The 469,293-nt window shown below is 49.3% G+C and overlaps 8 protein-coding genes, 1 long non-coding RNA gene, 2 other non-coding genes and 1 pseudogene across 33 annotated transcripts; 8 read left to right on the top strand and 4 right to left on the bottom strand.

Annotated features, from left to right (window-relative positions):
• The first annotated feature begins 11,026 nt into the window (after positions 1-11,026).
• On the top strand, positions 11,027-251,153 carry Prkag2 (protein kinase AMP-activated non-catalytic subunit gamma 2). 14 transcript variants are annotated; one of them, XM_005003492.4, is made up of 16 exons: positions 11,029-11,607; positions 78,911-78,982; positions 83,876-84,155; positions 142,128-142,339; positions 183,104-183,173; positions 205,963-206,066; positions 219,657-219,738; positions 221,020-221,078; positions 223,545-223,590; positions 224,995-225,049; positions 226,461-226,587; positions 229,008-229,173; positions 229,562-229,599; positions 230,906-231,052; positions 235,348-235,441; positions 238,158-239,278. In XM_005003492.4, the coding sequence occupies exons 1-16, from the start codon at positions 11,494-11,496 to the stop codon at positions 238,193-238,195; spliced, it is 1,704 nt and encodes a 567-aa protein (XP_005003549.2). In that variant the 5' UTR covers positions 11,029-11,493; the 3' UTR covers positions 238,196-239,278. The 14 variants fall into 14 exon arrangements, with proteins under 14 accessions (XP_063106840.1, XP_063106835.1, XP_063106841.1 ...); XM_003469769.5 differs by having other exon boundaries at positions 205,960-206,066; XM_063250765.1 differs by lacking the exons at positions 235,348-235,441; positions 238,158-239,278 and adding an exon at positions 250,808-251,046 and having other exon boundaries at positions 11,028-11,607; positions 205,960-206,066.
• Positions 100,711-103,738, bottom strand: LOC134476455 (uncharacterized). Its single transcript, XR_010048128.1, has 3 exons — positions 103,325-103,738; positions 102,045-102,186; positions 100,711-100,976 (listed from the first exon to the last, which is right to left on the bottom strand). It is a non-coding gene; the product is annotated as an uncharacterized LOC134476455 (long non-coding RNA).
• Positions 103,044-103,270, top strand: LOC111756798 (small Cajal body-specific RNA 2). Its single transcript, XR_002791213.1, has one exon. It is a non-coding gene; the product is annotated as a small Cajal body-specific RNA 2 (non-coding RNA).
• Positions 191,001-205,944, top strand: LOC134476454 (E2F-associated phosphoprotein-like; annotated as a pseudogene).
• A 4,954-nt stretch (positions 251,154-256,107) lies between the features above and the next one.
• Positions 256,108-292,524, top strand: Rheb (Ras homolog, mTORC1 binding). The gene is made up of 8 exons (XM_003469757.4): positions 256,108-256,546; positions 277,344-277,415; positions 281,894-281,961; positions 288,767-288,849; positions 289,837-289,893; positions 289,985-290,032; positions 290,578-290,659; positions 292,039-292,524. Exons 1-8 carry the CDS (start codon positions 256,495-256,497, stop codon positions 292,129-292,131), a joined length of 555 nt encoding a protein of 184 aa, XP_003469805.1. The 5' UTR covers positions 256,108-256,494; the 3' UTR covers positions 292,132-292,524.
• A 149-nt stretch (positions 292,525-292,673) lies between these two features.
• Crygn (crystallin gamma N) lies at positions 292,674-307,805 on the top strand. 3 transcript variants are annotated; one of them, XM_013151995.3, is made up of 5 exons: positions 294,116-294,171; positions 302,399-302,478; positions 304,301-304,549; positions 306,050-306,195; positions 307,604-307,805. In XM_013151995.3, exons 2-5 carry the CDS (start codon positions 302,458-302,460, stop codon positions 307,737-307,739), a joined length of 552 nt encoding a protein of 183 aa, XP_013007449.1. In that variant the 5' UTR covers positions 294,116-294,171; positions 302,399-302,457; the 3' UTR covers positions 307,740-307,805. The 3 variants fall into 3 exon arrangements, with proteins under 3 accessions (XP_063105595.1, XP_013007449.1, NP_001166550.1); XM_063249525.1 differs by lacking the exon at positions 302,399-302,478 and having other exon boundaries at positions 292,674-294,171; NM_001173079.1 differs by lacking the exon at positions 294,116-294,171 and having other exon boundaries at positions 302,458-302,478.
• Positions 307,806-319,113: 11,308 nt separating this feature from the next.
• Positions 319,114-353,963, top strand: Wdr86 (WD repeat domain 86). 3 transcript variants are annotated; one of them, XM_023564974.2, is made up of 7 exons: positions 319,114-319,237; positions 319,862-320,117; positions 327,759-327,900; positions 331,965-332,376; positions 339,955-340,090; positions 341,748-341,851; positions 341,940-342,450. In XM_023564974.2, exons 2-7 carry the CDS (start codon positions 319,955-319,957, stop codon positions 342,105-342,107), a joined length of 1,125 nt encoding a protein of 374 aa, XP_023420742.1. In that variant the 5' UTR covers positions 319,114-319,237; positions 319,862-319,954; the 3' UTR covers positions 342,108-342,450. The 3 variants fall into 3 exon arrangements, with proteins under 3 accessions (XP_023420742.1, XP_063106834.1, XP_003469816.1); XM_003469768.5 differs by lacking the exon at positions 319,114-319,237 and having other exon boundaries at positions 319,552-320,117; XM_063250764.1 differs by lacking the exons at positions 319,114-319,237; positions 341,748-341,851; positions 341,940-342,450 and adding an exon at positions 350,032-353,963 and having other exon boundaries at positions 319,546-320,117.
• Nub1 (negative regulator of ubiquitin like proteins 1) lies at positions 344,443-370,423 on the bottom strand. 2 transcript variants are annotated; one of them, XM_023564972.2, is made up of 15 exons: positions 370,258-370,423; positions 367,035-367,152; positions 364,443-364,610; positions 363,004-363,062; positions 362,130-362,200; positions 360,238-360,420; positions 360,013-360,104; positions 357,873-357,979; positions 352,672-352,858; positions 351,945-352,052; positions 351,158-351,310; positions 348,624-348,770; positions 346,944-347,039; positions 346,323-346,500; positions 344,443-346,236 (listed from the first exon to the last, which is right to left on the bottom strand). In XM_023564972.2, exons 2-15 carry the CDS (start codon positions 367,149-367,151, stop codon positions 346,064-346,066), a joined length of 1,839 nt encoding a protein of 612 aa, XP_023420740.2. In that variant the 5' UTR covers position 367,152; positions 370,258-370,423; the 3' UTR covers positions 344,443-346,063. The 2 variants fall into 2 exon arrangements, with proteins under 2 accessions (XP_023420740.2, XP_063106833.1); XM_063250763.1 differs by having other exon boundaries at positions 370,182-370,356.
• Positions 370,424-412,829: 42,406 nt separating this feature from the next.
• Smarcd3 (SWI/SNF related, matrix associated, actin dependent regulator of chromatin, subfamily d, member 3) lies at positions 412,830-441,356 on the top strand. 4 transcript variants are annotated; one of them, XM_063250761.1, is made up of 14 exons: positions 412,830-412,910; positions 415,318-415,457; positions 435,245-435,456; positions 437,085-437,127; positions 437,881-438,003; positions 438,125-438,283; positions 438,445-438,540; positions 438,693-438,794; positions 438,981-439,142; positions 439,973-440,070; positions 440,205-440,340; positions 440,610-440,732; positions 440,832-440,933; positions 441,149-441,356. In XM_063250761.1, the coding sequence occupies exons 2-14, from the start codon at positions 415,419-415,421 to the stop codon at positions 441,200-441,202; spliced, it is 1,449 nt and encodes a 482-aa protein (XP_063106831.1). In that variant the 5' UTR covers positions 412,830-412,910; positions 415,318-415,418; the 3' UTR covers positions 441,203-441,356. The 4 variants fall into 4 exon arrangements, with proteins under 4 accessions (XP_063106831.1, XP_063106832.1, XP_063106829.1 ...); XM_063250762.1 differs by lacking the exons at positions 412,830-412,910; positions 415,318-415,457 and adding an exon at positions 428,173-428,226; XM_063250759.1 differs by lacking the exons at positions 412,830-412,910; positions 415,318-415,457 and adding an exon at positions 432,314-432,580 and having other exon boundaries at positions 438,125-438,247.
• Positions 441,357-441,472: 116 nt separating this feature from the next.
• On the bottom strand, positions 441,473-452,204 carry Chpf2 (chondroitin polymerizing factor 2). Of its 2 annotated transcripts, XM_013152220.3 has the most exons (5): positions 452,061-452,204; positions 445,242-447,053; positions 444,221-444,785; positions 443,448-443,630; positions 441,473-442,928 (listed from the first exon to the last, which is right to left on the bottom strand). In XM_013152220.3, the coding sequence occupies exons 2-5, from the start codon at positions 445,520-445,522 to the stop codon at positions 441,621-441,623; spliced, it is 2,337 nt and encodes a 778-aa protein (XP_013007674.1). In that variant the 5' UTR covers positions 445,523-447,053; positions 452,061-452,204; the 3' UTR covers positions 441,473-441,620. The 2 variants fall into 2 exon arrangements, with proteins under 2 accessions (XP_013007674.1, XP_063106827.1); XM_063250757.1 differs by lacking the exon at positions 452,061-452,204 and having other exon boundaries at positions 446,389-447,010.
• Positions 452,205-452,385: 181 nt separating this feature from the next.
• Abcf2 (ATP binding cassette subfamily F member 2) lies at positions 452,386-464,112 on the top strand. The gene is made up of 15 exons (XM_003469717.5): positions 452,386-452,557; positions 453,190-453,390; positions 455,547-455,759; positions 456,344-456,526; positions 456,613-456,784; positions 457,766-457,861; positions 458,820-458,922; positions 460,351-460,446; positions 460,639-460,758; positions 460,850-460,939; positions 461,249-461,359; positions 461,996-462,058; positions 462,273-462,401; positions 462,740-462,943; positions 463,458-464,112. Exons 2-15 carry the CDS (start codon positions 453,231-453,233, stop codon positions 463,593-463,595), a joined length of 1,878 nt encoding a protein of 625 aa, XP_003469765.1. The 5' UTR covers positions 452,386-452,557; positions 453,190-453,230; the 3' UTR covers positions 463,596-464,112.
• On the bottom strand, positions 459,260-459,380 carry LOC111756788 (small nucleolar RNA SNORA32). Its single transcript, XR_002791205.1, has one exon. It is a non-coding gene; the product is annotated as a small nucleolar RNA SNORA32 (small nucleolar RNA).
• Positions 464,113-469,293: the final 5,181 nt, after the last annotated feature.

The raw sequence follows: 469,293 nt of genomic DNA, 5'->3' as shown, positions 1-469,293 counted from the left end.
TTGTTTTCTTGCTCAGGTAACTTAAAAAGAATTAATGAAGGACATGGCTGCTCCCAGTCGTTAGTGACTTTACCAGGCTTTCTTCAATCACAGGGGGAAAAGTTCTTTCCCTACAGAGGAAGAGTTACACACTCAGGTTCCATGTAAATCCCCAGAGCGATGAGACTACTCAAGACCTGCACTTTTCCTGAGCCTGTGGAATGGGCTGAGCGTCCAGCACTGCTGGAACCCAGAGGGATGAAGGCGTGGGGCCACGAACAGACAGCAAAAGCAGGCTGGGCCAGCTAGTTAGCAAGTACTGTGCTTAGTTACTGAGTGTGCCTGCATAACACTTCTTACCTTTTTTGTTGCTGTTGTTTTGTTTTGAGACAGGGTCTTGTTATATAGTTCAGGTTGTCTTGACCTCACTATGTGGCCCAGGCTGGCCCTGAACTCTTGACGATCCTTCTGCCTCAACCTCCCGAGTGCTAGGATTACAGATGTGCACCAACATGCCCTACTTCTTACCTTCTTTACTTATCACTTCCTTCTCCCTTTTTTTTAATCTCCCCAGATTGTTCTAGAAAAAAAAATTTACACAGGTACAACAAAAAACATGATTAAATTAATTAAAAGAGAGGAGAACTGCCAGGCATGGTTGTGTATGCCTGTAATCCCTATACTTGGGAGGCTGAGGCAGGATGATTACCATGAGTTCAAGGCCAGCCTGGGCTATATAGTGAGTTCAAGATGAGCCTGGTCTATGTAGTGAGCCCTTGTCTCAAAGAGAAAGAGGAGGAGGAGGGGGAGGGGGAGGGGGAGGAAGAGAAAAACCACACCAAAAAATGAGATGTTTATTAGTTACAATTTTTGCATTACAAGAGACAAAAATTCAACACTATGTTAAGGAAATGGGATTAGGATTTTCTTCACCCAAAGGGAGCAGCAGAGGAAGAATTTGTTTTAGGGATGACTGCAATCAAGGCTTTTGTATCTGGGTGCTGTGTTCTACATTCTCCCCACTCAGGCTGTTGTCCTCAGGTTCCAGGCCAGCTGTCCTTGGAACGAGGGACAGCTCCAGGCTGACCTCCAATGGCCTCTGGGTAAGAACCAAAGGAGTAAAAGATGTGGTGTTTTTATACAATGGAATATTACTCAGCTACAAAAAGGATGACCTTGAGGCTTTTGTGGGTAGATGGAGGCAATTTGAGACTACCCTCAGAGGAGAAATAAATCAGACTCACATTTGTAAATATCATATTGTCTCTCTAGTATAAAAAATAATAATGATGACAAACTGAAAGAGTAATAAGATCCAAAATGTATCATAGCTATTGTAATAATGAAAGGGAAAGAAAGTGCTCTGAAGAATATAACTGTATGTATAAGTGTGCAAGATAGATAACCATACTACTAAGTTTTTGTTAGCTCATCAAACAGAATAGTTTGTACTGTCATTGTTTGATTGTTCATTTTTTATGCTTTGATTTTATGACTTGAGCAACTACTTCTAAGATAACAATGTATAATTTATCAACTAGTTATTTCTTACTTTTTTTTTGAAATTCCGTTTTATTTCCACCCTTTTTTCTGTTTTGCTTTTTTTCCTCTTTAAAAAAACAAAAAAAAACCAAAAAAAAAACAACCAAGGGAGTTCTGTTAGTTCCACGGAGAATCCCAGGGAAGGACCTGGTTGGACATCCAGGACCAACCGCCCACCTGAGGGTGACTGTGAATGGCTGAGCTGGGGACCAAGCCCTGAATGTGGCACTGAGGACGCAAGTTCCCTGCAAGGGGGCTAAAGCAGTTAATGGATGTGGTTTGTGTGGCTGTGGCAAGCCAGGTAGGTATCTTACTAGGCCTCAGCTCTGATGTCCCCCATTCTAGCCAGCCCACAAAGTGCAAATAGCTCAGAAGCGCTATTTTCAGATTAAAAACCAAACCAGAATTCTTCTCTAACCTGGGTACAGAATTCTTCTCTACACCTGTAATCTCAAAACTTGGGAGGCTGAGGCAGGATGAACTCTTCCAATTAGTGGCCCACCTGGGCTACATAGTGAATCCAAAGCTAGCCTGAACAACATAGTGAGTGAGACCTTGTCTCAAAAAACAAAAAAATCCCTTAGGAATCTCAGCACATGTCAAATTTCCAAGTTAGGTAACTGCTGGGGGTGGAGGTGCTGATCAGATCCTCAGATATTGGAGGAGGGAATGGCAGGGAATAAAGAAAGCCAAGAGATGAATTTTCAAGATATAAGGGGTGGAGGAGGAGCCTGCCTCTAGTGGACCGGCTCAGTGATGTCCGAGGCTGACCCACTGAGGCGCACAGGGGGAAGGCCATAGAGTATTCGAGGAACAGCAACTGTAGTAAACAGGGGACAATTGAACGGAGAAGTCGTCCTTCTCTGTATCACTGTGCCTGCATCCGTTCGTCCTCAGCAGATGTTATCGTGCCCAGGAATGCTGTGGTTATGTGCCTCTGTGTGCACCAATACAGGTAGCTTCCCACATACTTCTCTGTCCTGAGAGCAAGGCCCAGTGGCCTTGGAGCCACAGGATCCCAGTCATGTAGCCTGGCTCCAGGCATGGTAAACTACTATTTTGCATAGTAGGTCCCCAGCAGCTAACAACCATTAGCCCTGGTCTTAGTAAAATGAAGTGTTGTCCAACATTGTTCCGGACAGTGCTGGCAGGAGCATCCAGGTAGGAAGAGCAGTCTCCATGGAGGTCGCCAGCCTTCTTCTTAGAGCCCTGCCCTGAAGCACCCTCTCCTAAGCCCCAATATCAAGCAGTATCTTTCTAAACCCTGCATTGTCCTGCTCCTGTCTTCATCAGCTTCCCCTTTCCACCTTCTCTATGGTGACATTATATATACAGGCCTCTAGCTCACTCTGCTGCTCAGTAATCTGTAAGTCACTCTAGAACAACTCCCCAAATCAACTCTTCCTACAATACCAACAAACTCACTTTTACACCTGACACATCTCTCTTCAGCAAAGATCTGAAGGCATTTGCAAACACACAAATAATATTCCCAACTGCAGTGAACATGATTCACAGAAGATGGAAAGGGGAAGAACAAGGAAACCCCCTTCCCCACATTCCCCTAGGATGGGATCTGGAGAGGGAGAGAGAAGGAGAGTTAGAGGGACAGGAAGAGGGAGAGGGAGGGAGAGGGGAGAGAGAGGAGGAGAGGAAGTGGAAGGGGGCCTCAAACTTGTATCAGTCCTCGTGCCTCAGCCTCTTGAGTACTGGGATTACGGGCATGTGCCACCACACCCAGCTCTGTTTGTGTGCATGCGTGGTACGTGTGTGTGAAATGATTCCTGCAAGATCCAGTGGGCTCACACCCACGCACACACTATGAAACAGGAAGTGCTAGTGCCTATGTTTACTTTACAGTGACAGTGAGTCTGTCAGCTATTTTCTTACTTGTGTGGCCAACATGTCAGGATGGATCTTGGACATATTCTATCCATCAGAGACATGGTCTGTAGACTCATCACACAATATGTATGGTCTGAACACAGGCAGAAGAAGCAGCAGTTTCTTCTAATGACCACAGAAAACCCTGGTGTCTATCTCAGCTTCCCAAGGACTCAGGGAGAAGGAAGAGGGCATCCTGATGACCATCTGATGAGGAGGACTCAGGAACCCTCCAGTTCAGCTGTCCTTTGCAGGTAAGACCCTGAGGCTCAGAGAGGTGCATCACTGCCCTGCGTGGCAGGACCAGAGGCTGGCCTGCCCAGCACCATTTCCACGCTCAGTAAATAGGGCAAAAGCAGCTGTGATGATCTCTCTCCTCTCCTGTCTCACGTCTTTTTCAAAATAAATACCAAGTGGATTCAACATTGAAATATACACTTCTTTGCATGTAAAAAAAATAAATGAGGCCATAAGGATGCACAAATAAATAGGGGGGATATTTTATAAATAATGTTGAAGTAGGAGGGGCATCTTTAAATATGACATAAATCCCAGTATATAATAAACCATATAAGAAGGAAAAAATTTGCATGGAAAAAAGGTATGATAAAATCAAGAGGCAAATAATAAACTGGAAAGAAATACTGGCAACCCCAGGTACTGAGAAGGAACTAATGTCCTCAACACACCGTATGGAAAAGCTGGAAGAGGAAGCTTCCAGTGAGGGTGCAGGGTTACAGGCACAGGTGTCGGCGGTCTGCAGACTAACTGGCCCCTGGGAAGACAGAGCAGTGGTCTGTGGACACCCCTAAAGGGCATGGTCCCTGTTCCAGAATTTCTGTGGCAATGCTGCATCCTTCAGGGCGTTCCAACTGCACAGAGTGACCATGCACAAGCTACCTGGCCTAGAAAGCAGCCTACATCTCATTGGTAGGCAACTGCTTATGTAAACAAATGTAACAATAACAAGAACAATAAGTTATGTGATGTTTGTGCACTGTAATACTACCCAGCTGCGCTCAGGAGAAGCAGGTCTCTAAGATCTGGTGCTGACAATCTTCAGATGAGTGGCAGGTGAGAAGGCAAGGGTGGTGCCCCAAGCTGCCTCTTGTGTTGGGAGCACTTGCGTGGACTGCACCCCACCCGCCTGCAGGAGCTTTCTCATCCCTGCTCTCCACACCTCCTCTTCCCGCCAGCTAGTGGCACTGTTTTCTGGTCACAGAAAAATAAAGGCACTCAGGAAAAAGCCTGATCTCCCAGCTGCCTGAGACCTGGTAATCAGGTGAGCTGTCCCCTCTGAGGCTGGCCACAGCTGCTATAGCTCAGCCCTCTCCACTCCACCGGTGCTTGGCTCCTGTGAGTTACTTTCCTCTTTCCTGTGTCATCCTTTCCCTCCAGCTGAAAACATGCTGCAATGTCCCCCACTCGGAAGGCAAAATCCCTCTCCTGACCCCCACCCCCTTTGGCCCCTGCCCCATTTTTCTGCTCCCTTGTCCAGTGAAGCTCCTAGACATGAGTGTCCACTACTTACTGCTCTCATTCTCATCAAAATTCTGCCACCTTGAGCTGGCCTTTAAATCAGCTACCCTCAGGGCTTACCCCTAGTACAGCTCTCAAATTTCTGCTCAAATGTCCAGGGGATTCTCATTCATATTCTCTCTCTCTCTCTCTCTCTCTCTCTCTCTCTCCTTTTTGTGGTGCTAGGGATTGAACCCAGGGTGCAGGGCACAGGCATCGGTGGTCTGCAGACTAACTGGCCCCTGGGAAGACAGAGCAGCGGTCTGTGGACAGCTGTAATCAGGTGAGCTGTCCCCTCTAAGGCTGGCCACAGAGAAGAACTCTACCAGAGCTACATCCCCAGCCCATCCAGAGTATTCTCAAGCCAGGGCTGAGGTTGCCCAAGGTAAAACCTCTACACCCCCCCCCACCACTCCTGTCTCCACCTCCCATTAGCCTCTTCCAATTGGCCAAACCTAAACAGACGCCAGTTGGCAAAACATTCTGCAGGACAGAAACTGAGTCTACCAGCAGAGGCAAACAGCCACCCAAGTTTACCCTCCTTCTGATGAACAGGGGTGATCTTGGCTGCTATGCCCACTATCTGAGGAGGAAATGGTTAAATGACCACGCCTCCAGAACTGTGTTGGTGAACAACAGGGTGTGTGAACTACATCAGTCTCTTAAACCTGCAAAGAAGCATGGACTTGGAATCACTGGTCCTATGGAGGGTCACAGGCTCTTTGGAGCACCCCGAGAAACAGCTCCTCTCTGTGCATCCTATCACAAGTCAGCGGAAAACTTGCTGGCCTCAGTGCCAGCCACAGTGAACCTGGGCCCCTGCTGAGTATGGGCAGTGAGACCCGAAACCTGCCCTCCCCTGCACTCAGATAGTTTGTGCCACAAACTACTGAGCCACAATCTGCTTCCATCCTCAGAAAACGCTGGGAGCCCCATGAGTCCTGAGGGAATAGGCTCTACAACGACAAGAAGATGTTCTTCTGTACAGGTTTTGTTATTACGCTTCAATTTTCGATCTAGAGGGTAAAAAGCTAGAATGAGTTCGGACAGACACAAACAAGGCAAGACCTTTTGCACAATGGTGCTATTGGGAGTGTGTTTTGTAACAATGTAAAGGGGCCTTGTGCAAGCCCACACCATGGCCCCACTTGGAAAGTTTCTCTCTCCACCATTCTCTCCCAAGAACTCATGGATTCTAAGAGCTATATTTAGGAACATTGTACAAAGTATCTTTGACCCAAATGGCATAAGGAGAGTTGTCAAAAACTGCTGTGCCCTTGAGAACCACCTTACATGCCCAGAGCCCTTGGACTGAGTGTCCCTACGGGCTTTGTTGGTGCCCAAATGGGCAATCACCAAGCATGGAATAAAGTGCTAAAGGACAGAGGCAGAAGCCAGCAAAGTCACGGGGATGCTGTGGGAGGGACACAGATTCTGCTGATGGTGCCTGAGTCTCTCCAATGCGCCTCAGTGGTCAGGGGTTCTAAGCCTGTGTACACATGAGAATCAGAGTTGCTCCCGCCACTGTGCTGTCCAAATGCTGCCCATGCCCAAAGCACAGACAGCATGTAAACATCTTCTAGAGTTTTGTTAAAAGCTCTAACTGACACGCTAGAGCCTAGGACGAGATGTCATATGAAAGAAGACATGGGTGGGGGACCCACAGCTTCAGACAAGCCATCATGTAACTCAGAGCTGAATTTGCACTGCAGCATAGAAAGCTGGGCTGGTATAACTACCAAAAAGGTTATTATTAGGATTCACTTGCATTCTTCCATCCTGTACCAACAGATGGGTGAATGAGAGATTCACCGTGGGGTACAATTTCCCAGGACTAACGGGTGTGAAGTTGAGACTCAACACACAGAGACTTTTAGTCAAATTCTGCAGCTTGGAGGGCCTGGATCTCCCACGGGCAGGGAGGCAATGCTGGATCATTAGACAAAAGTCAAATGAGACTCCCCATAAAACAATTACGGAGGCAGCTGTGCACAGAAGCAAAGGCTGATTCCCAGCAAATGCAGAGTCCGTGGCTCCTGCTGAGCCAGAAAGGGTGCATGGTTTGTGGAATGACTTATTCTTTTATTTAGCAAACAGACACCTTTTCACTGCCTTGTGCTTCATGGTCTCAGATGCCCTGCTTGCTAAACCTGTCTCTCAGGGGAACCTGTCACCCTGAGACTGTGATTAGGCACAGAGCTGGTCAGCACCCTCTAGAGTGAAGGTATGAATAGCAAATCTGTCCCTGGGGAAAATACTGCTACCAAGTTCATCTTTCCCTTAAGCCAAAACACTTGTGGGATTTCACCATCAGTACTGTTTGTGTTTGGCTGACATTACAGATGAAGGACCACCTGGAACACTGACACAGGATGTAGCCAGCTCAAGTGCCCCAGAAAATCAAGACGGATCTATAGAAGAGTAGTCAGGAGATGCACTATACGGGTTCATCTCGGGCTCCTGGTCCCACTTCCCTTGGTGGTCTGTATTAATGACACTATTTGCACCAGGGAGCAAAAGCTACTATGACACTATGTAGCTGGTTCCAAACCAAATGAATAATAAAAACAGGAGTGTGACTTTGCCTTGGATGTCACGATTACGTAACACAGCCTTGGCTTGGTGTCAGAGGCTATCATAGCATTTACAAAGCACCCATTTCACGAGCTTGGGTAGAGAACTTCTTTTACATTAACCCACACTTTTTTGTCTTTTGGAGGCAGGGTCTCACTACACAGCTCAGGCTAGTCATGAGCTCACTGTGTAGCCCAGGATGGTCTCGAACTGACGATCCTCCTGCCTCAGCCTCCCGAGTGCTGGGATTACAGGTGTAAGCTACCACGCCTGGCTCATAATCCACATTCTTTAAATTGTCTTCTCTAAATAAAACACTGGCCTGGATGGGCCAGTGGTAGCATCATCAGGAGGGGCTAGTGTGCCGCAGAGGTTCTGGACGTGTCAGCCCTCAGACGGGGATTCTAGATGAGGAGGTGATGTTAGTTATAATGGTACAGCAACTATACAAGACATGATTGGTGCCAAACAGTGTCAGATGCACTAAAATACGTACGACACCATGGCCCCATCTTGTACTAATGCTGCACAGAATTACCAACTCTCACAACCCTCAGCCCTGACCAGTGACACTCCTAATGGAAGGCACATCAACATGCCCTGCTCCCTACCTTTGTCCTATCCCAAACATTCTCTATCGAAAGGCCTGAGACCCTTCCTGTTGCTACCTCTTTGTTTTTAATGGCCAGTTCTTTGGGAAGGGCACTTTGGGAGAAATTCAATCAAAGACAAACTTCTAAAGCAATGAACACAACAAGATCACACAAAATATACTCAAGACAATATGGTAGCCCTGGCTCAAAGGGTTTTCTTAGAGATGGGGAAACTAATGATTTGCTCCCTGTCATAAGGCTAGTCAGAGGTGGTGAGGAGTGGGGCTGCAGTGCACTGCAGTGCAGTGTCAGGTGAGACGTCCTTATCACTCAGGAGGACAGAGCAGTGCAGTGGGCAGACAATGTATCACCGTGCCAAAAATTCAGTCATCAAGATAAATAATATTGTTGTGCAATGTTTTTCTTTAAAGACATCAGAATTTTTCACAAAGGAAGGTGCAATCCTGGAGCTTGAGGCAAACTCAGTAATAACAGTATTGATATGGTTCCGATATCTTTGTTGACTGTAGATTTTTACGGCATTCATCTTGAGGTGGTCACAAGTAGGGTGTGCAGAGATGGTGCACACCAGGGGTCACCACATAGACATCTACCCCTGGGTGTGTCACAGGTGGCTACTGGATGCACACCCAGTAGGCAAGATGGGGAGGTGGTGTTTAGAAAGTGCCCCAGAGCAAAATAATTGCTTTGTTCTTTCCATTCAGTGACTTCACTGATCCGGAGACGTACGATCAATTTACTAAAGACTTTCCAGACAGAAAAATGGGACTGGTGAGCTTCTGACATCATTTACAGGAAACATTTGGATTTCAGAAATGCTACATATGGTGCCAAAAATGTTACAACCCTCAACCCATGGAGTAAAACAGTTTGATTGTTATTTGGGGTTTCTTTGTTTTTGTTTTTTGAGACAGGTTTTGATTCTCTTGCCCAGGCTGGGCTTGAACCTGTGTGCTCAGGTCATCTTCACTTCACCCTCTAGAGTAGGGACCCTGGGCACCAAGAAAATGTTTTGATTTAGGATTTTAAGGCATTAAGTTTGTACTCCAGCAACATAAACTCAAAGAACAGATTTACTTATTGATGAAGGATTGTACTACTTACACAAACCAATTCATCAACGTATACCCTTGCTAAAAAAACGGCTCTATAAAGTTTGTGGCATCGGGAGTGCAGTGGGATTCCCACCTTGAACTCTTCTCCCTCACCACCAACCTTCTCCCTTCTGATTGCTGTCTTTCCTTCAAAACCAGCTCTCACCAAAGGACGAGTCTTGAGCACCCCGGCAAATTACTGCGACAGGGATTAACATCTTAAACTACAAACCTGACGCTTAAATTAGGTATTGAGTTTTAGAGGTAGTTTATACTAAATTCCATAGACTGAAGATCTTTTTTTTTTTCTTTTGCCTCAACCTTTTGCGGAGTTAATATGGTCTTGTAGAGTCACCTGAAATCCTTCAACAAGGAAGGAGCCAGCCAGAAAGAGCTCAAAAAACTCCGAACGCTGGGCCAGTGATCATAAAGAGGTGATCATAAAGAGGTTCCTGCAGAATGCCCGAGCTGCCCCCAGGCCCTGGCCCAAGGCTGGGGATATCTTCTAGTCTGGCTTCATTCTGGGCTGGAAAGCAGGGGAAGAGGAGAAGGCACTCCACTGCCATCTCTAGGAACTAGGGACACCTCCCTGCCTCCACCCCCAACCCCTGCCCGGTTCACTTGGGTCAGCAACCGGGATCCCTTCGCACCCCAGGCACGCCCTTTCCCCGAGGCGCAGTTCCTAAAGCGCTCCTTCTCCGAGGTGCGAACCGCGCCGAGGCCGCATCTGGTGTCCCCAAAGCGATTCCTGTCGCATGTTTTCTCCCGTGGCCTGTCTTCTTTACTGATTTACCCAAAGCCGCTGAGCTGACGTCAGCATTCAGACAACTTGAGCGACTTTTGCGGTTACCCAGTCCTCAGACACGCAGCGGGCGGGGAAGCCAACCCCGCTTCCCCACCCCAGCTACAGCCCAGGAGCCGAGGGCGCGCCATGCTGGGGCGCACCCGAGGGTGTGGGTCTGATGGCTGGAGTCAGGTCCGTGGCCCAGTGGCGCTAACGGAGCCCGCGGCACGTGGAGCCCTCCCCTGGTTCCTGCTGCATTCCCAAGAACTCTGCGTTTTCCGCAGCTCGGGGACGCGCACTTTACCGCGGATCCGCTGCACAACTCTATGAATCTGAAAATCGCCAGGCGGCTGGGCTAAGCCCACACTCACACAGCACGCAGGCGTTCGCCGTGTGCATTGGGGTCGCGCGCCGGGCGGGGCCAGAAAGGTCTCGGTTATCCTCGAAACACTTGCTGGACCACGCGCAGCCCACCGAGCCCGGGGGCCTGCGGGCAGCAGGTCTGCAGCAGAAACCAGCTGCAGGCGCGTGTCAGGCTGAGGGCAGGGCCTAAACAGAGACACTGGAAGGGAGATGGCACCGAAAGCTGCTCCCAGCGAGTCCCGGAACTCCGGGGGAGCGGGGACAGCCCTCGGCGACCCGGGGGCGGCGGGATCGGGGCTGTGGCGCCGCACGCCGCGCACTTCCTGTACAACGCGCACCGCCTTCCATCACGCCGCACTCCCAGAGCCTGCGTCTGTGCCAGGCCCGGCCCCTGGCGGTCGCTCCTCTGCCCCCCGAGACTGTGGCACGGCCCAGAGCTGTCTCTGGCCCTCCTGGCCCCACGGCGTTACGGGCGCTACCTGCGGCGGGCAGAGCCGAGCGATCAGCAGCCAGGACTTGTGCCCACAGCCACGCAGTAGCCCAATTGCGAGGAGCTTTCGCCTTTGCACCTCCTCTTCCCCTCCTGCCCTCCCTCTCGCGCGGAGAGGACCGCCCCGGTTCCAGGCTCCCGGGTGCTTTATTCTGCGGCCGAGGGTCATGCAGTCAAATACGGACCGTCTCACGCTCTCCACCTAGACTCAGGCACCAGAGCGCAGTCTTCCAAATTGTTGTTTTTAACTGCACCTGCCTCGGAGATTACCTCCGGGAAGCTGTGGGAGGAGCCGAGAGGGTGGAAAATGCTGCCTTGCTTTGCAAAAGGAAGAAAACTTTGTCACCCAGCAGGAGACCGCTGCCACGCGTAACCAGCACAAGCGCGGGCTTCGGCACCGATTTTGCACCCGATGGTTCCGTAGGAGAAAGTGGGCGCCGAACTCCGCGCTCTCGGGACTCCCAGCACCTGGGTGGTGTGCCGCGAGTTCCCTGCTCCACCCCCTCCCCGCGGAAGCCCCACGCGGTGCCTTCACGGGGGAAAGACAGTCATAAAGAGCGCGTGGCCCGGGACCAACCCCAGCGGCCGGACGAGGCAGGGAGGGGACCGAACCCCAGGGGCGAGTCCCCGGCTTAACTTCTGGTTAAAGTTATGGGAAGCGCGGCCATGGACACCAAGAAGAAGAAAGAGGTTTCCTGCCCCAGAGGGAGTGGCGGCAAGAAGAATCCCAGCCAGAAGAGGCGATCGCTGCGAGTGCACATTCCAGTGAGTCCCGGCCCTGCGGTGGCTTCGGGCCGCGGCGCCTAGGCGGTTAACGCGGGACGCCTCGCGCGCGCCGTGCGCGCCCCCAGCCCGTCCCTCTGGCGGCGGCGGCTGGGGGGAGGGGACAGGGCAGGGCCGGAGCTGATCGGCGGATCTGAGGCTGGATCTTGCTCCCCACCCTCTGGCGGCGGGATTGGAGACTGTAGGGGCGGGGGCGGCTGCGGAGGAGCAGGGCCGCGGGGCGCGCTCCCGGGCCCCCGGGCGCGGCTGGAGCCCTCTGGGCGTGGCCCCAGAGCCAGATTGGTGCGAGTGCCGGGGGCGGTGCGTAGGGTTGTTTTGCAGAAAAAGGACGGTGTGGTCCGAGCTTGCGGAGGGGGAGGGAAGAGGGGGCTGCAGAGGACGGAGTCGGACGGAGTCGTCTCCCCATTAATTTTCTCATGTACGTATCTGGGACCTGAGAGGGTCCTCTTTGCAGCCATTTCCTTGGCCAGATTCCTGGAGCAGGTTTTGGGCCTCTGTGGTATTTGGGGGTTCGGGGCTCCCTAAACCGGGCAAGACTGCCTCGAACTTCAGCCTTAGCTACACCAGCAGCTTAAGGTGGACTTTTGGCGATATCGATCGATCTTCGTCTAACCAGAGGGAGCGGCTAGCGGGGTCGTGCGCCCACCCAGCTCAGAAGCCCTATGCCGCTTGTCCTCTTCTCTGACCGGTAGGGTGGGGTGGTGGGAGGTGCGTCTGCGGGCGGTGCTTATCTGGACTCCAAGGGTGCGCTGCCCCTCACCCCCGTCACACCCTTCGCCACGACCAACCCAGTAAATGCTTGTCGGAACACACGTGCTGGCACACCCCCGGACGAGCGTGCACAGACCGAGCACGCGCACAGATCAGAGGGCTCCAAGGAGAAAAATGTGTTCTCTCACCTACATGGTGAGAGCTGGCGTGTTGGTAGCTGGTGACTCTCTTTCCTTAGGCGTTTTCCTCCTGCACCTTGCTGTGTGAAGGCCTTCCTTTAGCGCCTCTCCCACCCAAAAGTTCCCTCCCTGTGGGTGCATGTATCACACAGATGTGGGAGGGGAGGGGTCCAGGGGTCACGGCCAGCCCTTCCGGTCCCAGTGGAAGTCCAAGGAGCGGGAGACTGGACTCACCTGGCTGCTGTATGGCCACCATGATGGTGACACGCAGTAATAAGGGTTTGATGGAAAACATTAAAAGTTGGATGTTGCTACTAAAATCTCTGTTTAACGGTGATCATTTATTTCACCAGTTTGTCTCATTTGTCGAATGGGGAAAATACCCATTTTGCCTGCCTTGTTACATGAATGTTGAAATAAAGTAATTCGTGGTAAAGGCATTACGATTTTAAGCATAATATACATGTATAACTACTCCATAGATACCAGGCCACCAAATTGTAAAAGGCAACAGAGGAGGGGAGAGAAGGTTGTAGTGACATTGTCCTATGGATGGGCCATCTGGAGCAGCTTGTCACAGACGCCACCTGTGTGCATGTGCTTATGTGTGTACACACAGCTTTGTGATCATGGGCTCGCGGGTCGGTGCTGGTGCTAGTGTAGGACAAAACCCAGAACCAGTGACAGCGATGACAGTGAGCATCAAAAACTCGTGTTGTAGTTGGAACACCAGGGCCGCCCTTGCAGCCAAGGGTGACACGGCAGCTTTTTACAATATTCTCAGCATCCTGTCCTCCCTGAATGTGGCACTCTCTCCACAGCAGTTGAGTGAGTGTCAGTCCCTGTGTGCCCTGTGCTTTCCTTACACTGAGATCCAGGGCCAGAGCAGGGGCTTCTGCCCTGGTCCTCACTAGGCTTGCAGTTGCTAGGGGGACCAAGGTGTCACCCACCTCTCACCTAGTTCCGTAATTATCTGAGAGGTGATGCCAGTAAATGATCCAGAGTTATAAATGACAGTAGCAGCTTGTAGAAGTGAGGAAGAGCTGGTGGGGAGCCTGTGTGTTTCTTCTTTAGCTCGGAGGGAGAGATGGCCGCTTCCAGGATAGTGAGAACTTGTGTCTCCTGGAGGGAAGGGCATAAGGACCAGGTTACAATGCAGTGGGTTCCTCTCAATTGAGACAGGTCAAGCAGGAGCTTGAGGGGGGGGCTACTAGATTTACTGTGTAGGAATACAAAATGCCCAGTGAGATTAGGATTGCAGGCAAATAACATACCATTTTTGTTTTTCTATTTTATTTTTTTCAAATCCATTTTATTGAGGGATAAAAATAATAAGAAGAAAAAAACTACCACAAAATTTCAAAACATGTCATTCAGGAGCAATCATGGTACATGCACTGCACATTGTCATCCCCAAATCATTCACCCAGAACTCAAGACGGCTGCCTTCAATTAACATTCAATATTTTAGCACAAGCGTGGCCCATGCCATGTTTGGGCTGTGCTGCTTTTTCCCACTGTTTCTGGGAAATTTCAGTTTCACTGGGTGTCCTGGGTCTTCTCAGGCAAGCCTACCTTGGGGCCAGGCCCAGGCATGAGGAATTCCACAAAGAGATGTGGGGAATGCTGTGGGTGCCCTGGCCCTGAAGTCTGTGGTCACCCTGACCTCACTTACAGCTTTGGGGTGTAGCCTTGCACTCTCATCCTTCTCTTTGCCTGCAGGAGTCCTTCTGGCCATGGCCACTGGCTCAGCCCAGTTCAGGGACAGCTGAAAGGGCTGGGGTGGTGCTGAGGGACCATTGGAGGGGTATAGTTGTGGAACAGTAGCCAACCCCCCTTTCCTAGGTGGGACAGTTCTGAGTGGGTTCTGCAGGACATCTCTGGCTGGGGTTGGACCCTCCTTAGTCACCCCATGGCTCTCCTAGCTTCTCTGCCTCTGTCTCCTCACTTGTGAGGAGCTAAAGTACCAAACCTGAGTTTTTTCCAGGTGTCATTGTGGGGAGGGACTAAATGGAGACTATTAAATGCAGGCGAGAATTACAGTTCATGGGAATGACTTGGAAAGATGGAGTAAAGGAATGAGGGCTCAGGGTTGGGGAATGAGTACCTGAACTAGGCAGAATGTGAGAAGAACTGGGAAGGGCAGGTGGGGGAGCTCTGGAGGACGGGTGGGCCTTCTGCCTGGCTGATGGTGAAGGAGCCAGAAATAGAGCTGACCTTGTTAGGAGATGGAGATGATCAGTGGAATGACCTGTTCTTGGGGAAATCAGTGAGCTTAGTCATAGCCACGGGGTCGCTGAGCCAAGAACAGCAAATCTGTGGGGCAATCGAATCCCCCACATCCCAGGAATGTCATGTCCAAAGGTAACTTGGATTCCAAGGAGCTGTTCCTTAAAGACTGTGGCTTTGGCAGCCCTGTGAGTATGGGACATTTGATAATGTCCAGTGGCATTTGGCTGTTAAGACCTCCAGAGTTTCTAGGGACCACAACCTTTTTCTTCAATTGGACTGAGTCGTTTAAGGCACCTAGGTTCCACCCCCATGTCTGGTGCAGAGAAGGGCGATGGCTTCTGGTCTTGGAGAAATCACTGAAAACCTCCTCCCTTGGACTGGAATTGTCTTTAGCCATCTTTATCTTCACCCCACTTCCAACCAATGGCCCCCACTGTGTTAGGAGAATCCATTTTAGGGGATAACCCAAGGCTGATGAGTTGTAGCAGAGCAGAAAAGGCAGACCTAGAATTCTCAGCTAACTTAGCAGTTGAATTAGAAGGTGGATGTCTGGGTACCCAGGATGGGTCCAGCTGAGAGTGCCACCATGCCTGGTGTTAGCCTCATTGTCACCCAGCATGAGTCACCATCATGGCAGACCTCCAGGGTCTTGTGGGGGTTAGGGTTAGGGTTAGGGTTAGAAGATTGGAAGAGAGGGCCACTGAGTGTAGATTCCTATCCAAGGCTACAGTAGAGAGGTGCAAACAGGCGCAGTGGTTAGAGCTGTGATGTGCCAGTCTCTCAGCTTTGCCTTCTTATTCCCCAGTGCCAAGGAAGAAGAATAGTGGACAGGCCAGGCATGATTTGAGAAAGTCAGTCCCTGGAAGTGTGGGCGTGGCGCTCTGCCAGCGCTTTGGAAGCCAGTGTATTTTTTCTTCTTTTTTCCCCCTCTTTTAGCAAAAGCAGCTTCTTTAGGATTGTTGAAATCTATGCATCTCAATGACGTATTTCAATCAGTGACTTTTTGGCTGGCACATCATGATCTTTGGAACTGTCTAGAAGCCATAACAGAACTGGCAGCCAAGGAACAAGGGAGGGAGGGGTTCCTGGTGAAGGACCCAGGGCAGAAGCCTGTGGGGACACTGGGGCTGGCAGAGGGATTCATTTCTTCCCTGCTGAGCAGGGCATTAGTGACAGAGTGCACATGTCCTTTGCCCTCTTGGGGGAAGGAGCTCCAGAAATCCTTCAGTCACTGGAGACAGACTAAAAATAGAGCCAAGGACAGCTGGTCGGTCACAGAAGGTTGTGGAGACAGGATGGGTCTGGGCGGTCTCTTGCTCCTGTGTCCCTGGCCGCTGTGTGTCCGCCAGGGAAGCCACAGATGATGGAGGCCACAGTGCCGTCCAGGCTGGTGATGGTCTGCAGTCTCGCCGGTGCTCAGCTCTCCCAGACAAGGGTGGGAAGGGGGCTGTGTTCTGCCCCCAGGGCTGGAGGACCAGGGGACTCTATGCCCTCTGTTGTCCCACTTCTGAAATTCCCTGGGTGGGAGCCCCAAGGAAGTAGGGGGTTGGCGGGGTACCACACAGTGGAGGTGTCAGCTTTGACCCTGCCTTGAGCTTGGTGTGTATGACCTTTTTGTTGGGTTAGGATTTAGTTGGCATTTTTCCAAGTGTGGTTCCTGAACCAGCTTAGGTAGAAACACCCAGTATTTGCTTAGAATATGAAATCTGGAAGTCTCAGCACAACCTCAAGAGTCAGAATTGCTACAGTTCTGGGTATTTATTAAGTTCTTAGGGGATTCTTAGGTCTACGGGGGCTAAAAAGAATTGATTTCCAGCTTCCTTAGTGGAATACTGATCCATTCCTCCCATCTCCATCAGCTGTTCTTTCTTTTTTTCTGTCTGTCTGTCTGTCAGGGTTTAGATTCAAAACGTTCCCCCAGAGTCTCTTGTGTTTTGTAGGCGATTGGATCGATCATGGGGTGCTGACCTCACGTTCATGGCCTGTTTACTCTTAGGAGGCAGAGCCTGGCTGGAAAAAGTCGGTCACTAGGGGTGTGACCTTAAAGTGTATATTCTTGTCGCTGGCTCCTCCACTCTCCCTCTGTGTCCTGGCTGTCCTGAGGTGAGCTTTTTTTTTCTATCCTGCGTCCTTGTGCCATGCCATTTTTGCCTTGGAGCTGAACTACATGGACTGAATCTTCTAAAACCTGCAAGTCAAAATAAATTCTCTTCAGTGGCATTGTGTCAGGTATTTTATACCCATGACTAGAAAAAACCAACTAAAACACCAATCACTCATTATTTATCTGTCTGCTCCTCTGTATGGATCTAAATATCCATCCGCTTCAGCTGTGCTGGGGAGAGATGTCCTTGGCTACTGACTGTGCACCAAAGGCAGGGTACTTCTGGTTTCCGAACAAAGCTGAGCTCCCAGATCACCCCAAATCAGAGTGGGCCCACTCTGATTTAGGCTACTCTGGAAGGTTTCTTGACTGTGGCTTTCAATAACTTGGTGCACCCTCAACCTTCAATACCTACAGTAGTCCAGCTCCTCGGAGATGGAGTCCCCTGTGCTGTGCAGTGGTTCCTGGGTTCATAAAGGCAGACAGGAGGCTGCTTCCAGCATGCTGGGTGGACAGAGGCTCCTGCGCATGGGCAGACTACACTTGTGCACAGTGCTGGACCCGAGAGAGGAACTGGAAGTTAGAGATAGGTCCATGATTCCCACTCCTCCAGGACTCTGCCATGCCGAGTAAGCTGGCACCTCTGTGGAGGATCATAGGTGTAGAAATAGTGCAGAGCTCGCCCAGAGCCAGGCAGAATCACACGTTGACAGCTGAATTATTTCATCGCATCCCTTTATCCCCCTGGGTGCAGATGATCCACCTATCATTCCATGGTGGATAACACGGACAATTTGAATGGAAGAAAACACTCATATCTTTCCCCTCTTCCAGTCTCCTACTCCTGCCCTGCTCAGTCCTGGTACCTATTTGTAGAAGATTTCAAGATTCTTGTAGGAGCAAGGTGCCAAGTGCCACAGAATGACCTCATGGCGAATACAAAGCCTTCAACCCTAGATGTTAGCTCACATCTCTAGTACCAGGTAAGGAGCAGAACAGGCAGCCAGAGTAACTGGTGTGTTCACGTGTGGCTTCTCTTACACATTACACACTTGTCAGGATTCTCAGTTCTTTGCTGGCATCTGCCCCTCCCTAGTAAAACCTAGAAAAACCACATTACCATTTCTAGTCTCTCCATGGGGCTTAGTGTCATGGCTCTTTGACAGTCACTGTTGGATAAATGGTAAATAGTTAACCAAACCTAGATTGACTAAAGAAATTATTTGGAAAAAATGATTTGGAAGCACCTTATCTGACTCTGTTTTTCCAATATATCTTCATCTGTTCAGGCTTTGTTTACATAACTCTTACATCGATTTGCATCTTCTGAAACCTTAAGATAGCTAAGTGTGTTCTGAAATGATGCTGTTTCTTGACCTAATTTTCTTTGGCCTGTCTTCCCATTCTGACCTGTCCAGCTCACTGCAAGGGATTTTTAGTTTCTGGACACCTTTTTGCTTCTCTAGGAGCCCTGGACACCTGGAGGAGCTAGTGAGGAGCCCACTGCCCTTCTCCATCCACCCTTCTTTCGATCTGGAATGTGAACAGTGAGCACAGCCCCCTCAGAAACACCAGGTGTCTCCCATTTCTTTCAAGAGAGTGGACCCACCCATCTTGTTAACCCCTGTGTGTTTCCAGCATCTTTTGAAACCTGGCAGAACAGAGTCAAATAAAGTGCTGAGCCTCCATATGGAAGCAGCCCTTAGTTTGCTTGGTCGGTCAGCCCGTGACCTTGCTGTAAGTGGATAGGAGGAGCCATGCTAGGCAGAAGCTGTGTCCCTCAGGTGTGACCACAGGGTATTTGTGGGAGACCTCCCCAGCTGCCCATTGGCAGCACATGCAGCCAGACCCAAGGAAGTGGCTGTGCATCCCCTGCAGTAGGAGAATGTCTCTAGGGTGGATTGTTTATTTCAGCCCTGCTTGAAATAATTCATCAAAATTGCACTCATCTCTTCCACTATGTACCTACTTTGGAAAAAAATGTAATCTCCATCCTTTACTTCCTGTTGACAGGAAGCCCTCAGTGCCAACTCAGGGCTTGGCATGGACCAATCAGATATCACTTGAGTTCTGGGGCTTCATTCAGAGCCTCTGAGTTTGGCATCTGCTGGCTGGGCACTGAGCTGCTGATAAATGTACCGCGGAGACCAACTTGCTCTTGGTAACCCCGGGATTCCCTTTCTCCACAGCACAACAGCACTGTCCTCACTGCAGGGAACCAAGCTTCACCGTTGTCTTTCTTGGGGAGCCCAGCACAAGGGCAGCGTTCTCCATTCAGGCTGGGGAGGGGAAGAGGAAGGATGCCATGGGCTGAGGGATTGTGTTGGAAGGGGCTCAGACCGCTTGGAGTGTGGATAAAGAAATGGAGAGTTGCCGGGTCACTGCAGCTATGTTTTCAGGGTGGCTGGCACTAGAAGCCACTGGGTTGATTTGGGTCTGTATTCTGGGGCCCATGCTGGGTTCAGGATGCAGAAACAACAGTGTGATGGGTTGAACTGCATGCCACAGTACTGATCCGCTGTGTCTGTGAGTGTGAGCCTGTTTGAAATGGTCTTTCCAGAAGGAATGAAGGTATCAATCGAGATGGCACCATTAGAGTGGACCCTGATGGGGTGTGACTGGTGTCCTTATAAGAACAGGAAGCTCGGGTACAGAAACACAGAGGGAAGAAGGCCATGCCATGTGGGAGAGATGGGCAGAGATTGAGTGATGCCACCCCAAGCCAAGGGACAGGAACTCCCAGAAGCAGCAAAGAGAGGTCCTCCTGCAGAGGTGTCAAAGGGAGCCTGGTCCTGCTATCACCTTGATCTTGGACATCTGTCCTCCACAACTGTGACTGTGCATTTTGAGCCACCAGTCTGTGGTGCTGGCCAATGGCAGCCCTGGGAAGCTACCCCAGTTGGTCCCTAACCTCAGGCACAGTCAGATACTCAGGCCATTAGAATCTAAGAGCAGATTCTGGTCCTGGCCTGGCCTGTGGGTGGCCCAGGAAGGCCCACTGCTTTCCACTGTCTGGACTGCATTTCCTCCAGGATCTGGGAATCCTAGTGTCAGAGGGCCAGGTGCTGCAGGAACCAGCCTGCACCTTCTGTCCAGAGTGCCCCCTCTTGGCCCTGTGGTGTGGCTGCTGACATGGCCGGGGCTGGGGATGCTGAGGGCTGGGGAGACCTAGGCAGCTCTGTCTCCTGTCACTTCCAGAAGATAGGCAGGCAGGCTGCAAGCAGCCATGTATCTCTTGGGCACACATGGAAACCTTCCTCCTGGTCACCCTGCTCACAGAATCGGCCACACAAACAGCTACCAGGTCACAGGTTTGAGTCCAAGGCCACCCTAGCCAGTCCTGGCCAACAGCATTCTGTCTATGCAGCACCCCATGTGCTGTCTTCCACCGTGCAACTCGGACACTGTGGTGGGCGTCCATGTGTACAGTGAGACTGATCAGTGTCATTGATTATCAGATGCCACGTGGACGGCCTGGTTGTCACTTGGCTTAGCCAGTGTTGATAGGAATATTCAGATGTGAGCTTCTCCTTAAGCTGCTGCTCTTTATCTCTGAAATAACCCTGCGAAGCATTCTTGATAGTACTGTTCATCAGTCATCTAGGGTCACAGCGGCTCCAGCCCAGCCTTCTGAGAAAAACCTCCCCCGTATCTTAGCGGAGTTTTCAATCTGCTCAGCACTGACCTTGATCTCCGAGGCCTGATGGTGGCTGCCTTAGGGAGGAGGAGGAAGAGGGCAGGTCAGACTCTCTCTGCCCTAGGGGCACACAGAGGACACTGGCCATCTGCATGCTGCCCTTCTTGTCCTTAGGGTGGTCAGACTCCTGGAGTCTTTTTAGGTAGTCACTGAAGGTTATTCTTTATCCTTCTGATCTCAGAAGTAAATAACCTGATTTCCATACATTCATAGGCTTCACTCCCTAGGACTTTGTCCTTATGTTTTGTTTTTTTAAATAAAACATTAGACTGAGGACCAAACCAGGAGTCCCGGCAGGTTCTTCTGTAAGACACCTGGTGGGCAGCATTTCCCTCCTATTAGCAGAAATTGTCCTGTGCAGGGCATCACTGGGGCCAGAAGCTTGCCCCTCCTGCCCCCTAAAGTGACCTTGGCCACATGTCACTGTCAGGTCACCGTCACCGTTTTAAAGACACTAGAGCCCTAGAAACTTGAGGCAACTGATGTATTCCACCTCACAATTCTGTCCGTCCATGGGAGCTTCCAAGGTCAAGGCAGATCTGCAGGCAGGCAGGATGGGAGTCCAGGATGGTTCCCCTCAGGGGTCTGTCCACACCCAGCTGACTCCACAGTGGCTGGGTGATGGCAGGGCTTGGCTGTGTGTCTAGCTGTCCATCTAGGCGGCAGCAGAAAGCAAGTCCTAGACTCCAGAGCTTGGCAGCTTGGGGTTTGTGTCACGTGGCTCAGATTCAGGAGCAACAGTCCTGCTGCTGGCTGGGAAGAGTGACAGGTCACATCCAAAGTCATATGCACAGGGATAGAAGGGATTTGTGTGAGGTGGCCAGTTCCTAAGCCTCTCTACATCTGTGTAGATAGTAGTATATTGTAATAAATACACTAATTTGTGTTAAATAGCATTTTTTTGAGACAGGATCTTACTGGGTAGCCCAGACTGGTCTTGAACTCACTATGTAGCCCATGCTAGCCTCAAACCCTCTGCAATTCTCCTGCCTCTGCCTCCTGAATGTTGGGATAGTAGGCATGCACCTCTGGGTCAATACTTTAATTATTTTTTCTCAAATCCTTTTTATTCAAGGATAAAAAGAAAGAAAAAAAGACAAAAAAATATACAACAAAGTTTCCAAACATGTCAATCAGGTGGCAGCATCCCCAAATGCTGGGCAGCACCCAGAGCACAAGATTGCCTTCAAATGTCCGAACAATACTGGTACAAATCTTTCTCTTTAGTGAATTCAGAGAAATCAGCAATATAGCTATGTTAACTATTTTTTATATACAAACACATGTACATATGTTTTTTCTTTCAGCTTCCCACACTAAGGAACCATATGATGCTTGCACATTTGTGTCTTATTTATTTTGCTGATCAGTGTGTTCTCAAGTTGCTTCCATTTATGTATGAAAGTGTCCAGTTTATCCATCTTTATGGCTGAGTAGTACTCCACTGTACACAAATACCACTTCTTTTTTATCCATTCCTCAGTTGATGGGCGTTTAGGCTGTTTCCAAGATCTTGCTATTATAAACTCTGCTCCTATAAACATGAGTGTACATATATCACTGTGGTATGATGTTTTTAGTTCTTTTGGAAAGATATCCAGAAGGGGAATAGCTGGGTTTAATAGAACCTCCAATCCTAGTTTTTTGAGGAATCTCCACCCTGATTTCCACAGTGGTTGCACTGGTCTGCATTCCCACCAACAGTGGATAGGTTTCCTTTTCCCCCACAGCCTCTCTAGCATTTGTATTGCTTGATTGCTTGATGATTGGCTCAGTACTTTAAAAGAAGGTTGGAGTCAGAGGTCTCTATGTGACTCTGGCATCTTAACGATATGGACAGCTTTGTCCCGGTTGGTGGCCTTGGGGAGCTGCATCAGGGCAGGCGCAGGGGTGTGCTAAGGGTGGTGGAGCTGGGTTCCAAAGCTGGACATTTGATAGCTGCCTGTTTCCATCACCCAAGGTGAGTGAGTGTCCATTGAGAGAAGCCAATGTCAGGAGAACAGGAGATTGCTTGTCTCCTTGTCACTGTACTTTGCTGATTGAGTGTACTTTGAGATTTCTAGAGTGACCTTGGGACACAGGTAATGGAATATTCTAGGCCTCAGGACAGGAAGATACCAGGCAATGGTACCAACCTGGTTTAAGGGAGGAACTTGGCTTCCTGCTGTTGCTGCTGGGTACCTGCTGGATAGGAAAGTAGCCCCTGGGAGCCAGAGAGAATAGCCGCTGGGCCTGGACTGGTCTGGTGAGGTTGGGGAGCCTTCCAAGGCCATGTGACTGGGTCTTCTTCTCAGGTAATATTGGGAAGAGCGGAAACCAAACGTTTTAGAGACCAGAGGTGAGGGCTCATATGCTTGGCCTGTAGTTCTGCCAAGGATGCCCACTTCTCAGCTTAGAGGTTAGAAAAGTGATTTAGGTGACCTTCACATGAAGATTATTCTGAACCTCTACTTTGGTCCTTCATTTTAGATAAGGAAAGCAAGCCGGATCAGACAGAGGGAGAAGTTGGGTTTTGAAATGGCCACAACAGAGGCCTTAACCTTGGAAAAGCCCTGGGACATTCTGGAACACTCTGGAACTGGGATGGCTCCTTACAGTTATCCCAGATTAGCAAGAAGGCTGGGGTTTGTACTCAGGTTCCTGGGAAGGCGGTGCAAGCTTTGTCAAGGCAGATACCTCCTTGGTGGAAATTCTTGATCAGGGATCAGCTGAGGGCTGGTGGCTACCCGAGTTCTCATGCCTGGGAGGCTCGAGCCGCATACAGCAGCCATTACACAATTCTCATTCTGTGTCTAATTATTTTCCTTTTAATGTGTTCACTAGACTCCTCAATGAGAGCAGAAGGTCCTTGAAAGAGGGCGTTGTGCTGTCCCTTGTCACATTACAGCCCTGAGGAATCCACCTCCCATGTAGCCAACACTAATGACAGTAATGCTGGTGGTGAGGAAAGGCAAAAGCCAGGCAGACATAATGGGAAAAACAAAGTCAAACAACAATAGTAACAACAGCAGAACCCCAGTCTCTGAGGACTGAAATGCTTAACTTTAGGAAATAATTTCAGAGAATCTGGGTGAATCAATTACTGTGTTAGAAAAAACTTTCAGGCAGAGCACATCTTGTTGGCACAATAAAAAGAACCTCTCAGAACGTTACTGAGGCCACTTTTTTTACTTTTCTCCTTCCTCTCCCACCCGGGAGGGTTGTGTGGCCTTTTGCTGAGGGAGATGCCTACACAGCCCCACCTATCTGCAGGAAGCACTGAGTGGTAGAGGGAGCGCATGTCTTGGCACAACCCTGTGTCTCCAATTGCTCTGTGCAATTAGAAGGGTGTCTGGCGACGGCTGTAAGTCACAGTAATTTCTACCTGATGCCGTGATAGGGTCTCTGTTAAGTCATAAGATAATGTTATTCTTTTCAGTGGAAGTGACTCTTTAGTTATGTGTTCTAGTGTGAATTTGGTTTTCTTCCTTGAAGACTTTGTCTGAGTGCATTCACAGGCAGGCTCCTTGCTCACAGTGAGATGGGCTAGGAGAAGGCCTGGGCCAATGGGGAAAGCCAGGTGGAGCCCCCAGGGCTGATGATGGAGCCTGGCCTGGAACTTAAGGGCCACCTCTTGTGGGGACAGAGACCTAGCCTGACAGGTGGGTGCCCCAGAAGATGAACAGGGTCCTCTCCTGGTGTCTGTGGGGAAGGGTTCCAGGGTCCCAGAGGACACCAAAGTCATAGGATGTTCCATAGGTGGAATGAAGTAGTGTTTGCTTGTAATCTACCTGCATCTGCTATATTCCAAGTCCTCTCTAAATTATTTATAACCCCAAATACACTGGAAATGCTGCAGATGTGGAAGCTGGGGGTACAGGGGCCAACTGATCTGTGACTTCAGGGTTGCCTGAGTCTCCCCCAGGCCTCCCTCGGTTCCCCAAGTCTACCCCAGTAGGCCATCATGCACGGAAGACAATCCCCAGGTGCACTGAGGGGTCGGGCTGTCACAGTCAGGACAAGCTGGGGAATGGCTGGCATCCTTGTGAGCCACTTACTGGGTCCCTGGGGTTTCTGTCCTTATCTCTTTGGGTGAGTTGCCATCCCCCAGGGGCTCTCAGAGATTTTTCACTTTGACTGCATGCAGAGATGAATATTGTGGGACTTTTGGGGGTACTCAGTCCCACAAGTCATATCAGAAGGTGGGCCTAGGGTAGGGAGGGGTGGTGCTCTTCCTGTGGTCTGCTGGTTTGGTCCCAGCGGGAGCTGATCCAATGCCCCTGGCCTCAGTGGAGCCCTGGGTACCAAATGCATGTGGCTGCTAGGACCCGCTGGCATCGGAGCAGACTGGTATTCCTGTGAGAAGGGGTGAGTGAGGGGGCAGCAGCAGGAAGGGGTGGGGAAGGCAAGGCCGTGGCCCCTAGGCCGTGTGTGGGTTTAAAGAAGAAGTCTGCAGCCAGTGGCCTGTGCCCTCAGTGGTGCTCTGCTGCTGGCCCTGGAGGCTGTTGGCTAGGTGCAGTCTGCCCTGAGGCCCAGGAGGGACAGCTAGGCCGGGGAGGGTGCCTCCTGCTGTGGACGGATGGACAGTGCCTAGTGAAAGCTTCGGATGGGAAGAGAAGGAGCCTCATTAGCAATTTGCTTCAAAGGCCTTCCGGATCTAGTGGCCCCTGATTCTGTGATATGCCAGGACTGCCCCTGGGGATCCTGTCCTATAGTCCCCCTAAAGGGGTGGGGAAGCCTTGGATGACAGACAGCAAGTGCCAGGGGAGGGACTGGACTCCAAACCTTGCCAGTCCAGCTGTGTTAAACTGGACAAATCTTGGAGCCTCAGTTTCTGCCTGACTCTGTGATATGACCTCAGTCTAAGTGGGTCCTGGGGACAGTCACTGGTCATGTAATCAGTCCACATGCTTAGCCATGGGCAGAATTGGGGGGCTTGTGTCCTGGAGTTGACATAGAGCTGTCACCAAGGAAGCAGAGGATTGGCTGACAAGGGGCTGAGCAGGGGCAGAAGCGAAGCTAAAAATGTCACAGGCTGCTCAGCCACTTACAGCAAAAGGACAGCTCTGGGGGAAGACAGGCCCTTTGCACGAGTCTGGTGTGGGCAGCTGGCTCCAGCTGGTGCCATCATGGCCACTCCTCAGCCTTCACCCCAAGAAGTCCTCTGCATCTGCTCATCCTTCGCCCTGTGAGTCTGTCTCCTTCCGCTGTGTCTCCGTGTGAACCAGCGGTGACTGCCTACACCCACCTTGATCGTCTTTGCAGTCTGTGTTTGCCACGAGGTGGGCCAGGCTGACTACAGCATTCACCTGATTCTGTTCCTTATCGTCTCCCAAGCCAGCTTTCTTTGGTAGCCACCTCCCAGAAGCACATTCCCCAGGCATCATGGGGATGCCAACCAAGCCAGCGTCTGCTCTCCGATGGGCACTGCAGGCCTATTCATCTGAATCAGTGTGACAGACTCCAGGCCTGGTGTCTGCCTCTCCTAGAGGATGCAGGGTTTCCTGAGCTTCCTGTGTTCAGAGAAGTTTCTAAGAACTTCCCTCGAGTGACCAACACAGGGATGGTGAGTCCTGCCCAGGAGGGGGGAGAGGGACGGGCCCTTGCCGGATGAGGATCACCCCCACCCGAGTTCATGTCTGGTTGTCTTCATGGCTGTTCCCAGTGCCTGGCTCAGTGCCCCTCCCATAGCAGATGCTTCTTACATACCTCCTGGCTTCCATCAAGGCATCTTTTGTTGTGAGGATCTCACCCTTAGAAAACTCAAATAGCAGCCCTGAAATGGCCAAGGTGAATTACAATGTTGTTACCCTCTTTCAGCAGGGATGGCGTTAGGCCTGGTCATATAGTTCAGCACTGAAGAAGGAGGACTTCTGTCCCCCCTAAATCTTCCCTTTCTTCCTCCAGAGCAGGGAAGGGTAGGGGGAGGTCCATGTAGACCTTGCGTCTTATGAGAGCTATTGGGTATTGAAATGCCCACCACGGTCCACTTAGTCCAAACCCTGAGCAAACATCTTTCTGGTATCTGACACTAGACAATGGCAGGAAGTACCAAGACACACGTGAGTATCAACCAGAAGTAGTCTCTGCAGTTCCGAAGTGACAAGAAGCCAGGAATTTCAGCCTCCTCTCACCACATATCGAAGGCTGAGTGTTGAGTGGGCACAGGTGGGAGAGAGAATCGGTCCCTGGGGAGGGAAGGTACAGGATGAGGTGGATGGGAAGCCACCTTTTGAGTTCCTCTGGCTTGGAGCAGAGTTTGGGAGTGGCTGTGCACAGACGGAGGCATCTGTGGGCAGGTTATGGCCGTGGGCCATCCCCATGGGCAGCAGTTGAGGGCATCTTCCTGCGATCAGGGAACACCAAAGGGGCAAAGCCTGCTATGCTCCATCCCACTTCCACTGACATGGGACAGGAGATGGGAGGCAGATAGAAGGTTGCAGACACCGAAGTGCCTGCCCACCCACCGGGCTCCATCGAGGTGGCAGCTGATTTCCAGGATTTCCAAGTTCAGAAGAAGGGGAAGGGAAAGGTCATCCACAGAGACCTAATAGCCACTGGGCTGGTGCAGTAGGACCCCCTATCCTCGTGGTGGCTTCCTAAAGCTGTTATTGTTCCCATCCTGCAGATGAGAAAATCTGTTCAGCAAGGGTCACCTGGCTAGGGGCAGGAAGGCCACGCATCACACTAGAGCTGTCTGGCACGCGAGCCCACACAGCCAACCATGGTGTGAGCAGATGGTGCTGGAAGGCGACAAGCACCCCAAGGATGGAGGAGGAGGGTGTTTATTTCCAGCCGTTTTTATAGACGAGTTATAGATCTGTTAGTCTGAAGTCTTTTTTTTTTTCTTTTCACATTTCCAGCTGCTGTGGGGCCCACAGTTGCTGCAGTGGCCTCAAGGCTGGCCCCCTCCCTGACGCACCCCCCCCCCCCCCATTTCCAAGCAGTTCTGGAGATCTCGATCCTCTGGTCGCTGGCAGCCGGCAGGGAGGAAAGATCCCAAGTGTGAGTGTCACTGGGCCAGAAGCAAAGGCTTTTCTCAGCTCTGCTCTCTGCTGTCATCTTCCACGTGACATTGCATTTGTCCCCTGCCCTTTCAGCTGGGGCAGGCCCACGGCTCACTGGTGTCTAGAGCCTCCTGTGCCAACCACACCATTACATCTTTGGCAGACATAGTTTATGGCAATGGTCAGTCCGTAGTTATTGCGAAGTGACATGAGTTTGAGGATCCCCCCCCAACACTTTTGAGGACTGAAAGGACATGGTCTTTTATACTGAGCTAGAAGCAATAGATGGGTGCTGCCTTTGGGGTGCTCTCCAGCAGTTTCTTTTGTGATTATCCACTTGCCCTTTTTTCTGTCTCCTTTGATCTGCGACTCTTTCTCCTTTTCTCTGTCTCTCTGCCCTGTCTCTTTTCTTCCTTTATTTGGTCTCCTTGGAGCCAGATTTCACCAGGCTGGAAAAACCTGCCTTCTGACCCAGTTCTTTTCCCTGATGCGGCTGCAGCAGCCAACAGCACCCGGGCGCACTCCACTGCTGTGCACACGGCCAGGACGTGCGTTGCGCAGACCCTGGGTCACCTTCAGGGAAGCCGCCACGCAACCCTCTCCTGAGCACCGTGTTTGGCGCTCAGCACCGTGCCAGCCCCCTTCCTGTTTTTGTCATTGAACTCCAAATCAGCTCTGCCTGGTTCCTTTTATTGCCCCATTTTTGCAGCTGAGGAAATGGAGGCTCGGCTGGAGTGAGTCATTTGCAAGGCCTGCAGCTGGGTTGGTGGGTTGTCTCCAAAATCTACACTCTTTGCACCTCCATCCTAGCAGACACCTTCTGGGAACTGCGGGCTCCACAGAGACCCTGTGCTGCATCCGGTGGCGGCTGCTTGCTCCATTGCCAGAGCCTTACAGCCTCGGGGAGATGGAGGTGGGGAGCAGGAGCCCGACTTTCTTCCTTGGGTCTCCCCCGAGTGACCCCTGGACAGGCACCTTGACCGCTCTGAGCCTGTGTCGCTGCATGGTACAGCGGCAGCAGGAAATACTCATGTGCAGTTTGTTGGGGAAATCCAGTGGCATCACACACAGAGCGCAGCGTGTGGCAATCATGGGTGAATTATTACTTTTTAAAAACCATCTTTCTTCCTTTGCTGGAAGAGCCCCCAAGAGAAGCCTGTGTGGCCTAGATGAGGCGAGGGCATAGTGCTCGCTCCAGGTCTGGCTTCGTGTTCTCTGCCCATCGCTCCTGTCTCTCCTTTGTATCATGCGTTTCCTCCTGTGGCGTCTGCTGGGCATTGGAGACAGGGTGTAAATAAATATCATCGCGGCTCTGGAACTTCTATTTCAGAAAGCAAACAAACCATCTCCAGGGATCCATATGGTGGAGGTGCGGGCACAGCACCAGGCCTGGTTCCTTCACTCTGGTTCCTACCCACATCTCCCTGCCCCTCCTGCCCATCCGCCCACTTTTCCTTATGGTGCAGCCGCACGCACCTGTCTGCCTGCAGCATCTCTCCTGTGCCAGCAGCCTGCGCCAGCTGGTGGGCGGCGGCAGAGTGAGTGCTCGGTGGTATGTGAGTGTGGACAGTGATGTGTGGGCAATGATGTGTTAGCGTGTGGACAGCGGTCTGTGTGTAAGGACAGTGGCGTTTTAGTCAGTGGTGTGAGTAGTACGTGTGTGCATAGTGGTGTGTGGGACAGTGTTGTGTTTGTGGATAGTTGTGTGTGTACACAGTGGTGAACGTGGTGGTGGTCGTGTACAGGCAGTAGTGTACTAGTCTGCACAGTTGTGTTAGTGTGTATATGGGGCACATGGAGCTGTCCTGAGCCCTGACCCTTGGGCACAGGAGCCTGGGGCTGGCAAGCGGGCTGTCCCTCTCCCTGCCATCCTTTCTCACTGTGGCCCAGGCCCACACCTTGCCTGCTCTGCACTCTCTCCGATGCAATCTGTGGGCATCCAGTCAGAGCACCCCAAGAAGCATGCACTGCCTCTTGGCTGTCCCTGAGCGCCTTCCTGCCTGTTCTGGGGACTGTGTGCAGATGCTGTGCCCTAGGAGGTGCCAATAGCAGCACTGTTTGTGACACAGGGGCTTTGCACAGATGTGTGATGTCCCTCATTGGCTCATGCATGCCTGGCTCTCATCCTGGGGCCCTTGCAAAGGTGTCACACAGCTCCTAACTCTGGGGGAGCTGGAGCCACATCCAGGACTCCTGCTGTTCCAGAAAGGACACCCAGAGGCACACAGGGAGGGTGGTGCCTTGGGCAAAGGAGCTCAGGCTGGGGTCACATGCAGCCAGGACAAAGCCAAGATGTGTAGTTCTAAGTACTGGAAGATCACATGTGCACATGTATGTTTGTTCATGCGTGTATGAATGTGTGTGCAGAGAGAGACACAGATGTACACTGGAATGTGCCAGGTTCAAATAAAAATGCAAATCTCCACTGTGTTTTTAGGAAGTACTTAGGGGGACAGAGGCCTCTTCCATCTCATCTGAGCTCAGGAAATTATGTCTCAGAATCAGTGCTGGACTGGGGTGCAGAGGGGTGGTTTTGCCTTTGGGTTCTTGGTCACTTACCCAAGTGTCCCCAAGGAAACTGATGGGCTGCCTGGAAATGAGGGGAGGGCCTGGTCTGCCTTGGTTTGTGGCAGGAAGTTGTGCACCCTCCGCAAATCCGGGCCCTGTTTCTCTGGCAGTGGAGAGCAGTTGGTGACACTGGATTAAACCACATGCAATATCTAATTTTCGACCAATTTTTAACCTCAAAAATGATAATCTTATAGAGTTCAACCAAATATCAGACTGACCTACCAGATATAATTGCCTGAATTCTCCTGTGGGGAAAAAAAACACAGCTAAGTTTTGTTTTGTTTTGTTTTTTTGAGACAGGGTCTTGCTATGCAGTTCAGGCTGGCCTTGAGCTCACCTTGTAGCCCAGGCTGGTCTCGAACTCGCAAGGATCCTCCCGCCTCAGCCTCCCAAGTGCTGGGATTACAGGTGTGAGCCACCATGTCTGGCAACACAGCTAAATTTTACAAGTATGAGTTATTTTTATTGACACACCTGTCACTTCGATGGTTTTCCCGGTTGTGGAGGCTGATGACTTCCCTGGTGTCTTCCAACTCTCCCTGTGTTGATTTTTCCCCCCTTTCTCCTCCTTTCCAGGCACAGGGTACACAGTTTTTGGCCTTGCCATGACCATCATCTGTTTTTAAAAATTCATGGAGAAAGAGCTGTTACCTCAGCATCTCCCGGGGGCCGAGCTTTGTGCGTGACTTTTGAGACACAAAGTTCACACATGGAACTTCAGGAATCCTCTTGAGGGAGGAATTAATTCCCATTCAGAATTTCAGAGCCTCAGCTGGGCAGGGCAGGGTCACTGCATGGAGGGCAAGTGTCCTCCCTCCTCCCGCCCTGAACCATGGCTGGCTGGGTCCACACTCGGGCCATGAGGTGGAAAAGAAATGAGAGCTCTGGAGGGCAAGCTCTGGGGGGTCTGGGGTACACAGGGATCTGGCAGATGGCCCTGAACTGCAGTAGGACAGAGTGCTACCTGGGGGTCGCATTTCCAGGTGACCCTCAGGATGTAGGGTTGCTAACTCAGCTACAACTGCCTCACGTGTCCTGTTTGACGTCAAGTGGGGTGCACCCTTGCGCTCATGAGCAGGCACTGTCCAGGCTCCTCCCCTTTCAGATGGCCCTGTACCTGCTCCTCTGCTCCCCAGCCCTCACCCTAACCGTTATCTGGCAGAGTGCATGCCAGCCCACACGGGGCAGTGGAGTGTTTTTTCAAAGATGCCCTCAGTTCACACAACAGAGTAGCTGGGTTCGATGTTTGGGTGCGGTTGCGTGTGAGAAGGAAGGTGCCCTTTCTGTCCTTCCGGAAGCAACCAGGGTGGCACTTCTGCCCTCCAAACCCACGCAGCACCCTGTGCTGTCCTGCATGGCAAGGGTTAGTGCTTAATACTTGACAGTGGCAATGAACCCAAAAGCTGGCAATTTTTGCTAGGGAGGAATGTGGAACTTTCCGTGTCCACCAGCCTCTGAGGACACAAGGAAACTTCAGCTTGCTGCAGGAGAAGTTGCCACACTGACCCGTCACCCCAAAGCACAAGCTCCTCCCTGCCCTTGCCAGAGGCCTCGAGTGGCAAGCGGCTGACAAGCAGGACCCAGAAAAGGGAACAGGCTTGGCAAGAGCAGAAGCCAATGGTGTGCCTAAGGCCCCATTTCCCCTGCCTCAAATGGGGGGACTCGTTCTGTGCAGAACACTCGAGCACCATGTGACGGCAGAACTCACTGCAGGTCCAGAAGGCTGAGATTGGGACAGGCACCAGAAGTGTCACAGTGACAGGTCCAACTGGACTGTGATCTGTGCAGTGACCCTCTGGCTTCTTGGCTTTGGGCTGGCTCACTTTGCACTTTTCACTCATAGGTCATTAAAAGACAACATGGGTGCCAGGTGACCCTTAAGTGGCCCATTTCTCAGATTCAGATGTGGAGTCTCAGAGAAGGCAAAGCATTTAACAAAACTGCTGCAGCAGGGAAAGAGCTGCCTGGTCCCAGCCCTTGCTTACGGTTGAGAAGTGGCTTCATCTTGGGAATGTGGCCTTGCGGGGTGAGGACTTGTCATTCTCTCTTGTCACATGTGGCTTCCAGTGAGACTGTCCACAAGTGTGAGGAGAGGGATTAGATCTTCATCCTTCTCAGCATTAGTCATGGAGGTGGAACTCAGTGAACCAAGCTGACTTCCCTGCTGCATGTCAACACTTCACCCTGGTCTCTGGCTCTGCATCTTCCCTGGGGCAGAGATTTTGCTTAGAAGAAGAGTGGGGGTGGGTGCCTTTCCTGGCCCCAAGGCATAGCAGATCTACAGGGTTTGAAATCTCTCTACCCTTTCAAATCTGGGCTCAGGATTCCTCTGCTGAGTGTGAGCCTGGGCTGGTTTATCTAATAAGCCTCTATTCTCTGCCTCAGTTTCCTTGCCTCTTAAAGGGTAGACTCTCCATCGAATGAGGCTGTTTTGAGGCCGACCCTTGAACCAGTTGCCCTTCGTCTTAGGTTCCCTTCTCTCCTTCTAGGTAACTTCACATTAGCTAACAAACTTCTTCACAGTGTCATTAGGAAAATTTGGTGCCTTCTTCCAGGATAAACTTCCAGAGAGACAGAACATGCCCTAGGCAAGACTGCCACGTCACCTGGGGTACCCTGCACCCACCTGGTCCACACCCATGGTCCCAGGGTGATTGTCGAAGTGCCCAGAGCGGTTCCCAGTAGCCCCCTCTGCCTCACTCTGCAGTCTCAGTGCTGCCTGAGTCCAGCCCCTGAGGGTTATGGTGATGTAGGGGCCAGTCCAGAGCTATCCACTGGCCCCCAGAGGCCACGGTCCCTGTAGTCAGAAACTCTGGGGGCTGGGGATTTAGCTCAGCGGCATAAGCGCCTGCTTTACAAGCAGGCAGTCGTGAGTTCGATCCCTGGTACCGATAAAAAATGAAAAAGACCAAAAAAAAAAAAAAAAAAGAAAGAAAGAAAGAAAAACAAACTCTGCACAGCTGTAGCACGCTCTGCAAACCGGCAGGTTGCTGGAACAGCATGGGGCAGGTTCCCCTGGTACCTCAGAATATGATCTTATCTGAAGATAGCATCTTTGCAGATATCATGAATTAAGATAAGGTCATCATGGAGGAGGAGGAGTCCTCCCTCCAATGGGCCTGGTGTCCTCACATGAAGTGGGAGTTGGCCACGGAAGACAGAGACAGACAGGGAGCACAGACAGGAGTCTGCAGCTGTTATCCAAGGACCCTCAGAGCTGGCCAGCAGCTATGGAAGCTGGAAGTGGCCAGGGAAGATTCTCCCTGCAGGTTTCAAAGGCAGACAGACACCTTGGCCTTAGCCTCCCACACCCCAGAGCTTCTCAATGATAAACTGTTGTTGTTTAAGGTCCCCACACCATCCTCTATATGTGGCACTTTCTTATAGCAGCCCCTGGAAACACACAGTGAGGTTTTCTTTTCGTCTTTGGTCCCTTCCTGTTCAGTCCCTTTAGACAGAGACCAGCAGAGACCTAGAGACACTGATTCTTGACTGTGTCCTCATGGGATCATTCAGACACTCAGGGAAAGGCAGAGCCATGTTCCAGGAAAACAGGGTATGTGACCCATACTCCCCAAGAGGCCCGTGCAGGAGAACACAAGGCAGCCGGAAAGCTGCTCCAGGACATTCGTCAGAAAACCTGTTCCCTCAGCAGCTGCCCCCTGCAGACGGCAGTATGTCAGGGCTGTGCTCCTTGTATCCTCCGCACAGCTATCAACCTGAGGCTGCCAGCGTGGCCCTTTATTCCAGTATCACACATGACGAGGTAGACACCTACCTTGCTGGCCTTGGGAGCTGTGAAGATCAAATGGGATCTTCTCCTTACTTTTGTTTTTCCATTTCTAGATAGATGAAAAGACGGGAAGTTTTTTAATAAAATACCCAAGACTAGGTATTATGTGAGTCATGGAAATTGACTTCTTCAGTTCTGTGGCCTGGGAAGTCCAAGATCAAGATGTTCACAGGTTCAGTGCCTGGTGAGGTCCAGGTCTCTGTTTCCAAGATGGCGCCTTGAATGCTGTTTCCTGTCTCATTCCATGCAAGGTAGAGGGGAAGAGGAGGCCGGGCAGTTCCCTGCAGCCCTTAATAAGAGCACTATTCATGCATGGTCCAATCACCTCTCAAAGGACCCCTCTTCATACACTGGGGATTAAGTCCCAATGGATTCCATTCTGGAGGAGATACGTTCAAACTGTAGCAGTGCTTATCCAAAATTTCATCTTGCTGGAGCTGGAAAGCCTGGGAGGGTGGCACAGAGTCATCAGTGATGCTACCCAGCATGTTTAAAAGACACTGGACTGTGGGTGCCTGGTGCTGATCAGGGTCAACTACCAGCTTTCTACAAAGCACCCCCAGTCTGCAATATGGCCAGTTGTGGTGGTTTTAGCACGGCGTCAGTTATTGGCACTAGGAAGAGACTTTCCCAACTGACTCAGTCCCTTCCAGATGCCATGTCGGCATGCTCTTTTACTTCTGACCTGAAGACACACACGAGCAGGGTGGAGAGCCTATGGGAAGGATAGACTCTGGCTTAGACCATCGACAAGGTCCAGAGGCCCCAACCTGTGCCGATGTACCTTAAAGAGAGGAACAGAGCTGATCGCAGAGGCCGTCAGCCACCACCACTCTCCTGACTCTGTCTTCACCACAGCAGGCCCGTCTCACACGGCTCATCACACCTGACCCAACTCGGCCTGTGGACAATACCAGCACCCTCCCACTAGGCCATCTCCTCCCAGTAGCCCCCAGCTGGGATCTGAGCTTTGAATACATGGGCCTCCAGGGACATTAAGACCCAAACCATAGCACCCGGAATTCATCTTCCCCACTAACAACATATTCACCTGAGAAGGAAGTAGCCCAAGTTTGGGCCAAAACAAGAATCACACAGAGAGAAGCTGAGGGGAGGAGAAGGCCACCGTCCCCCACTCCATCGAGAGGCAGAGATGGGTGATGCTACCAGGAATGGGACTGTAGGGGCAAGAAATTGATACAGCTTGGGACAGAAGGCGGAGGGAGGGGACAGCTGTTGGGATGGAGGCCTTGGTCACTCTCCTACCCACTCTCAGTTTAGAAGTTGAGCTTGTGGCCTAGTGGGGAAACAGAGACCACAGATGACAACAAAATGTGTATTTCAGCTTTGGGACCATGGCCTGAGTAGACTGATGGTAACCTCCCACTTGTACCATCTGACTTCATGCCTGGCACAGCAACGCTGTCTATTCTGCTTTGATTCTGGTTTTCTAAAACTGGGGGATGACTCACTTGAAATAGTTTATGACCCGATAGTAGGAACGCTGTCCTCAGCATCTGAAAGGCTGCCCCAGTAGTTTCCCTCATCCTGGCAGGAGGTGTCCTTTGGATTCACCTGCCAAATGCTGTTCTCCTTGAGACTGAAGCCCATGGGTCATCCAGCCCACGAAACTTCGCAGAAAGATAGAGGCCAAGCACTGGGGAGGTTGGTGGAGATGAGATAACTTAGTGCACCCTGAAAACCCCCATCTGGAGTCAGGAGGCCAAGGACGAGGCCTGGGAATCTGACTTTTTAAAAATCTTCCCAGTGATTCTGATCTGTGGCTACTGATGGGATCGGATGAGTGCTGATCTCAGTGGCTTCTGTGAACCTGCTAGGGGATGAGTCCTGTGTGTCCTCATGCTCGCCACCCCAGCTCTGAGGGACAGGGAGCCTCCTGTGGTGAAGTCGGGTCCCCAGATATAGCGGGGTGAGAATGTCCATCTGTCCCCAACAAGGAGAATGTAGATTTCCATCCACATGTCGAATTGAGCTCAGGTCTTCTGGATTGAGGCAGCCTTACTGCTTTGGAAGGCCCTATCCCAGTACAGACAGAGAGCCCGAAACCAGCCTTCCTGACACGCTGTTTTGGGAGTTAAAGTGCATGCAGAAATCCATTCATTCTGTTTGCGACAGGCCGACAAGATACCATCTCAATTTTGCTCCACAAGTCAGTGTTGTTTTGGAGGGGGGCGGGGGGGGGGGAGAATGACATAATTTATTAAGCTCTTGGGAAAATAACAGTGAAGTAACAACTTTGAAAAACATAGCAACAGCTATAGCCCTGGTGTGGAACTTTGCCACAGTGGGCGCCTGAGGAATTACAGATTCCCACAGTGGGCACCCACAGATCCCTGAAGAAACCGCAGAGCCAGAACAAGGTGTCTGATGTGCAGAAGCCTCAGGAACTCATGGAATGAGACATGGCCCCAGATTTAGGAGTTCCTGCGGGCTTCTAGGCTGCAGGCTTGAGTTGGGTCCGCATGTACTCATGTCTGCCTGAGTTCACGTCGAAGCTACAGTCCCAGGGCTGGACCTGTGTGAGTGCCCAGTTCCCAAGCAGCTCCCCACAGGCACCTGAAGTGCTTGTACTTGGTTCCCAGTCTGCCTAGATGCACCCAGACTGGTAAACAGTCCGGAGCCAGCTCAGCAGTGTCAGCACAGAATCAGGCCTTGAAGGGCCCCCACGTTTTACCCGTTCTCTGTCCTGAAGGTGTATGCTGAGGGTCAGTCAGGAGAGAGGGAGATTTGCAGACAGGTGTTTCCAGGGAGCTTTCAGTGACTTTTAGCAGCATGCAACATGGGCCTTCTTCTTCCCCTCCTCCTCTCCGCCTGTACCATGCACGCTTTGGCACCTGTGCTTCATGAGGTGGTCCTCACACGTCACCCAGTGTGGCTACCATCGTCACCGCTGTATAGTGCTCAGGGATCACCACTGTCACTGTAGCCACCATCAATAGCACTGTAAAATACCCAGTGTGGCTCCCATGGTACCACCCCATCTTCCTTACTCACCACTATCGCTGTTAGCCACTGCTGCCCTTGTTACCCACCATGGCTACTTTAGGAGCCTTCCAGGGTAGGTCAGCAGGCCAGTGAGAGGATCTGGGGCGTGCTGAGCCTTTCCGAGCAATGCTCCACTGACTGCATTGGGAGAGGAATCCGCCAACCTAGGGGGTGACTTAGACATATCCTCTACTTCACGTTTACTGTGTGGATTACAGAGGAGATAGAGCTCATAATGCTTGCAAGGACAGCACACAAATTCAGGGTATCAGGCAGTCTCTTCTCTGCGTTCCTGTTAACTGCTTACAAGTGTTGCCTCCCAGGGAATCTGACCCGGCTCGGCCTCCTCTGATGTGTCTTTGTGTGTCACCAGGGAAGGTGGGTCCCTGGCAGGCTGAGCTGTCCAGCCAGGTCCCTGCCAGGCTCCATTCTCTGCTGCAGGAGTAAACCTTCCAGTGAAGCATTTTGTAAGCCACAGGCAGGATGAAGTTAGAGCACAGGAGTGAGCCGTGGCAGCTCTTCTGAAACTGCAAACATGGCTGTTCTCAGGTGGTCCTGAGGATGAGCCTGCTGGGTGAAAAGTGAGAAATAACAGGTTCGTGGACAGTCTGCCTGGTCTGGGTGGAGAAACCGAGGTCCAAAGAGATCAGGCCGTGGACCGCTCCTGAGCTGCAGGCCGCGGGAGGACGGCGGTCTAAAGGCCTCACTTCACCTCGCTGTCCAGCTCCCTGGTGCTTAGCATTGCTGCCGAGTTCTTCACTGTGTGTGTATTTTCCTCCCTCCTTCTGGTCAGTCTCTGTAATGGGCTTGTGGCTGAGAAAATCACTTCTTTTTTGATGCTTAAGAAAAAGAGAAATATTTTCTGAGTAGATGTTAGTCCAGCAAGTGCAAGTGTCTCAGGCACGATGTGCTCCCTTCCGGCAGATTCGCTGGGTCCAGCAGGCATGTATATGGGGGTAGCTCCGAAAGAGTCTTAGTGCTTTTGTGTCCAGTAAATGGGGTGGGACATGTCCAGGGAACCTGGGGACGAGGGTGGCAGCCTGAAGCTACTTGGGCAGACAGCGGGAACAGAGGAAAGCAGGGGGCTGAGTCTGGCAGGGCCACCAGCTCTCCCGGGACCGTTAGGCCCTTTGTGGGGTTGGTTGTGCAGTGCTGGCCCTGGTGATGGGTGATGGCCTCCAGTCACGCCTCTGGCTGAGCAGGAAGCGGGAGCTCAGGCTGCAGTGTGTTCCCACTCCCTCTTCCCCTTCCTGTACCCTGGGCACCTTCCCGAAGCCTTCCCAGCCCCCTCCTGCCCACAGGAGGTTTCCTCCGGGTCCGCTTGCCAAGCCAAGCTGCTGGCTGCTTCTGTATTGGTTTGGCTGCAGGGCGTGACCTCCCCATGGGCTGTCGCTCTGAAAATCACTCCTACCTACAGGGGCAGGGCACAGTGACCAGCAGCTCCTCAGTATCTTCGGGGAGCTGATGAAGGCGAAGCCAGCAGTGGTGGGGAAAGAGTGGAGGGTGGCAGCTGAAGCATCTTCTAGGCTCCCACATTCCCTCTCCTGTTTTTTCTCAGCACCGTGAGGTGGCTGCTTTCCCGATTTCCGGTCTTTAAAAAGACACTTATATAACTGTCGATCCTAACTCATAACATAATTATTATTAAGCACATTGCTTTCTTCCCCTGGTGCTGGGGAATCAAGGCCAGGGCCTCAGGCATAGTGGCCAAGTGCTGTACCACCCAGCTACACTGCCACCCCCGTAGCTCTTGTGTTTCTCCCAGGGCCCCAGCAGGGCTGGGCTGAAGGTAATTAAGTTCCAATTGAATTTAAACAAATAGCAGCAGCCTCAGATAAGTGTTGGCTGTTGGGTAGAGTGACCTTTGTTTGGGGGACGTCTTTGCAAATGGGCCAAGCTGGATCTTTTGACATTTAATACTTGTCTTTCTGCTCTTGCCTCCGTGACTGATCTAGCAACTGAATATTCTGAATCTCTCCTGAGAGCTCAGTGAACCGGTTCATCATGGAACTGTTCAATGAAAAACTTTATTAGTATTATTACTATTTGGTACAGGGAATTTAAATGAAAAAACTTTAGACGAGTTTCATTTAAAGAAGTTTGGTCAAAGCAAATAATTTCCCAATCAGGCAGCCCTCAGAACCGGAAGCCATTCAGAGAACTTGGGTCTGCAGCACCTACAGGCAGTATCTAGGGTCAGAACGAGAAATGAAGGGCAGACAGCTTCATGGGATACAGTGGTGTTTGCCTGATCTGAATATGGTCAGTGATCAGCTGAGACTCAGCGAGCTGTTGCCAAAAAGAATACCCTCGAATTAAGCTTTCAGTTTGTTTTTATGCTGTCTTACTCAGTTATCTGCTGCTGTAACTCAGTACCTGAAGCTGGCTAATTAATCGTAAAGACATAAGGCAGGCAGTTTCTTGCTTATATCTCTGGAGCCTGGTAAGTCCAAGGTTAAGGGGCTGCCTCCAGGGAGGGCCTTTTGCTGGTGGAGACTCTGCAAAATCCTGAGATGATGCAGGGCATCCCATGCTAGACACAAGCATGACTGAGAGAGCTGACTTTTATAACAAGCCACTTTCTCCAAGTCATTAATGCAATGGCAGATTCATTTATTCACAGTGGGAGGGCCTTCGTGGTATGAGTAGCCATCTCCCAAATTTTCCAGCTCCGAATACCGTTATCCTATGAGTTTGGGGTTATGCTTTCAGCAAATGAATGCATGCAGGTGCTACTTCTTAAGCTGGGAGTCACAACAGAGGCCTCTGCAGGCCAAGCCTAGTTTAATTTAACAAGACCTTAACACTCGAGAATCACAGTGCCTGCCAGGAGAAGTGAGAGGAACCCAGATTCACAGGGGACCCTACAGGCTTGATCCTCCTGCATATCTCTCTAGCCCAGCAGGGGTGGCCTAGGGGCCACCAGAGGATCTGCACACAGTCCCTTCTGTACCCAGCTAGGGAATCTGGAGATGCTCCCCAGCCTCCTGTCCCAGTTTCTATGGAAAGGGCTCCATATTAGGAAGGGGTCAGAGGCTGGGAGATAAAAGAGCCAACCTCAGCTGTAGCTTTTCTTTTGGTGACTAAGTAAAGGACATGCCCTGGTTGTGTCAATCTGGGCCCAGCAGCACTGGCGAGGTTAAGATGTTGCATCAGGCTGCTCCCCTGGGGGAACCCACTGTCTCACTCATTAGTGAGGTGGCTCCTGTGGCTACCTGCCCTCCAGCTCCTGCACCTGCCAGCTGCAAAGGACAACAGGTGGCCTGGCCATTGTCAGCCCCAGGCTGTCACTGGTTGTGATATACCCCCAGACCCCAGAGTCTGCAACTCATGGGGTGAGATGATACATACAGAGCACAGAAGAGAAAGCCTGGTATCCAGAAAAAAGGATGATCAAAGGATTCTTGGTCAAGGACAGAACTCATGGTGTGGACAGCTGGCACTGATGCTATTTTAAGAGATCCCACTGGTTTAGAAACAAAAGCTGTGGGGATCTTGGTGGGTCAGATAGTATGATGTGTGCCGGCTTTTGCGTGTCTCTAACATTGGAAGCTTTTGCTAGGGTATACTGGTCCCCGAGGCTGTATCGGTCCATTCTACCTATCTTCTCTCCGTCTCTTGCCTAAACCGGACCCTAGTCCTGAATACAGAAAGTCTGTCCTTTGTGCTTTTGACTCACTGTCCTCAGAGAGCATGATGTGCTCTTAGGCCCATACTTCCCCATCATTGCCCACAGTGGCTGGTGGCACCACCCAGAGGCCTCTGATGAATTCCCTGCAGTGTCCTAACCCAGGAGGGAGGGGGGTGCAGGGTGCCAGGGGGTGCAGGGTGAGTCAACTCTGAAGCAGGAGGCAGGACCCTGGTGTCCATGCCTACAGAAGCCTTTCCTTATCTATGGAGGCAGACAGTGACTATTCAAAAATACCTCTGGATAGGAGGCTGCGTGGCCCCCACTCCTGGATGGATGTGGACCAAAAGGACAGCTGCATATTTCACATTTATCTTAAAAAGATCTAAAGCTCCTGGTCAAGAAATGTTGCATAATTAGAAGATACTATAGCTTCTGATCTTGTGGTGAGAAGGAGCTGGAAATGAATCTGTTTCAGCTCCCACTACTGCAGACAGGATGCTTGATCTCAGCCTATAAAGGGACATGGGGCCACTGCTGTCCCATCTCACAAACCAGACTGGGACACTTAAATAGGCTATGTGTGACTAGGGAGGATGATACTGAGGCTTCGAAGGAACAGGAGGGAAGGCAGAGAAGACAAGTATGTAAAAACTTCGTAAGGGCACCCTGTTATGGATCAAATTATGTTCCCTCCAAAAGATGTTCAAGTACTAGCCTTGGACACACGAATGTGATTTGTATCAGTTAGAGTTCACTAGAGGAGCAGATTTAATGTAAAACAGATATATGATTATATAAAGAATTCACAAGTTAGGCTTACAATGGACGCCTGCTGAATCAAGGGCAAAAGACATTGAATGGCCACTTGTGTGCTGGGGAACTAGAGAATCTTGTCAAAGGCACAAGGCCTGGTTCTCACTGCAGGGTCCATGTCAGAAACCCAAAGCATATATGCTAGAAGCCTGAAAGAACTGGAGAGCACCAACCAAACAAACTGAAAAGTCTGGAACTCCTCTGAAAAAGCAAAGGGAAGATTTCCTTCTTCTTTCCCTTTTTATTCCATTGAGGCTGTAAGCCTATTGGTTGGTGCCACCCAGTTCCAGGGAGGGTCTTCCCTCCTCAATTTGATGGCTTGTGTGTCAGTCATCTGCAGCCACGCCCAGAACTGTACTCCACTAATCCGCTAGGCAGTTCTTACTCCATTCAAATTGACATGTCACAGTTAACCATCACATGGACCTTATGTGGAAATAGGATTATGACCTCATATGGAAATAGGATTTTTGCAGATATAACTAGGTATGATCAGACCAAGAGTGGGCTGTATTTTAGTGTGACCAGAATCTTTATAGAAAGCAGAATTAGGACACACACCTGCGCATACACACAATGAGATGCCATGCAAAGATTATGGGCAGGGACAGGATGGTACTACCACAAGCCAAGCAACACCAACAACCCCCAGCAGAGGAGAATGGTCTGGGTTGGGTTCTCTCCCACAGCCTCAGGAGAAGCTGGATCTGCTAACACCTTGAGCCCCTAGAACCGCAAGGTGACACATTTCTGTTGTTTGAAGCCACAGCAAGGTCCCAGGCTCTGGCACCTTGCTTCATACCCCCAAGAGACTAACACACAGCCCTGCCCCATGGGGATATCACCCTCTGGACACCAGAAGGTACTTTCTAAGGTCCCTTCTGACCCCACACCAAGTCCTAGCAGAGAGAGGTTATGCTTGGTGGTCTGCTGGTAATTTTCACTCATGCTCTTTAGAGAGGGGATGTTAGCTGTGGCACTCATCTGACACACACCGCATGGAGGCCTTGTGACTTCACTGTGTCCACAGTCAACAGTGGCACCTTTGGCTAGAAGTACACAGGAACAAATGCATGCGTTGCTTGGTTGCTGGGAATGCAGCGTGCAGGACTTGCGGTAACCCAGCCCTGTGATCCCTCTGGAGCAGCAGTTCTGGCCTCACTAGGTCAGTGTTGATGGCAAATTTATAGGGTATAGCTGTCTCAAAAGGTGAGAAGCAGATTTGTCAGAAACTGAGATAATCTTTGTGGTTAAAGGTTCTCAGCCCCTTAGAATCGGTGTTAGCCAGCTCTCAGGGGTGTGAGCTCCCAAACTCTGTGACCTCAGTAGCATCTTCTTTGAATCTGACCTTCCTTTTTCAGGGTCAGTCCTGCTGGGAGCTGGTGGGCGTCAACCTTTGTTCCAGACTTGCCGTGGTTAAAATGATGGCCAGCCATGGCCCATCTGTTGCCAGTTCCCCCTCTGCTTTCTTAACCTTAGAAGCTGGCACTGAGGTGCGTACTCACAGTCTTACTTCCCGATGAAGCAACTTATTGGCCGACTTGGCACCCAGTTGTCCCTGCTTGCCTGCCAGCTGGGCCTGGCGGTGGAAGGAGAGGTGGCCATCGGGTGGAAACATTGAGGCTTCACTTGGCTGATAGGGGCAGGGTTTTTGCTTTCTGCAAGGTGTATGTTCATGGACGCCTCCAGGATGTCCCTGCTCCTTGCCACCCCGGGACAGGACAACCAGGAAGCCATGGATTTCTCCCCCTTACTTTTTGCATCATTTGCATCCTGGGTCATGGCCCCATATCAGCTTGCCCTTTGGCCTTTCTATATGCATTGATGCCAGAATGGAATTATCTTTCCGAATTACCACTACTCCCCTTTGATTAAAAAGCCACTGGAGCCAGAAGGAGCTTGGCTAGGATTGGGAGAAAGAGACACTGGGGCTCCTGTTAAAACTTAGGGAGCCTTGGCAAACACTTGGCTGCCTGCCTCATGCTAAGGGATGGTGCCCACAGGGCTTCCTCTGGTCAACTCCATCTTCCTAGGGGCTTCCCAGGCCACCTGCGCTAGACCCACAACTCTCCAGTCCATCCTCGGCCCCATGACTGCCTGAAGCCTGGTAAAAGGATCCATCAAACCATGTCTCCTTCCCTTCCCATCACACATCACCCAGTCCTGGTGTGGGGCTTTGCATTGAATTCATCCATCCATTTGGGGATAAATGGGTCATTTCCACATTTCAGCCATTACAAATAATGCTGCTATGAACATTTGTGTGCAAGTTTCTAAGTGGGAACATGGTTTCATTTCTCGTGGGCATGTACTTAGGAAAGAAGGACACTAGGTTTAACTTGTGAGGGGCTTCCAGTTTTCCAAACCATCTGCACCCTTTCCCCTCCTCCCACAGCTCGTAAAGATTCCAGCTCTCTACACACTTGCCGGTGTTTGTAACTGTCTTTTGTCCTGCTGCTCCTCCTGAGTATGAAGTGGTGACTTTTTGTGGTTTTGATTTGTATTTCTCAGACAGCTAACATCGTTGAGCCTCTTGGCCATTTATACATTTTTCCCAGAGAGAACCTTTCAGATTCTTTGCCCATTTTTAAATTGGGCTTTTATTACTGAAGTTGAGAGTTCTTTATGTATTGTATGTATGGGTCTGTAGCAGAGGCACATTTTGAAAGTCTTTCACTTTCTTGATGGAGTTCTTGGAAGCATAAGCATTTCTAATTTTGATGATGTCCAGCTTTTATGTTTTCTGGTGTCGCCTGGGTTTCTGGCGACCTGAAGTCTCCCTAATGCATCTGGAACACGTCAGATGTACACTGGTGCCAGGAGCTTTAGTTCATGGCTGGGCAAGGCCAAAGGCCCTTTGGGGATGGAGAAGGGGTAGGAGGAGGCCAGATCTGTCCGTAGGCTTCTCAGCTGCAGAAACCTCCTCCTCTCTTTCCTGTTCCGTTGCCAGACTTTCCAGCACCACAGGCTTTTGTGAGGTGACTTCTATCCCCATTCTTTTTCACGCACACATTAAGCTAATCAGCTACTCGGTAAGTATTTGTTGTGTTCCTACCACTGATCAGGAGCCACACAGAGATGGTTAAAGGTAGGCTGCTTCTAGGACAGCCCCATTCCTCATTGTCCAGGACTTGGTGGGTGTCCTCCCAGTCTCCCCTGGAACCTGTCTCAGGGTCCGTGGGCAAGTGACTAGGGGCTAAACTGATCAGGGCTCCCTTTTTGAGTGCATGGGTTATCCCAGCGCACCTGGGTCCTCGGGGCTCCTCCTGCTCCAAAGTGACTTTGATACCTTTTGTAGCCTGTGCCATTTGTCTGTGCTTTGCTGGCGCCAAGGGGCTTTTCAAAATCCCACCTTGTGCTGCACCCCAGATCGATTAAATTAGAAATGTTGAGACCAGACCAGATCCTGTGGCTGTTTTGTTTTGTTTTTTCTTTTTAGTTCTTAGATGATTCCAGTGCCTTCTGAGGCTGAAGAGCCAGGGGTGTGCAGAGCTTGGGGTTGAGTATGGCATGGTGACCACTGCGCCTCTTGGTCTCTCCCTAGGCTGTGGCTCTGGCCTTCTACCTGAAGGCTTCTCTGACCTGTTCTCTTTGGCTGGTAGGAAATCAAGCCTGGCCTGTGACCGCAGTCTGCCATACTTTGCAATATGGGGAAACATCTTGCCAGATGGATGGATGGATACAGTACTTATAAAGCAGGAGAGATAAATGATAATGCAATCGTATCTTTCTTTAGTCTTAAAAGTGGTATGTTATGAAAAGCAGGCTTGATTAAAGGAGGATGAAGATCAATGGAGAATGTTCTAGAAATGCTTAAGAGGCCTTGTAGACAGTCCCAAAGTACTGGGGATGTGTTAGTCTTGCTACTTATGTGGTTTTTGGAACTTTTATTATCTTTTAGAGTAATTAGTTTTCTTTGATGAATACCAATCTCTAGCTGTCTTCTTTACTATTGGGGTAAATTTTTCACCTCATAAACAGAACCGAGAGAGAGGAAGGGCAAGATGGGAAGGAAGCTCCTCCTTGCCAGGGAGCTGGACCGTGGAAAGAGGACATGGTGCCATTAGTGGGACTGGGAGTTGGACAGGTGCGAGGAAGGTGTGGATGGGGACAGACAGTTGGTATAGGGGACAGCTGACGGGAGGGGCTCTCTACCTACCACAGGGAGTTGCTGGAGTTCTTGGGGGAAAACAGGGACATTGGGAACCTGAGTCTTTCCGTGTCAGAACTGAGCCAGTGCTAGGCAAACTGAACACCGTCACCCTGACTGCTAACTGAGAAGCTGCTAGTTCATTGCTTATTCTTTTCTCCCTCCAGTCCTGGAGCCTTTGCATATCTCTCCAAGTATTTTGGTTTGTGTCTAGATGTCCCCCTCCAGGCTTCATGCAGCTTTAGATGTTTTTTGCTTTTTTCTGGAGGTGGCTGAGTCTAGAGTGTGTGACGGATTTGTGGTGCAGTGCTGGGATTAAGGCTGGGTGATTGCTGGATGGTCCACTGACTGGATCGGCACCCCCCTAATCCTGGTAGACTGGCACAACATAAGGGACAGAAAGAGACTTGTCCCTTCCTTTCCTTGCTTGCTTTTGCTTTCTTCTGCCACCACGGACTGCTGCTCCTCTGGAATGTCCCTCTGCCAAGCCACCTCACATTGGACACAGCTGATGAGGGATGGAAGTCTCCACAAACTGTATGCTAAATAAATCTTTTCCCCTTTAACTTTGGGTGTCAGGTAGTTTTGTCTCAGCAATGAGAGAAAGTAAGACATTAGCCCCTTTAAATTTTTTAAAAATTTAAAAATTTATTTGTTTAGTTTTTGGGACAAGATCTTGCTAACTTGCCCAGGTTGGGCTTGAACTTGCAATCTTCCTGCCTTGGCCTCTCACAGTACTGTGATCTCAGGCGTGTACTACTGTGCCCAGCTCTAATTTTGGGGGGCAGAAGAGAGGGAATTGGGGGCGGGAAGGGGAAACAAGGACAGGCTGGAAGCTTCCCGCAGGAGTCAAAAGCACTGGTCTTTTAGACCAAAAAGCTCTCAGGTGTACTTCTTCCCCTGAAGCAGGAATGGCCTGGATAGCGGCTTTTGTCTTTTATCTTTGTGCTGTATTGCCTGGGGGTCCCTCCAAGGGTGAAGGATGAGGAGTGTTGACAGCAAGATCACCATTGTCATATTGTTTTAAGATGTTGCTGAAGATCCAAAACATGAATGCAACGTACCCACGATTACAGAATCCTCTTAAATGAATTTGCTGAAGAAAAACAAAACGTCATGTTTCTTGCTCTCAAAGGCTCCCTCCATTCAAACTTGGTTTGGACAGCCGTACCAGACCGAGTAACTCTTGTAAGAAGTGACTTTCTCCCAGGGACCAGGGAGGCAAATCAGAAGACAGGGAGAAAGGTAGAGGGAGGAGAGAAATGGCCAGCATTGGCTGAGATACACTGGGGTGACAAGTGACCTCCAAGTTCTCAGCACTTAGCAATGACAGAAGGTGACTCCTAACACTATGTGTTCAGCAGTGGCATCGCTCCAGATCCTGTCCGATGTGAGAGCCCGAGGCTGAAAGTGCAGTCCCTCCTGGGTCATTACTGCACCAGAGACAAGAGGGGAGAGACACAGGACAGCTCTTAAGGTGTCCTTAGGGCAGGGCTCTTGAGACCTGAGGGCGTGTGGCGGCCCATCAGGATGTCCCTGCAGATTAAACCCGACACACTTTGGGGATGGTAGATAGGTCCTCATCCCTACCACTGGCTGAATTCTATCATCTGCAATAGAGTTCTCAAAGCATGACATCAGCACAGGCCGCGTGGGCCAATCACATGTGCATCTTCTAAGAACACAGATGTCAGGAAGTAGGCAGAATGACAGAGGGAAAAGCAAAGGAGAGATGACACAGCCTGTATGGGGATCTTTGACCTGAGCCAGTTCACACTCACAGCCAAGCTGCTTCCTGAGCTGAGGAACATTATCAATATTCTGGACAGGGGACAACTTACTCCAGTGCCCTTGAAGAACCGAGGTCCCAGCGATTATGTCTTAGTTTACATCAAAAGCTGAGTCCTTCTTCAAGGAAAGCTCAGATTTCTGGCTGCATTTTTCCTGCTCAAAAACTGCTTGTGTTTGACCTCCAACTCATGCCGAAAGTCACCATGGGACCTTGAGCGTGCCTTTCTCTCTGTTTCCTGTCCTTGCAGTGAGCTGGCTGGGCCATTGCAGTGGGCTTTAGGGGTGTGGGTCAGTGTCACCTAGGTTTCAGCCCCAGAAATTTTGCTTTGGCCTTTCTGAGATCTATTTTTTCAAAGTGTGCCCCAGAAATTCTGAGGTTCCCTCCAAACTGAGACAAATGACTTGGCTGGGATTGGAGGTAACCTCTTTCCAGCCAGTGCCCTTGGGGAGTGGCTCTGGGTTCAGCCCCAGGGAAGGTCTACAGGGCCAAGCTAAGGTGCCCCTGAAGCAGACTGTAGGTGCCTATCTTCCTGCTGCCCTCTCCGCCTCTGTTCTGCCAGTGATAACATCTGCCGGAGGTGCCCAGTGGATGATGGATGGTTTGATGAATGCGAACTGGCTGGACAGAGGGTCCACAGCTCCAGACCCTGCTTCCGTTTCCTGGGCCTTTAGACCCTTACAGGGCAGAGGGGTCTCCACCCCCACATGACCTCACAGGGTGAGCAATCATTAATGGAACCGAATTCAATAGCCTCTCAAGTGAAGTCCTGTTCTGAGGTGTGGGGATTAGAACCCCAACATACATCTTTGGGAGGCACACAATCCAATCTACAGTAAATAGCAAGAGTCTTCTTTTAAAATGATAGCTGGAGGTGGTGGCACATGCTTCTTCTAATTCTAGCAGTCTGGGAGGATGAGTTAGGAGAATGCAAATTGGAGCCCCAACTAGGCAACTATCTCAAAATTTTAAAAATTAGGGCCAGGGATTTAGCCCTGCAGTATAAGCGCCTTGTCTGCCGAGCGTGAGATTGTGAGTCTGATCCCCAGTACCAAAAAAAAATTTTTTTTAAATTTCTTTAAGGGCTGGGGGTGTATCTCAATGTAAAGCCTTTGGTTCAAATCTCCAATAACCCCTCAAAAAACGTTTTTAAAAGTTTCTGCTTAAATTTTGATCTTCATTCAATTTTTGGAAAATGACTGCCATGGAATCACTACAGTAGCTAACCCAGCTGCATACAGGTTTTTCCTGTTCTGCTTGTGCTTCCTTCTCTAGGTCCACAGCCAGCTGCCAGAGTGGCCACGCCTGGCCCTGGTGCGAAAGGGAGGTGGCTCTGTGCCCAAGGCACTGCCTCTGTTTGTGACAAGCCTGAGGTCAGAGCCAGGCCCACAGCTGAAGCAGCACTGTGCCCACCACACACTGTGGACTCTTGGCAGACCTGGACATTCGGCCACACTGCCAAGCCCAGCAGCCTTCACTCCCCTGCACTGATAAACTGCTACAGGATGGTTCTCTTGTTTTAATTTTTAAATCAAGGCTGAACATTTCTGCCCTGGATTTGTGTACTTAACTCTCCAAGAACCATTTGTGAGAAAGGAAGGCATTGGTCACATCCTAATGGCCTGGCCACACATAGCCACCAAGTCACGGTACTGACACCCTCTATCTGCCCAGGACCCAGGAGAAGCATTGGCTCAGCATTGTGGGCAGCTGGGTGATGGAGTGAGATGGACAGGACAGCAAAGCCACTGGAATCCTCCCCAACACTCTGGCCCTGCTGAGGCCCGGGCATACGGCGCGAGGGGCTTCCCAGCTCAGGGTGTCTGCTCTGGCCTTAGCTCTGGCCCAGACATCATATCACCCAGAGGCATTGGCAAGAGTGTGTTTCCAGAACCTTCTTTGTTTACTGTCGGCCATTTTCTACCTTTTCTGAAGGTTCAGAGTCTCTGTGGCTCTCCCCATTGGCAATTGTCACCATAGAGATCACTAAACAGAGCTTGTCTAACGCCCAAGTCATACATCATTAGGACGGATTGTGTTACTTTCCGTAGCGGAATTTCCAGAACAGAATACATGTGGGGGCTCTGATTTAATCTGCACAAAAGCCCTGTTGGGTCAGTGTAATGATTATCAATCCCATCTTACAGATGAGGAAACTGAGGCTTAGGTTAATGGCTCACACACTACAGTGCTAGGAAATGGTAAAGCTGGAATTTGATCCTGTGGAAATGTGGGAGTTAGTAAGGGCTTTCATCCTTCATGGTGTGCTCAGGGAGATGAACTCACCCTATCTTAATGAGGACACGCTGGCTCAGGGCACTGATGTGGAAGGCAGCCTGTAGAAAACAATTGTCTAGTGCTGTCTGAGTGGCTGCCTAAGACACACCAGCTCTTGCTTCAGCCCGTCAGCCCTTGGTTGTCAGTGGGCCTAACTCATGCTTCTTGCTGCAAAAAAAACCTAGTTTCTGTGAGCCTTCCAGAGCCTTCCAGAACCTTCTAGAATGTTGCCAGTGTCTCTGAGACTGCAGAAGGAAGAGGTATTAGGGCCTTACAACATATGAGGACTCCAGTGTCTTCAGTCTTCCTAATTCTGCTTACCTTCGCCTCGGCCTTACTTCTTTCACAAAGCCCTTCACTATGACTTTCTTCCAAAGCAGGCCCTTCCTTCTGGAAACTTCTGTGATGGCTGCTATCTGTACCACACAGGAGCTGCCCTGACTCCATCCTGCTTCTTCCTGATCTCCACAGCTTCTCTCCTTCAGGACTTCAGTACTGAAGGACTGATGGGAGTCTCTCTTCTGTTTTCCTCGTGTCCCAGTGTGAAACTGGCACCTAGCTGGGGGTCCTATAAGTAGCTGTTTGTCAGGAGGGGCAGTGTTGAGAGATAGAGCAAGGGTAACCATATTGTTTCTGCTTAAGAAACAAAAGAAAGTGGGGTCGTCCAGGTGCCCGCCTGTTTCTGTTGACAGCAAATACACTGGTCTCTGGGTGTTGGCCCAGGTCTGGATTGAACAAAGAACCTGTGTGAGACATTTAGTTAGAGATAAGGAACATTTGAAACGGTGTGTGCAGGAGCCAGACGGCGGGACCTCAAAGATAAGATGCTGGGAGCCTACGAACCGCGTGGCATCAGTTGAGGCAGAGTCCCTGGGGTTGGGGGCTGGGATGGGCAGGATGAAGGTGATACCAGAGGCGTCGAGGCTTTGGCAGAGTCTTAAGCATGCTGTGTCTTCTTTACTCTGAATGTGTCAGTGATACTGTGAGTAAATCAGGTGCCTAGGCCCTGGCCTTGTCCCCCAGCACCCAGCTGTGTCACCACAGGCAATGCACTGCCCTGGCGGTCATGGAGTTATGCAAGCTTATTAGTGTGAAATTGTTCAGTGAAATTGAGTCTGTGCTTCAAGTCAGCCACTGTACTTTGCGTAGAGGGAACTGGCTCGGTCTCACATTCAAGGTTGTGGAGGCTGTGGCTGGAGCAGTTCCTTCCTGTTTCTTAGGAGTGATAGGTGTTCAGAATTGGTGTTGAAGTTGCCTGGTGGTGTGCATCTGTGATCCCAGCACTGGGGAGGCTGAGGCAGGAGGGCTACCCTGGGTTCAAGGTGAACTTGAGTACATGGTGATGGAAGAAGATATTGGTACCCTTTACGGGGAAGGTTGAGGATTTTTGTTTCCTCCTCATTAAATCAATCCATTAGATCTTAATGATTCCGAATGTCATTGTAACCCAGAGTCTGGCTCCCTTGGTAAATATTGGTGCTCTCCAGAAAGCTGGAGGTCGAAGAACTGTCTGTCCCTGCAAGCCTCAGGAGCTAGTGGTGGATTACAATGAAAGGAACGTGTGAACCAGACTTGCCCAGTCCCTTCAGAGGGTCTTAGACGCAGGCTCTGTGGGTCAGAGGAGGGTTCCCCACTGCCATTGGCAGATTCACTCCACATGGGGTGTATGTGTTTATTTGCGGTGCTGAGGATCCAAGCCAGGGCCTTGCACCTGCCAGGCAAGCTCACTATTATTGAGCTGCAACTCTGCCCAAAAGCGATTCTTTTAATCGCTCAGCTCAGCAGCAGGTCCCCTGGAGTGGAGGATGTGGGATGGTGTCATGTGAGCCTCAAGAGCTGAGAGCTGTAGCCGGGGAGGCCACTGGGCGGCCGGATCCTCCAGCTGGCTGGGCCACTACATTCCACCATGAAGCAGCTGCCTATCGAGGATGTTTGTGGGCAGAGTGGGCCTCTCTGGCTTGGTTCCAAGGCACAGTATTTCAGAAGCTACCAAGCTGCCCAATTTGATGCAGAAAGTGTCTCCCTGCTGGCATCCCATTTGCCAAAGTAGATTTCAAATGCCACTCCCAGAAAGTCACCCATGCTGTGCCTGCTCTCCCATCCCACCTGCTTCCCAGTGAGAGCCGGATGAGGCTGGGGAAGCCAGGAGGCAGGCACTCAGTCAGGGGACCCCTCTTGTGTCAGTGTTCTTTATGGCTTGCGTCTAGATTATTCCCAAAGCTTCATGCATGCATAGGTGGGGATTTTGAAGGTGGCTGGATTAGTGTGTGTGAATGCGGATTAAGGATGTCCTCCTGGGAATAATGATGTGGATAATGGAGGCCTCTCCTTGGATATGGGTGGCATTAGTCTATAGGTTTGTAGCCTGGATGGAAATAAAGGGACAGAATTCAGGCTGGCTGCAGCTGCTTGCTAGTTTGCTGCTTTGTGCCCATCTGTCATGGACCATTTCTCCTCTGTGATTCCCTTCTACCATGCCGCCCTATTTTGAAGCCAGCCAACTATGGACTAAAACCTCTACAAACTGTGAGTTGAACAAGCCTTTCCTCTTGTAACTTTGGGTGTCAAGTGTGGTGTCCCAGTAATAAGTAACTAGCATCAGCTCTGCTGTCCTGGCTCCTGGGTCCCCCAAGCACAGACTGTGTGGCCCAGGGTTACAGGCTTCAAGGACAGAGATGATGACAACACCTGATAAGGAGGCCCAGGGGCAGGTTCTTGGTTGGTCTTGGTTCAGTGATGTCTCAACTCCAGGTCAGCTGCAGCCTTCTACACACTCTCTGCCGGTTCCCTGAAGGCCTGATCATGGCCAGGGACAGGGCTGCAGGTCCCACTGGTGTTAGGACAGTGGCTGTGAGGTTGTGCACTGCCAGGCCTTCTCCCAGAAATGTGGGATTGGCACACAGCACTTGATTCACGCTTGTAGCCAAAGATGGCTTAGGATCCAGCAAAGGTCCTTGCTAGGTTTCTGATGCTGGGAACCTGACCCGGGTCTGTGACCCGTGCTTTGCATACATGTGTGCCCCTGGCTTTAGTCATGTGTGCCACTTACACAGAACCGGCAACACTGTGCGGGCTTGAGATTTTCCTGCCACATTTACTTTGTCATTTTGCAAGTCTTTGAGGTCACTATGTTGTGTAGTTTGATAACACCGCATGACTGGATCAGTGCATACTTGACAATTTCCCATCATTAGGGTGAGGTATCTCGACTCAGAGAATGTGAACATATTCTTATTTTTAATTACAGAATCAGCCTGGCCATGGGAAGCTTATTTGCAGAAGATGCAAATAAGCAAAGGAAAGAAAGAAAAGAAAGGTTATACCTTTCATGGGGTATCAGCACAGAGCTGGGCCTTAGAGCAGCTGTGATCGTATCCTGCTGTTGTGACTTCTCTGTTCTCTAACTTGGGTGACTCAGCCTCTCTGAGTCACCTCAGCTTCCTTATTGATCATGTAGCCCTGTACTTATTTACCTGCTTTGCAGACTGAAATAGCCCATGCGAGGTGCTTGGCATTAGAGATGCGCTCAGACACCCATTTGTGGAAAGAGGCTGGGAGCATCATACAGGGGCTGGGGAGGGGCCTAGGGAGTGCATGGGACTTTCCAAGAATGGAGATCTGCAGAGGCTCAGAGTCTTCCTGGGATCCCAGGGGCCCCTTCAGCCTCTGCTTGAGAAGGGTGACTGTAGCCAGGGCCTTCCGGGCTATGTCCCACACTGACGAGGTGCTTGCTGGGCAGTGCGGAGCTAGTGAAACTAATTTCTTGGTTCTGCCGTTTGACAAGGCTTTACTAGTCTCTTCCATCTTCTGGGTTTTGTCTTTCGAGAGAGCTGACTTCTACCTTCTAAGGAGAGAAGCTGAGCAAGCTAAGAACCGGAAGGGGAAACACAGAGCACCTAACCATAATGGAGTCTTTCGGAGCAGCTTAACGCTGGTGAAGCTAGTAAACCTCTTTGGGGTTAGAAGTAAGCTGGCCAGTTTATGCTCCTCGGTCGCTAGTGAGCAGCACCAGGACCAGAGACACGGACTTGCTGGCTGTCGGAACCGCAGAAAGTCCCTCTTGGATGCCCATCTCTGAGTGCAGCAAGCCTCCAAATCCTTTGGGTCGTAGCACCCATTTCCCTGGCATTTCCAGCTTTTCTAAGCAGAACCAATTAGGCTTTTTTCTCTCAGGCTTGTTTGTATGCTTTGGAATACAGCACACAGAAAATAAAACAAGCCCAGCTTCCCTGCAAAGTTAACTCAGAACCAACAGTGGAAAATATTGAGTTTGGCTGGACCTCAGGCTGGCCACTTGCGCATCTAGGCCCAGGGGACTGGCCGCACTCACCGGCTTTTTGCTAAGCCCGGCATTTACACCAGCATTACCCTCTGCTTCCAGAATAATCCTGCACATCCCAAGCTGATGCTTATTTTTGTCCAAATGCTTGTTCAACCATTACCCCAACAGCAGCCCTGGGAGGTGCACAGACTGAGCATTTCTACCCGGTTTGTTTTTGAAGAGAAAGGACTGAGGCTAGGAGAAATGATGGAGTGGTGGCCCAGACCTGGGCTGTGGTCACAGAGTGTTAGTGCTTGGGTCTGGAAAGGACCTTGAGGTAATCCTGTGCCCAGGCTACTGACCAAAAAAAGACGAATATAGGGGGCTCCAGTTTTGAGCGACATTCTTAGGCAATCAGGTATTTGTGGCAGCCAGAATGGGGGCCAAGCCTCAGTGTGCCTGGTTCCTAAAGAAATCTCGCCCCTGTCCCTCACCCCTCCAGACTGACCAACAGAGGAACAGAACTACCTGTTATTCTCCTGGGCTAAAAGTATCCTTAGGAAAAGCCACAAAATTCCAATCCCATTAGAAGTCCCATAGTGGTCTTCCTGCCCTTGAACTTCGGTAGACACCAATGCAATGCTATTTTGCTACCTCTCTGTGCAGCCTTCCTTACCTTTCATGGCCACCATCTACCTGGATGACAAATTTGCCAACTGAAACTTATCTTTTATGTGACAGCATCTCAGACAAATCCTCTTCCACTTAAATACTTTACTTTTGAAACCATTCCTCCATTGCTGAGAAGCTCAAAGTCATCAGCAAGTTTAATTTAACGATGAACATTGCAGGGTCCTGAAACGGAGACCCCCAACTTTCTCCTTCAGGACTCCATTCCATTTTTTTCCTAGCCAGCTTGCTTCTTAGAGCATTGTTGGAAAGGTACCCAGAATTTGTTTTAATCTGGACAGGAAGATACAGAAATTCCTGGGAGAAAATAAGAAATTTATTCTACTCACAGGTCCTGGAGGCAGGTGGCAGAGTGGGGCACACAGGGCTGCAAAGGGCAGTGCCAGGAGCTGGCGGGGGGTTGACGAAGCCCGGAGAAACAGCGGGAGTGAAGCTTCCCGTGGGAAGGACAAGTGAGGCAGGATGAGCAGGCTCGAGACCAGACAGTCTGAACAGTGCTGATGTGCTCTGGGTATCGGCAAAGTCTCTACTTGTGTGGTCCCTGCTCTGGGATGATTAGGGCCCAGGAAAGTGGCCCATGGTATGACAGAGGAGGTGGGGGTGGGAGTGAGGCTCTGGGTCTGTGGTTTGCACCAGAAGAAACAAGCTCACAGGTGCATCGTGTTCTCTCTCTAGGAATCGGTTGGTGGGGGGAGGGACAGTCCCTCCAGGTTTAGCAAGGTCCCAGATATCAAAGCATCAGAATAAAAGGCAAGCTTAATACCTGTGGAGGCCATGCTGCCTCCTGGGGGTCTGTGGGTTGTCTGCTTGGAGCTGGGCAGCCAGATATTAATGGGGCTTCCACCAGAAGAGCCTTGCAGGACACCGTAGCCACCATTATGACAGAAAAAGACTGAGTGCTTTATACTCCAAGGACAGGGTATTCCAAGGGGTTTAGGTCTCAGAGGTCCACCAGCCTTGGATGAGTTAGGTGAGGACAGTGTGGGGGGCTGTGGCCAGAGGACTTGGAGCCCAGATGCCTCAGCTGCTGCATCATTGGCCTGGGCTCCTGCCTGTCTCTAACCTACCCCTGCTGCCTGTGTTTGTAAAGCTCGGCTCAGCCCTCCCTCCTGCTGCTGCCTGTGCTACGCTAAGGCAGGCCCGACACAGGTGGTAATGACAGTTTGCTGCAGTCCCATCAGCCAGGGGATCTGCCCAGGCTCTGCCTGCGTTTGGAACAACAAACCAGCTCCAGCCAACCGGACTGTCGCTGCGCTGTTTCAGGCCAGCTCATGCTGTCTGCCAGCCGCTTGTTGCGCTGCTTTGGGGACTGGGAACACGCCCAGCCCCGGTCCCCATCTGTTGCAGACGTGCAGTGGCAGTGGCTCCAGAGAGCAGCCAAACCCTAGAAATTGCCTGTGCTGAGGGGTTGGGAAACCCCTCTCGGATGGGTCCTTGGAGGCAGGCAGCCGGATTTGTCAGAGCCGAGAGAGCTGCGTGTCTCCTGTCACTTGCGTCCCGTGCATCCGGCATCTCAGAGCCCCGCATCCGGGAAGAGGAGACCTCGGGACCCGTGGGGCTGAGTAAGCAGACTTTCCCAGCTGGATTCTAGATGCATGGTGATCGATCGTAGGTCCCGTGTGTGACTGTTTCCTCTAATGATGCTTTGTCTCTTCTGTACGCAAGACTGATGCTGAATTGTGGCTTTGTTCCCCAGCAGCCCCTTGTTAAATTAAATACCCCAGGCTGAACACAGTTCCTTCTTGCCTTTAGAGCTATGTGTTTCCTCCTTATATAACTTTTTCTTGGGGACTTACAGAGAATAGCTAGTGAAGGCAGTGTGTGGGGGTATGTTCACCTGTTCTGCAGAACTGCCTCCTCCCCCATCAGGCTGTGGGGCTGGGGGGCGGCACAGGGTCCTGAACTCGGTGTCTTCTCGCCTCTTCTCTCTCCCTTTCTTAAAGTTTCCTCTGCAAAGCCGAAATCTCACCAGTGTTGGCCTTCTACCTCTCCTGCTCTTTTCCTGAGTCATCATTCATTCACTTAGACTCAGATGGAAAATGCTGGGGATGATGTGGGGGACTCTGGGATCTGGCCTGCAGGGTCCCCTGGGGCTTACTTGCCCAGAGACACAGTGGCCAGTAGGCTGGTCTCCTGCTGGAAAGCGGTGCTCTCAAAAGCTTACTTGTTGCTTGTTTAACTTGTGGAGAAGACATGGAAGAAGCAGAAATGGGAGAAGAAGGCAGAGAAGGTGTGGGTAGGCTTCCATTCAGTGGTGGGAGCAAGAGAGCAGGGGCTGAGAACTGGGGTCCTAACCATCTGGGCCTCCGCAGTGCACAAGCTGGGATACGGGCCGGGCAGACCTGTCCAGGTGTGTCCTCTCTGGACACTGATGCTGGGCCCCTGGAACAGGCCACTGTCATTTGGTTTGTTTGTTATTGACTTACAGTCCCTGTCCCCAAGCCATCCAAGCTATGCCTGGAGAGAACTCCAGCACAGTCTTGCTCCTTAGTCCTAGGGACTAGCATAGCCCAGTGGGGACTATCAGAGGACCAGGAAGCTTGAAACTGCCCTCTGAATTTACAATCCAGATGGGGAGAAAAGATGATATTGTACAATTTAAGAATCATAAGCTGGTAGCAAGTGGAGCACAGACTGGTATTATAGACCATAAATGCCAGAGCAATTGGGCCAGGCCTTCGTAGAAGAGGCCCAGGTTCTGCAGGTGCCCGCCAGGCCAGTGGCTACACCAGGACACAGGCAGAGGCTGGCAGGAGGGCAGAGGGGCTCTAAGCATGAGTATAAGAGGACCTCAGGTGCTACTGGGTGTGCACAGGCAAGACTAATACACGAGAGAGAAAGAGGAGGGGCCCATGAACTTCCTAGAGATACAACAGACAAAGGTAATGGGCTGAGTTGGGGTCCTGGGCCCACAAACCCCTGGGCCAGGCTCGGAATGGTTTGCTTTACTGACTCAGAGATGTCACTTAACTTCCCAGCTGCCCCTCTACTTGCATGGAGACATCCAAGGAGTACAGGAGTCAAGGAAGGGACACTTTTGTTGGTTTAGTTTTGTTGTGGTCCAACATTAGGCTTTGAGAGAAAAGCAAACTGCTTTTATAGAAGAGGAAACTGAGGGTTAGAAGGTAAAATTTTCTCAGTGAACATAGTGGGAAATCTAGAGTATTAAGGTACTTAATCTGGCTGGCATGGGTCCCTGAAAATGCATAGCATCTTGCAGCTCAGCTGGTAATGGATGGAATTTTCCTTCAAACTATAGATCTTTTTCTTTTCTTTAAAAATGTCAAGTCTCTTGTGTGTTAATCTGAGTTAATGGAGGTATATTACTACTTCTTCTTCTTTCTCTTCCTCTTCTTTTTCTTCCTCTTCCTCCTCCTCCTCCTTCTTCTTCTGTACCAGGAACGATCTCCCACTTGCCAGGCAGGTGCTGTGCTGCTAAGCTACCTCTCCAGCCCAATACATGTATAATTTCCTCATGTGCATTATTTTGTATGAGGTTGTGTTTGGTTCTTTCTTCCAGATCAATTCAGTTGGCAACTCGAGCAGTCAGCTAGAGTCCTCACTTTTTAAAGGGTTCATCTCCTTTTCCCCCATCACCTCTTAAACTGCTATGAGTGGTTGTATTTCATATTTCGGTAAACACTTCTTGACTACCTATGTAGTAGGCACCGGGCTCCAGCCTTGATAATCTCATGCATGTTAATCTTTCCATTCTTGTGACAGTTCTAGGAAGTTTTGTCTTCCACGAGGCAACTGGAACTCTCGAAACTTGAAAGATTTGCCTGAGATTGCACAGCCAGGAATGGTAGGGCGGAGTTCAAACCCAGACCCTGACCACTGCACAGACATCCCTGTGACTGCTCTGGGCGGGCCTCAATGTCTGATATCAAAAATGCACATTGCTCTTCTCATGGTCAGCGTAGTGTCATTAATAAGTATGGGAAGGCCCTCGAGTGTGGACAGGCTTGTCTCCAACTCTTGGCATTCTGGTAGTGGAGAACATCAACACATCAACTCTCCATGCTTTCTAGCAGTACCTGAGCAGGAGTTCTTGCAACACCCACGACCTAGGACTGAGAGCTCCGAAAGGGGTTGACATGGAGACTGTGACACTCAAAGCTCAAATCTGAGTTGAGAAAATAGTGTAACTGAGTCATTAACCCTCAAGGCCTGACAACTTGACTATGTTCCCTCATGACCTAGCACCCTTTGGCTGGGGACGTGGGACTGTGTGTTGTAAATGTCACAATAGCTGGGGGCCACGTGCAAGTTATTTCATTTTCCTGAACCTCTTTTCTCTCTTAAAAATAGAGACAACAGTCCCTGCCTTACAACTTGATGCAAAAATCAGTTCACCAGCAGCCATTCTGGCACAAGATAGATGCTCAGTAAGCCGTAGGCCTCACTCTTTAGCCAACTGTTCAGACTGACATGGCCCCTGGGAGTTCAGCAGAGCCTGGCAAACACCTTCCACAGCAATGCCTTAAATGGGTTCAGTTCTCTGCGAATTATCTGGGTCTTTCCACCTCGATTACCTATCAGCAGTTCAGATGAGGCTTTGGGCTCCAGGGTCCCTTTAGTTCTTGACCCTGCAGCCCACCTGTTTCCCAGGGGTCATTCCTCTTAGTCCACCTGTCCCATGGTCACATCAGTTTCACCGGTCTACACACACAATGCTACCCCATTGTGTTTCTGCTTCTCTGACCTTCTCCTAAAGGCCACAGTGGCTTTTCATGTCATAATCTTTCTTGGATCATAAATTCCCTTCTTGATTCCCTTTGGCATGTCTACCCCCAAGTTATATTTTGGGGAGTCATAGAGAGAGACCAGGAGAAAAACAAAGCCAGGCTTGGGTTTCTGTTTGGATTTTCCTTTGCAGGCGAGGTACGTGGTGGCATTTTATTGTCTAATGTCTGCTCAGAAGGGAGACAGCCATCTGCCTGGTAATCATGGCCTTAGCTTGTCAGGCACTGTAAAGCAAGTGCCTCGCTGGGCAAATTCCAGTAAATAAGACACCAGACCCTCGGAGGCTGTGGGACAGGAGCCACTCCTGGGGTGCCCTCCCTTAAAGTCTTCCCTGGCCAGCTCTGGCAGGAAACGAGGAGTTTTCCGAGGAGGATTCTCAGGTATCTGCCACCTCTAGTAAAGAGTGACTTGGTTTGAGCCCCCCCCCCCCCCCCGTCCCAGGATTAGCTTTCCCATTAAGGAATCTGCATGGCTGATGGAGGAGAGTTTGCGTCTTCATATGGAGCAGGAATGGCACGTTTTCAGCCCTGGGAGACCAATGTGAGAAGTCAGCTTCCTATAGTGAGGGCAAGTGGGAGACCTGGGATGTAGGTGCCCTCCAAAAAAACCAGGCATAGCATCGTGACGGCCAGGATTTGGGGCAGAGACCTGTCCAGTTCCTGTCACAGAGTGCAGAGAGCATCGCCAGGATCCTAGCTACTGATTCTGTGCCCATCTAGCAGTGGGGGCGGGTGGTCAGTGGGAAAGGGCCACTCTGGGCTGAAGATTCATGCCTTTTGCCTAGAGTCTTCTACCTCTGATGGGATCCGCCTTTTGTGTCGGGCCAGGACCTGAGCCCATCATTTCCCAGGACCCAGCCAAGCCTGGCTCTGAGCTGGCTGCAGGCATCTGTCACCACCCACACGCTCTGAGTCATCCCACACTTATCTGCTCAAATCATACAGCCTTGAAATGCACTTACCAGTTGGTCTTCCAGCGTGTGCTCCAGGGGGTGGCTTGGAAGGAGGGATGGGCTGGGGGAGGTGAAGGAGGGAAGGCGGGGCACTGAGAAGAAGTGGTGCTGCAAGCCTTGGCCTGGCAGGGGCCTGACAATTCCTCTGCTCTGCTCCAGATCTCTGAGGGTTGTGTTGGGGGGCTCTTCTCAGCCCCTCAGGGTCACCAGCTGCCTCCCAGCAGCTCTCTATGGCCACCTGGAATCAGAGCACTGGGCCAGGTCACCGTCTAGGGCTGCATTTCCAGGGGCTCTGTTTTTTCTCTTTATTTTTCCTCTTCCCTACCAGCGCCCTCCTCATTCTACAAGCACTGCTCCCTGGCTGTCTCCCAAGTAGGAGGAAAGATATCAGCAGCAGACCAGATCCCAAGTGTCCAAGGGCACTTCTCACCTGTACCAGATGATCTCTGATCCCTCCGTCCTTGTCCCCAAGCCCACTTTCAGGGCTCTAAGGGATGTCTGTGTGGGAGAGGAGCCTTCTCTTCCCTCTTTCCCACATGTCTAGAGAAGATTATCATGGACCTTCTTGTCCAGCAGTTCCCACTGGATCAACTTCTCCAGTTCCACTCCTGAAGACAGATAAGGAAATTGTTGTACAATTGCTGAAAACTCCAAGGAGTATGTTTGGATATATGCAGATGCCTAGGTACGGTGGTAAATCCAGACCAGTCTGAGAGCTACCAGTCACCACAGCTGAATGCTTACTGTCCAAAACTAACATGCAGCACGATCAGGTGCATTGGACAATGAAAGAAGCCAGAAAATCACTCAGGCCCTATCCCTGGAAGTCCGCTAAGGTCTCAGCTCCCACCCCTCTGACCAGGACTGGAACACATGTTCACAGATCTCGGTAAGAATTCCAGATCTGTGAACAGGAGGTCAGCAGAGACTGTCAACATTCCTCCCACTTAAATATTCACTGTCCTCTGGGGGTTGGTGGTCCTCGTACTGCTGACTGGGCTAGAAGGAAAGGGACTGACTTCCAGGGAGAAGGCAGTGAGGGAACCATCACACCTTCAGCATATCCTGTGACCTAACAATAAGACTAGGACCCCCACTACCATGGTACCCAAACTGGCCTCATCCAAGAACTTTTTCGTGTTTGACCATCTCTACCTGTCTTAGTTACTTCCCTCATTGCTGGGCAAATTCCCAACACCCACATCTTAAGGGAGGAAAGGTTTGCTACTGCTCATGTTTTAGTGCAGTCAGGCAGCTTCAAGGCAGGACAGCATGGCAGTGGGGCCTGGCGGAGGAGGGCTGCTCACCGCATGGCAGACAGAAAGCAGAGTGCAGGGAGGAGCTGGGAAGGCAGATCAATCCTTCCAGGCAAGCCACCCCTTCTGGTTTTTGTTTTTTGTTTTATGGTATTGGGAATCGAACCCAGTACCTCATGCTTGCCAGGCAGTCGTGCCTCTGAGCTACATCCCCGGCACCTACTGACCCCTACTGATCAGATACTACCTTCTAAGAGCAAGTCAGCTATAAGCCCCATAACCCAGTCATCTCCCAAAAACCTACCTGTGAGTGCATGAAGCTCTTGGGGGACATCTAAATCGAAACCTTCTCATCCCCATCTAAATTTACCTCAACTCTGAGGCCTTGAGGGTCTTCTGAGATTAACCTAATACCTGTCAGTTCAGAGGTGGGTTCAGTGTGACGAGTTCTGGGTTACTTTGGATCATTACCTTGACCAGTAAGAGGCAACTGGAGTGCCACATAATTACGTGAGTCTGTCACACTTCCCATCTACCAAGTCAGCCTTCCTAGTTCTGTAATACCTGTGCCTGCCTGCAAACTGGGTTCTGGAAGGGAAGGGGAAAGAAAGGGACAAAACTCTGCTCTCTCTGATTGAAGGAACAAGCTGTGGTAGGAGAATTTTGCTGGATGATAAAATGCACCTCTCACAGTCCAGCTGCTTTCTGAAAATTCTATTCTTACTGCATAAAAGAAGCATGTGACATCACCGATCAGAATGGTAGACACTGCCCCGTATTTCTGCAGATTGCTGACTTTTCTTTCCTCTACCCCATGCATGTGTTGATGGCTAAGTGGTCACTTTCCGGCCAGTTTTATGGAGGTATAATTTGCATACAATAATATGTTCCCATGATTTTTAAATAGACAGTTCAGGGAGTTGTGATGAATGTGTACAGTCATGTGACCACCACCACATCATGATATAGAACACCTTCATCACCCCCAAAAGTCCCCTTGTCCCTTTGTAGTCAGTCCCCTCCTCTACCTCCACCTGAAGACCCCTGAGGCTGGTTGGGGTCTGCAGTTCATCTCTGTGTACCTGATACACAGCTGGACCCCCGACACTAACATGGATCCCCAGTGGATGTGTAAATGAACAAGCACATCAGTAGCCCTAACGTATTTTTTTAAGTCCCCCCACGGCTCCTCTGTTTCCTCCCAGTCATCCTAAGCTTTGAAGGAGCATTTGTTAATCACTTTATTTAGCATCTCCTGGTACCAGCCTTCCTGATCAGCGTTAGATAATCAGTGTAATGGGAGATGATAAGACTCCAGCGGGAGCAGCCTTGCTGTTTGTTCCCTTGCCTGGCAATCACAGGCAAATGTGCGATTTCTTCTGCACCCTGAGAAAGACAGAAAACCACAAGATCCTTCACTGTACTGTTTGTTCCCACTCTCCATCAATCACCAACCTCCATCTCCTTCCCTTCCTCCCTCCCTCCCTCCCTTCCTTCCTTCCTTCCTTTCTTTCCTTCCTTCTCTTCCTCCTTCTCATCTTTCTTTCATTCTTTCTGTAAAAAATAAGATCAGCACTTGAAGAATTTAAAAACTCGCCAAAAAGTTTCTCAAAAAGTACAGGGACATCTTTGCCCCTCACTTGGTACCAAGCGTTCCTTGTGCGCCCTCAATCTGCCTCCCGAAACTTAATCCCAACTGCTTTATTCCTGTGAATTCGAGCATCCCACCCACAGTGATGATGTGACCAACTAATCCACCACCTATAAAAATGCCTTCCCCAACACTAGCTTTGTGCGTGTAGCACATCTCTATACTCATCTTACTACCAAATAATGTAGGAAATATTTTTGAAAAGAGTTACTTTGACAGGGCACAGTGGTGTATGTTTGGATGAGTCTCTCCAGGTATTCAGGTATGGTTGAATCTACCTCTCTAATCAAAGCTCTGAGAGAGAAGAGTCTATCATTTAACCCTGTAGACCTAGTCGTAATAGCATCTTGCTCCTAAAACCAGCCCAGCATTTTAAGTTAATAACTGGCACTTTTCAAATGATTCCTGTGTATCACAGTGATTTTTATATTTTATCTCAGGTATGTTTTTGTTTAAACACTCGTATATTAACTTATTTCCTCTTTTAAAAACTCCTATGAGTCTTCTTTAGAGATCAGAAAACAGAGATAGTTAAATAATTTCACAAGGCACATTCTGGTCACCCACTGCTGCATAACACCCCCAAATGAGAAACATGATTTTGGGTTCTCTCTTGTGTGAGAGGTTACCTGGCGCAACTGAGTGGTTGTCACATGGGACTGCAAATGCTTTTTCTGTCCGATGGTGGCTGCCGCTGGAGCACAGTAAAGCCTCTTTCCTTCTTGTGTCTGGTGCCCAGACTGCTGTAGGGCTCCTCCTGCATGCAGCCGCTCCACATGGCTAGTTTAAACTGGGCATGGTGGCACACACCTGTAATCCCAGCACTTGGGAGATTGAGGCAAGAAGATTGTCGCAAGTTTGAGACCAGCCTGGCCTACAGAGTGAGCCCAAGGCCAGCCTGAACTGCATAGCGAGACCCTGTCTCAAAAAAAAAAAAAAAAAAAAAAAGAAAGAAAGAAAAGAAAAACCTCACATGACCGGCTTAGGTTTCCCTGTAACCCAGGTCCCAGGGATTGTTAACATGATATGGAGACCCTGCAAGGATCCTTATCACCCCGCCTTGGACATCAAGTGAAATTACTTCCACTACAATCCTGTTGTCCCAACAGTCCAACCCAAGCCCAGCTTGACCTCTGCACAGGAGACAGTAGTGTATACAGGAGGAAAAGGCATTCATGGTGGCTGTCTCTGGGCAACCTACTAGTCATGGCCATGTAAACTGGACTTTCTCTACTTTACTGGCAATTTTTAAACTTTGACTCAAGCCATAGGGAGGAGCTGTCATAACCCAGATGGACATACACACCCATTCAAGTTCTAACACTGGTTCTGTTTTATTAAAAATAGCAGCCATTGACTTGAGTTAATTTCACAAAGTCCACGCCTGGACTTTCAGAAACACTGTACCATGAGACTCTACCTTTTGAGATGCTCTGTACTGTGACAAAACACCAAGAACACATAGAACAGATGCAAATTTGAGTCACACGGACACCCTTTCTCACCAGTAGTATTAGTCACTTTTCTGGGATAAAATACCTGACCCCTGCAACTGAAAGGAGGAGAGGGTTATTCTGCTGATGGTTTCAAAGGGTTCAATCCATGGTCAAGCTGGGTCCAAGACCAAAATAATATGGTAGCAAGGTTGGCAGAGGAAGCTCCTCAACTCCCAGCAGCCAGAAAACAGAGAACAGGACAGGACCTGAGGACCTAAATACACTCTTGCAGGTCAGACCCACTGGAGACCCTCCCGTTCCAACCAGCCCCGCCTCCAACAGCACATTCAGCTATGAATGTATCACTAGGTTAATCCACTGGTGAGTGTGCCTCCCCCATGCACCATCCCCTTCAAAAAGCCCCATCTCTGAGTGCAGGAGACTGTTAGGGAACAGTTTAGTCTAAACCGTAACACTAGTCCTGCAAAGTCCAGAAGCCTGACACTGTAATCTGTTGCTAAGGCTATAGGGAAGGAGCCCTTGCTGTTTGCCATGGTGAAGAAAGCAAACTGGCCCAGCCCTGAAGAAGGTGGAGCAGTAATCACCTGAGGTCATGAATGGGTGGCCCTTGAGACAGCGACCACACCAGGAGTGTATCCTGCAGCTGTGTTGATCCTCAGCTTTCCTTGCAGCACTAGTTACCTGTAATAGCCAAAGACTAAAATCAGCCTGTGTATTAGTCAGCTTTTCTGTTGCTGGAATAAAATACCTAACTCCTGAAACTTAAAAGAAAAAGAGGTTTGTTTTGGATGTGGTTTCAGAGGCTTTAGTCCATGCTTGATTGGCTCCAATGCTGTGGTGAAAGGGCCTGGTGAAGGGCAGCTGCTCGCCTCATGGCAGCCAGGAAACAGAGAAAGAGAGGAGCTGGGGACAAGAACTCACCCTTCCAAGCCACGTCTCTAGCGATAGCCACCAACCAGGCCCACCTGCCTCCAAGCAGCACGTGCAGCCACGAACTCATCAGTGGATGGCTTTGCTTATGAGTGCTGTGCCCTCGTGATCCAGTCACCCTCCAAACACAGGAGACTTCAAGGGGACTTTCTAGACCTAAACCATAATGGTAAACATAACCAGCATACCATAATGGTTTAGGTCTAGAAAGCAAGGCATGCTGGTTATGTTTGAGTATTTTACGCAAAGGCATTACCACAGACACCAAACCAATGAACAGAAATCCTCGGGGCTGATATTGGAAGAACTCCGAGGTATGAAAAATGACAAGCACATAAAGCAGCCTTTGTTACCCTTTTGTTTTAGAACACGGGAGCACACTTGATTTGTGTTTGTAAGAAGGCGCCCTCCTAGCTGGATAAGCGACCTCAAGCAAGTTCTTCGAGGCTGTTGCAGGACTGGGCCATGGCTGTTGCAGTGTATACATTGGCAAGAGTTAAAACGGCTCTGAAGCCAGGCAAGATGGTGCACAGCTGTAATCCCAGCACTTAGGAAGCTGAGGCAGAAAGATCACTGTGAGGTTTAGGCCAAACCTGGGCTACGTGGTGAGTTCAAGGCCAGCCTGAACTACATAGCAGGATACTATCTCAAAAATAAATACATACATAAATAAAAAATCAAACAGCTCGGGAAGGATGAAGAGGTGGTAAATGGCCAAGGGAAGAGAGTCAGCTCCATCCAGATAGGAGGCAGTGTTGGGGGCATGCCTCTCAAACTTTGTGATATAAAAGGTCTCTGTATCTTACTTTATTTTTGTTTTTTCCCATAGAGGCCTTACCATTATTATTATTGTTGGCATTGTTATTGTTTAATTTTGAGGCAAGGGCTGAGAATTTAGCTCAGCAACACAAGCGCCTGCCTGGCAAGTGTGAGGTTGTGAGTTTGATTCCTGGTACCAAAAAAAAAATTTTTTTAAGGCAAGGTTTTACTAAATCACTAAGTTGCCCAGGCCAGGCTTGAATTTATGTTCCTCCTGCCTCAGCCTCCCAGAATTCTTGGGATTACAGGAATACATCACTATGTCTGGTTCAGAGGGCCTCTTTAACAGGAGAATAAAAGAACGTGGTATAATGGAGGGCAGCACTCTGGAGGCTGAGACAGGAAGATCATCAAAAATCAAGGAAGAACTAGACTACATAGTGTACTCAAGTCCAGCCTGGACTGCATAGCAAGACCCTGTCTCAAACAAAATAAAATAAAAGGGAGAAAAATCCTTGATGACCTTGACAGTGTGTCCTTGAACTCCAACATGACAAACACCATTTTAGATTTCTATGCAAAATGTTCTTGATTGGAAATAGTCATTGTAAGGGATTCCTGGCTTCCTGTCACCTTGAAAATGGCCTTTATATATGAACCTTGAACCTGTGGCTCATGTGAGCTGGCACTGTGAGAATCACTGTGGCCATGGCAGTATGGCCAGCCCAGCCCATGGTGTGGGTCATTTGGCTGCCAGAGAAGAGGAGCGGAAGAGAAGGGCGAGGCTGAGTCCAGGGCTGCATCCTGGGTGCCTTGGGGGTGAGGCCAGCAATATGGCACCTGTGCGGCAGCCTCTGAAGAGTTCCACTGACCAAGTCCCCACTTCTGCTCTTTTCTCTGGTAGGGCACACAACAGAGAGAGAACTGACCTGCTGTGATCGTTCAGTCCTGTGCTTTAAACCATGATCACAGGACTGTGTGCAAACCCAGAGGGGACCAGGTGTGTGGGAGCTCAGAACATCCTTGCCTAGGACGCCCCCAGACCCCAGCTTTGGATCTCCCAGATCAGCTTGAAAATGGGTTTTAGAAAACATCAGCTTCCTGCAGCTGTCTGGATACATTTCACTCACGCTGGGCACCAGGACCTGGTGTATGGAGCCCCTGGGTGCAGAGTGGAAGTTACCCTGGGGCCTTGTCACCCAGACAAGCCTTTGTGGTCCAGAGGTTTCTGGGACCCACTGGGGCCTCACTCCCCATTTCATGTTGCTGTAATGAAATAGTCAAGGCTGGACGATGAACAGTGTAGGTCTATAGGGGATGGGAAGGCTGTGGGCACGATGCCGCATCTGCTTAATATCTGGCGAGGGCCTTGTGCTGCATCCAGATGTGTGGAGCGTTCTGTGACAAGACGGCAGGTGTATGGGCTCAGCGCTGTCCCCTTCTCCTTATAAAGTTTCCATAGCAGCCGAGGGTTCCCCACCCTCTCTGTGTCACCTAGCCCTGATCTCCTCCTAGGCCCCCTCTGTACCCCATTAACGTATGGATTTGAGGATATTTCTAACACGTGGACTTTGGGGAGTCAGCGATAACCAAGAGGGAGATGGGAAGGGCTGGCACTGTTGGGGGCCTCCCTACCCCGTTCCTCTAGCTCCGGGAGAGTCCTCTGTGCTCCTTCAGTGAGGATTAAACACCCCAGTCTCCTCTAATGGGGCCCAGGTGACAAAGACTGCTGACATTTCTCCAGGAAGCTCCTTCCCAAACCCACCCATGAAACAGTCATGGAGCCCAAGGGGACAAGACATCTCAGAGACCAGGTCTCTGCTCCGTCCTGAGAGATGACTTTCACCCCAGACCCCAGGAGGGGAGAAGCAGGATTTTTTCTTTCTTGACAAATCACAGCTGTGAACAAGCCCCTGTTTTTTGTACCTGACTCCCCACGGGAGCAGCAGCTGGTCCGCAACACCCCTGCTCATCTGGTGTCTTCAGCTTCCCACCCCGGCTCTTCCCTCCCTCTCCTCCTTACGTAACCAGCGCCTCCAGAACAGAATGCGTTTGTTGGCAGCAAAAACAAAAAAACAGAAATCAAAAAACCCTCACAAATTCCCTTGTTTGGATTCATTAGCAGCATGATTTACAGCCTCCAGTCTCCCACCAGGAAACCCAGTCCCTCTGCCCGCCTTGGTCTCCAAGTCACTTGGCCACACAGTGTGCTGTCGTGTGTTCCCCACCCCCGGATGTGCTGGGCTCCAGCTGGTGCTTGGCCTCTGTCCTGAGCGGGAAGGTGGGAGCCCTCGATGTGGCCCCCGTGCCTGGACCTGGCCCCAAGAGGTCAAATCTGCTACTCAGACCTTTGTCCCTGCCTTCCTGGCTGCCCAACCCAGCATGCAGTCAGAGCCTCGGTCTCATTGATCTTGCCTGGAGTGTTGAACCTGGACAGAATCCCACGGCTTCCTGCCCCCCAGCCTGTTGTGTGAACGTGCCTGTCCCCTGCCCTCAGGAAGGGCCTGGGGCTGTGGACACAGGATGACTTAACCCCTCCATCTCCTGTCCCCTAGTGAGCTGGGGACCTCAGACATCTCTTAGGTGCTCCAGGCAGGGCCCCATTGGTCACAGGCACCCTGATGTCTCCTGCAGGGGTGACCAAATGTGGGTGGACTGGGCTGGAGATGGTGATTGGGTGGCAAAGAGAATCAAAGCCACCCCTGCCCACCGGATGCAATTGGTGTTTTTTTTTTTAATTAATAGATTTTTCGGGGGAAGGATGAACGTTTTAAGTTTACAGAATAACTGAGCAGGAAATGTAGCACATCCCCTGTGTCCTCTTTAGTTCCTCCAGCTTCCGGTGTTGGTCACATCTTACATTCGTGTGCTAGGTTGGTATAAGTCCATTAAAGCCCTCGTTGATATCAGGACTCATTTGTGGTGCTGTGCACTCTTTAAGTTTGGGCAGATGTACAATGTCAGAGTCCCCCCATGCACTGACATACAGAACAGTGCCACCACTTACCCTCCTGCTCCTGGCCGCCTCACTCTGGCCAGCGTTTGTACCATTGTTACCCAGAGCTGTCTGTGCCAGGATGTACCCTAATGACCCTGGGGTCCCCATGGGGTATGGGTGGCCAGTTCATCTCCCAGATCTGCCTGGGCTCCATGTCCCTGTGCTGGCCACACTGTGGCCTGGGGACTCCTGTACCCCTGTGCAGAGCGATCACTGACCTCCAATCTGAAGGAGGCCATGCTGGACTCTGAGTTTCTTGGGGCAGCTGCTCATCTTGATGGCATGTCCACAAGGTGAATGGCTCCCCAAGTAGCAAATTCACACAAAGATGACAAATGACAGAGAAGGGTGGCTTAGGAAAAGGGCTGGATAGAGAGCTACCAACAGGACTTACCTGAGAGGCTGTGCTTTGGCTGTCATCCTGACCAATGCTGTCTGTGTGCGCCATGCGGCTGGCTTTGTCTCTGTCCCCACTCTGCAAGGTGTAGCCATTAGTGTCTTATGTCAAGGAATCCGAAGTCCAAATCAGCTAGAAAGAGGCCCCAGCTAAAAATGTGAGACCAGTGATACTATCTGGGTCCCAACTCAAACATGTGACTTTGAGCAACTCACTGGACACTCTTGGCACATCTGTCACCTGACTTGTAACCTAAGGGACCAGGAGGACTTGGAAGACTGTTTCTAAGCGTGACATTCAATGACCGTCTGATGTGCTGGGCATAGAAATCAGAAGTGAGGGGCCTGGAGCAGGCAGGTCAGATGTGGCAGACATGGCTCCATAGGGCCTGGGTGTGGTGTGACTGCCACTCCGGGTGGGGAGATGGCCTGGGGACTCTGGGATTGGCAGGAGCCAAGCTGCCTGGTGACTCAGAGCAGAGAGCCCAAGTCACAGGTCAGGAGAAGAACAAAGAGGGTCGATGGAGGCTGAAGAAGGACAGTACTCACCTCTTCCCACAGTGATTAAGGATGTGAGTGGCGGGTTTTTCACTCTGTGCTTGTCTCTAGGTGCAAAGTACAAACAGGGTCCCGAGGGCACCAGGAGAGGGAAACAGATAACCTTTATCATCGTGCTGATCGCAGGGCATCTTGGGACAGGAGGTCTGCTATTCTCTGTCCCCTGGACTTACTGTCCCAAAGCTCATCTGAGGCCAAATCTTTAGACTCTGTCTCCCATGATGCTGTCAGAAGTGGAGGTGCACTTGGCTGGCATGGTGGTGCAGGCCTGCAGTCCCAGCACTCTGGGAGGCTGAGGTAGGAAGATTAAAAGTTTGAGACCCATTGGGCAAGGTAGTGACTTACTGAGATTCTATCTTGAAATAATTTTTTAAATAAAAGGACAGAGGTATAGCTCCATGTGAGGCCATGGGTTCCATCTTCAGACCAAAAAAGAAGTAGACTATTTATTCTCTCTGTGTGTGCACACATGCATGTGCTTGATTGAGGCATGTTTTCATGAAAACATGTTTCGTGAAACACTGAGATTATTCTGACTTGGTGGTCATGCAATGCAAAGATAGATTTTAGGGTCCAGGGACAGGTTGGGATGATCAGTTTGAAAAGCAGTAACCAAGAGCTGGAGGAAAGCTGGTTCCTGTGGGGTGAATGTGTGGGGTATGGGGAGCACACCTCCTCCCTGCTAGACCAGATGAAGGCCATAGGAAGCTGCAGAGATGCGTGTGGGTGGCCCATAGGAGGCAGCTGTACAGATCATGCAGCTTAGACAATGCTCCTGTGTATCCTGGAGCATCTGTGGCCACTCACCTCTCCCTCCTGGGCTGTGAGCCACCCAAACCCCTGTAGTGTCCACCTGAGTGCCTCGTCAAGGAACCCAGACAAGCAGGAAGAAGATAGAAAGCTTAGTTTGCGTGCATAACTCTCAGGTAGTAGATGCTGGAGTCAACCCTGCTTGGCATAGTTGCCTGTAAGAGGCCACTCTGGGTCTGGGAACACAGGTGGCAGTGTCCCCAGCATCCTACAGCATGACCAATACAGAGTGGGTCAGAGGAGCCACAGCCCTCTGTGTGGCACCCTCAGCCATCGCCCGAGGAGACCTCAGTCCCATTGTGCTTTCGCAGAGCCCAGGTCAGACTCCCACTCTGGCAGCTGCACCCTGCAGCCCCTGGGTGTGTGTGCCCTGAAAGTCACTAATCATCACGCCTTGTGCTTGGTCGAGGCAAAGCAGCTTGCTAATGCCTGAGGAGGGCAGCTCGTGTGTTTGGAGACTCTTAACCAGATCGGAGGCCAGGGTCAAGTGTCAGAGTCTGTTCTGGCTCTCTGGGGGCACCTAGCCCCATTATCTGACCAGGGGGTGTGAGGATGCACACTTGGGGCAGCACCTACATGTGTTCCGTCCTGCCTGATTGTCCTAGCCCTCACTCTGGACTGCAGGCTTACACAGAAAACAGAGGGTCTGGGGGCTAAACGTGCTGTATCCATGTGAGATGCCAGGGGAGAGCCAGGGAAGGACTGGACTCTCCTGACACCTGTGGCTTCAAGGTTCCGTATGGTTAGGGTTTGGGGAGAAGAGTTTAGTGTCTGGTGCTGCTGGTAAGCTAGAGAAGCCGCTGGTGGTACTGAGTTGGTGAGGAATTGGGGGCCATCCTTAAATCCCACTGTGAACCAGTGCCACCCGGTGCGGGTGGCCACAAGGATGAAAAATAGTTTTCTTTTTTCTTTTTTATATCAGGAAGTTTCAGAAACTGCAGTCAGAAAGCACGATGTCCTCTGTAGAAAATAAATCTTCCCGGGAACTTCTCTGAGACTCAAGCTCAGGCTGCCCCTAGTCTGGCCCTGTTTCCCCCCTGTTGCCTGGTTCCAGGAATTCAGGGTTTGTTCCTTATTTTGCTGAGGCTGGTTATATAACACGAGTGTTTCTCAAAGGCTCCAACTGACTATGGCCCTCACAACTCGCTGCCCATCAGCACTGAGAACTGCCTACTTGGTGGATTTTGGTTGAGGGGGTCACACATGGCTTATTCTTCCCACCCGAGGGGCTTGCCAAGGTCATCGCCATAAGAGGCTGTCTGCAAACCACAAAGGCACTGTGGGTTCATCACTGTTAGAATCTACTGTGTCCTTGGCTGCGGGGAATGCAAGGTGGCCCGAGGGGAGGTACAGAAAGACCCCACTTTCTAGAATCTCGCTAAGCGTCTGGTAGGACTCTAACATTTGCACCAATGGACCTGAAGTGGCAGTGGAGAAACAGGTTTGAATTTAAGATGCTGCACAAGGTGAAAGGCAGGACGTAGCCAGGCTGGAAACTCTCACTTTCAAGTCCACGGAGGCTCCTCCCTCCCATGTTTGAGGAAAGGCTCAGTAGTTTGGATTGGACGAAATTGTCCCTGTGGCCAGGTTACAAGGTGGGAAAATGCTTCTGTCCTAAGTCTTGCAGCTTTAAAATATTCCATACCCCCTCGCTCCTCCCACTGTTCCACTCAGGCAGAAAACTGAGTGTGAGCTAAGAGCCATCTTCAGAAAATATCTAGCTAAACCCTGTCATTTGGAAACCAGTGTTCAGACAAGCTCAGGACCTTCGGGTAAACCACAGAGCAGGGCCTGAGCTCCCCCATCCGCTCAGTGCTCAGGCAGCCAGGTCCTTGGACACCGGAGGAAGCAGGGCTCACACGTGCTCAGGAGGGAGCCGGAGTCCCTGGGTCCATTCAGCATGATGAGGTTGAAAGTCATGCTGGGTGCATCCTTTGCTGGTAGGAATCAAGTGGGAATCTAAAACCCCCTGCTTGCATCAAGGTGGGGGCTAAGGACCCCAACACTGGCAGCTATTCTGTTTGTCCTGCGTTTGCACTTTGGTCAGGCCCCCTTCTGAGTTTCCAGCTGCAACAACAGCAAAGTCTCCGAGCCGGAGGATCAGACAGAAAGACCAGTTGTATCCATTCACTGTGCCCTTACCAGGCCCCACTGCCCGAGTTAAACACAATATGGGTCCGTTCCTTCCAGGCCACCCTAGTCATCCAGCCGTGGACATTGTCAGTTGCTTTGGGATACATGGGAGCTTTGGGGAACCTGATTTAAAACTCCAAACTGTGCAAGGCAGGGCTAGACTGAGAACTGACGGTGTTTGGTAGTGGAATCAGCATCTCTACAAAGAAAAGAAAGATAAAATATCCTGAATGGATCCGGATGCAAATCCTGGTCCCTCCTTCAGTCTCCCTGAGGTTGCAGAGCATCCAGGACATGCACTGGGCACTGAGGAGCTACAGGTCTGCCCAGCCTCTACCTCTGAGCTGCTTTTCTGTCCCCGGGAGTCAGCTACCCCAGGGGGAGGTCTGGCATCCTATAATGGAGAGCTCTGAGGAGCAGCTGAGGGCGTCTGGCTCTGGGCATGCAGTCCAAGCCCCTCTGCCCTCGCTATCTCCCTCTGTGGGCTGTGCTGGTATCTCTGCCTTTCTACTACCATGAGCCACTGCAGGACTCTCAGGGCAATGGGGGCGCAAGGACAGCACACTGGGGCCAGACTGCGGGTGACTCGCAACACTGTGGATCCCAACCCAGGGGAGCTTTCAGTGTCCCTTTGGCTTTGCTTGAATTTCTAAGAACAGGAAGGGGGAGGATTATGTGGCTGCTTTTAAGGTCAGCTGATATGGTAGGAATGTCCACAGAGCCAGGACTCTTCTGTTTGGTCCTGGTGTTTCCCTGGCAGGTGAGTTTATCAGTCCAAGTCTGCCTGTCTGCCTCTCTGTCTCTGTCTCTGTCTCTGTCTCTGTCTCTCTCTCACCATCTGCTAGCATTTGATAAGCCCCTTGTCCTGTGGCTTCAAGCCCCCCAGGACACAGCCCCCCAAACCACACCCTTAATCTCCTCACCTCTTCTGCTGGAGAATTTGGCAGAGTTCATGATGGCTGGCTACTTTGGGAGCTATCGTAGCCTGGTCACCCTTCGGGAGCTACTGCAGTCTTGTTTTTGGCAGCATCTAGGCATGTCTGCTCACTGACCAGTGCCCACAGTCCATCAAGGTTGACGGCTGGACAGAAGTTCTGGTTTCTCTTTAAGTGGTGACACCTCCTACCAGCCTTCCCAGAGTACGCTGGGTGACACTTGTCCAGGTTGATCCTCCAGCAGTGCATGGTACCCACTTTACCTCGGCCCCCGGGGGCTTCTGATGTTTGCTGACATGGTGGTGGTGGACAGGCTCACATGGCCCCAAAGTTTTGGGTCTCCCTTAGTCTGGATAGCACATTGGCACCCAAGAAAAGAAAAAGCTATCGGTCCAAGTCTTAAAAACTCTCTTTCTTCAAAGACCCTGATGGTTGGCCCCAGGATGTGGCCCAGAGCTGACGTCTGTCTCGTGCAGCCCTGCATTGAGAGTGCACAGAGCACGTCCCTGGGCCACCATGTCCTTAGCAGCTGTGAGGGAAGCCAAAAGTTTCGGTCTTGAATTCAGAAACAAGTGAACAAGGCAGACTTTGGGAGCCTGGGCCTTCTTGATGGCAAGCTGCTCAGAGGAGCCAGGGCCACTTATTTCAGAGCTTATGACTCCACTGCCATAGTTCTGGAAGTGACTCTCCCCCACTGGCCCTCACGGTGTGCAGCATTTCTTGGTGAGCGCTGGGAGATGCGAGCCCAGAGTACAGTCCTGGGACACAGGGCAGGGCAGCCTTCCAATAGAACTGGCCCCTGTTCCAAGGGTGCCAAGGACTTCCCTGCCAGGCAGGCATGTGCCCTGGGCACAGCCTCCATGGAGTAACACCTGTGTTCAGCATGACCAAATATTTCCCGAGGCTCACTGTGGATGTTGTGGCACCTGCCACAGCTCCCTCCCTGCAGGAACAGTGCCCAGAGCTTGGCTCTGTGCAGATATCTAGCAGCTGTGAGTGACCTTGGCCCTGGTACAGAGCATCATGCTTCCCTGGGCTGTTGTGTGAAAAACAGTATTTGTGGACGGACTCTTAAGTGTGGAGCTAAGCAAATGGCAAATGCTAGAGGCTGTGATTACCAGAAACCAGAGAACATGCTTGTTAAAATCAGACTACTCTCGTCCCCCTCATTTCCTGGTGATCTGCAGCCTACCCTCCGTGCCAGCTGCTGCCCAAGAGGAGCTTGGTGGAGGACTGATCATTCAGGCACGTTTGGAACCTGCTGTCTGCCAGCACAGAGTGATGCAGAGAGTAACAAGGAACAACTTTCCCCCTTAAGGAAAACAACTTTCCCCCCAGTCTCCTTATGCTATGGCAAACAGAAACACTAAAATGACATTCAGGATTTGGAGGCAGATTTATTTATGTCAATGGGCACTGATCAGGATTATTCCCAAAATATCAGACCCCGATCGCTGGTGGTCTAGGGCTTATGTGGCATAAGCAAGCAGGAAGTACGGAGGCAGAATGGCTTGTCAGTTGGGGATTGGTTTATACAATATCCATCATAGTGACCAGCTATGCATCATGTGACCAGCTGTTCCTAAGAGACAATAGTGACAGGAACTGGAACAGGAACTATTACCTGGGCAACTAACAAAGGGAAGTTTACTGATTGTGGAGGGGCATCTTCTGCTACACTTAGAGAAACAACCTGGCAGATGGAAATGGTATGGTGCCACATGCCCTGTGGTAAAGGCTTGTCTAAAGTGCTAGAGACACAAAGGAGAGAGGGATTAATTCTGCCTGAAGGTGGGACCAGCCAATATCTAAATTGGGCTTTTCAGGACATCTAGGAGCTCGCTGTGTGACTCAGCATCTGAGAAATGGGGAGTGGAATAGCAAGAGCCACACCCCAAGAAAAGGAAATTGGAGCATTGGATGGTGGCCCACAGGGGCCATTCATGCTTTTTCCATGGACCAGGACTCTACTGGGCTGGGATGGTAGATCCGAAGTGATTGCCAGAGCAAAGGCCAGCTCCCTGGGAGGGAGGAGGTTGCATCTGAAGAGTGGCCTGAGACTGAGGTATCTGAGGAGTTGAAGTGGCATCCAGGCAGCATGTCCACGGACGCAGTACACATTTGGGAAACCAAAGATGGTTTCTGTCACCGGAAGAAAGATGCAGTGTGGGGCCCATCAGAGACAAGGCTGTGGAGGCTGGCAAATCTGCAAGCCTGGAGGGGAGCACAGAGGACGGTGTGGACCTGGAGACTCCCAGGGCAAAACTGGAGCAGGACCCAGGCTCCCCAGGTGACCCCAACACAGTCAGGACTGAGACCATGGGTATAAAGAACACCAGTGAGGCGGAGCAGGCCTGGAAATCACAGCCACCAAGGCCGGCAGGGTTCCTGGACTGAGGGCAGGGACTGACTGGAATTTTCAGGGACCCCAGTTCAACCAGGGGATGTATTGAGATGGGGAAGGTTGACAATTCTGGGGAACAATTAGTTGACCTGGGAGAGAACTGGGTAAGAGTAGATGCCAATCTCAGCCTGAGAGCACCCCAGGGTAGGTTCACAGAAACCAGCAAAGCATTGCTGAAGGGGATGAAAGATGAATGGAAACAGCTCACGTTCATCAAAAGTGTCACGCAGAGGTCACACTGCTCAGAGCAATCTATCTGCAGAATACAAAGTGTACCAGAATTCTCATGGAGGCGTTTTGGGTTTTGGTTTTTAATCTGCCCTAAAATTCTTAAAGAATTTCAAGGGACCTGAGTGACCAAAAAAAGAAACAAACAAACTTGGAAGTCTCATGCTTTCTGATCTCAAACGTATTAGAAAGGGGTGTGTGTGTGTGTGTGTGTGTGTGTGTGTGTGTGTGTATTACTGGAATTTAAAAAAAAAACTGGCAGAACTGGACAAAGAGCCCAGAAATGAACCATCACACAGTCAAATGACTTTGGACAATGGTGACAAGACCATCCCGAGGGGAGAAGGCAGTGTTTGTAACAAACAGTGCTGGGAATGCGGTACGTCCACATCGAGGGAATGGAGCTGCACCCTGACTCATGTCGTGTATAAGAACTGACTCCGAATCAATCAGAGGCCAAGTGTGTCTTAGAAAGAAGCGCAGAGAAATGCCTGTGACCTTGTCCTTGGCAGTGATTTCTTGGCTGCAACACCATCACCGCAGGCAGCAAAAGGAAAGATAGATGAATTTATCGAATCAAAGACTTTTCAGCATCAAAAGACAATCAGCGAGTGAAAAGGTAACCCAGGGAAATAAGGAAAGGTTTGCCAGCCCGCAGAGAGCAGCAAGTGTGGAGAATGTGGAAAGATCAAGACCCTGGTGGCCTGAGGATGGGGATGGGGGATGACGGAGCTGCTATGGACGTGGTATAATAATTCCTCAAGAAAATTTAAACTAGAATGACCTGCTGTCCAGCAATTCCACTTCTGGGTGTGTACCCAATAACCGCAAGCGTGGTTGTGACCTGCCAGTAGGCCGTGGCAGCCATCCCGAAATGCCATAGTCGGGTGGCCGAAGTCTAAGCTTAGGGCTTGGCAGGGAAGGTTCCCCCGAGCCACCTCCTTGCCTTGCAGAAGGCACCATCTCCCTGTCCTCACACAGCTGTCCCCGTGAACGTCTGTGCCCTGATCTCACCAGGTTAGAGTGGGCCTCTTCAAAGGCTCAATCTCAATGCACACTCACCTGCTGAGGCCGTGGGGCCTAGGGTGGCAACAGAATTTTTGGTAACCAAGGTGGCAGGAATGGCACAACTTATGCTGCTCAGGTCCATAGCAGCATTATTTACAAGAGCCAAAAGGTGGGCGCCACCCTATTGCCTGCCTGTTGATGAACCCATAAGGAAAACATTGTTTTTCCATCCAGTGGGAAAGCATTTGGTGTTAAAAAGGAAGAAAAATCTGTCCCAGGTTGTAAGGCTGCACCTTGCAGACACTGTGCTAAATCACACCCGCTGATCATAGAAGGACAAACACTGGGTCCCTAGCACCTGGGTCGCTAGCCCAGCCCAGTGCACAGAGACAGAATCGGAGGGTGCTGGCCGGGCTGGGATTTAGTGCTGCTGGGGGCAGAGTGCCAGCTGGGGAAGGTGAAAGTTCTGGTGGTGGCTATGGTGACAACAGAGGCCTCTGAACTGTGTACCTGAAGATGTTTGGGACCGGGACGTGGCTCACAGGCAGGGCACTGCCTTGCTTCCATGGAAGTTGGGGGGCCTTAAGTGGTAAGTTATGTGTATTCTGCTACAGTTGAATGGCTGAAAGCAGTAACAAGCGAGGTTAAGGAGGGGTGCAGGTGCTCCTGGCATAGAGGGGCTCACTAAGCCCGGATGTAGGAGCCACAGGCCCAGGCGCCTCCACTGTAGAGGGGACACGTGTGTGATGAGCTGCCCTTTCCAGTCTGCCTCGGTCCCTGTCCCATCCGCCAGGACCACCGTGTCACTCAGCTCTCCTGACTGCTCTGATGCTGTCCTCCCAGGAGACATGGCGCCTCCTTGGGCCATCAGCACTGTCCAGGTCGTCCCCAGATGGGATCCCCACACCCCTCCCTACTGCCTTCATTCCCTTCCTTGTCTCTTTGGTCCCCAGCTTTCTTCTTCCCCTTCTTCCGGGTGACAGGAGGTGGTGACCGTGTGTTCTGGAGGGACATGTGAAGGACAGGTGACCCGAGTCACAGCCTCTTCTCTCCTGTGTGCCTTCCCCACTGGTCCTTAGGAGGAGGGCTTGGGGAGGAGCAGGTAAACCTGCAGGATCTCTTGTATCCCCTGGGGCCTCTGACACTCATTGGCACCTGTGTCTCTGTCTCCCAGGACCTGAGTTCCTTTGCCATGCCACTCCTCGATGGAGACCTGGACAGCACGGACAAGCATTCTGCCCGAAAGGTAGGTAAGGTCTCTTCCCGGAGCTGCACAAGCATACCAAGGCGGGCAAGACAAGCAGAGCCCGGGACACCCATCCCCTGTGCTCCCCCAGTCCCCAGCAGTGCCAGCTGCCCCCACCCCTGCTCCCTCACTTTCTATCATGCTGTTCTCCGCCTCCTGCTCTGTTTCTCTTCCAGCAGGAAACCCGGCCTCTGAGACTCCCGGTGGGAGGGTTAGGGGCTTCAGAGTGTAGGGCAGGGGTGGCCCCAGCATGGAGCGGGGATTAGGGCAGCCTGCCCAGTTTCTCCTGCAATCAGGAAGTGGAGGTGGGGCTGAGAGCCAGCAGGAAGCCCTCGCTGGACATCCTCCCACCCACAGAGCCTGTGGCAGGTATCAGCAGCGGAAGGATGGAGAGGAGTGTTTCATGTGGCCAGTGAGGGAGCACACAGGCCTGCATGGGGAGGACTTTCGCTGCTAGAAAAGGCAGAGCTGGTCTCTCATGCATGTGTTGATTTACATACAATGCAGTCAACAAATTGGCCTGGGTCCCCTGGCATCCACTGGCTCAACACCCACCCCACCTTGCTCAGAGGAGGCCTGATTAGCAGATCACCCCAGCCCTCCCCACTGTCCTGTCACAGTGGTGCTACCTCAAGAATCCGAGCCACTGTACTCCTAAAACTCTTTCCCTCCAAGGACCCTGCCATGCTCTGGGCAGGGGAGCTGGGGGAAATGTTGGGTTCCCATGGGCCTTGCTGCCTGGAGTTTCCTAGGCTGCCCCACTCATACCCCAGCCAGGACCAAATGAGAGACAGTACCCTCAATCCCAGGAGCACCCACAGGCTCCAGGAACCTCGAATTTAGGTGATGTGCAAGCAAGGCTTTAGGTGTTTTTTGTAGGCAGAGTGAGATGACCGCCTACCTTCAATCATTTCTAAGTTGCCCGTAAAGCCCTCTGTCTCCCCCAGCCCAACTTCTGTCTGTTTGTGTGGGCGCCCCAGTTCCACATCAGCAGCCCCTGGAGCAGGGACTATGGTCAGATCCTGCTGGCACCTAGCTCCTTGTGCGAATGTCATCGTGAGGGTGCTGCTGGGCTCCCACAGCAGAGAGGGGGAAGGAAGGGTGTGCCCAAGCTGCTGCTGTCCTCAAGAAGGGGAGACAGTGGGGAACCCGAGGAGGGATGGGGCAGAGGGACTGTGACAATGTCTGCCTGCAGGAACCTTTTGGATTTCTAACAGCCCACACAAGGGCCTCTGGTCACTTCCTCTTTGACAAGTTCAGATGGGTGTGAGGTTGCTGTGAGCTGTGAGCTCAAGATCAAAGGCAGACAGGATCCTTGTTGTACCTCTGCTTAAATCGGACAGCACATCTCCATCTCAGCAAGTTGATGAGAAATGTTCTCTACCATCCTCTTTCTGGGCTCATTGTGTAAAAGTCCTGATGTCCTGTCCCTGGCACATGCGAGTTTAGATGGGAAAATGACTTGCAAATGATGGAAATGCTTTCCCTTGGTTATAGTGTTGCATTAGAGCTGAGCCAGACCTGTATCGAGGTTGCTTGGTGTTTGAGCGTGCTAGGCTGGATTGCATATCCTAAACCTCAGGCTGGGGGCCAGGCCAGCCACGGAAGAGCTCCCTGCCCCTCTTAGCTTGTATCTGTCTCTCTGTGCCTGAGCTTAAGATCCCTATGCTCCGCCATAATGAAGGAGAAACTTGAGTCATTTGTAGGGAAGTGGTGCATAATGTTAAGTGAAATAAATCAGACACACGAGCTTCAATATCCCACGGCTTCTCTCCTATGTGAGAAATCCAGAGTATGTGCAAAACAGGCCTGGTGTGGTGATACACACCTGTAATCCCAGCACTCAGGAGGCTGAGGCAGGAGGATTACTGGGAGTTTGAGGCCAGCCTGGGCTATATAGTGAGTTCAAGGCCAGCCTGAACTCCATGGTGAGACTTTGTCCCAAAATAAACCAAATAAGTAAATCAATACATAAATAGATGATAGCAGGCAACAGGGAGATAAAACTTTTGCAAATGGGAGGGGATCGAGAGATGGAAGAGATCGGAGAAAGAGAAGAGAAGGAAATGAAAGAAGAATTAAGCTGTGCTCTGTGCACGGACCAGCTCCCCATGAGGAATGTGACCGCTATGCACTGTAAATACGGTCTTAAAAAAGCAAACATTTTTTAAAAGATCCCCATCCTTTAGGGAGCCCAGCCCTCTTTGGCAGTGGCAACTGAGGGCTTGAGGAGGCTCGTGGGCTGCCAGGCCACCACCAGTGTGCAGCCTCCAAACAGGCGGGTCCTGGGGCCCCAGTGTCTGAACCCCGTAGGTGCCCTATAGGGGTCCAGGCTCAGAGTGCAGGACACTCCCCAAGAGGCCAAGGCTCTGTGTGGAACTTCTGGTCTTCGACTGCACAGTGCTGGAGGGCAGCTGGGGCCAAGGGACAGAGGAAGGCCAGCTTGCTTGGTGACATTTCAGGGACCTTCAACACCCTGCCGCCGCTGCTCAACCGCCCGGCGCAGGATGCCATGGAAGGTCCTGGTGCCAGCCCAGCAAGGGGCCGTGGGGTTGCTTCCCTCCACACCTTGATCCTAGGACCATCACCACCTCTCTGTTTGTTGTTTCTGGCAATGACTCCTGTGTGACCTTGGACAAGTCATTCCATTTTCAGAACCTGTCCCCTGTGGCCAGCCAGGGCTGGTAACTGCGCTGACCTTTGGCTGCAATAACCAAATGAATCACTGTGGAATCACTGCTGGACGTGCTGGCCGTAGTCCCCGGGGCAGATATGGGGACACAGGTGTCACATTGGCGCATTCAGGTGCCACGCAGAAGGGCATCTCTATATCACTCTCCTGACTTGGGAGCCTCTGTGGAGCAGGACTATGACACTGACCACCAGTGATGTATGCTGGCTGTGGGACCGTTTGCTTCCCAGCTCCTCACCGGCTCTTCTCAGATTTTCACTTTGTCCTGAGCTCCACAGGCAGGGATAGTGGCTCACCTGACTGTAGTCAGAGTCTCAGGGGAGGTGGGTCCAGGTTCTTGGCGTCCTGAGCAAAGAACCAAGCAAGAACCAAGCAAGACCCCCAGAAAGGGCAGCAAAAGTAAGACTTGTTAAAAAGGAGTAGCGAGAGTAAGCAAAATAATAATAATAATAAGATCCACTGCACAGAGTAGAAGCAGCCAGAGAGATGCGGCAGGTACTGGATCTTGTAAGGGCTTGGGAATCTCGGGGGACTGGTAGCTGGGGATGGTTGGCCTTATGGTCTGGCCTGCCAGGCATTCCTGGGAGGTGTTGACTGTGCAGGGCTTTTAGAGGAAGTGTCAAAGCCCGCTGTGGGAATCAAAACTACAGTGCAAATGACGTTGGATGCAGGGAGGCTTCTGTGCTTTTAGGTCTGTGGACACCTGGGAGGCTGGGGGGACAGGATGACCTCTGTCTGCTGTAAATGGGTAGGATAATCTTTATCTTCTGGGTAGGATAATCTTTTATTGTGAGATACTTGACTTGCTCTGTCTGGGTTCTCTATTCTTACCCCACAACTTTCTCTTGTTTACCTCTCCTTGTTCTGTCTCTAACCTTCACTTTACATGATCAGGAAAGGAATAGCTTGGACTTCTATACCACAAGGCAGGTCCTGGTTCCATTACTCTTCTGTCTCCAGAGCCACTTGGGAAGGGCTGGTGCCAAGCCAGCCCTGCACCTCGTGTGGCCACACTGGTTCTTCAGGGTCAGGTACAAAATCCACAGGGGAGGTCGGTGTCACCTGAAAGTTCACCCCTACCAAGTCCTTCCAGAACTGAGCAAAGGCTGGGGCTCAGGACGCCCTCTAGTGGTGAGAGAGGCCAGGTAAAGCTATTGGGCATAGGATCTGGACCTTGGGCCACTTTTGCAGCTTGGTACTGGTCCCTGGAGTGCTGCATTACCAAGTTTCACTCTTGCCCTAATGTACCCTTTCCTTTTCCTCTGCAAAACTGGGAAGTCCTGACACCCTACTGTCTTTAGTACTTCAAGTTTACCAAAGAATAGGATGGTCGCGGATTAATATCTGTTACATGCTAACTACAAATTATACCACATGCCAACCGTCATATGTGAACTCCCAGTTGGCTTTCTACCAGGCAGAGGTTGCACTGTCCTCACTGTGCAGGGGAGGAAAGGGAGGCAGCAAACTGGAGGAACTTACCCAGATCACGTAGCAAGGGCCGGGATGACACCAAAGCTACAGGGACAACCTCCTGAGCCCACGCTGCAGGGATACGGATGGTCTTTGCAGGCTGCCAGCTGTGTGCCTCAGCTTGATCTTACAGGGTCTGATAGTTTTTAAACCCATAATTAAAGTGTGAAACTATCAATGAAGCAAGTCTCTAAGGTCTGGGCCCTCTGGCTTTCTGCACACAGCAGCTTGGGGCTGGGGTGTGGCTCAGCGGTAGAGCCCTTGCCTAGCGTGCTGGATACCCTGGGTTCCATCCCTAGCCAGGGAAAAGAAAACTATCCTCTTCTAGTAGCAGGGCCCTCAGGATACAGCCTCAGGCTCACTCTGTGCTTTCTCCCAGGGCTGGAGAACAAAAGAAGTGTATTCCTGTGTAGTCAGACCTGAGCTCAGAAGGTCAGATGAAGGTCAGATGAGCTCAGAGTCCCTGGAGGGAGCTATGTCTGTGCCTCTCCACCACCCTTTTCCCTTCCTCTCCTCCACTTCCTGAGAGCTGGTTGATCAGGCCTGAGCCTCCTGGGGCAGGCTGTCCTCAGGGCAGATTCCGAGCTTGATCCTCATTAGCCACCTCTGGAAGAGCTCAGGGCCATTTCTCAGCAGGTCCATGAGAGAATATGTGATGTCACACCCAAGAGAGGGCAAAAGTCAGAGTCTTTGGGGCGCTGCAACCTCATGCTGCTGTTTTTCTGCAGGTGGACAGCCCCCTCGGCTCGGGCAGCCCCTCCAGGGGGCTCTTCTCTAGAGGCCCCCAGGCCCGGCCCTCCAGCCCTGTGTCTGCTCCCGTGAGACCCAAGACCAGCCCGGGCTCCCCCAAAACCGTGTTCCCGTTCTCCTACCAGGAGTCCCCTCCTCGCTCGCCACGCCGCATGAGCTTCAGCGGGATCTTCCGCTCCTCGTCCAAAGAGTCTTCGCCCAACTCCAACCCATCTACCTCACCCGGGGGCATCAGGTTCTTCTCCCGCTCCAGAAAAAGTAAGACTCTGATGCTATGGTTTCAGGTGGGTGCCAGGTTGCTGGGGACCTTCACTAGAGCTACTTGGCCAGGTGGGGACAGAGCCGCCTGGTGGGTGACAGTTGGTGGCTTGGTACTCAGTGTGTGCAATGTGTTTGCTACCCTAAAGCAAGTCTCTCTCCAGAAGAGCAGTTTCCACCTGTCACTTTGGGTCCCTCGTACATGACAGGCTCTCTGGGATTCACCAGAAATATCCAGGGCTCACAGTTTGACTTGTAAGGACAAACATTTGCCTGCTGCCATCTCTGGAAGCCAGTGCAGGCCTGGCTTCCTGTGTCCCAACCATCCCCATCCTTGTGGTTTGGTGTTGGTGAGGGGGCTTATATTTGCTTTTGGCAGGTCCTGACTTTTCTTTTGGGACTCTGGGCAGCAGGGACTGGATGCTGGAATGGAGAGACAGTCCCCTGGGTTCTTGAGTATTTGTGATGTGGACAAAAAAATGTTCTCCCCTGAACACGTTGATCATACTATGAAAGGAACAGGCTAGTGAAGCGGTGGAGCATCTTTCCTCCTTTCCTGTGTCTCCTCTTCCTGGTTCTTTCTGCTCAGTTGGAGCATTTGCAGTAGGGAAGACTGAAAACACAAAATGAACTTGAGATCAGCCATCTGGGCATCCTCTCGCTCCAGGACCTGCGTGGGGGTGATCTGTGATCCCCGCGGCTGGCTGCAGCCAGGACTTTCATTCTTTCCTAGCTATAAGGAAGGTGTGCAGAGTGGTCCTCCTCTTCTCTTTACTTGGCTTCTAGTCCCCCTCACACCATCTCCACAGTATGACAGCACTCCTGCCTCTTCATGAACCCAGCTGTAAAGTCACAAAGTCCTGGGACTGAGGGGTTGATTGCTTGGGGGGGGGGAGGGAGGCAGGGAGCACCGTCTACAGAGCCTGGTGGGGAGCAGAATGTTGCAGTGCTGAAGCCGTGACACTCCAGAGCATCCCCAAGTTCCTGGCCAGCATCCCAGGATTCTCAGACACAGTGGTCCTTGGTTTCCATGGAGACTGTCCCAAGGACCTGCTGCAGATAGCAGAAGCCCAGAGTGCTCCAGCCTCTTGCATAACCTAGTGAGTGTTTGCAAGTAAACTTCACTCTTCTCATATAAACCACCTCCAGGTTGCTTATGATGCATAAAGCCGTGCCTAAAGCATTATCTTCATGATACATTGTTTAGGGAACAATGACAAGAGAAAAAAGAGCCATGTGTACTCAGTACAGGCATAATTTTGAACCCGTATTTTGGATCTCTGGTTGGTTGAATTCATGGAACCAGCAGTCACAGAGGCCCGGTCATAGTCCATCGTGAGTCCCCTCTAAGTGGAGAGAGCAGCAGACCAGACCCTCATGGTGGGGGGGAATGCTATTTCTTGGCACGTGGTGCCATGCTTGTGTCAGCTGTCACACAGTCCCACCAAAACAAAGCATCACGAACTGGTGCTTCAGAGGTGCAGTGTCACAGTTCAGGCAGAAGGGCACAGCACCGGCTCAGGCAGGGCCACACCCTGCTGCAAGTGTGAGGGAGGGACCAGCAGTGTCTCTCCCTCTTCTTCTGGGGAGAACACGTTGGATGAAGGGCCTGCCCTGCTTCTGAAATGATCTTGCTTCCAGAAATGGGCACATTACAAGTTTCTGGGTGAGACACACATTTCAGGGGATACTGTCCAACCTGGTATCCAGCGTGTACAGGAAAGGCTGATCTACAGTGAGAGGCGTGGAGGATTTGTGTTGAGGAGCCTGGGAAGACACGCAGAGTGGGCGTTTCCTTGTGACCTGGGTGGGGGGCTGGGCAGAGCTGAAGAGGTGCAGGCTCTCACAGGGTGGCTCCCAAGTGTCACATGGGGTGGTGAAGCCACACAGGACTTGCCTTGGTGCTCTGTTGAAAGCTGGCCGTGGCCTCCTCCCCTGGAGGCCTGCACTGCCCTGGGGAACACTCCCCGAATCTCAGCACCAGTCCTTGGTGCTCGGCATTTTTGTTTTGTTTTGTTTTTTGTACTGGGAACTGAAGTCATGACCTCACACTTACCAGGCAAGTGCTTGAGCCCCTGAGCTAAGTCCCCCGCCAAGTAGTCAGCTTTTTAGAGAAGCTTCCTGGGAGATATTTAGACCAGAGTCCCTGACAGCTGTTCCTTTCCTTGTCCTCGAAGCATGGAACCCAGCTTTCAGCCTGACTAACCCTGTCACTAACAAGGGCCAGGGTCCAGCTCTGCATCCAGTTGGGATGGTTGGTGCCAGCACTCTGAGTCTCCCACGGGGCAGGTCACCCTACATTGCTTCCATTTGCCTTTATATTTGTGGTTAGTGTGACCCTGGGGTGGAGGGTGGATGCGTACTTCTGGGTGTGTCTGGGTGACAGAGTTGTGACCCTGGGTTTATATCTGGATCCTTACTCTTTTCTCTCTGGCACTGTTCCCTTCTCTGCTTCCTCACTTGCATGAGCTAAGTGGATTTGGTCCAACACACCCTTCCACCATGATGTTTCTCCCCTGGAGTCAGCAGGCCATGTACTGGATCCCCTGAAACCATGAGCCTAACTAAACCTGTCTCTGTTCAGTTGTGGGTGTCACATATTATGTTCCAACAATGGGAAAACTAACATCATAGACATCATAAATACTTCCTTAAAACTTGAAAATCTATTCTTGGATCAAAGTACCAGACCACCTACTTCTCCCTACTGCCAAAGAACTGATTTCATGAAATCAAGCACTAGGGTGATACCATCAGCAGGGGTGGAGAGTCTTTTCGTGTACCAGCGTCATGACACCCACTGCGTGGATCTCAGGGATGTCACAGAGACACTGTTCCTCGCCCAGGCTCCTGAGGGGATTTCCTGTCTGGCCCTAATACCAGAAATAGCTGCACTTCTCATCTGCTGGCCTGTTTCTGTGCACACTGACTGTGTTCCAGCCCAGTGTTCCTGTCTGTTCTGCCTGCCATAAGTTTTGACCCAAATTTCTGCAAAAGGCGCTCAGGATCTGTCATGCTTCATCTGTGCATTCAATGATGCTCTCATCATTTCATCTTGACCCTGCTGCTTTTTTTAAAAAGACTTTTATTGGAAGGATTCTGGGAGTATTTATGGAATTTTTTAAAAACCCAAAAACTGAGGTTGCAGGAAGAATCTGACCCAGAAAGGTCTTAGTCTCTATGTCTCTCTGTTCTAAAGTCCTCATTCCAGGGTGTCTGATTAGCTGGGTGGGAATCTCTGAGCGACTCAGAGTTGCCGGGAGGGTACAGGGTCAGAGAGCAAAGGCAGAAAGACTAAGAACCTAGCAAGCAGGGTAGGAGGGTCCAGGGCAGGAGGCAGCTTCTCCTCTGCTGCCTAGTACGTGCACACACCACCTTCCTGTGTCCCCAAGGGTACCCTCATCAAGCTCTGGTTACCCGCGACAGGGAAGTGGGCGCACCATTTCCCCAGTGGGGGGCCTCTGATGTCACGCCCAGCTACCACACTCAGGCTGTGACTGCATTCGGGTTTCCTGAGGCTTCCATCTCGTGTTTCTTCTCGAGTTCTGTCTGCATCTTGTCTTTCTAGCCTGCCTCTTACCTCTGCACGCGTAGAGCCTAAAGTTTAGCAAGTGCCCCATGAATGCTGGCATAAAACATCAACATTCGGAAGACAGAAACTATGACGCTGTCACTTTGGAAGGAGAGGTGAAAGGGGGAAAGGAGGTAACTTGGTCATCAGATGCTCTGAGAATGAGAAAGGGAATCAAGATGGGGACCATGGTTGTGCCTTCTCCATCTGCTCCCAGTCCGGGTGGACTCTGCAGCTGTATTTCATCTTTGCACACTTGTGTCCTGCTTGGCGCTGGTGGAAGGAGGTAGCTGTGAGCTCCTCTGTCTCCACTTCCTGGTCATCCTCAGCTTCGGGATCCCTCACTTACTGGGGATCTCCAGCTTCATGGAAACACAACCATGCCCTCCCTGCCTTCTTGGGGAGCTGTTACCACCAGGACTGCAGAATTGCCCAGTTGCCGCAGTGACCATGCAACCTGAGTCTGAAAGGTTTGTCCATGCCATTTTGCACTGGTACCTGGGGAATTCCAAAGTGACCATGTGGCTGGAGAGGTTTCTAGAACAGTGAGTGTGTCTCAGCTTGGTTTGGGGTGATCTGACCTTTGGAGATGAGAAGAGGAAAGTGCATGTCAGCGTGGTTAGGAGATGAAGGCTTTTTAAAAAGCAAAACTAGGGCTGCGAATTTAGCTCAGCGGCATAAGCGCCTGCCTGGCAAGTGTGAGGTCGTGAGTTCAATCCCCAGTGCCCAAATAAATAAATAAATAAATACCAAATGAAATAAACTTTAAGATAAATATCACTAGACACATGCTTCATGATAAAAAAGACTGGCATATCAGCCAAATATGCAATTACAAAAAAAATAAAATAAAAAGCAAAACTATTCTTGCACAGTTTGTAGGCACCCCTCACCAGTGGTTCTGTTCCCCATTATTAACTCTGTCCCCTGGTTGGCGAGAATGCTCGTATGTCCTAGATGTGCTGTGTGCTGCAATTCTTTGAATTTTTAGAAATTGTATGAAGTGGCACAGTCTTTACCAAGGTAGAAAGTGACACTCACAGCCATAGAGCCAGGATTTGAACTCAGCTGGTCTAACCTCAATCCACTTTAACCCAGGTGCTGAGACTCTGCTTTCAGGGACTTTTGATGTTTTAACTTTGTGAGGTGTGAAAGTAATACACCCTCAGTAGAAGCCAGACCTCCAATCTTGGAGAAAAAAAAAAAAAAACAGTCACAAACATTTGCTTCAGTAAAAAGGGTCTTTGCAGTTGCCTCTAAGACACATGGATCCACACAACTCAGAATCAGTGTCCTGAAGATGTGTGGTCCAAGCTTCCTTCAGGCTGCTGGGCAGTCAGTGGCTGTGAGCCGCTCTGCGCTGGGTTACAGAGGGAAGCAGCTCTGTGCTGAGCTGGGTGTGCAGAGGCCAGGCCTTGACAGTAACCGCAGCATGCAATGGACTTCCTGGTGTGTCGTCCTGTTTAGTTGCAGCGTCTGTGGGTATACTGCTCACATATCTGTCTGTCTGCATCAAAACAGAAGCTCTCTGCAGGGAGGGACTCTGTCTCCTTCAAGACCATGTCCTCAATGCCCTGGAAAGCACTCAGCAAATCTTTTAAAATTGCTTCAATAATTCAGTCAATTCATGGCTCTGCCTTCTTTTCAGTGCATTTAAAAATCCAGGCCACTGCTTCCCCAGATGTGTTATTTGTGCCGTGGGAAACCAGGATGTTCCCCCAAGCGAGAGGCACCTGCACCATGGCCTCAGGCCTGTAGTACCTCACTTGCCTTTCTCTGATTTGGGGTATTTCAAGGGTCTGTGCCTCCAAAGGGAGTCTCACCACCCACATTCCAAGTTGAGGTGAGGACTCACTGGCTTATTTAATGTCCAAAGAGGCTGTGATGCAGGTGAGGTCACTGTCCGTTTTTCTCACACCCTCAGTGACTCTAGCATGAGTCATAGACAGCTATGGAAGCTGAGTCAGGAGGATCGCAAGTTTGAGCCCATCCTGGGAAATTTAGCAACTTAGGGAGACCCTGCCTCAAAAGTAGAAAAGAAATTGTAAAAGGCTTGGGCTGTAGCTGAGTGAGGAGTCCCTGGGTTCACGCCTCAGGGCCAGCTGCTGACCACTGGGGTGGGGCAGGATGGGACGCAGCCTGAGCACCAGAGAGAGGCTCCGCTTGTCCCAGGGGTTTCTTTTGGGGGTGAGGAGGGACAGCTGGAGGTTTGGGGGCAGTGATTGTCCTTGCATTTGGTTTTTTCCATCATGGGGACCAAACCAGGGGCTTCAGACCAAGCCACTTCTCCAGCCCTTTTGTTTTGAGACAGGGACTTGACAAGTTGCTAAGTTTCCGGATGCCCTTCGTATTTGTCACCTTTTGCCTTTGTTTCCTGAATTCATTTTACATCTGACTCCACTCCTAGGTGACCGAGGGGTCAGAGAGCAGCAGGTCAGGGTGCCGCTGTGCTGGGGAGGAACCGCTTTCTCCCTCAGCTGTCTTGCCTTTCTGGTTTTGTGACTGAAGGCCACTAGGAGGCGACATAGCCTCACGTACTGAGCCTCAGGCTGGAGCTGGTCCGTCTCTGGGGAAAAGCAGGGGATGTCCACCCCCCAGTGCAGCTTCCTGGCAGAACGCTGTTACAAAACTGGCCTAACATCCACGGCGTCCAGTCTCTATCTCCTGTGAACCTGCTGAGTGCTGGACTCAGGGGCTTGAGCTACACTCATCCCTGACCTTTTCAGGATTACATCCTGGGGACAGAGGGACGTAGATGCCGTAGGCACAAATATGTGTGGTACCAAATGGCTACAAAGGGCAAAGGAGCAGGGTACCGGGACGTTGCAGTACGTGGGGAGTTGTGGGGAGATGTGGGCATGAATGTGATAGACACAGGTCGCATAGCGTGGCATGCCCAGTGGAGGGAACAGCAGTGCTGCGTCATCTGAGCCATCTGAGCAGGGCAGAGGGCCACTGAAATCGGTCATTTTTAGTGTATGTGCTGCCAAAGGGAGCACAGGGCCACTGGGCTGGCCAAGATGTGCCCCTCAGCCCGCTCCTCCCAGTCCTGCCTGCTCTGGAAAGCCAGGCCCCAGCACTGCCAGAGCTCTGAAGTATAATTTAAGTATTTTTGCAGCCCATCCTCCCTTGTGATAAGCTTCCATCACCTTTTGTCTCTGAGAATCTTGTGTTGAACCTCTTGTGCCCTTGCCTCTTATTTCTCCAAGCTCCTCTGAGTCACAGCTCCTGGTCCCCCCAGCTCTGATGGGGGCCTCTGAGCAGTGCTGACGCTCATCACCCCATCTGGACATGACGCCAGCACCCCTGGCAGTGGACATCTCTACTGCAGAATGGGGAGCTCTGGGAGTCAGGACTTCAGCTCTGCCAAGGACACCCTGGGCCTCCTTCCTGTCTTCTTCCCTCTGGGGATAGCTGAGGCCCACACTCTAGCCGTTTATCTGTTTCCCTCTTCCTGCTAGTCCCGAAGGTTCTGGCACTCAATTAAATGCTCTGGGAAGGCGGCAGCTCATTGAGGGTGTTGTGGAGACGGAGTCCTAACTTCAGAATCAAGTGCAGCATCTACTGGTCTTAGAAACCGCTGTCCTCCAGAATCCCATGACTGTGCAGGGTGGCTCTTGGGGACTGAGCCAAGGTGGCATTTGGCCGGCACTCCCCACTCCCACTGAGCAATACATGATGAATGTCTTAGTGGGCAGCTGTCCACACCCAGTGACCACGCTGGGCCATTGGACGTTATCTTTGTCCTGCTAGGAAAAAAAAAAAAAAAAACGAAAAAAAACTAAACATTGCTGACCTGAACAGCCAACTTCTCTGATTACACCAAAGGCTACTCTAGGTCACAACCACAAGACCGGGTGGGACACAGTAAATGAGGGCACGCAGCGTCACTTAGTGGGGTGACAATGCTGTGCTCTGGAACGTTTTCTGCAGCCAAAGCCAGGTGCAGACACATCTAACCAAAACCTTTTTTCTTTTTAATGCAATAGTATCTGCCCTGGGCTATGTGTTCTCTGTTCTCCTCTGATCTTTGAACATGCTTCCACTGACCCTTGATTGATTGATTGATTTAGCGATGTTGGTGGAGGGAGCAGATTGCAGTTCGGAAAATGTCCCCCTCAAGGAGAACGGATGAATCCGAAGTCTGCCAGGCAGGTCTGGGTAGGGCACAGAGAGGAAACTGGACAGAGGGAATCGTGGAAGGGTGGACTTCGTAAATCTCGGGTTTCCAAGACTGGCTCACAGCCACAGCCCAGGTGCTGTGTACTTTGGACATCTGGGAGGAATCTCATTTTCTGTTTGCAGGTCAGTTAGAGCTTGTAGGTTCCAGGTGGAGGAGCAGGGCTCCCTTTACCCCTTCCCTATCTGCCAGCCTGCCTGAGGGTCCGCCAGGAAAGCAATTTGAAATGCGAATGAGTTCTGTAGAGGAGTTTATTTATCTTGTAAAACGTGGGTCCCTCTCACACCATTTCAGACTTAGAGCACAGACAGCCTTTCTTTCATATCCCAGCAACTCGAGTTTATTTTTCAAATAAAAGTCTGTTTTCCCGTAAAGTGCTACAGCTTTTGTGCTGTGTGGGGAAGAATGAACTGGAGCCGTTAAGACTTTAATTTGGAATCTCCGAGCCTTCAGTTTGCATGCCAAGGGCTTCCCAGGGCCTCGGGTCCCCTGCCCTGGCCTGCCCCGCAGAACAAGCATGGGCAGTTGCCTGGCCGAGCATCAATGGGGCCCATTGTGCCCGAGACACAGAGTGGGCCGGCAGGGTGGGCCAAGCTGCGGGAGGTCAGTCCCCATGCCGGGGCCAGGGTGGTGGTGCTGGCCACTGCAGACCACCTCACTGACCCTCCATGGCCATCCTTGAGGACAGCCATTCACATCCTGTGTGGGTCAAAGTCCTTAAGGTGATGAAGCCGCTCTGCAGATGGAAGCCAGAAGCGACTAATGTTGGGATTATATGGCTATGGTTATGTGCTCTGGGTTCTAACGGTGAGGCGCCAGCGGGAGTCTGGCAGGACACCCAGAGATGAGTAATGAAAGCCCTCACCACCGCGATGGGGAAGAGCGGAGGCAGTGGGGTGGGGGGACAGGGTTCTGTGGAGCCTGCAGGCCACAGCCATAGCCTTTCAGCCTCCCCTACAGAGCCGGGCAGGAGTGGGGGTTCAGTCCCCTGCAGGGAAGGCATCAGGGGCCCTGGGAGCACCCTGTGCCAGACATACACTCAGAGCCTGGTCACAGTGACAGATCTGTCCCGTGCTCCCAGCGGTGTGGGCACAGGACATTCCTCATCCGCAGTCACACGCACACAATGAAGGCCTGGGGGACACTACTTTCATGTTCCCGATGTGGCTACTTTGGCCTCTGGCCTTCAAGGAGACTGCAGGGACTGGAGGGCTGGTGCTGACCCTGGACAAGAAGAGAGCCCAGTGGGGTGGTGGGGGACCCTAGGGAGGTCACTGGCCTTCCCAAGGTAGGGCAGGAGGAGGTGCCTGGGACAGGGAGCCCATGGTGGGAGGTGAGGGAAGGGACAGGAAGTCTGGAGTTAGACATGAGCTCTCCCCAAGGAGCCCCAGAAGGAGCCACCTGGGAGCAACATGGAAGCAGTTCTAAGCGCAGGGGGCCCCAGCAGGAGCCACCCAAGGGTCCTCCGCAGTTCGACACCCCTCCCCCCACAGTCAGACATCGCCTGTCTACCCTGCCTGGCCTCCGCTGGCCGCCTGTGCAGATTTCTTTTTTCCCAACACTTTTCTTCCTGTACAAACCAGCTCATGGGGGTCTTTCCATTCTGAGGTCCTCTACTGCCTGGGAAGGAGCGGGCCCAGGAGACATGGGTCAGACCTCAAGGTTAGAAGTACGTGGGCCAAAGCAAAGGCTGAGCTCTGATCCCAGACCAGGCAGAGATGCATACTGAGGGTGAACACGACTCAGGGCACCCACTCCTGCCTGGCAGCCTCTGTGACCACCCACAGGACCCTCACTCGGGCAGCACTGTAGATGCACAGGGGCAGAAGACCAGCTGTTAAAGGACGGAACTGGGGAAGCCAGGCAGGGGCCTTGACGCTGAGAGCCACCCCGCTGCCCTGGGGACCACTCCTGCTACCAAGGGTCTCTTGGAACAGGGGTCACCAGGTTTTCTGAGGGCAGCCTGTGTTTCTCCTTGTGGGTCCCCTGCTGCCAGCCCCTGGCCCGGGGCCTGCATTTCCAGAGCTGGCCTGCCCCCAGTAGCTGGTTACCTGAGAACAGAAGGGATCACTGGCTGCCACTCTGGACAGCTCAGCCCTGGACTGGACTGGACAGTTTCACGGCTGCTTCCAGAGGGGCTCTGCTTCAGATCTTCCCGGTCCTGCCCCTTTGTCTTCCCCATGTAGACTTTAATTCCACAGAATCCCCTAACAGTTGTCCTGCCAATTTCTATCTTGGTCCTCCTCTCTGGTAGCCTGCAGGACGCTTTTTCTAGGCAGCCGCAGGGGCTGCCTCTGACTTCAAAGTCAGAGGAGCCATAGGAAGGCAGACGGAACCCAACCTTGAAGACAGGTAGGGCCTGGTGCTCTGAGGAGGGATGGGCCTGGAGCTGTAAACAAGAGCCCAGCCTCCCTGGGCTGCTCTCCGTGCTTGGACCAGCGGCCCTGGGTCTGTGCCTCACAGGCTGAGAGCCACCAACCCAGTGCCCTTGGACCTGAGCTCGCCGGCTACACCCAGAACCTCCCGGATCCAGGCAGCTGGTGAGGCCTGAATCCCGTGGCTGTGCAGACTTCTCAAAAAAACGTGATTCATCAAGCTTGTCCGCAAAGAAAGGAAAAGTATGTGTGGCATCCAAGTTTCCTGAAAAGTTCAGCCAGCGCACACACCATTGAATTTTGTGACTGAGCACCCGGCCAGGTCCCTGGGAGGGCGCCCTCTGCTGGCTGCCATGCGGTGTCCCCTGGAAGGAGCCCAGGTCCTGGCCAACACGGCTGGGCTGTGTGTGTTCTTCTATAGGAGAAAAGTTCAAACCTCCAGCATCAGGAAATTAATGCTACTGCAATACTGTCAGCCACCATCAGGGCTGATTTGCATTTTTGGCACCCTCTGAGGAAGAGGAAGTCACCAGTCACAGAGCAGTTCCTCTGGGTGCGGCCCTCCACTCTGGTTGGCCCAGCCTCCCTCCTGATCTGATGCAGTGAGGTCAGCTGCTTGGCAGAAGTGCCACACTTCCAGGCCCTGTACCTGTGACTGCAGGGGTCCTTCCCGGTGACATGTACTCTGGTTCCCTGCATAAGGGACATATGTGCCATGGCAGAGTCTCCCTGTTGAGGAAATGCCTGTTTCCCCCTTCCTAAGCAATCAGTACTTCTGGGGAGCCACTTGATGGAGATACCTTCTTTCTCATCCCATTTTCAGTTGCTAGCTTTAGCATCAATTGATAGTTTTTGTCTAATTACTACTATTGAGATCGCCAAAGAAGGATTTCCTAATTTTGTCATTAATTTGACCTTGACTGGTTGGGAGGAGTCCAATGAGAGATTTTATTCAGTGCATCGTAATTTTCCATTACCATGTTTTGACGTTCAGAGTGTCCTAGGAGGCAGGACCCTCTTCGGGATGGTCCCCATGTGCCTTGACTGTCCCTTCCATATCATAAGGGCTTCCAGACTTCCTGGATCACCTTCTACTTCCTCTGCATCTGCTCTAGAATCAGCCATTGTGCCAAAGGGTCCTTGTTACTTTTAGTGGAAAATAGTGTTTAGAAAAAGATCTTGGCACTTTGTGGGCTCATGGTTGCTGGAATGTCTGTTTCAAGGTCTTTCCAGAAGGCAAATTAGAGGCTACTTAATGCTTATAAATAGGAAAGTAGTTGAATGAAATTTTAAAAGTACATTCACACGGCGGAGTACTATATAGCTCTGAAAATGTCTTTGAACAAATGTGGCAAAAAACACAAATAGACAATTTTCAAGAGATGCAACAGTGGCCTTTTGACAGTAGCATAAGCACACTGGATCATCATTAAAATCCATTAGAAGGGGCCAAGGATTTAGCTCAGCAGCATAGGTACCTGCCTGGAGGTCATGGTTTGGTCCCTAGTACTCAAAAAAAAATCCATTAGAAAATGATTTACCAAAATTTTCCTCTAATATCTGTGGATGTAATATTCTTATTGTGGTAAAATATATGTAGCACATAATTGTCCACCTTTTCCATTTTAAATATATAATTGAGTGGCCTTACATGAATTCCCAGGCAACCACCATGAATGTATGGTCCAGAGAGTTTCATCACTGTGTTAGGTGGCTTGTGGTCACTGCAACAAAATACAGAGATAAACAGTTTAAACTGGAGGTGGCCTGTAATAAAATGCAGAAATAAGCAACTTAAATATATGTGTGCCTATAATCCCAGCACTCTGGGAGGCTGAGGCAGACAGTTTGCAAGTTCAAGGACAATTTGAGAAGCCACTAACTTGAGAATTAGAAAGACTCTTTCTGGGACTGGGGATTTAGCTCAGTGGCATAAGCGCCTGCCTTGCAAGCAGGCAGTCGTGAGTTCGATCCCTGGTACCGATTAAAAGGAAAAAGACAAAAAAAAAGAAAGACCCTTTCTTGAAAATGAATAGAGGTTTGTAGAGTGGCTCCATGTGAAGACCCTAGACTCAACCCCCAGTTTTAACAAAAATTTATAAAGGAATGCACATTGATTTTGCTTACGGCTTCAGAAGTCAAAAACTTGGCTCTGACACGTCTGGGCTGTGAGAGGACAACACAGCATAAGAACATGGTGGCAGCCTCTTCACTTCTGGTATGCAGGAAGCACAGGGACAGGGGAAGGGCGAAGGTCCCAGTGTCTCCTTGAGGCCACATTGCCAACAACCCAACTTCCTTCCCATAAATCCCACCCCCAAACACATCCCAATAGCACAACCCTGGGGACCAAGACTTTAATGATGGGTCTTTGAGAAGCATTTGAAATCACCCTAAATTGAACCCTTATACCCATTAGTTGTCACTGCCCATCAGCCCTCCCCTCTGCTGCCAACAAACTGATCTATTTTCTGTCTCCACAGATTTGGCTATTTAGGATATTCCATTTTTAAAAATCTGTGGGCTGTGGAGTCTCGCATCGCTTACCTAGAGCTCTGTGTTAAAGTTTCATCCATGTTGTGTTCGGGTCTTCATGAACTTTGTTGTTGCGTAATATTCCACTGTATGGATATACCACATTTTGTTTACCCATTCATCCACTGGTGAACCTTTGGGTCATTTCCACCTTCTGGTTGTTGTGAATAGTGATGAACCCTCATATGTGAACACTTTTTTTCTCTTAGGGTAGATACCTAGAAGTGAGATTTCTGCATCGTAGGGTAATTCTATGTCTACCTTGTTGAGGAATGACCGAACTGTTGTCCACAAACATTCCCATCAGCAATGTATAAAGACTCCAGTTTCACCACATGTATGCCAACAGGAATTTTCCATCCTAGAGGGTGGAAAGTTATCTCACTGTGGTTCTGATTTGCACTTCTCTAGTGATGGTGAACACTTTTTCATGTACTTCTTTGTCTGAGTAGATATTCTGTGTAGAAATTTCTAACCAAGTGTCTGCCTGTTTTTTAATGTTCCCATCTTTCTGTCATTGACTTGTAGTGGTTCTTTATATACAACAATGCAATATTTAACCTGGATCGCCAACCTGACCAACCCAAGAGACACTTCCGAGATTAGTAGTAAAGCATACTTCTGAGAGTGTCTGGGTGGGTCACAGAGGGACTCTATCTGGTCCCTAACTCCTTCCTCTCTGACCGTGTCCTCTACTTTGCTTTCTGGTGGTCATGAACTGAGCAGCATGGCTCCACCTCAGCCTTCTGCCATGATGTTTTTGCCTTCGTGCAACTTACCAGGGATTGAACCCCCTGAAACCATAAGCCGTGTCAGAGCCGGCTTCTCATTTGTGGGTATCAGGTATTTTGCCTCATTAATGAGAAAGCTAACCAATACTGGGCCATTCAATGGGTTTATGCCTTGTAAATAGTCTCTTCCCTTTTGTGAGTTGCCTTTTCACGCTCTTATAATGTCTTCTGCTGCACACAAATCTTCAGTTTTGATGACAGCACAGTTCTGACGACTAAACAGCTCGATGTGTTGCCTGTAGCAGACACTTGGACTTGTTGAAATGAAGGCAGAGGATGCATGAGCGAGGCAGATGCCAGCAGTTACAATTACTACTCAAGGAGATGACTCGGGATGGGGACAGAGATGTGGGAGGAGGCGGGTGCCCCACAAAGCACAGCACATGGGTAAGAGGTGCCTGACGACGTCCTGTGTGTACCACTGGTGAATATCTCACAGCTCCTGGGACATTTTTACTACTTTATCTCACATGATCCCCTTGAGCCTTCTGTAGAATGGACCCAGCCGGTCTTAGGATCTTTGTTATAGGAGACATTTGAAGAATTTTCCTAAATGAATCAATATTGCATGCCAAGTAAAGCTATATTGCTTTAAGGTGCTACATTTGACCAAAATGTTTTAAGCCTTCCTTCCTACCTTCTTGTTTATAATATATTTCACTATTAAAAAGAAATAAATGAGGCCAGGTGTGAAAATCCTAGCCTATAAGCCCAGTTCCTTGGGAGGCTGAGTCAAGAGGATCTCAAGTTAATTGTTTCCAAATGAACACACTTATAGAAGCAGCTGGGGTCCTCTGTGCTTTTAAAATTAAGCTCCCCCCAAGGTACCTGCCGACTGTCAGTGGGTTCAGCACTGCCGAGCTGCACCAAGCTGGGTATGCTGAGGGTTTTGTCTCTGCCAAGAAAATCACTCGGCTGTCACTCAGAGTCTCTGAACTCAGTTCCTGTGACACCATGAGGCTGTGTGTGACCATCGTCGTGTTGGGTGCCACAGAGGGGAGGGGCACTCGCAGAGCTGGGACTCACATGCAGCCCCCATGGACAGGACTCAGCAGGTCTTCAGAGATGACGCTGCAGTGAGCTCTGAGTCAAGTGCGACGTGACCTTCAGGACTTTCCGTGAAATGTGACTCGGTGTCTGGCAGCCAGCAGGAGGCCCTGGTGATTACATGCTGGGTGTGTCACTCTCGGGCTCCGCGGGTTCTGCACCTGTGTCATCACATGACAGACCCGAACATGGCCTTTGGAGTCTGGGTGCTTCCCTGTCCCCAAAGATTATGAAAGGGGTTTCCAGCAGCCCAGTCCTGAGAGCCCACTCCTGGGGTGCGTGGAGCTCTGCTCTCACCTTGTGACCCGTGTCCTGGCATTGCCTGTCGTTCCTCAGAACCTCTGTCCCTTTCTACTCCTGGTACTGTGCACATGGACGGCATCTGGGATTGGGGCGGAATACGGGGTCCCTGCTGGTCACTCAGCAGCCGGCTGACTGTGTCATCGGAGCTCACATCCTCTTCAGTGGGTGCAAGAGGTGCCACCCAGTCCCCAGAGTGACCACGTTCTACCCTGCATCTCAGGCACTTTCCGCTCTCATCCCTGGTGACAGCGACAGGGGAACAGCAGCTTGGCCTAACTTAGCACCAACCACAGCTTTGATGACAAGGAGGCTCAGGTCATTTCCAGAATTCAACTTTATATCACTGGCTGTCCAGAGGTCAGGTGGGGTCCAGAGGATTGATTAGTCCTATAGATGTCCCCAGGAACAGAAGGTGCCACTCCAAGGGGACCGAAGGGCAGAGAGCTTTCGGCTGAGCTGGGGAGAGAATTCCCACAGAACTCACAAAATAGCTCGCGAGCTGAGACTCAGAGCCCTCCGGCAGCCAGCATGGGCCAGCATCAGTGTTTGCATTTTCCTAGCTGTTGCATGAGGTTTATTGTTGGAATCCAGAAGAAGACACCAACTGTGGTGGGCACGGAGGTGATGCCTTTGAGCATAGCGTTCTGAACAGCTGAGGCCGGAGAATCAAAACTTCCAGCCCAGCCAGCCGTACTGCTCAGTGTGAAGGCCCAAGCTCCAACACCAGTGCGAGGGGTAAAATATAAGGTAATGAAGAGTGGGATTTAAATACGTGCAATCCCATCCCTCTCTGAATCTTTTTTTTTTTTTTTTTTTGTGGAACCAGGGATCGAACTCACAACCTTGTGCTTGCCAAGTAGGTGCTTATGCTGCTGAGCTAAGTCCCCAGCCTCTCCCTCTCTGAATCTTGTAAAACCGGCATCACAGTGGCGCTCTGCCTGCCTGCAGGAAGGTTTTAAGCTGAGGGCATCTGTTGTTCTAGTTCTGTGGTCCTGTTCCAGTTCACACCCGTGCAGAAGCGTGATATTTTTTAAAAATATCCAGAAGGGCCCTGGCCCCTCTAAAATTCAGCTGCATCTTGTAATTCTTTAGTCCCTTCTCTTTTCAGCACTTCCTTTAAAAAAAATAATCCCGAGTGTGGAAAGCACCCCGTCTATCCATCTGGATTCCTACTGGCCGCCAGGTCCTAGAGGAACCCCCGCTGTGTGCACCTGTGTGCCTGCATGGGGCGTCTCCTGGCGGAACTGTGACAGGAATGTAGTGCCCCGTCCTCCTGGGATGGGGAATCTTCCTAGCCTTCCTCCAGAGTACAGACAAGAGGGTCCCCATCACTGAGCTTGCTGGGGGACCTATGGCCTCTCCCCATGCACCTACATTTGTCCCCAAGAATAACTCTGCTACCTCAAAGTCACCTCCACCACCTTTTTTCTCTGTAATGCACGATAGCCCTGGAGCCCGAGGTCTTCCTGTCTTCTCTGCACTGAGGTCCATGCACCCTTCCTTGGTCTGCATGGAGCGAATCTATAGCAGGCAGCAGCCACAGGGCAGAGGAAGTGGTAGCATCTGCCCTGGCCACGCCCAGCCTCCGAGATATGTCCCCCAGAGGTCTGCTCTATATTTCCAACATCCTAGCTGACCTGACAGTCCTGAAGTGTAGGCACCTATGTGCTAGTTTGAGTTTTGAGGTGGACTTTGCTGCAAATTAAGATTTGAAAACCTAGTTCGTCTCTCTTTTGCCTTTAAGTTTCCCAGCATGAAGATCAATTAACATAAAGAAAGTGGAGAGAAATTATCTTTTCCAAATCCCTGCAGGCCACAGGGTCCTCTAAAGCTTTGTTTGAGTTTTGGGTTTGGCTTTTTGAGCCGGTCTCGCTATGCAGTTCAGGCTGGTCTCGAACTCGAAGAGATCCTCCTGCCTCGACCGCCCGAGTGCACTGGGATTGCAGATGTCTGGCACCACACCTATTCTTCTGATTCAGTTGTTCATCTTTAAATTGGGGAGTGTTGTCCTACCTGCAGCTTAGGGGATAAAAAGACAAAATAAAATAATAATCAGAAGGTAATCTGCACTCCACCTGCCATAGGGAAAACACGTGACAAATGGGAGGTATTATTTGCTAATTAAAACGTAGTTCTTGGAGGACAAAAATGTCTTTGAATTCTCCGTAGCACCTAATCTGCTTCGTCAACAGCTGTCTGGTAGATTGCTAGAGGCTCAATGACTACTTGTTGATTGAGTAACCATCTAAATAGAACCCGGGACTGGCAAGCCTCTGTTGCTGTGAGTTTAAACTCATTCCATTTTAGTCACTAGACTTTGAAATAATCTTTCTTTCCACAGATTGGGTTATGTAATGCTACCACAATGTGATATTAGTATAGACAACGTCTTTTGATTTAATCTTTTGTTCAGAATATGGCCTCCCTGCTGGCACACTTGCATAAAGATCCTTTCCTATAGATTGCTTGTTTTACTTCCCTTTTTTTTTTTAATAGGATCTTGCTTAGCCCAGGCTGCCATCTAACTCATAGTGATCCTCCTGCCTCAGCCTCCTGAGTGCTGGGATTATAGCTGTACTTAAAGGATCATTTTAACTTTTATTAGAAATGAAATTGACTTTTTCAAAAATAAATCTAAATGTGAAATTCCAGAACCTACCCACTGGGTCCTATCGGAGGTTTAACCACAGTAAATTAGGGCACTGCACTAACCATGGAGATGATCTTCTGTCATCCTGGGAGCCAAGGCTGGACTTCAGTGAGATACTGCTGAAGGCCAGGGCCTTGGCAGGCTACGTCAGCCAGCCAGGCATCCGTCTCCATGTCCAGCTGCCCCAAGGCCATTTCTGTCCCTTTTGCAGGCAGGGCCAGGCAAATCTCATCCCCATCCTCTGGATGACACTCCTGGTCCATCTGGCTGCTGGTCACATAGGCACTAACTTTTCCTGCACTTGGCTCTGCTCAGAAGTTTACCTTGGCCTCTGCCTGCAGGACAACCCACTGTGGACCTTCTTCCCGTGTGCTTGCTACAGAGATTTGGTCCCATATCTGTGGATCAGTCCCAGCAGAGAAGAGGAGGACACTGACCTTAGGACATTTGCAGGGGAACTGGAAGAAGGGGCCATTTTCAACCAGAGCTGGTGCTGCACACCTGTAATCCCAGCCCCTGGGAGGCTGAGGCAGGAGGATCACCATGTATCTGAGCCAGCCTGGGCTACATAGCAAGACCCTGTCTCAAAAACAAACAAACAAACAAATGCTTTGGTGAGGAGGATACAGCATCTTCCTGGGCTGTCACTCTTGCTGGGCCCCAAAGATGAATGAGGGAGAGAGAGCCTGACTGGAGGTGGAGCCTGGTACAGGCAATCCCCAAAAGTAGAAAGTCCTTCAGACGCACAGCAGCCCAGAGGTACCACAAACACACAGCCCCAGACCCAGGCTCTGCCTCCCTGCCTTGGTCTCCCACAGCTCCTGTCGGCTGAAGACACAAAGGGGCTTTGACAGACGTGGACACCTAGCTGGACACTCGAGGTCCCACAGGAAACGTGAGGCCTGGGCCTCCACTGTTTCAGCTTTCTCCATGGTATGGCCAGGTCCATTCCTGGTCTACCAGGAATCCGCAGGAGAAGGGCTAGGCATCCATTTCCCTCCAGAAATGACTAGGCATCCCTGGGGGAAAGTGGCTGCTCCATCAGGCTATGCAGTGTTCCAGCACTGGTGACACTGGAAACCGAGCACCTTGAAGCAGGGCAGAGGGATGAGCAAGGGGCTCCCAGGGAACAGGGCTACGGATGACCACAACACTAAGGCTCTTAGGCCTTGGAGGACCTGCCAGCCTCATACTGGCCAGCTCCGCACCAGGCCCATGGTGCTCCCCCAACAGCTGTGAGTTTGGTAGAAGTGATGGGAGACAGGTGAAAACCAGAGCTTTCCCCTCCCCCCAGTACTGAGACTGACTTCAGGGCCTTTGCGCTGAGCTACATCTCCAGCCCTCCTTTCTAATTGATTTTATTATTACTTTAAAAGAAAGTCTCACTGAGCCACTGCTTGCATAGGCTGGGCTTGGACTTGAAGCCTCCTGCCTCAGCCTCCCAGAGGGCTGGGAAGACAGAGAAAGCGTGCTCCATCATGACCAGTGACCAGGCAAGGGGCATGTGGCCCAGCGTATGGGCGGACATGTGAGAAGGCGTGTAAGGCAAGCGAGTTGCTCTGCCAGCCCATCTCTGCCTCTACATCTTCATCTCATTTGATTGGGCCGTGACCCCAGCCCTGGAGGGCTGCCCCAGAATGAAAAGCTCCCCTCCTGCAAAGCACCCCTCTGCTGCTGCTGTTGCCACTGTGTTTGTGTGTGTTAGCTGCAAACTCACAGTTTTCTGTTGTGTTTCATCAAATCAGAGGTTTTCCCAGGGCACCATGCAAATTCAAAATCCCAGATCTGGTTCTGCCATCGGCTTAGGACCTTGGCAAAGACACATCATCATCCCAAGCCTCAGTTTCCCTGGCTGTCCCAGGCACGGTGGATCCAGGTCCCCTCAGAAATCTCTCAGAGGGCGGTCCTTGCATAATTCTCAGCAAGCCCAGAGCTCAAGTTACACATTTGCCTAAGACCTTCTGCTGAATTCCGAGGCAACCCCACCCCTCCTCCGGAAGGATCTTATTGCTGCCTGGGGCGGGGCACGAGCCAGCGTGGACTCAGCGATTTACAGCCCTGGCACTTGTGGCTTCTCACCAGCAGCAGCCGGAGCCTTCTGCCCACGGAGCCCCAGAGTGCACGCATCAAAATAGTTGTGTGATGTCATGTCAGAATGGGAATGTGCCCAGCCACTCGGGCCAGGAATTGTCCGCAGGCGTGGTTTCCTTTTACAGCCTTTAAAGAGGCGCCTAGCGACCTGCACATGACTGGCGAGCTTGTGCTTCCTCTGCCTCCTTAGTCTCCCCTCTTTTGAAGTTTAAGGAAGGAAAGAGAACCTGAGTGTATCCACCAGCCGCTGACCTTAGCTACGCAAACAAACCCCCTGTGAAGTTCTGTATGTGCCTCCAGTGGCTTCCTGCCTACTTAAGGGACAGCGAGAGAGACGTGCAGAAGCCTGTCAGGGCTGCTGGGCCAGAAGCCTTGGGAACACTGGAGTGAGACTGTAGCGAGGTCCCCTGCTAACACTGGGTCCCTGGGGAGGACACCTGCACCCACAGGCTGTGGGTACCCTGTGCTGCCAGCTGATGCCAGGCTCCCACCAGTGACCTGCCTGCCACCTTGGGCTGCTGCCGCTCTTTGAGTCCTGACATGTTCACCTGTCATTGCTTCTTGGGCCACAACTACTGATGAAGCGCTTTGGAAGTCTCCGGGGCAGCAAGAAACCTAAGGACCAAAACCGGAGCACCCAGAGGCGCCAGTCAGAGCCCCATGGCCTGTTCGGTAGGACACTGCTCTTTCTCTGTCCCTTTGGGGTCTGCGCTGTCAAGGTCCCTGGGTGGCACCTTTGCCAGCCACTTCCCCTTGGCTCTGGGTGGAACTGGGGTGGGGGGCAGTGGTTCAAGGGGGACTAGACTGCCACTGTCAAGTGCCCTTCGCTGTCCCCCACTCGGGCTCACTGAGGATTGGTAATCACTGAGTGGTCATTCATTTAGTAAAACCAGTGGCTGAGGGCCTGAGAATGGACCTAAAGGGTCAATTTCTGTTGTTAAAGATTAAACATGCAAGTGAGCAAATTATTGGTGAGGTGAACATGAAGGGCTTCCGCCTGTGTCCTGAGGGAGCAGTCTGCTAAATCAGGGGTTCGGGCGGGACAACAGCTGCCACATTTGCCAGCCTGAGGAGCAAACTTGCTCTGTGGGCTTCTGGCTTCTGGGAGCTGTTGTGGGAGGCTCCGGGGTTGGCACCGGTGTGGCTGGCATGGGCAGAGAAGCATACGGGCTTTGGCATCCCCGGGGACCTGCAGGGAGCCACACAGGTAGATGCTAGCACTTTTGTGGCTTCCTGGGGTCCTGGAAGACCCCCACCCCTGGCCTGAGGTGGGAGAAGTCATGTTTTAAGACAGGGGAGCCTGTCACCAGGGTCACTGTGTGCACAGTGTGGGCTGTGGCTTAGCAGCTTGGTTCCAAAGCAGTGGGTGACACTGCCCCAGAGTCAGGGAAGGCAGGGGTGCACCACTCCCTGCTCGGGGACATGGTCAGTGGCAAAAAGTGTCCTATATTCATCTAGTGGGAAGATGACTCTGGAAAAACTTGAGGGCAGGAGGGGAAAACTGGAATGGTCAGAGAAGGGAAATCTGGAATGTGCCCTCCTCTGGTGACTTGGGACTGGGCATCACTGTGGAGTGAGGGCCCAATCAGGCCAAGCCCCGGGTGCTGGGGAACCCAGGGAGAAAGAGCATGGTTTTGGACTCGGGAAGCCTCAAGTGTGTGCTGGGGTGAATTTCCAGCAGAGCAGGACTGGACATTCTTCAGGGACTGTCTGAGAAGATGACTTGTAAGTAATGAGGAAATAAACCCTCATTAACCGTAGAATTAAATCCGGACCTATTGTTGAACTGGAAATCTGACCTTGGCAATGAGGGCAGTGGACAGACCTGTTATTAAAAGCCTGCTGGGTGCCAGACTGTGGGTTTGCCCTGGTGTCTATGAACGGCTGTTGTCCTGTCTCCTGAGATCAAAAATAATATTTGCATCTCTCCTGAGCTGCAGAGGTGCTTGTGTACCAATGCCATCTCTGACCACAGGGCGGGGATGTCCAGAGCCCAGAGCCCTCTCCTGGGACCTGGGAGCAAGTGGAAACCTGCCTGTGCCCGTCGCAGGGGATGAGCTGCTCTAGGAGGCTGGAGTGTGGGAAGCTGGGTGGATTCAGTGTCTGACTTTCCCTTTGTTAGTGCCAAGGTGAGAGAGACCAAGAGCCAGGACAAACAAGAGGTGTCAGCCCCTCCCCAGGGCTGGGCTCGGAACTGCTGAGCGCTGGAGAAACAACCAGGAAATGCAGGCACAGTCTGCCCTCCTGGCTTGGTCTGGCTCACCCATTCACCCACCTGAGGCCCCAGGTGAAGGGTCACTCCAGAAACACCTGTGACCTCCCCTGCAACCTCATCTCCAAGAGATGTTTTATCTGGGGTTCAAACCTGAAGGCCCACGTTATTTTCTGTAAATAAATCATTGGTTTGGCTTGAACATACCCCACTCCAGAGCCAGGAATTCCCTTCCAGCAGTGCCCTCACCTCAGACAATTATTCCTACCCGCGCATGCCACACACTCGCAAGTACCTGCCTGTGTCTGCACACATGCACAGACTCACACTTGTGTGGTCAAGACACACACATGCATGCACAAGTGTCCATAGAGCTGTGCCCAGAGCCTGACGAATGTCCCAAACAACTAGAAGAAAAGAGCAGGTTCATGGTGCCTAAGCCACTGGCACTGGCCTGGGAGTGGCCTTTCCATTGAGAGAGACATGGCTGTCACTGGGAATTGTGACACTTGAGCCTCAGACAGACAGACAGACAGACACACACACACACACACACATACCCACTTCACAGCCACCACTCAGCCCTGGCTGAGAGCCAGGCAGGGCCAGCCACGGTGTGCTGCGATGCTTCTTCTGCCCGGGGTCCCCGTGCCCCACGTGGCAGCTGAGATGATTTCAGCTTAAATGGCTCCGCCATCCCCTCTGGTGGAGAAAGACCCAGGGTGTGACAGCATGAGTGTGCACACATGCAGCAGTGGTGACACCAGTATAAGGAAAGGTCGGGAGGACCTGCTGGTCAGACACAGGACAGTCAGCTACTGCAGGGGAGGTAGAGGTCTCCCGAGGCCCTTTTCAGGGGTGGGCACCGTGGACAGGAATCAGATGGTGGTTCTGGGGATGTACTTGGGGGTCTGAGGAAAAAAGCACCTGGGTGCCCCTAGCAGGGCCATCAGAGCTCTTGTCCCTGAGAATGCAGTGAAACCCTTGGCTGTGTGTGACCCTAGGGGAGTGGAGGGTGCTGTATGCCTCAAGCAGAGACCTCGCCTGAGCAGCAGAGTCTGTTGGCTATGCTTCGCTGTCCCCTGGTCACCTTTCCAGGGTGGGGCACACTGCACCAGCAAGAGCAGAGCGCCCTGTGCAGGGCTCATGGCTTCGTGAGAGAAGACAGACAAGTGAGGGTTGTCCCTGAATCACAATAAAACACACAAAACACGAAATTACCACCACCACCATTTTTATGGGTGTGCTGCACTGACATTAGACACATTTACCTGGCTGAGTAGCCATGGCCGCCCTCCCACAGCTGAGATTTGTCCTTTTGTGACTGGCTTGTTCTGACGCACTGTTTCAGGTGCCACTGACACCAGAGAGGCAGCACAAAAGGCAGGCTCGCTGGGCCACCACACAGTGGTTGCACTTGGGGCTTTCTGATGGCAGACAGGCAGGAAGGAGGGAGCAGAGGTAGCTCAGTGGGACCTCAGTTGGGGCCAGGTGCGATGATCAGTTTATACCGCTATGAGGGCCACTCTGGCTTGAACCTGCGGGAGATAAAGCCCCTGGGGTTCTGAGTGTAGACCCTGCCTTGCCTGGCCGGTCACCCTATGTCCCTGCAGGTGCCCAGTCTTTCTGCTGAATCCACCCTCCTACCCTGGAAGACTGAGTGGGGACCCTAGGGACTTCAGACACTGTCCTGGGGCTGGAATCAAACACAAAGGACTTGGGAGCAGCTGCCTCCTCCACCCACTACCCTGAGCCAGGCCCAGAAACTGGGCCCTGCGACCTGTCCCATGTGGGGCCATCTCCAAGTGGACAGAAGCCAAGAGCTGGCCAGAACCTCTGGATTGATTTCTCCCTGAGGACCTAGAGCAGAGGGCTCTGCAGCTGTCACCTACACGGGTGGCAGGGAGCACAGCAGCCCAGGTGCATCTCCCCGTGATTCAGTTACCTGCTCTGCACCCAGGACAGTGACACCCCGTGGGCTCGAGGGGATGTGGGTGCTCTGAGCCTTTCCTTCTTTTAGTCTCATCCCAGTTCCCAGAGTGCCATCCTGGCCCCTGCACCATGCCAGTCGGGGAGATCAAATCAGGCCAAGGAAACCATCGCCAGGCCTGAATAGCAAGGGGACAGCCTGTGACAGGAGCACCCCATGACAGCCTATGATGGGGGCCTTGAGCACTCAGACTTCGGGGCAGCAGGGGCTCTCTCTGGGAGGGCTGGATCCTGAGTGGAGAATCTATGCTTGGTGTTCATCCCCTCGGTGGCTGAGCTGCTGGGGGGCAGAGCCTGGAAGAACCAGCAGAGGAAATGGAAAGGAAAATTCAGGAAAGAGGATGAATGTGAATGGCAGTGGCTTTGGATGGAAGCAGAGACGCCTCCTGGTGACAGGGCTGGGGTCAGATGCCCCTTGGCTGTGGGGCAGCCCTGCTCCTGTCACCGATGTCCCCTCCAAGGCAGGACCTGGCCCAGGCTGTCTTGTGAGCCCTGGTGCCCCAGATGAGCCCCTGGCTTCCAGCTCCTGGGTGAGGCCGAGAGCATAGTTCATTTGGAGCACAGCAGGAACTCTCTCCTCTGCAGTAATTTGTCTTGTAATGATCAGGAAGAAAAAATACCAAGTCCAAATACTCTGCAGAACAAATCAACAAGGAACACTGCCCAGGGCGGGTGACTGCATCCTTGGCCCAGAGTCTCAGCCCCATCGCCGCACTCTCCGAGCTAGGATCTCAGGATGGGGTGGGGCCCAGGTTGGGGCCCCAAGAGGAAGCAGCTCCCCTCTGCCAGGCCCCTGGCCTGGCACTCTGGGGCCAGAGGCACCCATGTGATTGGGGCACCACAGGGAAGAGAATAGCGGACAGCTGCAGGCTGCATGCTGGTATAGGTGCAAGGACCCAGGGCTTCAGTGAGCAGCAGACAAAGGGTCAGAAACTCCAAGGCCTTAGTGGTGAGTCAGTAACTGAGGTGCCTCCCTGGGGCCCACTTGGGGCTGCAAAAGATAAGTGATTTCCTAACCAAGCAAGAATGCGTGATAAAACAGACGAGGTGGTGCATGTTTATAAATCCAACACTGGGGAGGCTGAGGCAAGAGGGTCACTAAAAGTTTTAGGCCAGCCTGGGCTACACAGTGAGACCAAGGCCAGCCTGAACTACACAGCAAGGCCCTATCTCAAACCAAACCAAACAAAGAACGGTAGAGCCCTGCTCTGTGTAATTCAGTCTCAGAGCTTTCATATCGATTATTCAAGTGGCTTCTAGTTCCTTCCTTCCAGGAACTTTCAGATTTGCTGAAAGACAAGCTGGAAGCCACCAGCCCCTTCCTGCTGCCTGCTGAACTGAGTTCAGCCTTCTCAGGGCTGAGGTGCCCTGGGGCCTCCCTGTGCTCCCTGTGCTCTGTACCATGGAGCAAAGCCTGAGGAAACGACCTCCATTTCTGAAAACCCTCAGGAGCGCCAGGATTAGTACACACACACCTGCTCAGGGCCTTTCTGTGACAATGACTGCGGACACATCCACCTTGGGTGGCCTCGTGCCGTGTCAGGACCGAGCACAGGACAGGGACACTCTCTAGTTGGTGTCGCCGTGGACCAGGGCGGCTATGTTTTAAAGTGTAGCTCTAAGAGGACATCCAGAGCCAACTGCCATTGGGAAGCCTATTTGTCACAGTCCCCAAGAGGAGGACATGTGCAGTGCCATTGGGTGGATGCCACCCAGGGAATAGCAGTGCAAAGAGAAGGGTTCTCTCAGTGTGATGCACGGAGGCTCTGGACACAGCGTTGGGCAGCTGTCCGGCCCCTTCCCCTCAGTGATGATGACGGCAGGGACAGTTGCCACCTGGGGTGGCGGGAGGGAGGCACGGTCCCTCCCAGGCTGGGTGTCAGAACTTCATGTATGCAAAAAAATGAGAGAAGATCCTCTGGGGATGCTGCTTCCTGAGCTCACGCTGCTTTTGCTTCCCCATTCCTTGCATCCCCTGCTGCTGGCAGAGAGGCAGTGTCCAGGGAGGCCCATTCCTGCCTCAGGCCAGGGAGGGCAAGGAGGAGGGGCTGGTGTCCCAGTGTGGATGCCCGGACTCTGTGCTGGGCCTCACACTTCCCGCTGGCCACTGCACTCCCCTCGGGATGATTCTCAACTCCAGGCCACAGCACTTCGGGGTTGAGGGCAGTGTCACTTTCCCGTCTGCCCTATGGGGCCCTGTGTGTGGTGCTGGCAGACAGGTCAGAGGTGGTGCATGGCAGGGGCTTCTGAAGATGACGGAGAATGTGGGGCCCATGGGGCCTGGGACCTCCCCCACTGAGGTCTCATTTTGGGGTGAATGTAATGGTGGTGGGGTCAGGTGGAAGCTCAAGGCCACAAGGGCTGGGTGGGTTCCTTCAAGCCAGTACTGCCTGGAGTTTCAGCACTGGGCTCCGTCCCCTGATTCCCATCCCCACCTCGGCCCCAAACTTGTACAAGTTGACCCTTTGGGATCTGCTTTCTCTTGTGTCTCTGCCATTCCCCAAAAACCCTACCAAGGGACAAATCCCATCTTGGGGCATGGATTTAGGTGCCAGGGAGACAGCTGGCAAGCCCCAGAGACTGTGAGCAATCATGCCTAAACATACTGTTAAAACATGCTACAAGGTGGCCCTCATCTGTCATGCTAGCACTCTAGGAGACTGAGGCAGGAAGATTGTAAGTCTGAGCTCAGTCTGAGCCACTTAGCAACTTAGAGAAACCCTGTGTCAACATAACAAAAATTTTTTAAAAGGCTGGGGATGTAACTCAGTGTGAAGGCCCTGAGTTCAAAAATAAAATATACAATGAAAATAGAATTAAAAAGTAAAAAACAAAATGAGATTCTGCCCAAAGGGATGCTTTTGAGGAGAGAGTGGAATCAGCTGCTGTGGGTAGGGGCACCCCTGTGTGGGCCAGCCAGGGGGTGAGCAGGAGGGTGTGGCTTGTTGGAGCCCCCTGGAAAGGCTGCCTGGAGCTGGGATGGCAGGAATGCAGGCACCCCCACACAGAGTGTTGGGGGCACTCTGACACAGTGGACTGCTATAGGAAGGGCCACTGTCCCCACAGATCCCACATCCATCACACAGCTCTCCTCCCAGTCTCTCCACGTTGGACCTGACCGAGAATGCCCTTGTGCATGGCACCCTTGTACGCTTGAATGACCCCTGCCCGTGCCAGGTGTCACTGGAGCAGCCTTGGCAGACGCCACGGCCTATGAGCACGTGCCGTGTCCTTACTTCCTAACTTACCCCTCGCTCCACACGCTGCTGCCTGCAGCTGACACCCAGCTCTGCACCAGTGCAGGTGTCCCTTCTCCCTGGTGGCTGAGGTTGGCATCCATCCCAGATGAGATCCCCAGTTCCTTGGTCAGGCAGTGCCCAGAGTCCCAAGACCTCATCTGTTTCCCTACTACCACGACCCAGGCTCTGCCTGCCTGAGGCACCCCAGGAAGACACGGGCGAGGACCCCAGTGCACAAGGTGCTCCGTTCTCCAGAGCTCCTCTCCCTGAGGCGTGGTGTTGGGATTTCTATACGATACGAGTGGGAACCGAGCCAGTTCTGGGTTTGCAGCCACCTGCTGTCGCTATAGCAACCCCTGGCCTACACCAGCCTCTCACTAAAAATAGTTCACCTCCATCTCTAGGGCAGAAGAATCAAAGGAAACCAAAGCGGGGAGGCCCCCATCTGCCAGGCCAGGGGGATTCCGAGGTGCTGCGTCGGAGCTGCCCAGGGCCCTGTGACAGCCTCTGCCACCACGCTTAGAGCCGCTGGGTAGAGAGAGCATCCCCGGGCTCCAAGCCTCAGCGGACTGCTTTCTAGTCAGAAGCACATAAGTCAGTAGTAAACCAAACCTAGCGCTGTGTTTGCTTGGGTCTTATTTGGTTTCTAATCTGAACTCTTCTAGGAGATTGTAAGTATTTTTCAAGGGCAGACATTTAATTAATTTAGCAGGATGATATGAGAACCCAGAACCACAGCATATGAGAAGGAGCTGAAAGACAGAGATGCTGGCGTGGGTAGGTGGGGGATCTCAGAGAGGGCAGGGATCCAGGTTCAAATATGCGAAGGACCTGCTTGCTGAAGAGTGATTAATGGCCTCCTTCACTGGGGCCCTGTGGGGAGAAATAAGCCCCTGTTCCAGGGTGGGACTTGCAGGTAGGGTTACTGCATTTGATTGCATTTAAAGTCATAAAATAACATTAGCTAGAAAATTGTTCTGGAAATGGTTGCTTCAGAGAAGAAAGGATTAACCTTGCTCTGAGATCACACAGGAGTAGAGGAAAATGGGTGGGTGGGGGGTCTAAGCACCAAGCTTGGACTCCAGAGCAGTTCGGGGCAGCCAGGGGGTGCTGGAGTCCTTGGGTTCAGAGCCAGAGCCCTTAGTGGTAATGTCACTTTCCTCCTCTTTTCCTCCTCCCCTCCATCTTCCTCTTTCTCCTCCTCTTCTTTTTAACTGTGTATCTTAATTGCTTTCCTGTGTCTGGGACCAAATACTGACGCCTGCAACTTAAAACAGGCGAGATTTATTTTGTTCACAGTTTTTAGGGGGCTCAGTCCCTGGTTGGCGGGCTGCAAAGCAGAAACAGCATGGTGAAAGGGCCTGGCAGGGGAAAGGAGCTCACAGCACTAGAATGCACCCTTGTGGTCAAGCCTCAGTGACCGCCCCAGGCAGGCCACACCTGCTGACAGCACTGGCAGCCGTGGACTCACCCAGGGACAAACCCCATGATGAGTTTTGGGCCCTCATCACCCAGTTGCCTTCCAAACTCCTGGGACGTTGAGAGACCTATTAAACTTAAACGTAGACATAGCATAACATCGACCATTTCAGCATCTGCAAGGGACCGCTCTGTGGCTTTCAGGTTGTTTGGCCTTGCACCATGGTCAGTTTCCTCCCTTCTTAAGGCTAACAGTCCGTAGTCTACAAACCCTGTTCTGTGCATCTTTTCTTGTGCTCTGGGACCCCTGAGCTGTTTCTGGCCCACTGTTTCTATTGTCTTGCTGGGCTGCCTCTGACCCCAGGCAGCCATGTTAGCTGATGTGGATTATAGACTAAGCAATGTGCTGAGGCCCAGGACACAGGAGCTGTCACCTTGGGTCCCCACAGACCAGATGTGTGAGATACAAGCTCAGGCTGGGCTATGCTGTGATCTGGTCTGCCCCTGTGACAGGTGTAGTCCTACGTAGGAATCCTCAGTACAATAGAAGTAATTGCATCCCAGTGTGGCTGAGGCCAAGTGGCAGTGAGCAGTCACTCAAAGCCATGATGGCACAGTAACCCCAAGTCAAAGCAGCAATCGCAACAGTCACAGTACAACTGAGGTGGGAGGCGTTGATCGTGGAGCTCCCGGAAGTGAAATCAGATGGGTGCCAGCTGCATCTTAGTGTCACTTCGTAAGCACCGGGGTTCTGGCCAAGGGAAAAAAGTCTACTCACAGAAACAGTCCCAGCTTCGGCCAGTCCCAGGATCCTTTAAGTGAAAAGGAGCCTGGGTTGCCTTGATGAAGGACCCCAGTTCATCACCAAACATTTACACTTCGGATCCTTCTCCCAGCCTTTGTGTAAGGGACCCTGTGCCCTTTGCCAGGGTGACTATGGTGGAGAAAGAGGAGCGCTAGTCTGCAGTGGTCACAGTGCTCTGACCCTAAACTGACACTGATTCCAGCAGACCTAGATGTCATGTGTCTGCCCACCAGAGCAGGGGTTGGCGGGAAGAGGAGACACCAGCCCAGAGGGTCCCCAGCTCTCTCCACCAGTGCAGGGGACAAGGGACAGCACTGAGCGTGGGCGCCTTCCCTGGAACACCAGGAATCACAAGGCGTTTGGGGAAGTGAGGAATGCCGCTAACCGGCGCCTGCAGCCTGCTGCTGTCTAATCGGTGTTGGTATGTGTTAGCGCCACGTCCACAACGAGAGAGTGCCGCGTGACACCCTGGGGACCAGGATGGGTGTTGAGCTGTTGGCTGATGACAGGAAGGCCACAGCACACACTCTCATGTCCTCTCACCTTGTGGAACCTCATGAGCAATAGGAACCCTGGACCTTCCTTCCCACAGGGAGAGAAGAGCCCCCAGAGAAGACTGCAGGAGAGCAGGGCAGGTGACCATAATGCAGCCAAATGTCCTGCACGGTGTTTGCTTTTGATTTTTGTGGTGCTAGAGATGGAACGCAGAGCCTTGAGCATGCTGGGCAAGTGCTGTTCCCCTGAGCTGCTCCCCAGCTCTTGAAGCAGGTTCGATACAGAGAGGAGAGGAGGGAATCCAGGCACACTCTGCCCTTGGGTCTGGAGAGGAGGAATTGGCAGGAATGGGGCATGGGCCGGTGGAAGGAGTGGGGATTTTCAAACCATCCTATAACTCCCTGAGCTGCGTCCGTGCTGCTCCTTCCAGTCCAACAACAGCACCTGGGGGACCGTGTTTAGCTTTGCTCAGAGAAGTCTGGCATCTAGGAGAGTCGGGGCCCTTTCTCAGGGATCCCTATCTTGGATTGGGGCACAGTCCTGTGGGCCAGGTATCGCCAAGTGGGGAGGAATGGAGCAGGACCTGGCCAGCCTCCTGCCCTCCAGGAGGTGGCTCCCGGTACCCCTGTTTTGCAAAGGAGGCTTCTAGGCTCAGGGCCACTGATTTGGAGAACAGTGCTGGAAGTTCAGAAGTGGGACTCTGAGAATAATGTTTTGGGGTTTTTGTTGTTGTTTAAATATATATGTAATTAAGTAGGTAACGCTGGCACATATGAAAATATTCAAAAATGACTTTGATACAGTAAAAAGTAAGATATTCTTCTACTCTGAAACCCAGTTCCCAGTTCCTCTGCACAGAGTAACTTACTTCATAGCCTTTCAAACATATTCCATGCAGTTAGAAGCTGCTTACTCTGTGTGTGTGTGTGTGTGTATGTGTGTGTGTGTGTGTGTGTGTGCATGCCCAAATAGCATACATGCTTCTCTGCACCTTGCTTTTGAACCCCTTGACCACATCAGCCTTTGTAACAGAAAGAGATTCTCCAAGGCTCAATACATTCCTCCAAGATTTGGAGACAGCTGCAAAGGAATAGGTGGGGGATGGAGCCAGATGACTCCTCCCATGCTGAGTTGCGTCCCTGAATCACCCCTGGGGGCCATAGTTAGAGAGAGGGTTTTTAGGAGGTATTTGAAAGTACATGAGCCCCAAGGGGGGGTTGGTAATCTGATAAGATTTGGGCTTATTAAAAAAGGAGAAACAGAGACAGAGAAAGACAGAGACAGAGACGGAGAGAGGGAGAGAGAAAGAAAAACCAAAACCAAAACCAAAATAAAGATACTGAACAGACAAAAAGAATGAAAAATGTCCACTGGACCTGGGGAGGAAATCCGAGGAAAGTCTCAGCTAGGTCCAGCTGCCAGGTCCCCTTCCCTGTGGGGACACATCTGCAGTGGTTCCTGGGGGCTGCAGACACCCTGATTTTTCCAACACACCAAGAACAGGTTTCTGTCTTGGGTCAGAGAAACGTGGCCAGATTTCCAGTTTTCTCATTCTGCTTGACAGGCATTGGAGGCAGTGATGTGGCTGCCACCAAAGCATTGTCACCTGTTCCAGAGCTACTTGGAGACCTAACCAAAGGCCACAAAGCGCTCCCCTCCTGACAGTTTGCAGCTGGCAAGGGCATTGGGAGTTTCCTGCTTCATGCCCTGGACTAGCCAGTCTTTCTCCGTTCTCCTCACTTGGAGCTGTGTCAAAGGCTTCTGCTCTCAAAATCACAATACCGTATTATGCTTGCCCCCTGCAGGTGACTGGGTCACCTGGAGTGCCATTGCGAGTGTTCCCAAATTCCTTAGCCACTGGATTCCAGTCTCATGGGTACCTCTTGTCAGTGGCCAATTGCGTGCCCATTTTATGCTTTTAAAACTTCAGTTCACTTTAGAAGGCCTAGCTGCGTCATCCAGTTCCCCCATATCCTTATGGGACAGGTCTATTCTGTCCTCCCCTCTGGGAAGGGAGGCGTTTCCCCACAAGGTCACCAGAGCCTAGGGCAGGAGGTCAGCACGTACTGCTCTGCCTCACACAGCCTGTACTCGGCAGAAGCTGCTTTCCCTGGAGGAATTAAGTCATCCCAATGCTTTGCAAAATGAGTTTGTGTGTCACTTGCTTGTGTATAATCCACACAGTGCTGGCGGGGTACCTCCCATCATTCTTAGGCACCTGTTGTGCAAGACTGGGCTGAATTCTCTGTGAGTTTCAAACACAGGAGCCGTGTGAGCACAGTGGACTGGAGTTTGAGCCTGTGGCCAGCGCCACTGGAGCTGTAGGTTTAACCTGTATGTGGCCCACATGGAGTTGCCTGGCTGGAAGTCCACACGCTGACCCCTGCCCAGCCTCACTGAGGCATTAATGAAGGCCCAGGTAGGTGTCACAAAAAGGGATAGAACAACAAAGCATCCCTCTGGCACAGAGGTCTCTGTCTATCTGTGTGGTACACATGTACCCATTTATCATAAACACCCTCATCTAATTGCTGTGTTTGCTTGCTTGTGTTGTTTCTTTTTCTGTCTTTTTGAGGCAGGCTCTCACTATGAAATTCAAGCTGACCTTGATCTCACTTTGTAGCCCAGGCTGGCTTTGAATTGTCAGTGATCCTCCTGCCTCAGCCTCCCTAGTGCTAGGATTACAGGCATGCACCACCACATCCACCCGGCTAGTCACTGTTTTTTCAATCAAGGACAGGGCACCCCAATTTTAATAGCATAGGTAACCCCTGGGACCAGATAGCAGCCTGTGTGTAAGCTTCGGATGCCACCCCACCCCCCACTTTTGTATCAGGGAAACCTCAAGCACACATAAGACTGAAGGGAGCAGAGAGCAGCTGTGCACCCCTCTCCATGGCTCCAGGCCTCAGCCTGGCTGCACCTCTGCACACCCCTCTCTTTTCCCAGAGTCATTTGAAGGCAAACCCCAAACATACCTTTTTTATCTGCAAGAGAATTGTTCCTTTGAAAACCCTGTTCCTGCCATCTGAAGGGGTCATAAGATAGGAAAGTGGCTCCTGAACCAGGAGAGTGGATGTGGCCCTTCCTCTGTCCCCTCTGTGGCCGGCATCTGTTTCTGCTTCTCCTCCTCTCTGGTGTCTTTCTGGAATTCTCTTTAATTTTTCAGTCCCACTCTCCCTCTGCCTTTTTTCACTCTGCCCTTTTAGTCACAACTCAAATTGGAATATTTTTAAAGATTTTTTTTAGTTCAGTTGACTTTCACTTGTTCTTAATTTAAGAAGCCACTTTACAGTTTATTTCGCTCATACAAGCAACCCCGACACTTTCTTTCTACCCGCGTGGCCCAGGGTGTTCTCTGTTGGTCTGGGTCCTAAGGGGACGCTCAGAGGGCCCTGGGGTCAGGTGAGCACTCTCCTTGCAGAAGCTCCCGCTGTGGTGCACTTTAAGCAGGTGAGCCATAGCTTAGGGTGTGAAGGAGTCTGGGACCATGTGCCAGGCACTTGTCCCCTGTCCTTTCAGTAACTTTGAAGCACCCACATTCCCAGGGCACGTCCACTAAGCAGGCAGAGGGACTTGTCCTGCCCCACCTAACTAGTAACCCCTCATGCACACCGCCCAGAAGTCTCTAAGCCCCACTGGGACTCCTCCTCACTAATGAAACCCTGGAGGAGAAATTGTGGAAAGCACAGATTCCTGGGCCTGAACCCCAAATTGTGACCCCTGGGTGGGGTCCAGGAGTTTGTGGATTTTTTGTTGTTGTCGTTTGAGACAGTTTTGTTCTGTAGGCCAAGCCATCCTCAAACTTGTAGTAACCCTCTTGCCTCAGCCCCCCAAGTGTTGGGATTATAGGTGTGTACCACCACACCCAGCTATTTCGCTTTTTTGAGACAGGGTCTCATCGTATAGTTCAGACTGCCTTGTGGGCGGGACTCAGACTTGCAGTGACCCTCCTTTCTCCTGCTTCAGCCTCCCAAGCCCTGGATTACAGGCATGGCGCTTGTGCTTTAAAGGACTTTTAAGTGCTTCCCATGCAGAAGTATGGTGGCCACGTCTAAACACTGTCCTTGTGGGTCGAAGCTGGGTATAGTTGGAGATTTGTTATTCTGTTGCATGGATTTAAAGGAAGGGAAGAGAGACAACCTAGCATCCATGTGAGGGAGCTGGCGCCTCAGCCTTCTCCAAACTGCTGCCTGGCGTGTGGTCAGGGTGAGTAAGAATCCTCCTGAGGGAAGCAGAACCAAGCCTATGATAACAACCTCCTCATTCCTTCCATTCCCAGGAGACAGTTTAGGGGCTTTGGGTTAGCGAGCGAGCATATCCAGTTTCTCAGTGTCGGGCTTCAGATTCTTTCTCCTGCCTGCTGGGATTTCCCCTTGAGTCTTTCCTCTCCGTAGCTGGTACATCTGTGCCCCTGCCATGACTTAACAGTAACAAGCTGCAAGCTGCTTCAGGGGCCTGCGGTCCCTGGGCTGGGTGGGGGTGGAGGGACACCCCAGGCTCTGGTCTGCAGCGGAGCCGTAGCCCTGAGCTCTTGGGTGGCTCTGTGAGCCGGATTTGCGCTGGCTGCTGGGAATCACCCCGACATCCTCCACCTGGGGCGGCCAGGGTAGTGCCATGAGCTCCCACAGTGTCTTTGCTGGGCTGCCAGTTTTTCTCCTTTACAGCCAGGGGTCGTGTGTGAGTCCCGGAGGACTCGGGGCTTCCGGGAAAGGTACAATTTGAAGTGAAGGATTCCTCGTGTTTTCCAGATCCTCCAGGTCCAAGCCGTGACCTGGGGGACCAGGTTATTGAGTGGCTGACATTCTCACTTGCTGGTTAGCTGTTCCGGTTGGAACAGTAGATTACTGTGGCCTAAAATCCTCCCTGGAGTTTACAACCCGAAAGCCCAGTCGGGCTGTGGGCTCCCTTGCCCCTGGCCCAGACCATGTCCACCACCCCCTTGGCCTATGATTGGCTCTGCCACAAGTACCATTTTGCTGTGTCCATGGGGGAAGGGGACTTCTTTCTCCCCAGGGGCCAGGAACGAGGGATCTTTTAGTACTGTGGCAACTATTAGTAACTACCTGAGAATGGAGTCCCTTCCCGGGACCGAGGGGAGAGCTGCCATCCAGTTCTCTGCTCCCAGCAGAGTATCCTGGATTCCGGCACCAGGCTTTCCTACTATAGCTGCAGACCCTTGGGGTCCCTGTTCAGTCTCATCACACACACCCAGGTCCGCACACCAGGTCCGAAGGCAGCAGTGACGTCCTGGAGGAGCTAAGCCCAGAGCCTGCTCAGTTTACACCACGTGACGGGCTCCGTGTGCCCCACCAGTTCCAGGTGGCACCTGACACTCAGCTGCCACTGCATCCTGGCAGTCACGCCCTGACACTGGATCTGTGCAGCTGCTCATCACCTGAGGGCTGGCCTAGACACCAGGTGGCCTGACTGTCACTTCCAGGATCACACCAGGAAGTCTCAAGGTGCTGCCAGTCCTGGACGACCCCAGAGCCAAGTCCAGCCCCCAGGTCTACCAGGTCTGCCCTGAGCTGTGGTCATAGAGAATTAGTCCCAGGGCTCAAGAGTTTCTGGACTTCAGGACAAGCCCTGGTCCGTGCTCAGGAGCCCAGACAGACCAGTGGCTCTCATGGACGTGGTCTGGGCCTTGCAGTGAGCTGCACAAGCAGCCCTCACTCGGCATGCTCCTGGTGGTAGCTGACACGTTTCCACTTACACAGGTGCCGTCCACAAGTGGCTGAAACTTCCTGTGCCTCTGATTCCTCCCCCACCTCTTGGCTTAGGGGACCACAGGAAGCCACAGAGTGCTGTGCCCTCGGGGTAGGACCATGGTTGTCCTGGTGAATCAAAGAGGTGCTGGGGACCTGGAGAGGACAAAGGCGGCAGAAAGTGAGTGTTGGTATGGGGATCCAGACCAGATGCAGCCATCTGAGTTCTGTTCTTCTTAGGACAGGGACCCTGGGGAGTGGTGAGCAGAGCTGAAAAAGTCTGTGTGAGGAGGTAGAGATGAGCAGAGGAAGGAGACCACTGCAGAGCCACTACACGGGTGGTCCGGCGGTCACAGCAGGAGCCAGGCTGTGGGCTTGGAAAGAGCCATGTTGGGGGCAGTGGGTGCCAGTGCTGGAGGGGCAGCAGTCTGGGCAGCAATGAGGTGCAGGTGTCTGGTCCTCCTGGGGTGTGAAACAGACACCAAATCTCCCCAATGCACCCCACACGACACAGTGTCACACAGTGTCACTCAGTACCACTCGGTGTCACACAGACTGTCACACAACAGTGCCACTCGTCACACAGTGTCGGTGTCAAACTGTATCACACAACATCATGTGATGTCACTCATGCCACTCAGTATCACACCGTGCCATCCCATGTCATGGTTCCCAGTCTCTCTCTATTCCCTGTGTCTGGGGGAAACAGCGGCCAGGGGTGCCCCTCTGCACAGCCCTCTCCCCTGGTTGGGGGCCTCACCTGAACCCATCACGGGACCACGTCATGCTAGTGGCTTGGTGGACTGAAAAGCTATGGGCATCCCCATGACTTGCTTACTGTACCTGTGTAGGGTCTCCACTCGCAGCCAGCGTCACCCAGGTTGGAGAATGTAAAACAGGAAAGTGCACTCAATGGACCAGGTCATGTCACAGTCTGGCCACCAGCAGGGCCAGCTCTGGGGAGGAAGCTACTGCTAAACTGATGTCAGGGCCACCGCTCCCCACTGTGCCCCCAGTGGCGGGGCAGCTTCCAGCCCAGCATCCCTATGGGTCAGGACAGCGTTCCTCCGCCTGGAAACCTCCACAGCTTGATGCTTACTCCTCCCACATCTCCTACAAGGCATGCTCCAAAGCTACAGCGAAGGCTTCACCCTTAAACAGTTAGAGAGTAAAAGGCACCTTACCGTCACCACCCTTGAAATTCTCCTTGCTTTGAATGCTCTGACCTTACCTATTGTTGTTCCGCACTCGCAGACAATGCTCCAAGTCCTCGGTCCTGTCGTTAGTCCCTCTATCCTAGCTGCCTTAATATCCTGCATCAAGTGAAAAGGTTCCCCTTTCGCAGTCATTTTGACTTTGGGGGAGAGCCAGAGGTCGCCTAGTGCGAGGTCTCACGAGTAAGGTGGATGGGGACATGTCACGTGTTCAGGAGTCTGCCTTCCCATTGGATGAGCTCTGAGGCAGCTGTCACTGGGTTTTGGTCACCCTGATAAAGACCCTCATGACAGAGGGCTTCCAGAAGTGCTTCAGAAAGTGACGAGAATGGTGGGATAAATGTGATGGGGTCCTACTTTCACTTCCCCTCCTGATGAGAGAGGGGGTGGTTGGTCCTTGTCTGCACACCCTGATCTTATTTAACTTGGCTCTTGGTCAGGAACTCAATTCATTTTGTGCCCTTTGTCTGTCACTGCAGGGGGTGAGCACAGCCCTCTGGGGTCCATGGCAGCTCCCTTTGGCTCCTTTCACTGCCCTGAGTGGTCAGGATGAAGCCTTGGCATCGGGTCCTGTGCTCAGTTTAAAGAGCTGAGTCACTTTCTGGGCCCCGGCTGGAGAGGGTGCAGGGACTGCTGCCTGGGAAGGAGCCTTTGCCATCAAATCCTCATAGCCGGACCCTTTGCTTTGTCATGTTTGGGGAGTTGACTTGCAGGGCAGAGCAGGGTGAGCATTTCTAGGATGTCACTGGATGGTCACAAGCAGCGTCGCTGGTTTCCCCATCTGTCTGTGCAGTGATGCTGCTGCTTGGCTACAGATTGGTGACAGCAGGATTAGAGTCCCTACCTCATCAGCTGAATGAGGGGGCACTGCCATTAGTTCTCACCCAGCCAACTGCTCCATGGCCCAGATGGGTACCTGCTGCTAGGGAAGCACATGAGAGTGATCTGGGCTTTAGGGTTGTGACCAGGGGCATCAACTTGTCCTCCGTCAGGCTCTGCGTGACCTGGTGACTCTAGGCCCCTCCGTGAAACAGAACGTACAGCCTGCTGGAGTGTCCAGGACACACAGTTGGCAAAGGACCCCTCTGTGTGACTTCAAGTGAGCCAGACCTTTGAGGCTGATGCTGGCTGGACCTTCGGAACCATCTTCCCTCCAGAGGGCCCTGTTCCTTCCACCCCATGCAAGGTGGTTTCAGCTGGGCTTGGGTGCCCTGGAGCCACCAGGCCTCAGGGGCAATTTGAGAAGCAGGAGCGGTGCCAGCCCTGGAGACACCCAAGTGGGCTTGCCTTTCATTTTGAATACACCCTTGGAAGAAAGTTCAGGGGTGCAGCTTGATGCTCTGTGAAATTACTAATTTGCATTTCAAGTAGGAGTCTCCTGTAAGCAGGAAGCAGGTCAGGGTGGCTATGGCTGGGGCTCCACCCTTGGTGTGGGAGTGCTTGGATGTCCTCCTGGGACTTGAGTCACTGTCCCTAGCAAGGAGACCTCTGATCCTCCCTTGACCTTGTTACTGGAGAATGTGCCTGGTTAAGGGCAGGGCAGTGCTGGAGCCTGGCCCCTGGGCAGGGTTTCTCTGCAGCTGTTATGGTTTGTGTTGGGGTCTCCCCCAAGAGCCTCAAGCATGCAGAGGTGAGCACATGAAGTGATAGGATCAGAGCTAAAGAAGGAGATGGGGCCTGGTTAGAGATAGATCAGTGGGGCCGTGGCCTGGAAACATCTGTCCCTTTCCCTGGCTCCTCCCTTCCTTTCTGCTTCCTGGCTGCCATGCTCCAGCAGCTCTGCTCCACCCAGGCCCCTCTGCATGCTGCTCTGCCTTGGAGCTGCCAACCATGGACTGAAACTTGGGCAGCTGAGCCAAAACCAGCATCTTCTCGTTTAGTGTTTAGGTGTCGGGTGCTGTGGCTCAGTGACAGGAAAGTGACTAAGACAGCAGCCTCCCTTGAACTAGTCATTGCCACCTACAAGTCCAGCTCAATTCCTCCTTTGATGCTTGGGGGCAGAGAAGCAGGAGGGAGTGTCGTTTAGGAGCCAGGCCTGCAGGGCCAGGCATCCAGGGCTGATGGAAGATCTGACCACAGCTCGAACACTGCCAGCCCTGTGGCCTCGGGCAAGTCCCTGGTTTTTCCTAGGATGAGGATCTGGTCTGCTGAGTCACGGTGAAGTGTGTGGGCAGCTGCCATCTGGCCTTTCACATGGAGGAAAGGACCATCTGTCCCCAGCTATTTTGCAGCACAGCATGGTTCCCCGTATGGGTGGCTTCTCCTTGAACATGAAAAGCAGGACACAGAGAGCCAGGCTCACACTTAAAATGCTACCCTCAGCACTGAACTTGGGAGTCCAGGGCAGGGCTCAAGGTGATGCTGGCCGTAGCTGCCACTGTGAGGCCAGCCCTGCCTCTGAGACTGCTGGAAGGCGTGACATTCCTTGCAGGATGTGCTAGAAGGAGAAGAGTTAGCTCTTGATCCAGGAAGACCCCAGATCCCAGAGCCTGTACACATCAGCAGGAGGTGGAAATTAACCCAAATCTTGGATATTTACTGCAGGAGGAGCTTAGGGGGTAGAGCCTGGACCTTTAAACCATCTGCCAACCTTCATACTTGTACTGCTTTCTTCCTCAAGTTTCCAAATTTCTCTTCTGACTGCTCCTATGGCAGCAACACAAGGTTGGCCCCGTCCAGTGATCCCTGATAAAGAAAGCAAAGGCAGAGTGGCCAGCTAGGATTCCTAAGAGAGAGACATCCAGGGTCAGGAGAACAGGGATGGCACAGCCCTTCCCCTCTCTGTCCCTCCCAAGCTCCGTCCTTCGTGATGGGCAGATAGATGCTGGGCTGCTCCTGTGAGAGCTGGGGGTTCTCCACCAACTTTCCTGGCGGAGTTGACTTCCAGTTCCTGAGCACCTGCATGTGTGTGCATGTGTCTGTAAATGTGTGTGCTACCAGTTTGAGAAAAGGAACAAATACAATAATCCCTTTGCTTGGTGTCACCCAGAAAGGAAATGGGCTTTTCTCTTATCAGTAGGAATGAAAAGGAAACCTCACTTCTCCATCAACCCTGATACCACAGGGGTTTCCAGGGAGCTTGATAACCTGAACAGTCTGTCCTGGAGTACGAGGCAGATGCCAGCGCTTCCGCACCGAACAGCTGGACGCTCAACCCAATTGCATTTACATCTGACCAGAAGCCGAGGGCTCATTAAGCCGCCGATGATTGGAAATGTGTCGAACGCTCAGCCAGGGCTTTCGGGGTGTCTCTTACAGGAGATGAGATCTGATACATCAGAAGAGATTCGTTTAGTGCAAGGCTTCTCATTTCCTGTCACCGAGGCTGCTGGGTGTAGGACTGTGGTACTGGCATTTTGGGGACAGGCTCTGTCCTTTAACTTGTAGGCTTTGCAGCTGTCTTACTCAGGCTCAAAACCTGGTTCACAGCTTACCAGCTTCTCTTGTGTGTGCTTGCCTGGGCCACAGACCCTCTCTTGCCCCAGCCTCACCATCTGGGGTGCGGGCCCAGCACATTATAACTGTCCCCACATGCTCAGTCAGGCTCTTCTTTTCTCCCCCTCTCCCTATCTACCTTTTTGTGCTGAATGACTATGTCAAATAAAAGCAAGCAGCAGTTTTGGTGAACATGTATGTAGAATGTTCCAGCACTGTGCAGAATGGCCCCAAAGTAGGAACAATCTCAGGTGCCAATGAGTAGCAGAAATGACAACTACATCATGGTGAATTCGTGCAGTGGTGTGTTCAAGGCCAACATGAATTAACGTGGCTACAGTGCTAGGGTTGAATTTCACGAACAGTTACAAGCAAGCAAGACCTGATGGGAATAATATAGAACAATACAGAAATACAGAAACAAGCGAAAGTCACATGAGCTGATGGAATCTCAATGGTGATTATCTGAGGAGGCACCAGTGCCTCACAGGGACCCTGGAAGGGCTCGGGAGGGGCAGCAATGTCCCTTCCCATGGATCTGCGCACACATACAATTCTGGCCATGTGTGCAACCAGGATTGGAGCATTTTTCTGTTGTACTCTGATGAAAACTTTTATAAACCTGAGTGGCAACGTGGTGCAGGAGGAAGGAAATTCTCAGGGCTTGTTTCATCACTAACGCAGCTCAGGCTTCTGATCAAGCTAAGAGCAGGATCGCTGCTCTCTGGACAGAGGCACTGAGTGGGGGACCCCTTCATTTGCCGGTCGCAAAGCAGATTGCACAGTCGGAGGAGTTCTGAGACAGACTGTCCGCCTCAGGGCTGCAGGGTCTCTTCTCTAGCATCCTGCGCTGGGACAGAGAGGCCCACACACCGATGAGTAGGTGAAAGAATGAACAGTGGCAGCGGAGACAGAGGAGATGCTTCTGCCGCACACGATGAAAGAGGCCTCGAGGGGCGCGGGGTGCTGCTTTAGGGAGCCTGGCACAGGAAGGAGTAGTGAGAATGCTCCGAAGCCCGTGCCTGTGACAGATCAGTGGTCCCTTTGCCTCGCTCTACCTCCCCAGGTGTAACCCCAGCCACTGGCATCGGGGACCCGTGGTGCTGTGCACTCTGGTCCTTTCCTTTCCGTCGCTCCCTTCCTGCTGCAGTCAAAATCTGGCTGTCCTCAGAGGCCAGGTCCAAGGACTTTGCTTTGATGGTTAATTCATGCTAGTGTCTTGTTTTATAAGAATCTGATGTTGTGCCATCTCAAGAGGATTTTAAATTGGGGAGCTCAGACCTAGGAATGCTTCCGTCCCAGGTAGTAAATTACTAACACGCAAATGTGACACTCCTCATTTGCCTGTGCTCACGGTGGACACAGCAGTGTCCACCGGCTCAGCAGCAGAGGGGATGAAACAGGCAGTCAGATGGGCACAAAGGACTCAACCTGGCACCCAAGTGGATCTGGGTTCTGTGGATCGGACCCTCTGAGTCAGTGTGAACCTGCACCCCAGGCCCCTCCTGTCCACACTTACGATGGCACAGGCCGAGATGTCCACTCCTACTGTCCCTCAGGAAGGAGCCAGCGTTTGCCTTCTGATTTCTCTGTGACAGTATGGTCCCCTCTCTTTTGAAGGACTGGGGTCGAGGACGTGAAGTCGATCAACATGAAACTGGGGTAACCCAAGATGTTTTCTGAAAATCCAACTGTTGATCTTTGCTTATTTCTTGCATGTGGTAGAATAATACTGTGCAGCCAAACGGTTTGCAGGAGGGAAGCACTCTAGACTAGGCCATCCAGTGTCTTGCCACCGGCCACTTGTGGCTTTTGGGCTCCAGAAAATCTGTGGTTGTGCAGCTGAATGCATTCGTGGGCTCACCATAACAAAATACCACAAACCGAGTGGCTTAAAGCAACAAGGATGAGCTGGGTACTGTGGCACCCCCAGACGATCCCCAGAGTGAGAGATGCTGGGGCAGGAGGGTTGCAAGCTCGCGGTCCACCTGGACAGCTTAACAAGACCCTGTCTCAAAATAGGAAGTAAGAAGGGCTAGGGTACAGCTCAGTGCCAAGGTCCTGCTGGCCCTGGGTTCAATCTCCAATACCAAGAAAGAAAAAAAACAGAGGGGCTTACTCCCAGTTCAGGAGGCCAGATGTCAGAGAACAGTGTGCAGGGATGAAAAATTCCTGGATGTCCACCCAGCAACCACATCTGGATCTTTGGGGGCAGGGCCCAGAAATCTGTGCCCCACCCCACCCCGCTGCCCAGGCCTGGAGTCACATCTCTCTTGGGTGTGGGTGAGGCCCTGGAAGTGCTTATGAAAGGGCAGTTTCGATGCCACAGGCCTGGAGGACTTGGGATTTGCTGGGGGTCTCTGCCTGTCTCTCAGGGACCAGCCACACTCAGACCACATCCCCAGAGCAGAGACTGAAACCCCAACCGCCCCAAGGCCTGGGACCCTCCTTTCTCTGCTTTGCTCGGAGACAGAACTGAGCTGCTAAAGGTCACTTTCTACTGCCCTCGAGAGGGGAGAAAACATCTGTGATAAGTTATTTAATGACTCTTCTCCACCTAGATATTGAGACAAAAGCCACATTGCTCAGAGCTGCACTGCCAGATTCTGGCATAACTATTCCATGCATCTTGTATGAGCCAAATATTGGCAGGTCTAGAAGGTCACTGCTGTGGCTTCCTGCTTCTGCAGTTTGGGGGACACTAATTTATGAATTGCAGCAGTAGGCCCCTGCCCCCCCCCCCATTCCTCTTTTGTTTGCCTCCTCCTTTTGTTTGGCTCCCCTCATTTACTAGGTCCTAATCACCCCAGAAGAACCCCCACAGTCACATCTCTCCTTTCTTACCCCACCTTGAAAACATCTTTCTAGGTAACCAGGCTCCTGGCCTTTCTTAATTCCTCTTACTTTATGAGCACTTTCTCTTCTTCCAAACAGGATGCAGGCTGCTTGGCCGTGTAGCTGTATCTTTTGGTAACTCTCTCTGATCCTGAACTGCACAGGAGCTGTACAGTAAATACTGTCCCACTGGATAATTGATCGACTTCAAAGAAAAGAGTTTGAAAGGCCCTCTCCCTTTCTTGTTGTTGTTTTGTTTTGTTCTTGTTTTTTGTAGTACTGCTGATTTAGCCAGAACCTTCTCACCGAGCTACATGCCTAGTGCTTTTGTGTTTGAGCCAACGGTCTCACGAAATAGCTTAGTTATCCAGGTTGGGCTCAAACTTGTGATCCTCCTGCCTCGGCCTCTCTGAGGCACCACCATAGCCTTCTACTCTGCCACAGAAGACACCGCCCCATCCCAGGTCTAGGGATCTGAGCCTCGCCCGTCTCTCTGGGGTGAGCTGGGTGCTCGTGCCTGGCAGGAGCCAAGGCCACCCCATTCATCTGGCCAGCAACTGACAGCTGCTTGGGGCCCCCACACCAATAGGCAGCCCCTCCAGGGAAGGAGGCCTTTGTGGGGGATTTTCAGGAGACTTCCTGAAGGACCCTTGCCCAGATACACAGCCACACCCTCCCATTCTTTATTCATTGGCTTTCAGAGGCAGTTTGTCCTGATTCAGGGGTGCAGGGTCCAGGGATCAGAGAGTGGGTGGCCTCAAACACTGTACTTTGGCACTTAAGGCCACACCAGAGCTCCTAGAAAGAATTTTCTCTCCCACCGAAATGCCATGTGTATGCTTGTTGCTCACTGACACTGTGTTGGAGGGGATCCGATGGCAGGACCTTTCAATGGAGCTGGGATTCCATAGGGAACCACACGGTGTCTCTCCTTGGCCAAGGGCCCAGGTCCCAGGCATCTTGCAGGATTGCCAAGGGCCAGTGCCCAGTTGTGTACTCTGGCCACAGTGTAGGTTCCCTCCAAAGGGAACTTGGAGGCCGGGCTTGCAATAGTGTGTTGGGAGATGGCCCCAGAAAGCACTGTGAGGGACAGGGAAGTGGCACAGGGAGTGAGAAGAGCCAATACAAAGCCCACTATTAGTGGGGGCTGCCCTGGGAGCAGAGACAGGCTACTCGGGGACCTGGCACAGTGTGGCTGCAGGTGCCTCAGAATTATTCCTAGGGCCAGGGATTGGGCCATTTGTCCCCTCAAGTGGCCAGAGCTTACCCAGCGGAGGGCACTGAAGGACATTCTTGGATAGAGCTGAGGCAGGAAGCAGCGGAGCTCAGGCAAATGTGCCCAACTGCCAGTGCCTTCAGAAGAGGGCCAGCACCTTCAGGATGGGGACCAACAGGCCCCCATCATAGAAGTCAGGACAGAGGAAGACACCCAAACATGCATCCCTCTGTTTGGCCTCTGTCACCCACCTGCCTTCCCACCCATCTGCTCCCCCATACTCAACTTGTTCAGGCTCTTCCTGACCTTCCCTGATGGCAGTAGCAGCCACTTCTGGGGTCCCTCGGCCAGGTCGCCCCACACTCCTGTCTGCACATGGCTTGCCACCTCCAGTGCCCTTGTGTGCACCTGTCGGCTTCTTCCCATAGCCTCTTCTCCCCCTTCACCCACTGTCTTCTGACCACTTCAGGCTCCCCAGTTCTCGGCTGGTTCCCATAGGGGCCCTGGGAACAAGCCCTGCACCCCTGCACCGCAGTCCCCCATTGCCAGGTGTAGCTCTGACCCCTGTGCCCGATTTGTCTCCTCCTGCTGATCCAGACATCCTAGGCCACCTGGCTCCTCTCTCCACATCCACACGCCCCTGAGGACCATCCAGTTTTTAGCTCCGCACGGAGTATGTGCCTGGTGATAGAGGAGGGATCTGGGCCCACAGGTGGCAGCACCCGGCTCTCCTCTGCTGGAAACGCTGCCTGAGCTTACAGCAGCCTGGAGACGCCCCCACTTGGATTCTCCGTGGGCCTCAACATTGCAGTCCTTTTCCTCAAGTGTGACGGGCCAGTGTACCTGATCCAGAGGGCAAGGAGAGACTCGCCCAGCCGTGTCTTCCCTGCCACCTCCAACCTCCTTCCCAGCCTGGAGTTGTAAACTCCAGGACCTGCGTTGTTTTGTTTTGCTTTTTTAGTCCATGTTTGCGGTATATAACGATTTCTTTCCTTGTGGGAAGCAGGTGCATGTACTTACCTTCATGCTGGCTTCATCTTCCTCTTCTCTTGTCCGTCTCTTGGTCTCCTTCCCTTCTGCAAAAGCTCTCTACTATGTTTTTGGAAGTTTGATATGGCAAACTTGTGGGAGGTAGAGCGGAGAGCAATATCTTAAAACTGTCTGAGGGTGGGGGATGGTCTCCAAGCAGGAGGTAATCAGACCAGGAAGGAGGTCATGGTTCCTAATGGGAAGAACAGTGTCATAAAGGGTGAGGCCAGCATCCACAGAGAAGGGGCCGCCTTTGCTCCCCCAAAACCCGCACCTTTCCTCCTGCCCCATACCCCCAGAGCAGCCACTTTGCCACATCCACGTTAAGATCCCCAGGGCAGTGTGCTGTCAGCACTCCTGGCTGGAGAACCCAGTGCTGTCACAACTCTTGGAGCAGCCCCTACACACAGAGGCTGTGAGCAGGGCCAGGCAGGTACACCTGCTTTCCTCCTCCAGCACTGTTAGCTGGGCTGCACCTCGGCAGAAGCATGTGCTGCATGTTAAAGAAATAGAAGAAAGGAGGAGGTGGGGTCCGGGGAGGAGAACAAAGGCCTGCAGGGTGCTGGCAGCCCTGGTGGGCTGTAAAGGAAGCTCCCAGCCAGGCTAAGCCCTTAGGCAGCTCCAGTAGGCAACCTGGAACCCGTGCCCACAGGCATCATGCTGCCCTGGCACCCCAGAGAGCTTTCTACCCCCCGTGAGGTCTGTTTTCTCTGCCCTCAGGAGCCCCAGGCTGATGCTCCCAAAGGAGGCGATGCCCTCTTGCCTGCAGGGAATTAAACCCACGGGCCCATTCCAGGTCTGTGGGCCAGCCCTTGCAAAGTCACTTGAATGAGGACAAGAGCTGGTGACCAAGGCTTTAATTTACACAACACAGAGTCATCCGACTGTACCAAACTGCAGGCTCCATGCCCAGGGACACACCCCACCCCTCCTCCTGTTATGTCACCATGGCAGCCTCACCAGGTGTCATGTAAATGTCACATTACCCTTGGCAGGGCGTCTCAGCTAGCACATTAGAAACTTGGCCGTGGGGGGGCCAGGGTAGCTGACATCCCCTGGGCTCCCTCCCAGCCTCAGGCCTGCAGACCTGGGTCTCTGAGTCCCTAAAGGAAGGTTCTGCACTAGTATAGGCTAAGACGGCAGACCCCGGCCAGGAGGGACTCGGGCACCCCCAGGCAGTGCTTAGGAGAAAGACATGGGCAGTTATTCCTTGTGCTGGATCCTTAAGCATGGCTACTAAAGAGGAGAATAGCCTGGGAGAGTTGACCAGCTCCTGGGCGGGGCAAAGGGGTAACCAAACAGAGACAGCGCCAGGAGGGAGTTTTCAAGAAAGTACTTTGTGTGTCTGTGTATGTACACACATGCTGAAGACACTGGGTTAGAGGAGCTGCCACAAAAAGACAAATACAAAAGCCAAGAGTGGTGGTACATGGTCTGTCATCTCAGCACTTGGGAGGCTGAGGCAAGAGGATCACAATGAATTTGAAAGCAGCCTGGACTATACAGCAAGTTTAAGACCAACCTAAACTACATAGACCCTGTCTTAAAAAAATTACTGCACAGATGCACTCATATGAGGTCCCCAGAGTCCTAGACAAAGAACAATGGGGGAGGCGAGGCCATCACTGTTGATTGGATGTGAGTTCTGGGGTGCAAAGGTAAAGGGCCCACGATTGCACGTGTGTGTGCTTAAAAATGGCTAGCATGGTAAATTGTGTGCTATGTGCCTTTTAACACATTAAAGATAAATTTTTAAAGATTAGGCAAATTTGATCACCAGCATCAGAAGGCCTTGACCCTGGCAAGAGCATTAGGTGGCAGCTGTGTCTACCTGTAGTCATCCTAGGCAAAGTCCTGAGAGCCAGTCTCCTGAGCCTAGGATGCCCCCACCCCCACCCACTAGGCCTCCCTTTCTCCTCCAGCCGAAGCACCCAGCTCTCTCCTGCTCTGCTGTCTTCCCATCAGTCAGAGGGGCAAGAAGCAGGTCCCAGCTGCCTGTGCCCAGGAGGGTTCTGAGGGCCTGAGCGACAGTTGTCTGTGCTCAGAGAGCCCTGTCATGGCTCCATTCTGTCTGCTGGGGGAGATGACCTTGGGGATATGACCTTGGGGCCGGAGGAAAGGTCTCAGCTGCTCTTCTCACCTTGGCACCAAGGCAAGCCCTCTGCCTTTGTGCTGGGGTGTCTCCATCAGAAAGGACTCCAGGTTGCTTGTGCCCCGCCCCCCGAGGCAGACACTAGCCCCCACTTCATGTTGGAGCACTTTCTGTAAGAGTCAGGACTACGGAGGTGTGATGGACAGACAGCAAATCCACTCTTCGGTGCTGCATTCTGACACTTCCAACAAACTGATGGCCGTGTGATTCCCTCAACAGAGCCACAGAGCAAGTGTCACCCCAGACACCCCACTGCCCTCCATCCACATCAGGTGTTTTTCTGTCCTCTCTGATTTGCTGTTCCAGAATGTCATAGAAATGGAAAACACAGCACACAACCCTCATGATCCGGCTTCCTTCTTTTACCAAATATGCTTTGGATTCTTCCCATGCCTCTGCACAGATCAAGGTTCTTCCTTTTTATTTCTGTTGTGTTCTTTGTATGCATGCAGCAAGTGGTTGGTTAACTCTCCACTAAAGGACATCTGAGTTGTTTTCAGTTCAGGGCAACTATGACGAAAGCCACTGTGAATATTTGTATTCAGATCTCATGTAAACATGCCTTCCTTTCATCGTGAATGACATTACTGAGGTGCATGGTCCATGAATGTTTATTTCCAAAAGAATATGGAAACCATCTTCTGAAGCAGCCATATCATTTTGCATTCCCACCAGGGTTATTGCTCAGATCATCACCAGTACTGAATGTTGTTTTTTTTTTAAATGATGGCTAACCTGACATGTGTGTGTACGGCAGTATTTTATTGTGGCTTTAAATTACATTTCTCTAATGAGAGATGATGCTGTTCACATGTTTATTTGTAATATGTATATCTTCCTTCCTAGCATATCTAAGTCTTCTGCCTTTTTCTTGTTTTTTATTATTTTTATTGGTAGATCTTTATATGTTATAGGCCTTTATCATTTTTGTGATTTGCAAGTATTTTCTCCTAGCCATTTCTGTCATTTTCTTTCTTTCTTTCTTTCTTTCTTTCTTTCTTTCTTTCTTTCTTCTATGTTTTCTTTTTGGGTTTTTTGAGATAGGTCTCACTATATCCCAGGCCAGCCCTCAAACTCACAGTGATCCTCCTGCCTCAGCCTCCCAAGCTTTGCGATGACAGGTATGCACTTCACACTCGGCTTCTTTTTTCATTTTCTTAAGAGTTGTTTGAAGTTGTAAATTTTTATATGATGCAGTTTGTCTGTCTGTTATCTTGTGGGCCGTGACTACTGGTGACTTTGTTAGCAAAAGTGTCCCACATCTGTACTGAGGGCACCTCTCAGGCAGGGACTGTGTGCCAGAAACCATGCGTGCTATGTGCAGAAGGTGCAGCAAAGATCAGGGCTCATCCCACTGTGAGACCAGCTCCAGGAAGAGATGGTGCGAAGGCCACAAGTCCTAGCTGGCTCCATGGAAGCCTAGGGGACCTGCCCTGCCCACTCCTCCGTTGCTGCCTATTGTAAACTCAAATATTGAGTTCAGTCATCCAAGTATTGTAATCCTCTTTCTAGTTTTCCTCACAATCCAAAAGGTTGTATTTGTAATCCCATTGAGACATCACTGGAATCCTACCCAGTTAATTCCAACCTACCACCACCAATGCCACCCATGGTGAGAGTAAAGACACCAAGACATGTTCTAAGTTAAGGGCAGCCAAGGGGTCCTAAATTCAATCCCTGTGAGGACATGTGGACAAAGGCCTTGACCCCAGGCCTCTCCCAGAATTTATTATCTTGTGAAGGAGGGTGGCTCAAAGATGAATGACAGTGAGGACGGGGGGGGGGGGGGGGGGGGACGGGAATAATGTGAATAACTTGAGCTGGCTGGCCAGGTGCAAGATTGGCATCTCTGTAAGTTGCAGAGATAAAGATATGCAGAAGGATCAATTTACATAATCCAATTAAGGGAGCAGTGGAATTGTTTTGGGGAGTTATCTCTTTGGTTTGTGATATGCAGACTCTTGTGCTCTGGGGAGTCACAACCTCTTATCTTGAGGCTCTACCCAGTTGACATTTCCAGAGCTATTTGCTCTAACATCTCCCGTGCTCAATCCTGTATTGTGGAGAACACTGTTCAAGGAAACAGCACTGTCTGATGGCGATAGACTTTGCACATTAGCACCTCAGCTAGCCTTATTTGCAATGCTCGGAGCCAACTGAAGAGAGAAGGAAATACCCTAGCCAGCCTTTTACATATCAGTATAAGGAAGTGAGTCTCCAAAGAATCGGAGTGACAGTAATTGTTTTGGATTCAGAGGGCGTCCCTGGAGTTGGCTCCCACAGCTGCCCCTTCTCTGTGCTGTGGACCATGGCTGTACTGGCCCAGCCTCCCTCAGGCCCAGGGTTAACTCGGCATGAACTTCTGGGGGAAACAATGTGGAGAAAGCAGAACGGATTGCCAGAGGTGGATGGGGAGATGAGGTATGTGAAAGGGACAGAGCACTTTGCAAGCCCTGGAAGCCCTAACTTGGCAGCTCAGGGTTCCCTGCCATGAGACAGTCTACACTGGAAGCATGAGACATTCCGAGACTCCCTTGCACTGAGTTGTTACATCTCTATGAAAAACACCAGAAACAATCCCATTGGAAGAGGAAGCAGTCTTCTTTTATGATGGCCCGGAACCCCCACAGTGGCTGTACTGAGGGATAAAAATCAACCTTAGGCATGAGGTTGTGGTTTATCTCTGAAAGAAGGCAGCGAGCTCTCACTTCGCCAGGAGACATGTGACGCCCATTGAGGCCTTCCTTTGCCTTGTTCTGCATGGAGACAGTAGCTGTCTATCATTGCAGGCAGGTGACAGTGGCACTCACAAGCCCTTTCTTCCTGGTGTCAATGAGGAGATCTGAGAGCTCACAACAGAGCCACAGACTCGAGCTCCAGGGCAGAGGTGGTGGCTGGACCCTTTCTGGGCCTCCCCAGCCCAGCTCAGTAGCACCTTGCATCCAGAGGACCTGGCAAGTAGGTGTCAAATGATGTGTTGAGTCAACAGAGCCCCAGGAGAGCCCTGGTTACAGGTCCCGTGACAGCCGGCTACAGCCAGCTCCCTGAGTGGGTGCTCTGGTCTAGCGTGGGGTACCCAGGGAAAGGTGGGCAGGAGGACACAGAAAGAGGCTCCTGGCTCCTAGCCCTGAACTCTTCCTCTTCCTTCTCCCTTGCTGAGTGGTGTTCACATCATGATGCCCACAGAACAGCATGATCTGTGTCCCCAGGGAGCTGTAACCGGGAAAGGCCAGGACATACCTGGGAGGGATGAGGGAGGGTTCATCTCCAGCCTCTCACCTGCCCTGGGTCCGACAGAGGCTGGAGTGACCCCAGGATAAGGATACCCAGCCTAGGGAGGGGTCCAAAGTAGGACATCAGAGCAGAACTGGAGGGGCTACACTCTCAGGCAGGGAACCCCACCATCTGTGGGTGGGGAGAAGCTCCCGACATGGTCCTGAGCAGATCCAAGTAGCTCAATGGCAGAAAGCATAGGAAAAACTCAAGACACAATTTCACTGGAAACGTCAGTGTGGCAAGTCCCAGGCATTGTCTAGATTTATTATCACACTGATTTCCCACCTAATCATCAGCCCCACTTTCCCCTGGGAGGGTCCCTTGGAGATTTTTGAGTTTGGGGATTCAGACATCAAGCAGCGTTGGCACAGCTACCCCTAAGCTGGCATGGTGGGACTCAAGCTGCCCCACAGGAAAGGGAAGTGCTAGTGTTGAGACCCTTTGGAACTGGTATTCTGACATCCTTGCTTTGGGCATTGGGATTGCCTTGACGTTGTTTTAGAAGCAGAGTGAGCAAGAAATGTGTTACCATGGTTCACTTGTGAATCTCAGCAGATTATCAGAAGGTCCTGGGACCTCCAAAAGTTTAAGAACCACTTCTTTCTCAGGTTCTTGGGAGCTAGAGTTTCTAAAATGTGGTTAACAACTAGGAATCCCAAGTGGGGCTGGAGGCAGCACAAGTGTACTGGTTGACACCTTAGAGACACCCGTATGTGCTGGGCAAGTGGCTTGAATATTAATGCTTTATAAACAGGTGTCCTGGAGAAATCAGGGTCAGGATGACTTTTCTGTACTTGTGTAGGAATCCACTCTTGGTCTGCACTGTTTGTTCCAGCAGCAGTGGTCCGGTCCCCAGGTATGGAGGAGAGTGGGCACTGGAGAAGCAGCCCAGGCATATCCAAACTGTGCAGACTGTCCAACTGTGCGGACTGTCCAACTGTGCAGACTGCAAACCTGTGACTATGGGCATCACATCAGCCAGTGCCATTGTGTGCTCTGTCCTGTGACTGCACACACCACCTTCTCCCCAACTTTCTGTAGTGTGGCAGGTTTCAGAATAGAAATGGAGTTGATTGTGTCAAGCAAAAACAAATAGAGCCAGGAGATGTGCCTCACAGAAGCATCACAAAAGGCTCTGCCAGGGCCATGGCTTTTGCACAAAGACCACTGCCACCAGCACATGCTTCCCAAGAAAAGCTGCCCAGCAACTGGCTGTCCAGTCACTGAGCTGATGCCACCCTGTATTGATCCCTGTAACCATGATAACTGACTCAAAGCAACCTGGCCCCAAGGCACACAGCACAGCTTAGCCTGGAGCCCATTCCCACGGCCCACTCTCCATTCCTGAGTACAGGCTTTGATCTTTGTTGCTCTCTCCTAGTGGTGTTTAGGTTGACAGTGGTTATACTCAGTATCTGAAAGCCCCATGGCACAGGGAGAGGGTGCCATGCTGGGGCTCTGCTACCCCCTGCTCCTGGGCCTGATGTGGGTCCAGGGCTGACCCTTTCCCTCCTCTATAAAAGGAAGGTGATGAGATGATTGTCCCAAGAAGTCCTTGCTGATTCTGACCATCCATGATCTCTTGGTGGGACTATCTGGATTCTATCGTGGTCAGCAGAATTGATCTACATGGCACCAGGTGGATACTTACCACATTTGTAATTCCACAAGTACCCATTACCAGAGGGACTGAGGTACTCACATGTCCCTTCTAGTCTTAGCAAATTACTTTTCAGAACCATTTCATACTGCAAATAATCTATTCTTGAATGGCTTCCAAAGCTCCTGATGAGCAGTTCCTCTCCTCCCTTCCCTTTGGCCTTAGCTTCCCAGGGCTCTGCACTGTTGTCTCTTGCTCAGTGAGTATCTGGATTATGTTGGGTCAGTGGAGTGGAGCTCTGACCTCCAGCTGTGCTCAGAGAGGGTACAGTTCTTCCAAAAGCCAAGGCAGCCTACAGAGGCCTAGACCATGGGCTGAGACTACCTTGAAGTGAGCTCGCAAGATTCCCATTTCTTTCTCCAAACCTCAATTTCTTTCTATTTTGTTTTGCTGAAACTCGTATGAACTGTGAGCCAGAATAAACCCTTTTTCCTTTACTTGCCAGTGTCACCTATTTTGTTCCAACGAGGAGAGTGACCGAGACAGAGCTCCTGCTCAGAATGCTGAGCTTCCACCCATTTTCTGGGAGCCAGATGTCCGCCCCACCAGCCCCGCCCCACCAGGCCTCTCTGTCAGGTGCAGAGTCTGAAATGCAAAAATTATTGATATTGATATTGAGCTGACTATTAACTGGCGAGGTACAGAATGCTGTCTGACTTCCTTTTAGAAGAATAAGTAGTATCCTAGAAAGTCTCCAGCTTTGCCACCCTGAATGTGCCTGATCTCAGAAAATGAGATAAGCAGGGTTGGGCTGGATGAGAGCAAACATCATGAAAGAAGCATGTTTTGTTTTGTTAACAGAAAGAAGTTTTTTTTTACCATAAATGTTACCGTAATCTTTTGACTCTAAAATAACTCCTGTGTTTTCTAATGTATTTGGAATAGTTTTAATGATAAGACTATAAAACTTTTTTAGGACCTGTATGCAAAGTTGCAGCCAAAGCCTTACTCTGAATTAATATATGGCTTGACAGTGATCTCAGGAGGGTCCACTGCTGCTGGGTTATGCTGACATCTGTGCCAGTACTCCACCAAGTGCCTGGGGACTCTGCCCTGAGAGAGGGTCCTAGCGGGTGGGGAGGACACTCGGCCCCCAGGAAATGGGTGGTATTGTAGCATTCTGAGCAGGATCTCTGTCTCAGTCACTCTCCTCATCAGGACAAAAATGCATGACACCCACAAGTTAAAGAAAGAAGGGTTTATCTCAGTCCACAGTTCGTAGAGGGTTCAGTCCATAATTGTCTGATTCCTAGTCAGGACAGCGTGGCAGACCTGGTGGAGGAAAAGCTGCTCACCTCATGGCAGACAGGAAGCAATGAGGGTCAAGGGAGGAGCCTGGAAGAGAGATTCTGCCTTTTCCAACCAGGCCTCTCTGCCTGTCAACAAGTTAGCTATAAGCCCTATAATCAGTTGCCTTCCAAAGATCCTGCGTATGAACGCATGAGACTTTAGAGGGACATCTAGATCTAAACCATAACAATCTCAAAGCAGCTGGGAAGCCACAGAGGAACTCAGGCCAGCTGGCCTGCACCTAGAGCCCAGGGAGAAAGAGTGAGTCAGGGATTCTCTGAATGCAGTTGTCCTTAGCTGCAAGAAGGGAGCCTTCCATCTGAAGGGAACGTAGAGGTCAGAAAACAGAAACCTGGCTCTCTCCCCAGAGAAGGGACCTGTGAGAGAGCTGAGGCCTGAGGACTGTGGGGAGCTGGCAGTTATTGAAGTTACTGAAGAAGAAACATGAGGAAGTTAGGTGAAGTCAGTGGTTCCCAAACCCCCTGCATTGCCTTAAAAATCTCAGATCCCCAGGATCCGCTCAGCCCCACTCAACCCATCTTCAGACCCCAATCGTGGATGCTCAAAGCTCCAGGTGATCTTGGCCCTGGCAAGGAATGGAAACTGTGCAAATTCCTTCTAGAGTCCCACTTCCAGTCACTCCCCTTAGTGGGCCCCTGTGCCGTGTCAATCCTGTGGCTAGTTCTGGGTCAAATTCCACCTGGCAGGCACTGGCTAGGCAGTTGCTGTGTGGGGCAGACAGGTGGTGACCTGCAGCCCTCTGGGAATTCAGAAAGGAACATAGCTGGCCGTGGCACTGCAACCTGCACTGCAGCTGAACATCCCAGTCCCTGACAGCACCTTACCAGGTCCAGCCACTTCCCTGGAAAGCATGCCATTGACCGAGGCTGGTAGCCCAAGGACCCGCTCTGTCACCTAGATGCTCACCAGCCCTGGATCTGAACCTGACTCTGAACCTTGCAGTAGTACCCTCTTTTTCTATACTTATTAGTCAGTTCTTTATTGTTGATAACCAAAATTTTGGTTATTATGACCCAAATACCCAGTACCCACTACAAATTTCCTCTAAGCAGGAAAGGGTTAATCTGGCTTACGTTTTCAGGGGATTCAGTTCATGGTTAACTGGCTCAAAGGCAAAAGTATCATGGCAGCAGGGGTCCCATGGCCTGTATCTTGATTACTTTGGGCCACCCCAATGGATTCTGTATCCCACCCTTGGGATTCTATGATAATATGGTCATCTGAGACTGTAGCCTTTGAGTGATGTCCTGAGCCAGCAGAAACCCAGAGGCTGGTCCTACAGTGTACCCCACCCCACACTCTAGCATCACACACTGCTGTGATTCTCTATGATGTGTAAACATCCATGTAAGCATCCCCTAGCCAGTGTCAACTGCCCACCCATGCTTCTCCTTCTGTCCTGGATCAAGTCTGCCCTCCTTGTCACCACAGCCCCTATGCAAGCAAAGGCTCAGTGACTCCGGCTCTTTCTTCACACTGCAGGATGCACAACCATCTGGTCTACCTGTTGTACTCCTGCCAACATGAGGGCTGGCTTTGCTCTGAGGCCCACAGCTGGCAAGTGAGCAAATCCAACCTGAGCATGCGGCCCTGATGTCCAACCTCACTTCTTCCCTGCGTGACTGTCCTTTAGGCTGGCACTCACTTCTGACCAGTGGCACCACTGTCCTCTTTTGTCCTCCCCATTCTTCCAGATGCAGCTCCCACTGACATGGACAGCCAGGCCCTGCGAAGTCACCAGCTCTGGCTCCCTGGTGTCTGGCGCCACTGATGTGGGGTCTGTATGGCTGCCAGTGGCACTTTCTGTCACTCACTGGGGCTATTCACACGGCCTGGCTGTGGCCCTGGAGAATCAGAGGAATTGTTCACCCTCAGGCTGGCAACAGCCCCACCCAGAGTGAGGGAGTCTTGGAAGACATCGTCACCTCTGTGTCCTGTGGCCTGTTCCAAGGCTTCTGCTGCCATGGCCTGGTCCTGTCGAGGCCCTCAGGAAGTTTACTTGTCTCAGGGGCACAAATCTTCACTTTCCAGGGCAGGAGGGCTCGCTGATGTTTCTGTGAGCCCTCTACCACGTCCTGCCGCAGGCCTGCTCTCTTCTCCAGGCTCCTCCTGCTTCCATGCTACATGCACTGGGTGCTCTGTGGTCGGGACAAGGCAGTATCTGGCTTGCTGTGAGTTTTGTTCTTGACCAGTTCCCCAGCCAGGCAGAAGGGTAAGACTTCTCCCTATCTCCTAGCCTGCTCCTCCTGCCATGCAGCTCTGTGTGGCCGTAGGCTTGACTGGCCAGCAGACACATAACTGTCACAACAGATGAGAGGAGGTTTCCCCTACGAGGAAGGGGAAAGCAGTGGGGCTGAAGCCACAGTGGCCCCATTTGCTCCTTCATTTAGCAACCTTGACACTAAACATTCAAAACAGAAAGTTTAGGAACATGGCTCTGACCCGCCCTGGGGCCTTGCCTAAGCCAGCGTCCCCAGCAGGGAGACAGTATCCACGGGGTGAAAGCCTCCTTCTTGCTCGCTGATGTGTGCCTTCCCTTCCAGCTGGTGAGAAGGAAGCCCATCCTGCCCATCAAGAATGCCCAGGCACCAGGCCCCAGCCCACCCCCAGCCCCACCACCCTCTCCTGCCTTTCAGGCACCTGGGGCCTTCCCAGCTTCCTTCCTGCTGCCAACAGTCTTTCTGTCTGTAAGTGGGCATCAGGGACACCCGCAGGGCTGGCGTGTGTGACAGCACTCTCCAGACAATGCCTGCTGGAGTTCCAGGACTGGACCCGAGCCATGTAGAGGGACCATATTTGTAGTTCCAAGAAGGTTCCTTCCCCGTCCCCCTAAACTACTCACAGCTCTGACATTTCACCCTTCTCTTCCCCTCACAAGTTTCCCTTCCCCTGCTCTAGTCTGGATGTTGAATATCACTCAGTATCCATGAATGGAGGCTTGGTCCCAGCTTGGCCACTGTTGGGGGTGATGGACCTTTAATAGGCTGGGTCCACAAAGAGGTCTTCTGGTCCCTGGGTGTCTTTTCCTCTTCTGTCTTTTGTGTCCTGGCCATGAAATTATAGGTTTTGCTCTGTCATTCATTCCTGCCATGTTTTGCTGCCACTGGCCAAGAGCAATAGAACCAATAATTCTGCATGAATCCTCCAAAACTCTATGCATCTCTTCTTCCTATAAGACACTTGAGTTGCTTCCAGGCGCACCCTAATCCAGCAAACATCCCCATAACTTGGTTATTCTGCAAAAATCCTATTTCTAAATGAGGTCACATTCACAGACAACAGGAATTGAGACTTCAGTGCCATCTATTCAAGTCACACGTTTGTTGGGCAGGGCTGTCCCTCCTGATTCTTCCTTTTTGTCACGTGACATCCCCCCACAGCACTGACTTTGGTGTTGGTCAGACACTTTGCAAGCATTCCTGTGAAAAACCCCAATCAATTCGGCAGAGCAAGGTTTGCTCTTGGCTCGTGCCTGGGAAGAGTAGAGGGGAACAAGTGGATCCGGCCAAGTGGCAGAAGAGGGGACTGACCAAGGAGGATGTGGGTTACACCATGTGACATCAGGACCTTGTGAGCATCCCCCTAACAAGGGGACCTCTAGGGCCTAATTGGGGTGCAAGGGAAGTTCTGACCCTGCAAATCTAAGAGAGTAGAAGTAGGTTTACAAAATTGCCTGGTACTAAGAAATATACCATCAGGTGTTCTTTTCTTTCTTTTTAATGCAGTGCTCTGTGGGTCTCTATAATTTTGCTCTGATGACTACAGAACCTGGAAAAGCTGTCGCTGCTATTGGTGCATAACATACTTCTATTATTGATCTCTTTATGTAAATATAAATACACACACACACATATATATATATAAAGTTGAGACTTTTAGAAACTTTAACCATGTCATCAACTTTGGAAAAAGTTATCCCAGTTACCACATTGAGTTGGCATTATACATAAATTAATAGCCATGCTGGTCTAGAAATGTTAAACTCAGTTTTTTTCCCCATTTGTGAAGATTTGACATGGTGTCTTTAATATTCAGGTCTTCTCTAGTGAGTTTGGTACGGAAACTAATAAAGTATTCTGTCAACAACGACGAAGAAACAAGTTACTGCCGAGGTGCCACACACCTCTGCAATCCCTGTACTTGGTAGGCTGAGGCAGGAGGTCCACTTGTGAGTTTGAAGTCAGCCTGGGCTCCATAGTGCATTGCATAGCAGCCTATCTTTTTTATTTTTGGTGCCGGGGATCGAACTCACAATTTCGCGCTTGCCAGGCAGGCTCTTATACCACTGAGCTAAGTCCCCGGCCCTCACAGCCTGTCTTGAATGAATGATTCTGATTGCTGCCACTGGAGGATTTGGGCTCTTAGAAGAGGAGGAGCCTCTGATGCCCGCCTCCACCCAGCCAAGCTTCTAACAGGCCCTGTGTCTTCCCACAGCTTCCAACGTCTCCTCTTCCCCATCCACTCCCACCCAAGTGACCAAGCAGCACACGTTTCCTCTCGAGTCCTACAAGCAGGAACCTGAGCGCCTGGAGAACCGCATCTATGCCTCCTCGCCACCAGACACCGGCCAGCGCTTCTGCCTGGCCTTCCAGAGCCCGACCAGGCCGCCACTGGCCTCCCCCACGCATCACGCTGCACCCAGAACTGTAAGTCTGGGCCCTTTCCGTGGATGAGACTGTACAACCTGGGCGTTGGACTGCTGCCATCCCCATGCTGGCTCTGTCTCAGCCCATGGCTGAAGCTGTGCTCTGCTGGCTTTTGTGGTTTAATTTGTCATAAAGCACAGATCAGGGAAAAATGGCAAGGGTGGGGTGGGCAGATAGCAATCAGGAAATGCAGCAAGGTTAGCTCCGTAGGAAGTGCTGCAACATCAGCCCATCACGGAAAGCTTTCTGATCAGCCTTCTTCTTATTTATGTTTTTGGTTACTGGCATGAGACCCAGGACCTGTGTACTGAGCTGTATCCTCAGTCTTTTTTTATTTTTACTCAGTTGCTAAATTGCCCAGGCAGGGTTTGAACTTGTAGTCCTCCTGCCTCAGCCTTCCTGAGTGCTGGGATTATAGGCATCGCCACCGCACTGGGCTCCTCCATCCGTCTTAAAAAATCATACTTCGAGCCAGGGATTTAGCTCAGTGGCACAAGCGCCTGCCTGGCAAGTGCAAGGTCATGAGTTCAATCCCTGGTACAAAAAAAAAAATACTTTGAAAGATTGTTTGGATATACCTTGGTTATTAAAAGTAAAATGTTATAGGCAAAGCAAAAGAAGAACAGTTTTAAGATTTAAAAATCCAGGGCCAAGGAGATAGTTCAGTGGCATAGCACCTGCCTGGCAAGTGCAAGGTCTTGAGTTCAATTCCTGTTATGAAAAAAAATGGACTTAAAAATCCAACATTGTGTTGACTTTGGCTGTTTTCTTAGAAAGGTCAGCCTTGTTTTGTTTTGTTTTGTTTTGTTGGAGACAGAATCTTGTGATATAGTTCATGCTGGCCTTGAACTCTCAGCAATCTTCCTGTCTCAGCCTCCAGAGTGCAGGGTTACAGATGTGTGCTACCATGCCTGGCTGAGGGCAACCTTTCAGAACTGAGTATGATGACAAGTGTCATTGTGACTTTCTAAGGATTGGCTGGGAAGGACCAGGCCATGTTGACGGAGGAAGCTGGCTTTGCCACACTCCTGCACGTTCTCTGCATCAATACAGGGGACCCCAAGCTTGGTGACCCCATTCACCATGGCCTATATGACATGCTGCAGGGACCAGTGCCCTCCCATGCCCAGCATGCGTGTAAAAATCGTGTCATCTGTGCTGGCTATGTGGAGGGGACCAGTCCATTCAGTTGTTGTGCTGGGGGCTGCCATGACAGCATAGCAGCCACAGAGCACTGGTCTGAGGACATCTGAGGCCTGCATGTGTCTCCTCAAACATTTCTCACCATCATCACTTACTTAGAACACCACAGACAGTGTCCACACTGTGCAGACCATCAATACTGCTTAGGGACCAAAGACCAGAACAGTACTTGTGTGGGACAGATAGCAATTTTTCCCCAACCATTCTGAGCTACGCTTGGTGGAATCCACAGCTGGTGGTGTCCGCAGATGGAGAACCAGGTGCATCACACACCGCATACCATAACACAGCAGCAATTTACCGGCCACAGTACTGGAGAGCACCAGTCAAAACCAAGGCTTCCAGAGTCACACACCCTCCAGTGCTCCAGGAGGCACCCGCCTCTCCCAGCTGCCACATGCCTTGGAGTTTCCTGGTCTGTGGCAGCTTCTCCAACCCCTACCTCCATCTCCCTGCAGCAGTCTCTCCTGTGTCTGCTGGTCACCACCCTAATGACCTCATGTTCTCTGATTCGATCAGCCAAGATCTTGTTTCCAAATAAAGTCACTTTCACAGGGACTGAGGGTTAACATGCCAACACATCTTAAGGGACACAATTAAACCCATCACAGTTGTTTACAGGACTGGGCAAAGATGTGCCCGCCAAGCAGAAAACACAGCAGACTATTCTTGTTCCTTCAGCTGTGGTTTGATTCAAGGCGGCCTTGGCAAAGCGTCCGTTTAAATGGCCAGGGCCAGGCTGCAGGTACTGCTCTTGCCTGCATAGTGTGCACCGTCCCTGGCAGGAGCCCAGGGCCAGGTGAACAGGCCCAGGAACGCTGGGAAGTGGAGCCAGGGGAGGTGGACAGACAAACGGGCCCCTGTGGGCATGAGAGAAGGGTGTGCAGGCAGTGAGGGTTGCCACCAAGCTGGTCCAAAGTGGCTGAAGGGCTTAAGTATGGGAGTCGTGAAGGAGAAGCTTCTAAAAAAAGAAAACGAGCCTGTGCTTGGGGCTGGGGATACACACAGTGAAGAAGGCAATGTTTACACCGCTTGGGCCAGCCCTGCAGAGGGCAGGTGTCTGGCAGAGACAGGAGGAGGAAGCATCATCCTGGGGGTTCAGAGTTCAGCCCCTAGAGGCAGGAACCAGGTGGAGGTCGTCCACCTTCTGGAGCATAAACAGCTGGGTCTTTTTGTTTTTTAATTTTTCTTTTTATTTGTACATGTTTGTGGTACATAATGATCACATTGCTCACAGGGCGTTGGTACATGTGTGTAACGTGTCTTAACTCTTTTTATGTCCTCTTCGCCTCCCTCTCCACCATCTCTTGGTCCCCATCCCATCTGCAAAAGTTCCCCCTGTTTCCTGTTATCTGTCTTTTACTTGGCTCTTTAATATACTTACACCATGGGACTCTCAGAACCATTTCTGTCTTCCCGGGCATTTAGCAAGCGCTGGCTAGAGAGGCAGTAGAACAAAAAGACTCCAAAGGGGACGCTGGGCGGCCTGCCAAGGACTCAGGCAGTGAGAGGAGCTAGTGTTGCCAGAGTACCCCTGGCCTGGCTGCCCAGTGGGCGGTGGCGCCAGGGAGGAGCCGCAGCATGGGATGACGACACCTTCCAGGCAGAGGGATGGGGTGCTGGCGTCCGCGCCCCCGCCCCCCCGTCTCAGGCCAGATCTGTGCAGAAGCCAAGGGTGAGAGAAGGTAGGAAGGGTGGGTCCAAAATACAGTTCTGGGGGAGGCCAGGAGGAACAGGGAGGTAGATGTAGAAAGTCCCTCATTGACTAATGACAATTGATAGACCAACTCCATTTAAGGAGAGATGCTAAAAGAGAAAGCCATCATTTTGATTGTAGGTTACTCAAAGTAGAGGGCACCAGACACAGAGGCAGGTCCCACAATTCTGTGATGTTTCCCACAGCAGCCTTGTGTTGGGGACCAGCCTGGAGCTATGCCCAGTTTAACTGGAGGAGCCCCAGAAGTGGCACTGGGTATCGGCTCACCTTCTCTGTCAGTGTGACCATAAGTAACAATCTTCACCATGTGTGGTTTGTACCACTGAGGCCCTTGATCAGGTCCACAGCATGGGGTCTCACAGGCTCCTACAGTGGCCCTGGGGCCACAATGCACATGTCATTTGCCATGTTCCTCACTCAGCTGTGAACAGGGAGATGTGCCCTATCCCCAACACAGCTGACAGCATGCAACAGCAGAGGGAGACCCCATGAGTCACTGAACAAGAGGCAGTGCGTGCACAATGGAAGATCATTTGGTCCTAAAAGGAAGAAAATTCAGACAGACACTGCAACCTGCAGGAATTGGTGGACACTGCTGAGTGACAGGCCAGGCACTGAAGGATGCACACTGGACAATCTACCTAAAGGAGCTCCCTACAGTGGTCATATTCATAGAGATCAAAAGTAGAGGGAGTCGCCAGGGGCTGGGGAGGGACACAGCGTGTCACTTTGGCAAGATGACAAGTAGTGGAGATGGACAGTGTGACAGTTTCGTGGCTCTATGTGTGTGTACTAAGTCCACTAAACTGCCAGGCGAGGTGGTTTACACCTATCAACCCAGAACTCGGAAGGCTGAGGCAGGAGAATCGCCTTAATTTTGAGGTCAGTCTGTGCCACGTGCTAAGCTCAAAGCCAGCCTAGGCCACATAGCAAGATCCGTCTCAGAAAAGGAAAATGCCACCAAGCTCTGTATTTCAGAGTGACCAGTGGTTGACGTTATGCTGTGTATATTTTACCACAATAAAAGAAAGAATGCCTGGTCTTGTCAAGAAGATGATGTTCACAGACTTTGAGATTCAGAGAATCAGAGCACTCAGCCACAGCTCCCCACTTTTTTAAATGATTTGTTTCAAGACTTGGAAGAGGACGTCCCCACTGGACACCTGGCCTTAAAGAAACCCTGAATCCAGCCGGGCACTGTCATTGCCTGGGGCTTCCAAGGGCTCCCTCTCCAGCCCAAGTCTGCTTTTAGCTGTGAGGCCGGTTGTGGTTTCCGTTCTTACCCAATTTGTCCCTTCGTGATTGGACTGGGGACCTGGGGATGTAGCTCAGTGGTGGAGTGCGTGCCTGGCATATGCAGGCTCTGGTTTGATCCCCAGCAACAACAGTAATGGTTGTATTTTGTTGGATGTCTTTGTGTCTAAATTCCTTAGAAGCATCACTGATTTTACACATTTTGCTACCAGCATAATCTTCATGGAGAGATGTGTGCTGCCTAAAAAATAGTTTGATGTCATTTACTTCTGCCTTTTTGTTTAAAGATGCTGTGGGAAACGCTGACCATAAAGATCGCCTCTCTAAAATCAGTTCCCATGAATTTTATTCTACAATTAGAAAAGAGCAGAAGAAGCCATCACGTTTAGTAGATGAGGGCCAGGGATGTAGCTGAGTGCACAGTGCCTGCCTGGCAAGCACAAGGTCCTGAGTTCAATTCCCAGTACCCCCTCCCCTATAACAGGTGGTACTCACATGATTATAAAGTGCCTGTGGTGTGCCAGGAACAGTGCTGCTGTGGGTGATGGGATAATAACAAACAAGTGAATTGTGCTTATGGGACAGTGACAGAGTTGTTTTATTCATCACCTGATTAACAGCACTGGACATGACCCACAGAAGGGTTTCAGAAAATAACCCCAAACTGAACACAGAAAGAAGCTTTCCAATTTCCAGGAAAATGGCAGAGCAGTAAGCTGCAGAGAAAACAGCCTCTCTGAGTGTCACCATCCAGATGCTGGAATATAGCACCATGAGGAAGGGGGTCCCCTGGACCTGGGAAGAATCTGAAGTGAGAATTGAAGCCCACAGAGAGAGTAAAAAGAAAAACTTTAAGGAATAAGAAGGCAGTAGTGGGTGGTGCCTTTACCCTGAGACAAAACTCACTACATGAGAGGAGCTGTTCAAACCTGGGGATGCATGGTCATGGTGACAGTGACAGTGACAGCAGATGACCCTGGAGGCCTCTGCAGAGAGATGCAGCAGTGGAAGGGAGCAGCGGACGTAGAAGACTGATCTGGCTGGCAGTGAGTACAGAGGACTTAGTCCTCCTGCAGGGAGAAAGCCATTAGCCAGGAGTTATTTTGCAGATGGGCAGATAAGTCCAGAACCCAGAACTGTGGCCAGCTTCCTCTAGCAGCTCCTAGCTGGGTGCAGATCCATGAAATTGCTTGGACTTCAGCAAGCCCAATGAGTCTCAGGGCAGGCCTGCTGAGATTATCCACCCCTCTGCCATAAAACAACTGCTGGCTTGCTGGGGACAGATCAGCACAATTCAGGACTCTGTCTCCAAAGGTTGTCTGTGAGTGAAACCAGAGAGAGACTGTTTGTTTTTCTTTCTCTTTTATTGTTTTTATATGTGTGAAAGTGGTTCCTAACCTCTTTGTGGGTATGGTTCTGTTCTATTGTTTTTTATCTCTTCCAAAAGTCTTTTCCTTCCCTTCTGCACCAGTTTTCCCAAGGTAGTGAGATCTTCTTTGTCTTTCAACCTTGCTTCTAATGTCTTTCTCTTCTTCCACTTCTCTATTTTCTCCTTAATCTATTTTAAATTTGAACCTTCGAGGGCAAAATTGACACATTGTGAACTTATATATTGTATATAATTATCTGGTTTATTTTACATCTTGTTATATAATCACAAATCTAGTTCATACAATTAAAAGTTGCAAATTAAGCTCAGTTTGTTGTTTTCCAGGATGTGTTTGATGCTATTGATAACACTATAGCCAAAATTGACATAATTGTCCTAAACAGTTATTGTCCTAGTATTCCATGACTCAGATTAAATTAGGGTCACAGAAAATACAGTGGCACAGAGCCAAGAACCAGGGACTGGGCCAAAGAAGCAACAACTTCTCATCCCCAACAAACTGAAGAGGCGAGATCTTCCAACAGACTCAAAACCTAAAAATCAGCTGCACCTGGAAGATACTTCAGAGAAATGATCATCACCTAAATGTCCTAAATACCACCAATAAAGCAACCCACCGTATGTAATTTACAAGCACCAGCCCAGGAATTAAACTAAAAAAAGAAAATAAAGTGAGAAGACACTTAAGCAAAATGCAGCCCCAGACATCAAGTTTGTCAAAGGCAATGAGGTGGGACCATCTGGAAGCCTCCACCAGGTCTCTCTGAAGTGGAAACAACAAAGCAATTGAATGAGGCTCTGGGGAAAAATGAAATCAGAAATAATCTCTCAGATAACTCAGAGATTACCAAAATACACATGAGGCTTAGCGACATCACAGCAGACAAACACCAAGAAAAAAAAAAGACGAACTTAAGCAAATTATGGAAGATCAGCATAGCAAAGAAATGGAATCCATGAAGCAGATTCAAGCACATATCCAGGAGAATAAAAAAACTCCACTGAAAGCACTCAGAGCAGGTTAGGCCACTGTGAGGACAGGAGCTCATACATTGAAGGATCTCATATATTGAAGTTAGCAAACAAGAAAAGAAAGATTTCTCAAAAATAGCAAGGGATCATGAGAAATCAATCCAGCAGCTCCTAGGTGAGATAAAGAAAAATAACTTAAGGTTAATTGGAAGCAAGATACCACAAATGACATTTTAAAAATGTTCACAGACCGGCTAGGGATTTAGCTCAGCGGCATAAGCGCCTGCCTGGCAAGCGGGCAGTCGTGAGTTTGATCCCTGGTACCGATAAAAAAGGAAAAAGCCAAAAAGAAAAAATTAATGGTGAAATAAGATACTTCCATGACAAAGAACATCTGAGGAAATTTAAGACCACAAAACCAACACTCCAAAATGTTCTAAAGCACATTCTACAAAGAGATAATAAGTACTACAGCTCCATGAACAGAAGGAATCCACCTGGAAAGGCAAACAATTAGAGGAAGGTGGGGAAGGAGAACCAGCAACAGGAAAATAACATGGCAAGGATAAGTCAGTACATTTCATTATAACCATCAATGTTAATGGTGTTAACCTGGCACCTGGCAGAATGGATCAAGAAGCAACCAACAATATGCTGCATATAAAAAACACATTTAATTCAAAAAGAAATTCATAGACTGAAAGTCAAAGGATGGAAAACAATATTCCATATAACAGGAACCCATAAAAAAGCAAAGGTAGCTATTCTATTTGCAGACAAAGTGAATTTCAAGCCAAGACTGATGAAGACAGATAAAGAAGGTTCCTACATCCTCATAAAGGAATCAACCCAAGAGGAAGAGATAACAACCATAAATATATACACAACAAATACCAGTGTATCCAGCTATATAAAACAATACTAAAAGACATGACAAATCAAATAAGACCTAATACAGTTGTATTGGGAGACCTCAGTACCCAACTGTCACAAAAAGACAGAACAACTAGACAAAAAAAATAATGAAATATTAGAAATAAATCAAACTTTTTGAACAAATGGACTTAGTAGATATATTAGAGAGCTTTCCACCCCATGACATCACAATGGATATTCTTCTCAGCTACACACAGGACATTCTCCAAAACAGACCATATACTGACTCCTAGCACATGAATCAACGAACAAAGAGTTAGTTCTTTGAAAGATTAAATAAAGTTGACAAACTCTTAGCCAATCTTATCCAAAAAGGCAAGAAAAGATACAAATCCAACCAATTAGGAATGAAAAGGGGGAAATCCCAACAGACTCTGCAGAAATCCAGAAAATCATACATATCTACTTTGAAAACTTGTATTCTATTAAGATGGAAAATGCAGAAGAAATGGACAGATTCCTAAATACATATGAATTACCAAAGCTGAATCAAGAAGATATAAAAATCCTAAATAAACCAATATCAATCAGTGAAATCAAAGATGTAATTAAAAATCCATCAACAAAGAAAAGTCCAGGCTCTGATGTATTCGCTGCTGAATTCTACAAAACATTAGAGAACACCTAATACCGCTACTTCTCAAACTCTTTAACAAAATTGAAAGAGATGGCATACTTCCAAATTCATTCCTGGAAGCAAGCATTACCCTGATACCAAAACCAGAGAAGGGCCCAACTAAAACAGAGAATTACAGGTCAATCTCCCCAATGAACATAGATGCAAAAATTCTTAATGAGATACTGGCAAACGGACTGCAGCAAATCTTCAGAAGATTACACCATGATCAAGTGAGATTCATCCCAGGGATGCAGGGATGGTTCAACATGCATAAATCCATAAATATAATACATCATATTAACAGAGCCAAGGCAAAAATCATATGGTCATCTCAATAGATGCAGAGAAAGCTGTTTACAAAGTCCAGTACTCACTCATGATAAAAAAAAAAAACCTTACCAAAAAATTGGAATGGATGATGTTTATGTCAATCTGATAAAAAGCTATCTACAACAAACCAACAGCAATCACACTAACTGGACAAAAACTGAAAGTTTCTCTCTAAAGTCAGGAATAAGACAAGGATGTGTACTGTTTCCACTCCTATTCAACATAGTCCTGCAAACTTTAGCAGGAGCAATTAGACAAGAGAAAGAAAAGGAATAAAAATAGGAAAGAGAGAAGTTAAACTATAGTTAATTGCAGATGATATGATACTCTGCTCAGAAGACTCTAAAAACTCTACCAAAAGACTTCTAGATTTAATAGACAAATTCAGTAATGCAACTGGTTACAAAGCTAACACTCAAAAATCAATAGCCTACCTGTACACCAATAACAAACTCACTGAGACAGAAATCAGGGAAACAATACCTTTTACAATAGCATCCCAAAAATGAAATACCTAGGAATCAGTCTAACAAAGGAGGTAAAACAACTCTACATTAAAAACTTCAGTCCTCTGAAAAAGGAGATTGGAAAGGATATTAGAAAATGGAGAGATATCCTGTGCTCTTAGTAGAAAGAACCAAGATACTGAAAATGGTCATACTTCTAAAACTGTTATACAGATTCCGTGCAATCCCAATCAAAATTCCAATAGCATATCTCACAGAATTAGAGAGAACAATCCTAAAATTCATCTAGAACCAGAAGAGACCTAACAAAGGCAATCCTGGGCAACAAAGACAAGACAGGGGCATCACAATCCTTGACCTGACATTATACTATAAAGCTACTCTAATAAAAACAGTGTGGTACTGGCAAACAAAAAAACAAAAACCAGACCTGAAGGTCAGTGGAACAGACTAGAAGATGCAAAAACAACTCCAGACACACTAAGCCACTTTATCTTTGACAAAGGTGCCAAACACATTCACTGAAAGACAGATAGACAGGGAAAACTGTCTCTACACATGCTGAAGATTAAAACTGGACTGGTAGGGGCTGGGGATTTAGCTCATAAAGCTAAATGATTTAGCAGCGGCATAAGCATCTGCCTTGCAAGCAGGCAGTCGTGAGTTCGATCCCCGGTACCGATAAAAAAGAAAAAGACAAAAAAAACAAAAACAAAACAAACTGGACTGGTATCTTTCACCATGTACTAAGCTAAAACTGGAATAGATCAAAGATGTTAATATTAAAACAGAAACTTTAAACCTGCTAGAAGATAGAGTAAAACTCCTGAAGACATTGGTGTAGACAAAGATTTTATAAACAAAACCCTGATTGCACAAGAACTATTACAAAGAATCATCAACTGGGATCTCACCCTAGTGAAAAGCTTTTTCACAACAAGAAACTACCAACAAGAGTGAAGAGACAACCCATGATGTGGGAGAAATGTTTGCCAGCTGTTCCTCAGACAAAGGATTACTATCGAGAACATATAAAGAACTAAAAAAAAAATCAGTCCTCCCAGATTTAAAGACTCAGTCCAAAAATGGGCATCTGAGATGAACACACACTTCTCAGATGAAGAAACACAAATAGCAAAAAATCTGTGAAAAAATATTCAACATCACTGGTCATTAGAGAGATGCAAATTAAAACAACTCTGAGCTTCTTCCCCACCCCAGAAAGAATGGCTAGTATCAAGAAATCAAGCAATAACAAATTCTGGGGGGCTGTGGGGAAAAAGGAACGCTTCTCCACTGTTGGTGGGAATGCAGACTGGTGCAACCACTGTGGAAATCAGTGTAGAGATTCCTCAAAAACTAGGATTGGAGGTTCTATTAAACCCAGCTGTTCCCTTCCTGAGTATCTTCCCAGAAGAATTAAAAACATCATACCACAGTGGTATATGGGCACCCATGTTTATAGCAGCACAGTTTATAACAGCCACACCTTGGAAACAACCTAAATGCCCATTGACTGAGGGACAGATTAAAAAGGTGTGGTATTTTTATACAATAGAGTACTACTCAGCAATAAAGAATGATAAGCTTAAGACTTTTATAGGTAAATGGATGTACCTTGAGAACATACTCAACAGTGAAATAAATAGACAACATGTGTAAACATGGTATTGTCTCATTGCATGTGAGAAGGTGAAAGAAACAACATATGTATACATATATAAAATTAGTTAAGACAGTTGCACTACTGAAAAAATAAAAAGAGAAATAAGCTTTGTCCATTTGGGCCATAGGCTGGTAAATCATTGCATACCACTGCCTGCTTGGGTTTATTGGCAGGGGAGCCCCGTCTTGTCTGAGTGAGGGGAAGGACCAGGGAGAGTGGAAGCAGAATTTGTGCCAGCTGAGAAGAGCAATAACCTGCCTTGTGTTGGAGGCTGATTCCTTCTGGCTGAGTGGGGAAATCAGACTGGATGTGGGGAGACACGGTATGCAGGAGGAGTCAACAGGAGTGTGGGACACAGTGCTTGTTAATTCAAGGGGGAAGAGAAGGCTCGGGGCCTGCTGGGCAAGGGAAGACAGGAGAAGAGGAGTGGGCTGTGTGGGGCAGGGTCCCCGCACGTGCCTAGGTGGCGGTGGTATAATGAGGGGCCTGTGGCCCACACATTCAGATGGAGACGTGTGACCTGGAGCTGGATATGAAGATCACGGACGCCAGGACCTACGTGAAGTAACCCAGAGAAATAAAGGCTGGGAGAACCAGAGAAACACAGCCATCTGAGGGGTAAACAAGGAAAAGCGTGCAGAACTGCATGGAAAACGGATGGAAAAGCAGGCACACACAGTATTACGGAGGCAAAAGGAATGTCTGTCATTGTGCCTCTGTGTTCGCAGGGAGGGGCTGGTGACGTCAAATGGGCAGGCTGGCCTTGGGCCGGAGGACTGAAGTCACTATGACCTTGGCAAGGGTTTGCTCTTGGCCACTGCATGGCCAAGGGCAGACGCCGTAAAATGCAGGCTGAACAACTGCAGGTAAACACTTTCCAGGGTCTGACTGTGAAGGAGCGGCTGGAAGGGTGGGGAGCACAGTGTCTTCCTGTCCGTGGGAATAGATTTAAACACTCGTGAGTAGAAGGCACTGTTAAAGTGCGCAGGGAAAAGAAACCATCACCTTCACATCTGGAAGGGATTTGTTGAAGGGGTGGCATTCGCGGGTTAGTGGTGTGTGTGGAGCCTTGGTCCTCAGGCTGGAAGTATTTGGAGGTGCCATGGACCTTTATTGGGCCTGGGACTGGGGGTAGTCCTTAGGCCCTGCCCTGGACAGGGACTCTGGGACCGCAGTCCTCTGTCTCTGCTTCCTGGCTGCAGAGTCATGTCTGGCTAGGACCCACTCCATGAGTGCCACCCCCATTTGAGGCCCCATCCAGTGAATCTGCCCCATCTCACACTGGACCTCCAGAACCACAAGCAGAATGAGCCTTGCTGCCCCTCCTAAGTCATCTGTGTCAGGCCTTCCACTATGTAAGCTGTTGGCTGAGTCCTTCCCTGAGTGTGCACACATGCTGGTGACCCTCCTCTCCTTCCTATAAGGATTCCAGTCCTGCTGGGTGCAGGTTGCCCTCTGACCTCACTTCTGTAAGAACCACATAAGGCCTCTCCAAGCACGGTCCCATGGGGTTAACTATGAATTTGGGAGAAACACAGCTCAGTCCAGGACATGATAAATTCTTGTCTTAAAACACTGAGTTGGTTGTTGTTGTTGTTGCTTTGCTTTGTTTAGGGAGGGATTGTTTTTCAGTTCTGAACGTTGATCACAGGGCCTGCACACTGAACTACAATGCCTAATCTCTCGCTATTTTTATTGTGAGACAGGACCTCACAAAGCCACCAAGTTGCTCAGGCTGGGTTTGAACCGGATCCTTCTGCCTCAGCCTCCAAGACTGCTGGAATGACAGGCATGTGCCACCACACCCAGCTAACCACTGTTTTAGGGTCACAGCTATGTAGCAACAGATGACTAATACTGGGGAAATAGGACCGTATCACTCAGTGTACTGAGCAACAGATAATAAACTCAAAGGCTTGAGTTCTTTTTTAAAAACACACTATTTTGCCACCAACTCAATCTGCAAGATCCATTATTTTCCTAGTATGAATGCTTGGGGAGAAATCACTGGCCAGGCTCTCAGTTGTTACTGGAATAATTACCTTTCTATTTATTTGGTATGGGAATAAAATTCAGGATCTTGCACTTGCCAGGCAGGCACTGTGCCACTGAGATAAATCCCCTTTTTTATAAGATGGGAAAAGCACTTTAAAATATTTGAGGAGAAGCTGGGCATGGTGTTGCATATCTGTAATCACAGCACTTAGGAAGCTGAAGCAGGAGGATCACTGTGAGTCTGAGGCCAGCCTGGACTACAGAGTGATTTCAAGGCCAGCTTGAGAGGATGCTAGAATGTTAGTTGCCCTGATGTATATTATATACCTGTATCAAATTAGCATCCTATGTGCTCATAAATATGTACTAATATGTGTCCAATTTTTTTTTAATTTTATAAAGAAAAACACTCCCAAAACTCCATATCGGTTGACATTAAGAGGCTGAAGATTTAATGTATACTGTGTGGTTTTTATATTCCTGTCTCCATGTTCAATCTCAAGTTCTACCCGAACAAGGACTAAATATTAACACTCTGCACAGAAATGGCAAATAGCTCCAAGTTATTACAACAGATTAGATATTTTAAAAATAGTCTAGAAAATAATTCACGTTGGGTCAGGGAGTCAGAGCTGCCAAGAGTGGAGTCACTGTGGGCCGCTGAGCTGCAGCCCTTTGTCACTATCTGGGAAGACAGAGGCCGAGGACACCGCCATCCCCCTGTCTGGGAAGGGCTTCTTCCTGTGTTGCTGTAGTATCAGAATCTCAAGCCAAGCAGCAGAGAGAAATCCAGGCCCCAGTAGGAGACGTGTGCAGGGCTGCAGGCATGGCCCATCCTTCTGAGGAGCGGCCAGGAGCTCAGCTCCGTGGGGAAGACAGGGTCTCACTGTGTAGCTCAGGTTAGTTTTGAGCTCACTGTGTATCCCAGACTGGCGCTGAACTACCAGTGATCCTCCTGCCTCAGCCTCCCACTATGGATTCCACATTCATATCATGGCTTTGTGCTAACTCTAGAGAAGCCCTAGATTTCCAGCCTCTTGGCTCACAAGTCCCCTTAAATCCCATGGACCACAGCTGGCCATCGCCTTGCTTTATGATTGGGTTTGATTGGCACATGGCCATACTCATCTGGGATGCTAGGGTGAGTGACTGTGACAGTGCACAGAACACGAGGCCTAGAGGACTCCTGTCTGGCCTTTCTTCAGAAGGAATTCGCCAGTCCCTTCTCCTGCCAAGGCTTCCCTTGTCACTGCTGCTGGTGCATTGTTACAGTGTCCATGGGGGAGGAGAGGGAGCCCTGTCCCCAAAGGGGCAAGAACCGAGCAGGGGATCTTTGTTCACGGATGACATGGAGCAGATGACATCGCCACTGAGGCCACCAGCAACCAGATGGCCATCAGGCTAGTAAGCCAGCTGGAGTTAGGAGTTAGTAAGCCAGGAGTTAGGACTTGAAGATTGCAACTCTCCTTCCCTGGGGGGAATTGTACAGTCACCTGGCCTCTTTAGGATCAGGAGGAGGACAGTGAGGGTGGCACAAGGCTGACAGCAGTGGGAGGGCTGGTCCTTCCTCTCATCCCCAGCATGAGGACAGACAGCAAAGCTGCAGGAAGTGGCACCGATGAGCACCATGGTCTTGTCCTCATCTTATCCACGTGGTTTTCTGGGAAGTGCTAGAATCCCAGTGTGCAATGTTCCTCCAAGGCCATGTGTTAAAGGCTTGGCCTGCAGGGCGGCGCTATTGAGCAGGAGGGAGCCTCTTCACGGTGGAGTTTAGGAGAGGTCTTTGGGCTGTTGGAAGTGAGCCCTTGATGGAAAGAGTGGGGCCATAGCCCATTCCTCCTCTTTTCTGCTCCCACTGGCTTAGAGCAACCAGAACAACCAGTCATGCACTGGAACCCCAAGATTGTGAGCCAAAATTAACCTTTTCTGTTTGGCCATGGAGAATCTCAGGTGTATTGTGATAGAAACAGAAAACTGACAGACATGAGTGAGTTGGCCAGACTGCATCTAATAGACAGAGTCCACCTGTAACAGCTTAGGGACCAGAACTGAGTGGGGGAGGCCGAGCAAGAAACCACAAAGAAAATCCTGTTGCAGGCCAGAGAGGACCAAAGCTGGAATTAAGACCACAGGAATGGAGACCTAGAGGAAGGAATTAGTTATAAAAATGTAATGACATACACAGACCACACGCAGCATACACAGACCATACACAGACCAGCAGTGTGGTACATGGGAGGAAGACTCTAGGGAATCTAGTTTCTTAGACAGGAGAGGGCAAATGACAGTGTCATCAAGCTAGCCAGGAAAATACAGGAAGGAGTCTGGGATGGAAAGCAAATCCCACTGGGGACATTTTTTTAAAAAGATGCCTTTTGGATATCAAATAGAGATGACGGGACCAGGCTATGTAACCCAGGAGTAGAGAAACAGGAAAACTATTCTCTCCATCCATTTTATTTACCACGCATTAAGTCAAAGAAATCAAGACTTGGAACATCATCTACCTGTGTAACCACGGGAAAGAAAAGCACAGTTAAATTAACCACAGTTAATAAGGGCTGTTTCTTCCACAATACAGTGTGTACAAATGCATTTGGAGGGCTGAACATTAAATAGTGGAAAAATTGCTGCACCTACTCATGCACCCTAGATGGCCAGCCTTGATTTGCATTTAGATGAGAATTCCTCCAGCTCCTAAGCAGGATCAGCCTCCAACTCCTAGCATTTAGAAAAGCATTAACTTGGGCTGGGGAGGTGTCACTGGTCCAGCTGTGACACTGACTGTAACACCAGCATTCATGCAGCTCCTTTGACTCCATAGAAATTAGTGGCTGGGGTGGCCCAGAAGAGTTCGGAGCAAGCCCCCTCCCCCAGGCCCCTGGAAGCCAGCACAGAGCCAGTTAATGAGTGACCACCAGAGCCCTTTACACCTGCTCTGGGGAAGTGGGCGTGGCCACACAGTTTTTCCACCCCTTTGGGAGACCCCTACATCCCAGGCATGAGTCCTGGGTTACAGTGACAGCTGCCCATCTGGGGCATGATTGTAGGAGGCGTGGATTGTAGCCAAAAGCAGAAATGGAAGCTGGTAATTCAACAAAACACCCTATGAGGAACCACGTAGGGGAGACTCTGCTAGGACTTCTCCATCTCTGCAGATTTCCTCCTCACACGGTGTGTCAGAAGTGCATTAAAAGCCCACTGCTTTTATTAGTTCTCTCACAAATCGGTAAGGGTCTTCATTCATCATGGTTGGGTCTGATTAAGCCACTCCATTTACTTTCTTTGCATTTAATTTTTAAAATTAGAAAGATTGTGCTTTGCATTTCTGACAGTGACATTTGCCTAATGTGACAAAGTTCTGGAGCTCCATTGCCCAAAGGTGTACTTAAAAATATCTAAAAGGGTGCATTTTATGCACTTGCTGTTTTAACTATTTGTAATACTTCTGACTATTAAAAAGTAAACATAAAGAAGAAAACTAAAACTCCATGCGACCCCAGCATTTGGAAACCCGAGTACACTGTCATGCTTTTGCCCAGTCTTTGTTGCCCTACGCCCACCCCCAGTTTCTTGAGATAAGGTCTCACTGTGTGGTTCAGGTCTGCATTGAATTCACTGTGTAACCCAGGCTGGCCTCAACTCGCAGGGATCCTCTCGCATCAGCCTCCCTTAGAGATTGTTCTGCAGTTTAACTCATCAGTTAATATTTTAATCAGGCACCTATCTTCCATTTACATGGTTTTTGGGAGAATGGTTTTTGTTTTGTTTTTTGTCTTTTTTGAGACAGGGTCTCTCTATGCAGTTCAGGCTGGCCTTGAGCTCACTTTGTACCCCAGGCTGGTCTCAAACTGGCAAGATCCTCTTGCCTCAGCCTCCTGAGTGCTGGGATTACAGGCGTGAACTACATGCCCAACTGAGAATGTTTTTGTTAAAAGCCTCATTTTCTTTTTTTTTTTTTATCAGTACCAGGGCTCGAACTCACGACCATGTGCTTGCAAGGCAGGCGCTTATGCCGCTGAGCTAAATCCCCAGCCCAAAAGCCTCATTTTCACAAGATTTAGCAAACACTCCAAATACTTTGTGCTATTCCAATAATTAAGCCAATTAGTGGGTCCCAGGCGGTAAACAACATTCTGAGTAGCTTGGAGAACTTTTATAACATACCAAAAGCCATCACCTAGAGACTATATCAGTATTTGGATAAAAATAGTACATTTCCAATACAGTTACACATGAGCACCCAGACTCTTAAGAAACTGCGTATCTGGTCCTTGGGATCTGGGAGACCAGGATGGTGCTGGGCTGTTGGAGGCCCAGAGCTCTGCCACTAGTTTTGAGAAACAGGCAGAGCAGGAAAAGCGGTTTCTTTCTCTGAGCTGCCTTCATTCCTAGCCGGGAGTCTGGCCTCTCACTTTATTATGTCTCATATAGCAATTAAGGGTTGTTCTGGGAATCTCTGGCCACCAACTTGATCATCTACACCCTGTTAGTCTACTTTCTGTTGCTATAAACACTGTCTCACAGTCGGGATAAATTTTAACCAGAGAGGTGTGATTCTGGTTCAAGGTGGAAGGATCGCAGCTGGTAAAGGCTTTGCTGAAACAGGTAGTGTGTACCGGTGCGTGCCTGCATGGGTGTGAACGAGCTTGTGTATCTGCATCCGTGCGTGCTCCATTCTCTTCTCTCTCTTCTTTTTTTTTTTTTTTTTTTTTTTTTTTTGGAGACGGGTCTCACTATGCAGTTCAGGCTGGCCTTGAGCTCACTTTGTAGCCCAGGCTGCTCTTGCCCTTGCAATGATCCTACTGCCTCAGCCTCCTGAATACTGGGATTACAGGTGTGAGCCCCCCCCCCCATCTCCATTCTCTTCTCTTTTTTTCTCTTTTTTTGGTCTTTTTCGTTTTTATCGGTACCAGGGATCGAACTCACGACTGCCTGCTTGCAAGGCAGGCGCTTATGCCACTGAGCTAAATCCCCAGCCCCTCCATTCTCTTCTTATAGTGCCTACTCGATTTGCTCCTGTGGCTCCATCCTGTGGCTTTCTTAGCTAAACCACTCCCCCCACCAGGCACCCTGTGTAACTGTGAGATTAATCTCCGCCGTTAAGTTTTTATTTATTTATTTATTTTGAGATCTGTGTAGTTCAGGCTGGCCTCAATCTCTGCAATCCTCCCTCAGCCTCATCAGTGCTGGGATGACAGGCACGCACCACCCCACCCAGCCTATAACTCCCATATTTAATGATACCAAGCTTGGGGTATACGATCAATATGGTGCCGTTTTATCCTCCTGAGTAGGAGTGAATTGTGGAAATAACTTTCGTTAGAACTATGTTTGTTATGTTCAAACACAGCTAGTGGAAAATATGTGCTTATTCATTCAGAATTTGTTCTGGCTGGATGTGGTGGTGCACGCCTCTAGTCTCAGCCCTTGGGAGACTAAGACAAGAGGATTACCACGAGTTCAAGGCCCACTGGGGTACGTAGTTCATAGCCAGTCTGAACTCCAGAGTGAGACTCTGTCTCACTCAAACAAACAAAAGCGTTAAAACCTATATTCCTAGGAACTCAGGGCAGAGTCAGATTTCACTTGTTGGTTAGAGAAGGGAGTGCCCAAGCCATAGATGCCTCTGAACAAAGCAAAATCCATTTTTTTATCTTTCTAAGAAATAGAGGCAGGAAACAAAAGCAGCAATAGAATAGAAATATATTGCCTGGGGTCAAAACCAAACACATAAAAGGTCTGTGCACAACTGAAGTCATCAAAAAGACTGCTTGTTTTTGTACAGGGACTCAAACTCAGGGCCTCGCGCTTGTCAGGCAGCTGCTGAGCTGCTGAGCTGCTGAGCTGCTGAGCTATATCCCTGGCAAGACCACTTAAGTCAAACACTCAGAGCAAATGTGGGGAACTCACCCTACACTTACAAGTATATTTTGTGGAGTGTGTAGGAAAAAAAATTGTCAAAATATATTTCTATGCAAATAGTGTTAGAACAAATTACTTCGGATGGGAATAAAATGACCAGTGGACTCATCCTGAGTAAAGTACAGGAGGGCGGGTGCAGTACAGTGCCAAGGACTCGGGGACCAGTAGTCTACCCATCCTTCCCGCTCTGTCTTACCATCCGCAATTCCCATTGGATGCAGACGTCCTCAGCTAGGAAGTAGGTTCTATGCCTCATTTCCAACTTACTCGTTTAATGCACGGGATGGTGTTAAGTGACCCACACTGGGCCCTCTGTCGTCTGTGCTGGAAGCAGCTGGCTGGACAGCTCAAGTGCAGTTAGGGATGCAGGGGACAGACCTGATTTATGGGTCCCGTGTCTGCGCCTGTCCTCACCCTGTCCTGCGGTCAACTCCATCAGGCATTTTTGGTGGCAGATAATGTACAAAAGCATCATTGTCAGTCTTAAAATAGTTCTCAGCTGGGTTGAAGAAGGACAGAAAAGATCTTCATGGTTGCTGTGGAATCTGTCATAAATTTCTCCATCATTCTTGGAATATAATATTGTTCCTTCTTATTTCGTTACAAATCAATAGAGATGGTCAGCCTGTTTCTTTTTTTGTTTTTTTCTATTTTTGGTCTTTTCAAGACAGGGTTTCATTATGCAGATCAGGCTGGTCTTGAACTTTCAGTGATCCTCCTGCCTCAGCCTCCTGAGTACATGTACCACCATGCCTAGCATGCACATTTGTGGGTTTTTTTGTTGTTGTGTTTTGTTTTGATTTCTTTCTTGAGGTAGAGTTTCACTATATGGTTCACGATGGCCTTGAACTTACTTTGTAGCCCAGGCTAGCCTCAAACTCACAGTGATCCTCCAGCCTCAGCCTCCCTAGTACTGGGATTACAGACATGTACCACTGTGTCCAGTGTTTGGTTTTGCTTTTTGTCTCTTTGAGACAGGATCTTGCTGTGCAGTTCAGACTGGCCTTGAGCTCACTTTGTAGCCCAGGCTGGTCTTGCACTTGCAATGATCCTCCTGCCTTAGCCTCCTGATTGCTGGGATTATAGGCGTGAGCCACCACACTTGGGTACACGTTTGTTTTTTAAAGCAAATGACTTCCCATCCTAGCTGGCTGCAGTTAGTCTCTTCTGTCTGGTTCTGGATTATGAAAGCAGAGACTTGGACCCAAGCCCACTTGGACCCCTGCCAGCAGGGCCAGGCCCACACTATTTCACCTATCTTTAGGCCAGCCTACGTCAGAGGTATTACTATCTCCCCCATGTCAGGTGAACACCAAGGTTTACAAAGGTTTATAAAATTTTACAAGGTTTATAAAATCACTTCAGGTGTGATGAGTAGGGAGTGGCCGATAAGTGACCACCATAGTATATCTTATCTTAGAAACAGCTGCCCCAGTCATCAGATACAACAAAATCAAACAAGACAGAACCAACCAAACAAAACAGTGAAAATGATATGGGACTTCAAAACAAGACAATAGGAAATTAACAACGGCCACCACCCTCAGAAGGAGAGCGCCCATGGATGCTATGCTGCATATGGTTGTGCTCTAAACAGATGATCAAACTACCAGCTTCAGGCCTGCAGAGTTGGTGAACACCAAACCCTACAAGCATTAAGCTGTATTTTACCCCTGTAGCTACCACCTCAGCCTGTTTCTCTGGATCACCTGGTCACTCATGGCGGGCCCTGATCTTGGCTCTTGGCTCCTTTTATTTTCCAGCTGCGTGCCTGGAGAGGCCGATACCTGGTTGGCCTCCCCGTGGCCCCCCTACAGGCTCCCCATGGCCCACACCCGGCCCCGACTCACAGGAAGTGGTCAGCTTCCTGTTCTCCTCCACCACGGTGCTGATTCCAAAATGCCCATTCTTTTCACTTGATCAAAGAGCAGTGTTTCTTGACATCATCCTGTGCTGGATACTGTGCTGGGCACATTGTGGACCAGTCCTGAAAGAGCTGGCTAAGATGCTTTGGGACTCAGAACAGGAAAAGATGGGAGGTCAAAGCGCGTGTGTGATGGTGCAAGCTGTACTCCCAGCATCAGAAGGCTGAGACAGGAGGACCGCTGCAAGTTCAAGGCCAGCCTGAACAACGTAGCAAGACCCAAAGAGACAAAAATTATGCCTTGCTGCCTCAGACAATATCTAGTACTTCATATTTTATATGTGCTCAGGTGCCTTGATTACTTTGAGAGTGTGCTAAATTCTGATTTCGGAACATGAGTGCAAACTTTCACAGTTGTACAGCAGAAAACTCACATTGTTGTCTTTCAAACGAATCTGGCTTGTGAACAGTTCTCCCAGAACGGAACTCCTTCATAAGTCAGGGACTTAGTGTATTCTTCTAAATCTTAATTAAAATCAGGAACAGCTGATGAATACCCAACTGAGCATTTATCTTTGCATGTTTGAATTTCAGGATGTTATTGAATCAAACTCCCAATCCCAATGCAATCAAGTGCCCCTCTATTCCTTACGTAGGAAGCATTAACAAGTGTGATTTTATTTTTTCATGCCACCCGAGATCTTGGGAACCCTTCCTCTAGATCCTGAAACAGGAGCCAATCCCTCAAAGATCTTTGCTTAGCTAAATAGATAGGATTCCGACCCTTGCACATGAGATAAATAGTGGGTTTTCTCATTGCCATGAAGCATATTTTCCACTGAGATCTTTTTAAAATTTGTAGCTCTTTCACTAGTTTGTTTGGAAACAGAATCTCTCTATGTAGTGCAGGCTGGCCTTGAACTCACCACGTAGTCAAGGCTGGCCTAGAATTCACTGCAATCCTCTGGCCTCAGCCTCCCGAGTGCTGGGATTACAGGCATGTGCCACCACACACCGCCCTACTAAAATTTCAGTTTTTAAAAAATTAGGTTGAGTTTCTAGTTATCATAGTTTAATCACTGGTAAAAATTCCAGGGTTTAAAAAGTACATCCTGAGCTAGGTATGGTGGTGCACGCCTATAATCCCAGCATTTGGGAGGCTATCAGAAAGATTTCAAATCAGGGCTCAGCAGTTTAGCAAGGCAGCAGGGCAGTTTAGCAAGAATCTGTTTTAAAAAATGTAAAAACCTGAGGACACAGCTCAGTGCAAAGACAGGTTCAATCCCAGTTCAGTTCCAAAAAAAATGTCTGAAACTATCATTGTTCTTTTCCAAAAAGTGCCCACAGAAACAACAAAGCAGTAGAAAGATAATATAGTTCTATTCGCCTATTCCTGAGTAATACCCGTAATTTGGGCAACACTTCCCAGGGTTACCTGGGAACGTTTCATTTTCAAGAATGAATTCAATAACAACAGTGCAAACCGAGCTTCCGTGACCTCCCCTTCCTCCTGTCCCCTCCTCCTCCACAGTTCTATCCCAGGGTACTGCCCCTGTCCCCTATCAGACAGAGCAGTAAAGGTCCAGGAAGAAAATGATAAGGCACAGCCCTCTGTCCCTTCCCATCGCAGATACCTGAAGTGAAGTCCTTGGCCTTGGACTTTTAAAGCCAGAAATGTAAATGCACGCATTCATACATACACACAAACCAGAAGTGAGGCACACCTCCAGCACCATGTGGGTTTTGGTAATGTCTCTTGTTTTGTTTTGCCTGAGACGGGATCTCAGTATGTAGGCCAGCCTGGCCTTGAACTCGCTGAAATACTCCTGCCACAGTCTCCCAAGCCCTGGGGTTACAAGCCTGCGCCACCATGCCGGACCGATAGAACTTCCTTGAAGCAATCTTTGCACTCAGCCACGTGCCATGCAAGTTGCTCTTTCTAGCCTCTTTATTTTAAAGGAAAGACGTGACTGTGTTAGAGGCGTTGGCCCAGTGCTTGGCTTTCATAGTCCCTGAGTGAGTCCCGGCTCCACCCCACTGCTTGCTGTTTCCCCTTCTTGCAGCCCAGCAGCTGAAAGAATAAATGTGTGTGATGTCAGCAGCCATGTCAGGGTGTCTTCCTACATCTTTTTCCTCTGTTTCCACTTCAGCAGGGGGACCGCGTTTCCTCAGAGCAAGTGTCCCCTGCTTTCCCATCCGCAGCCCTGGGGTCCGGCTCTTTCTGCCCACTCTTCTCATCCTCTCCAAAAACTTCTGCCAAAGCTGGTGGTGAGGACCCCGTGGTATGCAAAACGATTTCAGGTGGGAGGAAGATAAATGTTGCTATGGATACATTTTTGTGTTTCAGAAAAAAAATTATCTAGAACATCAAAATCCTACTTCATAGAATTTTTGCCTAAAATGGATTGTTTTTCAAAATAGACCATTTAACTTCCAAATTCATTCCTGGAAACAAACATTACCCTGATACCAAAACCAGAGAAGGACCCAACTAGGAAAGAGAGTTATAAACTAATCTCCCTAATGAACATTGATGCAAAAACCCTCAATAAAATACTGGCAAACAAGAGGCAGCCATGGTGCCTCACACCTGTAATCCCCGCACTCAGGAGGCTAAGGCAGGAGGATCTTTCAAGTTCGAGAACAGCATAGGCTACAAAGTGAGCTCAAGGCCAGCCTGCACTGCATAGAGAGACCTTGTCTCAAAAAGACAAAAAAAAAAAAGATACTGGCAAACAGACTACAGCAAATCATCAAAAGGTTATATACCATGATCAAGTGGGATTCATCCCAGGGATACAAGGATGGTTCAACATGTGTAAATCCATAAATGTAATACACTGTATTAGCAGAGCCAAGGGTAAAAATCATGTGATCATCGCAATAGATGACAAAGTCCAAAAAAACCATACAAAAAATTGGAATAGATGGTCTCTATGTCAATCTGATAAAAGCTACAACAGACCAATAGCAATCATACTAAATGGACAAAAACTGAAAGTTTTCTCTCTAAAATCAGGAACAAGACAAGGATGTCCACTGTCTCCACTCTTATTCAACATAGTCCTGCAAACTTTAGCCAGAGCAATTAGACAAGAAAAAAAAAATAAAAGGCATGAAAATAGGAAAGGAAGAAGTTAAACTATAGTTATTTGCAAATGACATGATACTTCTATCCAGAAGACTCCAAAAACTCCACCAGCAGACTTCTAGATTTAATAGGCAAATTCAGTAATGTAGCTGGTTACAAAGTTAACACTCAAAAATCAATAGCCTTCCTATACACCAATAACTAACTCACTGAGACAGAAATCAGGGAAACAATACCTTTTATAATAGCATCCCCAAAATGAAATACCTAGGAATGAGTCTATCAAAGGAGGTAAAACATCTCTACAATGAAAACTATAGTCCTCTGAAAAAGGAGATTACAGAAGATATTAGAAAATGGAGAGATATCCTGTGCTCTTGGTAGTAAGAACTAATATAGTGAAAATGGCCATATTTTAAAAACTGTTATACAGATTCAGTGCAATCCCAATCAAAATTCCAATAGCATATCTCACAGAATTAGAGAAAACAATCCTAATATTCATCTGGAACCAGAAGAGACCTAGATTAGCAAAGACAATCCTGTGCAACAAAGACAAGACAGGGGGCATCACAATCCTTGACTTGAAATTATTCTATAAACCTACTCTAATAAAAACAGTGTGGTACTGGCAAACAAAAACCAAAAACCAGACCTGAAGATCAATGGAACAGATTAGAAGATGCAGAAACAACTCCAGATACACTAAGTCACCTTATCTTTGACAAAGGTACCAAACACATTCACTGGAAGACAAATAGCCTCCTTAATAAACAGTGCTCGGAAAACCATGTCTTCACATGCCAAAGATTAAATCTGGACCCATATCTTTTACCATGTACTAAGATAAAGTCAAAATGGATCAAAGATGTAATAGTAAAAGGAACATTAAGGCTGCTGAAGAGAGAACAGGTGAAACTCTCTGAAATGAAAACATTGGTGTAGGCAAAGCTTTATGAACAAAACCCAAGTTACACAGGAACTATCTCAGAGAATCAACAAATGGGATCTCACCCTACTGAAAAGCTTTTGCACAACAGAGTGAAAAGACAACCCACAACATGAAAATGTTTGCCAGCTGTTCCTCAGACAAAGGATTACTTTCGAAAACATACAAAGTACTCAAACAAATCAGTCCTCCAAGATTTAAATACCCAATCCAAAAATAGGTAGCTGAGATGAACACACTTCTCAGGTGAAGAAACACAAATAGCAAATAAATATGTTAAAAAAAATGTTCAACATCACTGGTCATTCGAGAGATGCAAATTAAAAGAACACTGAGATTCCACCTCACCCCAGGCTACTCTCAAGAAATCAGGCAGTCACAAATGCCGGAGGGGCGGAAGGGGGAAGGAGGAAGGGATCCCTCTCCACTGTTGGTGGGAATGCAGACTGGTTGAAATCACTGTGGAACCACCATGGAAATCAGTGTGGAGAGTCCTAAAAAACCTAGGAGATCTCACTTGACCCAGCTATTCCCCTTCTTGGTAATCTTCCTGAAAGAATTAAAAGCCATCATACAGCAGTGAGATATGTATATCTATGTTTATAGTGGCACAGGTTGTGATAGTTAGATCTTGGAGACAATTTAAATGCCATCAACTGACGAGTAGATAAAAACATGGAGCATTTTTATACAATGCAATGCTATTCAGCCACATGAGACTTTTATAGGTGAATGGATGCAACTTGAAAGCACACTCATAAGTGAAATAAATCAGACATGCATGTGTATTGTATTTTCTCAGTATTAGAAGCTGAAACTATGTATTTATGTATATATGTATATACATATGCATATATATACATTTATATGTGTATGTATACATATATATAAAAAAGATAATTAATACGATTATACTAGTGATTTCTTTGAGTTCACTGAAGAGAAAGATTTGTGCTGGTACTGTTTGGACAATTGAAGGCAGGTGTCTTGTGCTCTGTGGGAATGATTTGGGAATGATAATATGCAATGTATGTACCATTGCTGCCCCCTGATTGACATGCTCTGAAATGTTTTTTTTTTTTCTCTTTAAAATAAAATGGATTTAAAAATTTTTTTTCCCACACTGTGGGTTGTCACTTCACTCTGTTGGTGGTTTCTTTTGCTATGCAAAAGCTTTTTAATAAGATAAGATTCCAGTTGGGTCTTTGTGATATTTCCTGTGTAGTTGGGCTTTTGTTCTTAAAATCTTTGCCTACACCAATGTTTCCAAGAGTTCTACCCATTCTATCTTACAGCAGATTTAATGTTTCTTTTTTAAAATTTAGATCTTCGATCCGTTTCAATTTTAGTTTAGTGCATGGTGCAAGATATGGATCTAATTTTAATCTTTGGCATGAGGAAAGTCAATTTTTCTAGCACAGTTTGTTAAGCAGCTGTGTTTCTTCCAGTGAATGAGTTTGGCCCTTTGTCAAAGATAAGGTGGCTGGAGTTGTTTCTGTATGTGTTCCGTTGATCCTCACGTCTGGTTTTTGTTGTTATTTGCTTGTCTTGTTTTGTTTGTTTGTTTATTTTGCCAGTACTGTGCTGTTTTGTAGCGTGTTTTCAAGTCAGGACTTTAATGCCCCATTGCCTTTGTTGCTCAGAATTGATTTTGCTATCCTAGGTCCCTTCTGGTTCCAAACAGATTTTACGATTGTTTTCTCTAATTCTGTGAGATATGCTATTGGAATTTTGATTGGGATTGCACTGAATCTGTATAACAGGTTTAAAAGTATGGCCATTTTCACTATATTGGTTCTTCCTATCAAGAGCACGGGATATCTTTCCATTTTCTGATATCCTCTTCAAATTCCCTTTTCAGAGTACTATAGTTTTAAATGTAGCAGTCTTTTACTTCCTTAATTAGATATTTAGATATCTCCTAGGTATTTCATTTTTTTGGATGCTGTTGTGAAAGATGTTGTTTCCCCCATTTCTCTCTCAGTGAATTTGTTGTTTGTGTATAGAAAGGCTACTGATTTTGAGCATTGACTTTGTATCTAGTTACACTACTTAATGTAGTTATTAAATCTAGAAGTCTTTTGGTGGAATTCTTGGGGTCATGTATATAGAGTATCATGTGAGTCACAAATAATGATGACTTAACTTCTTCCTTCCCAATCCTTATTTCTGGCTGGGTATTGTGTCACACGCCTGTAATCCCAGCACCCCAGCATTCATGACAGGACAGGAGGGTTGCTGTGATTTTAAAGCCAATCTGTAATACATAGCCAGACCCTGTCTCAGAAAACCAGAACCGGGCTGGGGATTTAGCTCAGCAGCATAAGCACTTGCCTTGTAAGCATGCAGTTGTGAGTTCAATCCCCGGTACCAAAAAAAAAAAAAACCTCCAGAACCAAAACAAAAATTTTTACACCCTTATTTCTTTTATTTCTTTCTCTTGTCTAATTGCTCTAGCTAATGTTTCTAGAACTGTATTGAATAAGAGTGGTGAGAGGGAACAGCATTGTCTTGCTCCTGATTTAGAGTGAAAGCTTTCAGTTTATTCCATTCAGTATGATGTTGGCTCTTGGACTGTCATAGGTGCCTTTGATCAGACTGATGTAAAGACCATCTATTCCAATTTTCTGTAGGGATTTTGTCATGAATGGGTATTGGACTTTGTCAAAAGATTTCTCTGTCAACTAGAGATGATTTTTTTTAAATTGGTACCAGGTATTGAACTCACGACTGCGCGCTTGCAAGGTAGGCGCTTATGCTGCTGAGCTAAATCCCCGCCCCTAGAGATGATTTTTTTTTGTTGTTGTTTTTGGGGTTTTGTTTGTTTGTTTGTTTGTTGTCTTTTTCCTTTTTATCGGTACCGGGGATCAAACTCACGACTGCCTGCTTGCAAGGCAGGCGCTTATGCCGCTGAGCTAAATCCCCAGCCCCTTAGAGATGATTTCTTAATGTTACTTTTTTTTTTGAAATTCTGTATCATTTCTACCCTTTTTTGTTTTGCTTTATTTTAATTAAAAAAATATTTTGCTACATCTATTGATATGATCATGTGATTTTTGTCCTTTGCTCTGCTGATATGTTGCATTAGGGTTATTGATTTGTGTGTGTTGAACCATCCCTGCATCCCTAGGATAAATCCCACTTGGTCATAGAGTATAATCTTCTTGACGATTTGCTGCAGTCTGTTTGCTAGCATCTTATTGAGGATTTTTGCTTCTGTGTTCATTAAAGAGATTGACCTGTAGTTTTCTTTCTTTTTCTTTCTTTCTCTCTTTCTTTCTTTCTTTCTTTCTTTCTTTCTTTCTTTCTTTCTTTCTTTCTGTCTTTCTTTCTTTCTATTTTTCTCTTGTTTGTTCGGATCCTTCTCTGGTTTTGGTATCAGGACAATGCTTGCTTCCAGGAATGAACTCAGTAGCATTGTTTTCCTTCAATTTCATTAAGAAGTTTAAGAAGTAGTGGCATGAGTCTTCTCTAAATTTCTTACAGAATTCAGAAGTGAATCCTTTAGGGTCTGGGCTTTTCTTTGTTTGTAGAATTTTGATTGCATCTTTAATTTCAATTGACTGATACTGGTTTACTTAGAATTTTTATATCTTTTTGATTCAGCTTTGGTAATTCATGTGTATCTAGGTATCTACCCATGTCTTCTGTGTTTTCCATCTTATTAGTTTGTTTTGTTGTGATTTCTTTGTCTTTTTGAAACAGGGTTTTACTATATCATTTAGAGTGGCCTTGAACTCACTTTGTAGCCCAAAATCGCCTTGAGTTCACAGCTATCCTCCTGCTTCAGCCTCTCCTGAATGCTGGGATTACAGGCAAGTGCCACCATACCTGGAATTCCATCTATTAACATATAGGTTCTCAATGTAGGTACTCATGATCTTCTGGATTTCTTCTGGATCTGTTATGATTTCACCCTTTTCATTCCTAATTGCATGGATTTGAGTCTTTTTTTTATAAGATTGGCTAAAGATTTGCCAATTTTATTTTATTTTATCTTTCAAAGAATCAACTCTTTGATTCATTGTTTCTTTCTGTTGTATTTTTAGTCTGCATTGTATTAATTTTTGCTCTGATTTTTTTTTTTTTTTTTGTCTTTCTTAGACAGGGTCTCACTATGCAGTTCAGCTGGCCTTGAACTCACTTTGTAGCCCAGGCTGGTCTCAAACTCTCAACGATCCTCCTGCCTCCGCCTCCCAAGTGCTGGGATTACAGGCATGAGCCACCATGCCCGGATTGCTCTGATCTTTGTAACATTTTTCCTTGTATGAGCTTTGGCTACATTTTTCCTTGTATGAGCTTTGGCTTGACTTGCTCTTCTTTTTCTACAAACTTGAGGTTCAGCACCAGACTGTTTATCTGAGCTCTGTTTTTCTGTTATGGGAATTCACCACTATAGATTTCCCTTCTAGCACCGCTTCCACTGCAGCCCAGAAGTTCTGGTTGTCATACTGACATTATCTTTAATTGTAGAAACTCTGATTTCTTCAATTCCCTCTGTGACTCACTGGTTGCTCAGGAGAGTATTACTTAATTTCCATGTGTTTTTGAAGTTTTTGTGGTTTCTTCTGCCATCCATTTCCAAGTTTATTGTGCTATGCATTATATATACGCAATGATTTCATTTCCTTTGCATTTAGTTAAGCATGTTCTATGAGCTAGTATGTGGTCCATTTTAGAGAACATCTCATGTGTATTCTGATGTCATGGCATGGAACATCCTGTAGACATCTACTGAGTCCATTCTTTCAAAAGTTTGGTTCAGCTGTGATATTGTTTTGCTGATTTTTTGTCCCATTGTCTGTTTGTGACACTAGGACATCGAAGTTCCCCACTACAATACAGATTCTTTATTTGATTTTTCAAGTCCATCCATTAATATTTGTTTTATACAGTTGGGAATGCTGGTGTTTCATGCATGTATACTTATGATTGTTATCTCTTCCTCTTGGATTTTTTACCTTTAGAAGGATGTAGTGACCTTCTTTGTCTCTCTTAGTCACTCGGGTTGAAATTCACTTTGTCTGCAAATAGAACAGCTACCTGTGCTTTTTTTTTCTGTGTTCCTGTTACATGGAGTATTGTTTTCCATCCTTTGACTTTCAGTCTATGAATTTCTTTTTTAATTAAATATGTTTCTTATATGCAGTATATTGTGGGTTGCTTCTTGATCCATTCAGCCAGTCTGTTTCTTTTGATTGATAAGTTGGCACCATTAACATTGATGGATATAAATCATATGTATGACTTATCTTTGTTGTATTATTTTCTTGTTGTTGGTTCATCCCCCCCCCCCCATGTTTAGTGGCTTGCCTTGCTTGGTGGATTTGTTCTGTTGGGTTCATGATGTTGTAGTCCCTGTTATCTCTTTCTAAGTGTCCTTCAGAATATTTTGGAGTGCTGGTTTAATGGTCAGGAATTTGTTCCAGTGTTCTTTGTCATGGAAGTATCTTATTTATCCATCAATTTTGAAAGATAGTTTTGCGAGGTACATCAATCTGGGTTGGAGGTTGTTTGCTTTTAGGGTTTGAAATACTTCACACCAACTCTCCTTGACTGAGGGTTTGTGTTGAGAACTCAGTTGTGATTCTGAACTCCCCTTGAATGCAGAACAATTGCTGCAACATTAGTAAAATCGAGACATTTCCATATACTGAGAGGTACAGAGCGGGCTGTGCTATTCCCTCCTCCCTTTAATTGGCTCTAAGTGATGCAAATAAGGCGGGTCAAGGTGCTAATATGTAATCCCTGAAGCCAAGCTGACAATGTCCTGTTTCCTTGCATAGTGCTCACCATAAAAGATTGAAGCACAGAATGTCAGCTGGGTACAAGCCTCAAAGTAAGAGTCTGTGACTACACAGGGAATAAAGGTTTATATAGCAGAAACTGAAGCAACAGCCTCCTAAATTCCCTCATATGCTATCCCAATCAAATTATGCAGACTGGTCTTTCTGCATATATCCCTACATATTCCAAAGATGCTTTTCTCCCTATCTGGCTCACCAGCTCAGGTTACTTACATAGTTCCCACCATTTTCCCAGTCACTCATCCCTGAGACACTCCCTTCTTCACAAAATAATAAATCCTGGGAGAGGCCTTGTCCACACATCCTCAGCTGGATCGGGCTGAGGACCCCTTGGCTTCTCTTAGCTTTGATATGTCTTGGGGTCTTTACTTTCCCATGAGTTGCATTGGAGGTGGTAGATTGGAATGAACTTGCTGGGATTCCAATAACATCTCAGTGGGATTACAAGTATAACTTTCTGACTCGTGAGGACAATTAGAAAAGGGATTACAATACTTGGATTACAATATTCAATATTTGGTTACAATACTGATAGGCTTTCTTTTACAGGTGATTTGTTTCTGGTCTCTAACAGGTTTTAATATTCTGTTCTTCGGTTGAATTTCTGGAATCTTGAGTATTATATGCCTTGGTGTGGATTTTTTTTTAATCATGGCTAATGGAGTTGTATATGCCTCACTTATCTATATGTCAAATTCTTTTTTTTCCCCCCCTTGGGAAATTTTCTGCCATTACTTCTGTGAACCAGTTTTGTATGTCATTTGTGCTTTCTCCTGCTTTTTCATTATCTCCAAGCAAATTTACAGTATTCTTTGCACCACCTAGCAGCCATTGAATTGTTTTTTCGTGGTCCCTTGCTATTGTTAAGAAATTTTTCTTTTCACGACCACTAGGCACAATCTTGTCTTCTGTATCTGTTATTCTGTCCTCACATTGGCTTGATCTGCTGCATATACTTTTAATGGAACTGTTGATCTCCTTGATATCTATTTGCATCTGTGTCATAGATTCCGTTTCTTTCCTCTGTTGGGCATTCATGGTTTGCATCATTTTGCTGAGGTCCTCTGCTTTTGTACCTGTGTCTGCTCTAGAGTTTCTAATCATGTTTTTCATTATGGTCACCCTCTCTGTAGTTGTCAGAGAAATCATTTCTGATTTGATTCTCTTCTCGAGGCTTATTCATCTGCTTTGTTATTTCCACTGTTTCCTCTGCAGAGAGTTTAGGTGGGTGAGTTTAAAATTGTTTCACCTCATTACCTTCTGGGTTTGCCTTTGGGGAGCTGGAAGTCTGGAGTTATATTTTAAGTGTCTTATCAGTTTCTTTGTTTCTTTCTTAGTATAATTTCTGAGTTTATGCTTGTAAATTGCTTATGGCAAATAGCTTTATCACTAGTATTTAAAACCCTTAGGAAATGACTACATCTCAGAAGTGTCTCCTAGGTTAAGCTGGCTTTTGTGTTGTGAGTCTGTTACAAATCCGACTGCTTCAATTTATTGGGGATGAGAAGTTGCTACCTATTTGGCCTACTATCTGGTTCTTTGACACTGGCCTGTAGTATTGTTTATGACTCTTAGTCAATCTCAGTCTTGGCAAACCAGGAACAACTTATTAGAAGAATTGTATCACCTTAGCTAAAGCGGTACAGTCAGCAATAACAATAGTATCAAACACCTGGGGTAAGTATTAATTTGCCATTTTTAACCAGATGAACTAGATTTGTGCTTATGAAATGAAATCTAAAACAAATCAGAAAATTGTATACAGTAAATATGGCCTCAATTTGGCAATTTTACCCTTAGAGGAGAAAATTTAAAAGGGGTTGAGGGAAAAATAGAGAAACAGAAGAGATTAGAAGCAACTGGAGGACAAAGGAAGATTATGCAAACTTTGGGGAACTGATGAAAAAGAAAAGAGGGAAAGAGAAGAGATAAAAATAAGAACTGAACAACAAAAAACCTAGAAATAATGTTTACATTCATAAAAATGAGAACAATCAATCAAGAAAAAAGAAAACAAAGCAAAAATAAGAAAAGATGAAAGTAAGAAAGAGAAGTCTACTTCAAGGCATATCTCTGCTACCTCTTATAGATAAAGTCTGCAGACAGGGTCCAGATCTGTGTTGACTGATCCCAGTGAACCAAGCTGTAGATTTATGGTGGGGTGGTGGAGAATCCCAGCAAACCTGCACTTTTAGTTCCACTGAAATTCAGGCTGGTTTCTGGCTGTGAGACTGGAATCCATTTTGTCCAACCTACAACATTCCTTGTGCCTCCTGGCGGCTTGAACTTGGCTCCTTGACCTCCTGCATCCTTGAACTCAGCTCCACCACACCCTGACATTGGAATCCGCTAGCTGGAGACTGTCTGAAATTGTCCTGAGCCCAATCGGCCCTTTTCTAAGGTGGCTACCAACCTGCAGCCCTCTCCAGGGGGACACCTGAACCGGGATAAATCACCAGCCGCTGCAGTCTGCTGTGTCCGCTGCTCTGTTCCCCTGGTGTGTTTCTCCAGAGAGGTCTCTGGGAACTGCCCCTCCTGTGCAGTGATTCAGGACTCAGGGAGAAAGCGCGGCTGCCACCTGCTTCTTCATGGAAGTTGCTTTCTTCGCCCTCCCTGTGGGTTTCAGTTTCCACTTCAGATCCATGTTGAGACCCAGGGACCCACTCCCTTCCCTCCTTACAGTCTCTCACAGAGCCGGATTCCAGCACCTGGACACCAAGTACCAGAGAGGCTGTTTCTCTGCTGTTCGCCACTCCACCTTCATCTTCCATGGCACAGGTCTAAATGAAAATTTATTTCAGTAAAAGACACATTGCCTTGAATCCCTCTCAAGATCCTCCCCCTCCCATCATTCTTGCCACATTTGGTGGGGGGGGGTACCAGGGATTGAACTCATCACCTTGCATTTGCCAGGCAAGCACTTATGCCACTGAGCTAAATCCCCAGTCCTGTTTTGCCACTTTCTTAAACAGCTCTTGAAGTCTGCTTTGTGAGTGTCTTTTTGTGGCTGCCTCAATGTCCTAAATTGATTCAAAACATTTATGACAGTATCTGTCAAATAACAACACGATGCAGGGTCTTCATCCACCTTATGCACTGCATCTGACACTGTGTGACCTCTGGCTCTTCCCCCAAAGTCAAAACAACCATGGAATGGAAACGTTATTAATCAGTTCAGGACATCAAAGCAGCCACAACAGCTCAGTGGAAGACATCATGAAAGAGGACCTCTGGAATTGCTTCAGAAAGTGGCCAAGGGGTTGGGTTAAGTGTGTCCTAAGCAAGGAGAGGATTTTGAGGGGATTCATAGCAATCTGTTCATTACTGCCATCATTTTAAAATTTATACTGTCACTGTAGTTTGGGTCTTGCCCATGAGGGGCTCAGGCCCTGCTGTGAGCTGAGAAGTCTCTAGGGACACTGCGAGGGTTCCTGAGAACCACTGGATGGGGCAAAAGGTCACTCCGTTTACAGGGTGGCAGGTAGCACGGAGACGGCAAGGCCAGACCCGTGCGTGCTGTCCTGCTTGCCAAGTCTGAGCCTGGAGCTGTTCTGGGGTGGGAACGAGAGATGTTCAGTAGAGACTAAGATGACAGAACGAGAAGACACAGGACGGAGTGAGAATCGTCCCTGGAAAACTGCAGTGGAGACAAGGAGGAGACAGAACAGAGCTCTGGAAGTCCAGGGGCGGCCCTGAGATTGGTGCTGTCCTCACACCACTGCCACCAAGCATGCTCTGTCCTTGCCCAGACACTAACAGTTTCCCCTCTGCCACATGAGACTCCAGGGGGGGACACTGGCCAGCATCGAGGAGCTCAGGCAGGCAGCGGAGCCCAGCAGGAGCTGAGGTCTGCATGCTGTGTTGCTCAGGAGCTCCTTGTGCAGTCTTCATGTTGATTTACTTCTTGCAGTAGCTGTAGAAGGGTTTTTCCCCTAAGGCTGAGCAAACTTGCATCCGGCCCCAGTGCATTAAGGAGTGCTTTTTTGGCAGTCATTTTATGATTATGTGTTCAGGCTGAAATGTTCCCTTCCAAGAGTCATTCAAAATACTGTGCTTTAGTGTGCCTAGACACCATTATGTAAGACAAAACTAAATAATTTAGCATTTTTCACCAACTAAAACATCACACTTGTGATGGCTCCATCTTTTGCAGTCTCTCTCTCACTATGTACCCCAGACTGGTCTCAAACTCACAGAAGCCCTTCTGCGTCAGCCTGTCAGGGTGCCCCTCTGCCTGGTGCTAAGCATCCTTTCAATAAAGCCTGATCAGAGCACCCTGTTCCTCCCACCACACTAAAGCCCCAGCTTGGCTGCAGAGGCAGTGATGTGTGAGTGGAGGTGTCCTCTGAGGTGACACAGACCTGGGTCCCAGAGTCCCCGTGCGTCTGCCATGGCAGGGCAAACTAATTCTCCACGAAGAGACCAGCAAGGCTTGTCAGGAGGGTGCACAGCAGTTTGGACTGTTTACTCTGTGTCAGACAGGCCTGCCGTTGCTGGGTGAAGAGACGGTAGCAACACCAACAGGAGCTCCTCTCTCTGGACACAGCGAACGGTCCAGTCCTTCCCCTCTCCCGGTTTCCTCTGCCTGCCTGGAATGGCTAAAATTAAGCCTGGCATAAGTCCCTTGAGACTATAACAAAACATCACCATAAAAGGACAACCAGTGACCACCAATTTTAAATCATTATGGCAGCCACCCCTCTCCCTCTGGCCCAGTGATCATTTACACGCACACCTACAAAGCTTCCAAAGCCCTCGAGTGTCTGAAATCCACTGAAAACTGTTGCCTCTATCTTTTCTTAAAATTTTGTAACTATTTCTTTTTAAGGAAGAAAATGTAAGATGTTATACTAAGTAAAAGCTGCAGAAATAAATCCAACTTCGCAAGCATATCACATAGAAACACTTTTATTTTAGGCTACTCATGTATGCCCATGCAAGTAGAGCCTCCCAAAACATTTTGTTTCTTTTTGTTTTGCTTTCCCAAGGCAAGGTCTTGCCATGCATCTGAGACTGGCCTTAAACTCACAGTTTAGACCAGCCTTGGTTAGACTGGCCTCGAACTCATGGTGATCCTCTTGCCTCAGCCTCCTGAGTACTGGGGTTATAGGCTTGCATCAACATGCCTGCCAGCATTCAGTTTCAATTCTTATTTTCTGTCAACATCCAGAGTGGTGGCTGTGCGCCTCTTTTAGGTGAGGAACACTTAGGCAGGGGCCACAGCCTCTTATTCCTTGCCTTTTAAGCTCCTCGAAACCAACCATCAGGATTATAGATGAAACGGACAGAGATCCTTATCTGCAAACACCAATAAGGATCCATTTTTTATTCTACTAAAATGACTGGAAGAAGCCAGGCATGATGGCACACACTTGTAATCCCAACACTTGGGAGAGGGAGGCAGGACCACTGTGGGTCTGGGGCCAGGCCAGGGCTATATACTGAGCCTGTTTCAAAACAAACAAGCAAAAGAAACGAACGTGTAGACTGTTTGAAATGGAGGTGGTTCACATTGATCGGCATAGGATCACTGTAACCTGACATGCAGCCAATAATATATTACAGAGGGATCTTGTATACCCTTTACCTATTTCCCCACGACGGTAACCTTGTCCAAAACTATCCAGCCCAGGAGACCCTGGACATGCTGTAACTGTTGAAACTGTGAACTAGTGCAGGCCCTGTGAGAAACAGTCCGGCAGATCCTCAAAATGTTAAACACAGATTTACCAATTTAATTTATAGCAACATTATTCCCCAAAGTGGAAACCACCTAAAGCCCCTCATCAGATGAGCAGATAAACAGAACGTGAGCAGGCAGCGATACAGCTCAGTGGCACAATGCCTGCCTGGTAAGGGCGAGGCCTGGTGTTAGATTCCTGGAACCAAAACAAAATGTGGTAATCCACATCTAATAGGGCTGCAGTGACAACTCACTGGGGTTTTAGTTTGTGTTTCCCCAATGGGGAATGATGAGTACAACTCTTTGCGGAGACAAAATGCCTGACACCCAAAATTAAAGGAAGAAAGGTTTTATGGCTTCGTTTTGTTTTGTTTTTTGTATATCCCCAGCCTGAGGGAAGGTTTCTTTATCTTATTCTGTAGAGATTTCAGTCCATAATTGACTGACTCCAAGGCAAGGAAGGTGGCACATGGCAGAAGAGAAGCAGTTCATGGCAATGAAAACAACAAAAGCAGTGAGAGACAGAGATAAACCTTTCTGTCCTTATACTGTAGCCAGTCTGCCAGGATCAGGGCAGTGCCAATCCAATCAGTGGGCCAATGTTGCCATCATCCACCCTTAATCCCAGCATTGCACAATGAATCCGTCACACTCTAGATTCAGCCACCTCTGAAAAATCCCTATGACCACCTGAGGCTTTAGGGGTACATCTGGACACAGATCATCATGCCACACAATGGAATATTACTCAGCAGTAAAAAGAAATGAAGTTCGAAGTTCTTGACATGTTACAATCAGGGTAGACCTCAAAAACATTTTACAAAAAAAAATTTTTTTACCAATGTTTACCCAGTATTTTTTTAAATTCCAAATTGCCAAGAAGCTGAGGCAAGAGCATTGCTGTGAGTTTTGAGGCCGGGTTGGACCACGTGAGTTCTAGTCTAGCCTGAGCTACATAGCAAGATCCTGTGTCAAAAAAAAAAAAAAAGAAAGAAAGAAAGGAAGGAAGGAAAAAAGAAAAAGAAAAACAGGACAAAATTTTTAAGTCAGTCACAAAAAACCATGTATTGTATGAGTCCATGTGTATGAAATTTCCAGAATAGGGGAATTGATAGAGGTAACAAACAGGTGAGTGGTTGCCTAAGATTGGATGTGGAGCTGAACAGGGACTGATAATGGGTACAAAGGCTGTCTCTGGGGTGGTGAAATATTGTAACTCATATACTTACACAACTCTGCATATAGCATCATTGAATTGTATACTTTAAGTGAGCAAGTTGCTTTTCCTTTTTTTTTTTTTTTTTTTTGATTTGGTTTGGTTGAGACAGGGTCTCGCTCTATAGTGCAGGACGGCTTTGAACTCACTCTGTAGCCCAGGGTGACCTCAAATTCACCGATGATCCTCCTGCCTCAGCCTCCTGAGTGCTAGCTAGGATTACAAGCGTGGACACCACACCCAATTTTTTTTTTTTTTTTAAATCCAAATTGCCATTTCCTGCACAACATCAGCCTGGCCGGCCTCACGGAAAAATCGATGGTGTCAAAAGCCCAACACTGAAATTCCCCAGTCAAGATGCACAACAATTCCTGACCACAAAGGTCCCCAGGGTGCCCTTTTCTAGCCATAAGCCCTTCTGCCCACTCCTGGCCCCTGAGTTTCCACTCACTTGTTCATTTCTCCAACTTTGTCATGTCAGAGTGTAATAAAAGCGAATCCCACAATTGTGACCTGTAGAGATGGGCTGTTTAGAGACAGCATAATTCCCTGGGATTTATCCAAATTTGCATATGCATCAAAAGTTCATTCTTTTTATTGTTTTTTTTTGTTTTTTTTTTTTTTTTTTTTTTTTTGTACCGGGGATCAAACTCACGACCATGCACCCATTCTCTTTTTATTGTGAGCAGCTTTCCAAGTGACTTCGGGATGACTGTCATTTGGGTTAAATGGTGATATCTGTCGTTTGGGTTGGGGCTATTACCAATATCACTGCCAGGAACTCTCTTGTGTAGTTTTTTGGATAAACATAAGCTTTCATTTCACCGGGATAAATGCCCAAGGGCGTGACCAAGTTGCTGTTTGGTCACTGTGTTAACTTCAGAAGAAGCTGTCAAGTTGTTTTTCAGAGCAGTGGTTACATTTTTTTTTTTCCCCACCAGAAATACAGAAGTAGCTGTTTCTCTCATTCACTTTTTTTTTTTTTTTTTTTTGTCTTTTTCCTTTTTTATCAGTACCGGGGATCAAACTCACGACTGCCTGCTTGCAAGGCAGGCGCTTATGCCACTGAGCTAAACCTCCAGCCCCCTCATTCACTATTGCTATTGCTACTGTACTATTGCTAATTTTATCCTAGCCATTCTAATAGAGCTGCAGCGATAACTCACTGGGGTTTTAGTTTGTGTTCCCCCAATGGGGAATGATGATATACTCTTGTCATGTATTTATCTGCAGTCAAACTCAAAACTTTGCACTTGCCAGGCTGGCGTTGTGCTGCTGAGTTATATCCCTGGCCCTGGAGAGTATTTATGAGGTCAAATCTACCTCTTTAACCAGCCCTAGGGCCCCAATTTTTTTTTTTCTAAAAGTTACATTTTCAGGTGCTGATACAATTTGAGCTAATTTTTATAAAAAGTGTAATCTTAAGTTAGTTATACTTTGTTTTTTCCTTGCATTTGGTCCAGACTCCAACACTATTGTATAAAACCTTTGTTAAAAACTGCTTTGCTGGGGCTGGGGATTTAGCTCAGCGGCATAAACGCCTGCCTTGCAAGCAGGCAGTTTGTGAGTTCAATCCCCAGTACCGATAAAAAGGAAAACAAAAGACTGCTTTGCTTATCTGCATGGATCTTTTTCTGGGTTGGGCATTAATCCTTGTATTACTGCTCTGCCAGTATCACACAATCTTGATTACTATAGCTTTAGTGTAGGCTTTAAAGTGAGTGGAGAGCCAGGTATGGTGGTACATGCCTGTAATCCCAGCAATCAGGAGGCTGAGGCAGGAGGATCATTGTGAGTTCAAGATCAGCCTGGGCTACAAAGTGAGCTCAAGGCCAGCCTGAACTGCAGAGACTCTGTCTCAAAAAGACAAAAATAAATAAATAATAATTTTAAAAGTGAGTAGAGCAACTCCTCCACTTTGTTCTTCTTTCTCGATTATTTGAGGTATTTTACAAATAAACAAAAAAGACTTCTTGAAATAGAAATTATATTAAGCCAGAAGACGACTTTGGTGGATAACTGACCTACTGTTTTCTTGGCTTTTCCATTTCATGAAAATGGGAACCTTCTCCACTAATTAGCTCTTTTTGTTTCATCCATATTTTGTGGTTTTCAATATAAGGGCCCTGGACCCTGTACATGATTGGAGTTTATACCTACGTATTAACTTGCTTTGTGGAGGTTGTAAACAGTATTGTTTTTATATGAACAAACAGTATTCTTTTATATGAGTATGTGTGTTGATCTTGTGTCCAGTGAGCGTGCTAAATTCACTAGTTCTAGGAGGTTTTGTTGTTTTTGTAGATTCCTTGGACGTTTGTTTTGCGACAGGGTTGGTGTAGCTCAGGCTGGACTCAAATAGGCCACCATCCTCCAGCCTTTGTCTCCCAAAAACTAGCATTACAGGTGTCTCCCGCACCCCCCAGCCTCCTTGGAATTTTCTAGGTAGATACAATGTCATTTGCATGGTTTTATTTTTTTCTTTCCAGTCTTCTTTTATTCCTTTTTCTTACCTTATTGCAGTGGCTAGAATCTTGTCCTACGCTGAAGAACTGGCATCCTTGCCTTATTCTCAAGCATAGAAGGATACTATCTAACATTACAAAATATAGATTTTTTTAACCACAAAACATCTTTAAAAATTGGTTTTGTCTTTTTCCCCTCCCCTAGGACTCTTCCCTTCGTGGGGGAGGGTTAAGGCTTAGTGATTGGTCCAAAGGAGGTGACAAAGCAGCATAAGGGCGAAGGAGGTGTCAGCAATTCCTGCAGGAACGACAGGACAGGACAGGCCCTCCCTGGCCACGCGTGGGGTGACATCCTGCCTCAGCAGCCCTGACCAGACCCCAGAGCTCAGAGTCCCAGCCCTGGACCCGCAGGCCCAGGCCGGGAGGGGCGGCAGACACCGGTTTACTGCAGGCCCTGCCAGCCTCGCCGCCCGCCAGCCCGACTTGGCGCCAGCAGAGGCTCAGATACTCAGGATCAGGGTGGTGGAGAGGCCAGGCCAGAGTTAGATGGCGTGAACTGTTGGCAGCAGCTGCCCACAGGAGGACAGGATGGGCAGTGAAGAGAGGAAGCAAGCTGAGGCCTCCCGTCGGGGAGAGTCGGCTGGCAGCTGAAAGCCTCCGCGCCTTGCAGGGGAACGGGGCCCCGCTTCCTTGTAAGGACCGGAGACGGGCAGCCAACTAGGAAGCGGAACAGCCAACTGGAGCGCGAGAGAGACTGCCGGTGCAAGGCCCCTGCCTTCCTGGGGTGCGGCAGCGGGAACCCCACCCCACCCGCACCTGCGCAGGTCGGGAATCAGCAGGGAGGTCGGGCTAGGCGAGCGGGTGAGCGTGGAGGCCGCAGGCAAGGACGCAGCGCAGCTCCCCAGCCGCGGGGCACACAGCGCGAAGCTCGGCTGGGCTCCCCTTCCCACGCTTCCTCCGGGCGGGTCGTACCAAAGGCGCGGGGGGGGGAGCGGAGCGTGCCACTCGCGGGAGCCACCTGCCGCCTCGCACCCCGCCCCCGACGCCCGCAGGCCCCGCCCCACACGCCCGGCTCCCCGCTGGCCCCGCCCCGGTCCGCAGGCCCCGCCCCCGGCGCGGCTGAGCGAAGCCCGAGCGCTCGGCCGGCCGCGAGCCAGCCGGCCGGGGACGAGCGCCGCGGCCCATGCTGATCGCTGTCTTCCTCCTCCCCCTCAGGCGGCGCTGGCGGCGGCCCCGGGACCCGCGGAAGCCGGCATGCTGGAGAAGCTGGAATTCGAGGAGGAAGGTGAGTGCGCGCCCGCCGCCGCCGCCGCGCGCCGCGCATCCCCGCCGGGACCCCGCGCCCTCCCGCGCGGCCGCGCCCGTCCGCTCCTGCGGCTGCGTCCTGCGGGCGCCGGGCTCCGGCCGCACCGAGGGGCGGCCCTTTTGTCCTCGCCGCCGGGCCGGGATCCGAGCTGGGTGTCAGCGGCCCCTCGGAGCACGTCACGGGCACCGGGCACCGGCGTCCCGCGCGCAGCCCGAGCACTGAGCTGCAAACCGGTTCCTTATCGGGAGGTGGAAAAGCCTCGAGCAGGGCGTGTCTGCTCCTGACGGGCAAAGTTAAATCGTGGAACCGAGCGAGCGGCGCACGAGGTGGCTCGGAGTTCAGGACCCTGCTTGTCGGGGTCATCTCTGTCGCTTCTCCGCTCCTGTACGGTTTGCTTCTCCCTGCCCTATTTTCTTCTTGTGATCTTACAGGTAAATAACCTGGACCTTATTTGGAGGCTGTTAGCATTTGAAAGGGATGGATGAGCTTGCTTCTTGGCAGAATTAATATTTAAAACGGTGTAATGAGCTTCCCCCAGCATCCTGCTCTGAAGCTGTGAGCCTTTGAAGAGGATGAGCTTGTCCTCTGACAGAATTAATATTTAAAAGGCAATTGGATGAACTCGAAGTCGAAAGAGAACTTTATATAAGATGCTTGACAGTTTGGAGAATTTAAAAGGCCTCCTCGCTATCTTGTAGGCTCCCATTATTTATTTAGTGTCTTCTCTTTTTTTCCAGGAGTATTGATAGACTAACGCTCCAGAAACAAAGAATGTGCCATGTGGATGCTGTCCCTTGTGCCAACTTTACTTTAATACCCCTGTTCATTTGTGATCAGGCAATTACTTAAATAAATAAGCTGCACAGCCGACCCGGGAGCAGTAACCCGGGAACATGAGTGCATCTGGCAGACATGTTGGCTGCAAGGTAACACATCCACCCTCATTAAAAGCCCCTCTCCACATTTATTAGGAACAGCATTTCAGAATTGCCCTGGATTAAATGTCTTTTTATCTTACCAAAAGGTAACCCAATGTCTTAATTCAAATTCATCTTCCTTGGTTTAATGCAGGGCACGTTTTGACCACTGTCCCCCAGAATGGTATCTTGTGCCTTTTCCAATAAGATTTTGAAAGTCTAAATCAGAGGAGTTTTCTTTGTCTCTGATATTAGTAGCAATAAGAATCTATTGCATTGAAATTGTTTGCGGATTAACCTGGAGGCAGGAGCAAGCTGGAGAGCAGTATCTATTAGAAGGGAATCTTCACTTGTTTTAAGAACCCAAACCCACATGCAAATCTCATCGTCACTTCTTACCTGACTGTGTGACCTTGGTTAAGTTGCTTAACCTCTCTAGGCCTTAATGGCTGGCAATTTGAAGATAAAAGAGGCCGTGTAAATCATGGTATTTGGCTCATTGTGAACCCATTGCAAGCACTTTGTAAATGTTAGTTACTGCCATTAACCACAGCACCAAATTCGTGGACATTTTAAGCCTTTTATTAATGAATCTTAATAAGACATTCTTCTCAACACAGTTTTGGTGGCTTCTTTTGTTTTCCTTGGGATTTATTCATTTAATTATGCTGCATTTGTCAACGCGGGTTTACCATCTTTTTTTCTTTTGCATTGTTTCTACCAGTATAATGAATGTAAACTATTAAATCTAAGAAAGGGAACATCCCCTTTTCACCCACCTATTTTTATCTGTATTGCCGTCATTAGTTTAAAGCATGCTGAATCCCACAAATAACCCTGTCAAACTTTTCCAGATTTTTGAGGAGGCAGAATGTTAAACAATTACTTCGAAGCTGTGAGCCAAGCTGGAAGAAGGAATGATGTTGGCGTGGTTGTTCAAAATGCTACTTTGTGTCTTTGGAACCTTAAATTGCTTATTCATCTTTTTTTTTTTTTTTTTTTTGTCTTTTTGAGACAGAGTTTCACTATGCAGTTCAGGCTGGCCTTGAACTCACTTTGTAGCCCAGGCTGTTTTTCAAACTCACAGCATCCTCCTTCCTCAGCCTTTCTCCTCGTGCCGCGATTATAGGTATACATCACCACATCCGGCTTCATCCAGAATTTAGGAAAAAAAAAAATATTAAGCAGAATCGTGCATTGTGAGGTGGGGGAGGAGGGAGACTAGCAGTAAGACCACACACTTTTTAAATATTCCTTGAACTTCTGTGTTAGCAAACTGCATAGTAGGTAGCTATTGAATAGATCTTTGGTTTATCTTTAAAATTATTCCTTATCCGGTTAATACCTTAATTTATACAGTGACTCCTGGAAGCATTACTTACATTCTTTCAGTGCATGGAAGCACATGATTACTGATAGTCCTGTTACCAAGTGTTGTTCTATTTCCTAATAAATTATAAACCATACTGTACTTCTTAGAAGCAGTCGGAGGCACAAGCTAGCAAAGTCAGGGGGAAAGACCTGCCATGCACAGGTCAGCTCATCTTTTGCTTGGGATGTGACATGAGCTCTTCTCTTCTACCACCTTGACCCTCTAACCATCACATTGTGATGACAAGGACACTTGTCGACTATGGGTTTGTGGCCTCTGTCCTTCACCGCTTTCCCATCTGCATATAGGTCAAACACAGGCTCTCCCAGTCGCCTTTCTGTGCAGAAGACTCGTTAGAGGCCTTTTTAAAAGGAATGGGACCTGAGATACAGATATGGGATGGTTATAAGGACTTGGCTTCCCTTGCAGCATGGAAACAGCAGCCAAGGGCCCAACACTGAAGGCCTTAGGATTACCAAAGCCCCATGAGGCCTTCGGGCGTAGTGTGCACCACTCCCACTCTGGGTCCCTCGTGGTGTGTGAGCTATAAGGTGTCCCCCTTTCTGCGCGTCACTGATCTTACGAGGGCTTCAAGATGCAACCCAAATCTCACCTTCTCTTTGAGGCATCCGCTAGATAAATACGTACCTTCAACGCTTCCTCAGCTCAACTGCTCTCCTGGTGCCCACGGTAGGGCCATGTGGAAGGGGTGCTCTGCAGGACTTTCAGGATCCCAGTGATTACCGACATGTTTGTACTGACTCTGTGGGGTTTTGAGAGAATTCAGTGGTTCAGCTCATGAAACGTGATAAGAACAATGCCTTGCCCATAATGACCAGTTTACGCTTGCTTTTAAAATGTTTTATGGGGATACCAGTCACGTCTCTCCTGTTTGTGCCTATTGTTATTAATTTTCTGGTGCTTACTTGCCACAACCAAGCACAGGGCTTTTTGCAGACATCTGATCATAGCCTGTGTCTTTGAAATAGGTTGTCATCCTGCAGCCTCACTCTGATTAATAAACCTCCGAGAATCCTAGCACTGTTGGCGAATTCTGCAGCCTGCGTAGCAGACTATGTCCCCCCTGGGCTCCCACCTGTCATCTCCAGTGGTGTGAGACCTGCACCGGTCAGGTGCACTGTAGCTTGCTTGTGCTCTTCCGGGTGGCTTCTCCCCTTCCCTTTCCACCTGTGCCGACTTCAGTCCACTCCATTCTCCACCTGCAATGCATTTTGCAGAGTCGGATTCTTTCCCAGACCTCACCTGTGTGCTCCCTCACTGAAGCAGTCTAGCTAGCGAGTCCACAGGGATCAAAGAGAGGAAAGATGGGGACCATCTCATGCAGGAGGGGAAGCATTTATTTTCAGTCAAGAATTTCAGGGTTTAGGCCCCATTGTGTAATGAAGTGGCTCCATTTCCTTGGACAATCCTTGGAGTCTTTTGAGACTTTAATTATTATCATTGTCATTCTGGGTTTCCCAGTTTAAAAAATAAATAACGGGCTGGACCTTCATGATCTCTTGCTTTCCCTGGTAGCTCAAAAAAGAGGATCTGAGTAACCAACAACCATTATGTATAAGGAAATGACATTGATTTATAACTCATTTACTCCTTCTTGGGGCGGGAGGAGGGCGCCCTGAAGCCAGCCAGTGAGTGAGGATTGATTCTTGGTGGGAGGAAGCATTGGGCCATTGCAGTGGTTCGTGACCCTCCAAAGGGCCACTGTAGGGGACCCAGTGATGCAGGTGTTAGAATTTCCTAGGAAGAGGGCAGTGGAGGAGAGGGAAGGGACCAGGGGGATGAGATGGGGACAGGATCATTGCCTTTCTACGTCTGAAACTGTTGCCTGGCTCAACCCACTCAGCCCACAAGGTCACTGACTGGCATGAGGGGCAGTGACCCCTGGTGGTAGGAACATTAAAATGACACCACTTGATGGTCACTGCTGATACTCTGTTGCCCAAACTCTCCTTCCCTGCTGAGTTGCATGCTCTTCTGAAGCAAAGGATACATTGATTCTTGACTAGTGGCAGGTATGATTCTGTAAATACCTGGAGGCAAAGCCTTCCTGTCTGGCCAGGTATGTCTCTAACCTGTTGCCACGGTTGGTAGAGTTTTAGTTGCACAATTTAAAATCAAAAGCCAGGATAGAACATTTGGTGGCATCTTGGGGTAATTATAGACTGTTCTGGAGTTTGGGTGTGGTCTGTCCCCCAAAGGCACTTGGTGTTTCAGGGTGACAGTATTGAGAGGTGACAAGGTCATGGGGCACTACTCTCAGAAGAGCTTAGTGTTGGTGTCACAGGCACAGATTGGTTTTTTTCTAGAGCAGGTCTGGCTCCATACTCCTTGCTCACTTCCTCCCTTGTTATGAAACCCCCTGACCCTATGGAGACCTTCTCCAGACACAATGGTACTTAGATTTTCCAGCCCAGAATCACAAACAACCAGTTAAACAGAAAAATGCATAGGGGGATTTGGGGACATCTGAAAGTAGGATTTGTCACCAGGCTTCACAGGTGCTCACAGCCACGTTGAAAGTCATCTGGGACCATGGAAGTATCTGTAGTTGTCTCTGGGGTTGCATGACCTTCCCTGTCAGGACTTGCCCTGCAGCCTGGTGGGCGTGCCAAGAAACAGCCTGGGTTCCATCTCTGCCTGGCTCTAGCTCTCCAGCCCACATCCAGAGCCCTGGCCTAGGATTTGACCACTGCAACTCGAAATTCCACCATGGGACTGTAAGGAGGTAGAGCTGATTGTGCAGAGGGTCTGGAGCTTGCTGGAAGCATTGTATAGACTTTTATCCTTCTCCGTAAATTGTGCTATTGGCTGGCATATGTTATGGCAGTGTTTGAGACCCTGTAGACTGACTGGATCTTCAGAATAACTCCAGAGCACAAGGACAGTAAGGTTGGAGGTGAAATTTCTTTTCCCAGGTGACAAATCTAGGAAGGTCACAGCCAGGTTCCAGACACATGGGTTCCATCTCAGAGCCCTGCATCAGTGGCGTGACCCAGATAAAATGATCTCCCCTGTGGGTACACCTTGTTATGGCTTGTGTATAGATGTCCCCCCAAAGCCTCAAGGCATCATATGTGGGGCTTTTTCAGAGGTGGCTGCATCTAGCGTGTGTGATGCTGGAATTGATTCATGATGTGGTGTGAGGCTCAAGAGGCCTAAGATCTAGGAATTTTTTGTACCAGGGATTGAACTCACAACCTAGAGCTTGCCAGGCAGGCGCTTATGCCGCTGAGCTAAATCCCCAGCCCAAGAGCCCTAGGATTAAGGGTGTGTGTGCTATCCTCCTTGAGAAGCATGGATGAGATAAAAGGGCCAGAAAGACGATGTTAAGATCCTCTTTGCTGGCTTTCTTTGCAGTCTTCTGCTTGTCATAAACTAGTTCTCCTCTGTGACGCCCCTCTGCCAAGGCACCCTGCCTTGGAGCCAGCCGATTATGAACTGAAAACTCTCCAAACTGAGCTAAATAAACCTTTCCCCCTTTAATTTTGGGTGAGTATTTCATGTAAGTAGTGAGAGAAAAGTAACTAACAGCCATCTTCCCAGTTTTTATCCCTACTCATCCTTTAACCCATTTCTCCCACCGCACTCAGGCTTGCTAAGGTTGCCAGGGGCCTCCCTGTCCCAAGTGCAGTGGGCCCTTGAACCAGTCTTGGTTTGCAGAGACGCTCTCTGCCCTTTCAGGAACACCTCTGACTTCTGTGGCACGGCCCTCCTGGTGCTAGCTCTCACGTTTGGCTGCTGATTTCCTCAACAGTCGTGCTCTTCTTTTTTTCCCTGCAATACCTAATGCAATCTAACTCACATTTCCCACAGTTGCCCTCCCACCCCGAGCCTTAGGAAAAATCGTCACGTCTATGGCTCCAGTGGCCTCTCTAGCCCCCACTGTCCTACTGCAGGCGGAGATACTGTCTGATGTCAGCTGTGTGGCCCTGTCACACCCGGGCCCACGTGTCTTCATCGGTCACTGTTGCCTTTGATTGAGGTCTCTTTCTAACATGTCTGCTGTCCTCTTTCTTCTTTTACCTCAGCTTCCCACTCGCTGTCCTGGCGTTCTTCAGGGCCCTGTCAGGCCCACTGGGTGTCCCAGGGACCATTTCCCTCTTCTCTTGGTCACCTGCTCATTTCCAAGTCTTAGGCCCACTGTGGCTGCCTAGGGAAGCCCTCCCCGGAGGTGCCAGACAGGACCTGGTGGGGTGTTATCCCAGGATCCCACCATTACTGGTACAACAAAGGTGAAATGGGTTGATTTGTATGTCTTTACCATCGCATTGCATATCATCTGAAGCTGGGAATGGAAGAACTCAGACTCTGTGATAGGACTTGGTTTCTGTGGGTATTCGCTACAAAATGCGCATATGGCTTTTGGAGCTATAGGCTTGGTAGATTTCAAGTGATTAGTGTTGTTCTGATTTTAAAAAATTAACACTGGATTGAGGAACTCTGCTGGCCATGTGGTCAGGTGGTGGACTGGCCAAAGAGCAGGGACAGCTAGAGAAATGGAGGCGATGACAGGGAATCCCAAAGGTATAAAGACACTGCCACCCGGCTGAAATCAGAATGTGTCGTGCCCCAGGAGTTGGGCAGCTCTGGGCTGGCACATGCAGGCAGAGCAGGCTGCTTGCTTACGTAGCCTGGCATCAGAGGGAAAGTCTTCACGGGCTTTCTTCTCTGTGCCGCTGGTATGGGGAAAGGACTGTATCTTACCCCTGATTATAAGAGGAGTCATTTAAGGAGAGGAAACTATTTGAGAATCTTATAGCTAAATCAAAGTCATGTTGTGATCTCTTCTAATGAGCTGCATTCTTCTGTCCCGCTCAGAACTGTCTTCAGGGGTCTGAAGTTATGTGCTGTCCCTGACATCCTGCAGGTCGTGCTAATGGATTGATTCTATTTTGGGTCAGCTTGGGTCATTTGTGAATGATAAGGGTGGGCTGCTCACAGCACTGCTTGCTTGATCATATGAACTGTATTTCAAGTGGGCGGTTTAATCCGTCCATCATGACCTCCTCAGGGTGTGCACATACGTACACCTCGTGTGTGTGTTTGGGCCCTCTGCCTGGTTGTAACTTTTCACTTCGATTTCCCCAGCTTGAAACCTTGGCACCCTTTTCAAAAGCAGGTGTAATTAGTGCCATAGTAATTAACAGGATGTGTGGGGCCCAGATCAGAGACCTATTTCGTCTTCCTCATAGCTCCAGGACCTTAGGCAAATTACTTCAGGCTTTAGACCCTTCATGTGTAACGTGGACATGATGACAGGACTAACTTTAGGATTCCGTGTGGATGATATAATGCAGCAGAACATTTCACCAAAGTGCCTAGTACAGCATCCAGTCTCCATGTATAAGTGTGGTTACAATCCCAGAAAGGAGAAAAAAAGACAGGGACTTAAAAGTTAAACACCCATTAGTGCATCCTTTGGCATCAGGTGTCTTATCTCTGTAGTGTGTGTGTGTGTGTGTGTGTGTGTGTGTGTATGCGCGCGCACGCGCATACACACACACACACACACACACACACACAGTATTGTTTGTAATTAGTTCTTGGTTCCAGCTCCCTTTATGAGTGAAAAAAGGCTCAAGGGCAACAGATGTTGTGAAATATAAATTTGGTCTGCTCTTCCATTTCCTGGCATACAACCCCTAAAATCCTTGGACTCTTCAGTGTGATGTCTTCTTGTGTAGTGTGATTCGACTGCTGGCAGGCTGCCCCAGGTGGCTCCAAGATGGGGCTGGTCATCAGAAAGACCTTGGTGGGATTAGAGGATTGGGACTTTGAGACTCATCCCCCTAAATTGAGCTGATCGCCCTTGGCCACTGATTTATGGCATTGTGCACTCGTAATGCTGTTTCCATAAAATCCCTAAAAGATTGGGGTCTGAAGAGTTTACAGATGGCAGGACACACAAGCTTCCTGCAGGGCTGCGTGTGGAGGGGTCCACAGCCCCACACCCCTTCTACATTCCTCAGGCTCAGCGTCTCTTCATCCATTTCTTCCCACCAGACTTCAGCTTCACCACTTACTGAGTCTGCAGATCCAAGGATAGCCTGGCAGAGATGCCTCCTGCTGTCTCCCGAGGCGGAGCCCTTGCAGGAGCACCTCAGCCTGGTGCAAGGACCCCAGGCTGCGAGCTGCTAAGGCATCTGCTGTTAGGACTTTATTGTAATGAAACAGTAATTCTTCACAGGCTACAGATATCATGAGGGTGTGGGCGTACACATCAGAGATACCCAGAGGACCCACAACCAGAAGCTATACATAGTTATGGACAAATTAAAGCTACCACAAACTGAAATGTTTCAGTTGGAATCAGAGTTACCTTTTGTCAGAATGTGAAACTGAAGGCTTATGGGAGCTCATGTGAAGTACCTGTCTTGAAATCACCAGAGTGTGTGTGTGTGTGTGTGTGTGTGTGTGTGTGTGTGTGTTTCTTTGTTTTGTTTTGTGACAAGGTCTTGCCATATAGTTGAGGCTGTTCTCAAGCTTCCTTTCTCAGCCTCCTGAGTTTTTGAGATTATAGGTACGTACCATCATACCCAAGACTTTCCAAGAAAAACTGAACTGCATGTGATGCTGTACACCTTTAATCCCAGCTACTGGGGAGGGGAGGCAGGAGGATCCTAAATTCAGGGCAGCCTGAACAATGTAGTGAGACCCACTCTAACTGAGATAGGCCTTTCATAGGAAAGCTTGCCTAGCATGTGTGAGGCCCAGGGCTCAACCTGCAGCCCCACAAAGAAAAAGAAAAACTGACAGCCAAAATAAAGGAGTTTCTTAAATATCAACAAATTTTTAGAAGTAATATAAGCAACAAAACAATGTATTACCCTATATCAAAAGTTTTAAACTGCTTCTTGAACAAATTTTACAAGTTCTTGAACAGATTTTACTGGTGTGTGTTTATATTTTATTCTTCCTCTGTCTCTGCCAAACAGACAGAATATCCAACCTGGTTGTAGGTGAACTCCACAAAACCTTCAAGGAATCATTAATTTCTTGGCTATCTAAATTATTTTAGGGCCCAGGAAAAGATGTACATTCCAGGAGGCTAGTGTGATCCTTACATCAAAACGAGCGTGAAGCCAGACATAGTGGCCATGCCTGTAATCCCAGCATTTGAGAGGCTGGGGCGGGAGGATTGCCACAAAATCGAGGCTACCCTGGACTACATAGTGAGTTCAAGGCCACCCTGGACTACAAAGTAAGACCTTGTCTCCAAAAAACAAAAACAAAAACCCAGCAGAAAATTGCACACAGAGAAGACTACCAGTGGTTAATCTTAACCTATCACAGAACTCCTAAATACACAGTAGCAGATGGAGCCCACTGTGTAATGACTAAGCCCTGCTTGTCCTAAAAGTACAAGAATCAGGCAGGGTATGGTGATGCCAGCCTGTGATCCCAGAGTTAAGTGAGTTAAATAAGTTAAGTGAGTTAAGAGGCTACATAGTGAGTTCAAGGCCAGGTTGAATGACATAAGGAAACCCTCTCTCAAAAAACAAAAACGGGGCTGGGGATTTAGCTCAGCGGCATAAGCGCCTGACTTGCAAGCAGGCAGTCGTGAGTTCAATCCCTGGTACCAATGAAAAGGAAAAAGACAGAAAAAAAAAAAAAAAAAAAAAAGGTTAGGGGCAGTCACTGCAGAGTAAACAGAAACAGAGAGGTGCATGAGTTTTTGTAGGCCTCTCCCAGACGCCATGAACCAGCTCCAGGATGACTACGACCCCTATGCAGTTGAAGAGCCTAGCGACGAGGAGCCAGCTTTGAGCAGCTCTGAAGGTGAAGTGGATGTGCTTTTACATGGAACCCCTGACCAGAAACGAAAACTCATCAGAGAGTGTCTTAACTGGGGAAAGTGAGTCCTCTAGTGAAGATGAGTTAAATTCCACCATAAAAACAATGGAGGACAAACTCTCTTCCCTTGGAACAGGATCTTCCTCAGGAAATGGAAATGTGGGAATAGCTCCAGCAAAGTACTATGATGATATATATTTTGATTCTGATTCTGAGAATGAAGACAAAGCACAGGTAAAAAAGAAGAAAATGAAGAGACGACACAGAATTCTAACAAATGATGAATTGCTATATGAACCTGATAAAGATAACAGAGACCAGGCATGGGTTAATGCACAGAGAAGAGGCTTTCATGGTTTTGGACTACAGAGACAGCAACTGGCAGTTCCTAACAGTGATGCTGTCTTAAATTGCCCTGCTTGTATGACTACATTGTGCCTCGATTGCCAAAGGCATGAATCTTACAAAACTCAGTACAAAGCAATGTTTGTGATGAACTGTTCCATCAACAGAGAGGAGATACTAAGATACAAAAACCCAGACAACAGAAAGAAGAGATGGGGCTACAAGAAGCTGCGATCTAACCAGGAAGATCCCATGAAGCAGACCGAAGCTGAAGAACTCTACCGCCCTGTGATGTGCGCAGAGTGTTCCCCTGAAGTGGCTGTCTATGACAAGGACGAAGTCTTTCACTTTTTCAATGTTTTAGCAAGCCATTCTTAAATAGTGCAGTTGGCATTTCATTGTGCAATACTGTAAAAGGAAACTGTATGGACCAGTTATTTTCCTCCCTCCAGTTCATATTATTAAGTGATTTTGAGCTATTACTTGAGGAAGCAATATTTTGTCTGTATGCAAAAGAATCAGTCTTCATCTCTCTTCCCTTTTTTATTTAGCTTTATGATGCATACTGATAGGACTGATTATTCATTTCCTTTATGATAGACATTTGAAAATAATGGAGCTTTTTATTTATTAAAGCTTTTATAGAATTAAAAACAAAAACAAAAACAAAAAGTTTATCAAGAATCCTCGGAGGAGTCAGTAGCTACAGGGCAGAAGAAAAACCAACTTGATGTATACCAAGATGGACATAGCAACCTTTACCAAGCTGTCTAATATAAGAGTGGCAGGGAACACCTTTGAGTTGCTGGGTTGCAGCCTATGTGGGCTGGCGGACCAAGATAGGCACCCCAGAATCCTGATGTCCCAGTGCTGCCACCCCAGTGAGGTGCTGGGGTTGCAGCCCTTCAGAATGTCCCTTAACCCTCAAAGGTGCTTCAGCTTAGTGACTGGGTTCTGTCTGCAAAAAAAGAAGAAAACATTGGCAGTCATAGATGCTTTAGATAGTGCCTAAAAAAAACAAAAATTTAAAAACTGATGGGACCTAATAGAATTTCCAGGTCAGAGCTCTGTGTGACATTCTTTAGGCATTTAGTGCATCTAAGGGAACCAGCTGTTTGTTTTGGTGTTGATTATACTTTTCCTTCTTCCTTTGGTCTGAGTTTCTTTTTTTTGTTTGTTTGTTTGTTTTAGTACCCGGGGATCAAACTCACGACCTCTCGCTTGCCAGGCAGGTGCATATGCTGCTGAACTAAATCCCTAGCCCCTCCTTCTCTTGGTAGGGAAAGTTATCAGCCCTTCCCTATGTGCGTGCACTCGCGCACGCACACACACTGGATTCCACTCCTGTTGGATTACATTGTGTCCTGCCCTTGTCCTAGAATGTTAGAAAAAGAAGTTAATCTCCTTATTAGCAGTGTAGTGTGGTTTTGATGTTAGTCCTCTGCATCATCCAGCAGCTACTAGGTTGATTTTTCATGGTTATTTTTAAGAACTCCCTTTTTTCGTGATTACTGACCACAATCCTGGCTTCTGTATCTGATACTCAGTCCTCACATTGGCTTATTCTGCTGCGTAGACTATCAGTGGAATTACTAATCTCCTAGATATCTGTTTGAATCTGTTTCATGGATTCCATGTCTTCCTATGTTAGGTGTCTTGGTTACTTTTCTCTCATTGCAGAGCCAAAATACCTGACGCCCAAAATTAAGGGAAGAAAGACTTACTTAGCTCACAGTTTGTAGAGGTTTCAGTTTGTCATCTCCATGCCTGCCTCTTGCACAGGATGAGGGTGTTTACAGAGTGATGATCCTGAACATGATTTCCATCATTTTGCTAAGCTCTTTTTTAAAAAAATCTGCATCTGCTCTAGAGTCAGTAACCAAGTCTTTCATTACAGTCACCATCTCTGGCTGTTGTCTGAGAAATTATTTCTGATTTGATTTTTCTTTTAGAGCCTGGTCCATCTGTTTTGTTATTTCAGTGTTTCCAGAGCATCCAGGGGGGAGGCTTTCAGATTGTTTCCCCTCATTGCCCCCTGGGTTTGTCTGTGGTGACCTAGATATGCTGTGATTGCATCTTGCTTAATTGTCTTCTCATTTTCTATTTTTTTAACTTCAATTCCTGATTTGATGCTTGTAAATTGCTTATGGCAAAAAGCTGTTTTGCAGAGTATTTAAAACCCTCAGGAAATGACTTATCAGAGGTATCTTCCAGGTGTAGCTGGTCTGTTGCAAGATCCCTCCTTTCAGTTCACTGGGAGGAGAGGCTGCTGCCTAGGTGGCCTAGCACCTGGTTCTTTGGCACTGGTCTGTATTACTGTTCATGGCCCTTAGGCAACCCCAGTCTTGGCATAGCAGGAAGAACAACTGATTAGCATGTTACCTTGACTAAAGTAGTACAGGGAATAATAAAGATAGCATCAGACACAGCCTAGAAAATGACAAACTGTGGTATTAATTTGTCATCTTTAACCATATGCATTAGAGTCATACTTACATAACAAAATCCAGAACAGACCAAGAAACTGTGTACATGGCCTCAGTGTGGCGATTCTCCTCCCAGGGGAGAAAGTTTAAAAGCGGTTGGAGGAAACAGGAATAGAAGAGATTAGAAGCAAGACTGGAAGACAAAGGAAGATTATGCGAACTTGGGAAAGCTGGTGAAGAAGGAGGGAAAGAGAGAAGAAAGAAATGAAAACAGCAGCAGAAAAAGTACAAACCAGGCTGGGTGTGGTGGCACGCCTGTAATCACAGCAAACGGGAGGCAGAGGCAGAAGGATCACTGTGAGTTTGAGGTCAGCCTGGGCTACAGAGTGAGCTCAAGGCCAGGCTGGACTATACAGTGAGACCCTGATTCCATAATCAGAAGCAAAAAAAAGAAAGAGAAAGTACAAACCATGTTCACATTCATATAAAAACAAGATCAAGAAAAAAGAAAATAAAAACAGGCAAAGAGAAGAAAAAGAAAATAAGAAAAAAGTCCACTTCCAGGTGTGCCTCGGCCGGCGTTGGTGGATAAAGAGGGCAGACAGAGCCCAGATCCGTGTTGACTTATCCCAGAAGGCCAGCTGTAGATTTACGGTGGGTAGTGGATAATCCCAGCAAGCCTTAGCTCTGCTGAAGTGCAGGCTGGTTTAGGACTGTGAAGCTGGGTCAGTCTGTTCAGTCTTTAGCACTCTGTACACTTTCCGCCAGCTTGAACCTTCTGCCCCCTTGATCTGGGTTCCACTTCACCCTGACACTGGGAGCTGCTAGATGGAGCCATCCTGCAGGCTCAGCTATCTCCAAGATAGCTCCTGGCCAGTCTCCCTCTCCTGGAGGACAACTAAACCCAAGTAACTAACCAGCTATGCAGGCTGCTATGACCATTGCTCTGTTCCACTGGTGCCGTGGAGGCATCTGGGGTTACCAGTAGACACTGTGTCTGCAGGTTCAGTCTGCCCCTTCCACATAGTGCGTGGGGCTCAGGGAGAAAGCACCCCTTGTCATCTTCTTCGTTGAGGTCTCTCTGCCTCTCCCTATTGGCTTCAGTTCTCACTTCAGATCTTAGCTGGGCTCCAGGGACCCATTTCACCCCTTTTCTTCCTCGTGTTGCTGTATTCCAGCATCTGGACACCAAATTTCAAAGAGGCCATTTTCCTGCTGTTCACCACTCCGTGTAGAGTTGGATAAGGAAGCCTACAGAGGGTGTCTGCACACGGGGTACCATGGTTCATGAGCACATTTGTTTGTAAACAGTTTGGTCACAGACTAAAGTGTTCAACAGCATTTTGCTTTCCTTTGCAAACTCCACATTGGATGACAGAGACAGCCGGGGCCATCTTCCCCACATGAACACAAACACAGCCATCTTCTTCAAAATCCTGAACCAAGTTCATAAACTGAGGTACCACTGTATAAAGTAGTTTAAACGTTTTAAAAGTCTTACGCAATCTCATTCATTTAGAAACGTTTTGCCCAATAGGATTAGTGGATAGCACGAGTATAAATTATGTTTGCAAACAGGTTAAAACGTTAAAAGAAAAGACTCACATGAAGCATTTCCATAGGGGAATTATCTCTATAATTAAAAACGATCCTTTCCAGTCCTTTAGGTTTAAAAGGTCTGGGCGACATAGTGATGTTTATTTACTGGTTAAATCTCGATTCCACGGTAATCTGAACCCGTGTGCTTGGTGTGCTGTCATTTTTCCCTCCCAGGAAGCAGCAGAAGCCCGGACTCAACTCCCCACCCTGCATCTGGTCGGGTGTCTGATGGAACTTATCCCTGTGGCAGGCCAAGAATCCCCAGGGGTTCACAGGGTGCCTGGACAATACAGTGAGGCAAGGCGCATTGGCTTGTGCCAGAGAGCTTATAATAAAGTCCAAGGAAGAACCAGGCCTATAAACCTTGTGTCAGGTTTGTGACCCACCACAGGGAACACAGCACACTGACAGGGTGGTTCACACTGAGTGATGTGTGCCATCGCTTCTCCTCAGGAACTGTGCTCTGGGAAGTAGTAGCCTTTGTACTGACCTTTGAGGGTGCATTAGCTTCCTGAGGCCACCATCACAGGTGACTGCTGTCACTCAGAACAACAGAAAGCATTCTCTCACAAAGCAGTCAACAGCAGGAGCTTCCAGTGGCTGTGGACCTACTGCGTGTCCTGTAATCAGAGATGCACCACTCTGTCTCTGTCCTCTTCTCTATGTCTCTTTCTTCCATTATAAGGACACTCGTAGGGCCCACCCTAACCCGAGATGATCTCCTCCCCTGAGTCTCTCCTTCCTTACAGCTGCAAAGACCCTTATTGCAAACAAGGTCTGGTTGTGATGTTTCTGTGGGCCATGCCCTTGAGGGGCCCCGTCATTCCATACCAAGGCAGACAGCATCTGTGTGGACCATGGCAGCATGAGGTGTGCTGACCTGCAGGAATGCAGCACGCACAGGCACAGGCAGAAACCTCAGAGCACATGCCCCGGACTGAACCTGCCAAAGTTCAAAGCTTCTCTTTGAAAAGGAACTACTGACTTGGATGCAGCTTGTGGGACTCTAGGATGTGGGGCAGAAGGGTAGGGGACAGAGATTGCTGAGACCTCAAAGGAAGGATGTACTGCATAGGCAGGGAGGCCTCCTCGGAAAGAGCTGTATATTTGGATCTGTTTTTAGGTAGAGAAACACCTACCTGCACATACATATCATTTCATGCTTATCATTGTCACGTCCAAACTTGGATGCAGTGTTTTAAAAATTATGTGACTCATGAGACATTATAGTCCATGCTGACTGAACCTACCGTGTATCCCAGGGTGCTGGGGTTATAGAGTGTACCGCCATGCTCAGATCAGACCTTTATAAATTAAACACCTCATACTCTGTGCTTCCAAATTTTATGCTGTGGCAACTCCCAGAGGAATGGTGTTGGGTCACAATAGTATTTAAGGGGCCAGAGATTTAGCTCAGCGGCATAAGCACCTGCCTGGCAAGCTCACAGTCCTGAGTTCGATCCCTGGTACTTAAGGATGGTCGGGTCAACATCATTCCTCAAGCAGGTCCCTTGCTTTGCCAGCCGGTACCTCAGATGCCATCGAGTCTCTGCAGTTCTGCTTCCATGCGGTGACATGCAAAAGGAACAAAAGCAAGAAGGAAACATTCTGATAACATCTTAATCTCAGTTACCTTTTAAATATGTAAAGTCCAAACTTCTTTCCTTTTCAGGAATTTTAATAATGCATTCCAAGCTTGGGTGGGGCCTCTCCCCCAGGTTACTCTAAATTACTCTGTTTAACACATTTCTGCCTCCAAATGCAGTTTGTGGAGGCCAGTACTGCGCATGGTGCCTCCCGTAGGCAGGAAGTTAATATTAAATGTGGAAAAGTAATGTAGAAGGAGAGAGGAGTTTATTTTCCTAACCTAAAATGTTAGCACTTCTGATGTTGGTGTTGTTTTACTAGGCCAGCAGTAATCTGTCCTCTTCCCAAACCAACAGATACTTCATTATAATTTATTTACATATTTGACTTTATTTTTTGATCAAACTTTTTCCTTTTAAAAAATATTGCAGGTCCTCCCCAAAACTCACTATAATCATGAGAAAACTAGACATACTAGTTGAGGGACATTCTCCAAAGGACCCAATTAGACTTCCTCAAAACTACCTTAGGGAAGGCCAAGCACTCAGAAGGCAGAGGCAGGAGGATCTCTACAAGTTTGAGGCCAGCCTGGGCTACAGAAGTGAGTTCAAGAGCATCCTGAACTACATAGTGAGACCTTGCCTCAAAAAATAAACTAAAAATGAAAACTACCACAGCATCTGAGAATCTGTCATGGCTAAGATGACCCTAGGAAGATACCGACTGTCATATGGAATCCTGGGACAGAAAAAGGGCACTAAGGGAAAACTAAGAAAATCTGAATAATGTGGGGACTTCTGTTAGTAATTTATTCATTATTCCTTCCTGAGTTCATTAATCATAACCAGTGTTCCATACTAATGCAAGATGTTAACAGTGTGCACCGTGTCTGAATGTGACTGGGAGGCTGGCTGATGGGGACACACACAGGGCCACAGCACTGTCCTGGCTCGCTGGCCCAGCTCCTGGGAGGCAGGGCAGGGGCAGGCTGCATCCAGCTCAGGGTGACTCCTGGCCTCCAAGGGCCTCTCCGCAGGACTGCACCGGGGCACAGAGCAGGCCATAAAGAACCAGGAGTCTGTGTGGATGGAAAAAGGATGATAAGTAACCCTCCCTCGGGGCAGAATTGTCTGGTCAGGTGGTTGGCATGGCGTGTGTGGACCTGTGGAGTGAGATGGAGAAAATCCCCAAGATTGAGATCATGAGGAAACCATTATGCAGACCTGCAGGTAACCTGCCTCGCCTTGAAACTCTCAAGGGCCTCCAAGACAGTAACAGTGGGCAGCAGTGCGGCCAGTGGCACCTGCACGAGCATAATGACCAGCAGGATAGCACAGAAAGGTCCTGGCTGAGACAGGGGCCCTGGGGACAATGAAGGGAAGTCTAGGAAGTGAGGCTGTGTTCAGAATAACATGTGGGAGCTGCTGATACCAGATGCTCAATGTCAGCGGCACTCGGTGAGCTGTGCAAGACCTGTTTTTACCTTGGCAGCTCTTCCGTAAGTCGGAGTATGCTGTTTATTTAAATATTTTTAAAAATCAAAAGGGGAATTAAGATGATACACTAAAAATGCATTTCACATAAAACCTGCGGATTTCCAATTTTTACATTTAAACATTTCTACTTTATAGTACTTGAAAATTTTTGGATATTCATATAGTAATATGGACATCTGTAATAGGTGTGCTAGGTGTGATCCAAAGGTACAGTGAATGTTTCCATTTTTAAACACAGTTCTAGTAGAAGACTATTAACCCCCTCAGAACCTTCTTCCCTGGCTCAGATGTACCAATCCCGTCATTCTTACTGCAGTCTGAAGCAGTTCTGGAAGTCCTCTTTCATGAGTGTCCTAAGTTGCACTCTTGTGGCTGCCTTGGTGACCTAAATCGATTGAAAATGTTTACTTTTCACGGTCATTTTGACTTTGGGAAAGAGCCAGAAGGTGCACAGTGCCAGATCTGATGAGTACGGTGGTGAGGATGCACTGTAATGGGTTTATGAATCCGCCTTTCCACTGGATGGCACTCAGAAGCAGCTTCTCCACATTTTTGGTCAGGCCTCGTAAAGACATTCAAGAAATAGGACTTAAGAGCTGCTTTAGAAAGTGGCAAAAATGCTGAGGGATGTGGCGCACACTTGTAATCACAGCACTTGGGAGCTGAGGTAGGAAGATTACTGTGATTGCAAGACCTGGGTTACATAGTAAGTTCAAGGCCAGTCTGAACCACATAGCAGGACCTTGTCTCAGAGAAACCAAAAGAAGGAGAAGGAGCGGGGAGGGAAAGAAAAAAGCAAGAATGATGAAATGAGTTTGAGTTTGAGTTTGTTAGAAGCAAGGGAAAAAATTTGAGGGGTCTTGATGTCAATGTGTCTTACTGTAATGATCTTTAAATTTAAACACCATGTGTTTTGATCACACTTTGGATGTCTTTTATGAAAAGTACTGATTTAATTAATGAACAAAATGTCTTGTAAAATTTTTTTTCCTGAGAGCTAGATGGTTGCATTTTATTATTGTTACATTGTTATGCTTGTATTGGTAGGTTGTCATGTTGCTATATTGTTCTACATTATTGTTACAGCTACATTGTTACTGTGGGAGACAACTCTAGTTACTCTCCTTGAATGCAAAACAATTATTGCACCTCTGATTATTTGGAGACTTATTTCATTATACTGATATGTAGAGAGCTGGCTATGGTATTTCCTTCTCTCTTCAGTTGGCTCTAAACATTGCAAATAAGGCTAGCCGAAGTGCTGATATGTACTTTCCAAAGCCGACAGACGGTCCTGTCTCCTCATAAAGGATGTGAGCCCAGCGGGATGTTAGAACTAATATCTACTGGGAATATCAATTGGGTGTGAGCCTCAAAATAAAGAAGCTATGACTCCCCAGGGCACAAGAGTTTACATACCAAAAACCAAGCAACAGCCTCCCAAAACAATTCAGTTGCTACTTTAATTAGATAATGTGAATTGAACCTTCTGCATATCTTTATCTCTGCAATTTACAGAGATGCCATTCTTGCACCTGGCCAGCCAGCTCAAGTTACGTAATTCCCACCGTCCTCACTGTCATTCATCCTTGAGCCACCCCCCTTCTTCACAAGATAATAAGTTCTGGGAGAGGCCTGGGGTCAAGGCCTTTGTCCGCATGTCCTCACAGGGATTAGATTTAGGACCCCTTGACTGCCCTTCTTGGAGTATGTCTTGGTGACTTTTACTCTGCCATGGGTTGCATTGGTGGTAGTAGATTGTAATTAACTTGCTGGGATTCCAGTGACATCTCAATGGGATTACAAATGTATCTTTTTGAATTGTGAGGAAAACTAAAAAGAGGATTACAATACTTGGATGACTGAACTTGATAGTTGGGATTACAATAGTTACATTGTTCCATTTTTGTTTTATTATTGCATTATTACATTTATTGTTTTGTTTCCCTTTTGCTTTCATTGGCTTGGATTTTAAAATAGATTAGGTGGACAATTTGTATCTTAAACATTGACTGAATACATTCAGGACCAAGCAGCTCTGTGGCCCAGGTCACCTCCTGCCGTACCACGGTGGGGCTGGCAGAAACAGACACGAGCATTCTGCGCTGCTGTGCTCAAGCTCTCTGTTTCAGCTTTTCCTGCACAGCATGCCCATTTTCCCTGAACGAACATTTCAAGAACCGGGAAAGCCTGCAAGCTTAAGTTTCCTCCGTCTCTCTGTGGGTTTGCTGACATTACGCATGTTCATGAGCCCCTCCTTGCTTTGGTAGCATGCCTGACTGGGCCCTGTTGATGGCCACCTTCTCCACTGTATGGGGACAGTACCTGTACCGTGGGAGCTGCGGGTGGCAGGTGCTGCTGGTGCCACACCCTTCTCATAGGCCTAACCCGAGGCTCCTATTTCAGCATCTGCGCTCCCGGGCTCATCGGTCACTGGGAGCTGGCCTTGACCCCAGGAGGGCAGAAACTGTCTCCTGGCCCAAGGCAGACCTGAGACAGATTCATGATCCACACAGCTATCCGTGGAGTTTCCTCCTCAGCATGTCGAGTCTGGCTGCATGAACTTGCAGCCTGCTCCAGGCGCACAGCCTTTTTGGAATGTTTTTCTTCCTTGTCTGCCTTCTTAGCATCAGCATTGGACATTTGCATGTTGCTAAAGCAATGTCCAATAAATAGGTGTTGATGTGGATTAATTCATCGGTTAGAAGAGGAAGATTCTGATCATTCAAGGAAATTATCATCTAAAATGGGAAAGATTAGAATACATAGGCATTGTTAATAAGACCAAAGTAATAATTGGTGAGAAATACAGACCAATCACATTTAGGAGAAGAGGTCATTCAGCCTTCTTGTGGTGTCTTTTGGGGTTTTGTGGGGTCAGCCAGCAGTGTGTTCTGGAGGTGGAAAGTGGGGATGTGTGCTGTCCTATGTATTTCTGCCCCACCTGGCACATAGGTGGCATCTGTCCTGTGACAAGATAGCCACCAGGCATCATTTAATAGGAGGCACTTCTGGAGTCACACTTGAATTACTTCCTGCACCTCTGACTTTGGCTTCTCCTGGCCTCAGTTTCCCTAAATGTCACATGAAGAAATTGAAGTTTGTTATTCCTCAAGGTTCCAGAGATCAGATGAGGAAAAGGACACAATATCTGGTCCATAGCCAGCACTCAGGTGTGTACTCCTTTTACAGGAATAGATAAAGTTTGCACCTGAGACTGTGTTGACACTGGACAAGAAAAAGAGCAGCACGGAAAAGCTTGTCAAGTGGGGAAGCAGGTTGCAGACAGGGAACTGGCAGCGCACCCTAACCCTGCACGAGGAAACAGATACAGGGGGTCAGTTACAGGGAAGCCAGACAGTGACTGTGGCCACGGAGCTGTCCACATTTGATCCCATCACGAAGAAGCCTTGACGATGGCCCCATTAGGGGAGACACAGATGATAATGTGCCCACGTGGGAATCAGACCCTGGGAGCGATCAGAATTGGAAAGACTGTAGGGAACTCCAGGTCTGTCAGCCCCATTCCCACCCTGAGAAACAGGTGTCAAAGCTGTGCCCACAGGCAGGACATCAGTGAGCGTGGGCTCCTTGACACCAATTTTGCTAGTTCCCAGGTACACTAAAGTGATTTGTGGTGGTTTGCCAGTTAGTCTAAATCTCCCAAAGCAATGCGGGCTGAACAGGAGGTCACCCAAGAGTGTCACGGCACTGAGCTGTAAAAGATGGGTCGGGAGTGAGCAGGCAGTCATCCCGGACCAGGGAAAGGGCATCGTCTCGGCCTCCTCCGCAGCCTTGGAACTGAGATGCACAGGGCTTGACTTCAGTCTCAGTCTGCTGGCCGCATCCATCAGTGAAGGGCGACTGAAGGGTTTGCTGCAAAAGAGATGGGAAAGTGTTCAGGCAGGAGATGCTGGCGAGGGCAGCGTAGCAGAGGAGACAGTTCAGGGCAGGGCTGCCTGGGTCACTTGACGGTTCAGCTTTGTTTCAGGCCGCTGAAAGCCACTGCAGACTCCAGCAGCTCTGCACCTGCCACATCTGTCTGGATGAATTAGGACAGTGGAGGGCAAAGGGCTCCGAAGGGGGCTGTGTGCTGCACCTGGAGGTGGCCTCAGCAAGACTTAAAAATGGGTAGATTTAAGAGATTTGAGCTGTCAAACCAACAGAGCCTGGGAAGGCCCTTCTGCAAAGTAGGTCGGAGCAGGTGCTGGAGGCTTTTCTATAAACCCTACAGTTACCATTATTTTTGCTTAAATTGTCAGCTTACAGAGATCTGATTAAGGAAAAGACACCGGTGCTGGGGCTATAGCTCAATGGCACTGTGCCTGGCAAATGTGAGGTTCCGAGTTTGATTCCCAGTACCGAAAAGAAAAAAAAAAAGACATCAGGGGCTGGGGATTTGGCTCAGTGGCCTAGCACCTGCCTGGTAGGTATGAGGTTGTGAGTTCGATTTCCTGTACAAAAAAAAAAAACAAAAAACAATGGACATGTTTGGTAACGACCTTCATGCTGTATCCTCTCGGGGAGACACATATTTCAGTGTGACCATATGGAAGCAGCTTCCTAAATCTGTTTTAAAGTTTCCAGCTCATGCATAGAAATGAAGTTCCTTTGTTTTTTTCTTTTAGCCCTGTATTTGTGACCTTGCTAAACTCGTTTCTAGATCTGAGAACTTTTCCTAGATTCTTGGATATTTTCTCTAAATGTCATGTGTAATTAAAGACAATTCTGGTTTTGACTTTTATGGTCTGATGCCTTTTACTTTTTCTTTGCCTTTTTGTACCAGCTAGGACTTCCAGTGAAGTGTTGAATTAGTGCATGTGGCCAGACATGGTGGCACACACCTGTAATCCCAGCATTTGGGAGGTTGAGGCAGGAGGATCACCATGAGTTCAAGGCCAGCCTGAGATACATAGCAACACCCTGTCTCAAAGCAAAACAAAACAAAAAAAAACAGGCATGGTGGCTCACACCTGTGATCCCAGCACTGGGGAGGTTGAGGCAGGAGGATTGTTGTGAGTTCAAGACCAGCCTGGGCTACAAAGTGAGCTCAAGGCAAGCCTGAACTGCATAGAGAGACCCTGTCTTGAAAAAGAAAAAAAAATTTCCTCTTTTTCCCACTAAGTTGTTAGCAGTTTTTGGTATATGCTCTTCATCAGTGAAAGGAATTCTTTTATTATTACTGATAAGTTTGTTGTTTTTTTTTAGCAGAAGATTCTGAAAGTGGTGTTTACATGCGATTCATGAGGTCACACAAGTGCTATGACATCGTTCCCACTAGCTCAAAGCTTGTCGTCTTTGATACTACGTTACAAGTAAGTCCACCAATTCCTGTGAATGTGTGTGTCCCTGGGCCTATGGCGACTGAAGTCCAGCAACACCAGCAGATGCCTATTGGGTCCTTTCTGTCTCTCAGACACAGGGCTGAGGTTTTGTCTGAATTCTTAATCTCCATGGCAACTTATAAGGAATGTGCTATTATTGGCATTTATGTACCGATAAGGAAACTCAAATTCTAGCTCAAGAGCATAAATCACAGTTTTAACCCACAGATTTTTAGAGTTTAAGGATTTCATCACAGAGCTTGTGCGTGGCAGGCTCTGGAATCTGAGCACAGCCCATGCTAATATAGGTGTAGTCTGGATATAGCCTAATGGTCCTTGTTGTTCAGTAGTGTATCTGATAAATATTTGAACTAAAATTGGTTAAAAAGAAGAAAATACTACTAGCTGGGCATGGTGGTACGTGCCTGTAATCCCAGCACTGGGGAGACTGAGGCAGGAGGATTGCTGTGAGTTCAAGGCCAGCCTGTACTACATGGTGAGTTCAAGGCCAGCCTGAACTATATAGCAAATCACTGTGTCAAAATTTAAAAAGGGAAAAGAAAAGAATACTAAGGTGGGTACTCTCTTGAGAGAGAACTTCTTTAGTCTTATTTAGCAAAAAATTTGAACCTGATCAATTTGCTGTTAAAATCTTGCTTCTAAGGGCTGGGGATTTAGCTCAGCGGCATAAGAATCTGCCTTGCAAGCAAGTAGTTGTGAGTTCGATCCCCGGTACCGATAAAAAAACAAAACAAAACAATAAATCTTGCTTCTAAGCCAGGTGGCTCATGCCTATAATCCCAGCATTTGGAGGCTGAGGTGAGAGGATCATTGCGAGTTCGAGACCAGCCTAGGCTACAAAGTGATCTCAAAGCCAGCCTGAACTGCATAGTGAGACCCTGTCTCAAAAAGACAAAAAAAAAAAATCTTGCTTCTAACAGTCACCTCATGTCAGTGTCACTTACGGTCATGTGTGAAAAAGTCCTGAATAACACACTCAATGTCATGGTTAAAATATACTCAGAGTAATGAGGTCAGGCTACAAACATATACACCTCCCCCTCTTGTTTATGTATGTGTGTGTATGCGTGTGTTTCTACGTAAGTCATCAGCAAGTGAGATTGTCTTCAGTCACCTTCCCCATTAGGGAACTTGTGACCCCAGGGGAAACCACAATGGCACTGGAGGAACAAATGGTGGGGACCAGGAAGGCAGCCTTTGCTGCCAGCAGAGCCTGGTGGAGGGCGGCTGATCAATTTGCTGTTAAAATGTTGCCAGAGCCCCGTGTGGCTCCCTGGAGTTTGTCCGCCATCCCTTCCCCGGCCTGAGGGTGTCTGCCCGGACCCTCTAGCCCTGCTCGGGCACCGCCTGCCTTTCTCCCCGCCAAGTCCCTCTCTGCCTTTGGATTGTAGCATAGCAGAGGGGGTTTTGTTTTTGTTTAATTCACTTTCCAACTATTTCTTGAATGGGAGTACCACTGATTTTTGCAAATCAGCTTTATATCCTATGACTTTGTTTGACCCATGTAACCTTCAGGGTCCCTTTTTAAGTCCTACAATTCTTTGAGGGTTTTTGTTTCATTTTTGTTTGTTTGTTTTAAAGATTTCTTGAGTTTTTGACACAAAAATGACAATACAATAAGGAATGATAGTCATTTTAAGAAATGTGGTCTGTGCAGTTGTTAGTTCAAATCTAAACATTGTGAATTCCCAGGGTAAAGGAACTCCTGGCAGCCCGTCTCATCCCACTCCCATGCCCTAAAAGGCTTCCTTTTGGAAGTAGCAGATCTCTTAGCCTGTGACATTGCTACAAACAGAAAAATAAATGACAGGTAATTTAACTTTCACCTGGCTTTCCCTTGCCGGGTGGTTCACTTTCTTTCGAATTTAGAATTTAGCCAGATTGAATAATAGGTGAAACTGTGATGCTCTCTGGACAATGGAGGTCACAAATCCTATAAATGTAACTTCTGTAATCATAGAAACCAGGTGTGTATGCTCCCCTATTTATTCTGTGGGTCTCTCACCTTGGGCAGAGCTGAAATCTATCACCATGGAAATGGAGCGAGCAGTTGGCATTGGTTAAAGCAAAGTGAAGGAGGTCTTTGAAGGGTTGAGTGCCAAGATATCATCTGTGCACCCTTGAGAGCTAAGGGAACAAACAGGAAATGACACGGCATCAAAGTGCCAGAATCTCACTAAGAGATCAGTTAAATACATTGTGGAATAAGTGTATTGAAGAACTCCCCATAGCCATTAAGAATGAACAATGTTTGTTGAAGATACACTTAGTGTATTTTTTGCTGTACTGGGAATTGAACCTAGAACCTCACACAGGCCTGGCAAGCGCCCTACCACTGAGCTATATCCTTGGCCCACTTTTTAAATTTTTCCATTTTGAGACAGGGTCTTCCTAAATTGCCCAAGCTAGGCTCAAACTTGCCACCCTCCCGCCTCCAGCTTCCCAAGTAGCTGGAATTCATAGTGCCACCACCCATGATGAGAATTTTCACACACGCACATACACAGGCTGTAAAACAATAGATACACTGACCAAGTCACTCCAAAGGTAGAACGTATCAGAGGTGTAACTCATCCAAAGAGTTTATGGGACTCATGAAGGGACCAAAGACAGCTGTTTCCAGGGAGACTGGCAAAGGAGATGTTTAGAAGTCATAAACAGAACAGAAAATTTTAAAAATGAAACCCGGCTGTCCTGGAGTGAGTACAAGTGTATTCTTGCACCAAGCTTCTCTGTGTCCCAACTCAGGCTCTCGAAAGGTCAGTTCCACATTCTGTTTGAGTTCCAGGAGTTCCCTAATTTCCTACAGGAATCAACCTCAGGAGCAGGGCCAGTGTCTCTTTCTGACCAGCTCCCAATCCTTGGAAGTCGAGTGAGCGTGTGACATTTGGTCTGCTGGGACTTTGTCACCTGCATGGTCTTGGGGCCGCTGTGCTGTGCCAGCGCAGGCCGTGGTGAGAACCCTCTGAGGAGCGAACCCGGTTTCCCATCTGAGCTCCTGAGACCAGGGCACGAAGGAGGGAGGGCTCAGCGAGGCACAGGCACGTGCTGAGTCCTGCACGTAGGGCAGGGCAGCTCCACTGCACCTGGCACCAGGCACTGCCCTCCATTCCCCCGGGCAGTCTGGGGGCCCATGAACCCCACATTTATGGGGACACTCAGGCAGCCGGGTACGGGTACTCTCTGTCCCCCCAGTAGCCATTGCCTCTCCAACAGGGCCTGGAGTCCCCACAGGGAAACACCATCTGCTGGGGGGAATGTGTCTGCACTGTGTGCCCCAGGAGTTTCCTGTTGAGGGAGACTAACCTGGCCGGGTCCTAAGGCCCTGGGAAGAACAGAGGCCCTGACACAGCGAGCTCTTGTTCTGGGCCCCCAGAGACCTTGGTACATGTGTCAGGAGAGCACGTGCAGGTGTGAGTGTGTGGCCTCCAGAAGCCCTCCTAGTGTCCAGTGGTAACAGTTCCTGTCCTGGGGCACAATGTCCCTGGGAATGTGCTGCCGTGTTTGGTTACCCAGCCTAGTGATGAGAGGACAGTCCAGGGGCTTCTCGTTCAGCTCTTCCTCCCACTCCCCTACTCCGAGGGTCAGACAGCAGGAAACCAAACAGGGCAGTAGACACCTGAAGCTCACCAGGATTAGAGATGTAGTTCTTGCGAAGGCCCTGGGTTCATTCTCTAGAACCACACCAAAAAGGAAGAAAAGCCCAGAACCGGTCAGTGATTCAGGAGCCAAGATGTGCACAGTGAGGAGCTGCAAACTGCTATGCCCCTGGTCAGTCGGGCCTGGGCTGTGACATCTTCTGATGAGCCCTGCTCTGACCATCAGAGAGATGGCATTTGGATTCTGGGGACTGGTGGCTGTTTGCAACCACTGCCAGTGCCTCTGGAGGCCGGTTTCCCTCTGCAGACAGCAGGCCCGGTGCTGTGGCTGGCCTAGCAGAGAGCTGGTGAGCACAGTGAACTCTCCAGTCTGACAGCTGCGGTCAGGTCTTCGGTCTCTCTGCCCAGGGTCTCCTTGTCCCATAGATCAAACATTTCAGAAGCTCTGCACCTCCTCCTCCATTCTTGGGGAGATAGTGATCAACTCTTGGCCACCAAAGACCCCTGCAAGTCCGACCATTCTGATCCCTGGTTACCCTTTGGGGCCCCGTGCCTGCCCTGTGCCCCTGGGGAGTATCCGGAATGGGACGTTGACACTGTCCCAGCTATTTTCTGCTGTGCATGTGGCCTGCAAGCTCAACAGCATGGAGAACAACTCTGCTCACATACACAGTCCTCCGAGGTGAGCGTGCAAGTGTGCAGCTGCACACAGTGACTGTGTGCCATGCCCTGTCTCCCTGAGCTCCTGGCTCCCTTCTCCCTGCACCTCTGCCTGTTGGGCACAGACTCAGCATGCCCTGGATTGGTTGGTCAGCCCCAGAAGTGCTTCGTGCCCCCTGCAGCCGTGTTCCCTCATTAAAGGCGGTGGTTTCTGATTAAGTCCTCCTGCAGCAAGAAAAGCCACCAAACGTGCATGAAATTTCTCCTCCTGGGAAGAGCCCATCCCCCACAGAGTGTGGATTTCTGTGGAGAAGAGCATATCTTACGGTACCTCCCATGCACAGCTGCCTGGGATGGTCCTGAGGAAGCAGGCACTGTGCAGGTGTGCTCAGGAAGGCTGTGGACGCCAGGCTCCCAAGCAAAGATGGTCTTCTGGAGTCAGCCCTTTCCACGGCCACAGAAGCATGCTATCACCTCGGTTTTTAGGAGTCCTGGCTTTGTCCCGGTCCATCCCTGTGCCTGTCACAGTTCCATGTCCTCCAGATCTGTGCCAGGTGTCTGTGACAGACACATGAGGCTGTAAAACCAGCGAGGTGTTCACATCACATAGTTACACTCATGCAGGATTTGGGAGCATCGGTTCTGCAGACCCATATCCCCAGTGCTCAGTTTCCCTCTCCGAGCTCCGTCCCACGCCGAGCCTTGTCCTCAGTTCTGCTTCAGTGGCTGGTGCAGCTGCTTCCTGTACTGGGCCTCCTGTGGCCCTGGCAACATGGTGACAGTCCCAGATGCTGATTTTGTCACGGCACCGCCACTTGCCTGGAGACAAAGAATTCAGTTCCCACTGACAGCTTAGCACCGTGTTTGAGCCCAAGGTCAAGACACCAAGTCCAGGTCCCCCTGCCTGGGAACCATTCCTGATACCCCGTTCTGTCAGTCAGGAGTCAGAAGCGGCACTCCCATTTGAACAGGAAATTAGCATAAACACGATAATAGGGTATAAAGTGAACTGTGTAAATGATAGGGTAAAAACCTTTAGAGCAGTGTTCTCACAGTCTGGTTCCCACGCCACAACTTTAACATAAGCCAGGAATTTATAAAATGCAGACAGTGGGCCCCATCTGAACCTACCGACTCAGGCACTGGGGGCAGGCGTGGTGGCATGTGTTTTCCCCTGACTCTCAGGCCCTTCGAGTTCTCATAAGTGCCTAAGGAATTGTGCAAGTGAGAGGGCAGTGAGGCTGTGAAGGTCATTCACACAGTGGGAACCAGCTGACTGGCTCAGCTGCTGCTCCAGGAAGGAAGCAGGTGCCCAGCAAGCGAGGCAGGGCTAGGTGGGGTTCCCAGGAACAGCAGGCGGAAGAGCCTCACAGGCGGCAGGCAGGAAGCCCACAGCCTCAGCAGGAAGCGAGTCCCTCTACCCTTGGAGCCCAGAGCAGAGCCTTCCTGGCATTGCTGAAGTATGGCCTGAGAATTCCCTGCTTCACAAGTTAGAGGGGCGGGGTTGGAGCTGAGACAGTAACTATGGGAACAATAAAAAAAAAAAAAAAGAATAGGTGCAAATTAATGATTCTGAAAAATGACACCACGAAAATTGTTAAGGGCCAAAAATAAATAGTATTTCATAACAGAATCATCACATCCCAAGATGGGGTAAGGATTATTATTAAGGAGCTTTTCTCACAAGAGCAGTGCTATACAAACACTAGTGGTATGTTTTCAGTAATCTTAGTAATTTTAAATCTACACAAATGATTCAAAGGTAGAGCAGAGACTTCCGTCACACTCCACACCCTTTATTGGTGACATTTTACGTTAGTGTGATGTACATGTGCCACAGTTAGTGAACTGACAGTGATGCTGTTACTAAGAACAGATTTTATTCACATTTCCTTGTTTTTACCTAATGTCGTTTTTGATGGTCCCGTCTAGGTTCCTGTTAGGTTTGGAAGTCTTCATAGCCTCTGACTTAGAATTGGAGGAGCCGGGGATTGAACCCAGGGCCTCATGCATACCGAGCGCTTGCTCTGAGCCGCCGCCCCAGGGGTGACTGTTACATTTAGTCATGCTGCTTCTCAGCTTCTCGGGCTTCTTCTTGTTTTTGACAGTGTGGCAGCTTTGAGGAATACCAGTCACATATTTTGTCTGGTGTCCCCTCTTGAGATGCACCTCATGTTCGCGTCATGATTAGACCAGGGTTACATGTTTGGGGAGGAAGACCCCATCTCCAGGGTGCTTAACTGCACAGGACTTGGGAGTCCTGCTCTGTCGCAGCTGAGGTATTGTTGACTGGCTTTGCTACTCCCCTTGCCTCCTTCCTCCAGCGTATAAGCTGCCCTTGGGGGTGAGGAGTTACCCTAATTTTCGTGGATGTGGCACATTTACATGAGTGAGCTGGAACTTTTCGCAAGAGATGCATGTCTTTTCCTCCATGTATCTATTTATTCAATCATATTTCATTGTAGATTTAGGAATACTTGTTTTACACTTTGAGTTACAGCCCAATCCTACTTTATTTTGTTGTTCCAGTTACGCCAGGCAGTATAGTTTGTAGGCATGCCAGGGGAAAAGAAAATAAGCAAGTAGCCAAGTAAGTAGCTTTTGCCAAATACTCATTTTTTCAAACAGCATGTGAGGATTGTAGAATGAAGAATGTATGATCAAAAGATTAGGAGGGCATGACTAGGAGAGGGCCGCCTAATGTTAATTTGTGGTTAAGATTCAGATGCACAAAGGGATGTGATTGTTGCAGAGAAGATAGAGCGGCCTCTGCTCTTGTTCAAGATGCCCGTAGTGTGGATAAAGAGGAATTGAAACCCTTTGAGGCAAGTTGTGTTTCCTTCATTGTCAAGGAAAATGGTCTACAAAGGATGAAAGGCACAGCAGTTAACGGAAAGCAAAGCCCAAGATAATGTAGAGATTAGGGGAGATACCTTTCTGCCCATTGCTGACCTGCACCTCCTAGTACAGCGGGGGTCACAGAAAGCCCACCAGGCTGGGCTGCTCCTGGTGTGAGCAGCACTGTGACCAGGAGAAAGAAGGGACAGAGGGCAGGGCAGGGCCTCAGATGACCCCCAAGAAACTCACCATGGGCTTCTGCACACACGGTTTCCACAAGACCAGCTGTGGGCCCAGCAAGGCACTGGCAAGCTCATCAGGGTTTCTGCAGGTGACAGAGCCAGGTGATAGCCCAGAAGACAAGGGCACCGGTGTGGTCCTGCTGAGCCGAGAGGATGAATGGCCTCCGAGACCTAAAAGAAAGAGAACTGACTCTTAGCTCAGAGTCAACTTTCTCGCCATGTGGAACCCCTACCTCCTCCCCAGGGACCACCGTGAATCCCATTCCTGAACCTCTGTCTCAGCCCTCCTTGGCACAGTCCCTGGGGCGCTGCCCCACTACGACCTCCATCCGGTGTATGACACTCCAACTGGTACATTCCAGGGAACAGTGCCCTGAAGTCCCTGCCCCTGAGCAGCCACCACGGCAGCCAGTGCCCATGGCAACTCCTCCCATCTTCTGTCCTCTCACAACTCGCCAGCGCCTTGGCATCTCGGTTCCACATGAGCCACCTCGTAGCTGAGACACTGGTGTCTGCCAGAGTTTCTTACACTCCCGGCCTTTGAAATAGCGGCCTGGGGTTGCAGATGGAGCTTCGTGGTAGAGTGCTTGTCTGACAACCATGGGGCACTGGAAAAGTTTAAAAAATGAAAAACAAGGCAACTCACATTTGAAATAATGATGTATATATTGATTTTGTCACTGATGTCTCCTAATTTACAAATGACAGGAAAGCAGGAAAGATAGCTAGTAGTAATCAATATCTAGAAAGATGTTTCAAAAGCCAGGGCATGGTGGCTCACAGCTGTAATCCCAGCACTCAGGAGGCTGAGGCAGGAGAATGACTTGTTGAAGGCAAACCTGGACTACATACCAAGAACCTGTCTCCAAAAAAACAGTAAATTAGTCTTAGGACCAGAAAGTAAGTATGTTATATGCAGAACTGAGGAAATTAGCAAATTCAGTGTTGCATGAAAGACTCAAACTGGAGGTCAGGAACTGTCAGGGACATGAACATGGACCGAGGCGGACTCTTGGCTAATTTTGAATTTTCAAAGTGCGTATCAACAGTTCTGAATGTCATGTGGTATGGAAATCTTAGAAAAGCAGCCATTGCTGTACCTGTGTCCCCCAGACACATCCCGTGTCGCTGCCGGACAGAACAGAGTCACAGGCATTCCCTCCACAGTGCTTCCCAAGAAACAGGGATGCGAGTTCAGGTTTTTGAGACAGGGTCTCACATTGTGGCCAGGTGGCCTCAGACACATAGATACCGTCCTGAATGAGTGTCCCGAGCACTGGGCTCACTGGTATGCACCATCTTAGCCTCCAATCCTGAAAGAGCCTCAGCTTTGATTGGACAAGTCTCACAGCAGCCTAACTTGTGCAAACCGGAGTGAAACTGTAGAGACAGCCGCCCAAAGGACTAGCACCCTGCTTTTTAGAGCTCGGGGCCCTGCTTGACACTCAGTTGGTAGAACCCACAGAGACAGCTGGGCCTGCTTGGTGTTTCAGAAACCAGCTTTACATTGTTTGATTCTCCACCAGTGACTTAGGTAATTATCACTTTGGTGCTTGGGAAATCTATTGCAATGTAAATGTTAAATTGATGACAAGTTGAACCAATTGTGTGTCTGCAGAAGAGACAAAATTTTTCCCTGCAGGTTAAATCTGAACCAGTAAACAGGATAAGGTGCAAACTGGTGCTGATACAGTTCAGATTTATTTATTTATTTGTTTGTTTGTTTATTTATTTATTTATTTATTTTGAGAGGGCGTCTTACAGTGTAGCCCAGGCTAGCCTTGAACTCTCAGCAATCCCTCCTCGGCTCCCAAATACTGGGATTACAAGTGTGTACCACCAAGTCCAGCTCACATGTCTAATTTATTAAACCGAACACTAGGGCCTCCAGATGCATCTGTTTTCCTAACAACAGAGCAGCTTGTGTGCTTTGGGAAGTTGTATCAGGTCTCTGGAAGTTGCAAGGGCTGAGGCAGGAGGATCTCCATGAGGTATGGACAGATAAACAATTGTCAAACAAGGAAATTTTTCAGTCTCTGCTAGCAAGGTCAGTGCAGGGTGGGAGGTGAAAGCACTGCTTGCTCCATTCACCAGGGAGACTGGGGAACAGAGGGATCGAGTGTCCATCTACTGAGAGCTGGAGCTGCAGAGCAGGAATGCGGAGATGGACATGGAAAGCCAGGCCTTGACCTCCTCTGCTCAGCAGCTCAGCCCTGGACAGAGTGAGCGGTCCCGAGGCTGTGCTGCTGGGTTTGCTTCACTACAGAGCAGACAGCATTCACACTAAATTCCGTTTTGTTTTTGTTTTTTGGTACAGGGAATTAAACTCCCCTCCACTTGCCAGGCAGGGCCTTGTACCGTTGAGCCCTATCCCTGGCCCCCACACTGAGTGCTTACTGCTCTGTGCTGTAGAGCTGCAGCCTCACCCTAGGTCCTGTTCACTGTGAGCCTTGGCATTGCCCTGTGCATCACAGAATTAAGTCAGTTCGGCACATGGTGTCCATTCCTGATACTCACGCTGGCCAGACCAGTGGCACACACCTGTAATAGCAACACACTGGGAGGCTGAGGCAGGAGTATCTCAGGTTCAAGTCCAGCCTGGGCAATTCAGTGATGTAGCGAGACCCTGTCTCCAAATAAAAGCATGTGGAAAGGACTGGGATGTAGCTCAGTGCCAAAAATAAAAAATAAATCAGCGCGGCGCAGTCACCTCCTTTGTGTTCTGTTCCCAGTGGCCCTGGGATGCTTAGTAGGGTTACAGTGTTAAGAGCTTTTAGGCAGCACATTAATCAGAGAAGTTATCGTGGGGAAGCAGAAAGTTTTTTCTCTTCTGAAGGAACAGTCGTCACATTTGGGTGTTAATCCCCACTTACACTGGTGTCATTTTTTAAATCTAAAGTTTGATGAGATGCTATAGTAGTAAGACACTCACTGAAAGTTTCAGGAACCATGTGTGATTACTTGTTCAAAAGATTAAATAGCAAAGTATTAGTCAATTAAGCTAACATCATTTTTTCCTTGCTTTTTTATTGTTGGGGGTTTGTTTTGGTTTGGTTTGGTTTTTTGCTTGTTTTTGAGACAGGGTTTCCCTGTGTAGTTCAGGCTGACCTTGAATTCACTTTGTAGCCATTGCTGGCTTTGAACTCGCAGCAGTCTTCCTGCTCAGCCTCAGCCTTCCTGAGGGAGCCTTCCTGCCTCAGCCTCCCCAGTGCTGGGATTACAGGCATGCACCACTTTGCCCAGCTTTTCCCTGAATTTTAATTTATTTTTACTTAATGATTCATTTCTGTTTTGTTTTCTTCTGTGTCTTTTTCTTTCACTTTGTTTTCATTTGGTTGGGACAAGGTCTTGCTATGTAGTTCATGCTGGTCTAGAACTCACTGTGTAGCCCAGGCTGGCCTTCAACTTACACTATCCTCCTGCCAAAGCCTCCTGAGTCCTGGGGTTACAGGTGTGTGCCACCATGCTGACTCTATGTGTATTGTTTGCCCAGATAGCTACGCTTGCTGGCTGCTTCCTTCCCTTGGGCTCTGGCATTTCAAGAATCTTCCCTTCCACACGCAGACTTCCCTCAGTATTTCTCGTGGTGCAGGCTGGGGCAGCTTCCTCAGTTTCAGTTTGTCTAAATAAGACCTTTGGAAAGAAGTTCTTCAGCAGATCTTTGTTGTAGGTTGGCAAGTTTTTCCTTAGCACCATGAAGCTCTTCACATCGTCTTCTGACTTTCTTGTTTCTGTGAAGAGTCGTTCTCTGGAGCTCAGGGGCTTGTTCCTCCCAGCATCCTTTCCTCTGCCCGGGCTTTTAAGCCTCATGTCTATGATGAGTTTAGATGTGATTTTCTTTATATCTGTCTTCTCTGACAAGCACAAGGTCCTGAGTTCGATTCCTGGTAACCCCCTCCCCAAAGTATCACAGTAAATAAATAAAAAGATGCTGAATTATTACTTTTAGTCTGCTTTAGATTTTTTTTTAATATAGTTGATCAGAAGGTCATTTTCTTTTAGTTAAAAAAGTGCCACAACGGGGACTGGGGATTTAGCTCAGCGGCATAAGCGCCTGCCTTGCAAGCAGGCAGTCGTGAGTTCGATCCCCAATACCGATAAAAACGAAAAAGACAAAAAAAAAAAAAAAGTGCCACAACGTACCAGTTTTTAAAAAGACATATGCATCTAATTGCCACAGCTGCTTAAGGTAGCAGTTTAACTATTTGCATGCTTTGATCCTTTCCATTTTATTTTTTATAATTATCATAATATAATTTTACAATCTGTATTTTTTATTGTTCAATAACTTCAGTACAGTCTTCATAATTACACTATTTTAATCACTCTTTGATATATGTTTTTTTCATTGCTATCCTAGTATTTCACAAGTTTTCATGTTTTGGTTGGTATTTTTCCAGTTTTCATTACTAAATATAAGGCCACGTTGAACATCTTTAATTCAGGGATTCTACTCCCCAGAATAATTCAACAGAGAAAAGGCTATGGCACCAACAGTGGGAATATTTTTATAATTCTTAGCACAAGATAAGTGGGGGAAAAAAATCTCTTGGGGCCAGCAGTGGATTTAGAATAGTGTTCGTGTTAGGAGCTGGGACTCTAACACGAAGCTTATTTTAGGAGTTGTGCAAGTCACCTTTTGGTCACATGACAGGTGCTCAAGCGAGGCAGCAGGTAGGGAGGGAGGGCTTGTTGTGGCTCCCGGGTGCAGGGGTTCAGTCCAGGGTCATATGGTCCTGTGGCTTAGGGACTCGGCAGCACCCTGCCTAGGGGCAGGAGCATGTGACAGAGGAGGCCTGTCATCTCCAGATGGCCAGGGAGCAGGGATACAGGATGGGAAGGGACAGGGTCCCAATATCCCCACCCCTGTTGATCTCACTTCTTCCCCCCAGGCCTCAGGTCCTTCCCATAGTGCCATGGCCTGGAGATCAAGCATTCACTATGATGACCTTTTAAATCTGTTGTGATAGGCATTTTTCAGCCCATTACCACATTTTCCTGGAAATAAGCCCCAGCGTGTAAGCTCTCCCCTCAAAGTAAGCCTCAGGTAAGGTCATCAGCCAGATTTAGCATTTAGTATGTCTGTGGCAGCACACCGAGGACATCCTGAGTTACGGCAGTGTTCCAGGAGATGGCACGGCTGCATCTGAGTAACTGCAGGTGTTTGTCTGTGATAATTGAGTATAGATTGTTGTACATGGAAAAATAAAGTATCCCCTGCAAAGATTGTGTCTTTTGAAGCAAATATTAACATAAGACCTGGTCTTATTTGGGGGTATGCAGTAATAGGATTGAACTCTCCCCCGTTCGTCTTTGCCACTTGTGTTTAGACCAAATTTTCAGCCCTGAGCTTTCATCTGCTGCTAAATCACGAAAGCTGATGTTTCGCTGCATCCCAGAGGATGCTTGCTGTGCATGGTGACTAAACTAGGGTGGCGTAAGCAGCCTGCCGAGGCACGCATGCTGTGGGTTCACTGTCTTGTTCTAGACGTCAGCGTCTCCCGCAGCGCGTGGCTGTGATACACATAAAGAGAATGTGTCTCTCAAGGTGTGGAAGTGCGAGTATCTTTATACCTTTGCTTTCTGAGCCTTGAAGCTGAGAAAGTCTGTCTCTCTGTTTTGTCATTGAATATACTAAAAACAAATTTTTCACGCAAGTATTTTGACCTAACTTCAGGGTTTTCAAATGAATTATTGACCACAGGTACTCTTGACGTTAATTTCACGTTGTGCTAATTATACAAGTCTCTATGTCTATACGAGGGTGTTTAGTTACAGTAAGAAAAAAAGAACTGTCTTACATTATTCCTTTTCAAAAAGTAAGCTCTAATGCCTGTGTGCCTTTCAGTGTCACACAAAGGGATTTTTTGCTTATGTTTAGTTATTTTTAGCTTACCAGAGTTACAAAATCTGTCATTGGAAATAACTGAGCCCATTTGGTTGAAATCTTAATTGATGGTATTTTCCTTGCTAATTCTGGACTTTAAAACCCTGCTGTTGGGCCAGGATGCAGCTCAGCGGCACAGTACCTGTCTGGCAAGTGCAGGGTCCTAAGTTCAATCCCCGGTTCAAAAAAATCCCTGTTGCCACTGACACGGTGACATGTGCCAGCTCAAGAGGCTGAGGCAGGGGAGTCCTCAGTGAGACTTCACTTTGGACAAATGAACAAAAGAACCAAAAACACAATAAAGGTTTGTTTTGTTCTCCCTGATTTTCTGCAGGTGAAAAAAGCCTTTTTTGCTTTGGTAGCCAACGGTGTTCGAGCAGCGCCGCTGTGGGAGAGTAAAAAGCAGAGTTTTGTAGGTGAGCATTGTGAGCTTGGGGGTGTTGGAACCGGGAGGGGGACTTTGGGGTGCTGCATCCCAGGTTTCCGAGGGGCAGGTTTGGTTTCAGCCAGGTAAACAACCTATTACCAAGTGAAAGAGGTCATTGCTTTTATTTGTTTGGGGTGCTGGTTGTTGGTTTGTTTTTTGTTTTTAGTACCAGGGTTTGAACTCATTACTTTGTGCTCGCAAGAAAGTTGAGGTGTATCCCCAGCCCATGGATGGTTTTTTTGAGACAGGGTTTTGCTATGTAGCCCCAGCTGGCCTGGAACTCATGATGATCCTCCTGCCTTAGCCTCCTAAGTGCTGGAATTACAGGCCTGCATGACCATGCCTGGCTGCTCCTCCTTTTGCATTCTGGGTAAATTCTGAACACTGTTGCACTTCAACTGAAACCCTTTTTGGGAAGCTGAATTTGTTTTAATTTAGCAACTTTTTGGCTTATGTGCCTTTATCAGCCACAGGAACAGAATGTGTAGATGCAGAGAACATACCTGGGTTAGTGCCCCCACCCTGGACCAGTCCAGCGAATCGTGTGACAGCCAAGCTCTGTCACCACCTGTCATCTTTAGACAGGGTAGATGAAAGGATGAGCTCGCTGGGGATCCTTGCTGTTAAAGATACTGTATAATTTACAGCTACTTAAACACTGTCATCGTCACATGATAAATCACAGGAGACAAATGATGACACTGTACTGTCTCTGAAGATTCAACACAATGTGCTGTAATTGCCACTGAGTGTGGTGGTGCACTTGGGAGGCTGAGGCAGGAGGATCCCTGTGAGTTTGAGGCCAGCCTGGGCTACAAAGTGAGCTCAAAGCCAGCCTGAACTGCAGACCTTGTCTCCAAAAAAATAAATAAATAAATAAAATTTTAAAATAGAGTGCTTCTCCAGCATCTCTGTGCCAGGTCTTGCAGAATATTTCCTTACTTTATCATACTGTATCTTATTTTTAAGTATTTTATATTGTTTACGTATAGCTACAATTCCTTTTTGATATTTCATAACAGTTTTCTCATGTTGATTTGCCACATACATCGATGAATTGCAAACTTTTAATCAAGTTTAATTTCAGCTAGATTTCAGTACTAGTTTGGAATAAGCAATAAATTAACAGCTTTAAACAATAAATTGTTTTTGAGATTGTTAAAGTATATCGTGTAAGCTTTTCTTGTAAACATTGTATGTTTAATGTCGTGTAAATTTTTCTGTGATATATCTATAGTGTTATTTTTAACATCTAATTCTTTTGTTCCAGGAATGCTCACAATCACAGATTTCATAAATATACTACATAGATACTATAAATCCCCTATGGTAAGTGACAGCCGTCTCCCCATCTTCCGCTCATTAAGGCTGTGTGTCTGCCGGCTGTGTAGAAGCTGTATCTGTGTATTTTGCAATATTTTTGGTAGAGGTAATGGTTTTTTGAGGCAGGTAGTAGTTGATTTTCCAACTAAATATAGTATAAAGAAGTTCAGTATAAGACTGCTAACCCAAAGCTAGGCATAGTGGGAGTCTTGGTTAATTTTCTCATTGCTGAGACAAAATGCCCCACATCCAAAGTTGAAGGAGAAGAGCTTTGTTTTGGCTCACAGTTTGTGGAGGTTTCAGTCATAGTCGGCTAGCCCAAGGCAGGTGACATGGCAGAGGAGATGGTCCATAGTGGGCAGAGAGCAGCAGAATAGCGAAGCAGCAAGAGCTGGCTGCTCTGTGTCCCTTTCTGTCCCTCCAGGCTGCCCACCCTTTGTGTGGCACCACTCACACCCAGGTTGGGCCTTCCTGGTGTCCTTACTCAGAACCATGGCAAACCAATCAGTGGACTGATTTAGTAACCACACACTCTTGATTCCAGCACCACACACTCTATATCCAGCCACCTCTGAAAAGCCCCACCTGTGACCATGTGAGGTTTTGAGTGGACAGCTAGACACATGCCAGTGATACACGCCTATAACTTGCACGTAGGAGGCTCAGGTGCCACAATGGGCTGTATCATCAGTTCAAGCCGTGCCTGAGCTATATAGTGAGATCTTGTCTCAAAAACCCAAAAATGCCCCAAAAAACTACCAACCCTAGTAAATAACCAGCTTTGCCGTAAGGTGTATATTTGCAGCTCCTAAGAGGTATTCTCAGGAAAAATCAAAGTGTAGCTGCTTTACTCAGTTATCACAGGTCTTCCACCCAGGAGGATCCCACACACTTGCTTATTCCCAGGGTACCTCTGTGTCACCTGGGTTTGTGTCACCCAGCCTCTGGAAACACCTAGGATGGGGCCTGCCCGCAACTCCTGGCCAGGTGGCTGGCCTAGCAGGGACCTCAGTCCTGACTGCAGAAGACAGAGCATGGTGCTGTCCCCAGCGATTTTATAACAAGGACTGTATGGGCTGTGCAGATTAAAAATAAGTGAAAATTAAAATTGAAGAAACACAGTTTGGACTTCGTTATGCCAATGAGGAAAAGACGCCATGGCTGATGCCAGTGCAGATCCCTGGCGCCCAGCCCACCCTGCAAGAAGAGCAGATGAGAGGCACTGCTGTCTCTTTTCACACTGAGACGTGTGACCCTGCCAGCTTGCACTTGGCTGTCATTTGCATTTGAGTGTTGGGAAGGACAGAGCTGCATGCTTTAATCAGCTAGTAATATAGGGATGTTTAAAAGGTCCACTAAACAGTTTGGTTTGCTTTGGTTTTGATTTTGGTTTCAGATGGGGTCTCACTGTGTAGCTCATTGTGGCCCTGAACTCCAGGCCATCCTTCTGCCTCAGCTCCCAAGTCCTCAATTCACGTGCAGTGCCCAGTTTAAATACAGTTCTAAGGTGTGATGTCATCCAGCATGGTGACAAAGAGATGCAGCTTCGGAAATGTCATCGGTTTATACCATCATTGTGGGAACATGATAGGTATTCTTATGCAAGCTAAGACAGCCACAGAATTGCCGGGTGCTAATAATGTTAGGACCACAGTTATACCTGTGGCCCATTATTGACCAGAGTGTTGTTAAGTGATGCACTATAACTAAATTCCTCCATAAAATGCAGAATGAATTTCTTCATAAAACATATGCTTAGAATGAAATTTTAGGCTGGGTGTGATGGCGCACTCCTGTAATCCCAGCATTCAGGAGACTGAGGCAGGAGGATCAAATTCAAGACCAGCCTGGGCTACAAAGTGAGCCCAAGGCCAGCCTGAACTGCAGAGCAAGACCTTGTCTAAAAAAAAAAGAAAAAAAGAATGAAGTTTCACCAGAGACTATAATTTTGTTACTCCATGCAACAGACATATGATTTCTTAAATCCTCCCAATTCACATGAATACTGACTGGCTGTCTTCATGTTGTTCACATGTCTTCTGCTCCAGGACTATCAAAATCAGCACAAATAGCATTTCTTAAATGGAGAGATCTCACCAATGTGGTGGTACACACCTGTAATCCCAGTCCTTAGGAGGCTGAGGCAGGAGGATCACTGAGTTCAAGGCCAGCCTGACATGCCTGGCAAGAATGTCTCAAAAAAACCATAAATAAATAAATTTTCCCCCAAATCCCGCATAACAAACCTCAACATTAGTAGCTTATTAAACCAAAATTTCCCAAAAAAAGTTATATCTAAATTTATAATCTACATATAATTTTTCTTAATAGTTGAAGTTACCTTTTTCTCTATGTCTCATCTTCATAAATCAAGTAAAATTATTGTGAAAGCTATTTCATTACATTTTCTATGTAATTTGTTCCCATGTTGTTGTGTTAACATTCATTAATTAGAATTTCTCTTATTTACAGGTACAGATTTATGAATTAGAAGAACATAAGATTGAAACATGGAGGGGTAAGCACCACTGAGGTTAAAAATCTCTCATATCCAGGAGAGAATGTTAGATGTGGAATGTGTGTTTGAACATCACAGATTCTTCTCATGCTGCTTAACAGTAGTGTGTTGATGAAAACATGTTTCTGTCTCCACATGGGAAGCCCGCTGTGCCAACTCTGAGGCTGGGGATGTCAGGGTGTGTGATCTGACCCCAAGGTTGTATCCCTAGAAACCTGCTTTTGAGCCAGGCATCATGGTGCACACCTGTAATCCCAGCACTCAGGAGGCTGAGGCAAGAGGATCATTACAAGTTGGAAACCAGCTTGTGTTACAAAATGAGTTCAAGGCCAGCTTGAACTGCATAGTGAGACCTTGTCTCAAAAAGACCCCAAGATAAAAAAATTTTACAGAAGAGCCAACTGAAGGAAAATGTCAGATTTCAAACTGGAACCTGGCTTTGCACTTATTTAGTGCACCTGGGAGGTTAGGCAGCCCTGTAACCGCTGAGACACCTGCAGATCCACTGGAGTTCCCAGAAGCTCCACAGCCCTTAGTCCTATGGGAGTCAGAAGCTCATTGGGTGAGGTATTTATTGGGGCTTTACAAGGTCACCATGAGACCATATGATCTGCAACGAAAGGCTTCTGTGACCTGACACCTGGCACCGGCTTCTCATTGAAGCCTGATGTCCGTGCTGTGGGCCAAGCCCTCAGCCTGTTTACATTTACATTTGCCACATGTGATCGAGATCCTTGGTGTGGTGATGATACAACCCGGATATTCTCAGGCGCCTTTTCTGTGTAAACCTCACTGAAGCAAACTAGTTACAGTTCATAGCTCTCCAAAGAAAATTTCTGTTTGCTGGGAGGATGCTCAGATCCAGTGAGATTTGAATACTCATGAAGTGGCCAGGGGTTTAGCTCAGTGGCACAAGTGCCTGCTTGGCAAGGGCAAGGTCATAAGTTCGATCCCCAGTACCTGAATACTCATAAAGTAAAACAAAACATTTGAGGAACAGTTTGTTACTGCTGATTTTATCTTACAACTGATAAAAATTGGCTTTAAATGGTTTGTAAATGCTTCATTTCTTGAGGATAATTTTATTTCGGAGCATCCAAGTGACCTCTGCTGGTTTTGCACATTCATTTTCTTGATTTTTTTTCCTAATGTTACAAACATTTATCAAAATACTGTTCTTTAAGTATTTAAATTTTCTTCAAAGGCAACAACCCCCAAAACTGTTGAAGTTAGTTAAAGTGGTTGTGACTATAATTAACACCATAGTTCTGGAGGAGTTGAATTCCTATTGATTTAGAGTCACAGTTCTTCTGATTATCTGTAAACTGAAGGGTATTTGAATTATAGCATAACGGCAAATAGTGAACATATTACTAACTACATATTTTCTTTTTATAAATACAGAGCTTTATTTACAAGAAACATTTAAGCCTTTAGTGAATATATCTCCAGATGCAAGGTAAACTTATAAGGTTTTTTTTTCTATTGAAAACATTCATTCTGATGTCTGTTTTATCCATGACAGCTAAATAGAGACAAATAACCAACACACACGGCCTCCAGGCCAGGCAGAGCCAACCTTCTTAACACCAAACCCTAAATTCTACAACCATAGGGACATTTGTAGTTACAGCCGTCCTTGGTCCCAGGGATTGAAAGTGGCACGGGAAATTGGTCACCCTAAGCATTCTGAAAATCCAGACCTGGAGCAGGAGCAGTAGGGAGCGTGTTAAAGTTACCCAGTCCCTAGCCACGTGTGTGGTGGCTCAGGCCTATAATCCCAGCACTGGAAAGGCTGAGGCAGGAATACTGACATTAATTTGCGGGCCAGCCTGAACTGTGTAGTAAGACTCTGTCTCAAAAAAAGAAAAAGTTACCCAGTCCTGGGTACCCCCAACCCACCAGTGCAGAGGGCAGAGCCATGAACAGCAGGCTTTGAAACAGCCACCCCAGACTCTGACCAAAGTCAGAGCCATCCTAGGTTTGGATCAACAGCATTTTAAAAGCTCAAAGCCACTAGAAAGAAAAGAAGAAACATTCATTTTTATTCTCTTACTTCCAAATTCTAACAGGAAGCCACAGCTCCTCTTGGTACCAGCCATAGGGAAATCAGAAAGGAGCTCTACAGACACCCTGGCAGGACTAGCATGGAGGTCTCTGTCATCTTTCAGTCAAAACCGCCATTAAAATGCACTCTGCATGGGGCTGGGGATTTAGCTCAGCGGCATAAGCACCTGCCTTGCAAGCAGGCGGTCGTGAGTTCGATCCCCGATACCGATAAAAATGAAAAAAACAACAACAACAAAAAAATGCACTCTGCAGGCCAGGTGCAGGAGTGCACAGCTGTAATCTCAGCACTGCAGGAGGCTGAGGCAAGAAGATCACAAATTGAAACCCACCCTGAGCAATCAGAGACTTACAGAGACCCTGCCTCAAAATAAAAAACAGAAATGGCTAGGTTGCAGCTCAGTGCATCCAGTCCCCACACTGAAAAAGAAAAAATGTTACTGTCTTGCCAGGCACAATGGGTCACATCCGTAATCCCATCCTAATCCCAGGAGGCTGAATCATGAAGATCATGAGTCAGAGGCCAGCCTGGGCAATTTAGCAAGACCCTGTCTCAAAGAAAAACAAATACACAAACAACAACAAGAAAGGTTCTAGGAATTCACAGCTCATCTTTAGATTTGAGATATGGTAAGAGATTGTGGAAAACCAAAAGTTAGCAGAGGTCTCTGATTTTAAACTCACCCATGCTGTGATCAGCCTTTTATTACAGTGACAAAGAATCGCTTTAAAGCAGGGGTGGTCCAGAGCTTTCTTATTTCTCTTCCAAGCCTCCTAACAACTTTTAATGGCTTTTCCTGCAGCCTCTTCGACGCTGTATACTCGTTGATCAAAAATAAAATCCACAGATTGCCCGTCATTGACCCCACCAGTGGGAATGCACTTTATATCCTAACCCACAAAAGAATCCTCAAGTTCCTCCAGCTCTTTGTAAGTAGTTTTGAGTGTTTATGAAGACATAGTTGCCTTTACTTCCATTTAACTCAAATCTGTTGGCTCCTGTTCCTCTCAGTAGCAAAAATCTTCAGTTTTGAAGTCTGCCATCCTAAACCTTAATTCCTTAGCTTCCTGCTGTGTTAATGACACATTCTTCAAGTTGATTCCAGCCAGGCACAGCGGTGCTAGAGAATCCCTGGGAGTCTGAGGCCAGCGTGGACTACACAGTGAGCTCAAAGCTAGCCTGAACTCCCACAAGACCCGTCCTCAATTAATCAAGAAGGTGATTCCAATTAAAGTACATCTTCACCTTTCCATACAAGAATAAAAATAAATTCTCCATTTGGAATTCTTCATCTAAGTGAGAAGGTTGTATTGCCCAGCATGCAAGGGGCACCAAAGCAGGTCTGTCTAATGAAAGACCACCGCCCCAGAGTAAACTGAGCTGATACTTAGGGCACAAATCACTGCATTGTTTCATGATGTGTTTGTGTCATGACTCTTAGAAACCTGGTCAAAAATACTGTCCCTGATAATGAAATTGTTATAAGTGATAGCAGTACCAGAAAATCTTAAAGCAGATAGAATTGTGGCATGTTGGCAGGACAGAAATACCGTGTTGGTCCAAATAAGGTCTGAATTACCTGCAGGTTTTCTCAGCTCCCTTGGATTCGGGCTGGCTTTGTAATCTTCCAGCACCTGCAAGCTCTTCGCTGGGTGGTTTCAAAAGAGGCAGGGACTATGCGGCCATCCAGGCTTTTCCTTTAATTCGAGGTTAAAGTACTCGGTCAGATAGAAGCAGTAGGAGACATAGGATTCAAAAGAGGCCATTTGCAAAGTCACTTTTTCTAAGGGTGGCAAAGCGCTGCTTCCCAGCAGCGGGGCTCCTGCCCTGGAAGGAGCCACGTGAGGGTGGCTGAGCACAGAGAGCAGAGATTGGGAAGAAGACCTGCTCCATCAGACCGGTTCCCATAAAAAAGCAACACCTATGGTGAACTAAAAGCTATAAAGGAAGCTAGGATGCAGAAGAGCAACCTACCAAAAACAAAAGAAATTTAATAAAATCTAGGAAAAAAGAATGAGGGACAGATCAGCATAGCTTCTCACCACAGTCAGGGAAGGAGGCTGCTGAGTTGCTGAGACCTCACGGAACAGAGGGTGCATTTCAGGGCCACGTGTGCCAGACCTGAGGCTCCTTGGCCTTGAGAGTCATGATTACAACGTAACAGGAACCCTGAGCCTTGGTTACTAAGAGTCCAGTTCAGGCCTTAGCCCCCGATATGCTAAATGTCACCCTTAGGACAGCCCTATGTGACAGGGAAGGCAGCTACCTTGTGGATTCAGCAGCGTAGTCCAGGGGACATGGCTGTGCGTGTGGAGCCAACCTCCACACTGAGCATCTGATTCTGCAGCCACCTCGCAAATCTCCAATGCGCTGTCTGCTAGCACTGGGGTCACATAGGAAGTAGGTCCAGTCTCCACCCAGGATTGCCTTATCTTTGGGCCATTATGGTAATGAGGATCATGCTACTGGAATATTCAGAAAAAATACAGAATTTCAATAATAAAGAGCCTTCAGGGCCTGAGGTTGACTGTATTAGCGAATCACTTTCCGAGACAAGTTGCATGAACCGTCAAGATGTCTGCACCTCAGCTAAGCGTGGCACGTGGGACAGGGAGTCTCCAATTGTGAGGCCAACTGGACAGCCTAATAGGTCTTTCTTTTTCTCTCTCTAAATTTCTAGGATTCTCATGATTTGAATATTGATGAACTCTTTGACTTGACATTTTATTTCTCCTAATTGTTCATCTTTTCCTGATAAGGTACATAGGAGGATGGAATCAGCTGTACCCTTTATTAAAGGGTCCTCAGAACCATAGACCTTATTTTGTTAGAGCCTAACACAGTCCTCAACTTTTCTCTCTTGTCATATCCCTGGCCTATCCTCTAACATAGTCCCAACAGAGGGAGCCTGAAGCTTCTCTCCACTCTGTTCAGCTGCTTGCTCTTTGATCTTAATAGACAAAAACCGGCACCCTCCAGAGAGATGGAGGTGGAACATAGCCCCAGACACTGTCAGTGTCTCGTGCTTGGAGCCGTCTTGCTTCTTAACTGTGACTTCACGCTGGCAGCCAGGCCTAGAGATTGACACAAATAATTAAAGAGTCAGGTCTACTCTTGGGGGTCCATGGGTCTTAATTTTCCAAACAGGCCTGATGTCCCTTCTAGCCAGCAGGAGAAAGGTTACAGTGCATAGAGTACAGCCAGACAGAGTGGTCTGAAGGAAAGGGTCAGTCCTGACCGAGGCAACCATGCCTTCTCAGTGTAGCTTTTCATGCAAACCCAGACGTGTGAGCCTTGTAAGGGGGCTGTTAGGATCGTGGAACCTTTGATTTCTCTTTTTCGGCCGCAGATGTCCGACATGCCAAAGCCCGCCTTCATGAAGCAAAACCTGCAGGAACTAGGGATCGGCACCTACCAGGACATCGCCTTCATCTACCCCGACACGCCCATCATCAAAGCCCTGAACATCTTCGTGGAGCGGCGGATATCGGCCCTGCCCGTGGTGGATGAGTCAGGTCTGCCACCCTTAGCTGCAGTAGTTAACTGGTTTGTTTTCATACTTCCATCAAGACACATGTCACTCCCAGGTGTGGGCACATCTGACCTCCCAGCCCTCGGGAGGCCAAGGCAGGATTTCCACGAGTTCAAGGCCAGGCCGGACTACACAGTGAGTTCAGGGTGAGCCTGAACTGCTGAGTGATGTCCTGTCTCAAAAAACAAACAGGAAGATACCATTTCATAGCCACATTAAAATAGACAAGTTTATCAGCATTCAGTCCTGAATCCTAAAATAGACGAGTTTTTCAGACTTAGTCCTTAGAAACGATCTATGTCAGACTGACTTTAAAATGAATGATTTTGTTGTTCTTAAAATACTTTGCTAACATGTGTTTTCATTTTTAGGAAAAGTTGTAGATATTTATTCCAAATTTGATGTAATTGTAAGTATGTTTTCATTTTCTTTAAATCTGTCGTTTTGAATGCATTTTAAAACCTACTCAATGTTTTTTTATGTTTTCCTCTGGTTCCCTGACTTCATAATTCTTAATTTTTTTTGAATCTGGGAATTAGAGAATGCCATAGTAGTCTCCGTAGTAATCATAATTCTAACATTTGTTGGCATGGCAGTGCGTCGTGCTTTAGTATATATTAGTGTTTTGTAATTTTTGTCTTCTCAGTATCTGTATTTTACACACCCCTGCAGCACATATGTGTCTTGTAAATGCTTGTGTTTGGATGTGGGGTCATTAGCCTGCCACAGACGTGTGCTTGTGCTTGTGTGAATTTGTGTGAGTCCCTGGACATGTGAACTTGTTAGGTGCAATCCATTGCTGGTTCACTTGGAATGCTGTTCTAAAGAAGACAGCGAATGGATTCAAGAGTTCTGTGTTTAGCAAAGTTGCAATAAGTTCTGCATTCACATCCCTAATTTCAGTCTGCTGGGTTTGTTGTTGACATTGCATCTTTCTGTCTGATTCTCTTTTCTCCCCATGCATCCATGAATATACTTAGGCCTTTATAGTATCAAAAAAGGGAACCCATATTTCGATCGCCCCAATATACACATGATATTTTTGTGGCTATGATATTGACCCTGGCACTGAATATTCTTTTGCAGCTTCTTAATGGGTCTGTCTTATGATTACCATAATAAATACCAAAATATATGTTCATTAGAATGTGGCTGCAGTAGCCCTGAGATGCCATTTGGGCCCATGGGACTTCTTGGGCCTGCTTTTCCTCTAGTCCTTGACCTTAATAGGCCCCTAAAGCCCTGTTCTCCAGGAAGCTCCTTGGGAAAGTCTTGATGTTGGGTCCCATCCTCTGAGGCACTGTGACACTCAGAAATGTCAGGTCACCAACCCAAGAATGTTACACAGGGAAGTTTTGGTAGGATATGCTATCAAAATTGTACATAGGGCTGGGGATTTAGTTCAAAGGCATAAGCACTTGCCTGGCAGGTGTGAGGTCATGAGTTTGATCCCTGGTACAAAAAAAAAATTTTTACATACTATAGGGGAAATTTTTAATATAATGTGAATACTTTTAATTGTAATTTAAAGGCTTTAATTTGGTAAGGTGATTAATGACACTGATGGTATGATACAAGTTTAAAAGAGAACTTCCGCTACCAAGTCTAAATAAACATTAATATTTTTAGAAATCAGGTTGCCTTAAGCTTACTAATTTTGGCTATTATGCAAATTGAAATGAAGGCTGTAATTTTGCTCTGTGACTCTGTTCCAGAATCTTGCTGCTGAGAAAACGTACAATAACCTGGACATCACGGTGACACAGGCTCTGCAGCACAGGTCGCAGTATTTCGAAGGCGTCGTGAAGTGCAGTAAGCTAGAAACACTGGAGACCATTGTGGACAGGATCGTCCGGGCTGAGGTGAGTCCCCAAACCCCTGCCTGCCCCCTCCTTTCCCCAAATTTACTGTAACAAACACCCCACAGCAATTGGCACCTAAGAAGTTTGAGTCTCAGAAAGGTGCAGCAAAGCAGCCTTCACGTTCTGTGAGAGGAAATCTTTTACAGAATGTTCTGTGGCACAGGACAGCTGTGCTGGAGAGGGCTGTTGAATGGAGTTGGGCTGGATTGAGTTTCAAGTTCAGATATCACAGTTGGCTCAAAAGGACTGGTAAGATACTCCTGTGCATTAAAAAATATATACGAGGGGCTGGGGATTTAGCTCAGCGGCATAAGCACCTGCCTTGCAAGCAGGCGGTCATGAGTTCGATCCCCGGTACTGACAAAAAGAGGAAAAAAAAAGTGTGTGTGTGTGTGTGTGTGTGTGTGTGTGTGTGTGTGTGTGATACGAGTTGCCCCTCAGGACCTTCACTTTCTGTTAAGGTGCCTGTGAATTTGGACTTCTAAAAGAAGCCAGGCACGGGGACACCTGCCCATAATCCCAGCATTTGGGAGACTGAGGTAGGATGAGTGTCCTGAATTCAAGCCTGACTTGGCTACAAGGCAAGACCCTTGTTTTTGTGACTTTCCTCTCATTGCTGAGACAAAATACTTGATGCCCAAAATTAAGGAAGAAAATATTTATTTAGCTCACCGTGTATAGAGGTTTCAGTCTATAATCAGCTGGCTCCAGGGTGGCATGGCACAGGGGCAACATTTTATGGCAGTGAAAGACAGAAGAAGCAACAAGGGAGGAGAGAGAGAGAGCAAGCCTCTTCCTCTCCCTTGTATTGTATGCAGGCTACCTGCCCCGCGGTGTGCAGAGCATTCACACCCATAATCCCAGGTTTGGACCTTCTGTCAGTCACAGGCTCTAGAAGCCACCCCCATGACTGCATGAGGCTTTGAGGGGACATTCAGGCACAAACCATAACAACCCTATCTCAAAAAAAAACAAAAAAGATGTAAAGCGACTGTCATATCATGCCTGCTTCCCACCTGTCTCTCTTCCCTCAGTTTAACCAAATAGTAACTGCTGTGGTACTGCAGTCTCCTGAGCCTCCACACTCACAACCCTGTGTGAGAGTTTTCAGGGCCACTCTGTACAGCACCCAGTAGGGAGCACAGTACAGAGGCCTTCCCACACTCCTCCCCGCAGTTGCTCTTGCTGCTTAGATAGACAGGGTGGGGAATGCTGCCATTCTCGAGGGCCAGAGGACAGCTCTGTTCCCTCTAGAACAACCCCTAAGTAAGCGGGGCATTCATCACAACCCTCCCTGTTCATGATACTGAAAATACAAGAGAACAACCCAGCAGCAAGGGCCCTACTTCCAGCCAGTGCTAGGCAGCATCGTTCCCAGAAACCCTCAAATCCTCCTTTAGTTGTGTGTGTTCAGGATACAAGGAGCCCTACCTGTTAGTAAAAAGTAAAACAAAGAGGAGATGGTTGGAAATAATGAGGCAACTTTGTGGAGATGGGAAAGGGAGAAGTGGAGGAGAGAAAAGGAATGGAAAATGATCAAAACACAGGATGTGTATATCCCAGTTCCACAAAACAAATACAAATATTATATATCACAGGCATTGGGCAAGTACTAAATCAGTCCACTGATTGGCCCTGATCCCAGGAGCCTACACAGAGGATAAAAGGGCAGAAAGACACCATTAAGGTCCCTCGCTTGCTTTGCTGCTCTCTACCTGCCATGAACTGTTTCTCCTCTGCAATGCTGCTTTTCCCTGCCACCTTCCCTTGGAGCTGGTCCTCTGTGGACTGAAATCCCTACAAACTGTGAGCCAAATAGACCTTTCCTCCTTTAACTTAATTTTGTCTCAGCCATGAGAAAGTAACTATGACATATACTAATTTAACAAAAAAAAGAGGGTGGGAGGGATGCATAGTGCTGCATATTTGTAATCCCAGCACTCAGGAGGCTGAGGCAGAATGATTACTTGAAAGTTCGAGGCCAGTCTGTGGCATACAACGACATAGTAAGTTCAAGGCTGGCTTGAACTCCACAGTGAGACCATCTCTAAGACATTAAATAAATAAATGAATGAGTAAATAAGAATTTCACCCATCTAAGTTAATTCCCCCAGCTTCCCTTTTATGACTTTTAACACATTTCACTGGCATCTCCTGGGAAGTCTTCTCTTTTCCAATCAAATTTACTACATTCATGGATAGGCATGTTGGCACACACCTATAAATCCCAGCACTTGGGAGGCTGAGGCAGGAGGATCTCCATGAAGTTGAGGCCAGCCTGGGCTTCATAGAAAGTTAAAGACCAGCCTGAACTGTACAGCAAGACCCTGTCTCAAAATACAACCAAAACAAAAGAAGAATTCATCACCCCTCATTTCCCAGAAGTTTCAGTTGCTAGGGATGCACCCTGCCTGGTCAGCGTCTATAGTACCAGCCACCTCTGGGAAATCACAGCTGAAGGAGGTGAGACCTCCCTCTATTTATAAGGCTGCAGACATGGCTGTGTAGGCCTCTTCCTGACAGCTGACACCGTGTCACAGAAAAGTAATCACAAGCACAATGTCCGAAATCACTGCATTGTATTCTCAGGAAGAGGCCAGCTGCTGCGGCCTGGACGAGTCCATGTCACACAGCGAAGAACGAAGAGCGTGCACCAGTGAGGCCTGACTGGTGGCAGCTCCTGAAGGCCGCGTCCTTCCCCGCCGTGCTAGGAGACGCAGGCAGTGCACTGCTGAGCTCCTCTTGAGGTGCAGATGGCGGTGGGAAAGCGGATGTCAAGGAAAACAAAGATTGCTGAAGCCCTTTTCTCCAATTATACAACTTGGCTTTTTTCCTCAATAAAATTCTGCCACCAGATGCCTCCGCCCTGGGACACAAAGCTTTGATGCACTTTGTCAGGGGAAGGACAAATGAGATCATTGAAGACTCAGTTCATCTACACGACAAAGGAGGCACCTCAGACGGGGAACACTTGTGAGTTCAGACTTGGCGACTGATGACAAAACGCTCTGATGCTTGTTTCTGTCTGGAGAATTAGGGCAGCCTCTGGGTGACACCACTGACCCTCAGCAGATCAGAAGATACTTAATTACCGCTGTTGAATACAAATCATAAAATATGTCCAGCATAGAATATAAAGCATCCTCTGACCCCAAGACATGAACCATTGCTTTAATTTATAGTTAGAGCGAATAATTGTGCCTCATTACAAGATTACTGAAGGGCCTAAAGTTTTTAAAGAAATTTTTGTTGACTTATATGAGAAAGATGATTCAATGACTCATTTTTCTAACCTAAAGCAAGCTGCACTCTCAAGAGCATCACCAAAATAGACGATTGGAGACCAAATAATAAAACACGGTGGGCATGGCGATGTGTGCCTGTGAGCTAAGCACTGCTCAGGAGGCTGAGGCAGGACGATCATTGTGAGTTCAAGACCAGCCTAAACAATAACCAAAAAAAGCCTATAGTTCATGTTCCTCTTCAATATTACCCTTAATATATGAACTTTGTAGAGAAAAGATACTAATAAAAAAATACTAGGCACACACCCCTGACTGATGTCAACACTGGGAGGCTGAGGCAGGAGAAGCCCAAGTTGGAGCCCAGCCTGGGTAACTTAGTGAGATTTTTGCCTCAAAATAAAAACTGAAGGGGCTGGAGGTGGAACTTTGTATGAAAGTCTTGGGTTCAATCCCCAGTAGCACATACAATAATAATATAATAATCTTGGGTTGGGGATTTAGCTCAGCAGCATAAGCGCCTGCCTGGCAAGCGCGAAGTTGTGAGTTTGATCCCTGGTACCAATAATAATAATCTTAAAACAGAGCCAGGTGTTTGCCTGTAATTCTAGCACTTAGGAGACTGAGTCAGGGGAATCATGAGAATTTGAGGCCAGCCTAGGCTATGTAATAAGTTCTAGGCCAAGCAGAACTACAACATAGTGACACCTTGTCTCTAAAAAATAAAACGGAATTAAAGTCTTAAGAGCAGGGGCTCTGTGTTCTGGTTCCATGATTACCTGACTTCTTTCCCCTGCAGAGCAGGCTAGAAGCCGAGATACAATGTCACAGAATTAACGTGCTTTGGTGAGGTTTTATGGCTGTTTTGAACCATAGTTTTCATGTACTGCTCTGAAACCTCAGCGGGACCTGGCTGGCTCTTTTCTCCTAGGAGCAATCAAGCACATCTAAGTGTCATCCTAACTTTAGAGACCCAGCTACTTCCTGTCGTCTGCAGTGTGGGGCTCAAAGCTGGGACACCCCCCGCACAGCACAGCCTGTTTTCTTTCGCAGGTCCATCGGCTGGTGGTGGTAAATGAGGCCGACAGTATCGTGGGCATCATTTCTCTGTCTGACATCCTGCAAGCCCTGATCCTCACGCCAGCAGGTAACAGTTCCCGTGTGCAGTGCCAGCCAGCGGGACTAAACATTTAGAACCACGGTACCCACCTGCAGATGGGGGCTTCACTCTGTGTTTTGTGTCCCATTTGCATTTTCTTTTCAGTTTTAAAAAAATTTTAAGACAGGATTTCACTATATAATACGGGATGCCTTTGAACTTACCGTGGAGCCCAAGCTGGCCTCAAACTCTTAGTGATCCTGCTGCCTCAGCTTCCCAAGTGCTGGGATGGCGGGTGCCTGTCCCCACACCCAGCTTCATTTTTGAAATTCTGATGTTCCACTTGATTGAGAAAAACTATAGGAAATACAGGGGCAGAGATGGAAAAGGGGCTTTAGATCCGAGTTAGGATTTCTCATTGTCTCATTTTTCATGATAAGACGTGGCCCCATGAGGTCTTAAAACCCCCAGTATGGCCTGTACTTTCTTCTCTTTCCTCTGCCTCCCTGTGCCCCATCACCTCTGGACCAGCAGCCATTGGGGGGCCTCAGGCCGCAGACCCCAGACCCAGATGAGAGACCACAGATGTGCATTTTTAAAGCACGGGAGCTCAGCATTAGCCACCCTACCCTGTGTGTGCCACAGTGTAGATTTGTCTTTAGTTCAGGAATTTAGTCTCAGTGAAGACTACTTTACAGTAGTCCAAAAATTCCCAGCCTCAAGGGATTCCCCAGTGCCCACCACAGTCCCTTTGCCTCCACCCACAGAGACCATAAGCTAACCCTTCACAGGCAGGCCACAGGCCAGCAGTGTCGGTATCTCCAGCAACATCACACTAGAAACATCCACCTGGGGGCCCATGTTGACTGAATCAGAGGTGGGCCTCACACCCTATCAGACCTCAAGTACTTGCTTGAAACTCTGTAATCCTTTTAATCATGAAATAATAGCTAAATGAATATCAGATTATTCATGCATTGTTTGTAATACCCAAAATTTGGTCAGTTGCCCAGAGATCTTTCTTTTTTTGTTTGTTTGTTTGTTTTGTTTTTTTGTCTTTTTCCTTTTTATCGGTACCAGGGATCCAACTCACGACTGCCTGCTTGCAAGGCAGGTGCTTATGCCGCCGAGCTAAATCTCCAACCCCTACCCAGAGATCTTTCAAAAGAATAGATGCATTTGTGTTCCACACATGCCCTGGAATACTAGATAGCCTTGAGCAGTGTAGGAATCTTAACCAGCAAGACAAAGGGAGCCAAGCTCTCCTCCACTGTGGGATTCCTTTTGTACAAGTTTCCAAGTAGCCAAAACCATGTAGTACCTTCCTCCAGCTTAGGAAGGCCTCTTCAAGGGCAAACCCAGCCCCAGAGCTATAGTTTGGTGCCTTTGGGAAAGATCCCTCAGAGCCTCTCTTGTACCTTTGTCCCCTGCTCGACCATGGAAAGGCCGGTTGATGGCTGGCATTTGGGACCTATGTTACACAGATATTGTGCCACAAACACGGGTGGTTGGGTCAGAATTCCGAGGCACTGTCTGTGGAAGGGCGAGTTCTGTGTCCTTGTAATGGGCTCCGGGGTGCACCCAGGGCTGAGCGCACATGGAGCCGGGGTGCCAGGTGATGGCACAGTACCTGCAATAGACCCCCAAGAGCCCAGCACTTTTAGTCCATGTCCCGACCCGCCTGAGAGCTGTGTGCACACAGGCCAGTGCTTCACTCAGCTGGCTGCCAAGCCTGGCTTCATCCCAAGACACAGCTTAAACGAAAAACAACTGTGTGTATCTGTATGACAGGGCAAGCGCCTGGGCCTCCCCAAGGGGAGGAGTTTGCAGAGGGAAACTTGCCATCGATGCTTCCAGGCACCAGTCCATGTGAAAGATGCTGATTCAGCCTGTCTTTCCAAAGACGTTTCTAGCAGTAGTTCATCCCCAAGTAAGCAATCACAAGGCAGCTGCACCTTCTTCTGATAGATTGTCAGTCTCTTTCAAAAGTCTTAAAGTGGATGGAGGTGGCACACACCTGTAATCCCAGCACTCAGGAGTCTGAGGTAGAAGGATCTCCCAGAGTTCGAGCGCAGCCTGGGCTACATAGTAAGTTCAAGGCCAACAAATCTAGCATCTTTCCTGCCAACCCATTTGAAACACCCTGCCCGGATATGTGCAGTTGTTATATGCAGTCACCCTTAGACTTGTTATGATGCTTTTTTTTCATTTGTACAAGAATGCACAACTAAAATACTCTGTACCTTCACTTAAAAATACAGACCTACTTCTGTTTAAATTTCTCAGCTGTAGCAGGCATGGTGGCACATGCCTTTAATCCCAGTACTCTGGGAGGCTGAGACAGACAGGTGGATTACAAATTGGAGCCCTCCCAGCCTGGGCAATTTAGAAGCTTTGTTTCAAAATAAGAAAAAGTGGGGATTATAGCTCAGTGTAAGAACCCCGGGTCCATTCCCAGTATTACCAAAAGCGAAAAGCTCAACGGCTGAAACTAGCATATTTAGATTTACAACAAGCTGGATGTGATGCCGCACTCCCGTAATCCTAGCACAGGAGGCCGAGGCAGGAGGATCACCGTGAGTTGAAGGCCAGTCTGGACTATACACATTCAAGGTCAGCCTGCACTGCAAAGCAAGACCCTGTCTCAAAAAAAAAAAAAATTGATAAACTGTAAGAGGGAGGCTGGTGGGAGGAGTAGCAGGAGGCGGTGGAGCCCAGCGATGGTAGTGTGGCCAGTAACTCCTGCTCTCCTCCCCACCCCCAGGTGCCACACCCACGCCAAAGGAGCCGGAAGCAGAATGACCACCGTGAATGTACACACCCTTGCGGGAGAACTTGAAGTTCCCGGCTCACATTTTGCCTCATGAACACTGGCTGCGACAGAAGAGCCGAAAACGGCTAAGAATGTATATCAGGTTTAGCAATGGGTATTTTTTTTCCAGTGATGTAAGCATAAAAAAAAGATTTTCTGTGCTCCAAGATGCAGGCTTGTGCTGAAAGACTGTTTTCAGACCTCCATCTGAAGGATTTCAAATGCTGTATGTCATTAAAGTGCACTGTGTCCTGAAATTCTCCTTATTTTTCATTTCAAAGAATGCACTGGTTTGGGACAGGTGATTGACATAAGGTCAGTGCGCCACGCACTCGCATCCCAGTGCCTTATGTCCGAACCCAGCAATATGTCATCGGTCATCGCTGCCACCGGCCAGCTGAGCACAGGAGCGAGGCTGAGCTCGGGTGTGGAGAACTCCGGACCGGACGTGTACCAGACCAGACGTGTGCCAGACCGGCGGGTTCTCCAGACTTGCCACAAGGTCGCAAGCTGAATATACATAATGACTTTCTGACTTCAGTGACACTTTCCATTCGAAGTGTGTTCGTTCTGAGCTACCATGTGACCGAGGCTGCTTGACAACAGCTGTATTTATTTTTATTTCCATGCAGGTGTTTTTTTTTTAAGCATATCTCTTGATGGGGAAACTTCACTGCGTCCATTAATAAACTCCTGGTTGCTGTTGAAAATGGCCAGTTTCTCATCATTTTAAGGACGTGGCCGGAGACAACCTTCTGAAATACCCGCCATGGGTTTCTTAGAAGCAAGCGTGGAAAAGGGGGAACCAAGTGCCAGGGATGTTTGGGTTTTTTGTTTTGTTCGTGTTTTCGTGTTGGTAAAATCATGACTCATACACCGCTGAAAATACCGTTCGTTTGACCTTAGTGCGTACATATTGTCACGCAGTTGAAGGGAACCAGGGTTTCCTCATTGTGAGTGCTTGGCAAATGTTGACACTGTATAAATATGGGGCGAGTTTGAGGTTTTTGTTTTTTGAATTTTTTTCAGGTTGAAAAATTAAAATAAATCCTATCAACCTCTTTGTTAAAGAAGTTCTTTTCAGTACAACATGTTTCAGCAAGTATTCATTTAAGTTCCTCATGCAGTTTGCCCCTGAGCTATTTTTCCCTGAACAAAGGAGGACACAAGCCCGGCATGATCGTACATTTGTTGTCCATGCACTTGGGAGGCCAAGGCAGGAGGATGACCGCAAAGCTTGCAGCCAGCCTGGGTCACACAGTACATTCAAAGTCAGACTGGACTGCATAGCAAGACCCTGTCTCAAAGGAAAAAAGAAACCAGTGCATGAATTTTCACCACCTTTGACCCAATATCAGAGGAACAAATATTTAAAGATTTAATTAATAAATTCTCTCCATTATTTTTTTCCAAATCAATTTTATTTCAAGGATGAAAAGAAGAAAAACACACTACAACAAAATTTCAAAACATGTCAATACGGGCAGCAGTCGTACATATAATTCGAATTGTCATCCCCAAGTCTTTCACCCAGAACACAAGACATCTACATTCAGTTGTCCAAACAACACCAGCATAAATGTTTTTCTTCAGTGAACTCAGAGAAAGCAGTAGTATAACTATCTTAACTTTTTATATACATTAACGTACACATATGCGTGCTTTTTCTTTCAGCTTCTCACATTAGTGAATGTGGTGTTTACACGTGTGTCACTAATGAGTATGGTCTCAAGTTACACCCATTTCCCTATAAAAGTCTCAAGTTTGTCTTTCTTTATGGCTCATAGTACTCTGTTGTATAAAATATGACATCGTTTTTATCCATTTCTCAATCAATGGGCATTATGTTGTTTCCAAGGTGTGGCTGTTATAAACTGTGCTGCTATAAACATGGGTGCCCATATACCATTGTAGGATGTTTTCAGTTCTTCTAGGAAGATACTCAGAAGGGAAACAGCTGGGTTGAATGGAACCTCCAATTCTAGATTTTTTATTTATTTGTGTGTGTGTGTGTGTGTGTGTGTGTGTGTGTGTGTGTGTGTGTTGCTGGGGATTGAACTCAAGACCTTATGCTTGCCAGGCAGGCGCTTATGCCACTGAGCTATATCCTCAGCTTTTTGAGGAATGTCCACAGTGGCTGCCCCAGTCTGCACTCTCAACCAGCAGTGGAGCAGTGTTCCTTTTTCCCTGCATCCTCAGCAATATTGGTTATCAGTTGTTTTCTTGATGGCAGCCATTCTTTCTGGGGTGAGGTAGAATCTCAGTGTTGTTTTAATTTGCATCTCTCGAATGACCAATAATGAACTTTTTTAATGTATTTTATTTGCTATTTTTCCATCTGAGAAGTGTGTGTTCATCTCAGATGCCCATTTTTGGATTGGGTCTTTAAATCTGGGAAGACTGATTTTTTAAAATTCTTTCTATGTCCTCAATAGTAATCCTTTGTCTGAGGAACAGCTGGCAAACATTTTCTCCTACATCATGGGTTATTTCTTCACTGTTGGTGGTTTCTCTTGCTGTGCAAAAGCTTTTCAGTAGGGTGAGATCCTAAGTTGTTGAATCTTTGTGATAGTTCTGTGCAGTCAAGGTTTTGTTCATAAGTCTTTGCCTACACTAGTATCTTCAAGAGTTTCACTTACTCTTTGAGCAGGTTTATTATTTCTCTTTCAATATTAAGATCTTCGATCCATTCTGATGTTAGTGTGGTACATGGTGAAAGACGGGTCCAGTTTTAATCTTTGGCATGTATAGAGCCAGTATTTCCAGCACCATTTATTTAAATTTATTTCTTCCAGTGAATGTGTTTGGTACCTTTGTCAAAGATAAGGTGGCTTAGTGTATCTGGAGTTGTTACTACATCTTTTAATCTGTTCCCATTGATCTTTAGTTCTGTTGTTGTTTTTGCCAGTGCCACACTGTTTTTATCACAGTAGTTTTATAGTATAATTTCAAAAGTCAGGGATTGTGATGCCCTGTCTTTTTCTTCGTTGCCCAGGACTACCTTTGCTAGTTTAGGTCTCTTCTGGCTCCAGATGAATTTTAGGATTGTTTTCTCTAATTCGGTGAGATATGCTATTGGAATTTTGATTGGGATTGCACTGAATCTGTGTAACAGTTTTAGAAGTATGGCCATTTGCACTATATTGGTTCTTCCTACCCAAGAGCACAGGATATCTCTCTGTTTTCTAAAATCCTTTCAATCACCTTTTTTTGAAGTTTTCAATGCAGAAGTAGTTTACCTCCTTTGTTAGATTGATTACTAAGTATTTTTTTTTTTTGGATGATATTGTAAAGACATTGATTCTCTGACTTCTCCCTCAGTAACTGTGTTACATGTGTACAGGAAGGCTATTGATTTTTATCATGCTCTTTTGTTTTTGTACCCGAGTTTGAACTCATGACCTCCTGCTTGCCAGACAGGGGCTGTGCCACTGACCTATATCCCCGGCCCAGGCTATTGATTTTTCACTGTTGACTTTGCAACCGACTATGTTACTGAATTTGCCTATTAAATCTAGTAGTGTTTTGGTGGAGTTTCTGGGGTCTTCTAAATAGAGTAGCATGTCATCTGCAAATAATGATAGTTTAATGTATTCCTTTCCTACCTTTCTTCTTTTTATTTCTTTCTATTGTTTAATTGCTCCTGCTAAAGTTTCCAGGATTATGTTGACTAAGTGGAGACAGTGGACATCCATGTGTTGTGCCTGATTTTAGAGTGAAAGCTTTCAGCTTTGTGCATTTAGTATGATGCTGGCTGTTAGTTTGTCGTAGATGGCTTTTATCAGATTGAGATAAAGACCATCTGTTCCAATTTTTTGTAGGGTTTTTATCATGAATGGGTGCCCCTCCATTATTAAGTATAAACGTAATTAAAAATCGCCACACAGTTTTTCTTGTTCTGAGTTGTTTGTTTCCTAGCAGGATAACCCAAGAGAATGTGTAAACACATTTTTTGCCCACAGAAACTACAGCGGTTTGATTTACCTAATGGTAATATGTGGAAGAAAAAAACTGCAAAGCTGCTAAACACAGGCTGAACAGACGTTTTTTAGTCCACTCCCCATTTGTGTGGCCACACAGGTGTGGTCAGAGACTTTGCACACATAGGTATGTGTGTGACACAGCATGAATCAGGACAGTTTATGGCCACTTTGAAATGGGCAAGTGGGTTCTGGTCTCTTTTTTTGTGTTTTGAGACAGAGTCTCATTGGGTAGTTCAGAGTGGCTTTGGACTCACACTATATAACCTAGGTTGGCCTCAAACTTGCAGGAATCCTCCTGCCTCAGCCTCCCAAGGACTGAGATGACAGGTGTGTGCCAACACGCCTGACTTGGTCTCTCTCAAGCAGCCCTTTTCAGGGTCTCTTCATTGTGCAGCTGCTCAGGCCTGCTAGGCTAGGGAGCCGCCTCCTCCCATCTACAGATCACAGCTAACAATGGTCTGTGTGCTGTTTTGTCCAAGGGCTTGGGCATAGGCAGCGTTGCTCCTGTGCCTCTAGGAATAAGAAACAGTAGCGCTGTGAAGAGGGGACAGATGCCACCTTCGCTTGGGAGTGTTATCCAAGCCACCTCCCCTTCGGGCCAGGCTGCAGGAGGTGCAGGTGCCCTTGTAGCAGCTCAGGATGGAAACATCACACCCAGTCCAGAAACAGGCCACACCTGGACTCCACATTCTCCTCTCATGCAAATCCATAATGTTGGTTCACTCAGCTCCTACGTTTTTCATGAGCCTGTGTTTGCAGTACGTGACGATGCCATTCCTCACCAGGAGCGGGTGCACACAGGTAACAAATCTCAGCTCTTGACGCTCCTCTCCTTCTGTCTCTGGGTCCCCATCTTTTCTGCGACAGATATCTCTCCCTGTTTCCTGTTCTGTTGTATTTTGCTCTTGAATCGTGTCCTATCACATCAAGGAAACATTTGTACCAGAGTTTAAGAGCCCTATGTCTCCCAGCCAGAAGAGCTTCAGAAAGGTACATTTTGGCAGTGTGGAGACATTTTTGGTTGTCACTGCTCAGGGTACAGAGTTGCTCCTGCTGGCCTCCTGGGGAGCAAGTTCCCCAGCCCTGCATGCAGTAGTGTTGGGGTCACAAACCTAGCCCTGGCCTGGCAGATCCCCTGGGGATCTTGGCTACCTTTGTCACCCTCTAACCGACCTCGCTGTGCGGAGAGAAAACATCACAAGCAGCCTCAGGGAAAGAGGCAGACGGAAGCAGCCAGGTGAACACAGGACCCCAGGGACCTCATCACAGATGCTTTCCATGGGACGCTGCTCCCAAGAGGGAATTTGGCTTTGCCTAACAGCACCCCCAGGAGAAGATCCTCACCTGCAGAGAAATACTTGCAAAAATTTTGCTGTTTATTTGCATACATCTAGAACAGACTCCAGAATTATTTTAGCCTCTCAAATCCCCTGATGGGACCACTATCTTGTTTCTTGGACCGTTTAGTTCACTGCATGTCTGGGTTCCTTTCTTTAAGGGGGAGGAGTGTTCAGGAACCCATCTCCGGTTGCTGTGTGTTCTGAGTACTGGCAAGGCCTCACAGGTGTGAACCAGAAGCTGCTGAACTCCTCTGACTCCAAGTGTGTCTTTCCTCCCCCAAAACCTGCAGCAGATCCCCGAATTCCTGCTCGCTGGTGTGCAGCCCTGGGCCTATCCTTTGGCATGCCAGCCCTGGACTCTGCAGTCAGCAAACAGGGCAGGGAACATCTGAGATCCAGAATCACAGGGTCACCTGTTCCTAGTCTCTGGGTGAGAAAGGACAGCCCTCCATCTGTCCCGGTATGCTGCTACCAGGGACTCATATGTACCTCGTGTGCCCTATGGCTCTGGGACCTGTACAGACAGGAGTGTGTCCCACTTCGCCACAGAGACACGCACAGTGTATGTACTAAAGGAAAAAAACCCAGATGGACAGACAAGCCCAGAACCTGTCACCTCTACGTGTATCCTGTGTGCTCAGTCCACCCCGACTCAACGCCACAATGGCAGATCCATGCCAGCAGCCAGGCCTATCCACCTGGAAGCAGGGCTCTGAGTGTGCTTGTGCCCAGCACACTAGCCTCTGGTGCTGTGCAGAGTGGACACATTACATGCCACACGCACTGGTCCTGGGGACACGCGGTCACGGCCAGCTCACAGTGGCACTGCTGTAACACACGTGGCCTGCAGTTTCTCCCAGTGCCCACAGTGTGGGCACAGCCTCTCCTCCACAGCACCATCTGGGTCATGGGGCTGAGCCCAGCACGAGAACCACTGTGCTCATAGCCTCGGGGCAGGGGCAGTGCTCACCTGAGGCCCCAGTAGGCACCCTGAGGAGGCCTTCAGCCTGCTCCCTAGCTGCACCCCAGGCAGCTTCACCCCTCCCCAGGGGCTCATGCCAGACCTCTGGTTCCCTTGCCGCCTAGGGGAGGACACCCCACCTCCTGGCACTGGTGCCGTGCTGCCATCTGTGCACACAAAACAGAGAAGCCAGAACCCCAAGGTGTTCTCTTGGGTTTTTGTTGGTTGGTTGATTGTTTCTTTGAGACAGGGTCTCACTGTGGAACCCAGGCTGGCCTTGAACTTACAACAATCTTGCCTTAGCCTCCCAAGTTTTGGGATTGTAGGCTTGCACCACAACATCCGTCGGAACCCTGAGTTTTCTCTGGGACTCTCTTCTTCCTCCACTGCCCAAAGGAAAACAAAAATAATGACCTCTGTGTATGTGTGTGTGTGTGTGTGTGTGTGTGTGTGTGTGTGCGCGCGCGCGTGTGTGTGTGTGTTTGTTTTTTGGTACCGAGGACAGAACTCATCACCTGGTGCCTGCTAGGTGCTTTTGCCACTGAGCTAAATGCCCAGCCCCTGTGTGTATGTGTGGGTGGGTGTGTGGGTGGGTGTACACACAATACTGAGGATTTGAAACCAAAGGTGCTGCACCACCGAGTTTGAGACAGGGTCTCACTAAATCACTAATTTGCCCAACCTGGGCTGGAACTTAAAATCCTCCTGCCTCAGCCTCCCAGAGTACTGGAATTACAGGTGTGTCCACCCCCAGCCAGATGGTGGCATTTCTGACAAAGCTTTCCAGGGTATCCGCATGTTCCTCCCGTCCTCATAGTTGGCTGCAGTTTTAAACCACACCTAGGCATTTCATTTCTAGAAGCCTCCTGCCTTAGCTGGGAAATCAGACCTTCCTGAGTGCCAGAGCCAGGAAACAGAAGCCCTGCCTGGCCACCCAGTTCCACCAACAGAAATTCAGTTATTTTCCTTCCAGGTGTCTTCCTGTAAGAACTAACGGCATCATATTACAGTGGTCCGTGCACACCCACCCTTTCAGCTGCACAGTTCATCACAGCTAATTCCTGGAAGCGGCCTCTGTGTCCACTGACAGACGGATAAGGTGCATGATAAAGTACACTTAGGAGCACTACTCTGCCACGAAGAGGAGCAACCCTGAGACATTTGTAGGAAAGTGGGTGGACTTTGAGACTGTAATGTCCATGAAATAAGTCAGACGCATAAGCTTCAATATGACATAGCTTCTCTTGTATGAGAAACCCAAAGTATAAACTATTTTAGAAACAAAAGGAGCCAGGGATTTAGTCAGCAGCATAAGCACCTGCCTGGCAAGTGCAAGATTGTGAGTTCGATCCCCAGTACCAACAAATAAAATGAAAGAGAATAGAAAGCAGTAGGATAGCTCTCTTGTAAATGAGAAAGGAATCTAGAGATGGAGTGAGGGGAAGGGGAATAAAAACTTAAATGTGGTGAGCAGCTGTGCTAACTCCCTAAAATAAATGTAAACATACACTGCAAATTGAGCTAAGAAAAAGAACAGAGAGAAAGAGAAAGAGAGAGAGAGAGAGAGAGAGAGAGAGAGAGAAAAGAAAAAAAGGAAAGAAAAAAAATTAATTCAGCTTGTTCCCCACCAACCCACACTTGCAGTGGGGCCCCAGAAGTCACCCAGCCCAGCAGGAGAACGCCCGCCTCAGTGCCTGGATGGTAGTCCTGACACACCAGGGAACCATGGGGCACTCTTACCTGGCTCAGGCTCAGCTCTGGCTCTCTCTGAAGTTGAGGGGCTCACATTGTAAGAAAACTTGTAAAGGAAATTTCAACACTTTTAAAATGTGTAAGTCTGCCCCTATAGTGGAGGATGAGGAAAGGCAGGCAGCTGTTTCCGTAATTAGGCACAGCTCAGCTGGCCTTGGCATTCCAACAGATGCTGCCCCTGAGATAAGTGTGACTCAGACAAAAGTGCACCTTGTCCTGCTAATCCATCCCAAAGGCTTCAGGGCAGCATCACCCTGCTCGGCAGCTCGCCTCAGTCTCAAATGGTGAATGATTCCTTTCACTCACTCTAGCCATGACCTTCCTATTATAGAGAACCCCCGGTTACTTCCCTAACCCAAACCTGCCTAGCAGTGGGTGACAAGACAGTGTGTAACCAACATAGGAAGTCCTGTGAGCAACCTTAGGGCTTTCTGCTAGTGTTTCCTATTTCCTGCTAATAACACACGCAAATGTTTTACTAATCCCGAGACAGGGCTGATGACTTGAAACAGATTCCAGCATTTTACTGGCCTGAGCAAAACTTGGCACGTTCCTCAGTGCCAAGCGTCTTCCATCTGACTCCATCCCACTTTATTTATTTTTTCTTTTTTTTATTGGTACCGGGGATTGAACTCACATCCACCTGCTTACAAGGCAGGTACTTATGCCACTGAGCTAAATCCCCAGCCCCATCCATCCCACTTTTCTGTACAGCATGCCATCATGCACCGAGTAGCAGCCCCACACCCAGGAGACCCCAGGGACAGCTGTGGCGCTGCAAGGTTGCAACGGAGTCACAGACTTCTGTCACCTCAAAATGAGGTAGCTGTGGTGACATCATGGCTTTGTGACACAAGATGCACCACATGTCACTGGGTGTGGATGCACACACCATAATGCCAGCACTCTAGGAGGCAGAGACCGGAGGATTGAAAATTCCAACCCAGGCTGGGGATTTAGCTCAGCGGCATAAGCACCTGCCTGGCAAGCGTGAGGTCGTACAGCCAGTGGTGTGTGAGTGGAAACTGTGCCCTCCTCATCGTCTGCTCTCACCTGGCAGTCTCTGGCCTGCAGGTGCCCAGTGCTGTTGACTCAGGTCTGAGACTTGGCAAGGGTCATTGTCTGCTGAGGTCATGAGTGCCCCCCACCCACAATATTCTCTCCATGCTGCAGAGTCCTTCACACAGATGATACTTCCAGACACGGGGGTGAGGACACAGACTATACACACAGAATGCAATGCAGTGGGGCCAGGATGACAGAAAAGAAGGGACCCCTAGCCCTGCTGAGCAGGACCGTGAGCCTAGCTTCAGAAGCCACAGACACACTGTAACAGGTGTGTGTGTGTGTGTGTGTGTGTGTGTGTGTGTGTGTATGTGTGTGTGTGTATTTGAGACAGGGTGTGAAGTCCAGGCTGGCCCCAAACTCACGGCCATCCTCCTGCCTCATCCTCCTGAGGGCTGGGGTTATAGATGTGTGCCACCATGTCCAGCTCAAACATTTTTTAAAAAAGAACAGTGTATGTTTTCATCTACTTGCAAATTATCACGGGGAAAGAATGGGTCTGTCCTCTTGTCTCACTCTGTAGTCCAGGCAGACCTTACACTTACTGCCTCAGCCTCCTGAGTGCTGCAATTACGGGCATGCACCATCACACCTGGCTGCGTTTATTCTGCTCCCATTTGACTACTTGAATTGGTCCCTATGCTCATTAGCAGTCAGTAATTTTTTCCCTTTTGATGTAAGCATTTATATCCTGTGAATCTTGACTGGCGGTGCTTTTTTGTAGCATTCTTACTACTATTCCGGTCTAATATTTCAATTTCTCTGTATTTCCTTTAAGCTATGAATTATGTAAAAGTAAATTTTCTATTTTCCACCAATATGGAGTTCTCTGTGTCCTTGATATTGATTTCTAACTGCATTGCATGCAGTTGGAGAATATGGTCAATGTAGGAAGTTCTTGGAAATTTGTTGAGATTTTCTTTCTGGCCTATTATGTGGTCAATTTTTATGAATCTTTTATATCTGCTTGCAAAGAATTCAGACTCAGTCTGTCTGGCGCAGTGTTCTCTAAGTGGCATTAAACAAGTTTCTTACGTTTGCTCTTCAACTCTTTCTTATCCTTACTAATTTTTAAAAAGTAATCTACCACTGGGTATGGTGGCTCATGCCTATAATCCCAGCATTTGGGAGGCTGAGGCAGGAGTATTGTGCAAGTTCAGTTAGAGACCAGCCTGGGTTACAAAGTGAGCTCAAAGCCAGACTCAGCTGCATTGTGAGACCCTGTCTCAAAAAGACAAAAAAAAAAAAAAAAAAAAAAAAAAAGTGATCCAACAACAACTAAGAAAAAGGCACTAAAATACCCCATATGATTTTGATTTCTCTTTGTTGTTCCATTAAGCTTTACTGGTTTTACTTTGTACCCTAGAACCAATTTAAGCCTTACTGCAAAAGTTCTGACTCCCAAGACATCCAAGTACTGAGAAAGGAATTATGTTCTGATTACTTTTTTTTGAGACAAGGTCTTGTTACACAGCTCAGGCTGGCCTTGAACTCACCGTATAACCCAGGCAGGCCTCAAACTCCCAGAGCTGCTCCTGCCTCAGCCTCCCAGGTGGTGGGATTACAGGCACCTGTCACTACACCTGGCTGAAACTCTTCCTCAGAACTGAGAGGTACTGATCACAGCCCTTAGATGGAGTAAGGGAATGGGTAAAAACAGATGCTCCTGCTCCCCTGCCCTGGGTCTGAATTCTGACCACTCACCTCAGGCCCAGCCACCTCTACCTTAGCACCAGGCTGCCACTGGCTGGAGCAGCAGCAAGGCAGGAAGTGTAAGGAAGGTGAGCGTGAGAGCAGGGTGGAGGTGTTAGATCGAGGGACTCCCGCATTCAGGAAAGGGCAGGCTGACCCCTTCCTTGGTGCCCCTGTGTTCTGGACACCAGACAAAGCCCCCTGGGAGTACTTGGGGCCGGGCGGGCAGCCTGAGAGGACACAGGGAACTCAAGATGTCCCCAGGAGACCCACCTAGGGTGGCACATGTGCGTTTACTGAAAATGCAGAAACGGACGTTCTGTCCCCCCCGGAAAGCTCTCCATTCGCTCAGGGCACCGGTGCTTGCATTTGAAGACTTTTTTTTTTTTTTTCCCTTTTTATGATTTGGTTTCTTTGAAACAGGATCCCAGTATGTAGCCCAGGGTGGGCTCAGACTCACAGCGATCCTCCTGACTCAGCTTCCCCCAGCTATGATCAGATGGGCTGACACACCTCCATTCTCTTGCATGTGGCCAGGTCCTTGGGAACTGGGCTCCTCCGCAACCCTCCCGGCTGCTTCTGGGCTACCAGCAAATCCTGTTACACACACAGTCACCTAAAGGGGACTGGACAGCAGCACAGGAGGGCTAAAGTGTCAGAGATCCCGTGAGGCTGACTGGGAATTCACTGCTGCTCTTGACCTCCATGCCGTGGGCTGCAGGGTCACCCGGGTTGGCTTTGAAGGAACACAGGGCACTGAGGCGCCAACAGCCAGGATGCTTTCAGGGCAGGCTGCAATCCAAGGGCAACACCCTGGAGACCCCAGAGGACAGCCTGTGTCATTTGGCTGCTTGGGGGAGCAGCCCCAGGACCTGGGAAACACAGCAACTTCCAAAGGACATGCCCTGTCCCTTCCCTGTCCTGTCCCCATCCCCATGGGAGACGATGTGACGCCAGGAGACAGAGAACAGAATTAGTGCAAATCATTGCTTGAGCTTATTAAGTGTTAGCAGGAAATGTTCAACATTTATTGCTTTTATTTCTGAAATTTAAATATTCATCCGGGTTAATAAACAATTATATTTATACCAGAATAATGATTGGCATGGGCTTTTTAAATTAAATCTTGCCCGGGTGGCCACCTTCTTACCTCAGCCTCCCAAGTACTAGGATGACAGGTGACATCTGACTGACGGGCTTTCTGGGAACCACGAGTTGCTCGTCTGCAGGAAGTGTAAAAGCATGTGCCCTGAGGTCTGTCAGAACTGCTAGTCAGGCAGTAAATGAGCAACTGGGGTAAGTTGCTACCCCTAATGCTGTTTCCACTCATAAATTGAGATACGACATCACACCTATTCTCTCAGGACACAGGGTGAGGGCCAGCCAAGGTGATGCATACAAAGCTCTTAGAACCAAATAAAAATCCCATAAATTTATTATCATGATTATGATACGATCATATGATAGAAAACTACATTCAGAATTATGCAGCAATAAATTCATATTAGCTAAAGAAAAATGGCATAAAAGCCAGACACCGTGGCAAATGCCTGTAATCCAAGCCCTTGGGAGGCCCCACAAACTGGAGAGGGGACGCCCCCTCCTGGTCCTGTTCTGCCACCTCCGGGCCCAGCAAGTGACACGGCTCCAACATCGCTGCACCGCCGCGGCCTCCAGACCCCTGCATCCTCAGTGGCTTCTCTGCCATCCCCAGAGGCTCTGCCTGCCTGAGCCATCGCCACACCCTACTGGCCCATGTGCCCTGGGCCTGGGGACTCAGTGACATGCCGGCAACCCATTCTGTTGCAGGGCCTGATCAGTGAGGACGCAGAGCAAGACAACATGCAGAAAAAAGCCTCCAGAATGGTCCTTGGGTGCGAAAAGCCTTCAGTGCATTACCCCGGAAAACACTCTGCCATTAACCAGCAAATGCTTCTTTACATTGATCTGCCTGAAAAGACTGGAGCTAAAACTCAATACGAGCCCAGCACGCTGATTTAATGACTGGAGTCTAATATTAGCTGGCCAGTTACTACTCAATTTCTGTATCTCAAGCTGAGAGTGGTGATGCATGCCTACAAATCCCAGCACTCTGAACTTAGGAGTATCCCTAAGTTCAAGGCCAGCCTGGGCTACATAGTGAGTTCAAGGCCAACCTGAACTACAGAGATATGCATGCCACAGCAGCTGTTTTTTTTGTTTTTGTTTTTTTTTTTTTTTGGTCTCTTTGAGACAGGGTCTCTATGCAGTTCAGGCTGGCCTTGGGCTCACTTTGTAACCCAGGCTGGTCTTGAACTCGCACAGATCCTCCTGCCTCAGCCTCCCGAGTGCTGGGATTACAGGCGCAAGCCACTTTAGCCGCCCGGCTTAGCTGGCTAACTTTATGCTTGCATTAATCTTGAATTTATAACCCTCGTGGCAGGCTTATGTTTCCTCTTCAGGCCCGTTAGCTCCTTCGGTGAGTTTTGTTGCCTTAGCATGTCTTCACCTTCACCTTGTCCAACCTGTTTTGTGAGTTTCCTGTGACGCAGGCCTTGGCCACAGAATTCACTAGAATTAAAAAGGCACTTGATGGGTCTTTCAAGTTAGTTTTGTTTGCTCTGCATTTGTTTCTTTGTTTTCAGGGTGGGGGGTACCAGGGATTGAATTTACAACTACATAAGGTTTGCCAGGCAGGCACTGTGCCACTTAGCTATTTCTCTGGCCCCTGCATTCATTTCAGAAGGTTTATATAGCTAACCTTGCCTCTATCACCATCAAAGGCAAGTTGAAACCTTTAACAAAACCACATTAAAAGAACAAGCAACAAGACCTGGCACAACTGCTATGAAAGAATTCGGAAAAAGCAAGCATCTGAGAACAAGGTAAGATCAAAATTAAGTAGAAACTTTGTAACCATGATCCTCTCATATGCTGCAGTCGCAAAAGGACACTTCTTTTTTTTTTTTTTTTTTTTGTATTTTTTTTTCAGTACTGGGGATTGAACCCAGAGCCCTCACATTGCTATATACTAAGCTACTTTAAAAATTTTGTTTTGTTTTGTTTTGTTTTTTTGGTACCAGGGATCAACTCACAACCTCACGCTTGTCAGGCAGGTGCTTAGGCCACTGAGCTAAATCCCCAGCCCCTACTTTTTAAATTTTTATTTATTTATTTATTTTATTTCTGGCTTTTTGAGACAAGGTCTCTATGTAATCCAGGCTGGCCTTGAACTCTCGGTGATCCTCCTGCCTCAGCCTTCTGAATGCTAGGATTATAAGCATCTGTCTCCTTACCTGGTTGCTATCAGGACTTCAACAGTTATTCCTTTTTTTCTTGGTTTCCTGTACTGTGTATTGAACCCAGGGCTTTCTACATGCTGGGAAAATACATCGCCAGCCCTTTTTTATTTTGACATGAGGCCTTGCTAAATGTCCAGGCTTGCTTTGAACTTGTGATCCTCCTCTCTCAGTCTTCCCACTTGCTGGGATTACATGTATTCATCCTCGTGCCTGCCTTGCTCTCCTTTGTATAGCCTTAAAAGTGACAGAATCTGACCAAAATTCACTCAATAATGGTAAAATGTAAACCACTTGGCACATGGATTATTTGGAACCCAATTATTTGTTCCCCCAAATTTCCTTTCCAAAATATCCCATTATTTGAATATGCTACCTTTAAAAAAATGTTTGACTCCACATTTGACACCAGGCACTTTCTGTTTTTGTCATCTACCTTATTTATACCAAACCTACAAAAAGCCACCAGCGTGTGCAGGTTTCTGTCCCTTGTCTGCATCAGAATCCCAGTTTGTTTGTCCTGGGCCTCAGCAACCCAGCAAGAGCTGAGCCAGGATCCTAGTGACCTCAGCCTTCTCAGTCACCGCTTCCCGGCCCCCGCAGACAGCATAAGACAAATCAGAATCAGACGCACGGCTGCCCCTTGTGCAGGGACCCTCTCTCCAGACATCTTTCTTACCAGCGCCCCCACCCCACTCGGCCAGCCTGGTTCCCTTTCCCGTAGCTCCTCCCACAATCTCTAGCCTGTCCCCCAGCGACCCTGGCCAGGCATACTTCCAACTCCAATCTCTCCTTGCTGACAAGTCCCAAATGCTGGGATTTCTCCAGCCAGATCTCTTCTAAATTCCTGACTCATACACCCCACAGTCTACTTGGCATCTCCGCTTGGATTTCAAACAGGAATCTCAAACATGTCCTGACCAAAAATAAACTGCTGATAGCTCCCCCATCGCTCCCCCACCCACCCCCATAAAATCCTTGTTGCTGCTGCCACTGACTATTCTGCATTTAGTTTATTTCAAGACTTGGTGTTCAGTGATTGCGTATTTGGGGGAGGGTCTCGCTGTGTAGCCCTGGGTGGCCTTGAACTGGCAGCAATCCTACCTCAGTCTCCCGAGTACTAGGATTATAGGTATGTGCCACCATGCTTGGCAATGGCTGAATAATTTGTCCTGTCTTTAGTTTTGTGGGGGAATGTTGCTATTGTTGTCATTGTTGGTTTGAGACAAGGTCTCTATGTAATTCAGACTGGCCTTGAATTCACTGTGTAACCTAAACTCCAAAGTTGCAGAGATCTTTCTGTCTCAGCCTTCTGAGTATTGGAATTGCAGGAATGTACTACTACCTCTGGCTTTAAACTTTTATTTTTACATTGGCTAAGTCATTAAATACCTCAGGCTGGCCTCCAGTTTTACTTGTCCTGCCTCAGTCTTACAAAGTGCTGAGATTAAAGGCATTTGCCACTGTGCCTGCCTCTTACCAAATTTTTGTTCACAATCTGAGGACAGCTGTTGTACCCATTTCCTGTTGCTGTTTAAGAAACACTACAAACCAGTGGCTCAACACAAGAAGTTTATCATCTCTTAGTTATAGTGTCTGAAAGTCTGAACTCAAGGCATCCTCAGAGACCTGCTCCCTATGGAGGCTCAAAACGGACATACTTCTTGCTTCTTCCTGTTTCCAGTGGCCCCAGGAGCTGCCTCACTGGTAGGTAGTTTTGCTCCAATCTGTCACACAACCATCTCTTTCTGTGAGGTCCCCAGTCATACTGGCCCTGACACTTGTGACCTCATCTTAACTAATCTGCAGCAGCCAGAGGTCCAGGTAAGGTTTCATCCTGATCCACAGAGGTTGAGGACAATTTATGACCACAATGCAGCCTCAACCCTGGCCTCTTATGTCCTTGCTAAGCTACCACTGCAACCCTCTCTGACTTTGAACCCCTTTTTGCCGGATATAACAAACCTGCCTGCTTTGGCTTATCCACGACAGAAATAAGTCTAATTCCTCTGCAGTCTACCCTCATTAAATATTTTTAAACACCTAGCATGGTGGTACACCATGCATTTGGAGGCTGAGGAGGAAAAATCACCTCAAATCCAAGGCCATGCTGAATGTGAGCCTGAATTACACAGCGCGACCCTGTCTCAAGAAAAAACAAAATATTTTGTTTTAAAACAAAACAACAAAATTTTCCTATTTCCTTTAATGAGGGCAAGTCTTTTTCCCATGCAAAATAATTTCACAAATGTCCTTTTGGTAAAACACAGCAGAGTTCTTAAACTTTTAACACAAGAGAGGAAAAAAGGTTTGTATGTTATCTCTGGGAATTAGAAAAACTATGTTGCAAATGCAAATCCAAGGTCTTTGAACTTGGAAATGCTCATAGAGAGCTAATAAAAATTCCATGATATCACACAGATTAAATTTTAAGTAAGGCACAGGGGTAGCAGGAGGTCCTCTCCCAAGGGTCACTGGTAATTAACTGAACCAATTATGTCTCCCTAGGAATTCAGATGAAAGACCTGGAGCTCTTAGCTCAAAGGGAAAAGGGAAGAATTAGAACATTGGGTGTGGTATCACCCACCTGTAATTCTAGCACTCTGGAGGCTGAGGCAGGAGGACTGCCATGAGTTCAAGGCCAGCCTGAAATACACGATGAGGCTTTATTTCAAAAAACAGAGACAAAAAGTGGAAGGACACATTGGAAGAAGGCAGCAAGTACATGCCACAGAACAGAGCAACCCGATTTAGCAGAACCCTTGGGGATGTTGCCTGTCCAGTTGCTTAATCGGTGAAGGACTCATATTAACCAGCAGAGATACTTTAGATACAAAAGCAAGTTGCTGCCCCTCTTGTTTTTTGTTTTTCTCTGAGACATGGCTCATTATGTGTAGTTCAGGCTAGATTTGAACTCACTGTATAGCCCAGGGTGGCCTCAAACTCAGGGTGATCCTGCTTTTCACCCTCCTGAGTGCTGGGTTAACAGGGATGCACCACCAGGCTTGGCTGTTTCTTCTGTTCTACTTTTTGGAAAGTAGCACCCCCTAAACCGATTTTATAATCCACCAGGGAAGTGAGTACTACGAATTCAGTAACTACTGTGGAAGAGGATATCCAAACCCACAAAAGAAGCATAACATTTTCTTTTTTGAGCCGGTCTCGTTATGTGTTTCAGGCTGGCCTCGAACTCGCAGCGATTGCCCTGCCTCAGCCTCCCAAGTGCTGGAATAACAGGAGTGAGCCACGATGCCCCACCCAAATTCTTGACATTTTAAATGAAAACTGATTCCATTCTTCCCACGGCCCTTCAGCAATGGATGACGCTTAGTCACCACCTACATCAAACCCAGACTGACTAATGCTAAAACAGCAGGACCATAATTAAAAAACACAAAAGGCCAGAAGGCGTTTCCACCCAACCCACAGCAAGCACACAACAGCCACGCGCCTGGCGCCTTTTAAGGGCTCGGAGGGCGCGAATCCGCCAACCGCTCGGCGTCCCGCCAATCATCCCGCCGCTTGCCCCGCCCCTCACCCCCCTCCGACCAATCACAGGGCAGCTATCTCCGCCTCTGCCGCCCGCCCCCACCTCAGGCAGCCAGAGGCCCTCCAACCTCGCTGGCGCCCAGCGGCTCTAATGCAGCCGGGATATATTTTTAGCTCCCCTAGCGGGCCGCCGACTCCTGGCTCCTCCTCTTCGTTGCTCCCAATAGGAGACGGAGTTTCCGTTTTGTCACCGCGCGGGCAGGTGAGAACTATCCAATCAGCGCTCGGGAAGGATATGCGTCATTAGAAAGCGGCGGAAGGAGGTGGGAGGGTCATGACGCAGCGGGTTTCTGTCGTGACTTTTCCGGGGGCAACTTCGCAGCCCCTCTTTTATCCTTTAAAGTAAAACGTGTCCTCGACGCACTCTCGTCCCTGCCGCACGCGTTTCTTGGGGTCGGCCGCGGCAGCGGGAGGGGCGGGGCTGACGGAAACCTGGGGCAGCTGCGCGGGGTCACGTGGGCGTGTTGTGGGGGGAGGGGCACGGCCGCGCGGTCGGTTCCGGGCGGTTGGGCGCGCGAGCCAGCGAGGGAGCGAGGGTAGCCGCGCCCGCTGCCGCCTCCCCTGTTCTGTATGCGGCTGTGCCCCGGCGCGGCCGCCGCCGATCGCAGCAGCAGCAGCCGCCGTCGCCGCGGTTGATGTGGTTGGGCCGGGGCTGAGGAGGTCGCCAAGATGCCGCAGTCCAAGTCCCGGAAGATCGCGATCCTTGGCTACCGGTCTGTGGGTGAGTAGGGCGGCACGGCGCGGCCTCCGGGCGCCGCTGGGGTCGGGGCCTCGCCTGGGCGACTGGACGCGGCGGGCCTGTGAAGTTGGGAGCCGGGGCGGCCATGTGGCGGGCGGGCGAGCGAGTTTCGTAACCACCATCTTGCGCGGAGGCGGCGGCCCCGGGCGGGCGCGGCGGGCGGCGGTCTGAGCGCGGCGGCGGGCGGCCGGGGCTGCACCTGTCCCCGCGTGGTCGGCGCCCGCGACCCATCTCTCTCTGCGTGTTGTAAAGTCCGCGGGAACCCAGCAAAGCCCCGGCGGCATCCGGTGCGCGTTCGTTGTGGGCGAAGTCCAGCCCTTTTAGACCACGGGGGGCTGCAAAAAGCACCGGGCAAAGAGGGCAAGTTTCCTGCCTGTGAAGCCTAGGACAGCCCCAGCCCCAGCCCCCCTAGACTTTTGAAACCGCCTCGAGTACTGCCCGGCGGCCAAAATAGGAAGGGAGAGGAAAAGACATTTCTGATTGCCCGGTGCCCTATTTCTCCGGGAGGAAATAAGGTCAGGTACTTGGAACGAGGCTGTTCAAGTAATTCAGAAGTCTTTTCTTTTTTTTCCTCCCAAATAGTTAACCTACACTTGAAACTGTAACTAGCAGTCGACTTTTTGCAGATTAGAGATGAGTGTGGGGGCGACAAGGTGTCAGAAAAGGAGTTTTCTGTGCAGTCCGGGAGGAAACAGACTTGAACTTAACGCTGCACCTGTGTGAGGCTTTAGTATCTTTTATCAGCAGAAGCCGGGAGAAGTCACGTTCGTGGTTTTGTACTGTTTTCGAGAAGTATTTAAAGCATGGGTGCGCTCTACCAGGGGATGGGCGGGAGTTGGCCCCGGGGATTGCGGAGCGAGGGCGACAGTAGCTGCTGAAGAAGGCTTGAAGCTGCCGCCGCCCGTTGGACGGACTCCTCAGCACGCGCTCAGCTCTGCTTTTCCACGGCCCGTGCCAGGGTCTGTGCTCCTTGACCGGCCCGCGCGTGCTTACTCATCCTTTTCCGTGGCTCCCCCGGGTGCTGCGGAATGTCGGGGCATCAGTGGAGGGCGAGGCTTGGAGGGACGTGACTCCTGTGTAGTGTGATACGAAGTTAGAGCGGAAGGGGGAGATTGTAGATGACAGCCTTAACAGCTGGGTCCTTGAAGTAACTGTGCCTCGAATGGAGCCTTTTAATGTTCCTACCAGTCCACTTCCCAAATTCAGCCTTTATTGGGGGTCACCGTGCTGTTGCTTCTCTGTTCTCCTATTTCCACCTCTCCATTTGGGCGAGGACCAAGCCTTGCTCTAGGCTGGCTAAAGGCCCTAAACTAGATCCAGGTAAAGGTGACAAGTACTTGGGCCACCAGATTTCAACCAAGACAATGTCTAGGAGTTCCTTTCTGTACCCCTTGTAAAATTTAAAATAAATTTAGTGAGAAAGTGTTGTGAACTGTGTTTGGTAAAGAAGTTCCTTTTGTCTAGTGAAATCCATTGTCTTCCTTAGAGTCACCATCCTCTTTTGAAGGTGTGACCCAGCCAGCCTCTCACCTTTTCTTCATTTTTATTTTAAACTGTTTGTTAAATGCTGTGCTAATTTAGCCTGCAGAGAGAGAACACAGTAACTTTTAAAACCTATTTTCTGTGCCCTCCGAGTGGCACAATTCTACATTCTCCTTTTTCCATACTCATTTCAGGCATAGTGGTGATTAAGGTAAGAGACATGTGAGAAAGGTTACATTACTCCCTGAGAAATTTGATTTTACTGTTTGTTTTGAGGGTCTTGCTATGTAGTTCAAGCTGTCCTTGAACTCAGTTTTTAGCCCAGCCTAGCCTTGAATTTGCAGTGATTTTCCTGCTTCAGCCTCCCAAATGCTGAAATTGCAGGTCTGTGTCACACCACCTGGCTCCAGGAGAAATTTGAGTGTGTGTATTCCTAGATTATGATATTTTGTGATGCTAAGCCCCTGGGTCATATTGACTGGCAAATCATTGTAGAAACAGGCTCATCTGAAATTGTCCTAAGTGTTGTTGAGTAAGTATTGTATACCAGTTTGACTACAATATTTGTCATTGTAACTCTTGTGTCACAAACTTAAAAGTTTGCCTTTCATTAAGTCTACAAAATGCCATGGCTGTTTTCTTCTAAATTGTGTGGGGTTTTGGGGAAACATTGAAACTATTAATGGGGAAAATATAAATCTGGTATACAACTTTTCCTCCTGAAGTACTTTCTGTGTCCTTTGAAGTGTTAAGCTTTTAAGGACACGTCACCTTAGGGAAGTGCTTTGTGTTCATTGTTTTTGTGGTGGCCAGATTACTGCTTCCTTGATTTTCTTTTGTTCCTCATCGAGCCCAGTAGTCTTACTGTAAGAGATTACTAAGTATAATGGAGTTAAGTAGTATTGGTAAACTGCCTTCAATCTGGTGGGTCCCTCCTGGGAGTCTTAGAGGACTTGGGTAATCTAGTTTACCACCAGACCATAATCAGAAGCTTATTTATTACATATAAGCTTCTTACCTATGGGTAACAAGGGGAACGTGAGCCGCAATCAGAGAAAGTGAAGCAGCTGTGTGTGGCTTGGAACAGGCAACTCAGTGAACATACTTGGGTGATTGATTACCCTGCCAGGATGCAGAGGTAGTGCTGGGATACCTGATAGGGAAAGATGTCATCAGCTATTTGGTCATTCCCAGTAGAATACCACCAAATTGTGTTCTGTTTAAATTATCCTGTCCTTTTCTGACATGTTACGTTGGGAAATTGAAAGGTGAAAATATACTTGCCATGTATAAAATCTGTCCCTGTGTGGGATTGTGTTTATAGGTGCTTAAGAGTGTTGTGGTCATTGTGTAAGGAGGGTGGGTGTTGGTGGATGCTGTAGTGGCTACTCTGTATTGAAGCTGAAAATTATTCTTTTTTTTAGTCTCATTGTTTACCAGAGAATGATCAGAGCTCACTGTGGTTATGACATTCTGGTGCGAATTACTTTGATGTCCATGTTGATTTTGCCTGTGCAAACTTAGCTACATGGCCCCAAAAGAAACCTCATACTCATTAGCAGCCATTCCCTGTTCTCTTGTAAGCCCCTTGAAGTCAGTGATCTACTTTGTTTCTGTAGGTTTACTTATTCTAGGCATTTCCTTAAGTTGAGCTGTATTTGTGACCGGCATCTCTCAGTGTAATATTTTCAGGCTGCTTCTGCTTTGTAGCTTGTGCCTGTGCTCTCCTGTTTATGACTGAATAATAGTCCATGTGAGTTTATCATGTCTTGTCGGGTCATCATGTAGATACGTGAGTTGCATCCATTTTTTGCAGAACAACACTGTCATGAGCATTCCCGTACAGATTTTTACATAGATGTGTTTTCATTCCTCTTGGTTGTATCCCCGCCCCCAGTGGAATTGCTTGGTCATACAGTAGCTCTGTTTCCATTTTTTTTTTTTTTTCTGTTTCCATTTTGAGGAACTGTCAAACTGTCTTCCAAAGCAGTTGCCCTGTTTTACATTCCAACCAGCAGAATACAAGGGTTTGATTTTTTTTTTTCCCCACACCCTCACCACAGACTTGTTATAGTCTATCCTTTGGTTTTAGCTGCCCTAGTAGGCATGAAGTACTTTCATGTGTAATTTGCAAGTTTATTTCTTCCATCTGTGGGTTGTCTTTGTCTTTTCCTCTTTGGTGCAGGCCTCCAACCCAGGGCCACTGTAGTTCAGTGGTATGCTGGACTCTTGATTTTCTTGTTGATGCCCTTAGAAATAATTAATTGTGAAGTCTCTTTTACCTCTTTTTTGTTGCTTGTGCTTTGGTGTCACACCCAGCAAACCATTGCCTAATCCAAGGCCTTATATGTTTATTACTGTTTTTTTTTTTTGTTTTGTTTTGTTTTTTTTCAGATGTTTGAACTCTGTTGTTGCTGCTTTCTTTTTTTTTTTTTTTTTTTTTTTTTTTTTTTTTTTTTTTTTTTTTTTTTTTTTTTTTTTTGTCTTTTTCCTTTTTATCGGTACCGGGGATCGAACTCACGACTGTCTGCTTTACAAGGCAGGCGCTTATGCTGCTGAGCTAAATCCCCAGCCCCTGTTGCTGCTTTCTTTTCCTTTGCTGTACTGGGATTGAACCCAGGGCCTTCAAATTGAGCTGGATCCCCAGCCCTTTGTATTTCCTCAGATTCTGAGACAGGGTCTCACTAAGCCTGAGTTGCTCTGACTCAGCTGAGACTTGCAGTCCTGCCTCAGCCTCCCAGAGTGCTGTGATTACGCACACGACCACTTGCTGGCCTACTCCTCACTCACGTTTAGCTCTGTACTCTGTTAAAAGTTAGTGTTTACCTAGTGTCACGGAAGGGCATGTTTTTATTCTTCTGCACAGTGTCCTTACCCACTGTGTTGCAAGACTGTCTTAATTGAATTCTTCAATGGGAAGTCAGATACGGACTTAAGGACTTCTTTTTCGATTCCCATTCCATTAATCTGCATGATTCTCTTTGCCTCACAGTCTTGATGTCAGTACTGTCAATTTCAGTTAGTGGCATGGGAGTCTTCTGTTCTTTTTCAAGATCATTCCAGCTATTCTGAGCCCTTTGCATTTCCATATACATTTCAGGGTAGCTTATTGGTTGTTGCCAAACAAGCAACTGAGATTTTGCCATGGGGTGTTTATGGTTTTTGAAGTATTAATAACCGACTTTTAAACTAGACCATTTTCCTATCTGCTTTTGAATTCATTGTTACAGTATGTTATGTTAATGAAGCATAAGATTAAAATCCAGCCCCCCAGAGATGTGTAATGGAAGACAGGTGAGTGCTTTAATGAGTTTTTCAGAAAATTGTATTCTTGATTTTTGCCAGAATCATAAGTGGTAACTTCTTGGAGCTGATCGAAGTACCTGCAGTCTGAGATAGTGGATGGGTTTGTCCTGTTCTTCCCTAAACTGTGTAGCTCCTGCTTTGCATTTGGCTGGAATGGATTTTCTGCTGGTCTCATTCTGTGATATCATAGCTTGGATTTTAGTTGTGTTCCGCAAATATTCCAGATACTGATACTGTCACCATCCATCTTAGACAGATCTAGTAGAGTCAGGATGGTTTTTAAAGCTTTTCCAAATTCTGACTTTCCAAATTCCAGCAGCACATATGCTAAAAGTTTTCTAAATTCTATTATTTTTCCTTTGGAGTTCCATTGTAATTTTGGTGGTTTGCTCTTGTTCTTACTTTGATTGAGAGTCATATTTCTTTAATTTCAAAAGAAAAAGATCTCCCGTTTACTCACATGATAGATGAAATGATAGTTTGTTGTTATTCTTGCAAGTAAGAAAAGTGTTCATTGATAGAAGTGCTAGGACCAAGCACTTGGCAAACAATTGCCCTGGTGCCTTTTCTTAGAGACAGTGGTGATGCTTCAGTATTCGTAGAAGTAGAGTGGCATACCAAAAGAGACACACCCACGGTCAGGATTCAGTGCACTTAATTGTTTCTGCTGCTTTCTCAAAGGTGTCGTTAAGTAAAAGTGCCCCCATCGTGAGTGTGTGGTAGTGAAGAATAAAATGATTTATTCCACGTGCATGCCACTGTCTCGGTTTATGCCAATGGTGCCAGGCTGGCAGTTCACCCACAGAGTCTGTACCTCTGTACAAATGTGAACAAAAGTGGGGAAAGCATGTGATGTCTTAGTATTGTTAGGAAAGTAGGTTCTGCCTCATAGAACCTTGTCCAGGGGCCTCCAGACCCAGAACTCTTTCCAGAGTGTGGGACTGTGGCCTGCCAAGGTTTTGCTCCCGCTGGTTGCACAGAGCTGAAGACGGCAGCCAAGTCCCAGCTCCTTGTAAGGGGGAGGTGGGCGGGTGCTGCCTTCCTCTGAGAGGCCCTGTGGCATTGTCACACAAGGATGGTGCAGCAGGCAGACTTGGCAGCCCTGAGAACGGAAGGAAGCTGAGGGTGGCGAGAACATGATGAGATGGGGTGGGAAGTGAAGCTGGAGAGGTAGTCAGGAGCTGCGCCATGCGAGGCTTTGCAGGAACTCTGTGGATGGTTCTTTCTTGGTACTTAGTAATAAAAGCAGGGAATTTAAAAAGGGCTGGAGATTCAGGTATGTGCCTCCCACCCACTTCCTGCCCACTTCCGTCCACTTGGCATCTGGGGTGCACTGCGGTGTGTTGTCACCTTTGGACTTGGAGATAGTGAGGCTTCCAGAGATAAACTTGCCAAGGCTGGCAGTGTACTGGCACTCCTACACCAATAGTGCCACTTTTAAATACAAGCCTCCGGATGAAAGCCAGGAGAGATACCTAAATAAAAAGTGACTTTTTTGCAAAATAAATGATAAGCAGCCTCCTTTACTTGTGATTGTGAAAGTCATGTTAGGATCCAGGATAATAAGTTAGTAACTTTAATCTCATCTATGAGTACATTTTATATAGTTACTTGAGTAAATCAGAATTGAACTTGGACATGATTGTGTAAGCAAAAACATTGTGAAATCTTCGGTGACCATGCTTGAAAGAACCGTAGTTCTTAGTTTGGGCTCATTATGAAGTACTGTAAAAATTAGATCTTAACAGCTGAAAATTATAATACTTACAGAATACCTTAAAGTCACACTGCAACCTGGCAACACACTGTTAGCTGCTTTCACCATGAATTGGATTAGGGTTTTAATATTGGATTTCAAATAACACAGGACATGGTCGCTCACATCAGTGATCCCAGCACTCAGGAGGCTGACATAGGAGGATCACTGTGAGTTCAAGGCCAGTCCAGGCTACATAGTGAGACCCTGTCTCAAAAAGACTAAAAGAAAGAAAAATAGAAAACCCTAGCCTTTGTGTTTTGCCCTGTGGCTTAATTAAAGCAAGATATTTCAGGATGAATTATCTCCTCAATGAATTAACTTCTCAGTGTCCTGATTGCTTGGCAGGTTTCTTGGTTTTTTGTTTTTGGTGTGTTTTGTTTTGTTTTGAGGCAGGTCTTACTATATATACTTCCATATATAAATTCTTTCCCTTTTTTTTTTTTCCTTCTCTTTTTCTTTTTATCGATATGGGGGATTGAACTCATGACCGCCTGCTTGCAAGGCAGGTGCTTATGCCGCTGAGCTAAATCCCCAGCCCCCCATATATAAATTCGGACCCTCAAACTCACAGCAGTTGTTTTGTCTCAGCCTCCCATGTGCTAGGATTACAGACATGCACCACCACATCAGCTCTCCGTTTTTCATTTTTTGTGATAGGGTCTCACTATGCAGTTCAGGTGCACCTTGACCTCACTATGTAGTCCAGGCTGGCCTCGATTGTCCGAGTGCTGGGATTACTGGGATGTACCACCAAGCCTGGTGATTGCTGTGTTTTACATGGTTATTATGTTTTTGCTTGCTTGTTTGGTTTGGTTTGGTTTGGTTTTTTGAGATAGGGTCTCACTATATAGCCCAGGTTGGCCTTCAACTCAGCAATCCTCCTGCCTCTCTGCCTCCCGAGTGCTGGGATTACAGGTTGTGCCAACACCCATGGTCTACATAGTTAGGTGTCTTGACTAATGCAGCTTAGTTGCTTCCCCACCATTTCTCTTTTGTTGTACTTGTTTACAGAGAGATTCCTCAGGGACTTTTGAAACAAATTGGTGTTTTAACAAAAATACATAATTTACTTTTTTCAAGATAAAGAGTTAACTACAGGGTGGCATAGTGTCATGGTTTATGTCAGAGGCCCCCAAGCCTCATGCCTTTGAATTATGCATTTGTGATTGGTTCATTGTTTAGAGCTTGGATTGATGGTGTCAGTGCTATACCTGGGGTGTAGCCAAGATGTGATGCAATGGCAGGAAGAAGATGTGTCTCTCTTGCTGGTTTCTGCCTTGCTGTTTGCAGCCACCATGAACTGGCCCCTCCATGCTACCCTGCCTTGGAGCCAACTGAGTATGGCCTGAAACCTCCAAAACTGGAAGAAATAAACCTTTCCTTTCCCAACTTTGGGCATCATCAGGTATTTTGTCTCAGCGACCACAAGTAAAAAGTAACTAAGATGCATAGTAAATTATTCGAACAAGTGATGTAACTGTTATTGTTTATGTATAATCTATAAAATGAAAATACTTTTCTAAGATTTGTATATCTTACATATAAATGAGTCTGGATGATACAAATACCTTTGAAATTTATCTTTCAAGAGAATGCAGCTTCTCTCTGTGGTGAGTTTCATGATTTGTGTGAATCACTGACTAGAACATAACTAACAAGCTGTCTTGTGAGAAAATGGAAGGGAAATAGAGAAGGTATGGAACAGAGTGGAGGAGAGGGTGTTGTGGAGGTGAGCATAAAGTGCTGTCCTTGCACTTGCAGGGAAGCCAGACAAACCGGAAAGGCTGGGACCTGACAGGCACTAGGAAAGGACAGTCGCTGTGGAGGCAGGGCTCCATGCTCTGAGGGCAGGTGCAGATGGTGGGTTTCCCACCCCTCTGCTGGGAAACTCCCAAGTGTGATGAGGGTTGGTGGGCTGGTTGGTTTGTGTCCTGCCTATGACTGTGTGTACAAAGAGAGGGTGCCTGGCCTTTGATATTCGAGAGCTGCGCAGAGGTGTTAGATTAGGGGACCCCACGTGCTTGCTCCCTAGAGAGGAGGACAACCACAAAGCAAGTGTGTGAATGATTCCACCAGGTTTAAGGTACAGAGTGCACACAGCCATTCATGCTGGGGCACTCATGACCCTCCCAGCCCAGTGAAGGAGCTACAGGAGACAGTTGTAACTGTGGCCGTGGTAATAGCTTCTGGTGTTTTTGAAGTATTTACTGACGTAGAAGCACATAGTAAGTACCACCCATCAAGTGATGCCAAGGCCATCTCCTTGAACACTGGCAGTGGCCACAGAGCTGGCACTCTAACCGGGTGCTACAAAAATTATTTCAATACCATTGGGATTAGTGCTCGTGAGAGAATAATCACAACACAGATTTGCCCATTGCCCTCTCCTAGGGAAAGAAGATGGCAGTGTGTGAATGGCAAGGGACATGCAGGGACTTGCCTCTGTGCCCATGCCAACAACATTTGGAGGCCCTGTTAAAATTTTAAACATTGAGCCATTGAGCTGGGCATGGTGGTGCACACCCATAATCCCAGCATTTGGAAGGCTGAAGCAGGAGGATCATTTCAAGTTTGAGACCAGCCTGAACTGCAGAGTGAAACCCTATCTCCAAAAAGAAAGTTTTAAACTTGTTCTTAGAAATTGTGGCAAGTCAGGGAAGACTTTTAAGGGTCAAATAAGATCTTCAAACCTGCCTTGCTGTTTGCTTGCAGAGGCTGTCATCATGGCCAGCACATTTCCTGTGGTCCTGAAGACAGGTGGCTTTCCATGCAAAGCAGTTCTGATGATCTGCTGCCCCAGGAGTGTGACTTAGAGCCCCTTCTCCTTGCATGGTTGCTTCCCTGTTGCTGGAGCAGGACAGACGAGGAAATGGGTACAGACCCTCATACTGCTCACTCTTTCTTTTTTTTTTTTTTTTTTGATGCTGGGGATTGAACTCCCCTCATGCTTGCCAGACAGGTGCTTATGCACTGAGCTAAACCTGTGGCCCTCTGTTCACTCGTTCAAGGCACCAAGGGCCCCATCTTTACTACAGGCTGTGTTTGTCCTTTCTTCCTTCTTTCCTTCGTTTATTTGAGACAGAATCTCACTGTAGTTCAGGCTAGCCATGAATGCTTAGTGTAACTCAGGCTGGCTTCAAACTTGCAGCAGTCCTCCTGTCTCAGCCTCCAAGTGCTGGGATATCTTCAGTTTTTTGCTCTTTCTGGGAAGGTGAGCCTAGAGCTAAATGTATACAAATTTAGGAAGCTTGCCCCAAGATGTTCAGAATGTGCTATGAATATTGTTAATGTTTTTATGATTTTAATGCTGAATTCTCAAGGTCTTCTGTATGTTTTACACCGTGACTCATCTCAGGGCTAGCCTAGCCACATTTCAGCTGCTCACTGATCTGATCCTGTGTGGCTTCTGGCTGGTACTGGACAACACAGATAACACTGCAGTATATACAGCCAGTGTGGCTTTTTAAGAACTTTTGAAAAGTGATCTTTATGTTTTTAACTATGCATGGTGACTGAGGAATATGCTTTATATTTTATTTTTATATACTGTACTTTGTTGTTGATAGTAGACTTGTGTTCTACTTGAGCATTTATCTTGTTGCGTTTCCCTAGCTCTTTGTCATCCTTTGCCTTCTGCACAGTTTTGCCCCAAATCTAAGAAAATTCATTCTTTGTTACCAGAAATTTGATTTTCTGTAGTTTATCAGGTTTGTTCCATTGTGTCTGGTTTGGTTACACTTCATCATCCTGTGGCAGTGAATAGCCTACTTACAATTTAGCAAAACAGTTCCCTGGCCTTCTTGGGTGACACTTTTCTTTCCATTTACTTCAGTGACTCTAAAAGTGGATAACCCTTTTCACTTATGTAACTCACTCATGTTAAAAGGTACCTGGAGGCAACTTGTTCCTTTTTCCTCGGTGGAGTCTTTCCTGGTAGCATTGTGCCCGGCAGTAGCGGGAGACACAGTGTTTGAGTGGGTGACATTTTATAGGCCAGTTCTACTTACTCTGCTTGGCTTTGGAATAGCAGTTACACATTACTTTTTCCTCTTTCTCTCCTACATCTATTTTTAAAATTGGAGAATTGGTGTGAGAAGGAACAAAGTGATGTCAATGCTGCTTAACTCATAGGAACAAATGAGATAACACAGTGTCTCACTTGAAGATTCTGTTAAACAATTAAAGTTTGCATGCCCTCGTCTGGTGCTATGGAGAGGGGTGTTCATGTTAGAATCACAGTGGCACTTTGCCAAAACACCACAGGCATTTCTTGTGTGCCCTTGTTAAAGAGCAAGGTGCAAAGCCAAGTGTGGTGGTGCACGCCTGTAATCCCAGCACTGGGGAGGCTGATGCAGAAGGATCATTGCAAGTCTGAGACCAGCCTGGGCTACACAGTGAGCTCAAGGCCAGCCTGAACTGCATAGCAAGACCTTGTCTCAAAAAGACAAGGGGGTGGGGAGGAGTAGGGCACAAGTCAGGCATAGCTGCACATGCCTGGGATCCCAGCACTTTAGAGGCTGATGCAGGAGCATTCTGTAGAGTTTGAGGCCAACCTCTCAGCTACCTAGTGAGTTCAAGGTCAGCCTGAACTGCACAGCAAGACTCTCAAAAAATGGACAATAGATAGACAGATAGAGGATGGAGAAGGGAGGGGTGTTGCTTTATAATGCGTTCTTGGTGACCCTGATGTAAGTACACATCATCTCTTCTCTGAAGGCATTGACAGAGCTCAGTTTCTTTTGCTGTGAGTGCATATAATTGTTAAACATGCAGCTGGCATTGTGTGTCCCATGAGGAACATAATAGGGAAACCACTTTTGCATTCCATTGTTCTTCTAGCCCTTTTAACATGATGTATTTAGACTCCAATCTAGGTCAGTGTGTAGTCTTTTCTGCTCATTGTGTATGCAGTCACCTATCATGGATGTTCGTAATCTGTGCGCATAAATATTTGGTATTTCTTTGTGGGTAGATCGTAATTTCTTCCTGATAAATCTCTAGCAGTGGGTCACATGCGTGTGAACTATATGCTTTGTGAGAAACTGTGAAGCTGTTTTCCAAAACATTTATGTCTTTGTGCACTTTCCCCCACGGTGGACGGTGCAGAAGTGGCTGCTCAGTTCATGCTCTCCCAGCGTCAGTTGCTCCAGGTCCTCAAAGGCACTGTGTGGCTGCTTTTTTTTGCTACGTGGAGAAGTCTTTGAAGTGGCTGCTTTTTTAAGACGGGGTCTCGCTATATAGTTCAGAATGGTCTTGGATTCGTACCATCATTTTGAATTCACATCCTAAACCTTTACCCACTATTCCTATTTCTCCCAATTATGATGTTTCTGAAACCAGGGTGTGTGGTAAGTCTTGATTTACTCACCATTCATTGACCCCCAAACTGCCCTTATCAGATGATGCATTCTGCATTAAATAAATTCTGAGAAATGGGGAAAAGTGGTTGTCACGTGGTAAATACTTTTTGCACTGTGCAGATTGTCAGAATTACTCCATTATTTACTTGAAATTTATGCTCATCTATGTTTTATATCAAATACTAGGAACAAAAGAGAGATCTAGGTTTCTGCTGGCCATTTTTCCTCAGTAATAAGAGTTCTTCATGAGCTTGAGAAGGTGGAGCTGAAATTTGTGTTCAGTTTATTTTCCTTGCTCTCTGCTCCTCCTTTCGTTGTCACAAGGCCATCAGGTCTCTAGCAGGGCCATGCTTGAACAATCACTTTCTTGGAGTTCCCAGAAGGCAGTACTGATGTCTCTTCACAAAGACCTAAAGGTTCCTTGAGAACAAGTTTAGCTTGGTCAAGTAGGTATGGAGTCAGAGTGATAGGTAAAGATTTTAAAGAAGAGAAATGGCTAAAGGTGCCTAGCTGTGAAATACACATTATCAAATACTTAAGAGAAACGATTTAAATGCTTTTCAAAAAAATACACATTTCTCAATTCTGTAACAACACTGGGATCAATTAGGATGTAAACACTAAGGAAAGTTACTGACTTAATACGAAGAAGACCAGAGGTCGAGTGGTCAGTCAACTCAAGAATATAGTTGTTTCTGTCCTTTTCCTGCCATCTTTGATGTGGCTTTAGGTGGTGGTACTTAAACTGTATGACATATAGGCCCACCTAGAGGGCTTCAAAAAGCCCTTGTGCCCAGACTGCTACCCATACCAGTTAGACTAGAATCACCAGGGATGAGATCCCAGGCCATAGCAGTCTTTAAAACTCTTAGGTGATCAATCACTAGGTGCAGCTAAGGTTAAGAGCCTATTTATTAAACTGTAGTTTAGCTTCTGTGAGTGTGCTCCTAAGGATCACGGACTCTGAGCTCTCTGTTAGATATGCAGGCCTGAGTGAACTCTTGATCTTTAACACTGCAAAGCAGTGCTTTAGAGTATAGATATTCCTCATTTAATGACTATTTGGACTTAAAACCAACTGCTCAGACTTATGACCCATCTTTTGTTCTTTCTGTACATTTTGTTTATAGAGCTGCAATGTCTCTTTTTGGTACAGTGTACATCGTTTATACAGTACTGTAATGTTGGCTGATTGTACAGGATAGTGCTATAGTTTTTGCAAAAAATGTTATACATTGCAGTACTGCATGTAACAGTTATGCAAATGAGAACAAAGTCATCAAGTAAGAGTTTCCTTTGAGGGGCAGGGGATTTAGCTCAGCCCCATAAGCGCCTGCCTTGGAAGCAAGCAGTCGTGAGTTCGATCCCAGGTACCGATAAAAAGGAAAAAGACCAAAAAAAAAAAAAAAAAGAGTTTCCTTTGACCATTTCTTTGTTCTGAATACTATAGTGTCCATCCTATATACAGTTCCTCATTTAGCGCCCAGATCAATTAAGGACCCCATTGCGGGAACAGAACTTGGTCATTAGAGGAGGCACATTGTAGATTTTCAAACTTGGCTCTAGATTGGAATCCTGTATACACACACACACACACATGCTATAAAAAATATGTGTATTCTTTTCTTTTTTGAAACAAAATATTAAAAGAGAGCCGAGTGTGGTGGTACACTCCTGTAATCCCAGCACTCTTGGGAGACTGAGGCAAGAAGATTGCTGCAAGTTCCAGGCTAGCCTGGGTTACAAAGTGAGTTCAAGGACAGCCTGAACTGCATAGTAAAACCCTGTCTCAACAAGTCCAAAAAAAAATCTTGAAAGACCAAGGATATAGCTCAGCAGCAAAAGCACCTGCTTGGCAAGCGCAAGGTCCTGAGTTTGATTCCCAGTACAAAAACCAAAAAATCTAGACTACAGTTGCCACCTTCTTGAAATTCTGATTTATGGAAGTGCTGAGGTGTTATTCAGAATCTGGGTTTGGCTACTGTGTTTCCAAATACCTAACATGTTCATTTGGCTGTGCTCTGTGAGTTGGTAGTTAAGATGTAGCAGTTTGATCAGATTCTGGTTTTTTTCTCCCTATTCTAAACTGTCTAGGAGTGGTTTATGTTTCATTGGAAGGTATTTAAAGTCTGATTATTTTTGTGGTATTAATAGCTGCTGATCACAATTGCTTTGTTCATGAGTATGTTGTTGTTGTTTGTGTCTTTTTAGTTACAAAGAATGTGTACATACCCAGTTTCTTCTGTTTACTAGGTTTATTGTGCTCATTTCCATATATTTCTCGCATTGTATGTAATCTTCTTATCTGGAAAAGGAATTTCTGTCTGTTCAGTGATGTATCCCAGTGGCACAAATTGTGCTTGATTCACGCATAAGAGCTGCCTAAGAAATATTTAAGTAGATGAATGAATTAGTCCATAGTCTGAGTGCTAAAAATTTGGACTTCAGAGTGCAGTGAAATGTTACCAAGCTGGGAACTGTAAAAATACAGCTGGTAGGAGGGAGGAGTGGGAGAAAGACAGATTGAGGAACTAATCTTGTTTTACAAATGCAGTCTCTGTAACTGATGAAACTAGGAGTAAAAGTTTAAGTGAATACAGAAGGCATTTAGCTCCAGAGAAATTGTAGAGGGGATCAGCTTTATTGCCCCTGTGCGGAATGTCAGTAGGTTGGCCCTGAGGAGATGGATCCCTGGAAGTTGTAGCTTGCCTCTGGTCGGTAGGTTTTCATTTGCATCCTTTCATTTATATTCTTTCAGTTCTAGCTAAAGTTTCACTAGTGTTTGATTTCTTTTGTAAGGTTAGAGAGCTGCTTCTCTTTCTTAATCAGCTCCAGAACTTTAGCCTCTGTTTATCTGACCTCTAGTTGAAGTCTTAAGCCAGACTCTGCACGCCTCTTGTGAAGTGTTGTGGTCAGGTCCCTGCAGGACACACAGGTGTTCATATAATCTTGGTTCATGTAGTGTGGCTGGAAGCCGCTGAGATGATTTCTGTAGGCTGCATTCATCTTCACATCAAGCATGTAGCATGCAGTACTTCAGAGACAAGCCATATGGACTGGAATAATAAACAGTAGAGAAACTGCTTAGAACTATTTCAGGAGGAGAATATTATGGATTAAATCTGGTGGTCATCTTTACACCAGCTGAATTAAGTCAACATGGTGCTGAGTGTAGATGGCCACCTGAGGAAAGTTGCCAGTATAAAAGGCATGGAAAAGAAGAGTGAGGCTTTGCAGGTTCTTTTAAGTCTTGCTGTTTGAGCCGTTGATTCTCCTGGAGGTGATTGTCATGGCTAGCTTCCCTGGTATGAATTTGGCCATTATCATCAGAGGAGCTTGGGACCTTGTTGTTGAGAGTGGCTGAGGTTCACTTTGGGGGAGCTCTGGTCCTTACATTGACTATCACTTCCTGGCTCTGGAGGAGAAGATGTGTGCTGTTTAATCTCCAGAAGCTTGTCACACTGGCTTTCTGGCATGTACTCAACTGTTCTCATGATTGGAGGAACTCAGGACCTCGTTGTCACTGAGTTTGGCGTGGCACTTTTCAGGTCAGCCCTGGTCCTTTTTTTGAATGTGACTTCTTACCTCCAGTATAGAACCTTCAACCTGTTAGCAACCTATTGGCACAGTCTCTTCATCCTGTTGGCATAAATGTTCTGGTTTCCACCACTAACCTTTGGGCCTTCCCAGCAGATCCATAAAACAGACTGGTGTAAGTCCTTGTCTTTGGCTCTAGTCCTCCAGATGGACTCGTGGGAGACATTGTCATGGGCTCTAGGTCTTCATCTGGACTGATGCAGACATTGCTGTGGGATCCAGGCCCTTGGCTGAATATTCTGAGTCTTTAGTGTTTTGCATAGATTTCCTGTACTTTCTTATGTTTAACTCTGGATCACCATCATAAAATAATATTGTAAATTCTGTGTCCTGATTGTAATTGTTCTCTAACCCTAACCCTCACAACCCCTGATTACAGAGGACAAAGAGTAGACTAGAAAGGATTGGGTAGGGAAAGTGGGCTAGAGAAACTTGGGTGGTAGGACAGTGTGCTGGACTCTTCCTTTGAGTCAGGAGTGGTTGAGTCAGGGGTCCAGGCCTGGATATCACAGCTCAGACTCCATTCCCTGCATTTCATGCACACTGGTCTTGCCGTGGCCTTGGGGCATGGTGGGGTGTGTGTGTGACAGACTGCCAGGAAATGGAGCATTTCTTGCTTTCTCTGGACTCGTGGCTTGCCTTAATTATGGCTGCATCCCTGGAGCCTGACTCCTGTTAGGTGGTCTTTAAATGTTACCATCTGAGCTGCTGGTGGAAGCTGGAGTATTAGGAAATGCCCAGATGCTCAGAAGCCTTGGTGAGTTTTTTGTTGCAGTGCACCTTAAATTTTGCTATGTGACAAAATCCCCTTGGGAACCTAGTTAATACCATGTTCATTCTAGAGCTACTCAGACAGGAGGTTTGGGTGGGCTTAATAGTTTGCATTTGTAGAACTACTTGAGGAAAAGAAAGGAGAGCCACTGAAGATCCCCACAGAGATAGGGCGGAAAGGAAAGGAAGGGGCAGCCTTAATGGTCACTGCCAGCAGAGTGGTGACCTCTCCAATTGAGCAACAGACTCCCAATAGTGATTAGATTATGATCACAGAAGTTGAGTTGAGAGGTCAGAGAAGGGAAACAAAAGCTTCTGACAGAAGATTAGTGGGAGAGGATTTGTCTTTCGGTCTGGGGCCTAAGTTAGAGAAGGAAGTGAAACCTGTGGAGGGTGAGGGTCCTAGTTTACAGTAGTGGATCTCTAACTTCTTGACTGCAGCCCTTGGTAAGAAATATCTACTCGGGCTGGGGATTTAGCTCAGTGGCATAAGCACCTGCCTTGCAAGCAGGCAGTCGTGAGTTCGATCCCTGGTACCGGTAAAAAGGAAAGAGACAAAAAAGAAGTATCTACTCAGCTGTAATAAATGTGTGTGTAACTAAGATTGATCGTAACTTCTTTGCAGTCTAGGCCTGTGTTTCTGTTTCTTAAAAGCAGGTGGGTCATGGCTCACATGATGTAAGTTGATCTCATGACTGAGTGGCTCACAGACCCTGCTTTGAAAACATTGCTTTAGAGCCAGTCTGGGTGTGGTGCGGAAGGTCACCCAGGGCTGTGGGTTGGCTGGACCTTGGGAGGCACCCAGTTCAGAGAGTAGCAGCAGTCTGCTCCAGGTGCACTTGGGTGGTTGCTTAAGATTGCTGGAGCAAGACCTCCGGGCTTTGAGGCTGTCATTATGTAGCGTGGATTGTGGATATTGGAGTTCTGTTAAGCAGTATTAAAGAGACTGAGGGTGGGACTAGGCCAGGGTAGCTCAGTGATGTTGAGCCTGTGTTTGAGGTGCATGAGCCCCAGGGTTTAATATCTGCTAGTGAATTCCCCCAGCGGCCAGTCTGATTGAGAAATCGAATTTCTGCCCTGGGGAATGAGGTTTCCAGTTTTGGCATCCGAGTCTACTATTCCTAGGGACAGTAGTTGACTGTCATCCTTCATAGGGATTTAGATTAGACTGTTTTGTACTGGGATCAAACTCACCACCTCGCACTTGCCAGCAGACACTTAAGCCTCTGAGCTGAACCCTTGGCCCTCATATTTCCTTTGCCAGAATAACTGCTAAAGTTTTCAAGTTCAGTGTTGACTTAGCCTGCCAAAGTAATTTATTCCCTTGATATAAACCAGCTCAGTAGCTAGGTACAGTTTTTTAAAATGTGGTCCATTTGTGTATCATTCTGTGTTTGTACTTTTTCTTGTACCATCTTTTCAGTTTTTTGAGACAGGGTCTCAACTGTGTAGCCCAGGCTGGCTTTGAATTCACAGCAACCCTCCTGTTTCAGCCTCCCAGTGCTGGAATTATAGGTATGTGCCAACACTTCTGGCCTCTCTTACCTGTTTTGTTTTAAGAGTCTCACTTTCTTTTTTCTTTTTTTTTTTTTTTTTTTTTTTTCCTTTTTAAATCGGTACCAGGGATCAAACTCACGACCGCTTGCTTGCAAGGCAGATGCTTATGCCGCTGAGCTAAATCCCTAGCCTGTATTCTCACTTTCTTTTTTGTTGACTGTTGCTTCCTGCATTTCATGAGACAACTCTTGAAGCTGTTCTCTGTTCCTCCACCCCTGCACGTAAGGTGGGCAAGTCCTACCCAGGGTAAGCACAGGACCAGTGCAGCAAATGTCTTTGGGATTTCTGCTGGCTCCCACCTCTTCATGTCATTGGGAGCTTACCCGTGTCTCATACTACACCCCTTTCTTTTGCTATTTTTAATCCAATTCTACAAAAGTTACAGAAATCTTTTTATTATCTTTTGCTTAATGCATTATTGTCTCATTAGATGTAAGAATTTTGCTATTTCAGTTTTTCAGTTTACTAATAAACAAACTTTATTCCATGTTGTCTTCATTATACAGAATAGCTTTGCTATATTTTGAGTTAAGTTTTCCTTTATGGGTGAACGTATGTGCCATGGATTCTTTTGAAAACAATCCACTTAAAATTGTGGAGTTCCTGAAACACTGTTGAATCCTGTATCATAGGCATGCCCATGGTTGAGTACTATTAGATAATGATTGAGTTATTTTAATTTTTTTTTGGTATAGTTTTAAATTTTCTGTTGAGCTGTATTTCCTACTTTATGTAGAGATTTTTTTTTTTCTAGTATCTGAATGCAGGACCATGAAGTTCATCTGTACCACATTTATTTGTTCAGAAATGCATGTATATGGTGTCAGGCACTGTGCTGGTCTTGTGGACTAGTAATGGAAAGAGTTTCAGCTAATTTAAAGCAGCAGGAAGAGAGCTGGACATGGTGACACATATCTGTAATCCCACTTGGGAGGCTGAGGCAGGAGGTTCACTGAGAATTCCTTCTGGGCAACATAGTGAGTTGAAGGCTAGCCTCAACTACCTAGTGAGACCCTGTTTTTAAAAAAGAAACAGTAAGCAGGCGTTGCGGTACACAGCTGTAATCCAGCATTTGAGAAGCTGAGACCGGAGGATCATTTCGAGTTTAACACCAGCCTGTGCTACAAAGTAAGCTCAAGGCCATCCTGTGACCTGCATAGTGAGACTCTCAAGAAAAGAAAAGATAAAAGAAAAAAGAAGTAAACAAAGAAAAAGTAGTAAGAAAAAATGAAAGAGGGTAACTGCAAGAGAGCAGGTGCCACCTTAGGTGTGGCTCTCTGTGGAGCTATCATTCGAGCCCAGACCACAGTGACAGGAGTGAGTCATATACATGGAGATCTTGAGGAAGGCCAGGACAGTGGGAACGTGGCCAGGCAGAAGGGGTATGTGGAGCCGAGGCACTGTAAGGAGTGACAGATAGGTTGGGGACAGCGGAGAGAGTTGTCCTATTGTCCAGAATCAGAAATTCAGTCTGATTTCACTGAGCATTGAGTGCTGCTGAGGAGGAAATGGGTTTGCCCACTTGTGGATTTCCTAGCTGTCTCCCAGGAGATTCTGCTTTCAGTCCAACATTTTAATGAATGAATTTCATCTTTGTGTGTGAGGGTGTTGTGGTGTGCAAGCATTTTGCAGCCTGTGAGCTGTGCCTCTCCATGGTCTGGACAAAGGGAGGTACAATAGAGACCCAGCAGGGTATAAGTCTGGCGTTACAGGACCTCTGGAGACAGACCTTAGGGACGGTGTTCCTGTAGAACTGGTGTTGCATAATGTTCTGAGGATGTGGGAAAAAAGTAGCTTAGGGGCGCCCTGAGGGAATGCTTCCTTCATCTTTCTTTCTTTTTTTTTTTTTTTTTTTTTTTTTTTTTTGTCTTTTTCGTTTTTATCGGTACCAGGGATCGAACTCACGACTGCCTGCTTGCAAGGCAGGCACTTATGCCGCTGAGCTAAATCTCCCAGCCCCTCATCTTTCTGTTAGTAAAATACCCTGGGCCTTGTCCTCATCTCTCTTCTTCACGGGGTATGCACCTTGTTCTAAAATCCTCCAATAGAAATTTTAGGAGACTTAGAGGAAAGAGAAGTTAGGGTGCTAGTTTTTTGTGGGGTTTTTTGTTGTTTTTGTTTTTGAGACAGAGTCTCACTATGTAGTTCAGGCGACCTGTCCTTGAATTCACTATGTTCCCCAGGTGGCCTTGAACTCAGAGTGATCCTCCTACCTCAGCCTCCCAAGTGTTGGGATTCCAGGTGTGTGCCAGCCGTCACACCCAGCGTTAGAGTTTGATTTGTTTTGTTTTTTGTACTAGGAATCAAATTTAGGATCTTGTACTTGCCAGGCAGACGCTGCGCCACTGAGCTGAAACCGTGACCCCAGCATTAGGGCTCTAGTTCGTGATGTGTCAGCTTTCAGGCTTGGTTGTTAACTGGTGATTTTGTGAAATCCAAAATATTTCTTCATTGTCTAGATATGTTATGCCTTTGGTACTAATTGAGGTACGGTTTGTATCCTAAGGAGCTTTTAGATAAAAGATTTGTACTAATTTGGGGTGCAGCTCTTTTTTTTGGGGGGGTGCAGCTCTTGAGAAAGAAATTATATGAAGCTCCAAGCACTATAAGAAAAATAATGATTTCACATTACATATTTACAGATTACTCTTAAAAACTGATGAAAGAGCATGCAGAACTGTTTGCCTTTGCAGAATGTCTTGTGCTTGTGGCCAGTAATATATATTAATGTCACAGAAATGTTTAATTTATAATAGCTTAATTGCTTAGAAGTGTTCTCAAATAGGACATATTAACAGAATTTATTTTGCTTCTTGAAATGTCCTCAAATGATAAAGACATGTTTTCTGAGCCAGGTACCTTTTTCATCTGTTAGAGTGGCTTTTTGTGAAGCAGATTTAATGGTTTTATAGGCTAATATGTACTGAACTGTTGTTCTCTTTTACAGGGAAATCCTCATTGACAATTCAGTTTGTTGAAGGCCAGTTTGTTGACTCCTATGACCCAACCATAGAAAACAGTAAGTATTGTCTCCAAGCTCTCACCCACTGACAGCTCCTCTTCATACAAATAGCCATTGTGTGCTCCTGGAGGCTTTGATTACAGGAGGTGCTTGTTAAGTCTGTACTTCAACTGAGAGCAAAGAAAACTAGCAGTGGGTAACACTGCACTGAGTGAGATTTCATTCAATGTCCAGATCCCATGCCATCTAGAAATTTCTACTCAAGTCAGTAGAAAATTGGCTTATACTAGAGCATTCATATCCAGAATCTGTCTTAGGAACAGAGAGCACAGTCTTATTTTTCTTCTTTCCCTTTCCCTTTCCCATCTTGCCCAGACTAGTCTTGAACCCTGAGGCTCAAGGGAGCCTCCTGAGTAGCTGGAACTACCAGGGCCAGCAAACCTTTTAGGGCTTTCTTTGGTAACAGTGCACTGCAGCTTCGGGTTCACCACTGCTGGTTATAGGCGTGTGCCACTGTGCCCTGCTTGCCTGGCTTCTTAAAGCTGGAACATCATCTTTAATTGTGCCTGGGGCTTTAGTTTATTTCTCATGGTACGAGGATTGAACCTGGGGTCTCTGCACTAAGCTACACCTCCAGCCATGTCTCTTTTAAACTCTTTACTTTGCTGATTCACTACACTGTCCAGCCTGGTCTCTACTTGTGGTTCTCCAGCCTTGCGGAGTGCTGGGATTACAGGTGTGTGTGCTGTGGTTCTTTGCATTTCACGTGTTTGTCTGTTTCAGTGTTCAGCCCTGCAAACATGTTTCATCTCAGAGGTGATTGCAGGATGTTTGTTAATTGATGTCTTTAGGCATGAGCAGAACTGGATATTGCACTGCAGGGATCTGGTGGAAGTTCAGGAGACATATTCATTAGGTAACAGGTTCTATTTACTGGACTTCAGATAGTGTCGACAGAGGGCAGAAGCTTTTATACCCACTCTTAGGTAGAAAAACATGGCTCAGCAGGAACACTGAATTCAAAAAAGGGGAAAAGTTACTATGACTCTGTTGCTATTAACAAATTTGTATATGGATGGTCTTACGGCCATTTTTAAAACCTAATACTCTGTAATTTAGAAGTAATCTGTGGTAATCGTGTACTTGGCTTTATTGTATAGGAAAGGCTGTTTACCGTAAACATGCAGTGGCAACATTTTCATAAAGTGTCACTCTAAGCAAAAATTCCGGGACTCTGTCATCTTTAATCTAGGGATATAGGAAAATAACATTAACAAAGCCTTATGTTATCTAATTTGGGGATACCTATAGATCAGAATAGTGCTTATTCAGATATATTTTTATTATTTATTGTTATGTTAATCTAATTGCTCAGTAGACACTAGGTTGGTATGACAAAATTAAACTAGTGGAGGCTTGTGACTTAGAAGCAAGAATGGCAGTAATTTATTATAACTTCTGCCAGCTGGGCTCAGAGTATCATTACTGAGGAATAAGACTCCTCCCTCCTGGCAAACTAGAAGTTCGAAGAGGGGTGCTGCACTGTCAGGTTTGCCTGCTAGTGCACTTCCAGGGGGGTATAAATTAGGGGTGCTTAGTGTATGTCAGTAACAAATCCTACTTTGTGGATATCAAATTCTAGAAAGTTGAATAGCGTATTTACTAGCCTTTACTACTAAAAGCTGTTAAACTCCTTAGGGAATTGCAGGGTTTGGGGATAGAGTGATTGGAAAAGGAGGTGTGCACGCATTCTGGGAAAGTAATGTTAGGGAAAAATCAGATTTCAGTTTCTACACAAGGTGCGATTTAGGGGGCTGAAAGAATGTGCTTTTTAGACTGTCCTTTTAGAGTATTCCCTCTCATCTGTAGTATAAGGAATATGGCACTTTTCCATGGATGATGGAAGGTCTTCAGTTTGATTTTGATTCAGTGTAAGAAATATACATCTTTTTATGCGCACGGGCCTACTTGATTTTCTTTCGTTGTGCACATTGTATCTCCCACTGTCTCAGTAGGGTCTTCTCCTGCTCTCCAGTCATCTTCTCCTTCCTGCAGTTTGCTATGGACTCTCTCATTATGTACCCCAACCCCAAGCTCTCTGCTGAGCTCTGGGCTTCTTTTCACTGCCCTCGTTTTCTCTTGGGTTCTCAATAGCATCACAAATTTAAGAAGCCCAACTCTTAGTTCCCTCCTTTTGCAGGGGTAGTGTTCCTCCTGTCTTCTGTACATTGTAATGATAGCTCTGTTCATGTTGTTGCTCAAGCCGAAAACTGGCACCTCGCTTCCCACTGGTCAGCAGTCCTGTGGCTCCACCTCCACACACACCCAGGGTTTCTGCCCCGGTGTGGGCCATCACCCTCTTCTGTACGTCTAGTTCAGTGATAATGAGATGACCCTTTTCATGTTTAGTGATAAATAGACTCCTGCGGCATTCATGGTCTAGTCTGTTTCATGCTGGCATTGCTCTGTGTTGGGGCTCCCCCTCTTACCCTTATGTCCTGTTTGCCTGTTGCCCAGAGTCACCAGGGGTGCTCTTTCAGGGGTACGCATGAGATGGCGTTTTGCTTCTCCCAGTCCTGGCTGTGTTAACTCAGGCAGTGTAAGCATCCAGGCCCTGCTCTCTCCTGTGGGGCACCTGCCTGCTCTCAGCTCCAGCACCTTGACTTGCATGCTGTGGTCGCTTGCTGCTGAATCTCAGCCTGGTGTTCTTTTTGCTAGACAGAACACCACCTGCGGCTGGTGGGTTCATGCATACATCTGCCTTCCATCAACTTGTGGCCAGACCCTGTGGCATCCTAGGCACCTAGAGCAGGGCGGCTGGTGGTAGGTAGCTAACAGCAGTGGCATTGGGGAAACAGTTGTTGAATGGATACTTTGTTTGTTCATTAATCTTGTCACAATAATTACATTGTACCTCATAACCACCGGAACTTAGTTTTGATTGAAAGCCACCGCTTTCACTGTTGTTTCTTACATAATTTTCATCAAATCTGCAATGTACTTCTTGATCCTACCTAGAGGAATTAGTTTCTCACAGCTACATCGAGACTGCCCCCTGGCTGACAGTGATTGAAAGTTTACACACCACAGACAATCCCCATCAGGTCACCGTGTGAAAAGCAACTTACATTGCCTCTTAAATCAGCAAAACAGGTCACAGTGGGCCTTCCCCATCTTGAGGTAGTCTGATTTAGGATGCTGGTGTTTTGTGCTGCTGCGACACTCTGCCACTGACCTATATCCTCAGCCCTTTTTGTTTTGGGAGGAGGGGAACAAGGTCTCACAAAATTGCCCAGCCTGGTCTCACACTTGCAGTGCTTTTGCCTCAGCCTCCGAACAGCTGGAATCACAGGCTTGGACCAATCTGACTGAATTTCCTTCTTGTCTGCTCCTTTCTTTCAAGCAGTCATTTCCAGAAGGGTTCACAGTGACACACAATGAGGTGGCCAGCCTGTGACCTCTGCACCACACTGGAAAAGCGACACTCCGGCAGCTCCTGTGGCCACCTTCCTTCCTGTTAACTCCTGTGACCCAGCCAGGCTCTCCTGTCTTTCTTCTTGTCACTTAGGGGATTCTTGAACAATTTCTATCTGACTCTGTCTTTTTTTTTTTTTTTTTTTTGTCTTTTTCGTTTTTATCGGTACCAGGGATCGAACTCACGACTGCCTGCTTGCAAGGCAGGTGCTTATGCCGCTGAGCTAAATCCCCAGTCCCCCTGACTCTGTCTTTTAACGTATGATAAAATGTGACCTTTCTCAGGTGTCCGAGGTATTGCTTCTGCTTCTTGGCTCTCATGGTGCCAGGTGGCCAGGCAGGAGTTGGCTGAAGCTGGGCACACACAGGAAATGGTTTACTTCTGTGTAGGATTCCAGATGCTTATTTTTTTTTCCAATATTCTGTTGCTGTTAATAGTTCTGTCCTCTCGCCTGCATGTGTTGAAGCCTGATTCCTTACAATTCTGAGTTATCTCCTTTGGAATTTGATTTCTTTCCCCTTGGTAGGAAAAAGAAGTTGTGATAAATTGGATCCTTAGCTTAAATGGGGATGGTAGCTACAGTGCAGAAAGTCTTTTCCACTGCTGTTTTATCTACCAGTAATACTAATTTTTTATGTAGTGGAAGTTCTTAACACTTGAGTTAATGTACATTCCTTGTGCTCAATGCCAGCCTTTTGTAAATTAATGGAAGACTTGTGTGGTTTGGGTTCACCCTAGACCTCACACTTCATGTGGTACATTTCACTTCCTCACAAAAGGAAGAGACTCTCTTGGATTATTAGTATTAGATAGGAATCACTGCCTAATCAGTTTCCCTGGAAAAGAGCCAAGACCCAAGTAAGACCACAGCGATGCTTAGATGGATAATGGAAGTAGGGAAGAATCCATATAGCTCAAGAGATTCATTCTTTTTTGTTTACTGGGAGCTTCTTGTGAGTTTGTTAGGGACTCCATGTTTGATCCTTTGTCATTGTTCAGACTTGAAGAGATCTAGAGTTAATTTCTTAAAACTAATATTTAATCCCCTTTTTCCCTCTAGCTTTCACAAAGTTGATCACAGTAAATGGACAAGAATATCATCTTCAGCTCGTAGATACAGCTGGGCAAGTAAGTGACCCCAGGACCACAGGTCTCCCTTGGCGGGTGGTGGGGCGGCCAGGCCTGCCTGGCTGAGTGAGCAGCAGTGAGGCCAAGCACCCCTTAGAGCTGTGTGTGTCTTGGGGTGCTGAAGGGCTTTGTCCTCCTGAATGTGTGTGGTTGCTTTCCAGGACACTCACATTCCCGCAGTAGGGAAGTTCTAAGTTTTGTTAATTCGGGGTTGACACTTACTATAGAGTAGTGAGTGATTTTCTAAGTATCAGTTCTGTGTTAGAAAGTAATATTAGTGCTTTTTTTCCCCTCAGTAATGTATGTTCTTCTACTTTAAAAGCAAAAATAAAATCTCAGAGGACCCGCATGAGAGAGCTAAAGGGCAGAAACAGGCAGTCTCATCTTAGAAGACTTGGGCCGTGAAACATGAATTTCAGTTTGATTTCCTGACAGTGGGTAATTGTCCAAAGTTAAGTTATACCCAAAAGAGATACTGATAGGTTAGCCAGTGTGGCAGTGGTGTGTGGAACGGTTCACCGGGGCAACTGACTGGAAGCGAGGGGAAAAGAAATGAGTAGTGCTGGGAATGAAAAAGCCCTTTGACAGCTTAGCTGCTTGTTTCCATGGTAGCCGCTTCCACTCTGACTAGAAACTATTCTGTTAGATTGAATCTGCCCCTGTTCACTGGAGGGTGGGGAGTGGCAGAGGATGGTGTCTGGTTCCTAACTCCTCCTCTCTTCGTCTTATAAACACAAAGGGCTGGGCAAGTGGGAGGTGGGTGCTCTAATCTGGCCAGCCACCTTGAAAAGAAGCTTTTTTCTGGAGCCCCGGGAAGCTGAAGTAGACCTATAGAGCAATGTGACATGTCCTGTGGGTTGGGAATGAATTCCCTCTCTTTGTTGGAAGTGAACAGAGAAGGAAACTGTGGCCCCTTTGTGAAGCAAGAACTAGCTATACTGAGTGGAGTTTGCACTGGAGAAACTCTGGGGTTTCCATTCTGAAAGCTGGGAAGGAAATAAACCACACATGTGGTCTCCCTCCCTTACTACCAGTGCACCCTTGCTGTGGTTGGTGTGCTTTGGACCAGGAGCCATCTGTGAGCACAGCCATCCTGGGGGCCTGTCCATGACAGAGTGCGGGTTAGGGCTCTTCAGAACAAGTAGCAGCCTCAGTGCCAAAGGGACACAGCTACTCTAGGGCTGGTGGAGAAGAGCTTCCGGGCAGCATACTTTGGGTTTATGTCTGTACAGTGAAGGTGACTGGGTGGTGTTTGCCTGAACTAAGGCATACTTAGCATCTGGGACTGCAGGTATGTGCTTAGTGTGACTTGGAGCAGAATTGTACCCTCTGCCTACAGTGGGATCTCACTAGCAGCAGGAGACTTCGTTTGGAATCTTCCTGAAGCTCCTAAAAAATGAGAATGTGGCTATAGATTGGCAAATCACTTCCAAGAAGTGTTAGAAAGTCACCTCTACAGGGACAGTGCTTCTCCAGGGTTGAGCATGGGCTGGAGTCCCAGTGTGTGAGGAGAGAGTAGCCCTTAGTGCCCCCCCCCCCACTGCCTTCTATACAGCGGGGAAAGGGCAGTGTCCGCCTGGCTCTCCACAAGCAGCTGTGGACCCTGTGTGACGCCTCAAGGCTGGCAGATTCCCAGCTGTTAGCACAGTGAGCCAGCAACTGGGAGGAGCCACAGAGCTGGTCTTTGTGTTGGCTTCCTTATCAGCAGAGAAGGTGCTGCTTGCTCTAAAGCAGTGGTGTGAACCTGCAGCGCATCATATTGTTCTTCTAAAATAAAAGATAGTAATGTATGAATTTTTTCCCCCTAAAATAAAACCTCAGTGTTGATGTTTAATTGCAGTGTTGGCATTTTGCGTACATTAGTGGGTTTTGGTTTGCAGTGTGAACACTCTGGTTTAAAAAGTTCACCATCACTAGTCTGTGCTGGGCATGTATAGAAGGGCAGCAAACACTTCATGTGTGTTAGGGTAGTGGAGCCAAAAGGAGTAAGTGTGTGATGTGTGATAGGACAAGAGCCTGGGTGGATTTGTAGCTCTGTGGCTCCTGTGGGTAACAATATTCAGGAAAGACATTTGGGAGGCTGAAGCAGGAGAGTCACAGCAAGTTCAAGGCCATTGTACACTTCTTATTTGGCTGTTTTGAATAATTTGTCATTATAGCCAATAGTTCTTAAAAGGAGATGATAAGAAGGGGTGTGGCTATGTTTGCCATTTGCAGTTAGGAAACCACTTCTGCTGTGGTTCTGCCCTCGATCTGTTAACAAGCTCTGAAAGAGTGAGCCCTGCATTTGGGCTCACACAGGCTGGTTGTGGGTTGCGGGGGTGGTTACAGGGAGAGATAGAGAAATCCTTTTGAAGTGATCTACAGCTGGGTATAGTCCCAGCTCTTCAAAAGGGAGTCTAGGAGTTACAAGCCAAGAACCTAGCAGGACCCCATCTCTAAAAACAATAACCCAAAGTAAATTTGTTTACTAATTCACGCTTTTGATCTCTTTTAAGACAGAGCCTTTACTATGTAGTTTAAGGCTAGCTTTGAACTCTCAGGGATCCTCCTGCCTCAGCCTCCCAAATGCTGGGGTTACAGGCATGCGCCACCACACCCAGACAGTAATTTACACGTTTAAGGAGTAAACTTGCTCACAGTAGATGGCTGCTTAGCAAGCAATTCACAAGAGTGAATGCTACTTACCTAGTGTGTCTTATTACACATCCAGCTATTGAGGACACATCCTTGGAAACGTTACATTAGCCAGTTTTCCCACTGTGGAAACATCAGTATATACTCATATAAACCTGTGTGGGAGAGCCTGCTGCACTTCTAAGCTGTTTTGTGTGTGTGTGTGTGTGTGTGTGTGTGTGTGTATGTAAAATATAGTTTACTGCTGCTAGAGCCATGAACAAAACACAAGATTGAATCAGGTGCAAGAGAAAAATAAAACTAAAAGATAGGAATGAGACGTATAAATGCCTGCTGCCATGTAATGTGACCCACAGTACCAGGGATTGAACCCAAGGCCTTCAACTGAAATACAGCCTCATTTTGTTTGTTGTGTTGTGTTGTGTAGTGTTTTGAGAACAAATCCCTAAATCACTTAAATTAGGCCATGGCTGGTGATGCAGGCCTATAGTCCCAGCACTTGAAAAGTTGAGGCAGGAGGATGGCCATGAGTTCAAGGCCAGCCCGAACTGCATAATGAAACCCTGACTCAAAAATATAAAATAAAACTATCCATTGCAACTTTAATTTTAAATCAGTCAATCCGTCACCCGAGTTGTCCAGGCAGGGCTCAGATTTGTGATTCTCTTGCCTCAGTCTCCCAGAGCACTAGGATTATGGGCAAGCACCACCACAGCCAGCTGTAACACCCTGCTTTACAGTAAGCCTTTATTTTCACAGTACTGAGGATGAAACCCAGGGCTTCAGGCCTGCCAGGCAAGTAAGCGCTCTTATCACTGAGCTGTGCTCCAGTCCCCACTTCTATAAGTAAATGGAAATATGCTTTAAAATAGCAGTGGAAAGTAGAGTGCAGTGAGTACAGAGACCAGGCACTGGTCACTGCCAGGAGTCGTGTGCTGTGTGTACTATGCTTTTGTATAGCTGTAGTGGCCCGTCACCACAGCATAAGGAAGGTGGCATGCTAGGGTGTTAAGAACAGCAATATGTCACTAGGTGGCAGAGACTTGCGGGGACCCTATGTCTGTGTGGGCCATCATGACCAGAGGTGGTGTGGTGGGTCTGGGGTATTTACAGTAATAGGGGCTGAACCCAGGGCTTGCTTTTTTCTTTTTCTTTTGCCTAGAGCTACACCCTCAGTCCTATTTATTTACTTCCGTTTTTTCTGGGGTTGGGGCTTTTTTGAGACCAGGTCTCGATATACAGTTCAGATGGCCTCCTGCCTGTTTTAAAATAGAATCTTGATAAACTTTCCCGACCTACCTTGAATTTCAAGTCACCATGCCTTGGTCTCCTGAGTGGCTGGGATTACAGGCATGTGCCAGCACATCTAGCCATCCTGGCTGTCTTAGTTTGTGGAGCTGTTGTCTCCATTAGTCATGTTTGCAGGACATAGCAGTCACATTGCTCGTGGGGTTGTCCATGTACATGTACATGACATGGCTGCATCCTTTCCACCTCTTCCCTCCCCAGCCCTGGCTGGCCCAGCACACCTTCCCCCACCACCCAGCAAACCCTTTGTCAGCTCCTAATATTGTGTGCCTCTAAAGTACAGGATTGTTACTCTCTCTGACACAGAAAGTAGTACACCTCCCTCTTAGAAATTCTTCCCCAGCCCTGCACACTCCCATGGCTGGGTTGGACCCAGTTGGGATTTGTGGCAGAGTTCATTGCTGCAACTGCCGATCAGCGGTGACCATGCCCTCAGGCTTGCCCCCACTGGTAGTCCACAGTGAGCACCCCAGTGTCAGCGTTGTTTTCCTTATCTGTGAGGGGCTATGGGCTTGCTCCGACTCAAGTCCCTGCTCTGAGTTACCTGTGTCTTAGTGAGCTCTGTCCTTGGTTTCTAGTGTGTGGTCTGTGCTTGCTGTCTTGAGACTGAACATGTGAAGGAAATTAGCATTTTGAGTGTGTCCTGAGATGCAGGCTTTCATTTTTCTTTTGTTTATGGTTTTTGTTTGAGAGTTTACAGTCATAGAGAACATTTTAATTTTCTCACAGTTGAGTTTATTCTTATTTAACCAGTTTTTAAAAATTCTCCCACATCCCTACAGTTTTCATACCCCGCCCCATCCTGCCCCAGAGCTGAGAATTGAACCCAGGGCTTTCACACTGAGCTACATCCCTGGCCTTGATGTTTTGAGACAGGACCTTCCTAAGTTGCAAAATTGTGTAGGGTGGGTTTATGCTTGTGGTCCTCCTGCCTTAGCTTCCTGGAGTGCTGGGAACCCACAGCTAATTCGATACCTCTTATACCTCTTTGGGTCCTAGAGGACCTCTGTCCAGTCATGAGCCTGTGTCCATGGTGGTTGCTGTAGCTGCTGTCCACTTTATCACACCCTGCAGCGGCCCTCGTTTCTAAGGCCCTCTGCTGTTTCCTAAAATTGTGGTGCATTCGCAGTGTGACTTCTCTGTTCCTCAGTGATGACCTTGCATGGTTTTGCTCGGACCGTGGCATGGTGTTGCCTTCCTCTCAGGTTTCTGATGCCTGGGAAGTGTGTGAAGCCTTCTGTGTGAATCGCTGCTGACTTAAGCTCATCCTTAGGAACCTGTTCATGGGGCTGGGCACAGGGTCTGAAGCTTGCGGCTGATGGTTGTCCTCTTTGAGAGGTGCTTGTGTGTGGCTGGGTTTCAGACAGTGCTGCTTTTCTTTGTTCTCACTTCTGTCCTTCAGGGAAAAGGAGAGTTAAGCTTTGGACTTCTAGTGGCTAGGCTTTAGCCAAGATCATTGCAGATCTTTTTAATCTTTATCTGATGTTGCATTACGAGAAATTATTTTCAAAATAAACACTAAAAAATACAATGTAATGAAACTGTACCAAAAATGCATGAGCTAAAGGCTCTGTTTTATATGTAAAAAGTTTTAGGATAGAAACACTCTTTTCTGTTTAATTACTGTTTATGATGTCAAAGAATTGAAGTAAAACTTTATACTTTGATTTGTTTCTCTTTTTTTCCAAATTCAGGGAGAAAAAAGAAAAAAAAAATTAAAGCAAGTTTCAGAACGTGTCAGTTAGGGGCGGCAGTGGTGCACACACTGCACACTGTCATCCCCACATCATTCACCTAGGGCACAGGATGTCTGCCTTCAGTGGTCCGAGCAACACTAGCCCGAATCTTTCTCTTCCGTGAACCTCAGAGACATCAGTAGTGTGACCATTCTAACTAGTTCAGGGGCACACTTACACATATACACACACATACCCATATTGACTTGTTTTTACAAGAACTTTCCCACGGGGCAGTAGTCCCTGGTCATCGTGAAGAATTGTAACCGTGCCATGGCTGGCAGAGTTAGAGCTGCTGCTTCTGTGGTAGCAGCGGGACAGGACGGTCGGCAGTGTGTTTGAGACTGTTGTATTAGTGACAGTTGAATCCCAGCTGAGAGCCAGAGACCTGCACGAGCTGTGGCACATGTTGGTGACAGCTGACTTCTGGGGAATTTCTCTACTTTTGTGTCTAAAGCCAAGTTCTGAGAGGTTGCTTTGTAAGATCAGGGACTGAGTCACTCCAGAAGCTTCTCAGTAATCGTTTTTTTGATCCCCAAAGGTCTGGGTATACTGATAGATCCTGGCAGTTTGATCTGCCCTCTCCTCCTCTTCTCTCAATTGCTTATGGCAACCTTGAGGCAGCCCTTAGATTGATGCCCAAGGCTCTGTGACTGGAACATAGAGAACAGGACGTGGACGTGTCATTCCCAAGGGCCTGAGAGATTCTGAACTTTACGTCTGTGAAAGAAATGTGGTGTGCTCTGAGCAGAGCCTCCGGACTGCTGCTCAGGGAAGGGCACTTAGCTTGGGGGCATAAGCACCTGCCTGGCAAGCGTGAGGTCATGAGTTTGATCCCAAGTACAAAAGAAAAAAAGACTGTTGTACACTCCTTCCATTCCCTTTTCTGGAGAAGTCCATGGTACCATCAGTTGGTGAGTCCTAGAATAACTAGAGTCATCTTAGAAAATCTGTGAGAAGCACATTATCACCCACAGAGCTCTCTGAAACCTTCAGGGTGTGGGCTGCATTTCCGGATGATTCTGTGTTCTCTGTGTACTTGAGTTTCTTTGATTTTTGTGTAGGTACACATTGCCATGTTCTGTGAAGATCTCGTTCACCTGTGATTATTTTTTCTTCCACAGGATGAATATTCCATTTTCCCTCAGACATACTCCATAGATATTAACGGATATATTCTTGTGTATTCTGTTACATCAATCAAAAGGTAAGACGCCAGGTGCTGGCTTGAGTTTATTTGCTCTGCACGATGGCATGAATCCTTTTAAAGGCCTATGATGGGATTAACAGTTAGACTTGATTGTTAGGCTAAGTGTTTTTTAGTGGTTTTCTTATGGAGCAGACAGGTTATTGAGGAAACAGTGTCCCCAGTAGATGCTTTGTGACACTGGCACAATAAAATCTTTCTTACTTAAGGCTGCTTTAGGTTGTGATTGAACATGATGTGCGATTTTCTGTTAATTTATGAGAAACACATGCGCTTTTATATTTTGTCTGTTTTTACCAGACTCTGTGGAGAGTCCGTAAGGAGTAGACCTTGTAAGACAGTTTGAGGCACAGTGGTGGCGCCCTTCAGGAAGCTAAAAGGGGAGAGCATCCTGTGCCTTTGGGGCTAAGTTGGGCGGCCACCTGTTGGAGGCTGCTGCAGAAGATCCTGGTCTCTCAGGCCTGCAGGGGACTATCGGGAGGGGCATCATTGGCCCCTCTGGTGTCTGTGGCGTCTGTTATGTAGTGGTGGAGGAGGGTCCACTCCTGCACAGTGCTAGAGCAGCGGCAGTGGTCTTCCCCAGCCTTCCTGAGGGTGGAAGCAGCAGTATAAACAGTCCCACCAGAGCAGACTTGAGCTCGTCCTGAGACAACACCGAACAGGCGTCTGGGTGGGAGACAGGTGATGCAGAGCTGGTGCTGAGGTGCGCTGGCTCAGAATCACTTACTGGATGGTTAGGAGACTGAGCTTGCTTCCATGACTTGTCAGCCGAGCCTCAGACACTTTCTTACACACCATACCTGTGGGACTCAGATAGCATCAGGAGGGTTGCTGAGTGCCTGGGTAGGTAGGGTGGGTAGGGAAATAGGAAACGCAGTTATGTGAAAAGGGTGAGTCTGGGCATACGTGCTCTCTGCTGTCTGACAGACCTTTGACAACCTGAAAGCTGAAGTGGATATCATGATTTCATGTGTTTTTGTCTTACAGTTTTGAAGTGATTAAAGTTATCCATGGCAAATTGTTGGACATGGTGGGGAAAGTGCAGTAAGTAGTGCTGCTTAGCCTTTTCCTGTTACTGAGTCTTCCAGGTGGCACGATCGGGCACTAACCGGTTCATTTTTTTCCTTATATGTAGAATACCTATTATGTTGGTTGGGAATAAAAAAGACCTGCATATGGAAAGGTATGTACCTTTTATATTGTTGATTTATAAAATCAAGTCAGAGTTGAGTTAGACACTAAATAGAGCATTTTAAATTACTCTGGCAGCACAGATACACCTGGGTGCAGTGTTTCTGTACGGTCACTGCAGTGTGACTAGTGCATTTCTCTGAAGAGGAGACCAGACTTGATAAGAGGGTTCTCTTGGGGGTCTCTGCCTCGGTGTTGTTTTTCCTGGGTGTATTTGTGTCTGCAGGCAGGGATTACAGGAGCAGGGAGTGGGGCTGGGCAGAGAACAGCTCACATGGCACCACGGAGTGGAGCAGCTGCAGTCCCTGGCCTGAGCTGTTTACCTCTGGGGTATGAGGGGCAGCACTGGAAAACAGGATGAGTTTCTATCCCTGAGCTGCAAGACCTGGGGGGCCCCACAGTGCCTGCCCTGCCCCGCCCCAGTTACTCCTAATGATGCTGTGCAGCCTCCATCCTGATCAGAATGGAGCCTGTTTCATCAATTTTGCATGCTTCATGTAATAAGGGACAAAAACTAGAACGTTCTTGTTCCTTCAGGGTGATCAGTTATGAAGAAGGGAAAGCTTTGGCAGAATCGTGGAATGCAGCTTTTTTGGAATCTTCTGCTAAAGAAAATCAGGTTTGTGGTTTCTAAATGCATTGTGTGCAGCATTCTCCAAAGTCAGTGTTTGCACTCCATCTTTATCGTGCCCATGTTACCCAGAGCCTTTTCTATTCGTTCTATTTTGGGAGGATGAGACCCTAGCCTCTTGCACACCAGCCAGCACTCTACCGCTGAGTACATCCACGGCCCTTCTCACGTTTTCTTTTGAGATAGGGTCTTCTAGTGTTGCCCAGGCCTGCCTTGACATTGGAATCCTCTTCCCTTCTTTCCAGGCTGAGTGCCGGGTTCCCCTGTCCAGTGGGTTATGGTCTCCTCCATGGGTGCAGGTAGAGAAGGTGTTAATTCTGTGTCATTGGTTTCCATGTCCCAGATAGTAAAGACTTTTTCTGGATCTGTTCAGGTCCAGGCTATAGGTGGTGAGAATTCAGATAAAATTGAGATTAGCAAGATGCTTGCATTTTACTAGAATTAAATATTTAAGTGACTATACAGTCCTAGATTCAACTAGATTCAACTAGATTCTCTAGTTGAATTGTTTTGCTTTTTTTGTTTGTTTGTTTGTTTGTTTTTGTTTTTTAACAAAAGATCTCAGTCACTAAATTGCCCAGATTGGGTTCAAATTTCTGATCATCCTCGCCTAGCCTCCAGAATGCTGAGATTATGAGTGAGAAAATTAGGATTCAGAGATGTTAAGATAGCGTCTCTGAGATTACCCTATATTTTGTATGGTATAGGAAGTAGGACTAGATTGAAATAAAAGCAAACCTCGTCCTTTTTCTCTGCAGTGCTGTCTAATGATGAGGTGATCCTGGCAGTGACCTTGCTTAGACAGAGATGGGCCTGGGAGGTTGAGAGCTAGGACAGCCCCTCACTCAGAGCAGCAAGACATGCAAGGGTGCACACGCTGGCTTGGTGGCCAGAGGACACAGGGCGCTCGTATGGAGGGCGCTTCTGTTTTCCAGGGAGCAGGAAGTGAGCTTATCAGCGCAGGGTGAGAGTGGGGGAGTCAGGGAGCGAGATGAGGCATATAGTGCCTTTCTTTGGAGAGGGACACGCTGAGGGACTGGAGCCGGGCTGCTGGCTTCTGCTCATGGGGGACAGTGAGCAGTAGCAGGTTGTGCTTTCCTGGGCAGCACTGGGCAGGTGGCCACTGCAGAGAAGGGCGAGGAGGAAGTAAGTGACCTCAAGGGATTGTAGAGCCCAAGCTGGCCCAGAAGGGCAGGGAGGACAAAAGGTGGCCAGGGGTATGTTGTGAGGTCAGCAGATGGGATGGGGATCCTGTGGGACTGAGTGAAAATGAACTAGGAAAATGGGGTGCAGAAATAAGAGCAGGCTCAGCCTATCAGGTAGCCCAGAGGGTTAAGCCTGTGCTTGCTTCCCCCTCCCCCCCCCAGACTGCCGTCGATGTTTTCAGAAGGATAATTTTGGAGGCAGAAAAGATGGATGGGGCAGCTTCACAAGGCAAGTCCTCGTGCTCGGTGATGTGAGCGCGCGGCCTGAGGACACTGGGATTTGTTCTGCCTGAGGACATGGCACCTGTCCTCAAAGGAAACTGCTTCTTCTCTTCTGTTCACCTGAGAGACGTCATTGGGTCAGAGCCCCCCCTTTCAGATTATGTTCAACTCTGACTCTGTCCAAATGAGTTCACTTCCATTTGCAAATTTTAAGCAATCATATTTTCAATTTATATATTGTATTTCTTAATATTATGACCAAGAATTTTATCGGCATTAATTTTTCAGTGTAGTTTGTTGTTTAAAATAATGTAATCATCAAAATGATACATATTGTTACACTACTATTAACTAGGCTTCAATATATCAGTGTTTATTTCATTGTGTTAAATGTATACTTGTAAATAAAATAGCTGCAAACCTTCATCCCTTGTGCTGCTTGCTTTGGCTGCAAGGGGACCCTGGAACCATCCTCTGGGGCCTCAGTGCACCAGCATATGTGCCTGCATCCAGGCACATGCCCTGTGCGTCGTGGATGACGGAGCTCAGTGGCCCTGGTCTCCAGAACAGTGCCTTCTCGCCTTCCAGCAGTGACTGGAGCACTAGTACAGGAGAGCCCTGGACCTAGGTGGCAGAGGACTCTTGTTCCGCTTATGTCTGTCATGCCAGTTGAAGCAAAGGAGCTACTGTGAGACGTATTTTGCCCTTCTTCCTATTTAGCATGATATCCCTTTCAGGATAAAAGTTTAGAACTGATTCTCTGCTGGGCACGGGGGCACCTGCCTGTGATCCCAGCACAGGGGAGACGGAGGTCGGATTGCCATGAGTTGGAGACCAGCCTGGGCTGCATAGTAAGACCCTGTCTCAGGAAAAAACTGCCGTAGGTTTGCTGTCTGCCAGCGTCCCATAGTGAGAGGTCCTGAGGGTGGGCAGTGCCACCGGTGGTGCCCTGTGTTAGGAGTCAGCCTCGATGGCCTTGCCTGTGTCCTGTCTTATGAGGAGCCGTCGGCAGGGAAAGGGACTCTAGGAGTATGGGGTATCTGTGCACACCCTCACCCTGTCTGTAACTCAGACTTGAGGTACAGCCATGTACCTTTTTAAGTTGAATTTCATGTGTGCCCCTTTCTTGGCTCAAGTTTCACAGGTTGGCTGTTCCTCACATGAAGCAGATGCTGCCATCATCTTAAAATATAATTTTGTTTTGCAACTAGTTTTTAATAAAAAATTCGTGTCCTTAGAGCATACCATTCTCTTGGGTCTTAAGCATTTTTATCTCATTTGTCATCCCAGAATGAAGTGAGAGTCTTAGAAGACATCTTGTCCACCAAATACTGTTTTAAGTAACTTAATTTCAGCAAGTTATTAACACAGTTTAACCCAAAAACAAGAAAGGTACCTCGGCAGCAGATATGTGGGGCTACATTAGAAGAGCCCGTTCCCTCTGGCCAGCCCTTCCCTCCTGAAGCCTCCTGTGCTTGTAGGGCGCTTCTGGACAGGACCCTGCACCAGGAGAGCTCGTGTCCTGCATTTGGCCTTGAAGATGTCACAGGTGGACCAAGGCTGTGCACGCATCCCCGAGGAGCAGTTAGTCGCTCACTAAGGTCACGGATGTCAGATGTGCCCAGTTCAGGGCCCCCTTGATGCCTCCAGTGTGTGTTGCTGTGCTGTGTTCTTCTGTTTTGTGTGCCCTGGGACATAGGAGAATCCTGTTTCAACACGAGGACGTGCAGAAGATGGTCCAGGGCCACAGCTGCCAACAGGAGCATCAGCCCAGTTCATTCTCCCTGGGTCCAGGCTGGCCTTGAAGTCACTGCACAGCCCAGGCCGCCCCCAAACTCTGTGAGCATCCTGCCTCATCCTACACAGTGCTGGGATTATGAGTGCACCCAGAACCTTGCAGATGTCTGATTTCCAGAGGAGATAATGGTTTTTCAGAAAGTCGTAGTGTCCTCACTGTGTCCTCAGCAGACCCAGTCGCCTTTCCTGGTGGCATCCGGCCCAGCAAGATGCAAGCAGGAGCTTCCTGTGGCCCTGCCTGCCAGACGGAAGGCTCCACCACTGGCAGAGTGCCTGGTAAGGTCATTTGGCCCGCAGTTCTGGATCATCCCCTCTCCTATGCCTGCTAATGAGACAGGTTCTGCTGCTGTGTGCCTGTGCTGTGACACACACACAGCCTCTAGCAGTGTGCTGTGGCTCTGCAGGGTTTTGCCTGCTCTAACACTGCCAGAAGAGCACTGGCCTCTGTCTGCGGGCCTCTGTGTGGGTGTCTGCAGCCCTGCGGGGTGGGAGGGATGTGCTGCCACAGGGCCCCACTGGCTCCGGTGGCCACAGCTGGCCACAGCTGATGCCTATACCGAGAACAGCCCCCTGAGCTGCCTGGCAGGCTGGAGCACTCCTGCAGACCCTGGAACCACCTCAGCCCTTTCCATCCCAAGAGCAGGACACATTCTACTGAAGCAAACTGTCATCGCCAGCCTTCCCTTGTCCCTACTCAGGTCTTCCAGTTTAGAGTGGCCACATTTCAAGGGCAGGGCAGAGCCCAAGGTCCAGGGAGTTTCAGACAACTGGCAGAGACACCCTCTGCCCTCCGGCTGCTGCACACTGTTTGAACACCCGTGCCCATACCCGGGGAACCCAGGTGGGCACCCTGGCCTGGGCCACCCCACAGCAGAAACCCTGTACTCTATATTTTCATTTCCTTTACCCACAAATGAACCTGTCCCAGCAATTCCCGAAATGGCCCCGTTGGCAGGCCCAAATGCCTCTGGTGCCCCAGACAAACTCGAGTCACTGTGGCTAAGGTAACTGTTTACCTTGATTGTTATCCTGAGATCTGTCACCTGACATCAGGCACCCCACTCATTCCTGCAGCCCCTGGGGTTCTGCAGCCAACGCTGTAATGACTGAATCTGAATAGAGCCCTGCTCCCTCCCACTGCACGGTGAGAAAGGTGGCAGGCAGTATGGAGGGAGGTCCAGGAAACTGTCTCACACCAGGCAAGCCCAGCCTTGGGACACCAGGTCTGCCATCATGATGCAGGACACAGGCCCGCCACCGTGCACAGGTCATGGGTCCCAAGTTGAGGCTGGCCCCACAGAGCTCAGCCCCCTTTGCTCAGCCAAACCCTGCTGCAGCCAAGGGGCATGGGCCTCCGAGGGAAGTAGGGATGGTGTGGGAGGTGCTGTTAAAGGTCTCACATCTGCTAAGCCTGGGATATGCCTGGGTGGTTGGTGTCTCATCATGGAGACTAGGCTGGCTGTGAACTCTTGGGTTCATGGGATCCTCCTGCCTCAGCCTCTCAAAGCTGGGATTATAGACATGAGCCACCTTGCCTGGCTTTCCTTTATTTATTATTTGTTTATCTTATTGCAGTACTGGGAAGTGAACCCAGGGCGTCATGCACAGTAAGCAGCTGTATCCTCAGCCTTTTAAAATTTTATCTTGAAACAGAATTTAACTTGCCTAAGCAGCTCTCAAACTCAATGTCCTTCATCCTTCGTCAGCCTGCTGAGTGGCTGATATTACAGGCTTCTTCCACACACCACACCATACAGCCTGGCTGTATGTTTTTAGCACGTTTTACAAGAAATAGCCCAGACTCTGCCTGTGTCCTCAGCGACAGGGAACTTTCACCCAGTTCTGCCTGCGCTCAGGAAAAGCCCAGGCAGGCAGTGCTGTTTCTCTTGTTTTATTTCTTTCTTAGCAAAATTTGCACAGCCCAGCAAAGGTTTGCCCTGACACTGAGTCTCAGATCCTGTCCCCATCATTATCAGATCAGATGTCAAATAAAGAAGAGTTTTCTGTGTGTCCTGAACTTTACCCTAAAAGGCTAAAGCCCTGCCACCTGGCACTGGGGCAGTGGAAAGGGTCACATTCCTCCACACTGACGTCAGTGCGTGGCGGCCTCCTATTGTGCCTTGGCCACGTTTGAAGGCCAGCCCTTTGTGTCCACTGCCAGAGCCAGGCCCACGGTACTAAAGTGACAGCCACAGCTCACTGCCACCCACCTCGACTCCCCGAAGAACCTGATTTGGTGGCCCTCAATGTCACCTGCATTGGTTTCCTGGAGCATTCAACAAGCAGGCCAGCTGCATTGCTGGAGTCCCCTGTCCCCAAGGCTAGGGAGGCCCTCAAGAAGTAGGTCCACATCCATTCCAGAGCCTTGGACAGTGATGGATGGGGGTGCATCATTTAAGAATAAAAGGGAGTTGTCAGGATTGCAGGGTGTGAAGCTGTATGAGGATAACCAGCTGACTTCGTTTGCCGGGCACTAGGGAGTGTTGGGGCTGAAAGCACTTTTTTACTTTAAAGAGAACAATAAAAATAATACAGGATTTCAAAACAAAGTGATAGGATTATCACCCTGCATATTGCCACCTTTGGAATAGTCTCAGATCACGAGATACAGGCATGCAGAATTAGTATAAGCACTATTGGTGAACTAAGAATGAATAGTACAGTTACCTTAGCTATCTGTGTGTGTGTCTGTGTGTGTCTTCCCCTTGTTTTGGGTTGAGTTCATTTTAAACCCTAACCCTTAGTACATATGAATGGCAGTATTTGGAAATAGGATCTGTACTAAAGAATCAAGGTTGGAAGGTTCCAGTGCAGTGCTGTTGCTGTGTGTGTGTATGTTTACTGGGGAGTGAACCCAAAGCCTTTGCACTGACGTACACCTCTAGACCTTGTTAAATCTTGAGACAAGGTGGGTTTTATTTTTTGTTTTTGGTATCAGGAATTGAACTCACAAGCTTGCACTTGTCAGGCAGGTGCTTATACTGCTGAGCCAAATCCCCGGCCCTTTGAGACAGGTTTTACAAATCCCTAAATTGCCCAGGCTTTGATCTTCCTGCCTCAGGCTCCCCAGATGCTAAGGTGACAGGAGTGTGGTCCCGCTCCTTGACTTATAAAAAGAATAACTGGAGGGACTGGGGATTCAGCTCAGCGGCATAAGCGCCTGCCTTGCAAGCAGGCAGTCGTGAGTTCGATCCCTGGTACCAATAAAAAAGAAAAAGACAAAAAAAAAAAAAAGAGAGAGAGAAACTGGACACAAAGGACAGATATGCATCAGGGAGGATGTCCCATGGACGCAGAGGGCAGAGGTTGGGGGGACACAGCTGTACTGCCAAGGCCACTGGCAGCCACCACAAGCCAAGAGTACAGCCTGAGCTGTTCCCTGCCGTGTTGTGACCTTGTCTCCAGAAATGCAGAGTGAATTTTCATGAGGTTCCCATGGGTGTGGCGCTTGGGATGGCCAGCCCCTCAGCGTGGGACTTCCCTGTAAAGTTCCCTTTCCCTGCACAGTTCCTGGCAAACCTGGGCTGGAGCCCAAATGACGGGGCTATTGGAACCGCCATATTTGCAAAGGAAGTCGAAGCTCAGAGAAGCTAGTCTCAAGAACACTTACCCATCAGAACCAACTCTGTTGTCACTGCTCTGTCCTGTCAGTGTTTGGTGGCCCCACCAGCGATAACACGTGGCCCCAGGAGTCAGAGCTGTGGGGTTGGGTGGGGCGCTGTGCTCTCTGTGACCCCCTAGAGCTAGAAAAGGGCCAGGCAGCGGTGATGCCTGCCACAGTGGCCTCCCCAGCCTGTCCTCTCCTTCTGGGTTCCAACTTGGCTTCCAAGTTGAGGGGGAGGAAGACCTAAATGTGTGACCTCCCTGGGGATGCTGCAACACCATGGGTGCCCGCTGGGCCTGGCAGCTCACATTCCAGTCATCCTTATAGCAGGGAATGAGGACAGAAGCTCAGCAGCAGAAAGGGCCCATGTCCTGGGACTGGGAGCTGGACCTGGACTAGGATTCACTTGGCTGTGAATCCTAGGAACAGCTGCCTCCGCTAGGGTTCAGGGCTTGTGCCACTAGGGTGGGGTGTTGTGCCCCCACCCCAGACTGAGGGGGCTGTAGACTGCATCTTGTACTCAGGCTGCCAGGTCCTGCCACCCTCTCTGTGGGGTGTCACCTGTCACCATGTGGATGGGCCACAGCTCCCACAGGGGTAGCAGGTGGCCCCTGGGGAACCCCCATTGAAAGAATGTGCAGTTGGGCTGGGGATTTAGCTCAGTGGCATGAGCACCTGCCCTGCAAGCAGGCGGTCGTGAGTTCGATCCCCGGTACTGGGAAAAAAAGAAAAAAAAAATTGTAAAAGAAAGAAAGAAAATGTGCAGTCTGGTGTTCACCCTGTGTCCTGCTAGCTCTCTGGGGACAAAGCGGACGTGCCCGTCTCCAGGATGTTGTCTTGGTTCAGTGACAGGACCACCTGCTACAGCCCCGGTTTGATTGAGAATTATGAGTCCTGTCCTAGCAAGAGGTTCATGGATGTTGCATCTGGAGTACGACCAGGGAAGACCGCCGCTGCCTCCTTCCTCTCCCCTTCCCCCTCCCCTCCCCCTCCTCCCTACCCCTCCCTTTGCCTTCTCCTTCCTCCCTCTGCTCCTCCTCCTCCTCCTCTGCTGCCTCTTGCCTCTGTTTTAACCCTCCACAGACCTGTCCTAAGCCACTAGGCCTCCACCAGGATGGCCGGGGTTGTGAGGCCTTGGTTCCTCACAGTGTTCCTGCCTGTCTGCTCTTTATCTTCCTGCTCTTAAACCCCCTCTCCTGGCTGCCCTGTGGCTGGGAACCATGTGACTGCTGGTGAGAAGTCTGGGCTTGATTTGTAGACAATCGAATTTTTCTCCTTGATGTGGTTATTCTGAGAGAAAAAGGGTCTTGATCTGTGGTTCATACTGACCTTGAACTCACTATGGAGGCTGGCCGCACACTCAGCAACCTTCTGCCTTAGTCTCCTGGTGCTGGGATTACAGGCATGCACAACCACACCTGGCTTCAAAGGATTTGTGAATTCCGTGATTCCTTTGGATCCAATTGAAAGTTATGACATGAAATTTTTATTTCAATGACTATTTTTAATTCCCAAAATTTTAAATGGTCAGGTGTGGTGGCACATGCTTGTAATCCTAGCATTTAGAAAGCTGAGGCAGGAGGATCACTGAGAGTTCGAGACCAGCCTGGCTACATAGCAAGACCCTGTCTTTCAAAACCAAAGCAAAAAAATTTAAAATGGCTCTTCTTCCTGTCTATTTTTATTTTATTTCTTCCTGATTTTGTTTCATAGCTTTTTGTTTAGGGTAAGGAGGTGCTTATCTCTCTGAATACCAAACTCTTGTCTTGTAGTCATGGCAGATTGTGTAACACAGTTTATTTATCAGTTTTAAGTGTAAATTTCAATGAATTTTGACAGATATACACACCCATGCATCCACCATTACAATGAAAGTATATTCCCTTGTACTATTTTTGTTTGTTTGTTTGAGACAAGGTCTCACTGTGTATGCAGGATGACCTTGAACGAGTCACAGAAGGTGTGTTTTGTTTGTCTTGGGAAGCTCCTAAGAAGGGAACTGCCGGGTCTTTGGTCAGCAAACCTAAACTTTTTCCTAAGCAGAGGGACCAGAGCCTGGCATCCCTAGCTGTATGTGAGGACTCTCGATAGTGCAGGCTGTTGTTCAAGGCTGCATATTGATCTCTCACCGAATCTGTCTACATTGCGAGGCATGGCTTTGAAGGAGGCCACCAGGCAGCCTGTGAGTCGTTAGGTCCTGAAGTGTCAACATGAAGATACCAGATCTGAAGCAGGAACATAAACGCGTGGAGCAGGGTGCCCTGAACGCTGCGGCCTCCTGAGAAACGTTGGAGCCACATAGCTGAGATCAGGGTCGTAAATAGTGGATTCCATTCCTAGCCCCAGCACTGACTCGCTGTATGACTCAGGACAAATGACTGTCACACTCTGGACAGTACGTTCCACATCTGCAAAGTGGGCACCCCAGAAACCCTCCCTCATGCGTTCCTGCCGACAGTTGATGCCCAGATTCTTGTCATGCCTTGGTTGGCACCAAGCTGCCCTGGATACAGTGAGAGTCCCTGTGATCACTCCTTTGCAACTGAATTCATTGTCCCACCTGTGCCCGCCACTGCCAGTGTTTAGTTGCTGCAGCCGCCGCTAGGGGTCAGGCTTCTCCCCTTTCCTCTGTTCCAGCTCGGCTGAGGTGGTGCAGCCAGGTGTCAGGCCTGTCCCTCATCCTCAGGTTTATGTCCCCTGGGGACTTCTGGCACCTCCCTTTGGAGCAAGATGACTCACAGTGGGGCAGAGCCCAGCTGGAGTCTCAGGGCAGTCTGCTTGGGTGTAGATTGGGTCCTAGATCTTTCCTCTCCCTTCCCTGGCTCACCCACGTCTACTCGTCCATGCATCCGTTCAGGGATACCCTCCTGAACCCTTCTGCAGTAACCCAGGAGCAAGGGATGGGCTGAGCCTGCGTGGTGGCGCACACACCTACACTCCCGACACTCGGAAGGCTGAGGCAGGAAGATCGCAAATTCAAGGCCCATTCAGGCAAATTAGCAATACCTTGTGTGCAAACAACAGAACATATCCTTAACATATGACCAGGAATCACACTCCTAAGTATACAGCCAAGGAGTTGCAAATGTATTGCACACAAAACCTGCAGTTTTATTCATAATTTCCAAAGTGTGGAAGAAAGCAAGATGTCTGCTGATGGACAGATAACTAAACCATGCTGTGGCTTCAGGGTGGCCCCTGAAGTTCTAGGGTGCAAATGCATCCCCCACCGCCACAGTCTTGAGACACAGGTTGTGTATGGTGAGGATCTGTTAGTACCACCAGAGTTGGTGAGGCTTGACAGAGCCAGCTCCTGGTGCACAGCCCTGTTCCAGCCTTTTCCTCCTCAGCCCCGGGAGTGCTCCTTAGCATGATGCAGCTCAAGCTGCCAGCTCATGCAGGTCCCTCCACCTCCGACATCCCAGCCTCCAGATCTGTAAGAAGTGAATCTGGCCAGGTGTGTGATACATATCTGTAACTGCACACTCAAGAGGCTGAGGCAGGAGGACTGCCAGATGTTCAAGGCCAGCCCAGGCTACCCTGTCTCAAAAAAGGAAGGAAGGAGTTGGTGCCATCCCTGGAGGTGGGTGTGGGCACTTGGCCGCATGAGAGTGAGCTGTTTCCTGTGATGCTGGGGAGCAGCCAGGGCCTTGCCTGCACCTAGCGCTCAGTTATCAGGGAGCAGTTGCCCAGGGCCACCGTGAGGTCTCCTTTGCCCTCTCTGCTGAGCAGCTCACCTCTGATGCGTATCCCTGGCTGGTTCAACACATCGAGCCCATTTACTTTCTCTTCCACTTTTTCAGGCTTGGCAAAGCTGGAATTTGGGGCTTGGAGAGCAGCATTAGTGGAGAGAGAGGAGGGCTGGGCTCGTGGGTCCCTGGGAAGGCACACCTCGGGATCCAGGGTTCCACGTGGGTTTCAGTCTGTGCTGTGTCTACTTTTGACAGCCTCCAAAAAGGGCAAGGTTGGCCCTCTGCACAAGAATCACTGGACTCAAAAAAAAAAAAAAAAAAAAAATCACTGGACTCCTCTCCCTGGGCCCAAAATGATGAAAATGTGCCTGTGGTCTGGGGATGCAGTTCAGCTCTGCAGGTGTCTGGCTGTGGGTTCTACCCTCAGCTCTGCCAAAACACAACATAAACAGCTTCACTTCCCTAGCTGCCCAAACAGCTCCTCCACAGCCCCCTTTTCTCCACCCCTGCAGCTTCTCCCTTCTCTGATCTCAGCGCCCACAACCATTGTCACCCCAACCCAAGTCATGGTCTGGAGTGGTCAGCTCACTTCCCAGGTGTGGCGTTTACTCCATGGGGTTTTCATAAATAAGCCCAGGCTTTGCCTCACATACAGCACTGCTCAGCCCTGGGACATTCTCACGCTGAGGTGTGGGTTAAATTCCATAACCTGATCCATGGCCTGGGCATGGAGCATGGGTTAGGGCAGGTGATACCTAGGGAGAGGGTGGCAGCCTAGGGGGATAGGACACAGGAGCAAAGGCCAGGAAAGTTGGGAGACCAGGGAAAGGAAAGATGGCCCGGGCTGCGTGATACTGGAGCAGGATGTCTCAAGGGAACTGAAGCTGGGACTCCAGTCTCTGTCCCAAGACACACAGTGGTAACAGGTGACATTGCAGCCAGGTGAGAAAGGGCTGTGTTTAAGGTTGGCCTTCAGCAGGAGTAGGGGTAATCCTGGGAGACCCCTCCCCACTGCATCAGGGCAGCCCTGACTCAGCGGGCATCAGGGGGCTGGGCCAGAGGGTCGTCAGGGGCAGGAGGCCTGGGGGCCGGCTGAGATGGCCTAGGTCGGGTCCCAGCGCCGGCCGGGCGGCCCCTTTCAGGCTTAGCACGCCCGACAGCACTAACGCAACTGTGCCCGGCCAAGCAAATCTTTTGTCCTGTGCAGGCTGAGCCAGCAGGGTGCCAGCTGTATAAGCAGGGTCCCTCGGAGGCCAGCAGAGCACCATGGCGCAGCGCTCGGGGAAGGTGAGTGGGGTCTGTGTCCCCTCAGGGACCCAGCAGGGGTGGGGTTCCCCATCCATGGGCATGGAGAGGGTCCAGCCTTGCTCCAAGTGCCCTGTGGGGATGTAACCTGGGCAGAGCCGGCTTAAATTTCAAGTTAAAGGGGCTGGGGATTTAGCTCAGCAGCAAAAGCACCTGCCTTGCAAACAGGCGGTTGTGAGTTCGATCCCCGGTACCGATTTAAAAAAAATTTTTTTTTTCAAGTTAAAATGGGCAGCCGTGCCAGGTGTGCAGCCGGGGTCTCCTGGGCCCCTCTTTCCCAAGGTCACATATGTCAATGCTTCCAGCTGAGGAAACCTCAGTGGCCCTACAGTCCCTCTTCTGCTCTCTTCTTTCCAGGAAGCTAGGTAAAGCATGGACTTTGCTCCTTGGATCTCTTAGGGGTACTTGGTCTCCCTTATTGTCTCTACTAGGCCCATCTTGAGCCACAGGGACAGCCATTTAGGGTCTCTCTCCCTTTTCTCTAGTGTCCCTGTCCTATCTAACCCACTACCAAAGCCTCTTCTCTCCAGAGACTTTTCAGGCCCCTTCATGGTGACATCATCTGTCTGAAAGGGCCTGCGTTATGCATCAGTAACAAACAGTCCTGGTAGCCGGCTAGCATAAAACCAGGGTATCTGCTCCCTGGCACTGCACAGGCCTTGGTGGGACAGTGTGAGATGGAGGGAGAAAAAGATCCCCAAAATGAAGTACCCCAGTGGGTGACCCTCTATCTCACACGCATCCCTGTGACCAATCCTGCAGTCACCGTAACTGCTGGGGGCCTAGAAAAGCAACTCTACCACAGCCCCCCGGGAGAACTGCAAGTGAGGTGAAGCCAGGTGACAGCATGTCACTGGGTGACATTATTGTCCTCCAAGTGGGTCCTTCAGGAGCCATAACTCACTCTGTCTTTCTTTTCTTTCCTTTTGGTACTGGGGATCCCACTTACAACCTGCTTGCCAGGCAGGCGCTTGTGCTGCTGAACTACGTCCCCGGCCCAGGGGCCATGATTCTGGAGACCAGCAGAGTCCTTGAGTGTTCAGAACTTTAGTGTGCATGGGTTTGAGGGCTGCTGCTTTGCTTGTTGGGTTTGGGGACAAGGGCACGCTTCGAGGGCCACTTTGCTACAGAACACTGTGCCTCAACTGCACTGGATTGTAACAGTCCAGCTCTGATATCTGTCTGCTGCCCAGAGAGTGGGCTGCAAAATACTGGGGGGAGGGGACACTGGTAGAGCCCTCCTTTGAGGACACCAGTGTAGTGACAGGCTTCGACCTGCTGCTGTGACAGGCTTTGGCCTCTCCCATCACAGAGGCCCAGGAATTTGATTCTGAGAAGTAAATGTTGGGTGCCGTGTATTCTTCTAGAAGCTTCTCCTTTAATGTTATCACAGATGTTATATTTTAACAATAAACGAGCACTGACGCAGGTGTGAGGGTGGCTACCCAGTGGGTTCAAGGGCAGCCTGGAATACACAGGCCAGCTCCTGTCTCAAAACACACAAATGAACAAAATTAAATAAAACTGAGTTTTACAGAGCCAGCTGGAGTTTGGAGAGCCCAGTCTCAACTGGCATCTTGACAAAATGGGAAATCCATCCCTGAATTCATTTGCCCCACCGTGAGTGTGGCCAGAGCTGTGTGTCTGCCTGGTCCAGACTCTCCTGAACATAGCATCACCAGGCTGGGGCAGCCTGGGAGTCTGAGCACTATCACAGACACTGGATCCTGGACACTAGCACCCAGGTCCCAGAAATGGAAGACAAAGAGGCCCCTGACCCACAGCTCTGCCCTTGCCCTTCCAGATCACCTTCTATGAGGGCAAGCACTTCACGGGGAGGAAGCTGGAGGTCTTCGGGGACTGTGACAACTTCCAGGACCAAGGCTTTATGAACCGGGTCAACTCGATCCGCGTGGAGAGCGGGGCCTGGGTCTGCTTCGATCACCCTGACTTCCGGGGTCAGCAGTTCATTCTGGAGCACGGCAGCTACCCTGACTTCTTCCGCTGGAACGGCCACAATGACCACATGGGCTCCTGCAGGCCTGTGGGGATGGTGAGTAGGGCCCGGGCTTCGTGGGAAGGGTGGAAGGTGGCTGTGTGTCAGGCCTGGGTGGCCAGCAGGGGTGGCCTCTCAGCGTTAAGATCTTTAAGACTGAGAGAGTCCTATGATGGGCGATGGGCATGGTGGTGTAGACCTGTCATCCCTGCTACTGAGGACCACGTGTTCAAAGCCATCCTGACTACAGAGAGAGACCTTGTGACAACAGCCAAAGAAAAAGAGAGAGATAGAGAGAAAGGTTGGATTTGCAACCATATAGGGCATACTTGACAAAAGCAGCCTGGTTGGAACCTGGCCTTGTAGCACTCTGTGAGTTTGGCATCCCATCTCAGAGCAACTAAGGAAGGAGGCCAGACTACAGAAAATCTGGAGCCGGGTCCTTTGGGATTACAGGTGGCTGCATGTCACAGGTGTAACCCAGCATGTGTAGGGAGAGCAGACAGGCACGTTGAGCTGCCCTTATGGTGGGCTTTGGGGATGGAGGATCCCCATGTCACAAAGACCAGGTGACCTGCTGCAAGCTGTCCCGTCAGGAAACAGCTGTGCCATGAGACCAAAGTGCACAGCTGCTGTGGGTGTCAATCTGCCGCCCAACCCTCCGGGAATCCTGGGGCCAGGTCTCCAGAGAACATCTAAGGGGTTGCAGGGAAGGTGACCTTCTATACGGGGCTCTCCTCTGTTCTCTGCCAGTTGCAAAACCATTTGTGTTCTGGCATCTCAAATGGCAAGAATGCTTTCTTAGTATTTCTGCCAGGCCATGGACATTTAGAAAAAAGGAATTCGAATGCTTGGCCCAGACCCTGCATACTGCTATTGCTACGAAAACTACCAGGCATCTCATGAATGCTGGTCTTTCAAGAGCTACCCCAGCCAGCTGTGAGACGGGCCCAGACACCAGGCCAGCGGGGAGCTGGTCCTCCTCTGTCATTTGGAGACCCGGGGATCCAGTGGGGAGGTGCATGTGCTGATGTCACCTAGAAATGACATCAAGGCCAGCAGGAACTTCGGCAGAGGCGATGTTAATTTTTGATTTTTGGCTTCCTGTTTTCATAAAACGTTCTGTTACAGATTTAAAATATTGTCACTTGAAGCCCCTGCCTGTGGCCTGCAGTCCAGGGTATAGAAGTCAAAGCTGGAGGATGTGGCAGTGGCAGCTGTGACAAGAGTCTCCCAGGATGAGACTCCAAGGGTGCCAGGGTCCCAGCCTGGGCTGAGGGGCTGCCTCACCCTCCCTGGACCTGGGGTTCCTTAGCTATAAGAAGAAAATGGGTCAGTTCAACAGCTTTGAAGAATGAAAGCAACAAAACCCTTTCCTCCCATGAAATCTCACAGATGAACAGAGGCTTGTGTTGGGGAGGAGGTCACACCAGCCCCTGCCACGTCCAGGGGCTCCTGTGTGCCCAGAGCCCTCAGTGGCTCTGAGCTCCTCCCCGCCTGGGTGTGAGGAGGAGGCTAGGGTTCTCCTTCTCTCCTCCCCTTGCCTGGCCCCTGGAGCACGGGGAGCACTTCCGCATAGAAATCTTCGAGGGCTGCAACTTCACGGGCCAGTGCCTGGAGCTGGTGGAGGACTGCCCCTTCCTACAGAGCCACGGCTGGCCCAAGAGCTGCGTCAATGCTGCCAAGGTGTACGGGGATGGAGCGTGAGTACACCAAGGGCAGTCCGGGTGGGTGTCAGACCCCAGCCTTGCACCCCTTGTCCCTCCCCTGTACCGGGAAGACACCCAGGCCTGCACAACCCCAAGGAGACTTGGGGGGCTCAGTGAAAAAAAAAGGGGGAAGACAGAGCTGGTGCTGTTTGACCTCAGGGCTGCACAACCTTTACTCCTCAAGCGCAGTGACTGGCGCAGGATGGGGGATTCTGTGTTTGTCCCTTGGCTCCTGTGTGCTTAACTCTTAAAGACTACCTGAACCCTTATTAAGGGGAAGCCACCTGCTCTTTGGTCCCTGGGTCCCCAGGATTTGGTGGTCACACTGCCAGAATCCTCTCCTAAGACCCACATGACAAGAGTGTTTTGTCTGAATCCATGCCAGCCAGGCGTGACCTGTCCTTGCATCCATATCCTGGAGTCCACCTGGTGGCCTTTCTGCCACCCTCTTCTCATCTTCTGCCTCCTCCCTGTAGTCTCTGCCCTTTCCTCTAGGGGGATTCCATGCAAGCTCTAGGGTGACCCCCTGTCACTGCTTAGGTATTTCACGTGGCCCCTGAGCAAGGAGGCCTTGCCTGAGCCAGGCCTGCCTGGATCCCAGCAGTAGTGCCTCGGCCTGCTCGCAGCCTGTCTCTTCTCTCTCCATCCCAACCCCTGACCCTCCCAAGGCTTGGTGCCAGGCACCAAGCACAGGGCCCTGGACAGGACATTGGAGAGGAAAGCTGTGGGGGTGAGTCGTGTGGCCTAGTGGTCTAGTGGCCACTGTCCATCATCCACAAGCAGGGCCTAGGGCTAGAATCCGCTAACCCTGGGTCTATCTGAGAGGAAGTCCTTTGACCTGCGAAGTACTCTTAGGACTGAGGTGAGGGATCTTCAAAGTCCCAGGGTCAGACTGTCCTATGGTCTGGACAGTCCTGTGTGATCCTTGGTGCAAGTGCAAGAGGGAAGGGTTAGTGGTGAGCTGGAGAGGCCACCATGGCCTCCTAGATTTGTGCCTGAGTATCCTGGGCACCTCCAGTACTACTTCTCATAGAGGGCACACAGGAACTGGGTGTGTTGACTGAAGAAAGGAACAGTAGGACTTGGTCCCCAATCCATGAGAGGTCCCCTGCCAGGTACTGTGATTTTGGCTTTTCCTTGGGGTGCTTACCCGGAACCGGCTGCTGCAGGCAGACAGCGAGGGAGGGCCATCCCGGACTGTTCCTGGCCCTCGGTCTGGGCACTGAACACAGGCACAGTTACTGGGCACACCCATGCCCGGCTGGGCGTGACCACGCAACTGCAGGGAGGAAACCAGCCAAGACCAGGCAGTGGCTCCACTGCCCCCAGAGTGAGGGATCCCTGGGGCGCACCGGGGAAGGGGCTGGTGTCCCTGCCGCCCTGACCTGGCCCGGGCCTCCAGGTGGGTGCTGTACGAGGAGCCCAACTACCGCGGCCGCATGTTCCTGCTGGAGCGCGGAGACTTCCGCGGCTTCTCCGACTGGGAGGCGCACAGCGGCCGCGTGCAGTCGCTGCGCAGGGTCGTCAACTTCTTCTAGCCGCGGGACAGCGACCGCGGGGACAGCGGGGACAGTGACCACGGCAATAAAGGTGCTGGAGCCGCGGCGGCCTCGAGTGCTTTGTGGGCGCTCTGCGCGGTACGGGGTGGGGGCCCCGGCAGGCGTGGACCAGGGTGCTGAGAGGTCCCGCGGGCAGGAGGAGCCTGCGGGGTCTGGGGTCCACCCTTCACGCGACCTGGGGCGCCTTCAGTCCCCACCACGGGGGACCAATTAGGGAAGGAGAGTGGCAAGGGAGGCGGGTCTTTGGTGGGTGGGGCTGGGGCTGGGGGGCGGGCCCAGAGGAAACTGAGGGGCGTGGTAGGGGATATGGGGCGGGACCAGGATGGGGAAGGGTGGGTGGTATGGGGGCAGGGCTTGGATGGGGGGGGGGGAGCGGGGCCCTGATCCCCAACATCACCCTTCACCCTTTCTGGCTCCCAGTGACTGGGAAGGTCGCTGGAGAGCTGCTGGCTGGTCCGCGGAGGCATCCGGGGATGACTCCCTGCTTGCTCCCACGATCACGGAATGGGGTTGGTGGGTGTAGCAGACAGTGTTCTGCTGCCCCTGAGCAGTCAACCTGTTTTGGGGGAGATGAGATCTGGGATCCTCCCTGCTCCCACCATCACAGAATGGGATTGGCGGGTGTAGCAGACAGTGTTCTTGCTGCCCCTGAGCAGTCAACCTGTTTTGGGGAAGATGAGATCTGGGATCCTCGGGCGCCTGAAGAAGACAAGGGCGCTGGACACCTGAGTGGTATTTCTGAACTTGGGGAACCCAGAGATGTGAGCTCGGTGCACTGGACCAAGGACCGACTGGAGGGATCGGAAGGTCCACAGCCTTGTGCCTGGGTCAGTTCAGCTTTCTAACCCTACAGACTAGGTCCTCCACCCCACACCCCACCGTGCCAGGAATCTAACCCAGGGCCTAGCACTAGCTAGGCAAGTACTACCCCTCGGAGCTACATCTCCAGCCCAAGGGTTTTGGGGAGGTGAAGGGGATCCGACTGGAAATGAGGTAGAATAAAAAGGAAGGAAAAGAAGACAAAGAAATCGAATTTCTTAAGTTGTTTTGTTTTTTGTTTGTTTGTTTGTTTGTTTGTTTTTTTGAGACAGGGTCAGGTTCAGGCTGATCTTAAATTCACTTTGTAAGTCCAGGCTGGCCTCAAACTCACAGCAGTCCTTCCTGTGTCAGCCTCCTGAGTGCTGGAAGGAAGTTGAGATTCTGAAATTGTATTTTTAAGAAAAACTGCAGCTAAAGGACCCTCGTCTATCCTTAATATCTTTTAAACATCTGCAATAATCGGGATGTGTTGGCTTACGCCTGTAATCCCAGTACTCGGGAGGCTGAGGCAGGAGGTTCCTTGTGAGTTTGAGACCAGCCTCGGCTACAAGGTGAGTTCAAGGCAGCCTAAACTGCATAGGGAGACCCTGTCTCAAAAAAATAAAAAAAAAAATCTGCAATACCTTGTAATACTTTGCCTCCCATGTGACAGCTGTGCAACTGGCCACCCCTTTAAACTCCAAGGTCAGCACTGCCCAACTGGCCTGGGCCACAGGATGTCACATTCCTCCACAGTTGATGCCAAAGATGACATGATGGGATCTTTAGTGAGCCCTGACTGTTCCAGGCTCCAGTGCACAGAATCTGTGTAGCTTACACTTATTGTGTTGGGCAGTAATAGAGACCTAGATACTTTCCTCACTGCTGGGCAAAATAACTGGCACTTGCAACTTACTGGAGGAGAGTATTTTGGCTCATGTTTCAGTCCATGCTTGGCTGGCTCCAAGGCAGGATGGCATGACAGAGGGGCTGGCACAGGAAAGCTGCTCACTGCATGGCGGACAGGAAGCAGAGGGTGAAGGAGGAGGTGGGAAGGGCGATGAACCCTTCCAGGCAGATCCCCACAACCTACAACTTCCGGCCAGCGCCTACCTCCCACCAGCAATCAGCTATAAGCCCCATATTCCAACTACCTTCCAAAAGCCCCACCTCTGTGAGCACCTGCGGCTCCTGAGGGACATACAGAGATGAACCATAGTAGATGCCACGACTATGACACACTTTTGATGGTTACTGACAAATGCAAACTAGACACAGGCAGATTTCCAAACCAAGCTTGGCAGGTCCCTGTGATTCCATGTCACATCATCCGTTCCCATGCAGAGGGACACGTGGCATAAATGTGGAGCATAGTAAAACCCTTGCAAGCCTCAGACCCTACTGTGTGGCATACGTGCAGCCATCTCTGTGGTACCAACTATTTACACTTGTAAAAGTTGCCATGAGAAAGGTAGATGTTAGTAGTGAGTGGCCCAGTCCTTGGGAGGAGAAGCCAAGAGGGCCACAGTGATCAGAGGTTCAGCCAACTCTGGAAGCTCACTAGATGTGACTTGGACAGCCCACTGTGCAGTGCCTTAGGGTCCTGGGCATCTTGTGGAATATTAATACACTGTTGCCATCCTGGGAACCAAATGAGAGCCAGTAGTTCCCAATATGCTCTCTCCCCAGCTCCCAGGAAGAGCAGCACCTCATGAGTGAGCTGTGGGGGACCACCTGGATACTCATTGAAGGACGAGCAATCCTCTCCATTCTGACTAAATCTGGCCCTATTTCCACATATTGATATGCATAGAGCAGAGCAGACTTTTCCTTATCCCTTCAATTGGCTTTAAGCAACGCAAATAGGAGTTGATGTGTAGTCTTTGAAGCAAGATGACAGGCCAGTGTTACCCCAACCCATAGCTCCCAGAAAACATGTATGAGCCAGGTGAGAGGGAGAGCCATGCACCACACTGTTGGCTGAGATGGAACCTTGAGATAAGAGGCTGTGACTAGTAGGATTGAGTCACCGGCTGTGCACTTGAATAAGGTTTAGGTGGTGAGTGGGCAAAGGCTGGGCCCACCAATCAGAAAAGCGATTTTCACTCCTTCATTTGAACCTGCTGCTGTTCACGGGACCAATCAGAAGTGCTTTTCTTTTCTTTTCTTTTCTTTTTTTTTTTTTTTTTTTTTTTTGGTCGTTTTCGTTTTTATCGGTACCGGGGATCGAACTCACGACTGCCTGCTTGCAAGGCAGGCGCTTATGCCGCTGAGCTAAATCCCCAGCCCCCAGAAGTGCTTTTTCAACCCTTCATTTGCATGCGACCAAAACCAATCAAAACACGGTGCTCCTGATCCTTCATTTACATATGTCGGGGGGGCTGGGGGTTTAGCTCAGCAGCACAAGCGTCTGCCTTGCAAGCAGGCAGTCGTGAGTTCGATCCCTGAAAAAGACAAAAAAAAAAAAAAATTGTACTATACATATGTCGGGAAACCTTGTGAATCTTTGGCTTTACCTGCGTCTGCGCCAAGCCAAGCGAAGTTTGGACAAGACTGTCCCAGTGCTGCATTTGCAGGAGAGGGAGCCAACCCAGAAACTGGGTATTAAAGCCACCTTCCTTTATCCTCTGGCCACTGTGAGCTTTTTCACCACCCAGTCTCACTCCACAGAGCTTACCTCTTTTCCATCTTCAATAAAGGATTTCCGCCGCCTTTTGTGTGCCTTGCTCAATTCTTTGTTCAGGACACCAAGAACCTAGAAAGAAACCCAAAGCACCCTCCATCCATTAACAGGGCTGCGTAGGACTGCCAGGCAGGGCAGGTGTCAAAACCCAGAAAGGCAGCTCCATCTTCGGTCTGAATGAATGTGATGCCAGGAGTTGAAGCAGCTTTTTGTAACCGTGAGGTTAAAGCCAAGAAATTAGGGAGGTTCACGCTCCACCCTTTTAAAGCTGCTGTACATCAGCAGTGTCTTGTTATGGTAGAGAAACAAGCCTGTACTTACTGTGCCACTCTCAGGCAGGTTTTCTGTTACTTGCAGCTTAGCACTCAATAACCAAAACCCAGAACCAAACCTGATGTCACTTGGTTTCTGTTGTGCCCTGCCTGTGTACCCAAGCCCCTAACCGCCAGCTCTCCAGACACCAGCCAGGCAGCTGGGGCTTGTCCGTGACCTTGGTGAGTTTGCTATATGGTGACAGTGCCTCCATGTGCTCTTAGCCTGGCCTTCATGCACTAATCAACCTAATTTGCTTCCAAAGAAAGCATCTCCATTTGTTTCTCTTGGGAACAAATCTCCATCCTTGGAAGCTGAGTCTGAGGTGCACAGATGTCACACGGGGTGGGGGCCTGGGAAAAACGTGAGACGTTTGCGGAATGGAAGGCAAAGAAAGGGGTGCCCCGGGAATGTGGAGCAGAGGTGGTTTCAATCTGAGGTGGACAGCTGAAGTCTGGGGGCTCTGACAGGAACTTTTTTCATTCTGTTACATAGACGGATTGATTGTGGTACTGGGGATTGAACTCGGGGCCCTCACACTAAGCTCCATCCTCATTCCTTTCTGCATTTTTTTGAGACAGTATTTGGTAAGCCTAAATGGCTCAGGCTGGGCTTGAGCTTGCAGTTCTCCTGCCTCAGCCTCCCAGAGTGCTGGGATAATAGGCATGCAGTTGAGCACATGGCCTTTTTTACAGTTGACGTTTGCCTGTTGGATGAACAGGACAGGCTGTGGTTCACAGTTGGCAAGGACAGAAAGGCCGTGAGAGGATGGTGTCTGCTCTAGCTGCACACCAGGTCTGTGTCCTGCAATCCAGCCAACTTCCCAGAATTGCCGGTCTGGTTCCCCAGAACCTCACCTTGGGAAGTGATCCTTTGTGGCTTTGTGGGATCACTGCAATGCACTCCACTAAACTGGGATGAGGTTTGTCTTAGCTCAGATGGCCACAACCAAGCAGCAAAGCTGGATGGATCCATGCTGAACATTGATCTCTGGAAGATCTGGCAATGGGATTCCCATGATCAGGTGCTGGCTGACCCAGGCCCTGCCCTCATGACCTCATCTTGCATCTCTCATCTCCAAGGAGTCATACTGGGTCAGCACTCAGGCTTTGGGGTGCAGTTCAGTGCATAACAAGGTCTGTGGAGTAGGGCAGCTTGTCCTGGGTTGCCTTGGGTCCTTGTTTTAGGAGATCTAGAGATTAAAACCAAAGGACACTTTCGCAGGAAGAAATTTTGCGTTGGAAAGTTACAGGAACCCAGGGAAGGCCTCTGTGCAGGTGGCCAGAGGGAGCATACTGATACAGGGGTGCAGGCCAGCCATCTGCAAAGTGGATGGTAGCTGGGGCCGGGGTCATTTGTCATCATCTGAGTCCTGTTGTCACAGCTGTGGGATCTGCATGCCAAGCAGCTGTCCCAGAAAAGGACGACTCTGTCTGCAGGAGTGTCAGCTGAGTAGGCTCTACCTCTTCTGGCATCCAAGTGACCACAAGCCCTGGACAATGGCTGGACAGAGTTAGACATCCCTAGAAACCCCTAACCCAGTGTCCACAGGCTTGAAGGGGATATGATCCTATAAATTCATGACTGATCAGCCCTGTTGCCCAGCTCTCAGACAGGCTCCCGTCAGTGGTCAGCACAGCCAATCCTAAATCATTGATGTTCTTTTCATTTTATTTTTATTAACCTGTTTATTTTTGAGACAGAATCTCACTATATAGTTCAGGTTGGCCTTGAACTCTCTGTGGTCCTCCTGCCTCAGCCTCCCAAGTGCTGGAATTACAGGCATGTGCCACCATGCCTGGCTGCTCTTTTAACTTTTTTTTTTTTTTTTTTAGGCTAGTCAAGTGAAGCAATGGGAGTGGAGAAGGAACAAAGAAATCTGTAACTGGTTGTGATCAATTAGTTGTAAACACCACTGCACTGCACTCGGACCAGCCTGCTCTTTTAACTTTTAAAATTCCTTTTTTTTTTTTTTTTGGTCTTTTTTGTTTTTATCGGTACCAGGGATCGAACTCACGATTGCCTGCTTGCAAGGCAGGCGCTTATGCCACTGAGCTAAATCCCCAGCCCCTTAAAATTCCTTTTTTCTGCTCTTCAGAACAGAAAGATTTCTGTGACAGTGTCTTCAAGTTTATTAGTATTTTCTTCTGCAGTGTCTAATTTGTTGTTTATTCCATGCATTGTTTTCACGCCTGGAAGTTCAAACTGAACCTTGTGATACCTTCTGTGACCAAACCCTGATCTGCCTACCTCACTGGATTAAGAAACACCCAGCAGATTAGTAGAGCAGCTTCCGGGTGGGCCTGGGTGAGTCTCAGAGGTGTGGCCAGGAGGAAGGCATACACACAGTCCCACTCCTGGCCTCTCTGGAGCTATTCCCAGCTGCCATGAACGAGCAGCTCTGCTCCACCAGGCCCTTCCACCTTGATGTTCCAGCCATTGAGCCAGCTGCGCAGGGACTGAATCCCCCAGCCATGAACTAAATTAAACCTCTCCTTCTTGCAGCTGCACATAGTGGGTCTAATGGGCGCAGCAGGAGGAAAGCCAATTCATACATCTCCCATGTCCTCTGTGGGTAAGAAATGGTAGGCCTAAATCCAGACACAGAGAACATAGTTCTTGCCCCTGTTGATACTATTCTCCACCATGTGGGTTTGGGCAGGTCCTGCTGACCGTCCCCCACACTGGGCAGCTTCCTCACACCCATGCTGACCAGTGTTTGGCGCAGTGCTAGAGAGGAGTCTCCAGCTCCTCTCTTCTCAGCTGTCCAACTCTAGCCACTTTGTTGTCCTGGACACCCCACTGTCCTCAGCTCAGGGAATCCATGGGCTGCTTCTGGGTCCCTTCCTGCTCTGGGGTCTGGGAAGCCTCTCAAGGCAGTGACTCGGGCTCTTCCTGGGCTCAACCTCTTTTTCCCCTGTCTTTTAGGGATTTGTGTCCTTCGTGGCCTGAAGTCCAGGGTCATGAAAACAATGGTTTCATGTGTTTTGGTTATTTCAGACAGGAGGCTGGAGGGAAATGGATTCTGGTGACTCTGTCCTGGCCCGAAGTGGAAGTCTAAGCTAGTAAATGTTGAAAGTTATTTCAAAACAGCATGCCTACCTGTAATCCCAGCACTTGGGAGTCTGAGGCAGGAGGATTGCCACAAGTTCGAGGCCAATCTGAGGCTCCATAGTGAGTTCAAGACCAGCCTGAACTACTTAGAGATAGCCTGTCTCAAAAACAAAACAAAAACAAAACAAAACAAAACAAAAAACCCTAAGAAACAAAACACAAAATAAACCCAGCATGCCCTCTGTCTGTTTGGGCCCAGACATTTCTCCTAAGCTGCCAAAAGGAGGGTGCAGGGAGGTGAAGTGGATGGTGGTGGGTGAAAGGGGTATTTCCCAGATGTCCTTCTTACTATATAGAACAGCCATGGCCTTAGGAACTTGGCCCTGGTCACAGACCCAGGAAAGGCCCGACATTCCTGCGCAGGACATCATGGGGCCTCCAGAGGGCCGTCCAGCTTCTGGGCCGAGCTGGATCCGTGGTCAGCAGTGCCCTCTATGGAGAAGTGTTAGTGTGAGGAGACTGAGTTTTCTAACCCTGCCTTCTTTTTAATTTTGGACCTGACTGGAAGGGATACTGATCCTTTGGAAGAAGATGAGAGGATGCTGTCCTAGGAAACAGGAGTGCAGGGGGCAGGTGAGATCCCAGGCTAGGAATTCTAGTTCCAGGATGATTGTTTGTGGCACCTTGGTTTGTGAACTTAATTTGTTCTGTGGTTTTGGAAAAGGTGGCCATGGTCGTGTTTGCCACTTGCTGGAAAGTTTGCAAACAAAAACAAAACTTTGCTAAATGCTTCTGTTTGTGAATCAAATTGTTTGCAAACAGAAGTGTTCATGAACCAAAGTGCTACTGTACTAACATAGAAGTTTCATAAAGCCTTTTTAAAAAATACGCAATTAATTGTGTGTGGGCCAAAATACACATCATTAAATTAACTACTATACCCATTTTAACATGTATAGTACAGGAGCATTAAGAATACTTCACACTGTTATCTGGCCATCACCGCTACCTGGGTACAGAACTTTTTCGTCCCCTCAAGTGTAAACTCAGAATGCTGCTGCTCTCCAATCCTTCCTCCAAGCTTCTGGCAAGTCTTATTCTGCTTCCTGTAAGAATTTGTCCATTCTGGACGCTTCCCAGAGCCAGAATTGCATGCAGGGGTCCTTTGTTTCTGACTTTTTTCACTTAGCGTGTTTTCTGGGTTCGCCCAGTTGTGACAGGGCCAGAGTTTCATTTTTACCGGTGTCATAGGAGCACCGCACATGTTCATCGCTACAGCCTCCACGGTACGGCACCCACCAGTCCCCGTTCTTTTTGGGGCTAAATAATACTTCACTGTATGGATATACCAAACTTTATCCATTCACTGGCTGATGAACCTTTGGATGTTTCCATTTGTGCATGTGAGTGTGCAGGTATGACACCATGAATGGAACCCACACACATGTACAAGCTAAGGGAATGCTCTAGCAACAGCTACATGCCAAGTCCTCTTCATTCTTTTTTTTATTTTTTTGTCTTTTTCCTTTTTATCGGTACCCGGGATCGAACTCACGACTGCCTGCTTGCAAGGCAGGCGCTTATGCCACTGAGCTAAATCCCTAGCCCCCATCCTCTTCATTCTTTATTTTGACACACGCCCTCACTAGGTGTCTGGGGCTGGCCCCAAACTTGCAACCCTCTTGCCTCAGACTCCCGAGTAGCTGGGATTCAGGCGTGCTCCACCCTCCCGGGCTGTATGGTAACTACCTTACAGCTAGTATGAATAACATGCCCTTCTCTTGGGTGCATGCAGCACTGCTGGCTTACCTGGTGACTGTTTAATGGATCCAGCCAAGGCCGTCTCTTTTCCTAGCAGCTGACCATTTTCCTTCCCCAGGAGCAGTGTCTGGAGGTTCGGATTGGCCCACGGTTTCTGATTCTTCGCTCCATCCTGTAACCACTTGTCCCAGTGGGCTGAGGAGACACCACACGGCGCTCTCCTGTGAGACTCTCCCCAGCAGCCTCGTGTGTCCACTGTTCACTTACCTGTCTTCCCTGGGAAAATGCCTGGCCACACCCTTTTTCTATTTTAAAATTAGGCTTATGGCTTTAATCACTGATTGGAAGCATTCTGGCAGAGATTCAATTTTCTCTCATTCTGAAGCTTTTTTTTTCATTGTGATAATGTTGTTTGTTTCTTTGTTTTGTGTTGAGATTTCACTATGCAGTTCATGCTGGCTCTGAACTCACTGCTCAGGCTGGCCTCACACTTGCGGCCATCCCCCTCCCCTCCTGCCTTGGGCTCTCAAGTGCTGGCATGATAGGTATGTGCCACTGCACTCAACAATAGTGGCTTTTGATGCCCTGAAGTTTTTAGTTTTAACAAAGCTTTCCATAGTCTGGATCTTGAATGTTCCCCAAAGGCTCATGTGTCAAAGCTTTGACCTCAGAGGTGCTATTGGAAAGTGGCAGGATCTTTCAGGGGTGGGGTCGAAGGGGAGCCCCTTGGTTCACTAGAGACATGGCTCTGATGTCCCCAGCAGCCTTGTTGTTACAGTATTAGAGATTCTTGGCGTGTGTGTGTGTGTGTGTGTGTGTGTGTGTGTGTGTGTGTGTGCCAGGAACTGAACTCAAGACCTTGTGCTTGCCAGGCATGTGTTGGGTCCCTGAGCTACACTGTCCCTAGTTTGGAGATTGAATACAGTGGTTTTTTTTTTCGGTTGTGTGTTTGTTTGTCTGTTTGTGTTATTTTAATTTTTTTTTTTTTTTTGAGGCAGTATCTTGCTAAGTCTCTAAATTGTCCGGGTTGATCTTGAGCTGGCTAACGTCCTCCTTGTGTCCTCAGACTTCCATGGTGCTGGGTTTATAGGTGTGACCCTCCACAGCAATCTCCTTTTTATTTTGAGACAGGGTCTGGCTAAATTGCTAAATTGTCCAGACTGGGCTGGAACTTGCTCTCCTGCCTCAGCTTCCTATTGTAGGTGCGCACCAACCACCCACCCTCCTGCCCACCATCACTGCTTCTCATATGGCTAGCAGTCATCAAAGGATTCCTTCTTGGAGATCTGGCTCCACAGGACTCCAGGCCTGCCCAGGGCTCTCAGGGAGAGATGAAAGCTTTGCTGATGTCAGTTTTGCAGGCAGACCCAGTGTGGCTCCTGTATCTCTGCACTTTGTCATCTCAGGGTGGGGGAGACCCTAGTTTCATAGGAAAACGATGAAATTTCCCACCTCCTGCACTCTTGTTAGATTCTCGGAGCAGCCTGTGACTGCAACCCGCAAAGAAGGAAAGAAAAGTTGGCTTCCTGTGCCTTCAACACAAGCCGCCTCCCCCCCCCCATGGTGCCTACCCCCACCAGGGGTCACTGTGAGCCAAACCAAGGGCAGGGCGGGTTGTGACAAAAAGAGGAAATGCAAGAACAAGAATTCCTTCTGGGAAAGAGACAGTTGGTGGCCCAGAGCCGGTGGTGTGCAGACCAGGCTCTTGGGAACTGACCTCTGGAGCTGATGGCGGCTGCACCACCCTCTGATGGCTTGTTTGTCGGTGGCTGGATAGAGGAACCAGAAATATAAGGGCCCCATCTTTCTCAGTAATATTGTATCCTGGGTCCTTTGAAAAAGGAACTTTCCTCCCAGAGTGGCTCCTGCTGGGCCAGCTCCTTGTGGGTGGGGACAGCCCTGAATGCTTGCGGCTCCTCCAAGCCTTCTCTTCTGTGTCCCAGGGTAACAGATCTCCAGTTCTCCTTGGCCTCTGGGTGCCTCTGGCTCTTGGGTGCCTCTGGCTCTTCTCTGGGATGAGTATGTCTTGAGTTTCCTCACTCTATGATGCTTATGGTTCTCGGCCCTTCTGCCTAGCTGGCCTCACCCAGAGGCCACAACTGCATGGCCAGCGGTACACCTGTGCTCACAGCTGGATGTTGCAAAGGCCCTTGGAGCTCGAGGTTGGAAGCTGAACTTGGGACCTAACATATGGAAAGCTTTCAAGGCAGTAATCACCCACCCTCCCACAACCACAGGCCTCCCCTTCCCCCCCAGCCTCTCCCTCTCCTTCCACTCTCCCTGGGACCCCCACCTCCATAGCTTCTTCAGCCCCTCCGCCATCCAAAAAAAATCCCTTCCTTGGATCCTGATGCCTGGGATGTAAGGAAGGCCGAGCTAAGGTGCCACTGCCTCACAAGTTTGGGGGACAAAGAATAGATATCTCTGGTTGGGCCTCTGCTCTACGGGACTCGCTCTGGGGTTTTCTTGGAATCTGACACGGTCTGCTGTGGGCTGGCTCTCCAAGCCACCCTTTCCCTGCCCTTCTCCCCTGAAAGAGCCCTGTCTAGAGGGCTCGGAAAATCCTGCTACCTTTAGGACCTGGAGGATCCGAGTAGGGGGTCACCCTCCCCGCCCCCCAGCGAAGCCGGCACCGGAACTGCTCTAATGGGAACCAGGCAACCGTCCGTCGCTCCGGGAGGGCTATGGCCCGGGATGGGATTCCTTTCCAGACCTCTGTGGGACCTCGGGGGCGCAGGGGTGGGGAAGTGAGGGTGAAGAGATGAAGGGGGAAGCTAACCACCCGAAACTGCAGACACTCCTTGCATCCAGCTCACACTGTTCCCCAACCTGGACGGTCCTCCCTGGAAGGACCTCGGTAGAATTCGGGGTGCGTGTGTGATTTCCCAATGACAGTGGACTAGGGGCTACTGAGTCTCTCCCTCCCCCAAGGGACCATCCCCAAATTCCAGACCCCTCAGTCAGCCCCAGCCTGCTTCGTCCCAGCCCTGGACGCCAGGGGCGGAGGCTGCAGGAGGTGCAGCCCCGGCACCTGGAGCTGTCCCGAGCGCAGAGGGGTGCACTCCGAGCTCGGACCCGGCCGGACCGAGAAGCTGGGAGCTCGGGGTGGAGCTGGCTCGCTGCCGAGCGGTGGGAGGGGACAGGTTGGGGGTGGTCTCTGAGGAGGAGCCAGGCCGGACCGCATTGTTCCGCCTTGGCCGCCTGTAGCGCCAGCGCGGGCCGGGGAGGGCACGTGGGGTGCTGGGCTTCCGGGGCTCCCCTGGCCGCCCTGGCCCTGTGGGCGCGAGGAGAGGCAGGGGCCCCTGCAGGCCCCGGGACGCCACGGTTCGTGGCGCCCGGTGGGGCGTGGGCTCCCGAGGCAGCCCAGAAAGAGGGGTGGTCAGCACCCGCACCTCTGGGATTCCAAATCGGGGCCGCGCAGTCTCCTCCGCGATCGCGGACCCCGAGGCTGGGGGTAGGAGGGAGCTAGGGTGGCTGATGTGTCGCCTTCCAGGAACCCGGCACTCCGCAATGAGCGCGGGCCAGCACCGCCTCCCAGCGTCGCTGCGCGCACCCCGGGCCACCCCTGTCTAGTGGGGCCGGGGAGATGGGGGGCGGCGGGTCGGCCCTGAAGGTCTGCGCCGACCACCGCGGGGGCATCAACTGGCTGAGCCTGAGCCCCGACGGGCAGCGCCTATTGACCGGCAGCGAGGACGGCACGGCCCGGCTCTGGAGCACTGCGGACGGCCAGTGTTGCGCGCTCCTGCAAGGTACCCCCGCGCGCCTTCTTCGCCTCGCGCGGCCCTACGCCCTACTGGGGAGCCCAGCAATCCCGCCCCACTACTGCTCACCATAATCCAGCCCTGCCCCCGCGGCACCCCAAGGAGAGCCCAACTCCTTTGTGCCCAGGACACAGGCGGGAGGAGTAAGAAATGGGGAGCCCAGGCCAGGATGGACGATGGGGGTCACGTAGGCGGGTGGGCGGGTCATAGTGCCAGCCCGGGAGACAAGGTCAGTTGTCAACCCGCTGCATGAAATCATTACCATGACGGCAATTTTAGCAAGTTTAAAGAATTCGCATCTAAACTCCTAAGCAAGCCTTTGCCGTGGCTCGTTGACCTGGTGACCTGTGGCCGACATTTCCTGTCTGGGTCCTTAGTGAACCGAGGGAACAAGAAGGACTTGTTGGGGTGGTGGTGTTGTGGCCAGCAGGTCCTTTTACTAAGGGGCTGGGGAGGGTCCTTTTACTATTACCCTCCATTCAGACGTGGAACTGAGGTTCTGAGGTCAGTAACTTGTCCGGGGCTACAGCCAGGGAGCAGAGAGTACACTTGAAACTGGAGCTCACTCCACTGGCTCCGTCCAGCACCCTGCCCGGCCTCTGCCGGCTCCTTCTCAGCTGCTGCTTAAGGAAGGAGTGTTGGGATCCCTCTGTTAAGGCTGTTCCGCATATCTGAGGAGCCAAAGAAACCATCAAGTGTCCCAGGGTGGACACAGTCACATGAAGCCATCGGACACGAAGTACCTATTGATTTATATTTGCATTCTCATTCTCATTCTGTGGCAAGAGTGTCCCCTGGGTGCATCCAGCCCTGGCCAACATCTCTTTATCTGGGCACTGGTAAATCCTGGCTGGCCACGGCAATCCCTTCCAGCTGAGATAGAATGCTGATCTCAGCACTATTGCATTCAGCAGAACACAGTGAAGGTCCATGTCTCAGAGCCCAGGAGGGATGCATTTGGGTTACCAATCCCTTGAAAGCTGGGGTGGATAGCAGAGACCCCAGATAACACATGTTCTCCCCAACCTCCCCAAACAGCCGCATGCTCTGACAGGCAGCCACGTAAGAGCTGAGATCTGTGAGAGCATTTTGGTGCAGCTATGTGCTTCCTGACGCCGGGAATGTCTGAGGTGGGATTCAGTAATGCAGAGTCTCAGGGCTGGACTCCATGGATTCCCTGTGAGCAGAGCCCTACAAGTAGCATTTGGAAGAGGCTTTCAGGGGCTCTGATATGCAGACCCTGTGGGAGCCTCTGTGCTAGGTGGGTTTCTCCCCAGTTACACTCTGCCTGATCTAACCTGGTTCTCCGGGGTTGGTAACGGCTTGTCCCAGGGCAGCTCAGCCAAGCAATGGCAACATGTCTGCCATCTGGGTCTCCTCCATACCATTTTAGTGGCTGACACAGCAGCCTGCCCACTTAAGGCAGTGACATCTAGAGGGCCTGGCCTCCCCTGAGGGCCTCCCTACTCCCATGGAAATGGCTTGAAGACGGCTTCCTATTCCTACCAGAATGGAGTCTGTGCTCATAGAGGATGACAGCTTACAACTTTCCAGAGCAGAGAGGTCAAGGAATGCTTTCTTAGCTGGACACTGCTTAGAGACTCAACTTGCAGGAAGCACTGTGGGTGTGTGATGGTCTTTTTGTGTGTTCCCTTCCCAAAGTAAGATCTGGCTAGCTCCCTCCTCCTGGAGAGCTGGTGAAATGTTCTATCCTGGTGAAATGTTGGTAAGATGTCTTCTTCACCTTTGTTTTAGTCCTGTATATCTGGTAGGTGTCTGTGCATTTTTATAGTGTGGTTAATCTTCTCTGTCCTGGGGCAAGCATGGCCCATGTCAACGACATAAGCTTATTTACCAACACAGAGCATCCTATGTCCAAGGACCCGTGTACTGCCAGGAGCATGGTCTCATGCTCACCATCCTCTGTGCAGGGTGCCTGAAACACGGGGAATGTTTAAATTTTAAGAAGTTATTACAAGCCAGGTGTGGGGGCACACTCCTATAATCCCAGCACTTGGGAGGCTGAGGCAGGAGGATCATTGCAAGTTCGAGACCAGCCTGGGCTACAGTGTGAGCCCCAGGCCAGCCTGAACTGCTTAGCGAGACCCTGTCTTAAAAAGACACACCCATGGGGACTGGGGATTTAGCTCAGTGGTTAAGTGCCTGTCTTGCAAGTGTGAGGTCGTGAGTTCAAACCTGGATTACACATACCCAAAGTTATTGCAGTGAAAGACACGCGCCAGGCATCTCATTCCATGCGCTGCCGAGACAGGTGATGTTTCCTCAAATGGCAGCTCCTGTTCTGTTCAGGAGGGTCTAAGACAAAGACTGCAGAGTGGACAGGATGGAGCCAGCAGGGCTATCGCCTCCTTTCCAGGGACACTCGTATTGCATTACAGAGGCACTGTGGCGAGAGGGCCCCTTCGAGGCCATGGTGACCTTGTTGGATGCACAGTGAGCTCGAGCGGCCCTCTGGGGTCCTGGCCTAAGTCTACCTTCAGCTGCCCGTTGTCAGAATCTGTCCGGAAGTGGGAAGGCCAGGAGCAGCACTTGTGGTCTATGCAGTGGGGAGAGTGAGGGACGGGCTGGGTGGACAGCGGGGTCAGGTGGCCAGGACAATGCTTGTGTGTGCTGCAAGGTCCAGGGAAATACCCAAAATATGGGCCACCCCTGAAACTGTGCCCACAGTGTGATCAAAGCACTGGGCAAATGTTTAAATTAAAAAAAAAACTGTTGCAATGAAAGACCCGTTGTCCTCAAAATACTCCTCACTTTAAACACGCTGATCCCACTGTACTTGGTGCTTTCGAAAGCAGTTCTGAAAGTCTTTTTACTGATGTCTTTAGTGTGCTCTTGTGGCTGCCTTGATGTCCTCAATGGATTCTAGACATTCACTTTCTGGGGCTGGGGATATAGCTCAGCAGTGTGGCCCCTGCCTGGCATCCATGATGTCATGAGTTAGATCCCTGGATCCCTGGTACCAAAAAACAAAAAACATTCACCTTCTGTGGTCATTGTGACTTTGGTAAAGAGCAGAAGTGGCACGGTGGCAGATCCAGTGAATAAGGTGGGTAGGGACTTAGCATCATGGTGTTTTGTTTGTTTGAGACAGCATCTCACCATGCAGTGCAGGCTGGCCTGAACTCGATAGGAAGCCCAAGCTGGCTTGGAACTTGAGGTGATCCACCTGCCTCAGCCTCAGGAGTGGTGGGATTCCACCTCCATGCCTGGCCCTGGTATTGTGTTTTTGTAAGCCTGCCTGTACACTGGATAGGACTCAGCAAAGCAACCACTCTCTATTATGTTATCCCACTTCTAAAACTGCTTCAGAAAGTGACCAGAATGAGGGGTGAGTGTGTGCTGAGTGAGGAGGGCTAATGGCAACGTGTCCTGTACTCTAATATATTCTTTCGCCATGCATTTTGACCCTACCCTGCAATTGTGGGGCAGCCAGCTGCCTGCTGCTTAACCCCGGAACCCAGAGGCCAAGCTGTCCCAGATATGCCCCCCATTGGAGGTCAGCGTGGCCTGGGCCCCCAGGCTGCTTTTGCTGGACAGGGCGGACCCATGGTGACCCCGACCCTGCAGGCACTGGGACACAGGGAAGGGAAGAGCTGAGGCCTTGGCAGACAACCCTGGAGCTCGAGTCTGTCCTTTTGAACATAACCGCATTTTATCTGCATTCTTCATCCCTTTGAAAATATTTATTTTCAGTTTTACATTTTTTGCTGATCCTGCACAACCCTCACTGCTGAAGGCCGAGGCACTGTGGTCCCCTGAGGTGTGACAGACTGTGAGCTCTGGGGCTGTGGCTTCTCCCTCCCTCAGGTCACTTGGGGGGTCGGGGTCACACTGTGCAGTGGCGCCAGAGGGGTTGCGCTTGGCTGCAGCATTCCAGTCCTCTCTACTGCGAGCTCCACCCTGGTCCCCAGTGAGAGCACTTTCTGAGGTGACCCGAGTGCTTCAGAACAGAGGGGCAGGTGGCAGAGGGTAGAAGATGGGGGTGGGGTGGGGGTGCATCGGACCAGCCTGGCTCGGGTTCAGAGATGAGGTTTTATGTTTGAAAAACTTAGGGGCCAGGAGGTAGCTCAGTGGTACAGCGCCCAGCCCTGCAAAACTAAATGGAAGCCCATGGCTTCTGTTTGCATTGCTTCTTTTCTTCCAGGCTCTCTACCCATGTGTCTTCATGGGTAGGGATTTGTGACCTGTGTCTGTATTGGCTTTCCTGCTCATGGTGCGAGGAGCCCCAGTGGGCACTTTGGTTCTAGAGAGTAGGGGGGCATCTGCTGCTCGCTGTCTGCTTTTCGGCTCTGGCTGTTTCTCTCGGTTTAATTTACCAGTGACTCCTGCACCATACCTTTCTGCCATAAGCAGGGACAAAGCAGCTGTCACAGCTGGGTCACCCTCTCCTGGCCTCACCTGGTTGTGTCCTTATGTGTCAGAGGAGGTGACGGCTCTGCAGGCTGCTTGAGCACAGCCCCTGGCTGGCTTTAGCACCCTTTGACTCCCCCTTATCCCAGGTGTCCCCAGCCCTCTGGGGACTCCGAGGTGGCTCTTCCTTGGGCTCCCTGCTTCTCCAGTTTCCTCTCAACGCTCTGGGAGCAGGGAGAATGGAGCAGATCTGGTCTCAAAGCAAGAATGTGGAGAGCCTTAGAGTATTTTATAAATTCCTGGGGATTGGCAAAAATCCTGGCTGTTTTCCCAAACACATTTGGCCCTTAACTTTTACCATCAACGTGTACTTTAAGAGGAACATAATCCTACATTGTTTGCGTAACAGCCTGACAGACAAAAACTTCTCTTTCTTTCTTTTTTTAAAATCGGGGTTTTGAGAACCCAGGGGATCGGGTTCATCCAAAAGTTAAATAAGGTGAAGCCCAGAACAAAAATAAAAGACATATCAGTTTCACAGAACCTGGGAGAGTCTGAAACCCTCATCTTTCTGACATCTAAGTGAGATGATGATGATGATTTTGGGGGTACAGAGTTACTGAACCTGGTGTCTTTGTACTGAGCTACGTCTCCAGCCCTTTTTTGGTAATTTTTTTTGGTTTGAGACAGAGTTCTGCTCAGTTACCAAGTCTGGGCTGGAAATTTCGATCTTCCTATCGTAACCTGTCAAGAGTGCTGGGATTACAGACATTACTATGACTCCTGGCTGAGATTTGAAATCAAATTAAACACACACACACACACACACACACACACACAAGATGATGTGGCCTACCTGTTCTGTGGGTGTTTGAATCTACCAGTTCTGTCTTCTGTAAAAATAGCTACAAGGTTCCTTTGAATCTGTTGGTTCTGGTCTCTGAATTCCTCAAAGATGTACTCTGTGTCAAAAAGATTCCTTGGCCTGGAAGGGACTGGAGCCCCTGGGAGCTTCTAGGGCTGCTTGATCACCTCCTAGGCCTTAACACTGACCCTGCTGCCCTAGCAATTGGCAAAGGATATAGCTGCCGACCTGGAAGGTGGATGGCAGAGGGCAGTGCACACAGCCCTAGCCCCAACCCTGACCCTGCGCGGCCCTCCACTCTTGGATCCTGACCCCATTCCGCAGAATGCAAAATGCATGGCCAGAGAGGCTTCTCAACATCTCCTGTGTGTGACCTCCAACCCCTACTCAGTGTTCTTAGTGTCCCCTGAGGGTGCCGGGCCTCGTGCCCAAAGGCCCCTCCTGCTGGCTGTTTCTGGCTGGACTGGGTCCTCAGAAGGCAAGAGGTGTCTTCATGGTCACCTTCTGTGGCCTGTCTTTATCATTGGAATATGTGGTGTCTTAAAGCAACTATGGCTACTCTTGCCCAGTTGCTGAAGGCTGAAGTCCCAAATTAGTGTCCCTGCGCCAGACTGAGGCATTGGCAGGGCTACACTCCAGAAACCTGGAGGCAGCCATTTGTTTGGTGGCTGCCAGCACCTGTTGGCTTGTGGTCACCCTTTGTGGGTGTCTCCTTGCAGTTGTGTTTAGAGCCCACCTGGGCAATTCCCCCTCAATACCCTCAACTCAGACATACCCGCCATGCCCCTCTTCTGAGTCAGGTGACACTGACAACCCTGTAACTTGCAGCACCTGACAGGTACTGTTCCCCCCACCACTGTGCTTCTGCCTGAGAGAAAAGTTGCTAACGTGCAGCATCCACCAGGTGGTTGCCACTGTAACTGCACCTGCAGGATGACTGTGCCATGGGGATTGTCCCCGTTTCAAGCAAGGGACAAGCAATGTAGGAGAATGACATGGCAGAATAAACCTGGAGTCAGCAGTAGCATTACCAAGCTCCTGCCCAGCCACCCCCTTCCTCCTGCCTCCAGTTTGTTGGTTTGCTGAGCACAAACAGCTCAGTTTAAAGAAAACTAAAAGGAGCAGCCAGGGATAGTGGTACACACCTGTAATCCCAGCACTCGAGAGGCTGAGGCAGGAAGATCACTGAAATCAGGCTCAGATGCATAGTGAGTTCAAGGCCAGAATGGACTATTTAGTGAGACCTCGTCTCAAAAAACCAAACAAGCCATTCGTGGACTGTGAGAAAGGAGAACAAGAAACCAACAAGAAGCCAAGCCTTCCTTCAAGTCAGTGCCATGCATGGGCTGCTGGGGGAAGAACCAGATACCAACCTTTTCCCGTGAGTCAGCACCATTCATGGATTGCTGGGGAGGAGAACAAGAAGCCAAGCCCTCCCTGAGAGTCAGCACCATGCACGGGCTACTGTGAGGAGAATCAGATAGCAGCCCCGTTTGGTGGATGGGCTGGGAGACAAGAAGAGCCAAGATCCCCCACCGCATTGCTCTGCTGACTGATCCGGAGAAACACAGCCTGAGATGATAGGCATTGGGGTAAAATACAACTTAATGCTTGCAGTGTTCAATGTTCAAAACCAGTAGTCTGATCATCTATTCAGAAGATGACGATACACAGTGTAGCATCTGTGGGAGATCTTCTGACAGTGGTAGCCATTGTTAATTCCTTATTATCTTGTTTTGAAGTCCTATGTCATTTTCATTGTTTTGCTGAGTTATGTTTTATTGTTTTTTCTTGTTTGATTTAATTATATCCGATAGCATGGGCAGCTGTTTCAAAGATAGCAAGGTGTATTATGGTAGCCATTTTGGATTTACTCATCTTTATTTTGAAGTCCTTTATTGCATTCATTGTTTTGTTTATTGGTTCTATTCTGTTCTGTTTTGTTTGATTTTCTTTTTCTTATGTCTGAAGTTATGGGCAGCTATTTTGAAGACAACAGAAGGCATTGTGGTAGCCACTGTTGATTTCCTGTTACCTTGTTTTGAGGTCCTATATCACTTTCACTGTTTGGTTTTGGTTGGCTTTTGCTTGGTTTTATTCTCTTTAAAATAAAAATTACAAAACAAAACCCTATACAAACAAGAAACAGAAGAAGATGGAAGAAGGAGAGGCGACAGAAGAGTGGGAACTGGGGAGGGGATGGGTTTGGGAGGACAGGTGAGTGACATCCCCGTTCCTGGAGCACCCTGGGTGCAAACAACGCTGTCAACTACAGAGGGCCGCCTGTCCTGCGCTCCTGGTCCATCTTTCCTCTCCTTCCAAATCTTCCCAGAGGAAAGCAGGCACCGGCATGTGTCCCTCTCCCATTCTCTCACATGTCCCCTTGCCTGCAGGACACGAGAGCTATGTGACTTTCTGCCAACTGGAGGACGAAGCCGCCTTCACCTGCAGTGCTGACTGCACCATCCGGAGGTGGGATGTGCGGACAGGCCGGTGCGTGCAGGTGTACCGGGGACACACATCCATTGTCAACAGGTCAGCCTGGCATGGCGGGGCGGATGAGCCCTTAGCAGGGGGACAGAAATGTGTGTTCTCTGGGGAACTCATTATGTGGAAAGTAGCACACATTGACCTGAGACCCTGGACAGAAGTGTTCCCAGGTCCAAGTGCTAAGTGTCCTGGAGCTGCATGGGGATTTGGGAGCAGGAAGGGAGAACTGGGCTGTTCAGAGCCCCTGTTCCCAGCCTGGCACCATGCTTGCCCTTGCTGGGTACTGGGAGGTCTTCTGTGCCTACTAACAGGGACAGATTCCAGAGGGGATGCACATTGGTACCTAAGAGCAGACTGAGGGGTCAGAGGAGGAGGCCGTGTTGATCATGCTGTTGAGGGTGTTTTTAAGCCTCTCCACACAACTGCTGGATGCCCCTGCTCCCTCCTTCTGTGGGTTTAGATGTTTCCTTCCCATCCTTGTTGGGATGGAGCTGAGTCTTAGAAATGCCTTTGCTGACTGGATCAGTTTGACTCTGCATGGCCCTTGCGGGTCTCTCTAGGCTTCTGAGGGGATGCTCAGACAGTGAGCTTTGGCCTGGTGGCCTTCAAAGCCATGTTGGTAGAAAGGTTCTGCCCAAGGGTATCGCAGGGCTGGGATGAGAGGACACAGAGAAGAGGATGTACTGCCCGCTGCATGGGCTCTGAGCATACTGGTGGGTGACAGGACAGACCAGGTGTGATGGTGCATGCCTGTAATCCTAGCACTCAGGAGGCTGAGGCAGGAGGATGGCTGGGAGTTCAAGGGCAGCCTGGACTACTGTCACCTGCCTCTCAGAAGTAGAAACAGGTGATTCAAGGTGGAAATTACACTTTGCCAGATTTAGTGTCCAAGGTGTGTGCACACACACACACAATTTATACATGTGTGTGCGTATAGGTGCACACAAACAAAAGAGAAACATATGCACATGTGCCCAGCATGTTGGCCATGCACACACACGCAATACACACACACAACTCACAATCACAACGTGGTGCACTCACACATATACACTTACACGAATGCACATTCTCATGATGAAATAACTGAGTCCCAAGTGCTGGGCCCTAGAACTCACTCCTCCCATTGTTTCTGAGACGATCAGGTGAGTGAGATTTGGGGACACTGTTTCTTCAGTGGCCTGGCACCAGTCTTGCCATGTCACACCTTGGGAGGATTTCACCAACCAACCCGCCACTCCCCAGAGCTTTCCCCGAACATCACTGGCTGTGTCTCAGTATGTCTCAGGCCGGGGTGTGGCCCCAGGTAGCCAGCTTGCTCAGCGTGTGCGAGGCCCTGGGCTCCTTCCTCAGAACTGCTCTGCCTGTGCTGCATGCCCCAAGGGAGGAGCTAGCCAGAGGAGTCGGCTTTTCACACAGTTCCTGTCATTTTGTCACTCGTAGGAAAGGATGCCAGCCCCAAAGCCTCCTGGAAGGAGCAGAGGCCTTGGAGGCCTGGTGCAGGAGGGTCCCAGCCTGGGCTGCCCTTGGTCTGCACCGGTAGGGTGTACTCTGTTGCAGCTGCAGCCCTGATGGGCCCTGAGTTGCTTCCTTCCTGGGATGAGGGAGCGTAAGCAGCCTTTGAAGGTCTGTGCTGAAGTCGAACACGCTGGCTCTTTCCTTGGGGAGAAGTTCACAGAGTTCAGTAAAATGAGAGGTCATGAATATTTCCTGCCCAGAAGATCTGGGCCTGAGGTCAAGCAGCTCCACAAATCAAGGGACCCTACTGGCTTCCTATCCAATAGTTCCCTGGCCGTGGCCGGTCCCAGCCTGTGTTCCCCCTGGGGCAGTGACCTGGAGCAGCCACGTCACCATCCATGTGGGGATCACCATGTGAGTTGATAGCAGAGTCCACTCACCCAGCTTTGCCTCCCAGCCACTGGGGACACGCTGGAGCCAGGGAGGCTGGAAGGGCTCTGGAATTCCTCTCCGAGTCCCGGAAATGCCTCTGCCAGCCAGTGGGTCCACGCCATTCCCTTGGTGGCTAGCTGGTCCCACTTGGCCCTGGAATTTCCCGATTTTCATTGGAAAGCCCTGTGTTCCCAGCAACCTGGGCAGACCAGAAGGGGTGGTCGTCCCACCTGTCCCTTCCATCCTACTTTCCCCTCGTTTCACTTTTCTCATTGCTGACACAAAATACCTGACACCCAAAGTCAGAGGAGAAAAGATTTATTTTGACTCACAGTTTGTAGAGGTTTTAATTCACGGTTGGCTGGATCCAAGACAGGGTGACGTGGCAGAGGGGTGTCACAGAAATAGTCCACGGCAAGCAGGCAAAAGCACATCAGCCCCTTTCTGTTCCTCTTGGCTCCAGGGGTTGAGTGCCTGGATTGCTGAGCACTCTGAACCCAGACTCTGGGAACAGATTCTCTAGCTCACCGCCATTGTCGAACATGGTACTCTAGGGCTCTTTTCTCAAAGCAAAGTCTTTCACCTTTGCAGCTCTGAGGCTGTAAGGCTGGAGCCTACTGGTTCTTGTGATGCCCTCAGCCCATGTTTTCTGTTGTCTCCTTCCAAAATACTTGACTATTTCTTGCTCGTCTTTTTGGCAACCAGTTTCTCCTCTGTTCCATCTTTGCAGGTCACAACTCTATTGGCGCTTCCCTTCTGGCTAAACTCACATTTTGAATTATTTTGCTGGGCTTTTTGCTCTTGATTCTCAAGAGCACCCAACAGTTGCCAGGCCACCACATTAACATTAAATTGCGTTGAAATTTCTTCTGCAATGCCAGGTGTAGTGGCTCACGTCTATAGTCTCAGCACTTGGGAGGCTGAGGCAGGAGGATTGATGTGATTTTGAGGCCTTCCTGGGCTATAAGATAAGTTCAAAGCCAGCCTGAACTTCAGAGTAAAACTCTGTCTCAAAAAGACAAGACAGAGAGAAATTTCTTCTGCAAGACTCATTAAATCTGCCACCCTTAATCTCAGTCTTAGGCAAAATCTCTGGACATGAGCAAAATGCAGACAAAGTTTCTGCCAAGTTATAATACACATTGTCTGGAGCCCAGCAGCCAGTGCAGACCTTCCCGGCAGAATCTTCCCAAGCCTGATTTCTATCAGCCTGATGGTCTCCTGAGCTCTGACCAGAATCTCCCACCAAATACAGGTTCAGCTGTTCCAAGGTTTCCTTTTCAGCCAGCTTGTCCAAACCTTTCCAAACTCTACCCACAAGCCAGATCCAGAGGCTGCTCCTGAACCACAGGGTTAGGCGCAGTAGATCCCACTTCTGGTACTAGATTTTTGCCTTAGTTCTTTTTCTTGTTGCTGAGACAAAATACCTGACACCCAAAATTAAAGGAGGAAAAATTTATTTGGCTCACAATTTGTAGAGGTTTCAGTCCGTCATTGGTTGGCCCCAAGATGGAGCAGCATAGCAGAGGGACATCACAGAGGAGAAATAGCCCATGGCAAGCAGGCACGACAGAGCACATTTTAGCCTGCTTTCTGTCTGTTATATTGCATGCAGGCTGCCCTGCTCTAGGATGAGTATAGCACTCACACCATAATCCTAGCCAGTGTGATGCCCAACTGATCAGTGGGCTGATTTAATAATCCTGCACTCTTGATCCCAGCACCATACACTCTAGATCCAGCCACCTGTGAAAAGCTGCACCTAGAACTGCATGAGGCTTTGGGGGGCATCTAGACACAAGCTATAACACCCCTTTTCTTCATAGCAGCACAGCTGTGTGCAGCAGCTGCCGTGAGCAGAGCAAGAACACAAGGTCTGAGCCTTGGTACCTGCTGGGTCTCAGCCTTGGTCCCTGAAGGATCTGAGCCTTGCTCGATTGGGTCTCAGTCTTGGTCCCTATGGGTCTGAGGCTCGGTCTCTGCCTCAGTAAGGGCTAGACCCGCACACAGCTCAGCACAGAGAAGGGGTTCCATCAGGGAGGGGTCCCTGATGGCATCAGGAAGCTTTGCGGAGGTGGACACTTTGATCTTGACCCTGGAGGATGAGTGTGGTGGTAGCCAGGGAGCAGGAGGCTGTCCTGCTGTGGCACTTGTGGAAGTTGAATGGGTTCCAGCAATGCTCCATGCTCTGACCCTTGAACTTTCACCTCTTGCTCTAGGATCCTGGTGGCCAACAACCAGCTCTTCAGCAGTTCCTATGACCGGACTGCCCGGGTCTGGATTGTGGACAAAGAGCAGGTGTCCCGGGAGTTTCGGGGCCACCGCAACTGTGTCCTGACCTTGGCCTACTCTGCCCCCTGGGACCCTACCTGTGCAGAGGAGGCTGAGGCTGGGGGCTTCCTGGTGACCGGCAGCACAGATGGCACTGCCAAGGTGTGGCAGGTGGCCAGTGGCTGCTGCCACCAGACGCTGCGAGGCCACACGGGCGCCGTGCTGTGCCTGGTACTGGATGGTCCTGGCCACACAGTCTTCACGGGCAGCACCGATGCCACCATCCGTGCCTGGGACATCCTGAGTGGGGAGCAGCTACGAGTATTCCGAGAGCACCAGGGCTCTGTCATCTGTCTGGAGGTGAGAGCTCGGGCTGGCTGGGGGCCTAGGCACACCTTGGAGTCTCCCTGCCTCTGTGTGCCAGCTAGCATTGGCTGGGGACTGAGATCCAGCGGCAGGGCTCAGAGGGCACTGCCTTGTCTCTCACTTCAGAGGCCAGAAGTCAGAGTGAAACCTGTCTGTCAAGGGCCAGCTGCTCCCAAGGGCTCTCCTTGGCTTGTGGATACCAACTGTTTGTGTCCTAACTTTCTCTTTCTGTTTCTATCTGTCTCTGTCTCTGTCTCTGTCTCTGTCTCTGTCTCTCTCTCTCTCTCTCTCTCTCATTTAAGACAGGGTTTTGATTTGCATTCAGGCTGGCCTTGGGCTCACTTTGTAGCCCAGTCTGGTCTCAAATTTGCAGTGATCCTCCTGCCTCAGCCTCCTGAGTGCTGAGATTACCCACATGCACCACCAGGCGGCCCAGCATCCTAATCTCTTTTTATCATGACACCAGTCAAATCAGATCAGGACCACTCTAATGACTTCAAAATTTTGTTGGTACATTTTAGATATATATAATGTTAACACTCATAGAGAATTTGTACCTGCACATGACAGACACATCTTGCTTCTTTTTTTCCCAATCCCCTCCTCCCTTCAATCTCCCTTCCCCTCTTCATTTGCAAAAGCTTTGTTTTCACTTTCTCCTTCTATTCTTTTTTCTCATTTTTCCTTTTCCTCCTCCCTTCCTTATTCCTTTTCTCATCTGAGCATTTCCTGATATCTCTTAACATTTTGGTGATTATTTATGCTTTTGTTTTCTCATACTAGCAAAACAACATAGTATTTACACGTGTGTTTTCTGAGTTTCCATTGCATTAAGGTCTTTAATCTTTATAATTTCTTCTCTCATATGTGCTTTGGGCTTGACTTGCTCTTCTTTTTCTAGAAATTCAAGGTTCAGCATTAGTTTGTTTATTTGAGCTTGCTTTGTTTTCTGACATGGAAATTCACTGCTATACATTTCCCTCTAGGGCTGCTCTAAATGCATCCCATAACTTTCAGTGTGTTGTACTGGCATTATTGTTTAATTATAGAAGCCTTCTAATCGCTTCTTTAATTTCATCTGTGTCTCACTGGTTTTTCAGAAGGGTGTTGCTCAATCTCATCGCACTGTGGTCTGATAGTAGGCGTGGAATAATTTCATTTCCTTTGCCTTTACTTCAGCACCTTCTGTGAGCCAATTCGTGGTCTGTTTTGGAGAACGTCTCATGTGCAGCTGAGAAGAATGTGTACTCTGATGTCATGGATATCTATGAAGTTCATTTGTTCAAAACTTTGGTTCAGTTTTGATATTTCTCTGATAATTATATTAGTTCTTATTTGATCTTTCATGTCTGTTAGTATTTGTTTTACATGGTTGGCTGGTATTTGGTCCATGTATATTTATTATTGTTACCTCTTTGTTTTGAATTCCTCCTGTTACGAGGCTGTAGTGACCTTTTTTGTCTCCCTTAATCAGTCTTGGCTTGAAACTCACTTCATCTGCAAATAGAATAGCTACCCCTGCTTTTTTGGGGGGTTCCTGTCACGTGGTGTGTTGATTTCCATGCTTTGACTTTCAGTCTGGGATTTCTTTTTGAATTAAATGTGTTTCCTGTATGCGGCATATTGTTGGATCTGCTCCTTTTTTTTTTTTGTCTTTTTCCTTTTTATCGGTACCAGGGATCAAACTCACGACTGCCTGCTTGCAAGGCAGGCGCTTATGCCGCTGAGCTAAATCCCCAGCCCCTAGATCTGCTTCTTTACCCATCCTGCTAAGCTGTGTCTTTTCTTCTTTTTTTTTTTTTTTTTTTTTTTTTTTTGGTACCAGGGATCGAACTCATCACTGCGTGATTGCAAGGCAGGCGCTTATGCTGCTGAGGTAAATCCTCGGCTACGCTATGTCTTTTGATGAGTGAACTGAGACCATTCACACTGATGGTTCTAGCTGATATGAACTGACTAATCCTTGTTATGCTATTTTCCTGTTGTTGGTTCCTTTTTTCCCTCTGTTTGATTGCTTGCTGTCATGGTTTATGTCTGTGCACCCCCCCCCCCCAGGAGTTTGCATTGTGCATTTGTGATTGGCTCATTGTCTAGTGCTTGGATTGATGGTGTCAGTGCTCCACCCACATAAGGGTGGAGCCAGGATGTGATGTAATGGCAGGAAGAAGGTGTGTCTTGCTCTTTGCCAGCTGCCATGAACAGCGGCCCAGCCATGCCCACCTCCCTTGGAGCCAACTGAGTGTGGACTGAGACCTCCAAAAACTGTAAGAAATAAACCCTTCCTTTCCCAACTTTGGCTTCAGGTATTTTGTCTCAGCAACCAGTAAAAAGTAACTAAGACACTTGCCTTGTCTGGTGGATTCCTTCTGTTGGGGTTCATGGAGCTTTAGTCCTTCTTGTCTCTTTCTAGAAAGTCCTTCAGAACGTTTTGGAGTGCTGGTTTTGCTTGTCATGAATTTCTTCCGGTGTTTTTTGTCATGGAAGTATCTTATTTCTTCATCAGTTTTGGTACTAGGAATCAAATTCAGGGCCTCGAACTTGCCAGGCAGGCACTGTACCGCTGAGCCACATCCCTGGCCTCTTCAACAGTTTTGAAAGATGGTTTTGGGGCTGGGGATTTAGCTCAGCGGTATAAGCTCCTGCCTTGCAAGCAAGTGAGTTCAGTCCCTGGTACCGACAAAAATGAAAAAGACCAAAAAAAAAAAAAAAAAAAAAAAAAAAGTTTCATAAAGAAGGATAAACTGGACACTTTTATAGGCCCTGGTTATTTGGCATTGGGCTACAGATCTGATTGTGGCTCTTAAGGTATCCCAGTCTTAGCATATCAGGAAGAAGAACTGATTAAAACATTCCTAAGGTGGTACAATCTGCCATAACAATAGCATCAAACACAACCTAGAAAAATAACAAATTGTGCTAACTATTGATTTGTTATCTTTAACTGTATGAATTACATTTGTGCTTACATCACAAAACCTAAAAGACACCAGAAAATGGTATACTGCAAACATTTCTGCAATATGGAAATTTTACCCTCAGGACTGAAAATTTAAAAGGGACTAAGGGAAAAAATAGAGAAATAGAAGAGGAAGAGAGTAGAACCAAAGTTAGAGGACAAAGAAAGATTATCAGAAGTTTGGGAAACTTATAAAGAAGACAGAAGGGAAAGGAGAAGGAATAAATATAATAAGAACGGAGCAGAATAACAACAATAAAAAAAACTAGAAGGGGCTGGGGGTTTATTTAGCTCAGTGGTGTAAGTGCTTGCCTGGCAAATGCAAGGTTGTGAGTTCAATCCCCGGCACTAAAAGAGAAAAAAACAACCCTAGAAACAATGTTCACATTTATATAAAAACAAGAACAAATAGTCAAGACAAACGAAAACAAAAAAAATGAAAATAAGAAAAAAAAAAAAAAAAGTGTCTCTGCTGTCACTGGTAAAGAAATTGGGCAGACAGAGCCCAGACCTGTGCTGATTAATCCCAGCAGGCCAGCTGAGGATTTCCAGCAGGAAAGTGGACAGTCTCAGCAAGCTTATATCTTTTTTTTTTTTTTTTTTTTTGTCTTTTTCATTTTTACTGGTACCAGGGATTGAACTCACGACTGCCAGCTTGCAAGGCAGGCACTTATGCTGCTGAGCTAAATCCCCAGCCCTGCAAGCCTGTATCTTAACTCCACTGAAGTTCAGGCTGCTTCCAGGCTGTGAGGCTGGAACCCAGTTTGTTCATCCTGCAACACTCTGTGTGCCTCCTGCCGGCTTGGACTCAGGTCCTTGACTCCTCGCAGGTTTGAACAGGTTTCGACGTCACCCTGACACTGGGAGCCACTAAGTGGAGCTGTGCTGAGGTACAAGCTCAGCTGGCTTCTCTCCAGGACAGCTGCTTCCCAGCACCCTCTCCTGGGGGAGTCTGCACTTGTATAACTCACCAGCCACCGCAGTCTGCTGTGTCCACTGCTCCGTTCCACTGGAGTGGAGGCCTCTGGAGTCACCAGGAGTGACTGCAGTGGGTCTGCAGGTTTGGGCCACCCTTCCCATGCAGTGAGTGGGTCAGGGCTCAGGGAGAAAGTGCTGCTTGCCACCTCTTTCTTCACTGAATTAATTCCCTCTCTTCATTCTCCCTTCAGATCCTTGCTGGGTCCCAGGGACCCACTCCCCACCTTGTTCTCTTCATGTCCCTGTTCTCCAGCTTCTGGACACCCCATCTCAGAGAGGCTGGTTTTTTTTTTTTACTTTTTTTTTTTTTTTTTTTAAAGATTAAGGTAAAAGAGGACATAACAACCCAGATCAGAACAGAACTATTTAAGCAACATAGTGTTTCACCAAAAGACAACCCAACATAACAGTAGCTACCATAGTGTACTTTTCCTTGAAATATTTGAGTATACCTTCATACACTATAGTATCAAACATAAAAAGACAGTGTAAAACCATTCAAGAGAATGAAAGTATTACAGGGTATTCAGAACCAACTAACAGAAAATGAACAATGGTTACTATATTATCTCCTTGTATATAAAAAATTTTGTTTATACTATCATATATAATAAAATCCAGTGAGATACAACATGATAAAACCGATGGAGACAGAAGAACAAAAGCTTGGTGGGACTTCAAAACAAGATGATATTGAATCATCACTAGCTTTTATAGTGTCTTGTTTTCTTCAAAATAGCTGTTCATACCATCACAGACAATAAAATCAAACAACCCAGAATAAAACCATTTAACCAACTAATGAATGAAAACATTATAAGGCTTCAAAGCAATATAATGGGGAATCATGATTACCACATACTTTTATGTATTCTTACCATTTCTTACACTATTTGGTATTTATATATGTGAGTTTGATTTATTTCACGTATGAGTATGGTCTTAAGCTGCGTCCATTTATTTATAAGTATCTCAACGTGATCATTCTTTATAGCTGAGTAGTACTCCATTGTATAAAAATACCACATCTTTTTTATCCATTCCTCAGCTGATGGACACTTAGGTTGTTTCCCAACAAATATTACAAATTGTGTTGCTATAAACATGGGTGCACATATATCACTGTGGTATGATGCTTTCAGTTCTTCTGGGAATATGCCTAGAAGTGGAATAGCTGGGTCAAATGGGGCTTCCAGTCCCAGCTTTCTGAGATATCTCCAGACTGACCTCCACAATGACTGTACTAGTCTATACTTCCACCAACAGTGTAGGGGAGTTCCTTTTTCCCCACAGCCTCTCCAGCATTTGTTGTTGGTGGTTTTCTTGATCTTGGCCATTCTTTCAGGAGTGAGATGAAATCTCAGTGTGGTTTTAATTTGCATTTCTCTAATGACCAGTGATGGTGAACATTTTTTCATGTATTTATTTGCCGTTGTATTTCTTCATCTGAAAATTGTTTATTCATCTCAGATGCCCATTTTTGGATTAGGTCTTTGAATTTTGGGGGTCTGATTTTTTTTTAATTCTTTATATGTTTTAACAGAAGTCCTTTGTCTGAGGGACAGTTCACTAAGATTTTTTTCCCAGTTTGTGGGTTTTCTTTTCACTATGCTGGAGATTTCTTTTGACATGCAGAAACTTTAATAAGACGTGATCCCAGTTATTGTTTCTGGGAAGTATTTCCCATGTGGTTTGATTCCTGTTCATGAATTCTCTACCTACCCCTATGTCTTCAAGGTTTTTACCCAATTTGTCTTCCAATAGATTTAGTGTTTCTGTTTTAATATTCAGATCTTTGATCCATTTAGATTTTAGTTTAGTATATAGTGATAAGCATGGGTCTAGTTTTAGTTTTTGGCATGTGGAGAGCCAGTTTTTCCAACACCATATTAAAGAGATTGTCGTTCTTTCAGTGAACATGTTTGGCCCCTTTATCAAAGATAAGGTGGTTGAGTGTGTTTGTAGTTGTGCTTGTATCTTCTAATCTATTCCATTGATCTTTGGCTCTGTTTTTATTCCAGTACCATGTTGATTTTACTACAGTTTTGTAGTAAAGTTATACTACATTCTTTGTAGTATAACTTCAAGTCAGGGATTGTGATGCCTCCTGCCTTGCCTTCGCTGCTTAGAACTGTCTTTACTACTCTAGGTCTCTTCTGGTTCCAGATGAATTTTAAGAGTGATTTAGAGAGGCTGTTTTTCTGCCATTCATTGCTCTGCCATCTTTCTCTGGAGTTCGACTTCATTTTAAATTAAATTATGTCTTTAATGATCCTGTCTCAAAGTCACAAAATCTGGGCACTGTAATCCTAGCATTCAGGAAACTCATGCAAGAGGATCCCCGTGAGTTTTTAAGGCCAGCCTGAACTCGACAGCAAGACCTTCTCTCAAAACTAACAAAAAACAAGGACCCGTTAGCTGGCAAGAACTCTACTCCAGAACCCTGCTTGAGCTGAGTGAACCTGGTGGGCAGTTGCATGTGTCCCTGTCCTTTTGGGAATGGACCAGTTAGGAAGGCTGCGTGTTCAGAAGCCAGCCAGAGTCCTCCTAGAGCTGGGAGTATAACAGAAGCCAGGGACCCTCTGTGGGCCCTGCTGTGCAGCTCCTGCTTCCAGGAGGTCACGCTGTGTGATATGTGTCCCACACCCCACCCCGACTGCCACCAAAGTGATTGTCCCAGAGCCACCCAACTCCTTGGACCTGGGCCACTTCCAGTGTGGGTTCGTGAGCTGCCTCTAGGGTGTATATAGGGGGCAAGAGGAAACTCAGGCAACCGTGGGTACTGAAGCATAAGCAGCCCAGAACGCAGTTGAAACGGACAGGTTTGAAGAAGGTTTGAAGGATGCTGGTGGCCAGTGTGGGGAGACAGGGCGCTCACTGCCAGCTGTTTCCAGAGAAGGGCTCTGAGAGCCTCATCTGTTTCTATGTCCTGGTCTTGGATGCCTCGGGGTCCCAAGTAAACACACCCCAACCCACTGACTGGATCCCTGCTGGGTAAGAACCTGTCCCTTGCAGCAAAGACCCATCCTTCGTCTCCTGGGCCCTCGCCTCACCTCTGCTGCACTAGCAGCTTTCCAAGGCCAGGGTGAGCCTGTCTCGGGGCCTTGGGCCCTCCTTGTGGATATAGCCCCAAGGGACCCTCTGCGCAGGGTGCAGGGACTCTGTGGTGGCCCCTGGTGGCCCAGCTTTAGTTCTAGCTGAAGAGCACCTCTGTGCCAGCCTGGTCTTCCTGATCCTTTTTTGGTTCTTGTTTTTTCTTTTGGTATCAGGAATCAAACTCGGGACTTTGCGCTTGCCAGGTAGGCATTTGTGCTGCTGAGCTGTAGCGCCCGTCCTGGTCTTCCCGGAGCCTGGTAGACCCTTTTCCCTCCAGCAGGAGTCCTGTATGGAGGCCCTTCTAGAGCTGGGCGTCTCTTTCTGTCCCCTCCAGAGGTGTCGCTACCCTCCATGGGCAGAGGGGGATTCTACGGCCAGGTGTGGGCAGGGTGAAGCCTGGGCGACTGCTGTGTCTCAGGTCTGCAAGCCTGCCCTGTGGCGAAGGAGGAGCCGGGCTTGGCGCTGCTGGACAGACCCGGGGGACCTCCGGCAAGGGTCTTCCCACTGTGACCTGCGCACACTCCCTCCCCAATCCTGCACAGCTCGCGGAGCGGCTGCTGTACTCGGGCAGTGCTGACCGAACCGTCAAGTGCTGGCTGCCGGACACTGGGCACTGTGTGCGCACCTTCCCCGCCCACCGCCGCAGCGTGAGCGCCCTCAAGTTCCACTCAGGGACCTGTAAGTGACTGCCCTGGCCCGGTGCCCCAAAATCCTCTGTCTTCAGGCTTGGGTGTGGTTTTCCTCTCTGAGCCTCAGCTGGAATCTGGAATCCAGGATCCAGAGTCCCAAGGCAGGGCCCTCCCCCTAGCTGTCAGAGGTCACGTGGGGTGTTGGCCCCGCCCATCTCCAAGGAAGAGTGTGATGGGCAGGGCTTGGTGGTGCACACCTGTAAGACCAGCACTGAGGAGGCTGAAGCAGGAGTCTGTCTCAAGTTTGAGCCCAAGTCTTAGTGCACAGTGAGTATCAGACCTGCCTGGACTACATAGAGCCTGTCTAAAAAAAAAAAAATGGGGTGACCTGAATACTCAGAGGTCTTAGGGTGAAAAGCCTGTCCCAAGGACACATCTGACTCTCCAGCAGAGACCACTACTACCCCTTAACCCAGCCGGATTCGAGGTGCAGGGGTTTGGCCTCACTTGGCCCTAGAGTTGGCCTCAGATGAGAGCCAGGTGTTGTGGTTTAAGTGAGCAGTGGATATTTTTCTCTCAGAAGCCCTGGGTTGGCATGCTGAGAGGCTGCACGGAGCCTGGGCATCCCGATCCCTTCCATCACTGCCTCCTCCTTCATCCTTGGTCACCTCTTCTTCCTTTGGTGGAGCTTCGGGTTTCAAGATAGTTGGGGAGGGGGCAGACACTGGGTCCTGTTTTAGGCAGGCAGAAGAGGAAGGACGGAGGGCTGCACCTCCTGGCGGCAAAGTACCCATCTAGATGGTTCCAGGAGCCTCAATGAAAGGCCTCTGCTGGTAGCTCTTAGAGTTCCCCCTGCAGGAGAGGCTAAATTAGGGTGAGACATTACCCAGGAGCTGAGCCAAGCTCATTTTGGACAGGAAGAAGGGCAGACTATCTCACGTTGCTGGCTATGTTCAGTTGGCTCAGCACGTTTATACCCAGGATGTGGCCACCTAGGAAAGCACCCCCATCCTCAGCACAGAGTGCATGATCTGAGGGCTCCGAGTCCCCAACTGTGGCCCCATTTTCACAAGCCGGGCTGCAGCAGTCAGTGCCCCGAGGCCTCAGTATTCCCCGAGAATGCAGGAAGAGTCACCTGGAAACTTCAGGTGAACTCCAGAGTGGAGGAGCTGGGTGGTAAAATGGGTTTCTGTAAGCACAGCTTTGGGATTCAGGTGCGGGACATGGGCAGGTTATTTCTGCCTTCTGCTGTGTCCAAGCCTGGACAGGTGACTGTGCCCCTGCTCCCCAGCGAGGACCTCTAATGGAAAGGGCACACCTGGGCGGCAGCCAGCTGCCCCTCATCTGATGCCCAGGCCACTCTGCTTTCCTGGGCTCCTGTGTGGTTACTGAGTTTGAGGGATACAAGAGAGGAGTTGAAGAGCAGGGCAGTGAAGCCCCTCTCTAGGGTCCTGGGTTCCTCCAGGAGCCCACAAAGGCTGGCCACAGGCTGGGGAAGAGGACAAATAGGTCAGAGGTCAACACTGCAAGACCAGGGAGCTGCCCGGAAACACCAGTTTCATTAACACTGTGCATTGGGACCTGGCTTGGAAACTGGGGGCATCCCTCCAAGGCAGGCGGAGGTTGCCCTGCTCCTCATCTCGTCCCGCACCCAGGGAGGAGGTGGCAGGGTGGCTGAGAGTGTCTATGTGCCACTGTTTGTCCAGTGTTCACAGGCAGCGGGGACGCCTGCGCCCGGGCCTTTGATGCCCAGTCAGGAGCACTGCAGAGGGTGTTCCGAGGCCATGCACTCATCATCAACTGCCTGCAGGTAGGCCTGGCCTGAGCCCACTGCCCTCCCAGCGAGGCCTCTGCAGCATCATCCAGACCAGGCACCTGACACCCTGCCCACCCTGTAGGTGCACGACCACGTGCTGTACACAGCCTCACACGATGGCGCCCTGCGCCTCTGGGACCTGCGTGGGCTCCAGGCTCCGTGCCCCAGGCCCACAGCCAAGCGCAGCCTGTCACGCCTCTTCAACAACAGGGTGGCCTGTGTCACAGCTGCACCCCTGCAGTCCACCTGAGCCAGGGCCTGCGCTGCTGCCTGGGGCCCAAACAACAGGTGCCCCAGCCTGGAGGAGCTGCCCAGCCTCCCCAAGCCTCCGGCTGAGGGCTGCCTGCTGTGTGGTGACAAATCTCGTCCTGGGGGACACAGATTCTCCATATCCCCAGCCCAGCTCCTCAGTCTACCTTGGAGCCCCCTGAAATGATACCCCAAGGTTATGAAGCACCCAGAAAGGCCTTTTTATCTAGAGTAGGAAGGGGGATTTTTTAATTTTACAAAAGCCACAGAATCAGATTGTTGCTGTGGCAAATTGTCACCAGAGTTCTCATGAAGAACTGAAATACACATCCTCAAAGTTAAAAGTGCTCAAGTACATTTTGTTCTGCAAACCAATTCTTGGCTCCATGGGCAGGGGACAGCTTTACCTCCCTGATGAGACTAGGGGCTGCCACCTGTGTCACCCTGGATAGAGAACCCTTTCCTTTCCCCGCCTCATTCCAGGAAGGTTTATACTTGTGATCCCAAGGAGAAGTTACTGGGATTCTAGTAAGTTAGTTCCAATCCACCACTTCCAGTGCGACTCAAGGTGAAAATAGACACTGAAATGTATGTACAATTATAGGGAACCAAGGGGTCCTAAGTCCAGCCCAGATGATGGTTCACCGGAACAAAGGCCATGACCCAGGGCCCAACCCAGGTTTTATTAATTCTGCATGAGGGCAGTGGCTCGGGGAGCAGTGACAGCGAGAGTGGTGGGAAACAGGTGACTGCCAGGACTCCCATGAGCTGGGCCAGGTAGGAGCTCTGAGATCACCTCTGCGATATGCAGAGGGCAGGAAGTGCAGGGAGGAATCTGCATAACAGCTGAGGCGGTAGCTAGTGATTGGGTCAGGGCTTCAGTTCTGATGTGCGACCCTTTTCGCCCTGGGAGGTCCCAGCCAACATCTCTACCCCACCCGGCCTAACCATATATTTGGGGAGTCACGGGGTGGAGATCACACATCAGCTCAGCCAGCCCAACTGACACTGCTTAAAGCCAATTGAAAGGGCAAAGAAATAGCCCAGCCAGCTCTGTGCACATCAATACATGGAGATAGGGCCAAGTTTCTCCAAAATGGAGACAGCTGCTCTTCTTTTTTTTTTTTTTTGTCTTTTTCCTTTTTATCGGTACGGGGGATCGAACTCATGACTGCCTGCTTGCAAGGCAGGCACTTATGCCACTGAGCTAAATCCCCAGACCCCAGCTGCTCTTCTTTAAGGAGTCAAGGAGAGCTGTCTGGGGTGGTTCCTGAGTGGCTGCAAAAGAGGCCAGAAGCAAGCAGGTGGCATCGGAGTCCTCCGCTCTGGAGATTTTCCAGCACAAATCCAGAGTCCTCTCAAGGGCTGTGCAGATGGGGAGCAAGGCCAGCTGACCTTGCAGACAGGTGCTGTGCTAGGCATGGTGGCACACACAGCTGCCAGAGCACAGGCATCAGGCCAGGGGGAGCTGCAGGGGAGAGGCCAGACACCTCCTTGGCATCCTTGGTGCTGTCAGACTGTGCATCTACAGTGCTTTGTGCCAGTCTCTGGCTGTTCCTGGTAGGACAATGCAGGTGACAGTGCCTACCATTAAGAGATTGGCAGCTCACTGGGCCAGCAGCCTGAGGTGAGCAGCCTGCTCTTCAGAACATGGTGTTTACTGGGCAAGGTGTGCTGGCCTGCAGGTGCCACCTGCTCTCTAGGGTGCCAAGCCACATAAGCTTGCCACAAAGACGGGGAGACGCACACATCTGTGAGGGGCTCTAGGGTGCACCCAGAACCCCTGGGCAAGTAGGCTTGCTGGAACAGGTGCTGTCCATTGAGGGCCCTGGGGAATGGGGCCAGCACCACTGGCTGGGAAGCTCCTCTGACTGGTCAGGCAGGGAACCAGGAGCTGCTGCTGGGCTGGGACCCATCCCTGCTCTGAGGCGAAGCTCAGAAGCAGCAGGTGGCATGCATTGACTTAGACCCCCTGCCCCGCAACCGTCTGTCCAGAGGAGCAGTGGCTATCGTGGGGGCTGGACACAGGCTGCTGTGCTCACTCTCAGGAAACCACTGGTTTACATATCTGTAGCACAAACACTGGCTGCCTGTTTCCACGATGGTACTGAGGACATGAAGATGACATGTCCTCTCTTGCGGGGCCCAAGTCACATAGTAAGCATGGCTACACTGGTGGTCCTGCACTGGACTGGTCCCCTCTGGCCATGATGCGGTTCCCTTGCTCTGAAGGAGAAGGCAAGTTGTGGAAGGGGCTCAGTGCAGGAATACTGGCCTGACATGCAGAACACTGGGTCCCCAGCAGCACAGAATATTTTTTAAAAGGAAGAGAATGGTTGTCTTTGATCAATTTATTCAGTTAGCCAGGGATGGGACAGAGAACTGCAGGCTACCTGGGCAGAAAAACACGGGTGGCACCACAGTGTCACCAGGACGCAGAGGGTCAGCATCAAGGTTACCAGCCAAGCACAAGGCATCACTGCACAGCCCAGACACTGACTTCACACCGTGCCTGCTCTTTGGCCGGATCTTCTAGCTGCCTGGGTTCCCTCCAATCAGCCCCTGCCTGCCCTTCCCTTCCCGCATGTCTGTGGGTTCAGAAGTGCTCCACACACACAGCTTTTCCCTCACTAGCACCCCACTTACCCTGTGCCTGAGTCCCCAAGGGGATTCCTGGCCCTTTGGTGACACCTTAACCTCGAACCCTCAGCTGCTCCTGCAGGCGCAGGGGGAGTCTTAGCCCCAGCTCATCAGCCTGCCTGGTGTGGCTGGCCCGCCCCGGCCTTTTTCACCAGCATCAGAACCAGTGGGCAGCAGAAGCCCACCTGCCACCTTGCTCAGGACAGGGGCTCATTAGCCAGAACTTCCGTGGAACCCCTGATGCCAGTCTGATGTTGAGTGAGGCCCAGACGTACCACCCAGGCTGACAGCCACATGCCACCCCAACCAATGCCCAGCCCTCGCTCTTCCCACGTGCACTCCCCAGAGCAGCACCCTCCCTGCTGACACTGGCCTTGCCCATCCTGTGCTCCTGCAGCTCCAGTTCACCTTTTATTTCCTGCATCATCATCTAAGGCTGTTTGCTCTGCCAAAGTGGAAATACTGCCAGTGGGTTCCCAACAGTGGCACCCAGCCACCCTGCGTTCAGTGGTGCCCCACTGGCTTCCAGAAAGCAAGGGTCTCAGGACAGCTGGTACCTGGTCCACTCGGCACATGGCCACTGCCCGCTGTGCCCTGGGCAGGTGTTCATCCCAGAGGACCTCACTGCTTTGGGGATCATCCATCACAAGTGCCCGGCCCCCCAAACTGGGAGAAAATGTCTAAACCTGAGGTCTCAGAAGTGAGCTCTGAGGACAGCAGAGTCTAGAAATGTTACCTTAGAATTGTAAGTTGCTTTGGTTAGCATTTAATAAGACTGTGTAAGGCATTCTGGATGCATATAAAGTCTGAACCGCACCTTGAACCTCGAGTACATTCTACCAAACTACAGAAAGCATCAGCGTCTCCAGACGAAGGCCTTGCTCATCTTTATGCCCACAGCAGGGGGAATGCAGGCCTAAGGGACACATGGGGGGGGGCGCAGAGGAGGGGTGCTCCTGCAGGGATAATCACAGGTGGAAAACCGGGTTCACAACAGGTAGGGGAGGAAGCTATGCACCAGGTCTGCACATCCTCTGTCCACTCCCCACGCCCAGGGCCACCGGGCTCTTGGGAAAGCAGTGGCCAGCTCCCCACTGCTGGGTGAGAATCCAAGCAGGCAGGCAGGGTGAGGGGCGCCTCACAGCAGACAGACAGACAGACAGACAGACAGATGGGAACAGCAAGGTGCGGCCCCCAGCCTCTCCTGCCACAGCAGGAGGCGGCTGGAGCAGCATCAAGACAGCAAGAACGGAGGCCTGCGCTAGGCTTTTCAAAGGACAGAATTTATACCAGAGACACACTTCTCCTGGCCGCAGCTCAGTCTGTCGCCGACCTTATATTTTCCACATAGGATAAGTACTCTGCGATAATAATCTCCTCGTCCTCCAGTGTGGAGTCCAGGTAGTCTTCCTCATGCTCAGGGATGTCCTCTAGGATCTCATTGACAGCCTCTGTGTCCATGTCCTCGTCGGTGGAGGCGCTGGAGGTTCCTACGGGAACACAGGAGTGAGTAGGAGACCAAAGACCATGGTTCCGGGAGGTGGCAGTGTCCTGTCAGCGCCAGCCCACAGACTACCTGCGGAGTCTGAGGGCGACGTGGACGGCGTGGAGGAGACGTCTTCCTCTGGCAGCTGCAGGTCGGGGGGAAGGCTCCCGCCGTGGTGGGCCAGTGTCTGTGCCGCCAGCTGGACATTGCCCCTGAACACTCTCAGCGCGGCCTCCGCCACTGCTGCGTCAAAGCCCATGTACACCAGCTAGGGCAAAGCACAGGGGACACTCGGCTTCCAGGCTGCACCAACCATACACATGTCATTGCAGTGTCTCCTTGCGACTCCAGCATGCACACCACTGCCCCTCCTGACACATCACTCTCAGCCTCGCATGCATGAGGCCTCTGGGAAGGCTGTGTGAGGGCATCGTGGAATGGTAGCTTGGGCTGAGTACATCACGCAAACCCCATCAGGAGCCCTGGAGTGCAGCAGCCCCCAGGTGCTAACAGTGGGGGTGGTGGGAGCCACCACTGGGCACAGGACCACCAGGTTCCCCTACAGAGACGAAACCCTATGGAGACGGCTGGGGCTGATGGAAAAGCTGCTCTCTCTTGCCAGGCACCCTAAGGTAATGCGCCTGGTCGTAGAGCAGACCCGCCTGGTCCCTGCCACCAGGGCTCCCAGCCTGGACAGGAGGCTGCACTCACCTGGTCAATGCCCTTCTGGGAAGGACTCTCATGGGGGCTGCTGGCGTCAGGAGCCGAGTCGTTCAGCCACCACATATGAGGGTTACCGAGCAGGATCTGCAATTGTGGGACCCATTACTCCTCACTACTGCCCCCGGCCCCAGCTGGGCCACTCAGAGGGAAGGAAGTCAAGTGCAGGGCAGAGGGGTGCATGCAGAGCTGATGAGGCAGGGAGACAACCCCCGACCTGGCCAGGCTGTGTTCACAGAACACTGGGGCCACAGGTCATGGTGGAGCCAAAGGGGAAGCAGGCGAACAAGCAGCCAGACGAAAGGGATGGAGCCACATGGGGCACAAAGCAGAGCCTCAGAGGACACAGTGACATCCCTTCAGGCCCCGCACAGAGAAATGAGTGCTGTGAAGGGCGGTACCAGAAGCAAGCAGGCAGGGCTAGGAGGAGACTCAGGCAGAGCCCAGGGCAGTGTGAGGCTGTGCATCGGGGCTATGGGCAACGGGGCCTTGCCCCGCGGGTGCCAACTGCACTGTGGAGGTGCCTTGCACTGTGGCCTTGAGACCCCAAAGCAAAACTGTACCTCTAGCTCTTGACTTCTTTTCTTTCTTGAGATAGGGTCTTACTACTATATAGTTCAGGCTAGCTCTGAACTCACTATACAGCCCAGGGTGGCCTCAAACCCATGACCCCCTGCCTCAGTCTCCTGAGTGCTGGATTACAGTGCCACACTCAGCTCATTTATCTTAAGCCCCGTGGGTAGTCAGCAATTAGCACTTCCTGCCTCATTTGTGCATTATTGTTTTGTTTTTGTGAGAGGGCTTTGCTATAGTTTGGGCTGGCCTTGAGCTAACTATGTAGCCCAGGCTGGCCTCAAACTCATGATAATCCTCCTGCCTCTGCCTCCCAGCGCTGGGATTACAGCCAATGTCCAGTTTCCCACCCCTTTTATATGTCTCAACACAAAAAGACACATAGCCCCTCAGATAACATAAGATACACAAACACAAAACTACGACCATGGGCCTCTGAGGCACGCGCAGGGACACTGACCAGGGCAGCTCCTACTACCTGCCACTCCGGTGCCCTCCTGGCAGGAGAGCTGAGACCCACACTGTCTGCCCAGCCTCATTTCTGCTCATCCCACCCCATAAGCTCTGCCTGAGCGCCTGCACTGTTGCTCTGCTGTCCAGGAATTGGTCCGGCTCTGCCCTGCCCATACAGCCTTATCCCACACATCCTGTGTCCACAACTCTGTGGGCGCCCAAAGTAGGGGTCTCCATCTCATGCTGCACCAGCCCTGCCAACGATCTACCTGCTCCAGTGGACATGCACCCTGGTAGTCACTACTGTCTCGTGTCTTTAAAAAGCTCCTTTTGCCAACAGCTACTACCAAGCACACAAAGCTAGATATCTGAGGAGAAACCTAGTGCTGAAACTGCACCACTTTAATATTCTCTTGCTTTGAAAAATCACTCCCACTGCCATTAACCCTCTGCTGCAAACCTGAGCCCCACAGGAGGGCCCAGCTACGGCTGCCAGTGTGACTGGAGTCACATCCCCAGCCAGGAGGCCTTGGCCTGAGCTAGAGCCATGGTACTCCTCTCTCTGCCACTCAGCTGGTGGCCTGTGAGCCGTGCACACCGGAACTGGGAAGGAGGGCTGGAAGCACAGGCCGGAGGACACGTCACCTTCAGGGCCTCGTCCAGGTTCCCGCCGGCCTGGTGCAGGGCTTGCCTGGCGGCCCGTGCAGAGTAGCCCATGCCTTTCAGAGAGTTGATGTTTTCCATGCGGCGCCGCTTCTTCTCCTTCTCCTCTCGCCTGATCTGGGCCAGTTCCTTCAGGAGAAAACAGGGCCCACGGGTTAGAGGCTGAGACTTTGCAGCTGGCTTCCAGAGTCACCAGGCAGCGTGAGCAGAGGAAGAGCTGCTCTCCCTACCCTCCAAGCCCTGTGGCAGGAGGGTCCTGGGCACTGCGAGCCTCAGATTGCAGCCAGAGGCAGGCGACCGCCAGGATGAGGTCAGTGAGTGTCCCCGCCTGTGAGGAGCTGCCCTGGCTCATGTGAACCAGCTGATGCCAACAGTGCTGAGTGGTGGCAAACCTGAGGCTGCTTGAGGGCACAGAAGCCAGCAGACCCCACGGCACAGCCACAGCTTCTCCTGAGTGTCTGCCAGGCTGCTGACAGCACTACTCCCCCTTTCTCCCACCTCTGGCCCAGACTGGAGGACTGCGCACTTGTCTTACAAGTGGAAACATCTGCCAGACACACAGCTCAGTGGCACCACACTTGCCTGGCAAGCACAAGATCCTGAGTTCGATTCCTGGTACCAAAAAAGGAAAAAAGTTAAATAGAAACACCCATTAAAATGTCATTTCTAGCTGCTTAAAAAAATGGATTTCCTGGGCATGGTGGTGCACACCTATAATCCCAGCACCTGGGAGGCTGAGACAGGAGGATCACCATGAATTGAGACCAGCCTGGACTACACAATGAATTCAAGTCCAGCCTGAACTGCACAGTGAGACCCTGTCTCAAAAAAAAAAAGAAAAGAAAAAAAAAGGGAAGAAAGAAAAGGGGGAAAAGGGTGGGGTCTTGGGCTGGGGATTATAGCTCAGTGGTAGAGCACCTGCTTTACATGGGGTTTCAGTCCCTAGCACTGAAAAAGAAATTAAATTAAATCCAAACTCCCATGTCTGAAAACCACACTAATGTAATCCAATCTCATCCCTATCCAATGAGGAGACAGAAATTTCCCCAGAAAGGTAACGGACTGGGCCAGGGTTAGGAGGACTCGGAGCAGCAGTAAGCAGGGGACAGCGGCCCACACTGCTGCTTTTGGGGCACCTGGCCCACGCCCCTTTACTTCCTGCCACAGGAAAAGGCCTGGCCTAGCAGATGATCACAGCGGCACCGTGGAAATCCCCACAAGGTGGGCAGGAGGGCTGGATGGGATGTGACAGGCAAAGGCCTCTGCAGCCCATCCCAGTTCCAAATGCAATGATGAGCTGCGGAGCCCGCAGGCACCTCCTCTCCATTTCTGCCTGAGCCTGCTGTGGGACCAGTGCTCCAAGCCTGTGCTGCTCTCGCTCTTCTCCCAGGGAGCCCATTCACTTCCGGCCCTGCCAACCCCAGCTGTGGTCAACTCTGCACAACACCCACATCTCACAGCCCAGCAAGAGGACTCTGCTTGGCCTGTCCCACGTCCCCTCGCAGCTCCTGCCATTTCTACTCCAGACAGAGGCCCCAAGCACTGCCCAACGCAGACCAGCACCTGATGGGAGCTACGGACACCTTCGTCCTTCACATCGGTAAGTTAACAGAAAGGTGACCCAAGCAGTGCTCACAGCAGCCGCTTTTCCAATGCTGCTGCATTAGAACCCAGACCTCCCAAGTCCCTGCTTGTCTCGCTGACATCTGCAGTAAGACCTGGGGGCCAGGCCTGGTGGACAGGCAGGGCAGCCAGAGCTGCAGGAGAAGACGCCCGCAGAGCCCCTTGGCTCCTGCCCAGCCACTGCAGATCCTGGCCTACAAGGACTAGGCCAGCAAAAGACCTTCCTGCCCAAGGCTGCTTTCCTCAGCAAAATAGGAAAGAGGACACACGAGAGGATTCTAGAGAGTCCTCTGGTTGGAATTCACAGCTCGGAAATACCTGAGAATCTGTGCTGGAGAGGAGAAAAGCAGCTCATGGATACCACCCCACCATTAGCTCTGTTTGGGTCTCAGGTCCTTCGCAGGACAGCTAACACACTGGGTGTAAGACTCCTCCCAGCTCCACAATCCTGAAGCTTCCTCTAATGCACTGGTGTGACATAATTGTGTTTTTCACCTGTGCTTTCCTGACACAATCCTCCTTGTTTCTACGGTTCAACTGTTCCTAGGTGAGAATGCATGCCCAGTTCACTTCCATGCAGTGTCCCCGTGACACAACACAGCTCCCTCCCTCCAGAATGGTTTCTGGGAATACAGAACGCAGGGTCAAGGGAGAGGGAGAGCGAGAATGAGGAGACTGCGAACACAGCCTCCGCCAAGCAGGAAGCTGTGCTCCCTGCACACTGATCTCCTTCCTTACTGACCTGGAGGAACAGTGCCTCGTCATGACCACCTCTAATGGGACTCTCTTCCGTGTCCTTCCACACCCAGGGAGCTGGGCCCTTGGAAGGTGAGTGTGCCGCCCCACCCATCCCTCCCGTGGCCTCAGAGGCACAGGCGGGCCGTGGGAGCTACCTCTCTGCGGTTGGAGATGTGGATTGCTGCATGATCCACGTTGCCGTCACAGGCCCGCAGGGCCAGCCGGGCTTCCTGGGGTGTGAACCCCAGCTGCATGAGGCTGTGCACTTTTGAGGGGTCAATATGCAGCTCCTTGAAAAGCAGCCGTGCCTACAGACAAGGAGAAAGTAGGAATTGGGTAGCTGGAACAATGCTAGAACAAACAAAGTGGAAGCCTAAAAGAATTTGAGTGTACGCAGTGTATGACTGCATGTCAGATTTTAGAGGAGAAACTCCACCTCTAACCTACCTACTATCACTTAGTATGAACAGGAACTGCCCGGTTTATGCCTACAGTTTATCCACAATGCACCCTGAGCAAACAGGCTGGGAGCTGCAGATGTGGTGGATCCATGACCCCCTCTGGCTGGTAAAATTCCCTCGAGCCAAGGTGCACAGCTGAGGGCAGGGGCACTTCCAGTGCCCCCCGCACCATTCTGCTGGTGGCAGAGGCACTGACAAGCAGGTCGCCCATGGGAGCTGCTTCTCTGGCCTGGACTGTCACCTCTAGGCAACATGACAGGACAGAAACTGCTGTCCAATTAAAGTCACTGTGTTTTTCAAGTGTTCTCATCACAGCACCTGCTTGGGCCTCAAGAAATACAAGTGTGCTCATGGTATCCAAGAGGGAGACATGGGAAAGAGGCAGGTTCTCATCCATAAGACACCAACCGCTGACCTCATACAGCACTTGAAAATGAAAAGAAGAAACAAAATGACAAAGGTCACTATACATTCTCCTTACCTTATCAAGATACTCACGGGCCTCTTCTCCGTTTCCGCTGTGATAGTTTCGGATCCCCTGAAGCAAGTAAAGCCTTAAAAACAACACCTTCTCCTTCCCACAGTTTCCCTAAAGTTATGGGGGAAAGGATAAAACTGTCTTACTTCTCACTGCAGTGCGTAACCCTCGCATCCTCCATCCCCAAAGGGGCAGATGGCACCGCAGACCGCATGTGACATTACTACTGCTGATCGAAAAGGGGAAGCCCCTAAGCACACAGGAGGGAGACAGGGCTGGCACACTCAGCGTTTCCAGGCTACCAGGAAGAACACACAAGTGCACACCAGGCAGGAGACATCCCACAGTGGAAGAACCTGAGGACTGTGTGTGATTCAAGCGAGCTGCCGGCCTTCAGGCTCCTGCGCTCTGCATCTGTGCCCTGCAGATATGACTGAATGCAAGTAGTCCGGCTGTCTCCTGTCCAAGGAGACTGAAGTTGGGGTCTAGACTAGAAAACTGTGCTCCTCGGCAGCCCCACTGAGTGCTTTGTCTGGGTGGTAAAGGGACTGGGTAGCTGGAACAATGCTAGAGTGTCACAAGTGGAAGCCTAAAAGAATTTGAGTGTGAGAGAGAACCCTGCATGCTACCAGCAGAATAAAGTCACCTCTGCAGCACACTAGATACATTAATGGAGATCAACACAAGGATTAGAAACAGGCCTAATGATACCCAGGTTATGGTAACATACTTTTATGTGGACCAGCCGCTGATGATTTTCTCCGTAACAATTTTTCAAGCATTTCTGGGCCAAGCCAAGCTTTTTTTCTGCATCATCAAGGCACTCTAGTTGCTCCAGGCGGAAGTAGCACCACACAATGTCCAGCTGGAGCACGGCATAGTTATCCACAGTATCCAGGAGCTCTCGGCCACACTCACTGCAAGGACAGGAGACCACAACACTGCTGAACCACCTTAGACCTTATTAAAGTGAATTCCAGGAAATCTTTCCCAGTTCCTGGCGTATTTTCAAAGACTGTTGGAAAACAGAGATCCAATGTTTATGACAGGAGCTGATTTATACAATGAATGTTTCCAGGATACACACATGTGTGTACACATAAGCACACATAAGTACCGCTTTCTAGGCCTAAAGTGCCTAGCAAAAGGCAGAATCCAGGGCTGTTATGTCAGCACCCCCTGCACACATGGAGACAAAGCTTTAACCCAGTGTCCTGCACCTCTGACCACAGGTCAGCCTCGCCTACACACAAGGATTCCCAATCTATCTGCTCCCTCCTCTTTTCTTCTGGAAATACTGATGCAGGGAACCCTCTCAACCCACGGATGGCGGGATGGTGGGTCTTGAGGTAGTGGATGTTTTACCATATTTTGACCTGCCCAGGTGACTAACATGTAGGAACTGTTCAAAGCCATCCCAATGACCACATCCTGGAGTGCCTCAGCTGCTGACACTGCTGGAAAACCCACATATGGGCTGGGAGGATGCACAACTGGAAAACACCCAGTCCTGATATCTAGTTGCCTCCTGAAGCACCACATGCAGCCTGAAGGGTCCTCTGCAGCTGGACCACTGGACTGAGCCCAAAAGAGAAAGACCAGACGATAAGCAGAAGAAAACAGGAGAAGACAGCCACCAAGGTCACCTCTTTGGACTCTAAGTTGTGATTATGCTAACACTCCTGATAGAAATCTAGGTCTCAATTCTTCCCCTGAAACCATGCCATAACAAGTGACAAAAGTTTTCTCTGTTTTCATCAGTATTCTACTAAAACAAGGCTGTTCAACATCCTGTACTGCGTGTCAAGGTATGCTCTGCAAGGAGAAAACTAAATGGAATCTCATTTGTCATTTATCATTTAATGCAAATGTCAGTGCCTGCCTGGCAAGCGCAAGGCCCTGAGTTGATTCCAGGTACCAAAATAAAAACAAAAAAACCACAAAAGCCCACACAGTGGTCTCCTGAGGAGAGCCTGGATATAGTCCAACCAAGTTGGAGCAATAAAGACACAAGAACAGTGACTTGATATTTATTTACTGCTTTTGCTTTTAACTTTCTATATGTGACTATTTGGTAACACGTACACCGTATTTTGCATGCACTCACACACACACACACACAGGTGCCAGGCTGGGTGAAGGACAGGTCCTGCAATCTGCCGCTCAGCCTGAGAATCCAATTTTGAGAGAAGGGAAGGGTTCCGTGGCTGTGGTCTGAGCTCACACTCCAGGGGAACAGTTCCTGATCTGTTTATAAGACGTCCAGGCTTCTGTCTATAACATGTCTATGACATCTGTCTATAACACGTCCAGGCTTCTGTCTATAACACGTCCAGGCTTCCATCTATAACATGTCTATAACATCTATCTATAAGACGTCCAGGCTTCTAACATGTCTATGACATCTGTCTGTAACACATCCACGCTGCTGTGGTAGAAAAGGTCCTGTCATTCATGGGAACATGATGGACATTTTCCGCATTTTTCAATTTCTCACATATGTGAATGGGTTATTTCAATAAACATAAAGAATAAGAACAAAAATGGTCTCACTTTAGTTAAAAATAAAATCAACACATGCTGCAGTGTGACTCAAAATTGAGTGTGTATGTAGCAAAAAACCCCAAAACACATCAACCCCAAACACATGTCTCCTATTAGAAGGGTACATTTTATTCCATGAGTTTCAAGAAATCTACACCTGGAAAACCAAGCATGGTGGCTCACGCCTATAATCCCAACACTCAAGAGGCTGAGTCAGGAGGTCTGTTGCAAATTCGAGACCAGCCTTGGTTTCAAAGTGAACTGTATAGTGAGAGCTTGTCTCAAAAAAGACAAAAAACAAACAAACAAAAAGCTACACCTGGGTATTATAATCTCAAACCTGCTATATTTGAACCTGATTTGAACCTGATCTGTTGGAAAAAAAAAATCAAGGGTTTTAGAGATCTGGTATAAAAATATATTTTAGACTGCATCTTCATTAATGCTATTACTTTGGGTCATAGTTGTAGTAGCTTTAATGTTCAACACAGTCCATGAACTTTCATGTTTTATGAAAGTAAACATAAAATACTTATTAAAATCCGAGTCTGGGCTGGGGATTTAGCTCAGGGGCTCCAACACTTGCCTGGTAAGAATGAGGTCTTGAGTTCAATTCCTAATACCAAAGGAATAAAAAATCTGAGTCTAGCTTTAGAAAAACTAAATGCCATTTGGGCTTAAGTCAGTTATTTAACAGAAATTTGTTGTTTGCCTCACAAGTTTAAATCTTTGTGTAAAATATATAAAGATAATCTCAAGAGGATAAGCTGAGCTTAGGTAACTTTTTCTAGGAAAGGTAAGTTAAAAAGTCACTTTAGTTTTACTGCTGTTTTTTTTGTTGTTATATTTTACGTTTTTCTTTTTCCTTTGCTTGTGTGTTTTGTTTTTTTTTTTGTACCAGGGATACAACTTACAACTTTGTGCTTGTCAGGCAGGCATTAATGCCACTCACCTAAATCCCTGGCCCCTTATTGCTGGTTTTAAAGAACTGGTTTCTCATGTGCCTTGGTCTAGAGTTTTTTGGGGTTTTTTTGGGGGGGAGGGTAGGGGTACTGGGACTCAAACTCAGGACCTAGCACTTGCCAGGCAGGCCCTGTGCCACTTCTCCTGTTTACCATAGCCGGGGTTAAGATTCTTCTAGGATTTGTAGTTCCCATGAAACTCCAGAAAGTTCCAGCCCTCTCTCTGCACCTCCACGTCCCTTTCAGGAATTCCAAGCACACATGTGCTGGGCCTTGGTCTGAAGCTTGGCACCACTGGAAAGTGGTAGGAACTTTTAAGAGGTGGAGCCCAGTTGGAGGGCTTCAATGACGGGGTATACTCTCAAAGGGGACCACTGGGCCACAGTCTTTATCCATCCCTCTCCCTCAGTTTTCCAACCACCACAAGGTAAACAGGCTTCTGCAGCTGTAAGCTTCTGCCACAAAGACCAAAACCCACCAAACTGTGAGGCGAACTAAACCCTTTCCAGCCTGGGAACTCCAGGTGTCGGCCACAGAGACTGAAAGCTGCTGACACATCTACTTAAAAAGATGCTAACAGGGGCTGGAGATTTAGCTCAGCGGCACAAGCGCCTGCCTTGCAAGCAGGCAGTCGTGAGTTCAATCCCTGGTACCAATAAAAAGGAAAAAAGACAAAAAAAAAAGACGCTAACAATGATCGTGTGACTACGGAGCTACTGCTTACTGAACATGCTGATGTACCCTAAAGACGCAGTACTTTTTATTCATGGCTTCTGTGAGATCTGTAAATTATTAAAGGACTATCCAAGTAAAAAGGTTAAGAAGCCAGGCATGGTATCGCACGCCTGTAATCCCAGCACTTGAGGGCTGGGGATTTAGCTCAGTGGCATAATCCCCTGCCTTGCAAGCGCACATCGTGAGAGTTCAATTCCCAGTACCAAAAAAAAAAAAAAATCCCAGCATTTGGTAGGCTGAGCCACAAGGATCACCATGAGTTCGAGATCAGCCTGAGCTACATAAGCTCAAAGCCAGCCTGCATTACATAGTGGGACCCTGTCAAAGGCGGGGGGGGGGGGGGGAGAGGGAGAGATGGAGAGAAAGGATCACACAAATGAATGGAAATCAACCTTTCTTTGATTACTCTCAATATATAGAAATTTAATGTGCTAGTTTATTAGTTTCAATATACATTTGAAATTTTCTGTAACAACAGCAATAGGACTATTAGAGTAACTATGCAGGGAAACAAAAATCACCTAGATTTTAAGAAATGAACTGAAGAGTCTGTACAGAAGAGAATGAAGCCATGCCCTGAAAGGAACAGACAGACAAGAGACCACGAAGGCTCCCAGCCTGGCCCCCCACCGAACACCTGGGATAGTAGCTCCTTTCACTGCCTAAGTTAAAGCTGAGAGTTCTTCACTTAATACCCAGGAGTGTTGGCCAGTGCAAACCATACACACCTGTACTTACCTTCTTGCGGTATAAAGGATTATCTCTGGAATCACCAAAATAGCAGGAAGTTTACACTAATAACTGTTCACTCTGAGCACTTCCAAATGTCAGCTCCAACACTAACTGCACCTGTATCATACTCTCTACGTGTTCCCTCCCAGTAACAGGAACCAAGGAAATGGGAAATCGTGGATTCCTGGCCCAAGAAATCCTGTAAAACATCACTGGGCTCCAGAGTAACAGTCTGCAGAGGCCACCAGCATCAGGTCTAAAGGACATGGGGCCACTCATCAGCCAATGAGGGTAAATTTAAGCCATAAAGTTTGAGACACATTCATGAGACACACTGATGAGTTATTATACTTTTAGTTAAAAAAAGAAAAAAATATTGATTTCCTTTGGGGGATTCATTTAACTTGAAGACAGGAAAGTAAAAAGAAAAAAACTAGTTTTTTTCTGTTTCTTACATAAATTATATCTCAGCATAATCAAAGAGCTGATGAGAAAAAATACTTCTCATCAGAGAACTCCCAACAATAAATGTAGAGGGAATAACAGAATGTCATCTTTATCCAGCCCCTAATCAAATAGTAAATTTGGGGAATGGTCATCAATACCATGTCCAAACTATGAGGTAAAAAGCTGATGGGGACCCTACTGCAGACAGCTCAGGCAGTGGTGTGTCACAAACAAAACAGAGAGACAGAAGACATACCCAATGGTCACTATGGGAAAAAAAAAAATCAAAACTGCCTAAGTTTACAAAATCCTGTGTAGGAAAGGAAAATTAAAAACACAGAGGGTTTCCTCTCCTGTGAGGAGAGAAAATTAAAAACACAGAGGGTGAACGCACTCACAGGTATCTGCATGGTACCTGACCATCGCATCCACCGTCTAGGTGACAACCTGAGGGTAAATGACGAGGGTGCTGTGTGTGACCTGGGTGAACACCAAGGACAAAAGTGCCTACCAGAAGTATCTGTCAGCATCCAAAAGGCACGGCAAGGCTATTCCATATTCTTTTCTTTTCAGGAAAGCTCTGCCCTTCTCATGATATCCCATGGCTAACATGAGGGCCTAGGAAAGAATGTAGACTTTAAAAAACATTTTAAAATACAATGAAACAAATGATTTCAGAAGCATATTCCCTCCAAGCAAAAGCAACCAAGGGTGGAAAAACCCCACAGGATCACAACTCAGTCTAAAAGCCACAATTAAGAAAAATATACTTCAGGGCTGGGGATTTAGCTCAGAGGCTTAAGTGCCTGCTTTCCAAGTGTGTGATCATGAGTTCGATCCCTGGTACCCATAAAAAAGAAAAAGATTAAAAAAAAAAAAAAAGAAAAAGAAAAATATACTTCAAGTTTTATTTCATTTGCATGATGCTGAAGCCCCACTGTCCAGTCAGAGAGCAGTGCCTATCTCTTTGCTGATCAGCATACCTTGGAGACAGCAAACGTCAGCCATTTGTAGGATGCCATTAGACTCATAGAAAGGCAGCCAGTAACTCTCGCAGTCTTTTAGAAAGATCACTCGTTTCACTTTCGCTTCACTTTCCATTCTTCCTTTTTTTTTTTTTTTTTTGGAGAGAGGGTCTTGCTGTTGCCCCAGATGGCCCTGAATCCCTGGACTCCAGGGATGCTCACCTCGGTGCCTGACTGGCTGAGGCTTCAGGTGCCCATCCCTGTAGCTGCTGTCACTTTCTCCTGAAGAATCTCCCAACTACAGTACTTCTGAAGCAACTCCAAAAGCTTTCATGATGTATTACCCTGAGGCCCATATGGTAAGCACAGCCTTGGTGTCCAGGTGACCTGGCAGGTGGTGCTCAGGCCACTGGCACCTCACTCTTGAAGGGAACCATGAGACCCCAGCCCTCCCTTGCCCTCGTCTGCTTCCTGGTTGATAAAGTGTGCAACTCTGCTCTGCTACCTGCTGCCCCATGACTTGCTGCTGCCTGCCCACAGCCTCAAAGATACCGAGCCAACAACCATGGACTGGCACCTCCACAGCTGTAAACCAAAATAAATCTTTCACCTTAGCAAGTTTTGATTTCAGGCATTTTGTTGTAATAACAGGAAAAGTGACTCAAAATGTTTGAAATGTATTAATCTTTTTGCATATGAATTTTTATACAATTGTCTTATAATTTAATAATCTTTCCAGAAAGAATTAGACATCAAGCCGGGCGTGGTGGCTCATGCCTGTAATCCCAGCACCTGGGAGGCTGAGGTGGGAGGATCATTGCAAGTTCGAGACCAGCCAGGGCTACAAAGTGAGCTCAAGGCCAGCCTGAACTGCATAGCAAGACCCCTGTCTCAAAAAAGACAAAAAAAAAAAAAAAAAAAAAAAAAGAAGAAGAATTAGACATCATGCAACATTAAGAGAGCAGCAGATAAATAATCACCAACATTTTAAAAAAGTAAGCTTTAATTCACTGAAAGCTCAAACATTAATTCATATAGTTTTTGAATTAAAACTTATCAGGGCTGGGTTTGCTGGTGCATACCTATAATCCCAGCACTCAGGAGGCAGAGACAGGAAGATCACCCTAAGTTTGAGGCCAGCCTGCATTACACAGTGAGACGCTGTCTCAAAAAAAAAAAAAAACCTCACCCCACTACAAACCATCTTTTTTTTTTTAATATTTCTTAAAACAAGGTCTTGCTGGCCTTGAACTTACTATGTAGCTTAGGCTCGACTCTAAACTGTGGCAATTCTCCTGCCTCAGCTTCCTGAGTGTTGGGGCTTCAGGTGTGCACCATCATGCCCAGCTTCCCAGTTGTCTCTTAAAAACAGAAAATACAGCCAGGTGTGGTGGCCCACACTTGTAATCTCAGAACTCTGAAGGCTGAGGCAGTAGGATCCCAAATTTGAGCCCAGCCTGGACAATTTAGTGAGATAAACAAAAATCTGAAAAGGGCTGGTACGAATGCAGCTCAGTGTGAAGGCCCCAGGTTCAAGTCCTAGTACCAGAAAAATAGCAGTGACCCCTAGTCACTGGAGCTCCTTATTTAGGAAGCAGCTGGGCCCGGCTTAGAGATGGCAGCAACCTGAGGCCATCTCTGGTCCCACCACAGATCAAGGAGGCAGCATGGTGGCCCCAAACTCACCTTCTTCTGTGACGGGGGGATGCGGATGGATCTGCCTGTCTGGTTCGCTATGTCCAGGTAGGGTGTGGTTTCGGGGTCTACCACCATCTCGGCTGCATCAACACCAAAGCAATCCCATTAACTCAGTGCCGACAGCAAGCAGCAGTGACAGCACGCAGACGATTCGTGGGCTCTGCTGCCACTGTACTGCAGCTGAGGTGGGGAGCAGTCCTGGGTGCTGCGTACCTCTCTTGGCCAGGATCTCCAGCCCTTTCTTTGTTCTCTGAATTTGCTTTTCTTTGAGATCAGCCTCATTCTGCTTCTCTTCCTCTTCCTGGGAGGTCTTTCGCACATCCTCTTCGGACTGCTTGAGTTCCAGCACCATCGCCTTCACGTTGTGAGTCACTCCTTGCTCTTGGAGGCTTTTCCCTGTGAACACCAGCATTGCATCTCATCTAAATTACCTGCTAACAGTTCATTCCTCACATGCCCAAGCACTTGCAAGCCACTAAGCCACATCACTGGTAAAGAGGTGCTTGGCCAGGTGTGTGTGGTAGCACACACCTGTGATCCCAGCACTTGGGTGGCTGAGGCAGGAAAATCCCTGTGAGTTCAAGATCAGCCTAAACTACACAATGAGATCCTGTCTCAAAAAACCAAAAACAAAAAGGTTAAAAGCTAATTCTCCATGGGAAAATTAGCTATATACACAAACCTAACAAGAACTACATAAAAGCAAACAATGAAAAAGATAAAACACAGATACAGACAGATTTTAAAAGCATAAAGGTATGTACTATAAATGCAAAACTTTAACACAGTTCTGGAAAATTCTAGCTGGATTTCTTTTAAGGGAATTTGACGATCATCCTAACACTTAAATACAAAAATAAAGACCTACAAATTTTAAGTGAATTGCATATGATAGAACCACAAGGGAGACTCACCTCACCAAGTTTTAAGACGGTAACAAACCCACAGAAAGATGGACACTAAAGTGAGTAGGACAGAAAAGTGCAGAACAGAGTCCAAAGTCAAAAGAAAAAGAGACCTCATCAATAACCAAGCAAAGGGCCAGCTGTTCCCTCAGCAGAAGATACTGGAAGACAGGAAAAGCTGGGCCTTTAGCCTCTAGATAAAAGGAGTCTCTGGACAGATTAGAGCTCTTTGCTACATTAAACCAGGAATATACAAGTAAATGTATTCTTATAATTCTGGCCTTGGGGAAAGAACTCACTTAATAAAATAATACATTTGAGAATGGATTTGATAACATCACAATCAAGACAACACCACACACCACACAGCCAAGAGAAGGAGGCAGAGGGTATCTGCCGCACGAGATATACACAGAAAGGGCTGTCGAGCGCGCTGGAAAGGAAGGTGAATCACCAAGCCCAGAAAAGGTGAACTTGATTTGTGAGGGCTATGGAACCCCCTGGTAACTGAGGAACCCCTGAACCTGTCAGGACTGCTGCAGGAGCTGGCATCTCCCCTGCCTTCCCTTCCAGCCACTAGTGAGCAAGACCCACAGGGACAGGGTCCGAGCCTTCCCACTCCCTTGTGAGGCTTGGTCTGAGGCAGGCTCGTTTCTCACAGCAGCACAGGACACCTCGGGCTGGAGACAGCTGTGCTGCGTGCTGCTCCAGGCAGTGCTGTCCATCAGCAGCCCCAGCCTCTACCCACTTAAGGATGGGGCGCCTCACCCCCACTAGATTCTCACAACCAAAGTATCTCCAGACTGCTAAGCATCCTGGAAGGGCAAAATCACACCCACCATGAACCGAAGCTACGCTGCTCAGCGTGGCCTCTGTCCTTCTTCTATGCCATTAGGAACCCCAACGTTCCAAATGCCCATCCTGGAGCTTTCATATGGGGCTGGGAGGCCACCCTGCTGCCCCCACACCATCCCAGGGAGAGGCCCCCCACCCTGAAATGCCTCTCTTCCTCACCAGCACACAGCAGCCTGGGCATATCTACTGCAAAACTGTCTTCTGTTTCACCTAAATAAGTGAACTGCTACAACAACTGGTTTGGAGTCATAAATATAACAAAGTTAGAAATTTATGGAGAAAGGAAACAGAAAAAAATGCAGTCACTATCTCTGTATTAACTCAATGGAAACTTTCTTAACGTACCTAGTTGAAGCAGCTTCTTATTTATAACAATCTTGATGTAGTTTTCTTGAAATCCAAAGGTTTCGGCTATTCTGTAAAACAATATGAATGAAAACTACAAGAAGACAAATTTGTTAATTATGATCTATTAAAAGGGTTTTGCTGCCTGGCATGATGGCACACGCCTATAATCCCAGCAATGGGAGGCTGAGGCAGGATCACTGAGTTAGAGGACACCCTGGACTCCATAGTGAGTTCAAGTTCAGCCTGAACTGCATAGCAATACCCTCTCAAAAATAAACAAATTAGCTAATTAAAAATACATAAGTAAAAATAAAAGCACACACAAAACAATAAATAAAAATAAAAGCACACTGAGTGGGCAGACATTTCATTCTCACAGGTGCTTATCTGTTTCCTGCTAGATTCTCCATGTGATCTGGTTAAACCACTTGCCCTTTTCTGAGTGAACAAAATGAGTTGCTGATGAAAAAAAAAAAAAAAAAAATCCCAAAAGCCCAAGTAGATGAAACAATCCATCAGGAATTTTGCTTTTGTGACAGGCAGATACTTATTTATTTATCTACAATGGGACAGCTGCTTGAAGTCAGCTGAAACACTTTGCTTAGGAGGGCTGCAAGCTATCAGTACACCAGGGATGGAACTGAAGAGTAGCATGAATCCCAGGAGTGCGCTGTACCCAGCGCCTCTGTGCCAGCCTGCAGCCTCCAGCGCTCCAAAGCCACACCGGGAAGCAAGAGGGCGCTCAGCTCCCACCATGTACGCGGGCACCACGGTCGCCCCTGTTTCTGCATAGGTAGGAGGGACATCTTCTCCTGCTTAGGCAGGGCCTGGGATGGAGTGAGCCCACGGGAAGTGGGCAGGGCACACTCACTTAGACCGAAGGTCTCTGCCGCTGATGTGCAGTCGCGTCTCCAGCACGTTTTTCTTGTCCTATTTAAAAATAAGACAATATAAAACATGTTTGCCAGGCACAGTGACACATGCCTGTAACCCCAGCATCCAGAGGCTGAGGCAGGAGGATCGCTGTGAGTTGAGGCCACAGCCTAGGCTACACAGTGAGCTCAAGCCCAATATGAGCTACATAGTGAGACCCTGCCTCAAAAAAATAATAACAACAATAGTAAAGCATATTAAAACATAACATTTGGCTATCTATGAAGTCTGCAGTGCTGGTGTTAGAGGACGTTAACTTAGGTCTCTGGTTAAATGCAGCCTGCCTGGGGCTGGGGATTTAGCTCAGCGGCATAAGGGCCTGCCTTGCAAGCAGACAGTCATGAGTTCGATCCCCAGTACCGATAAAAAAGAAAAAGAAAAATACAAAAAAAAAAAAAAAGCAGCCTGCCTGGAGAAGCCTGTTGAACACACTCCAGAGCAGGCTGACCTGGAAACCGGAATATCCTTGAGGAGGTGGCAATGGGGCTGGTCACAGAGCCAGCCATCCTTACAATCACACTTCAAAACGCTGTCATTCAGCTCCCCTCCAACACACACCCAGCCCTGCACTCCTGTCCCTCCCATCTTCTCACAGTCCCTGCCCACTATGTTGCATGCTGCAAAGCACCAGGGTTTCACTCTTCTGTGTCGCTGAACAGCTAGCTTCCTATGGGCACACAGATGTAACACCCCTACCTATCCACTTGTCTGCTGGTGGACTTCCAGGCTACTTCTGCTTTGCAGCCCTTATGTAGCACTGCTCAGAATACTCACACTGAAGTTGTTACTTACACACTTCTGTTTCTTCTGAGAGGCACTGCTGAGTGCCCACCACAGTGACATATCTGGATGCAGGCTACTGAGGCCATGGCCGAGATGAGGTAGCCCCACCAAGCCCCTGCCTGAGCATGCGGCTTAACACCTCCAACCTCCAGAGCGCAGGAAAAGGATGAATCCCTTTGTGATGTGTCCTGCTGCAGAGTTCCATAAATGTGGGGGTCCACTTTGATCCCCCAGTATTTCTAACTATTAAACTAGAAAACATAAAACTATGACACATGGCGTGGTGACATCTAGAAGGTCTAAGACAAACACACCTTGGGAATGGGCCAGTGTGAGAGTCCACAACATCAAGTAAACTCACTTCAAGGCATTTTAGCTTTTCATGGAAACTCTATAATTTATTTCACCTGTAATCCCAGCTCTCAGAAGGCTGGTGCAGGAGAACTGCGGCGAGTTCAAAGCCAGCCTGGACTACAAAATGAGTTCAAGGCAAACCTGAATGGCATAGTAAAACCTTGTCTCAAAAAGACCCACCCCCCAAAAAATTATTTCATCACATCATGAAGTATTGGTAAATAGGGGGAAATTACTCACTTTTTTTAGTCTTGAAGGTAAAAACACCTCGATTGTAGCAATTCCAGTTGTTTTGTAATTTTCATTTCCTGTTCCACGCTCAATTGCTTTGCAACGGATTTCTTCTATTATCTTCTCTACTTCATTTTCACAACACCCTAGCTTGTTAGAATATCTACTAGCAAGGTCCTAGGAAGAAGAATCAGAAAACACAGCTCAATATGAGACCAACACCAAAAGAACAAAACAAGAGCCAAACCTAGAAAACGGCACCAAGGAGCCTAAGGCAGTCAGTACTGAAGAGGGGAGAACACTTCTGTACTGGAATCCAGCCGCAGTTTTAGGGTCCAGGAAAAAACTCGAACGCCTACAAACAGACCGTATGAGAGGTTTGATGGATACAGTGAAAGTAACTGGACTATTTTAGCAGGGAAAGAAGGGTAGGTACACTGACTCTTGTGCCCTCAATGCATTAAGGAAGTGTTTTAGGGAACAGTTCACTGTTCAACTCCCCTACAGGGGAAAGAAGGAAAATTGAGACAATATTCTAATTTTTTGAACTTGTGAGAAAAAGATGGATTACACTCTGTCTTCGTTACTTTTTTCTTGTGGCTGAGATAAAATACCTGATACCAAAATTAAGGAAAGAAAGGTTTATTTGGCTCACAGTTTGTACAGGTTTCAGTTTATAATCTGCTGGCTCCAAGACAGGGTGGCACGCCACGGGGCAAGCGTTCATGGCAGCGGAAGACAGCAAAAGCAACAAGAGCAAAAAGGGCGGGCTAGCACGAGAAGGCTCTGTGTCCCTTATGCTGTACGCAGGTCAGCCACACCAGGGTGGGTGCAGCACTCACACCCCCATTCCAGCACTGGGCAATAGGTCAATCACAAACTCTAGGTTCAGTCTCTGGCCAGGGATTTAGCTCAGTGTCGTAAGCACCTGGCTCGCAAGCACAAGGTCATGAGTTCGATCCCCAGTAACGAAAACAAAAAAAACCCCAACTATTTCTATAGATTCAGGCTCCTCCAAAAACCATATCCTCCATGACCACATAATAGGGGAGGGGGGAACGGGGGGAAGGAAATGCGGGGAGCGGGGACATCCAGACACAAACCATAACATACTCAAACAATTTTCTCAATAGAAAACTCTAAGTCACTGGTTGCAAAAAGTATTTGCCAAGGAGAGGTTTAGAATTCAGAAAGAAGGGGCTAGGGATTTAGCTCAGTGGCATAAGTGCCTGCCTGGCAAGCGCGAGGTCATGAGTTCAATCGCTGGTACTGCAAAAAAAAAAAAAAGAATTCAGAAAGAAATTTCAAGGATTTAAGAGCTCTTAAAAAATGATATGAAGGCTGTGGATATGGTTCAGTAGCACAAGTGCCTGCCTGGCAAGTATAAGGTCTTGGGTTTAATTCCTGGCACCAAAAAATTTTTTTAAATGTGAAGGCCATGCATGGTGTACCTGCCTGTAATTCCAGTACTCAGGAGGCAGAGGCAAGAGAGTCATTGTGAATTCAAGCCTGACCTGGGCTACACAGTGAGTTCACTGTGTTTTGAAAAACCAAAACAAGTAAGTAAATTTAAAAAGATAATAAATAACACCCTAATTTTCTGAAAACCCAACTGCCTGCCTAGTGAAGGTGTCTGTTTCCCTCCTGACACCAAGTGGCTATTCTATGGTTCCCTTCATTCCTGACACTAACCGCCCAGAGTTCAGGTTGGGCTTCCTAGGTCTCGGGCTCTGTCCCACAGAAGGCCCTTGCTTTAGGACTAGGTTCCCAGTGTCCAAGGACCAGGTCACCCATACTTCTGCCCCCTGAAGCTCTCTAAGGGCCACCAGGCATCATTAAGATGGAAGATGCTCTTGCCACCCTATCCACTTCAGTAAAGGTTTTAGCTCTGCCAGGAACTGGCTGGTACAACGAAGATCAGATATCTCCCCTATCATTTGCAGCCAAGAGGCACAAAAAGGAAATTCCGAAGTGGGCTGCCAAAAACAAAACAGAACAAGCCAGGCATTGTGGTGCACATCCTTAATCACAGCACTGAGGAGACTGAGGCAGGAGTACTGCCAAGAGCTGGAAGCCAGCCTGGACACCACAGTGAGACCAAGGCCAACTTGAACTACATAATGAGACTCTGTCACAAAACAAAACGAAACGTGGACTTCCCATGGTGCGAATCTAGATAGACATGCCACCCTGCTAAAAGCCCAAAGCCCTGGGAACACAATTGATCTTGGAGTGGAACCTCCAGGCTAGGAACCAAAATATGCCTTTCTCTTTCTAAATGAATTGTGCCAGGTACTTTGTTATAGGGACAGAAAGCTGACTACAACAATGTCTGAGAAATAAGAGTCTCATATTAATAAAGTGTCAGGGACACAGATCAGTGGACAGCCTGCCAAGCACTTATGAGACATTGGTTCCATTCCCAGCCTGATGAAAATACCTGTATCCGTAAACAAAAACAAGTTTGCTGACCACCTGCCCATGGTCAATGCTTTTGGTGATATCGAAGTTTATATGGCTGTGCCTGGCAATTTCTGGTGACTAACAAGCAAGGAGATTTATAATCCTGCTAATTTCTTATGCCTTAAAAGAAAAAAATACCTTTAATGCCAAACCAACGTCTTTATTTTCATCTGTATATGGAGGTTTCCAAAGCTGAATCTTGTCTTCCCTTAAAAACTGGGTCAATTTTGCTTGAAGATATTTCTTTTGTGCCATCCTTGAAAACAAAATTGTATATTAATAAAACCCCAATCATATTTTAAAATATTTTGTACCTTACCTAACACATTGAGGTGCTACAAAGAGTAAGCAGAGCTGCCCTTCACCCACTTAATCTAAATTACTAGTTTTAATTACCTTTATAGGCTTTCCTAAAATATATATGCTTAAATAATACATCATACGTTCACTGATTTACATTCTTTTTAATATAAAATATTTCAAAGTTGCAAGAAGATTTATGCTTTTCTATCTCTTACTCTATCAGTTTGGTTGGTTAGTTGGTTGTTTTTTGAGACAGGGTCTTGCCAAGTAGTTCCAGCTGGACTTGAACTTACTATGCAGCCCATGCTTGCTTCCAACTCTCAGCAGTCCTCCCACCTCAGCTTCCTGACGGCTGGGATTACAGGTATGCACCACCACACCTGCTCTGTTACTTTGTAATCTAAGAGAAATGAATCCCTACAGTAATGAATCTCTTTAAGTAACTCAATATAGAGTTTGTAAATTCACCTATATGTTGGTTAACACACACATACACACCCCACCCAGTAGGTGAACATAAAGAAAACTAGCTTGAACTGTGAATTGGCAATAAAAATACTGTCTAGATTAAAATGTATTAAAAAGCTACGATAGTAGAGAACATGTGGCAGCACAGTAGCCCATCTGCACACACTATTCAGATCCAGCTTTGACTGCTGTCATTTTACAACTGGGAAAACCCAGCCCTAGATTTCTAAAAAGATCTGGCAGAGGTCAGAAAACGAGGGGATGTGCCATAACTTTAAGCACTGAGACTTCTGCCTAGGATCTCTTGCTGCTTGTCTGCCCCATATATGCGATTCTCTCTCCTGGAGCCACAGTGGAGCTGTCCAGGCATTCTGCACTAACACAGCCATCCAAAGGGCTGTGTTAGGGTGCTCAGACATGTGAGGCACCTGGCTGGTACTGTGTGGTGCTTTAGGATCTGCCAAATCGGAGTGAGGATTTAGCTCAGCAGCATAAGCACCTGCCTTGCAAGGAGACGGCCGTGAGTTCGATCCCAGGAACCAATAAAAAAAAAGGATCTGCCAAAACACACAACGAATAGGAAAAGCAAAAAGTTAACAGCTCATGAATGAACAACACAAGTTCTCGAGTGAAAAACATATGGATTGATATAAGTGTGCACAAGTAACGTTTTTCTTATTCTTATCCACGCAAACACAATTCACCTGATTTTTTGCCAGGGATTAGCTCAGCAGGACAGCACCTGGCAAGCTTGAGATCCCGAGTTTGATTCCCAATACTCCCTCCAAAAAAATACAAACCAAGTATAGTGGCTTTATTACAGAAGGTAATTGCAGAGGGCTGGGCCCTCAGGGGAGTCAGCGCAGAAGCTAAGATCATAGTGAAACTGTGCCTGGAGGCCCCTCTGGGGAAGTTTGAAGCCACAATGGCTACATTTACTACTCCCCTAAAGGAGAAACAGAAGCTTGAGATTACTGGTAACACTCTGGAGATTTCCCATTATCTCATTAGGCATGGCCATCCTTCCCAACCACTAAGACTACACTAAAACTAAAACTAAAAGATAAGACTAACACTACAGATTATTGATCAAGGTTAATGATGTTACCAATATGCCCTTTTACCACTGGATCAATATTACCTCAGCGATTATACTTGCAACCTTACTAGCTAATCATAAGTTTGACCCACAGGGTACCTGTCTCATGATTCCTTTGAGAAGTAGGCTTGTTGGCAACCCATTCAGGACCTATTCCTGTCTCTGAGGAACTATTCCTATTCCCCATTTCTTTTCTCCAATAAATGTTCCTACTCTTAACCTCTGGGGTTTCTTAAAATTCATCCTTCAACTTTGGGGAACACGAACTCCGCCTACCTGCTATCTTGCATTTCCACTGTATCACCTTCAGTATCCTACAATCAAGTTTACTTACAAGAAAGTTCTAGGTTATTTTATGAGTTGGCAGTGGGAAATAATCAGAACATGGAAGAGAAGAAGAAGGAATAAACAATGAGGGAGGATGTTGAGCATATTTTGGGTGACCCATGAGAGAATTCTGGATTTCCAGCACTAACAAACCACTTCTCACAGCAAAGCATACCAACACTTTAGGAACATCAACTTTTCAAATATAACTTTACAGACCACTTTATGTACTACTCATAAATCTTTGGAAATTCTAAGTGAAAAATCACGATAAGTGGCCAGTGGAGGGTAGGATTGCTCACAGCACCCAACTATCTGGAAGGCTAAACATGCCGAGACCCTAACTCTAGGCAGCAAAAAATACAGCTACAAAAAAAAAAATACAGCTACAGAAGCTACACCGGTGTAACACACACTGTTTAAAATTTAAACTATGGAGCTGGACGTGGTGGCACCCAACTGTAATGCCCGCACTCGGAGAGACTGAGGCAAGAGGATCGCAGTGAGTTCAACGCAGCCTGGGCTATACAATGAGTTCAAGGCCAGCACGAACGGTGCAGTGAGATCCCGTCTCAAAAAGCCAAAACCAAAACAAAAAAATTAAATTACTGTCTTTCAACCAAAAAACTTCAATTATAGACAACAGAACAAATGATAACTCGTTACCAAGTTTTTAAAAAGTTTAGCCAAACCCAGGTTTCGGTTTTAACCAGCGAACTGTAACTTTCGCCCAAACGTGGTCTTCCCATTTTTCACACCCACTTCTGTAACGAGTGATCGAATTTAGCTTTACCCAGATCGCTGAGGGACACACGCACACACCAAACACCCCCAATATGTTACGTTTTTACTGAAACAGTAATAAAAAGGTCGTGTGTTGTGTGTTAAAACGCGAGCAGGAGGAGAAGGCTGAGGCCAGAGACCAGCTGTCTCCCGTGAACACAGCCCGCTCCGGTTCCCCAGCAGAGGCGGCGCACCCTCGGGACGAGCTAACAAGCCTCGCCCGGCGGGGTCCTGCCAGTCTCCGGCCCACCGCAGACCGGAAGCTGGGCCCTCCCGACACTCCCGCCGTTCGCGCAGGCCCTCACCCGTCGCTCCCTGCCCGGAGAAGACGACAGGACCAGGCGGAGCCTGAATCTGGAGCGCCGCGCCGCCACCCCTCACCTGCGCCACCGCCCCTGCCGCCGCTGCGCCCACGGCGACTGCCTGAGTGCCCGGATGCGGCAGGGCCGTCGTTTGTTTTCATTCCGGGTGATGCCGGCCCCGCCCCCGCTCCCCTCTCCCTCACCGCTCAGAGCAATCCGGAAGGAAGGCTTTGGGCGGGGACAGAGGGGCGGGGTGGGCGGGGCTGGAGCCGAGCGAGGGCTTTCCCACGTGGGCGGGGCTATTGCTGGGTGGGCGGGGCTAAGCCAGAGCAGCATTGGCCCAAGGCGAGGAATTTGAACGGCAGGGAAGAAGAGGGGCCAGGATCAAGGCCCGGGGCGAGGCGACCTGTGGGCGGGGTTATCTACCAGGGTCCGCGCTAAAGTGGAGTGGACTGAGTGAATTAGGCGGGGCGAGATATGGGAAGATAAAATGGAGCTATTTGGAGCATGATAATTTAGGTCTAGTTTGTCAGAGGAAATTGAGGCTAGGGATTTTTTCGGGGAGCGTGCTAGGGTTTGAACCCAGGGCCTCCCACTTGCTAAGCAAGTGCTCTACCATTAAATTACATCCCCTGCACCCCTTCTTAAATTTTATTTTGAAAGTCTCCCTAAATTGCCCAAGACAGTCTCAAACTTGCAGTCCTCCACCCTCCCTCTCTTAACAGCTGAGATAGCAGGCATGTGTCACTTGAGGCTAGCTGTTCCCAGCTCCCATCTGTGCTTTGCAGGACCTGAGCAAGTCGCTAACAGGTAATAGAACCCCATTTCTGAGCCATGTCGTGGCCCTCAGTGAGAAGCACGTACAAAGTGACTGATAGGCGCTACCTCTAAGACCACATCACTTGTGCTGATTGGCCACACTTGTTTTCCTGAGATTGGGAAGCTCTGAGCCTCCAAGCCGACGCATTACTGACATAATGTGTTATACAAGCGCGAGTGGAAAAATTACTCACAATGCCCAGAAACTCCCTGGCGTTCGCTGCATTGAGGGCAGATTGCCAGCAGGAAGTGGTGTCTGATTTGTGCTGGTCTCATTTGCGTTAGTCAGTGAGACATTAGGAAATGTGACAGGGACTAGCTGGCCACCAGGAGAGGAGGAGCCCCGCAGAGACAGCTGAGCTAGGTCAGCCCAGCACTGCCTGTTCTGTGACTCAGGAATCAAGTCAAAAGGTTGTTATTTTAAGCATTAGACTTGGGACTAGTTTGTTATCCAGCTAAATGATACAGCTTTATTTTCAAGGCAGGCCTTAAACTATGGTCAGGCCTTACTTGAAATAATTATCCAGAGGTAACATTATCTATAAATAATCTTTAGCAGTTTAAAAGAAACAAATGTCAAGGTCAGTTTGTTTCTTTGTAACAGAATAAATAAACTTGTATTTGTTGTTTTGTTGTTGTTTTTGGATACAGGCTGGCTTTGAATTTAAAACCATCCTGCAGCTTCAGCCTCCCAAATATTGAGATTACAGGTGTGCACCACCATGCATAACAACAAATTTACTTTATCCAGTAAAACTTGATGCTTTTCCTGAGGATACTATAAAATCTCTTTCTATAGGTCTCACTGTGTGATTTTAAAGTTTTCTCTGTAGTTACATTAGCATATATGTTCAGCCTTTTTTTTTTTTTTTTGGTCTTTTTCTTTTTTATCGGTACCGGGAATCAAACTCACGACCACCTGCTTGCAAGGCAGGTGCTTATGCCACTGAGCTAAATCCCCAGCCCCTATATGTTCAGCTTTTAAATATTTTGTTGAACTATAACTCATATATCTTACAATTTACCAATTTGAATTGTTCAATGAGGTGTTTTTCAGTATGTTTGAAGAGTTGTTTCCATCACCATAGATAATTTTAAATATGTATATTTTTTTTATCGGTACCAGGGATCGAACTACGACCACGTGATTGCAAGGCAGGTGCTTATGCCGCTGAGCTAAATTCCCAGCCCCAATTTTAAATATTTTCATCATCCACAAAAGTACCCTGTACCCATATGCGCTCAATTTTAATTCATCTAAATTCTCAGAATACCCACCCCCACTTACCTTCTCTTCTCCCAGCTCCTGGCAACCAATAATCTACTGCCTGTTTCCAGATTTGCTCCATTTGAACACATCATAAAAATAGAATCACATACAGTATGTGGTTCTTTGTTATGGCTCCTTTCACTGAGCCTAGTGTTTCGAATGTTAATCCCTGTTGTATGATGTATTGGTACTTTATTCCTTTTCATTGCCAATTTGTGAATAGAATCACATAGATGTGCTACCTTTTGTTTATTTATTCATCAGTTCATGAACATTTGGACAGTTTCCACTTTATGGAAATGAATAATGCATCGGTAAACATTAAGGAACAATTTTTGGGTATCAACATGTTTTCAGTTGTCTTGAGTACATGGCTAGAAATGACAGCTGGTGGTTCCTATTGTTACAGACAACTGAATTAATAAGAAATATTATAGACAATCAGACAGGGTAGGTCCCCAAAGGAGACAGAAGCCCAGATACCTGGCAACTGTGGGGGACACACACATCCTGAAGATTGATATTTTCAGTAGGTCTCTATCACCCTGAAAGAGCCAGAAGTCACTATCCCACTCTTTGGGAAGAGTCACTGCTGTTAAGCATGCCCACTTGCTATGTGACTCACTTCCCCATTTGTCCCCAATTTAATCAATTTTACCCTAGCAGTTAATCTTACTGGTTAACCATAGTTCTGTCCCACCTTATGCCCACCTTGCAAGGTCTCAGATTTTCCCCACCTTGGACCCATCTCATCTCATGGTTTTACTCTATAAAAGTCCCAAGAGAAGACAGAGTCTTTGGCAACCCACTCAGGACCCCTTCTGTCTCTCTCTCTCTCTCTCAGAAGAAGCTTTCTTTCTGTCAATAAATACATTCTGCTCTTAACCTCTGTTGCTCCTAAAACTCATTCTTTGGTTTTAAAGAACACAAACTTGTACTGGACATCTAGTAGGTTGGGAGTTTCATTCCCCAATATCATTTGGAGGTTTTCCACCAAGATCACTGGATGGAGGTGAGAGTGCTTTTGTTTTGTAGACTGGACTGGGACTTGTTTAGGTAACACATTTTTATGATTCAAATTTTGCTTTTTCTTTGCCCATTGCTTATAATTGCCTTGTCTTTTACATACTTTTGTTAAAATGATGATATGTCTAAGTTAAAACATGGGAAGGTTATAAGGTTATGATTTTTTTTTTTTTTTTTTTTTTTTTTGTGGTACTGGGGATTGAGCTCATGGCCTCACACTTGCCAGGCAGGTACTTATGCCACTGAGCTAAATCTCCGACCCAAGGTTATGATATTTCTTTAATGGGACATTTTTATTATTTTGTTCTTGTACATGTTGCATTTAAATCAGTTGCTAAATGTAGTGGTACTCCTTGCTTGACTGTATTTGCACAATAGCACCGGAGAAAACAATATTAGAATGCCTCAGCAGACTTTAATAAAAACTTCTGTAAAAAGATTCTTCTTAAATGAAATCTAGCTCAGGCTTTAAAAATATGCATGCCTAAAATAAAACCTGAGATTCCTTCGACCATTTAAAAAGCACTAGGCTGGTGACCATTCTTTAAGCCTTGGAGAACAGGTTTCACTGAGACTGGCTGTGATCCTTTTGAGAGGAAATGTCAACCCTCTTCTGCTTCAGTTTCGTTTCTTTATTTCTACTCATTTCCCCACTTTGTACTTTCCTTACAGAGGCATTGTGAAATTAGAAAAATTCTAGATTGTTCCAACCTTTTCCTCCTGTTAAGCCCATAAAAAATGAGCATTTACTAATGCTGAAGATAAGGAAATCATCTTAGATGAGGGACACATACCCCCATCCCTCGGTCAGATGAGACATCAGAATTTTGCTTACCCAGGAGAACACACATAAAAGCCATTTCCTGGCTTAATGTTATGGGCAACAGTCTCCTCTGGAGATTGAACCTAAGACACAGTGGAAAGAACCAACTGGGTGAAACCACAAGGAGCTATTTCCCAAAGCAGCACACTTAAGGCACCTAAACACATTTAGACTAAGGAGGCTCTCCAACCTTTCAAGTTGTAGACTTTAGAATCTTTATTGTAAATTTGTAGAGCACTAGGTAATGATCTTGCTCAGGCTTTTAACTATCCCTTATGTCATGATGTATAACTTTGTGATAAGTCATGGGATTGGGGAGATTTTGTTCCTTTATCAAAGTTGTTTAGACAGTTCTGAGTCTTTTCTATTTTTACAGAAATGTAAGAATCAAAATGTTAATCTTTATGAAAAATGATGTTGCCAGTTCGATAAAGGATTGTGTTTTTTGTCTTTTTCTTTTTTTTTCTTTTTTGTCTTTTTGTTTGTTTTTATCGGTACCAGGGATCGAACTCAGGACTGCCTGCTTCCAAGGCAGGCACTTATGCCGCTGAGCTAAATCCCCAGCCCCCAAGGATTGTGTTTTTTATCTTTATTATTTTCTTCTATTTGTTTTTTGTTTTTAATTTCTGAAAGAATGATATGAGGATATTTCATAACTTTCTTCTTTTCTAATAAATGTACTTAGTGTTAAAAAAATTTAAAATTTTTTTGATTAAAAAAAAACCTATCCCTTATGGAACTTTGGCAGGCAGTGCTTACTCTGCCAGCTAATCACTCCTGTAGCAACTGTCATTCTTAAAAAGCAGAGGACAGATTTCCTCAGCTTCATTCAGTGAATCCCCATCAAAGCCAGTGGCCAGTGGAATCAGTGGAATGTTGACCAGACAGACAGCTGGACTCCTTTCTGAAGACTGACTTCTGGTTGTGCTGGCCAATACAAACGGAAAACAACAGGGGTCATGGCCAGGATACCCAAGCTTTCCTCAGTGGGCACTGGCCCCTCAATTGCAGATAAATCTCCGCTCACCTATCTACTTATATCTCTCTGCTAGCAAACTAAAGATATCCCCTAAACTTTTCAGGCAGAAAATTCGGGTGAGAGGGACCGGGGATTTAGCTCAGTGGTGTAAGAGCCAACTTGGCAAGTGCAAAGTCATGAGTTAGATCCCCAGTACCAAAACAACAACAAAACAAAAAAGAAATTAGGTTGAGGCAGCATGCAACAGTTGTTCACATTTCAAAGAAACCAGCAGGGGATAATTTGCATTTGTGCCTTACATATGTTAATTAAGAGGATGTGGCCTTTCCTTTTCTGTGTGCTTAAAAGACTGATGTGCCTTTACTAACAGGCAAAATATAATTGATAGATGATGTGTTTAACCTGTGAGCTTCAACTAAAGCATATCCATGTCCCACTGCTAGCAAAGATTGCTTAGGTAATTAGAGAAAAGGAACACATTGGAGACTGTGCCTGAGGGCCCAGGACAGAGCTTATTGTCTTTTGTCTATTTCCAAGGGAATCTCCTTTGCATAACAGAGAAATCCTCTAACTCACCTTTTTACAATAACCAAAAGCAATAGTTTATTGTAAATCTATGCTGCTTCCTTCTTTAAGCATTCCTGTTACAACTAAGCTTACAGAAACAAAGTTCACAGGCTACCTGGGGAGATAAGATTGTACACCAGTCTGAGATTGGATAGGCTGGCTGAATTTATCTTCTACTGTCTTCAGAGGGCATCCACCTGCCCTGGAGTGGAATTAACCCAAAGGACGCCTTGAGGATATTCATCAAATAGGAATAAGAAAGAGACACTTTAATTATCTCCTTTTTGCATAGTTAGATAGCTCAGTATCAAAATTTTATGCACTATAGGGTTAAAGACATAGCTCAGCAAAAGTTCCTGAAAAAAAATTTCACTCTTATACTTTGCTCTTTACATTACAGACATGGGCAACTCAATTCCAAAGCCCCTTACTCCTTTGGAATGTATTCTTTTTTTTTTTTTTTTTGGAATGTATTCTTAAGCACTGGAAAATGTTCAGCCCTTCCAGGCTGAAAAAGAGCCAATTGGAATTTTTCTGCAGGAGTGCATCACCTACTTACCCCTACAGCCAAAGTGGAATACAGAGGAAAGTACCAATTATGATGTTCTTTTACAACTAAAATCATACTGTAAGAAAGAGAAAAAAATGAATTTGCTTTATGTTGAAACTTTATTTACATTAAGAGATAATTGTAAGCTGGGGATTTAGCTCAGTGGCATAAGCACCTGCCTGGCAAGTGCAAGGTCATAAATTCAATCCCTGGTATAAAAAATTTTAAAAAAGGAGATAATTCTTATTTATGCTCCAGGTATAATTATAATCTTTATGATACTATCCCCACTCTCAGTTCTGTTTCAGTGACTTATAGCAAATTAAGCTAGAACTAGGAAACTTTTCAGATGACTCTGATAAGTGCATAGATGTCTGTAGAGGATTTACTCATACCTATGAGCTAGATTGGAAAGATAAAATGTTACTCTTATATCAAACATTGACTTCTAGTGAGAGAGAGGCAGCATTACAAGCCACTATTGCCTGTGGAGATGAATATCATATTGTTACTTTTAGAAGGCCAGAAGATAGACAGCCAGGGGAACCACCACTTCCCAATGGGACACAGACAATTCCTACCCAAGACCCCAAGTGGCCAGGAGATTGGAACAGGAGACATTTTCAAGTGTGTATTCTTCAAGGTCTAAGAAGGACAAAAACCAAGCCTTCTGGTTATTTTAAATTATCAGCTATTTTTCAGGAGAAAGATGCAGACCCCTCTGACTTCTTAGATCGTTTATTAGAGGTACTAGTAAAACATATGTCCATAGATCCTGATTCAATATAGGGACAGATTTTACTTAAAGGCATGTTTATTACCAGTCAACTCTAGACATTAGAAAAAAACTACAGAAGATAGCCTTGGCTCCAGATAGTTCACTTGATTCTTTAGTAAAAATTTAGTATCCTATAGTCAGTACTGGGAGAAAACCAAAGAGAGAAAACAGAGAGCCCAAAAAGAAGCTGCCCTTGTTGTGGACTTAAAAAATACAAACCTTAAGTGTGATTCTTGGGGCTCCAAGAAGAACTTGGCAATGACACCTACCTGCTATTCCTGCCACAAACCAGGCCACTTTAAGAGGAACTTAAAAGGCCCCCAAGCCATGCCCTAACTGCAAAGGTGACCACTGGAGGTCGGACTGCCCTCTGAGGCAAGGCCCCAGAGTTCATACCCTCCTATCAGCTGGTCCAGCAGGACTAAAGGGCTGGGGCAGTCGTCTCCTCCCTCTGGCCAGACTGTCATCTCTGCCTGTCATCTCCATGGAGGAGCCCTGTGTAATCATGACTAGAGGTAAAAACCAGCCACCTGGGGCTGGGGATTTAGCTCAGCGGCATAAGCACCTGCCTTGCAAGCCGGCAGGAGTGAGTTTGATCCCCTGTACCGATTAACAAAAGGAAAAAGACAAAAACAAAAAACAAAACAAAAAAAACCAGCCACCTGCTGGGCATTGGCACATCTCTGTGTCCTTCTCAACTCTGGTCTTCCCTCCAGGCACTGTCCCTCAATAAAGTCACTAGAATATATACTGCTTAAACTGTAACTGGGGTAACCTTCTCTTCACTCATTCCTTTTAGTTATGCCTCGAAGCCCGACTCCAATACTGGAGAGATTTTATCCAGCCTAAATGCAATAATACTTATCCAGGTTGCCAACTACTCAAAATGATGCTGAGGCTGGTTTTTTTTTTAATCAGTACTGGGGATTGAACCCATAACCATGTGCTTGCAAGGTAGGTGCTTATGCCGTTGAGCTAAATCCCCAGCCCCTGAGGCTGGTTTTTACAAACACAAGTACATATTATTATTCATATATGAAGACTTAACAGAGTTTTTTACTTGTCAAAATAATATATTGGGACCAGGGATCTAGCTCAGTGGCCTAAGCATCTGCCTGGTAAGCATGAGGTCGTGAGGTCATGAGTTCCATCCCTGGTACCACAAAAAAAAAAAAAAAAAAAAAAAAAAAAAAAAATATATATATATATATATATATATATATATCATAAGTTATCAAATTTAGAGATAATTATAACTAAAGCTAGAGGTATTTGACAAAATTTCAGACTCCATCAATAAAGGAACCTAAGTTTCAATGGGTTATAATTGCTATAACTTAGAAACAGTTTCTAAACTTAACTGTCAGCCCTACTGCTTGTGCTTTGGTTACACATGCCTTTGTATACAAACTTTTATTCTAAATGCTTTGATTAATATTTGTTGCTGCCTAGAAGGTGCCAAACCCCAAGGCATCATGCAGATAAAACCAATAACTAATATGGTAGAATTTTTTTTTTTTTTTTTTTTTGGTACCAGAGGTTAAACTCACAACCTCACACTTGCCAGGCAGATGCGTATGCTACTGATTCTGTTTAGGTTCCTTTTACTGGAATCCACTGGATCTTGTCCACAGAAAAGAGGTTCTATGCACATGTTGAGGCCTTAACTAACGATACTGCAGCTGGTCTCTCTCTCCTAAATAAAAAAGGTAAAATTAATAAAACAGGCAGTTCTCCAAACTTGGATGACATTAGGCATTCTAATACCACAGGAGGCACTTATACAACTGTAAAAACTAAATGTGTGTACATTCCTGATCCTTCTGCTAATATCTCAATAATTGTTCAAGATATTAGATGATAAATCAATGACATGTCAGACTCTAAAATTCCCTGGGCCTTATTCTTATCTTCCTAAGATGAAAATCTTTAACTGTACTCATAATTATCCTAATAATTCTATTATCTGGCCCTTGCATATTTAATCATTTCTTTGCCTCTGTCTCCTCTAGACTTAGAGCTGTCCACCTACCCACGATAAAAATGCCTGGTGTCTGCTGAGGGCCACTACATAAAACCTCTGCACTGTATTCCTGACTGCCTTTCAACAACTATGAGCCCTGTCCGCCTGAAGAAGGCAGATCCATCGTCACTATTTCTCTCACAGCAGTTTGGGTTACTTCTTCAGAGAGAGGATTATTACAGGCAACTGTGTTAGATAAAAAATATTATAGGGCTGGGGATTTAGCTCAGCGGCATAAGCACCTGCCTTACAAGCAGGTGGTCATGAGTTTGATCCCCAGTACCAATAAAAAAAAAATTACAGGCAGTAAGACAGGGCTGGGTCCTCAAAGGAGCCAGTGCAGAAGCCCAGATATTGTGTTCCTATGGAAGACACAGATACCTCCCACTGTGGGCCGGGCCTCAAGACAAAAGATCAAACAAATGCACTCAGGTCTTAAGGACTGATATTCTAAATAGGCCTCTATCACCATGAGGAAGCCACCCTCTGTGGGAAGAGTCACTGCTGTTAAGCATGCCTGCTTGCTACCTGACTCGCTTCCACATTGGTCCCTGATTTAATTAATTCTACCTGAACAATTAATCTTATTGTTGACCATAGCTCTGTCCCACCTTATGCCCACCTTGAGAGTTCCCAGATTTTCTCCATTTTGGACCCGTCTCGCCTCATGGTTTTACATTATGAAAGTCCCTAGAAAAGACAGTCTTTGGCAATCCACTCGGGACACCTTGTTTCTCTCTTTTTCTCTCTCTCTCTCTCTGACAAAAGTTCTCTTTCTCTCAATAAATATATTCTGCTCTTAATCTGTGTTGTTCCCAAAATTCATTCATCCATTTTACAGAACACGAACTTGTACTGGACATCTAGCGGGCTGGGAGTTTCATTCCTCTATATCGCTATGGTAATTCTGTGTTCAGCCTTTGGAGGAACTGTCAAACTGTTTCCCACAGCAGCTGTACCAGTTTGCATTCTAACCAGTAAGAATGGTTGTAACAATCCCAATGTTTCCCAATACCTTTTTTTTTTTGTAAATTCTAACCCTCCTGGTGGGTGAGAAGTAGTATCTCCTTCTGGCCTGGAGTGGCATTTCTGTACTGATTATGGATGTTAAGCATCTTGTCACCCACCTGCTGACCATTATCTTCTCTGAAGAACTGTCTTTTCTGCCTGGCAGAAGATGCATGCGCCTGTAATCTCAGCACTTGGGAAACTGAGGCTGGACAGCTGCTGAGAGTTTGAGGCCAGCCTGGCCATTATAGTGAGCTCAAGGCCAGCCTTGATCTAAAGGTCTTGTCCCTGCAGTAGACATAGCTGTCATAAAATCTCTGTGGTTCCTGGTCCCTGCACAGGGCATACCTACCTGTAAGAGTTACTGTGCACCAGCACAACTGAGAGCTGGGGTGCCTACAGGTCTCTGGAAGGTATTTGCAGTTCCTTCCATTCAGCTGTGATTTACCAAGTGGGATTGTTGCAGGCAGCTGAGTTAGTTAGAAATATTATAGGCAGTGAGACAGAGCTGGGTCCTCAATAGAGGGTCCCCTGGTCCCTCTAACAGGGAGACTGAGTGTCCCCGGGGGAGTTTATAGGGAACCGGATGGAGACCATGTTGGAGCAAGTGTGACAATTGGCTTTAATCCTCTCAGCCTGGTCAGAGACAGGCCACCCTAGGTTTAGATCTGGAGAGGCGATGCAGGGCTTTGAGCAAGGCTAGAAACAAAGAGAAGAGAGCAATGGGAAAAGCGGGATGAATGCTAGGAAGGACGAAAGTGGCAGATAATTGGGCTAGGATACCTTGTTCAAGAGAAGGGAAGGGAAGGCAGGAACCACTAGAAAGGAGTGGGGAAAAATCATTGACTTAACTGGTGCGCATGTAGTAGGGTTTTAAATGGCCTGGAGACTCTGCCATTGATTGAATTTCCATTGCCATGACAGAAGTAGAAGCCAAGGAAACCGGTCCTGGAAAAAGAGGCAAGGGGGAATGAGTTGACCAGTGCCTGTCACAAGAGATGTGGGCTTACCCTCCACCGCGAGCGTTTCTGGAAGCTTGGCGTCAGAGATGGACTGGAGGCCTCTGGACCTTCTTGGCAGCATCGGTCATCAGGTGCCAGGCTGAGGAAACCTGCAGAGAGCCAGCCGGGGGACCTTGAGAGCTGACTCTGGGGTGGACGTCAACGAAGGGCAGTCGGACTTCCAGTGAGGGTTCATGGGTCAGGAACAGCTTTGAAGGAAACCTGGGCTGCGGGGATTCCTTATCCCAGTGGCCAGCCTGGGGGCATCTGAAGGATAATCCTGGAGGTGCACCCTTGTATTGGGGAGCCCTGGTGGCACCCCTGGTGGTTGACTAGGACTTCAGTCCAGCTTATAGCTGTGGGTTTCTTTCTTTCTTTCTTTCTTTCTTTCTTTCTTTCTTTCTTTCCGTGTGTGTGTGTGTGTGTGTGTGTGTGTGTGTATTTCTGAGATAGGGTTTGGCTGTGAAGTTCAGGCTGGCCTTGAACTCCCAGAGATCCTCCTGGATCCTCCTGCCTCAGCCAGTTCTGGGATTACAGACAGGTGTGAGCCACCATGCCTGGCAGCTGTGGGTTTCTTACAGTGGAGGCAAACAACTAAACTCAGAAAGGCGTTGTTTGTGGGCACCTTGATTCCTATTATTAAAAACTTTGAATGCCAAATTAACTAACTCCTGCTGTGGGTTTGAGGGCCTGCTTCCAGTTTCTGCAGCTTTTTCTAAAGATCTGGATCAGATGGGTAATCAATGCATTTAAAATCGGTTGGCCTTGTGGGCCTTCTGGGCCCAGGGCCGTATAATGCGGATACAAATTGAGCTGATTTTCATCTTTTGTTTGGGTGATTTCTTAAACCTGTCATAACTGACCACCCTGTGTGCTGCCTTGTGGAGCCCTTTGGGGCTCCTCCAAGCAGAGCCGGTCTGTGCTCATCTAGCTGATTAAAGCTCCAGTGTGGGTTGACCCAGGGGACAGCAGCAGCTCCCTCCTGAAGGTCAGGTTCAAGGTGCCTGTGGTGCACACTGAAGCCTGAGCAAAAGCCCAAACCTGCTCCTACTCCTCAGGCACGAGAGAGAGAGAGAGAGAGAGAGAGAGAGAGAGAGAGAGAGAGAGAGAAAGAGAGACAGACGGACGGACAGAGAGACAGAGAATGAGGTCATCCCAGGTGAGGTCAGAAGACTGAAAAAGGTGCTGGTTTTGGGTCGACCCGACCGGAGGCTCAGCTGCAGGGATGTGGCCAGCAGGGCCCTAGGAGAAACAGAGAGCCCGGAAGTTGCTCCACTGGGGGTAGGACAGGAGGGTGCCAAGGAAGAGCCAAGTCAGCAGGGCCCTTGGACAGGCAGGAATTGGCACAGGAGGGAGCTGGAGGGGACAGGGATGGAAGGCCAAGGAGAATTTGGGAGGCATCACATGAAGGACACAGGAGCGGTGAGGAACACTTTGGAGTGTGAGGAAAGCACAAACGTAAGTCACTTCAGCCTGTCTTCAGCTTGCAACGGTAATTATCCAGATCTCTCAAAATGGAAATACCAAGCACACTGTGGACAGGCCGCTGAGATTTATTGTCCAGTTTATCACGTGGCCACACTGCGTTACAGAAACTATAAGCCATTTGGGTTTCAGGACAGGAGAGAGACAGACAGGTCTGAGATTTTGCAGGAGGCAAACCTGAGGGGAGGAGTTGGGAACTGAGGATGGGGGTTCCCACTGGGGTACAGAGAGTGCACAGTGGAGCAGCCGTGTCTCCGGGTGGGTGGATGTCTCGGGCTGGGACCTGCAGTGTGAGCAGCTGAGCAAGACAAGTGTCTCTGTGACCAGTCAGACACGAAAGGGAAGCAGCCTTCCTGGGAGCACTTTTCAAGACCAGCACTCAAGTTTAATGAGCATGAAAAGAAGGCTGAACCTCTCTCTGACTTTATGGAGGAAAATAAAGGGCAAGCAGGGAGAAAAAAAGGGGAGGAGAGAGACGGGTGGGGCGCTGACCTGAGCTGAAATGCCCAGCGAGAGCTGGCAGGGCCGGAGCAGCCAGAGCTGTGGAAGGTGAGGTCTGAGGGCCTGATGTCGCCAAGGGGTCTCACTGGCAGGAGGCTGGGGAGAGGACTGGAGATCCCCACAGAAAAGCAACTTCTCCTCTCTGTCTCTCGGGTTCCCATGTGAGGCCGAGACCACTGGCCAGGCTTCTGTGAAAGCAACAAGACATTGGCTTTAATACCCGGGGCCAGGCAGACGAAGGGGAACAAGGCCATCTGTGGGGAACAGAGAGAAGCGGGCTTTTTTAAAAAATAGGAGTTGAAAGAAAGCAAGGAACATCGGGCGGGAAGATGTTAACAAACATCTGAGCTCAGAGTTTTCCGGCTGTCTTGCACCTCCGTGGGCAGAATCCCTGAGATGTCCAACGTAAATTTTGGGGTGGCTCCAGTATCTAGGGACCTGCAGGGTTCCTGGTCCTATTTTATCTCTTTTATGACATTTCACATTCTCCAAGGCCAGCCTAGGTGCTGAGCTGAGACTCTGCTGGCAAACAGGAGCCACCTTACAGCCATCCCTGTCCTCTTAATGGAACTTGTCACTTAAAGTTTTGGGGCATTTTACTTAAATCTGCAGTTTCTTTAGCACATTGAAGATACTGATCCTCTTGGCTTCTGGTTTCACTGTTTCTGGGGTCACCTGACAATCCTGGAACTCAAAGGGGCTTTTTTCCTAGTACTTTTTATCATTATTGTTATTATTATATTTTCTTGCTCTGTAGTTTGGCCTGGCCTTGAACTTACTATGTGGCCCAAACTGACCTTGAGCTTGTGGCAATCCTCCTTCCTCGGCCTGAGTGCTGGGCTGACAGGCACATACCACCACCTCTGGCTCTCCTGGTTTCTTTTGGGATTCTACCTCAGTCCTTGCTTTTCAGGAGGAAGTGTGTCCCTCTTTGTGTTTGTCCATATTAGTCACAGACTTTCTGAATTTCATGGCTTTCATCAGTTTTGGGAAACTTTGACTCTGGGCTATTAGCTCATTAAATACAGTTTCAGCCCTTGTTCTCTCTCTTTCTTGGAGAAGTGAATTCTTGCAAGTGTGACTGACTTTTTCTTCCCTCCCAGCTGTGACTCTGGAATGGTTCTTCTCCCTAGGGAGAGAAATAATGTTTTTGATGGAGCTGCCTCCTCCCAATTTCCTGGTCATTAGCAACCCAGCCTTGTTGCATTCTAATTTCTGATAGGAAGCCTCTATGAATCGAGGATGAGAGCTGTCTGAAGGTGACACCCCTCTTCCCTGTCTCCCTGTATCACTTCAAGGGGACAGAGATGAGAGGCAACCAGGAGGCCCCCAGTCTACTACAGAGCAATAAACCTTTTTCTTCCACCAAATTCTGTCCCCCAAGTTTTCACGGAGCATGCTGGGCACATGCTCTGCCACTGAACTACATCGTCAGCTCTTTTTTTTTCTTTTTGATGCTGGAGGTCAAACTCACAACCGTGTGCTTGCAAGGCAGGCACTCATGCCACTGAGCTGAATCCCTGGCCCCTCAGCTCTTTTTATTTATTTTGAGACAGGGTGTCATTACATTCTCCAGGCTGGCCTAACACTTGAAATCCTCTGCTTCCTCTTTTTTTTTTTGTTTTGGTCTTTGAGACAGGGTTTCACTATGCAGTTCAGGTTGGCCATGAGCTCACTTTGTAACCCAGGCTGGTTTCAAACTCTCGGTAATTCTCCTGCTTCAGCCTCCTGAGTGCTGGTGATAAAGGGAAAAGAAACTCCCAACCTAATAGATGTCTGGTACAAGTGTTCTCTAAAATCAAAAAATGAATTTTAGGAACAACAGAGGATAAGAGCAGAATGTATTTATTGGGAAAAAGAAAAGCTGTCTGAAAGAGAGACAGAAGGGGTCCTTGAGGGTTGCCAGAGACTATCTTTTCTAGGGACTTTTGTAGAGCAAAACCACAAGGTGAGGCGGGTCCAAAGTGTGGAAAAATGAGAAGTTGCAAGGTGGGCACGAGGTGGAACAGAACTATGGTAAATGAGTATAACTGCTCAGGTAAGATTGATTAAATCGGGATCCAATAGGGAAGTACAAGGTCCTGAGTTTGAGCCTGGTACCAAACAACAACAACAACAACAACAACAACAAAATATATATATGTATGTATCAATCCCTGATGTTTACCCTTAGGGTGTGGGTGCATTTGATTTGTCTTTTGTGTTGAGGTCCAGCCTGCAAGCTATTCGTTCTTTGCACTGGCTCCTTCCAGGGCCCGGCCCTATCTGACTACTTGTAATATTTCTATCCAGTTTAGCTGCCTGTAATACTGGGATGACGGGTGTGCACCACCATGCCAGCTCTCTGCTTCCTGAGCGGCACCATCATGCCTACTTTTAGTAGTTTTTCTAAGATGTCACACATACCCCACAAAAAACACTGGTGACTGAACCCAAGGCCTTAGCACTAAGCTACACCCTCAGCCTTTTAAGATTATTTTTATTTTTTAAGATAAGTTCTTGGAGCCGGGCATGGTGGCTCATGCCTGTAATCCCAGCACTTGGGAGGCTGAGGCAGGAGGATCGTTGCGAATTCAAGACCAGCCTGGGCTACAAAGTGAGCTCAAGGCCAGCCCGAACTGCATAGCGAGACCCTGTCTCAAAAAGACAAAAAAAAAAAAAAAAAAAAAAAAAGCTCTCAGGAAGACGCCACATTGCTCAGGCTGAGCTCAAAACCAGCAACCCTCCTGCCTAAGCCTCTCGAGCCCTAAGATCACACAGGTGCTTCTATATAGTTTGCCAAACCTGCTGAAATAGGATTCAGAGGTCCCTTGTCCTCCAGGGGGCGCTTCGCCTTCCCAGCAGCATTAATCCAGTCAGGGGAACCCTGGCATAGACAGCTCCCTTTATTTACTTAGACAGTAAATAAGTGTTTTACTTAGGGTCGAGCCCTTGAGAGGTCAATGCAGAAGACAGCTGTGCTTAGAGCCTTCACTGAAGGTCAGGCCTCAAGATAGAGAAAAGACTATTATACCCCTGGGGCTGGGGATTTAGCTCAGTGGCATTAGCGCCTGCCTTGCAAGCAGGCACTTGTGAGTTCGATCTCCGGTATGGATTAAAAAAAAAAAGACTACACCCTGTGCTTTCCCTGGGGATGAACCACAGCGACTGATATTCCCAACAGGCGTCTCACACCTTGGGTGGACAACCAAACCCTTCCTGACCCGCCCCTTCCAAGAGAGTTCTCCACGGTGCCTGCTACTTGATTTACTTCTCCCATTTGATCGCCATTTCATCAAAATTACCTAAGCAAGCTGGGCATGGTAGCAAACATCATCCCAGCACTCAGGAGGCTGAGGCCAGCCTGGGCTACGTGGTGAGACCCTGTCTCATAAACAAAACAAAACTGTTAGGTGACTGCACTCAATTGTGGTCGTACTCTGACTGGTCATGGTTTTGTTCCCCCTTCTACCACTTTGTGATTTCCCACTGGGTCAGTGTTACGTAAGTGACTCTCCTTGGAATCTTGTTAGTTAACTATAGTTTTGTTCCACCCTGAGTCCACCCTACCTGGTGGTTTTATTCTATAAAACTCCCTTGAGAAGTGGGGTGGCCTGGGTTACTCACTCGGGACCCCCTGCTTCCTCTCTTAGAAACTTCCTTCCTCTCAGGAAATACTCTTACCTCTGTTCATAGAATTTATTCTTTGCTTTGAAAGAACACCAGCTTGGCGTGTCAGACACCTAGTGAACTGGCAGCTCTATTTCTCTTATGTTATTTGGATTGGTCAGGGGTCCTATGTCACCACTGTACCATGTGCAATGCATCACTAGGTGATCCATCCAGCTGTCTCCCTCTGGCCACCCCATCCTGGGAATCTGCCTTGCAGCCCCACCCCTCCCCAGGATTGTCCTGGGAGTCCTCCAGATGCCCCCTCTGTGGAGGATCTTGCAGTATCCCAGTCTGTGCAGAAAGCTGTTCTGGGTGTCCGTCCCGACAGTGGCTGGAATCTCAACTTCAAGACTATATTCAGGTTCCACCAGTGCACCAGGATCTCAGCAGGCAGAAGGAGCCCTCCCCTCTCACTCTCCTCTGGGTGTTGCACGGTCATCACCTGCAAGCAGGTGACCTCTGGCTTTTCTAATTGTTAGTGGGCTCCCTGGTATCCAGCATGCAACTCCTCCCCACCCCAGAGGGAGCATTCAGTCAATTAACACTCCTCTGAAAAGAGTCAGAGTAGAACTGATGGTCTTTGGCTACTCCTGTCAGGGAAAGCTGTGGGAAAAACTCTCCCCAGGAGACAGTCTTTGTCCCCTGACCCCAAACTATACCATTATCCCCTTGTTAGAAAACAACATTACACTGCCCTGGTGGTGGCCCATACCTGTAATCTCAACATTTGGGAGGCTGAGGCAGGAGGATCACTGTGAATCTGAGGTCAGCAGGCACTATATAGTGAGACCCTGTCTCAAGAAACAAACAAATAAACAAAAAAAACAAAAACAAGAAACAAACAGGGCTTGGGATATAGCTCAGCAGGCCTAAGTGCCTGCCTGGCAAGTGCAAAGTTCTGAGTTCAATCCCCAGTACAAACAAAAAACAGAAACAAGGAGAGAGAAAGAGAAAGTACTGGTAGAGGGTGCTCTACCAGGAAAATGTGTTTCTTTCCAAGGGAAATATAGCTCTTGACCCGACGCGATAGATGTCTGACATGCTGTTCGTGTGTCCCAAAGCCAAAGAGTGAATTCTGAGGGACCGTGGAGGGCAACAGGAAGCAGTTTATTGAGGGGGAGAAGCTCTTGCCTGAGAGAGACAGGAGGGGCCCTGAAGCTGGTTGCCGAGCACTTCACTTCTCAAAGGCAGTTTTGTAGAGCAAAATCACAAGGTGAGCGCAACAGGGGACAGAACTGTGATCAGCCAAGACAATAAACAGATAAACACCTACCTAGGTGCCGCCCAGTCAGCGGGGAAGCAGGCGTAGAGCAGATGTGCATGGAAAGAGCAGGGGCTTTTGGGGAGGAGGCAGGTCGGGTGGTCCTGGTCCCCCACCGGGGTGATGGGGTAACATCAAATGTTACTGCTTTATCCCCTGGGGAGGCAGGCAGGCCTGTGTCTGCTCCTCTCTCTCCAGGCCTGGCCTCCCACAGCTGCTCCTCCAGCCGCAGTGCACGTGTCCTCCTCCTCTGCCCCGATTTCCTCCACAGCCTGGCCCTGCCTGGCCGCCTGGAATACTCTACCTAATTTAAGTGTCTGTTATCACATTGCAAGTTTAAAGCTTTGCTTGGTTTTTATGAAATTCACAAACTAGGACAGCAGCACCCCTGAAATTCGGGAGAGGAGCTCCGAGAGGCTCAGCAGAACTGGATGGGAGCCAGCACAAGCCGGAACCCAGAGCTGCTGGTCCTGTGATCAGTGCTTTCCTTGTAGGGTCAAAATGAGGGGGCTTCCTGCCCTCCAGGCCCATGTGGGCCTCCTTGGGGACTTGGCTATTATTCCTCTCCTGATTTCTCAGAAGATCATTTCCTCTAAACAAACAACTGGCAATCTATGGTGGTGGTGGGGGGACACACCAGGGATGCAGCTCAGCAGTGCAGCACCTGCCTGACAAGCACAAGGTCCTGAGTTCAGTTTCCCAGTACCAAAACCATAAAAAGAAAAGAAAGAAAGAAGAAAGGGCCAGGGGTGCAGCTCGTGAGTTTGATCCCCAGTACCACAAACAAACAAACAAAACCAAAAAGCAAACCTCATAATCTATGGGTACAGAAGAACAGATGTTGCCTAGAACTCAACGAGTTGAAATGGAGCTCTACAAATTAGGACTTTTATTTTTGTTTTCTTCATCTTTTTGAGACAAGGTTCCACTATGCAGTTCAGCCTGGCCTTGAACTCACTTTGTAGCCAGGCTGGATTTGAACTGTCAGCAATTCTCCTGACTCAGCCTCCTTAGTATTTGGGGTATAGGTTTGGGCCACTACACCCAGCCAAATTAGGATTTTTTTAAAAAAGTGAATCTATTTTTGCAGCATCCTCATGCTGCAGGCAACGCCTCCACCCCAGCCCTGGCACCAGGGAGGCTTTTCACAATCAGACCAACTGCCCACATCCAGCTTGCCAACCCCTGAACCAGCTCCTTTTCCCATGTTTATGGGCTTTCTCAGAGTCAGGCTGCTGACCAGGTCTGGGAACACATGGGCAGCACACTGCACTCGGGTCAACTAGAACTCCCTGTGGGCACAGCTGCAGCCACGAACCTTCTCCTACTATGCCTGGCCTCTCCCCATGCCACCATCTTGTCCTGTCATGCCTACTTGTCTTGCAAGAAGAGCGACTATGTCTTGAGAATCGATCAGACACATTTTTTGGATTTTTTTGGGGGGGGGAGGGTACCAGGGATTGAACCCATGACATTGTGCTTGCCAGGCAGGCACTTATGCCACTGAGCTAAATCTCCAGGCCCTTGTTTTGTTTTTTGAGACAGGGTCTTACTATGCAGTGCAGGCTGGCCTTGAACTTGCAGCAATCCTCCTGCCTCAGCTTCTTAATTCTGGGATTACAGGTATGTGCCTCTACACCCAGCCTGATTTTTTTTTTTTTTAATTGATACCAGGGATCAAACTCCACGACTGCCTGCTTGCAAGGCAGGAGCTTATGCTGCAGAGCTAAATCCCCAGCCCCCCCCCCCGCTTTTTTTTTGTATTAGACTTTTTCTTCCTTTTTTTTGTTTTTTGTTTTTAGTGCTGGGGATTGAACCCAGGGCCTTGTGCATGCTAGGGAAATGCTCACCACTGAGCTCCACACCTAGCCCACAGTTTTAAAAATTTTATTTTAAAGAGGGTTAAATTAAACAGAAGAAAATAATGTAAGAGGGGGCTGGGGATTTAGCTCAGCAGCATAAGCGCCTGCCTTGTAAGCAGGCAGTCATGAGTTTAATCCCCGGTACCGATAAAAAGGAAAAAGACCAAAAAAAAAAAAAAAAAAAAAAAAAGAAAAAGAAAAGAAAATAATGTAAGAGACACAGATTTCAAAGCAAGACCACTGGAGATCTTCACTGTCTTATCACATTGTCTCTTGTTTTCTTCCAAATAGTTGTCCATATCTTCACACACAGTGAATTCATACAAAACAAAATAGTATAAAACTGATCAGATCAGTATAAAAATGATCGGGATGATGAAGGCATTTTAGGTCTTCGAGATCAGACAATAGGGAAGTCAACAATGGTTGTCATAGTGTCTCTCGTTCTCTTCAAAATAGCTGTCCATACCTTCATCTATGTTGAAGTTAAACAAAATAAAACAGACTAAAATCACTCTGAACAAAGAATAATAGTATTAATGGCACTGTCTACAATGTCACTGTATGAATGTCCACTTTATATGCTTTAATTTTGTAATTTGGACAACTGTTTCTGGGAAGATAATATGTAACCTATTAACTGGTGATTTCTTACTGTATATTTTTTTCTTGAAATTATCTATTACTTGTACCCTTTTACTGCTTTGTTTTTTCATGTCCTTTCTTTTTTTCTCTTTAAATAAAAAAAAAGAATAATAGTATTACTGGATTTTACATCATGATGCTACAGAATCAGCACTGGGTGCCTTAGTGTCTCTTTTTCTTCAAAGTAGCCGCTCATTTCATCATGCATTATATAATCAGTTCTCATAAACTGTTTAGAAGTTCTATGCATGCATGAGTCTTTACATGTACACCTATTCTTTCTGTATTAGAGGGAAAAACAAATCAAAGCAAAACAAATTCCTAAAAAAACATGAAACAAAAAAGACAAATAACAATAGCAAAGAGCCCAAAACACTGACAATATGGGCCTTCAACACAAGGTGGTAGGAGCATAGCCCACATTTTCAACCAATAAAGCAAGAGGATAAATAAGAATCTCTCAGACTTACACTACCTAAAGTAGAACTATTATTAACATGTTAATATCATTTTTTCAGTTTTTTTCTAATAAGAATTTTTTGAAAATAAGTCATTATTCCATGCAAGTGGAATATTTTGTTTGACTTTAAAAATTAATACATACCAGCCAAATATGGTGGTGCACGCCTACAGTCCCAGCAGTGTGGGAGGCTGAGGTAGGCAAATCACAAGTTCAAGCCCAGCTTGGGTAATTTAGTGACTTAGAAGACTCTGTCTCAGGAAAAAAAAAAAAAAAAAAAAGGAATAAAAACACATTAAAAAGAGCTGGGTAGGGGCTGGGGATTTAGCTCCGCAGCATAAGTGCCTGCCTGGCAAGTGCAAGGTTGTGAGTTTGATCCCTAATACTGAAAAAAAAAAAAAAAAGCTGGGGGTATAGTGCAAAGGCTCTGGGTTCAGTCTCCAATAGTGCACACACACACACACGCACACACACACGCACACGCACACATGCACTGTGCTGACAAATTATTATGTATCCATTGAGGTAAGGCACTAATATGGTCAGCAGCACAGTGCCTGCCTGGTAAGCACAGGGTCCTAAGTTTGATTCCAGAACCAAAAAAGCAAATATATTTACATTCCAAGTATTTTGTATTATGTTATACCTTCACCTCTACATTCTCAACAGCAACCTGACACTTCCCCAGGTACACATATGGAACATCAGTTAGTCAGCCTTTATTGGCATCTAAACTCCTGCGTGTTAAAATACAGATTTGCATGCTGAAAGAGCCTGGAAATAACAAAGGGAAATTGAGGATGAGGTTTTTTCTTCATCTAGCAGGGCAGGACCATCAGGGACACAGAGTGAGGTCTTAGGGGCACCACGCCCATATTCACTGCCATGTCCTTGTTACGCAGAGAGGAAAAGTCATGGGGAGGCCTAGCCTGAAGTCACGGGGCTCACTTTGGTGGACACCTCATTAGACAACACTTAGTCAGGTAACCCAGCCACAGGGGAGACTGCAAACGTCCTAGCTGCAAGGGAGGCTGGGAAATGTGACTGTCATTCTTTTTTTTTTTTTTATGTGACTGTCATTCTTGACAACTAACATCAGGATTCTACTGTAATGAGAGGGGAAATGAACAGTGTTCGAGGCAGGAGCTTCAGTTTCTTTCCAATTATCCCTCAGGTACAGTGCTGAGAAGCTTGTCGCTGAGGTAAAGCATTTTAGGCACTTCAGAGGGTTTTGTTTGCTTACTTGATTTATTTTTTCAACATCGAAGGTTGAACTCAGAACCTAGAGAACTGCACTTAGCACACACCAACCAGGCGAGCTCTCTGCCACTGAGCCTCATCCCCAGCCTCCTTTTCTTATTGTCGTTTGTTATTTTGAGACACGGTCTCACTTTGCAGTTTGGTCTGCCCTTGAACTCACTATGTAGCCCAGGCTGACCTGAAACTCATGGAGATCCTCCCGCCTCAGCCTCCTGAGTGCTAGGATTACAGGCATACACCACCATGCCTGACCTTCCCCCCTTACTTACAAAGGCTTTGTTTTCATTTTTTCCTTCTATTCTCTATTTTCTTGTCCTTTCTTCTTTCCTTTCCCTCTTTTCTCTCCTTTGTTCCTTTTCTCATTTGAACATTTTCTTCCCATTTCCCAGTATCTATTATACATCTTGGTCCTCATTTACACTTTAGGTCTCTTTCACCAGAGAATGCGGTATTTGTGGCCATTTACACTTGTGAGGAAAACTTTCAAGTGGAAAATAAAAAATTATTGGAAGTATGCAGTTGTTTAAAACTCCACATAGGGAAGACAGAGCATGCCTTCCCATGAACCAGGCTCCACCATGTGTATCAGGAGGAGACTCAGCCAGCAAACAAATCACGCCTTCCCTGAGCCAGCTGTGGTGCAGTCTGGGAAACTAGAAGAGCACCCCACAACCCTCTGTGTAATTACCAGCTCGCCTCCCTGGTGAGTCAGCAGAAGCCACGCTGGGTCTGGGAGGAGTACAACATGAAGCAGCTCGCCCTTCCTGGGAGCCGTGTGTGGGCTGAGAACCAAGGACAACTTCCCCCCGCCCGACTCCAACTCAGCATCCGAGGACAGGCTGAGTTGATAGCAACTGTGGTACAAAAACATCTAAATGCTTGTACTGTTTGACTGGCTGTGCAGGTCTGAGGTGGGTATTCTGAGCATCCATTAGGAGGATAGCAGTACGCATGCAGCAAATACGGAGGATTTCCTTCTGTCTCGCCTTTGAAACCCAAGATGTTCTCACTGTGTAATTTTGTTCCGATTTATTGTATTCTTTTATTCCATGTTCTGTTTTGGCTGGTTTTATTCTGTCTTGTTTGATTGGATTTTGCCATGTCTGATGATATGGACAACTATTTTGAAGATAACACGATATATTATGGTAGCCATTGTTGATTGCCTGTTATCCTATTTTGAAGTTCTGTACCACTTTCACTGTTTTGTTTTGATTGGCTTTATTCTGTTAGGGTTTATTCTCTCTAAAATAAAAGTAAGTAAATAAATATTAAATTTTTTTTGAAACTCCACATATTGCCATATTTCTACCACTTCAGACGCATCCTGCGTTTAGGGCTCCCTCTGGTGGTGAAATTCACAATTGGCTTTGGGTCACAGCCCCCAGGCCCCAAGTGGTTCTGCAGGCCGGGGCCTCCCTTCTTTCCTGGGATTTGTTCCGTAAAACTTGAGCTGAGCTCTGGCAGCCGCGCAGTTTTCAGTTTTCGCAGCCCTCAGAGCACAGGCAGCGAGTGTGGCCTCCCAGTACCCCTGCTGGGTGCGTCCTGTGCTGAGCCCTCTGGCTCCCCAGAAAGTGGTGTCCGGAGGGCCCTGCCTACCTGACCCCTGGCCCCTCCCGTCCTGACAGCTTTCAGAGGCCAGGGCCTCAGCTGAGCAGGGCCACCTCTTCGGCACCTCACAGCAAGGCTGCCCCTACAACTGCCCTTCCTGCATTGCTTTTCTTTTCTTTCTTTCTTTCTTTCTTTTTTCCTTCCTTCCTTCTTTGTGCTGGAGATTGAAGTCAGTCACTTTGCACTAAGCTACATCCCTTGCTTTATTTCTTATTTCAAGACAGGGTCTTTTTGCTTAGCCACTCAGTTGCCCAGGCTGGGTTCAACTTTGCAGACTTCCTGCTTCTGCCTCCCAAATACGGGGATGACCACCGCTCCTGGCCTAAAGTTAGTGCTTTACGTTAAATTTCCCTTGTTCAGTGGGTGGCTTCTGCGTTCTGATTAGAATCTCAGGATTACAACTTCACAACCCACGGTGGGTAATAATGATCAAATATTTAAATGTCATTCTCAAATTTGGAGAAATATCCATCCAGTTTCATATGTAAGTTATAAGAGGCTGAGGCCTTTCATGTTTCGCTTTTGTTTTTGCTTAGTGATTAACTTAACTGCCTTCTGAATTAATGATGCTTACTCCCTTGAAATCAGACCCTGTGATGCTCTTATTCTTCCTTTCTCCTCTCTCTGTCTCTCTCTCTCTCTCTGGATTGAACCCAGGGCTTTTGCTCTGAGCTATGTCAGCAGCTCTTGATTTTAAATTTTAAATTTTTGAGATAGAGCTTTGCTAAACCACGAAGTTACTCAGACTGGGCTTGAACTCACAATCCTCCTGCTTAAGTGTCCTGGAGTACTGGAATTTCAGGCATTCAGCACCGTGCCTATCTCTCTTTTAACTTTATCCATGCCAGTATTTCATGTCAAATTAGCAAAGAAGTTGCATCCTTTTCCACTGTGTTCATGATTCATTAACTGGATTATCAAAAAATCTAAAAGCCTACTCATAGTTTTTTTTTTTTAATCAGAGCAGAAAATTTATTTATATTTTTGAAACAAGGTCTCGTTATGTGGTTCAGGCTGACCTTCAGCTCACTTTGTAGCCCAGGTTGGCCTTCAACTTGCAACAATCCTCCTGCCTCAGCCTCCCGAGTGCTAGGATTACAGGCATGAGCCACCACAACCAGCATATGCATAGCTTTTATTCACAATTTATAATTTCCTGTGAATCAGTTGTAATGACAAGCGGAAACAGGGAAATGTCACCCAGAATGGAGGCAGGTTTATTTAATGTCAGACAGGCACTGACAGGGAATCAATTGTTCCTCAAAATGTCAGGCCTGAAGGCTCCGGAAGGAGTCTCACGGGGCCTGTAAGGGAAGGGAAAACACAGCATACTTGGCTCTCCCTCACTGGGTCTCACTGTGCCCATCACAGTGACCGGCAGTGCATCACAATGGTCAGCTTTTTTCTTTTTTCCCAGTGCCAGGGATCGAACTCATGGCCTCACGCTTACTAGGCAGGCACTTATGCCACTGAGCTAAATCCCCAGCCTGATCAGCTATTTCTAAGAAACAAAAGTAGGGGCTGGGGATTTAGCTGAGCAGGCATAAATGCCTGCCTTGCAAGTGTGCAGTCATGAGTTCGATCCCTAGTACCCATAAGAAAAAAAAAAAAAAGAAAGAAAGAAAAGTAACAGGAACTGTAACACAAACCGTTACCTGGTATACGCAGGATGGGAGAGGGGGCATTTTCTGCTACACAAGGCTATTTCTCATGTGAGCAGGAAAGTTTTTGTTAAGATTTGCTTCTCCTTGTCAGAATAATTTATATTGATTTTCTCTTTCATCTCTCTGGCTTTTCTTTCAGTTTCCATTCATATTAATTTAACACAGGAAGCTATCTTTTAGATACATCTAAAATCTAAAAGCTATGACTTCTCACTTGTTTTATTAAAACCTTTGAGCTGGGAGCTGGGGGTTTAGCTCAGTGGCACAAGCGCCTGCCTGGCAAGTGCAAGGTTGTGAGTTTGATCCCCGGTACCAAAACAAAACAAAAAAAACCTTTGAGCTGGGTGTGGTGGTGCACATCTGCAATCCTGGCACTCAGGAGGCTGAGGCAGGAGGACTGCTGGATTCAAGGCCAGCTGGGCTCTGTAGTGAGTTTAAGAGGAGTCTGCAGTACCAGACTCTATCGAAAAAGACAAATCAGAAACAAACACAAAAAGGAAATAACAGGGCATAACCAGATGTGGCCCCTGACCTAGGAATGGAATGCGGAGTCAAAGTAAGCCTCTGCAGGAAAGAAGGAAAGATGCCAACCGTGTTCACTGTGTCTGAGGCTGAAGGAGTGAGGTGGTGACCCCAGCCTTGTCTGCCACCGTGAGGCAGGAGCCAGCCCCCCCCCCTCAGAGTCTTCTGTCATTGTGGGCCTCACTTCCCCCAGTCGGGGAAGCCCTTTGTCGCCTCCTGTCAGGAACAGAAAGTGCCTGCTGTGTCCCCCTCCCTGGGGCCATCCACACAGGGCTGTCACAGGCTTCCTAGTGGTAGTGACAGAAAGTCGCCTGTTTTGCAGCTGTGTTGCGTCCCAGAGGCTGCAGCAGTATCCCAGCTGCCATGAATAGTGAGTGTCCAGGCACTGTCTCGGGGACCCCAACTGCCATGTGAGGAAGCCCAGCCTCTGCTGTGGGGTCACACCTTGGAGGCCATATGGGTGCTGGCTGGTGGCTGGTCCCCACTGCCAGGCCCCAGCCCTGTCTCCCCCGCGCACCCACCCTCCAGCCTTCCCCGATTGTGCCCCAAGCACTACGGAACAGAGACCTTGCACCTTCTTTGCTATTATAGCGATCTGGAGCAGCATGAGGTGACCTTCCGAGGTGGCCCATTAGGCAGCAACAGGAGAAGAAGGGGGCTGGCCACTGGGGTGGGGGAAATGGCAGCCACTACCCAAACTGCCTCCAGAGCATCCGTGGTGGAATAGGATGCCTATCCTGTTTCATTTGTTGAGGCAAGGTCTCACTTTGTATTTTGTGCTGGCCTTGAACTCAGGCAATCCTCCTGCCTCAGCCTCCCAAGCGCTGGAATTACAGGTGTGTGCCACCCTGCCCAGCTTCAGGGTCCATCCTAACACCTGGTGGAGGAAATGGTGCTGCAGGGTTCTGGGAGGGCTGCAGCCATGGGCCAGGGGGACCAGGGGGACTAGGGGCCACTCTCATACGAGCCAGCTGTCCCGTCACTGAGATACAGTAACTGAGACCTACACATTAAAGAAGGAGAGGTGTGCGTGGTCCATGGTTTCGGAGGGTCCCATCCAAGGTTGTGCAGCTCTGTGGCACAAACAGTGCGGCAGGAGGGCCCGGAGGAAGAGAGCTGCTTGTGGTGCGGCAGACAGGAAGCAGAGAGGGAAAGGAGGAGCTGGGGACAGGCATACATCCTTCCAGGTCACACCTCAGTAACCACCTCCATCAGGACCTTGCACCTGAAAGCCCGTTCAGCTCTGAACTTGCTCTGGCAGCACATGCACTGAGACTGAACTCAGCCCATGATTCAGTCACCTTCTACTCACGAGGTCTTATGGGACATTTTGGATCTAAACTCACAGGATTATGGAGCCAACGGCTCCAGCAAGGCTGGCTAAGGTGCTGGGGTTGGAGGTGGGAATCCTGAGTGAGCATAGGAGGGTGACAACTTGGGAGGTTTGTACCTGGCAGGGAGAAGCCAGCTCTTGGGGCAGGGCCTGGCCCCAGCCACCGGCCTGTCCTCTCTGGGGGCCCCTCGGGCAGCACCCCAGATGCCACCATGCGCAGCCTGAGGACGGAGAGGGTGGGCACAGGCTCCTCACTGCTTCCTGGCAGCCCTGATGAGGCTGCGCCCTGCGGAATACTAAAAATTCTGCGGTGCACAGAATACTAAAGAATTTAAATGCTTCAATCAGGGCTCTGCAAGCCTTGGAGCTGAGATTGTTGAGGGAAATTTACAAGTTAAATAACCTAAAAGGCACAGATGCAAATGACATGAAATTGACAAGAACTGGGGGAGCTGAGAATGCTCCTCAGAAAAGAAAGCCTGACAGAGGCCAGGGAGGACAGGGCTGCCCACCTTACTCCTCACGTCGTGTCTTGAGGCTCCATGCATTCCAGGGTGTACCCCCCCCCCATACCAAATGGTGTGATGACAAAAGTCTCTCTCTCACTTCTTCATGGCCTGGGGGGATGGAAAAGGAAGATGGGGCTGCAGTGGTAGGGTGTGCCCATGTGTGTAGGGAGGGGTGAGACAGGGTCTCATCATGTACCCCAGGCTGTTCTTGAAACTGTAACAATCCTCCTGTCTCAGCCTCCAAAGTGCTGAATTGCAGTGTACACCACCACGCCCAGTGTAGGACAGTTGGCCTCTGGAAATAAATCCGTGGGACCAGTCCATCTGAATATCACCTGAACAGCAGCTGCCCCATCCTAGGCCAGTAAGGGCTCTGTGGCTGTGGGAGCAGGGAAGGGTATTGTTTGTGGAGTTTGACTTGAGATCTGGGTTTTTAAAAATAAAAGTTTAATTTTGGGGGATGAGGATTGGACTAATGACCTTTGTTCACACTGAGCTACATCCCTGGCCCTTTTTAAATTTTTTTTGAGATACGGGTTTGCTATTTAGTTCAGGCTGGCCTTGAACTCACTAGGTAGCCCAGGTTGGCCTCAGACTCAGTGATCCTCCTGCCTCAGCCTACCTGCGGGCTGGGATTACAGGTGTGTGCCACCACGCCTGGCCTTAAATTTTTAAAAGAGGATCTTGATAAGTTGCTAAGTTGCCTTTTGGGCTGTTGAGTGTCCCCCAAAGGAGCCGAGATCTTCACCCCAGGAGTTGTGAGTGTGACCTCCTTGGGAAATGAGATTTTGCAAGTGACACATCTCCTGTAAGGAGAGGACTTGCAGATGGGGACAAGAGGCTCTGCAGACTCATGATGCTGAGGACCTAGAAGCCTGAGCGTCTGGGGACAGTGCCCTCCCCACACCCACAGAGGGCATGTGGTGCTGTGTGTACCTGAGTCTTGGATTCCTGCCCTCAGGACCCAGGGACAAGGAATCACTGCTCTTTTTTTTTGTTCCGGGGATCGAACTTGTGACCTGAATCGCCTCCTTGCAAGCTTGTTTATCTGTCTGTCTGTCTGTCTGTCTGCCACTACTATTTCCAGCCCAACTGCTAAAGTCCAAGATGCAGGCCTGTCATTTGGCACTGGGAGAGCCTGAGGCAGGAGGATTGAAAGTTCAAGCCCAGGCTGAGCAACTCACAAAGACCTCAAAACTTAACAGTATTTTTTTCCAGAGGGCAGATGTTGTACCTGTGTCAACAGCCTGGGGTCAATTCCCAGCACCAACCAAAGGAGAGACACAGCCCATGATTGGATTAGAAGACTGGCAACATGAGGAAATCACTTGTCTGGAAGTGATTTATACATTCAATGCCATCCCGATTGAAATCCCAGTGCATTTTAGTAACCAGTGTGTGTAATGCACAAACCAATTTCCAAACTCACCTGGAAACATGGGAGGCCGAGAGTAGCCTCCTGGAGAGGAGCGCAGTGGGAAGAGGACCCCTTCTCCCGAGCACGATGGTATCACGGAGCTTAGGGAGGATGGGGTCCCCTGCGCAGCCTGGCACCAGGATCCCTGCCCACAGGGCCGGCAGTGGGCTCTGGGGGACCTGGCGGTGTTCCTTCCGTGGCAGACCCGCTGTCGCTGCGCTCCAGGAAGCTCGGCTCAGGCTGTGCCCAGCCCTTTCCCTTCTTATCAGCGTTGCCTGGCGCCTCTGTCCCCAGGGCCCCTGTGTGCGACTGGGCACAGGTTGGCACAGGAGGCTCAAGTGAGGCACCAGGCTCCAGTTGGACCCAGGCCATCTTGAATTTGGGGCCACTCATGTCTCCTCCCAGGGCACAGTCAGGACTTGCCTTGGGGCGGTCACTCCCCACTGTCCGCTCTGCTGGGCATGTCCAGCCTGCCCTCCATCTTCCCGCCCTGTCAGGCCCATTGGCCTTACCTCTCTGGGGAGACTTCCTGGATCACCTACCTCGCACAGCCAGCACATCCCCCCTCTGGACCTGACGCCCAGCCTCTATGGGGAGACCCAGAGGCTGTTAGTGTGACTTTAAGTACACCTTTGAATGAGCTGGGAAACACCACCCCCTGGAGGTGTCTCAGAGGTTTCCACTCATTGTGAACGACTTGGACTTTTTAATCGGAGTTAACATTCAGTTCTGGGAAGTTGTGCTTTTTTTTTTTTCCTTTTTGAGACAGGGTCTCACAATGCAGTTCAGGCTGGCCTCGAGCTCACTTTGTAGCCCAAGTTGGTCTCAGACTTCCTGCACCACCATGTCTGGCTGATTTGCGCATTTTGACAGATAACTTCTTTTTTACTGTAACCATTGTTGTCTAATCCCAAAATCCCAGTTCGGCTGCCATGGATTCATCTTCTACTTTTATTTTCTCTCCTACATTTCCAGAGTTGAAGGGCAGGGAACACAGTGTGGAAAGACATCAGACCACCAAAGCACTTCTTCATAGATCTTCAAGATTTAAGGGTAAATGTTCTACAGGTTTCCAAGAAGAAACAAAAACAAGTTAAATAGGAAAGACCAGGGATCAGTACAGCCTCCGCCTTGTTCCCAAGCCTGTAAATCTCTGAGGGTGCCGGCTGTGCTGGCACACATCTGTAATCTAGTACTAGGGAGGCTGAGGCAGGAGGATTGCCATGAATTTGAGGCCGGCCTGGGCCACATAGTGAAACCTTGCCAAAAGAAAGAGGCCTCAAATGGCACAGATGCTCTGCATGCATGGCCCCTGGTTGAGGTTTCCCTAGCAGTCAGAGAGCTGGACGCCACTGTCCCTGTGTCCAGATCTGTCCCTCACGTGGCCTGAGGGTCAGGAGTGGCCCTGGAAGAATGTGGCAGGACTGGGGCCCCGAGGGCTTCTGGGAGTTGGTGGCACCAGGTGACTCAGACTCTGGTGTGACACGAGGGGGTCCCATCCTCTTCAGTCCCTTTTGCCAAGTGGAGCCCAGGCGGCCACAGAGCGTTACAGAAAAAGTCTATCCCGCGACGGTCACCAGGTGGCGCCAGATCCCGCTCCAACCTGCAGCCAACCCGTGTGCATTCAATCATTTTTAAAAATGGGGAAAAAACAAAAGTCTATATGCACAAACCGCTGTCTCTTGCTTAGAATCCAGGACTAAGGAACCGCTTCAAAGGAAAATTTATAAACTACATAGCGAGGCCTGTCTCGAAAGATATCAAACAAGTTGAAAATACGATAAATAATTAAAACTATAGATCTCACAGTATACCACACAGGAGTGAGATGCCTTACTAATAAATCAGTAGAAAATATTCAGATCGAAGGGCAAGGAGCCAAAAAAGCTAAGATACAGGAAAACCATTAGAGATAGATTTCTGGGACCCCAAGAACACCTCTTATACGTGATACCACTGTTCTGATACAGGAGAAAGACAAAAGATTATGATCAAGAATTTTTGATGCATACTTGTAATCCCAGGACTCAGGAGGCTGAGGCAGGAAGGTCCCTGTGAGTTTGAGGCCACCCTGGACTACATAGTAAGTTCGAGACCAGTCTGGACTACACAGCAAGACTCTATCTCAAAAATAACCAAAAATAAAAAGCAAATATCTTTAGGTGAAGGAGGAAATGGGAGCTTGCTGTGTTGCACAGGCTGGCTCTGTACTCTTGTGCTCAGGTGATCTGCAGTCCTCCTGAGGACCTACAGCTATAGGTGTACCCCTGTGCCAGCTAAGATTTTGATTTTATTTTATTTATTTATTGTGAGACAGGATCTCTCTATGTAGCCCAGGCTGGCCTTGCACTCGTGGCAATCCTCCTGCCTCAGCTTTCTGTGTGCTGGGATTACAAATGTATACTACCATGCCTGGCCAGCTAAGATTTTATAAAGCAAACCAACACATGGTTTCTATCAACAGCCCTGTACTAAGGAAGATAATGAAACAACTTTTTCAGAAAGAAGAATGATGTCACATGGAAGCATGATAACACAATAAAAAGAAACGAGCCTGGGGAGGCCAAGTGGGTGGGAAGATCTAGGCCCTGTCTACGATAAGCACCTGCCCTGGGAACACCAGGAACCGGGGCGGCTCGGCTGCTCACCCGAGCCATGTACGACCGATCCACTAAATAACAGGGCTGGATGTGTGCAGCGTGCACTGCATTAGTAAAAGAAATAGCACTGGGAGAATAAGCTCGAGGCACAAAGACAGCGCCTGCCCCAGCGGCGCAGTCTGTAATGGCACCCGTTTCCTGCCTCTGTAGCTTGGGGAGCTGCCGCTTACCTGTGTAGAGAAGCCAATCTATCCTTTATGGAGGGGTTTACACAACATGCAGCCCATCCATGGATCATGCTGCCATGATTCCGTCCTGCCTACAAGTGCAGGAGGCTTTGGTGAGGGGCAGCTAGATAGCAGCTGTGGCATCTGCTGGCCAGGAGGTGTAGGGCGGGTGCAAGTCCAGTCAGGCACATGTGAAGGTGCTCAGCTGTCCTCTAAGTGCCTGTCTGGCTCCTGCGGAGAGGGGCGAGGCGGCCGTGCTGTTCTAGAACCTATCATTGCCCTGCTTCCTTCACCCTGGCTGCTGTGGCACCGTCACAGTGAGCTCCAAGCAGAGCCCAAGCTCGAGCCCTGCTACCGCGTCTCTGGACACAGGCAGGAGTAACTTTCTGTTGCCCTGTCCCAGAAGGAGCTGGCCACTCGCTCCTAAGATGGGTTCCTTACCTAGATACACACTTGTCTCCCCCACCCCACAGCTCTCTGCACTGCCTCAGCCAGCATCACCATCTGAGGATCTTCAGAATGGCTTATCTGTTGTCATGGTAACCTGTGCACCATTATCTCCAACTAAGGAACTCTGGGCGCCAAAAGGCGTGGGGCACTGAATTCAGGCACAGAGAATTCGCCGTCTTGGGTGGATTCATCCACTGCAGTCCTTTGGAGAGGTCTGGGCTGGTCTGCCAGTGCCCAGTTACAGCACCCATTGAAACACTGGGGGCTCCCCAAGAGGATGAGGTCCACACCCTGAGCCAGCGACAGTGTGCGAGGCTGTTTCCCCCAGAGCGGGATCTGCAGGTCCTGCTCCCTGTCAGGGTAACCCTGGAGATGCTCATGTAATTCCCTGAGGCAGGGATGCTGCTGATTGAAGGGGGAGAAGACTGGCAGTGATCTTTAGGTACACTGAGGAAAGCATGGCTGTGCCCATTGACTGAGATAATAGAACAGTGAATGCTTGGGAATCTTTGCTTCTCCTTCCCAGAATTTGGGGCTCAGGGGGCCCTGGAGCTCTTTGTGCTAGAAGAAAGAACATCTTCCCAGAAACACACGGCTGTGCCTCTTTTTTTTTTTTAATGTGACATTATCCACCATGGAACAGATAGGCCAGCTGCTCACCCCTGCAACAGCTATGGACATGTAGGCTGGAAAGTGCCCCGCTGCCCCTCTTCCCCCTGGGGCCAGACGTCTAGGCTTCCCCCACCCTGGGCAGCCTGAGCAGCTGTGGTGTCCCCTGAGTCTGTTCTGTCTTATAACACCCACCTGGACGTAGTGTCAATCCCCACATATCCCCTGATTTGGCTAAGGAATGAAGGCTGTCAGCTGGCACCTGGCTATTCACCAGCGCTCCCAGCTCGGGCTCTTTGGGTCTGGTCACCTCACAGAACTCAGGGAAACACTTCACTTACCTCTGCTGGTTTATTGCAAAGGATGCATATCAAGAACCAGGAGAAGAGATTTGTTAGCCAAGGGGTCGGGGTGGGGCTCCAACTTCCTCATGCCTGCTGGGCAAGCCAGTCTCCACCCGCACACCCTGGGTCTTCACCCTGATTGCTCTTCCAGTCTTGTTCAAGAGCAGCTGTAGAGTTGGATGTGTGACAGCCCCCTGTGATCCCAGCTACTCGGCAGGCTGAGGCAGGAGGATAGCAAGTTTGAGATCAGCCTGAGTAGTGTAGGGAGACTCTGTTTCCAAATAAAAATTAGGCAGGGTAGCGATGTCACTCAGCACTACAAAAGTCAGCAAAGAAGCAGCAAGAGTGTCTCTACAGCTCAGTTTCCGGGAGGCTGGCTCGTGGGACTGGAAGTTCCAACCTTTTACTCCTCTAAGCAGGGGTCTTTCTGGTGACTCTGCCCTCAGTGAGGCCACCTGGGAGACCCACTAGGCCACTTTCTCAGTGGAATCCAAGACACCATTGAGAGGGGCTAGCCGTGAGTCACAAAGGACACTGCTGTCTCTCTGGAAGTTCCAACATTTTTCAGAGCTCTAAACAGAAATTGGACAAAGTGCAAGGGTTGCTTCTTAGCCCTCAGAGTTGTTTCCAGCTTCTGACTGTAACAGAACCGTTAGGAATCTTCGTAAGCAGGTTCCAGGTTATTCTGGAGGAGAATATGGAGGAGGGGTGGGATTTTAGCAGTGGAACGATTCTAGAGGTGGGAATCCAGGGAGGAGACTACTGCACCAGTCTTAGCAATAGATAGATAGACAGACAGACAGACAGACAGACAGACAGACAGACAGGTAAACAGGAAAATCTGGAGAAATCAGGAATCTCAGTAAGAAATTATGCTAAGACAGAAGACACAGGCTACAAGAAGCACTGCCTCTGGGACCCCGGGTAACTGTATTTTGCTCAAGCATCAGGACTGTTTCCTGTCTTTTCTAGTTTCTGCTGTGACCCATCTTTCCATGTTCATTCTCACAACCTTTCTGTGTGTGCATGTGTCTGCGTGTGACGCCTCACGCTCGCAGGGACATTTGTGGTGGCATTTTCAGGCCATCTGGATAATCCCAGAAAACCTCTCCAGACTCTTCCACACTTGCCAAGGCTTTTCCCAGAATATATAACTTTGTGGAATCTGAGCCCGAGGATGCAGTTGTAATTTGGGAGCCACGATCAGCCCAGCACACAGTGTAGACGTGGCCATGTCTATCAGCAAGGGTTCCTCCTGTGCCCAACCATAGTGACACCCACCCGCCACCCCTGCCCCCCTCGATTCCTGTCAACCAGCGGCGTGTTCTCTAGTACTATAATTTTACTATCTCAAGAATGTATACAAATGGAATTAAGCTGCATGTAACATTTGGAGATTTGCTTTCCCACTCCCTTGGCTTTTTTTCACACGTATGATTAACTTGAAAGACTGAAATAATCTTGCAATTATTTGAGATTCCTCTGTGCAGTTGGGTATACTGGTACTTTGTCCCTTTTTATAGCTGAGTAATATTCCATGCTATGGAATTCCAACAGTGTGTTTAACCCTTCACCCATTAAATGACACTTGGAGAGCTTCCAGTTTGGGGCTCCTATGAATAACATTGCTATGAACATTATGTGTAGGTTTTGGGATGAATATGCAATTTCATCTCTCGGATAAATGCCTGAGATTCTAATTGCTGGGTTAAATGTTTGTGCCATTTTGTAAGAAACTGTCAAATACTTTTCCAAAGTGCAGTACCAATTTCATTCCCACCAGCCACATACGAGTGACTCTTGTCTCCCCACATCCTCATCAGCACTGAGTGTTGTTACTCTTTCAGACTTAGCCACTCAACTATGTGTGGCATGGCACAGCTACTGATTCAATCAGTGGCTCATTGCTGTCTCCACATCCAACTAGTGACGGGTCTCTTTCCATCTTTTGCTCACTTTCTAATAGAATTTGGGGGTAAACCAGGTTGGTGACACACATCTACAATTCCAGCGTTTGAGAAGCTGGAGCAGGAGGAACACTGGGAGTTCAATGTCAGCCTGGGTTACATACAGAGAACCATTATGTGGGTTTTTCCTCCAAATTTTCAGATGTTTTGGTATAGTCTAAATACTACTCGTTTCTCTGATATGCAGTTTATACTTATATTCTCATGCTGTAGCTTTTATTTTTAGCCTTTCTGTGAGCAAGAGTTTGTTTTTTTAAAATTTTGATGAGATCCAATTTATCGATTTTTCCTTTATGAATATGCTTTGGGAATCCTTTTTTTTTCTTTGTACCAGGAATCACGCTCACTACCTCCTGCTTGCCAAATAGGCACTGTGCTACTTGAGCTATGTCTCCTGCCCCAAGTCTAGGAATTCGTAGCCCTAGATCCTTAAGATGCTCTCTAATATGATGCCTAAGAGTTTCATAGTTTTTGTTTGTTTGGTTTTGGTTTTTTGAGAGTGTCTCACTATATAGCTCAAGCTGGCCTTTAACTCACAGCAATCCTCCTTCCTCAGCCTCCAGGGTACTGGGATTACAAGTGTGTACCACCACTCCTGGATGTAGTCTTTTCTTTTAATTCTGTGAATCTATTTTGGGTTAAGTTTTGTATGCAGTGTGAAAGTTAGATAACGCTTCACCTTTGGGTAGGTGGTTTTTTTTTTTTTTTTTTTTTTTTGTCTTTTTCCTTTTTATTGGTACCGGGGATCAAACTCACGACTGCCTGATTGCAAGGCAGGCGCTTATGCCACTGAGCTAAATCCCCAGCCCTGGTAGGTGGTTATTCTAATACCATTTATTGGAAGGCTTTTTTTTTTACCCATTGAATTTTTTAGACCTTTGTCAAAAGTTGGGCCAGGTGTGGCAGTACCTGCCTGTAATCCCAGTACCTAGTAGGCTGAGGCAGAAGAATTAGCCTGTACTACCTCACAAAATAAAAATAAATCAGTTGGGCAGTTTGTGTGGGTCTATTTCTGGGCTCTCTGTCCTGTTATTAATGTATGTGCCTAGTCTTTGCCCAATACCATTACACTGTCTTGTTGGCATAACTATTCAATAAGCTTTAGCAGGATGTCCTAGTTACTTTTCTCTCATTGAGACATAATACCTGAAGCCCAAAGTGAAGCAAGGGAAGGTTTATTTCTTACAGTTTTGGAGGTTTCAGTTCATACTCAGCTGACTCCAAGGCAGGGTGGTGTGGCAGGGCAGCCATTAATGGCCACCGCAAACGCAAGAGTGAACAGAGCAAAGAGAAGAAAGACAGCTTCTTCCCACCCTTACACTGTATGCTGGCTCCACCCCTGGGCGGGTGCAGCACTCACACCACCAATCCCAGGGACAGAAGTGAACCAATCATGAATGCCAGACTCAGCCGCATCCATGATGGCATGAGGCTTGGGGGAGAGGGGGCATCCACACACAAACTATAACACAGGACTAAAGTAATTCTTCCTACTTTGTTCTTTTATTTCAAAAGTGTGCTCACTATTCTAGTTCCCTTCTTTTCCATATATATTTTAATTTTTTGTGTGATTGTTTTTGTGTTTTTGAGACAAGGTCCCTCTTATGTAGCTCAGGCTGGTTTAGAACTCACTCTGTAACCTTGAGTCCCTGGAAATCCTCCTGTCTTAGCCTCCCAAGTGCTGGGATTGCAGACTTTGCCATCACATCCAGCTCCATATATATTTTTCTATCATTAGGTTTATTAGTACAATTTAGATATACATATTAATCACATTCATCATAGGGAACTTGTACCTGTACATGATAAATCTTGGTACCTCTTTTCCCCCCTCATTTCCCTCCTCTCCTTTCAATCTCTCTTTCCCTCTTTTTTTTTTTTTTTTTTTTGTCTTTTTGAGACAGGGTCTCGCCATGCAGTTCAAGCTGGCCTTGAGCTCACTTTGTAGTTCAGACTGGTCTCAAACTCACAATGATCCTCTTGCCTCAGCCTCGCAAGTGCTGGGATTACAGGTGTGAGCCACCGTGTCTGGTTTCCCTGCTTATTTAGAAGGCTATGTTTGTATTTTACCTTTCTTGTCTAATTTTTTCTTTTTTCTTTCTTCCTCTTCCTTGGGGCTGGGGATTTAGCTCAGTGGCATAAGCGCTTGCCTTGCAAGCAGGCAGTCGTGAGTTTGATCCTGGGTACCGACTTAAAGAAAAAAAAAAGATCTTCCTCTTCCTTTTCCTCTCCTCCTCCCTAAATCCCCTTTCTTTTTGAACAATTTCTTCCTATTTTCCAGTAACTATGATACATTTTCATTCTTATTTATGCTTCTAGTTTTTCACTCCAGGGAGATAATGCAATATTTACACATGTGACCAATTTATTTCACTTAAGAGTATGGTCTCAGGGTCTATCTATTTAACCAGAAATGCCTCAAGTTTATCCTTCCTTATGACAGGGCAGTACTCCATTGTATAAAAAAGCCTCAACATATTTCTTTATCCATTCACCAGTTGATGGGCATTTGGGTTGCTCCAAGATTTAGCTGCTATAAATATGGATGTGCAAAGATCACTGTGATATGATGCTTTTAATTCTTTTAGGAAGATATCAAGAAGGGGAATAGTTGGATTGAATGGAAGCTTTAGCCCTAGTTGTTTTTTTTTTGGTTTTTTTTTGGCTTTTTTTTTTTTTTGAGGAATCTATACATTGATTTCTACAGTGGTTGTACCAGTCTGCACTCCCAACAGTGCAGAAGGGTTTCTTTTTCCCCACAGTCCCTCCAGCATTTGCTATTGGTTAACTTCTTGATGACAGCCATTCTTTCTAGAGTGCGATGGAATCTCAGTGTTGTTTTAATTTGCATCTCTTGAATGACCAGTGATGCTGGACATTTTTCATATGTTTATTTTCCATTTATACTTCTTCATCTCAGCACTGTGTATTCGTCACAGAGCCATTTATGCACTGGGTCTTTAAATCTGGGGGAGGTCCTTTTTTGAGTTCTTTATATAGTCTAGATAGTTGTCCTTTGTCTGAGAAACAGCTCCCAAAATTTTTCCCACAGTAGGGGTCATCTCTTCACTCTATTGGTGATTTCTTTTGCTGTGCAAAAAGTTTTTAATAAGGTGAGATCTCAGTTGTTGATTTTCTGTGATAGTCCTTGTGTACATGATTTTTTTTTTTTTTTTTTTTTTGGTAATAGGGATCAAGCTTATGACCTTGCACTTACCAAGCAAGTGCTTAAACCACTGAGCTAAATCCCTGGCCTATAATCAGGATTTTGTTCATGAGGTCTTTGCCTACATCAATGCTTTCCAGAGTTCTACCCATTCTGTCTTCCAGCAGATTCAGTGTTTCTGGTCGCCCTTGTTTGAAACAGGGTATGTAATTCAGGCTGGCCTTCCATTCACTATGTGGCCCGGGCTGACCTTGAATTTACTGTGATTCTCCTGCCTCAACCTCCCAACTATTGGGATTCCTGGCATGGGCCACCATGCCGGACAATGTTCCTTTTTAATGTTCAGATCTTTGATCCATTTTGACTTTAGTGCATGGTGACAGGCATGGGTCCAGTTTTAGTCTTCAGCATGTGGAAAGCCAGTTTTCCCAGCACCATTTATTACAGAGGCCATCTTTCTCCAGGTGGACATGCTTGGCCCCTTTGTCAAAGGTAAGATGACTGCGTGTGTCTGGAATTGTTTCTGCATCTTCTACTAATCTATCCCATTACTCTGCAGGTCTGGTTTTGTTTTGTTTTGTTTTTTTCCAGTACCACACTCTTCATCACAGTAGCTTTGTAGCATCAATACACATTTTAAAACAGTATTGTCTTTTTCTACAAAAACACCTGCTGAAATTTTGCGAGGAACTGACTTAAAACTGTATGTCAATCTTGCAATAAATGACGTTTTTATTAAATCTTCTAAACCATCACCTTTCTATGTCTCGGCATGTATTAAGGTTTTCTTTGTCTTCTTCCTTCAGTGCTGCGAGATTTCCAGCACACCAGTCCTGGCGTGTTTTGTTGCTTGACGCTAAGGATCTCTGCTTTACTGAGCAATCACAGGTAGAATTGTGTTTCCAGGTTCGGAGGGCCTTTGGTTATGCTGGTACCCAGAAGCAGCTGATTTTGCCTCTTCTTGCATCCCGGGGTTGCTGAAATTATTTATTAGTCCTAGAAGGCTTTTTGTGAACTTCCTGAGATTGTCAATCTGGACGATTGGGTCTTCAAATAGGGGTGCTTTTATTTCTTCTTCATGGTCTCAAAGGCTTTTGTTTTCCTTCTTGCTCTGGTGTGCTGGCCAGAACTTCCGGTCAGACACTAGGAGACGTAAAGGTAGGTGCCATGGCCTTTTCCTCTTTTGGAGGGGAAACATCCAGTCCTTAAGTTAGCTTAGATGCCCTTTGTCAAGACCAGGAACTCCCCACCTCCCCTTTTCTGTTTTTCTGAGAGTTTTTGTTTTGTTTTGTCATGAATAGCCGTTGAACTCTGTTGAATGTGTTCCCTGCATTGTTCAATGTGTTCCTGTCATTTTTCTCCTTAAGTTTGCTAATACAGTAGAATATTTTGAATTTTGAACATGCATTGATTCTTGGCCTTTTAGCCAAGGTCAAAGGAATTTTGAACACTGAAAAGGACTTGGCTGAGAAGTTCTACACAGGCAGAGATGTTTTGGTTTCTTTTGCTCACTGCTCTATTCCAGTGGCTAACGCTGGGCGTAGGGCAAAGCCTCAATCCTTGTTTGCTGAATGACTGAAAGAGGTGAATGGAATTCCAAAGAGTCCAGTGACAGCTGTGGTAGCCAGTCCAGGTGAGAAGAGATGAGTCCGGGAAAGCCTTCTGAATCTGTGAGCTTTGAGAAGCACTGTTAACCTTCAGCCAAGTTTGCAGTTAACTTGGTGATAATTACACAGACACCTAACCAAAGAAATATTTTTTTTAAAGAAGATAATTATTAGCGTGGCAAATCCATACGAAGGGATCTTACTCAGGGCTCAAAGGAAAGGGACTGCCAGCCACAAAACACATTCAGGAAGCTTACAGATGCCGTTAACTAAGGAAGCTAATCTGCAAAATCTACCTGTGTGAGATCCCAAAAGTATGGCCTCTTGGGAAACCTGAACTAGGAGACCAAAGAGCTCCGTAGTCCCTGGTGAGAAGCCCCTAGTTTTCCCTGTGTCTCTCCACAGGGTGGGCTGCATGCACACACACAACACACACACACATGTGTCCACGGACTGTCTTCACACATTCGCTGAAAATACATACTACTTTTATTCTTGACTTATTATCAAGATCCTTCTAGATCCATATACAGACAGCACCCCAACTTATCTGTTTCTTTGTTTTGTTTTGTGAGACAGATTTTGCTATGTAGTCCAGGCTGGCCTCAAACTTGTAGCCATCCTCCTGCCTCAGCCTCCTGAGTGCTGGGATCACAGGCGTGTACCCCTACTCCCAGTTCAAGCTTTATTCTGGACCCCTTTATCCCTCACCAAGACTCCCTGGGGGAGGGCTCCTCCAGCAGCAGCTATGGGAGGAGAAAAGGGGGCTGTAGGGTGAGGGTGCAGGGTTAGTGAAGGTGGATCCCATCTACCACCCCTGTTGTGGCTGCTTCTGTGCCCAGGGCCCCCTCTGCCAGCCTCCACAGGGACGCTTGTCTTGAGACTTTCAGAGCTGGTGATCTGTCCTCCTGGAAGGGCTCCGTGTCAGGGCTGTGCGGGGGGAGGCGGCATTACAGTCAGATCGGCAGAGAACAGAACAGAGTCGCCAGGGAAGAGAAAGGCATGGGAGGGTCTCATTTCACAGGCACAGGGGTGCTTTGGGGGACAATGGGAGAGGCTCTGGAGGTCGGTGTCACTACAAGGTGAATAACCTTTACCTCGTAAAGCTGTACCCTTAAACTGGTTAAGGTGGTGCATTTTATATCACATGTGCTTCATCACAATTTAAAATTAAAACAGTTCCAGGTGTGTCAGCACATGCCTGTAAGCCCAGCACTCAGGAAGCTGAGGCAGGAGGATCGCTGTGAGTTTGAGGCCAGCCTGGGCTCCATAGTGAGTTCAAGGCCAGCCTGAGCTACATAGTCAGAGCCTGTCTCAATAAATAAATAAAACAGTAATATGTAACTATTGAAGAACAATAAGAAGGGGGAGAAAGAAGGGAAGAAGGACAAGAGAGAGGAGGAGAGGAGAAACAGCAGCAGTCGGGCACCACGCCTCATGGCCTGTAATGCCAGCACTGAGGGAGGCTGAAACAGGAGGATTCCAACTTCGAGTTCCATCTGGGCAAAATCTTCTAATTCCCCTTAGCAAGACCTTGTCACTAAATAAACAAACGGTAAGTAACTAAGTAAATAAAAAAGGCTGGGGATATAGCTCAGTGGTAGAATGCCCTTGGGTACCATCCCCAATACGGGACACAGAAAGAAAAAAGAGGAGAGAGAGAGAGGGAGGAGGAGGAGAGAGAAAGGAAAGGGGAAGGGAGGGGAGGGAAGGCAAGGGACAAGGGACGGGAAAGGAAAAGAGTGGAAGGGAAGGGAAGGGAAGGGAAGGGAAGGGAAGGGAGGGGAGGGGAGGGGAGGGGAGGGGAGGGGAGGGGAGGGGAGGGGAGGGAAGGGAAGGGAGGGGCAGTAAAGTCCCAGGTTGCCTGGGAGCCTGGCACAGGGTCAGCGCGGCCAGGAGCCCACGTACCCACTGGGTGAGGGAAAGGCCTGTCCTCTGGGCTAGAGGGCAACCTGAGGCCAGGGCAGGCCCTTGACCTCTTCCACCACGGCTCCCTGACATCTGTGCCTGCTCCTGCAGGGGCCAGCAGCTCCTCCAGCACTTGGCCGGCTTAAGCCCCCGGGGAAGCCGAGCCCAGCTCTCTGGGCTCCGAGTCTGTGGAGCGGAGCCGAGGCCCAGTGTGTGCCAGGCAGAGAGGAAGGTGATCAGGGCCAGGCTCTTGTTTGTGGCTGGAAGCTGAGAGAAGCATCAGTGGGTCCACCAAGTCCTTCTCGGGGCAGGAGGAGAGTTGGGCTGGAGACCGTGGCTGTTCGTGTGTGTGTGTGTGTGTGTGTGTGTGTGCACGCGTGTGTACACGTAGGTGTGTGTGTGTGTGTGTGTGTGCACACGCACTCTGAGGGCCTAGTGCAGGGAACTGCTGCACACTGTGCTCTGTGAACCTCTGTCCACACTTGCGCACGTGGAGGTCCTCGCGTAGCTGATGCGTGGGCCACAGCGGAGGCCCGGCCTCGGGAACTGCGGGGGTGCAGGTGCACACGAAGACCTCACTCACAGCCGTCCACGGGCTGGAGACGGCCACGCCACCGCGCCTGGCCAGGGCCCGCCTAGGGGCCGACAAGCCGAAGGGGCGATGTTTCCGCCTCCGATCCCTAACTGGTTATTAAGCACCTCGCTCTTTGCAGACGTTCCCTGCGCCTCCCCCCCCCCCCCCCCCCCCCCCCCCCCGGCTCCACGCGCAGGCGCCGGGCAGAGGAGCAGAGCAGCGGCCGCGCTCTGGCCAGGGGTCCCCGGGGAGCAGGTGAGCGACCCGTCCGCGCCTCTGTGGGCATCCTCCGCGCCTGCCCGCTGCTGGCATCCGTCTGCCTGGCATCTGTCCTCTCCTGCCTGGCACCTCTCCTCCTCCCTGCCTGGCATCCCTTCTCCTCCCTGCCTGGCATCCCTCCTCCCTGCCTGGCATCCCTCCTCCTCCCTGCCCGGCAACCCTCCTCCTCCCTGCCTGGCATCCCTCCTCCTCCCCTGCCTGGCATCCCTCCTCCTCCCTGCATGGCATCCCTCCTCCCTGCCTGGCATCCCTCCTCCTCCCTGCCTGGCATCCCTCCTCCTCCCCTGCCTGGCATCCCTCCTCCCCTGCCTGGCATCCCTCCTCCTCCCCTGCCTGGCATCCCTCCTCCTCCCCTGCCTGGCATCCCTCCTCCTCCCTGCCTGGCATCCCTCCTCCTCCCTCCCTGGCATCCCTCCTCCTCCCCTGCCTGGCATCCCTCCTCCTCCCCTGCCTGGCATCCCTCCTCCTCCCTACCTAGCATCCCTCCTCCTCCCTGCCTGGCATCCCTCCTCCTCCCCTGCCTGGCATCCCTCCTCCTCCCTACCTAGCATCCCTCCTCCTCCCTGCCTGGCATCCCTCCTCCTCCCCTGCCTGGCATCCCTCCTCCTCCCTACCTAGCATCCCTCCTCCTCCCTGCCTGGCATCCCTCCTCCTCCCTGCCTGGCATCCCTCCTCCCTGCCTGGCATCCCTCCTCCCTGCCTTGCATCCCTCCTCCTCCCTGCCTGGCATTCCTCCTCCTCCCCTGCCTGGCATCCCTCCTCCTCCCCTGCCTGACATCCCTCCTCCTCCCCTGCCTGGCATCCCTCCTCCTCACTGCCTAGCATCCCTCATCCTCCCCTGTCTAGCATCCCTCCTCCTCACTGACTGACATTCCTCCTCCCCTGCCTGGCATCCCTCCTCCCTACCTGGCATCCCTCATCCTTCCCTGCCTGGCATCCTTCCTCCTCCCCTGCTTGGCATTCCCCCCTCCTCACTGCCTGGCATCCCTCATTCTCCCCTGCCTGGCATCCCTCATCCTCTCCTGCCTGGCATCCCTCCTCCTTCCTGCCTGGGATCCCTCCTCCTCCCTTACCTGGCCTTCCTCCTCCTCCCTGCCTGGCATCCCTCATCCTCCCTGCCTGTCATCCTTCCTCCCCCATGCCTGGCATCCCTTCTCCTCCCCTGCCTGGTATTCCTCCTCCCCTCTGCCTGGCATCCCTCTTCCTCCCTACCTAGCATCCCTCCTCCCTACCTTGCATCCCTCCTCCCCTGCCTGGCATCCCTCCTCCTCCCTTCCTGGCATCACTTCTCCCTGCCTGGCATCCCTCCTCCCTACCTGGCATCCATCCTCCCTACCTGGCATCCCTGCTCCCCTGCCTGGCATCCCTCCTCCCTGCCTGGCACCCCCATCCTGGTCCCTCTCCTTTCTGCGCACTTACTGCCCCTCTCCCCTAACCGGCAGGCCCCCCTCCTTCCCACACCTGCTCTCCTACCCGGTGCCTCCCCTCCTCCCTCCACCTGTCCTCCCCCTCCCCTCTGGCCCCCTTCCTCAGCCCTCTGTCTGGGACCCTCCTGCTGATTACTTCCCCAATCTGCTCCTCTTGGCCTCCTGTCCCTCCAGACCCCTGTCTGGCATCCCCTCCATCCTCCCTACCTGGCACCTTCCCCTTCTTCCCCCTGCCTGGCACCTCCCCAGACTGCACCTGGCTTGCTTCTCCCTGGCACCTGCACCCATTTGTGTTGCCACCACGTCCTGCAGAGCACCTTCTCTATCTATCCCCGCCCGTACCTCCTGCCTCTCATGGCCTCCCTACCCCGCCCCGCTCCGCCCAGCTCCCTCTCTGCCCCTTTCTCAGTTCGGCCCCTTGGCAACACCGTCTCTGCCCAGCTGCCACCTGTGGCCATGAGCTACTCTCCAGCCCACCCCAGCTCACCCATCCACTTCCTTAGCCCTGCACTCTGGTTCTGAGGTCGAGTCTGACCGACCCCAGACCAAGTAGTTCTGCTGTTCCAGGTGGCAAGGTTGCCTGGCAGGGCAGGATCTGGGCAGACTAGAGGATGTGCATATGGAGGGGGCCTGGCCGCAAGGCCTTTTCCTGCCCAAGTCCACTCTGCCCCTCCACCTGCTTCACCCACTCCCACCCTTCCTTCCAGCCAGGGCCTGTGCTCTCTGCCTGCGTCTCAGCTCTGTCTTTTCAGTTCTCTGTCCTGCAGGACCATTGGCGCAGTCACCGTCCACATGTGGCACATACTGTGCTCACTCCAGGCCCATCCTCAGCCACTTCAGCCTCAGGCTGGCCCTGGCCTCTACCCTGACGCTCCCTGCCAACCTCCTGGAGCCCTGAGGAATCAGCCTGGAAGCTCAGGGCCCAGCCCACCCCTTCCACTGCCCTCTCCTTTCAGATCCCCTCAGCATGACCCTGGATGCTGCAGGCATGGTGGGCGCTGGGCCCCAGCACCCAGGGGGCACTGGATGACTCCCCAGTTGCAGAACCCTGCCATCTATGACTCCAGGCCTTCAGCACCCACCCAGCGTGGTACAGGTAAGTGCTGCCTCCTGTATCGCCAGAGCAGGTGGCCCAGCTGCAGCCCCTGCCAAAACCACATGGCCACTGCACATCTGCCCCATGTGGGCCCTGATGCCACCCCTGGGGGCCTCTCCTGAGCCCTCTGACATCTGTCACTTATGCCCTTTCCTCTGTGCTGTGCTACCTCTGACAAGTGTCCCTTCACTCCTGATGGGCCTGCATCCCACCTCTAGAAGCCAGCAACCAGCTAATCTGAAGCCAGCACTGTGACTCCTGTGAGAATGGCCTGGGAGCCCAGGTTCTCCCACAGACACCTGGACACCACATCTCTCCCATCACCTGGGTGCAGGTGCACTCATGTGTGTCTACCCTCATGCGTGTGTGTGTGTGTGTGTGTGTGTGTGTGTGCATGTGTGCACACCACACCCTGCATGCTCTCTGCTAGCTGGAAGGAATCTGCAGTCCTGTGGCCCAGATTGCATGCAGAACCCAGTTGCAGACATGCTGTGTGGTGTGCTCTGTGAATCTCTAAAACCTCAGGGCCCCTGGTGTGGCTCTGCCCAGCCTCCAGCAGCCAGGAGCATAGACGCACCCCCTCAGGCTGGTGCACACAGGTTGGATCCTCCTGAGCCTCCTCCCTGAATGGCAGGAGGAGAGTGGCCTGGAGGTACCGTGTCAGCCCCACTGGCTCAGAAGCATCCCCTGGGGGCTTGGCTTAGAAGCTGGGGTCTGGCTGCCTGTCCTCACCTGTCCCCACACTGGCAGGCTTCACCTGCTGATGGGCTGGGTGCTGTGGGCCTCAAGGGGTAGGGACTCGGTGCCTGCCCCTAGTGAGAATGGAGAAAGCAGACTTGTGCAGAGTGCAGGAAGCAGCAGGAGCTTCCCGCTCCATTGGAGGCCCAGGGCCATGTGGTGTGGCTGAGGGGCAGCCTGGAGAGCCTCACAGCGTGGCACCATGGAAGCAAGCACAATCTGAGCAGGCCCAACTCCACCCTGGAAGGCTCAGGCTGCCGCCCTCAGAAGGCCAGCACCCCAAACTAAGGTCAGTGTGGACTCTTTCTCAGCATGAGAGGCCTGGCTTTTGAACATAGATTCCTGAAGAAAGAATAGCAAACCCCTTCCTATTCTTCCCCAACTGGAGGGTACAGGCTAGGACCTAAAGTTCTGAGGTGTCAGGGGTGGAGGCTTCCGAGTCTCCTGGGCAGTGGGTCCTGACAAATGTCACCTCTTGGGGGAGGGGGCACCAAGCTGGGCCTGCCGGGACACTTCCATCACAGCAGGTGGGTGTCTGGGCTGTGTGGACCCTTCAGGGAAGGAAGTGATGTCAGGAAGCAGGGGAGACACTGGGAAGATCCCAGGGGGCAGTGTCCTGCCACAGCTGGCCCCAGAGTGGCCCTGAGTCTTGAGGTGATTCTTGGGGAGTCAGGAGCCCCAGCTCCCTGAATGCTGGGGCAGTGAGGGCCCAAAGCTGGGCTCGGAAGCATGGCCTCTGATATTGGGGTGGCATTAATGTGCAGTCTGCCTTTACTTGCTGCAGGCTACTGCTGGCTGGGCACACACCTGGATATTTGGAAGCTGCCAGCCTGTGCCAGCATAGATGGTGGCCTGAGCAGCTGGAGGCTTCTGGTGTGATCCCAAGTGTGTATCTGTCGCTGAGCACAAAGTGGCAGGTGTAATGCCCAGAGGTGTCACCAGGTGTCCCTGGCTGGAATAGGAGCCTTCTGAGACCACTGCCTGCCTTTGGTGGGCGTTCGATGGGGGCGACATCCCGAGGGGCCATAGCTGTTGTCCTCCAGTCTCTCTTGATGGTGGGAGATGGGAGGACCCTCAGTCACGCATAGGGGACCCTACAAGAGGCTGTTCACATCCGCCGGGCCACCGTTTGAGATCACATACTCTATTGATTTGATTTGCTTCTGGAGCTGGGAATCAGTTTCTTTGTGATTTAATCTTACTTCTGGGGAATCTGAGAATGTACAGTGCCTTTACTGGAATTTACAAACTTGAATGGCCTCCCATGTGAACCCTTTTTCCAGATGAGTGAGGAATGAGAGAGGAGAAGGAGGGAAGACGAGACGGGCAGATGAGCATGACCTATATGTGGGTCCCAGCGGGAGGGAGGACCAGGACAGGGAAGTGGGTGGTGGCCACAGGTAAGGCTTGTGCACAAAATGCCAACCCTGCCATCCTGCGACCCCTGGATGGGTTTACTTTGTCCATAAGATAAAAACCAAGCTGCTTGCTCAGGGTTTCTGGCCTTGTCTGCTGTCAGTGACATCAAGGGGAAACAGCGTGACAGAATTAAGTAGTGTCCTCAGCAAAGTCCCAACAGTCCCCTAGAGCTCAGGCAAAAAGGCTGGAGCCCTGCAGTCCAGCCCCATAAGTAGGATGAGTCTGGACTCAGTGGGGAAGGAATGGGTCACTACCTTCAGGAAGTACTCTATGTGTTAAGTATGCATCACTGCTGGGCTTGGTGGTACACACCTGTGATCTCAGGACCGTGTAGCCCAGGCGAGCATCAAATTTATGACAGTCCTCTTGCCTCCCCCATGTCTTTTACGGGTTTATTTCCTAGGAACTCTGCCATAGCATCCCCTTCCTCCTTCCCATGTAGCCCAGACCACTGCTATGTACTGTTGGACCCCTGAGAAAGCCTCGGGAGTGGGTGCCCAGCCCCGCAGCACTGGTGGAAAGGGCCTTCCAAAAGAAAGCCCTATAGGAGCCTCCCTTTCTCTGTGAGTTTCAGCTGCTGCCACTGCTCAGGGATCTCACCCTGCTCTTCCTTCTCCCGCAGCCTCCTCAACCCCCTTCCTGGTCACCTGCTCTCAGTGTAAGTGTTACTTTTTGGGGACATTTTCTGCCACAGCTTTGTCCATCAGGATTGAAGTTCACTTGCTCCTGTCTTTGGCGCATACCAGAAATTGAAATATTTAATGGCGCCACTCCTGAAGACAAAGACAATGGGCTATGCTTTTGTCTTTTTGCCCTCCGTTTCCCCTCGAACCCCCACTTTTCCACCACCCTTATCTTATCTGTTTCTTGCCCCAGAAGACAACTGGGCTTGAGGACTGGGCCACAGCCCCACAGCAGCCTGTTTAGCTGGAATTTTTTCATGCCTTTCTGGGATGGTGGAGCAGATGAGAGGAGGGAGAGACGGCAAGGCTTTGGGTCCCTGATGAGCCTGACAGTCCTCCTGGGGCCTCACCTCTCTACGCAAGACCACAGCGGCCTCCCTAGCATGCAGAGCTGAGGGGCTCCCAGCCCTCTTGGTCGAAGCCTCAGGTTTCCCTGATGGGATCACACCATCTTCAGGTGCTGCTATGGCAAAGCATCTTCCTTGCTCTGACCTTGGCCTGGGCCACTGGAGTCACAGAGCATACCCTTTCTGCCACCGAGCCACCTGCCTGACTTACCTCAGTTTCTGTGCATCTTCTCAGCCTCTCTGGAGAGGCCCACACTTTGATAAAAGTAGGGGGCGTAGGTGATGCTGGGGATCGAACCTAGGACCTCTTACATTCCAGGCGAGTGCTGTGATTCTGAGCTACACCCTCAGCTTCTATCCTTTTAAACTGGAAGAATATAACCACAAAGATGAGCCAGGAGAGAGCCCTGTCATTCTCCTGGGATGGCTCTGGGTGGACTGAGCTGATATGATCAGTTTCAGTGGCTGTCTCAACAGCAGACACGCTGGAAAGGCGTGGAGGAGGTGCCCACGGGTCAGGGTGGTAGGTCTTAAGCAGAAGAGAAAAAGCTAAGCTCCAGCATTAGTCTGCAGGCTCCCCCTCATACCCTACTTCTGTGACAGGGTCTGGCTGAGTCTAAATTGCCCAGGCTAGGCTCAGACTTGCAGTCCTCCTGCCTCATCCTCCCTGAGTGCTGGAATTAGAGGCATGCACCACTATGTCCAGCTACTTAAGACTCTTGAAATCTATCCATCCTCGCTGAGGCCCCCTCCCTTCCCATCAGCAGCACTTGGACCTCTAGACAGCAGCACACATCAGCACCCTGCAGGAGCACAAGAGCCAACTGAGCCAGCAGGAGTAAAGATAGCAGCCGGTGTCAACTGAGGCTCATGGACCCCACCCTAAATCAGTGCCTTCAAAAGGGACCAGGGATGTAACTTAGTGACTCAGCACCTGCCTGGCAAGCACAAGGCCAGGAGTTCAATTCCTGGTACAAAAAGGAAAAATCAAAAATGACCATCCTTCTTCACCCCCTGTGGTCATTTTCAAATGCACTGGTGTGTTTCCATGGCCCGATTCCTAATTTTTTGAGAGACTGGAAAGCTAGGAGACTGAGTCAGGAGGATCACAAGTTTTGAGCCCAGCCTGGGAAACAGTGACTTATTGAGATCCTGACTCAAAACTAAAAATTTAAAAATGGGATGGGGAGGTAGTGACAGCTGGAGATGTAGCCCAGTGCAAAGCCCAGGATTCAGTGCATGGAACCTCTTAAATGTCAACTTGGCACCTAATTAAAGTGTTTAACGCACTGGGTGAGCTGGGCATGATGGGGCAGTACTGGGTCGAAGCAGAAGGATCGCCACGGGTCCGAGGCCAGCCTGCACTATGCTGCAGGACTCTGTCTCAAACAGGGCAAGACAAAGTGATTTTGCCCTTCCAGCTTTGTATTAGCCCTCTCAAGCCTCCCCCTTGTCTGTCATCTGCTCTCTCTTCATCCCCTACCCCAGAGCCCAAGCCAGCATTTCTCCCTAAAGATCCTGGACATCAAGGGCCCCAACCTCAGAATCTGTATAAGAGCAGTGCCATCACTGTAGTGGCTTCTTGTCAACAACAAAATTATAAAACACACACAGAGTGTGGTGGGACACTGGAAGACCCTCCCCAAAGGGGAGATCAGGGGTCCCACTCTGAAGCTGATGATGGTGTGTGAACTGAGCTCGAATCCCCCCACGTGGGGATGCAACGGAAGCCGTATATCCTCGGACACTAGGGCCAAGCGGTCAGTGACCTGAAAAGACTGTTGCTCTTATAGTCAGAAAACAGGTGTTGACCCCACTATTGAGGTCAGATGGTACTGGCTGAAGGGGCCGAGGCGGGGGATGACTGATCCCAGCACTGCTTCCTTCTCTGCGCTGACTATTGAAACATGTCCCCACACTGCCCTTGGCAGTGGCCCCACAAGTGCCAGAGGAGTATTTTGATGTCTGGCTGTGGGTCAGTCTTTAAGAGGACTCTGCGAACCTTGTGTTCTGTCTTAAAAATGGACATAGTATTATTCATGGCTTCAGCTTCCTGGGGTGTTAGGAGAACCACATTAAATTCTGCATAATTTGGCTATTTTGTGGGCTAAGCTCTGCCCAGATGTCTGTGTGTCTCTGGAGACACAGGAGGGTATGAGGGGTCAGTGTGGGCAGAGTGGGCAGAGGGGGTGCTGCTGACTATTGATCAGCTGCCCTGGGCAGGGCGGGGCTCTGCTTCCTATCATTTGACGATTGCTATGGTGCAAGGACATCTGAGCTGATGTTAAATTACTCACCCAGGGCTTAGCTTACCACGGGCCAGATGTTACCATAACTGAGTCCCTTCAGTAAGAGTGGAAAAGAAGCCAGGCATGGTGGGCCACACTTGGAATCCCAGCTGTTCAGGAGGCTGAGGCAGGGGGATGGCAAGTTCAAGTCCAGCTGGGGCAGTTTAGCAGGACTCCCCTCAAACTAAAGGTTTAGGTAGGGAGGGGATGGTGTAGCATCTGTCTGGCATACATGAGGCCCTGGGTTCAATCTCAGCACCCAGAAAAAAAACTTTTAAAAAGGAATTTAAAACCCAAAGGGTGTGTGTCAGTCTGGAGAGAGGCTTTGTCCTCCAAGGGAAGACTGATGATGGTCGTGTTCCTTGGGTTCATGGATGATGCACAGCTAAATGACAAAACTGAGATTCAAAAGCTCTCAACTGATGCCGTGGTGGCACTTGAGAAGCTGAGGCAGGATAATTGCATCAACTTTGTGGCTGGGCTGGGCTGGGCTACACAGTGAGACCCTGTCTCATAAAAAGGGTCTCAACTAGCTGCAATAATGGACTCATTCTTACAGATGAATGTTAGCAGCAGTAAACATAAGGTTCTCTCCCTGAGTCCAAGGGCAATGTGGGGACATGTTCCAACAGTGAGCACAGAGAAGGAAGCAGTGCTGGGATCAGTCATCCCCCGCCTCGGCCCCTTCAGCCAGTACCATCTGTCCCATCCCTGTGTGTCTTGCTGGCCACATGTCCTTACCTATAAGCGCCCAGTCCTGTGGGATCAAGGGCCCACCCAAGCGATCTCAGGGGAACTTGCTTTACTCCTGTAAAAACCTTCTCTACAAATAGGGTCACATCCCCAGATACCGGGAGTTCAGGCTCCAGCATGTGAATTGGGGTGAGAGGCACCATTTAACCCATACAGGAAGTGAGGAAGAAACCCAGCCCCCAAGGGGCAAACTGATGCCCTGCCACAATCCATCTCCTGGATTCTTGGGCTGCTGGGTGCTCGGATGCTGGCTCCTCGGCTGGCTGCAGCATCTTCACATGGGAATGTGCCCGGCCTACTGGTCATTCAGTGCTCCTCAGCCCAGCTTAGCCTGCTGCTCCGCCCTAGCACTGGTGCTTCTGCCCCCAGGCTGTTCGTGCAGCACCCCAGAGCTCCATGGAGGCCACCACTCACCTCCACTCACCCCCATCACTCCTCGGGGGGAAGAGGAGGCCCACTAAGACGCACTTAGGGGGTAACTGCCTCTCTGCATCCCAGGAATCCCTACCCATCATAACCCAGGCTCTGGGCTGGCCAGAGGCCTCACAGAAGCCTTCATCAGCCAACCCAGCTCTCTCTGGGCTCCAGGGCTCTGCTCTTCCCTGCCTGAGACAAGCCACTACCATCCTGAGGCAGGAGCTGACAGTCAGCGCCTCTAGAATCCAGGGTCCAATCCTGTCCCTGGGAATGTGACCTCCACCCACTGAGAGCACCTTATGCTAGGTCAAGGGAAGAGGTGAAAAGGGCCAGGGCAGCAGGCAGCCAGGGAGACCGAGGGGCCATGGGACCCTCAGGCCCTGAGAAGAAATCTGGATTCAGCTTGGGCAGTGGAAACCATTAAGCAAGGCTGTGCCACGTTCCCGGTGACACTTCTGTAATGATCACTCTGGTCATAGTAGGGAGAACATTGTGGCAAGTGATAGGGTGGACAGGTAAGTCCAGGAGAGAGGCGGTGGCCCAGGGAAGGGTGGAGGCTCAGAAAGGCTTCCGATGATTGAGAGGCAGAGTCAGCAAACCTTACCTGTGGGATGCACAGTGACTGAATCTGGGGAGCCACTCAGGGCTTTGGGATGGGGTGCATGCAGTGCACTGCTGGGGGCAGAGGTAAGGCTTGCAGGGGCGCAGGGACATCCTGCCTCTCTCATTCCCCTCACTTCCAGCTGCTTCTTGGGATTGAAGTTGTAATTACAGCCTCAGCCTGGATTTGAAACCTCAGTACCCACCTTGGCTTTGTGTGTGTGTGTGTGTGTGTGTGTGTGTGTGTGTGTGAGAGAGAGAGAGAGAGAGAGAGAGAGAGAGAGTCTTGCTATGTAGTTCAGGCTGGCCTTGAACTCACTATGTAGCCCAGGCTGACCTTGAACTCACAGTGATCCTCCTGCCTCAGCCTCCCTAGTGTTGGGGTTATAGGCATGCACCACTATGTCTGGCAGCTTTTTCTTTTTTAATTAAAAAATTAGCCTATCAGGAATATGTGGCATGTTCTCATGTTCTCCCACCTGGCCAGCTACAGCCCACAGCTAGAATAGACAGGAGTTCTTCCTGATATCTGCTGTGCAGCCCTGTCCTGGGCGTGTCACTGCTCTGGCCCACTGAATGGGTTCTTTGTCTATCACACCTATGGGTGGAGGGTGTGAGCCTTAACTGAGCGACACGGGCTAGAGCACAGGATGTGCGATGCAGACCAAGCAGTCTGTCACTACTTTGGCCCACCAGGTCCCCCTACCCACCAGGCAGGATCTCTCCTGCCCTTCCTGCCGCCTCTTCTCCGGCCCTCAGGGGCACCTTCTGTGCCCTGTGCCCTATAGTCACCCTGGTGCAAAGCCCGGCATCTGTTCTGTCTTTGCTACAGTCACTGGGTCCTGAGGGTAGGCAGAGGCTGGGTCTTCAGTGTGAGCAGAGCCCATGGCAGAGTCAAGCATGCACCCATTGAATATGTGGTGGAGAGGAGGAGGGGCAGGCGTGCCGCTGCCCAGCCAGCCAGTCTTCCTCTGGATACTGCTGTCCATGGCACCCACCCCGCAGCTGTCCTCACCCTGAGGACAGGGTGACAGGCAAGGGCCCTGGGGATGTCTTATGTGTGCCCTTTGTGACACCTGGCATTAGGGCCATCAGCCAGGCCTAGGGATCAGGCAGGGCATTGGAGCCCATGTGACTCAGGCGTGGGCCAGGTGGGTAGTAGCATTGGGAAGCCAGGAGAGTGGGCATCCCCTTTGGTGAGGCATCTGCTCTGTGCCTCACACAGTGCTCAGTCCTGCTCATGTGTGACATCACTGTGATGTCACAGAGCTGAGCGAGGCTCTGATTGGAGATGCAGCACAGGTTACCATCTCGGTGATGGTGCTGCCCTGGATTTGAACCCAGGGCTTCTCTGTTCCAGACCCTGCTTTCAGCCCAGGGCAGCAGGCGAGGGCAGCATGTCTCCTAAGCAGGTGCAGCTTCTGCAAGTGGACCCCAAGAGGTAGCTTGGGGTGAAGGAGAAACCCCTTGAGGTCAGGAGACTCAAGCTGCACCCTTCACCCACCCCTGGTCACACGGTGACTTCGGCAGTGGCTTCTAGGGCCTCGTGTTTCTCCTCTTTAGTACAGGAGCCTCCTTGTTCTCATCCTCAGCGTGGGGGCCCTACCTGTGTCACCAGGTGTGTCTGTCAAGATTAAACAGGCTCACAAATGCCTGTCTGGCAAGCACAAGGTCATGAGTTCAATCCTCAGTACAAAACAACAACAAATAAAAGAATAAATGGGTTCCTGTGTGACAATGGCTGATCATCAGCAAAGGCTTGGTTAAACTGAAGAAGGCCTGTGGCTCCTGTGAAATCCTAGATTGACTCCTTCACACATGCGTCCGCCTTGGGTTTATTGGAGTCTCTAGCAGGTGGCAGATCCCTTAGGAATTATCAGTGAACAAGAAATATAAAAATCCCCGCCTATGCCAGGGGTGGTGGTGTATTCAGGAGGCTGAGGCAGGAGGATTGCTACAAGTTTGAGGTCAGCCTTTCAAGGCCTGGACTACTTAACAAGTCTCTCTCTTTCTCTGTCTCTCTGTCTCTGTCTCTCTCTGTCTCTATTGAGTTTCTCTGCGACTCTCTCTGTCTCTCTCCTTTTTGAGACTGCAAGACACACTGGACTTGAACTCACTATGTAGCTGGGAATACAACTTAGTTGCACAGCACCTGTCTGACAAGCGCAAGATCCTGAGTTCAAGTGCCTGTACTAAAAAAGAAAAAGAAAAAAAGCAGTGCTTACTGCCCAAGCTGGCCTCAAACCTCTAGCGATCCTCCTGCCTCAGTCTCCTGAGGGCTGGGATGGCAGGCATGCTCCACCATGCCTGAGGAGACCCTGTCTCAACCACACACACCCAAAAACATAAAAGAAAAAAATCCCTCCCCTTTTTCATGCTAGTGGGGAAGAAGAGGAGTTAAACATTAAGATAAATAGGTAGATTACTTAGTACAAGGGGAGGAGGGGGAATGAAGAATAAAAGAGATGAGGAGGAGCCTGGAGGAGAGGAAGAGGGTGCCGTGTTTAATGGCAGGGGACAGAGCAAAATTTATTTGTTTCTGGAGGGGGTTGATTTGTATATTTATTTATTTGTTTGTTTATTAGTTGTTTTGAGACAGAGTCTTGCTTTGGGGCCCAGGCAGGTCTTGGACCTTCAGTGACTTTCTTGCCTCAGTTTCCTCAGTGCTGAGATTGTGTGATTTTTTTACTGTGGAGCAGCAGTGTTTTGCCCTTGGGTATCAGGAGGCTGTGTGTAATCAGAGAGAGCAGAGCAGACTGAGGGGGACCCCACCTTCGTTATTTTGCCCATTTCCCCCCTGCATTCACAGATCAGATCGTGCTGGCAACTTGGACTCTTTGTTTTGTTTTGTTTTGTTTTTATCGGTACCGCGGATTGAACTCACGACCGCACGCACTTGCAAGGCAGGCGCTTATGCCGCTGAGCTAAATCCCCAGCCCCAGCAACTTGGACTCTTTGAGTCCACGTTCAGGGGATCGTTGTGTGGAAGGGATTTGGAGGGCAACGTGGGAAGCGAGCCCTTGGTGCCTGTGCTTTGGAGTCACAGAGGTAATGGTGCCTAGTAGTTGGAGTTGGGACCCAGAGCCCAGCGGTGGGATCCATCTTCTGATTGAGTGTGGGCAGAGAGAGATGGGGTTCTGAGACGGTTCCCAGGCTGCGCGCCCAACCAGCCTGATGGAGGCAGAAGGGCCCAGCCTCCAGCACAAGAAGAGGACTGAGTTTGGGTGAGCGGGCAATGCTGTGGGGACAGCGGGGCCCAGGAATGAGCATGAGGAGGAGCTTGCAGGAGCAGCAGCCATAGACAGGGCTTCAAGCTGTGAGAACCAGGGTGCAGAGGTCCCCAGGAACAGAGACCCCACCAGCCACCCGGCATTGAGAGGGGAGGAGATGAGACAGATAGCTGAGAAGCAGAGGAAGGAAGAGGAGAGGAAGGGAGGAAGGGAGGAAAGAGGAGGCTGGGGCAGTAGCTTAGTGGTAGAGCACTTGCCTAGGAGGTGTGAGATCCTGGATTCTCTCCCCAGCACCATGCTTGCACACACACACAAATGTAGCAAGGTATGATGGTACACGCCTGTCATCCCAGCATTCTGGGAGGTTGAAGCAGGAGAATCCCAAGTTCGACACAGCCTGGGTAACATGGAAACTTAGCAAGAGCCTGTCTGAAAGTAGAAAAAGACTGAGGGATGTAATTCAGTGAAAAAACCATACATAGCACCCCAAAAAAATGTGTAAGAGAGAGGAGAGTAGAGAATGATTGTGATGAGGGAACAGATCAGTGAAAAGGACAGAGTGTCCACAGGATTTGGGGTCACAGATCTGTATGATGAAGTGGGAACAACTGGAAGAGGTGGTCAGACAGGGAGGCACATGGGACAGAAACAAGGAGGCTGAAGTTGCTGGGGTCAGCTGACATGACCTTGGCCCTGTGGCACAGACGGAGGATCATGGGAAGTCCATGGCCAAGGATCCGGGGGGACCATGCATGTGGGCTCTGCGACCCGCAGTGAATAAGGTGGACAGTGCTCAAGAGCATGGCATGAGCGGTGCCAGCCAGCTGCACACAGGGTGACACAAATGCTAGGGCTCTGGAAGCTGCAGGCAGAGCGAGGAGGGTCCCCCTGCACCCTGAGGTCAGTGGCTGTGGCGATCTGAAAGAAACAGCCCAAACTGGAGAGTTAGGGGCACGATTCTGCTTCATAGAGGCAAAGCAGGGTTCAAAGCAGCACAGAGGCACCACGGCAATTTAGCTTCTGAGAGCCCAGGAGGGGCAAGCCCATCTCGGAGGCTGGTGGGGATGGAAGTGGAAGACAGGGCAGGTAGGGCCTTATGGAGTTTGGGAGAGGAGCCCCGAGGAGTCTGGGGATAAAGGGCACCAGGAGAATAAATCTCTCAGGCCAAGAGGAGACAGACCCAGGGCCTGGTGGTAGGGACCACTCTCTGCTCCTTCCCTCAGTCCCCAGACAAGGACAGGCACTGCTCCTAGGGAGGAAGTGGCATTCCAGGCCTCAGAGCTGGACAGCGTGGCAGATCCCAGCCATGAAAGGTCAGTGCCTGCCCCTCCAATCTGGGGCTGAGGTCCCCTGCAGCCCACATAGTGAGAATTCAGCCTGAATCTATAATCAGGAAGGCAGGACCAGGGGATATGACCCAGGGGCTCCCCTGCAGCCTCAGGCTTATGACTGGAGCTGGTGAGTATCAGGACTTCTGCAGCCACAGATATTGTGGGGACCAGTGTGCTTGCTCAGCTCTGACCACTCCTCGCCCAGCAGCTCAGAGTAGGAGAGGGACAACACTGCAGTGTGGCATCTCCACGGCTCTGTGCATCCTTGGCCCAGGGTTTCAGTCCCCTCTGATCCCCTGACTCTGGCCCAAACTGCCAGTGTTGACCCTGAGGGTGCTAGACAGGAAATGAAAGTGTGGGAGTGATGTACGTGTGTGTGTGTGTGTGTGTGTGTGTGTGTGTGTGTGTGTGTCTGTGTGTGTGTGTGTCTGTGTGTGTGAGACCCACCCCTCCCTATATGGCCAGCAGATCGGAGGTCCTGCCACCCACCAAGCAGAGTACAGTGAGGGTGGGGTGTCACAGCACCCCTGGAGATCCGATGGAACTACTGCCCACCTCCTCACAGAAATGGGAGCTGGGTTGGTTGTGGCTGGGTTTTTGTACAGCGCCCTGAGCTATCGGGCGTGACCTGCTGCAAGAAGACCACCTAATTAATGGTGGCTGTGAATGAAAGAGACTGGCTGTGAATCCAAAATGTGCCTTCCCCTTGGGGCCAGGGCTCTGGGTGCTGGGCTGCTCGGAGCCCCAGAGGCTCAGCTCCACGCTCCTCCTGCCACCAGCAGCCTCAGCTCCCCGATGTTTGCAGTTCATTGTGTGTGCGGTGTGTGTGGGCTGGGAGGGGTGTCAGGGAACATCCCATTAGCCCAAGCAAACCCACGCAGGCACAGGGAGAAAGGAGGACCGTGCACCCGGCCAACCTGTGTCATGCACCTGCCCACCTCGCAGGACCCTGGGGAGCCCACGGTAAGGTCTCTGCTGGCTACCATTGGTGTGGGGCCAGGAGCAGAGAGTGTAGCTCCAAAGGGAGGAGGAATGGGGGTGTCCCGGAGGACTTCACAGATGGGGGCTGACGACTGGGCCCAGGCTGCACTTGGGAGCAGCACCTACTTGCTGTCCCCATCTCCGTGCTGTAGCCCATCCCTCCTCCTGTGCCTTGGTGGCTCTCTGCCTTAGGGACTCCTTGGATTTCAGAGCAGGAAGAGCCCTAGGAATCCTGGGGCCAAGGCACTGCTTTTACTGCTCAGAAGGATAGGGGCAACTTGCCCAAGGTCACCCAGCTATTTTGGTGTCCTGTTTGTGGTTATTTTGCATAGCTTCTTTTCTATCTGTCGTTCGTGTGTGTCTGTGTGTGTGTGCACGCGCGTGTCCACATATGTACATACAAAACTGACACCGAGTGGCAGAGTCACACAGAGGAAGAGCTCTTTGATTGTGGCAGAGGGTGTCTGGGTACAGAGACACCCCGTCGCAGGCAGGGAGGCCCACAGCTGCTCAGGCAGGGAAAGGCAGTTGGAGGGCCAGGAGGGGACCCCCTATCTGATCCTGTCTCCAGAAGCCAGTCTGTGGTTAGGAACTAGGGGTGGGCAGTGGAGGTCCAGGCAGGGTTCCCAGGGGCCTGGGGCTTAGGCCAAGCTGTAGGGGTCACAGCATACTCAGGGGTCCATCCTCTCCCGGTACCCCGCACTGTGGAAGAGGGAGGGTTAGTGACCACAGGATGCACCAGACCTCACAAGTCAGGGGTCCCCGTCCCAGGCTCCAAAGTTCTCCACACACCACACGCCCCAGTCTGTAAGGGTATTTCATGCCACTAAGGCGAGCTTTATTGCCGGGGGTCCGGGAAAAGGGGTCTCTGCCGACCTGTCCTTTCTCCCTCCAGCCTGGTTTCCTTTGTTCCTCTCTCCTTCCCTCCCCTCCCCTGCCAGCCTCCCCCCACCTCTGCCTCCCTTCTTCCATCCTCCCCTGCCCTCTCCTCCTCTACGCCCCCTCCCCAGGCTGCTTCCCCCAGTGGGACCTCCAGCCTGCAGGCAGGTAGAGGACAGAGCCGGGTTGGGCGGCCTCGGTGGCCATCTTCCTGCAGGGAAGGAGTTAAGTCCCCATCCCGCTCCTCCACCTCCTCCTCTTGCAGCTGGGCCCCGGCTGACCTTCACCGGGAGGGAGGCCGAGCGCGCATGCCCAGCCCGGGCACCGGCGCGGGTAGAGGGAGGGCAGCACGGTCCGCGGGTCGGGCCCGGGCGCCTAGATCGCCGCCAGCATCGCCTGCCCCAGCGCGGTGGGGGGCGAGGCGACCATGCTGTCCCGCAGGCCAGGCGCATCGCTCTCTGCGCGGGGAGCGGCGCTTTGCTATTTGGTGCCGGTCGCGCTTGTGCGAGGGAAGGAGAAATGGGGGGACGGCAGGGGGGACTCCGGCTCCAGGCCACCATGGGGCTGCCTGCCCCGGCCTCGCTCGCGCGGCCTGGTCAGGGTGGCCAGCACAGCTTGGGCTCCGCGGGTGTCTGCGCACACCCGGGAATCCTACCCACTCTACACAGGCAGTGGGCCAGGTGGTACTGGTGGAGAGCGGTGCAGAGACTGGGCTGTGAGGGGTCCTGGCCTTTGGGAGGAGGGGCCTGTGGCCTGGAGCCCGGCACTGGGGTCCCCTTGCCTTCTGATGGGAAGGCGCCTGGGCTTGCACCCCCTGGGCCGCCCTGTGAAAACAGCTGTGCACACAGAGGCGTCTGCTGGCCGTCCTTGTGAATGGACCTCTGTGCTGGGCATGGGGGTGGGTGAGGTGTGCCTGTGTTTAACATCTCTGCGGCTCCTGGTGCTCCCTGCAGGCCTCAGTGTGTGCCTCTTTTAGGAGTGTGCATGGATTTGTTGTCTGCAGCACAGGGCTGTCTCCAGGGCGGATCTGGAGGGGACTTACCTACCCATCACTGGTTCCAAGGGATTGTCACCAGCTCTGACAGCCTCCTCCACGACCACCAGCAGCTCTGGATCTCCCGCCCCTCTCCAAGGGGCAGGGTACCCCCCCACATGCCTCACTCTCAGTTGCCCACGTTGGTGTGCCTGTCCCCTTTCTGTGCCGCCTTCTTTTCCTATAAGGATTCTCCAAAAGACAGGAGCACTAAGCCTACAGGGTCCGCCACCACCCTCCAGGGGAACCTCCAGGGCCCATGGAAACACCCCCAGTAGGTGGAGGAGCCCACTGCCAGTGAGGCTGTGTGGTGTTGAGCACCCATGCTCAGGCAGGGAGAAAGCAGTACCAAGATCAGACCGTCCTGACCTCAGGGGCTGCAACCACTCCGCTACTGAACCCAAACCATGAAGCCCAGGGCACTCGTGTCAGTTCGAGGCCAGGATAGGTGGCACTGGGTGTTTGGAGAAGAGAAAGATCTATACTGAAGAGTGAAGGCTTCCTGGCAGAGGCAGGCCTAAATGGGCTTTACAGGAGGGGGTGATGGGGCCAGCTGACGGCAGGACCTCTCCACTGGTGAGAGAGCAGATCTCCTCCCCAGGCTCCAGGCAGCCAGCTTCACGGCTTGTGGCTGAGGGAGGCAGCCCATCCACCCAGTCTCTCTCCCAGGCAGGGACAGAAGTGTGGCATCCTGGACCCTAAGCCCTGCCAGCCTTTCAGCTTGACAGAGAACGCCTGAACAGGCAGTGACAGCCAGGAGCACAACCAGGGTCCAAAGAAAGCCAGGTGCAGGCAGAGCCCTCCATCTGGTCTTTGTCCTGACCTCAGCAGCCCCTGCAAAGAGTTAGGAGTCAGGACTCCAGGCTAGCGGTGGGTCCTGAGGGCCCAGCTTCAATCAGGTGCTCCAGCACACGCCCAGCGTTGCCCTCCCACACCTGCATTCTGACAGCCAGCCCCAGCAGGCCCTTAAACTTGACCCACGGTTGTCCAAAGCCCAAGGAGTCCTCCTCCCTCCCGGAGGCGGGAAGAGGGCGTGGCTTTGGTGCTTGGGCGGGGCCAAGGCGCCCAGTTTGAGTAGGGCCGACTTGCCACTCCTCCCTTCTGTCCTTCCTCCACTCCAGGGACTGCCAGCTCCCTTCACTGCCCCTAACTATGCTTCCTTATCTCCTTGCTTTGGGGTCCCGCGGCTGACCCCACCATCCCCAGCTGCCTCGGCTCCTCTGCGTCCCCACCCCCGCCCCCAGGCCCGCAAGTCCCTGGTGCCTCATTCTTTCCAGCTCCCCACCCAGGCACCCACCCGGGCCCTGCGCCATTCCCCACATGTTCCTCTTCCTGTTCTCATGAGCCCGACCCGCGTCTCTTTTTCGGAAATCTGTCCCCTCTTGCCCTCACTTTCTCACATGGAGACAAAAGCGCCCAGTCACAGAAATAGACTCGCCCGGAGATGCACGCACAGACACAGGCCGCGTCCTGCCCCGCACGCACGCACGCGCGCACTCGGGCACAGCGGCGACTCCCGTGGAGGGCGGCACACGGCCCCGCGTCTGTCTGTGCACGCACACAAACATCCACACCCATGGCCGCCGTGCCGGGCCACAAAGGGGTGCTGACACGCGGCGAGCGCGCGAGACAAGGGCGCGCCGCCCTCCCTCCTGGGCACACCCACCGCGCCCCCGGGGCCGGAGCGAGGCCTCCCCCGGGGCCGGAGCGAGGCCTCCCCCGGGCCGGCTCGGCTCCCCCCGGATGCCTCCCCGCGAATGTTTCCCTACTTGGCCTGCCAGGTCTCTGGGGAAAGGGCCTCCGAAATGCATCGGGAGCCACTTGGGGGAAGGAAGTTGGAACTGGCTGTTCCCTGCCTGGCCCTGCCGGCGAATTCCCCAACCGAGAAACTATTTGTGGCGAGGCAGCGGGGTGGCCGGCGAGCCCCCCGCCGCCCCCTCCCCGCGCCCCTTCCCTGCCGCCCCGCCGCCGCCCGCGGGCCTCGGGCGCCCCCGTCTGCACCCCGCCCGGCCGCCCGGCTGGTGTGTGCGGCGGGGTCGACCGGCGCGGGTGCCCGGCCGAGTGCCCGCCGTGCCCGCCGGGCCCGCACGCAGACCCCGGGCCGCCGGACTATTTCGGGCTTATCAGTGCTGGAATGCGGCAGCCGTGGCGGCGGGCGGGCGGTGGCGACGGCGTGGGCCGTGGGCCGTCAGGGCAGCCCTGAAGGGGCCCCCTCCCCACTCCGCTCGAGTAGAAGTGTGAGAGAGCCCAGCAGGACTCAGAGGGGAGAGTTGGAGGAAAAAAAGGCAGAAAAGAGAAAGAAAGAGGAAGAGAGAGAGAGTGAGAGGCGCCGCGGAGCCCACCCCGATGGCCGCGGACGAAGTTGCCGGAGGGGCGCGCAAAGCCACGAAAAGCAAACTTTTTGAGTTTCTGGTCCATGGGGTGGTGAGTGGGGGAAAGTTAGCGGGGGAGGGCGCGGGCTGGCGCGGGCTGAATGGAGGGGGAAGCGGGAGTGGCCCCGGGGCGCCGGGGGACGCGCGGCCTCTGCCGGGGGCGCACGGCCCGGCCAGGACGGTGCCCGCGCCTGGCATCCGAACACGTCGCCAGGCGGCCGCTGGGGATGGGCGCGCGGCGGCGGCGGCGGCGGCAGGGAGGGAGGCGTTGGCACGGGCGCTTGTCAGGGCCAGGGGTGGGACTTAGGACTGTCCCCTGCCAGGGTGTGTGTGTGGGGAGGGGAGTCCCCTTGGTGCTGGACATGTTGTCTTCAATTCTTTTCCGATTGGGCCCAGGTGTTCCCCTACCCTGGGGGTGGGGGTGGGGTAGGGGACTGGGACACAAGGCGCGGGCTGGATTTGGTTTTCTGTTGTCCCCGTTCATCCGTTGGGAAAGTAGTACTGATCGTGAGGCACAAGGAGCAGGTGACCCTGGAAGCACTGTGGGCCACTGGGCGGGAAGCTCTCTGCTGAACAGCCTCTACATCTGGTCAGGAGGGCTTGGGGCTTGGCTATGGCCTCATTCTTGGGTGTTAGGAAGAGGCCTATTCTAGGGACAGACCTTAAGTTAAGGAGCCTTCTGAGGGACCCCCTTGAGCCTCACCGGAAGTGAATGACCTTAACACTTCAAAGGCGTGAAAGAAGGGCTGGAATCAGGGACATGAGGCCTAGAGACCAAAGAGATAGTATCACACTGTCCTGCCCCAGGCAGGCTGCAAAGACCCATGGGGATCCTGAGCCCTGAGCTGAGTCGAAGGGAGCTGGGTTGGGAGGGATGCAGAGGGGTGGGAAGGGGAAGCTGGGACTTCGGGATGGGGGCAATGGGAGGGGGTGGGGGCTGTGTGGTGAGGAAGCAGACAGGTTCACTATGGCCAAACACAGTTGTGACACCAAGAGGACACCGAAGTGAGAGAGTCCAGAGTCTCCAAAACCTTTGCCTCTTACAGGGTAGTACCAGTGGGTAACAGGGCCTGTGTAAGTCAGCTGGTGTGCTGACCTTGATGTGTGGGGAAACAGTGATAAGGAAGAGGACTTCCCCGAGGCAGCCTACACCAGCCCTTGGGGGGCAACTTCCCAGGGACCTCCGTAAACCAACACAGTCACCAGTCCTGAGCTTGCTACCTGGCCTATCTATTTCAAGGCCCACTGAGGAGACACTCCACGTGGATTTGAACACAGTCAAGTTAGAGCTTTGTTTCTTGGGTGGCTGTAAGCCCCGGACGCCACTTCCAGTGCCCTGTCTATGCTGGTGGGGATGGACAGGCCTAGGTTCTGTTGGGGCTGCCACCCTGGGAGCTTGAGTGACAGGGTCAGGTGGGGTGGGGGAGGCAGGCACAGGATGGGCAGGTTCCATCACCAGAGAGATGGGCAGACACAGCTGCTGGCTGGGGTGGAGGGTGTTAGGGTTAGACACAGTACTGGGAGGGAAACACCAAACCCCGGGCACAGGGCATGGTGCCCCCTGCGCTGGGGTAGAGTGTGGGGGTCAATGACATAAGCCCAGGGTCTGCATCCCTTCCCAATTGCCTTCTCTCCCTCACCTCTCCTCCACATCATGGCCCCTGAACCTCTCTCTGGCCCTGTTCATCTCCTTTCTGGGGTCTGGACAGGAAAGGTCTGGAACACTTCTCTGGGAGACATTTTACTTTATCTGGACCCACCTGACTGCTCAGCAATACTGATCAGGGAATGCCACCTGCCCATGGTTCCCTCTGATCCCCACTGTCTGCCCTCACTTGGGCAGCATGAGGAGCGGAGGAGGTTGTGGGGTGGGCCCTTCTCTGCCTGGGGAGGGGGGGACGGGGGAGGACCCAGATGCACCTGGTAGAGATGCTGCTGCTTTTGACCTACCCGGGGCTTCCTGGCAGCCCACCTGGAGCCCAGCTTCCGGCTCCCAATCAGAGAGACCTGCCAGGGTCTGACGTCAGCCCCTCAGGTGCCCTTGCCCTGCCCCCAGCCTTCGCCCTGGCAGAGATGGGGGAGGGGGAGTAAAACGGGGATGCCCCTGGGTGTGGAAACTTGGAGTCAGCTGAAGAGAGTAAGGTCAGAGACCAAGAGGCCAAGATCTGGAGCTGGGTGGGGACAGATAGCGGGGTGAATGAGGAGGGGCTGGGCAGCCCGAGAAGCGCGCCTCGGGAGGAGGAGGGAATGGGCAGTGGTAGCGCGCACAGCTGAGCCCGGGTCCAGGTGGCCCCCAGGACAGCAGCAGCGGCGTGACCTTGGCGAGGTTGCTTTTCTCCTTGAGCCGCAGTTGCCTCATCTGTCAAGTGGGGAGAGGGCCTGTTCCGTGCGCCCTGCGAGCAGAGTGCGGCCCAGAGCATCTTCCGCGAGGCTCGGTTCCCCAGCCCTTCGGGTACCTGCCGCGCCCGCGGCCGGCGATGCCCTGGCGCCCACCCGGCTGAGTCCTCCCTGCCGCAGGGCGCTGAGCCCCCTCATCCCAGCCGCGCGAGTCCTGCGCCCTGCTCCGCCCACCCCTCGCCCTCACCCAGCGCCCGGGGTCACCAGCAGGGGGGGACGGGTGTCCACCCAGGCAGGGGCGCCGGTTCCGCGCCTGCGGCCGGGGACCTGCGTCTGACCCGCGGGCGCCGGTGTCTGCTTCCCCCCGCCCCGCCCCCAGCGTCCCGGGATGCCGTCCGGAGCCCGGATGCCCCACCAGGGGGCGCCCATGGGCCCCCCGGGCTCCCCTTACATGGGCAGCCCCGCCGTGCGACCCGGCCTGGCCCCCGCGGGCATGGAGCCCGCCCGCAAGCGAGCAGCGCCCCCGCCCGGGCAGAGCCCTGCACAGAGCCAGGCCCAGCCGGTGCCCACCGCCTCCGCGCGGAGCCGCAGGTGAGTGGGGCGGGGCCGGGGGCAAGGTGCAGAGCCCGGGGCCGAGCAGGAGCGGCTGGCAGGAGCGTGTCCCGGGTGGGATGCCCTCTGCAAGGGGCGCTCAGGGGCACTGGTCAGGTTCTTTTGTGCGCCCACGAAAGGTGGGCTGCGGCCGTCACAGCCAGTGCCCTTTCTCTCACCACACCTTGGCACCTGCCAAATCCTCCTCCTCGCTCCTGACCCCAGGTTCTGGGTGATGCTTGTGTTTGGGGTGGGGTGGGGCTGGCCGGAGGACTGCGGGCAGAGGTCTTGCTGTCTCACAAAGTGTGGCTCCCTGCTCCTGTGAGCCCCTGGCGTGCCTCAGAGACCTTCTCTGAGAGAGTCTCTGGCCAAGGGGGTGGAGTCCGGGCCTCCTCTTCGAGTGGCGGCGTCTACCCAGTCTTGTTCAGGTGACTTTCAGGCACTCAGAGGGCGAAATGCTGCATTTAACACTTTTCTGCAGCAGGTCTGTCCCCAGGCCACCAGGGCTAGCTCACTTTCTTTCCTTGGCAGTTAGTGGCACCCAAGGCCCCCGCTGGCTCCTGGCAGGAATCATGCCCCTCTGGGCATCAGTATTTAGCCAAACACACATGTTTCCTTTTGCACAACAGATGGATTCCTATAAAAGGTGTAATATCAATTTTACTTCATTATTGATTTTTTTTTACACAAGGAAAATTCACCATTTGTAAGAATCCCATGATGGATTATTATGCAAAGCTAATCATTTTGTGTATCAGATAATAATTCCATGATTTATCTTGTAGAAAGGGGATTTCACATGCACACTTTGTTTAAAGTGGTGACCTTTAATGAGAGTTGCTCACCCAGCCTTCCAGTGGATTCTGTAGGGAAAGGGCAGCGGTGCAGAGCCATCCTGTCTGTCGATCTGAGAAGGGTGTTCTGGGGTGCTTTTGGGAGTCAGAAGCAGCTAGTGGGTCAGGAGTCCAAGTCCTAGCTGGTGCCCACTGAAGGCTCACCTGGTATGGCCCCCATCTCAAGCCACACCCACACGAGAACATCCCTGAACATTGTCTCTGGGTCCCCATCTGCCATGCATCCCTTGCCCAGTTGGCAGGTGGTCCCAGGGCATGAGTACTCCTTGCCCTTAGTGGTCCTTTTCAGTCTCAGGGTGGTGGGGATGCAAGTCCTGTCAGCTTCAGGTCATCCCCTCCTGCGTTGGGATGGGGAGGGGTTGTCTTTCCCCTTCCACCTGACCTCAGACCCCCTTGGACAATCGCCCCTTCTTGGCAGGAAGGGCAGGTCTTCCCTGTTGCCTGTCCTCCCCATTCTCCAGCTTCCCCCAGACACCTCCCCTCGCTCCAGTACATCCTAAGCCTGAATTTCTGTAGGCCTGAGGATGCAGTGATGTGAAAAGGGGGGCCCCAGACTAGAGAATGCAACGATCACCCCAATTCCTAAGAGAGAACCACGGCACACCAGCTCCACACAGCACTGTCATAGCCCCTCGGGCAGGCGGGCGGGCAGACAAGCTGGCTGTGGGAACCCCAGCCAGGCGGGCGGAGATGTCGGGATAATTTAGCAGGTGGCCTCGTTACTCCCAGATCTGTCACCATGGTAACCTGGTTTTTTCTTTAAAAAATGTACAGTGCCAAGAGGAGGAAGATGGCTGACAAAATCCTCCCTCAAAGGGTGAGTGCCTTTCACAGCAGCCCCCAGCAGCCCCCACCCTCTGTTGCGCAGCCCTTCCCCCCAGAAGCAGAGCTTCACAGGCAAACCAGTTTCACTTTTTGTTTAAAAAGCTTCGTAAGAAGTGAGGTTCCTGGGACCAGAGGGCGGGGTGGGGCAGAGAGAGGAAAGCAGGCCTCTAAGGTCCAGGGGGTTGAACGCCAGCAGTCGGCAGACAAAAAGGCATGGGACAAAGAGGAGGAGAGGCTGCCAAGTGGTGTAAGGGAACAGAAGGTGGCCACATGTCCTGATGGGCATTGTAAAGCCACCCGGGCCAAGCTGGGTGTATACACAGTGACATGGTTCAGACACCAGGAATGGGGATGGTGAGGTGCAGAATGCAGGCAAGCAATGATATCCACCTTTTGTGTTGGGGACTCCAGAACCCCTCAGCTCTTTGCAGGAACCCAAGGGTGGCCAGATGACAAGATAAAGGATGGGCACTAGCACTTGCTGGGCTGCAGAGATGCGCACCCTGGCAGTGAGCTGCAGGGATCCCCCTACAGAGGGAAGCAGTTTTTATCTGAACAGATAGAGGTCCTGCTGTTAAGGCTGCAGCATGGGGACATGGGGACAGGTCCCATCTGCACTCTCAAAACTGGTCTGAAATCAGAACCCTCCCTCCCACACATCTTGAGCCCCGGGACTGCACAGCGGACTTCTGTTCCACATCACCAGATTGGCTGAGCCGCTGCTCCTGTCTTATTCCTCCTCCAGATTCGGGAGCTGGTCCCTGAGTCCCAGGCTTACATGGACCTCCTAGCGTTTGAAAGGAAACTGGATCAAACCATCATGCGGAAGCGGGTGGACATCCAGGAGACCCTGAAGAGGCCCATGAAGGTGCCTTACTGTGTGCAGGATGAGGCCACTAACCCTATGCCCAGGATGGGGAAGCAGGGCATCCCCCTGGGGTGGACACACACACAGCCTTTGCCCTCTACTACGCTCTTTATTTCTACAGCAAAAGCGGAAGCTGCGTCTTTATATCTCCAATACTTTTAACCCTGCGAAGCCCGACGCAGAGGACTCTGATGGCAGCATTGCCTCCTGGGAGCTTCGGGTGGAGGGGAAGCTCCTGGATGATGTACGTCCTGGCCCAGGTCTCTCCAGGTGTCCTGGGGTGGGTATGGGTAGCAGGAGGGGTCAGGGATTCACCCTAGCCCGGTGGGTGGTTCTGGGGTGAGTCTGAGTGCAGAAGGCTGCCCCAAAGTGTGCCACCTGCCTGCTGCCAGCTGCCAGCTGAGCCCAGCCTGCACCCTGGGCCCTGTTCCTCCCTCACAGCCCAGCAAGCAGAAGCGGAAGTTCTCTTCCTTCTTCAAGAGTTTGGTCATAGAGCTGGACAAAGACCTGTACGGCCCCGACAACCACCTTGTTGAGGTAAGACAGATCCTTTCTGCCTTTGAACCCACACTCCTGTAGGCCCAAGCCCCAAAGAACCTGTACAAATTTGGACTGGGGTCCCCACTGAAGCCCTTGGCCCCACTGAGACAGATGGGCCTGCAGGTGACCCAGCCCTTCCCCCTGGACAGTGGCACCGGACACCCACAACCCAGGAGACGGACGGGTTCCAGGTGAAGAGGCCGGGGGACCTGAGTGTGCGCTGCACGCTGCTCCTCATGCTGGACTACCAGGTCTATGTCTGACCCCATGTCCCAGAGGCCATGCCACATGCATCCCTGCCTGTCCTCCTCCCTGCCCCTCCTCTGAATCCTGTTACCAAGGAGCCTGACCGCCACAGCCCCCAGCCCCAAGCTGCCTGACCCTGAGCTTTCCCTGTGTCCCCCCTCTGATCTAATTTTCTCATCCCCCATTCCCAGCCTCCCCAGTTCAAACTGGACCCCCGCCTAGCCCGGCTGCTGGGCTTGCACACACAGAGCCGCTCAGCTATTGTGCAGGCTCTGTGGCAATATGTGAAGACTAACAGGCTGCAGGACTCCCACGACAAAGAGTACATCAACGGGGACAAGTATTTCCAGCAGGTAACCCTTCCTGAACCCAGGAACCCAGGCAGCATCTCTTCACAGGTAACCGCATCTGCCTGCTGCAGCCTGTAAGATCAGAAATGGCCACTGACCCGGCCTTGGGCCAGGAGGGCTAGAGTTCTAGGCCAGGCCTTCCACAGGTTAGCCTCCTGCTGCGTCCTTCCATTTAGGCTTCCCAAGTTAGGTCAGCCGATGACACTTGGAATGTCATGCTCTGGGCACTTGGAGTTAGGGTCCCTGGACCAAGACCCAGTTCTAGCCTTCAGGCTAAGTGAACTTTGCTATTCCATGCCTCCTTGCTCCTTATCTTTGAAGTGGGGTGATGAGACCTGTCTTCTGGGCAGTTAGGAAAATGAAATTGCTGAGAAAGTCCTAGGGCAACAGTCTTCCAAAGCAGAAAGTGTTTTACAACAAGCACAGCAGATACACCCAAGCAGAAATAGCAGGTGATGTTTATTGGGCACTTACCACGTTGCCAAGCAGTATTGTAAGCACTCTGTAAAAGCGGATCAATTCAGAGAATTCTCGTGAGACCCTGGGAAACAGGGACTATTAACCACCCATCCCAGAGAAGGAGGCACTGAGGTCACTAGCTGACTTGCTCCAAGTGGCCAGGTGTGATGGAAGCAGGGCTCTTACCCCCGTGGGCCGCTCAAGGCCCACCCCAGCCTTGTCTGCCACACTGATGACTCTACTGCCATGAGCACCAAGGTACCCCACTTGCTGTCAGCTTCTGGTGGCCTTTCCAGAATGGAAGGATCTGGAACTGGAGCCACAATCTTTTTATACACAGATAAGTGAGGTTTTCCCCAACTGTCCTGCTTCAGATTTTTGACTGTCCCCGGCTGAAGTTCTCTGAGATTCCCCAGCGCCTCACGGCTCTGCTGTTGCCCCCTGACCCAATCGTCATCAACCATGTCATCAGGTGAGGTGGCCCCGCTTGCTCCTGCCTTCCTGGTCCTCCTTCCTCTCTCCTGCTTACCTCCCTGTGCGCCAGCCCTGGGGCCCTGCACCTCTGTGGGGACACCATGGCCACCAAGGGGTGGATTTCCCTGGCAGCGTGGACCCATCGGACCAGAAGAAGACAGCGTGCTACGACATTGACGTGGAGGTGGAGGAGCCACTGAAGGGCCAGATGAGCAGCTTTCTCCTCTCCACAGCCAACCAGCAGGAGATCAGTGCTCTGGACAGTAAGGTGGGCCCGCACCCAGAGCCAGAGCAGGGCTGTAACTCAAAGATGGCCCGCTTAGGACAGAACAGTGCACAGGCCAGGAGAAGAGGGACACGTGCCTTCACTGGCCGCCACATCCAAGTTTAGCTCTGCCCACCCTTTCTGGGCTGGGAGTTCGTGGAATCGTGACTTGGGAAGCGCCTTCCATGGAAGCTCTCCCCGCCATCCCCACCCTGCCACCTCCCCATTCATGCATGGCTGTGACCCGGTGGAAATCACCTCTCTACCTGCAGATTCATGAGACGATTGAGTCCATAAACCAGCTCAAGATCCAGAGGGACTTCATGCTAAGCTTCTCCAGAGACCCCAAAGGCTACGTCCAAGATCTGCTCCGCTCCCAGAGCCGGGACCTCAAGGTGAGGGGAAGCTGGGGGAGTGCTGGAGTGAAGACAAGCACACAGGGGAGACCATAAACATGGCACGGTGCCCGGCACTGACCCCGCTCCCCTGATCAGGTGATGACGGATGTAGCTGGGAACCCCGAGGAGGAGCGCCGGGCCGAGTTCTACCACCAGCCCTGGTCCCAGGAGGCTGTGAGCCGCTACTTCTACTGCAAGGTCAGGAGCACCGTTGCCCTTGAACTTGTCTTTCCCCTGCACCTCTCTCTTCACTTGCTAGTGTCCCTTGCTGCTCCCCACGGTGACACATCTACCACACCCCTCTCGCTATGCCATGGCCTCACAGCTCTGATTGGGCCAGGGCAGGGACCCGGGCCAGAGGGCTGTGCTGCCCCCTCATGCCATAACCCTGACCCTGCCTACTTCCTCTACAGATCCAGCAGCGCAGGCAGGAGCTGGAGCAGTCGCTGGTTGTACGCAATACCTAGGAGCCTGTGGCTGAGCGCCACCATGGACCAGGGATGCCATGGACCAGAGACGGTCTGGGGGGCCTGGGGAACCAGCCAGCTGTGCCCTGGGCTTGGGTCTGGCTTCTCTGTTGCCTTGGGGGCGGGAAGACTGGATTAAAGGTTGTTCATCCAAGGCAGCAGTGTGGTCATTGGAAACCCGGGACCCAGTGGGCCAGGAAGGGGAAAGGTAGTCGGTCCCTCTGGACAAACTCCCACGCCCCTTCCCCATTTTTCCTAGACCTAAAAGCATTTTGGCAGAAGACATTTTTAATAGCATTTTCTCATTTAAAAAAATACAGCAATAAGCCCTCTCTGTCCATCACCTTGCCTTGCCCTTCCTGGGGCAGAGGCGTACAAGGGACCTGTGGGGAGAGTGCCAGATGCCCCGAATGGGGTGCTAGGTGCTGTTGGCCTGCTCCTGCTCAAACAGGGCCATGGCCAGCTGGGCACGGCCCCCCAGCCCTTCCAGGTTGCTGAGGCGGCAGCGGTGGTAGAGTTCCTCGCTGAGCCGGGGGCTGCAGTCCCGCAGGGAGAACTTCTGCACCAACCCTGGCTCTACGGCCCGAAAGAGGTGGAGCCCTGAGAACCGGAGGAAAACATCCATCACCTCCAGCCCCTCCAGGGCTTCCTCCTCTTCCTGGCCTGCCAGTTCACCAGCCAGCCGGGCACGGGCTGCCAGGTAGTCAGCATTGTAGAAGCAGCCCTCTGCCGAGGCCTGCCGGTCAAACCTGCCGCCAGCAGGGGCCCCCCGGGATGAGTCTGAGCCGGAAGGGGATGGGGGGTCAGGGCCAGCCCCTGGAGGGCCTGGCGGAGACCTCTGCGATGACAGGGCAGGGTTGAACTCTTGGAAATGGACTGGGAAGAAAGCCTGCCAGCCAGAGATAGCGTTCATGCGGCAACGGTTGAGGACTTCAGGCCCAGGCCTGGTCCACACAGTAGTGAGGAAGAAGAGGGTGTCCACGGGGTGCTTCTTGGATACCACATCCATGAGGCGCACCTGGGAAGGGGCCTCTGCTCTCACGGCGAGCCAGGCCAGCCTCGCCCCAGGATACCGCCGCTCCAACTCTGCTACTGCAGCCTTCACCCCAAGAAATGGGTCTGGGGCCCCACGGCCACCTTCCCGGGGCCCATAGACTAGCAGCAGGGTGAGCAGCGCGTGCTCTCGCGGCTCCAGCACACTGGCTGCAAAGGCCTCCAGGAATGCTGGGGCTGCTGAAGCTTCAGCCACCAGGAGTGGCAGTACCAGCTGCACTCGGGTGGCTTCGGTGACATAAGGCATCGGCAGGATTTCCACGCGGCTCAGCGGCCGCAGGAGACTGACCCTGCGAGCCAGGGCCCGCCGGTGGCCCCGCTGAGTGACGGCTTCCAGCAGCAGGTCCAAGGTATACTCCATGCCCCGTGCTGGGTCGAAGCGCCTGTAACCGTTGAGCAGCCGCTGCTTCTGGAAGCGCAACCGGGGCTGATAGCGCCGATTGAGCTGCTCCAGAGCAGTGTCCACCGCGTCACCCACATCTGCCCTGTTGGCCCCCTGCAGAGGGCATTTGGGTGCTCCGTCTGCACAGGAAAAGGTATGCTGCTCTGTGAAGTAGTCCCAGCTCAGCACCTCGAATCGGGAGTGCGGTGTGAAAGGCGGGGGGAGTCCAATGGGCCAGCTCAGCCCTGCCTCTCCCTCAGGGGTCAGTACTGTCAGGTTCCGGATCTGGGCCTGGGTTGGAGGGAACACACCTCAAGTGAATGCCAGTGTTAGGGTCCCAGCTGGCTCCCGTTTCCTGACATCGGAGGCTGGCAGTGAGCTCTGACTAATCACCTGTCCCCTGCTATCCATGGCAGAGGGGGCAAAAACGACCCCCACTTGAGATACCTGCTGTGAGGAAGAACATGCACCTTACATAGGAAAAGTTACCTTGAAGTACGACCACCCTTCTCTCTCCTGCCCAGGGCACACAGATCCTCCTTATGGCTGGACTGTTTCTGATCTGTCCCGTACCACGAAGGACTCTCGCACTTCTCTCCTTTCTACCAAGCTTGGGCTTTCCTAGGGGTTCCCAAAGTTTGGGGCTTCTGAGTTTCTGCTTCCTTGGATAGAGAGGCATGGCCAGCCCCCTTCCCCTCTGCTATGCCACAACCTTCAGCCCAGCCTGGCCCCACTCACTCAGCTGTCTGCTTCTTTGAAGCCTGGACACCTTGAGCATTCCCCTTCCCTCCCCCGTGGTTCCCCACTCACCTGCAGCTGTTCTATTTCACTGTAAGCCCGCTCCAACTCCAGGGCACTGAAGCGTTTGTGCAGCCGGTACATTAGAGTGGCCTCAGAGACTGGGTGCACGGCGAAGGCGCTCAGGAAGGCTGAGCTCCCCTCCTTCTCAGGGTCCCTGTTCTTGGCCAGTTCGAAGGAACGATAGTGCTGCCCCTGCAGGGATCGATCACACCCATCAGTGCCACACACAAAGGCTGCCTGTCCCAGCATGCCCTGGACCACCCTCACCGGTCACAACTGTCATGGCTTCATAATGGATGGACAGAATGGCTCTTTCTGGTGGCCCTCTTTTCCCAGGTTAATTTCAGGGCCTCATTTTGGGAATAGTAAATCAGGTAGGCACTGGGGACACCCTCCCCCCATACTGAATCCTACTGTTCCTCAGGGGCATGAAAGTCAGGAGCCATAAAACCTCCCGGGCTTTTCACCCTTCTGCAGTGCAGTGCGGCTCTGAGGGCTGGAAAGTGACCACCTTTCTTTCTGGTGGAGGATGTGCCCAACTTGTCCCTCATTGTGATGTGCGAGGGGAGATGTTGGGGAAGGGAAGCAGATGGTGAATCAGGGCCCCTCTGTCCTGTCCTGGACAAGACTGCTTGTGAGGGGCTCAGGGCTGTGAGAGTGCTGAAGGGACAGGCTAGCAGTTGGGAGGCAAAAATGATGCCCTCCATCGAGCAGCCTGAAGTGCACTCACTCAGTCACTGTCAACTTGGTGGGGACTGGGACTGACTTGAAAGAGCTGTCACCTGGTGCTGGGAGACACAGCCAATGCCCAGAGAGTCGATGAGGCAGCGGCCAAGCCACTCATCAGGACGAGCACTGAGAATGTCCCCACGGCAGCCATCCAGATGTGGCCGCAGGTGAAGCAGGAGACTCCGTGACAACAAGTAGCCAAAGCCCCCATGGCAATACCGGGCCTGCTCGCCTGCCCCGATGAACTCCTCTGCCCGGCCCAGGTACAGGTCCTGGTTGATGCTGAGGTGGCCAGCGAGGGCCGCCAGGCGCGGGGCCTGCACGTATGTATCATCCTGCATAATGAAGAACCAGTCGTAGTCGGCCCCAAAGTGTGTGTGAAGGTGGCGCAGGGTCTCTGACATGAGCCACGCGGGCCGTTCATCCCCATGGGATACGACTTGCATCCCCGCGGGAGTTCGGGCTCCTCGCTGCCCAGTGAAGTAGAGTAACCGAGGGAAGTGGTGGGCCACTGTGCGGTTAACAGCTACAGCTAATGTGGACAGTGTGGCTCGGGAAGTCAGGACAGCCACCAGCAACCGCTCCCGAGAGCCCAGCTCCGTCTGGATATACCGGGTCCTGTGAAGAGACCAATAGGCCAGCGTCAACTCTCTGGTCATGGGCAGAGTGTGTGCCAGCACACGAAGCCCTTAGGAGTAAGTGAGATGGAGCTGTGGGAAGGGGAGAGACCTCTTTCTTTCCTTGTCAATATGGATCAGCTGCTAAGCACCCACTGAGTAACTGAACACTAATTTTGTATCAATGGGGAAACTGTCTTAGACCTGAGAAGGAGAAAAGCTGGAACAAATCAAGATGGGGATTAAGACAAAGAATTGCACCAGTCGTGGCGGTGTACCCCTATAATCTCAGCACTTCGGAGCCTGAAGCAGGAGGATCACAATATGAGGCCAGTCTGGGCTACACAGTGAGTTTAAAGCCAGCCTGGAATATATAGCAAGATCTGTCTCAACAAATCAACAAAGGACAAGCAGAAGGGGTCCTAGGTTGGTGAACTATGCACACAAGTGCCCTCACCTGAGCACCTTCTTGTAGGGCTTATTGGGATCCCTGTAGTAGGGGACAATCCGGGGTCTGAAGTCTTCGTCATTTTGATCCAGTCGGTGTCCTGAGTCTGGATCCTGTGGCCCTCTTGGCTGCCCCACAGCCTCTACACAGGGATCCTCTCCCTCACCCTGGATCCAAGAAACCCGCAGGAGGCTCAGGCTGCAACCAAGCGACAGCCCTAAGATGAAGGGTAGCACCGGCCGCAGCAGCGCCAACAGGGAACTCAGGCGCATGGTGGTGGCCCTGACCATGTGGGCACCCCAGTGAGCACAGCTTAGAGGGTCAGTGTGTGGGTGGGCGCCAGGCCAGCAGCAGGATTACAGTCTTAACCGGGGAACCCAGGGTCAATGAGGTCAACAACAGAACACGGTGTGCTGACTTCCAGGCCCAGGATCCCGGGGAAGATTGACTGTCCTGTCTTCACACTCCATCTGCTCTGTCTTCAGTCACCAAGGTGTTGGATCCACCCTTTGGCCCAACCAGTACCCACATGCAAACGGTTTCATTCACTCCTGAGATTATAGTGTGTCTTCCAGTAGGAAGGAGAAGAACAAAATTCAGTACTGCCAACTCTACCCCAAAAAGGAGCACGCGCATGTGTTGCCTGGACCTAAGTCAAGAGAAGGCAGCAGCTAATAATGACGGCTTTGGGAAAAAGCACACGGTCCATCAAAGCAACTGTCCGACCAGAGGCGCCCGCTGCAGTTTCCCCCTCCTGAAGGCCACCCAGCCACATCCCCACTCCAGCTACTGAAAAGGATGCTGACAAATAACCGCAGACCAGCAAAAGGCGAGGAAGCCGCAGCCTCCCTCCACTCTGCTCCCAAGCGTCAAGGACACACAAGGGCTACAGCAAGCCCCCTTCCCTCTCAGGCGCGGTCAACAGCCATACACGACGCACATCAGCCATCCCACGCCAAGGAGGTGGGCACGCCGGTGACTCAGCACCGCCGGTCTCTCAGAGGAGCGCCGTGCCTGCCAGCCATTCTGCAGGGTATTCGCCTCAGTGTTCCAGCTGCCGCCGGGCTCCGCTACCCACCCTCCAGGAGGCACTCTTGCTGCGCGCCCTGGCTTCCCCTGGGCCCCGGGGACCACGCCAAACAAACGGAAAGCAAACCGTGCGCGTGGCGAGCAGCAGCTGGAGGCAATGTAGGGGTTGTGCGAAGGCCAGCAGGAGTCCGGTGGCCTTCTGACAGGTCCTCAGCCCGGGCCGTGATTCGGCGGCCGCAGCCAGGCCAGCCCTAGAGGACGAGCCCCAAGCGAGTCTCCAAGCAGCGGAGGGGCGGGCTGCAGCCACTGCGATCGATCAGAGGGGCAGGCGAGCGGAAGGCGGAGACGAAGCGAGGTTGCAGCCGGGAGAGGGGCCGCAGCCCGCCAGGCCGTGAGGAACCCCGATCCTCCGGGAGGGGACCCGGAAGCCGGGTGGGGGCGGCGGAGGCCGGAGAGAGGGTGACAGGGCCTCCGGCGGGACCTGGCGACCCGAGAGTACAGGGACTCAGGCGGAGGGCAGAGACCCGGAGCGGGAAACAAACCCCAGGGCCGCTGGAGGCTCCGGCTCCGCCGCGGATGCAGCCGCCACCTCACGCTACGGCCCGCGGCTTCCTCTTCCGCTGCCTGTCAGTCACCCGTCTCTATGGTGACCGCATCCGGCCGCTCGCTCCGCCCGCGTCCTCTCTATGGTCGCTCGCGTTCCTCCGGGATAAAGAGCGAGGGTTCCACGGACACCAATCGCAGTGGACCCGAACTGCACCAGAGGTGCCCGGAGCTTCCCCTCAATAATATCTGGGGAGGAAAAAAAAATCCTGCGTGAACACGTTTCTCCCCATCGGTTTCGCAGCTCCGCCCAGTTGCTTAAGAACTGTGGGTTTGCCCACTAAAGTTCAGGGGTCTCAGTGAGTACTGTTCTGGATAAATCGGGGAGGACGAGATGGGCATGGCCCTGCCCCTCGGCAGCGGAGAGTGGAGGGCGACAGGTGGAGAATAAAACTTCGTCAGAAACCATAATCCGTGATACCGTAAGTACCACTGCAGAATCCAGTGGAAACTCAAAAGCAGGAAGAATTCAGTTAGGTCAAGAACGTGGAGATGATGCGATCCAAAGGTTTGAGTAAGAATTGCCCATGAACAGCTGAATTTTCTGGGTAGAGAGCACACGGAGACCCTGAGAGACAGAGGCAATGATCCACGAAGAAAACTGGAAAGACCAGGGCCCTAGAACTTGAGGAAGGGACGACGCCCAAAGTGAGACAGATTAGGGGAGAGGCAGGGTTTTCAAACGACCCCAGTGAGCTCCTAACCCGGATGGCACCTATCCTGGGGAGCGGTTTGGAAACATACAGAGGCTATTTATTTATCACACCGTGGGATGGACGGTTTGGATGCCCAGTGTCTTACACACAGGAAGCCATCCTGATCCCAGGCAGCCTGCGGATGCTCTACTGGACATTCATATAGGTGAAAAAGGGTTACAGCTAGGTCTTATACATTAAAAAGGAGCTACTTTTGCAGGGTTGTGATATATGAATTTTTAAGGAATGTAATTATCACATACATGGAAGGGTGATTGTACTTAGTCACGTTCAGGAATTTTCTAAGTGCTAATCACCTTTTTGGAGAACTTCATCTCTGACCACAGTGTCACAGAGTTGAGAATACATTGGTATTGTCACATCCAAGGTGATCTTGCATGGAGGTTTGAACATCTAATTACATCTTTGGCAATGCTGAAGTCACCTGATTACTTTATTAAAAAGGATTTCATTTTATTATTTGTTATGGTTTAAGACACTGTAAGTTTTTGAAATTATATGTATAGTTCAAAAACTTACAGTGTCTTAAATTATATGTATAGTTAGGGAACATCATCTATGAATTTCCCTTCAAATTAGTAAATTATTATAAAGATATTAAAATGAACAGCAGGGCTAATAAAGAATGATCATTCTAGCTAGGTGTTGTGGTATATTCCTGAAATCCCAGCACTTGGGAGGCTGAGGCAGCCTGGGCTACATAGTTTCAAAGCCAGCAGAACTATTAAAAAAAAAACAAAACACTGTAATGGTTGATACATTGTGTCAACTTTAGAAGTTTAAAAGTAACTAAGTGACTCAGCAGGGAGCCAGGATCCTCACTTCTTAAGCATCCTCATCCCCTGCAAGAGGAGGGCATGAAGATTTTGTGATTGCTACACCTTCCCTGGAGAGGAGCCTGTGCACAATATAAGGGAGGAAAAGAGGCTTGCTCTCCTGTCTTTTGTACTTGTTTTGCTGTCTTCTGCCATCTGGAAGTGTTGCCCCTACTCCATGCCCTTCTGCCTTGGAACCAGCTGATTACTGAAACCTCCATAAACTGTGAGCTAAATAAAGTTTCCTTTCTTGTTTCCTTGTTACTGTGTTTTGGTCTTTATTTTCTAGGGAAATTTTCAGATGATCCTGATAAGTACATTGAGGTTTTCTTTTTTTTTGTTTGTTTGGTCTTTTTCATTTTTACCGGTACCAGGGATCAAACTCACAACTGCCTGCTTGCAAGGCAGGCACTTATGCCGCTGAGCTAAATCCCCAGCCCTGGTCTTTATTTTCTGTTAGCTGAGTACTAATATTTGCAATTGAATCTTTGCTTTGCAACTAAAATATATTAGCTGGTAAATGAGTGATTTCTTAGAAAAGACTTTGGGAAACTGACTAGAGAAAGGTAATTTCTAGATCGGTGTTGTCCTATAGAAATATAATGCAAGCCACAAATATAAATCATATAATTTAAAATTTTCTAGGGGCCAGGGTTTAACTCAGCAGTGTAAGTGCCCGCATGGCAAGCACAAGTCATGAGTTCAATCCCTGGTACCAAAAATAAATAAATAAATAAAATTGTTTTGGTGCTGGGGACCGAACTTATGACCTCATGTTTGCCAAGCAGGCACTTATACTGCTGAGCTAAATCTCCAGCCCTAATAAAAATTTTTAGTAGCCATATTTTTTAAAAAGTGAAAGAAATAGATAGGATTAACTTTAATCTTATTAATATCTCCAAAATATTATTTTGGGCATACAATCAATATGAAAAATTATTGATGTGATGTTTTACATTTTTCTCATGTGCAACCTTTGAAATCCAATACATTTTACAGTTAGAGCTTATTTCAGTTTGGACTATCTGTCTTTCAAGTGTTCCGTGGCCACACACCCCTAGAGGCTACTGTACTGAGCAGTATGGTTCCAGACCTTCATAGTTACTAAGTTCCTAGGTAACTCTGGAGGAGACATTGCCTTCTTTGGGTCTAAGTTTCCTCATATTTTAAACAAAATCCTTTCTCCTGTCCCTCTGCTTCCCTCTCTTCTATTTCTCATTTTCCATTCCTTCTCCCCTCAACCCCAGTTCTTTTTCCTACGAGAAGAAAGCCCTAGGTGGGAATGACAGAACTCCTAAGTGACCAAGAAGTTTTGTAACCCACTTTCAGGGCTGAGGGAGATTCTCCCTGGGAACAGATTCATTCATAGGAAATTATGTATGTGGTTGGCTGTTATGGAGGTATCTTCAGAGGAGTGATGTGTTAGTATATTTACAAAGCTGGACTTCTGGAATCCAAAAATTCTAGCTTTAAATACTGGTTCTGTTTCCCACCAATAGTACTGCTTTATTAATACCTCTGCACCTTAGTTTCCTAACATATTGAAGACAGTACTTCCAGAGGCTCAGGTGCCCCAGTGAGTGATTTTTACATGGCCTACCATCATATACAAGTCACTTTCTTCATTAAGGAAAGGCTTTAAAGTCATTCAACTATAGTTAATGTTATTTTATATCTAAAATAATGTTTTTGAGCTAAGCGTAGTGGCACATACCTGTAATGCTAGCACTTGGGGGCTGAGGCAGGAACCTCACTGTGAGTTCAAGGCCAGCCTGAACTGCATAATGAAGCCCTGTCTCAAAGAGACAAAACAAAGCAAAAAACAAAATGTTGTCACCCATGATAGATGCTTAATGTTCCTTAAATATATTACACTAAACAAACATCTAGTGCATCCTTAGAGAAGGATTTTACAAGTAGCAGGAAAGGCAAGAAGAAAGGCTAGCAGAAATCAACTGACTGATCAGATAATAACAATTAAGCATTTTGATCTTTTTAACAGATATGAGGTAAGTGCTATACTATAGAAACAGTTAATTCTGTGCAAACTGAGCTGTAGTCTCACCAAGTCAAAGAACAAAAATCATAGACAAAGAAGTCAGGCAAGTATTTTTTGGAAATAATAAGAAGAGAAATAGGTCCTGCCATAAAGTGGGGATTCCAAATAGAACTCCAAATTATCATTTGTCCTGTTCTTATACAGAAAGATGAGCTCTTTGCGTGTCTGATGGTCCCTCAAGTCCAGACCTGAAGTAAGGAGGAACTGTCACCTAACAGCATACTCTGCATAAGAATCTTCTTTCTTGGGCTGGGGATTTAGCTCAGTGGCATAAGCGCTTGCCTTGTAAGCATGTGGCCATGAGTTTAAGTGCTTGCCTTGTAAGCGTGTGGCCATGAGTTCGAGCCCCGGTACCGATTTTAAAAAAAGTAAATAAATCATTTAGGGGCTGGGGATTTAGCTCAGCGGTATAAGCAGGTATAAGCACCTGCCTTGCAAAGCAGGCAGTCATAAGTTGGATCCCCAGTACCGATTTAAAAAAAAAAAATCTTCTTTCTTTCTTTCTGGGAGAAAAGGTCTTATCTCTCCACTTTTTTTTTTAAAACCGGGGATCAAACTCACAACCTTGCACTTACAAGCAAGTGCCTGAACCACCTTGCTAAATCCTCAGTCCTTATCTCTCCATTCTTATCCTATCTTTTATCCTTTTTCCTGTGCTGACTGCTTATTTATAAGCCAGTTAACTAAACGATTACAGTCTTTTAAAAAAAATGTCATTTTCATTTTACAGAGAAAAGTATATACTTTACCCAAAGTCGAACACTATGAATGGGCTATGAATGGCAGACCTGAGTTTGAGTGTAGCTAGCATGCCCAGAGCTAATGCTGTTAATGGTGATCCCACCTCAGTACCCCACAACACACAGAGCTCTTTTGTCACAGTCTACTTTTCAAAGTTCCTTCTCCCTCTTAAGCCCCTAGATCAGGGAGTGATTAGTCATACTGCAACTCTATCCAGTTGCAAAATCATTCTAGGAAAATGAACATTCAAAGATAGGAAAGTGTGACTCCAAACGGTAAGTAAAGGAGGAAAACTATCCCATTATTACTGCAGGAGTGAGTTTGTTAATTTGTTACAAGACCTGGGCAAAAGGTGTTACTTTTAGATAATATGTTTAGAGAGGAAATAACAGCTTCTCTTGCTTCCCTCAGTGAAGCGCTGGTGGACAGGAACCTGGCAAGGATAGTAACTACTCTGCCTTGTATCTGAGGCTACAATGTTAAGGTTGTGTAAAATGTTAAGTCTGTTAAGAGATTTTAAGCATCGAGACTCAAAGTATCAGGCAAGATCACGGCTAAGTGTCGGTAAAGCAAAACTCATCGAAGGAGTCTTTGTACTTTAGGCTCTTCCCACCAAATCTACAGAGCTCTGATGAGCACGTAACAATTCTGGAGCTGGTGAGCTGAGGGGCCCAGGTTCAGCAACGACGTTTGGCACTTTCTAAGTTTGGGTAGCCATGGGCCAGACTAAAATTTAGGTTTCAAGAAGCGAAGACGCCGTTCTTCCATGGAAGAACCTTATTAGCATCATCTAAAGAGCGTGCGTAGCTTTCCCGGGCCTCTCAGCCCAGCGATTTGCTCTTCCACTTTCTACTTCCACCTCTACCTCTTCCATTGTTCCGACCCATTCTCCGATGAAGCATGCTGGGAAGTGTAGTTGACAGCTCTCCTGGCAGGACAGGTTGAGTAGTCCTATACACTCGTTACGTATTTCAATACTGCTCAACAGATCTTCAAGAGGTGGAGTAAATCCTACAAAGCACAGCCCCTTCACCCGAGGAGCAATCTGGGATTTGCAGTTTCTAGGGCCTGAAGCAGACCCGCTGGCAGAGGACTCTTGGACTCTGATGTCTAGTTTCCCCCCAACTTAATTCTCGCGCTTTATGATGACATTAGAAGGACACGAGCGGGCCCTGGGATACGTGGTAGTTCTTGAGGAGAGTCCTGCCTTTTGTTAACACCACTTAAAGACTACAATTCCCAGAAGTCATCGCGGCGATGCGCACAGAATCGCCAAAGGTCGTGATTGGCTGGTGAGCCGGCCGCACGCGGTGGAGCTCAAGGAGTAGCTCTGTTGCGACAGAGGCGGAGCAGCGAGGCCGGGTGAGTTGGGGGCTAGGGGGGCCGGCGGCTGGGGCGGGAGCTGGGGATTGCTGGCCGGTGAGGGGGAGGTAGACGAGAAGAGGAAGGAGGGGCAGGATTGGGATGGAGAGTGCTGCTAGGGGAAAGAAAAGGCCAGGGAGGGAAACTGAGGCGCAGGATGAGGGGGAGGCTCAGGGTGGCGAGAGTGGGGACCTCGAGGGGGAGGTCGCATGCGTCCGGGGAGGAGCTGGGCTCGACTCCTAGAGGGTGTGCAGGGCCAGCGGAGAGGAGGCTTGGGACGACCAGGAGGAAACCCGGAAAGTGGGGCGGCGGCTGAAGTGCGGAGCGCCAAGTTGCAGAGAAACCGGAGAGGGGCTATCAGCCGAGGGGCAGAAAACCTGGTTCCCACCTGAGGGCCTGGTATCGGGAGCGTCTCAGCGTGCGGCAGCCCTGGGCATGGGTGGACGAGGCCTGGGAGAAGAGATCCTGCTATGAAGAGAGCGACTGAGACCCGCGGTTGGCGGGAGACATCCTGGCAAAGTTGGCAGAGCGGGCATCCGTGGCTGGATGGGAAAACAGGAGGGATGGAGCCTGGCTCCGCCCTCTAGAGCAGTAAATGCAGCAGAGTGGAGCATCTGTTTGCCTTCCTTCAGACTCCCTGGAAGAACACTGAGTGCCCCTGTGGGTCAGCACCATGCCCTCCGACCTGGCCAAGAAGAAGGCAGCCAAGAAGAAGGAAGCTGCCAAAGCCCGACAGCGGCCCAGAAAGGGACATGAAGAAAACGGAGATGCTGTCACAGAACCGCAGGTGGCGGAGGAGAAGAACCAGGAGGCCAATGGCAGAGAGACCACAGGTGAACTGAGGGGGCGGGGAGCACCTGGGTTGTTTGCTGAGTGTGGGAATCTGGTTGTGGGGCCGCGAGGATGTGCCCAGGGCCCCTGAGCTCTTTCATGAGGAACCCAACCCTTAGAGTTGGAACGTGTGCCTCCCTTTTCCTGATCAAGGAAACTGGCCTGAGTGGCAGGCAGACCTGGGCTTTGTTGAGCTGCTTTCTTGGGTTACTGCAGGGCAAGGCAGTTTCCTGGCGCTGTTTAATTTCATTCCTACACCTGGGGAGTGTGCCAGGTTCTTGCTATATTCTTGTCATAGGGTAATGATTATAGTAACAAACTGTTTTATGGCATTTCCTTGGGGAACAGCTGCATTTCTGTGACTTATATTTTGTGATTTTTTTTTTGTTTGTTTTTGAGGCAAAGTCTCTTGTTAAGTATTTCAGCCTGGTTTGAACTCACTGTGTAGCCCAGGTTGGCCTTGAGCTTGTTGTGATCCAGCTGCCTCAGTCTCCCCCATGCTGGGATTACAGGTGTGCCCCACAACCCCTGGTTTGGGAAATATTTATCGAACATTTCTTTCTTTCTTTTCTCTTTTTGAGGCCCTATGCAGTTCAGGCTGGCCTTGAGCTCACTTTGTAGTCCAAGTTGGTCTCTAATTTAGAAGGATATTCCTGCTGGGGCTGAGGATTTAGCTCAGTGGCTTAAGTGCCTGCCTGGCAAGTATGAGGCTGAGAGTTCAATCCTCGGTACCAAAAAAACCCAAAAGAAAACAAAGATCCTCCTGCCTCAGCTTCCTGAGTGCTGAGATTACAGGTGAGATTGTTTACAGGTTACAGTACTGAGATTACACCATACCCACCTTGAACATTTTTTAAGTGCTAGACACTAGGTACTATAAAGACAGTCTGCTCTGATAATTTATAATATGGATGAGGAAATGTGATAGTGTGGGCAGAAGATTCCATTTCAGTCTAATCTAGCCTCTTTTCTGCTCTTAAGAAGTCTCCACACAGTCCTCCATCTAGACCAGTGAAGCAGAGCTTTCAGTGGTACAAACAGCCCACTCGCTGTAGCATGTGTGCCTTAGGTCCCCCACCACTGATCTCGACTATTCACTGCCCCTTGAATTACATTTCTGTCCTTTCATACACACTGAGGGTTTTTTTTGTTTGTTTGTTTGTTTTTTTCCTTTTCATCGGTACCGGGGATCGAACTCACCACTGACTGCTTGCAAGGCAGGTGCTTATCCCCAGCCCCGGATACACACTGAGTTTTAATAGCACAGTGTATGTTTGACAGTTCTACTAAAGCACAGATGAAGATAGGAAAGCTTCTTCCAGGCAGACGGCCTTAGGAATATTCCAGTTCACCATACTCTGTTGTGTTAGTGTTACTTACCTTCTTTTGTCTTTTTTTTATTCATGTACATTGTTTTCTCTTTGAGTAGAGACCATGTTTTCAGTAATTCTCTGTCTCTCTGTCTCTGCCTCTCTGTCTCACTCTGTACTAGGGCTTGAACCGAGGCCCTTTACACTGAGTTACATTTCCAGCTTGTTTTAGACTTTTTATTTTGAGACAGTCTTGCTACATAGTAAAGTTACCCAGCTGTGCTCAGATGTTCCATTCTCCTGTCTCAGCCTCCTAATGTGCTATGTAGTTCCTTCCTAATGTGCTATGTAGTTCTTTTATTGTCGTCTGTACTACAAATAGATACTAAGTAAATGTTTGAAGAAAAAAAGGAAATTGGTAACAAATTAATAACACATGGGACCATGAAAAAAGAACAGTTTAAAAAAATGCTTACTACCAGAGAGTTGAGTGGTAGAAATTGTCTCCACAATAAGAATTCTAGGGGAGAGAGCATGCCTAGTCTGTACATGATCCAGGCTTCCATGTCCAAAACCAAGTAAAGTCAGGCCATGGGGACATTTTGTTGCTGGCCAGAGGGAAAAAGGATAGAGAGTTGTTAAGAATGCTGAGTGTGAACAAGGACACAGGAGTTAAGCCAGAGCTCAAGATGGGCTACACAGAGGGCGGTGTGTGAAGCCCATGACACCGCGCATCTGCCCAGGGTGAACTGACCTCAGCTCCTCGGAGACTAGGGTCTGGCCGTTCACATGAGAGCTGAGTCTTCTCTCTCTCTGCCCCCCTCCCCTCATGATGTTTTTGTCTGCAGAAGTAGATTTGCTGACCAAGGAGCTGGAGGACTTTGAGATGAAGAAAGCTGCTGCTCGAGCCGTTACTGGTGTCCTGGCCTCCCACCCCAACAGTACTGATGTCCACATTATCAACCTGTCGCTCACTTTCCACGGTCAGGAGCTGCTCAGTGACACCAAACTGGAATTGAACTCGGGCCGTCGTTACGGCCTCATTGGCTTAAATGGAATCGGTGAGGCTCTAGAAGGCAAGGGGGAAGTCCCTCTTTTTTGGCCATCTGTCCTTCAGTGAGTATTTAGCACTAGCTGTGTACAAAACCAGTTCACGTTACATGTAGGAGACCAGACATTCCCAGGGAAAGGGGACTAACCATGGTGTTGCCACATGAGTGTTTTAGACAGGCAGTGCTGGAGAGGTTGGTGGGAGCAGAGGCGCGGTGCTGTGGGAACCTGCTGTAAATGAAAACGTTTTCATAGCAGAGAACAAGAATTTTGAAAGCCAGGTATGATTGCACTCACCTGTAATCCCAGCGCTTGGCAGGCCGAGGAGAAGGCTGCCATGAGTTCGAAGCCAGCCTGGGCTGCAGAGTGAGTTCAAGACCAGCCTGCACCACAAAGTGAGACCCTGTCTTTAAAAAAATTAAAAAAAAAAAAAAAGCAAAAACAGAATTTGAGGAAAGTTGGACAGGGATTCCAAGGAAGGAGGGCAGAAGGATGTGGACCAGGAAAGGGAGTGAAGGTACAAAGAATGGCTTTGGCTGGGAAGAGCCGCAGAGAGGAGCGGTGGGGAAGTGCAGGTGTCTTCTGTCTCCCTCAGGGAAGTCCATGCTGCTCTCTGCTATTGGGAAGCGGGAAGTGCCCATCCCTGAGCACATCGACATCTACCACCTGACTCGAGAGATGCCCCCGAGCGACAAGACACCCTTGCAGTGTGTGATGGAAGTGGACACAGAGCGGGCCATGCTGGAGAAGGAGGCTGAGCGTCTGGCTCACGAGGATGGTAGGGCTGTAGGCCTGGAGGCGGGTGGGGGTAGGCTGCCTTCCGAGCCAGGTCCAGGAAGGCTGATGGCCTTGTGCTGCCCACAGCGGAGTGTGAGAAGCTCATGGAGCTCTACGAGCGCCTGGAGGAGCTGGATGCTGACAAGGCGGAGATGAGAGCCTCGAGGATCTTGCATGGCTTGGGATTCACTCCTGCCATGCAGCACAAGAAGCTGAAAGACTTCAGCGGGGGCTGGAGGATGAGGGTCGCCCTTGCCAGGTAAGTCCTTACCTCCTTCCTGACCCCTGCAGCTCTCCGCCTCTCTCAGTTGAGTGCTTACCCCTGTGGGACTGTTTGGAGCAGGGGTCAGCAGTCAGAAAGTGTCGTATGAGACACCGGCATGGATGGGCTGTCACTGTGGGCTGGAGGAGCTTCCTGGCTGTGGTGGTCCAGAGGGACCCAGTATTGGATTCCGGGTTAGGAATCTTGGGAGAGGCTCCTAGCTGTATTTGTCTGTTTCCCTCTGCTGTAATGAAATACCCAGGGTATGTGGCGGTGACTCATGGTTCTAGAGGCTCCTGCTGGCAGTCTTGAGGAGGTGCAGCACCCTATTGTCCCCTCCCCCCCACTTTTAAAGCCACCAGCATTCACTCTTGGGGCTGTACTACGGTGACCTTATCTAATCCTGGTCACTTCCCAAAGCTCCCTGTGTAAACTCCATTGCTGGATTACATTTCTACCTCTTGGTGCCCACCAGCACATGGCAGCTCCACCAGATCAATGTGACTGTGACACTCTTTGCAGTAGCAGTTTATTCCCTCTGTGTCCTGCCTTCCTCCTGGACACTAACCACAGTGCACAAGGCTCATAGACTCTTAACTTTGCAGCCTCATCTCCAGACCGCATTCTTTATGATTTTTTGAGACAGAGTCTCACTTGGTAGTTCAGGCTGGTCTCAAACTCGTTGTGTAGCCCTGAACTTGCAACAGTACTGGGCCTCCTGAGTGCTTGGCTGACAGCCCTGTGCCACTATGCCAGGCTAGACCACATTCCTGTGCGCCTCCAAACCCTGCTCTTGCCCCTCATCTCAGCTCTTCAGCTTTGCTTTCTGCCCAAGATTTCCCTTTTCTCTGATACCTAGAGCCCAGGTTGATTCCAGGACTCAGGCCCCCCAGGTCTGAGAGAAGTGCCAATGGTGGGCAAGCTAGTCCCCTCCGCGTAGTGTCCGGGATACTGAGGTCCTTTCCTCCTGTCCTCCAGGGCCCTCTTTATCAGGCCCTTCATGCTGCTCCTGGATGAGCCCACCAATCACCTGGACCTTGATGCTTGCGTGTGGTTGGAAGAGGAACTGAAGACGTAAGGATAGGGAGACGGAGGGGCTGCTGTGGGGGAGAGTGGGGTCCACAGAGCACCAAGACAGTGGTGCTGAGGGCTGCACGGGTGATAGAGGAGCCATAAGAAAGTGGGCAGCGGGCCGCTGAGTGCTGAGGTCTGCTGGTCTCTTCGTCTTCATTTAGTTCAAAGAAGATGAGCTTTTTTTTAAACAAAGCTTTTTGGGTTTCTCTCTATTTGAAATACAGCATCTTGACTAAAGCCTGTATTTCTTTTCTTGATTATGTGTACATTATGTAAAAGGGGCTTTTCCCCTGAGGTGATGATAGATGACAGGAGGCCAAATTGGGCATGATCTTTTCAGTTAAAGAACTGAGTAACCCAGAACATTGCCCCAGATTTAAAAGAAAGCTTTGTGTGATTTAGTGACTTGTTTTTTTTGTTTTTGTTTTTTGTCTTTTTGAAGACAGGGTCTTTATGCAGTTCAGGCTGCCTTGAGCTCACTTTGTAGCCCAGGCTGGTGTTGAACTCACAATGATCCTCCAGCCTCAGCCTTCCAAGTGCTGGGATTAGAGGCATGAGCCACCATGCCTGCCCTTGGTTTAGTGACTTGGTATCTCTTTTAAAAGAAAAACCTCATTTTTGTATTGCATTTAGTCCAGTTGCCCAGCACAGTTCTGGCCACACTTAGTGTGGACTTGTATACACGTACTCCTTGCCATGAGTGTTCCTGCCATCTCCGTCTCCTCCTCCTCCTCTGTTGACCTCTGGACCAGGAGACCAGGGAGTCGGCCGCCCCCTTGTTCTCCAAAGGGCACCGGGCTTCCTTACTGATAAGGGCGCGTGGTGGGAGTTGCATAGTGCATTTGTAGGGTGCTTTGATGAAGGCGGGGAAGGATGAAATGTTCTGGCCCGGCTCGGCTTGCCCATCCCAGCCAGCTCGGGTTTTGAGCACCTTCCTGACTGGTTCTTGGCTTTGCAGTTTCAAGCGCATCCTGGTCCTTGTGTCCCATTCCCAAGATTTCCTGAATGGAGTCTGCACCAATATCATCCACATGCACAACAAGAAACTGAAGTATTACACGGTGAGTGGGCTCTGCTTTCCCTACACCATGCCACACTCAGCCTGCTCCGGAGTTCTTTGTTTTTCTAATGAATGAAACTTTTATTTAAGAAATTTCATATGTGATTTCATTAATATCCATAAGATGACCTAACAAGATGTCCTCAAGATAGCCCTTTCTAAAGGAATTTGATGCTTACCCTAGTCATTCCAGACGCCCTGCAGAAGAATATAAAAGTGGTTATACAGTCGTTGGTGAGTTCTAGAGCCAGCCTGCAGAGATCTAGCCTTGTAGTGAGAGTAAGAATTTTAAATGTGGCTGTTGTAAATAGTATTGGACAGCGTTCACCTCGGCCATGTAATGGTCCCAACAGGTTGATTGCTAACGAGGTAGCAGACAGAAACCCTAGTGGGGAATTTTTTTATGGTCATGTCCACAGCAAATTAGAAGCTTCATTCTAAAAGCCTGGGTAGTGACCACAGAGTTCTCCTTTTAACCAGAGTATAGCAGCTCTTTTCTCCCCATTGCTATAAAAAGACGTGGCCCAGGAGTCCTGTTTTATTTTTGTCCCAAAGCCATTGCTTTCAGGCCATAACCTTGGGTTGGCGGCCACTGCATGTGGTGTGCATTTGCCTTATGGCAAAGAAGTTGCCTTCTCTGTTCCCCAGAGATGGGCCTGATCCTCTGCCTTCTCATGTGGCACCTGTTCGGTCTCTTGAGTTGTGCCACGGGCAGTGTCTCCCTGGGCATGGCAGACTTGAGTTCAGGGGCCCAGCAGCTTGCCTACTGTATCTTACCTTGTAATTTCACTATTTAATAAAATATATACAGTGTAAAAAGTCCTTTTCACTCACAGCCGTATTCACTGTTGGGAGTGTTGCGAAAATTCCTTGCATGCTTGCAAGCATTTGTAGGACATTTCATGTACACATACAGTCCTTCTTCATAACTGTAATATTAGTAGTCATTCTGCTCTGAGAGTTGATTTTCAGCACTGCTTTAAATGATTACACTCATCACGGGGAGTTGATACCTGTGCATAACACATCTTAATTCTTTCCCTCCCTCCCTTCTATAGTTTGCTTTTGTTTTATTTATTTTTTATTTTTTGGCACTGGGATCGAACTCAGAACCTTGAGCTTGCCAGGCAGGTGATTATGCCATTGAGCTAAATGCCCAGCTCTTTATTTTTGGATGTTTGAGATCAGGTCTCACTGTGTAGCTCAGGCTGGCTTTGAACTCACAATGTAGCTGAGGCTGCCCCAAGCTACCAGACAGGAAAGATCTCACACTCTGCATTAGGATGTGCTTCTGCAATACACTTTGCCTGCTGCACAGCCTTCTAGCCAAGGCCAAGTCCACGTTGCCCTGCACCCACTCTGCTCGGAGTGGGTACCTACACTGAGGTTGAGTTAACACTGTCTGCTTGGCTGGTGCATTTCCCTGCAGGGTAACTACGACCAGTATGTGAAGACACGGCTGGAGCTGGAGGAGAACCAGATGAAGAGGTTTCACTGGGAGCAGGACCAGATCGCACATATGAAGGTAGGGAGATGAGGGGGCCAAACCCACGTCCTCCCCCTGAAAGAGGCGGGAGAGTTGGAGGAGCTTACAGGAATGTGCATAAGGAGCCGGAGAGATGGAGGAAAAAGCCGGAGTCCTCATTGGTCACCCCGGAATGAAGAGATGTTACCTGGTGTCTGCGCATGCTCCAGGCCCTTCCCTGGTCTCTTGCAGAATTACATTGCTAGGTTTGGTCATGGCAGTGCCAAGCTGGCCCGGCAGGCCCAGAGCAAGGAGAAGACGCTACAGAAGATGATGGCCTCGGGGCTGACGGAGAGGGTCGTGAGTGACAAGGTAGGACTGACGAGATCGGTTAGGTGGCTGGGGGTACAGGGGTTAAAAATGGCACCCGGCTGATAGATAAATGGCCTCCCTCCCTTCCCAGACGCTGTCATTTTATTTCCCACCATGTGGCAAGATCCCCCCACCTGTCATTATGGTGCAGAATGTGAGCTTTAAGTACACAAAGGACGGGGTGAGTTCGGGCCAGGGCTGCGAATGAGCGCCCGCATGTGCCTGTGAGGCAGGGTGTGTTTGGGGGCTGTGGGCAGGATTTCTGGAAGCCAGCAGTGCGGCCTATCTGGGACTTGCGCTGGCCTTTGAAGGAGTTGCACAGGAGGAAAATGCTCAGCTGGGTGGGAGGTGGGTTCAGGCTCGGGCACAGCTCTGAGTCCTTCCTTCCCTCCCATCTGCCCCTTTGGCACCCTAGACTCCACGTGGTTGGATGGCAGGCAGGGTAGAGCCATGGCCAACGTGTGTCTGTGTTTCTCTTGAACCCCCTCAGCCTTGCATCTACAATAATCTAGAATTCGGTATTGACCTCGACACAAGAGTGGCTCTTGTGGGGCCCAACGGAGCAGGGAAGTCGACTCTTCTGAAGCTGCTAACTGGAGAGGTAGGGTGCTGCAGTGGACAGGGCTGGTGTCATGGCACCTGTGTTGCCTCAGGAAGAGAGAAAGTGGCAGCCTTGCAGGAGTGGAGGCAGGAAAGTCTGGGTAACAGCGTGCATGTGAATACACGAGTCTGTCTCATGTCTGCTGTTTCCAGTGTTCAGGGCATGGAAACATCTGTAAGAGCAGAGGTGCATTTCTGTTCAGCAAACCTCTGATTATGTTTACATCCAGGTGCCTTGTAACTCAGTGTAGTACATTCTAGCAGACAGGTCATAACTCCTTAATAAATTACATGTTTTGTCTGCCTTGACAAAGCCAGTTTCAGTATACGATTCTAAATTTTGGGGGGGGTGAGAAGATGTACTAGGAATTAACCCAGAGGTACTATACCACTGAGCTATATCCCCAGCATTTTAAGAGAAAGCTGTTGCTATGCTGACCTCAAACTTGTGATCCTCTTGCCTCAGCCTCCAAGTAGCTGGAGTTAAAGGTCTGTGCCACTAAACCTACCTTCCTAGATATTTTTAGAGTGACCAGAATAACAGCCTAACTTGGCGAAGTTGTGTGAGCCTTGTTCGGGGTGCAGTGGGTTTTTTCTTTTTCGCACGCTGACTCACCTGCTGTTTTATTCTCCCTAGCTGCTACCTACAGATGGGATGATCCGAAAGCATTCTCATGTCAAGATAGGCCGCTACCATCAGGTACAGACCTGAGGTCAAGGGCAGGCTTGGGCCCAGGGGTTGTCCAGTGTCAGCAGGGGCTGCGTCCCCGCCCCCCGGCACAGCCTTACCGGCTCCTACTCCCTTCTCTGAATTCTGCACAAGTGCCTGGGTAGAGGTGGAGAGTTGTCTGGCCTCCTCCCTGTGGGCTCTGAAGCCAGCTGTTGGTCACCTGTGTGGGTCCTTTCTCCTGCAGCATCTCCAGGAGCAGTTAGATTTGGACCTCTCGCCTTTGGAGTACATGATGAAGTGCTACCCTGAGATCAAAGAGAAGGAGGAGATGAGGAAGATCATCGGGCGGTATGGCCTCACCGGGAAACAGCAGGTGAGTGAAGGAGGTAGGAAGGGCCTGGGCTGGGACACCGGCCTGGAAACCCGCAGGAGCTGTCCCACCCTGAGGACAGGGAGAGGGAGCTGGCCTTTGCATACCCTGTGCCAGAGCGCTTGATGGCAGGGGAACTTACAGCCTAGGAAACAAACTCCTGGCTCAACCCTGGAACCAGGGAGCCATGGATGGCCCCAGTGCGTCAGGGTCTCAGTGCTGGGGGAAAGGTGTGGATTTGGCAGTGCGTCTCAGTCAGGCCCCCAGAGATGGTTACAGAGGAGCTGGGGGAAGTGGAGAGGGTGACACAGGTGGCCTGTGCCCCACCCGGCTCCTCCTAGGTGAGCCCCATCCGGAACCTGTCAGATGGGCAGAAGTGTCGAGTGTGTCTGGCCTGGTTGGCCTGGCAGAACCCGCACATGCTGTTCCTGGACGAGCCCACCAACCACCTGGACATCGAGACCATCGACGCGCTGGCGGACGCCATCAATGAGTTTGAGGGCGGCATGATGCTGGTCAGCCATGACTTCAGACTTATCCAGCAGGTGAGGCCTTACACATGGCCAGGGAGGGCAGCGAGTAGAGCCAGGGTGAGATAGATGAACTGGGACAAGGGCTGTGCACGGATGGCCAGTGAGGACCAGCTCTTATGGCTCTGTGGGGATGTCCATCACCTCGGTGTTGGCCCAGATGGAGAAGAACTGGTCTTTTATTATTGTCCCAAGATCTTTCAGTCCAAAACTGGTATTCCTCTGTGAAGGAGTGGGTTAGGAGGAAGGCTGTTTCTGAAGCCTTGGAGGAGACAAGGCAGGGTGGGAAAGGCAGCTGACCATGAAGGCTGTGAGCAGTCCAAACCCTGGTCTGAGAATAGGGCGGCAGCTGGCTCAGAAGGCTCCTGAGCCTGCAGGTTATAGTGCCCTGGGGTTAGATGGCCCAAAAAATGGACATGAGGCAGTGAAACTGAATGGACGTAGGTTTGGGCAGAAGCCCAAAGGGGCGTGGCTGTTTCTTGCGGGACACACTCAGATACTGGCTGCTCAACCCGGAATCTATTTGCAGGTGGCTCAGGAAATCTGGGTGTGTGAGAAGCAGGCAATCACCAAGTGGCCTGGGGACATCCTGGCTTACAAGGAACACCTCAAGTCCAAGCTGGTAGACGAGGAACCGCAGCTCACAAAGAGGACCCACAATGTGTGAGCCCCTGGCCAGGCTCGGGTCAGGAGCACCACCTGCGGACTGCCAGCTACCACCTGACCAGCTGCTCAGGACAGGAGCCCGGGGCTGCATCCCGCATCGCTGCACTACTGCCCCAGCCCCTCCCCGCCTCAGCCTGCCTCGCTGCACTGCCCACCGCCGGGCAGTACCTGTCTGCCTCCTCTGCCTCCTGGTTACGTCTGTCCACCGGGCTAGGCTGACCGCCCCCTCCAGCCCTCACTGGCCTCCTTCCCCCAGAGAGGCACAGCGAGAGCTCCTGCAGGCTGGCCCAAGGGCCCGGAGCCTGGATGTGGCCAGGGAGGGAGTGGGAGAGCCTTGTGTTGTGGGTTTGGTGATGTTGGAGGAACCCCCCAGCCCACCGCCCCCATTCCTTTCTGCTTCTGGTTTGGAGCTGTAGACCAGGCCTTGGGCCTGGTCTGTTTTTAAATAATTATTTAACAGTGTAACTCTCATACCTTTGTGACATCTATAAAGCGTCCAATAAAGACAGAGGAATCCATGTTCCCTCCCTCCCTCCCTCCTTTCCCAGTTTCTGGGGTCTTTCTCTCCTCCCTGTGGGACCACCTCTCCTCCCCCTCAGCTGAGGGGGGCCTGGCGGTGCTGGAAACAAGAGAGGAGCTGTGTCTTCCGCCTGCAGCTCCCTGACCAGCCTCTGTCACCTGCGGGGCCCGTCTGAGCCCAGGATGCAGGCCTTGCAGTATGGTGGGTTTTGGAGAAGTGGGGAGTGAACATTTCCAGTAGGTTCCCTGGGGTACAGGTGTTCCAACTGCAGGGCCACAGCGGCACATGAAAGTGGGCACTGCCAGCTCTGGAGCTGTCCATTCCCTTTGGTGCACAGACATTGCAGATGCCCAGGGCCTAACGTCTCTGTCCACTGCGGCACCTCAGTTCTGTTCAGCTCCTGTCCCTGGCTCCATGTAGCTTGGTCATGGTGTAGTCACTTGTGAACTTGGAGCCCATGTGCCACCGGGCTTACCTGCAGCCAGCCACCCCCATGCAACTTGTCACCCCACCCCCGAAACCTTAGCAGGCATCTGCAGAAAAACAGCCATGATTTTTCAGGACCCCTTACAGCACATCTGAGAGGGGGAGCAGCTCCCAGATGGTGTTGGAACCCCCCAAGGAGCTCACAACTGAGTAGGAAAGCCGTTGAGACATAGAGGACATAAATCAGATGCTGAATTGTGATGAAGATGGGAGGAGATGTGCATTCAAATTCTTCTGAGCAGCTATATGGAGAAGCAGGTCTGCTGCTCTGATTCGAAAGCCAAGGGCCAGAGTCTTCTTGGATAACTGTGTGGACCTGGAGCTGCTCTGGATGGAGGGCGTCGGAGCCACCAGTAAGGACTGGGACCTGGGCCCAGCAGGCAGTGCCTCAGTGCCAAGGAGCAGGAAGACTCAGAGCTGTCAAGAATATGGTAGTAGCTTTAGTCAGCTTGTTGGTCTGAAAGAAAACCAGTCTTGATCATTTAAAGAATGCTTGGTCCAGCCGGTGTGGTGGCGCACGTCTATAATCCCAGGACTTGGGAGGCTGAGGCAGGAGAATTGTGTGTTCAAGACCACCCTGGGCTACAAAGAGAACTCAAGGCAAGCCCTAACTGCATGGTGAGACCCTGTCTCAAAAAAAAGAATGCTTGGTCCATAGAAACTGTATTCTAAAACAAGCAATGCCTTGTTTCCGATTCAGAAACTGCATCCCCTCCCATCTTGAAACAACAGTAGTGAAGCTGCTGCAGGACATGGACCAGGTCAGGCCTGCGGCTGCCCAGTTCTTCCCAATCTGGAGTATCCTCTGCCTCAAGGGCTAGTTCCCATGCTGCTCCAGGTTTCTTTAATCACAGCACTCACAAGCCTGAAGACTTTGTCAACACTCGGATGCTGAGTGAGAGGATTCTCTTCTCCCCCATGCAGCAGCCTCTCTCTGCAGCTGAGCACACCCAGGACAGCTGCTGCTGCTGCTCCGCTCCTGGCCCTCCAGTCCTGAGCACCAACCCCAAGTGCTCCCCTGCTGTCTGTGTCTGGTCCAGGCCTCGCTGCCCAACTCTTCTGTCCAGAGCTTAAGCCTCGTTCAACCCTGCAGCCTCTGCTGCACTGGGCTTTTCCTTCCTCCCTCCATTCTTCCCAACTAGACTATGACCCACCCCACAAGAGCAACTGTCACTCTGCTTGCAGTCCTGCTACCTGCACGCTTCTCCGAGTGGCGAATGTCAGTCAACTTTGTCTCCCCCCCTGGGGCGGAGTGGAGAGGGGTCCTGCAGTCCTTCCTGTGCCAAGCGCTGTGCGCTCCATGACTGTGAGTCAGGGGCCTGGAGCCAGCTAGCTTCAGCCAGTGCCCCTATCCGCCTGTGGGGAGGCATCCAAGACAGTTCTTAGATAAGAGGGAGGTTGGTTCTGGCTATCAGGCAGCATGGTTTGGGGAGGCTGAGCCAGGCTCCACCCCCACCCTCGCCACACCTGGCCAGTGACTTCCATGCCCTGGAGGGGCTGGCGAGGACCAGAGGATGAGTGCAGGGAATGGTTGGCAACAAAGCAGTGTGGGGGCTGCAGGAGCTGGAGCTCTGGAGGCAAAAAGGCAGGAGACAGAGTCCGCTCCTAGAAACCCCCATGTGTGTCTGTAAGGTGCTGAGCAGGGGTGTGCAGGGAGATGCTGACACAGGTGCCCCGAAAGGGCACTGGCCTGGGCACAGAGACTGGGTGAATCACCTCTCCTTCATAGTGTGCTCCCGCCCTCCCACAGCCTCACAGGATGCTGGGCACAGAGGTGATGACGCTGAGTCTCAGAGGGGACACAGGCTGAATGTGATTCAGTTCTGAACACATCACAGCCCAGACATGGATGTGCGCCCTAGATCTTACAGAAGGCCCGGACAGGTGGTGCTGGCTCTGAGGGCTTAGGATTTGCCTACTTTATTTTCCCTTATTTTTATCTGTGTGTGTGTGGTTTTTTTGTTTCTTGAGAGAGGGTCTCACCATGTAGTTTGGGCTTGACCTTAACTCATTACATAGTCTAGGCTGTTCTTAAACTCATAGCAATCCTCCTGCCTCAGCTTCCTGAATGCTGCAATCACAGGTATGAGCCACCATGCCCACAGAGTTTGCCTACTTTATAGATGAAGTCCCTGCATGAGGAGATGCTCCATGTGGCGGCTATCACACAGCCTGATAGTGGCAGTACCCAACTGGGCTGCCCTGGCTTTGGGCAAGCCCTTGGCACCTCCCCCACACCGTCCTTGCCCTGATTCTTGGGTGCAGATGCCTGTTGTTCCTGCATGAGAAGCGGGGGTCCTGGGATGGGACACCATGGAATACACACTGGGGTGCTTTGTAGCCAACCTCATCTCAGAGCCATCAGCCTGCTCAGCAGAGCAGGCAGAAGCACAGGAGGTTGTGTTGGGGTGCTGGGGCTCCCCAGCCTGCCTGAAATTTCTGTCCCTGCAGTAAGTGTCCAGAGTGGGAGTTGTGGGAGGCTTAGTCCAACTTCAGGGCTCAAACTGTGAGAAAGACTGGGCTGGGCTAGGACTGGGAGCAGCAGGTGCCTGAGCTGGCCCCATTGTGAACGCCAACCCCAGGACCCCTAAGGACCAGATGTGGTGATGACAAGGAATTTGGACCAACCCAGCCTCGAAGAGCATCAGAGGCAGCAGAGACAGAGGTGGCTGGGCATCAGGGGCCTGGCCTAGTTCTCCTGCCTGCCCAGTGGCTTGGCACAGACCGTAGGCAGTCACTTCGCCCCCTCTTTCCATCTGACCCGGTGCACCTCAGGTTCTCATCAGGTTCATACCCTGTGCGTTATTAGAGATCACCCAGTTCAAGGCTGTGTGACAGAAAAGGAAGTGGAGGTCAAGGAAAAAGTGTCTTTCCCAGGGATTTAGCTCAGTGGTGTAAGTGCTTGCCTGGCAAGCGTAAGGTCGTGAGTTTGACTCCTAGTACAAAAAAAATAAAGACAAAAAAAGGGTCTCTCTCAAGGTCACACTGATGGTGGTCAGGCTGGATGACAGTTTCCTGACTCCGGTGATATCTGGTTCTTGAGGACCTCATACCCAGCTAAGTGAACAGACCCTGGCAGCGATCATCCCACCCACAGGAATTTCCTACTATTATTCTCACACAGGAGTTTAAGATGCAGATTTCCTAGAGCGTGTTCTAACTGCAGACAGTGAGCCCAAAAATGTCCACTGGGAGAGGAAAGGTGACAGGAACCCAGATTCAGCCACTGCACCATCGCCCTGCAAATGCTCTTGGCGCAAAAGCAAGAGGCCCATGCCACTGACCCAGTTTGTTAAACACAGATGCTTATGAGTGTTTACCCAAGGGACCTAACAGGTGTCACTGCAGGTGGAGCAGTGGCGTTTTTTCTTAACTTGGCTATAGAACCACCTGTCCTGTACACGATAGGGACATGTTCTGAGAAATGCATCATTGGCCAGTGTCATCTCTGTGGGGGGTCACAGTATCTGTGCACAAACTGAGATGGCTGCAACCACCCCTAGGCAGTTTAATCTCTAGGGACTACTGTCATTTTTGCAATCTGTTGCCCGAAACATCATTACACAGTGCATGAGTGGCAGTGAGGAGAAAACACAAATTCCCGCTCGGCTGTCTGCTGGCCCTGGAAGAGGCCGGTGAGGAGGTGCAGCTCCTGTCTCTGGTCTCTGGAGCCCTGCCCCCCCCCCAGGCAGGTGGCCCTGTTGACACCCTGGTCCTGCTTCTCCGGGTGCACCCTGACACTGGGGTCTCCTCCAGGCTGTAAGCATCATGACCTCGCTCATGAAATATGTCTTCAAGCAGCTGGCAGGGGAAGCTGCCCAGCTGGCTCAATGCTCGGGCCAGACCATGCTATCTGTCCAGGAGGTCCAGATGCCACGTGCCTGCTGCCACCCAGGAAGCTGGCCAAGCTCTCTGTGTCCGAGGGCACAAGGCTATTGCTTAGTACGCCAACTCCAAGTGACCTTCAGCCTGCCAGGAATAAAGAGTGACCTGCACCCACATACTGTGGCAACTTGGAAAGATGTGTGGAGCTGCGGTGTCACCCAGTGTAGAGCCTGCCTGCCTGGCACATGTGAGCCTGTGGGTCCATTCGCAGTACCACAAAAATGAATGAGTGAATGAATGAATGAAAAGGAGGACAGGTGTGAAGCCAGGTATGGGCTGGGGCAAGGGGAACTTTCTGAAGCTATCCCAGTCAGAATCAGAACACATACTTTTTTTTTTTTTAGATCTGTCAGTACAGTGGGAAGAACACATACTTTTAACAACCTTGTTTCCTGGATGCGTTTACTAAGTGACCCATAATAACGCTTTGGAAGCATTTAACCAGTCTGCTTGGTAAGCCACGGAAGCAGGGCTGGGCTGGGGATTTTTCCCTCTCTGGGCCTGACAGCCCAGTCCTCGGAGGGTAACCTGGAGACTGTAAGCTTGTGACTCTGTTTGCCCAGGCTGCACGCTGTCCTGTATGAAAGCACTGCTGGGAGAAGTAAGGTATTTGCATAGCACTGTTCTGGGGGTATTTGGATTTTTGTTGTTGTTGTTATTTTTGTTTGTTGTTTTGTTTTTCAGTATAGGAAACTGACTGCAGGGCATTTGCACTGAGCTACAGAATCTGTCTCAGAAAGGAAAAAAAGAAAAGAAAAAAGAAAAAGGAAGTGAAAGCAAGCCCAGGGTAGAGCTCTGGGGTAGAGCA

The sequence above is a fragment of the Cavia porcellus genome, unplaced genomic scaffold (genome assembly GCF_034190915.1).
Source record: "Cavia porcellus strain 051 isolate PalLab524CR breed Dunkin Hartley unplaced genomic scaffold, mCavPor4.1 scaffold_6, whole genome shotgun sequence".
Lineage (NCBI taxonomy): Eukaryota > Metazoa > Chordata > Mammalia > Rodentia > Caviidae > Cavia > Cavia porcellus.
The sequence above is the reverse complement of the archived record's forward strand: the minus strand, read 5'-3'. Positions and strand labels throughout refer to the sequence as shown.

Excerpts from the sequence above, each read along its gene's own strand:
- Abcf2 (XM_003469717.5), top strand. The coding sequence starts at position 453,231 with ATGCCCTCCGACCTGGCCAAGAAGAAGGCAGCCAAGAAGAAGGAAGCT. Across the intron at positions 457,862-458,819 it reads TTGGAAGAGGAACTGAAGAC|TTTCAAGCGCATCCTGGTCC; the intron begins GTAAGGATAGGG and ends TTGGCTTTGCAG. Across the intron at positions 460,759-460,849 it reads AGAGGGTCGTGAGTGACAAG|ACGCTGTCATTTTATTTCCC; the intron begins GTAGGACTGACG and ends CTCCCTTCCCAG.
- Crygn (XM_063249525.1), top strand. The coding sequence starts at position 294,022 with ATGGTTTTTCAGAAAGTCGTAGTGTCCTCACTGTGTCCTCAGCAGACC. Across the intron at positions 304,550-306,049 it reads CCTGCAGGCCTGTGGGGATG|CACGGGGAGCACTTCCGCAT; the intron begins GTGAGTAGGGCC and ends TGGCCCCTGGAG. Across the intron at positions 306,196-307,603 it reads AAGGTGTACGGGGATGGAGC|GTGGGTGCTGTACGAGGAGC; the intron begins GTGAGTACACCA and ends CCGGGCCTCCAG.
- Wdr86 (XM_023564974.2), top strand. The coding sequence starts at position 319,955 with ATGGGGGGCGGCGGGTCGGCCCTGAAGGTCTGCGCCGACCACCGCGGG. Across the intron at positions 320,118-327,758 it reads GTGTTGCGCGCTCCTGCAAG|GACACGAGAGCTATGTGACT; the intron begins GTACCCCCGCGC and ends CCTTGCCTGCAG. Across the intron at positions 332,377-339,954 it reads GCTCTGTCATCTGTCTGGAG|CTCGCGGAGCGGCTGCTGTA; the intron begins GTGAGAGCTCGG and ends AATCCTGCACAG.
- Rheb (XM_003469757.4), top strand. The coding sequence starts at position 256,495 with ATGCCGCAGTCCAAGTCCCGGAAGATCGCGATCCTTGGCTACCGGTCT. Across the intron at positions 290,033-290,577 it reads AAAGACCTGCATATGGAAAG|GGTGATCAGTTATGAAGAAG; the intron begins GTATGTACCTTT and ends TTGTTCCTTCAG. Across the intron at positions 290,660-292,038 it reads CTTCTGCTAAAGAAAATCAG|ACTGCCGTCGATGTTTTCAG; the intron begins GTTTGTGGTTTC and ends TCCCCCCCCCAG.
- Smarcd3 (XM_063250758.1), top strand. The coding sequence starts at position 432,503 with ATGGCCGCGGACGAAGTTGCCGGAGGGGCGCGCAAAGCCACGAAAAGC. Across the intron at positions 440,071-440,204 it reads GTCATCAACCATGTCATCAG|CGTGGACCCATCGGACCAGA; the intron begins GTGAGGTGGCCC and ends TTTCCCTGGCAG. Across the intron at positions 440,733-440,831 it reads CCCAGAGCCGGGACCTCAAG|GTGATGACGGATGTAGCTGG; the intron begins GTGAGGGGAAGC and ends TCCCCTGATCAG.
- Chpf2 (XM_013152220.3), bottom strand. The coding sequence starts at position 445,522 with ATGGTCAGGGCCACCACCATGCGCCTGAGTTCCCTGTTGGCGCTGCTG. Across the intron at positions 444,786-445,241 it reads CCCTACAAGAAGGTGCTCAG|GACCCGGTATATCCAGACGG; the intron begins GTGAGGGCACTT and ends GTCTCTTCACAG. Across the intron at positions 442,929-443,447 it reads GTGAAATAGAACAGCTGCAG|GCCCAGATCCGGAACCTGAC; the intron begins GTGAGTGGGGAA and ends CCTCCAACCCAG.
- Nub1 (XM_063250763.1), bottom strand. The coding sequence starts at position 370,339 with ATGAAAACAAACGACGGCCCTGCCGCATCCGGGCACTCAGGCAGTCGC. Across the intron at positions 360,105-360,237 it reads GGAGATCCTGGCCAAGAGAG|CCGAGATGGTGGTAGACCCC; the intron begins GTACGCAGCACC and ends GTGTTGATGCAG. Across the intron at positions 347,040-348,623 it reads ACCTGGACGAGGCCCTGAAG|ATCCTGCTCGGTAACCCTCA; the intron begins GTGACGTGTCCT and ends CCACAATTGCAG.
- Prkag2 (XM_063250765.1), top strand. The coding sequence starts at position 11,494 with ATGGGAAGCGCGGCCATGGACACCAAGAAGAAGAAAGAGGTTTCCTGC. Across the intron at positions 11,608-78,910 it reads CGCTGCGAGTGCACATTCCA|GACCTGAGTTCCTTTGCCAT; the intron begins GTGAGTCCCGGC and ends TCTGTCTCCCAG. Across the intron at positions 226,588-229,007 it reads TCAAGTTCCTCCAGCTCTTT|ATGTCCGACATGCCAAAGCC; the intron begins GTAAGTAGTTTT and ends TTTCGGCCGCAG.